The sequence below is a fragment of the Schistocerca cancellata genome, chromosome 1 (genome assembly GCF_023864275.1).
Source record: "Schistocerca cancellata isolate TAMUIC-IGC-003103 chromosome 1, iqSchCanc2.1, whole genome shotgun sequence".
Taxonomy (NCBI): Eukaryota; Metazoa; Arthropoda; class Insecta; order Orthoptera; family Acrididae; genus Schistocerca; species Schistocerca cancellata.
The window spans coordinates 388,866,375-389,337,740 of record NC_064626.1 but is presented as its reverse complement, the minus strand read 5'-3'; the positions used below and the strand labels follow the sequence as shown (position 1 = coordinate 389,337,740).

The following is a 471,366-nucleotide window of genomic DNA, read 5'->3' as shown; positions in this document are numbered from 1 at the left end:
GCATGGCTGCCCTCAGCTGTTTTCAGTCTATAACAAGAACGAGCAACAAAGATGTAGAATAACAACTGAAATCAGCCCCAAAAACCATAGGGGTAGCATTCTTTTTTTATTTTTATTTTTTTATTGGCTTCTAGCATACAAACATTTTAGCCATCACAAATATATGTACTGACACATATTAACAAGTTAACATTTTTTTCTCCTTCATCATACATACTGTTTAGGGCGTACATTCATATGTTGTTAGATCAAAATTATTGTAATCAGATTACAAAAGACAGTTGAGTGCTAAAAAGTTCTTTAGTTAAGTTCAATTCATTTTAGATTGTTATGTCTTCTTTTGCTAGAAACAGAGCTGTGGCATCATATGTACTTCTGGTTGTGTCTCCGAGAGTTGGGATTGTGCAAAGTGGCTGGCAGTGACCAAGTCTTAAGAGCTCCTTTAAAAAGTCGATTCTGCCTTTCTCATAGAGTCTACACTGAAATAAGATATGATTGACGTCACCAGTTGTTTCCTCTTCACATTGACAGTAGGGTGTCTCCGATATTCCGATTCTATGTAAGTGGGCAGGGAAAGATCCATGACTGAGACGCATTCTCACAATGGACGTTATAATTTTCCTTGAATGTTTGAAGTTTGGAAACCATGTCTGTTTACGTGCATAGCTTTTACCTCTTGTTTGTTGGCTTTCATTCCATTCTTAATGTCATGAGAGAATCGCTTGTTGTTTTACTTTTAGGCAGTATTCTGTGTATGGGAGTTTAATGTCCATAGGTCTTCCAATGTTAATCTATCTCTCGCTAGTTGATCTACTTTGTCATTGTATAGAATGCCGGAATGTGATTTGACCCATGCAAATAGGGGAAGCATTCATCCCATGCTAAATGAGGCGAACCTTACGTCATAGTGACATAACGCTACGTCATCGTAACGTAAATAACCTAAATCGACTACATCAGTACGTGTATCGATCTTTGCAGTTGTACCAGAGAGGTTCAACCGATAACGTGAAAGCTAAAGCCGGGTTCACACACGCAACGAAATTATCGCCACAAGTCAAGTCATTCTGGAGAGGCGCTGTGAGCTACCGTTCACACAGGACGCCACAAATTCTTCGTAATTGAACAGTTTGCAAAATGGCGTCACCTGTCTCAGCTGATTAAACGGCAGTACATATTACTAAATAAGATGTTTAGGAAACATAATAAATGTAAAATATTACAGCTTCAAACCAAGCAAGGCTGGATTTATAAATACCGTCTGTAGGCGCAGCATTCTTAAGTGATTTCAGTACTTTTTATGTTCATTCATGAAAGCATTTCGAATGCTTTGAATTTTTAATTTTGTTGTAGCTACATCAATTCCAGGTACATATTCACGCATACTGTTTACTATTTCAATTAATGCAGCATCTCTCAAATTTCTGTCTGTATGATTCGCTTTTGTGGTTCCAAAGGCATTCTCGTTCTTGATACATCTCCAAGAATCTCATAATTGTCGCTGATGGGTTCGATTGTGGAGATGGCAGAATGGCGCAACAAAGTAGAACCAAGTTCAACTTTTTGTGGCGTGACAAAAGTTGCGCTTCTTAAATGGCGCCACCGAAAACTAGGAGTTCACACATGCAACTACAAAGCAACTGCAGTTCGCCATTAGCAGTGGCGATACTTTTGTTGCCTGTGTGAACCCGGCTTAAATGTAAAAAAACGTCAAAAACGAAATAACAGCAGTTGTGTGATATGCTCATCCCATTCGAATTACTTATTAAGTTGTAATCTCAACAATTTTGTATGTTATTGTGTGTTTCTTGATGAAATGAATGTCTGAACGAAGGAACCATAACAATAACGAAATTCAAAAATAGCGTCTAGTCATTTTTTGGAAAAATCTGTGAAGATTGCAATTTTAATGATTCTCTGTGTGACCATCAAAGAGTAAAACAGGTGTTTTTTGTTCAGTTGTTCTGTTACGCCTTTCAGTTTAATAAATACAGTTTTTAACCTTATGTGTGTTATTTTTATCTTAAGAAACTAAATTACATCAGGTTATGGGCCCAGGTTGGTTTTAAATAAACGGAATCTGCGATAAATACCTGGCCCCAAGTGTTCTCTCACGTAAAGTGAAGCCGAGATGGAAACTGAATCGTAAAAATATCGTATTCCTTTATTCGACGGAACGAATTTCAACAACTGGAAAATCAGGATGGAAATTCTCTTTGAGGAACTGGAACTATTACTATTTGTGCAAGCAAATTATCTCACAAAGGTGGAATTTGTCGATGGAGAGGAGAACACACAGCGTGCCGCAAAGGAAACACGATTGGCTGAAATGGCTAAACAAGATCGTAAATGTAAGTCTCATCTTGTTCAACGCAATGCCGACAGTCACTTGGAGTACATGTAAGGTAAGGTAACTTCTTTTGATTTATGGACCTCTCTGTGCAAAATCTTCGAGAGAAAAGGAATTTCTGGTTAACTTCTGTTGAGAAAACAAATGTTAACCATGAAATTCAACGCAACAAATGATTTGCTAGTTAACCACTTTCTGAAGTTTGATAAACTGATTCGTGATTATAGTTCGACTGGAGCTACTGTCGAAGAAACAGACATAGTGTGCCATTTGCTTTTAACGATGCCTGTGGAATACAACGTAGTGGTCACTGCAATCGAAACACTCAGTCTCAATGAAAGACTTGACGCTGAGCTTCGTGAAAAATAGGCTACTGGATGAAGAATCGAAGCGGAAGGGAGTCGTTGAGAAAAACAAAATTGATGAAACACCGCCTCCTACAGCTTTTCAGACTCAATTGTATCTAAAAAAGGGTTCGTCAAACAACAGTAAAACAAGAAGTCAACAAGGAACTTCTTTCAACTTGTCACCGTTGCGGCAAGCCTGGACACAAAAGGGCTAATTGCAGAGTTAAGGTACCAAACAAGAACTCCGGAATCAGCAACACTGTGGTCGTAGCTAATGTCAAAGAGGAAGATGGGTTTTGTTTTTTGCAGCGTCAAATGAAGCTGTCTCGTGGGCCCCTACCACCATGGCACAGCGCATCCCGACGTTGCGGATAGGGGATACAGCCTTCAGATATGAAGGGTAGCTGCAAATACAAAAAATAAGCAGTCGTGGACGGCCGTTGGGGAGCAGGCGATGGCGTGATGAACCATCCCTGTTTCTTCTTCTCTTACTATCAAATCTATTCATCAAGAATCAGCAACATTAATGGGCATGGCTCCCTTTGAAGTAAAATATTTTGGAGGTAAACTAGGTTCCCATTTGGATCTCCAGGTGGAACCTACTTCAAAGAGATTCAGGCCGAAAGGAACTTTCAGGTTGGGAAAATGCAACGTTAAAAGTTTGAGCAGGCCAGGAACATTCCAGACATTATTAGACGAATTAGATAGATACGATGTAGACATTGCAGCTATTCAAGAAACTCAGTGGCAGGGGAGGGTAGCATAAAGAGGGGTAACTATACATTTTTCTATGGAGGTGCGGAAGCTCACAGTTTCGGAACAGGTTTAGCAGTACAGAGAAAAGTGCTTCATGCAATCAGAGATATAAGGTTCATTAGTGACCGACTATCAGTTATAGTGTTGTCCAACAGGTGGAATAGACTACACTGAAGAGGTTGGTAAAGACGGCTTTTATGAAGAACTAGGTCAACTGTGGGATGAGTTCTCCTCGTATGATACAAAATTAATCAGGTGATTTTAATGCGAAGATAGGAAAGGAGGAAGCATTTCGGCCTACAATTGGGAAAGAAAGTTTGCATAACATTTCGAATGATAATGGCACAAGGGTGGTTAATTTTGCTGTTTCAAAAGACATGATTGTTGAGTGCACATATTTCAAAAGGAAGGACATTCATAAAGCAACTTGGGTCTCTCTGGATGGACACACCCGAAACCAAATTGATCATGTTCTTGTAGATCGGAGATGACACACTAGTATATAAAATGTTAGGACTTTCAGGGGAGCAGACTGCGATTCTGATCATTTCCTTGTAGTTGCCAAAGTTCACCAATGGCTATCTACAGCAACGTCAAGGTGTCACAATGCAGAACTTGTTAGGTTCGACACTGACAAGCTAAATGATGAAAACTTTAGAAGAAGGTACATGATAGAAATTTCAAATAGGTTCGATGCTCTCAGGACACACAAAGATCAAGACGAGGATGTAAATAAACAGTGGATCACTGTGAGGAATAATATCAAAGAGGCAGTGAAAGTCACAATAGGTACAATTAAGAAGAACAGGAGGGAACCGTGGTTTGATGAGGAATGCAAGAAATTGGTAGAGGAAAGGAGAAAAGCGCGATTAGATTGGGACAGAATGGGAGATAGAAAACCAGAGGAGTTCTTCAACTTGAGAAGGGAAGTTGGTCGTAGGCTACGGGCAAAGAAGAGGGATTATTTGATCAATCAAATTACAAAAATGGAAACAAACAGGAAAACAAAAAACATTAGGGAACTTTACCTAGACATAAATGGGTATAGGAAGGGCTTCAAGGCTAGGACAAATGCACTTCGAGGGGATGCTGGGGGAATACTGATAGACCCCAGTGCTATATTAAGTAACTGGAAGTCGTATTTTGAGCATTTATTAAATGTACACCAGGAAGCAGGAAATGAGCAGGTGTACGAAATACATACAGAACCCCATATACCTGAGCCAATGTTAAAGGAAGTAAGAGATGCAATCAACAAATTGAAAAACCATAAAGTACCAGGATCAGATTGCATAACTGCAGAATTAGTTAAAAATGGGGGACAGAAATTGGATGAAGTAGTTCACAAAGTGATAACTAAAGTATGGAAATCAGAGATGATACCTGAAGAGTGGCAGGAGTCGATTCTGATCCCAATTTTTAAGAAAGGTGACAAATTGGATTGTAGTAATTATAGAGGGATATCGCTATTACCAGTATGTTCCAAAATTTTCTCTAAATTTTGCTAAGCAGGCTTACACGATATGCAGATGAAATTGTGGGGGATTAACAAGCCGGCTTTCGGAGGAACAGATCAACTATAGACCAAATATTTACCCTGTGTCAAATTTTGGAAATGAAATGGGAATACAATAAACCAGTTCATAATCTTTTCATAGATTTTACAAAAGTATATGATTCAGTATTGCAATCAAACTTCTACAGAATTCTTTTGGAACTTGGAATACCAAAGAAGAATGTTAGACTTATAGAAGCGAGTTTGAAAAACACAAAAGGTAGAGTACGCTTGGGTAAATTGGAGTCAGAAGAATTTGTAATAAAGAACAGACTTAAGTAGGGAGATGCCCTGTCTCCGCCACTTCTTAATTTAGTCCTAGAATATATTATATGAATGGCAGCAGATAGTTCAGAGGGTGTGGAGCTAAATGGAAATATTAAGATGTTAGGGTATGCAGATGATCTAAACATCATTAGCGATAGGAAAGAATCTGTAACAGCAAATGCAAATGCGTTAATCAAGGCTAGTGAAGATGTAGGTCTAAGGATAAGTGAAGACAAAACTAAATACCTGGTTACTACTAGAATGCCAATAGCAGTAGATCAGGAAATGTTAAGAGTTGGAGACATGCAGTTTGAAAAAGTGAACACATTTAAGTATCTAGGCGTGGACATCACTTCGAGAAATGAGATTGAATCCAAACTGAAGAAGAGATTATGGGCGGGAAATGTGTGCTACTTCTCACTGAATAGATTACTTTCATCACGGATATTGTCTAGAAATATAAAGATTAGAATACACAAAACTATTATTCTAGCAGTTATGCTGTATGGGTGTGAGACTTAGTCTCTCACTGTGCAAAATGAAAAGCCATTTCGAGTATTTGAAAACAAAATTTTGAGGAAAATTTTCGGAGCAAAAAGGCATGACATTAGCGGAGAGTGGCGAAAACTGCATATCGAAGAGGTTCACGAACTCTATTCAAGCCCTGACATAATCAGTATTATTAAATCACGAAGGCTGTTATGGGCGGGTCACGTAGCTCAAATGGATGAGGGCAGGGCAGTGCGCAGAGTACTGGTAGGGCACCTAGAAGGAAAAAGTCCTGTGGGGAGACTGAGGCGTAGTTGGGAGGAAAATGTGAAAGCTGATTTGAGGAGCCTAGGTATTGAAGGTGAATGGAAGGAAATAGCCCAAAACAGGGACAGATGGCGAAAATACGTTGCTGCGGTAATGGACTCTCGAGTCCGGTATGACCAGTGTGTAAGTAAGTAAGTAAGTAAGCATCAAATGAAGATCAGTCAACGAACAACATAAATTGGTTCTTGGACTCTGATTAATAGTAAGATACCACTCACAAATTTAAGGAAACTGGAACAGCCAATTAAATTCAGAGTAGCTACGTCAGGCATTTTTCTTGAGGCTAAAGTAAAAGGAGAAATTAATGTCACTAGTGTGGTAAAGGGAAAGGAAATTCAGATAACGATTAAAAATTTTTTATCTGTGCCTGATCTTAATTATAATTTGCTGTCAGTTAGAAAACTGGAAATGAATGGTTTTAGTATAACGTCTGAAAAGGCTCAAGTTTTAATTAAAAAAATGAAAAAAAGTGTTGCCATTGCAAATAGGAATGAATCTTAGTTAGATGTTCTAAATGTTTTGCAACGAAAAACCTTCTCAGCTGCTTTGACTGCAACTAATGCGAAACTGTGGCATAGTAGATTAGGCCATTTGAGTTCTGATAACACTAAATGCCTCCAGTAACAAGTCGATGTTACGGCACTGAATGCTTCAACAATCCCCATGGAACAATGTTCAAATTGTGTCGAAGTAAAACAATCACAGCTGCCATACAATCACAATAGGAAATGTGCCACCAGACCTCTTCAGTTTATCCACAGTGGGCCAATTGCACCGGAATAGTTCGATGGAAAGAAGTATGTGGTCACGTTCGTCGACGACTTAACACATATCACAGTGGCCTTTGCACTGGAATCGAAGTCAGAGGTAACTCGCTATCTGAAGTTGTTTCACGCCATGGCTACAGCTCCTTTCAACTTGAAGATTAGCAGATTGCGCTGTGACAGTGGTCATGAATACATGTCAAATGAATTGAAACAGTTTTTTGAAGAAAAGGGAATAGAGTTTGAGTTTACAATCACATATACTCCTCAGCAAAATAGTGTTTCAGAGCGAATGAACAGAACAATTATTGAGAAAGCACGGGGTATGGTGCTTTAGTGTAAATTAGATAAAATGTTCTGGTCAGAAGCTGTTCGTACTGCAATGTACCTGCTTAATAGAAGTCCTACTGTGGCTTTGGAAGGAAAGGTGCTGGCAGCTTTGTGGTATAATGAGAAGCCTATTTGAGTAAGCTGAGAGTGTTCGAATGTATATGTGCCAAAGGAATTGAGAACAGGGAAGTTTTAAGGCAAATCCTTAAAATGCTGTTTCACTGGTTATTGTTCTAATGGCTACGGGCTTTGCTGTCCAGAGGGAAGGAAAAATAGTCATAGGAAAGAACATTGTTTTGTACAAAGGAAGGTTTCACTTTGAAAGTAAAACAGTGAGGACTGGATTCCAGAATCTGTACAGGAATCATCCGAGAAGGATAATAATGAAGAAGATATCATCGAGGAAGATGCCAATCCAAGTGATGGGGGGCATGAAAGAATTCCCATATCAGAACTGACCAGTGACGAAGAGGAAGCTGAAAATTTATCAGGCAAGAAAACTGTTCAGTTTTTTACCAGGAAGAGGAAACCACCTAAATATCTGAAAGAATATGCTGTTCTTGCACTCAGTGCTGATTCATTTGTGGACGATGTACCGAAAAGTTACAAGGAAACTGCAAATCATGAAGATAAGGTATACTGGTATAAAGCTGTACAGGATGAAACTGAATCTATAAAGGAAAACAAGACTTGGATCTTTATTAAATTACCACCCGTAAGGAAGATTATTGGCAGTAAGTGGGTGTTCAAATTAAAAAAGGACAAGGATGGAAATATCATAAGACACAAGGCTATACTTGTGGCAAAAGGCTCTTCACAGAAAAGGGGATTTGACTACGATGAAACATATGCACCAATGGCTCGACTTACAACTGTTAGAATAATATTAGTTACTGCAATCCAACTAGGACTGGTGCTGGAACAATTTGATGTCACCAACTCTTTTCTTCGTGGATTACTCAAGGAGGAAATATACATGGCTATTCCTGAAGGAGTGGGTATTCCAGAAGAACTGAAGGACACAACTGGTTTGGTTTGCAGGTTACAGAATTGTTTATATGGCTTAAAGCAAGCACCACTAGCATGGAATCACTCTATTCATACCTTTCTTATGTCTATACGATTCACTCAGTCAGAAGCAGATAAATGACTTTCATATATGATTTTAAAAGAAGTTGTCATTTATATTGTGCTCTATGTTGATGACATTTTGATGGCAGGAAATAATAAAGAGGAAATGGACAGAGTGAAATTTAAGTTAAAGCAGAAGTTCAAAATAAAAGAACTGGGAGAACCACAACCATACTCGGGAATCGAGATTTCTATGAACAACGGAGAAATGTATCTAAGCCAAACATCATATTTGAAGAATTTGCTACAACGATTCAACATGCAAGATTGTAATCTGGTCAAGACGCCCATTGAAGTTAAACTGGAAATCAATGAAGGAAAAGTATCGATATGCCCTGCAGAGAGTTGATTGGATGTTTGATGTATACAATGGCAGCAACAAGACCTGATTTGTGTGCTGTGGTCAACTTCTTGAGCAGATACCAAAGCAATCCATCGGAACAACTCTGGAAAAGCTTAAAAAGAGTTTTGATATGTCTCAAAGGAACCGTCAATATGAGACTACATTATCGAAAGGGAAATCAAGAAGTTCTTCTGGTCTATGCTGATGCAAACTGGAATAGAAAAGAAGATGCTCTGTTGAGCAACAAAGAAACAGACTAATGTTGCTTTCTCTTCTACAGAGGCAGAACATGTAGCTCTGGCGACAGCTGCAGCTGAGTTACTCTGGGTTACTGTACGATATTCAAATTCCATTCCAGCTACCAACTCGTATATTTGAGGATAATCAGTCCTGTATACGGTTACTGAAAACATGGGAACATCGACAGTTGAGACACGTCAATGTTAAATGTAATTTTATGCGTCAACTTCACCAACGCAGGATCATCACAGCCGAGCATGTACGTTTGGAGAACCAGATTACAGATATTTTTACCAAAGGCTTATCAGCTCCTAGATCCATTGCTTTGAGGAGCTTGTTGGGTTTATTTTAAGTTTTGTTAGCGTTAAATGTAAAATCATTAAACTGAGGAGGAGTGTTAAAATTGCAATTTTGATGATTTTCTGTGTGACCTGCGTTAAGTGCTGTACCATCAAAGAGTAAAACAGGCGTTCTTTGTTCAGTTGTTGTGTTACACCTTTCAGTTTAATGAAAACCATCTAGTTTCTAACTTTATGTGTGTTATTTTTATTGTAAGCAACTAAATTACATCAAGATTCAATTAATTGTGCATAAATCATGTGGATAGAAACGTGAAATAGAGAGAAATTAAAGCGTTTCATATTTTTATAAAAGCCAATGGATTGTACATAATTCTTCTGGGCAGAAACGGTAAACTGAGAAATTAATGTGGTTCCAATTTTGCCTTCATGAGGTTTATCAGCACAGAAATTTTTGCTTTCCAGAAATATGTTATTGCTGATGATTATAATGTAGTGACCTATTATAACACATCATTATTTTTCTTTATACGTCGTAGACTGTGAAAAACCAACGACATGCAAGTCACATTTACCAGCATTTTAAGCAACTGAAAGCAGGGAGTTCTGTCGCCATTTTCAGCTACTTTTTGTATGACTCTTAGCCAATATGGAAATAGCTATAGTAATCAAGCCAAACACTCTCAAAATTTATACCATGTCTATTGAGAAAATAAATAAACACAGTATTCCACCATCGCATATGAAACATCGCTTAGTGTTCTGAAAAACCTTGGGCTGTACGGGTTATTTTGTCAAGTAGCTCACCCATTGTGACAGTAAGTGTTCAACATCATCTGGCAACTACCAGGAAACTTACTTTTTATAGTTAAATATTAAAATGTGAGTAACAATTATAGACGAAATATCATTGTTTTTTCACAGTATACAGCGTATAAAGAAAAGTAATGACATGTGTTATAAACAGGTTACATTATACATTATAATTTCAGCAATAATTTATTTCTGAAGATCAAATTTTCTGAGTTGATCTGCAAAATGAAAGCAAAATTAAAATTACAGCAACATACGGAATTATCTTCGGAACCACATTAATTTCTTGGTTTAACATTAATGCCCAGAAGAATTATGTACAATCCATTGGCTTTTCTAAAAATATGAAACACTTTAATTTCTCCCTATTTCACCTTTCTATCTAAATTATTTATGCACAATTAATCGGATATTTTTTTTAAAAAAAATGACTACTCCCTTTTTTGACTTTCGTTGTTCTTTCGTTCAGTATTCGTTATGTTCATGTAACACACAATAACATTCCACATTCTTGGGATTAGATACTTAATAATTAATTATTTCACGTTTCTGTCGACACAATCATGCACGATTCATGAGATATGTTTAAAAATGACTACAAGCTTTCTTTGACTTTCGTTATGTTCATGAAATACCAAATAACATCCCAATTTCTTTGGATTAAAGCTTAATAATTAATTATTTCATGTTTCTGCCCACAAGACTTATGGACGATTCACGGGATTAAAAAAAAAATACCTGGAAGCGTTTCTTTTACTTTCGTTATGGTTCCTTCGTTCAGACATTCATTATGTTCAAAAAACACAATAACGCCCAAAATTGTTAGGATTCCAGCTTAATAACCAATTCATCTTGGCTGAACATACTAGACAACTCCTGTAACTTCGTCTATACACATGTATTTACATTTAGCTTTCACGTTACCGTGCAACCTTCGTGGCACAGTCTAACATAACAGTCTAACATAACACTGCTGTAAAAGTTGTTGCCGTTTGACAGATGGAGCGACACCAGCGCTCCAAGCGGCAGGTAAGGTGAACGTCAGACGCGTTGTAATCATAATGTTTGTTTACATCCATTTCCTACGTAATTTCCGAATTATTCGAGTTATTTTCTTGCCTCCAAGAGTTTTTTTAGTATCGGAAGGCATATATGTTTCTATTAATGATTCTAAAATAAGCGCAAGTATGGACAAAAACCATGAATAGAGTGGCAAGCTACAACACATTCATGAAGAAACACTTGTGACATTGGACAAAATTGCAGCTTACCACGTTGATATCAAAAGAATATAAACACACAGATTCACATGTAAGAAGCACAGACATGTACCTCTACATGCAAAAGCGATCGACAGCTCGTTTATCGTTCTGTAGGCCTACTGTGTGTGTCATTGTTGCCTGTTGCCACAAGTACGACCTTAATCTTTATATTATTCAAAGTGAGTAAAGCAACTGCCAAATAGTGGCAGAAATATGCTGAAAACATTATAATGAGCTGATTACATTACATTTCACGAAAAACCAAATATTTGAATAATTTGCAATCTGTCTGTAGGCACTTTCCTTGTCCCGTAATAGTTTCGCTCGATCTGCACATTCTGACACTTCACATGATTTTGTAAGACATGAACAGCTGCACTTAATCTAACCACTTTTTCGTCATAGCACGTCTGTGGTGACGATTCGCACGAATCTGGCACTGATACATGAAGAGCTGAACTGGCTGCTTCTGTGTCATACGACTGTTTTACAGCTTTAGATTGACTGTCGAATCTTTGTGGCGGTTTCCTCTTCATCGTCAGTTGAGGTGGCTTATTTAGGATGTCAAACAGTGTGGGTACTGCATCCCACACGAGTTTGTTATTGTCTGCGTTCATGAACTGGTTTTCTTCGATATGTAGTGGACAAAACCTAATATTATTATACAGGTAAACTGGGTCTTTCTTCATAAGGTCTTCTCGTCTGCTATTAACAAGCCATTTTCTGCTCCTAAAACGATACATTCATCATTTATACACATATAGTTTGCAAGTGAATCCTGACGATACAGTTTAGTAACATGATGGTATATATCTCTCAGGATCCTTAGGAAACCTAAAAAGAGACAGCAGTGGTGTCTTCGTCCTGCTGTTGCTTCAATTTATTGCGCTACAAACGCTCCCGATGGTAAAAACCATTGTATAAATCAAAATAATCACTATTCGCTTTCACGATCGCGCCGAACTGACAGTTCAACATACCAGCCGCTTGGGGCGCTGCTGGCGCTGTAGGCAACAAAATCGAGGCGAAGTGTCGCGACTGTTATGTTAGACTGTGCTTCGTGGTACAACTGCAAAAATCGATATACGTACTCATGATTGAGGTTTATTTACGTCACGATGACGTAGCGTTACATCACTATGACGTAGGGTTTTCCTCACCTAGCATGAGATGAATGCTACACAAAACCATGACATAACAAAAATTTAACGAAACAAAGAATGTTTAGGGTCACTTGTTCAACAATGAACTATAACGCCGTCTATTTTATCCTTGTCCCTAAAAACCTCTAGGCTGCTGTGAGATGACGTGACATGAAGGCCTGTGTGAATGCCGCTATTTGAAATGCATTATGGAATGTCCTGACATGACATGATGTGATGGCCAGTGAGAATTGGGCTTTGTAGAGAAAACTCAGCTCTACCTAATTTTTAGTATTGTAATATTTACAACATAAGAATAGTACCTTCGGATTTTACATAGAAGTTCTTAAAGAAAGTTTGACTTTTGTGAGTTTTGTATTTTCATAATCTCATATCACTCGAAAGCAAATATCAGCTCACAGTGACTATGACAACACAGTCATGACATGATGTATTCACATGTCATGACATCACGCCATTTTGCTTAATCCAGGAACAGAACCATGAAACAGGTTATAATTTGGCATCCTTTATACAAAATGTCAGAGTGTAGTATTGGAATTGTGGAACCAACAACGATAAAGTTTGTCAATGGCCAAACTCCATGACACATGTTTCTGATAACTTTTGTGTAATTAAGTGCTAAGAAGTGAAGCAATATTTCCAAAAATCGGCATCTTCTAGCGAATGTATATACATATAAGAAGATCAAACAATATTTCTAAGCAAATAAACAGACCTCTTGTCTGAAACAACAATCAATGAAAAAAAAATTCAAGTGATCATGAAACATTTGCAATTTGCAACGAAAACAAAGAACAACAATAAAAAATATTAAGAAGACAGAAATATGAAATCCACTATTGTAACATGAGTGAGAGCAACTAAAGTAGGTTAACTTCCACAGTTACCAGACTTCCCAAAAACCTTGATATGAGGTGCATGTTATCTCGGATATAGAGCCATCGACAGATGTAGAAGTAACTTCACTTGTACCCCAGTAAAATGTGTTGGGACCGTTGCTGCACATGTTGTATATTAATGATCTTGCAGACAATATTAATAGTAACCTGAGGCTTTTTTAAGATGATGCAGTTTTCTGTAATGGAGTACTATCTGAAAGACGCTGCATAAATATTCGGTCAGATCTTGATAAGATTTCAAAGTGATACTAAGATTGGTAACATGCTTCACAAAATTTAAAAGAAAGACATAGTATCCTATGACTAGAATATCAGTGAGTCAATGTTGGAATCGGCCAACTCATACAAATAACTGGGTTTATTACTTTGTAGGGATGTGAAATAGAATGATCAGATAGACCAGTTGTGGGTAAAGCAGGTTTTATACTTTGGTTTATTGGTAGAATAGTGGGGAGGTGCAATCAGTCTACAAAGGAGATTGCTTACAGATCACTCGTGCACCGTATACTATAATCTTGCTCTAGTGGGTGGGACCCGTGCCAGATAGGACTAACAAGAGATAATGTACACAGAGAAGGGCAGCATGGATGGACACATGTTTGTTTGAGCCATGGGAGAGTGTCACAGAACTACTGAAAGAAGTGAAATGGAAGGCTTTTGCAGTTAGACATATACTATACCGAGAAAGTCTAATAACAAAGTTTCAAGGACCTCCTTTAAATGGTGACTCTAGGGATATACTACAATCCCTAAGCCTCGCTCATACAGGGATCGTTAGGGTAAGATTAGAATATTACTTCACACACAGAGGCATTCAAACAATCATTTTCCATGTACTTTATATGAGAATGGAATGGGAAGCAAACGCTAGTAACAGCCACAATGGGATGTACCCTCTACCATGCCCATCATTGTGGTTTGCAGAGTATAGATGTAGACACGACACTCCATTGACATCCTGTTAGAATGCTGCCATTTGGAATGGATTGTGGAATGTTTTAACATGTAATGACGTGACGGACAGAGTCAGTTTACCTTAAGGTTGGTATAAATGTTTGAAATGTTGAGAGACTGCAGGGCACTCTCACTTCTGATTCGGCGTAGGGAATACGATCTACTGCGATTTGACTTCATACATTATGATGAAACGGTAGGTAGCAGTTTTTGGTCTCGTTTGCGTGCTCTAGGGAAAGAAATATGGTAAGCTTTACCTGCGTTCAAAGGAACAGGGTACTTACTTAAATGACTGCAGTAAAAGCACGACGTTGGTGGGCTGACAAAGCGTGTTTTTTCTAGGGAACGATGAGACATTTCCAGACGGCTGCGTGCAGTGGTCGCATTGTGCAAAACACATTAGCTTGGCACCAGACAGCGGGCAGACGTCCAGGTATACGGCCTAGCGCCGAAAAGTCGCTGACAGCGCATTATAGGCTGGGAATGAAGCAGTGGATGGACCCTTGTTAGAGAGCAAGCCGCCAAAAGAAATGAAAATGTTCTGCAAATGTACGTGGGACAGGGAAACTGGCATCCAGACATTCAGACTCTGTTTCAAAAGATGTTTGTGGGAGCACTGCACTTTGAATGCAACACTGATGTGCCATGGGACCACACGGACTTCAGCATTATCCCATTGTCCTACTTGGTCTGAGAACTGCATTCAAATCGGACATTGAGCCTTCACGAGCAGAGCTTGTATATGGAGAGTCGCTACGTCTACCGGGTGGATATGTTGACACCACAAAGATATGTAACTTTAACGATCAACCATAATTCCTAAGTACTTTATGTGAGACTGTGTACCACATGAAACCAGTGAAAGCCCTAGGCATGGACAGCACACAATGTTCAAGCATAAGGATACAGACACATGCATGCATGTTATGTTTCGCATGGACTCTGTCAGACCACAACTGCAACTTCCCTACACTGGACTACACCATGTGCTGTGCACGAGTTTTCATACCATGGACATTCACATTAATGGCAAACAAGCTACAGTTTCAATTAATAGAGTTAAGCTGGCCTATCAATGAATAGAGTTAAGCCGGCCTACATGTTCAAAGAGGTGCCGACTACACTGCCGAAGATTTTGAGAGAGAAGAAGGGAGGGACTACAATCCTGCCTCCCATTCCACCACCACCTCAACCGCCTCAAGATGAAGCAAAATGCACAGCTCACTCAGGAAGACGTGTTCATTTTGCAGCCAGCTACAGAGAAGAGTTACCACACTTCACTTTCGCCAAGGGGGCTCGCGTAACTACTAATACACGTTGACACTGCAGTTGATGCGTGCAATAGTCATTCACATCAAAGTTCGCGTGTGAGTGTGAAATGAAGACAGAAGAATGCCGTCCTTATGTCAAGCATTTTTGCCACTAGTAGTGCAGAGATTCACCTGCAGTGACATGCCACATTTGCTTTTAGAACAGCAGAGCAACTATTGATTTTTACTCTTTGTTTTTTGTAGAATTTCTGTGACTCTTGTTGTTATAGTAACACATGCACACAACTGTGAATGTGGAGAGTTAATAAATCTGTTTGAAGTTCCATCTCAACTATGATTGTATGGAAGTTCAAGTACAGAAATTTCAATGTCTAGCCATATTACTTGAACTGCACAATCAAATTCGCAACACTCAAGTTATGTTTCAACATCAATATCACCGTCAGAACACAAAAGTTTACATTTAAATCATAAATTAATTTTAGAATCAAGGCTTGCACCAGGTGGGCGGTCTACCCGACGGGAGACCCTCGTCCCACGAAATTATTATTATTAACACAATTACCCCACTGTGAGACAAGATAGTCATTGCCTGCATGAAGAAATGTTTGCGGTTACCTGTGGAACCGTGATTGTACCTATGCATTCACCTCTTCACCCAAAGCCAATTGACAATCATGAATGTCTTTCTTAAGAACTCGAAAAATATGGAAATCACAGGGAAAGAGATGAGGAGTGTATTGAGGATATGCAATGGCATCCCCGCAAAATTTCTGCAGTAGTTGAAACAGCCTTAGTGATACATGGGCCTGCCCACATGTTGCCAAGGTTGTTTCGAGTTTGCTGCAGAAGTTCTGCTGAGAAGCCCTTACACATCCTCCACTCTGTCCTGATGCCTCCACATGTGATTTCCATACTGTGTCATGGTTCCATAGGCAACAACAAACATTTTTCTATGAAAGTCTTGACCACCTTGTCCAACAGTAGGATAAATGCATTAACAGTTATGGCAATTATATTTGAATAATAAAAACTTTACTTATTTTTTTTTTTCATCTGTCTTGTTTTCATTCGATTGCCCCTTACATAATTTTGTGGTTATACCGTGATTCTGCAATCTGAATTTTAATTTTTCTCAGTCTGGCATTTCTGTAATTGTGTATCTCCACAATATTTCTGCAATTCCATATGGGATACTACTCAGCTTGTCAGTTTTTCCTCATCATTTCCATACCACTGATTGGTAGTCCCTTCCAAGGAGATAAATACATTAGCAAAGCATACTGTGTAGTCCCAGTTGTTTAATTTGGCAATACATTTGTACTCCTTCAGCCACTTGTTTGAGTCTTTACCATTGCCTCCATAGAACATTACTGGATGTCTCACACATTGGCAAACTTTTGGCATTGTTTGAGTTATCTCCTCTTCTTCAGTTTCTGACAGAAATTTCTTGAACACTGGTTCTCAATACATCTAGAAGGTACTATAATTGAATATTCAAATTATAAATTACAGAGAAAGTGAGCTGAACTCATGACCCATTATGTGAGAGTTCAACACTCTGTCTGCTACACCATACTTACGACCGGTTCGAGAAAATTTTTCCACCTATAGACTTATCAGCTGCAGTCCCCCATTTTTCCTCCTGAACTTCCACCAGTGTCAGTTTCCGCTACTAATTGTGATACACAAAGTATATAAATTTTGTAATTAGATGACACTCAGGGCCATAAACTAGCCCTGACTATATTAATACTTGCTCTTGTCTTGATCTGAGACAATATTATTATTCCTTCCAGGGTTTTCCATTGTTTGATTTCATTATTCTTGTACCTTATAATGCCCCACTTACTCCACAGTGATAACTGATCTATTTCAGCAGGTGTATAGGGACTGGTAGCAGAGGTTGGCACCTGCCAGCTTCATTAACAGTACACCTGCCACTAGTAACTGACCACTGCACAGTCTTCCAAAATCCTACACTAAAGATCACCTCACACATTAGCTTATATAAACATAACATGTCTCATGGACCATAGCTTAATATTTTGTAGGAGGCAGAGATGTGCTCCTAAATACATCACAGATTAAATCCTGGAAAATGTCTGTTTACCCAGAATACATGCTTCTGCATTTAAGCTATTTTTATATAAATTCATCTGTAAACTATTCACATTCAAATAGGAATAGTGTAGTGCTTATAGCTTTATATTGACAATTTCTATTCTATAGCATTAAGGGTCACCCTACTATGAATCTATGGAATAAAATGGATACCTATTTGTTTATCTAATGAATATATATAACTATCTGAAATAAGCCGTAACGTCACTTGCTGAACAGTGTCAAAACGAAAATTCGCTTGAACAACAGATAAAATGCCAGAGACAGAATGGTTTGTCAATACTTACCTTGAAGTGGCCAAATTCCAGTACAGCTGACAGATAAATTTCAAAATGAAACAACTATTCGTAGCTACAAAAACTACTAATTCCATCCACAAGGAGGATAGAGAGATAGATTGGGCAAGAGGTCACTATGAGCTCTATGTATATTTTGTCAGAATATGATGGACTGTTGTATTATAATAATAATAAAAATGATGATATAATTAAAAATGGAAAAAACTGAAGGATAGTACATTTGCATTATTGGGTAAGAGGTCACTATGAGCTCTATGTATATTTTGTCAGACTATGATGGACAGTTGTGTTATAATAATAACAAAAAATAAAAATGATGATATAGTTAAAATGGAAAAAAAACTGAAGGATAGTACATTTGCATCATTAGTAAATATTCTGTGTGAACAAAATTGTGATATTCTTCATTCACTTTACCTTGTATCGCTTCTTTCTCTCTCTCTCTCTCTCTCTCTCTCTCTCTCTCTCTCTGTGTGTGTGTGTGTGTTTGTGTGTGTGTGTGTGTGTGTGAGAGAGAGAGAGAGAGAGAGAGAGAGAGAGTGAGGGAGAGAGAGAGAGAGAGAGAGAGAGAGAGAGAGAGAGAGATGAAGGAAATTCTCCCAACCTCCCAACTTGGCACCTCCTCACAGCAATATAAAAATACTTAATACTGTTATTAAGTGTTCTCTTATTCAGAATCACATGTAATACAAAACACTTGTAGCACGTCATACTTCGAGCAGTACATCTTAACCATCCTTCTACATACGAGAGAGTGAAACAAAATCTTGTACAAAGAAAAGTGAATGATGTTTTTTGTTCATTTGTCTGCACCTTGCTATGTATTCATAATTAATGTTTGTGCCCACACTTATGGTCAGTTTTTGCTTCTGGCATTATTGCTGTTTCATTTTTTTGTTTTTAATAAATTTTAACTTTACCGTATCCAGGGCGTCTTTCACCATGTACCTACACACAGTGTATTAATCAGGCACTGTGAGCTTAGTTTCATTTAGGAGTCCAGGCAACATATGTTTTCTGTCATAATGACATGATGCTGTCATCAACTAGCATGCAGCCAATGATGACATCAGCCACCCAGCAACTTTTCTGGCAACCTGCGAGGAGCAATACACTAGTAGTAGGGCTAGCCAGATGGCAGCAATACTAAATGGAACAGTTCGCCAGCCATGCCAAATCATCTGTGATGCAGTCTCTATATCACAGAGCAGGTGCATGCACACCTAGATACAGCACCGTACTTTTCCAGTGGCGTGCATGGCTTCAGGTAAGCTATGTGGACCTGTGGAGAGCTTGTATTTCCTCTCAGGCACAATACTGATAAATGACCACAACTCTGTGTGAGCAACACAACACTTGCTGACTGCAGTATACCACAAACAACATTGATGTCTATTTACTAATGAACACTGTTGCGGGAAATGATTCCTGAGACATCAGAGGTCCACTGGTGGACCATAGATTGATGTATTTCCTGCCAGATATTCATGCATGCAGCACTGGCGCATATCGTCTCAGGAATACCTTTGTAATATAGTGAGGCAAGCACACCACAGTTACTTGACATGACGTGTTTAAAGGTTCTGGTTAACTGTTATAACTGAATTAACAACTTCACAAATGATCTGTCACCTTGATGTTGTCCATGAGCTTTTACTTTGAGTGCTTTCTTGTGGTTACCTTCTCATAGTTCGTTGATGCTGTGTACCTGCTATGCAGTGCCACCAACACTCACCATGTGACTTTGTTTCCATTTGTAGGGGGTAGAGGGCTGTGAAGAGAGTTTTATAATCTTCAAGCTATGAAATGGCATAACTGACTTTTAAAGAACTCTTCTATATTTTTTTCCTCATATATTGTTGTTGTTGTGGTCTTCAGTCCTGAGACTGGTTTGATGCAGCTCTCCATGCTAATCTATCCTACCTCCTTCATCTCCCAGTACCTAATGCAACCTACATCCTTCTGAATCAGTTTAGTGTATTCATCTCTTGGTCTCCCTCTACGATTTTTACCCTCCACGCTGCCCCCCAATGCTAAATTTGTGATCCCTTAATGCCTCAGGACATGTCCTACCAACCAATCCCTTCTTCTAGTCAAGTTGTGCCACAAACTTCTCTTCTCCCCAATCCTATTCAACACCTCCTCATTAGTTACGTGATCTACCCACCTAATCTTCAACATTCTTCTGTAGCACCACATTTCGAAAGCTTCTATTCTCTTCTTGTCCAAACTATTTATTGTCCATGTTTCACTTCCATACATGGCTACACTCCATACAAATACTTTCAGAAAAGACTTCCTGACACTTAAATCTATACTCGATGTTAACAAATTTCTCTTCTTCAGAAACGCTTTCCTTGCCATTGCCAGTCTACATTTTATATCCTCTCTACTTCGACCATCATCAGTTATTTTGCTCCCCAAATAGGAAAACTCCTTTACTACTTTAAGTGTCTCATTTCCTAATCTAATTCCCTCAGCATCACCCCAACTTAATTCGACTACATTGCATTATCCTCGTTTTACTTTTGTTGATGTTCATCTTATATCCTCCTTTCAAGACACTGTTCATTCCGTTCAACTGCTCTTCCAAGTCCTTTGCTGTCTCTGACAGAATTACAATGTCATCGGCGAACTTCAAAGTTTTTATTTCTTCTCCCTGGATTTTAATACCTACTCCAAATTTTTCTTTTGTTTCCTTTACTGCTTGCTCAATATACAGATTGAATAACACCGGAGAGAGGCTACAACCCTGTCACACTCCCTTCCCAACCACTGCTTCCCTTTCATGTCCCTCGACTCTTATAACTGCCATCTGGTTTCTGTACAAATTGTAAATAGCCTTTTGCTCCCTGTATTTTACCCCTGCCACCTTTAGAATTTGAAAGAGAGTATTCCAGTCAACATTGTCAAAAGCTTCCTCATATGAAACATTTATATACATTGAGTGAATAGATCTCATATTAACTAGAACAACATTTTTGAAGGTTATCTCATAATGTCACAAAAGCAACAGGCATTTCCCCTTTTTTTTTCATTCAACTATTTCTGGACATTAACGTTGTAGTCGGCACTTCTTGCCAGTGGCAGATCAGGGGCCAAAATTTTGAGGATGCCAGGAAGTATACTAGAAAATCCCCTTTCCTTCCCTTCTAATGTACTCATACCCAGCACGCCTAGCGATAGCCACCACTATTACCATTACTGCTAAAACGACAATGATGACTAGTGCTAGTGTAACTACTGCTAATAATAATAATAATATTAATAATAATAATAATAATAATATTGAGACACACTTTTATTTACAGACGAACTGGAATTTGAGTGTTGTTACTTGTAAAAGAAGTTAACTCGATGATCCTTTTCCTTCCCAAATTTTTCAATGGCATCATCATACCATGTGTCTCGGCTTTCAAACATTTGAAGAACTGGTTGTCAGTTGAGGCACCAGCAAGAGCCAAGGGTGCTCATACCTGTGGGCAAGGGAGGGCTGCACCTCTGCGCTCCAGCACCACACCTCGCTCTCAAGGAAATGAAAAAAAATATAGTATAATCAGGTGTTTTTCTTTCAAGAAAATGATTAAAATTCAGTATTATGCAGATTTTTAACAAGGTCAGGACTGGGACTTTTTGATGTCTACTCATAAGTCATCATTCATCTTCCAAAATATTAAAAACACTTCAGTACTTCACGCTTCCAGTCTCCCCCCCCCCCCCCCCCCTCTTTACAAATTATCGTTTTGGCACCCTAGGCAAGAACTGATAAGTGATCCTGGCCCGTACTGTTTGTTGAAAATGTTTTTTACATGTTCAAGGCTGGAAAACTCCTTTCAGCTGAAATACGTGTTGCAGGTATGGTAGCAGTTAGGCAAAATAGCTTGAAAGCTTTTGAAAGAATTTGTCTGTTTGATTTTCATCCATGCTTTGGTTACATGTCCCAAACTGACAGAGTGAAATGTTTATTTATGCTGAGATGAAAATTCAGTCTGCAATTCTACAACCAACTGTGAGTGACAGAAAGATGCATCATAAGTTTATAATAATGAATCCACAGCATCTACAGGGAAATGCTGAGTATAACTGGTGAACTGAGTAGTATCACCTAATTTAACAAAGAGCACGAAGAGACAACATGAAAATCTTGTTAGCAGTTGTGTTACACTTTCATCCAATACATCAAAGAACACCTGTTTGTATTCTGACATCAGAGGATTGCCAATGTATTCATCCATCATTTCAGTCCTGTTCATGGAAATTTCAGGTTGTGAATTAGTTGAGCATGTCACAGAATTTAAAAAGTTGATCAATTTATCTCCATTTCTTAAGTTTCTCATGTGAGGTATGTATTTTGAGACATCATTGTTGCAAATCAGTGCATCATTCTTTTTTCTGAAGAACGTTGCAAAGCAGTTCAGTCTTTAGAAATATGCTCTGAGAAATAGACACAAGAAAAAAACCTGTCTGTATCATGATATACTGAAATTTTGAACATTCACACACCCTGTGATAAACTTGTAGTGTAATTGTCAATTCTAGACGTAAACTTAACTGTGCTCTTTTAAAATTTTTGGGAACAGTAGGCCTATTCTCATTCAAAACAATCATTCTCTAATTTCACTGCACAATTACATGAGGAGAAGGTTATTTCGAGAATTTTTGGATGCATGTAAAACTATATTTTCTTAAGTTACTGGTACGAGTGTTTTGAATATGTAATTTTGTCATAGCAAATCAGCATTTGTGGTTCACAGTTCAACTGAAGAATAGAGTACCCCTGAATTTCATTGTATATCAATGCAGATAAATGTGCGTTTGAGAAATTTTGGATGCGGCCTTTGTCCTATGCATAATCTAGGAGCAATTTGTAGTGAATCAGCATTTGTGATTTAGTTACTGTAGCTGATTTTCTAACTAACATATTACATATAGTTTTCCCTTAAAGAGGAGTAGCCCTACATATTACCCGCATTTATTGTAAATTGACCCTATTTTTGAGTTTGCTTACAACAATAATTAGCATCAAAATGTTTTAGGGAACTATTAATTTTTACCATAGGCTTTTGTGTTGCCTTAAAATAAATCTTATTTTGTGTATTTGCTTCAGTTCTTGTGGAATGAGTAACTTTTTAGCTCAACAGATTAAAAGACGATCAGTGGGTTAATTTAAATTTATTTCTTTACTGCCTTCTAATGTATTGCATCAGCAAAATGGAGCCTTACTGTGAATGCTGTTTTCGAACAGGGGACGAGTCGGTTGATGTTCGTAAGCTGTTGGAAATTGACCTGACTACTTTCAAATGATTGGCAGCTGCTGCAAATCAGTGTGTTGGAAGAGCTCCTGGGAATCATGTACCTGTGATACCTATAGCAGAGGTGCCTCAAGTACTATCCTCTCCTGCAGATTCTGTCTCCTCTGCAGAAAGTACAGGATCTGTCATTACTCATTCCCTTGACTGCATGTGGCATGCCAGTGGCAGATCTAGGTCTCCTGTATAGGGTAGATGGAGGCCATGAAGGACTCTGGGGATTGTACTGATCCCATTAACCAACAAGTTTGAGGTGCTACCTTTCACTGAAACTGAAACCAAAACTATGCCAATAGGACACACTGCTCTTGTTTTGGGGTAAACCATTTTGTCTGGTGTCAGGAGGAGGCAAACACAAAAGGGTGGGGTCTATTGATTATTTGCAGTTCAAACGCATGGCAAATGATAGTACCTACTAGGGAAATGGTAGCAAGGGACAGGAAAGAAAACCAGGTGCACTCTGGGTGTATGCCTGGGAGCCTCATTAAAACTGTTGAAAAGTCTATTCGAGCAGCCATTGGCGGAACAGGGTGCAACCAACTGCAGATTGTGGTGCATGTTGAAACAAGTGATGCCTGTCATCTAGGCTCTGAGATAATTCTTGGGACATTCCAGTGACTGGCAGAGAAGGCTGAGAAGACCAAACTTGTGCACTGAGTTTCAACAAACCTCACAATCTGCGGGATTGTTCCAGAACTGATCATGGACCTTTGGTTCTGAGTTGAGTGGAAGGACTGAACCAGAGACTTAGAAGAGTCTGTGACAAGCTAGGCTGTGACATCTGGACTTGAAGGTCTGTAACAATGTTGGCTGTGACATCCTGGACTTCTGGACTTGCACCATAGGGCAGAGAACTGTAGGATCTCCCTAAATAGGTCACGTGCTGCTATTCAGATACCTGACTGTGTTCAGGGTGCACACAGGGGTATTCTAGATTAGGCAACTCTCTATCCAAGCCAGATAACGATAGCTGTGGGAAACCCAAAGTATCAGTGTAAGCTCAAAATAAATACTTCCCTCATGTGGGAGTATTAAAATCCAAATGGTAAACTGCTGAAGCATTCGTAACAAAGTGCCATAGTTTGAAATGCTCATGAAAAGCAGTGAAGCCCAAACAATGTCAGGAACAGAAAGTTTGTTGACACCTGAAATTGATGGCTGTGAGGTTTTTGGGGAAAACTTAAGTGTATATCGAAAGGATAGCCAAAGGTGAAGAGGAGAAGGTATATTTGTTGTAGTAGACAAGAAACTCAAATCCAATGAGATAGAAATTGAAGCTACATGTGAGATTGTTTGGGTAAGACTCAGTATCAGATGTGGGGGGATATAAAATGACAACTGGATCTTTCTATCACCCACCAGACTTGTCTTCTGATGGAACCAACAATGTTATTAAAACTCTCAGTTCACTTGTATGTAAGTTCCACAATCATACTGTAATCAACGGTAGAGACTTTAAGTATCCAACAATTGGGAAAATCACAATTTTGTTAGTGGTCATTGTAATAGGACATACTGTGAAACATTACTAAATGCCTTCTCTGAGAACTACCTAGAATAGATAGTACAGAACTTCACTCGTGATGGAAATATGTTGGATACAATGGCAACAAATAGACATGACCTGTAACATGATGCAGTTGTGGCAACAATGATTATCACAATACAAAGAGTAATTAAAATAAGCAGAACAGATATACATGTTCAGTAAACTAGATAAAAAATCAGTAGTGTCATATCTCAATAAGGAACTTGAAACTTTCAGCAAAGGCCAGGATCATGTATGAGAACTATGGCTCAAGTTCTAAAGAATGGTTGACCATGCACTGTATAGATATGTACCCAGTAGACAGTTCATAATTGGAGGGAACCACCATGGTATGCAGTCACTGTAAAGAAAATTCTAAAGAAATAAAGATTACTGCATAATAGGTGTAAAACAAAGCGTAGTGCTATGGATAGAGAGATGCTGAATGAAACATGTTTGGCTGTCAAGAGAGCAATGTGTGATGCCTTCAATGACTGCTGTAGCAGAATATTGTCAAATGATCTTTCACAGAACCCAAAGAAATACTGGTCATATGTGAAGGCAGTTAGTGACACCAAAGTTAGTGTCCAGTCCCTAGCGAATGAGACAGGAACTGAAATTGAGGACAGCAAAGCAAAAGCTGAAATGCTTAACTCCATTTTCAAATGTTCCATTAAAAAGGAAAATCCAGGAGAATTGCCCTAATTTAATCCTTGTACCATTGAAAATGTGAATGAAATAAGTGTTAGTGTCAGCGGTGTTGAGAAACAGCTGAAACTGTTAAAGCTGAACAAAGATCCAGGGCCCAATGGAATCCGTGTCAAATTCTATACTAAATTTGTGACTGAGTTAGTGTCTCTTCAAACTATAATCTATTGTAGATCCCTTGAATGAAAAACCACGCCCTGGTCTTGGAAAAGGCAGAGCTCACAACTGTATACAAGAAGAGTAGCAGAACTGATCCACAAAAGTACCGTTCAACATCCTTGACATTGATTTGTTGTAGAATCTTAGAACATATTCTGAGCTCAAACATAATGAGGTATCTTGTACAGAATGACCTCCTCAGTGCCAATCAGCATGGATTCCAAAAACATTGATCTTGTGAAACCCGACACAGTTTTCTCACACGACATACTGAAAGCTTTGGATCAAGGCAATCAGGTAGGTGCAATATTTCTTGATTTCCAAAAAGCATTTGACTCAGTACAACACCTATGTTTATTGTCAAAAGTATGATCCCACGGGGTATCAAGTAAAATTTGTGACTGGACTGAAGACTTTTTGGTAGGGAGGACACAGCATGTTATCTTGGACGGAGAGTCATCATCGGGTGTATTAGTAACTTTAGGTAAGCCCCAAGGAAGTGTTTAGGGATCCTTGCTGTTCATGTTATATATTAATGACCTTGCAACCAATATTAATAGTGCATCAGGCTTTTTGCAGATGATGTAGTTATCTATAACAAAGTACTATCTGAAACAAGCTGTATAAATATATACTAAGATGGTATCTGTTCTTTTGGACATGTCCAAAAGAACAGATACCATAGGTGACCATACAGCTTGTTAGAATGAAATTAAAATGAAATGAACACCCTTAGCTGCTTACAGGCTGTATAAATATTCAATCGGAATTTGATATGATTTCGAAGTGGTGCAAAGAATGGCAGCCTGCTTTAAATGTTCAGATATGTAAAATTGTGCATTTCACAAAATGAAAAAATGCAGCATCCCATATCAGTGAGTCAATGTCAAAATTCGCCATCTCATACCAGTACCTGTATACACTTTGTAGGGATACAAAATGGAATGATCACATAGGTTCAGTCATGTGTAAAGCAGGTAGTGGACTTCAGTTTATTGGTAGGATACTGGGAGAGTGCAATTGGTCTACAAAGGAGATTGCTTACAAATCACTCGTGCAACTGGCTCCAGAATATTGCTCAAGTGTGTGGGATCCATACCAGATAGGAGTAACAAGTGATATTGAGCGTAAACAGAGAAATGCAGCATGAATGGTCACAGGTTTATTTAATCTGTGGGTGAGTGTCTCAGAGATACTGCAAGTACTGAACTAGAAGACTTATGAAGATAGGCATAAACTATGCTGAGAAAGTCTGTGTTTTAAGAACAAGCTTTAAGTGATTACTCTAGGGATATACTACAGCACCCTACATATCGCTCACACAGGGATCATGAGGATAAGATTAGAATAAATACTGCATGCACAGAGGCATTCAAATAATCATTCTTCTCACACTCCATATGTGAATGGAACAAGAAGAAACCCTAATAACTGGTACAATTTGACATACCTGTGCCACGCACCTCATGGTGGTTGCAGAGTGTAGATGTAGATATCAAAATCTAGGAGGCTATTTTTGAAACCACAGGCTTCTCTTGCAGTTGTACTACAATGTGGTCTGTCAATTATTTCATTTAAAATGTAATTAGCTCTGGACAGTTATCAAGAATGACAGATATTATTCTGGCATTACAGTTCCATCTCATTTCACCATTGGAAGGAATGCATTAACCAACAATACTGTCCAGAATACACTGAAGTGTGGAGAATAAAATTCTCACTGGTTTTACACAAGAACAGCTCTGCTGCAAAACTAAATAGAAACAATGTGCAAAAGAGTAAGTTTGGGAGGCAATTTCACACACCTTAGCTTGCAGGCCATTTAATTCTCCTGCCAGAACAGAAGCACCATCTTACATTTGGACAACCAGTTTGTTCTTCATATCATAATTCTGAAACATGTCATTAAGCAGCAGCAATTTTAGCTTGTCTAACACAATGAAAACCAAGAAAATGTTCTTGAATGTCACTGTTGCAGTGCAACAGCCTCAGAACAGAGCTTTGTGACTTGTCCAAAAATATCTATTGCTTCTTCCACAGGCATAAAATGAGGTTATATACAAACTTGAATGTGTATAATCACATACCGACTCATGCAATCACCCTGTTCTGCATAGTTTTTGGAAATCTTGAAAACAGCTCATTTTCTTCTAGTATGTTTTCATATCTTCATTTCTGTTTAGCACAAGCTTAAAAATGACTCTGCAATTTCTGGTATGCAGGGAATCATCTGTTTCATTTTTACTTCTAAAAGCTAGTTCCTGTTTACACAAAAGACTTGGCATGTCAGTTAAAATTTTTATGACTTGTCTGTTGGTTTCAGTTCATTGTTGTGTCTGATTTTCATTGGTTTGTGATGTTCATTAAGTAGCTCTGAAATGCTTAATACTTTCTGGGTCATTCTTCATTGAAATAAAACTACTTAGATGACCTTTAGAAAAAGCATGTCATGCTAAACCTCTGGACAGATTTTCCAGAGCATTTAATCCTTCATCAGACGATACAGTTTTCTTGTGCTTAAGAACAAACATGGTCAGAAGAATAATTTTCCTTTTGTAGGTATAGCACATAACCATTTGTGCTGTTTGTATCATGAAGTATTGAACTTATCTGTCTGAAGAAGTTGTAACTCCAAAATTTTGTGTCATTTAGCACTGCATCTTCTTGATAATGAAAGGTCCTGCAAGGAAGAAATTATTTCCTCACTCAAAAGTATTACATCAGTATATGTATCACTCAAAAGTATTACATCAGTATATGTACAAGGCTGGGCTTCATCCACATTCAATGCACATGGAACAACTAACGTAAGATAACCCAGAGAGGCAGCACCACAGCTACTGGCCTCCCTTGACACAGACGAGCAAGGCAGCATTGCTAAGGCAGCCTGCACCTCCCCTCTTGTTTCCAGCAGTGGCATAATGGCCACCATGGCAATCGAGCATTTACAGGTGGCATGGCTGCCTCCTTGCCACATGCTTTGCATCTCTGTCTGCTTTAGGTTAAGGCTAAGCTTTCACACTTTGACTTGCTCTCTAGTTGGTGGTTTTGAAGGAATAACACAAGCTAATGTCTCTCACACTTGCTGACAAAACTGCATAAAGATTTATTGTAAAAATAATTATTGCTGATGTTTACTACTACTCCTACTTCTACTACAGAAAAGTGAGGGGGACTGGCCTCTCTTGGCTCTTCTCATCAGCTGCCACTGCCTCTTTCTCTCAGCCCTTCAAAACACTGCCAAGCCACAATGCCAAAGCATAAGTGACCCCTTCATAGTGGATGAAGATGCTTGATCACTGTTGCACTTTGCCAATGTCTAGTGCCCATACTTCTTTCATCATCTCTGCACATATGTCAACATAAAGCATGCACAATGTTCTCTGCACAAACACTTTCCATCTGATTATGAGGAAGAGATGGAAAATCTTGCTACACAACTGACCCCTTCCCCCACCCCACCAAAGATGAAAGATGTAGCGTAAATTAATTTAATTAACTAATTACAACACTACTATAATGCTGTGCTTTTTAATAAATGATTAACATTACTAAAATAAAAGTCTTATGAGACTGAATTCAATTTCTCCACTCAACAGAAGTTGAATCATCATACATCTTAAGTTAGTCAATCTCAGTTTATAGCATCTTGCTTTACCAGTGGTACATATCACAGTCTGCATATACATTTTTGGATAAGTATTTATTATTCATTTTAATCGATAAAAGCATATCATGTCCTTTAAATATCTTCATTCTTTCTAAGTATAACCTCTTTAAATTAATAGCGAATATTGATTTAAAAACTAAGATCTATTCTTTATTTCAATCTTGTAAATGTTTTTCTCTTTATCTATTTTATTACATTGTTATTAACAGCCAATGACTTTGCTTGTTCATCATTGCATTGTCAAAACCCATAAGAAATTCTTGTTGTGATCTGTCAGACTTTATCATGATTTCATTATTCTTAACCAACTGTAGTCCCATGTTATTAGCATGTAAGAACCAAATCTTCTGAACTTTATTGACATGTACAATATTTAAACTATTATTTACCATAAGGAGTTACATGCTGTTACTTTCCTCTATACTACTTTCCACAATTCTAAATCTCAGATTTGTGATAGGTCAACATGCATGAAAACAAAGATTCAAACCATCATTGCTCAAGTAAGCCTGTTTGCTTTTGACTACATTGGAGAACACTTCAACAGTGTGACTGTCATTGTGCAGCTCCATATCTTTGTAAGAACTGTACACACACCTTATCCTTTGGGCCGTTACTGTCAACCTACATTGTTGTCTTCGTGATGTGGCTGTCACTCTCCTTACTCCTCCACATAAAGGAACGGTACAGGTTATTCCTTCTATGAGTCCACCCATCCCTCCTACAGATGTCTGTCCTTTACAATTACATCTACATTTACATCTACATACATACTCCACATGCTACCAAACAATGAATGGCGGAGGGTACCTTGTACCATTAGTAGTCATTTTCTTTCCGGTTCCACTCACAAACAGAGTGAGGGAAAAATAACTATCTGTATGCCTCTGTATGAGCCCTAATTTCTCCTATCTTATCTTTGTAGTCCTTATGTGAAATATGTGTTGGCTATATTAGAATTGTTCAGCAGTCAGCCTCAAATGCTGGCTCTCTAAATTTGCTCAATCAGATTCTTCGAAAATAACATTGCCTTCCCTCCAGGGGTTGCCATTTGAGTTTCCAAAGCATCTCTGTAATACTTGCATGTTGTTTGATCCTGTTAGTAACAAATCTAGCAGCCATGCTCTGGATTGCTTTGATGTCTTCCTTTAATCTAAGCAGGTGCAGATCACAAATACTTGAGCAATACTCAAGAATAAGTCACACCAGTGTCCTATATGTGGACTCCTCCACAGATGAAGAACACTTCCCCAAAATGCTCTCAATAAACTGAAGTTGACCATTTGCTTTCCCTATCAGAATGTCTGCTTGTGTCTGTGTATGTGTGGATGGATATGTGTGTGTGTGCAAGTGTATACCTGTCCTTTTTTCCCCCTAAGGTAAGTCTTTCCGCTCCCGGGATTGGAATGACTCCTTACCCTCTCCCTTAAAACCCATATCCTTTTGTCTTTCCTTCTCCTTCCCTCTTTCCTGATGAGGCAACCGTTGGTTGCGAAAGCTAGAATTTTGTGTGTATGTTTGTGTTTGTTTGTGTGTCTATCGACCTGCCAGCGCTTTTGTTTGGTAAGTCTCATCATCTTTCTTTTTAAATATATTTTTCCCACATGGAATGTTTCCCTCTATTATATATATATATATATATATAGATATATATATAGATATATATAGTTATAATAGAAGGAAACATTCCATGAAGGAAAAATATACCTAAAAACAAAGATGATGTGACTCACCAAATGAAAGCGCTGGCAGGTCGACAGACACACAAACAAACACAAACACACACACAAAATTCAAGCCCTCGCAACAAACTGTTGCCCCACCAGGAAAGAGGGAAGGAGAGGGAAAGACGAAAGGATGTGGGTCCCAAGGGAGAGGGCAAGGAGCCACTCCAGTCCCGGGAGCAGAAAGACCCACCTCACGGGGAAAAAAGGACGGGTACACACTCGCGCACACACACACACACACACACACACACACACACCCATCCACACATATACAGACACAAGCAGACATATTTAAAGACAAAGAGTTTGGGCAGAGATGTCAGTCGAGGCAGAAGTGCAGAGGCAAAGATGTTGTTGAATGACAGGTGAGGTATGAGTGGCGGCAACTTGAAATTAGCGGAGATTGAGGCCTGGTGGATAACGGGAAGAGAGGATATATTGAAGAGCAAGTTCCCATCTCCAGAGTTCGGATAGGTTGGTGTTAGTAGGAAGTATCCAGATAACCCGGACGGTGTAACACTGCGCCAAGATGTGCTGGTCGTGCACCAAGGCATGTTTAGCCACAGGGTGATCCTCATTACCAACAAACACTGTCTGCCTGTGTCCATTCATGCGAATGGACAGTTTGTTGCTGGTCATTCCCACATAGAATGCATCACAGTGTAGGCAGGTCAGTTGGTAGATCACGTGGGTGCTTTCACACGTGGCTCTGCCTTTGATTGTGTACACCTTCCGGGTTACAGGACTGGAGTAGGTGGTGGTGGGAGGGTGCATGGGACAGGTTTTACACCGGGGGTGGTTACAAGGGTAGGAGCCAGAGGGTAGGGAAGGTGGTTTGGGGATTTCATAGGGATGTACTAAGAGGTTACAAAGGTTAGGTGGACGGCGGAAAGACACTCTTGGTGGAGTGGGGAGGATTTCATGAAGGATGGATCTCATTTCAGGGCAGGATTTGAGGAAGTCGTATCCCTGCTGGAGAGCCACATTCAGAATCTGATCCAGTCCCGGAAAGTATCCTGTTACAAGTGGGGCACTTTTGTGGTTCTTCTGTGGGAGGTTCTGGGTTTGAGAGGATGAGGAAGTGGCTCTAGTTATTTGCTTCTGTACCAGGTCGGGAGGGTAGTTGCGGGATGCGAAAGCTGTTGTCAGGTTGTTGGTGTAATGCTTCAGGGATTCCGGACTGGAGCAGATTCGTTTGCCACGAAGGCCTAGGCTGTAGGGAAGGGACCGTTTGATGTGGAATGGGTGGCAGCTGTCGTAATGGAGGTACTGTTGCTTGTTGGTGGGTTTGATGTGGACGGACGTGTGAAGCTGGCCATTGGACAGGTGAAGGTCAACATCAAGGAAAGTGGCATGGGATTTGGAGTAGGACCAGGTGAATCTGATGGAACCAAAGGAGTTGAGGTTGGAGAGGAAATTCTGGAGTTCTTCTTCACTGTGAGTCCAGATCATGAAGATGTCATCAATAAATCTGTACCAAACTTTGGGTTGGCAGGCCTGGGTAACCAAGAAGGCTTCCTCTAAGCGACCCATGAATAGGTTGGCGTACGAGGGGGCCATCCTGGTACCCATGGCTGTTCCCTTTAATTGTTGGTATGTCTGGTTTTCAAAAGTGAAGAAGTTGTGGGTCAGGATGAAGCTGGCTAAGGTAATGAGGAAAGATGTTTTAGGTAGGGTGGCAGGTGATCGGCGTGAAAAGAAGTGCTCCATCGCAGCGAGGCCCTGGACGTGCGGGATATTTGTGTATAAGGAAGTGGCATCAATGGTTACAAGGATGGTTTCTGGGGGTAACGGATTGGGTAAGGATTAGGACTTGCCTTGGGGGGAAAGAAGGACGGGTACACACTCGCGCACACGCACGTGTCCATCCGCACATGTACAGACACAAGCAGACATATTTCAATGTCTGCTTGTGTCTGTATATGTGTGGATGGATATGTGTGTGTGTACGAGTGTGTACCCGTCCTTTTTTCCCCCTAAGGTAAGTCTTTCCGCTCCCGGGACTGGAATGACTCCTTACCCTCTCCCTTAAAACCCACATCCTTTCGTCTTTCCCTCTCCTTCCCTCTTTCCTGACGAAGCAACAGTTGGTTGCGAAAGCTAGAATTTTGTGTGTATGTTTGTGTTTGTTTGTGTGTCTATCGACGAGCCAGTGCTTTTGTTTGGTAAGTCACATCATCTTTGTTTTTAGATATATTTTTCCCACGTGGAATGTTTCCCTCTATTTTATATATATATATATATATATATATATATATATTCAAATTCCTTGGCAGGCAGTTCTATCTCTTAATATTTATTCATGAACCTTCTTTCTTACTAAACCACAATGTTTTTCGATATCAGTCTGTAACTCCTTAGGTAATTTGACCAAATCTATATTCGAAATTTTACTATTTGAAGAGTCTATTTTTGTACCCAATTCCTCCCCTCTTCTTTTTAAATTTGTAACACTGTTAGGAAGCTTGTCTAGCTGTTGTAACTTATTAGTTTTTTCTGATATTTTGTCTAAAGTGTTTTCCATGTTGCTTCTAGCAATCAGCATCTAGTAACAACAACAATCTCTACTCTTAAGGACATTGATGTTCTGTGATTTTGTCTTGAAACAAACACAGGGAGTCAATTGTACTGTTAACTACAACACTCCAAGAACAAATTACTAGAAAAAAATTGTTCCATTTGAGGCTGGGATAGCTCATCTAATGAGCTGCACTACTAACACTGCACCGAGCGACGTGTGTGTGTGTGTGTGTGTGTGTGTGTGTGTAGCCATTGATGCATAGTTAAACCATGCTGCTGTTGCATTAGTTGGCTGAAGAGTCACTCTCAGAAGTCAGCAGCTCTCATAGATTTGGAATCAGCATTAAGAGGCCTTCTGTTTCATCAATGTAACATTTATTGATTCACGTGTTGAAGGTTTTTTCAGCACGTAAACAATTCTTGGGGTTGACCAAGTTGCTATGGTCGTCCAATCTCCTTTACCTGGTCCGTTGTGACTGTTCACACTTACTTGGTTTTTACTACATTGAAAATTATTTCTTCTTTGATATTTTGATTACTTCAGGTCACACTACAGCATGTGTTTGTCTCTTTTCTTTACAGTTTACTTCTAGTTGCTGTAGGAAATGTCATATATTCTCCCGGTATTTACCAAAAAATCTGTTTTATTATCACAAAATCTTTCTCATTTCACTTCATTTTATCTGGGCACCAAAATGATGTGTTAAAATCAGTCCTGTCATGGGACTAAGCCGAAGTGAATTATTAAAGGGCTCTGGTTATATGTTGTACCTGAATCAACTACTTCACCAATGATCTGTCACCTTGACGTCGTCTGTGAGCTGTTACATTGACTATTTCCTTGCAGTTACCCTTTCATAGTTTTTGATCTTGTGGACCTGCTATGCAGTGCCAACAACACTTGCCCTTTGACTTAGTTTCCATTTGCAGATGGTCAGAATGTGTGGGATAACCAAGAAAGCGCTCCTACTGTCATACGAAAAGACCACTTCCTTGTGGTTACCTTATCATAGTTTTTGATGTTGTGGACCTGCTATGCAGTGCCACCAACTGTTGCCCTTTGACTTTGTTTCCATTTGCAGAGGGTCAGGATGTGTGGGATAACCAAGAGAGTGCTCCTACTGTCATATGAAATTGTGCCCATGGTCATAACTCCATGTGTAGGTCCAATGTGTCTAGGACACTCGCAGGCTGGTTGCATATGCTCACCTACACACGGCCATCACTGACACTTAGGCAGGACCAGCTTTCATCAGAAAACACATGAGCACTTGTGACAAAGCAAGCTGGGATCTCTTTCCTTCCTCTCTTGTTTTGCCATCTACCTCCTGAAATTCATTTTATTTTCATTTCTGGCCTAATTACCATTAACATGCATGAATACAATCTGCATTTCCATAAAAGAGAAAGGTTAGCCCTCAGTCTTAAGGAATATAGCAACAGGTCCAATTTTGTGCTTAGTTTAGTGTATGTAATTAATTTCCTAATTTGTTTTGACCATTCCTAGTCAATATCTTTTGCTACAGATCATTGTAGGGTGAAATCAGTAATTGTTTCATGACTTGGATTCTATTGTTGGCTTATAACAAATACATATTCTGTACTGATTATAAACATTTGAAGAAGAACCACTAGGATTCTTAAAGTATTTATTTGGCTCTATTCGAAAACATGTTAGCAAAGCCAGCTCTTAATTAATTCCAAAATAATTACCAGGTTTGTCAAAAGTATTGTTTGTATAACTGTATCTGTTTATTTAAACAAATAATTCGGGATAACCTTTGTGGTAGAAGGAATGGTTAAAAAGTAGGAATTTTTTCATGTATTCAGTTAATTGAATGAGTTACATTTCAGTTGTAATTTCTGTAACTTAAACATCAAACAATGTATAGATTCAGTGCTTATTACTGTGAGGATATATAAGGAACAATTTTTGGTCCCGAGACAGTCAGTCAGTCCACAGCCATTTTCAGATGTGATACATGTATTGGTTAGATTAACAACACTGCATCAGCTTAACAGTTCAATAAGTGTAACAAAAATAGGCCGTGTGTCAGAACAATTCATGACAATGTCTCTTTAATTTATTTGAAAAATAGTATTATGCTTAAAGAACTGGGGACTGTGTGGTTAAATTTTTAGTGCTCATAGATGTTTAACACTAAACTATTGTAACAGTATGCTGATGTTACCTGCAACCTATCAATGAGGCTCATCAACATTTACCAATAGTGAACTGGCTATATAATTGTGCAATATTGGGGGGTTGTGAACAGGGAAAGTAAAGAACTGTGAAACACAATTGCGCAACTGTTGGCTACATCATCTACAGTAGTCAGTGTTGAACTTCCACCCCGCACTTTTCAGCCAGTGCAGTACATCGACACCAAGGACTATCAGCAAAGAAATAACGCAGGCAATGTCACAACCTCCACTCTGCCCTCCAATCAGCTCTCCCTTGATAAACAAATGATTACAATTTCATAAAAATTGAATGTCTTATTCACGAGAAAGAGCTTCACATATTGAGCCCATCAATAATGCTTTGGACCACCTCTGGCCCTTATGAAGGCAGTTATTCAGCTTGGCATTGATTGACAGTCATTGGGTGCCCTCCTGAAGGACACCATGACGAATTCTGTCCAATTGGTGAGTTAAATAGTCAAAATCCCAAGGTGGTTAGATGGCACAGCCCATAATGCTCCAAACAGTCTCAATTGGAAAGAGATCTGGCGACCAGGCTGGCCAAGGTAGGATTTGGCAAGCAGCAGAAACTCTTCCTTTGTGTAGGTGGGCATCTTGCTGAAATTTAAGCCCGGGATGGCTTACCACAAAGGGCAACAAAACAGGATGCAGAATGTTATCAACATATTGCTGTGCTGTAAGGGTGCTGTAGATGACAACCAAAGGGTTCCTGCTATTAAAAGATATGGCACCTCAGACCATCACTGCTGGCTGTCAAGCTGTATGGCAAATGACAGTCAGGTTGATATCTCAGTGCTGCTCGGGGCATCTCCAGATACGTCACTGGGGCTCAGTTTGAAGTGGAACTCTTCACTGAAGACAGTTCTACATTTAGTGAGATTCCAGGCTGAATGTGCCACTGCAAATGAATTTGTTGGTGCCACTGACTGACTGCCATGTCGGTGCAAGGTGCGCTGTACGATTAGCTGCCTTTCTGTGAGCCGCCGATTAATGGTCCTTGGTCACATAAGCACCAGCTGCATGTCGGATTGATGACAATGATGAATTCAGTGCAATGAGTGTCTCTCTGATGACTGCTCAGTCCTCTCATTCTATTGTCTAGGTCAAGAGCGTCCTTTTTGATGCTTCGTTCAGCCACAGTTCACCTATTCCTGAAACATCGTCGAATAGTGGCATCACTCCTGTTCAAATGTTGAGCATTTTGCCAGTTGACCCCAACTACACATGCTCTCTCACATGTTGGCATCTGTGTATACTGTTGATGCTCCTGTCAGCGAGGCATAGTTACTATTCAGCTGAGTACATGAAATGAAATCCCCAAATACTTTATGCCTTGCATGTCCCCAGTTTACTATCCTCGCCAGTTGCACTGTGAAATTGTGCTGCACTGTCACAAATTCATCAATTGGCCACCAAAGTTTACAGTTTTTCGCTTTCTACTGATACCCTGCATTTTTTTTTGCTGTCTGTGAAAACATGGATACATGCTGACCATGTACATAACTGGATTTTTTTGTTTTAATCTGAATGTACAATAATCTAATCCCAACAATTTTATATAGCCAGAAATTTATGTATGTAATAGGAGTTGTAAAGTATAAAATATTTAATTTGTTTTTAAAACTTTCACTATCTGCCAAAGCCTTCACTTCATAAGGGAGGTGGTTAAATATTTTTATGGCTGTATATTTTGCTCCGTTCTATGCCAGAGTAAAACGTTTTGTGGACAGTGGAAGCTATTTTTGTCCCTTGTGTTATATTTATGAATGCTATTATTATTTCCAAACACTGCTCAATTCTTCATATGAAACTTTGTAAAGGAGTAAAAGTATTGTGATTCTGTTGTTAGATTGCCTAATTTTTTAAACAGTTGTGTACATGAAGTTTGAGGATAGACACCTGTTGCTATCCTTACAGCAAGTTTCTGTGCCATGACTGTTTTGTGTCTACATGTGGAATTGTCCCATAAAAATATTCTAAGACATCAATGAATGGAACTATACAAAGTAACCTAATTTTTTTATGATTTCATCACCCAAATATGCAATAACATATACAGCAAATGTTTCTGAACTATAGTGCTTGAGAAGATCTACAGTATGTGATACCCACTTCAAGCCCTGACCAATAAGCACATCTAAGAATTTGGAATAACCAGTTTTACATATTCCCTTTGCCCATTCCATATTGTTATTTTAGCAATTTTCTTTGCCTTTCACAGAATATTTTGAACTGTATTTTTCCAAAGTTAAGTGATAGACCCTTTAACAAGAAGCAATGAATAATATGAGCTGTGTGGAATAATTTGCAAATATGTTGATTATGATTTAATCTCTGGAAGTTCATGATTCAATGACTTCAAATATACCAAAATTCAGGCTACCATAAATTATTAAGAGTAGCCTGAGTTTCTGTGGAATGCATTACAACTTTTCATTGATGGATGCACACTTATAATGGCAGAACAGCAATTGTTGAATGTACTTAACATTTGACTATCAAGTTTTGCAACCGAGAGTGTTAATCGTGCCTAAAGCAGGTGTAGACTTTGGTTTATTGGTAGAATACTAGGGAAGTACAATCAGTCTACAAAGGGGGCTGCTTACAAATCACTTGTGCGACCCATCCTAGAGCATTGCTCACGTGTATGGGACCTGTGCCAAATGGGACAAACAGAGGATACTGAATGTATACATAGAAGGGCACCATGAATGATTTCAGGTTTGTTTAATCCATGCAAGAGTGTCATTGAGATACTGAAGGAATTGAAATGGAAGACTTGAAGATAGACGTAAACTATCCTGGGAAATTCTGTTAACAAAGTTTCAAGGACCAGCTTTGAATGATGACCCTAGGAATATACTAAAATCCTGTAAGTACCGCTTACATAGGGATCATGAGGATAAAATAAGAATAATTACTGCATACACAGAGGCATTCAAACAATCATTCTTGCTGCACTCCATATATGAATGGAACAGGAAGAAACCTGGTACAATGGAACATACCCTCTGCCACGCAGCTCATGCTGGATCGTCGAGTATAGACGTAGATGTTAGCTGGGCTAATAATCTGATTTCTCAACTAATGGACTTCTCAGTTGTCATTAACTCACTATTTGAAGAAATACATTCAAACAGTAATGAAATTCAAAGCACAAATTGTTCTCATTCAATTTTCTTTTATTAATATCTAGCTGTATTGTATTTTTTAACACATACAGTTATGTTAATGCTCTTATCCTGCACACACTGCTTAGAATATAACACTAAATCTGTTAACAGGTCAAGCATATATACCGGTATACTACTCACATAGCAGATGAATACTTTCAGATGCTCCGCGAACTGAACAAAGGAAAAAATTTAATCTTTTAATAAATGGGGATGTACAAGACAAGGAATGACATATTACAACTAGTAGATGAGTGTTGCTATTTGGGCAGTAAAATAACTGGCAATGGCCAAAGTAGAGAGGATATAAAATGTGCAATGGCAGTAACAAGAAACACGATTCTGAAAAAAAAACACTGAATAGAAATTTAAGTGTTAGGAAGTGTTTTCTGAGGGCATCTGTTTGATGTTTAGACATGTATGGAAGTGAAACATCGACAACAAACCTTTCAGACAAGAAGAGAATAGTAGCTTTTAAAATTTTATCTTACAGCATAACGCAGAAAATTAGATGGATAGATCATATAACTAAGAAGGTACCAAAAACACACCCTAGAGGAACCCAAACAAAATGACATAATCAACTGGAAAGCATAGTGCTGTGTGGTAACTGGTGTTCTACATTTGAGATGATCACAAAATGACATAACCGACTAAAAAGTGTAGTATTGTGTGGTAATTAGTGTTCTACATTTGAGACAAAAATTGCTACGATACACGTTAAGTTGGTGCTAGTGTATGACAACAATGCAGAATATGACACACTAGTTAGGTCGTGCTCCATCTCCAGTGTGATAAGTGGTGGTGGTGGTGGTGGTGGTGGTTAGTGTTTAACATCCCATCGACAACGAGGTCATTACAGACGGAGTGCAAGCTCGGGTGAGGGAAGGATGGGGAAGGAAATCGTCCGTGCCCTTTCAAGGAACCATCCCGGCATTTGCCTGAAACGATTTAGGGAAATCATGGAAAACCTAAATCAGGATGGCTGGAGACACGATTGAACCATCGTCCTCCCGAATGCGAGTCCACCAGTGTGATAAGATAAGCTTGAATGATAACAAATGAAATAGCAGACTATCTCTTCTGGGAGTTGCAAAAGAAGTAGTGGTCCTGGGATGCAAAGACTGCCATATCACAAGTTAGGCTGTAATGGACGAAGTGAAACACAGTCGCGGACCAGGTTTCAACATTTGCACATTTTCACACAATGTATGCCATTGGGTTCTGCTACTGCTCACACCAACTGGAAAAGCATGCTGAATTGAGGCAAGAGTAGAAATGTTACAGCTGTGTGAGGCCACTCCAAATGACTTCATTAGCTTTAGGTTTCCAAGGGTGTTTTTGGCCCATGACAACACCACAGCACATTCTGCACAGGACACCTGCTGCTTCTTTGGAATATCAAATTTTGCCTGACTCCAAGTATTCTCCTTATGTATGAGGGTGGTTTGAAAAGTTCTTGGAATGGAATGGAATAGAAAAAAATGTACTCACATCACGGAAACTTTTTTTTTTAATTTTACATTGTAGCCTCTTTGTAGATTAATGACCTTGGTCCAAAGATGTTACAGGGCCCTGATCCAATCTCGAAAATGAGTTTCCTCCAGACCGGCAAAATAGTTGTCAACTCTGGCTATAAATTCTTCGTTTGAAGTGAGGCTTCATCCACTAAAAAAAATTTTCAGTTTTGGGAATTCATCGGTTAAAATGTGATGTACCCTTTCAGATGACACCTGGCAAGCGTGAGAAATTTCACACAATTTCAATCGGCGATCCTCCTTGACCATTTTGTGCACTTTTGCAATGATTTCTGGGGTAGTGACACACCTTGGCCGACCACTGCACAGTTCATCATCTAAGTTCTCCCAGCCAAATTTAAATTCATTTGTCCACTTGGCGACAGTTGAATATGAAGGAGCAGAGTCCCCTGTGTATTCTAAAAATCGGCACGAATGTCCTTTACTTTCCTACCTTTCTAGTACTCAATCACTGCTCAAGTCTCAATTTTTTCCATCTGCGCAAATCACTACGCGGGAACAACAACAGAGCCATGTCACCGCCCACAGCTCTCCTCCAAGAGCGCTGACATGTCGTGTTTACAGGCAACAGTGCAATGAATATCACGTGAACAACTCATTGCACTAGCGCTGACCTCTCATGGTGATTCTCAGAACTTTTCAAACCACCCTCGTAGCACTCAGTGACTTCTTCCTCTATCCTTGGACAAAGAAATCATAGTGTGACAGTCATTCATTGCTGGGGAAAATGTGTTGCAATGGAGACTGAAGACACTTCAGTTTCCTAATTTAAATATGTTTAAAATTTGTATAACAACTTAGAATTTACATTGAAAGCCTAGTGCTGCAAATAAAAGCAATATGATGAAACCATTTCCAGACACTTCGGATAAAATTTAGGAAGTGCAGATGATGAAACTGGTAAAATAAATTAATAAATGCTGTGGAAGGAGTACTGACAATAAATTTTCTCTCAACTAACATAAGCTACATTATTCGCATGTACACTGAAAAGTCAGTCACTTATCTGCAAATGACAAACTATAAGGTAATGCCGTGTTCTGTAGATAATTTGCACAATTTCCACCAAATTGATTTGGAATAAGGCAGTCTGCAGGTTACAGATGAAAGATCTATTTACATTTATGGCTGTATGTAGGGTGAAGGTGAATTACAGCAACAAAATATCAAAGGTACAGCAATAGTTTTGAAGTATTTTAGTTTGAATGACCTGTGGTCTCCAGTGGATCCTTACAGATTAATACCATAATTATGATTTATTCAGTTTGTTACTCCAATTATTTTTTTGTTTCTGTGAAAGTACTTTCACAACACTGAAAAACCTGTAATATGCAATCTCCAAACCCTACAACACAAAACACACAGCAGTGTACAGATGCAGAAGTACTGTGATGCTGTTGACTTTGTCGCTGCAACAGCTTAGAATACTGCCATCATGCCATTCTCCCGTTACATTCACTAAACCATACACAAGGTGCAATTCAGCCAATTCTTCATCAGTAAACCTATGAATACAGCTGTTTAATGATGTACAAGTACACTGCCAGAAAAAAAAATCAACCTGAGACAGAACTGGCAGTACTGAATGCAAGCTTGAGGATAAAAAGTAAAGTGGGCATTACTGTTGTCAACAATAAGTGCTGCATGTGAATGGGACAAATTTATTTCCAAACAATACACATAGAACATACTGTCGGCTTTAGCACTGCCGTGCAGATATTTTCAGTGCAATTACAAACATAAAAGTAAAACAGTGGGGGAGGGGTTGGTAAGAATTAAAATAAAATGCAATTACTCTTTCACCAGAAACCGAGTTTGGACTCATATTGCACAATCCACCACAATGTAAGTAGAATACAACAATGTCCACAGCTACAACACACCCCAAAAAAGCTTTCACAGATTAAGATTAGAATGAACAACAAAAATGAAAAATGTTTCATTACGAAATTGAAGCAATAAAAGTATTTAGTAACTTCTAAACGCAAGGATGTAGTCATACACACTAATAAATCCAGTATACACGGCCTATAAACAAACTTATTCGACTTCTTGAAAACATGTAATTAAATAACTGTGTATGACACCTAGATCATACTCTCTCTCTCTCCTCATCCAGGTCATTCTTTAGAACTATAATTGTGAATCATACAATTTCCTGCTGCAAGCACCTAATATGTACCTAAATCTCACAGCACCTGTTTCAAATGACAACTGCCAGACTCAATGAATGGACTTCAACATTATCCACTGACAGAAATAAAATATGTATTCAAAATCATTTGTACCCTTTATTGATACACATAGTTTATGATAAGGTGGTGCACTTTAAATGAGGTCTGCAAAATGTCCATTTAATGAGCAGTTTGACAGGTGCTTACAGACGAATTTCTCCCCTACAATTCAACACCCTAAAATTCTACCGTGTTAGAAGTTCTTTGTCAAAAATCTTGGCCACTCTCTGTGGCTTAGGACACCCATTTCCTACCAAATGTGATAAATTCCTTCCAATTAGAAAGACACCCTTTGCAGATCTTTTCTTAGTTCATTGATTTGTCTTTCTGGGTACTACATCCTGCTTCACCATACATTAACTACACTTCCACTAATTACTGTGACTCTGTGGAAAAGGAGCCAGCTATAGGATCCTAAAGAATAACATGTTTCACTCTTATGCTGTTAGACCAACAAAAGATGTTCATAAGAGCTGAAAATGTAGTTTAGATAATTGGTAAGTTCCATTCTGCAGACTCTCATTTTATGTCTGTGCAGATATACTGCAAGTCAAATCAGCTCCAGACATCAGCAAGCAAATAAACCTCTCCATTTCCTGTGGTGAAGCACTTGTTCTTACTCTTTGTTCCTTGGTAAAATATCTGTGTATTATCTGGCCTATCAGTCTTCTCCAAGGTGGTGGTAGAATGAAGGTCAGACAAAGCAGTGGGAACTACAGCCTTAATTTTTTTCCAAAGGCATGCGGCTCTACTGTACGGTTTTAAGACGACAGCATCCTCTTGGGTAAAATATTATGGAGGTAAAACAGTCCCCCTTTCAGATCTCCGAGCGGGGACTACTCAGGACGACGTTGTTATCAGGAGAAACAAAACTGGCATTCTATGGATCGGAGCATGGAATGTCAGATTCCTTAATCAGGCAGATAGATTAGAAAATTTAAAAAGGGAAATGGCTAGGTTAAAGTTAGATATAGAGGGAATTAGTGAAGTTGGTGGCAGGAAGAACAGTACTTCTGGTCAGGTGAATACATGGTTATAAATACAAAATCAAATAGGGATAATGCAGGAGTAGGTTTAATAGTGAGTAAGAAAAATAGGGACACAGATAAGCTACTATGAATAGAATAGTGAATGCACTATTGTAGCCAACAGACACACGAAACCCACACCCACCACTGTAGTACAAGTTTATATGCCAACTAACTCTGTAGATGAGGTGGAAATTGAGGAAATGTATGAGGACATAAAAGAAATTTTTCAGATAGTTAAGGCAGCTGAAAATTTAATAGTCATGGGGGACTGCTAGTTAATAGTAGGAAAAGAAAATGAACAAAAAGTAGTAGGTGAATATGGACTGGAGGAAAGGAATGAAAGAAGAATGAAATTATAATGAAATCTAGACCTTTAGCTGCTTACAGGTGTTGATAAATATCAACAGAGACAATGAAAGATGTGTGTCCCAACTGGGACTCGAACCCGGGACCTCCTGCTTACATGGCAGACGTTCTATCTGACTGAGCCACTGAGGATACAGAGGATAGTGCGACTGCAGCAGCTTATCTTTGGCACATTCCCTGTAAGACCCGCACTTTCCAACTTTCTGTCCACACACTACATTTGTAGTGCCCCTGCCCACTATACTCATTACTCATGGTAGTCAACCTACCAATTCCCATAAGAGTTCAGGCAATGTGAGTGCGTCCACACATGTCCGAAAGAACAGATACTATCTTCATACTAACGTCGGACACACATTTTTCAACTGTCCCAATAGATATTTATCAATGCATGTAAGCAGCTAAAGGTCTAGATTTAATTATAATTTCGTTCTTCGAGAGCTGCAAGATTACCAATGATATCTCTACAGATACCAGCTCCATAATGAAAGAAGAAGTTGCCTGGTACAATTCTGCACAGAGTATAAATTAATCATAACTAACACTTGGTTTAAGAATCATGAGAGAAGATTGTATACGTGGAAGAAACCTGGAGATTCCGGGAAGTTTCAGGTTGATTATATAACAGTTAAACAGAGATTTATGAACCAGATTTTAAATTGTAACACATTTCCACAGGCAGATGTGGACCCTGATCACAATTTACTGGTTATGAAATGCAGATTAGAACTGAAGAACCTGCAAAATAGTAGGAATTTAAGAAGATGGGACCTGCATAAACTGAAAGAACCAGAGGTCATAGAGGATTTCACAGGGAGCATTAGGGAATAACTGACGAGAACAGGGGAAAGGAATACAGTAGAAGAAGAATGGGTACCTCTGAGAGATGAAATAGTGAAGGCAGCAGAGGATCAAGTACATAAAAAGATGAGGGTTAATAGAAATCCTTGAGTAACATAAGAGATATTGAAGTTAATCAATGAAAGGAGAAAATATAATAATGCAAAACATGAATCGGGCAAAAGGAAATACAAATGTCTAAAAAATGAAACTGACAGGAAGTACAAAATTGCTAAGCAGGAATGGCTAGTGGACAAATGTAAAGCTGTAGAAGCATGTATCACTAGGGTTAAGATAGATACTGCAAATAGGAAAATTAAAGACACCTTTGAAGAAAAGAGAATCACCTGTATGAATATCAAGAGAGATCAGTCCTAAATAAGAAGGGAAAGCAGAAAGGTGGAAGGAGTATATAGAGGGTCTATACAAGGGAAATGTACTTGAGGTCAATATTATGGAAATGGAAGAGGATGTAGAGGACAATGAGATGGGAGATAAGACACTAAAGAATTTGACAAAGCACTGAAAGACTTAAGTTGAAACAGGAGTAGACAACCTTCTGTTAGAGCTACTGATAGCCATGACAAAACCCTTTCCATCTCGTGAGCAAGGTGTATGAGACAGGTAAAATACCCTCAGACTTTCAAGAAGAATATAATAATTCCAATCCCAAAGAAAGCAGGTGCTGACAGATGTGAAAATTACCAAACTATGTTTAATAAGTCACAATTGTAAAATACTGACATGAATCCTTCACAGAAACTGGTAGAAGCTGACTTGGGGAAGATCAGTTTACATTCCGGAGAAATGTCGGAACATGTGAGGCAATACTGACTCTATGACTTCTCACAGAAAATAGTTTAAGGAAAGGCAAACCTACATTTATAGCATTTGTAGACTTGACAATGTTGACTGGGATACTCTCTTTCAAATTGTAAAGATGACATGGGTAAGATACAGGGAGTAAAAGGCTATTTACAATTTGTATAGAATCCAGATGGCAGTTATAAGAGTCAAGGGGCATGAAAGGGAAGCAGTGGCTGGCAAGAGAGTGAGACAGGTCTGTAGCCTGTCCCCGATGTTATTCAATCTGTATGTTGAGCAAGCAGTAAAGGAAGCAAAAGAAGAATTTGGAGTAGGAATTAAGGTTCAGGAAGCCTGCCCACTTAGCCAAGTGGTCTAACACACAGTGTTCCAGAGCAGGAAGGAGTGCCTGGTCCCTGGCACGAATCTGCCCGTAGGACTTGTGTCGAGGTCCGTTGAGCCGGCCAGTCTGTGGCTGGTTTTTAGGCAGTTTTCCATCTGCCTCAGCGAATGCGGGCTGGTTCCCCTTATTCTGCCTCAGCTACATTATGACGACGATTGCTGCACAAACAAGTTCTCCATGTACACGTACACCACCATTACTCTACCACGCAAACATAGAGGTTACACTCATCTGGTGTGAGACGTTCCCTGGTGGGGGTCCACCGGGGGCCGAACTGTACAATAACCTTGGGTTTGGTGTGGGGCAGCAGAGGGGTGAACTGGACTGCGGTAGTCGTCATGGGGTAGTGGACCACTGTGGCTGCGGCGGGGACGGAGCCTCTCTGTCATTTCTAGGTCCCCGGTTAACATACAACATACAACGTCCAGGGAGAAAAGTAAAAACTTTGAGGTTTGCCGATGACAGCAAATGATCTGGAAGAGCATCTGAATGGAATGGACAGTGTCTTGAAAGGAGGATATGAGATGAACACCAACAAAAGCAAAATGATGATAATGGAATGTACTCGCATTGAATCAGATGTTGCTGAGGGAATTAGATTAGGAAATGAGACACTTAAAGTAGTAAATGAGTTTTGCTATGTGGAAAGAAAACTAACAGATGATGGTCGAAGTAGGGAGGATATAAAAAGTTGAGTGGCAATGGCAAGAAAAGCATTTCTGTAGAAGAGAAATTTGTTATCATTGAGTATAGATTTAAGTGTAAGAAAGTCCTTTCAGGAAGTATTTGTAAGGAATGTAGCCAAGTGTGGAAGTGAAACACGGATGACACATAGTTTAGACAAGAAGAGAATAGAAGATTTTGAAATACGGTGCTACAGAAGAATGCTGAAGATTAGATGGGACAATCACGTAACTAATGAGGAGGTACTGAATAGAATTGGGGATATGAGAAATTTGTGGTACAACCTGACTAAAAGAAGGGATTGGTTGGTAGGACAGGTTATGCCGCAAAGTTCTTTTCTCATCAATTCTATGCAGTACCTCCTCTTTAGTTACGTGATCTATCCATCTAATCTTGAACATTCTTCTTTAGCAGCACATTTCAAAAGCTTCTTGTCTAAATTATGTACCACCCACATTTCATTTCCATACGTGGCCACACTCCAGACTAATACATTCCGAAAAGACTTCCTAGCACTTAAATCTGTATTCAGTGTTAACAAATTCATGTTCTTCAAAAAAGATTTTCTTGACATTGCCAGTCAACATTTTATGTCCTTTCTACTTTGTCCACCATGTTATTTTGCTGTACAAATAGCAAAACTCATCTACTACTTTAAATGTCTCATTCCCTAATCTAAATCTCTTAGCATCACCTGATTTGGCTACATTCCATTATCCTTGTTTTGCTTTTCCTGATGTTCATCTTATGTCCTCCTTTCAAGGCACTGTCCAGTCTGTTCAGCTGTTATTTCAAGTCATTTTCTGTCTCTGATGGAATTACAATATCATCGGCAAACCTCAAAGTTTTTATTTCTTCTCCCTGGATTTTAATTCCTATTCCAAATTTTTCTTTGTTTTCATTTACTACTTGCTCAATGTACAGATTGAATAACATCGGCCACAGGCTACAATCCTGTCTCATTCCTTTCTCAACACTGCTTGACTTTCATTCCTGTCGACACTTGTAACTGCCATCTGTTTCTCTAAGTCTACAAATGCTATAAATGTACATTTGCCTTTCCTTAACCTATCCTCTAAAGTAGGTCACAGGGTCAGTATCACTTTGTGTGCTCCTACATTTCTCCAAAATCCAAACTGATCTTCCCCGAGGTTGGCTTCTACCAGTTTTTGCATTCTTCTGTAAAGAATTAGCATTAGTATTTTGCAACAATGACTTCTTAATCTGATAGTTTGGTAATTTTTACAACCATCAGCACCTGCTTTCTTTGGAATTGCAATTATTACATTCTTCTTTGGTCTGAAGGTATTTCGTCTGTCTCATACATCTTGCACATTAGATGGAATAAATGTCTTTGTTGGCTTTCCCAAGGCTATCAGTAGTTCTGAGAGAATCTCTTCTACCGCCGTGGCCTTGGTTTGACTTAGGTCTTTCAGTGCTCTATCAAATTATTCTCACAGTATTATATCTCCCATTTCAGCCTCGTCTACATCTTCTTCCCTTTCTATAATGCTTCTTTCAAGTTCATCTCGCTTGTATAGACCCTTTCAGCTTTCCATTCTTTGGTTGGGAGTTGTTTTCCATCTGAGCTCTTGATATCCATACAGCTGCTTCTCTTTTCTACAAAGGTTCTTAAATTTTCCTGTAAGCAGTATCTATCTTTCCTCTGGTCAAATATGCTTCTCAATCCTTACATTTGTCCTCTAGCCACTCCTGCTTAGCCAGTTTGCACTTTCCGTCAATCTCATTTTTAGGCATTTGTATTCACATTCACTTGCTACATTTGTAAATTTTCTCCTTTCATCAGTTAAATTGAACATCTCCTGTGTTATCCAAGGATTCCTATTAGTCCTGGTCTTCCTACAGGGTCCGGCATAAAAAACTCCCCGATTACAAAGTAACGTGCAGCGGACAGTAGAAGGATCAGAGCTGTGGGGGGCGCGTCGTTAAGTAGCTGCCTACGTGCCGTTTTCAGTGTACGCCATGGCGTGGTCTGGTGAACATCGTGCCTTCGTAGTGGAAGATTTTATTCAAAATGGCGAATCGCCTATTAATACTCAACGTGCTTTTCGCGTTCGCTTTGCGCTCGGACGACGGGACCCTGTTCCCGATAAGAAAACAATTTATTCTTGGGTTGCTAACTTTCGTGAGACAGGTTCCGCATTAAAAAGGAAACCACCTGGACGACCACGGACTGCAACAGGCCCCGGAAATGTTGATGCAGTTAGAGCTTCAGTTCAACAATCTCCTCAACGATCCGCTAAAAAGCATGCGGCAGCATTACGGATATCTGATCGAAGTGTGAGAAGAATCTTGCATCGAGATCTTAAAATGCATCCTTACAAACTTGTAACTACGCAGGAACTGAGTGAACGAGACTGTGGTGTCTGTGTAAGTTTGTGCCAAGACCTTCTTCGGAACATTCGTCCCAATGATATTGTGATTTTTTCTGATGAAGCACACTTTCACCTTGCCGGAACAGTGAACAGCCAAAATTGCAGGTACTGGTGTGAACACAATCCCCAAGAACTTCATCAACGACCACTTCATAGCCCTAAAGTAACAGTATGGTGTGCTGTTTACAATTCCGGAGTGATTGGTCCTCACTTTTTCGAAGAAAATGACAGGAATTTAACCGTCAACAGTGAACGCTATTGTGCCATGCTCCGCGACTTTCTCCAACCGCAACTAAGGGAGCTTTTTGGTGAAATAGAGAACGTGTGGTTCCAGCAAGATGGTGCTACAGCCCACACAGCGCGGCAGTCACTGTCATTGGTGAAGGAAATGTTTCCTGGACATGTGATCTCGTTGCGTGGAGACATTGGCTGGCCCCCACGATCGCCGGACTTAACGCCCTGTGATTTCATTCTTTGGGGCTATTTAAAAGCAAAAGTTTATGAACAACGTCCACAATCTTTACGAGCCCTGAAAGAAGCAATTACACAAGAGGTTGAAGCTATTCCACCTGAAATGACTCAAAGAGTAATGAATAACTTCAGGGAAAGACTCAATCAGTGTGTCGACAGTGCAGGAAGCCATTTAAGGGATGTTTTATTTAAAAAGTAAGACCATAAGAGTATTTTCTAAAATGGCATAATATGTACTTTTATTTAGTATAAATAAAATTGTTCTACCTTATTTGGTTTTGTTTTTATTAGCTTTCCTTAAAGGGGAGGTTTTTCTGCCGGACCTTGTACATATTTGAACCTCTACTGCCTTCATTATGGCTACCATTCGTCTTCTACTGTGTCCCTTTCCCCTGTTCTCGTCATCCATTACCTAGCATTCCTTCTGAAACTTCAACAACGTTTGGTTCTTTCTACCTATCTAGGTCCCATTCTCTTAATTTCCTACCTTTTGGCATTTTCTTCAGCTTTAATCTACAGTTCATAACCCATATGCTGTGCCACTGGAGAAACCTGTGAGCTGTTCTGTATGTATTAACCATTGAAAGTTTATAGGCCTTCTTGAAACACGTATTCTCACACCCCATTCCTAAGTGATGCTGTTTACTGAAGCTCTCATAGAATCTTGAGTACTGGCACCAGTCAACTGATCAAAACCACAGGAAGTTACTGATGTTTCCCTCTTACGTTCTATGGTGTTGCAAATCTACTTGCTTGTCCATAAATTATTTATTGCAAATAGAAAGCCAAACCTACATTTGTGATTAACACTACTGCCATATCGGGCAAGAATCCTGAATTTTTTTGAGTATAACTGCAACACCAGGAGTTTGGTTATCCCTTCAAGATTTCCATCAGGGAATACTTTTTGAGAAAAGCATCTAAAAATTTTCAATTTTCCCCTTACTTCCAATTCCCACTTAATCCCAAGAACAATAAAGTCTAGAGCAAGCCTTCCCTCTCTTGCTGGGTGATGGTGTCTAAGCTCCCGAAAACATCCAATTTTATCACCACCTTTTGCTTCTGCCTGATCTGTTTTCCATTCACACAAATAAAAAAATAAAAATTTAAAAGCGTCCTAATCAAACTGGTATACATATGACAATCACCTATGTTCAGCGTCGATGTGCAACAAACACTCATAGAAGGCAGTTGGCAGCACTAGCAGTGGAGGAAATGTAAAGCGTATCGGGGGAAGCAGAAAACAGTGCAATCACTGTCTTAAGCGTGAACAATGCAATTTATCTGACGGCTGAAAGAGCACGATCACTGGCTTTTGGGCCAAGGAAGGAAGCACTTCTGAAATGACTAATTTTGTTAACTGTTTGCATGCCACCGTGGTTAAAGTACACCCTGTATGGTAAAATGATGCTATCCAAAACTGGCACTGGGACAACTGTGGTGCACCACGGGCGACGGCTGAATGACGGCTGAACGACAGCTGTGGAGATGCATTTGTGGGAACAGACACAAATGTTGAGTGACAGACTGCCCAGATACATCACGGGGCTATCAACAGTGTCTCGTCAATAACATTTCAAAACAAATGAGGGGGTTAGCAATTACCAATTATATTTACAAGAAGTGGCAATCACATTGTTTTGTTTGATTAAATATATATTCCAATCTCATGATATTTTGGCGTTTCATGTAAAATTCACAGCAAACTGTCTTCTTTCAAAAAGTGGCTTCTTATCATTTCTGTCTGCACTTATGATCTAAGAATAAGAATATACTATAAAATCCGTAAACATTTTTTATGGCCTCTTAAATGTTTTTAAACTAGTGGTACTCATTTACAGCAGTGTGACCTTTTATTAATATCATACAAATAGTGATGTCCTTTTCTTTTTTTTTTCAGGCACAAATAGTATATTCCACTTACAAAATCTGAAAATTAGTAACAATGGCTAGTACAAGGAATACAATACTGGAAACTACTACTCACACGAGTAACTTCACTGGAAGTGGTCAAAAAATGCTGCCTTATGAACTTCTCACTTTGTGTGATGTTCTCAATAAGGAGCTTCTGCTAAGACATCAGTATGAAGAGTGGAGAGAAGGCAGAAATTACTCAGCCACTCTTAAACAGCATATTTATCCAAAAGTGCTTGAAAAGTGGGGTTAGAAAACTGTTTTGTTGTGCCAATTTTAAATTCGGGATTCACAGGCTTAAACAAGTTAGGAAAAAAAAAAAAAGGCCAAAACATATCACATGGCAGAGGAAGATTGGCAATGAGGATTACATAGAAACATTAGCCAAGCTCTTTGACATCCTCAACTGCAAGGGTGACATTTAGCTACGTTCAGAATTTGAGATGACGACGACTGTAAACATGAAGTTCACATCTTCTGCTCCTGTTCTAAGGATATGAAATAGTGTTTATTGAAGGTCAAAGAGAGAAGGTCGGACCCATTGGACAGCGTCAAATTGGGTTACCAGACCTACCTAAGTACAGCAGGCAAATTAAAAAGCAGAAGAGGCAAGAATATGAATCAAGACTTTCTGAATACAAGCATAAAAGGATGGAAGAATTAATATTACACCCATAAAAAATTCTTTTCTCAGAAAGAGATGAAGTGAAATCTGATGTTAAAGATTAAATATTCTGAAGATCCTTTGCAGGTACCATGTGATGATTCTGACATATCTTCTACTTCACATAACACATTACAATTTCACAACATTTCATTGCAAGGTATTGGATATGGTGTCATTATATGAACTAAAGCTGCCATTACAATAGCCGCATATTTGGACGCTGGATTAATTAGTACTGACGGAGACAGGAAACTTGTGGGTTATCACAATAAAGTAAAAAGGCCCAAGAATAAGTCATGAAATCACTTCATGAAGAATCATGCTCAATGCATGATGAGCAACAATGAATGTACCTTATTTGATGGGTGCCAAAATTCCAATAAAGTTCTGTTACAAGAAGATAACTCAAGGCATCAGTTTCAGTATTTCAAAAGAATAGCATTACACTGTTTGCAGTGAGCCAGATGGAAAGTATCTTTGCCATTTTACTCCAGAGAAAGATTTAACAAAAAGGAAACTGACTGAAGTTATTGCTAACCATCTTGTGGATTTTTCAAAGAAAAACAGCACTCATAAAAGTGTGCAGGCTACTGGAGGTGATTCAATGAATTTTACGATGTTTGGGAAGGAGAGTCATGCCTTGAGTTGACACACATCTGGTTTTGTTTGCACTCTTCTTACTACTAAGCTACCTTTATACTACTTGATCAAGGAGTTGGATGGGAAAACTTTGTTTAACAAGTGGAGTGATAAGATTGGCAGTGTGCTTGATAGTGCAACAGAACCTGACATCAACCCCTCATTTGTCTGCATGTCCTTTCCAGAGCCTTTGGTTCCCCTGAGTGACACTGTTGTCAAAGACCTCTCTACAGGTTAGACTTATGCTTACAGGATAACTCAGGCTATAAGGAAAGGTTCAAGTCCAACTGGTATGGCGTCAACAGAAATTGGTCCTGTAAGCCATTCTCAGTTGTTAACAGCTGTAAATGAGATTTATCGTATATGGGTTTCAAAACAAGGCCTTAAAGGCAACGACTTAAATATGTTCCGACTGTTCGTGGAATACACTGTCGGGGTTTACTGTCCCTGCTGGTTTACAATGAAATCTTAATTCTCTTGGGTGGAAGGACAGCACCACATTCTTTATCAAATGAAGCTCCTAAAATCCCAAAAGGAGACAGCAGCAGATATTGTTTCGTCAATAACCCAACTAAGCTTTCTGCATTTTAAAAAATGTGTTTCCAATGTTTGATAAAAGAGACAGAATATAATGAAATTTCTTTGAGTTCATTAAATCACTTTTTGAGCAAATTTTGGTGGAGTTTATATTAATTCATGCACTTTTGTCAGAAATTTCAATATACAGTATTATAAATCATAAACTTACCTCGTTAAATGATTATCAATAAAGAAAAACCTCTTAAATTAGGATATTACGCATCAAAAAGCACAATTTTTGGCCTCTATTTCATAAAAAATAACGAAATTTTATTTTTGTCCTCTAAAATGACACACCCTGTTACTGCATATGGGTCATCACAACATGCTCCTGGTTCATGCACCCATGTTGACTGCTATTAATTGGCAACATAGGCTGAAATTTGAACACTAATACAACTAGATGTCCGCTGAGAAGCAGTAGGTGACCTTTTCAGATGACAGATGAAGTTTGAAAGCAGACACCCTGCAACAATTGAGGCTATCAGCACAATAGTGGCCTAACACACATTTTTTTTGGAAAAAATGAGATAGAACAGAACACCACTTTACGCCCTACCATTACATCCTACACTCGCCCGAAGTGTATTTGGACACCATGGACAATGTGGCAGCATCAGATATTATTTGTGCACTGTGCAGTGCCATATGAACAGGAAGCCACATAGGCCACTATTGCGCCATGTATGCATAGCGAGTAGGCCGGTGGGACAGTGTACCATATGTCATACAGCATGTGACGGCTGGTGGAGGACACAGCTGCAGTATAGACTCACAGTATTGTGGTCGACACACTGCTGAATGGTCATTAGTGTGTGTGTACTACAAAACGACATGTACAGCAGCCCCAGTGATGATGCGGAATCCGCATCGCGAGGTAAGGATGGTGTTATGTTCCCTTGTTGTACTCATATGATTTGATATGGACACCAGTGCAGTTCGGGAACATTTTCATTTCAGACCCATTTGGATCGGACACTATTACTGATGCCTCAGACAAGGATGTGCACCTGGCCGATTCAGCCAGCATGTAAATGGTACAGCTGATGAGTTACACTTCATGTTAGCAGAGCCCAATCTACCCAGTACATCGAAGGATACCACACAACCCACGTCAACCATCGACATATCAGAGAGGGATCGTAGTACCGGTACCGTTAAATGAACCGCAATGAGGAAGAAAACGGGTCCAGAGTGCACACCTGTGGTCATCAAACGTTCGAAAAGAAAACCAATCGAAAGGCGAAGAAGACATTAACATGAAGGGAAATGTAGTGTAAAAGAAATGTCCCATCTCGGAGCACACACTTGTCATAAGGAATGTGGTCGACATTTTTCACTTGAACACCAGCAACATCTATTTGACTTGTTCTACGCATTAGGTAGTTTTGACTTGGAGTCGGCATACATTTTTGCTATGCTGAAGGTAATTCCAATGGCAAACGTGTGTTGTTCTAGTACTACAGTGTCGCTACGAGTAACAACACGCCTATACCATTTCCAGAATGAAGAGGGAGTGGATGTGAAGATCTGTAGAACATTCTTTAAGAACATTTTGAGATATCAATTGGTAGGATTACAAGAGTTCTTTTGCACAAAGTGCAGCACCAGACCCCACCCATCAATAAGCGAGGCACATGTCCTGCTAAAAACAAAACACTAATAGCAAAGACGGTTACGGTAGAGAACTTCATAAAATGGTTTCCAGCATATCGGAGCCATTATGCACGAATGAATGAAACAGTGGATCAGAAGTATTTGCCACCAGACCTGAGCATGGGGAATTATACCATTTATATAAAGCCGAGCATGATGATCTGGTCTCGTACTACATGTCTGGCCAGATATTTAATCTGCCCTCTCATCTCCCTGTAAATGATTCCTGCCATAAATGTGACCTCTATAACATCAAACATGCTGCAGCTGACACCGTGGAGGAGAAGGGTAAATGGGAACGTGAAAGAGTGTTACATCAACGAAAGGCCGAAGCATGCAGACGGGAATACATCATGATGCAGTAAAAGGGAGTCATAAGGAGAACGATATGACTGCGATTGCCTTTGATTTGATGATGACTTTACCGACACCGGTACTTACGACAGGTACCTGTTACTACAAGCAGCAATTGTTGACATACTGCCTTGGAATATGCGACCAATGTACCAAGAAAGCTAACATGTATGTATGTATGGAGTGTGGGCGAAGCATCCTGAGGACCGCAAGAAATTGGATCGTGCCTCATGCATTACATTAAACACAATGTCCAAACAAAGCAACTGATTATGTCCACAGATCAATGTGGCAGGCAAAATCAGAATGTAAAAATGGCCTTACTGTGTCAATTTGTGGTTCTATATGCAGACTTCACACCAGAAGTAATCCACCATAAATTCCTAGTCAGTGGGCATTCATACCTACCATGTGACCAGGACTTCGGTATCATCGCGGCGAACAGGAAATTTCACCTGAACATATACACACCCTCTGATTGGATGTCATTATCACTGCATGAAAACAACCACCCTTCACAGCTATACCGATGACAAGGAATGATTTCATGTCAACAGTACGTTTAGAAAGAAACGTATGTAACTGTAAAGTGTCTACACAAAATACCAGGGTGCAATGGTTCCATATTCGGTGGCTTCAGTATAAAGCATCATCTCCCCATATCATGTTTTGTAAGTACTACAATGAGCCAGATGTCCCATTTGTCGACGTCAGTTTTGCTAAACGAGGGTCGAAAGTAATTGAGACTCTGGACGTACTATATCCCAATGGACTTGCTATTAGCACATTGAAAAAGACCGATTTAATGAACTTGCTGCAATTTGTACCCCGGGTGAACAATGGTTATTACCGTAACTTGAAGCCATCTGCACAGCCATGTGGTGACACCATCCCTGTAAATGATGATGAATATTAATGCCTCATGTGTATCTTGTCCAATGTTTGACTACAGTGTGTAAAGCAATAACGGCCTATTCCAAAGATTTTGTGTATTACGGCCAGGTGTGCCAAAACAATAGTGGCCTAACCCACAAAAAAAAAAAAAAAACAGTCAAAAATACTATGACAGTTAACTCCAAGTATAGCCAATTACCGGACACCATATCACATTATGTATACCACTATCATTGCTATGCGCTGAAGGCCTTAACTGTCGAAAGCATCCAAGCCTGAGGAAGGAGCGTTATGGTCTGGGGAATGTTTTCATGGCATTTCCTGGGTGATCTTGTCATTCTGGAATGCACAATGGATCAACAAAAGTATCCCATCTATCCTTGGGGACCATATCCACCCCTACACGCCATTTGTTTTTCCTCTACATGATGGCATCTACCAGCAGGACAAACAATATGTCACACAGCTTGCAGTGTATGTCTGTGGTTCGAAAATAACCGAAATGAGTATACCATTATCCCCCGGCCACCAGACTCCCCAGATTGAAACCTGATTGAGTGTCTGTGGAGCCACCTCGACCACACTGTTCTCACTGTAGATCCTCAACGGATAAACCCTGCACAGCTGGTAATGGCACTGGAGTCGGCTGGGTTCCACGATGTCTTTCTGTCTTCTTGAAGCTCACTGACACACTTCCTGCACGTCCGCACTATAGAAGGTGATTATTAAGGGTTTTGACAGGTGGTAGCATTAATATGACTTGACAGTGTATAATCATATCAGAGGCAGAGAAATATGCCTTGGACCACATTTATATTGGCTCACATGATAACGACTTTGCCTACAGTAGTCAAGTAGTCAGTTCTACCTGTGACTGGCTTTTTTTAAAAAAAGGGTGGTGAGTTCCTTTGTTTACTTTTTGCATGTGTGTAAAATTTGTTTCCCCCACACGAAAAACTTCTCTGGAATGTATAGCCTTATTAGCCAATAAAACCTGTTAAAATGGCAGCAGTTACACAGCACATTTATAATATGTTATTGACAGAAAAAGAAATTGAATATTCTAAAGTTAGCTACAGATCTGGACAAAATGGGAATTTGTGTTACTGCAGCTGTGAGGAATGATAAATGTTTTGGAAGAATATCTTTGGTTGAGATGATTACAAACACACTATACAGCACAAGTTGCAACTCTTTATTCATTTAAAATTTGGTTTCAATGCAATATACATACTAATAGTTTCCATGACACTTCAGATTCCTATAAAAGGCATTTTCCATCAGATCCGTTATTTCTCAAATCTGGAGGGAAGAAATGGGAAAGTATATGTTCTCACTGATGCACATTATTTACATATAAAATAACACTGCTGGATCTGGGGGTAGGGTTTCTAACATGCAACAATGGCGAGAAAGTGGATTAACAGCACTAGTTGTTGTTTTGCTTCTGTAACAAGTTCTGTTTATGTGGAAATGTCCTGAGAAAGACAACTTTCTTCAATTACACATTATTTAGGTACATCTCACTTCTCTACAAAAGGGATGTGGCATATAAACAGTCAAGAAATTACTGATGTACATCACCTCTGCAGCACTCAATTCCTTAAAAATGCATTCTTTTACCCATATATATTTATTTATCTCTCTCTCTCTCTCTCTCTCTCTCTCTCTCTCTCTTTCTCCTTCTGTCTCTTTTTTTTAGGCAACCATGTAGACATTTCAACATTAAGTTTGTACCAGCTGAGGTCTAAGCAAATACAGCATACAAAAATTTAAATCAAGTATGAATTATCCTATGTTATGCAAAGTAACTGATATATATGGTCATCTGTGATTTGGCACAGAATAGTTGGGTAAATGTGTCAACATTTATTAGCTTCAGTTGACACGAGTCTACAGAATGGCAGTATTTTAACGCCCATAGTAAACATGTGACAATATGCATTCAGGTTTCAATCAGCTGTATATACAGTTAGTAAACAGCACTGTGGAGGTATTAAAACTAAGAAATGACATTATGTGCAAGAATGACTCTTCCTCATTACAGAACACAATTATTACAGTCTCACAAAGCAAAAACGAGTTGAATTCTTACATCCTTGCATGCACACAATAAAAACATTCAACAAATTCAGAAGTAAAATACATACACATCATTATTACTCATGAATTAATAACTGTTGTTAAATCCTGGAGACAACTTTAAAACATGTGATTTCTGTAATTCACTTTAATACAACAGATACACAAAACAAAATTTGTGTGTACAAGCACACTTTAATTCTCTCTCTCTCTCTCTCTCTCACACACACACACACACACACACACACACACACACACACACACACACACAAATACGTATGTGCGGAAGTTTTGTGATCATCACAAAAATATGAATTACAGCAAATTACAACAAAAGACACCATATGTTTTATATGTTTTGTAATTTCTTTAATGCCTTGTAATGTGAAATGTCAAAAAAATCTATATAGTACTCATGATAAATCTCTGGTTTTGCTCTGTGACAAAATTGTCTCATTACCATTTATCACATTTCACAGTACAGGCTCACATACTTTATAAACTTCCACTGGCCTTCAGAGTGTATGGTTCACTGTGCATGGGAATAGTTTACAAATGCATAATCGCATCGTTTACAAAATCAAACTGTTACATTACCAAACAATACATTCTGTTTATGAACTGGGACTCTTGTCATATCAAAGCCAAAAGTTTCTCCTTTTTATCAAAATATAAAACCTGCAATCTCATCAGTCACTTTGAATTTTTAGATTTTTAGAACATCTTTTCTGTACAGGAATTTTGTAGGAACGTATTTTTAGAACTATACACATAGCAACTATAAAATGAGGCAATAAAACCAACGATGGGAATAACTGAGCATGCAAAAACACTCACTCTCTCTCTCTCTCTCTCTCTCTCTCTCTCTCTCTCTCAAACCAAATGCTCTAGTGCTCCACCCAAAAAAGACAAGGTATTTGCCAGCACATAAGAGTGCTGAAATGATTGTTGTTGACAGTGTCACATCATGGTCAAAATCAGACCTCACATATTACAGGTCCATTAATTTCCCTCTTATTGAACATGACTGACATTCTGGTTTCCTCAGTTTTTCTGTATCTGATAATTCAGTCATCATCAACATGGTATCTTACACATTCCTGTACGAAGGGGACAATAAATAAGAAACTGACGATGTGTAAATTGCAGTGAGAATCACAACATTTATAAAAAGAGAGAGAAAAAAGAAAAGAAAAAAGAGCAGTTCTAACTCAACCTGTCTAGTGGTGAAAATAATAAGAGAAACAGGAGCCAAATGGAAGATATTCTGTTGTTTCAAACAACAGAACATGCTTTGCGTCTTACATTGGGGTCATTTGAAGGGGAGGGGGGGGGAGGGAGGAGGTAGTGAATATTAAGGCGTAAACAGGGGAGGGGGGGGGGGGAAGGGAGGGGTTAGCAAATATTAAGGCGTAAACAGGGGGAGGGGGGGGAGGGCCTTGGGTAGGTGCCTATGCCGCCATGTTTCTAAATAATGCCACAGCAAAATTATGTATAAAATTATGTTTATGTATGATATTTAACTCTATCACGTATACAATGGAAATTAAGGTAGACTGATAGGTACAAATATTATGCATTATCAAACTGTTTACATATTGACACTGCTCACAAATAAGAATTGGTTTTTATTAACTGAAAATGTAAGTATCAAGTTAGCAGCTGTTTTAATTCATGGAAATCTTTCACATAACCAATTTTTTTTGTTTTGTTTTATCATCTTTGGCTACTCAACAAGTGCAAATCATTCCTGAAGAGTTAGAAGACACAATCTGGTTTAGTAATTGCAGAATTTACTTTTTTGACAACTGCTCTCAGTTCATAATTGAAAAGTGTTTGTCCTATACCATGGCATGTGAAAACTGAATGCATGATCAATCACATGATGTTTCCCATCAAATAGTGTTCAAGTATCAAAGATATGGTCAAGAAAAAGCACATGAAATTTGTATTTTTTCTAATTTGGAATAAAACCATGTTTGGACACTAGAAGCTGAACAAAAAGCAATGCACTTGAGAAGAATCATGATACTTATGTATTACAATAATCAAGTGAAATTGTTAAACCCACACCTACACATGTATAATGTATGGGGCTGCTGCCTAAACATGACTACTGCGTGCACCCTTTTACAGTGTGAGACTGATAGCTTTGCTTTTGCAAATGGCAGTATCAGTAGCATCTGTTATAATTTGTTATTTCTAAGACTAGTGATTAAATTCTGATAAATTTGCCCATTTTTAGTAACATTCGTGGGCTCTGGCACAATAAGAAGCCTGACTGACAGGAGCTCCACAACTTTCATTACTGCTTACTGTAATCCTTTCATCAGTCTTTGCATAATAAATACCGACACATATCTGTTTAGATTAACAAATGTTATCCCTCATGAAATCAAAGGCATATAAATGATCCCAAATTTTCTGAATCACTTTCAAGGTACCTGCACAAATACCATGTATTCATTGCTACAAAGAGCAGGGCGTGACGGGTTTGTGAATTCCATTATTCGATTGGAATGCTATTTTAAGCATAACTAACATCAAAGAGGTCCTGCCTCGAAATGTTTTATCCTGCTCAACAGAATAAACATTACCTGCTACTGGTATACTGAACAATGATAAAGTGAAATTTTTACAAAAGAAAAAGAAAACAAGAATAATAAATCATTATATTACAAGAAAACATAATCTAAAATTATCCTGTGAACTCTAAAAACAGCTCAAATTTCATTTTGCGACCACTATAAAACAATTACGAGAATCCACATAATGCTAGCATCTGTTCAAGCCTCATACACAATTCTGGAATTGATAATATTACAGAATGACAGAACAATTCCAGTAAAACATTAAGCATTTCTTTATTAAACTAATAAGTGTCCAACAACTAGGTGACTGATGAATACAGTTCTTTTGTGGAATATACATATATACTTTTTTAATATTTGAACAACAATGTGATTGCTAATACTATGACATTACAGTCACTCAGCAGCAGACTGGAAAAAATTGTCCAATATTACCTAACAAATTCAGCTCTTCAAAATAAATAAATAAATAAATAATGTGCAGTCATCCACTCTCTTTTCCAAAAACAATTAGCACTTACAAAATTCTGATCATTTACAAATGTTACAATTTCAAAGTGATGTTGGCAGGTAATGTTTCACACAAAGTTATTTTTTAGGGGGAGGGAATGGAAAAATGTGAAAGAATTCATTTCAGAAATAAAAAAAGGGGCACCCAAAGCCTGCTCCACACATCCGAAGGCTCAGTTGATATCTTTTATAAAAGACTGACAGGTCATATAGGCAAAAACTGTTTTCTTTAATGTTGTATTACCATAAATATCTACTCCAACATCACAAAAATAAACTGTGAAACTTTGACTATTTGGATTTTGGGGAAAAAAATCAGAAAACAGAACTTTAAACAGAAAGGAGAAGCACTGATGAATTTACAATCATCTGAAAAGTAAACAAATTGCCTACAAGCACACTTAAATAAAACTTTTGATTTACACATTAATTTTGTTGCAGATTTATTTTCTGAGGCATTTTTAAATGTATACATGCTATACAATATCTCATCAAATATATTTAATATTTATTAAGATTTCAGTCAGTGGAAATGCCAACAATTTGTGCAGAACAGTAGCACTTGGTGGATGCACATCAATATTCAGTTTATCCGCTAAGAATTATCTGGGTTTGGAGGTACACACAGAGGTGAACAATAATCCCGCCCGCCCAGTCTTGCTGCTTCTAGCTTCTGACATCATGTTCCCAACTCTCAAGACAAGTTAGAAGCTGAAGTAATCACATTCTTACAAATTTAGCTTAGCACCAATCTGGCTGCTGCTTTTCTCATTTGCTCTACCAGACTAACACTGACAATCACCGAGAGCTTTTAGTCTGGTCACCACACACGTTCATCACACAACAAATATAACAGCAAATAAAGTTCTATGATTCTTCTTTATAGTACATCACTTAATCATGTTAGGGTTATTTCTTTTTTACTTTATTATTCACCTCCAGTTCTGCAAGCCTTTTCCACAGCTCATCTCTTTCTTTTTCTCTCTTCTTTTCCCTGCAACAACAAAATTATGTACTGTGAATATAATAATTTGAAATGAAGTTGAAGGGGCATATCTTCAAACTTCAAAGGGAGCTGGGAAGAATCTAAGAAGGTACATTTCAGCTAAGTAAAATACTATGAAATTCAAGTGCAACCATACAAAATATCATTTAACTAGGGTGTTTATGTTATTTACAAAATTACTCAAAACCTTGATTTTAAGAGTTTCATTGAGACACTTTTCAAGAGTGGATATTTGACATGTGTAAACATTTATATTCCTCTGGAACATCACCAACAACAGAAAATTTAAGACTGACTAAGTTTGCCCCGCAGTCCTTCTCAACAGATTTGAGATTGTTGTTATTTACTGCTTTATATGGAGCTCTACAAAAATCTGGAGAAAGACTTCCATGTAAAGTAAAAAGTGTGGGTCCACAATGGACACACAAATTACTCCTACTACAATATTCAATGCCTTGACATATTTTCCAATGATTTTACGAAGCTGTTTATTATACTTTTGAAAAAGCTTATAATATTAGTTATTAACAGCCAATGGCTGAAATCCTGGAGTGTTCAATGTGACATGTTGTCATTTTTGTAACCTGCATGTGAATAGTGTTTGTTTATTCATTCGGATATTCGGTTGCTCCACAAGATTTAGTGGACTCCATTATAGAATATTCCACAATGAATGTGTGATGGCCAATGGGAACAACCTTGCAACTTTTACATCTGCACCCAGGCCGCGCGCGCGCGTGTGTGTGTGTGTGTGTGTGTGTGTGTGTGTGTGTGTGTGTGTGTGTTTTCTGATGAGGGCCTGTCTGGCCAAAAGTTTTGTTTGACAGTCTTCTTGCTGTGTCTACCTGCGACCCCAGCATTTCTGCTGTATGGTGAGTAGCAACTATCCTTTTCATAATACTGTTATTATTGCATCTGGGATTTTCTGTTGTTCAAAATACATATGCAATACTCTTCATTAAAATTTTCTTAATACCAAAATTACAATTTGAAATTTTGTGTCCGACATAGCTTACTCACTGAAGAGGCACGACTTTGAAAAAAGTATTCTGATATCAGAAATAGTGAAGCATATTACAAGCTTAAGAAGATTTACACAGCAGATTCTTAACCAGTACATATTCATTAAAACAATACAAAAATACATGTCCTATTACTATAAATCGTATGTACTACGCAAATGTCTTATCTGCAAGAAGGAGAAGGAAGAGGAGGAAGTCATAAACTAGTTATAAAGAAGAAATGAATTTCAACAGTTACTAACCAGTAACAAGGATGTGGCATAACATTTTAATGTTTCAGTCTTTCGACCTTGAAAACAGCAAACAACTATGAATGACTTCTACCAACAGTAATATATACACCAAATAGTATAAAAGGCAGAAAAATACTTGCTACAATTTCAATGATGAGGATTCACAAGGCCACATTACATATAACAAGATACCTAATGTAATCATTTCAATCTGCACGGAATGCTTTTCAGAGTGGATTTTTGTTTCATGCTGTAAACAGAGACTCCAAAATAAAATCTCAACTTAATTACACCTGGAAATATTGACTGATAATCTACAAAACCTTAAGACACCTAATCAGAAAAAAAGAGAATAATATTAATTCCAATGCTTTTATTCAAACCCCACTCACAAAAAAGGGCAAATTATTCAGCAAGTTATCAGTAACTATGTAAAAAAATAAATAAATAAAATAAAATAAAAAAAAAACATCTTGCTGAAAAATATAAAACACTGATTTACTTAGTTGTACAAATCTTACTGTCTCACTGGCATATTAAAAGGGATGCAAGATGGAGGACTGTTGAAAGGACTGCAGAGCTACCTTTGCACTATCACAGCCATTTTCATCCTCTCTCTGTAACATCGGTATTCTCACATTACAAACTACTTGGTTTCTATGAAATTTATTACATAATTTAAGGAACTAAATTACACCATTTCAAAATTTAAGTACTGCAATTACTTCCTGACATCACACTTGTGCTGTTTGAACACATCAATTTTGTCTACAACATTTATGCTGCCACTTCAATGGATTCACTCATGCCCAAAAGGGCCCTCATAACTGTTTGTAGGCTTATCAGAAAACGTAACTGATTACCAGTTTTTGGGTTTTCAGTCGAGTTATCAGCAACAGACTTCACAGTTTTAATTACATATATTGTCACCTCTGCAAATTCTAGATGAACAATACAATTTAGAGCATATTGCTATTCACCACATCGAGGAGGCATGAGACAGTAGACCAGCACATTTAAAAGGAGACTTCAAGACTGCTGTAAAATACAAACGCAGAGAGAGAGAGAGAGAGAGAGAGAGAGAGAGAGAGAGAGAGAGAGAGAGAGAGTGCTGATTAATGGCTTTGCCCAAAATCTGATGTTTTACCACAGTCTACTTTTACATGTGCCAGTCTGCTGCTCAACACTGCCTCTGGATGGTGAATGGAAGTTAGAAGACAAAAAATGCAATGAACATCAGTTGAACTGATGACAGTAAATCAAGGTGAGAAATAATCAAGTCAGCAGGCGAGTAGGCCCATGGGCACTGCACGCGATGGGGACAGTCCCTCCTCCTGCAGCTATCTCACCCCCCCAACTGTTACAAAGAAGGGAATAGCACTCACTGTTCATCAAAATACCATCCCTACCATCGATAATAGGATACATCAAAGAAAAGGGCTAACCACATCTAAAAGCAATTAAAACAATAAAAAAGAGATGACAGAGGCTGCTGCAAAAGAGGGAGGGTAGAGGGGTCCTTTAACACCCATCATGTGGGGGAAGATGCCCAACCTTAATGCCCCACCCCCCTGCTCCATACATGGTTTAAAATGTTGTATCTGACAATAAAAATCCCGTTTACCTGACACAAATCAAGAACCAGTTAAATTGTCTGGGAATCATCCGACAATACTAGAGTCAAAATCCAAAAAACCCTGCTCAGCCCAGAGAGCCAGAAGGAGGTGCCATTCTGCCAAGACGTAAGCTACGTTCTGTAAGGTTCTGGAATGACAATGTGGATGTAGCTTGTTGCATAAAATAAAACTACAGTTTAAATATGGCCGATTTAGAGATGACAATATGGTAGATTTGTTCTGAGATGACTAGGTTCCAGTAAATAAGGAAAAGTAGCAATACCCGCATCTTACAATGGGTAGGGCAAGGATGCAGAGAGTATTAAACTCATGCTTGCAACTAGTATTTAGATGAAGAATATGGGGCAGCCAAGTCCGATTTTTAGCAAAAAGGAGGCCCAAAAACTAGGACTCTGCAACAACATCCAAGCACTGGGTACCCAAGCAGATATTTGGGTCAGGAAGGGCCATGGTATGGTAACATCGAGTTTCTGCCTGGCTTCATGATAGGGATGGCGATACCATCTTGCTGTTGTGAAAGAAAACTTCTCTTAACCAGATATGGTTGAAGATTGAGTAGATGTACCCTGGAAACAAAATTAAAATGTTATATTGTAAGAACTGGGGTCTAGGGACTTATCATGAGACGAGGCAACAATTTGCATCAGTTCCCAGTCAGTGAAAGGATGATTACAGGTTTGTTACCGAGTAAAACATAAGATGTCTTCAACTTGGCATTTCTGCATGAGAAAGGTTGCCGGGTACAAAAACCTTGCTGAATGGCAAGACCTGAAACGGTCGGCCTTTGATGGCCCAGAAGACTATGGAGTTTGTCTCATACCTGGGAGTAGAAGACAATGTTCCCAAGGAGGGGCCATAGTGCTCCCAGCACTACCACATTTACTCAAGTATAATACAACCCTCAATCTAAGATGACCACACTCCTTTTAAGAGACTCCTCCAGAAAAAATTATTTTTGAACATGTTCCAACTATCAAAACTTTTATTGACATTAGTTATCTGCCTAAAATGTTAAAATCACACCTACTCTAAACTTACGCAATTTATTTATTGTCTATGACTTGATAATATGAGGAGGAATAAAATGAACAAAATGAAATTGTTTACATTAATTTTTATCTTCACTGTATTTTTTTGTTTAGCCTGTTGCCTCTGGCACCATTATTTTTAGTAAGCATCCTAACAGGATAGCTTTGAAACTTGTTTCTTTGTTGTTAATATTTAGTGGTTCTTCAAAATACATTGAGATTTCTTTTTTTTTTCTTAACACATTGCAGGTTTCATTTATATATTGATTTGAGAATGTTACAATGTCTTTTGCTACAAAAACATATGATCTGCCCACCGCTCTCTCATTGGCTGTGTAGAATTGCACCCGACACACACCCTGTTGTTCCCATCATCCCTCAAAGTAAATATCTACGACAATGCTGCGGGAAACCATAAGTATGCCACTGGCTCCAATCTAGACTTTTAGCATTCTCTTGAGAAATGTCTGCTATTGTTGAGTATTTGTCCAATTTTAAAGTCACTTCAATTCCAAGTACAAATGGATTCACGCTAACTGCAGTTTCAAAATGGTTACAAAAGACCAAAATACGCAGTATAGATTCCCACACAAAATTTGCTGCCCGCTCACAGTTCCCCTCCCCACCCTCATGGTAGTTCTCAGCCAAGCTGGTGTCACTGTTTCCCCTCCAGGCCTTCTGTAGTGCAGTGCTTGAGCAACAGTGAAACACAGTTGGAAATATCTTCTAGGGTGCAGGCCATGTGTAACAACAGTTAATAATACATAAATAAAAGATCGTAATCATGATTCAGCCCAATTCTCAAACTTTCACTCATTCTGTTATCTAGTGACGTCCATTGACACTGTCTCCACAACAGTTCTTTCTGCTGTATTTTATTCTTCCACTTTCTTTGTTGTTTCATCTGTATGCCACCATCTTGTTCTACAGTTGATTAAAAGCTGGTAACATTTAGCCTGGTATTCTAATACATGAACTGCAACCGAATTTTTCATTTGCAACCCACTTCTTAAGTCATTTGTTTCTCATAATCAAATGAAATATTGAATTAAGTTCAGAATGAAGTAATGGTTTTTGAAGGACAAGTTTTTTGCCTTGGTATGTTACCTTCACTTAACAAGCAGTATAAATGTACGTGTATGGTATCCATACATGTGAGAGTTTTTATTGCAAACCTGTCCAAAAACAACAAAAGTTTCTAATCTGATAGAATTTAATGCTATTTCCTCTTGTGTTTCACCAAAATTGTTAATTGTTTACACAGAGCATTGGATTGTTGTAGTGGCTAGTTCACAGTTTCTTGCATACCTGTTGCACCAGTGCCACGAGTAAAATATCAAGTGATTGTTCAAGCAAGATTGATACTGTCGAGTGCTTTGGCTTATCAGGAAATATTGAGTGTATCTGAACGAAAGTATTGTATCCTATAACCCATGACCTTTGGAATTCTTCAAAATAAATTTGTATGAAACATCAATAGCCAAAGCTTCAACTGTATATATGAGACAACCCCTACATCAATCTATTGAACACAGTAGAAACATTGAGCTTGGCAGCAACAGTTTTTTAATCCATGAATATAAGACAATCCCTTATTTTTTGAACGACGAATTTTGGAAAAAAACCTAGAACTGCCAGTCAACTTTTCAAAGCATCCAACGTGGATGGGAAAGGAAGGGAAATGTGGTGAAGGGAAAGAAGTGGCAGGATCACCAGAAAAGTGGTCACCATTAAAAAAAAAATCATCTGTAGTGACCATTGTAGCAAAAAGAGATCACTAGCTCAATAGCTGAGAAGATGCCATTGGCACTGAAGTGGATTGGAGTACCACCACTGTGCACACACAGATCATAACTGGTAAGATTCTGGTCAATCACAAGGCCTCTACCAGATGAAGTGATACTCCCCCACAGAGGGTGGTACACATTGAAATCACCAAGTAGGAGAAAAGGGAACAAACTTTTTGACTAAAGATGATCAAATCGGTGTAATAGTAGCCAAAATGGTGATAAATAAATATTGAAAATGGTGATCGTTGAGATCATTTGCACCTCCACCGCTACTGTTTCCAATGTGGTACAAAAGGGAATCCACTAACTGACATCTGCACAGACCAGTGTACAGACTGTCTCATCGTTACCATGGTTCTAACAGAATGCACTATAACCGCAGATCATTGGGGAATGGTCAACTGTGAAGTATCTCAGAGATGCTACACAAAATGCAAAAGATGAGGAAGTAACAAGTTTTACTTTCAGCAGGTGACAGTAATAGCTCTTACAGTTATAATGACTGATGACATTACAGTTGCCCAAGTTAAGCGTGAAGGGCCAGGAGGACCAGTCATACCCCCGGATCACTGCCTGTCATTAGTGGCGATGAAATCACATCAATGGACATTGGTTCAGAATCCGGTGGCATAGTGGGGCCTGCTGCCTGCAGAAACACCTGATGACCCTTTCCAGGTTATTATTTTTCTCCTCCCCTATCACCTTAAGTGGTTGAGATAATTGTGAGGGCTGACCTGCAAGGAGTGTGGGACAGATGAACAGGCCATCCTGGGACTCACGGGTTGCGGTTTCTTTGTCCTGGCTCGTTTTGAGCCTCTGGCCTGAGGGTTTCTGGGGAAAGAGGTCCTGAGAGGGAGTCCTGTCACTGGAGGAAGAAGTTCATTTTCTGGCTGGGTGTGGCAAGTGGTTCCAGAATATGGTGCCACCGGAACCACAAGAAAAGAGGGCGGTGGGAAACCTGCTTCGAAAAAACTGAGGGTTGGCGTGGGAAAGAATGGGAGGGTTGATGATGGCTATGACTTTTGCATAATTAGTTATCATGTCAACAGGACATAAGCATCACGATTATTTATTTATTTATTGCAGTTCAGCCTATGACAGGCTGTTAACAGGCTTATACTCTTGTACCTTTTTCTTAAGGACTTGGCAAACCATTGCATGAGGAGGATGGTGTTCTGTACAATTGCAGTTTTTCATAAGGACTACCTTTGCTGAGCAATAGTCTGCAGTTTCTGCACTTTGGGTCCACAGTACAGCAGGATGACGTATGACCAAAGTGTGAGCTCCAGAAACAACTTATGGGTGGCAGTGCATAAGGCTTCTTGTCACAGCTATATACCATGACTAACTTTCTCAGAGGGTACTTCCTCCAAAGGCTCAAACGAAACCGCCTGTTTCCTCGAGATATTTTTGTTTGTGCTGTACAAATTGTATGCCTCGCCATTTTGAGATTGTCCTCTAGCTCCTCATCTGTCTGGAATGTAAGATCTTCGTGGACGATGACTCCTCGGACAATATTCAAAGCTTTGTATGGAGCAATGGTTGCTGGTATGTCACTCATTTGTTCAAATGCCTTAAAATCTGTAGATTGTCCGGCAGGGAGGGTTTTAATCAGGAATCGTTCCTGATGACTCAGCGTCTCCAAATTTATCCTCGTCGTGTTCCACAAAAATAATAATTTCATAACAATAAAAATATCGCCATCTGTTCCAGTACATACCCAGAAATGAAAAAATTGTTTCGCTCCAAATCATCAGGCTTATCCCTCTTCACAGGGCAGCCAGGGTATGGAAAGCAGTAGAAATATAACTGTCCATATTGAAACTTCTATATCTGTCTAATGAGACAGCCAGATAAGAATGCCATTGTTATGGTTCAATCTGAAATATTTCATGTGCGAAATGTCTGCCATGATACCAGCACGTGATTGCCATTGTTATGAGTCTTGATGTGCCAGGAAGAAAGGCAACTACTCCTTGGCAAGTATAGGAAGCTAGCAGCTCAGACATGAGCAGTGTGGTCCCTGTGGTGTCATGTCAGATTGGCCACTATATTGCCTTTCAAGAGCATGTACAAGACTACGTATGTACTATGTGCAGGTGATTTTGGACACGGCATGCAGTAAGGCATTATTTAAGGCATTCTTCCTGTCAGTCCACACTATGGGGTAGGCGTGGTGAAAGCGGGGGTGGGGGTGGTGGTGGGGAAGGGGACTGAGAATGAAAGTGAAATCTAACGGGCACCAATAATTACTTCAGCCAAAAGGTGACAAAGTAACTTTAAGCAGAGGCCAATAAACTACCTACTGCTAAGCCAGACAGGTTCTATAAATTACCTACATTGGAAATACAGTCAAATGGACCCTTACTAGCTTTTTATTTACCTATTCGACAAAAGGTATCTCGTACACAATCAAACAAAGAGCAAGCTGCAAAATCAGTCATCTTATCTACTAATTCCACTGCAGTCATCATGCACCTTATGTATGCATGGCAACAAGCCACTTATCCACATGGAAGCATGTCAGTCTCCAAACTGTGGGGCATTACAATACACTACTCATGTTTCACCCCATTGCTTTGGTGATTGTCAACAGGATTACTCTACTTCTACACTTTGCTCCTCATTCCACTCCCAATACGCCCCTAACCCCCTTCTCAGCAGTTGCAGGCCCCCCCGCCCCTCTGTTCAGCACTTCTTGTCTACCGGTGTTGTTGCATATTTACATATTTTGACTGTTGTTTCAGTTCTGGAATTTCATTTATACAGCACTTGCAACACTCAAAAGTTCTGTTTCCATTGTACATGGTCCTATTTACTTTTCATTTAGTGCTTTTACTTTCATATGTTGATATATCAGTTGCTTCTACCCCCAAACTTCAGGTCTCTGATTATATATTTGTGCATGTAGCTTCTCATTCATATATTATTTACTCTTCCTTTGGCATTGTGTAACTTCTAAACCATATTTTTTACCACCATTAACCACTTGAGTACCTTCTCTACTGCCAGAACAATCATTTCTCTCAATGGCTTATATTCTAGTACTGCCTTTTTCATTTTCGACATCCTCTAATACTACATCTCCACCCCCCCCCCAAACAAGCCACACATTCATTCATTCATGTTGTTCTAAGCCTCTTCCGGTCTCATCAGGAGATTCCTTCATGCTGTGAGGATAATTTAATGCATCTTATCTCAGAGATCAACGTCCATACTCTCTAATGATTAGGACAACATTTTTTCCACCATCTGCAGGAGCTATCAAAGTTACTTTTATGCAGCTTCCATCTGGGCATACTACCACTCACCAAAAAATCCACTAATTCCACCCAACCTCTCTTAATCTCTTAAAGCTTGTTGACCACCTCTGCTTTCTATAACTCACAGAAACTTGTTTACCATTTGATGAAACATGCAACTCCTCAACACCCCCTCCATACTCTAAATAATGTCGTTAAACTATTTGAACATCAAAAGGGCAGTTTTTATTACATACTCTAATCTCTATGCAAGGATTTACTATATGCCCCAATAGAGAAACTTTTTGATAAAACAACAAGTATTTAAAAACAAACTACATTCTAATTTCTGAATGATGTACTGGAATCATTTAACAAAAATATAAGGCAAATTGTTATATTTTGGATCCTTATAAGACCTGACAAGAGCCTACTTCCATGGAAAGCATTTTCTTTACCACTTATTTGAATAATGACTGCCATATATTGTCTCCCCTTTCCAAGAGTTTCTCACCTACAACCAACCATCCATGACCTACCAACCAGTCAAGGCCTAAACATTCTTGTCACTTTCAAGAGCTCCGACACTTTGGCCATAATAACAGAGATAAAACAGGCTACATTACGAAGTGCTCTGTTATCTGTCCAATATATCCAATTATAAACATCATGATAATGTAGCAATCTCTGAAATGCAACTATAATATTAAATATTGAGTCCATCCTAAAACATGTCACCTCAATCACCCCCCCCCCTTTTTTCATGACAGTAACACCCATTACATCGATCTTTCACCTGCACATAAATCTCCCAAACCTAACTCTACTGGTCTCTCCAAACGCAGACAATTGAAGGGTTGACTTGAAAAAGGATGTAAGTGCCAAAATGTAAAATTTGTGGAGAAAGGAAAAATGTAACTACAATATTAAAAATGCTTTATTTGTTTAATTTTTGTGTACAATCACTGTCGTTTTGTGTTCTGAACTACTGTCATGAATAGTGTTATCAAAAATTTATATAAAGCATTGTTACCCACAACAGTACAAAATTAAGGAAGAACATACGCCCTTGTAGAACTCATGATATTTTGGATCCCGGTAATCAAGCATTGTCAATAAATCTTTTTCTTGATATCACTTACCGATACTACCTGCGTATCATTGTTGAAGGTGTGTATGTTCTTGAATTTTGCAGCTTTCCCTTCTTGAAAATAGTATGACTCTCCAACCCCTTCATTTCACTGAAGGTTTTCTTTGTTTAAATTAGTGATGATGTGTTTAGACACACGTCAGAGACATAGGTGACATCAAAGGAATCAGATTCTTCCAATGTCACCACTTGAAATGGATTTTGTAACTGTACAGTTCTCACTAAAGTGTGAATTTCTTTAGGCACCACTACCTTGCAAACATGTTTTCGTTTCTCAATAATGCTGAAGTTTCAATCACAAGGTGTATGAGAATGTCCGGAGACCAGAAACTTCAGATTAATGGAATCTTAGTATTCTCTAACTACTAGAAACATTAGTAGGAGCAGCACCATCCTCTTCTTATTCTATCCAGCTCAGTTGTCATACAATATTTCCAGCTGTCAGGTGTAACCTAAGTGGTCACAATTTTTAAAAACATGATGCAAGCCTGTTGCCTCCACGTCCTCCAACTGCTTTGCGCCACATACACATGAAAGTAGAATTTCCCAAATGAATGCAAAAGTTGTAGTTTAACTGTTGAAACATGTAGAACCGGCTACTGTGTCAAAGTGAGTGACTGATGCATATCAACAGCCATAGTTGCTACAGTGCTTTAAGAATATTAATAGATACCATATAATCAGAAAGAAGTCTTTGAGTTTTCTCAGCTTTCCTGAGGTGAAGTCCTTTTGTAGATATTACAGAGAATCTGGATGCTCCACAACTGGCAGTTATTTCACAGATCAATTTATCACAGATGGGGGAAGCACCTGCTCTCAGCCGTCTAAACTGGAAATTGGGAAATTCCCTCTTGAAACCTCTGCAGTAAAACCAGGGTGTATACATGGACAAGGAAAAAAAATTCCCGGATTTTCCAGTTAAAAATACACTTTCTCCCGGGTGAAAATACACTTTTTCTGTGTTAAGTGACAGTATACTCTTCCTCGGCACAGTAAAACTCATCAATCCTTTGAATGTTTATGGTCTTATATACCGGAGTAGAATTTCCCAGCACTTTATAAAACAAACTCAGGGAGAAAAACACATTTTGAAAGACCTTTGATTTGCAGCAACATGTAGGCTGCATATTTTCGTATTATGAAGGTATAAATTTGAATTCCACCAAACACCGCATATTACTTTCCGAAACTTTGAAATCGAGATTGCGATGCCCTTTTTTAAGACAGTCAGCTCATGTCACGTGATCTCGCCAACTGATGGCACCATAAGACATATGATGTAGTAAGCCAATAGCAAGATCACTCTTCAGTAGCGCGAACACACAATTAAGAAAAGTTAATGGTTTAAATTAATATACATAGCATTCACATATAATATTGGTCTCAAAGATTAATAAGCTGGAAGAGAAGCTAAGCTTCCACATTGATCTTTTTTGCGTGTGTTACACTTTAAGAACATCACACAAATGTGCCAGTAAAATTTTTAATAACGACGTAAATGTCTGATTTTCTGGGCTCGAAGGTCTTCTAAATGGTCGTCTTCAAAGAGTTGATTTTAAATGAGAGTCAAACGCTTTGTGATTTAAGAATTTCATCGTACATTCACGCACATAGTTCATCTTGCGTAAAAGGAAATCTGCTTTGAATCTAACGGTTTTCAAACCACCATACGCCATATTTTCCCCCGACCTGTTAGAAAAAGGTTCGTTTCAGCAGTTGAAAAACAGCGCCAGATAACAGGCGTCACTGCACTTGCGCAGCTACTTTGACGGAGGAAGCCCATATGTTCATACGTGTAAAACATCAAAAGATCTTACACATGTCATAAAAGAAACAAGACATCAGATGATACTTCAAGAGCGTCGGAATTTCGTGAACCGTACTAAAATGCAGAATTCGGCTTAAAATGCACATTCGTATGTAAATTTGCGTGGAGTACCAGTACTGTATTATCTCATGTTTGGTTCTTTATTGTGGCGTAATGCCATGCGTGCACTTGAAATGCAGCGAACAGTTGAAACTAGCGAATAGTGTGAAATTAAACACCTCATTTCAAATAAACTGACTGCCTTACCAGAAAAGATTAATTTTAGCCCAAATCTCTTCAGCAAACCGGCAAAAATAACTTCATTGTTCTATAAGACGATTAATTCTTGACTTTCAGAAAGGTGGAAATAAAATCTGGAACTAATAACATATTTTAGCCTTCCGTAATTATGCGAACGTATTTTAATTCATTTGATAGCTCCCAGCCACAAAAATCCGTTTGTTTATCATTTAACGTGAGAGCAATAAATGAAGAGGAAACAACAAAATCACAGGTCGCGTGGAGACTCCCCATCTCAACTCAGACTGCTCTGTGCATCAGCCCTGGTTTACTATGTTTCCAAACCGGGGCAATATTAAGTAGTGGCGCCCAGCCACACCTCTGTAACCAGAAGTGGAAGAAGGTATTACTCATATGCGACTCAACTGCGCATGTTCAAGAGCCCGCCCGCAACAGCTCAAACTAACCTAATTTAAACAGTTGTCTCGTTACGCTCATCGGAGGCAATTTGTTGTTATAAAGCATTGCGTAGTCTTCCTAAAGTCTTTGGCACACTTTGCTGTTGGCAGACGCTTGTATGAGCACTGTTTTGTTGTTGTATATGGCGCATTTCCTTTGCAACTTAAGTTTTATTTTAGTTTTTTTTTTTCTCTCGTTCATGTTTTGTTGCTGCAGTATTATTCAGCAGTAGCAGGATACAGTAATATCCTTTGTTAGAGTATTGGCTCTTACCAGTCAAAATCACAAAAATTTAACTGAAAACTAAAACACTGAAAAATTCCGGGCATTCTAGACAATTCCTGGGTTTTTCCCGGTTTTCTCCCGCATGAAAAAATTCCCGGGTTTGTCCTGGCTCGCATACACCCTGAAAACTGACCATTGCTGTGTGTCTCGGCAACATCCTGCTTTAATTCAAGATGCAGCCAATTAATATTAACCCTACGGTGGGCGTGCCTTTCGTACTTCCATGAGTGGGTGCATTGTGGCTTTTACACCGCAATGAGTATTACATATTTAACCTAAGTAAAAATAATCTTTATGTATTTGTTGCCTTCACAATTCTCTATTATTTTCACTGTAATTTATAACAAGCCGATATTCTTTATTGTCTTCATGGTTCTTTTAATTATATCACTTAAATGCACTGATTCACATAAAAAGAAAGTAACATGGGAACACATTATGAAATGGAGCATTCATAAACTTCCACTCCTGTTTATGATTGTCAATAAATTAGTCAACTTTGATCTGCAGCTCATTTTCACATTGCACACATTTTGTATCAATGACACTATGTTTCTTGCATACATTTTTCTTGCATTTGATACATACTGTTTTGGCTCTGTTGTTTTTATGTCTGCCACATATTTAACAAATTCCAGGTTTTGTTGGCTCCTTGGCCTCCTCTTCTTCATGTCTGTACTTGGTCAAGAAGGCGTGAATATCCTTGGGAAGTCTCAAGTAATGCTTGTTGATTCAAATGTTCTTCCATTATGTCCAGAGCAAATGTATCAAAAAATTAGTCTCCCTTCTTTATTATCAGGATTGTTGAATTTGAAAATAATGTTTGCATTTATCCCAGCAATATGTAGATGTCTGCAGAAATGTGCAAGTGGCCATTGTCACATTATTCTGGAAGTACTGTAGGATGAGCACATCTGATGTACAGTGTCTACTTCTCCTTTGGTAGCATTGTAGTCCAAATTCACTCTTGATCTATTTCATTTGTGCTGAGAATTGTTGATTAAAAAAAAAAATCACAGCTTTTTTCTTTTAATGAACAGTCGAGACCATACAAAAATCCTCTTGAAAACCAAAGAGACATGACTGGGCATCCTGGGTTTTATTTGCTTGCAATTCTTTAAGTACTTCCTTCTTCTTCTTCTTCTTCTTCTTCTTCTTCTTCTTATTATTATTATTATTTATTTTTTTCGTGGTTCGCAAGAAAGCAAAACCTTTGCCAAGGAAATTTTCAGCCAGAGGGTAGCTACTGTAGTAATAGTCCGTCATAAGGTTTCTGTTGTTTTCTCAATTGGTGTCACTAATTTTTGCACAATGACATCAGGTTTGTTAGACTTCAGGTAGGGTCCTGGCATCTGCTTGCCACAGTAAATTTCGAAGTTAAGTGTGTAAAATGTTTTGGCATCACACAAGGTATAAATCTTGAGCCCACATTATGCAGGCTTATCAGGGATATAGTGTACAAATCCACAGCATCCTCTGAAGGGATGCAACATCTCGTCAATAGTGACGAACTTGCTGACATTGTACTGAGCAAGGCAGTTGTTGATTAATTGATGGAAGTCACATCAGGTGCTAGTTTGCCACTTTGTTTTCTTTCATTCCGGGTACCTAGGTCGTCGAACCTAAGAGTTCAAAGCAGAAAGCAAAAGTGCTTATAACTGAAGAGAGCTTGTAAAATATTCATTCCTGTACCATCTGCATCCCACAGTTCACAGCAATTCGTGTGTCCTCCTGTCTTTATACCTATTAGATATAATGCACCTAAAAGAGTCTTCATCTCTGGTTTTGTGGTGTCTCTGCAGTCTCGTCCTCTTGAATATTGAACTTCAGCTTTTACTATTCTGGATGTATCTGTTTGTATTTTCCACAATGTTGTCAATCATCCCATCAGTAACAAATAGGTAAAATGCATCAATTTCTTTTTCCGTAATTTCAGCACCTGCTCTTGGACTTGGCAAAACTTTTAGAATGTTATTGGCCTTAGTTTTAGAAGAAGAAGGAAGCAGTTCACTTATACAAATACTTTGTTTATCTTTTCCTACATAAAATCAGTAATCACCTGTTCGTTGTTTCCCCTCTTCAATCAGGTAGTCATCTGTTTCCTCAGCTGATTGTTCGGAGCCACTTCTGGTTCCAACCCAATCAAAGGTAGGGCAATATGCGAAAAATACTTAATTACCTGCAAGCTGTCCTGCAATAACTGTGCAACATTTTATAGGTATGGTGACTTAATCGGTGAGTTTCTTCTCATGATGGCTAACATAAATTTTTGGCACACATGAAATACATTAAAACACCAGTAACTTCAACAATTGATACATCAGTTTGGGTCCTGTTTCATAGCAGCATTTGTTCTTTACTGCACAGGGGGGACTGTCCCTTCACCTTACTACTGTTCCCATGATTCTCCTACCCTAAAGCTCCCAAGTATCATCCTTGCCAATATTTTGTTTCCATTCCATTGGTTTCTCACTTCTCTCTCTCTCTCCTTTTTTATCAAAAACTTTCTCCTATTTCAGCCCTGTAAGATAGTTAAGTGGACCTATGTATCATTCAACATTTATCTGTATGTGATGGTAGCTTCCCATTTGTTCAACTCTGTACGTCAACAGATGATGACAGAGTATGTTACCAAAATATTGTGACAGTTGTGAACTATATAAAAAAAAGTGAAAATTTTAGTCAATATCCACCTCAGAAAGATTTGACAGTAAAGAGATATTGTAACACAAACTACAAATCCATGAACACACATGGTGTCTTAACCATTTTGAGACTATTTATCACCAACAGAAATCAGGAACAGAGTGAACACCAGTCCAATGTTCAGGTTGCATACTTCACAAATCCAAGTGCCGCTGATAAGTCAGTGCTAAGAGGTTTCCTTCATTTGTGTTGTAGTTCCGCAAGTACAACAAGTCTGAGAGCTGTGGTGCAGTGAAACATCCACACTTGTAACCTGGTTTTCTTTTACCGAAGCACGCAGAAACGTAAGGCTATTTGCGACTTACTGTTACTACAGAAGATGAGTACATAACCTTGCTACTGTACAGTAGCACTGACAAGGCAAAATGACCGATTGTTGGGTTGTGATGGCCTTTAACGAAGCTGTGATTTGCGAGTCTGTGAAGGGTGTAAGACAAAAATTAAGTGATACGAAGTATATAACTACAAATTTATTCCATTAAAAGAGGAGTTATGCCTGGAATAAATTTTGTGCTATTGTCCACACTTCCAACAAAAAACAAAAATTTCGTGCAATGCAAACAAAATGATTGTATTCTTGCTTATTCCACCTCTATCAAGTGAAAAGTACATGCTGCATTGAACAAAAACTGGGCACCTTGCAAATTCACTTTCATATCCCTGTGACATCTGGTCATGGTAATTTTGCATTTATGGGTTAACAGCGAGGTCCGTAGGTTATTCATTTCTCTAATTTATTTTAGTAATTGATCACTGTTTAGAGACTGCACTTCATCCTTGTTTCACATTTTCTGGTACTGCTGTTACAGATTTGGTAGCGCCTCAAAAGTGTGTGCATGTCAGCGTAATTGTTAAGACATTCTCTTACCAGATATTAAATATTAAAATAAATTTACAGTAGTCTTCAAAAAAGTTTTATCTCTATAAACATATGTACAAACAGAACAATATTTACTGCTAAATGATCAGTCATTACATTGTTATACAACTTGCTTCTGTCATTTACGCTTGTCTGACATTTTGTGACATATCAACTTGCACTTGAGAATGGCTAAAAAGTTGAAATCATGATTACACGAAATAAATTTCTTCCGAAACAGCTGCATATGTAGCAGGAATGCTACGAGTCGATTCTACTTGTACCAGTCAACAGACTTTTTAAGTGGGATGTGGTGGAGACTTATGAGTGGAGTTGATGGGCACATGGAGACAGTGAGTTTGGAGATGACATCACAAGACCTGATGGTGAGTTTAAAGCGAGTATACAGAACTCGTTTCTGATCTTTTGTCACCAAACTACTGTGTATACACAAAGTATATGAGGTGGACATTTCATGTTAGAGATTTTGGTTGGTTTGACTTGCCAATGTGCTGAACAACACATTAATTGCAATTTTTTGGGAATGAAAACAGGTTAGTTTTGCCAAGGCAAGGGAATGGATTTCATTTACTCACAGACAAATAGATTTACAACCAAAGATTTGTTTTACTTGCACTTGGAGGTTTCATCACTGCTGCTGGCAGTATCTTGGAAATGTGTGGATTGTAGTTCAGGGCAGTACTGGACTGGGTGCACAGGAGTGCTGCTGCTAGGTAATCCACACAATTTTAAGGCCTTTACTCTTGACCACGACACTGAATAAAGACATCCATCAATGGATTGTGATTAACCTCACAAGTAAAGATTTGGATGATACTACCAGTTTTAGAGAAAGTCCTAAATTTGGCTCCCACATCAAAGAGCATTTACATTACTGAGTTTATTTTCTCTGTGGAGAAAGCAATTAATAACTTTCCTGAGGGCTAACAGAAGAAATCAGGCAGGAGGTTTCACATGTGTTGCATTGCGCTCCATCCCTGAGGGTTAGTATTTCCTCTGTAGAAAGCATAGCTATCCGGTCCACTAGAGAAGATCCAGATTTATTAATCCTCCCAGTGGACAAAGATAATGAGATACTACTTTCACGGGATGATTAGATAACAGGGTCATGCATGGACAAGGGAAAAAATTCCCGGATTTCCCAGTTAAAAAATACACTTTTTCCGAGTTAAGTGACAGTATAGTTTCCCTCACAACTGTAAAACTTACCAATCCTTTAAATGGTTAACGTTTCATATATCAGCACAGAACTTCCAGGTGCTTTAGAAAACGAAACCCAGCTTAAAAAAAATTTAACACGGTTTTTTTGAAAGACCTTTGATGTGGAGCAACAAGTACGCTGCATATTTATTTAAAATAATGACATAGATATCTGATCTTCTGTGCTTCGAAATTCTTCTAAGTGGCTGGTCCTCAAAGTGACAAGTTCTAAACGAGAGTCAAACACACGGTGATTTAAGAAATTCCTTGCACATTCTCACACGTAACATAACTCATCTTGCGTAAAAGGAAATTTACTTTGAAAGTAAAGCTTTTCAAACCACCATTCACACTATTTTCCCAGACACCTGTTAGGAATAAGTTCGTTTCAGCAGTTGTCAGAGAGCGCCAGAAAACAGGCATTACTGTGCATGTGCAGGTATGACAACGTTCGAAGCCTATACATTTGAAGGTATAACATATTAAAAGATCTTACATTATGTCATAAAAGAAACAGGACATCAGAGGATACTCCAATAGCAATGGAATTTCGTAAACCATACAAAAATGCATAATTAGATTTGAAGTGCACATTCGTATGTCTAGATTTACGATGACAAAGGCCCCAACATGATACCAAGCTTTTCAGTGCAGTTTTTGGGATGTAAATTTTCTTGGAGTACCAGTACAGTATTATCTCTGTTTGGTTCTTTATTATGGCATGATGCCATATGTGCTAGAAGATGAAAACATGCATTTGAAATTCAGCGAACAGTTGGAACTAGCCAATAATGTGGAACGAAACTTTTCGTTTCAAATAAATTGACTGCCTTGGCGGAGAAGACTAATAAAAGCCAAATTTCTTTAGCAAACTGATAAAAATGATTTCATTGTTTAAGGCATTTAGCACTTGACTGCAAAAAATGTCGAAATAAAATAAAATCAGAAAACTGAAACTAATAATACATTTTAGCCTTCCGTAATTATGTGAATGTATTTTAATTCACTGGATAGCTTCTGGCCACAGAAATCCATTTTGTTTTCATTTGACATGGGAGCTGCAAACAAAGAGGAACAGCAAAATCACTAAATGTAAACATGGGTCATGTGGTGACCCCCCCCCCCCCCACCCCCACCCCCACAGCTAATCAACTGTTCTGCGCATGCACGATCTGGCACCTTGGGTGGGCCAGAAAATTTTTACCAGGTAGCATATGGCTGCTTGCTGCTACTGCTGATATGGCTAACAGCCACACTTCAAGTAGCCAGAAATGGGAGATACTGCTCACATGCAACTCAACTGTGCATGCACGCGAGTCTGCTGTTCAAACAAACCTAATGTAAACAGTTGTGACATCACGTTTATTGGAAGCAGTTCGTTGCTATGAAGTATTGCACAGTCTTTGTTCTAATGCCATTGGCACATTTTGCTTCTGGCAGATGCTTGTATGTGCACGGTGTTTTGTTTTTGTACACGGCGCATTTCCTTTGCAACTTAAGTTTTATTTTGTTTTCTTCTCTTGTTTGTGTTTTAATGTTGCTGTATTATTCTGCAGTAGTGTGACACAGTAATATTCCTTGTTAGAGTATCAGTTCTTACCACTGAAAGTTACAAAATTTTAACTGAAAACTAAAACAATGAAAAATTCCCAGAATTCTAAAAAATTCCCACTTTTTTCACAATTTCCTGTTTGTCTTTGAGTGCATACACCCTGTATAAGTAAAATGGATCTCTTGGCTTACTGAAGATTGCAGAGTGGCCCTATCGAACAAATAAAATGGAAAATGCTTTCATTTCTGAAATCGACTTTATAATCTGAAGATGTGCTTAATGAACTGTTCTAATGTTGCCATTACACTGAGATTATATGGCTTGCCAAAAATCCACAAAGGGGTGGGGGTAACATTATGGCCAATAGTGAGTCAATATGGGTATTTGGTTGTACTTAACATCTGTTCTTTACCCTCATGTACCAAAATGAGACCACCATATTTCCAATTCTAAGGTTTTTATACAGCACTTTTAGGTCTTTATGTCATGGTCCATTGGATTTTCTTGGAGATTTGATGTAGTGTCTCTGTTTATCTGGGATCCTTTTGAAGTATCCTTGACTTGATTTGGTCAAAATTGAGACATGGAAACGACAAAGCTTTGATTTCATGTGGTGACATGAACTCAATTTTTATTCAATAAGTATTCTGAAGGAAAAAAAAAAATCAGTTGGCTATGGTGAGTCCATTACCCCTCTTAGTCATATACGATAGACTGCCGAGGACGGATTTTTTAAAATGTCCCTCTTTTCGGAGGTATGTTGATTGCATATTCATGGTGGGGGGGGGGGGGACACCCTTACCCATTTCTTAGATCCCTTTAACTATTTTCACCCCAGCATCTGGGCTCTGAACCAATTTTTCATTTTAAAATACTGTTCTGAGACAGACTTTTGGACCAGTGTAGGATGGAGATGACTATTGAAGAAGGAAAAATGATGAATTGCAGGTTTTGTACACATTGATGGACACTTCAGCAGTGATTAAAGAGAGAGACTGAAATGATAATGGACATACAAGGCACCAACATTGCCCGATCACGAGGCAGATAGTGGAAGAAAACATTAGAAGTAACAGACCAATGGGGAGAACACAGCTGAGATGGAATGATAGTATACGTCAGGATACTAGCATAATAGGACCAGTGTGGGAAGAATACATGGACCAAAGAAGGTGGAGGTGGCTGATTGATGAGACCACAGTCCAACTGCAGTTTGTGTGGTCAACGTAGTATTAAGTACAATATTAAAAATGTGTTTCATTTGCCTGCCAAGATTAGAACTCTCCTTGGCATGGTTACAGATGAGCTAGAACTGAGGATGTCTGGTATTGTCAGAATCCCTTGCTGTTGTGTAAAAATATATTTTGGCCAGAGAATTTGTACTGTTGTTTATTGCAGCTGTGTTGAGCACCACTACCACACACAATTACACAACTTGAGAAATCTGCAGTGGCAGAGCGCTGTCTACCCGAGGGACACAGATAGAGACATGGGCTACACCTTAAGTAAAATGCGGAATTATGAGGGCAGCGTTGGTGTATTCACAGTATGAATCAGTTCTGATGAGATTTAGCAAACAGTGTCCTCACCTGACGATGTTAGCACATGGATGGCCAATGTACTGTGTCTAGATGACTGTATGATCTGGGTGCAGACCTGACAAGAATATAGTAAGTTTGTCATCACTGGTTTCTCTAATTAAAGGCAACATTTCTTTTTGTAACTGCACACAATTTCCTCCACATTCTACAAAAAGTTAACTGTGGAATGACACATCTGTCCCACCAAACATTTGCTGTAAACTACTGAAATGTATTAAAGAGGCATGACACAATATTACAATGATATCCAAGAACAGAAAGAATTCAATTTCACACTTTTAGCACAATTGATATGTTCATCTATTGGTGAAGAAACACAGGAATGAAATAATGAGTGAAGGAGATGATTTAATATCTCAAGGTCAGAAGCACCCACATTAGACACATACTGGAAACAGTATTTGACACTACTAGATGCCAGTCTTAATCTTTCCAGGTGAACTAATAGCAACACAAGATGCAAGGTCCATTTTTGTCATTAGCAATGATATACCACTAACGAGAAGCTTTGTCATCTTAGGATGCACTGCTACTCAAATATCATATCAATTTCAGATGGAGCATTATTTCTCCAAAGCAGTTTTGAAAGCATAAAAGAACATGTTTGCAGCTAGTACATCAGTTCGGTTTTGACAGTTGTGGAAGCGAGAAGTATGCAACTGTGGACTTGGTGTAAAACACAATCTAACAAGACTTACAGTAGTTTAGAAGAAATATTGGAAACATTAAACTATGTGAAATGCAAGTATTTCACCAGCCTGGAATGTAAAAAGTGAAGTAAATGTGTTTCGATGACAACGACATTAATAAAATTGACATTAGGTTGAGACGTATCATAAAAACGAGTTACAACCTTTGCCAATTGTCTAAAGTGGAATGCAAACTCTCCCATTTGGTCATACACACTAAAAATAAAGCCCAGTACTGGGAATAGTCATTTAAAAGAGTACAGAGTGTCTCAGTACAAGTGTGCCGTTACAATGGTCGTCATAGTAAGAACAGGTAATTCTAACTGAAGATTTATAATATCATTATATTTTTCCAAAACTTCTAAGAAGTCCTGCATCATCAGAATTGAGATTTATGATGGCTCAGCTGCAAAATATCTATACAACGGGGTTGCAAAGTTCTTAATCACTTAGTTAGAAACCACACCACCACCAAACCACAGCGTACCACAGGAGGAATGAAAAACGAAACAGTGCATTCCACTGATAAAGTAAAGTAATAGGTCATAATTTGGTTCTGGCAACAGCAGAAACAATGCAGCAATCGGGTCATGTTGAGATTCAAATTTTACTGCCACGTGTCCACAGATGATGTTATGTACACAGTTGTCCTAGCAGTGTGTGTTCTCTGACTGTGTGTGTTCCTTGTTCAGTGTGCGGTCCTTTTATGAATAAAGTTGTTCATTAAACACGTGTCACTGCCTTAATTTCAAGTACTAATCCTAACAGGTTATGTGCCCGGGTCACGCAATCGGTAAAAGCGATACTCTTCATTTATATGGAAACGGAAATTCGTAAGCTGAAGTGCAGGAATAAACTGAGTCTTTTAACACGACAAATATAGGGCACATGGCTGCTGCACACAGAGTTCGAGTGGAAACGTTATCATGCGATAACTACGACACATGAAGAATTCAAGTCGAAGCAGTACTCCTCAAGAACGATACGTGGCGGTATGTATCTGAAGACATACCGCAACCTGCAGTGACTGGTGAAGGTGCTCCACTCGCCGCTGCACAAGCCGTGTACAACGCATGGTTAGCTGCAGACAGGAAGGTGAAGGCAGACCTCACTCTATCCATCAGCCCCACAGAACTGAAGCAAGTGAAGAACTGCAGCACATCATGTCAGGCATGGCTCAAACGTTGATATTTACGCATCCAAAGGACCTGCTCACAAAGCAACGCTACTGAAACATCTTACTCTTCACGAGATGCAACCTAGTGACGATATAACACAGCATCTTAATGAATTCTTCGATGCAGTGGACAAATTACAAGCAATGGACATAGATATAAACAGTGATTTATTGTCGATAATGTTGCTCTACAGTTTGCCAGATAGTTACAATAATTTTAGGTGTGCAATCTAATCTCACGATAACGTACCCGATGTCAAGACACTGAAAGTGAAAATCTCAGAAGAAAACAATGCGAGAATTCAGATCGACAGTGAAAATGTGAGTGCTACGATGTTTGACAAACCAGTCGGGCCTAAACATTTCGTAAACAAATCAAAAGGTGCATTAAGTGACTGTGCCAAATTGGAACAAAAATCAAAACAGAAGCCAAGGCAGGAAAAATCATCATTCAGGTGCAGTTTTTGCAACAAGAAAGGCCACAAAGAAGAAGAGTGTTTCTTCAAAAGCAAGCTAACTGCGCAAGCTGCAAATAAAATTGATGAAGCTCACTGCTGTTTTTCCATTAACGAACATGCTCCGAAGTCTCAGGACCAAACGTTTGTGGTGTATAGATAGTGGTTGTACATCACACATGTGTAACAACCCTAAAGTGTTCACAAGCGTAACCAAAGCGCAAGAAGTTTTAACGCTCACAGACAACAGTGCTACGCAAGTGACAGCTAAAGGTGACGTATGCATCAAAATCTCGGCCAGTGATACCAACTCCATTACGCTGAAAAACACTTTGTATGAGCCAAAACTCGGAACCAATCTAATCTCAGTCGCAAAGGTTGTGGACAGCAATCACACTGTAACCTTTGAGAAAAATCATGCAGTTATAAGGGACACTAACGAGAAAGTTAAGGCGATTGCAAATAGAGTTGGTAACCTGTTTTACTTGCATGAAAACAGCCCAAAGGCCTGTACAGCTGCAGAGACAAAAATTACGAAAAGTGACACGCAAATCTGGCATGCTCGATTAGGACACTTTAACTCTGGAGATATGATTAGAATGCTCACGGATGAGTATGTGACAGGCTTGAAATTCAGTGATGCAGACTTCACCAAGTGCACTATATGTCTTGAAGGAAAGATCACATCCATCCCTTTCACCAGGCGGGATGAAAACAAAAGTGAGCTTCTGGAGTTAGTGCATTCAGATGTCTGTGGGCCAATGAGAGAAAAATCTCTAGGTGGTGCAAGATATTTTGTAACCTTCATAGATGATCACAGCAGATGGTGTCAAGTCTACTTTCTTCAACACAAGGGGGAAGTTGTGGACAGATTTGTTGAATTCAAGAACTTTGCTGAAAATCAGACTGGATGTAAAATCAAATCTTTCCAGTCAGATAACAGCAAGGAATACTGCAACGAAAGGATGGACTCCCATCTTCCAAGCGCCAGGAATACAGTGATGTCAAACAGTTCCTTATACACCACAACAGAATTGTGTTGCTGAACAAAAGAACCGATCCCTGGTTGAAGTGGCTAACTGCATGATGCTGGAGTCTCTAGAGTCTGGACAGCCACCATCACTTTGGGCCGAAGCTATTAACACAAACAACCACATCTGAAATCGCTGCCTAACCAAAGGACTTTCAGGTGGAATTCCATATGAAAAGTGGATGAAGAAGAAACCAGACCTGTCACACCTTCGTGTATTTGGTGAAAGTGTCATCATCATAGACAAATCGCCAAACAAGGGGAAGTCTGATCCGAGAGGCAAGCAAGGAATTTTCGTAGACTACTCAGACCATTCAAGTACCTATCGTGTGTGGGTGCCAAAAGACCACAAGACATACACATCACGAGATGTCAGGTTCCTTGATCATAACAGTTTTGAACCCAAGCAAACCTATGTAGACCTCTCTGCAGATGAACAACATCATTGCCAAAGAAAATGCATCTGCATGGACCTTTCACCAGGAGACTTGAGTGACAACAGAAGCTGTGTGTCAGAATCATTCTCTGATGAAGAACCACATTACGGTTTTGAAGAAGAAGAAGTCACTTCACTACCACACGATATCATTTCAGATGATAACCTGTCATGTGACGAGGACAGCAATTCATCAAGTGTCACACCTGCTCCACAGCTTGCACCAGATGTTTCAAGTCATGACATCAACTTTGCTGCTAATGCAACAGAAATCAGTGTTGAGGGTGCATTGACGGGCCAGATAGTCAAGAATGGTTTAGTGCTATATACGATGAAGACAAGTCGCTAGTCAAGAATGAAACCTGGGACATCGTGGACAGACCAGCAAACAGAAAAATATTTGACTGCAGAACTGTCTTAAGAAACAAATACGGCAGTGATGGATCCTTGCTACGAAGAAAGGCCAGAATAGTTGAACGAGGATTCAAACAAAGACCCGGAGTTGACTTTGTGGAAACATTCTCTCCAGTTGCAAGAATCGAATCATTCAGATTCCTCATTGCTCTGGCAGTGAAGTTTAACTTGCATGTCTCTGCATTCCTCAAAGGTGAAATTGATACTGAAATCTTCATGGAACAGCTGTACTCATTAGCCAAGTTCTTACAGAAGATGAGAGATGTTGAGGAGCACCATCACATAGCCAAAAAGACAGATGATATGCTCCAGAAGTTGAAATCTGGTGACAAAGTGTGCAAGCTTACAAAAGCCATCTACGGACTGCGCCAAGCTGGCAGACAGTGGCATGCCAAATTAAACACCACATTGATGTCAATCGGATTGCAGCCCACTAGTGAAGATCCTTGTGTATATGTGGGCAGTGTGGGAAATTCTCAATTCTTCCTGCTCACTTATGTTGACGACATCATAATTGCGTCATTAGACCCGGAAAGGACCAGGCAGATCCAAGGCAAGTTATCTGCCAGATTCGACGTCAAGGATCTTGGTCCTGTGAAACGTTACCTGGGCATTGACGTAAATCAGTCTGTTGACAAACTCACGCAGTGTGAAAGTGGCTACATCAGAGAAGTTTTACACCTATTACGAATGGATGACTGCAAGCCCGTAAGAACCCCGTTGGCGACCGGGATCAAACTGGATGTAACAGCTGCAGGTACAGCGGATGGGACTCAGTATCCGTTCAGGGAACTGCTCGGAGCTTTGATGTACATCGCCATTGGCACTCGCCCTGATATATGCCATGCAGTCAACAAGCTAAGCCAATACAACAACAGCCATAATCCTGTTCACTGGCAGGCAGCTAAACAAATCCTTAGATACCTCAAGGGAACAACTGACAAGAAACTAACCTACGTCAAGGATAACAAGTTTTGCAGATGCTGAGTTGGGAAATTCTGTTGCTGACAGGAAGTCGTATACTGGTTACAACTTCATCTTGTGCAAGTCAGCAATCTCATGGTGTTCACACAAGCAGAGGACCGTTGCTCTTTCATCAACTGAGGCTGAGTATATGAGTATCTCTGAAGCAGCAAAAGAAGTGATTCACCTATCAACCTCCATGAAGGAGCTGGGTTTAGCGGAGCTGTCAAACATTGTACTGTTCAATGACAACCAGTCAGCTGGAAAATTGGCAAATAATCCAGTTTTCCACTCAAAGACAAAACATACCCGCATAAAGTACCACTTCATTCGCCAGGCCCTGCAAGATTATCCACTGAAACTGGAATATCGGTCAACAGAAGACATGGTAGCAGATGTGCTGACGAAGGCCCTTCCTGCGGCGAATCACGAGATGTGTGTTGTTGGACTCTGACTGCAAACCTAGAACCACAAACTTAAGGACTCAAGTTCATCAATTTATACCTGTGTGTAAAAATTGAGGAGGCGTGTTGAGATTCAAATTTTACCGCCACATAATATCGTTGGTGTCCACAGATGATGTTATGTACACAGTTGTCCTAGCAGTGTGTGTTCTCTGTCTGTGTGTGTTCCTTGTTCAGTGTGCGGTCCTTTTATGAATAAAGTTGTTCATTACGTGTCGTTGCTGTAATTTCAAGTACTAATCCTAAAAGAGCAAACCGGACAGCTAAAGAAGTCAGCTGTCACTCCTGACTGATTTATTTTTAATTTCAAAATTATTACTCTCATAACTGTATTTTTTAGACCACTAGGGGGGGGGGGGGGGGGGGGGGGAGACAGTCTTGGAGGGGCTGTCTATTTGTTACAGTATTTTCACGAACAAGTTAAGGATTAATGTTGTAAATAAGCCAGGCCTCGAATACAGGGAGGCCTAGAAAGGTCACAGTGTTCCATTACTGAAGATGCTTTGTACTCTTCCTTTGAGTACAGATATATATCTGATGAAACGCAACTTTATCTGTAACTTCTCTCATTACTAACACAACTTCAGCAGATTAATCCTGAAGAACGCCACCAAATGTATCTCAGACTTTTCTTCTTTGTGAAGACATATTGAGTCTAATTATTAACTTCTGGAAAAAGAAGTACAAACAGCTAGTCACTAACACCTGTACCTCCTCTTCGTCTCTATTTCAAACTAGAAGAGTGAAGTACATAAATGTAAAATTAGAATTATGTACTTTCACATAATAGTAGTTAACTGCCAAGTCACATAGATGACGAAACAAACACAAGACAAATTACTTTAACAGAGGAGAGACTTTTTAAGACAGGTAAAGGTTTCTTTCTTCATCAATCACAGAAGTACACAAAGCCATCTAAGACCCATAAGGTTAGCACTATAGTTGAAGGAAAGGAAGGGAGAAATAGTTCTTAAACGTAATCTACACATTTATACAAACAAGAATACAGGAAAAGTTATTAGTTCTAACACGGAGATAAAAGAAGTTCTACGATGAAGAAACAGTTCATCAGATGATGCCACAACAAAGTACTCCCAAATTTCAGAGGGCGAGATGAATCACAATGTTACAAAAAAGCGAACAGCCCCATGAAATATGACAACAATAACGGGATACAAGAAATCCAACTGCTAAAAGAAATAGCAACATTTCTCTGTCAATACAAACAAATGGGAAAGCAAATTGATAGTATGATGAGCTCAGATAATTGAACATTAGAAATTTCTTCACAGAAGTTGAGTGGAAAGACCAAAGTAAATTAGGGCTGGTAGTACTGAAGAATGTAGAGTATATAATTATAATCTGACCAAAATTATTTCCCAACCTCCTTAAACAAAATCTGAAATAAGTGTCTACATCCTGTGTAGATGAACTAACTTAACAAAAATGATCAACACAGTTACCTTCGATACGCTGCAAACCTCAATCTCGTCATTAATCATTTGTTATTGGCCAAAGTTTGGTCTGGTGCACTGGAACAAAATAACAAATTTTTACATGTATTTTTTTCCAGCACACCGGTAATGGTTTATAGCTGAGCCACACAAAGCACCGAATAACAAAATGAGTATCGGCTCAGCTCTTGAGATGTCCCCATTTTATTTACATAAGAAACCATAGGTGTTATTCATTCTGATAAAGTGGCTTTTACATTGTTTCAAGGTGTGTAAAGTAATCATCTATACAACAGACTGAAAGGGAAGAGGGAAAATTTCTTTCTACTATTACAAAATAACTTATTACAACAAAATATGGGTACAGAGCAGTCCTTACAAACTGAACAACTGTGTGCATGTTCACTACAGAATTCATGTATTGATCATGACTTTTCCCCTTTTGCAACATAAGGGAAGAACTAACCAACCAACCAATTTCTCACAGTTCTTTTTACGGAAGCCTGTGTGAATCACAAGTGTCATTGGGTACTTCGGTGAACTATTAACAACTGAATATTTTTCTGAAAGGTCTGTGAAGATGTTTTGTTTTTCTAGGATGTGGGGGATGGGGGAAAAATGAGGGAAGGAGTTGGAAGTTTGCCTGAAACTAAGCTAACATCTAATATTCAATTCTCCTTTGTCACACGACAATTGATAGCAAAGTTCTACAATTTATGTGAGTCATGCTTACTTACTTCTGCCTGTCAGCTTTATATGAAGCTGTGAGCTCATCAAACAACTTGCTGTTCATCTCCATGAATGTTTTGAGCACATTGTACACAAGGGCCACAATAGTCTGATTCCAGTGTTCCTTACTTATTCGGTACAGAGCCGGAAACATTATTGGCATTATCACATTGTTGTGTTCTTCTATTAAACTCATGATATATTCATTGTTCCAGAAGTACAAAGCGCGCTCAGCAACCTGAAAGAAAAAACGAATTAGTCTATAAAAATAGTATAATCCAATAGAATATAAGATGATAATTAATGCTCAGCATTACAATATTACACTTGGCATCAAAAATGTCCATGCAATTACCTTAAAGGAAGCTTCCTTGTATTAAATTGGTTATATGTACAGCACTTTGCCATTCTTATTTTCATCTGATTTCAAAGCAATAATCAAAAAGCCTACAGCAGCTGTTTTACACTTAACAAAAGCTTAGAAATCTCCCAATCTTTGAAGCTGATGGATGTATCAAGTGTTTTGAGAAGTGCTTCGTACTGTTTAGAAAGTTAATGTCTGGCCAGTGACCTTCAAATTATAGAAGCAAGAAGAAAATCAAGGAGGGCCTGTCTGTAAGGTCCCCCTTGTTAGATAACTATTGTATATATGTCAAACTCACGCGTGATCAGAAACGTTTGTAATCCGAGGTAAAAAAGTTGGTGACTTGAATGAACAAAAAAGAATAGACTGACTCCAGGCTGTCCAACTGCCCTTTAACCACCTTAATGTGTTATCAGCTTGAATGTGAAAATGGTACATGGAACTGTTTTCCTAAATTCATTTAATTTCAGTTCAAAATATTATTTTTTAGCAACTAATTGGTGTTAATTACAAAAAATCTTCTATACTGCCATTGATTATTGTTATTTTGCAATACTTAAGTAAATATGGGCACTTTTAAAAATATGCACAGGCATATCAAAAATGAGTTCCAGCAAACTGGGACTTCTTGTTAATTTTAATTTAAACAAAGTTATAAATTATTAGTTGTGAATGATGAACAGCATATGCAAAGAATTACAAGTTGAGACTTCGAGAAGGATTTGAAATTGAACAGGAACGGGTGAACACAATGAATAAAAGGAACTACAACTGAATGATCAACGTTGGGGCTAGAATGGGGAACAGGAGAATACCTAACACAGAATGAGAATGATCAAACGAGCCCAATGTGGGAACAGCAGAAACGGAACTATGAAGAGACCAAAGCAGGAACGAGGAACAGTGTAACAGTAATGAGGAACAAGATTAAGGTGGGAATGACACTGATTTGAAGGAAGTGGTGAACAACTGTGCCTTACAAGTTGTTCCTAGGGCCTACCATTCAGTTTAGTAAACCATTCCTTTGGACTTAGTCCTTTGCGAATGTCCCATCTAGGGGGAAATCCTCTAAGGATAGCTCATACTAAGATTTCACTAAAGAAAATTCCCCACAAAGCATAACAATTTGATATGATTACACGTCATGTTACTATGGAATCTTTGTGCCCATACCGCATTCCACAGCTTATGGAACAACGTAAATTTTATGTTAATTGAAAATTGGCTTTCACACTTAGCATGGAACAGCAGTCACAGTCATTTCATGAGATGAAAGCTCTGTGCAGTACGTTGAGAATGTTATAAAACATTGATGTAGGTTAGGTGAACATCCATTTTCCAAAAAATGTAGGATGCAATAAATGCATGAGGACACCTATCAGCATAAAGGATGGACTCATTCATCAAAGTTGAGTGGGAGATGGAAGAAAATTTTGTGGTACAAGCTGGTAGTTTTGACAGAGAAAAGATATAAAGATAAGAATAAATTCCACAGTAACTAATGAATGATGCTTAAAGTCTACAAGAAGTGTTAGCAATGTCTAAATTCGTATCAGCCATGGTATGTCTATTGATCTAAGACATTACAAGGCTCAGCTACGGTAACAAATACGGGGTCACAATGGCTTGTGTTAGAGGACTGTAGCTTCGCTTGTGCACAGTGTAGGGATTCTGCTGGTGGATGGTGATCTGAGATCAGCATCTACAGGTTGTAGTACAGTGTCAGATAGCATGCCCACAACTGGAGTAAATTTCAAACACGTGCAGCCTGTTAAGACACAGACAGCCTTCCAAAGTCTATTTTCCATTGTTTAATAAAACTTTCAACAGTGAATAATGGCACTACAGATTGATTTGATTACGAAATGCTTTGCTTGTTCTCAAACCAAGTGAGTACAACTATACCTACAGATACATTAAACTGCAACATTACGTTAAGCAAGATTATCAGAGACTAGTGTGTCACAATAATAAATTGTCTTTGTACCATATCTTTTTCTATACTTCCTTAGCCTATTTTTATCACAGTTTCTCAACTTACTACATCTGTGTGAAGCCCAGAGCTGAACTGTCTGGAATGTTCCTGTATTAAGGTAAGGAGGTATGTTCATAAAGACGCAGACTTCAGACTGGCATAAGATGTGAGTCACAGCGTTATCTGAGTTATGTTCTCAGCCAGCCTGACTTCTGGCATCAACAGGAAGAATGAGTGAACAAAATTTTAGTGTGGATTCATGCAGTATCAGCTCGGATGCCTGATCGTGGGCAGCAGTGGATAAATTGCTGACACAGGAATAATCAGGTAGTTTGGCCGTAGCCTACACGATCCAATTGCTCTTGCCGAGTTCCAACAGTCAGGAGCGTTGAATGGTCTCACATAACCAAAGGTCCAGTATAACAGGGCTACCTTGGGGGCAGCCTATACTATCTGCATCTAGCGACGAGGTCTCATGTTCCATGGGGCAGTGTTGAAATAGCCAAAACCAGTAGATCTATTAATACTACAAATGAATTTAAATATATGAAATGTACTTCCACTGTACAAAAACCTCATTCCTATTTCATGTTAGTAGATGCTATAAACACACTACTCACAGCAGAGAAGCCCAACTTTGCCTTCACACTGCAAAAGTAATGTGGTGAGACAGGAAATTGTTTTAACCCAGTAGATGGAGTTTGCGAATTTTTCATTGAGATTGTTTCTCAGAAATGATCAAACATCATCAATGAATGTTACTGATGAGCATGTTCAAAGATCACCAAACTCTTGCATCTCTTCATCAGTTATTTTTAGAAAGTGTAACACCTATTTTTGGTAAAATAAACATTATTAAGAGCTCAACAAGCAGAATGATCTCTCTGTGCCAGAACACAGTAAACATAATTTTTTGTGTGACAACATTGTTTTAAACTCGTGTTTTTTGGGGGGATTGTGCGTGCCTCCGTTCCTTAGACTGCTGCTTTGATTCAGGAGCATGACATGACAAACCCAAGTTTCATCACCGGTCACAATTCTGTTTAACAGTTCATCTCCATTGCCACTTCATCAAGTAAGAAATGTCAAAGTACTGCCAAGATGTTTCATTTTATGAACAGCCATAAGTTTTTTCGGATCCCAACAGAAACACAATTTGTGAAAATTTAAGCAATTTGTGACAATCTCATGCAAAATAGTTTTTGAAATTTAAAGAAACTCATTCCCATTGTGAACTGTCTGTCTTCAGAAATTTTCTCATTCAATTTCTCAAGTTGACCTTCACTGACAACTGAAGGCCATCCACTCTGTGCTTTGCCATGGCCATTACTTCATTCATCATTAAATTGTTTTACCTGCTTTCTCACCATTACAGCAGTCATTACAGTTTCACCATAAATTTCTACAACTTTTTCACGAATTTCAGCTGGCTTAACATTCTTTGTGTTCAAAAACTGTATTACAGAATGCACTAAGTTGGAAGGCTCAGAGAGTCCTTAAACATTTTAAACGATCACTAACAAATGTAAACACAACACAATCTCGCTGTAATGAAGTCAGTGGAAAGACAATGAACCAGAGGGACAAGTGTAAATGTGGGGAACTGCGACACTAGTGCTACAGTGGCGGTAGAATGAAAGCAAACTTACTCTCCAGACATACCTAGTTTCAGTTTTAGTATGTAAATGGTAAGACATGTAAATTTTAAAGTTTGTCTTGCTAAATGATGGGGAAGGGCGGGCGGCGGTGGTGGGGCGGGGTATGTTGGAGATAAAATAATAATCAATGAGAATAAATAATTTTTATTCTCTATAATAAGAGTGTCTGACTGTTATTCTTCTTTTGTCTCTATTTAAGCTGTCAGCAAATTATTGTTTTTATTGACAAAAAGCATAATTTTCTCGCCAATGTACAGAATGATTTTAATTTAAGGTTTTTCTTGACATTACTTTTCTTTCCCACCAAACATGATAACAACAAAAATCTGCAGAGCACTGTTTTTGAACTTGTAGCTTATCACAGTGCCCTTTTGTGGGCTGTGCAATCCACCTTGACAATGCTACAGGTAGAACCAATGAGATACTTAAGATTGGAAGTTGGACTGGCAGGGGAGGGGGGGGGGGGGGCACAACTATGTATGTGCTTTACCCGAAGACTCTTCGCATGGTCGCTCTAGCGGGAACTCGATGTAGCAGTGGCCACTGAGCATAAACAAAAGAGAAATTCGAATGTCCGATAGGTAAGCAGCTGTGCATGGGGAATAAGCCCCATTTCTCTCTCGCAGCCAGCCTACAACCACGTGCTATCTTTCTGGAAGAGTAGAACCATCACATAGATCACAGATTCCTTCTGGTGTCATGAGACACACACTCAAAACACCATGATGGATCAGCACTAGTTCTTTGCTCATTTTAAATAAAGATATGAAAATAAAGCGCTATGCACAAAACAAAGCAAAGTGGAGTGCACAAACCACTTCGTGACAACTACTGTGCAATTGCCTGCTGAGGTTGGCAATGTCGTAAATGAGGTAGTTCAAGCCTGACCCCACCCAGTGTCTTACGTAACCATAGTTCAGAACAGGTGCCACCTAAAATAGTCACATTATAGTGTTCACAATTTTGCACAATACCAAATTTAGCTAGCAGACAAACATATGAATTTCTTTGTTCTATGATGTTAAATCCTGAGACAGAGTCCTATGGTACCACAAGAGACCATTCAACTGCACAATGACATGGAACCACAGAGTAACTTACAAGCGCACTGATATGTTGTTGCATTCATGGATAGGTTTGTTCTTCATTTTGCAAATATATTCCTACATTCATTATTTTTCGAAACTGGACTTTGAAAGATCTGCAATTTCAGAAACTAAAATTGGTTACTTTTTATATTTGGATTAAAAAATAAAGCTATTTCAATAATTAATACAATTTGATAAAGACAGAGGTGTTTCAAAATGGGAACTCTTTACACTACGGCTCCTGCGCACTTTAAGCATAGCGCTGTATTTAAGTCAAATATCAGTGTGAGCCTTAGTAAATGCACTGCTTTGCCTTCCCTTATGCAACTACACCAAACTGAATGTACTTTAATGAACAACTTCCTAAATAATTTAAAAGAAAAAGACTCATTTCAGTCACAAATAGTTCAATACCCATGACATTTTTCAGTTTCTTATAGTATTTTGTAAGTACTCCAAAAATTATAGGTTTCCCATGCAAATCACTGCCTGACTTAATACTGTCGAAATGTGAAGGGCCAGGACGCGAACCATACGAAATGAGTGCCATAAGGTGCAAGTATAAAGCACCTTTTATGCTAGTGAGTACTGTAACGCTCCTTGCATATTATTCCTGTATACAGGTTCGTTTCCCACAAATGGTTAGTTTAATTTACACATCGGTATAAAAAGGACTGCCCTTCTAACAAAAAGTCTAAATACATTTGCAGAATTAATGAACTAATCATGATAATTTCTTTTGTTAATCTGAGTTATATATCAATAGTAAGTTGCAAAATATTACAATACACAAGTAGACAATGTTGTCAAAATAATGAGGCGACCAAGGGTGGATCAAAGAGGAGGGGAGAGTTGAAACTAAATTAAAATCAAATGGTAATTTTTGTAATCTGCACCAAAGTTAAGCACAAAAATTTAGAGTCTTGGACAGTGGATTTCATCATTCAATTCTGTATTCCCCAAGCCACTTTACTTTGTGTGCCTGACATAATGTACTACCTGTACCAGTGACTTGTGTTCCTCCACCTGTTCTAACTGTGGCACACCAAATATTAGCAGGGCTTCCCCATTTACCACAGAAGCACATGCTTTCCATTAGGGCATTATCTGCTTTGCCCACAGCACAGCATGTATGCCACTATTGAGAACAGTTGCTGCAATCAGCTTTTGATGCTACCACAAGCTGCTGTTTTGGTGCCAGTACTGCTACTGCTACGCTGACGTCACATGCTGACTTTTCACTGGCAGTGCACCAAAGTTCGGCCAGTCAAATGCGCCACCAAGTGGTGTCATGTAAAAGCCGCTACTGAAAATGTTCTGACAGTGGTAGCTCAGTGTGAAGGGGACGTTCGTCTTCACAGAGTGGAGTTTTCAGTTTTGTGCAGCATGAAACATACTTGAAAAATAACATCAAGTACATAACTCCTTACGTATTATGTTGACCAGTGTTTCCTGTTACTATATAACTTAATTTTGGTATCAGCAATAGTAAAGTAACATTATCTGAGATTACTCACAAACTTTTACACATCCTCGTCCATAGTAGACTGTTTTTGATGCTGCGATTGTAAAGTTAAATTACAAAGTACAGAGAATTTCTATACATCAGTTGTTTTACTTGTTAAGTACTAAGCATTTTGATGTTCACCTATCATCTCCAGGTGGTAAATGGATCAAACTAATTGATGAAACTAAATTAGTTTTACTGTATTTACTCAGGCAGTGAAAAGTGAGCTTTTGTGCGCAGACTTACTCAATGTGATGAGTCCTCTTGAGCATATGATAGTGTATATTACATTCAAGACTATAGCATTATGTACCTGTAAGCAAGCTTTGATTTGTTTTAGGGTGCAAAAACGACTAAAGCCATACACTCCCATATCACAACTGTAGAAAATGAAGACTATTAAGGAGTTAAAAACGACTACACATTAAGTCCAATTGACAGAAGGAAAGACAGCTAAAAACAGGGTCTTGGAGGAAGGTCGATACAATTAGCCATAAACACAATGGAAATCCTGAACTGAAGATCAAATGTCCTTTGCCATATTCCTATGCCGGATAAAAGTAAAACACGCTACTGCCCATGTGTAGTTCGCTAAAACAGCCGATAACTCACGACAGCAAATATAAATGAGAACATAAGTGGTTAAAAAAAGGCATTTCCCATCAAATCAATGTGGACCAGGGACTCACATAAACGTCACAATGGCTTCATAAAGGGTGAGCAAGTAAAAGCTTTCCTGAACCCATTGCACCAAGGGATGGACGGCATACAGCTTACAGAGGCTGTGAAGGGCGCAGAGAGTTGGAGCAGATGACACAATTGAGAAGCCTGTGTCACCGGATGTACTGCATGGTCTGATAGAGGGTGAAGAGCTCCGCCATAAATACTGAGCAATGTTCCAGAAGCCGATACCGAAAATAATTGGGGACCATAACGAAGGCACACCCGACGGCACAGTCAGTCCGAGAGCAATCAGCGTACACAAAGGAACTCTCACGAAGTTTTGTGCGAAGGTGAAGGTCGAGAAACATATGGTGATAAGAGCGAGGTTGGAGTAGTGTCCTTCAGAAGCGAATGAAGTCCAAGGTGAACACGGCCCACCACACAAAGCCAAGGTGGTGAAGGGTTCAAATACATTGGGAAAGTGGCAGGTAGCGTGAAGTTAAGCTGTCAGAGCAATAATTGAAAGCAAACTCCAGGAGGTAAAAGAGAAGAGAGATGTGCCCCATACTGGCGGTCAAAGGAGTCATCGAAGGAGGCGGAATAGGATGGGTGATCAGGCATGGCAGACAAACAGCACAAGTTTATGCTGAGGAGAAAATCAAGGTGGTACGACTGCAATAGTGCAGCAGCTTCTGCAGACAGACTTTCAACCGGGCTAGTGTAAAAGGCACCAAAGGCCAAATGGACAACTATAGTCTAAATCCGTGCATACAAGGGTTGGTACAAATGGAGTAGTGTGGTCCAATCCACTCCCCATGAAGTACCGCTGCAGATACATAGGACATTGAGGGACTGCGTACAGTGGGTGGCCAGATAAGTCACATGGAAGGACCAAGAAAGTTTCCTATCAAGTATGAGCCCCAGGAATTTCGTAGTTTCAACTAACAGAAGAGCAACACGCCGAAGATGTAAACATGGTGGAAGAAACGAACTGCGCCACCAGTAATTCACACAAATGGATTTGTCAGTAGAAAAGCAAAAGCCATATGGTCCATGAGCATAGACAGCCGAGACAACACTGAAGACTCTGTGCAAGGAGACAAGTCCATGGTCCATAGAGAGCTGCAATAGATGGCAAAATTGTTAATGAAAAGAGAGCCAGAGATGCCTGGTAGGAGACGGGCCATAATAGCAAATTGCTATAGCGAAGAGGATGATGCTCAGGACGGAACCCTGAGGTATGCTGTTTTCCTGGATAAAGATGTCTAACAAGGTAGAACTCACATGTATATACCTTGAAAATTCAATCTTTTGAAAATACCTGGAGGAAATTCGGTCTTGGAAGCTCCACGTGTACAGAGTACGCAGGATACCAGTCCTCCAGCAGGTGTCGTATGTAGGCTTTCTCCAAATTGAAAAACACAGGTACAGTCTGGTATTTCCGCAGTAAACCATTCATGATGTGGGTGGACAAAGTAATGAGATGGTCAGCTGCAGAACGGTGTGAACGAAATCTACACTGTGCAGTGGTTAGTAAATTGCGATACTCAAGCCACTATACCAGCCGCACATGAATCATATATTCCATTACTTTTCAAACACAGCTGGTGAGAGAAATGGGGTAGTAAATATATGGAAGATGTTTGTCCTTACCAGTCTTAGGTATGGTTATGGGCAAGACAGAGGCTTCACACCAGCATCTGGGAAATGTGCCTTCTGTTGATTGTACGTATGAAGGAGAAAGTGCTTGCCTGCAAGAGAAAGGATCAGCAAGATCTGAATGTCAACACTGTCCGACCTTGGGGCGAGGGCCGGGAAAGAGAATAAGCCTGCCTGCAAAACAAAGGTTATGCAACATCTGGCCCAGGGGCGGAGGATCGGAATGGGGTGAGAGCATGATCTAGCTCCTTCGTAGTAAAGGCAGCATTGTAGTAGAACTCACGATTCTCAGCAGAGTAGGATATCGCCCGAGCCACCCTGACTCGTTTCCGATGGAGAAAGACAGGGTGATACTGGGTGGAGCTCGAAATCTCTGCAAAATAGTGGCCCAATGTGTTGGAAATAGCAACAGGGTCTACTAGGACGTCATCTGCAACTGTCAGGCCAAAAATTGGGTAATGGACCTTGGTCCCAGATAGCCTCTGGAGGTGGGCCCATACGACAGAAGAAGAAGCAGAACCATTAGAACTAATAAATGAAACCCAGCTAGCTTTTTTGCTATCCCAAAGAACACGATGACACTGTCTCGCAACTGTTTGCAAAGAATTCAGTTTGTCATTGTAGGATGATGGTTAAAAATGCGGAGAGCATTCCTGTGCACCCGAATTGCATCGCAGCACACCTCACTCCACCAAGTGACCAGGACATGGTGTGATAAATAGAAACTACGAGAAATGGAACATTCTGCAGTGGTGGTGATAAAATTTGTAAGGTATTCTACCTGGTCATCAAAACAAGAGAAATGCTGTCTGCTAAAGATTGCACGTACGTGCGATAAGAGTCAGAAAACTGATAGCACATGGGAAATTGTCGTTTGGGTACCTATCAGGGATAATGAACCAATCGAGACCACAGGAAAACTGAGCAGTACAAAAGGAGAGTTCCAAATGGGATTAGATGTACATGTAATCTGAAAGGAATGTGGGTGCTCCAGTGGAAGCATCTGTCTTGACAGGTTCTTGAAGAGCCCCAAAGGGGATTGTGCACATTAAAGTCACCAGTAACCGAAAGGGGTAAGGGAGTTGCCCAATAAGCTGACAGAAGTTGTCATGGTGACACCAAATGACAGAGGGATGTAAACAATACAAAAAGAAAAGGTGAAGTGAGGAAGGACTGCAACAGCTTGAAGCTGGGTAGACAAGGAGATGGTTTGACTAGGAAGTTATCCCGGATGAGCAGCATGACTCCCCCACGAGTTGGATTGCTGTCCTCGGGATGGGGAGGTCAAGGCAGACCTAAAAGAAATGCGAGAGCTCAAAGCAGTCATGAGGATGTAATTTTGCTTCCTGGAGGCAGACAACAACCGGACACTTCAATTCCAAGAGCAGCCATAATTCCTCTTCATTGGATCTAAGGCCATGAACGTTCCATTGGAGGAGACTCCTGAAGAGGAAAGGGGAGGAGGGCAAAGATGAAGTGGTTTCAGCTCAGCAGCTGCCAAGTGCCAGCATTTGAAGACTCACTGCTACAGGACGCAGATGCTGGAGGGTTCCGTTCCATGAGATCTATATAAGTGTCAGAATTCTCTCTCTGTCGGTCTGCAGAGTCCACAGCAGAAAAATGGTTGGCAGTGTGCAGCAGCAATACAGAGGTTGGGCAGGTGAAGGTATAACATGCTGACACCATTGAAGAAATCTCCGAGTTGGCAAATGAGAAGACCATTTGCCTTTGTTTGACTTCTTGGAGCCGTTCCGGTTTGCAGAGGAAGACCCAGATGTTTGTTGGCTGGAGGAATGTATAACGTCTGCACAATCTGTTCTTTCCAGCCTGTCAGTTGCGTAGCAGGTGACTTCGGCATGTGAGGCAAAAGTTTGTTGACTTGTTGCACAGCTGGAAGAGGAGATGGGGACGTTATCACTATGCTGGACTATTTTACAACCAAGGTGCTGAATACGAGGTCTTATGTCGGCATGGCCATGCCCTTCGTGGAGCGAGATGTAGCAAGAAAGTACTGTAGATGCCGGATGGTAGGACACAGGGTGTCCGACTAGCCAACAACTTGAGAGCAACAGAGTAAAGCACTTTTTCCTTTACCCAGATCTCTTGGGCAGCCCACTAATTGAGATACATGGGACATCTTGGGACGAGGCTCCATGGTCGCCATTGCAATTGATACAGCGGGAAGAAGGAAGCAGACTATTACCCTTGTGAGCATCCCTACCACCGATTACACATTTAGCTGGGGGGGTCGACAGGACATTCAAGTGTAGTAATGATGACACTGGTAGCAACCCATCGGGTTTGGAATGTACAGTCTGACTGTGATAACTTCGAAGTCTGCTTTGGTCTCTGAGGGAGGCACCACTCTCTCAAAAGTGAGAAAAAGGGTGCTTTTGGGCACTAAGGCTGCATCCACCTTTTTCATCACCCAATGGAGCATTGTTCAGAGAGGTATGTCTGGATTTCTGCCTCGGTCAGATCATCAGGCAGCCCAGGGTAAATAATACCATAAGAAGAATTCAACATTTGATGGGCCTCGACACAAACAGGACAGCCACAGAGGAACTAAGCTGCAAGCATTTGTGTTTTGAGGATTAGAAGTAGTCTCCAAAAGCAAAGTGCCATTGTGTAAACAAGTTTAGCGGACATTGAATGTGAAGAAGATAATTAGCTCATTGCCATCATCTTTGATGGCATGCTCCTTCCAACTGCGGGCCCCTCCACTCAGAGGGGGCTGCACCCACCTGAAGTGATTGTTCACACCTCACAAACATCTGACACACAAACATCTGACAGAGGGACCAATCAGCAATTTGGGAAGGCACTCACCCCTGCCAGGGTCTGGCTTGTACTGACGGGTACGGGCAAACCCTACCTGTCAAAACCCAGGGCTGGGAGTTAACGTCTTACCCAGTCACCTGTTACAGGTCAGATGTGTGGTCCACCGTTCAAGAGTGCACAGGGAGGGAGAAGAAAACAAGAACCTCAAACTCCAAAGTGGAGGAAGGATAGAAGGGGAACGAAGAAAGAAAAAAAAGGACAGTTCTGATGTCAGCTACTGAAAATGCAGAACACATTCCCAAAAACATCCCAAATACAGGGTGTTTCAAAAATGATCGGTATATTTGAAACGGCAATAAAAACTAAACGAGCAGCGATAGAAATACACCGTTTGTTGCAATATGCTTGGGACAACAGTACATTTTCAGGCGGACAAACTTACGAAATTACAGTAGTTACAATTTTCAACAACAGATGGCACTGCAAGTGATGTGAAAGATATAGAAGACAACGCAGTCTGTGGGTGCGCCATTCTGTACGTCGTCCTTCTGCTGTAAGCGTGTGCTGTTCACAACGTGCAAGTGTGCTGTAGACAACATGGTTTATTCCTTAGAACAGAGGATTTTTCTGGTGTTGGAATTCCACCGCCTAGAACACAGTGTTGTTGCAACAAGACGAAGTTTTCAACGGATGTTTAATGTAACCAAAGGACCGAAAAGCGATACAATAAAGGATCTGTTTGAAAAATTTCAACGGACTGGGAACGTGACGGATGAACATGCTGGAAAGGTAGGGTGACCGCGTACGGCAACCACAGAGGGCAATGCGCAGCTAGTGCAGCAGGTGATCCAACAGCGGCCTCGGGTTTCCGTTCGCCGTGTTGCAGCTGCGGTCCAAATGACGCCAACGTCCACATATCGTCTCATGCGCCAGAGTTTACACCTCTATCCATACAAAATTCAAACGTGGCAACCCCTCAGCGCCGCTACCATTGCTGCACGAGAGACATTCGCTAACGATATAGTGCACAGGATTGATGACAGCGATATGCATGTGGGCAGCATTTGGTTTACTGACGAAGCTTATTTTTACCTGGACGGCTTCGTCAATATACAGAACTGGGGCATATGGAGAACCGAAAAGCCCCATGTTGCAGTCCCATCGTCCCTGCATCCTCAAAAAGTACTGGTCTGGGCCGCCATTTCTTCCAAAGGAATCATTGGCCCATTTTTCAGATCCGAAACGATTACTGCATCACGCTATCTGGACATTCTTCGTGAATTTGTGGCGGTACAAACTGCCTTAGACGACACTGCGAACACCTCGTGGTTTACGCAAGATGGTGCCCGGCCACATCGCACGGCCGACGTCTTTAATTTCCTGAATGAATATTTTGATGATCATGCGATTGCTTTGGGCTATCCGAAACATACAGGAGGCGGCGTGGATTGGCCTCCCTATTCGCCAGACATGAACCCCTGTGACTTCTTTCTGTGGGGACACTTGAAAGACCAGGTGTACCGCCAGAATCCAGAAACAATTGAACAGCTGAAGCAGTACATCTCATCTGCATGTGAAGCCATTCCGCCAGACACGTTGTCAAAGGTTTCGGGTAATTTCATTCAGAGACTACACCATATTATTGCTACGCATGGTGGATATGTGGAAAATATCGTACTATAGAGTTTCCCAGACCGCAGCGCCATCTGTTGTTGAAAATTGTAACTACTGTAATTTCGAAAGTTTGTCTGCCTGAAAATGTACTGTTGTCCCAAGCATATTGCAACAAACCGTGTATTTCTATCGCTGCTCGTTTAGTTTTTATTGCCGTTTCAAATATACCGGTCATTTTTGAAACACCCTGTATGTTCCCCAAGGGAGGGGAAAAAGTTTAACAAGAGGATTGGGGGGGGGGGGAGGGGGGAGTAAGCTTTGAGCTACTGTAACAATGGAATATCATTCTCACCATTTACTTGGAGATATCAGTCTCAAACACACTGTTTTGATTACATAATTAATATGGATATAGCATTTTTATTCCAACTACGTTTGTATCATTGTGAATTGTATTGAAAATAAAAATCATAAATAAATATTTGAGTATCTATTCAGGACTTAACGATTATTATATAAACTAAACTGGCCAGAGCTACAGTTTTAAAAGTAAATTTCAGTTTACTTGCTTTTCACGTGCTTATCAACTCTACTTTAACAAAAGGCTTATGACGTTGTCGTGCGTTAAGAATTATGCAAATGAAGTTACTCAGAAGAAGGTTGTAAATGGCACACATTTCAAGAAATTTAAAACTTTTTGTTTCAATAAAACACATTTTTGCAGCTGTTTGATATTTCTAAATCTCAAAGCAGCTTAAAACAGTAGTTTTTGAAGGTTTTTTTCCTTAACCTTCATGGGCATGACCCCTGGGTCTTCTTACTCCTCTAGGCAATTGTGCCCACCCATAAAACTTCATTAATCTGCCTCTGGAGGGTTTGAGGAAAAAAAAGGAAATCAGTCAGTACAGGGAGACAGCTGAATTTCAGGAATGAAAGAAAGTGATGACAAGAATTTATAAGACTGTGTGTGTGTGTGTGTGTGTGTGTGTGTGTGTGTGTGTGTGTGAGAGAGAGAGAGAGAGAGAGAGAGAGAGAGAGAGAGAGAGAGAGAGAACCGGTGGGGGGTGCAGGCATTCTTTCCTACATTGTGCCTCCAAGCCTTTTATTGGTTAGTTGCTAGTCCTTGACAGAACAGGAAAATTATATAAATGGTAAAACTTTCGCCACCTAGCTGTTCTTTTATTTCCTTTTGGAAATTATTACCATTTTGGCTCTTTAACCATTTTCATGTGATATGACAAACAACAGACTCAGAATCACTTAAAAATGGCTGCAGAGCTGAAACTACAATAGTGCTCCAAAGGAAATAAAAGTAAAATCAAATTAAGAAAACATAAATCAGTTATATGACCGTGATTCCCAAAAATAAGAAAATCATCAACAATGTAATGATTCAGTATCTGTCATTTTCAGAGAGAGGCTGCTAGGGTAATATGGTTTAGACAGAGACGGTTTGCAGATTTTGGGTAAATGAGGACAGAACCACTATTATTAGTCCTGTGGAATTAAGGGGAAATGGCAATAGGGAAGTTTTAAGTAAACGAAACACAGAGGATGATGAATTTTGGAATTTTCGTACGAGGAGACACACTCAATTCTTGATCTTTCGAAATGGATGAGGCATACCAGGTTAGCAAGAACTTTGATTAGGTTTTGCTATAAGTAGTCATGTTCCTGTTAAATAATGTGGAGAAATAATACTGAAGAACAATGGGCAAAATGAATGTACGAGAGAAATCAAAATGAGAAGTATGTATGAGATCACTGGTTTACAGGCATCTATATCAATTTAGAGAGGAATATTTCTACAAAGTGACACTCAAAGAAGGCTAATAGTAAAGTCTCTCTCTTAAGTAAAGACCCGCAAATTGGGGTTCTTGCTCACTCATTGTTGAGCATCCCATTCTCGAGCATGATGAGCTCGAGTGTGAATGCTTGACGAGATCTCAATGTTGTTGAACAGGGAACTATGGGAAGTGTTGAGGTCACCTGCTCTGGCTGACTCATCATCCTGCCATTGCGACTGTAGTGACTCGCCATCTGTAGCCTGCTTTTGTTTCTAATTGATGGACCTTTTCTCACATCAACACAGTTATGCTGTACGCATATATTCCTGAATTGCAGCACCTACCGGAGACAACATTGTAATCCATACCTACATAACAGACAATGAAAATACGTCAAAGTTGCAAAACACTTTTGTAGGATAATGCTGTATTTTGGTGATGTTTACCCATCAAAATTGCGCACAGACTCTTACAAGCGCCTGTCATCAAGAGTGAAAATGTAAATGGGTAGAGACCTCTTGCACACATTTCTACACACTTTTCAGCTATAGCTTCTTTCACTGAAGCTGATGATGCTTCACAACCGACACTATGACATGTTCTGCAGGCTACCTTCAGATAGACTGCAGTGAAACTGAAAAACAGGAACACAGGGCATGTACCACAGTACACATAACTGACATTACTTCTATCATGTTCAAGCAGCAAAAATCTTCCCAAACACTGTTACAACCACAATCTTTCAAACTCAAGTCATATTCTTTGCAATCCAACTTTGCTCACAAATTTTCTCTAGGCTCCCATTGACACATGGCTCTGATGAGGGTGGCTGAGGGGCAACCGTTTAGTTGGACCACCTGACTTTTCAAGCATAGTGTGTTTAAGTGTCGTTTTCCAATACTCCCCATGTCCAAAGCAGTTGAACTGACATCTGCCACACTTTGAGGAACTACCAGTGTTGAGAAATTCAAATGAACACAAACACCACATGCACACACTTTTTCTGAACGAACAAGCCTCCCGAGCACCGGGAGGTTGAAAGGGATGTCTAAGAACAGGTACACACTAATGAGCAGGAGACTGATGTATGTGGAGTAATTGAAGAGATGAGCTCAGAAATGAGTCAGTTATATAGTGGGGCAAATATCTGCAGGGACATATTTGTAAGCAGCAGCTCAGGAAGAGCAAGTTTTAAAGAAGTGAGACTTTGAGAAAAGATTGATTTAAAAACATGATTATTTAGGTTAGGTCCTTTTTGAGTAAGCTCTGGAGTGAGATGTATAAGAATTCTTAAGACAGGAGACAGCAAACAAAGAAAAAAAGAAGCTCTTATTCCTGGAGTGTACTCAATTTCTAAAGTTATTCTCTAATAGTGTACTTGAAAGTAAAAATGTAAATTAATGCTGAGGTGTAGAAAAACTATCTCATAATATTCATATACAACATTACTGCTTGGCACAGTTACATCGATTAAATATTTAGATGTAACACTGCCAAGTGATGCGACATGTGACGAGTATGAAAGAGCAGTTGTAGTAAAGGCAAGTGGGTTGTCTTCAGTTAATTGGGAGAGTTTAAGTGGAGTTGGCTCATCCGCATAGAAGATCCCACATAGAAATTTGTGCAAACCATTTTTGAGTATTGCTGAAGTGTTTGGGATCCCCATCAGGTCAGATTAAAGAAAGACATTGAAGCAATTCGGAAGTGGGTTGCTAGATTCGTTACCAGTAGGTATTATGCACATGATGTTCTTTTTGTGGGAGAACTGGTATTTGAAACTGACTGCGAAATGATTCCTTTGCGGCCAATGCCATTTTGCTAAGGACTGCGAGAGTAAGACAAATTAGAGCTTGTATGAAGGCATGTAGACAACTGCTTTTCCCTCATTCTATTTGCAAGTAGAAAAGAAAAGGAAATGACTGGGTATGGTACAAGATACCCTCCACCACATACCATATGGCAGCATGTAGAGTTGCTTTTAATCAGAACAATAGTAAAAATGGAATACATAAATCAAAAAGCTGACAACTACAACAATGGGCATTTTAGAATGAATACACAAACGGAATAAAATCCTATTATAGAATACAGTGATGTATGCAATTGCCACAGAAACTGATTAGGAAATGAATATTGGATATACAGGCAAATTGGGTTAAAAGAGAAGGCATCTGTTATGATAAGCTCAAAGGGAACTTGCAGTTGTGATAATAGTACTCAGTAAGTAATGACGTTGCACACCAACAGCAATACGTGTTGTTTGTATTTACTGCTAGTGTCTGCATAGCACAACTGAAATACAAAATCAAACAATGGAAGAACTTTGTGACAGTCTTTTTGTGTGCCTTTCTGTGACTCAGAATCCCCGCTATATGCCGAGCGGCAACTATCCTTTTCATCATATTGCTGCAACTGAAATACAATCTACTGTGGAACTGAAACAGGTGTAGCATTTATTTACAAGGGTTATTCAATGTGGTCTGTAACTTACAGAATATATGTGAACTGTTCTGCCAGTACCAACAATGTTTTGAAACAAACAATACCTGAAGTTCATTTGCTCTCAACAGCCACACTTTTACTTTGTTAACAACCCCTAGCAACTCTCACTGCTCAGTGGTACTCACCTGACACATGGAATGAATAGCACTAAAAAAATTTAAGAAACATAACGATCATACAAAACGTAACATTGTTTTTTTATATCCAGAGGCCACTTATCATAACTATTATGATTACTTAACTTAACAAAAAGTAGCAGATATCATCAAATTCTGCTGCTGAAGAGATCACTAAATGAAACCAAAGTAAATTTCAGATAGTCGACAATCGCAAAATACATTGTAACTGCCATTATACATATACCAACCTGAAAATGAGGGCTGGAAACACATCTTGCAATTTGTCTAAAAAGTGGCTCCTGTATTTTCGCAAATTGTGTTGGTTCAATAACATCTAAAATTTCTTCAATTTCTCCAAGAAACATTACCTGTAAGGAACAAAAATTTAGTAAATACAATATCTTATCTTACTAATTTACATAAATTTCATGAGCAATTGATCAAATTTATTGAAAGTTTCAGATATTGTTTAACATGAAGGATATTTATGTATTAAATTAATTCAAATTTCTCAATAATTATGATTAATCTGATAAGAAGAGTCTCTGACAGAAGACTTCTTCATAACCCACAATAAATGAAAGATACTAAGAATAGTGGGAATTAGTGAAGTTCGGTGGCAGGAGGAACAAGACTTCTGGTCAGGTAACTACAGGGTTAGAAAAACAAAATCAAATAGGGTAATGCAGGAGTAGGTTTAATAATGAATAGGAAAATAGGAATGCGGGTAAGCTACTACAAACAGCATAGTGAACGCATTATTGTGGCCAAGATAGATACATAGCCCACACCTACTACAGTAGTACAAGTTTATATGCCAACTAGCTCTGCAGATGACGAAGAAATTGAAGAAATGTATGATGAAATAAAAGAAATTATTCAGATAGTGAAGGGATACGAAAATTTAATAGTCATGGGTGACTGGAATTCGAGTGTAGGAAAAGGGAGAGAAGGAAACGTAGTAGGTGAATATGGATTGGGGCTAAGAAATGAAAGAGGAAGCCGCCTGGTAGAATTTTGCACAGAGCACAACTTAATCATAGCTAACACTTGGTTTAATAATCATGATAGAAGGTTGTATACATGGAAGAACCCTGGAGATACTAAAAGGTACCAGATAGATTATATAATGGTAAGACAGAGATTTAGGAACCAGGTTTTAAATTGTAAGACACTTCCAGGGGCAGATGTGGACTCTGACCACAAACTATGGTTAGATTAAAACTCAAGAAACTGCAAAAAGGTGGGCATTTGAGGAGATAGGACATGGATAACCTGAAAGAACCATAGGTTGTAGAGAGCTTCAGGGAGAACATTAGGGAACGATTGACAAGAATGGGGGAAAGAAATACAGAAGAAGAAGAATGGGTAGCTTTGAGAGATGAAAGAGTGAAGGTAGCAGAGGATCAAGTAGGTAAAAAGACGAGGGCTAGTAGAAATCCTTGGGTAACAGAAGAGATATTGAATTTAATTGATGAAAGTAGAAAATATAAAAAATGCAGTAAATGAAGCAGGCGAAAAGGAATACAAACGTCTCCAAAATGAGATCGACAGGAAGTGCAAAATGGCTAAACAGGGATGGCTAGAGGACAAATGTAAGGACGTAGAGGCATATATCACTAAGGATAAGATAGATACTGTCTACAGGAAAATTAAAGAGACCTTTGGAGAAAAGAGAACCACTTGCGTGAATATCAAGAGCTCAGATGGAAACCCAGTTCTAAGCAAAGAAGGGAAAGCAGAAAGGTGGAAGGAGTATATAGAGGGTCTATACAAGGGTGATGTTCTTGAGGACATTATTATAGAAATGGAAGAGGATGTAGATGAAGACGAAATAGGTGATATGATACTGCGTGAAGAGTTTGACAGAGCACTGAAAGACCTAAGTCGAAACAAGGCCCCGGGAGTAGACAACATTCCATCAGAACTACTGACAGACTTGGGAGAGCCAGGCCTAACAAAGCTCTACCATCTAGTGAGCAAGATGTATGAGACAGACGAAATACCCTCAGACTTCAAGAAGAATATAATAATTCAAATCCCAAAGAAAGCAGGTGTAGACAAATGTGAAAATTACCAAACTATCAGTTTAATAAGCCATGGCTGCAAAATACTAACACGAATTCTTTACAAACGAATGGAAAAACTGGTAGAGGCCAACCTAAGGGAAGATCAGTTTGACTTCCGTAGAAACGTTGGAACACGTGAGGCAATACTGACCCTACGACTTATCTTAGAAAATAGATTAAGGAAAGGCAAACCTACGTTTCTAGCTTTTGACAATGCTGACTGGAATACTCTCTTTCAAATTCTGAAGGTGGCAGGGGTAAAATACGGGGAACGAAAGGCCATTTACAATTTGTACAGAAATCAGATGGCAGTTATGAGAGTCGAGGGTCATGAAAGGGAAGCAGTGGTTGGGAAGGGAGTGAGACAGGGTTGCAGCCTCTCCCCGATGTTATTCAATCTGTATATTAAGCAAGCAGTAAAGGAAACAAAAGAAATTCGGAATAGGAATTAAAATCGATGGAGAAGAAATAAAAACTTTGAGGTTCACTGATGACATTGTAATTCTGTCAGAGACAGTAAAGAACTTGGAAGAGCAGCTGAACGGAATGGACAGTGTCTTTAAGGGAGGATATAAGATGAACATCAACAAAAGCAAAACGAGGATAATGGAATGTAGTCAAATTAAATCGGGTGATGCTGAGGGAATTAGATTAGGAAATGAGACACTTGAAGTAGTAAAGGAGTTTTGCTATTTGGGGAGCAAAATAACTGATGATGGTCGAAGTAGAGAGGATACAAAATGTAGACTGGCAATGGCAAGGACAGCGTTTCTGAAGAAGGTTAACATCGAGTATAGATTTAAGTGTCAGGAAGTCGTTTCTGAAAGTATTTGTGTGGAGTGTAGCCATGTATTGAAGTGAAACGTGGACAATAAATAGTTTAGACAAGAAGAGAATAGAAGCTTTCAAAATGTGGTGCTACAGAAGAATGCTGAAGATTAGACGGGTAGATCACATAACTAATGAGGAGGTATTGAATAGAATTGGAGAGAAGAGAAATTTGTGGCACTAGGAGAAGGGATCGGTTGGTGGGGCACATTCTGAGGCATCAAGGGATCACTAATTTAGTATTGGAGGGCAGTGTGGAGGGTATAAACCATAGAGGGAGACCAAGAGATGAATACACTAAACAGATTCAGAAGGATATAGGTTGCAGTAGGTACTGGGAGATGAAGAAGTTTGCACAGGATAGAGTAGAATGGAGAGCTGCATCAAACCAGTCTCATGACTGAAGACCACAACAACAATAACTAAGAATTAAATAAAGCACAATGATAATAAAACTGTAACTAATAATTTGTATTCACTGGTATCTTCACAAAATTTATGGACACATTATAGTAAAACACAGATGAAAGCAAGAAACTAGTGAGTGGAGCAAAAGCAGCCCCTGTGGCAGATTTACATCTCTGCCAAATTTGGCTTATGACTTATAAAATGAGGCTGTAGATATTATTTATGAATGACTGAATGAAAATAGCCTGTGTTGTCCCGAGGATGGCAAAGGCCTCCTAAAAATAGGGGTAATTGCTTTTGAAGACTCACCCAGTGAACTAGTCCGCATTAAGAAGGTACCACACTTAATGTGCACTACATATTGAATTACACTTAATCACTTAGTTGTAGTTCTAGTTCTTTCCATTCCTTTCTGTTTCTGGCTACGCTGATTCTGTTTCTGGCTATGCTGATCCATCGTCGTCTTGCTTGTTTTCTGAATAAGTCTGACCATTTGCATTTAGGTCTTCCTGGGAGTCCCTATCACATGTGATAGCTCGTGCTGTCCATATGTCGTCTTTCAGCCTCGCCATGTGGCTGCCCCATTTCCATTTGGTCCTTGTAGCCTGCTGTGCTAAGTCTATTCTTGCTGACATCTTGTCTATCAAGGTGTTTGATGTTCTGTCTTTCAGAGAGATGCCAAGGATCTTCCTCTGCATTTTCCTTTGGCATACCTGTAGAGTGTGTGTATCTCTCTCTCTCTCTCTCTCTCTCTCTCTCTCTCTCTCTCTGGGTTTGGGAGCCCATGTCTGACATCCATTCTGAGCCTCCTATTCAGGGTTCTGTCTAGCAGTATGAACTTTAAGGCCCAGAAAGGTTTCCAAGCTAAGGAAACTCTTTGTTTTATTTCTTTTTCCATTTTGTTCTTAAAGGAAAATATTTGGCCTAGGTATATATATATTGTGATACATACTTTTGTTCCATTCCTTCAAAATATATTGGGGTTTCTAATGAATTTGTCATTACTTGTGTTTTAGATTTGTTCACTGTGAGTCCTGCCATCCTGCTTTGTGAGTTAAGCTACTGGAGCATTGACTGCAGTTCCCTTGCAGTTTTGGCGAAGAGGAATGTCTTTAGCGAACCTCAAACTTGTCAAGTCTCTTGCAATTGAGGCATATTCCAACTTTCTTACTCATTTTAGTTTCCTGAATATGTCCTCCAGTATGCACGTAAATAGTTCTGGGAACATGGGATCCCCTCTAGTCAAATTCCCCCTTTCCAAGCAGAAAGGTTTGCCTGTAATCCCCCCCCCCCCCCTTCCAGTTTTAACTGTAGTGAAGCTGTGGTGTGTGTGTGTGTGTGTGTGTGTGTGTGTGTGTGTGTGTGTGTGTGTGTTGCTAATAAATTTCAGTTTTCTTTAAAGATAGTTCTGTATACAGTTAATCTAAAACAATTATTAATGCATAATTTAGTGGTGTGCTTTAGCCTATAAGCAGAGACCCTTTTCCCAAACGGTAAGAAAGTTTACAAGACTTTTGCTGCATTCAATAGTAAAAGGAAGAGCAAATTAAGAAAACTTAATCATGTATATAAATGAAACTGAACTACCTCTGGCTCACCGAGTAACAGAACAGCATCAATATTACATGTAGATAGTTTGTTGTAAATTTATAATATTATTTATTAATATTTATTTTAAGAGGAATATGGGGAGAGAGACATTATAAAATGATGGTAAAACTGCACTGTGATTAGCAAATAAGAACATTTTATTTCTATGCTATATACAGGATTGAGAAAAACTGTCACGAAATTTTAACCCTGGATAGTTGATGCCAGTGGGACCAAAATTACTAATGTTGCGTAGGTTGACAACACACAATTTTTAAACTACAGAAACTTGGTGCCATGTGCTCCGATTGGCCGCGGAATTGTCCTGTTGCAGCATGCTCTGGACAATGCACGACCGCGAATGCTTTGCCTGCCGGAGATCGTGATGTATCCAAGGCAGCCCCCATGCTCTGTGGTAGCGCCCCAGCCTTCCACTCTGGGGGCGAATCCACTGGGGCTCCGACACATCCCTTGTAGTTTTATAAGACGTACTGGGAACAAACCCATCAACAGCTGTTATTTTGCATACAGAAAGTCTTATGCAAACTGTGTCGGTCCTGAAAAGGGCCCTTTTTGTAGCTAGGATATTGTTTACTTGAGGCAGGTGCTCGAACTGGCGACCCTCTGACATGACACAAGTTTGGTAACATCAAACGGTGTATTGCCGAACTCTTTCCAAGATTCCTGGCACTACCCTGATGCGACTGGCGGCATGTTGAATGCAATCCATTAATTCCTCTTCATTTCTAGGTGGTTAATGTCTGAGTTGGTTAATGAGAACCCTGGAGATTCCCCATAGGAAAAAGTCCGGTGGCATGAGGTCTGGTGATTGTGGCGGCCATGTCCTACGTGCACCTCTGCCAATTACCTGGTCGTCAAAAAGTTCATATAAATATCCAAGCACAGCAAGACTTATGTGCGGGTGCCCAACATGCTGCAACCACATGTGTAGCCGTATGTCCAGGGGAACATCTTCCAGCAGGCCGGGTAGAGTTTCTTGCAAGAAGTGAAGGTAATTTGTGCTGGTAAGTCGAGGAGGTAGATAGAACAACCCAATTAGATGATCACCAACAATGTCTGCCCAAATGTTAAGTGAAAATTGTTCCTGGCGTCCATGGACACGCGCAACATGAGGATTTCCCCTTGCCCAATAATGAACGTCTCGAGTGTTGTAAAGGCAATACTGATGGAAGATGCACTCGTCAATAAACAACACACTGGCGGGGAAGTTGGGATCTCATGCAACACGTCGCAAAAACCACACACATTACGTCAGCTAGTCTATAAACAAAACCCATATCTCATTGTTCTTCAAACGAATGCTGTACCGCCATGCTTACTGTATGACTAAATTGCAGGTGACGTGTGTGTGCTCCGAACAGAAGCTTACATGTGAATGCCTCTGATGTGAAGTGGAGACAAACAGCAAGAGCTATTTGACACATGTGTATCACATTCGGGCAGTGACGGAGCGAGGGATGTTCGTATGCGTGAACCGACAACCATAGCGCTGCCCATCAACCAACTAATGGCAACAGGACAATTCTATGGCCAATCAAAGCACATGGCGCCAAGTTTTCGTAGTTTAAAAATGCTGCGTTGTTGACCTACACAACATCACTAATTTTGGTTCCTACTGGCATCAGCTATCCAGGTTTAAAATTTCCTGACAATTTTTCTCTGCCCTTTATTTAAGAACTTAAAACAATCATATCTGTTAAGTCTGCAGTCTTTCTGAGGATGTTGTAATTTATTATTATGAAAAGTGCACTATTCAGCCAACAAATGAGGAAGTCCTTAGACTCTATGACCTATAAGGTTTTTCCTTGTTCTACTGTTTCTGTAATGGCTTTTCTATGAGAGCAAATGTGCACTAGGCTGACCCATTGGACAGTTTTGATAAAGGGTTGGCAGGTGGGTCTTGTTTCCATTTCTCGAACCCCTTTTTTGTGAAACAAGGTGTACTGCTGACAGACTGAAGTGGAGGAGGTGGTTGAATGATGTCACATAATGGTGTGCTCTTCAACATTTTAATATTTTGCATTAACAATGGTGCAATTTGTTGAGCAAGGTGATAATTAGATAAATGTAAAGTGTAGCAGTGCTTGCAAGATATTCCCAGGCAAAAATATCATACTGCAAGATTTACACCATCTTTCATAAAGGATCGTTCCAAATGATAGACATTATGGTGTGTTTGGTCCATCTACATAAATAATACGAGATGTAATGAACCTGTGTCATATTCTCAACTGCACTGCGGACAAGACAAGCTACTGACAATTGATTTGTTGTTATTCTTGTAAAGGAAAGCCAGATTTGTGATGGAAAGTGCATTTGCATTATTATATTGCCATTTAATTGTAACAAGTTTTTCATCCATTTCAAGTATCTATCACTTACTTTCTTAAATACTATCTTAAAATTATTATTTACTACGTGAAAAATAACTGCATTTAATGCAATGTGTATGTGGTTAATTCAAATAGAAAGATGGAGACACACAACTTTGATGGGTCACATTGAAACAGTATTTGTTTAAAGTTATTTGCTGTGGCTCAGTCTGATTACATGTGGCACTGCTGTGCAGTGGGAAGATTTGTCTCAAATGCAAAAACTGAAAACACCTCATCTGTGGTAGGAAGTACGCCTTCATTTCAACCCAATAAACCACAACCTGGATCTTCTCTGGGAGGGTATCCCCCCAAATGCAAGAATAAATGCATCTGTACTGAAGCAATTATCCTTATGGCCTTTCTGAACATGCCGAAAAAAATGAATGTCCCACCATTCCAGATTGGCTTGATGCTCCTCATCAGTTTGAAGGAGAAGGTCTCCATGAAAAATAACATCAAGAACCATTATTATTCTCTGGTGAGGAGTTATGGACACTGGGATTTGCCAAGGAACTCGACATCATCTTGCTCAGAAAGTTCACTTCATCAAACTGGTCTTCGATAGTTTCTATGAAAAATAATGGTTTGGTGTGTGTTCAAAGTGTCTCGATCAGTCCTCATTCAAAACAGATACTAGGGAAAGGGTTTCACCTCAAGTCTGTGAGCCTGGTCCTCCTCCCAGGGAAGGGAAGGCTGCAGTGTCATAAGAATCGGTGTTAAAGGACCAATTACCAACTAAAGAGAGAGCTTTTGAAGAACGGCCAATTTTTTGGAGCTTAATGAGTTTCATACACGAAGCATCCACCCTGAGGCCACCCACTCCTATCAGGAGCTCTATCCGGGGATGCCATCCAGCCACAGCATGGGCCTTCTGGCTCCAGAATAACAAGCCACCACTCCTTGGCATACATGGAGACGTAGCAGCTCAGTTATCACAATTGCGATTCCAAGGGGCTCAACTTAATGGGTATATGATGACCCCACCACACAGACTTGCTAGTGTGTGATCAATATAACATGAAAACGACAATGGCATCAACTAAAATATGCAAGAGATGGTAAGGCCATATGCTGAAAATAATAAGTAAGGTATTCCTCCCCTGTTGGCTCACACTAAGGAGATAACATTTAGAAGGGGAGGTTGTAATACAACTGATTATAGTGAGATAATTGTACTACCCAATCTTGGATCATATAAAGCGAACAATACTGTGATGAAGACATAAAAACAAAAAATTCATTATAAAATGTTTAAATGTCAACATTCATAAATACTTAAAGTAGTTACAATGATGAGTATGGACGTCTCAAAAAAGATAGACAATTAATTGTATTTTATTTATGAAATGCATGCCCCAAAGATTATTTTGCATAAATAGATTGGTATATGACATTAATTTCTTTGCTACATGTTGATAGAGAAACATTTTTGTTCTTTTGGGAGTTGGTGGTATGAGTCTGAAGTGCAAAGATGAAGAACGTGTTGTGTGTGTTATACAGATTTGTATTGTGAAGTGAAATGACTGAAGATACATGAGTAATTCTGCATAAAGTCCAGCAGATTTCACATTGTTATTAAAGTAGTAACCCCCTCATCCTCTAGAAAATTATAGAAAGATGAACCACACCACAGAAAGAAAAAGAACAACAAGCCATTAACATACAATGAATATTTTAATTATTAACAGAACTGGTTATTTAAATTTGACTGTCCCTGTCACTTGCTGCAGTTGTCACTATCTCAGTGTGCAAGTACTGTGAAAATGTGACCCACCACCCAAATTACTAGCTTACTAAGTTCCACAAAGGGCAACAACAGGTTAAGGACGGTCAGAAGGTCAAACCCCAAAGGGGGACAAATACTCATGAAGAAGGGAATGGGGGGAACAAAAGTGTAAGGCATAACACAACCAGGAGAAAAGCTGGGCCAACTTAAGAAAGGACAACAACTGAGGGGTAGGAGGGGGCAGAGGTGAAGGCAGGGCACAGGGAAGAGAACACAGCCCGGGAAGGAAGAAATGACCACAGTAGCTCACAGGTCCCTTGTGTGATACATACTAACTATGAAAGAACCATGAGCTCCTGGGGCGTCCTTTCAAAGTTATAACACAGATTTTCGATTACGGTATTTGCTACCTTATGACACACACAGTATTTAAAATGACCAGAAAATTCTGTGATGAACCTCGTCTTCCTACAACATGTTGAAGTCAGTTGCAGTTCTTCTTTCACTGTTTTTTTCTTGGAAACAGTTCCATTTCTGGTGCCTCAGCACATGTCCCCTATACTGTTCAAAGTAAAGCTCCATGTGTTTTTGCTAATGTACTGTAAACAAGAATTAATTTCTTCTATAATTCTGTCACAATAAATCCGACACATATATAATACAACTCCATACTGGAACAGCTGTACTGACTAAAAAACAAGAACAAAAGTATTTGGAAAGTAACTACTGCAACAATGACATTGTGGGAAAGTGTACATTTTCACTCCTAAGGTGTGCTAAAGGTCTTTCATTGGCAATTACAAAAATAGGGCACACACGGGAAATGACCATTGTTCCCCTACATGGCACCACTTTCACTGATCCCTAGTACAGTAGTGTCCACTATACTGCGAGTTTATCAGAATAGAAAGCCAACAACAGCTGTTCACTGGTTGTTTTATTGTAAAATAAAAATGGATATAAATCAGACTGGTTAACACAGAAATAAGGATGGAACATAATACAACTGTATGCAAGTTTAGATAATATTTGGGGGTAACTATTTTTATACACTTCTATTTGGAAATTGATGTGAATTTTAGACTTGAGAAACTATATTTTATTGGATGATTCTAGCCACTATTTAAAATTACTAAAACTGCTGTCCTGAAACACTACGGTTAAGATTATGTGTCATATCCCCCTTTGCCCCTGACCCTGTTATGTCTCCCCAGGTATCAAGTCACAGTTCTCTACTAGTCTGCAGATGACTACAGACTTCATCCACAAAACCTTTCTAGTATCAGATAGACCATCAAAACAGAGCACCTCGTATTCCTGCTGATAGTAAGGCGAGTACACCGTTCGGTTGTCATATATTTCTACAAGCTTTCAACAGGAGTGACTTATTTACAGATACTTGTGTAATTACTAGATTATTTTTGTAATTTCTTGTGTGTTCGAGTGCTTACTAGGCACAACCTTTTATTTTAATAACAGTGTAGCATACAAGTACCACCATTGGTATCGACCTCTATCAACCCTCGTATCGTATAGGCTTTTGTTCGTTTTGTTTAGTGTAGCTCAGTGTCGGATAGATTGTCAGTGAGAGAGCACTTCGAATTCCTGCTGCTAATAAGGCGAGTACACCGTTTGTTTGTTACATATTTTTATGAGCTTCAAACAGTAGCAACTGCAGTAATGGATAGGACCTGTGATTGCTGTCTACAGATGCAAGCCGAGTTGGCGACCCTTCACACACAGCTCCAGGCTGCACTGGCTTCCATCACACAGCTTGAGGCTGCTGCCAAGGGGCATCACTATAGGGGGTCAGAAGCGGGGATGTGAGGGGCGTCGAGCACATCCTACATATCCCCCTATCGGTCCACTGCTGTGATCACTGCAAGTACTGTTTGCACTGAGGTTGACTCCTCACCCATGGTTGAGTGGGAGACCATTCCAAAGTCTGGCAGGCAGTGAAAAACTTTCCGAGGGGCTGATCATAGAGCCTACCTGGTTTGTTTGATGAACAGGTTTCACGTGTTATCTGTGGCTGATGATGTCTCTAAGCCATATGCAGTTGTCCACCCTATTCCAGAGGAAGCTTCTCAGCTCGCAAGGTCTGGGCATTCACAGAGGGTGGGTTTGCTAGTAATTGGGAGCTCCAACATTAGGCACGTAATGGGGCCCCTTAGGAACATGGCTGCCAAGGAGGGGAAGGAAGCCTGACTGTGGTCCTCTGGTGCAGAGCCGGGTGGACGGTCTCAATCAAATGCTCAGGCAGTTCTGGAACTGTGTAGGATGCAGATTCCTTGACTTTCGCCATCGAGTGGTGGGTTTCCAGGTTCCACTTAATAGGTCAGGAGTCCAATACACACAGGAGGCAAATAATCGCTATGGTAATTGTAAATTGTTGTAGCTGTGTTGGGAAAGAAAAACAGCTTCCAGCCCTAATAGAAAGCACAGAAGCTCAAATAGTTATAGGTACAGAAAGCTGGCTAAATCCGGAGATAAGTTCAACCGAAATTTTTTTTCAAACGATCTAACAGTATTCAGAAAGTATAGATTAAATACAGTTAGTGGTGGAGTATTTATTGCTGTCAGAAGTAGTTTGCCTTGTGGAGAAATTGAAGTAAATAGTTCCTGCGAAAGAAGTAAATAGTTCCTGCGAAATAGTGTGGGTAGAGGTTATACCTGACAATCAAACTAAACCATTAATTGTATGGTTATAATAGAAGGAAACATTCCACGTAGGAAAAATATACCTAAAAACAAAGATGATGTGACTTACCAAATGAAAGTGCTGGCAGGTCGACAGACACACAAACGAACACAAACATACACACAAAATTCAAGCTTTTGCAACAAACTGTTTCCTCATCAGGAAAGAGGGAAGGAGAGGGAAAGACGAAAGGATGTGGGTTTTAAGGGAGAGGGTAAGGAGTCATCCCAGTCCCGGGAGCGGAAAGACTTACCTTAGGGGGAAAAAAGGACGGGTATACACACACACACACACACACACACACACACACACACACACACACACACACACACACACATCCATCCACACATATACAGACACAAGCAGACATATTTAAAGACAAAGAGTTTGGGCAGAGATGTCAGTCGAGGCAGAAGTGCAGAGGCAAAGAAGTTGTTGAATGACAGGTGAGGTATGAGTGGCGGCAACTTGAAATTAGCGGAGATTGAGGCCTGGTGGATAACGGGAAGAGAGGATATATTGAAGAGCAAGTTCCCATCTCCGGAGTTCGGATAGGTTGGTGTTAGTGGGAAGTATCCAGATAACGCGGACGGTGTGACACTGCACCAAGATGTGCTGGCCGTGCACCAAGGCGTGTTTAGCCACAGGGTGATCCTCATTACCAACAAACACTGTCTGCTTGTGTCCATTCATGCAAATGGACAGTTTGTTGTTGGTCATTCCCACATAGAATGCATCACAGTGTAGGCAGGTCAGTTGGTAATCACGTGGGTGATTTCACACGTGGCTCTGCCTTTGATCGTGTACACCTTCCAGGTTACAGGACTGGAGTAGGTGGTGGTGGGAGGGTGCATGGGACAGGTTTTACACCGGGGGCGGTTACAAGGGTAGGAGCCAGAGGGTAGGGAAGGTGGTTTGGGGATTTCATAGGGATGAACTAAGAGGTTACGAAGGTTAGGTGGATGGCAGAAAGACACTCTTGGTGGAGTGGGGAGGATTTCATGAAGGATGGATCTCATTTCAGGGCAGGATTTGAGGAAGTCTTATCCCTGCTGGAGAGCCACATTCGGAATCTGATCCAGTCCTGGAAAGGATCCTGTCACAAGTGGGGCACTTTTGTGGTTCTTCTGTGGGAGGTTCTGGGCTTGAGAGGATGAGGAAGTGGCTCTGGTTATTTGCTTCTGTACCAGGTCGGGAGGGTAGTTGCGGGATGCTTCAGGGATTCCGGACTGGAGCAGATTCGTTTGCCACGAAGACCTAGGCTGTAGGGAAGGGACCGTTTGATGTGGAATGGGTGGCAGCTGTCGTAATGAAGGTACTGTTGCTTGTTGGTGGGTTTGATGTGGACTGACGTGTGAAGCTGGCCATTGGACAGGTGAAGGTCAACATCAAGGAAAGTGGCATGGGATTTGGAGTAGGACCAGGTGAATCTGATGGAACCAAAGGAGTTGAGGTTGGAGAGGAAATTCTGGAGTTCTTCTTCACTGTGAGTCCAGATCATCAAACTCTTTGTCTTTAAATATGTCTGCTTGTGTCTGTATATGTGTGGATAGATATGTGTGTGTGTGTGTGTGTGTGTGTGTGTGTGTGTGTGTGTGTGTGTGTATACCCGTCCTTTTTTCCCCCTAAGGTAAGTCTTTCCGCTCCCGGGACTGGAATGACTCCTTACCCTCTCTCTTAAAACCCACATCCTTTCGTCTTTCCCTCTCCTTCCCTCTTTCCTGATGAGGCAACAGTTTGTTGCGAAAGCTTGAATTTTGTGTGTATGTTTGTGTTCGTTTGTGTGTCTGTCGACCTGCCAGCACTTTCATTTGGTATTGATAACATCTTCATGATCTGGACTCACAGTGAAGAAGAACTCCAGAATTTCCTCTCCAACCTCAACTCCTTTGGTTCCATCAGATTCACCTGGTCCTACTCCAAATCCTATGCCACTTTCCTTGATGTTGACCTTCACCTGTCCAATGGCCAGCTTCACACGTCCGTCCACATCAAACCCACCAACAAGCAACAGTACCTCCATTACGACAGCTGCCACCCATTCCACATCAAACAGTCCCTTCCCTACAGCCTAGGTCTTCGTGGCAAACGAATCTGCTCCAGTCCGGAATCCCTGAAGCATTACACCAACAACCTGACAACAGCTTTCGCATCCCGCAACTACCCTCCTGATCTGGTACAGAAGCAAATAACCAGAGCCACTTCCTCATCCTCTCAAGCCCAGAACCTCCCACACAAGAACCCCAAAAGTGCCCCACTTGTGACAGGATACTTTCCGGGACTGGATCAGATTCTGAAAGTGGCTCTCCAGCAGGGATAAGACTTCCTTAAATCCTGCCCTGAAATGAGATCCATCCTTCATGAAATCCTCCCCACTCCACCAAGAGTGTCTTTCCGCCGTCCACCTAACCTTCGTAACCTCTTAGTTCATCCCTATGAAATCCCCAAACCACCTTCCCTACCCTCTGGCTCCTACCCTTGTAACCGCCCCCGGTGTAAAACCTGTCCCATGCACCCTCCCACCACCACCTACTCCAGTCCTGTAACCCGGAAGGTGTACACGATCAAAGGCAGAGCCATGTGTGAAAGCACCCACGTGATTTACCAACTGACCTGCCTACACTGTGAAGCATTCTATGTGAGAATGACCAGCAAAAAACTGTCCATTCGCATGAATGGACACAGGCAGACAGTGTTTGTTGGTAATGAGGATCACCCTGTGGCTAAACATGCCTTGGTGCACGGCCAGCACATCTTGGCGCAGTGTTACACCGTCCGAGTTATCTGGATACTTCCCACTAACACCAACCTATCCGAACTCCGGAGATGGGAACTTGCTCTTCAATATATCCTCTCTTCCCGTTATCCACCAGGCCTCAATCTCCGCTAATTTCAAGTTGCCGCCACTCATACCTCACCTGTCATTCAACAACATCTTTGCCTCTGCACTTCTGCCTCGACTGACATCTCTGCCCAAACTCTTTGTCTTTAAATATGTCTGCTTGTGTCTGTATATGTGTGGATGGATGTGTGTGTGTGTGTGTGTGTGTGTGTGTGTGTGTGTGTGTGTGTGTGTGTGTGAGCGCGCGCGCGCGCTCTCGAGTGTATACCCGTCCTTTTTTCCCCCTAAGGTAAGTCTTTCCGCTCCCGGGACTGGAATGACTCCTTACCCTCTTTCCTGATGAGGAAACAGTTTGTTGCAAAAGCTTGAATTTTGTGTGTATGTTTGTGTTCATTTGTGTGTCTGTCGACCTGCCAGCACTTTCATTTGGTAAGTCACATCATCTTTGTTTTTAGGTATAAACCATTAATTGGATTGTTTTACCAACTCCATGACTCAAGAAATGTAGTTGCTGAACAGTTCAAAGAAAACTTGAGTCTCATTTCAAATAGGTACCCCACTTGGTGGCAACTTGAATCTACCCTCAATATGTTGGAAAAATTATACGTACATGGTACACAAAGCGGTTCAGACTGCTGTTGAAAAAAAAAAGGAGGGGGGGGGGGGGGCATGCTGAATTTAAAAGCACACAAAATCCCCACAACTGGCAAAGTTCTGCAGAAGTTTGAAATATAGCGCGCACTTCAATGCGAGATGATTTTAATAATTTTTCAGAGCGAAATATTGTCTCAAAATCTGGCAGAAAACGCGTAGAGATTTTGGTAATATGTAAAGCACACCAAAGGCAAGACACAATCAATACCATACTGTGCAATAACAATAGTGAAGTCACTGATGACAGCGCCACTAAAGAAAAGTTATTAAACATGGTTTTCCGGAACTCCTTCACTAAAGAAGAAGAAGTAGTAAATATTCCTGAATTTCAATCAAGAACAACTGCCAAGATGGGAAACTGAGAACTATATATACTCAAGTGTAGCAAAGCAGCTTAAATCACTTAATAAAGCCAAAGCCTCCAATGCAGACTGTATATCAGTCAGGTTTCTCTCAGAGTATGCTGATACCATAGCTCCATATTAAGCAGTTATATACAACCGCTCGCTCACAGAAAGGTCCGTACCTAAAGACTGGAAAATTGCTCAAGTCACGCCAATACCCAAAAAGGGAAGTAGGAGTAATCTGCTGAGTTACAGGCCCTTATCACTAATGTCTATTGGCAGAAGGGTTTTGGAACATATACTGTATTCCAACATTATGAAGTAGCTTGATGAACATCGTTTATTGACACATAGTGCGAATTCAGGAAATATCATTCTTGTGAAACACAACTAGCTCTTTATGCTCCTGAAGTAATGAGTGCTATCGACAAGAGATATCAAATTGATTCCATATTTTTAAATTTCCAGAAGGCTTTCGACGCTGTTCCTCATGTGTCTTCTAATCAAATTGCATGCCTATGGAATATCGCCTCAGTTGTGCAACTGGATTTGTGATTTCCTGTTACAAAGGTCACAGTATAGTAATAGATGTAAAGTCATCAAGTAAGACAGAGGTAATATCCAGTGATCCCCAAGGAAGTGTTATAGGCCCTCTCTTGTTCCTGATCTATATTAACTACATAGGTGGGAATTTGAGTAGCCCTCAGACTGGTTGCAGATGATGCTGTCATTTACTGTCTTGTGAAGTCATCAGATGACCAAAACGAATCGCAAAATGATTTAGATAAGAAATGTGTATGGTGCAAAAAGTGGCAAGTGACCCTGAATAAAGAAAAGTGTGAAGTTATTCACATGAGTACTAAAAGAAATCAGCTAAATTTCGACTACGCAATAAGTCACACAAGACTACGCAATAAGTCACACAAATCTGAACGCTGAAAATTCAACTAAATACTTAGGGACTACAGTAACAAATAACCTAAATTGGAACAATCACAAAGATAATGTTGTGGGTAGAGCAAACCACAGACTGATTCACTGGCAGAACGCTTAGAAGGTGCAACAGGTCTACTAAAGAGACTGCTTACACCACACTTATCCACCCTATTCTGAAGTACTGCTTTGCGGTGTGGGATCCGCATCAGGTGGGACTGACAGATGGCATCAAAAAAGTGCAAAGAAGGGCAGCTCATTCTGTGTTATTGTGAAATAAGGGAGATAGTGCCACAGACATGATACGTGAATTGGAGTGGCAATCATTAAAACAAAGGCATTTTTTGGTGCGATGGGATCTTCCCATGAAATTTCAATCACCAGTTTTCTCCTCTCATTGCGAAAACATTCTGATGGCAGCCACCTACAGAGGGAGAAATGATCATCATGATAAAATAAGAGGAATCAGGGCTCACACAGATAAAGTTAAGTGCTTGTTTTTCCCATGCGCCGTTCGAGAGTGGAACGGTAGAGAGACAGCTTGAAGGTGGTTCACTGAACCCTCTGCCAGGGACTTTACTGTGAGTTGCAGAGTAATCACATAGATGTAGAATTTACAGTTCAGCAACAACAACAGCCAGTGTGTAATATCACTGGTGGTAGTTTTCTTGCTGTATGGTGGACACACAATGGATATTAGAAAAGTGAGAGAGAGAGAGAGAGAGAGAGAGAGAAAGAGAGAGAGCAGAGCAAAATATCAGGAATACCTCAACTTTAAAAACTGGAAACTGAAGTGGTGTAGAAGGTAAAGTAGTGGCAATTAAATGAATGATTCTAATGAAGTAGTAGTATACAAGTACACTACAACGGAGGAGTGTTTCCAACGGTTAGGAAATTCAAAGTGAATTTTCATTATAAAATTGAAGCCTTAGATCATCCATTTTACACTTTATGAAAACCGTGGATTTAATGTTCAGAATGTGCAATGAACAAAAAGTCTAATATGGGAGAATAGGATATAGCTTTCTCAACTCCAAGATTTTAGTTACAATGTATATATTGTGCTACACAGAACATAAGCAAGTAATTTCGCAATATGAAACTGAGGTTTTGCAAAAATTACAGGGTGAAATACATCTGGGAGAACTCAAAGGGAAATGGTAGCCTGAAAGTTGATGTGTTCAGCTCATTGTGGCTAATAACTAAGAAACATTTTGTCTTGGTATTGGAACAGATTGCATAAATACCAAGCAACAAACACTTATTTTACAACTTTTGATTCAATTACCGTTCAGAAACGAACACTGCCATCTTTAAGAATTGGTTCATCTTCAGTTCACACATTGTAAGAGGGCTACATTACTACATTTGATAATATCAACTACCATTCCACAAGAGTTGTTGAGCAACCATTGTCCTACTAGCATACTGTGGGCATCACACACTTACTACTTAGGAGGCCATGTGTTTCGCGACTTCTGAAAAGCATTTGACTGATTGCCATAGTAATGCTTATTAACCAAAGTACGATCATATAGAGTGTGTCTAATGAAATTATTGACTTAACTAAGGATTTCCTGTTAGGGAGAATACTGCACATGATGATGGGGTAGTAGTCACTTCAAGTGTGCACTAGAAAAAGTGCTGGAGCCCCTGCTGTGTTCAGGTTGCATACTAATGACCCGACACACAAACAATATCAATGAGTCACAACTGGAATTAGCCAACTATTACTAATATCTAGGCAGAAAAATCTGTGGAGCTATGAAGTGGAAAAATCAAACAGGCTCAGCATTGCAGGTGGCAGACTTCAGTTCACTAGAAGGACACCAACAAAATGCAACAAGTCTAAAATGGACAATGCTTCCAAAACATTGGAATATTGATCAAGGGTATGAGATGCATACCAAATAAAACCAACACACACTATTTAAGTGCAGCACAAATGCTCAAAAATTTGTGTGACTCTCAGAAATGTTGTAATTGAGTTTTCTGATTCTCATGACTTTTGGAATCCAATGAGCATGGAACAAGTGGTATCGCAATTGTTCAGTCACAATAAAATGCAAACCACTCTTAGCAATCTGCAGCATGTTGTCCAACAGTTGAGATATTGTGAAATGCCCATTTTCATTAACTTTTTCTATTCAAGTTCATTGCTGACTGCAGATGGACAGTCAGCCATTTCTGCCATCATCTTGAACATTTGTCCTTCCACTCTTTAACAAATAACATCACTGATGCACAATACCTTCACTCATGACATTCAGTCCACACACAGCAGAAATTTTGTATTATTATTATTATTATTATTATTATTATTATTATTATTATTTTTTTTTTTTGGGGAGGGGGGGGGGGGGTCACTGTGTCCTGCAGAACGGATTTTACATTTAGTGTAATATTTAATTGCAATACTCACTTTGTCTTGAATGGCTTCTGAACAGAACTAATATTGCTTTCTTGCTATCAAAGCAGCTTACACAACAATTACACTAAACTACAGGCATTAACTGAATTTTGAGGTAACAATTACCAGTGTTTAACATACTTCAAAACCTGCTGATGAGTATTTTATTTAAGGTATAAACTAGCATATTCATAATGCCTATTCCAGTCTTAATTAGAAAGAAAGTAAAATACCACAAAAAACTTTAAATTTTTTGATAATTCAGAAAATGCACACTCGCACGCACCTATTAGTATTGACTACTGAGAAAGTTAAGGACTACAACAGAAATTTTAAGTCACTCAGAAATTACTGTTTCAAGAAATTTTTCATGGTCTTTGTTTGACAAACCACTTAACAACAATATTCAGAAATTAACAACTATGCAATCACTGACCTCTTTCTGACTGCAGGTTTTAGGCCAGAACTTCAGTAACCCCTTCACCACAGGTTCTGTAAGGGTAGCATCTTTTTCCAGGAATTGCACAACACAATAAGCCAACTGCGCGTGATAGAGAGAGAGACATTTTACTTTATGAAGTGGTAGTAGCACTTTAACAAGGAACTGCTTGTGCTCATTCTTCAGTGGCAGTGCAAATCCATTGATGATACTGCAAAAAATGTGAAATAACAAGAGATTATATGTTTTAATAGTCAATAGGATCACAAATTCGTACTACTATCATTTTCTCACACACAAAACATTTTTCACAACATAACCAGAAAAACCAATCCATTGAATTTATTGAAGCAAATGTACATCAAATTACAAACAACTGTTTTGTGCTACCTGAAAATATTATATGTGGATCAATAAATCCCCCAAGTTCTTTGTCTGTTTCTTAATTAACCAAGTTCTGAAAGTACTTATTGGTCAAACATTTGAGCAGAGCAAAAGGAAGACTTCTACAAATTACAAAATGGATTTTTGTCCAAATTTGCACAGCCAAACGAAGAGTGGGAAATGGATAAATGAGGTATAAAGCTATCATGTAGCTTAGTTTTGAAGAGGGATGTGTTGAGGGGCCACGATATTTAATTGTTTGAGAGTAATCAGGTTAATCAAAAAAAAAAAAAAAAAACTTTATTAGTGATGTGACAGGAAATTGAAAATATTCTCCTGACAGCTTCTGCAAGTTATGTAAATGATGTCTATTGATGTTGCACTTAAAAAAGTTACACTGGTGTAGAAACTGTGGAATTCCTTCTTCCATTTTGGAAAAGTAAAATAAGTATCAAATTATTGCACAAATTATAAGGCACCTGCTTTCTCTTGATCTATATTCTCTTAATAGTAGTAAGATACTGATATTGAGATATACAAAACATTTGATCATTTTTTCATTTTTTTTTAATAAAATCATGAAATTAATAAACTTATGTTAGCTGTTTAATAGCTTTACTAGGAATTGTAATTAATTTGCGTAACCAATTCCTTGATATGACCTACAAACTTCATGGCTGCTGCATCAGAGCTGCACGGAGCGGCCGCGCGGTTTAAGGCGCCACATCACGGACTGCGTGGTCCCTCCCACCGGAGGTTCGAGCCCTCCCTTGTGTGTGTGTGTGTGTGTGTGTGTGTGTGTGTGTGTGTGTGTGTGTGTGTGTGTGTGTGTTTGTTGTTCTTAGCGTATGTTAGTCTAAGTAGTGCATAAGTCTATGGACTGATGACCTCAGCAGTTTGGTCCCTTAGAATTCACACATATTTGAACATTTTTCTGCATCAGTGTTCTCCTACACATAAAATTATTTTGCCTTGGTTGTGTGTCTATTCCATGAAAACAACAACAAAACTTGAGTTAAAAATAATTTAACAACTTTCAGTAGTGTAACAATCGAAACAAATTTTCTAACAAATGTACTAACTTCTGCTATGAATAAGCCAATAAACTGCAGACCCAAGTCACTTCTTTAATCAGTCTCACAGAACCATTCCATAGTGTGCTAATTTTTCCTCTGATCTTTTTCTGTTTTCTCCTTTATTCCAGGGTACCAACAATATCAAGGAGCTAAGTAATAATTAAGGATGTAGGAGGATTACTTACAATTAGCTCTATTTTCATAATGTGTCTTATCAACGTAACATGTAGAAACAAATTCCAGTATCCTACTCAATCATTATGCAGCATATAGGTTACATCCAACTTTTATGTTACTTTTGCTGATAGAATTAACCTGATGTGCCTGCTTTTGGCATACACTTTACAACAATGTGCATCAATTGTTTTCATTTCTGCCAGCTCCAAATATATTTCAGCATTTGCTTGAAGAAAGCTATTTATAGCAGTGTCAGCATGGCTTTGAGAAATAAAAGTAATGTCTGTTTGTTTTTAGTACTGTTGAACTAGAATGTAGTCAGAATGTGCTGTAATGTGCTAATATACTTACACTAGCGAATAACTGTAACAGAACACGAGGTCACGAAAACAATCTCAAAACTCAAAATAAAAACATTTAATGAGTGGGATGACATATCGTCTACATTGTTTAAAGAATGCAAAAATGAATTAATAAAATCAATAACACATTTAACAAACACATAAAATGGCCAGGGGTTCTTTCCTGAAATTTTAAAAATCACTGAGATATGGCCAGTGTATAAAAAGGATGCAACCACTTACATAAATATTTACAGGCCGATCTCATTGACTTCAACACTTGGCAAGCTGCTTGAAAGAGTAATTCTAGACCAATTGGAGTCCTTCTTCTGTAAATAAAATCTCTAAAACAACTCGCTGCATGGGTTCCAAAAAGGACGATCCACAATAACAATAGTAGGAACTTTTTTCCGTGAACTGCTGAACAGACTGGATAAAGGAAACAAAGTTATTGGGACTTTTCTAGATTTGCCTGTGAATCAAGCACTACTATTACCCAAGTTAGAAACTTATTGTATAAGAGGAGAAGCACTAAATTTTTTTTAAGTTCTTACCTCCAAGATAGAAGACAGTACACTAAGCTAAGTTATAAGAATGAAAGTAGGATCCAAACAGTAAGCTTAGCATACAGAACTCTTAACTATGGAGGCCAGTGAAGTACACTTGGGCTATTCTTGTTTTTTGTATATATTAATGACATAACACTGCCACAAAAACTCACAACTAGTGAACTATACTGATGATACATCATTTATTAGCTGGGGCCATATAAAACAGCTTGCATTCCAAAGCTATAAAGAGAATTTTGAAATGATCACAGAATATCTCACAATGAATAAACTTATGCTGAATAAGAATAAGACAGTAGTAAAAAAGCTCTCTTTACATTATAATAATTCTCATATTGAATCACTGTCTAAATTTAAAGATCTGATAAATTTATATTTTCAGGCATTTTGATTTCTGAACATTTCACAAGGAAAGAGCATATCAGCTACACCTGTAAAAAGGTTACCAGTTATGTTTACTAACTAAAATGTCTTGCAAATGTAATATCCCCTCCCCCCTCCTTAAACAAGTGTACTATGGTTTGGTTGGTCGGTTGGTTGATTTGCGGGGGAAGGAAGTCTGCCATACCCCTTCAAAAGAACCATCCCGACACTTGCCTGAAGCGATTTAGGGAAATCACAGACGCTGGTTTGAAATGTCGTCTTACTGAATGTGAGTCCAGTGTTCTAACCAGTGCGCCATCTCACTCTGTGTACTACGGTTTAATCCACTCACGTTTGCACCAACAGTTTACATGGAAAGGGTTTGGTAATACAAGCAAACGTTAGTCCCATAGGGCCTACTTCAAAAATTAGAAATTCTGACTGTGTATTCACTGTATGTTTGTAAAAGAGAATGTTGAAACAAGTGTAATGAACAGGGACTCATAAGTACAATACATGAACCAGATGCAAGTTGAAACAATTATTAATTGAAAGATGTTTATTCTCACTTAAAGAATTCTGACCTGCAGTTCTACTTTTATATGCTGCTGTGTATTAGTGGTAGTAATGTTTATGATGGTGCTACTTATGTAATCATTATATGTATTGCACAATGTCATTGCTATAAATGCACAAAAAAGGCAATGTCCAAGACTGTAAAGTTAATATGGACAAATAAAGACTCTTATCATCATCATCATCATCATCATTACGAAGATGAAAAACTAGGTGGTCAGGAGGAGGAAGTACATTAGAAAAGCAAAGCCTGTGTCATCACCAACAGAAAAGAAGTTTTATGCCGTGTCTATATGAGATGAAAAATAAAACACAGAAAAGTAATTTCAGATGAAGTCTGACTGGCTGTAAGGGTTACACATTCATGTAGAGCACCAAATGCAAAATATATCTTTGTTTCACAGGAAAAAAGTACTGCTGTTTGCAATTCTATTAAAAAATTAGCAAAATTATGAAAACTTTATACATTTCGGTTGACTGTTTATAAATAAACCCATCAAAATAATCCATGAAAACATTTTATTACTATGATAAAAAACATTTTGTCTCGTTGTAGCCCTAATATTTTGGAGAGTCACACCAATTTTCTAAATTTATTATTTTATTCTTATCCAATACTGACCCTACGACTTATCTTAGAAAATAGGTTTAGAAAAGGCAAACCTACGTTACTAGCATTTGTAGACTTGGATAAAGCTTTTGACAATGTTGACTGGAATACTCTTTTTCAAATTCTGAAGGTGGCAGAGGTAAAATACAGGGAGCGTAAGGCTATTTACAATTTATACAGAAACCAGATGGCAATTATAAGAGTCGAGGGACATGAAAGGGAAGCAGTGGTTGGGAAGGGAGTGAGACAGGGTTGCAGCCTCTCCCCGATGTTATTCAATCTGTATATTGAGAAAGCAGTAAAGGAAACAAAAGAAATTCGGAATAGGAATTAAAATCGATGGAGAAGAAATAAAAACTTTGAGGTTCACTGATGACATTGTAATTCTGTCAGAGACAGCAAAGAACTTGGAAGAGTAGTTGAACGGAATGGACAGTGTCTTGAAGGAAGGATGTAAGATGAACATCAACAAAAGCAAAATGAGGATAATGGAATGTAGTCGAATTAAGTTGGGTGATGTTGAGGGAATTAGATTAGGAAATGAGACACTTAAAGTAGTAAAGGAGTTTTGCTATTTGGGGAGCACAATAACTGATGATGGTCGAAGTAGAGAGGATATCAAATGTAGACTGGCAATGGCAAGAAAGTGTTTCTGAATAAGAGAAATTTGTTAACATCGAGTATAAATTTAAGTGTCAGGAAGTCGTTTCTGAGAGTATTTGTATGGAGTGTAGCCATGTATAGAAGTGAAACATGGATGATAAATAGCTTGGACAAGAAGAGAATAGAATCTTTCGAAATGTGGTGCTACAGAAGAATGCTGAAGATTAGATGGGCAGATCACACAACTAATGAGGAGGTACTGAATAGGATTGGGGAGAAGAGGAGTTTGTGGCACAACTTGACTAGAAGAAGGGATCGGTTGGTAGGACATGTTCTGAGGCATCAAGGGATCACAAATTTAGTATTGGAGGGCAGCGTGGAGGGTAAAAATTATAGAGGGAGACCAAGAGATGAATACACTAAGCAGATTCAGAAGGATGTAGGCTGCAGTAGGTACTGGGAGATGAAGAAGCTTGCACAGGATAGAGTACCATGGAGAGCTGCATCAAAACAGTCTCAGAACTGAAGACCACAACAACATTCTTATCCTGTCCCAGAACAATGCAGTGACCAACAACATGAACTTTTCATTCATAAAATCTAAGCTCAAGACTGATGAGGGTCCGTTGCCACATTAAAAATGACTTGTTTTTTTCCATTACCCACTTATAGGCACGTGACTACGTTCACAGCTATAAATAGGGAGGGGGCAGAAAAAACTTTGCATAGCCAGCAAACCTGTTAGAATTTTATAAGCATATCACGTACAGTGTCATGGAATTCTTGGTAACCCACAAATTTATAGGGAAACACTGTGTCCCCAAAAGACTACATTTGATATCATTAAAATATTATATACAGATTTTTAAGATCTTTGACTGGTACATAGACATGCATTACCACAGTCTTATACCTCAGTTCACTTGTGTGAGTACCTTAATTGAACTCAAACGACATTTGTCTGTGCAAAGAAAAATCAGGCGTATGTTGAAAACCACTACTCTGTGATATTTGTTTTAAGAAACATTCTAATGCTAACACAGGGCTATTACAAATGATTGAAGCGATTTCATAAATTCACCATAGCTCCATTCATTGAAATATGGTCTTAACACACTACAGATACGTAGAAAAACTCAAAGTTTTGTTCGGCTGAAGCCGCACTTCAGGTTTCTGCCGTTAGAGCGCTCAAGAGTGCAGTGAGACAAAATAGCGACAGGAGCCGAGAAAGCGTATGTCGTGCTTGAAATGCACTCACATCAGTCAGTCATAACAGTGCAACGACACTTCAGGACGAAGTTCAACAAAGATCCACCAACTGCTAACTCCATTCGGCGATGGTATGCGCAGTTTAAAGCTTCTGGATGCCTCTGTAAGGGGAAATCAACGGGTCGGATTGCAGTGAGCGAGGAAACAGTTGAACGCGTGCGGGCAAGTTTCACGCGTGTATCTGGACATGCTGGAAAATTGGCTCATGCCACAACTGGAGACTGACAGCGCCGACTTCATCTTTCAACAGGATGGTGCTCCACCGCACTTTCATCATGATGTTCGGCATTTCTTAAACAGGAGATTGGAAAACCGATGGATCGGTCGTGGTGGAGATCATGATCAGCACTTCATGTCATGGTCTCCACGCTCTCCCGACTTAACTCCATGCGATTTCTTTCTGTGGGGTTATGTGAAAGATTCAGTGTTTAAACCTCCTCTGCCAAGAAACGTGCCAGAACTGCAAGCTCGCATCAACGATGCTTTCGAACTCATTGATGGGGACATGCTGCGCCGAGTGTGGGAGGAACTTGATGTCTGCCGAATCACTAAAGGGGCACATATCGAACTTTTGTGAATGCCTAAAAAAACTTTTTGAGTTTTTGTATGTGTGTGCAAAGCATTGTGAAAATATCTCAAATAATAAAGTTATTGTAGAGCTGTGAAATCGCTTCAATCATTTGTAATAACCCTGTACAATTACAGAAAATGTACTGTGCAGGGGGACTAAAAGTTCCTGGTTTTGGTTCCTTCCAAATGCAGTTGAAATATGAATCAGGAACAATATGAAAACCTGATACTGTGCTTCAAACAACCACCCCTATGAAACGTTATGTTGATGCTACTGAAGATGTGAAACATACTGCCAAGAGATCATTTGAGGATTTATCACAAGATATTTTTTCAAGTGGATTAAAATGTCATAATAACAATGTTTATAGGACTTTGTAGCATGCCATGAATTTTTAATAATATCAAAGCCTCAATAGTGAAGAATTTCACTATTTTATCACTAAAACAGCTGCTGAAACTAATTATTGAGGAGCAGTAATGTTACCAAAAGCTGGCATGTAGGGCACAACAAGAAAAGGAATTACTAATTTGTACAAGTTCTTTACTTAATACATTACAGCAAAGATTCAACAAATAATTCCAATTACTTTGTCTGATCAGGATCCCTAGTTCAATGCTGATCAACACGTTCAACAATAACAGAAAAAAAAACTCTATGCTGTCTGCAGGAATTTATTACATACCTTCCTAGAATTTCAAGTAGCTCACCGACTCCGTTGAAGTGTTCAGTTTCATAGACAAACCTAAAAGAAAAATATAGTGCATTTTTCAAAAAAAGAACAATATTAATACTTACAAGGACACTTTCATTTTAAAAAAATTACAAAGCAGTCTCTTGCTTAAATATGTGTTTGCCATTTCATAGGACTGCTATGAGCAAATTGTATAATAAGAAATTTAAATCTTTCTTTAAATATCTGTAAAGATCACTTCAGCAGTTGCGTTTTATTTATTCTGCACAATACTGGTTAAAAAAATTGTTCATTTTTACACTTTCATAGGAAAGTTGTAACATTATAGTGAACTTTTAAACTGTGATACACAATTCTTCGTTGTGATAAGATTACAATTAACCATAGGATATTACTTCACTCAGACTGCCTGTATTTTCTGTGCTTAAAATATACGTTATTTTGTTTACATCTGACAAATGTTATGATTAAGATACCTGAAAGGAGGTCTAATATTTGAGATGAGCAGTTTACGCATTTGTGTTACTGTACACACTAAAAATAATCAATATGAAACCTATCTTTTACTTGTTAAGAAAAAATTAGAAGGCACCATAAGAAGTGGTGGCACAGACACAAAAATTTCCTCCACTTTGTTTTTGGTTCCTAATTCCAAAATAAGCCCCCCCCCCCCCCTCTCCCCAGATTTGAGACCCCCCAACATTCCAATGCAGCACAGGCTAAGAACTATCACTTTAAAGTGGGTAGAAATTTAAGGAATAGTATTTAATAGCTTTTCCCGTTTTTTACACTCTAATTGCAGTTTCAATAGTTTGCTTTATTTGTTACAACAGTTCTGAAATTTAGGAAACAAAAATGAATGAAGGTAACCAATCAACTGCAGATGATCAACATATGGGCCTTATAAACACACAATGTCACAGAGACAAACTAGTTTTCGAACTTTTAGCTCAAAACCTAGTGCCGTCTGATGCTGTGGGCCAAACGTCTATCAGGTATGAGTGGGTGGCTGCAAGTCTTCACTTTTGTTTACTTAATTTAAACAGGATGTACAAATGAAGAATAAAATTTAGTTTTTTGGCTAACTGGAATTACATGTAGTCAAATAGCATGTACCGTACTGGTCCAAATATAAGCCACACCTTAATTATAAGTTTGTGTGTGTGTGTGTGTGTGTGTGTGTGTGTGTGCGCGCGCGCGCGCAGGCCGGGGGGCAGATCTGTCACACTGTCTATTAACAATAAGAGTTCACAATATGGTCAACCTACTTTACAATTTTTTGGTTTCAAGCCTTCTCAATCACAGTCACTGTTATTTTATTACTATAACTTCTTTCATCACTGCCAATATTTTCGTCTCTCTCCTCCCACATGATGTCAACCAGAGTATTGGACATGCAGCACTTCCCGAACCATACTTTTTGAAAGTTTTTCAATTAGGTACACTCTTCACATAACAAATAAATGCAAACCGAAAATTTGCATGAAAACTGCACTGAATTCAGAAATGTCGGGTCAATTTTCTTTCTATTTTACTAAATTTTACTTTTTTTAACAATGGCAAATTTGTGCTGGAATAACAACAAAATGAAAAGCCTAGACTGCTACTCATGACACAAAGGAAACATTGAGTAGCAAGCACTCGCAATAGGGGGGAAGGAGGGGGGGGGGGGGGGGAGAGAGAGAGAGAGAGAGAGAGAGAGAGAGACTTTTGGATATTATTAGCTATGGACAAGTCCTTAAACAAAACTTATCCTCCTACATAAAATACACTAACTATTTCCTCTACTTTTAGTTCCTGTTCCTTTACCACCTAGCGCCCTGCTTGTTACTGTCAATGTCCCCTTCTTCTGCATTAATGTCCCAAATGCCTATCGCACTGTCACTACTGAACACTAACTTTCCCAATACCTGACTGACTCCAACCTAAAACTTACTTCCTGGTCACCATGACCATCAATATCCTCAACCAGCACCACTTATCCTTTGGACGCATCACCTAAAATCAAATCCATGATAAAGCAATAAGCTCCTGCATGTCACCATCAAATGTCTACTTAATCCTGGCCTATCCACAGGAATCCTTTCAACTCACAAGAAATCTTAAACCCCTCACCTGGTTCATATTCACTGATGACATTGTGATCTGAGCCAAGGATAAGGACACCTTGTCCGCATAAATTCCTCCAGAACCTCAACACCATTTGTTTTAATACCTGGTACTCATCAGCCCAACAACCTACCTTCCTCGATGTCAACCTCATAATGGTTCATCAATTCACTAACAAAGAAAGGGGTGGGATAAACTTTTGAAACCATCTACATGGTTGAATGGGTTAGGATCCCAGGTATCGCACACTGCAGCCATTCACTCTGGTGGGCCCATGTATGCGAGTAACCGGCGAAATAAAATATTTCAGAATTTCGCATGATGGTCTCAGCACTTAAATATAGCGCAAACACACAGATTGACAGTGTAACATATTGCCTATGGTGCATGCTCCACATGCATCAGATTATTTAGTTTATTTATGCATTTATTTTACCTGGCAAGATTAGGGCCTTCAAGCCCTCTGTTACACCTAACCAGGCATACTCAGATTGAACGAATTTCAGTTTCTACAGAACATTAAGGACATATAACGTATTATACAGTATTAATCTTAAAGAAAAAAATAGAGATTATAACAGTAGTACAATGATAATTGTAACAACCAAAAAATAATTATAACAACCAAGAATAATAATAACAATAATAATGATAGTAATGACTATGTATATGAAAGTAAACATATTTTTCTTTTATGACTGTCAGTCCTATTGCTAGTTGGGAATTTTCTCTTTATATTCTTGCAGCTTGTGAGTTATTCTCATCGAGCAGAGACATAAGATGATAGAATGGGGTGAAAGAGATATAGAAGAGGTAGATAGGTTAGAGGAAGAGAAATAGAATGGTAAAATTCGAAGCTATGATGGAGAGGAGAAAGAAAGAGATGCGAGGGGCACAACAATGGTGGCTATACCATCCCTAATATGTAAGTTTTGAGTTCCCTCTTGAATGTTGAGTGGTTCTGGATAAGACGCAGATCACAGGGGAGCGCGTTCCATAGTCGTATGGCTGAGATGGAGAATGACACGGAGAAAGATTTTGTGTTATGTAAAGGTACAGCCAAGATGCTAGACGTATCCAATCCGGTATTGTGGTTGTGGAATGATGATATGTGTTTAATGTGAGAAGGTAAGTATTGAGGGCACCAGTGGCTAAGAAATCGATGAAGTAAGCACATCGTGTGGAGATCGTGTGCCTTATGTGGGCGTATCCAACCTAGCTGGGAGTATGAAGGACTGATATGATCATACGACCGTATATTGCACACGTATCTAACACAAGCATTCATCACTAGCTCGAGGCATCTCGAATTTTCACTATTTGTGTCGTGTTGAACTACATCACAGTAGTAAAGATTATGGGCTCAAATCTCCTCTGGTGCCGTGAAATTGTTTACTTTTTAATGCTCATGGAATTGACTGATTATTATTTTTATTCCGTTAATTGGTTTAAATGAATTATTTACTTATAATCCTCATTCACATCTTTTTAATAATTGTACTTTGTTCTCATTTTTCTTCCTTTCCAATTAGAATCTTTTTTTCAAGTGATTTTAATTATTATCATGTACTAACTTCAATGTAACTTCTTCGATTTTATCATGTACATTTTCCATCCATTTTACTGCATTCACAATTTCTGTTCTTCATTTTGCTTGAATTTCTTTTATTTAAAATCTCTTGTTTTGATTAAGTCTTCTTCTGCATTGTTTTGTCCACAGTGCAACAAGAATTCGAGTTTTAAATTTTTACATTCTTGAACCGCTGCACAGTCAATATAAATAGATTATTTCGTCTCGTTTTTAACTGACAGCTCAGCATTTCCAAATGTTTAAATATTATTATAGATAAATAAAAATAATTAAATTCAAATGCACATAGATTGCAAATGGAACAAGAATGAAAGGAATAAAAAATTGGAGCAAGTCAAAAAGTTAAAAATATGATTAAAATGATGTGACACAGGATTGGGGAAACAACAACAACCAGTTAAGTAAATAAAAAAATAATGAAAGTAATTTCAGCAAAGACTGAAAAAATAAAAAAATTTCAAAATACCTAATGAGATTCAAACCCACAACTTTCTGCATATGAGGAATGTACCCTAACCATGACACAATGCCACTTGTGTATATTTAAGTCATAATTTTAAAGCTTTAAAATATATATTGTAATCTTATATCATTTATTGATTGCCTACATTTTAATAATGAGGAGCAATAAAACAAATGCAAAGAAATGGTTCACATCGATTTTTATCTTCACTACCTTTTTTGCTTACTACGCCCGCCATCTGGGGTATCACTATTTTTTGTCACCACTGTCATCCTCCTAATAGCACAGCTGTGAAATTTACATCTTCACTGCCACAAATATTTGGCAGTTCCTTCGGGATATGCAGCGATTACTGAGGTTGTAGTTATGGAGCGACCTGAGAACACAACTGCTTTTTTGCAAAATATGTATCGGATTTCGCTTCCATAGTGAAGTGAAAATGTTAACAATATTTCTTGCTTGCAAACACACTCTCTGTCCACTGCTCTGTCATTAACTGTGTAAATTAGCAGCTGACACACCTTTTATTCCCATCATACCTCACGGTGAGTGTCTACAACACTGCTGCAGAAAACACATAAGCAGGCTACTGGCCCCTACCTTTACTTTTACCATTTTCTGCAGAATTGTATACTACTGCTTTAGTGTACTTGTCCAATTTTAAAGTCTGTTCAAATGGATTCAGGCAAACCACTGTTTAACCATGATAAATGTTCATAAAAATCTAAAATACGCAGTATAGATTTACTTGGTTGGCAGCACGAGGAAATTTCCTGTTTGCTCACTAGTCCCTTCCCCACAGGAATCCCAGTTCTCAGCCAAGCTGATGTCACTGTTCCCCTTCCAATCCTTTTGTAGTGCTGTGCTTGAACAACTGTGAAACACAGACTGCAATACCTTCTTGAGTGCCGGACATATGAAACAACACCAATTAATACATAAATAACAGATTGCAATCACAATTCAATCCAATTCTCAAACTTTCACTCATCCTGTAATCCATGACGCCTGTCGGTCCTATCTCCACGACAGGTCCTGCTGCTGCTAATTACAATCAGTTTAAAAAAGGCTTATTTCATTTTTGAGACATTTAATTCTGGATTAAAACTGTCACTAACTTGTTCTAAAGCTGATTAAAAAGTGACAATGTTTTTATCTGGTAATCTAATACATGATTAGCGACAATTTCTCATTTGTACCCACCTGTTAAACTATTATAGTCTTTAATAACCAAATAAAATATAGACTTGCATTCACAATCAAGTCATGTTTTTTGAAGGACAACATTTTAGTCCTTTAATATTATCTGTAGTTTAAGAGCACTATAAATGTTTGTATACAGTATCCATATATCTATGAGAACTTTTATTGCAAACCTATTCAAATACAACAAGAGTTTGTAGGATGATAGAATTTAATCCAATGTCCTCTTGTGCTTCGCGGAATTGTCAGATTTGTAGTGGTAGCTACTCCATAGTTTCTTGTGTATCCCTTGTACTACTGCCGTGCTAGTCTAATGTCACATAATTGTTGGAGATAGGTCGATCCTGTATCAAGAACTTTAGCATGTTGGGAAAATTTCAAGCATTTTTGAGTGGTACTATTGTTTGCCCAATCAACCCTTCTGAATTCTTCAAAATAAATCTGCTCTTGACCTAAAGCTAAAGCTTCATCTGGAAATGTAAAACAGATCCCTACACCAATCTACTAAAGAACATAAAAAGTATCTTTCAGCAGCAAGAGTTTCAGTCTGTAAATCTAAAGCAACACTATATTTTTCAACTGACGATTTTGGGAAAAACCTCATCTTATAATCAAGTAAATTTGGTGAATTATTCATTGAAAGTACTTTACACTTGTCACAAATTTGGAATTTGTTGTGCTAATATCACATGAAGTGTCGCAGCACTCACTAATTCCAGCTGAGAACTGTGCGTATCATTTTCACATCACCTCAAGGATGGCCACATCAGTACCTCTGCATACATCAAACCTACCAACCAGCAGAAATACTTCCACTTAAACAGTTGCTATCCATTCCACACCAGGGGTACCTTCCACAGAGCCTGGCCATTCATGGTCATCACTTACATTGTGATGAGTAGTCTCTCTCCATATACGTCGACTCTGACCGAGGCCTTTTGAGACCAAAATTACCCTTCCAATCTCTTACAGAAACAGATCTCCCATGCCCTGCCTTCCCTGTCACCTATCACCCTCCCACATACCCACTGCCTGGCCACAAAAAAGCAGGACTGTTACAGTTTAAACTACCTCTTGTCTTGACCCAAAATGAGAAATACCCTCTTTACTACCTTTGTGTGTGTGTGTGTGTGTGTGTGTGTGTGTGTGTGTGTGTGTGTGTGTGCAGGATGGACATGTATCGGGAAAATATGGCAATATTGACTGTCGACCAGCGCGGACAAGTGTTTGCAGCGCGCCTGAGAAGCTGTATGTCCAGTACTAGGAGCAAGCACGCTCTACTCCTTGATGGTGTAACGACTGTACTGTTGTGAACAAATGGATTATGTATTGAACTAAAGACTTTCACATTTGACTTTCAGGTGTTGGACTTACGAGAAGCAAGACTGGTTTTATAAAGGTTATTAAACCAAACATATTATAATTGCATTTGTTAGTTTCTAATGGTCCAAGATTGGATTGACCCGTGAGAGCTGAATGTTTGTGTGAAACTTATGAAGTTGTTTTACTGTGGAGATGAAAATATAACAGAGTTGAACAAAAGTATCCTGAGAGTACAGAATCATTTCAAGAGCAGAAACGAAGTCTATTTTGAAATTCCTTTAACCAGCTAGAGTCTTCGGGGAAGAAGAGTTTGTGAAGATTGATGCAGCCGTCTGACCCGAGAAGATCAGCTGCACACAAGACGTGAGTCAACTGCGAGAGACGTGCGAGTCTTTCACACCCCAGTACCACACTGTCTCGCGTCATCAGAAGACCGTTAAAACATGGCGACCATGACAGGACCTGAAGAAAACGGGAATGTGAAGACAGAAATGGAAAGAAGATGTTAGGTGCTGCCATAGCAACTAAGCCTAACAACATACGAGAACTGTTTCCAGTAATTGTGTTGAGTCCAAAGAACAAATGGAAGAAAGTTGTGAGTGCAATGCCGTAAAAGACATGAGAAAGTAATAGCGGAGAGAACTTTTCAACTAAGAAGGTTGGGTGTGGAGAGTAAGCAGTCTTCACATATGTACATCGTGCTGATACCAATGCCGTAACCAGCCACTGATGTCGACTGCACAAGCTGCTGCTTACCGGTGTTGACTCCGCGTCCGCTCGCCGCCGCCGAATCCAACGTCCGACACTGCCGACACCAGTGCTGTCCACCGATGCTGATTATACATTGCGCATCAACGCAGCTTGAACTCTACGCCAGGTGAGTGAAAAACAATAATTGTTTGGTAAAGTTGAAGGAACCTGTGAGGGGTTGCTGGTCCCCCATTGGGCGCTTCCCCAGGTCGCGGATAGGGAATGCTCACCAGATATGGTGGGTACCAGGGAAACAAAATACCCAGGGTGGACCAAAACCAGTGAAGAGGACGTCAACAGCTCGGATGCTGGAAGAGAGTGTTTTTTATAGCATTCCAACGGTAGAAGAGGCGGAAGGCGTCTCTACGGGGCAGGCAGAGCTCGGAGCCTGTGAAAGGCAATCTGCCTAGGAAATGGTAATCCAAAATATTACTCAGCAAGCTTGGAAGCTGTGAGGTGGCAGCCCCATCACCAAGCTTAACCTGCACAGCGCTCGTAACGCGGCCAGGGGATTCTTTACCTACTGGCTTAAATCATTGATTTGCTCACTTAATGGGTTCAAAGGAAACAGACATTGGCTATGGAACAGAAATTCGCGAGATAGAAACACTGCTTCACATTTGGGACATGGAACATTCGTAGTCTTAATAAACCAGTTGCAGTAGTGACTTCGATATCTGAACTAAAAACATACAGGACAGATATTGTAGTTCTACAGAAAGTTAGGTGGCTTGGAGAAGCGATACACATGGAGGATATTTGTGTCATTTTTTATGGGAGAGATGAAAAACATCATGAATTTGGTACTGGTTTTGCTGTTAAGAACAGGATTGTTAATCCGGTTAAGGAATTCCATCCCATTAACAAAAGAATGTCTTACATAACAACCAAACACCAGTGGTACGATATAACATTCATAAATATCCATGCACTGACTGAAGATTCAACTGAGGATGAGAAAGATAAGTACTATGAAGAATTAGAGAGAGTACTCAAAAGTATTCCAACAGGATATACGAGAATTATCTTAGGGGACTTCAATGGAAAAATAGGTAAAGAGGATATGTTCATCCCCACAATTGGAAAACATAGCAAGCACTCAATCACAAACAAAAATGGATTAAAAATGATCAACTTTGCACTGTCAAAGAATATGAGAATTTGCTCGACGATGTTTCCTCATAAAGATATAAACAAAGGTACATGGTGCTCTCCAGATGGCAAAACAGTAAATCAGATTGACCATGTTATGACAGATCAACGTTTCACTTCATTTATAAGAGATGTCAGAATGTACACACACACACACACACACACACACACACACACACACACACACTGGGCAAGATAAAGAAAACTAAGAAACAGAAATGGTTCAACGAAAAGTGTCAGAGAGCAGTAGAGAGGAGGAAAGACGCCAGGATGCTGTGGCTGCATAACAGGGAGAGTGAGGACAGGGGGGAGATGTTCAATGCGGTTAGAAGAGAAACAGCAAGAGTTCTACGAACAGAGAAACGGAAATATCTAACTGGAGTCCGAGAATCTATAGAAGTGGAAAGCAGGAATGGAAACTCAAAGAAGTTGTTTCAGTATACAAAGAAAAGTAAGAGAGGTTATCAAAGTGAAAACCTATTCATGAAAGATAAAAATCAAAATATGCTAACGCAGCTGGAAGGTATCCTAGAAAGATGGAAAGAGCATTTCTCAGAAATGTTAAATTGCACTGATCCACACATAACCTTCAATTACACAATGTCTGAGAGTGACAGCATTAATAATGACGAATGTAGAATCACAGAACAGGAAGTGATCCACTCCATTCAAAAGCTCAAAAACAACATGGCAGCAGCGAGGACCTGATATCAGCAGAGATGTTAAAGGAGGGCAGAAGCAAACTACACAAAGAAATTTATAACCTTATCACAATGATCTGGAAAACTGAAGATTGGGAAACTGCAATAATTTGTCCCATACACAAAAAAGGAAACAGAATGGAATGTGGAAATTACAGAGGAATCAGTTTGCTGAACATAACATACAAAATCCTGTCATTGACCATTCTGGAAAAACTTGAACCTTAAGCAGAAAACATTATTCAAGATTATCAGGCTGGATTTCAAACAAACTGTTCCACAACTGATAATTTGTTTCCTATAAAACAAATATTTGAGAAATACTGGAAATTTAACAAAAACGTCCAGTGCTGTCTCTTCAATGACTTCCAGCGAGCCTATGACAGTATCCACAGAACTAGCCTCTACAACACATTACGAGAATTTAGTATGCCCAGTAAAATCATTGGGATGATACAACTGTGCATGGATGGCTCCCAGGCAGCAGTGGAGTTCAGAGGATCCATATCCCCCACCTTTCCAATTAAAACAGGCTTATGACAGGGAGACGCTCTTTCATGTGTCCTGTTCAACCTTGCAATAGAGAAAGTGGTTCGGGAGAGTAATTTCCATCTATACAATGGTATCCGATTTGAACACAGTGAAGTAAGACTCCTGGCTTATGCAGATGATATAGTGTTGCTGAGTGAAACTGAAGAACTGAAAGACACGTACAGATCTCTCGGACACAGTGCCAGCAAAATCGGGCTTTTGATTAACCAAGAGAAAACCGAATATATGGAAATAGGTTGAGTCATAAACCCAAATCCTTACTTTGAAATTGACCAACATTCTAAATTCAGAAAAGTTCTCCAGTTTAAATACCTTGGATCATCTTTCAAGAGTAAAAATATCATAACAATAGATATAAATGAAAGAATAGCCTCAGGGCCAAGATGTCTGTACTCACTAAGCAACCCACCCAAAAGAAAAGCTTTGTCAATCACCACAAGGATGAAGATATATAACACTATTATCTACCCCATAGTACTATACAGTTCAGAAAGCTGGACGCTTACAAACAATGAAAGAGAAAAGTAATGAGAAAAATCTGGGGACCTGTGCTGGGGAATGGCACACGGAGAATTCGAAAGAACAATGAAATTTATCAGTTAATGAAGCAACCCACCACTATCATCCAGAAATTAAAAGGTAGGAGACTGCAATGGGCTGGACATGGGGCCAGAATGGAGAACTACAGAATCACCAAGAAAGCATTTGAAGGAACACACTGGCAACAAGACCATTGGGGCGACCTCGTACAAGATGAAAAGATGACATAGAGAAGGACATCGCAGCATTAAGAATTTCCACAGGGTGGAGAGAGGCTGCGAGGGATAGAAGGCGGTGGAAGCAGGTGGTCGATGCAGCGCGTGGGTTACAGGGCCTGTGACTGCTGAGAAGAGAGAGAAGTAAGTTTAAGGAACTGGGCATGATAAACTGTTAGTTTAGTTATTGTATTCAGTGGTGAATTTTCTTTAGATGATTACTAGGTCCAAGATCCATAAAATTATGGATCAAGAACAGCAACAAATTTCAGAACCAACCACGGCCATTAAGGTGAATAGGGAAATGGCAGACTGTCTGAATTAGTGAATTTAATTAAAGCTCAGCAGGCAGATTCAGCAGCTGTAAATGCTCAAATTTCTTCCTTGAGACAAGAACTAAATGCTAGATTAGATAACCAAAGTGCTAAATTAGATAACCAGAGAAAAATGCTCAAAATGCTGCCTTGAGAGGTGAACTGAGTGCAAATTTAAACAAAAAACCAGAAGTACAAAGTGTAACTCCAAGTGAAAAATTAAATGCTCAGAATGAAGCTCTAAGGAGAGAAAAAGGTTTAGTACATTCTAGTTTAAATGTTCAGAGTGAAACTTTGAACAGTCAAGCGACAAATATAGTTTTATTAAAGACTGAATTTGACTCACTTAAATGATAAGGTAGAAAATCTGAAGTTAGATATAAAGAGTGAACTCACTAGTTCTTTGAATACTCACGTTAATCAGCTATTTACTGAATTTAACCAGGAACACGATGAGCTACTTCAGGATTTAACAAAAAAAAATTAGAATTTGACATTGAAGATAAATGTAGCAATGTAGAAATGGAACTTGTCGAAAAATTAGGATCATTTCAAAGCGTACGCAATGTTACCTTCGATGTTGTAAATCAGAGGTTGTACAACCTGAAGGATAGTATTGACAAACAAGATAAGCTAATTCCTTTTCTCCAGTCACAAATTGCAGGTGTCAACAATCGAGTTGATACCGTGGAAAGGTATTTTAAAGAGAAACTAGCGATATCAGATACCTTAAATATAAGCAATCTGGAGGAAGAAGTAGAAGAGTTAATACACAGAAAAGTGGCCGAGAGGGTAACCCCTAACAACGTTTCTTCAGATTTAGCTTTGGAACTTAACGATATGAAGAATGGCATAGATAGTTCAAACTTATACAGGATAAGGTAGACAAAAAAGTGACTTCTTCTAATGTGGTGTTCACCACTGATGCAATAACTGGCCTACAATGGGGAGCAAATTTGGGATTATCCAGGCAGTTTCCAAAATAGCCAGACGGGGAAGCACACTCAACTCATTTTCTGAAACTACTTAACTGAGCCTTGCCGAAAAACTGGGAAGACTCAAAAAAGATAGAATTCATGGCAGGGTACCTTTTAGGAGAGGCTTCAGAATGGGGCATTGTGAATATCTGAGAATTTTTCATCTTGGGCCGACTTCCAGAAAAAGTTTAAGGAGAAGTACTGGTCAGCAAGTGCCCACAAAAAATTATTATCTGATCTGTGGGATCCAAAGTATTATAACAGTAAGTGGGGAACAATGAGAAGATATTTTGACTTACATTTGACAAGGGCAAAGTACTTATATCAAGCCATGGAGGAAGAAGGCTTAGTTAGGATCGTAATAAGGCAATTACCTATCTACGCTAGGAAAGATATATTATGTAGTGGATGGAAGACTGCAGAAGAATTGTTATCCTTTGTAGTTGCACTTGCTGGGAAAAAAATTAAAAAGGCAGGAATGAGAATGTACATCAAAGCGAAAGTCAGAATTTCTGAAAAATAACAATAGTAGTAATGATAAAGAGACATGGAGCTTATCTAGCTAGAGTACACCGATGTAGATGGAATAATGATAGCGAAAGTTATCAAGAGAAACAACCACCTTCAAAATATAGGCCCAGTAACGTGGCAGGAATTTGTACCTAGTAGCAATAGATTACAAAATAGAAATGTAATATCCCGATTTGGTAACCAGCAGGTAATTACAAACAATGAGGAAAACTTTATGCGACCTGGATCCAGGGTCGGGGCCCAGGTTGTAGAAATACATTAGGAGGCCTAGCTTATAATAAATACATTAGCTTTACACATAAAGTACCGACCAAAGAATGATTGTTGCTAGAAGAACCTAGCTTAACGACTGTTAATCAACAACCAATTATACGAGTAGTAGGAAGGGTGGAAGATTTTGAAGTTAACATATTTATTGATTCTGGTAGTGAGGTGTCACTTATTTCTAATGATTTCTTTAATACATTGTGAACTAAACATAACTTACTGCCACTACCGGTAACAGGAGTGTACATATTAGGTATAACTGGGACCAAAAGTAAAGTTGTGAAACATGAAGCCCAGGTGAACTGTATCATTGGGAATGTCCCATTTTGTCAGACACTTTTAGTAGTGGAAAATGTCAATAGGGATGTGTTGATTGACATAGACTGGCTATCAAAATTTAACGTCGTATTAAATTTTGAGGAAAATTTTCTTTATTTTAGTAAAAGTGATGATAAATATTGTGTAAAGTTTGAGACTGATCCCTACAGTAGTAAACAAATAACTTAGAATCAGCATTTACAATTAACAGTGACAGTGCAATCAGAGATAGAAAACTTAAGTCGTTCATCACACCAAGCTGCCATACAAAATAAAGTAAGTGAATCCTCAATATTAGCCAACAACCAAAAAATTGGATTTAGCTAAAATTTTATTGGAATATGAAATGGTATTTTCTGGTAGTCCATGTAGTATTAGTGACTACGTATGTAAATTTAAAATCAAAGTTAATACTCCATTTTTCTGTATACCTTATCCGATACAGGTGAGCTTGAAAGAAGCAATTAAAGAAGAAATAGATAAGATGATTGACAGCAAAATAATATAACATAGTACGAGTGTTATGAATAACCCTTTAGTCGTGGTAAAAAAAGCTACTGGGGATGTGAGATTAGTGCTTGACGCATGCACTTTGAATAAACACAGAGAGAAAGAATGAGACAGACCAATTAATATCGAGGAATTACTGTCCAAATTTGAAAAAGTACATTATTTTAGCACGATGGACCTGAGTGCTGGGTATTGGCAAATTTGGTTACACCCCGATTCAAAGTAGTATACAGCATTTCTATTTTATGGGAAATCATATCATTTTAATGTGTTACCATTTGGACTAAATATCTTGGTATCTGTTTTTAAATGTGGGCTGGACGAGGCGTTAGGAAGGGAATTGTTAAAGGACTTAATAATATAAGTGGACGATATCCTTATTATATCCACTACACGGGAAGAACATTAAACCTACGGAAAATGCTGAGGTTGTTTAAAGAAAAAGGTATTAGAGTAAAACTATTCTAGTGGCACTTTGCTAGCAAGAGCTTAAGTTTTTAGGGCATATCATCAGAGTGCAGGGAATTAGACCAGATCCAGAATGGATAAAGGCTATTAAGAACGTCAATCTCCTAGAAACATAAGACAACTGAAGGAATTTATTGGAATGGCCGGGTATTATAGACGATACATACGAAGTCGAGAACCAATACCGTGGATTTGGGACCAAGAGGACAATGATGCACTTGAAAATGTGAAAAAAGCATTAGTAGAATCACCTCTATTACACCATCCGGTTATGAGTGAACCGTTTAAGTTTGCAACAGACGCTTCCGGCTACGGTATAGCAACAGAACTTTTTCAAGGAGAGTGGGTTCTGGAAAGCACCAGTCACACATCTATAGCTTTCACTAGCCGGAGTCTCAACAAACATGGATTTAACTACACAGCAACAGAAAAAGAACTATTGGCCATAGTATGGAGTATACAAAAATTCCAAACACTAATTTGGGGCTCAGAAATCCATGTATATAAAGATCATCAAGTGCTATCCTTTTTAATGAACAGTCGATTATTGCATAGTAGATTAATGTGATGGATGCTATTCTTACAGGAGCATGACATTAGAATACAATAGGTAAAAGGGTCTGAAAATATTGTACCTGAAGCTTTGTCTAGATTACCTGTAGATATGAAAGACTTAAAACGGAGAAGGACCCAGCACAATTTTTGTGATTACTTTTATGGGAACAGAATATCCGCACAACAGGGTACAAGAAATGGCTCAAAGAATAACCGACAATATCCATCATGATTCCTGTTTCACAGAAATATATGCTATGTGTAATAGAAAATCTTTACCTCCTAATCAAGCAAGGAAATGGAAAATTATAGGGCAAATTCTATTTTGGAGACAGTATAACATCTCGACAGTGGCATTTATGCATCCTGCAGTTGACGGAGGACGAAATTGTGTGTGATGTCCATACAGGGTAGGGACACTTCGGAATAATAAAGTGTATAGCCCACATGAACAAGTTCTATTATTTTAAACAGTTGGGACATAAGGTAGCATCTTACAACTTGTGAAACCTGTCAGAAAGTAAGAGAGAGACAGTAACACTCATGTTAGATACAAAATGTATCCGATCATCCCTAAGGCATTACATGATATTACAGCAGCAAATTTCTTCGCGCCAATTCCTAAAGGAAACGGAGGACTGGCATACATTTTTGCTCTCATAGAGTGTTGGTCTAAGTATGTTAAGTTGTATCCTATTAAGAAAGCAAATATACCAATAGTGCTACACTGTCTGCACCAATACTTTCTCGAGGTGGGCAAACCAAAACGATTCCTCTCTGACAATGGACCACAAATTGATAGTAACGATTTTAAAAAATTCTTAGCGTGGGAAGATATTGGTCAGGTATTAATCTCCAACTATAATCCGTCTTCTAACACATGTGAAAAGGTTATGGAAGAAATTGGAAAATTACGCCGTACATACTGCCATGCAAAACATACATCATGGGCAACGAAAGTTAAAGACTTCGAGATTATTTTAAATGAATTACTACATTTATCAACTGGATCAACTCCTTTGGAAGTTATAGGTAAACCCTTTTGTGGAAGAACCCGTTATTAAATATTTTACTTGGCTGCATCAACCTACTGTTGATTATCAACTTAATTAAACAATAGTTTCTAAGAACTCTGTTGATCATAAAAAGGAAAATACAACATAAAAGACATAAAGTTGTATATCCCCCAGGGACGTTAACGTTCTACGTTAAAGGGCAGAGTGACAACCGTCGGATCCCTAGTTGTTTTCGGTGTTTCTTCAAACTTAGTTTTCCAGCACCGAATTCCCATCAATTCTTAAACTGTTCTGTAATCTATTCTTGAATTCTTACACTATCCTATAATTTTAGTACGTGGGAAACCAGATATGACTACAAGATTAGGACCAATTTATGAGAATCACAAATGAACAGTGATCTCCAGGCATGAAATATAGTAAGAGTATAAAGATAATATCATGGTACTATTCAAACTGTAAACTGGGTAAACCGAATGACTGAACAAGTAAGTTATCTTAGTGTATGATTTTCTATTTTTATAGAATAATTTTATACCTTTTGTGAGCTGTAATGTAAATGGGAGAGCTTGTTTCCCTTTTGGAAGGGGTGGGTAGAGTAAGTACAGGCAGGACTAAAACTAATCACACACCCCACTTTTTCAGACAACTCTCGCAGACAAGTGTAACTGATTCTTCACCACTTGCCATTCCATAGGTGTTGCTAAGATTTTCCTTCCGAGGCTTCAAAGATGAAAGGGAGAATGCCCATTCTGTAGGAGACATTTAACATCATACCTCCTCCGGCTTCTCACTCAAGTACCGTTGAAGTAGGGATCCTGGGGAAGGGGGGTGGGAAGGGTTTCCCTGTCTTTGGGGCTATCTTCTTTCTCTTCTTCAACCTTAGCAACCAGTTCTACTTTTTCCTTCCTTACTTCTCATGTGTGTACCTGTTTATGTTTCCCTCTTTCCATTTGCATATACTTCTATCGCTGAAGTCGTCCTCAATTTCCATGTTTCATTAAAATCTTCAACTTATTTAACATAAGTCGGCTGAAGAATCAGGATACACAAACACACACCTACATACAAACAAAGACATACTTAAGCACAAACAGAAGAATTACAAATTAGGAACCTGAAGTTATGCCAGAACCGCCAAGGATGGTAACGGAATAAAGATATATGTTCATCTGAGTCGATGCACATATTACATTGTTGATATGTGACGGTTCTGCATCGTTATTTTTTTGTCTCTCTCAAATATATATTTACATGTGCCATGTTAGCCCTTTGAGAAAAGGCATAGTATCTACTGGTAGGTAGTAAATACAGGTAGGCATAGCATCTACTATGTATAGCCGTGACATCTGTTTATATGGTAGAAGTGAGGAGTGAAAGAGGATTCTAGGGTATTAGATGAAGTATTAGAAAGTGGAATAGAAGAGTGAAGTAGACATGTAATTTTACCAGAGAATATTTAAAAATAGTATACATAAAGATGTATGCTAGGGCAATGAACCAGGAGGCCTACTCAAGAAGCATACGGAGGGCACACCCGACATTTATTGGATGAGAAAAAGGGTGGATAGGCAGACCTATGAAAGGCTGACCTAACTGCGAGGACAGGGGCACCAAGAAGGGGACTGACCTGTACTATAGGAGGATAGGAGTGAGAAAGGGGCATACCTACCAAAACAAAATGATAAAGGGTACTCCTAGGACCAATCCATGTAAGGTATAGGTACTGTTCCTAAAGGGAAAAGGGGCAGTATCGTGACAGAAGTCACACATTTAAAGGGATGAGTCTGGCAAGTTTGAATTCTATGCATAAATAGCCTCATTGGGCTTCAGGTTTACAGATGTCCAAGAAGGGAACACTTTTATTCTACACAGAGTTCCTCAGGATTACAATAAGTAATGATTGAGTAATGAAAAAGTAGTACGGGAATTAAGAACAAAGCAGCAAAATATTCACGAGGAATAGGGAACAGAGCCAACTGAAACATGGATTCAAAGGGTCAAGTATTATAATTGTGGTAAAAGATGCACGGTTATTAGTGGAAAGAGAGGCATTGTTAAAAGACAATTATTTATCCTGTGAAATTGTACATAATGAATGTGTATAATATTGTGTGTTCGAGCTAAGGGGAGGGATATGTAGTGCCTTGAGAATTTTGGTGTAAATTCTAGAGACACTCAGCTTTCCACCGTCTCGAACACCTGATATTTTAAGTACGAGGGTGAGAGAGTGGAGCTGTGTCTACCTCGCCGCCGGTTTCTGTGTGTGCAGGATGGATGTGTATCGGGAGAATACGGCAATAGTGACTGTTGACGCGGCCAAGTGTTTGCAGCGCGCGTTCTGAGAAGCTGTATGTCCAGTACAAGGAGCAAGCATGTTCTATTCCTTGACGGTGTAACAACTGTACTGTTGTGAACAAATCAATTATGTATTGAACTAAAGACTTTTACATATGACTTTCAGGTGTTGTACTTGTGAGAAGCAATAACTGGTTTTATAGTGGTTATTAAGCCAAACATATTATAATTGCACTTGTTAGTTTCTAATAGTCCAAGATGGGGTTGACTTGCGAGAGCTGAGTGTTAGTGTGAAACTTGTGAAGTTTTTTTATTGTAGAGATGAAAATATAACAGAGTTGAACAAAAGTATCCGGAGGGTACAAAATCATTTCAAGGGTAGAAAAGAAGTCTATTTTGAAATTCCTTTAACCAGCTAGTGTCTTCAGAGAAGATGAGTTTGTGAAGATCGATGCAGCCTTCTGACCCGAGAAGAACATCAGCTGCACACAATACGTGAGTTAACTACAAGAGATGTGCGAGTCTTGCACCCCAGTACCACACCGTCTTGTGTTGTCAGAAGACCGTTAGACCTACCCATTCCTCCCCCACATTTTTCTACCACCCACCCAATGTAATATCTCTCTCTGTCCCTGTTCCAAGTTGTTGCTCCAGTTCAAACTAAGGAACAAGCTATTAAGATCAAGTTTCTATTACGCAAAAAAAATTGTGGCTTATATACAGACCAATGTGGTGTGTGTGTGTGTGTGTGTGTGTGTGTGTGCGTGTGTGCGCGTGCGCATAGAGAGAATATATATATATTTAAAAAGAAAGATGTGAGACTTACCAAACAAAAGCGCTGGCAGGTCGATAGACACACAAACAAACACAAACATACACACAAAATTCTAGCTTTCGCAACCAACGGTTGCCTCGTCAGGAAAGAGGGAAGGAGAAGGAAAGACAAAAGGATATGGGTTTTAAGGGAGAGGGTAAGGAGTCATTCCAATCCCGGGAGCGGAAAGACTTACCTTAGGGGGAAAAAAGGACAGGTATACACTCGCGCACACACACACATATCCATCCGCATATACACAGACACAAGCACACATTTGTAAAGGCAAAGAGTTTGGGCAGAGATGTCAGTCGGGACGGAAGTACAGAGGCAAAGATGATGTTGAAAGACAGGTGAGGTATGAGCGGCGGCAGATTGAAATTAGAAATTAGCGGAGATTGAGGCCTGGCGGATAGCGAGAAGAGAGGATATGCTGAAGGGCAAGTTCCCATCTCCGGAGTTCTGACAGGTTGGTATTAGTGGGAAGTATCCAGATAACCCGGACGGTTTAACACTGTGCCAAGATGTGCTGGCCATGCACCAAGGCATGTTTAGCCACAGGATGATCCTCATTACCAACAAACACTGTCTGCCTGTGTCCATTCATGCGAATGGACAGTTTGTTGCTGGTCATTCCCACATAGAACGCTTCACAGTGTAGGCAGGTCAGTTGGTAGATCACGTGGGTGCTTTCACACGTGGCTCTGCCTTTGATCGTGTACACCTTCCGGGTTACAGGACTGGAATAGGTGGTGGTGGGAGGGTGCATGGGACAGGTTTTACACCGGGGGCGGTTACAGGGGTAGGAGCCAGAGGGTAGGGAAGGTGGTTTGGGGATTTCATAGGGATGAACTAAGAGGTTACGTAGGTTAGGTGGACGGCGGAAAGACACTCTTGGTGGAGTGGGGAGGATTTCATGAAGGATGGACCTCATTTCAGGGCAGGATTTGAGGAAGTCTTATCCCTGCTGGAGAGCCACATTCAGAATCTGATCCAGCTAGGGAAAGTATCCTGTCACAAGTGGGGCACTTTTGGGGTTCTTCTGTGGAAGGTTCCGGGTTTGAGGAGATGAGGAAGTGGCTCTGGTTATTTGCTTCTGCACCAGGTCGGGAAGGTAGTTACGGGATGCAAAAGCTGTTTTCAGGTTGTTGGTGTAATATATTTTCTCAGGCTTGTCTGACATTTGGCATCACCCCCAAAGGCCTCACACTTAAAGTTCCCATCTCTGGCTGCAACCCTTCTTTCCATCAGTCCCTATACCAGTTCCAAACCGAACAATCCATTGCCCTCACCCACCTAATCCTTCACCTACACATCCACTCAGCCAATCAACACACCCTTCAACTCCCATCCTTAATAAAAGTCCTCAATCTTTCCTCTCCCACATCCACACCGGTTGTTCAGAGCATCCTCCTACAGGCCAACCGCAAATTAGAACAGCATGCCACCCTCCACCTCAAAAAACTATCCAATCTCCTGGTTTCCCACCTCCGGAAAGGCTACTCACTCACCCTTCACAACCTTTCCAGCAAACCTCAACCTCCTCTCATTGCACACAAACCCAGTCTCTCCCATCTACTCAATCTCCCACTTTCAGCTCCACTCCCTCCAAAACCTCAAAATTCCAATCAACACAATCTGGAACCACAACACCCCAATTCAGTAGTTAACCTTTCCTCCAAACCTCTCTCCCAATCCGAAACCTCTGTCCTATCCAAAAGCCTCACCTTCAGCCCCACTCCCAGACTTAACCAAACAGCCCTCGTCAAAGATTTACTGTCTTACACCCGTACTCTCTGCTGGAAATATCACTTTGCCACGAAGAAAAATGATCCTAATCCTACTCCTAATGATCCAACTCCCCAAGACACTATCCAAATTGAACCATGCCTGGAACAGTTCCGTCCTCCGTCACAGCGGGACCCACCTCCTCTTCCCCAAAATCACCCTCTCATAACCTTCCAGGAATTTCTGACTTCCAGCCTTGCCTCTCAATCCTTCTTAAAAAACCTTAATCCTGCTCCCAACATCACCACTGCTGAAGCCCAGGCTATCCATGATCTTAAGGCTGACCAATCCATCGTCATTCTTCCGGCGGACAAGGGTTCCACGACTGTGGTACTTGATCGTCGGGAGTATGTGGCTGAGGGACTGCGTCAGCTTTCAGACAACACTACTTACAAAGTTTGCCAAGGTAATCCCATTCCTGATGTCCAGGCAGAGCTTCAAGGAATCCTCAGAACCTTAGGCCCCCTACAAAACCTTTCACCTGACTCCATCAACCTCCTGACCCCACCAACACCCCGCACCCCTACATTCTACCTTCTTCCCAAAATTCACAAACCCAATCATCCCGGCCGTCCCATTGTAGCTGGTTACCAAGCCCCCACAGAACGCATCTCCGCCTACGTAGAGCAACACCTTCAACCCATTACATGCAGTCTCCCATCCTTCATCAAAGACACCAACCACTTTCTCGAACGCCTGGAATCCCTACCCAGTCTGTTACCCCCGGAAACCATCCTTGTAACCATTGATGCCACTTGCTTATACACAAATATTCCGCATGTCCAGGGCCTCGCTGCGATGGAGCACTTCCTTTCACGCCGATCACCTGCCGCCCTACCTAAAACCTCTTTCCTCATTACCTTAGCCAGCTTCATCCTGACCCACAACTACTTCACTTTTGAAGGCCAGACATACCAACAATTAAAGGGAACAGCCATGGGTACCAGGATGGCCCCCTCATACGCCAACCTATTCATGGGTCGCTTAGAGGAAGCCTTCTTGGTTACCCAGGCCTGCCAACCCAAAGTTTGGTACAGATTTATTGATGACATTTTCATGATCTGGACTCACAGTGAAGAAGAACTCCAGAATTTCCTCTCCAACCTCAACTCCTTTGGTTCCATCAGATTCACCTGGTCCTACTCTAAATCCCATGCCACTTTCCTTGACGTTGACCTCCACCTGTCCAATGGCCAGCTTCACACGTCCGTCCACATCAAACCCACCAACAAGCAACAGTACCTCCATTATGACAGCTGCCACCCATTCCACATCAAACGGTCCCTTCCCTACAGCCTAGGTCTTCGTGGCAAACGAATCTGCTCCAGTCCGGAATCCTTGAACCATTACACCAACAACCTGAAAACAGCTTTTGCATCCCGTAACCACCCTCCCGACCTGGTACAGAAGCAAATAACCAGAGCCACTTCCTCATCTCCTCAAACCCGGAACCTTCCACAGAAGAACCCCAAAAGTGCCCCACTTGTGACAGGATACTTTCCCTGGCTGGATCAGATTCTGAATGTGGCTCTCCAGCAGGGATAAGACTTCCTCAAATCCTGCCCTGAAATGAGGTCCATCCTTCATGAAATCCTCCCCACTCCACCAAGAGTGTCTTTCCGCCGTCCACCTAACCTTCGTAACCTCTTAGTTCATCCCTATGAAATCCCCAAACCACCTTCCCTACCCTCTGGCTCCTACCCTTGTAACCACCCCCGGTGTAAAACCTGTCCCATGCACCCTCCCACCACCACCTACTCCAGTCCTGTAACCCGGAAGGTGTACACGATCAAAGGCAGAGCCACGTGTGAAAGCACCCACGTGATTTACCAACTGACCTGCCTACACTGTGAAGCGTTCTATGTGGGAATGACCAGCAACAAACTGTCCATTCGCATGAATGGACACAGGCAGACAGTGTTTGTTGGTAATGAGGATCATCCTGTGGCTAAACATGCCTTGGTGCATGGCCAGCACATCTTGGCACAGTGTTACACCGTCCGGGTTATCTGGATACTTCCCACTAATACCAACCTGTCAGAACTCCGGAGATGGGAACTTGCCCTTCAGCATATCCTCTCTTCTCGCTATCCGCCAGGCCTCAATCTCCGCTAATTTCTAATTTCAATCTGCCGCCGCTCATACCTCACCTGTCTTTCAACATCATCTTTGCCTCTGTACTTCCGTCCCGACTGACATCTCTGCCCAAACTCTTTGCCTTTACAAATGTGTGCTTGTGTCTGTGTATATGCGGATGGATATGTGTGTGTGTGCGCGAGTGTATACCTGTCCTTTTTTCCCCCTAAGGTAAGTCTTTCCGCTCCCGGGATTGGAATGACTCCTTACCCTCTCCCTTAAAACCCATATCCTTTTGTCTTTCCTTCTCCTTCCCTCTTTCCTGACGAGGCAACCGTTGGTTGCGAAAGCTAGAATTTTGTGTGTATGTTTGTGTGTCTATCGACCTGCCAGCGCTTTTGTTTGGTAAGTCTCATCATCTTTCTGTTTAAATATATTTTTCCCACTTGGAATGTTTCCCTCTATTATATATATATATATATATATATACACACACACACGACAACAAAGTCAATCAGGAAGAATAGATGTCAGTATGAATATGAAATGAAGAATTTTTTGTACATTTTTGTTCACAATGAGTGAATAGCAGGAGCACTTTGTTACTTCCACAAAGCTACAGTGCTTCATGCAGTCAAAATCTTCTGCCATTTATTTCAATGGATCGTGGGCAAGTAATAATGAATAAGGTAGCCAGCCATAAATGAGCTAAGGTAGCCAGCCATAAATGAGCTTCAATAAATTTCCTTCAAATACCTTTCTGTGTTTGCAAGCAAGCCCACTGCTATGAGAATACACTTCAAGGCACTCCAATGGCATTTCATTCCTGGGCTACAACTAGGCAGCTCACGCAACAGCAATAGTTCATAATGCCACAGACCGAGTTACCTTCAAATTAGCATATCAAATCCCTTATTTATAGTTATATACAGATAACAAATGTTGAGAACTTGGGACATCGCAATATCTAAGTACACACATTAACTTACTATGCTGTTACACATTTGTTTACGAATGGAACCCTTTATATTTTGTGGAAAGCTAAGATTACATGCTGGAGCTTGAACCCACAAGCTTTCCTTTTGTGGGCAATGTTATCTGTGCACGACTGGTGACACGGTTTCACAGCTTCACTACAGTCAGTATGTATTTTCCACTTTCCAGGAGTGTTAATCCAACTAGGTATGGAGGAGAGCTTCTATTAAGTACGTTAGAGCAATGCTCAAAGAAAGGATTGTGTTACGAGTTCCAGCACAGCACACATTAGACATACCAGAGTGAAATATTTGTTTTGAAATGAAACATCTTTTTACCCAAGTTTGACACTTAATTCTAAAATGTATTATTCCAGCTTAAATGGAAAACAATAAACCAATCAAGTAAGTTATGAACATATACCTAAAAACAAAGATGATGTGACTTACCAAATGAAAGTGCTGGCAGGTCGACAGACACACAAACGAACACAAACATACACACAAAATTCAAGCTTTCGCAACAAACTGTTGCCTCATCCCTCTTTCCTGATGAGGCAACAGTTTGTTGCGAAAGCTTGAATTTTGTGTTTATGTTTGTGTTCGTTTGTGTGTCTGTCGACCTGCCAGCACTTTCATTTGGTAAGTCACATCATCTTTGTTTTTAGGTATATTTTTCCTTCGTGGAATGTTTCCTTCTATTATAAGTTATGAACATACATGCTTATAATGAAACATGGTCCTGTAGTGTAATTTGTTATTTTGTGTAAGCAGTTTTGTTTTTATAGGAATTAACATTTTTATGCATCTCAGAATAACTAAGAATTTTCTATGACTAATGGTTTTACCTTAGGAAGATGTTATTTATTTGTTTACGAATAAATGCACGGAGCCCAAGAAATTTGCCATATATACGATGAAGCACAGTCTTAAGGAAATCTCGTTCTCGAGGATCTTCACTGTCGAACAAATCCAGCAGCTGAAAAAACAGTAAATAACCGTAAAGAGCATTATGGAGAGAATATAATGTTGCAGGCACATGCTTAGATAAAAGCTTCAAATTCATGACATTTATTTATATACTTACAAAATCAATCTGACTAAAAATGTTCTTCACTGGCATGTGAAAATGTTCATGAGAAAATAAAATACTGTGCACGACTGCTCAAATTTTGCTGGCATGATTGATATTACATCTAACTGGATCTCTATCTGTGTAGAAGAATAAGTCCATCTGCAGAAAATATGTTTCAGGTTTACTGTGATTACAGTTACTCCCTACTATTTTGTCACCCAAATACAATACATCTTAAATCAATGTTTCATAATGGAAAACAGCAATTATTTCAATGGGAATCTAAGTTAATAAAGCCACACATAGTGAGGCCATTGAAGCTGGTATGTTCATCCAGTATTTTTAACTGGCATCATACAAAACATTTATTTGAATAAATTCTCTGTTAACAGTATCATGAAAAGGATACATTGCTACTCACCGTAAAGATGGCACACCGCCATTCACACAAACAAGCACACCTAACGCACACATGGTTGCTATCTCAAACTACTCCTGCTGGAGACAGTGGTATTGTGTGTGAGGTGTGCTTACTTGTATGAATGAGTTTGTTTTCTTTTCTGAAGAAGGCTTTGATCAAAAGCTCAATGTGTAACAGTCTTCACTATGGCTGTCAGCAAACTCAACGTATCAGCTTTAAAGTGAGTAGCAATCTATCCTTTTCGTAATATTGCTGATATCCAAATCCGGACTTCCCATTATGTTTGTTAACAATTCCCTAGTTGAAGAAGGGGCTGCATAGTATGTTTTATTCTTATCTCTTATAAGAAGAGGCCCCCATTGGTGCACCTGACATTTTGCAACCACCAATATGGTGGTGTAGGTTAAGAACCCAGATATCACACCCTGAAGCCATTCACCCTGGTGGGCCCTCCGAGAAAAAGCCAAAAAACAATTTCACCTTGTTAGTACATTAAATTAACATTCGATTTTTTACTGCTGTCGTAGCGTAACGGATGGCATAAATGACTGGGAATCAGAATGTTCCAATCCTGTCATATTTGTTTAACTTTTTTTTTAAATGTTGTTATTTTTCTTCGGTTATTTGCTTCAAATTTAGCATTTTTAAATTTTCTAATCCTTTTGTCAAGAGATTTTAACCATTGTATCAACTTTCATATTTCCTCTCATTTCTCCCTTGGGCTCAAAATCATTGGTGGATTTGCAGTTACCAATCACAAATCTGTACTTTTTTATTCAATATTTTTGTGTTTTCCTCTTGCATTTGTTTTGAGTGTTTAGTATTTAAAATGTCTGACAATGCAAATTTATCAACCAGAAAATGTCATGACATAAGAATGGAGGAATCTGATGAAAAAAGGAGAACTTTCACAAATACCGTACGTTATGCATTGTCTATTTACGAGGAGAGATCTCTCCTTTCTGATAACGCTCCCAATTTTATAAATGCAAACAAAATAGCAATGGGTGAACAAATTGCAGGGGAAATGATTTCACTTGTGATGGAGAGAGTTACTGTTCAAGAAAAGATCTAATTTTAGACAGTGAGACTGACAAAGAGGATTTGTATGATGAGGTAATCTTTTCTATACTACTATCAGTTAATTTTATGATTTCCTCATCCGCTATTAACACAAAAAATTTGTTCTTCGCGGTATACTCTTGAATTGTCAGGAACTTCCATTGACATACATTACATTAAAATACAAAGCAAAAGCAGGTGCCGTCGCTGAAACCCATCAAATTACTCATTGAAAAGTATCCAACACAGTGGTTTCTCTCATTTACGCAGGAAAGGATACTCGAGGAAATGGAAACAAGATATCAAACAAGGAAAAACTAAATTCGATAAGCTGTGTCCAATTGATACCGAAACATTTGAAAAATTTAAGGATGCTCAGATGTGCCATGACCAAGTGACAACGCATACACCACAACAATGGACAATGGTTATCACCATTCGGTGTCAGAAAACTTTTCATTCTTTGCAAGTGAGAAATGGGCAAAGAATTTTAAAATAAAACCTGATGAATCCATGTATCATCAATCACTGGATTTTCAGGGGATCAAAAACAGTTTTGGCATGAAAGAGAAATTTGGTAAAAGGTACACATTCACATGCAGTGCAATATGCGTTGACATTCACCGGTGAATTGCTACCATGTGTATTCTTATGTATGCAGGAGGTTGGAAACTGAACATCTGGAGTCAGACTGCAGAAATGAGTTTGTCACCTGCTCAAAATTAAGACAATTAACAAAAGAGCAGTACAGAATATTTGCAATCTGTAATGAAATGATATGTTAAAAGAAACGCTTTTTTGTTACTTTCTGATTCATGGAATGGTCCGATAGGAAACAATTTGTGTAAATTCAAGACCATCACGTAGAAACTTGTTCAACAAAATTTGTATTCTAACCACTGCTTCTCAGTATATTTATTCCTTAATGAAATTTGTAGCAAGTAATACATATCTATTTCCAACCAATAGCTCAATACATAGTGTCAATACCAGGAATAAGAACAATGTACATAAAGACCTGAAATCACTTACCTTGGTCCAAAAAGGGGTCCAATATTCAGTAACACACACAATAAATTGTCAGCAACCAATAAAAATTTGGTTTCCGATAAAGCACAGTTTAAACAGAGTTTGAAAGACTTTTTGATAGGCAACTCCTTCTACTCTTTAGATGAATGTCTTAACAGAGACTGTTAAGCCAACTTAAGTAAAAATGTCTGTTAGATTTCGGTTTTGACAGCACTTGGTCACAACAGTCAAGATTAGGTATTTTGTGTATGATAAATTTATTTATAGTGCATAACAATGTTTCATTCTAACAGCGTGTTAATTCTGTGAATATCAGCTGTTGCAGGTTACCACATTGTATTCACCTATTTTGACAATCTCCTGACAAATGATCAGGGTAGTAAGTATTATATTCAAATGTTTTATGTTTTTATTTTATACTTTCTGACATGTTCTACACCCACAAGAATCATCTCCTTTTATGGGCCTTTGGAACAAGAACTGAATCTAATCTAATCTAAGATTATACAATGAAATATTTGCGAACAGTGCTGGAAAAGCTTCATGCATTGTGAAAACTGTTCCTCCAAATTGCACTCCCTGTGTCAGCCATGTGAAGTATAATTTTATCGTCAGGTGAAAAATATTATTAAAAAGCGCCACAGCTGAATTACTTCAAGATAAAAATGCAAAATTGCTACAAGTGAAGACATAATCGAAATACATTCAATTGTTCATTGGATTCTGTATGCACCAGCCTTTTAAAACATGGTGTTGTGTACATAGTTCCGCGTAGTCAGCGCATACACAACTTTCCCACTAGAGCGCGCCTCACTAAGCACAACAGCGCAGGCACAGCGCTCATCCGTCTCCGCACTATGAGATGGCGCTGCCTTAGAGATGGACCAAATTCTGCTTCCGCCGATCCGCGTATTAATATGTAACGCAGCCAATGAGATTGCTGCTAACGTAGAACCTTTTCTCCTCGTGGATCACACTCACGCAGTGATACATGAACATGCAAGGTATTATAACGAGTGTACAGACCTCCGATTAGTTGGTCTGCATTTGTCTGCACCAGTCTGCATTTGTCTGCACCAGTCTGTACCAGTCCGCACCAGTCTATAGTCAAGTTTCAGTCTGCGCATAATAAGATTAACATACCAAGACCAAAGGAACTTCAGACTGTTAATTGTAAATAGCATCCAGAATCAAGTTACGTAAGGTTTATGCTTGTCACTATTTTAATAAATGTGTGTGAAAATTAATCAAGTTCTGTTTAAAGTTGGTCACCGTCAATCTGCTACTCTAAGCGTGCAAGTGGCATTTCTATCGTCTGACCTAACGGCAGAAGATAAATACGCCACGATAAGACCACGAGGCATATTGCTGACACTCGCCTACTTCGTTAGAGTGACAAGTCAAATAATCTGATGGTGTGTGTACCGAAGGTCTTACAGTACGCACACCACACGTGGTAAGGTATGCCCAATACAGATCGAAGTGAAGTGATGAAAATACAATATTTTGTAATGTGAATAAAGTGTGCTTCCCATTGAATTTGATGAAGAAACTATGTAAATGTAGAAAGATAGCTTTTACACTTTGTACATTGTGTGAGAACAATTTGTGTTTCAAGTATGTGTTTGATGATTTATACCCCCCTATAAATAAAAAATAAGATGATGATAACAATAATTCATCACCTGGCAAATAAAAATAAATTTTGTGACTGTTAATATGAATACTAGTAACTCTTTCATTTTTTAAGTCACTTGATCGGTATTTTTAAATGATTAAATATTACGATATATAAATAAAAAGAATTAAAACCATATGGAAAAAGATTCCAAATGAAAAAAAGAAGGCAAGAAGACATAATGAGATCAAATAGAAAATTTAAAAATTTACATGTCAAGGAATAACTTGGAGGGGGGGAGAGGGGGGGGGAGATGGTTTAAACAAACATGACAGAATTCGAACCAGCCACATTTTGTTTACCAGTCTTTTACACTATGTATTATGCTACAACAGCAGTCGAGAAAATGAGGAGTTAGTTTAATATACTAGCGAGAGACTAACTTGCTTTTAGGCTTTTGCTGGTAAATGAGGGACCACCAGGGTGAATGACTTCTGAGTCTGAATCTGGGTTCTTAAATGTACTGTCATATTGGTGATTGCAAAAAGTCGACTGCACCCCTGGGACATCATCTTGTTACTAATGACTGCTCTGAGCCATAGCCACTGAAATGGATTAAAACAGGGCAGCAAGAGAAACACTCAAGTAAAATTGAGGTCTTGAAGTTGAACAATTAGGTCCTAGTTCAACAATTTCCAAAAAATAGAAGGCACTTTTTCCTCTTCGGAACTAACAATAGTAGAAAAGTGTTGCATGGCAACAGACTTGATACAGAAGATAGGACAGGAAGAAACATGCACAGGGAAAAATTCAGAAAAGGGAATTTGAATAAACCCAATAATTACAGAAAGAGAGAAAAACTTAATATGCCAACAAAAGCCAAAAATTAAGAGAACTATGTATTCCTGTTTATTGTCAACTTTAGTGCACAGTCATAATTACCCATGCCAAATTATTTTTTTTTTCAAAAGAACAGTAAATGATGACACTTAGTTCTTTTCCTTCTTTGGAAAATTATTTATTTGGTGTAATGAGTTGCAGCTCATTTTTGGTTGCAGCTCCCATAAAAATGTGGACAAATGCAGAGTAATGTTCATAAAAAAATTAAACCTATAGTATCCTTATCCAAGTTCCTTGATGAGGTTAATTTGCCCGATACTTCCAACTCACACTACTCTGTGTAAGTATGTACACATAGAGCTATTGACAATTATACAAGGTGATCAGCAACAGTCTGCAAAGTTTGTAAGTGTGCTGCAGGGTAGGTTGTGCTGAGAAATAATACTAAATACGTTGCACTGTTTCAGAGATAATTAGCATTGGAGTTAGCCAATCAGGCCGTAGAACATGCAAATTCAAGTGGCCTGCCAGACGGTATCGCCTAACATGTTCTCCATTTGGATTCCTAAAACTGAATAAGAGAGTGATACAAGAATTGGACATGGGATGCTAGTAAGGGTCAAACCGAACCAAATACTGAGCAGTCTCTTGCACTGTTGTTCACACTATAGAATCATGGACATAAACTGCATCTGGTGGGCTGCTTGAATTTGCTCACGCAACAGTCTCATTGTGCTAACCTCAATGCTAATCAACTCGGAAACAGCGCAATGTATCAAACTTTTCTCTGAACAATTATTTCTCATGATAAGCTACCCTGCAACACCCTCACAAATTTTTTCGGACTGTTTCTGACCACCCTGTAAGTTAAATGAACACACAAAATCATCAACATTAAATCCTTCAATATCAACCTAGGATTGCGTAAATACTGAGTTTTTCTTCTAACTTCCCATTTCAGCTTATTTACTCACTGTTATCGTTCTGATCTTTTCCTTGGTCTTGCAGGGTCTCTCTTACCCTTTGGTTTGTAATTTGTTACAGACATAGGACATAGCCACATACCAAATGGTAATGCTATTTCAGTAAATGTGATAGAATGACTTGAAACCTTTGAGGTAAACTGGAAGGAGTCTTTCCAGCAATGGATGTTACATTTAATAACCTGTATTTTGCTATTCAGCATGTGCAGAACTAAGGTTTCCCAATTGCAATGACCTTTTTTCACCAACATATGGAAACATAATTAGCTTGACTGTGCACTAAGAAGTTATGTTCTCCACATGTGCATATATGGCTGTTCTAGCAATTCATATTATCCCCAGAGTCCTATGTTTTGTCATTCCCAAATTGTTTTCTGTGGCAAGAAGAAAACTTCGTGTAGTTTAATTCTGGGATACTTGCTTTTCCTCACTTGAATCTAACTACATGCACTGTAACCTTTAACAAAGAGTGTGTGTGTGGGGAACACCGTGGATAAAAGGTTACAATCATAAAGTCACAGTAGTTATTTTACTTGATAATATTAATTACAGTTGTAGAGCCCTTTCCTAACAACTCTTATTATATCCTCCACATGAGCAGCACGCATTTCTTGCAACATTACACAAAGTGGTCAACTTATTGGTAATACCGACTCCACCTTTTGTGTCATCATAAAACTGTTGTAATGGATGACCTCTGTTTACTCCATCTATTGAATTAATCTCATGCCAGCTTCACGCCAAGATCGTAGACTTCCTTTTTTATGAATATATGAAACCTGAGTATGGCTTTGTCTGAAGTGAACTGTGGACATTCCTTTCTTTACTGGTGGAGAAATCTCATGCTTGTTTCTCTTTACTGTCCCAAGAAAAGAACGAGTTTTTCTTCCTAACTATTCCAGCAAGCCAATATTTGTAAACTAATTCTCTGCCTTTTCATTTCGACAAATTAGAAAGTCTGCTACTTAGTTTAACACTTCTGGTTCCAACCAAATGTGTATTTCTAAATTGCACAGGTATGATACCTTGGAATCCACAGGTACACTTATCTTCATGCCCTGTTTGGTTTGCTGGATACACACTGAGAACAGCTGAATGTTACATAGAATCGTTCCAATTTCTCGTCTATTGTATTACTTCTTCCAGAGTATACGACTTTTTGAAAGTTGTGTATAAACATAGAAAACTTTTCCCAAATCTCTGGTATCTTGTTTAATCACCATCTTTCATCTCGAATCGCATACCTGCCCAACCTAACGCACCACATGATGAATCTGAAATATGTGTGTGCATTAGAAGGCAAAATTTTTCAATATCATCCCCATCATTTACCCACAGATCCTCGAAGGTTTATCTGTTTGTTTTAATATTAGCTAAAAATAAGAGACTGATGAAGGCTAAGTGAAACAACATATCTTGGTTCTACTTGTGTCTCACACTGAAATCAAGATTTGACACTTTAATTACATCAGTTTGTATACAGAACTAATAATAAATAAAATGTCAAACTTATGAGCCAAGTCCAGAATTTTGAAAGTATTTTCACTGCACCCTGAAATTTAATCGCTGTGTAGGTAGAACTTCATCCCATTTTGCTCACTTTTTCTTCCAAAGATAGTCATTTTCCACAAGTACACATTTTTCATTTTATATATATATATATATATATATATATATAATATAATGTCTGCTTGTGTCTTGTATGTATGGATGGATATGTGTGTGTGTGCGAGTGTATACCTGTCCTTTTTTCCCCCTAGGGTAAGTCTTTCCGCTCCCGGGATTGGAATGACTCCTTACCCTCTCCCTTAAAACCCATATCCTTTTGTCTTTCCTTCTCCTTCCCTCTTTCCTGACGAGGCAACCGTTGGTTGCGAAAGCTAGAGTTTTGTGTGTATGTTTGTGTTTATTTGTGTGTCTATCGACCTGCCAGCGCTTTTGTTGGGTAAGTCTCATCATCTTTCTTTTTAAATATATTATATATATATATATATATACACTTAAAAACAAAGATGATGTGACTTACCAAATGAAAGTGCTGGCAGGTCGACAGACACACAAATGAACACAAACATACACACAAAATTCAAGCTTTCGCAACAAACTGTTGCCTCATCAGGAAAGAGGGAAGGAGAGGGAAAGACGAAAGGATGTGGGTTTTAAGGGAGAGGGTAAGGAGTCATTCCAGTCCCGGGAGCGGAAAGACTTACCTTATGGGGAAAAAAGGACGGGTATACGCTCGCACACACACACATATCCATCCACACATATACAGACACAAGCAGACATATTTAAAGACAAAGAGTTTGGGCAGAGATGTCAGTCGAGGCAGAAGTGCAGAGGCAAAGACGTTGTTGAATGACAGGTGAGGTATGAGTGGCGGCAACTTGAAATTAGCGGAGATTGAGGCCTGGTGGATAACGGGAAGAGAGGATATATTGAAGAGCAAGTTCCCATCTCCGGAGTTCGGATAGGTTGGTGTTAGTAGGAAGTATCCAGATAACCCGGACAGTGTAACACTGCGCCAAGATGTGCTGGTCGTGCACCAAGGCATGTTTAGCCACAGGGTGATCCTCATTACCAACAAACACTGTCTGCCTGTGTCCATTCATGCGAATGGACAGTTTGTTGCTGGTCATTCCCACATAGAATGCATCACAGTGTAGGCAGGTCAGTTGGTAGATCACGTGGGTGCTTTCACACGTGGCTCTGCCTTTGATTGTGTACACCTTCCGGGTTACAGGACTGGAGTAGGTGGTGGTGGGAGGGTGCATGGGACAGGTTTTACACCGGGGGCGGTTACAAGGGTAGGAGCCAGAGGGTAGGGAAGGTGGTTTGGGGATTTCATTGGGATGTACTAAGAGGTTACGAAGGTTAGGTGGACGGCGGAAAGACACTCTTGGTGGAGTGGGGAGGATTTCATGAAGGATGGATCTCATGACTTCCTCAAATCCTGCCCTGAAATGAGATCCATCCTTCATGAAATCCTCCCCACTCCACCAAGAGTGTCTTTCCGCCGTCCACCTAACCTTCGTAACCTCTTAGTACATCCCTATGAAATCCCCAAACCACCTTCCCTACCCTCTGGCTCCTACCCTTGTAACCGCCCCCGGTGTAAAACCTGTCCCATGCACCCTCCCACCACCACCTACTCCAGTCCTGTAACCCGGAAGGTGTACACAATCAAAGGCAGAGCCACGTGTGAAAGCACCCACGTGATCTACCAACTGACCTGCCTACACTGTGATGCATTCTATGTGGGAATGACCAGCAACAAACTGTCCATTCGCATGAATGGACACAGGCAGACAGTGTTTGTTGGTAATGAGGATCACCCTGTGGCTAAACATGCCTTGGTGCACGACCAGCACATCTTGGCGCAGTGTTACACTGTCCGGGTTATCTGGATACTTCCTACTAACACCAACCTATCCGAACTCCGGAGATGGGAACTTGCTCTTCAATATATCCTCTCTTCCCGTTATCCACCAGGCCTCAATCTCCGCTAATTTCAAGTTGCCGCCACTCATACCTCACCTGTCATTCAACAACGTCTTTGCCTCTGCACTTCTGCCTCGACTGACATCTCTGCCCAAACTCTTTGTCTTTAAATATGTCTGCTTGTGTCTGTATATGTGTGGATGGATATGTGTGTGTGTGCGAGCGTATACCCGTCCTTTTTTCCCCATAAGGTAAGTCTTTCCGCTCCCGGGACTGGAATGACTCCTTACCCTCTCCCTTAAAACCCACATCCTTTCGTCTTTCCCTCTCCTTCCCTCTTTCCTGATGAGGCAACAGTTTGTTGCGAAAGCTTGAATTTTGTGTGTATGTTTGTGTTCATTTGTGTGTCTGTCGACCTGCCAGCACTTTCATTTGGTAAGTCACATCATCTTTGTTTTTAAGTATATTTTTCCTTCATGGAATGTTTCCTTCTATTATAACTATATATATATATATATATATATTTATTTATTTCCAACTCTTTTGGATACTGCTGAAGATTATGCCTTCCAGGATCAACTATATAAACAACTAAAATAATAAAATTCTTATAAATTACATAAAAGAAAAAGGTGGGGGTGGCAGGAATGGTATCACACGCTATCTACGCATTTCCTGCTTTGTATTGTCAACTGCAACTACGAGCGATTAAATGACAAAAAATTGCATTATAAAGTGGCTTTGTATTACTTATGAATTTAGGTTAATAACCAAATAACTGTAACGATAAAATGAAAGGGGAGCAGGGAGTGTTTCAAGTTTAGCAATCACCACCTACCTACACTACACCTATACTCTGAACAACTGACATGCACAGCAGGTAGTACATCCCACCGCTTAATCTAATCTTATCATCACAATCCCTTTCGGGGTGATATGTAGGGAGTTGTCGTATATTTCTAGTGTCATTAGTTAAAGCCATTTCTTGAAACTTTGTCAGTAGATTTCCTCAGGATAGTTTCTATCCATCTTCAAGAATCTGTTAGTTAAGTTCAACATGCCAGCAATACTCTCCTGTGGGTCAAACAAGCCTGTGACCATTTGTGTTGCCCTTCTCCGTATCTGTATATCTCAACAACAAGGCAGTCATTCAGATACTAAAACACACAGCAATGGAAATGGAAAGTTCCTGAGCTATAAGGCGTTCAATTGCTGTTGACTATTGAAAAATAACTGACAGACAATTATCAACTTACAGGAAAAGTGTCGGAATAGATTTCTCATCCCTTCCCTAAGAATAAAACAAATGTAGTCTTCTGTACAGACAGTCACATCTGACTTGAAATATGGCACGATGGAGGAGTAGCACATAAAAATTACTCAAAAGTCATGTATAAGTAACATAAAATGTTGTGTCTGTTTGAAATTTTAAATAGGTCTTGTTGATGTCTGCTTTAGAGAACACTGTAATGTTGGCAGTGATAAAAAGACTTTGTTCCTTGTTTTTTTAAAAAATTGTCATACGGTAGCAAACAAAAACAGCAATTTGACAACTGTCATTGTCTTCCCACAAGAGGCCATTTGGAAACATCTGTAGAGCTTGAAATAAATGAATAAATAATGGTTAAAGAAAAACGCAACTGTTAAATGAACAAAGTGACTTCTGTAACAAAGCCTTTACCAAGTACTTTCTAATCTCTTATGCTGTCTATTGTTTCTACTTCTTGCCCTATTACTTGTGGGATTCTTTTTCTGCCTCCTCGAACCTGTCTTGCAGTTACTCTGTTCAACAGTTCTTTAATACGATTATTTCATGTAAACTTCCAGCTGTTGGTGACCAGTTTCATAGTTGTGGGCAACCTCTGCAGGTAGGCTTCATTTAACCAACTTGAGTATCTCTAGCATATTTATAGCAGTAGTAACACTATTTTTTACCAGTTTTCACTTCAAGAAAGGTATATCTCAAAAATTTTATTGAGATTTATTTTAATCTTCTTTTTAAAATAATTGCAACTTTACTGTATTAAGCAGTTAACTGTAGCCTAAATTCCAACAACTGAAGTAAAGATATATTTGCATTGGAGTGCCTCTCCTGGCCTGTTCAGCTACATTCTGACATGTTATGGAGTAATACATTGATGTGCATGTAGTTGTGTATAGAAGCTAGTTCAACCTTGTAATTTAGTTCCCTAGTATTTTCTAGCATACCATTTTTCCTTTATTTTTGAACAACACATCTGATGATGACTTGCTTAACCACCTGAACTGATAATGATATCTGCGAGACCTGAGGCTGAAATGTATTTAAAAAATCTTTTATCTTTGCAACTTTTAAAACTTATTGTGCATTAAACACAAATTTGTTGCATTGTTTGAAGTTCATAAATTTAATTTAGATAGGACCCATGTATGAATTATTTACATTATAGTTTTATTATTACATACCAGTAGTTCCCAACTTTTTTCGACATTACCTAGTACCATCCCCTTCCCCCCTAAACCACCCCTCCCCCACATTATCAACTCATCAACTAATTAAACTGTGGAATGAAAGACACTTCTTGGAACATTTTCATTTTTAAAGTGATTTAAGATGAATGATGTGTGTGTGTGTGTGTGTGTGTGTGTGTGTGTGTGTGTGTGTGTTAGAATGAATGACAAAGGAATTTGTGGTGCTTCACAAGTGCTACCCACAACTCCTCGGATAAGAATGCTAAGTATCCACAGTGAATGTAGACACTAGTTACAAAAACTTCTCCCCTGCATTACTCCTTTCCAATGCAGCACTTGCTTGACCTGCACACTGCAACCCCATTTAAAACCAATGAAGTTAAAATGTATGGTCTAGTGTACTATACTTATTGTTCATAAATAACTTACTGCTGCCCTCCTTACGTCTGAATTGACAGTCCAGAAAATGCTTCATTAATTGCTTCAAAAATGACACTAACAGTATTGATAACAACAAAAACAACAATAATAATAATACTGTGTACAGCACAACAGCAGCCCCTATGCAGTTACAGCTGTGTTGTGCTGTCAATTAATTCATTTATCTTTTTCTTACTAAACTGTGATAATAGGAATGATCTTTTGAATATAATTTAAGTTTCATGACAAACTTTTACTCTTCAGAAAATTTCATTTTACTCCTTTGTGTGTGTGTGTGTGTGTGTGTGTGTGTGTGTGTGTGTGAGAGAGAGAGAGAGAGAGAGAGAGAGAGAGAGAGAATCTCGTTAACAAAACCAGGATGGTAACAAAAAAAACTGCAATCCTACCTGCAGGTTTCCTGAAATGTAATGTAAAGGAAGAACAGTATTTTTGTTCGGGTTGACACCTATATGAGAAGAAAAAAATTTCAAGATACCCAAACACAGAATATCTATTTTATGTATGAAATATACCACCTACACCCAGGGTGGCCAAAATTTTGGTTCACAGACCATGCTTGGACCCAAGTCCCATAGCACTCAGCTTCGCTTCAAATCCCCCCCCCCCCCCCCCCCAACCATGCCGCACTGCGTGCGAGGAGGGGGAAGAGGGTACGAAAGTGAATGCACCATATTTAAATGGTAGTACAGTCGTATTGCATATGACATTGTTTTATATTTCACATTTCTCGATGACATATCACAAACAAAACAAGTTTTCAGTATTTATACTTTTTGGCAGGCTGAAAACATAATTTAATTTTTATCTGGTACAAACTGTTGGTATACAGACAGACAATTTCTTTGAACTCAATTTGCTATGTAATAGTGACTTATTTAGTTTCATAATTGAAAAAGGTCTTTCACACAAATATGTCACTAGGAATATTGTAGCACTTTTGCAACCTCATTATGGACGTATCTTGCAGGTCCACCAATTACATCTGAAAAACACACACACACACACACACACACACACACACACACGGGGGCGCTTTCAACTGAAAAGGCAAATGGGCTCAAAAACAGATGTAAGACTGACAATGACCTCAAAAACTCTATAAACCTATCATTGTAATTCTTGCAGAGCCACAAGCTTACCTTCAGACCCCGCCCTTTCTTTAACGTCAATCAGCTTATGGAACTGGACTGTCTTTGTCAGAATGTATCCCCTCTACAATGTGATTTTCTTTTTAAATGCACTCTTATCAAATCAGAAAGAAGTTACCTTGGAATATCTTACTGTGGGCAGTGTGCAATCAAGTCCATTTAAAATGCCAAGTCTGCAGTCCATTCAGACGTTCTAATTTTCATTCATGCACCGCTTTTTTCTTCATGCATTCAACAACAGCAAGATTTAATCAGAAAATCATTCCAGGCATGTCCCTCGACTTAACCAAAGCACTTTGCTATGAAGTCTCCATACTCTTCATTCATTTCCACAGAAAACTGTTGCAACTGAAAATGGAGTAATGAGAACAACCTCAGAAAGTTTACTCTTCGTACTACCAATTTCTTCAAGTGCTCCCTGCCTGTAAACTTAGCAAAGTGCTTCTCGATGTACAGAAAAATGAATCCCACCTGTTCATCACTGTAATTTTTTGCTCTTTCACTGTCATCCAAAAGTTTACATTCTTTCTGTATGGTGCTATAATGTTGTTTTGTAGCAAATAACCAGTACCTGTCGCAAATTGTGAATTCTCATCCCTCTCTTCTGTTATTCCCACACATTTTTTAGGAGTGCGATGATAGACTACTAGACTGCCTCTTTTTGAGCAAACAGCCACTGGATCTGTGAATGTCCTTCATACCGAGAACAAATACGAAAGGGTAAACGGCGCTGACATCACGGTTCTGCTGAACTCAAGAGTTGTGCCGATCGCAAACTGCTGCACTATAATGCTAAATGAAATGTCACACAGTACCAAGTACTTCTCAGGAATGAGCAAAGCCAAGTGACAGGCGGGGGCTTTGGCCTGCCTGCAGACCACACATACTGCACACGTGAAGTTTGCCCTGTCCTGACCTACACAGTTTTATAACCTACTTAACCTTCAATAATCCTCTAATCCTGTATAAATTGGAACAAAGGGATATTCTCATAATCAACTTATTTAAATACTGTCATATTTCACCAATCCAGTACTCAATAGATTATATTTCATGCATACCCTACTCATGTAAATGCCAAATTATTATCTCTGTTGAAAAGTTTTCTGTCTGTTTGTTCCAATAGAAACTACCAACACACAAAAATGCAGGGATGGAAATGTAGCTTGCAGCATCTATAATATTTCTTTACAATTCAAAAGGTTCAAGAATGAACAGTGAATTTAACTGAAATATATATGTGTGTGTATCTGAATTTTCTAATGATTAACTTAAAAGTATATGTCCACTGCATACCTGAAGTACAAATTTTTGGTCTATGACCTTTTTTCCAATAGTTGGCTGAAAATCGGACGACTCCAAAAACCTCAGGAAAAACTCGTATACCAGCTGAAAGAACAATCATATGTTAACGTTTCAATACAAGGAAAAATGTGAAATAATAAAACATGCATTACTTGGATTTGTGAAAAATCACTGTGATGCTTTAACAATGCGGGCTAGTGAGAAAAGTAAGGAACTCATGAAGAGTGACGAACATGAGAGACAGTGGGACGTGAGGAGAAAGTTACCGTTATAGACTGAAAGGTGGAAGACAGGTATGACAGAGAGAGGTGGGTGGACAGCCAGGTGGAAGGGTGACTGTAACATTTAAGATGCTGACCCTACCTGTAAATGTGGCCACGATGCTTCCAGCGTGGGATCATCTTCTTCTGGATCAAAATCAGGGTTTTCACTTGGCGGAAGTGTCCTGAAGAGATTGGCAGAGATCTAAAAGAAAGTAAGAGAAGTTATTACTTGGAATGTGACAGAATTCCCCCACCCCCCATCCCCAAAGGAGGATTTGTGATATGAGAAATATAAACTTGATATGGTAATTTTAATTTGAGCAACAGAAACAACTTTTAGATCTAAAAAGTTCTGCATAATTTTTTGCATTATTTTATCACAATAGTTTTATACACTGAAGTGCCAAAGAAACTGCTACACCTGCCTAAAATCATGTACGACCCCCACGATCATGCAGAAATGCCACAACATGATGTAGCATGGACTCGACTAATGTCTGAAGTAGGGGTGGAGGGAATCGACACCATGAATCCTGCAGGGCTGTCCATAAATCCGTAAGAGTACAAGGGGTGGAGATCTCTTCTGAATAGCACATTGCAAGGCATCTTAGATATGCTAAATAATGTTCATACCTGAGGAGTTTGGTGGCCAGCTGAAGTGTTTAAATTCAGAAGAGTTTCTCTAGAGCCACTCTCTCCAGCAATTCTAGATGTGTGGTGTGTCGCATTGTCATGCTGGAATTACTCAAGTCCGTCGGAATGCACAATGGACATGAATGGAAGCAGGTGATCAGACAGGATGCTTATGTAAGTGTCCTCTGTCAGATTCGTACCTAGACGTAGCAGGGGCCCATATCACTCGAGCTGTACACACCCCACACCATTACAGAGCCTCCACCAGCTTGAGCAGTCCACTGCTGACATTGACATGCAAGGCCCATGGATTCATGAGGTTGCCTCTAGACCTGTACACGTCCATTTGCCTGATACAACGTGAAGCAAGACTCTTCCAACCAGACAACATGTTTCCAATCATCATCAGTCCAATGTCATATCAAGGAGGTTTCGTTGAGTGGTTCATACGCTGACACTTGCTGATGGCCCAGTGTTGAAATCTGCCGCACTTTGCGGAAGGGTTAGACTCCTGTCACTTTGAACGATTCTCTTCAGTCGTTGTCGGTCCCATTCTTGCAGGATCTTTTTTTGGCAACAGCGATGTCAAGAGATTTGATGTTTTATCGGATTCCTGATATTTACGGTACACTAGTGAAACGGTCATATTGGTAAATCCCCATTTCATCGCTATCTTGGAGATGCTGCATCCCATCGCTTGTGCGCCAACTATAACACCATGTTCAAACTTAAATCTTGATAACCTGCCAATGTAACAGCAGTAACCTATCTATCAACTGCGCCAGACACTTGTCTTACACAGGCATTGCCAACCGTAGTGCCATATTCTGGGTGTTTACATATCTCTGTATTTGAATACAAGTGCCTATTCCAGTTTCTCTGGTGCTTTGGCGTACAAACATAGCAAAACTGGTGGATTGATTTTTCATCCACTTGATGTGACTTTCAAGTCTAGAAAAAACCTGGAATGGAGTACACAATGTTGCATCTTGGTTCACATTCAGTGTTCCTTGTTCCTTCTTATCTGGATTAGTTGATTCAGAGATCACAGGAAAGCACTAGCATACATCCCACGGGACTGTCTGGTCAGACAACACTACTGTGTTCAACCCATCATTGGCTCAATGACTACTATACTTCACTAAAATGGTAAAGTTCTGATACATCACTCCATACCGGCCATGCAGCAGCCACTGCCCAGAGAGGTAACACTGCATCAACATAGCTTGTGTTTTTCTCAAACACAGTGGGTGTACAAAAACGTGATACACCAAAAACAAAACACATTACCATGCCTAATAAAGTGAAGTAAAACTGTTGGCATTCAAAATATCATCCAGTCATCTCAGAATGGATAAATACGGGTCTTGTGTAGTTTTCAAGAGAATCTTATACCATTTCTAATGCAAAATATTGGCAAGTTCAGCTATCGCCGATGGAGGTGGATAGCGATCATTCGCCCTTCTCTCCAAAAATAGATCTCAGAGGCTCAATAATATTGAGACGTGGTGACTGATGGTCATGGGAGATGTGATAATTCATCAGTGATAGTTCACCAGTGTTGGATCATGCAACCTGTCTTAACAGGGGCCCTGATGTCTTGGGACAAAGCAACACCATTGGGGAACAAATACTGTACCATGGGATGAGCCTGATCAGCCAAGACGGCCATATAATACTTAACAATAATGAGGCCTTGCAGAGTAACCATGGGGTCCATGGAATATGAGGATCTTACTGCCCAAATCCTACTGAACATCCACTACATTTCACACTCGGCAGCAGGCAGACTGCATTGTAGGCTTGGGACAGCGTATGCCATACGTAAACTCTGACAGAACTTGGAAACAGTTTAAAACAATACTTTCAATATATGTGGTGCCTGCCTTTCTGACATGTCAATGGTCATCTTCACCTTAATGTCTGTTCTTTAACTTGTCCACAGGCGTGTGGTAGAACACACACAACAAATATGTATAATTAAGGCAACGAAGGCCAACGATATCTTTAGTGCAGATGCACAACAGGCTAGAACTCTTACGGGAAATGGGAAAAATGCCACAAGTAATTAGGATTTAAGGGGACATGCTCTTGAAAATGACCAAAAATTTAAAAAAATTTTCTTGGTCTATACAAAAGAGCATTTCATGCCACTTTCAAAAATGTATAGTTTATGGGCATTATCATTTTCTGTTGGTTCTAAAATTGAGGTTGAACATAATGTTGCACAGGGGCCACGCCCATCTGTCAGTTTGAAGTGCATCAGAACACATGATGCATTATTTTGTTCTTCCGTTTTTTCCGCCATTAGTTACGGATTGTTAACACAAGTATATTCTAGAAGGCACTGACTCCTGGAACCAAAGTACAGGCATGTCTAGAAGGCTTTGGTTTGAATGTAAACAAAGATCTGTAAATATATGATTTCGGAATTTCATCTTTGATTGTTTTTGTAGTTATTGTGTGTAGTTTTGTGTGTGTGTTTGTGTGTGTGTGTGTGTGTGTGTGTGTTTTTCCTGTTCTAGAAATGCCAAGAGTACAGAAATTTAGCCCCAAATGAAAGTTTCGTGGTAACCAGTTCCAAACACAACTGAATAATACACATCATCAGTTGCTTCAAAAGTCGCCCACAGAAACTGTGTCTACAGGCAGTGCTTCTAGACGTAAACTTTCACTTTCTGAATGTAATAAGAACAAGCCTAGGAGTACTGTGAGAAGCAATAGCGACGAAAATGCTACTGAGAACCTAAATATGCTGTCAAGACTTTTGAAGAGTGCTGTGAAATGTAAGTGCTGCAGTTGTGAAGATAGTATTGATGTTTCTGAGGACATTTCACAAGGAAGAATCTTTGCCTGTAACTCGTGTAAGATTCACAGTGACACTATGACATCATCAGCCACTGACAGTTGACATTACAGTGTGAATATTCGGCTTGCTTATGCAATGTGATGTATTGGAAGGGGAAGGACAGCAGCCCAGACCTTTTGTGCAGTGATGGATTTGCCTTCCCCTCCACTGAGGTTTGACAGAGACAATAAATTAACACACAATGCTTTACGTGGTGTAAGTGAACATTCAATGAAAAGAGCAGCAGAAGAAGCAGTAGCCTTGTCTGAGAATACAAACATTGTAGCAGCATTTGATGGGTCTTGGCAGAAGAGAGGTCATACTTCTCTGAATGTGGTTGTAACTGCCACATTTATTGAAATTGGTACGATACTGTATTATGAATGTCTAACAAAATATTGCCAGGGTTGTTCAAGTAAATTTATTGGTACCCATTTTTTGTGTAAAGAACTTTAATGGCCAAAGTGGAAACATGAAAACAATAGGAATTCTAAACATTTTTAGAAGATCAGAGGTCAGTCATGGTGTGAGGTATATAGGCTACCTTGGGGCTGGAGACTGTAAAGGACACACTACTGTTGTTAATGATAGACCATATGGGGACACACTGATAGAAAATCTTGAATGTGTTTGGCATGTACAAAACGAATGCGAGCTCAGCTGAGAAAATTATGTAAAGACTTCAGAGGGAAAAAACCGTTAGGTGGAAAACACACAGGTGGTCCAGGTTGTCTTACAGAAAGTGAAATTGATTCTTTGACTCAATATTATGGACAGCAATAAAACATAACACAAGATGAGCTGTTTAGGCAACATGGTTTCATAGAGTGTCAACAGATGACACTCCACATCATGGTTTGTGTCCAAAAGGGGAAGATTCATGGTGCAAGTACTGGTTGAGCGATGCTACAGGCATACAATATACCCACAAGCATTCCTTACCACTTGCTGTATTGCAGGCAATTAGGCCTATATATAGGGACCTGGCAAATAAAAATCTACTTAGGAATGCAAATGAAAGCTTCAACAGCTGTACATGGGAAAGAATACCCTAAACTGAATTTGTTGGGCTGACAGTGCTGAAGACTGGTGTAACAGATGCAATAACAACATTCAATGAGGGGGAGATTTCAAGGATCAATGTTATGAAGAAATTGAACCTAAAGACTGGAAGGAATATGGCTTCAGCTCTAACTGCTATTGATAAGCAGTGGGTAACCGCAGCAGAGACAGCTACAATAGCTGCTACCATGAAGTCAAGGATAAATAAAAGAATGAAGAGAAAGAGTATGGAGTATAAGGAAACAGGACAACTGGAGTGTGCAGCTGGAATGTTTTAAACAAGCATAGTGGTAAGTTAACAAATCTGTAAATCATCTTTTGCGATTTACCAAAAAACTGAATTTTCATCACATCATTCCGGTACACTTTCCTCCTAAATGACTGAAGTTAAACTCTCAAAAATTGCTACACACATTTAGAATGACCTCCTCTACCTCCCGTGCCTACTATTTCCTGAAAAATTTATAACATGATGATGATGATGTCTGTGATATTAGGGCTACATTTTTAAATATTTTTGTTGTAGTAAAGTAAATTACTTGTCTTTTTCAAAGATCAGCATCAGGGAAGGAAATTGGAGGCATAAAAATCTTAACGTGAATGTTGTCTGTACTCTTGACACTTTTTCCAAGCTGTGCAGTCAGTGGTTCACAGAAAATGGTATTGCAGTGAAATAGTGTTCCACTTTTTGTACTATTATAAATATTGTTGTCAGTGCCAAAATATAATAAATATCACAATGAGATTTTGGGAAATGCTTTGACTAATGAGCCTAATTGTGTACAAGAATTTTGAGCTCTCTGTTATTTATAGATCAGTTACACTATGAGGGTGAAGATAATGCTAAAATTGCAGCCCATTCAGAGGCGTGTCCCCTTAATAGTGTGTGAATAAGTTGAGAATTATGGTCCAAGGGGAGGCATGCGAGGGTAGTAAGTGCAGTTGTGATGACCACTGTGTCCGGATGATGCAGTGGTCAGTGCATTTGCCTAGTAAGCAGGACGCCCAGGTCCAAATCCCGGTCCAGCAAAAATTTTCAACTTTCCCCAGTGATTTAAATCAATATCCACTCACAGGTAATGTTTGTAATTCCTTTATGTCTCAAATCACTGACTTTATTGCTCCACAGGCCAGGCTTTATGGCTTTGACACCATAACATTTCCTATTACAGCCATTTGAATTACTGGTACATGGTTTCGGAATTCCAGCTCACCCTGCAATTCCCAGCCTATGGAAATCCCTTCATGTTGTTTTGGTGCTGACATGGTTCAAAACTGGGACATTCAGTTCTGCACTGACTTTAGCAGCTGTCGTTTCTCGCTTATCATCACAATCATCTTCAAGGACCATCTGTCACCATCACTCAACACACACTTTCGTTCACATTGTCACTTATACTCTGTATGGTGAAAGAAGAGCTCTGACAGTTGTAGTGACTTTGGTGCATGTGCTTCACGCACTCCATCACAGCCAATCAGATCACGAGTTTTCGTTTACATTACCATGGCAACAGCCCAGTGTTGCCATAGTGCTAGGTGAGCCGTCCTTTTAGTTAGTGGTGCCAAATGCTTCATTCCCGTTTGTGTGTGTGCATGTGCATTCCAGAAATTGAGTGTTTCTTGCCATGTGTTTGCAAAATGGCTTCATATAGTGGAGAGAAGAGGACTTTAGGAAAAGGAGCTACACTGAATTCTCAAGCACATGAAATTACATACAGATTGCGTGTTTACTTTGAAAGGGAAAGGGATAATGCTGGGCCATTGATACCAGTGGTATAGTGACTGACACGGCAGCAGAAGCACTGAACATCTCTACAGTGACAATGAAGAGAGTCACAAATGATAAAGAGGCTATCAATTCAGCTGGGAGCCCTGTTATTGTGAGGCCTCTAAAGTCAAGGAAGAGATCGTGTCACTTGCTTGAAACAGTGTCACTTGCTTGAAACAAACAACTTCGACAAACGTGCTATCAGGCAACTTATATACACATACTATAGCAGGAAGGACTATCTGACACTTAAAAAATTGATGGCATCACTGTTTGATGATGGTTTGTTCACAGGCAAAGCAACACGGCTCTCCATTACTTTTAAAAAAGAAAATTATTTTGGCTTCCACTGGAAAAAGTTCTCTGGAAGAAATGTAGTAATGGAACGTAGAGTCACTGTCGCATGGATATGTCAATTCCTGCACGAGTTGCTAATGATGAATCTGGAGCATGTAATATGGCTTGATGAGACATCGTTCAACGTGCATCTTGCGCATTCCATTGTGTGGACAGATAACATGTGTCACTGAACTTTGAGTGTGCCAACTAGTAAGGGAGGGTAACTAATTATAGTTTATGCTGACTCTACAAGTGGTTTTGTGCCCAGTGCTACAATGATTTCTCAGTAAAAAAAAAACGTCAATTACCACAAGGAAATGAATGCAGATAAATTTAAAGACGGGTCTGTTACTAGTTTGCTACCAAATGCCAATTCTGGTAACGTTTCATGTAATGGACAACACACCATACCATTCTGTACAATTAAATGAGGCACCATTAGTCAACTTTTCAAGTCAATAAACTTTACCAACAGCCACAGACTTTATTAAGACATTTTATTTTATTTTATTTTGAAAGCAACCGTTTTCAGCAATTCATTTTGCCTCTTCAGACCCCATACACTTTTTTCGAATCAACAAACTTATCATATAGTGCCACAAAACTGGGTATCGTGAATCCCAAACATTGTGCAGCTGATTCATACTAAAACGTGACAGCAACTGCATCAACTGTACAACAAAATGGCTCAAATGGCTCTGAGCACTACGTGACTTAACTTCCGAGGTCATCAGTCGCCTACAACTTAGAACTAATTAAACCTAACTAACCTAAGGACATCACACACATCCATGCCCGAGACAGGATTCGAACCTGCAACCGTAGCGGTCGCTCGGTTCCAGACTGTAGCGCCTAGAACCGCACGGCCACTCCGGCCGGCAACTGTACAACAGCTGGGATTCACGATATCCAGTTTTATGGTGCTATGCAATAAGTTCGCTGATTCGAAAAAAGTGTATGGTGCCTAAAGATGGCAAAATGAATTGCCGAAACTAACTGCTTTTGAAATAAAATAAAATATCTTAAAGTTCACAACTGAAAGGTATGTACCAGCCCATGTCCCCTGGCCACATTGGACCAACAGAGATTGAATTAGTCAACAACTTGAAAGATAATAAAATAAGCTTTGAACAGAATATGCAAAAAATGACTTCTGGAATTAGTGAAAGCCTCAGAAAATGCTGTATGTAATTCATACGTAATCACAGAACCATGGCCAAAAAATTACACATTTCATTGTACCACTGCCATTACAATGCCATAGAACAGCAAAGATAGCAAAGCCTGTAGGGTTGTGATGAGAGATGATAATGAATTTGAGATTTCTGTTCTCCCGCATGAAAAATAAAGGTAACATCTTCAGTTGATATTTGACACTTAACATTTGTTCGTTTTGCTGTACCTTGTTAATGTCGAAATTCTGTCTATTTGTGTGTGTGTGTGTGTGTGTGTGTGTGTGTGAGTGTGTGTGTGTGTGTGTGTGTAAGGAGGCGAACACATGAGGAAAAATATTCGAAGAAGGAACACATCACTCAGTACAATGCTTCAATGAATCTTACAGCTTTCTTAGGCTCTGTAGCTCTGGCTGTCATGGGGCCGATGTGTGGGAGCAGAAGGTCTTCAGTTCATTACCAGCCCTGCCAGCTGCTGGCCCCCTGCACTTCCATGTTGAATACTGACAACTACGCTGCCAACTGTCAGAGCTCTTCTCTCACTGTACAGAATGTAGTGGATGATGATTTTCTGCTTTTGCTGTAAGCAGTACAAACCTTTGGCACAGTGCCCCTTGAAACACCACACACACTGTCTACCTCGGTTACGAAGCACCCACCATATGAGCACCAACCATGTGTCCACATTTGCATTCACTTTGTTCTGACATAATCCACTCACAACTACACAGAGCACTGTTCTCACCATGACTGACACTTGCAATGCATTGAGACTATTGCACAGGCGCTGTTTGTGATCAAACACAACATCGCCACCTGTGATATTTGGCTAGCTTCTGCACTTATGTTCAAGCATGCATTTCTCACAGTGTTTCCATATTTTTGTCCAACCCCTTTACAATGCTCCTGCGTTTCAACTCTGTGACATGTTTGGCCAATTTCTTCCAATCTTTATAGAACCAGAGAAAGTATCAAGTTTCCTCATTTTTAAAGGGGGTGTTATCTCTTCACTTATCTGTAATGAATTGATAAAAGAGCCACAGGAGAAGATGCAATATACTTTTCATCAAAGAGTTGCTATAAAACAAATTGCTGTGTCTAAAGTTTTTTTTATTTCATCTGACAGACTTTACAGTCCTGTATTTCAGAATGTATCGTTCACTCTGCAGCAAATTGCATGACATTTTGAAACTTCCAGGCAGATTAAAACTTTATGTTGGACCAGGACCCAAACCCCACCTTCTGTGGGAAATGCTCATACTGCCTGAGCTACCTAAGCACAACTCATGCCCTGTCAATTCAGCTTTACTTCCACCAGTACCTCTCTCTGACCTTCCAACTGGCCTCTCTGCTCAAACTGGTAACTGCACCAGATGGGGATACCAGGAAGAGGATTTAGAAATTCAACATTCAGTATGAATAGGAATGGCATATGTTAGTAGCCCAGATATTCCAGTTGCCCAGTTTTCCCCATGAGATTTGATGTCAGGGATGACCAGCTGAAAGCAGCAGCAGCAGCAGAAGAAGAAGATGAAGAAGAAGATGAAGAAGAAGAAGAAGAAGGAGGAGGAGGATGACAAGAAGATGTAAAGTAAAGCAGTGTCTACTGAGGATTTGATGAAATATATGAAATATGGTCAAAATCCGAGTCTCTGAAGGCTGTACTGCTACTGAATAGGAGGTAAATTATGGAAGAATTATAACAGAATAGGGACAGAGGAGCAGAGGGGGACTAATGTATGTTATCTTTTGTGGTATGTTTCAACTGCTTGTAGTGAGGTCCCAATAAAGTTATAGTAGAGGCATTTGGATATCAAATACTTGATTGCAGCTACAGTCAATAAATTACCACCAGCATGATAAATTTCAGGGAGGTAAGAAAAGTGAGTATTGGTCAAAGTGATATACTAAGAAATAATAACACATTAGATAACGAGGAAATCTTCTGAGGCAGTGACAATTGCCATAACATTAAAGATAGTTATGTTGAAAAGCAAAATATTTTGTTGACACGTAACAACAATCTTTAGGAAATAAAAAACAGAATAACACCCACTTATTTCCATAACAGAATTTGCATCACACTAATACAGGAAGCACAAGAGGTTGAATGTGAAAGTAATTTGACAATCAGCTTGACTGTGGACCTGAAAATACACGTAAAATATGACAAGAAATTTGACGTGTTCCAAATGTAACAAAGACAACAAAAGACAATTCTGACTTTTCAATTAATAATGGAAAAATGTGTTATATATATTTAAAAAAAAAATATCTTCTTGGGACTTGCAGGAAGTCACTGATAATGTAGGGTGAAATCATCCTTGTAGGCCTGTCTCATTTACAACAAAAACACAACTTCACTGATGGCGCTCTCAAAAATTACTTGATGGCTATATGAGGCCAAAACTCCGCTCTACACAGGTAGTAAACCACAGCACTGCTACAGTGCTCACAGTGTTCTCAATCTCAGTACTATCACACATGTCATATTCCTCTAACAGAATAACATGCTGAAGCAGAAATACTATTGCATAGTCTGTCTGTAAACTCAAGAGCGAGCAGTGCTTTTGGTGGGGGAAAGTGGCCTTCCCCGGAAGAATGCTGCCACCGGCCTACAGGCGCACCCAAAATCTGTTGCCCGTTACCTGTCTAGCGATGTAGATCGGCGTGCAGTGATATACACTGTTTCTATTCGTGGGATCCTAGTTGCCAGTGTCAGTGAGTTAACTTTGGATACTTACTGATGTACTTCGATGTTTGGAAGTGATGGATAATCGTATAGCATTGCAAGAAAATGTGCAGAATATGAAGAAGTAGAGATGTTTGCGGAGTAACGAGCGTTCGACCGTCTCTAATGTTATTACAGCGTGTATTAAAGAGGTGGCCCAAAAAGAACTGTCGACTAATATCATCAGTCCCAATTAGAGGGCTGCAATCTATGCAAACTTCAGCCTCACCCAATAGGACACACAAGTAAGGAACAGAAAAATAAGTCGCATGGTTTACTGGAATCGCCACGAAGGAAAACTAATAATTTTGGGAGGAAACCCATCGTTATAGACGGTTTCAAAATCACGTAAAACCTTTGACGCTTATGGAACACTAACTCTGTATCTCGGTCACTATTCACCTGATTCTAAGACATATTGCTTAAAACATGTGCGCAATAGCTATTCTAAACACTGCTGAAATTTCCTTTGAAACATGTACACCGATTCTGGGCTTCTAAGCAAAAAGCTCGACATTCGAGGTGCGTTTACATATTCGTTTTTATTTTTTTTGGTAAGAACTTCATTTGTTAATCTACAGCAGTGTTATCCTCTTCAAAATATTCCCAAATACATACTATACCAGTGCTTTTTCCAATTCCCTAAACACTTTAGGAACTGTTTCTTCGGGACAGTTTATAGGTCTCTTAACTGTGCATTTTTAATCTCATTCATGCTTGTAAAACCGCTGTCCTTTAAGGCCTGCTTTGAAATGTTTATACCACTTGTCTACCCTTGGTTTACTCATAACAGGCTCACCAAAAGCAATATTTACTATTTCTAAAAATTTCATATACTTTATTCCATTCTTATAACAAAATTTAATACAGATTCTCTAATTTATTTTTATACAAAGCAAATAACCATTGATGCTACCAAAACACATGTAACCTTCCTGACATCTGAGAAAAGAGTAAATACCCAATATGCATAACATTGTACACATACTTTTGAGGCATGTTTACAAAGACAGTGACAAAAAAGTGGTGCAAATTGGACTAATACAACACACAAAAATATAAATTTCTGCTTACTTTTTAAACACTTTTTGCGTTGCAAGAATTGTTAAGTTTCAATGCAGTGCTTCAAGGAAAACTTCTACCTTTTAGTAGAAACACAAAACAAGAACAAGCCTTAAATTCTACAGACTGATTGCACTATATGGGCTTCGTTTTACGAATAGCAATAGAGGAACATTCATTCACATGAACAGGCATTTGGTTCTATTTTTGTAGTAGAATCCTGACTTCCATTCTTATGTTAATAATATTTACTCTATAGTGTTGTGTTCCAGAAGAAGCTGTCGCTTTTTGTATTTCTTATGATCTTAATGCATTTGTCTAAAAATAAACGCAGCTGAGACGTATCTGTACACGGCGTCACCACAGTTTTAAAGCGCACGCCGCAGCAGGGCCGGTACTACGTTGTGAAACAGCCTGTAGAAGTGCCTTGTGACGTAGAGTGGGGACTCGCTCGCTCTTCAGTTTGCTGACAGACTATACTGTCACCTAATTGTGGTTTTCTGCATACGCAGATGCTTACATGAACAGCTGACCAGCTGTGCAGTTTCTGAGGTGCTTGTTACCAGATGCAAGTGCATAACAATCTGACCTCTGTCAACAACACTTATGTCATTGGATTCCCCATTTGTTGCAGATATCACTGCTAAAATGAGTCCCCATTCATCTCTGCTCCATTTGTATACTTTCCTAACCATGCCAAAATACCTGAAACACTACAAGATTAACCTCGTGGTGTGCATTGGTTGTAATGTTTTGGCTCATCAGTGTACACTGCAATATATTTTGGTGATTTCACGATGCCACTCCTTAAATACATTGAAGCTGTGTTGTACTGTTTTTTGAAGTAATATTGGTTCACTGGAAAATTTAAAGAAAGTAGTTATAAGAATGAAGACCGAAGAAAATGATTGTCCCACTCACTCACATCAAGCTAAGAAATATATTTTATAGCAATTTTGCAAGCTATTAAAAAATCAAGTCCATATCATACTTCACTTTTTTACTTGTATTTTTCTGCAATGCATAAGCACTTGTTTCTATCTTTTCCAGAATGGAATTCCTATTTTCTTTAATTGTTTTTCATCTCAGATATCACCATTGTGTTTTTAAGTGCAGAGTTGCAAACAAAACCACCAGAACCTGGAAGACTGTCAGGTACTCATAAGTACAAAAACTCAAATAGTAATGCCTGAAATCCATGGACGCAAAAGACAGCCAGTCAAGGTATACAAAGAAATTCCACTTTTGCACTGTTTGCACATGTACTAATCACAATGGGTATTGGACTGCCTAAAATGCTAGAGTTAAGGAGTGTACCTCACTAACACTACAGCACAACTTCTGTGTCTCAGGCATGAATGATATCAGCACTATGCAGAACATTGGTCCACATTCTCCACTAGAATATCTCTCCCACCCCTTCTCATTTTGTTAACAGAGGATCTGGCAATTTAACCACAAGAAGCAAGGGCAATGCATGTTTATTCCAGAGTCCTGCACACCTCAGCAAGTGTAATATTACAAAGGTGCTGAAGATGCTATAGAAACTTTCCAATAAACGTTGTTTTGCTCCGACACCCAGAGGCAGACTAGTTATCAGTTTGTACTACCCCATAACTCGAGTAATTATGCTACAATCCCTGGTAAATTTTAGTCACAGCATTCTATTATATCAACTATTATTGTTTGCTAAAATAAATATAGAACTTATGGTTACAAAGGACTGGTGCTATTAACCAGATCAGCAATCTTACATTTGCCATGCCTGTAACCAACTATTACTGGCTGACTGTCTTGAATGTTAGTAACCTTTTTCCTTTACTATTTTCACAATGTCATTCTTTTCACACAGACATTCAGATAATGAAAATCAGTGAAGGACTGTTGTTTGTTCACACGACAGCTATCATAGGAATAAATGACTGGGGAACAAGGATAGTCACACCTGCTCTGTTGTTGTTGTCATACTGCTCTGCACATGGCAATTTAGGAGCATTTTTCCAAAAGCCAACAAATGCTCAGTTTTTTGAAATTCAGATTTTTGTAGTTAAAAATCAAGTTTGTCATCATCCATGAGCTGTTGAAAAGGTTTGGTCAAAATCCGATATTTGATGCTGTTATAATGTGTTGACAATGGAGTAGGCAGAGTAGGCTGTTAAAACTATAGAATTGTGGTTAATACAAGTGACTTAGGAAAGGTTATACATGTAACCCAGTGCTTAGGCGGCAGGAAGTCCAGGACCAGAGGGAAAACAACGAAGAATTCAAACAAGGACAAGAAAATTCTCCAGCTATTGCCAGTTCACATGGGCTAGCAGACATACCAGTGAACCAAAAAGCCATAGGAACAAAAGTATGCGAAGCAGTTGATTTCACTTATGATGATAACAAAACTTTAAATAGTTTAAAGAAAACTGACCAGATCAAATTATTACTAAATTACACGATAATCACATCATCAAAACACTGGAATATCAAGAAAGAAACAAAAAGGAAGAATACTGTTACAATACAGTAAAGCACAAGGCCAAAAGATAGCTAGACAGTATCTTTCATGTGCCGAAACATTTCAAGCATCATCAGGGATGTCCAAGGACTCAAATCTGGCCATTAAATACCATTTAACAGGGAAATTACTGGCTGAAAACTGAGGGGGAAACATGAGCACCACTATAAAAGAATGAAATGAACACACACAGATGTAGAAAGAGCCACTATTTATGGAAAAATTCCACAAGGGCATATTTAGCATCCAGACTGAATATGATCAAAATGTGGAAACATTTCTATAGAAAAAGGGAAGCATCAGGCCTTCCTACTTGCTCTTTATTAAATTACAAATATATTTTCTACCATTGCAGTAACTTTTAATTTAAAATTCCCAACACACATGCATGCTCAACATGCAAGGTTGGTCGACTGAAGTAAAAGGAAGGAACATGAGCTGAGAAAAAGAATCAACAATAAACCACAGCTTACATAAATTTCACACAAAAAGTTACATGCAACAACAAAGGATGAAAATCCAAATATTGTTCAAGTATGTTTTGATATACAACAACATCGGCCAATACCAAAGCCTTCCTTCGATGAAGTATTTTATTCAAGAAGGATTTGGCTACACAATTTGTGCATTATGATCCATTCCCGAGCATGCACAATGGTGAAGGATTGCTTTTTATATTTTGTTTAAAACAGAAGGCCCAAAAGGATGCTAACAAGCAGCCTAAGCTTTACTGGATTTTCTCAGAAACCTTGAGGCATCCTAGCCAAAAAAAAAGGCTCAAATGAAATTCATTATTTTCTGACTCCTGTATCAGTGAAAATAAAAATATAGTAATGATGTGCACACTAATGGCCTCCAAGGAAGAAATCAGCAAATTTAATAAGCTGAAGGAGTGTCTGGTACAGGAGAAAAGTCTAGTGCAACAGAAGCTCTACATTCTAAGATGCCATTCAAAATAAGTGCTCTGCCAGCAATGGCTAATGAAAGGCTGAACAAGTTATTGTTGTCAGCATTGGACACTTATAATGGAATTCCTGTAGAGCTTTATGTATAGAATTTCCAGAAAAATGCAGCCAGGAAGTGAGGAAACTAATCACTTTGGAAGAGAACAACATGGTTAATAAGGAAATGAAAACTGATGTCTTTAAACTTAATAGGAATTTTAATGTGCCAGAAGGAGCAGAAGAGCTTATGATGACATTGCTGATAAGGATGAAAAGATTTCCAGTTTAGTATTGCTGTAGCCAGTGCTTTTTGTGTTGTACTTCAGTAACATTTGTTGCTGCTTTGTATTTTTTCTTGTCAAACATTTATGGGAAGGCATGATACGAAAGAGTTATACTGTAGTACATGATAGTATTTCTATGCAAAATTAACAATGAAGTAGCTTTATCTGTAATTAATGTCAAAGATAATAATACACAAAAAATGAAATTATACATCAACAACTACAAATCAGAAGTACGCAAGTAATGAAAGATGCCACCCAAAATACACCTGAGACAAACTGAGGTGAAATCTTACAGCACTTTCAAGTTCCATCTGTGCATCTATCGACTTCTGATGGAAGCTTGGGAACTTTGTACCTCTAATCTGACAAACAATTAAAATTTAGGAAAAGTGAAGCACAAAATTGAAACTATGCCTAAAAAAAAGCAGTGTCTTGTTTAAGTAGTTAGTATTTCAATGTGACATTTAAAAAAAAAAAAAAAAGCATTTTGCATTTCTTCAAAAAATTACCTTTTTTCCATTTATCAACTTTTCAAAAAATGCTCAACTGTGGTCACTAATGAAACTGTTGTGATCTATTACCACACACACACCATTTCTCTGTCTATTACAAAAATATTTTATGCAAAAGAATGTCTGAAGCTAAGAGTAAAAGTGAGCATAGAAGTGATAAGGCTAGTACAATACCACAATGCAAACTAAGTAATGCACCTTAATGGTAAATAGGATGAACCAATTCAGAACTGAACTTAATAGCTACTGCTGTTGCAGACATATTAGGCGTATGGGTAATGATGGACAGATGTTGCCTCGTTACATACGTAACATCACAGTGTTATTTTAATCCAAATACAGATTTATTTATACAAAGTAAATGACCTAAGTGCACAATTTTGCAACTTCAATGCTGACATTTGTCAGCCAAACATATTTCCTGATTTGATTATTTCTTTGTACTGTCAGTACCTACATTTTCAAACCACATTGAACTATTATTGATTACATATATTTTTTTCTCTGCAACTAACTGAAAATATGTAGAATGAAGCAGAACGAAAGTTTTACCAGGAAATGGAAGAATTAGAAGTGTTAAAAGTTCAATAAATCTTTTTTTTCCCCTTAGCTTTTGTACTTTCCCCTGATAGCTGATGAAACAGTAGCTCTGAAATAAACAACATACTAATGCGGAAATATACATGTACAAAAGCAATGAGAGGTTCCACCCAATGTACACCTGAGACGTAAACAGATGTGAAATTTAACAATGATGACAAGTATGACGGCGATTTGTGTCAATATCAAGAAGTTCACAACTGAACGACATTTAAGATCTCTGAAATAAAAATGTAACAGGTAGCAGGGCTACATAAAAATCAAGAAGAACAAACAAATGTGAAAAACATATTTGTAGCTCTTTAACTGCATTCATAACTCGAAATTAAGTTGCAATTTTTTTTATTCTACACTATTCATACCATCTTTATAATCTCTGGGTATACTGGTTCTGTGAGGACACCCCGACCTGCAGTGATATAGTCAACAAGTTCATTGAGGGTTGCTCGCTTGATCTCTTTTCCTTTCAGGTCGGCCACAGGATCCATAAAGTCAAATGCCACACAACACTGGCGTAATTTGCGAATAAAGAGTTCCTCTTGTTCTGATGAAGGGACATCTGCAAAAGAAAGAATGGCATACATTAACAAGGTTCATTATTATTATTATTATTATTATTATTATTATTATTATTATTAGTCAATATGTTCGTAAGTACAATTAAAACTGCAACAATAAAGGGATGTAACAATAGGTAAACAAACCCAACTATTATTTTTTTCCTGATCTGCATTTAATTTTACATACGGGAAAAGGGGGGGGGCAATTTCATGTAATGTACTTGCAAACTGGCCATCATGAAAATAATGTATGGAAGCGAGTTTTATGACTGTAATGATATTCCCGTGTTGTATCTTGGGTAATGCTCAGATTTTTAAGGGCAGCACTATTCCTACAGTTAATGAGGTGAACTACAAGGGTGAATTCAAAAATCAAGGTACACTAGCTCACCGCGGGAGCACCCTGCTTATCGTGACCGTGGCCAATGTGCAGCACATGACAGTTCTGCTGACACGTCCAATACTACAGGTGGTGCGGTATCCCATCATGTTGTGTGTGCAGAGTGGGCTAGGCTCAATGGAGTGCCAACTGGATGTTCATCTCAAAACGGAGGGGTGTGGGGGGGGGGGGGGGGCAGCGCACGTGCGCGTAACAATTACATTTCTATAAGCTAAATGGCTAAATTGTATGGACATTAATTATAAACCACTGCAGTATATGGTGAGCGAGCGATACCTCTCCCACGCATTGCGAAATGATTTTAAGCAATTTGATGTCAGATGCACAGATCTCTCAGACAAAATATCGCAAAGACCAGTCCACAACCAGCAACAGTGCAAATGTTGACCTCGTATGTGTGATAATTAGAAAGGATCAGTGCATATCACTGCAGGAAATTTCCAGCATGCTGAACATTTTGTATGGCAGTGTGTTCTCCACTTTTCACCAGTGCCTTCGGTGTCTTAAAATGTGTACCAGGTGGGACAAATAGCTGCTCACCAAAATTCCAAAGGATATCACATCTAATTGCCACTGGCATTTTTGGAACAGCATTCTGTGCAGGACAACGAGTTTCAGTGGTAAAGCATCACAGGGGATGAAATGTGGGCCCACCCTAACACCACAATAAAAGACAAGGTCCAACCTTCAGCACGAAAAGCGATTGCGACCATGTTCTTTGACATGGAATTTATGCTGAAAGGCATGTCAATTAACTCTGCTTTGCATTGTCGAACAAGGCACTAGTTGCATGGGCAATTAAAGAAAAGCATTGGGGAAAACTTTGTGCCAGTGTAATTTTGTTGCACGATGAAGCAACACTGCACTCGGCCAACCGAAAGTCAGCACTACTGCAGTGATTCAAGTGGGATATATGGCAACATCATCCACACTGTCCAGATCTAGCATCATGCTACTATCATATTTTCAGCAATATGAAAGAGGATCTCAGCGGACAATGATTCCGAAACTATGAGGAGGTGAAAGCAGCTGTATCCAGATGATTACATAGTGCTGGAGGTGATTTCTACACATCCGGTATCGAAGTTGGTTACCCACTCCGAGAAATATTTAGTCTCTTGAGGACTACGTGGAAAAGTGAATTTACATTGTATGTTGCCACATCTGTGTTGTCTAGGCATAAGTGGTTTAATAAATGGAAGTTACTTTTTGATTCGGTGTGGCTTTGGGTAATGCACGAGAAGTAAATAAGCTCCTGGATAAATACATTGCTCTCCTGAAACTAGCCTTTTATTGGACTAACTTCAGCTCTTCATCCTAATCTGAACCACTATACACTGCAAAAACTCTTAAAACAAAATTGCAGTTTGCCTCTTTTGTTAGACTTGCATCCTCTGAATAACCAGTAATGAAAGCAGTCTGCCATTGGTCACTGCTTACTGATGAGTTTATGTGCTCAAAATTCAGTATGTCTCTCTCCAGTGAATAGTGTGACATCTTTTTGTCGTGTGACTTCTTTTTGTCCAGTGATGACACCAGTTCCATTTATGACAACAGCAACAAGGTAGCTTTAAACACTTAACCCTGTGAAACCAATTTTCCTCTACATGTTGTTAACGTCCATACCAACCGTGATTCTGAAATGCCAATGCAATAAGACACGTTTAATAAAAGTTGTAATGTTGCCTCGGAAGTCCCACCCATGTAGGACAGCTAAGATTAGGTGTCGTTACATGTGTAAGTCGAGAAAAACAGCTACAAAGTGTCTAATGACGAAGGCATCCCTAACAGTAGACTTCAGTCATAGAAGGTAATTGGTTGTGGATCTGGGACTCCAAAATCCGCAATGGAAAGGTAAAAGCAAATTTCTTTTTTCAGAAATCAACGAAGTGTGTGATTGACCGCCTGGTCTAGGAGTTTTCATAGCATAGCCATAAAAATGATCGATATGTAGTTGTGTTATTCAATATTGGTACAATGATACTGTCTGTCCATTGGGTGGGAAAAACTGTCTCTTGCCAAACATCATTAAGGTACATGGCCAGGCCAGACCGAATAATGTGACTACCAGCGTCCAATAACCACTACAATACGGCAGATGGCAGCACCAGTAGCGCAGGGTACATAAAGCGTGTCCGGCGGGGTGGGAGGGAAGACGCGGGAACCAGCGCAGTCGTTCTCGTAATGCGGAAACACTGTAATTTGTCTGACATCCAAACGGGTATGATCACTGGCTTCCGGGCCAAGGTGGAATCGTTTCCGAAATGGCGCAGCTTGAAAACTGTTCGCATGTCATCGTGGTTAAAGTATATCGTGCACTGCAAAGTAGCGCTATCCAAAACCGGCGCCGAGGCAACTGTGATGCACAACGAACCGTAGATGACAGGGGTGAACGACAGTTGCAGAGATATGTATGGGTAAACAGACGTGCAACTGTTGAGCGTCAGGTGAAGTTGCTGTGTATAGACCTATTCAGCGCGCGCATTGTTTACGCCCCGTGTTGATTACTGCTTATCGGCAAAGAAGCTTGGAAAATCTGCATGCAAATACCGCAATTAGATGTCCACTGAGTGGCGACAGGTGGCCTTTTCATATGGACCACACTTAATGCTACATCGGACAGATGGCCGTTGGCATGTAAGGCGTGTGACGCCTCAAAGCAAACACCACGCAACAATAGTCGACATGTCCACCCCTACATGCAGGCCAGTGCAAATTGTCACACAGCAGACAATGTACTTGCGTAGTTCTAAGAGCACTAGGATGAGTTTAGCGCACTCCCCAGCGAACAACCCCCCTGGATTAAAACCCAATCGAGAATATGTGGGACCACATCGATCGGGTTGCACGCGCCATGGATTCTTGACTGAGAAACACAGCGCAAAAGGCCACGGCACTGGAATCGGCATGGTTCCACATCCCTTTCGGTACATTCCAGAACCTCATTGACTTTCTTCCTGCACGTGTCACAGAGGTCTGCGATGCAAAAGGTGATTATTCAGACTATTGGACAGGTGGTCACATTAATGTGTCTAGACAAAGATTTTTTTTTCTGTAGTCACTAAGCTAGTGAAGCATTTGATTGTGTGTGGTATCTGGGCCTTTGCATTGTACTAGTAGACTGCTGAATTCAAAGTTTGTAAAAGGGGCTTTATAGGTCTCTCTACGTCAAAGTTAAAAGAAAGAATGTGAAACTCCTGTAATTCAAGCTAGGAAAGAATATCCGTTGAACGTCACAGATTTGCCCACGCCTCGGCATCTGTTGTAGACCCATTCAGTGAAGAACTCTACTTTTCCCGCCACTGCTGCTTCCACTGGTTACTTAAATAATGTGCTTTTGCTCGTAGTCATTTTGATAAAGTTAGATTATCAACGGAGGGATGTTTTCTTTGTTAATGAAAAGTTCATCATGTGTTTGTGACAGATTCAACTATTTCTTAAAACCACCGTGGTAGAGACTTGCATCGGGATGGTGCGGAAGAAAGTATAAATAATCAGATTCGTTGCTTCTTGCATAATCTCATCAATGTGTTTTTCTTGGTATATTGTGACTCAGGTTTCAAAGGAGTAAACTTCCCAACTAGGTAGGTCTCGACTGTGGTGTCGATAACATTATCGGCAACGGTTACTGCGCCACAATCACATGCTACTTTGTTATAGATGCAAGAATTCGACTGCAGAGCAGTAAGTCAATTGCAGAAAAGGTGCTTTAGATGGCGTTAAAGTGGGTTGGAGCCCTTATATTTATTACACAAAGGTTAAAACCCAAAAGGTGTAGCTCGACTAGTTGCTCTCTACTGCTTGCATTCTTTTTACGGAACTCACCCGGCAGGATAACTGGGAGGGTTAAATGATGTAATAGTTCTTCCGGTTCTTGATAAGATACGTCTCTACCTGCCGTGAGGTAAAGTTGCAAATTGTTAGCGAGATAGACAGTTGGATTCTAGTATTCATACCCTCAAGTAGTTTTTCAGCAGTCGTTTCTGCTAAGAACTGAAAGTCGTACTAATATGCAAACACCTCATGATGCCTTCTTCATATAGTTATTCCGATTGTTACTAAAGGCGTGAAAGTTTCAAGTGATCTTCCAATCATAGCATTTCCTGCTGTGCACCACATTACGGTAGGGACGAAGTGCATCAACTGTCTGACTTCAACTCGGTGGCTACCCGAGCCTCTGCCTACGCAGCAGGATGTGATGGTGTCACAACTTTGAACATGGTTGACGTTTGCAGCAACCGTATACACAAATTTGAAAAATGTGTAAAAATCTGCCAACCGGTTCCATAGGTTTTCTATATACCTTGACCAGGTTTCGTCACCTCTAAGGGTGACTTCATCAGACTTCTGATAGAAAACCTATGCAACCGGTTGGCAGATATATATATATATATAAAACCAACATGAGAGGGCTTCAGTCCAGATCTCAAGCAAGCTATCCGGATTTAGCTTTACCATAGTTTAAAATGCTGGGCTGGTTCCTTTCAAAAGAACACCAGTTCCTTATCCATTCCTCCCTCGTCTGAGCTTGTGCTCTCTCTCGTAAGATCTCATTATCGGAGGAACCGTACTCCTTGTCCGTCCTTCAAGTTTTCAAGTAACACAGACTCCAGTTCCACTTGGGGATGGCCGGATCAACAATACTCTTCATATATTGTGTGACGTCAGAGACTTGGACCCTTGTTTACTAGCAGTGAACTGAAGAAAAATATTTCGTCATTTTGTGGTGATGTCCCAGAATATTGTGATTTCGAAAGTTTTTCTTCATGCTTCTTAGTTTTGGGTATCCTGGTGCTGGAAATCAAACTATGGTACAAATAGCAGCTCGGCATCAATATCTTCAATTCCTGCAGAACTATAGGAAGTGAGCACACATTCGGCCACTTCCATTCCTGGAAGACTAAAATTTCTTCAGTTACTGACATACTGTACGGGAAAAATGAACTGTCATCCCAGCATGACGCACAATCTCATCAGTTGTACGATAAAAACTTCTGCCTCTCTAAACTGGTTGAGGCATCAGTTCACAGGACAAGTTGTCTTCGTTCACTCAATTTTATCATAATCTGTTCGGTGCCATCATGATTGTTGAAATCCCAGGCACATTATTTTTTATATATTGACCGATTTGAAACATAGAAGTTCGTTTTCGTTCCTCACTGTCAACTACAAAGCAAAATTACGAAATACGAGGTCTGCAACACTTTTGCATTTACACCATTGACTCTTTCCATCATTCTCCTTAGAGCCACATCTTTGCTTTGTTGGCTGTTCGTGTCGTTTGTAATCGGATTGTGGTCACACTAGTTAAATGTAATTGTGTCACTGCTTTTATCAACTTTTGGTTCAACTAACGATGTATGGTGCTATAGAATACTTGGGCATCGATGTCGCCCACACTCTGAGTTACGGAAAACTTCCGAGTACGGTACATAACACTAATAGATCAATTAAATACATTTGTAAATCTAAGTATGTATAAAACAATGGTATACTCGAGTTTTAACTATATTCGATAATATTAACACGTAATAGTAAACGGCTGTATTTTTTCAAGCGAACTGATAAGAATTAAATTACATAAATTATTGTTGTCAGCAGGTTTAATTCACTACATCGCAAATGGGTTGCCTAATCACCCGTTCAAGATTACTTTCGGATGAGGTGTTTATAGTACCCTATTAGAGGTTTGTTACTAAATGCAGTAAGAAAATATATGGCGGCATACAAAAACATTCGTTCCAAAAAGTAAATGAGATCTGACGAATAAGCCAAAGGTAGACACTTCACGTGGCGAACAGCGGTGGAGTTCCCCGAAAACTCGTCTATGAAACTGAGTAGGAAAATTTACCAGTGGACTCATAAGCATACTGTTTGCTGTGCTGTCAACATCTTACACAAGTCATCGAGTTATGGTATGGGAATGAATGAGTGGTATCAATGATACCTGGTTGCTACAAACGTAGTACTTCGTTTAGATTAGATTTACTTTCATTCCAACTGATCCGTAGTGAGGAGGTCCTCCAGGATGTGGAACATGTCAGAAAAACAACAATACATGACAAATATTTACAACTAAAACAAACAAGCTATGACGTGAATGACATTATAAACAGTCATTGACGATGGAAAATGCTTCGTATTTATGAAAAAGGTTTATTAATTGCGATAGCCGTACGAAAACCGTGACGAGATAAATAGGCTGAATCGATTAGTGAGGTGTTTGATTAAATACGGGTGTTAAAAAGATTTGCTAAAATCCAAATTGCAGACCAAAAATTGCCGGTTGTAAGCTTCAGTTTGTATCCAATAGTCACTCAACGACACGTTCCCGTATGCCACAGTGTCATTGGCGAACAGCTGTAGATTGCTGCTCACCTTGCCCTTCAGATAATTTATGTATATAGATACTAACACTTCTCTGGGGTACTCCTAACGATATCCTTGTCTCTGATGAACACACTATGTCCAATATAACTACTATTACTTCAAGTCAACGTATCTGAGAAACTGATCCGCATGCTCGGATCTTCGTTAATAGTTTGCAGTGGGGCACCGTGTAAACATGATAAAACAAATATAAAGTAAAAATAGTTATTGCTTCTGACGATACAAAGTAATGAGACATGGGGAAGGCAAAACTGAAGAAAGAAAAGATCTGAATAATTTGCACCCATTAACTGGAAACGGGACCAAAAATGAAAATTTCTCACAGTGCTCTGTTACTTAATCTGGGTCTGTACTCGCGAATGCATTCACTGGGATAGGCGACGTGTTGGTTTCTTTGAGTGAGCACTTAGGATATTGATTGCAGGCGCAGGCAGGGCGTGCGGGGTGGACCCAAAGACCTGGCCTGCTAGCCGTTTGTCCCCGCCCTCCCACAACGGCAGCACTACCTAGCGGCGCCGACCCCAAGCTCGCCAGACGCCGTCACGTGCAGCAAGGCCACGGCCGCACCCGTCATGCGCACACGCCTTCCAAACCGCGTCCTTTATAGTTCACTCTTGAGTAACCCAATTTTCAGTCACCACCCCGCGACCTGTTACGCTTTACAGCGATCATCACTCGTTCCCTTTTGACACATACGAATCAAACTGAACTGGTTTCAAGGAAAATAGAATGGCTAACGCTGAGTTAATTGAACTAAGGGGTGCAGTCGGTCCGATGGAATTCTCATTAGATCAATGTTTAAAGGATGTGATGCCGCTGAAAGTGAAAGCAATTTTAGGACGCTTTAATCATTAGCGCACATCATCATTCTCAAAATTTTGTGGCGCGTTATCTGAAACTGGTTAACGAACGATTAGACGACTATACTACGTAAAAACTTAATTGTCTGGGAAGGGGACTGGTTTCTTAAATTCCATACGCCGATGACCATCGAAAACAATCCAATGACCACGTCTTCATCATTCCTTGCCGCTATACTTCCAACCATATAACGAGAAAAACATAGCACATGCAATGCCCTCCAGTTAAGAAGAGCATAATACATTTAGAAAGGAATTGCAAAGTAGCTTATAAGTGAGATGAATTAGTTTCAACTTATATGGCATAGCCGTGATGAGTCAGGTCGTCTCGAACGCTTGCTGCTGTGATCTCTTCCAGGCGTTCACAGGTTACCCTATCCCAGGAATTGTCTAGAGCGCCACTTTCGCCTACGTTGAAAACCTATATTACGCGACGAGCTAACGACTGGACAACAGCACAAACCGCATCGGGGTGACCAATGCCCATTAGACAATTAGCATGCCGGGTATATTACCGTGATGCCGCAAAACTACAATTGAGCCGCTTCTTCAAGTATATTACAGGAACAACCTATGACATAAGATAGTAAAACTGACGAGTGTGGTGTACACGTAGGCCCAACCAACCACATTTGCAGAACACGTACTCTTAGCAGTGAGTTGAAGTCATAAAGAGCCTTCCAACGAAGTGGAAACGTCATGTGGCAGTATGCCTTATTGACCTCAAAAGGGTTTTGGAGTGGGGAGGGGGGGGGGGGGAGAGGTGGAGGTACCGAGCAGAATGCTAGGTATCCGAGTATGCGTTTATCATAGCGTGACCTTTCTGCTCAGAGAGCGCGTACAGTGATGCGTGGGAGGAATCTGTTAGGCTACTGCCTCCTACTAACTGTGTTGTCCACGGATGTTTGGTTCACATTCTTCCACAGATACAAACAATTTAGAAATTGCAATCTCTACATTTTCAATTTGCTTCTTCAGCCCATAACTGCAACCTCGAGAGATGGAATTTACTTTTTTCTATTGTTAACAAACAGAAACCATTTATGATTTCAGATTAAAGGTATAAAAGTGCATTTTCGTGTTAATACGGGGCAGTGATTATACAGTTCATAACTTTATAAATGGACATTAGCTTTGATGATCATGTTCCTACAGACCTCTACAATCCGTAAATTTCTGGTAGGAGTAATTCAAAATCGTTGGCTTTTTTTTTTCTATATTTCACTGCAAGTACATCATCTTCACCCCCCCCCCCCCCCCCCCCAATGAACCTTGGACCTTGCTGTTGGTGGGGAGGCTTGTGTGCCTCAGCGATACAGATAGCCGTACCGTAGGTACAACCATAACGAAGGGGTATCTGCTGAGAGGCCAGACAAACGTGTGGTTCCTGAAGAGGGGCAGCAGCCTTTTCAGTAGTTGCAAGGGCAACAGTCTGGATGATTGACTGATCTGGCCTTGTAACAATAACCAAAACGGCCTTGCTGTGCTGGTACTGCGAACGGCTGAAAGCAAGGGGAAACCACGGCCGTAACTTTTCCCGAGGGCATGCAGCTTTACTGTATGATTAAATGATGATGGCGTCCTCTTGGGTAAAATATTCCGGAGGTAAAATAGTCCCCCATTCGGATCTCCGGGCGGGGACTACTCAAGAGGATGTCGTTATCAGGAGAAAGAAAACTGGCGTTCTACGGATCGGAGCGTGGAATGTCAGATCCCTTAATTGGGCAGGTCGGTTAGAAAATTTAAAAAGGGAAATGGATAGGTTAAAGTTAGATATAGTGGGAATTAGTGAAGTTCGGTGGCAGGGGGAACAAGACTTCTGGTCAGGTGGCTACAGGGTTATAAACACAAAGTCAAATAGGGGTAATGCAGGAGTAGGTTTAATAATGAATAGGAAAATAGGAATGCGGGTAAGCTACTACAAACAGCATAGTGAACGCATTATTGTGGCCAAGATAGATACGAAGCCCACACCTACTACAGTAGTACAAGTTTATATGCCAACTAGCTCTGCAGATGACGAAGAAATTGAAGAAATGTATGATGAAATAAAAGAAATTATTCAGATAGTGAAGGGATACGAAAATTTAATAGTCATGGGTGACTGGAATTCGAGTGTAGGAAAAGGGAGAGAAGGAAACGTAGTAGGTGAATATGGATTGGGGCTAAGAAATGAAAGAGGAAGCCGCCTGGTAGAATTTTGCACAGAGCACAACTTAATCATAGCTAATACTTGGTTTAAGAATCATGATAGAAGGTTGTATACATGGAAGAACCCTGGAGATACTAAAAGGTACCAGATAGATTATATAATGGTAAGACAGATTTAGGAACCAGGTTTTAAATTGTAAGACATTTCCAGGGGCAGATGTGGACTCTGACCACAATCTATTGGTTATGACCTGTAGATTAAAACTGAAGAAACTGCAAAAAGGTGGGAATTTATGGAGATGGGACCTGGATAAACTGACTAAACCAGAGGTTGTACAGAGTTTCAGGGAGAGCATAAGGGAACAATTGACAGGAATGGAGGAAAGAAATACAGTAGAAGAAGAATGGGTAGCTTTGAGGGATGAAGTAGTGAAGGCAGCAGAGGATCAAGTAGGTAAAAAGACGAGGGCTAGCAGAAATCCTTGGGTAACAGAAGAAATATTGAATTTAATTGATGAAAGGAGAAAATATAAAAATGCAGTAAATGAAGCAGGCAAAAAGGAATACAAACGTCTCAAAAATGAGAAGTGCAAAATGGCTAAGCAGGGATGGCTAGAGGACACATGTAAGGATGTAGAGGCTTATCTCACTAGGGGTGAGATAGATACTGCCTACAGGAAAATTAAAGAGACCTTTGGAGATAAGAGAACCACTTGTACGAACATCAAGAGCTCAGATGGAAACCCAGTTCGAAGCAAAGAAGGGAAAGCAGAAAGGTGGAAGGAGTATATAGAGGGTCTATACAAGGGCGATGTACTTGAGGACAATATTATGGAAATGGAAGAGGATGTAGATGAAGATGAAATGGGAGATACGATACTGCGTGAAGAGTTTGCCAGAGCACTGAAAGACCTGAGTCGAAACAAGGCCCCCGGAATAGACAACATTCCATTAGAACTACTGACGGCCTTGGGAGAGCCAGTCCTGACAAAACTCTACCATCTGGTGAGCAAGATGTATGAAACAGGCGAAATACCCCCAGGCTTCAAGAAGAATATAGTAATTCCAATCCCAAAGAAAGCAGGTGTTGACAGATGTGAAAATTACCGAACAATCAGTTTAATAAGCCACAGCTGCAAAATACTAACACGAATTCTTTACAGACGAATGGAAAAACTAGTAGAAGCCGACCTCGGGGAAGATCAGTTTGGATTCCGTAGAAATACTGGAACACGTGAGGCAATACTGACCTTACGACTTATCTTAGAAGAAAGATTAAGGTAAGGCAAACCTACGTTTCTAGCATTTGTAGACTTAGAGAAAGCTTTTGACAATGTTGACTGGAATACTCTCTTTCAAATTCTAAAGGTGGCAGGGGTAAAATACAGGGAGAGAAAGGCTATTTACAATTTGTACAGAAACCAGATGGCAGTTATAAGAGTCGAGGGACATGAAAGGGAAGCAGTGGTTGGGAAGGGAGTAAGACAGGGTTGTAGCCTCTCCCCAATGTTATTCAAATCTGTATATTGAGCAAGCAGTAAAGGAAACAAAAGAAAAATTCGGAGTAGGTATTAAAATCCATGGAGAAGAAGTAAAAACTTTGAGGTTCGCAGATGACATTGTAATTCTGTCAGAGACAGCAAAGGACTTGGAAGAGCAGTTGAACGGAATGGATAGTGTTTTGAAGGGAGGATATAAGATGAACATCAAAAAAAGCAAAACGAGGATAATGGAATGTAGTCGAATTAAGTCGGGTGATGTTGAGGGTATTAGATTAGGAAATGAGACAAAGTAGTAAAGGAGTAAAGGAGTTTTGCTATTTGGGGAGCAAAATAACTGATGATGGTCGAAGTAGAGAGGATATAAAATGTAGACTGGCAATGGCAAGAAAAGCATTTCTGAAGAGGAGAAATTAGTTAACATCGAGTATAGATTTAAGCATCAGTAAGTCTTTTCTGAAAGTATTTGTATGGAGTGTAGCATGGATATGAAACATGGACGGTAAATAGTTTGGACAAGAAGAGAATAGAAGCTTTCGAAATGTTGTGCTACAGAAGAATGCTGAAGATTAGATGGGTAGATCACATAACTAATGAGGAAGCATTGAATAGGATTGGGGAGAAGAGAAGTTTGTGGCACAACTTGACCAGAAGGAGGGATCGGTTGGTAGGACATGTTCTGAGGCATCAAGGGATCACCAATTTAGTATTGGAGGGCAGCGTGGAGGGTAAAAATCGTAGGGGGAGACCAAGAGATGAATACACTAAGCAGATTCAGAAGGATGTAGGTTGCAGTAGATACTGGGAGATGAAGCTTGCACAGGATAGAGTAGCATGGAGAGCTGCATCAAACCTGTCTCAGGACTGAAGACCACAACAACACATCATCTTCCGCTTCAATCTAGTGTCGAATGTTTAAGATTTCACATTATTTAGTTTTAACGTCTCTTTGAAAGTGCTTTGCCAACAAAGATACGAGTCATCGACAAAGTCGGAAATGCACTAGCTGTTCATCCCATCTTCACTAGATGCCACTGCATACATCCAAAACCTTTCTGATGACGAGACGTAGTAACTTGCAGGAAGACATTAAACAACAACAGCCAGTCCTTAATCGTCTCCGCTCAAAGCAAGGTTATTATGTGACACATCAGCAATAATATATCCCGGTTTAATTATGATACCTCCTCCATTAGCGTGTATAATACCTAAGGCCTGCAGCAGTTGCTCAGCTATTAACTTCTTTATTAATAATCTACAGAAGTTGTTTACATAAAATGAGAATAGTTCTCCACGCCCTCCAAAATAAAAACAGTATGTTGATAAAATGATTTTCATCCTCTCGAACTTCGAACGTAAAATTTCACCCTGTCATCGCAGTTTCGTACATTTGAGAACCTGACCATCTCTTCTATTTAGTAAGGCTTCAGTCATTTTTCTAGTTTGGTATTCGGACTTAAACTCTTAAAATATGACAAATTCATTCAACCAAGTCACAAAAAAGATATTGTGGGTTTCTCTTGCGATGCAGATGTAAATTAATTGCACAACACTTCAGTTCCCAGTAAGAAGACGCTAAATCAGATTCAACGTGGATGGGAAAGAAAATCCGTTATTTCCATTTCAAGGGAATCTTCCCGGCACTATCTAAAACCATGAAAAATCTAAATCTTAATGGCATGATCTGACTTAATCTCTCTCTCTCTCTCTCTCTCTCTCTCTCTCTCTCTCTCTCTCTCTCTCTCTCTCTCTCTAAGGAGTCCAGTGCCTTAACCACAGCGCCACCCCGCTTAGCGAATAGGAGCCGCGTATCGAAGTTTTAGCAAATAGCTATGACTTGGCGAAAATAAATTTACTGATAAGAGGACACTAAGAGCAAATAGAATTCATCTTTAAGAATAATAGTTCAGACAGTATAAGCTGTAGGCAAGGTTGGAAGCTGACGATGTGCCAGTGCAAAAGATGCTTGAAAACTTTGAGAAGAGACCTGTTGTATTTTGGGATTTTCGAAGAAAAATAGGTTTTTTTTGCTTAATTTGATTCCGCCAGATGTCGAGTTTAAGATTTTATATATTTCTGTACAGAGCACACCGAGATCACTGACTCATCGGAAGACTTACTCCAAATGGATGCAATAGACTTTCAAAACTGTGGTGAGGCACTACTGTTTGAAACAATTTGTCACCAACTTTACCTGTCAAGTTCAGCTGACTAAAAATCAGCTGGCCAAGTGCATGGTAGCAATTAAAAATAATTATTTTTAACGCTGGTGCTGCTAATTCGTGTCGTCGTTGCATCACTACATTTTGCATTTTCCATACCCTGACGAAAGTATTTTGTTCTGATGTTCTCAGATGTCTCTCATGGCTTTCTGTCGAACTATCTAGAGTCAAATTGCACTCGCTCGCCGATCCCCACTAGCCAATCGATTCACAGCTGCTCTCTCGTGCGGAGCTTAAAGCTGACGTTGGTTCATCTTACAAAAAAAGCTAAATATCTTCATTCACTGATACCTATATCACTGAATGAGAAAACGGTTGATCAAAATACGAGTGTACCTTCGAAACCAGAGAGTCAGTTGTATACTGAAGATACAAATGATGTGTGTTTGCAGTGTACACACACCACGTTACATCATACTCTCTTCTTTGTACGATCTGCGTTTATAATTACTTTATTTGGTTTCTTACACTTAATAGTTAAATTCATGGAACTTTTACCAGTTCATATGGCTTGTAATAATAACGAACGGCAAGATAGTCCGCATGCCTGAGAATGTTTTAGCCCTTTCTACAAACAGATTTAATCACTTACAGAATTTTATAAAAGTTACAGGAATTAGTGAACATCATTGTTGTTGTTGTTGTGGTCTTCAGTCCTGAGACTGGTTTGATGCAGCTCTCCATGCTACTCTATCCTGTGCAAGTTTCTTCATCTCCCAGTACCTACTGCAACCTACATCCTTCTGAATCTGCTTAGTGTAGTGTGAACATCATAGCGACCATGATAACCAAAGGCGCAAAAGTTTGTATCACAAACAACTAGCATAGAATTTTCGTTTGGTACAACTGGCACGTAGCCACTAACATACTACCTAGAAGTTCTATCTAATGTTGCCCAATACAGAGAGACAGCCCTGACGAGGAGCGGAGCGAACGTGCCCAATCCATTTAATCATGACTGACCCCTGACTTTGAACTCATATTCTGGTCACATTGCATAGCGAACATCAATGTGACCTCGCCGGAATCGTGGAAATGTCTGCTTTTATTTGGTGTATGAATATTACATTTTAGTTGAAAAGGGGGCTGCATATGCAATAATATTTAAGAGAAAGCGTGGTTTTTCCAACCATTTTTTGGCGAGTGTCAAATTTGAGGACTCAAAGTAGTCAGACCACAATGAGGAGAAAAATTTCATTTGCGCAGTTTAAAAATACAACCATACTCAACTTCTAGAAGATAATGTCGTTACTTTACAGATAGTCGTTTTTTCCTAATAATGGTGGTCATAGACTGCTGCGATTACCTAATGGTGATACATATTAACAAGACGAAAAGTGAAAATGCAAGTTCGGTTATTGCATTTCACAGCTCTATATTTTTATGCACGTAAATCTACATAAAACGCTAATATAACACATTTAATTTGTTTGCGTTTCTATGTACCGCGTGCTCGCGTGTGCATTGTTGTTGGATCTCTGAACAGTATTTTCACTTCACAGTTCATTATTCGTTTTTGCAGAGTTCACATCGCGACTTCCCCATATAGGAAACAATCTAACACCCATTCGTCGTTGTGTATTCGTGAGAAACAGCGTTCGTAACATAATTAGCTGCCTTGTGCTTGAGTGAAACCATGCTTCATTTACGGAATTGTGAAGCGACACTAGTGGTCAGTTAGTGTACTTACTTTCAGGCCGAAAAACAGGGCGCCAGCAGTTCCGTATCACAGCTAGTAAAAAGAGAACTTCTGAATGTCTCGGTAGTGAAGGTACAGTGAAGCGAATTCTGAGAGACTATAACGAAACTTCATGTTTTTTTATCACCAAAACAGAGCTCTGGTGACAGAAGTTTGTATTACGGTATTGCAGTGCCTGTGTTATTCTGATTACAATACGAAGTTCCTTATGAGTTTAAACAGGGAGTCAAAAGAACAAAAGTCCACTACTTCTATGTGGAAAAGCAGTTTCCATTGTGGAGCCGTGTTGGAAAAGTTGAAGGCCGAAGCGGAAGATTTTTCTGATACAAATGAAACAAACCTTTAGCGTGCTATTCGAAAATTAAGACTTAAAAAACCTGTGCTGTTGGAAAATAACCAAGTTGGCGCCGTACAAATCATTCCGAAATTTTGTTGACAGGAACAAAAGATGCCCTATGCATTAGAAAAGGTATCAGATTATCTCAGAGTTAAGTGTTCAAGAGTGGAATAACTGGCAAGGAGAATTCAAACACCGTCCGGTTCTGGAAAAAGGATTATAATGTGCCACGCGGGTAACGAAGATGAGTTCTCGCAAAATGCTGGCTTTTTTTTTTCCTCCAGAAAGGAGGCGCAGATTATCATTCTGAATGAATGCCAGACACTACGAAGAGTGGTTTAGGAGGGTTCTCGAAAAATTACTGAACAGTATGCGATTGTTTTTGATCAGGCTCCGTATCAAACGATGATAAATCCATTATCACGAAATCCATCTACGAAACTGAGAAAGGATTCTATTATTTAATGGATGGAAAAGCAATAACACAGAGCTTCCATCTAACGCCATATCTGGAGGAGTTTACTAAAGTTGGCCTACTGGAATACGCACGGCCACATTTAAGGGCGCAAGAACATCTTTTGGAAAGTATATTTCGATCAGCGATCAAAGAAATTAAACGTCTGTGGTTGCCTGTAGCGCATTGCGAATTGGGCGTCATGGAACTTATTTGGATATCTGTCCAGAACAAGGTAGGAAAAGAAAATACGAATTTTAAAATAAATGATACTTTACAACTGTGTCGCTCCGCTCTGAAAAGTTTTCCCCGAAGTGTCTGGAGGAATTCTGCGAGTCATGTACATAAACTTGTAAATAGTTCTGCACAAAGAGCCCTCTATCTTGACATAGCAAGAGAACCGTTGCTAATCCATGCAGACGTCTGCAATAGCATATTTCCCTCTACTGTCAACAAAAATTGAACGCGGCAATGCTGTACTGGAATGCGACTTAGTCGTTCTTCGCTGATGGCGCAAAACAACAGCGGCTATGACAACAGTTGGTATGGCAACTACGCTCCACCATAGCCTCGCGATATTGCAGCTACTAACACACTTGCTTTACAAACTTATCAAACACGAGGAATATTCATTAGTACAGACATATGCTGCAACCAAAAAAAGATCAAGATTAACAACCAGTGCCTTCTCCGTCGCAATAGCTACAAAGACATGCTTCATCGTAACGTCGCCGGCCGCTGTGGCCGAGCGATTCTAGGCGCTTCAGTCCGGAACCGTGCTGTTGCTACGGTTCTAAGTCTAGGGGACTGATGACTACAGATGTTAAGTCCCACAGAGTTTAGAGCCATTTGAACCATTTGAATCGCAGCGTCTAGCGTTTGACATTATAGCGAAGAAACGAGTAATCAGAAAATAAAGCGCCAATAGAATAAGGTTTATCTTTAAACTGTGCAAAGGAAATTTTTCTCCTAATTACGGTGTAATTTTTATGCGTCCTTCAAGCTGCCACTCTCCGAAAAACCTAAAAAGCACAGATTTTCTTAAACATTACCATGTATGTCGCCCCCGTTTCAACTAAAATACAATATTCATAGACTAAATAAAAGCAAACATTTCCACGTTTCCGGCAAGGTATAATATACAGATAGTCGTAATGCAATGTGACCGGAATACTGGCTCAAAGACAGGGGTCAATCATTATGAAATGAATAATAATTGAGTAGCAGAGATTTCTGTTTTTCACGTACTACTGCGACGAAGTCAATTGTATCAATGTATTTTACACTGTACACTACTGTTTAACTTATTCTAAGCTTTTTGTGTACATATAGTGCTTTAGTTTCTCTTGAGGCGACTTTGGAGAGTAATTAAAAAAAAATATATTTGTAAGCAACGTAGCTGCAGAACTTAGATTGCACCAAGCGACTTTCTGACTTAATGTTACATTACTTGCGGTACGGACAAATACTGAATAAACATGGACTACTGCGTAGCTGTTGCGTACGGATGCAGGCGGAATTGATAACTGTAAACAGCTGTAGATAGGTTTCTGGCCGCTGCCTTGGGCTGCGGTGGCGTTTGGGGCACCTGAGGCGACTGCTTTGGAACCTCTGATAGCTTCTAGATAGAATGGAACCTCAGAGGCCGCAGCGCCCTTTGGTTCACTAGTGCTGGCCGGTCGACACTTCACTGACTGAATGGTGAGGAGTAGCGTGATCGCACATCTCTGGGCAGAAGGCGAAAGTGGATATCGGCTGCAAGGTTATCCCCTGACGCCTGCCTTCTGGGTTCAGAGGCTATGTTTCGACTCCTGCATGTAGCTGGTAGCTTTGGTGTATACAAGTAGCATCGCCAACAGAGTGGAAGCAGAGCTATCGTTTCGAAGCATAATCCCCAGAACCGATCGCGGTCCTCTGGATTGGAGCCGAGTGTAAGGCTTAAACCAGTGGCTCAGACGATTCTGCGACAATCTGTATGTGGATTTTAGGACCTCCCCTGTTGGACGGGAACTGTAGGGTCCTCTTCATGCGTAAGGCGTGCGCTACACGCAGGAAGCGTTTATTAGGGTAGTTGAGTGTACACGTGTCGAGCACATTTAGATTTTTTACGATACAGAAATCCCCCCCCCCCCCCCATAGGCTCTATTAAGATGCGTTCTGATTACAGACTCAATAGCATTCGTCGCAACACTTCGGAAAAAGAAAATGTTAATACATTATTAGTTAACTGCAGGAGCGTCTATGGAATGGTCCTGGAACACGTCTCGCTCATAAACGGCAACTACGCCCACCCTAGTGCTGGGGACAGAAAGCTGACTAAAAGCAGGTGTTAATAGCAAATGAAATTCTCAATTTCGAATGGAATGTATACCACAAAGATACTTTGAACGTATTTTAAAAACAACGATAATATCTCAGATTGGTAGACGCGTTAAATATGTACCAAGTAAGATCATCAGATACTTTTTCTAGATTCCTTGTGTCAACAGCGGTTGCGGGGAAAGATAACACTTAGCGTAAGTTTCCTGATCACACTTAAGTATTAGGTGCAAATTTCAACTTGACAGCCAGAGACTGAAGACCCGAGTGATGAGAGTGCCCAGGGACACGGAACCATGTGTAATTGTTCTAAATGCCTTATCAGAAAATTACCTTGAACAGTGATTAAGAGAATCGACTCGTGAAGGTAGCATCTAAGACCAGGTGGTAACGAACAGACCCTAACTTTCCGACACCGTTCGCTTGGAGTAGGGAATCAGTGACCAGTTGCACTGAATACGAAAGTAAATGGAAATACAATGAAAGGTAGTTCTTTCTGCCTAGGAAGACCGACAAGAGAAAGATTTCAGATTACCTGTGCGATCAGCATGAAAATTATACCTCCAGCACTAACAGTGTTGACTATCAATGGACAAAGTTCAAGAGCACTGTACAATACGTTTTCGACAGTTATTTGGCGAGCGACGTTGGGAGGGATAGAAAAGACTAGCTGCTACGAAAGTAGAAGAGAGCTCCATTGCAAATTTAAATGTAGCCCAAGCCTCGCAGACAAATAAACATACGAAGCCAAAGTTAACTGAGAATGACGCAGATAAGGCCGGAATACTAAAGGTTTTTCAAAATTGTTTCACAGACGACGATCGACTATAGTACCTACTCGAAGTCGTCGCACGAGTCAGAAAGAGAAGTCATTTCCAAGTTACAAAAACAATTGAAATCGCGTAACAGGAAGGTCACGGGACCTGGCGGTATGCCAATACGATTCTACATACATTACGTGGAAAACTGGCCCCTCTTCTAGCAGCACTATACCATAGGTGTCTTAAGGAATGTTCCTGATTATCGTCGAAAAAAAAAAAAAAAAAAAGAAAATAAGTCATTTCCGTTTTTCTGAAGAGTGGTCTAACAGACGCATGAAACTGCAGCCTCTATCTCCGACGTCGTTCTGTTGCTCTCCCCTGAGTGGGGTTGCCATATCTAGCTGGCACCTCGTCGGGCCAATGAGATGGGTGTGTATAAACGAAGTAAAATATAGAATTACTTTTTATTTAGAACACAACTACAAGGCAGAAGTAATTGGCACACATATTTTTCGAATGATTTGCACGCATCGTCGATCCAGCATACGCAACATGCAGCGCCATCTGAGACACAACCTTGTCAACAAACTTGTTGACATAAATAAATCTAATTGAGGCTGCATCTACATGTTGCGCTAAGAGATGGGGTTTACTTCAGTACCTGAGCCAAGTTCGTAACAGTATTTTGCATAACTGGGACAAAATTGAGCCTTGTCTGGATGTCTGGACAAAAAGGTCCATAAGGGTGACGGTCCCGATACACCGAGGCGGTTGGCAACACTATGTAGGAATCGACACGAGTTCCGAAAGCAACGACCGAGTGAAATCCAGTCTGCCTCTGTTCGTCAGAGACAGAAATCAATACGAAGGTGGTTTGATAAGATTGGTAAATTTATATGAAAGAAGGGAACATTTTTATGGCGCCTTCATGGTTGATAAGCTTGATAATTACTAGGACTGTAGAAAGAGTTTCAACTATGTACAGCGTATAGTTCATTGTTGACAGCCGTCTGAATTGTCGACTGCGACTGAAAATGGAGAAAAACGTGTTTCGTGCTGTTCTAAAGTTTGCATTTGATGGGTGGGACTGCCGCGCAAATCAAAACAGAACTGCATGAAGACCACGCGGACTCTCCACCATCACTGAATATAACTTATTTTTAGATTTATGATTTTTAATGTGGTCGCACAAGCACAAAAGACAAAGCGCCCTCCATCCGTCCAATTAAGGACGCTACAATGGAAACCATTAAAAAATCCATGATTCGGCAATACAAAGATCATTTTGTCAGCTGGTAAGGTGATGACCACTTTTTTGTGAGTGCCAAGGAATACTTCTCGTAGATTACATGAAAAAAAGACAGAATCACGATTGGACCCTATTACACTTCTTTTCTGGTTCGTTTGAAACTTGTGTTGGTTGAAAGAGAGACCAAGGTTGGCACGCAAAAAGCGAGCTTTCACCAGGATAATACACCATCCCACACATCAGCGGTAACAATGAAGTGGAAGAATTGGGGATGCCCCCACTTAAAGTAGTAAAGGAGTTTTGCTATTTGGGGGGCAAAATAACTGATGATGGTCGAAGTAGAGAGGATATAAAATGTAGACTGGCAATGGCAAGGAAAGCATTTCTGAAGAAGAGAAATTTGTTAACATCGAGTATAGATTTAAACGTCGGGAAGTTGTTTCTGAAAGTATTTGTATGGAGTGTAGCCATGTATGGAAGTGAAACATGGACGATAAATAGTTTGGACAAGAAGAGAAGCTTTCGAAATGTGGTGCTACAGAAGAATGCTGAAGATTAGATGGGTTGATCACATAACTAATGAGGAGGTATTGAACAGAATCGGGGAGAAGAGGAGTTTGTGGCACAACTTGACAAGAAGAAGGGACCGGTTGGTAGGACATGTTCTGAGGCATCAAGGGATCACAAATTTAGTATTGGAGGGCAGCGTGGAGGGTAAAAATTGTAGAGGGAGACCAAGAGATGAATACACTAAGCAGATTCAGAAGGAGGTAGGCTGCAGTAGGTATTGGTAGATGATGAAGCTTGCACAGGATAGAGTGGCATGGAGAGCTGCATGAAATCAGTCTCAGGACTGAAGACCACAACAACGACAACCCTCCCCCCCCCCCCCCCCACACACACACAATATTCACGAGACTTAGCCTGGCATCTTCCTCCTGCTGAGGAGAAATTTTCATTAAATGTCAGAGCGATACTTGCAGTCAGTGAGTATTTTGAAGTATTTTTCGATGGGATGAAAAACCTGGAAGATTGTTGGGCCAAGGAAATATCCCTCCTTCGAGACTACGTCTAGGCGTACGGCGTGATGTTTAAGGAACATTTTTTCCCCTTTGCACATTTACCTGACTTATCATACCACCTTCGGAGATACCAGCGCCCATCTACCTATGCCGTGTTTCTTGACTTCCGGATGGTGTTAGACACAGTTCCGCACTGTAACCAAATGAAAGAAGTAGGAGTGTACGGAATATTAGACCAACTGTGTGATTGGAGTGAAGAGTTTCTAGTAAGCACAACACAGCACGCCATTCTCAATGGAGAGAAGCCTTTAGACACAAAACTAACTTAGGGCGTACCCCAAGGATGTGTCATATGTCCATTACTTTGCACTATATATATGACACTTTAGACAAAGTGGGAAGTTCCATCAGGCTTTTCGCGGATGGTGCTGTTTCACAGACAGGAGTCGCAACGCTAGAAAACAGAAGTGAAATGCAACAAGACCTGCAGGGGATCGACGCTCAGTGCAGGGAGTGACAACTGACCCTCAACATAAATGTTAGGTATTGTGTAAACATAGACAGAAATACTTCTTATTGTATTTTTACACTGGAAGCAATTACTTCAACAAAATATATAGGAGCACGCGTACGGAGAGATAGGAAGTGGAACGACCACATAAGAGTAATCGCAGGAAAGACATACAGAGATCCATTGCAAAAAGCCTCAGGAAACGCAGCTCGTCAACAAAGGATGTAGCTTGCAAAACACTCGTTCGACCAATATTTGAATATTTCTCATGAGTATGGGATCAATACCAGATAGAATTGATGAGGAAATAGAGAGGATCGGTTTCCTCATCCCTAAGAAACAAAAATGGTTCAAATGGCTCTGAGCACTATGGGACTTAACATCTGTGGTCATCAGTCCCCTAGAACTTAGAACTACTTAAACCTAATTAACATAAGGACATCACACACATCCATGCCCGAGGCAGGATTCGAACCTGCGACCGTAGCAGTCCTGCGGTTCTGGACTGAGCGCCTAGAACCGCTAGACCACCGAGGCCGGCCTTAACAAACACCATTGAGGTTTACTCCAACCATATGAACCAATTTTTTAATTGGACTGTGCGATCATCGTAATGCTTCGATCCTACAGCGAGCGTGGAGAGAATACGGTATAAATACAATCGGAGTGCTCAGTGCGCGGAACGAAACGCAGTGACAAATAACAAGCTTGCAGGCGACGAAACTTAACTATGGCACTTTCACAAGCAAAGAGCAACACGATAAGTGCTCGAGTATTGGGTAAAGGTATGTCTGTTGCAGTACGGATAATTCAGCTATGACAAGCAAATAGTGTCCTTCACATCTAGAGCTGTGTGTGTGGCAAGGTAAGCGAACCGTTAACAGTTCGTTGCGGTTATCAGTAAAATAAGTGGCGCTAATTAATTAGCGGCAATAGGCTTCGAAGTTCTTGAGCATAATCTGTACGGCAGTGGCCTTTTCCTATCTGAATTCGCATTTTCTACAAGTGATTGTCCAGATTGATGGACGATGTTTCACCATACTGAGAAGTTTCTACCAGTAGTGGATGGTGAATGTGACCAACAGCCCAAATTTAAGGCAAATTGAAAATGGTTCAAATGGCTCGTCTAAGCAATATGGGACTCAACATCTGAGGTAATCAGTCCCCTAGACTTAGAACTACTTAAACCTAACTAATTTAATGACATCACGCACATCCATGCCGGAGGCAGGATTCGAACCTGCGACCGTAGCAGCAGCGCGGTTCCGGACTGAAGCGCCTATAACCGCTCGGCCACGGCGGCCGGCTAAGGCAAATTGATTTAATGGATGTTTCAAAAGGGGGGGGGGGGAATTAGATGTAAAATGGGACTCTATTGAAATTCTTTGCATACATGTAATAGTCGGCCGGCAGTACATTTTTTTCCCTTCTGTTGCCGAAGTCTCAATCATAACATGGTTAACACGGTGAGTGGTAAAATGACTTAACACCATTGACATGGGGGCCATTAGGGTCGGAATATAATTTAGAGAAACAAATATGTGGACCGGACTCATAGAAACAACGCTGCATCTGTCAAGTGATATAGGGAAGCCATGGAATACATAAATCATGATTGTTGAGTGATGTAGAGTCTTCACAATTATTAAACTGTCCTCTTGTTCAGAATCGGTCAATAAATCAGTTTCTTTTCCACAACAACTATCACCTTTATCTGAGGTAACTGAAAACCAATACTAAATAATGTCACTGAGCTACGATTGAGTTTTACAATAGAATATGCAAAATATGTAAATTATTACAACACGAATAATGCAGGACATTCTGTTACATAATCTGAAACACTTGACGTACATAGGCTATCACCTCACCTACTATAATTTTGCTTCCGTCAAGGTGGTAATGAGGATAACAATTTCATCTGGAGGCTCTATCATACTAGTAAAAATCCTAATGACAAAGAGAAAATATAATGTAGTTTTGCTATTCTTTCCACACTTATTTTTATAAAATTGGTTACTTCGATACAGCCTATGAATTTTTAAAAATTTTATGCTACTTTCACCTAAACACTAGGAGGAAAAGCTCCATTACCCAGACCCCACCTGTAATAAAGGGATACAGTAAAGAGTGCGGATAACTGGGCGCGTATGCACTTAAATTCAAAATTGTGCAGCAAAATTATGTGCTGCGCTAGATAACAGCCATGCCCCAAACCAAACTGTTTTCATATGGTACAATTATCTTGGAATACATAATTGGGCATCTAGGCAAGGTAGGAGGGAGGGGTTAAGCATTGATCTGATAGATATCCAGTGATCACAGGCCCTGCAGATCACGCGCTGCTTCCACAAACTGCCTCCATTCCTTTCTGTTTTGTGCCCGGTTCCTCCAGGTGTCTTCAGTCCGCAGGGGTGCTAGGGCCTTCGCCAAGTCGTCCATCCAGCGTTGCCTTGGTCGTCCAATGGGGCGTTTGGTTTCCCCTCTAATGCCAACTTCGTCTGTCTTCCATCTGGCATACGTGCCGCATGCCTCACCCATTGTATTCTTTTGCTCTTTATTTTCTGTAGGATTTCATTCCCACTGCTATTCTTTCCTTGATGTCCATTTTTATGTTGTTGACCGTGGTAAACCAAGATCCCTAGCATTTCAGCTGGTGTACTCTCTCGAACCTCTCGCCATCTATCTCAAGAAATTCTTCCTATTCTTTTCTTCCTAATTGCGTGACCATTTTCTGGTACATTCCTTTTAACTCATGCTTTGACTCACTCAGTAATACTATGTCATCTGCATATGCGAGACAATTGAAGTTACCATTCCATCTGTAATCCAGCCCACTCCTGTTACCTACACTCTTATTACTTTCTCTAAGATAACACTGAACAATAGACATGAGACAGCATCCCCTTGTATGAGGCCTGCCTCGATCTCGAATGTTTCTGATGTGGCTCCTCGGAAACGTAGCTGCCTTTGACCCTTTCATACAAGCACCATTCTCACAACATTCTCAGGAGTTCTGAAGTCACACATTTGATTGCATAGGCTATTCCTGTGGATGCTGTCATTGCACGTTGAAAATCGACGAGCAGGCTGTAGATATCTTTATCATATTCTCAGTGTTTTTCAAACAATTGTCTTAGTGTGAAAATGTGATGTATTGTCGACCGGTTTGGTCGAAAGCCAGCTTGGTACTCCTGTATGTTGTTCTCTATGAATGGCTACAATTATCTGAGGATAATGGTGGACAGTACCTTATACGTTACATTCAACAAGCCGATTGCTCTATGGTTACCACATTCCAATTCGCTTCCTTTCTGTATATTAAGCATATTATAGCCAATTACTATTCTTCTGGTAGTGTCTCCTCCCCCATATCAACTGGATCAGTTTGTGTCTCTCCTCCTCGATTACTTCTGATGTTATTCTGTCCTTCCCCCCCCCCCGGGGGGGGGGGGTGGTTGTTCCCGAGTCTTCACTAATATCCATTCTCCTTCATCTTTCCTTCCCTCAGTACTGTCTGCTGGTAACATCTCATCTGGATCTGGACGATTCAATAGTACTGAGAAGTATTCTTTCCATCTTTCTACAATTCTTTCCTTGTCATTTATCAATTTGCCGTTCTTATCCCTAATGAAAAAGGTTGGGCTCTGAAATCCACGTTTATGATTTTTTATGTATTGGAAGAATTGCCTTTACTTCTTGTTTTGGCTCTGCCTCAACTGTTGGTTGGACCGTCAGCGAGAGCGGACCGCTAGTTCCTGCTACTAATAAGGCGAGTACACCGTTCGCTTGTAACATATTTTTACGACAGTAAACACATATAACAGTGTAGTGTACAGTACCGTCGCTGCTATCGACCGCTGTACCGACCCTCGTATCGTACAGGCTTTTGTTTGTTTGGTTAGAACAGCTCAGTGTCAGACCGTCAATAAGAGAGCACTTCGATCTCCCACTGCTAATAAGGCGAGTACACCGTTCGTTTGTTGCGTATTTTTACGAGCTTAAAACAGGAGCGGCTGCAGAAATGGTTACGAACTGTGATTGTTGTGTACAGATGCGAGCTGAGTTGGCAAAACTTCGCTCGCAGCTCTAGGCTGTGTTGGCTTTTGTCACACAGCTTGAGGCTGCTGCCAAGGGGCGTCACTGTGGGGGATCGAATGTGGGGATGCGAGGGACGTCGAGCACGTCCCACGTGTCCCCCGATCGGTCCACTGCTGTGGCCGTATCGGGTACTGCCTGCACTAAGCTGACCCCTCACCCGTGGTCGAGTGGGAGATCATACCAATGACTGGCAGGCAGCGAAAAACTTTCCGAGGGGCCGATCGAAGGGCCTCCCCGGTTCGTTTGACGAACAAGTTTCGGGCGTTATCTGTGGCTGATGATGTCTCTGAGCCGGATGCAGTCGTCCACCCTGTTCCAGAGGAAGCTTGTCGGCCCGCAAGGTCTGGGCATTCACAGAGGGTGGGTTTACTGGTACTTGGGCGCCCCAACGTTAGGCGCGTAATGGGGCCCCTTAGGAACATGGCTGCCAAGGAGGGGAACGAAGCCAGTGTGCACGCGCAGCCAACAGCAGGTGGTGGCTCATGTCGGTACCAATGACGTGTGTCGCTTTGGATCGGAGCAGATTGTCTGGTTTCGGGCGGCCAGCGGAAATGGTAAAGACTGCCAGTCTTGCTTCCGAGATTAAGACGGAGCTCACCATCTGCATCATCGTCGATAGAACAGACTGGTCCTTTGGTGCAGAGCAGAGTGGAGGGTCTGAATCAGAGGCTCAGGCGATTCTGTGACCGTGTAAGCTGCAGATTCCTTGACTTGCGCCATCGGGTGGTGGGTTTCCGGGTTCCACTGAACAGGTCAGGAGTCAACCACACACAGGAGGCGGCTACATGGGTAGCGGGGGCTGTGTCGAAGGGACTGGGCGGTTTCTTAGGTTAGAGGATCTCAGGGAACCACAGAAGGGGCGTCCGTCTAAAGTGGGCAGGTAAAACACAGTAAGGTAGTTGTAGAAACGATCGGTATTATAGTTATAAATTGTCGTAGCTGTGTTGGGAAAGAACCAAAGATCCAAGCCCTAATAGAAAGCACTGAAGCTCAAATAGTTTTAGGTACAGAGAGTTGGCTAAAGCCGGAAATAAGTTCAGCCGAAATTTTTTCAAATGATGTAACAGTGTTCAGAAAGGATAGATTAAACACAGTTGGTGGTTGAGTATTTATTGCTGTCTGAAGTAACCTGTCTTGTAGCGAAATTGAAGTAGAAAGTTCCTGTGAAATAGTGTGGGTAGAGGTTATACTTGACAATCGGACTAAACTATTAATTGGATCGTTTTACCGACCACCCGACTCAGATGATAGAGTTGCTGAACAGTTCAAAGAAAACTTGAGTCTCATTTCAAATAGGTACCCCACTCAGTGGCGACTTCAATCTACCCTCGATATGCTGGAAAAATTGTACGTTTAAAGACAGCGGCAGGCATACAACGTCATCAGAAATGTTACTAAATGCTTTCTCAGAAGATTATTTTGAACAATTGCTTCATGAGCCCACTCGAAGCGTAAATGGTTGCGAAAGCATACTTGACCTTTTAGCAACAAATAATCCTGGGCAAATAGTGAGTATCATAACGAATACAGGGATTAATGACCACAAGGCAGTTGCTGCTAGGCTGAATACCTTAACACTTACAACCATAAAAAACAAAGGAAAGTATATCTATCTAAAAAAAGCTGATAAAATTGCTGTTAACGACTTTTTAAGAGACAGTCTTCACTCCTTCCGATCTGATAATGTAAGTGCAGAAAAGTCGTGGAATGTTTTCATAGAGATAATATCGACAACAATTGAGAGATATATACCAAATAAATTAGTAAGTGATGGTACTGATCTCTTATGGTACACAAAACGGGTCAGATCGTTGTTGCAGAAGTAACGAAATAGGTATGCCAAATTTAAAAGAACGCAAAATCCCCAAGATTGGCGAAGTTTTACAGAAGTTAGAAATATAGCGTGTACTTCAATGTGAGATGCTTTTAATAATTTCCACAACGAAATTCTGTCTCGAAATCTGCCAGAAAACCCAAAGAGATTCTGGTCATACATAAAGCACACCAGTGGCAAGACGCAATCAATACCTTCACTGCGCGAGAACAACGGTGAAGTCACTGATGACAGTGCCACTAAAGCAGAGTTTATTAAACAGGGTTTTCCGAAACTCCTCACCAAAGAAGACGAAGTAAATATTCCTGAATTCCAATCAAGAACAACTGCCAATGAGAAACATAGAAGCAGATATCCTCGGAGCAACAAAGCAGCTTAAATCTCTTAATAAAGGCAAGGCCTCTGGTCCAGATTGTATACCAGACAGATTCCTCTCAGAGTATTCTGATAAAATAGCTCCATATTTAGCAGTCATATACAACCACTCGCTCACAGAAAGATCCGTACCTAAAGACTGGAAAATTGGTCAAGTCACACCAATACCCAAAAAGGGAAGTAGGGGTAATCCGCTGAATTACAGGCCTACATCACTAACGTCGATTTGCAGTAGGTTTTGTAACATATACTGTATTCCAACATTATAAAGTACCTCGACGAAAACAATTTATTGACACATAATCAGCACGGATTCAGAAAATATCGTTTTTGTGAAACACAACTAGCTCTTTATATACATGAAGTAATAAGTGCTATCGGCAGGAAATGTCAAATTGATTCAATATTTTTAGATTTCCAGAAGGCTTTCGACACCGTTCCTCGCAAGCGTCTTGTAGCCAAACTGCGTGCCTACGGAGTATCGTCTCAGTTGTGCGACTGGATTCGTGATTTCCTGACAGAAAGGTCACAGTTCATAGTAATATATGGAAAGTCATCGAGTAAAACAGAAGTAATATCCGGCGTTCCCCAAGGAAGTGTTGTAGGCCCTCTATTGTTCCTGATCTATATTAACGACATAGGAGACAATCTGAGTAGCCGTCTTAGATTGTTTGCAGATGATGCTGTCATTTACCATCTTGTAAAGTCATCAGATGGTCAAAACGACTTGCAAAACGACTTGGTTAAGATACCTGTATGGTGCGAAAAGTGGATATTGACCCTGAATAGGGAAAAAGTGTGAAGTCATTCACACGAATGTCAAAAGAAATCAGCTAAATTTCTACTACGCGATAAGTCTCACAAATCTGAGGGCTGTAAATTCAACTAAATTCTTAGGGATTACAATTACAAATAACCTAAATTGGAACAATCACATAGATAATATTGTGGGTAGAGCAAACCAAAGACTGCGATTCATTGGCAGAACACTTAGAAGGTGCAACAGGTCTACCAAAGAGACTGCTTACACCACGTTTGTTCGCCCTATTCTGGAGTATTGCTGCGGGGTGTGGGATCCGCATCAGGTGGGACTGACGGATGACATTGAAAAAATACAAAGAAGGGCAGCTCGTTTTGTATTATCGCGAAATAGGGGAGATAGTGTCACAGACATGATACGTGAATTGGAGTGGCAATCATTAAAACAAAGGCATTTTTGTTGCGATGGGATCTTCCCATGAAATTTCTATCACCAGTTGTCTCCTCCGACTGAGGAAACATTCTGTTGGCACCCACCTACATAGGGAGAAATGATCATCACGATAAAATACGAGAAATCAGGGCTCGCACAGAAAAATGTAAGTGCTCTTTTTTCCCGCGTGCCGTTCGAGAGTGGAACGCTACAGAGACAGCTTGAAGGTGGTTCATTGAACCCTCTGCCAAGCACTTTATTGTGAATAGCAGAGTAATCACGTAGATGTAGATGATGTGCTTGTTCCAGCAAACTGGTTAGATATATTCTCTTCTCTGCTCTTAGGATTTGCTTTGTTGATAAAATGTTCCCTTTTCTGCTTATTCTCCATGTCAGCTAGACATTTCTCCCTCACCTTACTTCTCTTTCCTGTAGCCTTCTGGCATGTCTCGCTGAACCATTTCCTCCTCTTTACTGTCTTCTTTCTTCCCAATAAATCCTCCTGTACACTTAGTACCGTGGACTTTATTTCTTTCCACTTTTCCCCTTTGTTATCTCTTGCTTCCAGGGTCTCTAGGACATCAAACCGACTTTTTTTTATTTCTATAGAATACTGTTCTTTAGTAGAACTTTCTCGTAGTTTCTCAAAATTCACAGCAGGTTCTAGCGTCCCCTTCTTATGTATGTAGGTGAACATGAGTTTAAGCCTGCACACAATAAGGAAGTGGCCTGACGCACAGTCGGTTCCTCTATACGACCTGACGTCCATGACTATGGCCTTAGCGCTGGTCCACCAAGAGGTGATCTATATGGTTTATGGCTCTTCAATCCGGTGAGCACTATGTTCCCTTATGTATTCTCTTGCGTTCGATGTAAGTCGAACTTACTCTCAGGTTCTTTGAGATAGCTAAGTTGATCATCCTCTGACCACTCTCATTGGTCTGATTGATCTAAGTATTTTTGAATGTAGACGATCATCACAATATACTACTAAATTTAAAGTTAAAGGGATATCAGCCATTTAACTGTCACTGTCATTTTGGTAGCCCATAACATGACTTCATTTCCACATTTCATTTCAAAGTTGTATACGTTGTTATTCAATACTGTAAACGACTCAATGGCAATATTTAAAAAAATACTTAACTGACGTTTGAAATTACTAGGGACAGAATATACATGTCTTAACCTTATAAAACATAAAGAGAGGTAAATTGCACGTAAATATCCCAAAAGGGGTTAAACTTGTCTTTCAGAGAAAGAGTAGGGGCTAAAGAGGACTTCGGCAAAACAACACGGTTTATAAATAATTTTTTTGCTACATATAAGGAAAATCAATACTGTGAATTTGCACATTTTAAGAAAAGGCATAATAAATAAATTTATACACTGCACAAAAATCAAGCGCGATGTCCATTGCTCTTCATAGTTGGTGCTGCAACGGTGACACTTTTGAGTCTACTTATTTTATTGTTCGGAAGATTTAAGTAAAGAAATACAGCACGCACTGAGGTCAACATTGTGCAATGTGTACGACGCCTTGTCGCTGTACGACGCCTTGTCGCTGTGATAATATAACTAAATTTTCGCTACTCGAGCCAGTGTAAACGGAAAACTATTTACAGCATGGATACCCAACTTTATAAGAATGTTCAGAATATGCGCTGAAGAATTTGCTTTGTTAGCAGTGGAAGTGTTCGATTTGCGCTTAGGTGCAGGTACTAGTAGGACGACGTGTGAAACGCAATCATCAGTGTGCATTACTTGTCGACAGCCGTCAAATTAACTTGCGTCTGGACAAGGTGAGCAGGGCTTTACTCGTAAAGCTATTTTATAAAAAAAAAACAGCAATATTGCTGCTGCTCTTCCCAAGTATCGACGCTTTAAAGGGACACGGGCAGGGCTTTTTCCATACCGGGGTTCAATATCATGATTCGAAGTTTGAAAAACTGGCGATTTTGTAATTGCTCCTGGGAGAGGCCGACAGAATTCCGCCATATACTGCTGAGAATGCTGAATGCAATGTCCGATCTTCGAGCTGTGTCACGACAGCTGAATTCCGTTCCACAAGTGCTGTGAACAACTGTGAAATGGTATCATTACTGCGGTTCGTGGCTGTCGCGGATGCAGATGACCGTCACATTGAGCTACAATATTGTAACCTGGATCATAAACGTGGTAAGCAACTGTGGAATTGTTTTCTTTCAGTGGTTTATACTTTATTTTTCTTCCGCGTGTGCTCACAAATGTCTCCTTAAATTTTCATTGTCCTGCGATTACGCGATTTTCATGGAGAGTCCTCTCAAGTAGCGAAAGGTTAATTATAACCACCATTTATAGTAAAGGAACAAATCGCTGACTTAATATATTTTATTTTCGTAGTTATGAATTAAAGTTGTGTGGTGTGTCCATTCGCATTCAGTAATGTGCTTTAAAGGCAATTTTGTAATGCCTGAACAGACTATGTCAAACATGTGTCTTTCGCAAAACTGGACTGGGGAAAACTCGCAATTTCATATCTGATGTCCGAGTAATTTTTTTTCCTATTAGGTCTCTCAAAAAACAAGTCAGTAAACACCGGTTGTGTTTATCATTCGTTTTATCTAAGTCTTCTGTCCCCAGATTTTCAAATCGAAATTCAAAATTAGTTTAGTGGCATGTATATGCAATTCAATTGAAGCTATGATTTTACGTTACTACGTTCTTATTTTTTAGATACGGTATCTTCTTAGTGTTCGTTCGTTTTAACTTAGGTCAGCCTAGATGGAAAGTCATTTCCTTCAACATAACGATTCCGCGGCCCAGCTAACATTACGAGCGTCACTACGAAGAAAAACAAACGAATGCCGCTGAAATGCGAACACGGAAACATGCAGACAGCAGGGATTACCGGAGATTTGCGGACACCACCAGTGTCAACTAATTGCCATCTTCACCTGAACAGTATGGCGAGCTACTTGGAGGAAGGACACTGTTTCTGCCGCAACCTGATATAAACTAAGAGGGATATACGTACGTATATACCTAAACGTAAATTCCAAGAGGAGACATCACTGTGAATTAGCTATATGGCAGTAGGAGCAGCGAGCTAGTCAGTGAGGTCCAAGGCATCTTGACTCGAATGAAGCGTTTTGGAGAGTTTTCGAATTATTTGAATTTCATTTCCGTTTTTACACAAGAATACTGAAATTCAAGAAGGAAAAACCACGTAATGAGCATAAAATAACATGATTACTCATTTAAGACGATTTCCAGAAAACAGTGAAATATCATATTGGAGAAGACGAATCACAGTACTGTAGCCCACACTGTAAGGAATCTCCAACGCATCCTATTGCCAAGAGAAGATAGGGACGAAAAATTTTTGATGTTGCTGCTACCCACTTGTTAAAAGCAGGAGCAACAATGAAAGAATTCTACCCCAGTAACATCCAATGCACTTGCCTTCCCCATGGTTTACACCTTCTAGCAGAGGGAAGTAAGAAGTAATTTCCTGCTGCTAACAATATCATTTCCTCTGTCAAAAAAGTATTTCCCAACTGTCCTATTCGCATTCAGTGCTTTCAGGAAATAACTTCAAACATTCCTCTCCCATCTGAAATCATACGCTGGTGCACCTGGGTCTTGGCAGCTTTATATAATGCCGAACACTACCAAGAAGTCAAAGAGGTAGTAGATACACTCAAGTAGACTGAATTAGCTCTTATTGGCAAAGCCAAGATGGACCTTCAGAATAAGAAGAATGTTGCATCCTTGGCATTTTCAGCTCACTTCAAAATCTACTTGCTGCAATCCAATGCCTAGACTCCGCAATTCTACCGCGTACAGCACGCATCACTAAATTATAGAATATTCTTCTGAGGAACCTCGTAATGCATGAAGTGGCCATAATTATTAATTTTATAAAATCCTAAAAATCCGGACCCGATAATCCTGCCTCACATGAGCAAGCTAGTTTAGAACAATACGTTAAAGCCTTACAATGACAAATCAATAAAATATTCATATGTCAATCCTCCGCACTGTAATAACACACTATATTCCAAAAGCAACAGTTACGAGAACTTCTACAGTACGCGTTTCAAAAATATGTTTCAGAGCTACACTATTTTTGTTACTATTTGGGGGTCGAAGACGAATTTTCATGCGATCATTCAAATAAACAACCAAGCTGTCGAGGTAGAATCTGGCATCATCACTGGTCACAAAGGACTGAACCACCAGCAACGAACCCTCCCCCCCCCCCCCCCTTACAACTTGCACATCCCTCCGAAACAAATTCTATGTCAAGTGTAAAAACCCACCGTGACCACTGTCACTGCAGCTTCTACAAGAAACGAACTACATTTAATTAAGCCCCTATTACATGATGCACTGTTGCGATTTATTACTTTGTTTTCTTATGTAATTATCACGCAATTATTAATGATCTAAATTATGGGCTGAACTATTCCTTTTGTATTATGGCATCTGGTAGCGCAAGAACATAGTTATCTAAGTTCACGTTAGTACAGCATTTTGCACACAATGGGTGCAGTCGTTTTCGGGGCTACTGCCATGGCAGTTTCAATAGCCCTTAGAATATAGCGCACTATAACAACGACGAAAAGCTAGGCGTTATTGGTTTCAGTTCCGGCTGGGAAGAAATGACGAAGGCAGCGGTATATATTCCCCATTAATGAATGATAGCGGGAAGATCCGAAGGAATTTCGAAGTATGTGGCTTGTTCCGACAAGCTGCTGTCAGGAAGGAAGGAAGGAAGAAAGGAAGAAATTCGCTCACGCGACCAATATAGGAGGCAAGTTCACCAAGCCGGAAGTAAGAATTAAACCATCCGTTTACTCACATTGTGATCGGGCACTCTCGCTGACTACTGCCAGTTTCTCGTTTCCGGGAAGTTGAAATAAAGCAAAAGATGCATTCAAATCAAACGTGACCTTTCGTGAATTACGGCACTACATACACAAATCGAAAATTACACAAAGTTGTAAGCAAATTTATTCAGAAACAAACGCTTTCTGACGCACCTTATTATGATGCAGCGGGTCGTGATGATCATACAGGCATTAGGACGCTAAATATCTGTTTGTTATTCCATTTCTAAATAAGCAATCAGTAGAAAGAATATACTTCGCAAACAGCTTGTATAATAGAAAATGAGTTGGCAAAAATATTGCTTTTGTTTTAATACTGCTTTTATTAAAAAACTTAATCACGGAAAAAATCGCAATCTCGAAAACGAAAACCCGAAGTTAGCCACTGGCTACAGATGCTACTAACAGTTGACATAAACAATGAACAATAACAAGCAGAAGGCTCCCTGAATAACCCCTACTGCGCATGCACCAGTCATCGTCGTCTAGTGCACATGCGCATATTCACGGGAGCTTAAACCTGGTTTCTATTTCCGAGCGAGGGTAATGTGACTCCCGATTCTGTTAGTTCCACGCGCACTACCCCCAAAAGGCTGTCGCGCTGGAACTGTATCGTTAGTGGCGGATCGTTATCTATTATACGCTCAAACTAAGTTGATACTCGTCGTTGTCAACGAAAAATGCCTTTACCGCCACTTCCCCAGCCACTGCGCCAAATGTCAACTAAAGTTTGCGCGTATAGAAATGAGAAATGCCACCTGTACGCAGTGCTTAATTTCTACATTTTTTGGTGCCGGAACGAACCTCTCCCTCACCACAGCCAGTCACAAAAAAATCAGAAGATTAAATTTTTGAAAACTTGGGATAAAATTTAGAAAGAGAAATAATTTTTTACCAAATACTGTTCTAAAATGGAGGTTTGTGAAACAATTTGTTATAAGTACAACAATAAAGCCACAAGATTTAACATAACAAACAGGTACTACTGTCTGTCCCCCTTAGTAGTGTCACTTCACTCCCTAATTTCTAATTTTGCTCGAGACATATGGGTAGAACTCGGTGGTCTTCGTGATTAAGACGCCACGTTTTCAACTGCTGCCAGCCGCAGCATTCAAACACCTGCACTATAGCTGCTCGGTGAACATTGTGTCCAGTATCTTGGCGACCGCGGGCGTCACGGACACCACTGAACTCTACGTTTATCTTTGCTCGCCCGACGGGAAATAGTTACTTCAGCTATATATAGTAAGAATATTACAGACACAGAAGATTACAATCGTTCTTCCGGAGTGTAACAGTGAAGGATCAGTTCATGGTACTAGAAAAACCCTCCGTCACACACCGTCAGGTCGCTTGAGGAGTATGCTGACGGGAAATTATGACGATCATCAAAGGCGTGCGGTTGTTTGGTTTAAAAGAGGGGGGGGGGGGGGGGGGGCACCAAACTGCTAGGTCATCGGACCCTCGTTTCGATTAAAATAATTCCTCAAGAGTGAGAGTAAAATAATCGAGACACACAAAACGCAGCTGGAAGAAAGGAGAAACCCACAAGAATGGCAGATGGGCAACAAACACTAAATGGGAGAAAATCGGACAAGAAAACCACAGAGAGGCGCAAGAAACATGTAGAAGAGATCAAAACAAGAGCAGATTACCATGGCTGGCTGACTATGAGAATAAAAAGGACAAGCCAGTCACTCTGCAACACATTAAAACCTCCACCCTAAAAGTACTAGGGTGCCACAGGGGGACAAAGGACATGCGCTAAAACTTAGAACAAATGATAAAACCCACCCTCACGAATAAAACGTAAAACTAAAGCTGATGTTGATGCACTGTCGCCAACACCGAATGTAGGGTGCTGGGAAAGTTAAAAGACGGCCGCAGAGTGGCTAAAAGTGGGCAGTCCAGCAAGACGTGGACGACCGTCATATGTGAGCCACAGCGACACCGAGGTGGGTCCTCGAACAGAGGTAACCATGCGTAAGCCACGTATGGCCAATGCGGAGCAGGCAGAGGACAACTGATTCCCTGCGAGAGGACCATATGAAAGACTTCCACACGTTCGTAGTCTCCTAAATGACACGCACTTTATTGTGCATACTGTTATGCCATTCCGTCCCACAAAGCCGAAAAACCTTGAGGCGAAAGACAGAACGCGGGTTAGTTTTGGAGATGCCCATGTCCAGAAGCGGTTTCCGCGTAGCCTGTTTGGCCAACTTGTCGACCTGCGATTCCAACGTGTCCTGGGGTCCACACAAACACCACTGAACGACGTGACTGTTCCAGGGAATAGATGGACTCGTGACCGGACGCTACCAAAGGATGGCGAGGGTTAGCACTGGTCGATAGCTTGTAGCCTGCTCAAGTAGTAAATAAACAGGAGAAATAACTCGTAAGGGCATGAGTGGATGTGCTCAAGATCACGACATATGGCCGCCAGCTCTGCAGTGAAAACACTGCAGCCATCTCGCAAGGAGTGCTTTTCAATAGGTTCTCAATGAACATACGCAAAGCCTACGTGACCATGAATCAACGAGCCGTCGGTGTAAACCATTTCATGGCCCCGGTGCATGTCAAGAATCGAGAGGAAGCGATAGCGGAGAGTTGCAGGTTTAAACTGAGTCCTTAGGGCCATGCGAAAATTTCAGAAGAATCTGTGGCCTAGGTGTACACCATGGAGGTGTACGTGAATGGACCTAGAGGACAGGTGTAATCTCCACCGCATTAATGCTACTAATTGAGAAAAAGTAATTATTCATAAATTATATCTTCAGTTTCAGATAATAGTAATGGTTTCTTGGAAATAATTGTTTGGCTTATACCCATCAGAAAATTTCATTTAACCCCTCTGGGGTTGATTACACCAGTTTGGGAATTGCTCTACGCTGGTTCATTCTCCTGCGCATCCGAATTACCGCCTCCTTTTCCCAACCACGGCGGTTCATCTCCCGCAGCGGCGGCCCAGGTCTGGGCTTACAATTGCTGTTCGCGTCCGGTCCCTTCTGTCTGAAGTGGAGTCCTTCCCGTTAGGGAATGAACAAGGAGAATGAACCAGCGTACAGCGATTCCCAAACTGGTGTAATCAACCCCAGAGGGGTTAAATGAAGTTTTCTGATGGGTATAAGCTAAACAATTATTTCCAAAAAAACCATTACTATTATCTGAAACTGAAGATATAATTTATGAATAATTACTTTTTCTCAATTAGTAGCATTAATGCGGTGGAGATTACAGGTTCCTCACACGGGCCACCCACTACACACACGCACGATGTGCATTGTCCCGTACAGACAGATATATAACAAATGCTAAATATCTCCAGAAAATGTCTTCTCCAAGCTGTATCAACCACCTGCAGTAGTCCAGAAATTGCTTTATTACTTGCTTCAAAACATCAATGAATTGACAGTACTACACAGCAGTAACTACTGCTGTAGACAGTATTATTGCTATTAGTGGCTGTGGTCAGATATATTAACTGCCTGAAGTCTTCCAATTTCTGCCAGTTCAGAAGTAAGGAGTGCAGCAGACAAATGGCTCAAATGGCTCTGAGCACTATGGGACTTAACATCTGAGGTCATCTGTCACCTAGAATTTAGAACTACTTAAACCTAACTAACCTAGGGACATCACACACATCCATGCCCGAGGCAGGATTCAAACCTGCGACCGTAGCAGTCGCGCGGTTCCGGACTGAAGCACCTAGAACCGCTCGCCCACAACGGCCGGCAGTGCAGCAATAAAGTGATTTACGAACAGTAAGCATAGTGCAGACATTTTAACTTGGTTGATTTTAAATGGGGTTGAAGTGTGTAGGTCACGCAAGTGCCGCAATGGGGTGAAGTAATGCAGGGAAGTACGTTTTGTAACACGTGTCTATCCTCACTGTGGATACTCAGCGTTCTTTTCTGAGGAGTTGTGGGTAACACTTGGGCGATGTAACACGAATTCCTTCGACATTCATTCTAACACACACACACACACACACACACACACACACACACACACACACACACACAATCTCTCTAAATATAATTCATCTCTCATCATTCCATACAATCTTGCATTCTACGGTTTAATTTAGGTGCTACAGTTACTAACTTAACATATTGATAATGTGACGAAGAGGGGGGAGGGGCGCAACAGATGACAGGTTAGTGGGTACTAGCTAAAATCTGGTTGCAGTCAGGGGCAATGGCCTAAGAATGGTTGGAAACCACTGCGCTTAGAGGCTCAACACTAGTACTAATTTGTGCTTTGGCCGCAATGCGGTCAGTGGTGACTGCTCGTCCGTTTTAGCGAAACAGGTCTGGATGTAAGTCACTTGCCAGCCACAATCAGTGTATAAGCATCTGCACGTCCCTTAGACAACAATTAACAGCACAGAATGGACCTAAAGTCCGAACAGTTTGATAAAGCCAACAATACAATCATCCCTGAATCTCTGGTAATTGCGCGAATTCTCCCAGACGCCTTCATTGCATATCTAAGTTCACCAAACTAAATTTCTGGAGGGGAAAAAATTGGACCAGACTTTCGGACAATCAAATGTCATTGTTATGAGTTCAGTACGTTTTTCCTTGTACGTCCATAGCATGGCGCTTTAAATTTCAATTTTATCCCCTAGTACAATACTCGAATTGGTAAATATGGTCTTGATACAAGACTGATTGATTGAGAGGTTTTATGGGACCAAACGGCAAGGTCATCAATCCCGCGATTCCGAAGTTAGTCACAGAAGAAAGAGGGTTCGCTAAAAGTGGATGGATCCAGTCAGGGGAGTCAAGTTATAAAATAATGGAGTTAAATCACACAGAGTAAAAGGCATAAAAGGTGCAACTGAATATAAAAACTGGAAAAATGGAGCATTCTTTCCATGGGGAAGTGGTCATGGACCCAGACCGAGAACACATGCAGAGGCCCCAACCACAACAACCCTGCCCCTGCTCCAAGAGTAGAGTAAACCCTTATATCCGGAAATAAAAACCACTTTCACAGAGGGAACTGAGGACCAGTTTAACCATCCTGAATCATGTACTAATATTAAATTTAAGGAATCAGGAAGACTATACTTATCACGAAGGGCCAAAAGAAGGGGACATTCCACAAACGTGTGATAACGTCAGTCTGGCTCCACAACCACACTGTGTGGGTGGTTCATTACACAGGAGGAAACTATGAGTGAGCCTGGTATTAGCAATGCATAGACAGCTTAAAACGGTGGACTCCTTCCGAGATGAGCAGAAGGAAAAGCGCCAAACTGCAGTAGACTCCTTGATTAGAGGAGCTTATTACTATGAGCAGTAGTGCCCCAGATGTCATACCATTTTTGGACAAAGAGAGATTTGACGTAGATTTGCATATCTGCAGCTGGAATCGTGAAGGGAATAGGGAGTAAGTGTCTGGCTCTCTGGTCAAACGGTCAGAAAGTTCATTCCTGGGGATACCCACATGATACTGGTCCCAGAGAAAGACAACTGAGAAGGTGGCACAGCCAAAGGCAGAGAGAAGGTAATGGCTAGCAGAGACCAAAGTGTGACGAGAATAGCATCAGTCGATAGCCTCTCTGAGTCCGAACAAATTAAAACACTTTGAAGGAAGGCCTGAGAAGAAAAAAAGGAGGGCTCTGTGAATGGCAAGAAGCTCTGATGTGAACACACTACGTGATCCTGGCAATAAATGGTGTTCTATGCCCGTTGGAGACGTGAAAGCATACCCCACCTTATCGACTGACTTAAAACCATCAGTGTAGAAGATGGAACTCTGCAAGGATGTCACGTACAAGACGCCAGAAAACTCTAGAGGTGACAGAAATCTTAGAATCCTGGAATAGTTCAGTTTTAATCCGTGGTCTAGGCATCATCCAAGGGGGTGGGGGATTGGGAGGGAATAAACGGGGTGCATTCCAGTGAGTGGAGATGGAGATAGGGACAGAGGGAAGTAAGACGCATGCCAACTGGCAATTTCACCTGTGGGCAGGTGGCAGGAGGGAAACATTCCTGGTTTGCGAAGACAGGGTGCACAGGGTGGTCAGGGAAATGGTGAATGTCGACTGCGTAAGAAATCAGGAGTTGGCTCCATCATATTTGTAGAGGGGGGATCCCCACTTCTGCGAGGAGATTCAACGGTACTAGTGCGAAAGGCACCAATAGCCACACGCACCACAAAGTGATTAACAGGGTCAAGTGGTTTCAAAGTGGAAGGATTCACTGAGCCATAAACCTGATTGTCATAATCTAGTCTGCACAAGACCAGATAACGGTAAAGATGGAGAAGAGTAGTACAGTCTGTATCCCAATATGTGTGTGGGCCAAGAGGCAGATACCATTAAGATTCCACATGCATGTAGTCTTTAGGTGGCGAATATGGGGCAGTGATGTCAGCTTTTCAACGAAAATAAGGCTCAAGAAACGGGACTGTGCTACAACATCGAGGAGCTGGCCGCCTAAATAAAGTTCTGGATCAGGGTGTACTGTGGGTCGATGACAAACATGCATGACCCACGTTTTGGGGGGAGAAAAGTGGAAACCATGGAAGATGGCCCAAGCAGAGGCCCGTCGAATGGTAGCTTTGAGTCTGTGCTCAGCAGATGCTACTGAGTGGGAGCTGCAACAGACGCAAAAATAGTCGACGTACAATGCCGGGGTAACCAGAGGCCCAACAGAGGTTACAAGCCCATTGATGGCTATGAGGAAGTGTGTGACACTTAGCACAGAACCCTGTGGGACATCGTTCTCCTCAATCCGAGGGGCGCTGAGTGAAGTGCCCACTCGAACCCGGAAGAGCTGGTGAGATAAAACCTCACAGATAAAAATCAGAAGGGGACCACGGAACCCCAATCATGGAGGGTCACTAAAATGTGGTGCTTAGTTACGTTGTATGCCTTATGTAGGTCAACAAAGACTACGACCAGGTGCCGGCGGTTAGTAAAAGCCTGTCTGATGTCTGTTTCCAATCTGAGTAAATGGTCAGTTGGAGACCATCCTGCCCGGAAACCACACTATAAGGCCCTGATGAGATGTTGCCTCTGGGGAACGTCCAAGTGTTGGATCATATGGTTGTGGATGGAATCCACGCCTCGGGCCGTGTCTGGTGAAGAGTTAACAGCTGCAAGAATTCACTTTCAGTAAAGGGTTCATTATAGGGGTCAGAGTGGTCCAGGATGAAACAGAGCAAGGTCTATTCAACTCTGCATTTCTGACAGAGGTAGCAGGATAGGAAGAGGACACCAATGCTGTCACAAAGTGTGTTGTCAGGTGTTCTGCAAGGACAAATGGATCAGTGAACAGAGCACCTTGGAGGTTAAAACCCTGGTTAGTTGACTGTCTCTGGCGGCCCAGAAGGCTATAGAGCTTGGACCAAGCCTGTGATGATGAGGTATACATCCCCAGGGAGGGAACATAGTGCTTCCAGCATTCCTTTTTTACTCTGCTTAATAACATAACGAGCATTAACAAGGAGACGCTTAAAAGGGAAGTGGTTGGTCTTTGAAGGGTGTCATTTAAATTTCTGGAGTGCCCGTTGGCAGTCCTGGGCAGCGACTGCGACACCCTTGGTCCACTACGGTACCGGTCGGCGACGAGGGGCAGCTGTGGATAAGGGACATGTGTGCCAGCAGCATGAAGAATAGTAGCAGAGACGCCTTGCACGACTGCATCAGTGGAGTTCAAGAAGGAAGTGTCGAATTGCACAGCAGACACACAAAAAGGCCAACTGGCCTTGCAGAATGCCCAACGTGTGGGCCTGTCTGCCTGGTGGCAGTAGGGAACAACAGATCACCGAAAAGTGTTCACTGTCACTAAGGTCGTCATGGATGACCAATAGAGGGTAGCTACCTGAGCATGGGAGGAAATCGTGAGATCGATAGTAATACAGGTGCCATGAGCGGGACTGAAGTGGGTAGGGGAACCATCACTGAGGAGACACAAATCGATGTCTGTAATAAGTTGGTCAATTAGGAGAGCTCTACCAATTGAAGTGGCACTCTCCCATAGGGGGTGGTGGGCACTGAAGTCTCCAAGGTGGGGAAACAGTGGCGGGAGTGGCTGGATTAAATTAGACAGTTAAAACATAAGAAAGTGGAGTATCTGGAGAGGGAGAGGGAGAGGGGGAGAGAGAGAGAGAGAGAGAGAGAGAGAGAGAGAGAGAGAGAGAGAGAGAGAGAGAGAGATTGCAAATGATGATTGCAGGAGTTGTTCGCACTCTAAACACTATTGCTTCCCAGTTGGTACATAGTGGATCCCGTCACTAACGACATCAGAGCTAACCAAAGTGCAGACCCCACCAGATGCTACCCCTGAGCCAGCACAGTTGTGACAGAACGCCCGAGAATCACGAAATGTGGAGAGTAGTCATCACGACGGAACACAGGGGATTCCCTCATGGAGTGGGTGTTCGCAGTCACCACAAAGAGGGTCCACCGTACAGTGGTAAGACAGAATGCAGAATAGGAGGAGACAAGACGTAACTGACAAGTATGGGGTGACATCCATAAATAAGATATCAAGACTCAGGTTGCGATGGGGAAGATGGCACCTCTGAGGGCACTAGGGGGAGGGCTTCTCTTGGGACATATGTTTCTTCCTTTTCTCGTTCAGAGGTGGAGGAGGACAGGGCACAGAGGGAATACAGGCGTTTGCAAGATCTGGAACCGAAAAAGAATGGGCGACCTTGGGGCATACGGATAGTGCGCCTTGTGACGGAGTGGTGGTAGCAGTCTATCGGCCTGAGAGATGACAGAGAGAGGCCCTAAGAGCGAGCTCGATCACCAGCAAGTGCCAAAGAAGGAGGGGCACTTCTTTGGCTGGAGAGGGGAAGCGGCTCCTGGAAGGGAGGTTGTGGGAACTTCAAGGGGGGAGGAAGAGAGAGGGAGACAGGGCTGGGGTAATAAAAGAGGTAGGAAGCGGAAAGAATGTAACTGAGGCAAAAGAGGAAGATAGTGACAATGGATGGAGTCTCTCAGAGTTTTGGCGAGCCTCAGGATAAGACAGGCGATCAAAGATTTGTACTCTTGGATCCTCTTTTCTCTCTTGTAAGCAGGGCACTGAAAGCACCTCATGAGTGGTGGAATGTAGGGCTTCGCGTCACATCTGAAGCACAAAATCTTGACCTTCTCTTTGGGGGGGGGGGGGGGGGGGGGTTATCCCCCTAGAAAGCCAGAATGAAGGCGCAAGTATCAGTGCAGTTGTCTTTGCGACCCTACTGTACACGTCAAACAAAATGAATGCCGTCTCGCTCCAGATTAGTCTGGAGTTGCTCATCAGTTTGCAGGATGAGGTCCCTATGAAAATTCACTCCCTGGACCATAATCAGGGATTGGTGAGAAGTAATGAACACTGGGATATTGCCAAGATGATCACAAGCGTGAAGAGCTGCAGATTGTGCGGCAGAAGAGGCTTTGATCAACAGCGAGCCCGGACGCATCTTACGAAGATACTCCACTTCACCAAACTTGCCCTCAATATTCTCCACAAAAAAACAATGGTTTTGCGGCAATAATGTGTTCCCATCCGTCCTATTACAGACGAGGTAGCGGGGAAAGTGTTTCATCCCAAGAAAGAGATCCTGGCCCTCCTCCCATGGTGTAGCCAGGGAAGGGAAGGCTGCCAGTTTATACGAAGCAGGATTCAATGATCCTTTCGCATTAATGGTATGCTTGCCTCTCTTCACATACTTCAGTTAACGCTAATTTTGCACGAAAAGTACACAGATGTGTGAAAATTACAGATCTTCTGGAACTGACACATTCGATCTTAGTGAAATTATTTAATAGGTGACATTTTCACAATGTTTTAATTAATTCTTAGAATTACAGACTAGCAATATCTTTGTGATTACGATCTTGCTCCTACATGCAAAGCTGTCTTCAATCCGAAGATCAGTTTGAACACTGCAGTGCTTTATTATTAGTCATCATTCTTCTGCAGAAGGTATGCCATTATCTTCCTTCAATCTATGAACTGCCTCGCGCAGTCCGTTATTATGGGGATCTTCCGTGCAACGTGGTTACCGAAACACGGCGCAACTTGAGATGTTATCAAATAAACAAATCACTACCACAGATAACAGATTACAAAGCCACAGCTCCAGCATTAAGTCCTACAATTTTTGGCACTTGCCGCTTTTGCCACACCTCAAGTCACAAGCTCTTGTTCCTAGTTTAGCAATATTTTGCTTTCAATAACAATATACCGGATGACTCAAAACGAAAGAACAGATTTCATATGTTTATTACAGACAACAAACTATAAACTATAGAAGCACACTGTGCACGTCAAGGGATAGAAGAATGTTCAAGATTTTGACACACATGCGCTGTTGTTTTTAGCAACGTGGAGACTACACCACAACAGAAATAATTCTGCGTGTTGGAATTTGCGTGTAGTCAAACCATTGTTCAAGTGCAGTGTGCATGCTGCAAAATCAGTTGTTTCCTCAACTTCGCGAAGATTACAGCAATACTATTTTGCTGCATGACGGCGTTTGGGTTGCGGCGTTATCTTAGCAACACCATCTCACAACGTTGGATTAAAATAGGTGGATTGTTGATCTTGCTCATAACTTTTGGCCTCACAGGTCGCCAGACCTCATAGCTTGCGATTTCTTTCTGTGAGGGTACACAAAGGAGCCTCCGTGCAAATTATGGCAGCTACTCTTGAGTGGAATGAAATGGACTATCTTTTCAATGTTTCCCGAGCAACACATGGTGCTGATGTGAAGTGTATGATGTAGTGTCTGTGCGAACATAAAACTTTGAACCTTTCCCTAACCAGTGACATACGAAATTTGTTTCTATCTTTCATAGTTTATCAGTAACAAACAATTTAAATTTGTTCTTTCTTTTTGAATCACACTCTTTTTTCAAAATAGGGTTCGAAATCTTATTCCTTTCAATATGTTGCGGCAACAAAATTGTCACCCAAATTCTCGAGGAAGAAGAAAATTTTAACACTTACTTAGAATACACTATCCAATATCATACTGTGAAGACTACCATTTTAATTAACGGATGATACAGAATATCGGAACAATTAGGCTACTATTATGGCCAGCGACACCCTGAGACAAATTTAAATACTTATTCTATAATACAGCTCCTTGTATGAGTATGAAATACGATCGTAGCAGACACCGAAATTAATTTAATTTTATAGCAAGGGGCCCACAAAATAAGCAGAAGTGTAGTCATGATTCCATAAGGAGAACATATAACGTAAGGAGGAAAATGGTAATGTAAAAACATATGTTGTAATAATAATTAAAAGTGTGTTTTACCATCTTTCCTCCAAATGAACAGTCATCTTTTAGATACTGTGAAAAAAGTAGTCGGTTCAAAGTCAACTTTCCGTTTCTAATGTATAAGATCATTTGTCTTACAATTCCTATTTAGTTTGCTAAAATCACCGATACCATTTTTACTCTTGTATTGAACACTTTTCTGGTCCAGCCATGGGTCTGTAAGTGACTTAAAAATAAAATTTCAACAACAGGCTCTATGACTTGTTAAGTCTGTACAATTTTATTTGCGATGTACTGATCAGACATTGTTTTAATATTGTAATTGATTTTCAGATCTATTATAAACAATGCTATCGGGTAAACATAGAGGGACGATTTTGCAAGTTCCTATTGTATTACTTTCCTTCTAGCTTTCATCATGTCTACTGAAACACCATCTCCCAACGCCATTACCTTCTTCACACCTTGAACTTTCAGAAAGTAATTTTTATTATCGTCGTTTCCGACTGATCAACTATATCCCATCAAAATACGTACATGTTCAGTTCAATACACAATGTAACACTGAACTGGCAAGGGGGTATTAGAAATGCTTATGTAGGATACATCCCTTGCAACTAACATAGGTAACATTTACAAGGTTGAACCAATGAAAATCTTAGAAGAATTGTAATAATGGGCAAAATTGTCATTTTTTGTCAGTCTCCCTAACGTTGAATGCCCGTATTCCAACGCTTCGAAAGTGCATAGATACCACAACAAAAGAATTTTTTTGGTCGTTGTGTAGCCAGTCTGGTCCGCAGTTTTTACCTCTTCGACACTTCTAAAATGCCTACCTCCCCTCGCTTCTTTGAGTGGATCTCACACAATAAAGTCACTAGGCACGAGATCTGGTGAATACAAGAGGGTGTTCCATAATTTTCTGAAAGTTTAAACTGTCTTATTGGATGTAAGCGGTCGGGTGTAATCATGCTGTAGCAATATTCCTGAATTCAGAAATACTCGTCTCTTACTCCTGACTGCAGGACGAAGCTGATTTTTTGCCATGTCTCACTAAAAAATATTGGTTACCATCAGTCCCCTATCCATATAATTCTCCAAAATTACTCCAATTGCACCCCAGAAGAGAATGACCACAACTTTTCCAGCAGACGGCTGAGTGCAAAATTTATTTGATTTCGGTAAGAAGCTGTGGTGCCATTCCTTGCTTGACCTTTTCGTTTCTGGTTGGTGATTGCTTGTAACAAGTTTTCCAAGAATTGCGTCACCTTCGACATGGAAACGATGCAACGTTTTCCACAGGCACTGACCCAACTCTCTTCCATTTCGGTAGTCAACTGATTTAGGTTGTCAACTAGCTGACACCTTATTGAAGTGCAAGGCAGTAGAGGGGCAAAAGCCCTAGCAGCACATTTTGTTATTGTCTACATCAGGGGCAGATATGCACTCAGGGGCAAACCTATTGTTCTTTGATTGACAGGTCATTAAGCTATTGTTCTCCTTTTATTAACAGCTCCTTAACCTATTGTTGTGTTAAAAATATCCTTCCTTTTGATTGACAGCTCCTTAACCTATTATTTCCCCCCCCCCCTCAAGAAACATCCAACCCATCCCTCCCCCTTGCTGCTACAGGTACACTTTCAGGTCTGAGTTATTGGAGTAGACCTCCCTTATCAATTTGATTAACTACTTAAATAAATTTATCAATTAATTCACCTCTTCCCCTTTGATAAACCCCCCCTACCACTCTCCCTACAGAAATTGGCAGGAAAAAGACTCAGCTGATTGGTCATTTGGAGGGAATTCGGTTGCAGTGTATGGAATATTGTTTAAACAATTTAGACAATGTGTGGAATATTGTTTGTTTAAACAATTTATGGTATTTGAGGCAGTATATGCAATATAGTTTAGTTATTTGAAGAATTTTTTAGGAAATCGATCCCCCTCCATGCCACACCAACCCATCCCTCCCTCTCCCTCTCCCTCTCAACCCCCCCCTCCCTACCACACCAACCCATCCCTCCCTCTCCCTCTCAACCCCTCCCCCCGTGGAAATTGGTGGCTCTGCGATGATGGGACGATCACACTCATGGAAATTCAAGGGTATATCGTTTATTTATAAGAAAATCTGTTTGCAGCAGTTGGATTTCTCTAGCTCATCACTCTCTGCTGTTTGGAAAGATGCAGGTCTTTTGAGACATAATTAATCAAGTATCTTTTTATTCCAATTGCGCAAGTAATACTACTGCACACAAAGGCACCCGCAAACCGAGGACGCTGTTGAACCAGTGCAGGTGTCAGTTAGTCCTGCAAGCATGAAGTGGCGGCATCCCTTTCATACTTAACACCTGAGAAATGTCTGTCGAAATACGTCTACCTGGGCATCGTTGCTGGCACGATGATCCATAGCCTTTGTACCTGCGGTCCAGTGAGATGTTTGCATAGCGGATCACCCTCAGCGAGATGTTTGCATAGCGGATCACCTTCACAGGCACAGATAAAAAGGTTGTCAGTGTTATCCCGATGTCACATGTCTATGCAAATAATGGCTAAGATTCCCTCTGGACTTGCTATAGAAATCTTTTACTATGCTCTCCAGAATAAAACAGGATTCATTTCTATCTAGCGATCCCAATTCGATGCATTCTACCTAGTGATCATAAAGGGACAGCCTGACCATTAAATATCAGTCCCTTCCCGGAAATAGTAAAGTGCTGCACGAATAGTTAATGGTTGCTTTTGTTGTTATCGTAGGATCTTCTGTGATGTCCCAATTTATCTGCATGGAAACTGTCTTAACAGGACCTGTTAACGAAAATAGCGAAGAATAACACCGAATGCATTCTTCCTGGCGGTCCTACAGGGACACCCCATCCGTCATGTCTCTTACTGAATTTACCCATCCAACTACTGCTGCTGCTGAATGCTGCTGCCGGTGTGGAAGAACCGTTCCGCCACTGTTTTCTGCAGACGAGAATTTCAGCGGCAAAACTATCTTCTACAGATCGCCATGGTGCACTGACAGTTAAACCCCGCAAGAGTGGTCTACAGATCGTCAAATACATCCCACTTACTCACCGCGCAGCAGTACAGTGCCGACAGAGCAATCTGCCGCCGTAAATGCGGCTTGTGACTGCAGCCGCAGAAGTGCATATGAGCCAGAGGGGCCAGCAAGCTGTGGATGACCCCCACCCCAGGAGGACCTGAGGTAGGGGTTTGAATGCTATCAACACTCCCGGTGCAAACACTCGTCGTATTGAATCTTCTCAAATTTCCGCAGAGTATACACATGACACTTGCGGCCCAAAAGCAACGCAATGCAAAGTGGGTATTAGTTTATTATTCACTCGCCCAGGGGGGTGGGGGCACAAGCCAAATTGTTATAGGCCGGAAGCTTTCTCGGACACTCACTTGCATAGCAGTATCATTTACACAATATAATTCTGAAGATATAGACCGGAAATTATTTCTCTAGAAACATGAAACTTTAGTGAGGTGCAGCGTGCTGTAAACCACCGGGTTATCATCTGCGAAGACCTTCATGTGGAAAAAAAAAAAAAAAAATACAGGGAACTAATATTGCCACTCGCGAATACCGATGTCAGGAATATAACCGATTCCAAATAATCCCTATAATTTACAAAGTCAACTAAGGTGCTTCTTATGTCCAGAGAACCAGCAAATGTGTCTTCCACCTGTCTTTAACCAGCTGGCTGCACACACCTCAATCGATGTTCTCTCAAACAAATAAAGATGGGAAATGTGCAGAAGCAGTCAATCGGACAGTGAAATGGTCCAACACAAACACAAGTACATACTGAATGTTCTCAAATTTCCATGGAGAGCACTCGTGATCACGAAGGTAGCCCAACACATAATGAGTATTAGTTCACCATTCAGCCGTATACAGGACGACATAGTTAAGTCAGCTACATCCCTGTACCCCAATTGGTCTTTCCAATCGTAAGGCTCATCCCATTAGCGGGAAATGGGAATCATTACCGCCACAGGCCACCGCCGCCGCGCACCATGCATCCCTGAATAGAATCGTCCAAGGAAATCGGCTTCATATACAGGGTGGTCCATTGATCGTGACCGGGCCAAATATCTCACGAAATAAGCGTCAAACGAAAAAACTACAAAGAACGAAACTTGTCTAGCTTGAAGGGGGAAAGCAGATGGCGTTAAGGTTGGCCGCTAGATGGCGCTGCCATAGATCAAACGGATATCAACTGCGTTTTTCTAAATGTGAACCCCCATTCTTTTATTATATATTCCTGTAGTACGTAAAGAAATATGAATGTTTTAGTTGGACCACTTTTTTCGCTTTGTGATAGATGGTGCTGTAATAGTCACAAACATATGGCTCACAATTTTAGACGAACAGTAGGTAACAGGTAGGATTTTTTAAATTAAAATACAGAACGTAGGTATGTTAGAACATTTTATTTCGGTTGTTCCAATATGATACATGTACCTTTCTGAACTTGTCATTTCTGAGAACGCATGCTGTTACAGCGTGATTACCTGTAAATACACCATTAATGCAATAAATACTCAAAATTACGTCCGTCAACCTCAGTGCATTTGGCAATACGAGTAACGACATTCCTCTCAACAGCGAGAAGTTCGTCTCCCGTAATGTTCGCATATGCACTGAATGTGCTGACGCATGTTGTCAGGCGTTGTCGGTGGATCATGATAGCAAATATCCTTCAACTGGCCCCACAGAAAGAAATCCGAGGACATCAGATCCGGTGAACGTGCGGGCCATGGTATGGTGCTTCGACGACCAATCCACCTGTCATTAAATATGCTATTCAATACCGCTTCAACCGCACGTGAGCTATGTGCCGGACATCCAACATGTTGGAAGTACATCGCCGTTCTGTCATGCAGTGAAACATCTTGTACTTACATCGGTAGAATATTACGTAGGAAATCAGCTCAGCATACATTGCACCAATTAGATTGCCATCGATGAAATGGGGTCCAATTATCCTTCCTCCCATAATGCCGCACCATACATTAGCCCGCCATGGTCCTCATGTCCACTTGTCGCAGGCATCGTGGATTTTTCGTTGCCCAATAGTGCAAATTATGCCGGTTTACGGTACCGCTGTTGGTGAATGACGCTTCGTCGCTAAATAGAAGGCGTCCAAAAAATCTGTCATCGTCCCGTAATTTCTCTTGTGCCCAGTGGCAGAACTGTATACGACGTTCAAAAGTCGTCGCCATGCAATTCCTGGTGCATAGAAATATGGTACGGGTGCAATCGATGTTGATGTAGCATTCTCAAAACCGACGTTTTTGCGATTCCCGATTCTCGCGCAATTTGTCTGCTACTGATGTGCGGATTAGCCGCGACAGTAACTAACACACCTACTTGGGCATCATCATTTGTTGCAGGTCGTGGTTGACGTTTCACATGTGGCTGAACACTTCCAGTTTCCTTAAATAACGTAACTATCCGGCGAACGGTCCGGACACTTGGATGATGGTTCAAATGGCTCTGAGCACTATTGGACTTAACATCTATGGTCATCAGTCCCCTAGAACTTAGAACAACTTATACCTAACTAACCTAAGGACAGCACACAACACCCAGTCATCACGAGGCAGAGAAAATCCCTGACCCCGCCGGGAATCGAACCCGGGAACCCGGGCGTGGGAAGCGAGAACGCTACCGCACGACCACGAGCTGCGGACACAGTTGGATGATGTCGTCCAGGATGCCGAGCAGCATACATAGCACACGCACGTTGGGCATTTTGATCACAATAGCCATACATCAACACGATATCGACCTTTTCCGCAATTGGTAAACGGTCCATTTTAACATGAATAATGTATCACAAAGCAAATACCGTCCGCACTGGCGGAATGTTACATGATACGTTTGTGACTATTACAGCGCCATCTATCACAAAGTGAAAAAAGTGGTCCAACTAAAACATTCATATTTCTTTATGAACTAAACGAATATGTAATAAAAATGGGGGTTCCTATTTAAAAAAAAAAACGCAGTTGATATCCGTTTGACCTATGGTAGAGTCATCTAGAGGGCCAACCATAGCGCCATCTGGTTTCCCCCTTCAAACTAGACGAGTTCCGTTCTTCGTAGTTTTTTCGTTTGATGCTTATTTCTTGAGAGATTTGGCCCGGTCGCTATCAATGGACCACCCTGTATATATAGTCTTTGATTTGTACCGAAAGAGATGCCAGTGTTGTTCCTTCCAGGTGGTGTTTTTGGAATTTGGCATTCTTACAACATTCTGACATTTCTCTGTGTACTTAAAAGTGTGAATACACCTTGTTTTACACTGCTTCAAAGGAAAAGTCCTATTGTACAACACCTCAAAATCAGTTTTCTTTTTTTACCAGTTTGGCGTACCTTAACAAATCAATCGCACGCACACCTCTCCCTACCCCACACTAATTGCTTACAGCTAGATATTTATTTGTATACTATCCAACTTCAATGCAACCCAACCAAGTTATCTTCCTCTCCCCTCCAAATGTCAACAAAAAGTGCCACAGCCAGAGCTGAAACAAATACTGCACTCGCACGGATTATTGTTGTGGAGGTAGTGTGTTTACATTGTTCTGTTGCGAACACACACATAGCACAGTTGTGTTATTTTGCATATTGGCTTTCAAATGGTTCAAATGGCTCTGAACACTATGGGACTTTTGGTTTAAATGGCTCTGAGCACTATGGGACTTAACACTATGGTCATCAGTCCCCTAGAACTTAGAACTACTTAAACCTAACTAACCTAAGGACGTCACACAACACCCAGTCATCACGAGGCAGAGAAAATCCCTGACCCCGCCGGGAATCGAACAACTTGTGAGGTCATCAGTCCCCTAGAACTTAGAAATACTTAAACCTGACTATCCTAAGGACATCACACACATCCATGCCTGAGGCAGGATTCGAACCTGCGACCGTAGCGGTCACGTGGTTCCAGACTGTAGCGCCTAGAACCGCTCGACCACTCTGGCCCATATTGGCTTTCTGCATGGCAGTGGAGGCATCAGAGGCAGTGGCGGCATTGGACCTAATGTAGAGGATCCACCTTTCAGATGCTACCCCAGGTCAGACACTGTGAATCAATAGCAAACTTTATCCGAGAACTATTGCAGAGAGAGATCCATCACAACCTTCACCCCAGACATTGTGCAAGTCGACCACTCGAAACCATTTTTGGTAATGTACGTATGATAGACCCAGATCGAACAATATTGCCTGATGTATCGCTTGCTGGATCCAGTCCAGTCAGTACTCGCAGAAGCAGTGCTGGTTCATCCAACTTCCAGACGATACTTCAGGTCATACATGGGTGGATTCATGCTGAACATTATTCAGTTTTTTTCTCTTTCTTTTCGCAGGTGGATTCACCCAAGCTGTTATCATGACCTTTGCACAAATGGATCCACCACGAATAATATCTCTGGATGATACCTTCACTCCTAGGAATAATCCCAGAAGTAGCTCACTGTGGATCGACCATTAGCAATACCTTACAAATAACGAAACTTTTGTGCAGCCACCTTCTGGATGCAATTCTGAACGCATCCCATGGACGCTGCTGCCTCTGCTGCCGCCTCCAACAACGATGCCTTGGGTGTCACTGGAAGGAGGGACTGGGGAACCCTTGCACACAGCCAACACAGTAAATAGTATTAACTTAATTTAGCTTTGGTACTTAGTCTTGACATTTGAAGGAGTAAGTAGATACCCTGTATGGATTGGGACTATGAATCAAAGTTCGATGGTATAAAAACGTATTTAGCCACACCTGATTACATAAACGAGAGAATCCAAATATACAGTAGAAGCTCGCTTAACGATCACTTTTGGGACGAAGCGATAGCATGATCGCTAAAAATGTTGAATAATAAGAGGAAAATTAAACAAGTCATTTACAGGGATCAAAATTACATTTCTGATAAAAAGAAAAGCAAACAAAAGTTTTAACACACTGACAATTTCAAAAGTTTAAAACGTTTTCTTGTTTATATTTTCTAAACCTTGATGTTCGTATGTGTGTGAATTCCTAAGGGACCAAACTTCTGAGGTCATCGGTCCCTGGACTTATACACTACTTTTAACTTATGCTGAGAACAACACACACCCATGCCCGAGGGAGGACTCTAACCTCCGGCGGGACGGGCCCGCGATCCGTGAGATGGCGCCTCTAACCGCACGGCTCTAAACCTTGAATTTGAGGCTGCATCCACCACTTCTTTAACGACAACATGATGGTAGCTGTACCGGTTGGTGGTTCTTCCAAATCTTTTAGGGCAATCTCGAGCGCATTTTTGCTGCAGAGCGCCTGATCTTTTCGTCGTCTTAATTTTCTTCATTCTGTGACTCCTCTAGCTCAACACTATACTAGTGCAAAACGAGATCAATGACCCAATCATCTTCAAGTTCTTCGTTGGTAATACCAGCAGTGTCACCTTCCGGTAGCCATTCCTCTACATCAGCACACTCGATATCATTCTGAAGGGATTGCAAATGATTGGCTGAAGCTGCAGTATCTGACTCATTCGCTTCTGGAAGTTCTTGTTCTTGATTTAGGGTAGGACAATTTTTCTTCAATGATTTTTGTAGTGTGGTCTTCGTAAGTTCTTTCTAAGCTTGAGCAACAGTGTAAATTGCATTTTTCATGCTGAGGCTTTTCACTGCTTCAAAAAGATCACAAAACTCTTCTGTTTTCTCCAATCAAGCACTGGCGTATTTTCCCCTGTTATGTCGCTTTAACTACTCAGTAACACCTTAGTTGGATTATTGCATTAACCTGTGTGGCAGGGGCAAAAACACAGCTTTTATGTCACCTTGTTGAAGTTTAAACTCTAAGGGGTAGCTTGGGGCGTTGTCTAGCAAAACAAGTGCACAGGATGTTGTTTTTTTTTTATTTGAGATAATTTTCAACAACTGGAACAAATGTATCAAAAACCCATTTTTTAAACAAATTACCATTCATTCAAGCATTTTTTTTAGCTTTGCAATTAATAGGAAGAGCTGACGTTTATTTTTTTTAAGGTTCTTTCTTTCTTGCGTTTGCTGCTTACAGACAACGGCAATTTACGGTCACCAGTTCCGTTGCTGCATGTTGCAATCGAAAACTGTCCTTTGCTACTTTAGTGCCTGTGGTTGTTTCATTCTTTGAGGTAAGGAAGCAGTATTTTACAGTTTAGTCCAATCTCGTCAATTTCGTATAAAATGTTCAGCTATCGGTTTATTTTCTGAGACTATATTTTCAAGTTTTTCGGCAAACACTCTACCTGCATCGTCATCAGCAGAAAAGTTTTTTCACCTGAAACAGGAACTTGTCTACACCCTGACGATTACTCCACCAGTGAAGACTTTCAACTACTTGCAATTTGTCTTTTTACCTCAAAATTTTTGATGCAACTGAACAGTTATTTTTTTGTGAGAGGGCCTGGAAGTGGCATCCCTCTCAAGTCTCTCCTGAAGAAACCAAACCCACAATGTCACCCATGAGCTCAAGTTTTGGTTTTTTCAATGCTTTTCTAGTTTTTAAAACATTTTCACTGTCTACAATTAAAGAAAAAGATTCAAGATCTTTTCACTTTTTTCCAGTATTTAATGGCTGCCACTCCAACAGCCATTTCAGAGGCTAATTTAGTAACGTACTCGCCTCTGTAAAGTCTTTGCAGAACACAGTTTCTGTTTAATTGTGCACATAAGTTTCCTTTTTTGATTTGTTGCCATTTTTAGTCTTTCAGAATCCCTTACACTACGTAATTACAACTTAAAAAACTACACAGAGCAACTCTGAAGTTAAAAGGAATACAGTGCACAGATAAAGCTGCAGATTACAGTACAAAAAGACAAACAGACCAGCAGTACAGTAGTCCCTCAACTGAGCATGCGCGAGGAGCGTGACTCAGGCAGACACCTGTTGTAACAAGGGTAGAATTGATAATGCTGGCATACTGTTCAGAGTGGAATGCAGAAGATGGTTGGATACAAAGTAAAATACTCCGAGGAGTAAGGTAATCGTAGTAGAGGTTCTACTGTATAGTTGTACATTTACATATGAAAAAATATCGAAAAGTGCATGAAAACGTCAAAAATTCGGTAAAGTCCAGATACAACTTGGACACACATGATTTTGGAACTTATATAAATTGTGGCCAAAAATTTTTGTTACATTCGAACTAGATCGATGTGCCTGGAGAGCTCTTGCATACTTTTCTAGAAAGTTACAAGCTAGAAGAGATCTGTTAGTATCACAGTACTACCTGATTCGAAACTGACACAGATCCGCGCTAATGGTCGAGAGAGACAGACCACCATCTAGATTAGCACCTAATACTACCACTTGTAGTTTGATTTTTCAAACCGTTTATCGTACATTTAATCATTTTTTCAACTGATCTCTCCAGTATTATCAGTTGTGGAAAATGTACGCTTTGGACACACACACGCAGTGAGGCGTTTTGGAGGGGAATTACCGCATGTTGGTGATGAATGATCGAATTTGCAGTCACCGCAGATAATGATTCATTGCATTTTGCTACGGTGCTGTATAATAGGTTAGTCTCAGCTGTATCAGTGTCGCCCAGATAAATGGATCTGCCGCTTCCTAGCTTCTACAGCAAACTGCTGTAATTCATTTTACCGTCATATTTTATTACAATTTGAATATTCAATCAATTACTCTCTTGCTATATAGTGGCCAGTGTGTATTTTAAAGAAATTTCCTCCATTACTACGACCCATGCAAACAGGGATAAAAAAATTATTTCAACCCTGATCCGCTGGCCCTGAAGCATCCACGTCACAGCATGCACATAAAACAGTATGATTTAGCATGATTTGGAAGGTATGACTGGAAAGTGTTTTCACTTCCAGTCTTTACCGGGATGTTTTATATGATTCATCAACTAAAAACTGTGTTCGACCTGTGGAAGTCTAATGCAAAATAGTACTTACCTAAAATTTTTAATTATTTACCAAGAAAATAATTTATTTTTCTACTTAAAATGATATCAAACTCATTTTTATAGTCATATGCTTTCATATGGTTGTTGGACTTCGGAATTGCACTGTGCATTTCTTTGTATGCACATGGTCTGATATTTTAATAATTGTTTGTTTGCTTTTTAAGGACGCAAAAATAACCAGGGTCACACGGGGCCACGTCAGAACTGCAGAACACGCAGACAAAAAAGAGCTAAAAACGACTAAACGTCACTCCCTATAGACGGAAGAGAAGACAGTTAAAAACCGGGACGTGGAGAAAGGTCATGAACTAAAATTTAAATGGCCTTCGTCATACTGTTACGACGAGGAAAAAGTAAAACGTGATCGTTCGCTCAGACGGCCGATAACTCAGACGGAAAACACAAACAAAACGTTAAGTGGTTAAAAAAGGGCATTCCGTCAGGGAATGGCGGACGATCGAAGATTGGGCGCAATGAGTACCAAGTGGTGGGGGAGCACCACTTACATGGCGATGGCTAAAAAAAGACAGTACCCGATAGGCAATCTAGCTACAATCTTCTCACAGCGAGACGGTAGTGAGAAGGTCGCAAAAGCCACTGGGAGAAGCTTAATAACTCTGAGCTTGCTCCCGTGAAGAGAGGACCAGTGGTGATGGGAAAGTGATGCCACCTGCTGACAGACGGCAACACAGACATCATCAGACGGAATGTAAGAACTAGCAGGCTGAGGTACGAGAACTGCAGCCTTGACAGCAGTGTCAGCTGCCTAGTTTCCTGTCAGACCGACGTGAGCACGGACTACATAAAAAACACAGTGGCTCCATGAAGAACGGGCAAGTGACAGCTTTCCCAGATCCGTTGCACTAAGGGATTGGCGGTGTACAGCACACAGAGGCTTTGAAGGGCACTGGGAGTGTCTGAGCAAATGACGCAACTGAAAAGCCTATGTCGCAGGATGTACTGCGTGGCCTGATACAGGGCGAAGAGCTCTGCTATAAATGCTGAGCAGTGTTCCGGAAGCCGATACCGAAGAACGTCGGTGTCAATGACCGAGCTACATCCGACACCATGGTCAGTCCGAGAGCCATCAGTGTACACAAAGGTACGATATTGCGAAATTCCGAGCGAAGGTCGTAAAACTGAAGGCGACAGAGCGAGGCAGTAGTAGTGTCCTTAGGAAAAGAATGAAGGCCAAAGTGAATAATGGGACGCCGTACGAAGCCAAGGTTGTGAAGGATTTACACACGCCGGGAAAGTTGCAGGCAGCCTGAAGTTAAGCTACTGGAACAAGAGCCGAAAGCAAACTCCAGGAAGTAACAGAGAAGAGCGGCACGCTCCATACTGACGATCGAAGGAATCATCGAAGAAGGAGGCATAAGTTGAGTGGCCACGCATGACAAACGGCATCCGTATCTGTTGAGGAGAAATCCACGGCGGTAGGACAGCGATAATTCGACAGCTTCTGCATACAGACTCCCAAACGGGCTAGTGCAAAGGTTCCAGTGGCCAAACGGATGCCACGATGGTGGATAGTATTGAGACGGCATAAGAGAGACGGACGTGCAGATGCATAAACGAAACACACACAGTCTAGTTTTGAGCGGATAAACGGAGGAGGGTGGTTAGATCTGCTCCCCAGAATGTACCACTGGGACACGTAGAGCATTTGACGGACCGCTACCACGTAAGATACGTGGGAGGAGCAAGATAGTTTCCTATCAAACAGGAGCCCCAGGTATTTCGTAGTTTCAACGAACGGAAGAGCAACAGACGCAAGATGTACAGGCGGAGGAAGAAACCAACTACGCCGCCAGAAATTCATACAAATGATTTAGACAGTGGAAAAACGAAAGCCATTGTTTATACTCCATGAGTAAAGCTGATCGAGACATCGCCGAAGATGCCGCTCGAGACAGGTCCGTGGAGAACTGCAAAAGATGGCAAAATCGTCAATAAAAAGGGAACCGGAGATGCCCGGCGGGAGGCACACAAACATTATAGGGTTAATGGCTATAGCAAAGAAAACGGCGCTCAGTACGGAACTCCGAGGCACACCGTTTTCCTGGATAAACGTGTCCGACAAGGCAGAACCCACACGCACCTTGAAAACTCGCTTTTTAAAATTTCTTGAAGGAAATGGGTTCAAATGGCTCTGAGCACTATGGGACTCAACATCTGAGGTGAACAGTCCCCTAGAACTTAGAACTACTTAAACCTGACTAACCTAAGCACATCACACACATCCATGCCCTAGGCAGGATTCGAACTTGCGACCGTAGCAGTCACGCAGTTCCGGACTGAAGAGCCTAGAACCGCTCGGCCACCGCGGCCGGCTAATGAAATGGGGAAGTGGGCTAAAGAATCCCCACGTGTAGAGAGTATGGAGACCAGTCCTCTAGCGAGTGTCATAGGCTTTCTCTAAACCGAAAACCACGGCCACGGTCTGGGATTTCCACAGAAAACCATTTATGACATGGGTGGACAAAGTGACGAGATGGTCAACTGCAGAACGGCGCGCTCGAAATCCACGATGTGCAATGGTTAGTAAATTAAGAGATTCGAGCCACCATACCAGCCAGGCATGAATCATACGTTCCATCAACTTGTAAACACAGCTGGTGGGAGAAATGGAAGGAAGGTGTTTGTCCTTACCGGGCTTAGGTATGGGTATGACAGTGGCTTCACGCCGGCGTCTGGGAAACATGCCCTCTCCACAGATGCGACTGTAGGAATGAAGCAGATAGTGCTTGCTCGCTAGAGGAAGGTGCTGCAACATCTGAATGATAACATCGTCTGGCCCTCGGGTGGAAGATCGGGATGAAGTGACAGCATGATCTAGCTCCTTCATAGTAATTCTGAGAAGGGTATCGCCTGAGACGACTCCGCTCGTTTCCGATGGAAGAATGTTGGGTGTTAGTGGGAGGAGCTAGAAATCTCCGCAAAATGGCGGCCCAAGGTGTTGGAGATAGCAATAGGGTCCACGATGACATCGTCTGTTAGTGTGAGGCCGGTAGTTAGGGAATGGGCCTAGATGCGAGAGAGCCGTCGGAGGTTGGCCCACACGATGGAAGAGGGAGTGGAACTGTTAAAACAACTAGTGAATAAAATATAGCTAGTTTTTTTTGCTATCTCGAAGTACGCGACGACACTGTGCACGCAACTGTTTGTAATGAATGCAGTTTGCCACCGTATAATAACGAAAAAATATGCAGCGAGCACGTCTCCGGGCGCGAATAGCGTCGCGGCTCGCCTCAGTCCATCAACGGACCAGGACACGCCGTGATACGAGGAAGTGCGAGGGATGGAACGTTCTGCGGCGGTAAGGATAACGTTCCTACCTTGTCATCACAAGTACAACAGTTAGAGGATGGGTGGTCAGGGAGATGAGATGACTATGAATGTCATCCCGTAAGAGCAACATGACCACCCCATGAGGTGGAATGCCGACCTCAGGGGGTAGGTCAAAACGAATCGGTAAGTAATATGAAAGTACAAAGCGGTCGTGAGGGCGCAATTTCATTTCTTAAAGGCAGAGTACAGGGGGACGCTGCGATGATAAAAGTAGCCGTAAATCCTCTTTGTGGGACCGAAGGCCGCGAACATTCCATTGAATGAGAGTCATGATGAGGAAGATATGTAATGGTGTCACGTCGGCGGCTGCCGAGTGACAGCCGGTGTAGAGTCGCTACTACAGGGCACAGAAGCAGGAGGATCTTGCTCCATGGGATCCACAGAAGCACTGGCTTGCTTGTGCGGTCGGTCTGTGGAGTCCAACGCTGAATAACGGCAGGTGGCGTGCACCGGCAGCACTGAGACCGGCCAGGCTAAGGTATTACATGGTGACACCGTCGAAGATCTTCGAGTTGGCGAAGGAGATGACCGTTTCCCTTTGGTGGGTGTTGTTTGGCTGCAGGGACGGAGCAAGTCTTCACTGGAGTACTACTCCTGGTTTCCGGCCTACCGGTTGTGTAGCTGGCGTCTTCGCATCTTGAGGCGAGAGTTTGACAGCTTGTTGCACAGCTGGACGGGGGGATGGCGATGCTACCTTGACACTGGGCGATTTCACAACCTAAGAGCTGAATTGGATGTCGCATTCTGCGTGGCCATGTTCTTCATGGAGCGAGAGGTAACAAGAACAAAACTGCAGGATTTAATATATTTTGTATGGTATCTAAAATTTAAAAACCTCTCTCACACCGGCCTGATTTAGCTTCACTGATCAGGATAGTAAAAACATGCGTGTATTAAGGGAATTTTCATTGACAAAGCAGGCTTATCACATTCACACAGTTCAATATTGTTCTATCCTGATTAAATTGAGCTTAACTTAAATTCCATAAGGCAGTGAAGCAATTTCGAAGTCTCGGTGCGACAAAAATTGTCAGTCGATCTCCTGGAAACATTTGTAATAATTATTAACTTTCGGTGATCACTTGGGGAAGACCGGAGATCTGCTGGTAAGACCGTGTTAGCCTATTTATTTGAAGTAACTGGATATCTTGAGCATACAAAACGGCAGGTTCGTCCAGTGTAAATCAGACGATCCCCACTGATCCCGTGCAACACAGCGTAGTAAGCAGACACTGTCAATAATAATAATCAGTAAAATAATACGCGAACACACTTACTTTAGTTTAGTTCATGTATTAAATTCCTTCTCATACAGAATCTCATCACGATGGCGACTAGCTCAACAATACATACATATACATCCTTCTTTCACGACTAATCGGCAAGAAGTCCCCATTCTTTTTCCCAAGAGAAAACATAGATAGCAGAGAAGCTATTCTATGGAGTAAATGGACGCTCCATTGCGACTAGCCAGTAACTTGCGAGCGACTGCGTAAGGCATTCTTTCCTTTACGTGGATCTCTTAGACAGCCCGTTCACCAACACACATGGGACAAACCCGAGAGGAGGCGGCATGGCCGCCATTACAGTTAATACAGTGGGAAGGAGGAGGCAGACAATCGCCCTCGTGCACATCTCTACCACAGGTTACAAATTTGGCTGGGTGTCGACAAGACGTTCTAGTGTGGTTGAAACGATGACATTGGTAGCAGTGCAGCAGAATCAGAATGTACCGCCAGACTCTGATAATTTCATAGCCTGTTTTGATCTTAGATGGAAGCACCACGCTATCAAGGGTGAGAAAAAGTGCAGATGAGCACTAAGGAGGAATATACCTTTTTCATTACACGGTGGACAGCACAGACACCCTGATCAGAGAGGTAAGACTGGATTTTGGCCTCTGTTAGACCGTTGATCAGCCTGGTGTAAATTACGCCACAAGAAGAATTCAAAGTTCTATGGGCCTCAACATGAACAGGGTATCCATGGAGAAGCGAGGCAGCATGGAGTTGTTGTGTTTGAGAATCAGAAGTTGTCTACAAACGTAAAGTGCCATTCGGGTAACGAGAGCAGGATTTCACAGGGCCACCAACTGCATCAAAATCTTTCTGAATAATGAAAAGATTTACCGTGGCAAAGGACTGACTGTATTCAGTACGTGAGACCACGAGGAACCGTGGTGCAGCAGGATGGGTCTTTGATCATTAGCATAATTACGTTTATGTTGCGTAGATGTTGATTGTGAAGATGACTGAATCACTGCGAGAAAATCCCCCATTGATTGCCAGTGTCTCCGATGGCGCGCTCCTTCCAACTGTGGCCCCCTTCACAAGCGGGCGCACCCGTCTAGGTGATTGTTCACACCTCAGGCAATCGCCCCTCCCTGGGCCTGGCCTGTACCAGGGGGTACGTGCGAACTCAACCTGTACACCCGGGGTTGGGAATTACGCGTTACCCAGTCACATGTTACGCGTCAGACGCATGGGCCGGCCTTCAGGAGGACACAGGGAGGAAGAAGAAAAAGAGGAACCTTAAACGCCGAAGCGGACCGAGAGGAGACAGAAAAAGAAATGAAAAGAAGGTGAGACTGTTCTTACGTCAGCGACAGACAATGCAAACATTCCCATTAACACCCCCAGACATGTGCTCCAAGGGAGGGGAAAAAGAACAGCCAGAGGATAGATATGCAGCACGGAAGGGAAAAAATGCTGCAAAGCCTGGGAGCCCGTGGTAGCAAAGCACGAAACCGCCGAAGAGTGGCGGGCCCCCTGGGAGTACATTTACGTTGTGAGTCAATTTCTGGTCCCTGCACCAACTGTCACTTCTCTGTAGGTCTTCCTGCATTTCCCTATGGTTGTCTGGTGTTGCAGCCTTCCTTTACACAACACTGTCGTCCGCGAATACTCTCGTGGAGATTCCAACGTTATCCACTAGATCATTAATATAACAAATTATAATATTACAAAATAAGTTTTAGTATTTTGTAATTAGAATTAAAACAAAGTAACAGCCCATTAAAGTGACTGCCGGCCGTGGTGGCCGAGCGGTTCTAGGCGCTACGGTCTGGAACCACGCGACCGCTACGGTCGCAGGTTAGAATCCTGCCTCGGGCATGGATGTGTGTAATGTTCTTAGGTTTGTTTTAGAATCCTGCCTCGGGCATGGATGTGTGTAATGTTCTTAGGTTTGTTAGGTTTAAGTAGTTCTAAGTTCTAGGGGACTGATGACTTCAGAAGTTAAGCCCCATAGTGCTCAGAGCCATTTGAACCATTAAAGTACCTGTTACAGAAAAACTCGTCCCCTATAATAAAATCACAATTAAGAAGAAGCCACAAATGTCAGAACTGGGGATGGGTTATTTTGTCCCTGTGGCGGTTTTAAGTGGTTCGAAAATCCGGCGGTACTAATGTTACGAACGCGTTGTATTCTATCCACTAGGAAGCTCCGAAACCAATCACAAAACATCTGGTCCGATATTCGGTAGGCTCGCATTTTGTTCAGTGTACAGCAATGCGGAAATGATCGGATTCCCTTCTGAAGAAACACTGAGCCAACCTGAGGGCAGCTGTCTACGCTTGGATCTAGTGGATGAACAGAGCGATTTGACTTCCAAAAGATCTGTTTGCGAAACAACAGAACATGTTCCATAAGTACAGGGCTATTACAAATGATTGAAGCGATTTCATAAATTCACCGTAGCTCCATTCATTGACATATGGTCACGACACACTACAGATACGTAGAAAAACTCAAAGTTTTTGTTCGGCTGAAGCCGCACTTCAGGTTTCTGCCGCCAGAGCCCTCGAGAGCGCAGTGAGAGAAAATGGCGACAGGAGCCGAGAAAGCGTATGTCGTGCTTGAAATGCACTCACATCAGTCAAGCATAACGGTGCAACGACACTTCCGGACGAAGTTCAACAAAGATCCACCAACTGCTAACTCCATTCGGCGATGGTATGCGCAGTTTAAAGCTTCTGGATGCCTCTGTAAGGGGAAATCAACGGGTCGGCCTGCAGTGAGCGAAGAAACGGTTGAACGCGTGCGGGCAAGTTTCACGCATAGCCCGCGGAAGTCCATGAATAAAGCAAGCAGGGAGCTAAACGTACCACAGCCGATGGTTTAGAAAATCTTACGGAAAAGGCTAAAGCAGAAGCCTTACTGTTTACAATTGCTACAAACCGATGGATCGGTCGTGGTGGAGATCATGATCAGAAATTCATGTCATGGCCTCCACGCTCTCCCGACTTAACCCCATGCGATTTCTTTCTGTGGGGTTATGTGAAAGATTCAGTGTTTAAACCTCCTCTACCAAGAAAGGTGCCAGAACTGCGAGCTCGCATCAACGATGCTTTAGAACTCATTGATGGGGACATGCTGCGCCGAGTGTGGGAGGAACTTAATTATCGGCTTGATGTCTGCCGAATCACTAAAGGGGCACATATCGAACATTTGTGAATGCCTAAAAAACAGTTTTTGTATGTGTGTGCAAAGCATTGTGAAAATATCTCAAATAATAAAGTTATTGTAGAGCTGTTAAATCGCTTCAATCATTTGTAATAACCCTGTATACAACGGACAAACGTCAACCACAAAGGCCAATATTTATGTGGATCTGTCGGACGCCCCTTGTTAAAACGCTACGCTTTCTTCTGGTCTTCCTTGTTCTAGCGGCCTACGATACGCTGCTGCTAGAAGAGAAGTTTTTCCCGCACAATCTCTGCACAATCCCACAGGTATCTCGTATGCGGCTTTGTCTTTCCTCCAAAATAAGAACATTTTAATTTTATGCTATTACAGATTGTTTTGAAGATATTAACTATGCTCTGAATGGGTTTTACTGCCATTTAAAACAACTTTTTGTTTCTATTTGAACCGAATTATCACTACCATATTCGGAGGAAGTCTACCGCAATTAGAAACACTGTTCCCCTCCATCCACATAATGCCTGCGACTTTGATAAATTCACCAGCTCTCTCTCCCCCCCCCCCCCCCCTGCTGATGAAAGCTAAAGGTATCTGAGAAACAGTAAAACACGCAATACATACCTGTCACCTTCTACAGACGTTCGTGTAGTGATATGTGGTAGTGTATGTACACATACCTGGAAAAAACGAAGAAGGTTGAAAGTTATTGAGACAAACAATTCAATACATTAAAATATAGTTACTTCTGTCTTTCAAAACTTATAGACACGCAACTTATAATTAAGCTAAAAATTAGGAATAGAAGTTTCTTATCCTCCGTGTGTGTGTGTGTGTGTGTGTGTGTGTGTGTGTGTGTGTGTGTGTGTGTGTGTGTGTGTTTGTGTGTGTGTGTGTGTGTGTGTAAAGAGGAGGATGGAAGGGAGATTCTGCATTCCACATATGAGGCTACTACTAGGATTCTAAGTTTTGGCAAGACTGAAATGTCCTCAAGATACTTAGTTAGATAAAGAATGAGGCTGGAAATCAGCCGTGACCTTATCAAAAGGAGTATTCGTCTGAAGTTAAGCAATGGAAAATTTAAATCTAGAGGGTCAGATAGAGATATAGGACCTGCTCCAAAGTATACACCTCCACGCCGCTTGGCTCTATGGATGAGAGGGAAGTGGCTGGACATCATAAATAAGACGAATCTATTTAATTGCTTGGAAAAATAGGAAGGGGGTGTTTTGTCTGTTCTTTGTAAGTTTAGATTTTACGACCGTTCAATAAGTAGTACTTCAAAACATTTGTACGGCACATTTAATAAAAAAAAGCAATAGAAGCAACTGCCTAAAACGGCTTTCTCTATGCCAATAAAGCTCATTCGTGGCTTTCAGTAGTTACGTGCATGCTGCTCTAAAGTATCAGAATGTTGTTCGGCCACTGCAGTTTGCATACGAATCGTCAATACAATGGGTTGCTGAAAAAGTTATCTGTTACAGTTCCAGACAGCACACAACAATTTTACTTCATCCAATGCTTTTATCCTGCGCAACCATCCACAAAAACATTCCTTTCCATTGTCCTCCTAAAGCACTTACAAAGTGGTCTCGTGAACTTCACGCATGTTTCAGCTGAACAGGTCGTAACGAAGGAGCGGTGTGATGGGACACATTTTGACATGGGACAGCCACTATAAAAACTGTAACTTACCACGACTTTAAAAAACCTTTACGAAGGTTGCCTTTCAAGTTTTGGTGAGACGTGGCATTAAAACTATGGGAATTCGGAAATCGATAGAGTATTTTTTTACAATCAGCATTCAAAAAAGAATACTGTGGAAAATTCACAGGATGTATAGCGCTTTGGCAAAGGCCTAACTCAACAACAATGCATCGAATAACTTCGATCAAGTTTTGGAAGTCGATCACCTTCATTCAATTCAAGCCTTTCCAGTTGCTTTGCCTGCCTCCGTCAGGGAGGTGTTTCGTGATGGCCGACTATACTCGACTGTTCAAAAAACAATGATGCTGTGGCGAACCCGATGGAAAAGTGTCGACATGTGATTTACTGTTACACACAGGAATTCTTAGACATACCAAAGAAAATAGCACATTTGATTGTACATGTATTTTTAACTGTAACAAAGATCTTTTCTTGGCGGAAGTTGTTTAATTTAATCAAATCTCAAAATCAGGGAATGTCAATTGGTGTATGCGAATGATCAAAAAATTGAAATAAGGAAATGCAGGATTTGTGTAAAACTTCCTAACTGGAGACGTAAGTTGAAAATATTCACAAGAGCTGCAAACTACGTGGCAGTCAATTGTCTGAGTGTTTCAAACCGAACCGAGACCAACAAAAGTGGTTCGCCCATGAAACACTAGCAAAAAAATTATCGATTGTAACTTTGGTTACAAAGGACATTTCGTATCCATTGGTTAAGAGTATCGAATAGTTACTCCTGAATGGTAAAACAACAATTTGATTGACATAAGTTATCTATGAAATAACGCAATAGCCTTCGACATGCCAGTATCAACTGTCAGGCGGTACGTCGAACAACTGATTGGTGAATTTAATTCTCGCCTATGAACATTTAGTCACTTCATTACAAATGAAAATGCGTTTAAAGCGATTTTCAACAACTAAAGAAGGTGCTGAATGCTTCCAAAAGAATGTTTTTTGGGGTATCAACATCAGAGTGGAATAAATGTTATCACAATTGGTTTGAGTGGCCGTGCAGCCGTCAATGGGACCCTCGCTCCCCCCTCCTTTTCAACATGGCCAATGACACATGCTCAACACCTTGCCTTCCCACATAGCAGCCCAGATTTTAGATCGCAGAGTCAACGCTTCGGCTTTCGCTGATGTCCTGCTTTTCGCATCCACGAAGAGAGCAGCCCTCGCCCAACTGGGGCCGCATATCAAGGCGCGGAAGTATTTCATCCTTGCCTTAGTGGCCTCCGTCCGCGAGAAGAAGGTGAAGGTGGACGACTCCATCACCTTCACAGCCGGCAACGCCACCATGCCGGCCCTACACGTGGGTGCGACTTTTCATTACGTGGGGCTGCAGTTCTCTTCTGCTCAGTGCTTGTTCAATCCTCGCCCCCATCTGCAGAAGCAACTGAATATCATCATCCAGGCTGCCCTGAAGCCGTAACAGCGCCTCTACACACCCTCATGCACGTGCTGCTGCAGGACCTGTATCACGGGATGGTCCTCAGTCGCACCTGGATTGGTGTCGCGGACACCGCGGTGCGTGCAGCCGTCAGGAAATGGTTCCGCCTCCAGGCGGGCACCCCCCTTGGGCTACTAGCACTCTCCTGTGGCCCAAGGGTGACTCGGAATTCCATCAGCCCGCTGGATGCGCCCTACCCTACGGCGGGCCCGACTCCTGACACTGTAGAAGATGGGGCCAGCTGCGGAATACGAGGGTCTGCGCGAGGTGCAGCGCGAGGTCGCGACGCTCGAGCGGCACTTGACTTGGAAAGGTCATCCCCTCACGACATCGGAGCAGGTTGGGGACATGTAGGCGGCTCTGCTACACGTCCCCTTCGACAGTGCGGCCCTCTTCGAGTCTACCGCCATCCGGGGGCAGCACCAATGGGTCGCCCATACGAGTCGTCTCCTGTGTGGGCGCGACTTCATCAACGCCATCCGCGCCCGCATAAACGCTTTGACCTCCAAGGCGCGGCGTAGTCGCGAGAGGGTGGCTGATAACCAATGCCGCGCGGGCTGCAGAGCCGTCGAGACCGCCAACGACGTCGTGCAAGTTTGCGGACAAACACACGGGTCCCGCGTGAAACGTCACAACGCGGTCGTGAAGCATCTCACGAGTGAACGCTTGCAAAGGGACTTCGACTTCTCGATGGATCCTTATCTTCGAACACCGGGAGGACTCCGCAAGTCTGACATCGTCGCGGTCAAACACGGTCAAGCCCGCACAGTCGACGACCAGATAGTCTGCGACCACCTCCGGCTCGGCTGGTGCCACGAGCAGAAGGGCACAACACGCCGTCCATCAGGCGTGCCGTCCCTGCTTCCAGAGTGTCATCTACTCATCGAATGACGGCACAGCGACCGATGCCCAGAGCTGTCGTTAGGTAGAGTGCTGGCTTCTCTCTCCCTGACTCCTTGGGGCTGTCACAGGAGCAATAACAGTCTTGTTCTTCACTCCAATTCCTTCTCTAGTTTAATTGTTAATTTATTGTCTTTATATACATTTGACGTGTGTCGCTCTGTGTAAGCTCCCACTGAGGTGGGGCTACTGGCGAGGTACAATACACCTGTGTATTATTTCATCCTCATGTATGTGTTATTCCTATGGAATAAAGACGGCTGTTTCCTTTTCTCTGATACCGACGCATACAAAGATATATGCATGCGGAGTTGCACCGCCATCCAGCACAAAAGAACTGCGTGTTATGTACTCTGACAGCACCTCAACGCATAAGCAATGCTGAGAACCTCTAATATTAACTACTAGAGCTCCGGACAACATTCCGCGCAGCTACGGATATTAACAGAACTATACGAAGAGCTAAGAAGTACAGCGAAAAGAAAGTCGATAAAGAAACAGGAAAACAACTGCTGTTGCTCGAGTACCGTGCACAAATGGCCCCAGCAACTGTGTGGACAAGGTGATTCGCTGCTGAGAAAACAGTCCCTGATGGTAAAATCTTTTTATGTTCGTAGGCCCACACTTAAGATCACTTTAAAAGAAAAACTAACAGAAAAAGATTGTCATAAACCGTTATCCCATCGTATAGAGTGAGGTATATAAGATTTGTTTGTGGTATGGTCGCACGCTAGTCATTTGCAAAATGGTAAACAGCAGAATGAATAAAATTTAATTAAGATAGACATATCAGTCTTTGTTAGCAGTCATGTTTCAACTGAGACACATTTAATAACAAAGTAAACATTTTGTATGATATTGCACATGCTACAGGTGTTTAAATATTTGTCAAGGGAACAGGAGTTGTCCAGAAGATAAGATTTCACATTCAAATTTCTTTTGGTACCGCCTAGATTCTGTGAAAATGATTAAAACATTTTATAACTGCAAACTGAATTCTTTTCCGAGTCACTAATAATTTTAGTAGTGAGTACCGAAAGTTTATGAACAGCGAATGAGAAAAAAAGGTTAAATCCTTGAATTGTCTACGAGAAGACTATTCAGTTCAATTCTTGCTTTTCACTCATTTCGATATAAAATGCTGTGGTACTAAACTGACGCAAAAATAAAAGATAAAGGCACGGTAAGATAAAGAATAACAAGACGAACGAAGGACGATGGACTTAATATCCCATCCACAACTAAGTCACTTGAGATGGAGCCCATGCTCGGCCCAGACAAGACTCCACCAAAAAGAAAACTGCCAAACCCTTTTCGAACGTAAAGGCATTTGTCTGTACTGAAACAGCAAAGTAACATGAAACTGTGATTTCTGAAAACAATCAGCTGCTGAATATTATTAAAAAAACTGAGGGGGGTGGGTGGCGGGGAAGGGGTTCCGCGCGTCGCTGACGTTCCAAGATAGTCTCGCGTCTCGTAGCTACTTCATGAACAATTAAATAGGTGCAGATTAGGTATACTGTAAGAAGTATAACAGTAATTTGGAAAAAAAGGCGATCTTCAACCATAAAACATGAACTGCTCACACCAAGTACGAATAAACACGAGACCCCAAGATGACGTCTGGCGAGTACAAGTTATAGGGACAAAAGGTGTGGGAAATTGGCCACGTACGGCAATGGCAAAAATAAGCGACTGGGGTACAATACAAGTAGGCCGGCGCACACATCAATGACGGAGGTGCATCCACAGCGCATGCGTCTGACGTCACCGCGGGAGGTGACGTAAGCACCCCCGACACGACGTAGTAACTGCTGACTGAATAGTGCTGTCAGGGCAAAAAGAAACGGAAAAAAAATATTCGTCGATGATAAACGTTTCGAATGAATGTTAATTTCAGAAAGAAGACGCATAGTTGACCAATCTATACCTCCAGCAGGCGCGTAAAACGTATCAGTCTCCGTTTATTCCAAGCCTGTGCTCGTGTACTCTTGCCCATACAGAAACATACATAGAAGGCGTGCTGAGTTACTTGACCACATGTAAAGAGTGCACAAGCCGTTAGCCACTTTTAGCCGGTAAAGTTGCATAATATATAAGTCTGAAACGTAACTTTTACTGTACTCTAAGTGAAGGAAAGTGTAGTCAAAGGCTAAGAAAGATAAATGTAATGTACCAAATGCAGCTCCCAGACAACTTTAAGTATCAATCACATAATACCATCAACAGATATTCATCCAACGGCATAGAAGAATTGAGCTTCCACTGGTACAGCGGTAGAAACCTCGTAGTTGACACTGACACTAATTGACAGTTCATTAGTGTCACTTCTGCACCGTCGATACAGCGCTATGACCAGTGCTTAACTAATACTATTTGCGGCTGCCTGCTTTTAAGTATGATTCAAAATAAAACCGACCGTCAAAGATCATACATGTACAGCTTAAAATTCTTGTACTGGTGCAAAGCAAAAGGTCTAAAAGGTGTCTTCCCTCTCTCTAGCGTCAAGTGGTCACGTATTAGCAACATGTGGAAAACAGTAACCACTCTCATTCGAAACAGAGAACATGATGTCCTCATGTATACAACAAATTTAATGCAATGACATTACGCAAGAACTTGTGCCATGAACATTTGATTACATGACAAATTACACATAGGATAAATGACACTTTTGTTTGTAAACGCGGCAGGAAGCGTATTTTTTTTTTTTATTTGAAATATTTCTTAGAACGATATCTGGCTTCAGCAACAATTCGAGAGGTGCATTAAGTGACCTTAAAAGCCTGCCATAGGCGTATTATGAAACTGTTACACCGTGGTCTTCCATAAATACAGTTTTTACATCTTGTTTCGAAACAAAATATTTAACATGTATTAGAGGTGAGATGCTTGAATACCTTTTCAGGTACAGGAACTGATTAAGTACTCGGAAATATTATGGGATATTTCTATCGAATGATCGCGCCGTAATCATTCTGTTCGCGGTGTAATTAACAACTTCGCCCACATCTTACAACTTTTCGCGCTATAAATCGAAAAATATATTCTACCCGTCTCACAAAGTCTCATTAGTCAGCTAGTGACAAATTACGAACATGTTCAGCAGTTTATTACTTGATGACTAACGGGGCGTTACGAAATGTTCAGGGTTCAGTTCCTGTTTGAAAAACACAAAAAGTAGAGTACGCTTGAGTAAAGTGGAGTCAGAAGAATTTGTAATAAAGAACGGACTTAAGTAGGGAGATGCCCTGTCTCAGCTACTTTTTAATTTAGTCCTGGAATATATTATACGAATGGCAGCAGATATTTCAGAGGGTGTGGAGTTAAATGGAAATATTAAGATGTTAGGGTATGCAGATGATCTAAACATCATTAGCGATAGGAAAGAATCTGTAACAGCAAATGCGAATGCGTTAATCAAGGCTAGTGAAGATGTAGGCCTAAGGATAACTGAAGACAAAACCAAATACCTGGTTACCACTAGAATGCCAACAGCAGTAGATCAGGAAATGCTAAGAGTTGGAGACATGCAGTTTGAAAAAGTGAATACATTTAAATATCTAGGCGTGGACACCACTTCGAGATATGAGATTGAATCCGAACTGAAGAAGAGATTACGGGCTGGAAATGCGTGCTACTTCTCACTGAATAATTACTTTCATCACGGATATTGTCTAGCAATTTAAAGATTAGAATATACAAAACTATTATTCTACTAGTTATGCTGTATGGGTGTGAGACTTGGTCTCACTGTGCAAAATGAAAAGCCGTTTCGAGTATTTGAAAACAAAATTTTGAGGAAAATTTTCGGAGCAAAAAGGGATGACATTAGCGGAGAGTAGCGAAAACTGCATAACGAAGAGGTTCACGAACTCTATTCAAGCCCTGACATAATCAGTATTATTAAATCACGTAGGCTGCGATGGGCGGGTCATGTAGCTCGAATGAATGAGGGCAGGGCAGTGCGCAGAGTACTGGTATGGCACTTAAGAGGGAAAACGTCCTGGTCTCTTGTTGTTCACGAACAAGATTCCGAATACAGAGAGGCGCCGACGACAGCAGAAACTTTGTGTGCCTAACGAAGCGCACGCAATACCTTTCTGAAAAACTCATGAAGGTGGAAATTCAAACAGACTGGCAGATGTGATAAAATATTCGAAGTCGCTACATATTTCACGATGATCCTAGCAGTAGCGGCCAACTGTTGTGATTCTATTACTGAAAAATTCTTTCTCCTGATAAGAATCCAAAAAATTCTGGTTTCCAGTTCTCAATGGCAACACGATTCATGTCAGCAGACTATACTGTACAGCTATAATCCTGAACACCTGCTGATGGATTTGCCGTTTTGTTATCTTTCTCCTGATCCTTTTTACTCTGTCAGGCAAGACTGCTGTCCTATGTGAACTTCATACTCTTGGATATTCCACTTATTCTTCGTCGACTGCAAATTTATTTTCCTGCACATATAGTATCTACACGATCTCGCTGTCGTTCGCCCGGGAAAAGAAAGAACTACATTTTTATGGAAAAAGCAAGAGAAACAGGATTAAAATTTTGGCACAAATATTTTTTAATTTTATCTTTTTAAAAATAAATGGACCTACTGAAATTCGGAACATGCAACAATTCGAAAATTTTAGTCTACGGCCCAAGGCAAGTTATAAGAACATTGACTGGTAATATTTAATTTATGTTTAAAATTATTTATAAAATTTTGAAATCTTTTTTAAGGTGTAATCATGGCACTAAGAATTTAATTAAAGGACAGTCTATTTTTGTACCAAATACACAAAATGTGTTTTAACGTCCTCGCATAATTTCATAGCATTGTATCTTATACTCTGAGAAAAGTCTTCTTGTAATTGAAGAAAATGTAAAACTGAGTAAATGCATTTTAAAAATTTTGTTCAGGGTAACAAGAATTTTAAAATCCACGGTACTATTACCCCACATCATCCTAGTTTCTCTTATCTCTTTTCCTGCCTCGCTTTATTGATCCTGCTCTGATAGATGTAAAAACACTGCTGTAACGACACAGCTAAATGGTGGATTCATACTACTTATTTTCAACACTTGAAACGTGACTTTTCATCATGTATACAAATTATAATCTTAAGCCCCCGCCGCGTTGCTCTGCCTATATATGGAGGTTACTCTTAAGAACTACTGTAGGAATTTTGATACGATTTTCACTAACACAGACTGATTCATAGCGAAGGTTTGTGTATGTAATTTATTACTGCTACGCCAGCCAAGTTGTGCGGTCGTAGTTAGTTACAATTAGTGCTAGTTACGAAGCTTGGGCGGGCGATAGTTCAACCATAATCTTTATCATGGACAGTAATTTTTAGAATATTAAAACCACTAAGTGCCCTTTTCGGGCGTCTGAGGGGAAAAACAAAATTATTGAGGTTTTCATATGCATATTGTGTTTTGACATCTCTTCAGTGAAACAGGATTTGGAAGAAACCTTGATGTGAGTTCTAATACCGAATGTTTATGTGAAAGTGTTCCTTCGCTTGTCATATTCACAATGACTGATAATTGAAAAGTTGCGAATATTTTTAACAATCACTTTCTAAACGTAGCAGCAAATATAGGATTACATTGTTCAGTTGAAGAGGCAAGAATATAAATTAAAAATGTCATTCCACGAAACTTAAAACAACTAGAACTAGGGCCAAAATCGTTCACTGAAATTAATAAAATTAACCGATGGAATTTCTAGCATAATTCTGGAAGGTCATTCCATCAGTGACACATGCAATGCGTCAAAAGCACTGGGAATTTTTTCAGACGATTTTAAATATGCAATTGTTAAACCTCTTCACAAAAAAGGTGACATGCCAGCCTTTAACAATTATCGTCCAGTTTCCTTACAGATTTTTTTTTTTCAAAACATTCGAAAAAGTAATGTACTCAGGAGTAGTCTTTCACTTAAGTACAAACAATTTATTTATCAAATCGAAGTTTAAATTACAAAAGGGTTGCTAGACTGAGAATGCTGTTTATACATTCGCTCATTATCAGCAATTAGGATAAGACTTAATTTATAAAATCTCGCAAGTTGGAATTTCTTCTGTCTTTGATTGTGTTGATCATGTTACTCTCTTAATGTAACTCAAGTTTTACAGAATTGATAGCTTTATACACAAGCCGTAAGCGAAAGTTTGTGTTGAATAATTCAAACAATGTCGGAAGGATAGAAAATTTTAGTGACAGGGGAGAAATCACAAAGGGAGCCAAAGGGTTCAATTTTGGGTCCGCTTATATTCCTCACGCACCTAACATTTATTAAGCAGAACTGGTACTTTTTCTAGACGATGTTAGTGTTATAATAAATCTCATTTGAGAGAAAAAGCAACTGCAGAGATGGTGAATCCACGGTATTATTAAATGGTTCTCGGAAAATGCACTGCCCATAATTTTTTTTAAAAGATCTGTACAACAAATAGTCATACCAACAATTGATGTAGCACACGAGAAGGTGTTGGTAAAAAAGATAAAAGGCTCCAAATTTTTGTGAGTACATATTACTGAAAACTTGAACTGGTAGCAGCATATTACTGAGCTTCTCTAAGTTCAAAATGGTTCAAATGGCTCTGAGCACTATGGGACTTAACTGCTGCGGTCATCAGTCCCCTAGAACTTAGAACTACTTAAACCTAACTAACCTAAGGAAATCACACACATCCATGCCCGAGGCAGGATTCGAACCTGCTACCGCAGCAGTCGCGCAGGTTCCAGACTATAGCGCCTAGAACCGCTCGGCCTTCTCTACGTCATGTAGGTACCTCTTCAAGGAGCTAGGCATTTTATCTGTGCCATCACAACACACATGCTCGGCTGATGAAATTCATCATAACTAATTCGTCACAATTTGAGAAGAACAATCATGTCCATACCTACAACACATGAGAGAAAATTACATTTATCAGCCATATTAAAGCCGCCAGAGACTCGGAAAGCTGTTCATTCTGCTGCAAAAAAAAACTTTTGATCATTTGCACAATAAAGTGTCCGACAGACAGCAAAGCGAGTTGTGAAACTAACTTAAAATCATTTCTCCTGGGCAACTCTTTCTATTACATTGATAAATATCTTCTTAAAAGCTGGTGGCCACGGAAAAAGAGAAGCATTTATTTTTAAGTTGCACGAGTAGGACTATATAAAAAATAATTCATTAGTGTTAACATTAAGCATGTACCCATGTTCTGTAAACTGACCCATTCCATATCATTTGGATGAAAGGTTCATTAAAATGATCTATCCGAACATGTAACTAACCAACCAACCAACAATAATCTTCTTTCTTGTATGGATTTTGTACTGGTTTTTGGATGGTGAATAACTTATGAAACTAAATGGCACCACAGTACATTACACCCTTCTGACAAGACTCAATTCCTTTAAATGTAAGTTTGCCTTTATTTCCTAGCACTTCTCCAATGCCCAGCAATTCATCTTTCTTCTCCTTCAGCAAGTGATAAGGTCTTTTAGATGTGGCAAACACATTCCAACTTTTCTACTTCAGTTTTTGTATAATATTTTTTACTGAAGACACTCCATCCCCAAAAGGTACTTAGTACATCTATCGCCATACTGCTCCTCAGGTCTGGCGATAATTTTGATTCCTTTACTCGTGATGGAAACATATCAACGGTAGCAGATTACAAATATTACCTTCTTTGCTACTTGTCCAAGACAACTCTGAGCAAATGCCAACCTAAAATTACTTTCATAAGTAGACAGTTTTTTTGGCAGGACTCCAAATTTATAGTCACATGAACTAAAAATCAATAATAAAAACCAATGGTTATTCCCACTCCTCTTTCTTCACACAGACTCATGCATTTCATATTTTTAGAGCTAACACACGAGAACGTAAACTTTATAGCATGACAGATGCTCTTTAAGAGTAAGCCTGAACCCAGGATGTTACTCATGCTCCTGTGCGAAACTGCAACACCTATCCCAATTTCTGTAGCCGACGGTAAGAGGTGTGTGTGTGTGTGTGTGTGTGTGTGTGTGTGTGTGTGTGTGTGTGTGTGTGTGTGTGTGTGTGTGTGTGTGTGTGTGTGTGTGTGTGTTTTTTACACGCGCGCGGGTGGTGGTGGTGGTGGTGGTGGTGGTGGTGGTGGTGGTGGGGAAAGGTGGGGTAAAGTATGAATACAGCAGGTTCCACACACATCAAACGTTACTTCAGAGTACATTTATTTTGAGACAAACTTACACTGTTCCCTCGGTCCCAGTAACATATTTCCGAAGTTTTATACTGTATATAGGGAGGTTATAATTAAACTGACAGCGTTCTGACTGTGGCAAGATGACAGAGGCGGAGATTAGTGTTTAATGTCCGAACCATCCAGGCATTTGCCTGAAGCAATTTAGGGAAATCAAGAAAAACCTAAATCAGGACAGCCAGACACGGGATAGAACCGTCGTCGTCCCAAGTGCGAGTCCAGTGTGATAACCACTGCGCCAACTCGCTCGGTCTGAGCTATATACATTGCAGGATGCTGAGACTACATACATAAGTTCATCAATAGGTGCGCTCGCAGAGTATGCTTTGAGAAAGGGGGAGAGAGGGAGAGAGAAAGGGAGGGAGGGGGAGGGAGAAAGGGAGAGAGAGCAAGGGAGGGAGGGAGCGAGCAAGGGAGGGAAAGAGAAAGGGGGGGAGAGAGAGAGAGAGAGAGAGAGAGAGAGAGAGAGAGAGAGAGAGAGAGAGAGAGAGAGAGAGAGAGGAAGGGGGGAGAGAGAGAGGAGGGGGGAGAGAGGGGGGAGAGAGAGGGGGGAGAGAGGGGGGGAGAGAGGGGGGAGAGAGAGGTGGGGAGAGAGGAAGGGGGGAGAGAGAGGAGGGGGGAGAGAGAGGAGGGGGGGAGAGAGAGGAGGGGGGGAGAGAGAGGAGGGGGGGAGAGAGAGGAGGGGGGGAGAGAGAGGAGGGGGGGAGAGAGCAAGGGGGGGAGAGAGAGAGCAAGGGGGGGGAGAGAGAGAGAGCAAGGGGGGGAGAGAGAGAGCAAGGGGGGGGGGAGAGAGAGAGAGAGCAAGGGGGGGAGAGAGAGAGAGGAAGGGGGGAGGGAGAGAGAGAGAGGAAGGGGGGGAGGGAGAGAGAGAGAGGAAGGGGGGAGGGAGAGAGAGAGCAAGGGGGGAGAGAGAGAGAGAGAGAGAGAGAGCGCAAGGGGGGGAGGGAGAGAGAGAGAGAGGAAGGGGGGGAGAGAGAGAGAGAGAGGAAGGGGGGGGAGAGAGGAAGGGGGGAGAGAGAGAGGAAGGGGGGAGAGAGAGAGGAAGGGGGGGAGAGAGAGAGAGGAAGGGGGGAGAGAGAGAGAGAGGAAGGGGAGGGAGAGAGAGAGAGAGGAAGGGGAGGGAGAGAGAGAGAGAGGAAGGGGAGGGAGAGAGAGAGAGAGGAAGGGGAGGGAGAGAGAGAGAGGAAGGGGAGGGAGAGAGAGAGAGAGGAAGGGGGGGAGAGAGAGAGAGAGAGGAAGGGGGGAGAGAGAGAGAGGAAGGGGGGAGAGAGAGAGAGGAAGGGGGGAGAGAGAGAGAGGAAGGGGGGAGAGAGAGAGAGGAAGGGGGGAGAGAGAGAGAGGAAGGGGGGAGAGAGAGAGAGGAAGGGGGGAGAGAGAGAGAGGAAGGGGGGAGAGAGAGAGAGGAAGGGGGGAGAGAGAGAGAGGAAGGGGGGAGAGAGAGAGAGGAAGGGGGGAGAGAGAGAGAGAGGAAGGGGGGAGAGAGAGAGAGAGGAAGGGGGGGAGAGAGAGAGGAAGGGGGGGAGAGAGAGAGGAAGGGGGGGAGAGAGAGAGGAAGGGGGGGAGAGAGAGAGGAAGGGGGGGGAGAGAGAGGAAGGGGGGGGAGAGAGAGGAAGGGGGGGAGAGAGAGGAAGGGGGGAGAGAGAGAGGAAGGGGGGAGAGAGAGAGGAAGGGGGGAGAGAGAGAGGAAGGGGGGAGAGAGAGAGGAAGGGGGGGAGAGAGAGAGGAAGGGGGGAGAGAGAGAGGAAGGGGGGAGAGAGAGAGGAAGGGGGGAGAGAGAGAGGAAGGGGGGAGAGAGAGAGGAAGGGGGGAGAGAGAGAGGAAGGGGGGAGAGAGAGAGGAAGGGGGGAGAGAGAGAGGAAGGGGGGAGAGAGAGAGGAAGGGGGGAGAGAGAGAGGAAGGGGGGAGAGAGAGAGGAAGGGGGGAGAGAGAGAGGAAGGGGGGAGAGAGAGAGGAAGGGGGGAGAGAGAGGGGGAAGGGGGGAGAGAGAGAGGAAGGGGGGAGAGAGAGAGGAAGGGGGGAGAGAGAGAGGAAGGGGGGAGAGAGAGAGGAAGGGGGGGAGAGAGAGAGGAAGGGGAGAGAGAGAGAGGAAGGGGGGAGAAAGAGAGGAAGGGGAGAGAGAGAGAGGAAGGGGAGAGAGAGAGAGGAAGGGGGGAGAGAGAGAGGAAGGGGGGGAGAGAGAGGAAGGGGGGGAGAGAGAGGAAGGGGGGGAGAGAGAGGAAGGGGGGAGAGAGAGGAAGGGGGGAGAGAGAGGAAGGGGGGAGAGAGAGGAAGGGGGGGAGAGAGAGGAAGGGGGGGGGAGAGAGGAAGGGGGGGAGAGAGAGGAAGGGGGGAGAGAGAGGAAGGGGGGAGAGAGAGGAAGGGGGGAGAGAGAGGAAGGGGGGAGAGAGAGGAAGGGGGGAGAGAGAGGAAGGGGGGAGAGAGAGGAAGGGGGGAGAGAGAGGAAGGGGGGAGAGAGAGGAAGGGGGGAGAGAGAGGAAGGGGGGAGAGAGAGGAAGGGGGGAGAGAGAGAGGTGGGCGGGGAGGGAGGGAGACCGGTCCACTTTGTTCCACCAGTTGATGATATGGTGCTGCAAGCAGTCAGAATGTGGCCTAGGTGCCAAAGGGCACGGACGACCAATCACATAACTATGGTAGTTCCGGCGTGTTCATTAAGACTTCGTCACAAGTTACAATGTGTGTTAAATACGGTCTTCCAACTCAGTAACATGCTACACCCGTAATACGACATGGTTAACAGCTGCTCGCAGAACATCCAGTTTATTCATAGCTATATGTGGTCCTCTGCTCTCTTTCACAAAGGGAGGAGTCCAGATACATCCCTAATATACAAGATCTTTCCGATATATCCATAACCAACAGTCACTTGGCTTTAGGCTGAGGAATCTGAAAGACGACACATCTCAAATTACCATGAGATGATTCAGTCATTGCCGAAGGTTTCTATAAGCAAATCAATCAATTGGCAAGCCACACATGATGTTGCCCTACCTTGCATGAAAATAGTTATGTGGACACAGTTGCGTGCTTGCGCAGAGGAAATCACGCGTTGCATAAGGAAGTCCTTGTAACGTACTTGTCACTGTATACCTAAAGGGCCTGCGAAGTGTCATCTCCTCGAAGAAGAACGGATCGACAGTGAAAAAGCTTGTGACACCCAATCACACTGTCACATAAGCTGAGAGGAGTGGATGTTCCTGACATGTTGTAGAGTAGCACCCTAAATGCGTCAGTTCCGTGCATTCACGGCACCGTACAGAGTTAAATGTGCCTCGTCTACCAAAGAATACTCTCTGACCACATGTCATACAATTCTATGTATGCCAACAAACAAAGGGCAAAGTCACTACATTGGCGCTTCATTTGATACACATTCCGAATATTTTAAGGATAACAGTGTAAAATGCACTGCAAAATCTTTTAAACTGTTGACCAGGAGTGAGAGAAGTCCCATGATACAGCTCGATCACTGGCTACAAATTCTGAGGCATGTCCTGCAGGGTTAGCTATAGCTGCAGGAACTTCATCAACTGATATGGGAATGACCTGCCTTCTTCTGTCTGCCACAGCATCTAATTCACCAGTTTTTTTTTCAGATTAACTGATCATATTTTTTAGCCTATTTATTGCGATGGAGCCTCTTTGCAGCTGTTTCTGTCGGCGATATTGCCACAACGCAGCGTTGTTATTGCTGCCACTCTGATAAAACAACTTTACCAGGAGTGCATAATCTTTATTCAATAGCCTGCACAGTAGCACAAAGAACATGTCAGTTTAATTATAAATCCTTCATAGCCCCTGGTGTCACACAAGGCGTTTTAGTGTACTGCATGGTGTATTCAAGTCCGCAACTATTTGGTTCCCTAGCATAACAGAGAATGATCTTTTGCCCACGTTTTGCTAAGACACCTATCTTCTCTCATTATATGTTCTTAGATTTTGTATAATAAAGAGTACTGGTCCTAGAATCGCCTATTTGCTCTAACTCCACCATCCGTATTTGCTTTCCTACATCTTTTACGATGTCCATATGTTGGTGCCGGTTGAGTCTGACACACTCAACATAAAAGTAGTTACGTTCGTTTGTATCTCAACCTGAGATCAATCCCATCTATGCTGAATTCTTAAGAAGTGAAAATTTATAACCCTTCTCTAAGTGGTTACATTTGATTGGAAGGTTTTATTTTATATCTTCAGCCAACGTGGTTGTGGCATGTCAAGAGACGAGGGATTAGTACAAACTGCAAAAATCCATTACGACGTGGACTGTTGTCTTTGTGCTCAGTACTCATGGCTAACAGTTTTTGTCTGAAATTGCCGTGAGCAGTTATGTGAAGGGAGACTGCAACAATCTCTATCCTTACATGCAGCTGGAAAGTTGGGAACACAGAACAGGTTTTTTTTCATTTTTTTTTCATGCGAACGTGATTTCATCTCTTATTTGGAAACCATTTCAACGTTTTGTGATGATGACGATGATGATGATATCACGATATCGATTCATCGTCCGTCTGCAGCAATAATTTAAAACACCTATGCAACCTACTTCCCAGTTTTGCTTTCACAGGTATAATGCAGGCAAATTTTAAGTACTTACCAACTACCAATAAAATTTATTTGAATTCTACAGTCACTTGTGGATGCTGACTCATATCTAAGAGATCTGGATGGCCATGAATCATCCAATCCTTGAATTATACCAAGCCTGCAGGAAAATTCATGCATGCAGGTTTGTAGAGTCCTAGATGATGGCTATGATTTCGTTCCTGTAAGCTGTATTCCCTGCAGTGGCTCGTACCAACAGTCTAACAGTCTTAACTGTTCGTTGCGGTCATCATAATATATTTACTGTAGAGGCAGAATGTTCATGCTTTTATGCTGAATATCGACATTATTTCCGGTGCTTTGTAGCCCTTCTAACAAAAGTTTAGTAATATTGTGGCATTTTTTATTGACGTTTTTAAGGATTTTAGTTGTAATAAACCAGGTGTCCTTTAAAACTCCCGATGCCCAACATTAACTGCATACTTGATTAAACTTGTAGGGTGCGTGCCCAACATACATCGCCCATCCCTGCTGAGCCCGATTGTCTTTGCTATCTCACTGTCACTGTAATGGTCAATGAAACCTATAATGACATTCCTCCTCCTCCTTTGCGACCATCTTTATTTGCAGGAACCATTACAGACTTTCAGTTGTAGACTAAAATAATTCTAGGACAATGATTGTTAACCTGATGTTGCATACTAAATAGGTCTTGAGATTAGATGCGGTGATGGTACTTTGAACTCTTCTATCTCAGTCTGTTGCCGATGGACTCTTTCATTCATGCTGTCCAAGTGTTTGTACAACTCAACTTTCATAGATATTTCCAAAATAAACCAATCCACCTCTGTTAATCTTCCATTAAATCCTTCAATTTTCCCTCCATGTATTGTTCAAATCACTGTATTATTCAGTTCAACTTTTTGTGATGATGATGATGATGATGATGATGATGATGATGATGATGATATCACATACCCCGAGGAGCTTAGGGGACGATGCGGGGACCCACCCGTACTAGGCAAGGTCCTAGTGGAGGTGGTTTGCCATTGCCTTCCTCCGACCGTAATGGGGATGAATGATTATGATGCAGACACAACACCCAGTCATCTCGAGGCAGGAAAAATCCCTGACCCCCCCGGGAAGCGAGAACGCTACCGCAAGACCACGAGCAGCGGACCAACTTTTTGTATTTACATGTAAATGGATGTCTGGTCTGCGCATCATCCCTTTGGAATGAATGCATGACTTATCCATGGTATGCAGTGTGCTAATATGGTTACTAATAATAATAATGGCGTGTGACGAGGGCCCCCCGTCGGGTAGACCGCTCGCCTGGTGCTAGTCTTTCGATTTGACGCCACTTCGGCGACTTGCGCGTCGATGGGGATGAAATGATGATTAGGACGACACAACACCCAGTCCCTGAGCGGGGAAAATTCTACGACCCAGCCGGGAATCGAACCCGGGACCTTAGGATTGACAGTGTCGCGCCGACCACTCAGCTACCGGGGGCGGACAATATGGTTACTTATTGGCACAGTATCATTTAAAAAGAAATTCGTGGAACCTCGATCTGTATCTCCCATCATTCAATTTTCTTGTTTCATCAGCACTCTCATTCTCCAGTAGTACTGGGTGCACAGCGCAGAGCGGAGACAAGGCTGCCCCCTGGCAAATGTAATGTGGACAACGAAAAATAAACACAGTTTTTTTATGCATGGGTAAGTTGCCTTCAGTGAAGAAGTAGAAAGAGCATATCTGTTGCCATCTGCTAATTGTTTTGTTAACATTAAATTATTCGGATATCAGTCTAAACTATTTAAATAATGCATTGTGGTGGTAGTTGACGGCCTACAGACTCTTATTGACGTGTCTCCCCTTGATGTGCGTGGAATACTGGGAGAATATCGGCAAAATTCCAACAAAAGTGTAAATAGCATTTGAATTTGCTGCTTTATGATCTTGATCCGCTGACGTTCGGAGCTTGAATGTTAAGCCTGTCTCTCAACTTCTATACCTCAAAAACCGGTGGCGGTGGGGGTCGTGATTGGGAATCAAAACCCGCCAACAGGAGCGCACTGCAGGAGTGAGAAAAGGGAGGCGGGCACTTTCAAAAACATAAATTAAAGTTGCAAAAATCAGGGTGCATACTTTGAATAGGAAAAAAAATTCCGGGTTTTCCCCAGTTAAAAATACACTTTTTCCCCGAATGAAAATACACCATACCACTGGTAAAAGTGCATTTTTTCCATGTTAAGTGCTTGTATACTTTCCCTAGGAGCTATAAAACTGATAGGTCCTTTGAATAGCATAGGTTTTATACACCGGCACAGAACTTTCCGTTGTTTTAGGAAATACAACCCCGCAAAAACCCAATGTATGTTTCGAAAGATCTTTGATGCGTGCCAACATTTACACTGCGTAGTTCCATATTGCCGAAGTATAAACAATGTGCTATGTTCTGAATATCTACTAATAGCAACATCCCTGTTAAGTAGCACGAACACGCAAATGTTAACGGTTGAAATTAAAATACATACAGGATTGCTACTAGAAAAGCTAAGCTTTCAAATATAGTACTGGTGGTCAAAAGTTTCATGCCCCCCCCTCCCCCCCAGGAGATCCCAGGTTCGACTCCCAGTCGGGGCACACATTTTCACCTGTCCCCGTTGATATATATCAACGCCCGTCAGCAGCTGAAGGTATTAACATATAATTCTAATTTCGTTCTAGACGGTTGAAGGTCATCAATGGTGTCTGTATACTGGATAGGGTCCCGCAGATACAGTGCAGATGGCGATGCTGGACCATACACTAGGCTCCCATAGTCAATACGGGACTGTATGAGGACTTTATACAGCTGCAGCAGTGTAGGACGATCAGCATCCCCATCAATGTGGATCAGGCATTGAATAATATGAAGATGCCACCAGCACTTGTTCTTAAGCTGAGAAAGATGGGGAAGCCAAGCTAAGCAGGCGTCGAAGACCAGTCCCAAAAAGCGGTAGGACTGTACTACATCAAGTAGTTGGTCATGGAGGTAAAGTACTGGATGGGGGCGGACAGTACGACTACGACAGAAGTGCATGACAAGTCTTGGTGGCCGAAAACTGAATGCCGTAAGGGCACGTGACTGTGCCTTCCATATAGCTCCCTGTAGCCGGCGTTCATCCACAACAATAGTAGAGGAGCAGAAACAAATACAAAAAAGTCAGCATATAGAAGAGGAGAGACTGACGACCCTACTGCTAATGCAAGACCATTGATGGCAAATTAAAAAAGAGTGGGACACTCAGGGCCATGCAGGACCTCATTCCCTTGGATATGGGACACACTGTGGGAAACACTGATGCGAACTCAGAGTGCAGAGCACCAAGAAGTTCTGTATAAAAATCGGGAGAGGGCCCTGGAGACCCCACTTGTGCAGAGCAGCAAGGTTGTGGTGTCGCAGGCCTTCATCAGGTCGAAAAAGACGGCAATCAGGTGTTGTTGCAGGAAAAGGCCGATCAAATGGCAGACTCCAGGTGAACCAAGTTTTCGATGGTATAGCACCCTTGGCGAAAACCACGCTGGGACAGAGCCAGAAGGTCCCAAGACTCAAGGAGCCAACACAACTGCCAGCTAACCATACGTCTGAGCAACTTACACACCACGTTGGTGACGCTGATAGGGCGATGGCTACCAACATCTAGTGGGTTCTTACCAGGCTTTAACACTAGAACTATGGGACAGGAATTTGCTATCTCTCCAGATGCAATTGAAGACAGCAAACAGGTGGGGCTGGAATCCGCCGACAGATGTTTAAACATTTGGGAATGGATGCGGACTGGGCCAGTGGATGTGTCAGGACAGTCGAAAAGGGCACGGGAAATTCCCACTCACCCAAAGGAGCTCAGGGTGGCGTGGAGCATGAGAGGTGTTGCCGTTCTAACCACTGTTTGAGGAGACGAAAGGCGGGGCGGTAATTCTCATACGCAGAAGTGTGAGCTTAATGCTCAGCAACAAGCTCTGAGATCACGTCTTTATCACCAGATGCTGCTCAATGTGTAGACATGCCAGGTACACTCACAGAAGGCTGATAGCCATAAAGTCGTCGGAGCCCAAGCCTGGGAAGTAGAGGTTCGTGTTCCAATGGTGGAGACTAAGCGCTCCCGACACTCCTGCTTTCTTTGTCTGATGAGGAGGCGAACCTGGGCACGGAGCCATTTGAAGGCAATGAGGTTCTCCAGGGATGGGTGGCGCTTATGATGTTGGAGGACCTGCTTACGATATCTAAAAGCCCCAGCTATTTCCTGTGACCATCAAACCACTGACTTCTGCCGGGGGCAAACTGAGGAACAAGAGACTGCCAATTCAGCTGTGGCAACAATGGTAGTAGTGATGGTGTGGATCACCTCATCGATGTTGCAATGCGAAGGAGATTCAATGGTGGTGGCACAGGTGAAAGCGTCCCAGTCAGTCTTGGGAAGAGCCCATCTGGGCAAGCGTCGAGATGAGGAATGCTGGGAGAGAGACAAGAAGAGTGGAATATGGTCACTACCACCCTAGTTGTCTTGAGCTCTCCAGTGGAGACACAGGAGAAGGCCAGCACTTCAAACCGAGAGATCAATGGTCAAGTATGTGCTATGTGCAAAACTGAAATGTATGGAGGCATCTGTATTTAGGAGGCAAAGGTCAAGTTGAGTTAGTGGTCCTTGACATCTTTACCATGGCCAGTAACCTTGGTTCCACCCCACAAAGAGTTCTTCTTCTTCTTCTTCTTCTTCTTCTTCTTCTCCTCCTCCTCCTCCTCCTCCTCTCTTTTAGTGTTCAACCCTGAGGTTGGTTTGCAGCAGGGTTATGGGTGTTAAAATCACCGAGAAGAAGAAAAGGTGGGGGGAGTTGGGAAATTAGTGCAACCAAAACATGGGGCAGTACATCACAATCTGGAGGGATGTAGACGTTACAGATGGTGTTGTCCTCACCCTGACAGCCACAGCTTCTGAAGTTGTTTGAAGGGGCACACTTTCACGACAGATAGAGGTAAGGACAAATATACAAACTCCACTTGACAGTCTGTCAAAGGCAGCACGGATTTTTTAGTACCCCCGATTGCCATGAAGGGTATTTGCAAAAAAGCAGATGTAACACTTAAAAGTGGTCTAAATCGGGAAGGTGGGATAAAAATCCGCTGCAGTTCCACTGGATGACGACACTTTCTGGAATTGGGGGAGATATGTTGTGACCAAGAAAGTAGGTTATGCCTCAGCATCACCTGCTCCCACTGGTTGACTGTTTGTATCCATTGCCATTGCAGATGAGGCGTCAGTGAGATCCAAGTCCTCAGGGGACGCTAAAATCACCACCTCATCCTAAAATCACCACCTCATCCTAAGACGCAGAACCGGTAGGGAGTGGTGGTGGCGTTGGGGCTACCGGAGGGTCCTGTTTCTTAGCAGACTTCTTCCTCTTTGCTTGCTCTCTCGCTTTCCTGTAAGGGCTTGCTGGGAGGGCTTCTACAAATTAGATTCAGGCACGGAGGAAGACTGCAAAGCCCTTTGTCCAGCAGCTTGTGGTTCCTCCTGCCAATGGCGAATGTCCACTGCGGCATTAGTGGAGATATTGGAAGGCATAGTCTCAAGGGACCCCTTCCATGAGAGAGCCAGAGGAAGCTGTGGCCTCTCCAGTTTTGGGGAGTGGACTTATGTCCCTGGTGTTTGAGGGGTTGCTGCTCCTGAGGTAGGTGCTTTGGGAGTAACAGAAGAAGAGGTGCTCCAACCACCAACAGGGCAGATGTATTCTGGCGCACTGGAGAGACCATTGTACATGCCAGAGATTGCGGATCTATCGTCACAAGTGAGGGTGGGGTGATGTAGCTGCAGGATACGTAGATGACAAGTGAATAGGGTGCAATCGTTCAAATTTATGCCTAGCCTCTTGGCAAGTCCATGGTCTTTTACTCCATAATATTACTGTCCTTTTGGAGTACTGTGCAGTCTGGCGAACAGGAGGAGTGGTGTTCCGCACAGTTGACACGTGGGAGGAGGCACACATGGAGTATTTGGATGCAGTGGACATCCCGTCTCAACATGTGGCACTGGAAATGCAGCACGAAATTGCCCAAATTTCAAGCACTTAAAGCACACCATTGGTGGTGGGACGTATGGTTTTACATCATATCAGTAAGGGTCTCCTATACATATGGCAGATGAAGTGAACACCCTGCCGTTCTAAACCAGCGCCGAGTTTGTCATCAGACTGCAAGAAAAGATCGTGATAGAAAATAATCCCCTGGACCATGTAGAGGCTTTTATGGGGAGTGATGGAAATGGGAATACCACCCAGGTGGTCACAGGCGAGCAATGCCTTGCACTGGGCCGGGGATGCTGTCTGTATGAGGACTGCACCACTTCTCATTTTTGAGAGTGCAGCCACTTCCCCAACTTGTCCTCCAGGTGTTCAGACAAAAAATTGAGGCTTTGTAGACAGAAGGGAGTCCCCATCCATTCTGCTGCAGACTAAGTACCTTGGCGAATAAGGCTTTCTCTGTACATAGATTTACGTTCCTCCAATGGTGTGGCTAGGGAGAGGAATGATTTGGGGTCGTATTTCTCAGCATTAACATCAACATTTCCTTTTTAGAGACTGCTGGGGCCAATTGGTCCCCAGCAAAAGATGACTTGGTCCGCTTCACTGTGGGTCATCTGCCCTGACACCACCCAGTCCGATCGGGGGCTCTCCCCATGGAAATGGGGATCTACTCCTTGGCACACATGGGGAGCTCGGGCATCAGCAGTGCGGATCCTGTGTTGTCAGGGGGCTACCACCAAATGGACTGCTATCATGCTGGATGTTGGGTGCTGAGAAATCCAATATTGTTATTGGGGCAAAAGAGGGTAGCCCACATAACTTTATTGCAGATGAAGTTGCAGATCCAGGACGATATGAGTGGCAGAAGGTCAAATTGCATTCTGGTTTTAAGGTGCACCGTGTAAGGCACCCATCCCCAAATGGCACGTACTCTGAGTAATTTTAAAGGACGTGTAGGTCCAACCCTGAAAGGGGACCATACCAGTGTTGGCCAAAAATTAAGAGACTACTTTTAGTCGCCTCTTATGACAGGTAGGAATACCTCGGGCCTATTCTAATCTCCAAAACCGCAGGAGGGGGGGGGGGGGGGGGGGGAGAATGGAACACTACACTTAGCAAGATGAGTCAGAACAAGGGGGCCATCCCTCCTTTATATGACCAACTGTCAGTAAGGTTCCACAACCATAATACATGGATGGACCATTACATACAATAAAACTGGTGTGACCCATGCAGAGGTGACATCCAACATTGGATTATTTCTGGGAGGAACGGAAGGAGTGCAATGCAGCAATAGTCTCCTTGATAGTGCTGTTTATTAGAGGGGGCAGTAGACCAACCAGGTGAAACCTTAAAAAAAATTGTCAGTTTTCTAAACAGTGTGATTCAAAGAATAAAATTTCTAAGCCCATATAATGCTTACCATCTTTTAAGAGATCTTTTGGGAACATTTTTATGTAGGAACAACAGCCCTAGCTCCCACACTTTTTTTAATTGTATTTTTTTGTTGCAGATGAAACCATGCTAATTATTTATGTAAATCATAGGTGCATATTAATCAAAATACAAACAAAATAATAGGTTTATTTCTTTCCTGTAATTATTTACACTATTATCTTTAAAGCATACTATTAAAAGGATGGTGCCGTCATAAATTGTGGTACAAAAAAAGTTCTAAGTATGATTATCAAAATTTTTGGAAATGAATTCAGGGTTTTTCTTCAAAAAAGCATTTTGTCATCAAATTTAAGTCAAAAGAGTAGATTAATTTTTAATTATGCATGTTTTAAGACAGTACAAAAAATTTCAGCTCTCTATCTTTAATAGTTTTTAGCCAAATTTTAACAGAACATGAGATAATTTAACTTTTCGGAAATTCAAGTTAAAGTTAAAACAACCTTTTTCTATTAAACTTGCATGGCATTAATGCACCCCAGGTCCATATTCATCTTGTTTCCTGTGTTGTTCTCCCTTCCCTCTCTTTTTTGTACTACTAATTCTTATTCTTGCTTCTCTGGTTGCTCCCAACACCGACTTTCTGCTTCGAAGAAGCATATTTAGTCCATCATACATTCCTATCAGTTCGACAACATGAAGCCTTGACACTACACCGTCATTGAAACACAGAACAGTACCTAGCACACCTATTCAAGGTCATTTTTATTTAGTCTTATGGCTCGTCAATAATAATATTGCAACCTATTTCTTCGTCCGTAAACCGACCATATCCACTAATGCACTTACCATCATCTAATTTCTTTCCTTTCAAATTCCTCTTCAAGTTCCTCAATCTTGTATCTATCCTTTTCTGGACACGTCCAAGACATTCCATTTTTTTCAATTTTTGTGGCAGTATAAGGTTTATTGCACCCTTTTGAGTGTCCATCTTCAAGGTAAGATGTACATATCACACCATATTTCTCCACTGATGTGTGAAATATCTTCACACCACCTTCAGATGTCATCCCTCTCCACTATATCCACCAAAATTAATCGAACATTTATGACTTTCAATTCCACTAGTAGGGCCATGACAGTAATTGGTAATACATTCTACATCAATGACTTTACCATTGTCCAAGTAGATAGTTGTCACTACACCATTTAGGAAACTATGACCTCTTCATAGCCAGGATGCATCCAGGGCAGCGGACATGTATCTATTGCTGCCATCGATGTCTACACTTTCCTGAACAGCATTTTTCATGACACTATTTGCTACTAATTCTGAAGTCTGTAGAACAATTTTACTGTACCTGTCAAATCTTGTAGGGGGGAGTTAAGTCCATAAGAGCACAGAAAATTTGTGCATTTCTGTACTCTTTGCCTATACAACTTACAGCTTAAGCAAGTTTAATATTTGTGTTATACACACTGTTTAGGTACATTACAAGTATAACCAAATTCACTTAAATCACAAAAATTACAAACAATTGTTAATTTTGATACACAACCTCTTCTAGCATGTACACTATATATCAAAAGTATCCGGACACCTGGCTGAAAAAGACTCAAGTTCGTGGCGCCCTCCATCGGTAATGCAAGAATTCAATATGGTGTTGGCCCATCCCTAGCCTCGATGACAGGTTTCACTCTCACAGGCATATGTTCAATCAGGTGATGGAAGGTTTCTTGATGGATGGAAGCCTATTCTTCATGGAGTGCTGCACTGAGGAGAGGTATTGATGTTGGTCGGTGAGGCCTGGCAGGAAGTTGGAATTCCAAAACATCCAGAAGGTTTTCTATAGGATTAAGGTCAGGACTCTATGCAGGCCAATCCATTATAGGGATGTTCTTGTCGTGTAACAAATCCGCCACAGGTCGTGCATTATGAACAGGTGCTTGATCGTGTTGAAAGACGCAAACGTCATCCCTGAATCCCTCTTCAACAGTGGGAAGCAAGAAGGTGCTTAAAACACCAATGTACACATGTGATAGTGCCGCACAAAACAACAAGGGGTGCAAACCTCCTCCATGAAAAACATGACCACATCATACCACCACAGCCTCCAAATTATACTGTTGGCACTACACATGCTGGCAGATGATGTTCACCCGGAATCTGCCACACCTACACTCTGCCATTGGATCGCCACATTGTGTACCGTGATTCATCACTACACGCGTTTTTCCACCCATCAATCACCCAGTGTTTACGCTCCTTACACCAAGTGAGGCGTCGTTTGGTATTTAATAATGTGACGTGTGGCTTATGAACAGCTGCTCGACCAAGAAATCAAAGTTTTTTCACCTCCCGCCTAACTGTCTTAGTACTTGCAGTGGATCCTGATGCAGTTTGGAATTCTTGTGTGATGGTCTGGATAGATGTCTGCCAATTACACATTACGACCCTCTTCAACTGTTTGCAGTCTCTGTCAGTCAACACACGAAGTCGGCCTGTACACTTTTGTGCTGTCCGTGTCCCTTCAAGTTTCCACCGCAATATCACATCGGAAACAGTGGACCTAAGGATGGTTAGGAGTGTGAAAATCAGCTGACCACGTTAGAAGTCCGTGAGTTCTGTGGGGCACTCCATTCTGCTCTCTCTCATGACTAGTGAGGTCACTGATATGGAGTACCTGGCAGTAGGCGGCAGCAGAATGCACAGAATGTGAAAAACTTATGGTTTTTGGGGGTATCTGGATACTTTTTTGATCACATAGTGTATCTCCTCAACTACCTTCATGCTACTATTGCCACATTCCGTACATTGCAAAGCTTTATTTATTAGTTCAGACAGATCACAGAGTTCAACAATAACACAACCGAAATCAATAATTGGCATCTCTATATTATCAGCATTAATACATTGAAGTCCATTGTCCAAGTATTTCAGTTTTAGATTTGAAGTAGTTGAAGCTGATTTGATTGTTGTTGTATAATGTTGTTGGTTGGTTGGATTAAAGGGGGGGGGGGGGGGAAGGGACCTAACTATGAGGTCATCAGTCCCTTGTTCAGGAGGGGGGGGGGGGGGACGAAGCCACAAGTGTGAGAATAAAACAAACGAGACTGACAACTGAAAACAGAATGAAAGAAAAAAAAAATAATACAAGAACGATGAAGGGCAACTAACATGTAAATGGACAAAAGGGGACAAGATAACTACAGAAAGGCAAGAAACGGGATGAAGAGATTAAAACAACAAAGCAGATTACCATGGCTGGCTGTCCATGAGAATAAAAAGGGAGAAACCAGCCACTCTGCAACACATTATAAAACCTCCACCCAGATAGCACTAGGATGGACACAGAGACACAAAGGAAATGATAAAACCCACTCTCACAAAAAAACGTAAAACCAAATCAGCTGATGCGGCATTGTCAGATAAAATTAGCGGCAATGCGTCCAGTAACCAAAGATTTCGTCACTGGGCAGTCAAAGTGGGACAGTGCACCGGAATAGGGGCCACTGTCAACTGGGTGCCACACCGATAGTGAGGCGGGTCTTCACGGAGCATGAGGTAACCGTGGGTCGCCCAAGTGTGGCCAATGCGGAGCCGGCAGAGGACAACTGATTCCCTGCAAGAGGCCATTCCATCTCCCAAAGCCGAATAACCCTACGGTATAAGTCAGAAAGCAGGTCACGTTCAGAGATGGCCATCTTCAGAAGCAGTTTCCGTGTAACCTGTTCGGCCAACTGTAGATAAGTTTGTTGCCTGGAATGCCAAGTTTCCTGGAGGGCGATGCAGAAAGCAGGTGTAAAGCCTAACAGCTGCCGTATCTCATCCAGACGGTGGAAAAAACTGCCGCAATTCCACTGGAGGATGACATCATCGTGAGACTGGGAAGGCATGGAACATTCAATGAGGCAGTTTATGCCTCAGGGTCACCTGCTGCCACAGACTTTTTGCCTAAGCAGTGTATATCTATTGTGTCTGAGGGTCCGGCGCGATCCAGGCCCCTAGGTAATGCCAGAGTTTCCACCTCATCCTCAGACGCAGATCTCCTTGGTAGCAGTGGTGTGGAGTGCCACTGCCAGTTCCTTGTTCTTATGGGTCTTCCTTTTCCATTTTTTGCACTGCTTCTTGGGTTTCCCTGTGTGGGTGGACTTCAATGAATCAGTCTCAAGGACTGAGGATGAGCGTGAAGCCCTATGACCAGCTGCTTTTGGGCTCTTCAGCCACTGGCGGGTGTCATCTTTCCCATTAGCAGAAACCTGGGAAGGGAGTGACCCAAGGGACCCCTTCCTAGCGAGAGGAGCCGAAGAAGCCTTATGCTTCTCTGGCTCAGAAGTGGGGACTGAAATCCTCGACGGTTGGGGATGTTGCTCCTAAAGAAGGTGGTGCGGGAGCAACAGGGAGAGAAGTGCCATCAAGGGGGCAGGTGTAGTCTCCCTGTTCTAAGAGGCGACAGGAATGCTAGGAACTGATTGAGCGAGAACTGTTCTCATAGTAGCGGTGTATGAGGTGGTCATAGCCACAGTATGTATGTATTCAAATTTCCTCTTAGCCTCAGTGTAGGTCAGTCGGCCCATGGTCTTATATTCCATGATTTTCCTCTCTTTCTGTAAAATCCTGCAGTCTGGCGAGCAAGTGTGAATGATGCTATCCACAGCTGACACAGATGGGAATCGGGGTGCAGGATTATTGGGATGTGATAGACATCCACAATCTCAACAGGTGGGGCTGGAAGAACAGTGGGAAGACATATGACCGAACTTCCAGCATTTAAAGCACCGCATCGGGGGAGGGATATATGGCTTGACGTCACAGTGGTAGACCATCACCTAGACCTTCGCGGGCAATGTAACACCCTCGAAGGCCAAGATCAAGACAACGGTGGCAACCTGGTTATCCCTCGAACCCTGATAAATGCGCTGGACGAAATGAACACCTCGCGGCTCTAAATTGTTGCGCAGCTTGTCGTCAGACTGCAAAATAGGGTTCCCGTGGAAAATAATTCCCTGGACCGTACTTAAGTTCTTATGAGGCGTGATGGTAACAGAAACATCCTCCAACTTGCCACTAGCAAGTAATGCCTGTGACTGGGCAGAGGACGCTGTTTTTTATCAAAACTGACCAGAGCGCATTTTGGACAAGTCCTCCACCTCCCCAAACTTGTCCTCCAAACGCTCCACAAAAAACTGAGGCTTCATGGACATGAAAGATTCCCCGTCAACTCTCGTACATACGAGGTACCGGGGCAAGTAACCTTCACTTCCATCCTTAGCCCGATGTTCCTCCCATGGTGTGGCCAAGGAAGGGAACGACTTAGGGTTGTATTTCTTAGCATTAAAGTTAGACTTTGCCTGCGTAAAGCCTGCTGGCAGCGGACCACCAGCAAGTATCATGTTGTATTTCAGTAATAGCAAAGTTAATACATTTGATGAACCGATTTCCATAGAATTTACATCATTTTACACCGACCTTCTTAATTCTTCCCATTGCTTTAAAATGGAATAACGAACTCACGCACACAATTACTTCGCTTTAAACAAAATATTCGTGGCAAAACAGCAAACAATGACTAAACTCTCTGTATAAACAAAAGATAAGCAACTATAAAGCTTTCACAGATTAGCCAACTTAAGAGGAAAAAAAGTCATAAAAATGAAACAAACGAGCAAAAGTTATTTTTAATAGAGCTGACTGTGTGCCATGGGGACGTCATGGTGCATGCAGCCACTTTTAAATTCATCTAATTTTTATACTTTCTGTGGTCCATTTTCCTACAAGTTAAATTTTTCTCATTCAAATAATTACAGAGAACTTAAGACAAAATCTAAAAATTCGATTTTTGATAGTTATTCATGTACAAGTCCCCTTTAAAGTCACCAAAGGCCTTACTTGCACCTGCAAATCCACACCTGGGATCATTAACCCGAATAGTGGGCAAGTAATCACTTCTCTAGTCAAATGGTGGACCAGTTTATTCCCTGATATAGCGACATGACTTGGACTTACTGAAACTGCTTACTGAAACTGCTTATTGAAACTGCTGTCAAGGGAGGCCAGTTTACTAAAACCAAATAGGAAAAAGATCCCTACTTCAGCAAGGAGACTATATACGGGCCAATTGTGGAAGGCACCAGTGGCCAGTGGAACTCCACAATGATGAACTAGGTTTCACAATTTCACAGCCAAAGGTATCACCGAGCCAAAAACCTATAGTCTGAGCCAAAAACCTATAGTCCAAGTGTGAGTGGTCCGGAGCCCAGCACATACAAAGAAGAGTGGTGTAACCCACAACATAATAGGTAATGCCACGAAAGCACGAGTGTTATGCATTCACATGCAGTTAGTCATTAGTTGATGAATATGGGGCAGCTGAATCACTTTATTGTCAAAGAGGAGTTCTAAAAATTAGCACTGCGCAATAACGTCCACATACTGTGTATCCAAATGGAGTTCTGGGTCAGGATGGACTGTGATATGATGACAAAAATGCACAACCCAATTTTTTTTTTCTTCAGGAAACAACTGGAAACCATGAGAAAGGGTCCAAGTAGGGGCCTTGTATCTGGCATTCAGCCAACACTGCACAGTAGGAGCTGTATAAATGCAAAAGTAGTCGACATACGACATATGTTTGACTACTGGCCTCACACAGGTCGCTAGCCAATAGATCGCAATGAGGTGTGTGACACTCAGGACAGAGCTCTCTTGAATGCTGTCCGCTTGGACCCGTGGAGAGCTAAATGATGTAACAATTCTTAACATGGAACAACCACTGGCGGAAAGAGAGACAGAAACTGGTAAGGAGCCTCGAAAGCCAGTCATGGAGGGTAAGTAAACTGTGAAGGTGGTAGGTGGTGATGCATGCCTTACGTAAGTTAAAAAAAAAAGGACTGCAATCTACACAAAAGTCAAAACCCTTATCTCAGAAGAAGAGACGAAAAGAAGATCGGAATGAAGAAATACTGGGCCCTAAGAAAAGAACAATGCACAAAGAAATCATTGATCCAGTGTACCCCACAGGCGGTGAAACGGAAGAAGAAGAAGAAGAAGAAGAAGAAGAAGAAGAAGGTATTTAGATGAAGTCTGTTGAACTGCCATTTACAAGCAAACCAGCTAGTCGGTTCTGCATCGTACCTCCGACAATCCACACTGATAGAGGGGCAAAAGGCTCCATGATTCAAGTACCCAGCATAATCAGAAGGCAACTGTCCATTCCAGCAGTTTCCATATCACGTTGGTGTGACTAATCAGCCAACAATTGTTAATGAACGTTGGGTTTTTGCCCTGCTTACGAGTTGGGATAATGATACTATCTCACCCAAATACTGTTGAAGATCCTGAAAAGATGTAGTCTTAGGCTAACATTCAGAGGTTCGATCATCTGATTTTGACCTGAATGAGGGCCTGGGACTGTACTGTGAGTTGAGAGATGAGGCAAGAGCCCGAAGCAGTTTCGTGTCAGTAAATGGTTTGTTATATAATTCGACACGCTGAGGGGGCAACGGAGAGGGGAAAAATCCTCAGATTGTCGCTTACATGTCCAGAAGGCCGACGTTTCAAATTCTCCTTGATCGTACCTTATCATTTCATATGGGTCACCTCATTGAATCCAGCAGATGAAACTGCCTTTATCCATATAAAATACCTTGGGAATTGTGAAGTTTGGCTTCACAAACTCATAAGGAAAGTGGTACATACGAAGTCTGAAGAGATCCAGAACACAAATGCCGACATAAAGAAGCTTGGTGAACTGTACTGCAAGCTTGGACACCTCCACAACGAGTAGTCCTTCACTGAAGACAATGACCCATTTCAAATTTGGTCTGGCGATATAATCTCTTGCACCCTAACAGTCATCCCACCATTAAACAAAATGAATATCAAAACATCCTTTAACATTTTCAATGGGTTTTCTGGAAACTGAATTGTTCATTCACTCGTAAAAAAATATTTTTGAAAAATCACACGCCGCAAAAGACTTATGTTCAGTGTTAAGTTTGTAATGTTCAGTGTTAAGTTTGTAGCATGGCATACTCAGGTTGTTTACATCCCGGTAGAGGATGTAACTTAAATTGTCAGATGGTCTGTACTCCTCACACTCATTTGCGGGTTATCTGCCCTGCCATGCCTGTGATTGTACCTGCAAAGTTTCCTGCGAGTTCTAGGTTGGAAAAGAAGCAGCATGCCAAAATCAGTCAACAGTTCAATGCCGAACCTGTTATTCTTAATATAGCTTTCCACAAAACCCTGGTGTGGTAAAACAGAAGGCATGATCCCCAGATAGTATGTACCCAGGAACGCACTTCAGAATCTCTCTAAACATCTGCGAGCAGGTTTATATTGGTGATCATGTACAATGTAGCGTGTCCTCCTAAATCAGGAATGGAGAACTACTACCAAACATTCACAGCATGCTCATACTCCACACCCATTATGGCAGTTCCTGTTAGTTTACTGGAGAATGGGAGAATGAGGTTATGCTGGGCAATATGGTTTTGTGGACACACTCCAATGAATCCTTATATCTATATAAAACACCCCTTTCTTTGTCACAAGTTGAACCTTTGAATCTTTGGCATGTGCAGCTCTGTAAATATGTATGTCCTCCAGATGCATTGTCCCAGCAAGCTTCTGGAAAGATGCGTGCACAGAGCAATGCGAATCCAGGAATTAAGAGTCATATTTTTCGTGTAACTCTCTTGGAAAAAAATGTACTTTTTAACGGTGTCAGGGAAGAAACTGATCTCGTCACCCTCCCCCCGAAACCACCCAAGTACATAATGAAAAAGTGGGCACCATCTCATAACTACTCAAATTGTGAAAGATGGGAATGTGACATGGCACTTTGGTGCTATTTTGTGAACTGCGCTGTGTGATACTAAACTGCCTGCTCGTTAACGCAACATTCTTCTGCGAGTCTGTTATGGGAACATGGGAATAATTCCCATCTACTTAAGATTTTCAAACTCGGCAATTAACCATCTTGTAGGATTACCTGTGATGTAATATTCGAATTTGTTGCGACTGGAGTCAAACATGCATACTCCGTGATACTGTGTGTGCGTGGGAAGGGGTGGGGGGATGGGGGTGTCCACACACCAGAATAACGTCTACACACAATCTCAACAGCAAATCCATGCATGTGTATGCGTTTTAGCACTGGATTTGCCACTTAGTGTTATTTTGTTGACACCTTGAAGTATAGTTTGTGGATACCATCGCTGGGTTGGGAGTCTGTATCATAGTTGGATGGTAAGCAGTAATAGCATATGTACACCATTACACTTACAAATAGAATATGGAAAAATCGGAAAATATGGGAAATGTGATTAAAGAGTAAAAAAATATGGTAAAATTCAGATACATGATGGTCTTACAGAAAAATATTTATTTTTAATTAAAATGAAGCCGAAATTTTTTTGTTGCATAAACACTAGATCAAAGTGCTGAAGGTACCTTTGATAATTTCCTAGAAAACTACAACATCATTATCGTCATAAACAGCAACATGGGCTGATAACACCAGCTCATTTCCAAAGGTATCCGCACCCTGGACCGTTTCACAATTGCCACGGACCTTCACAGCATCGGACATCTCTTTAACATCACTCTGTCCTGTATGGGCAGAGTGAATCACCATATGAGAGAAATTAGGAATCACCGTATTAGTTCTACAGCTGCATTGGGCTGCTCTGTGGTTGCCAGCTCCTTCAGGGACAGGATCTCAAAAGTCCATAATTATAACTCGAATGCGGGCTACCAAAAACTTGCCACATTCTCGATGCCCACAAGGCGTTTTGGAAAGGATGCTCCCCGAGATTGTTAATGACTTGTGGTATCCTAAGTTTTCTTTTTGATCATCTATGTACACTTATATGAACTATTTTTTAATTCCTTCCATGCTTAATATGGAATATATATAACCATAATTAAAATCAGTAACTGCATACAGTGCACCTATTACAGGATCTTCGGAAAAGAATTTTTTTATGGTGTTTTCCAACAGAACTGCAGTTCAGGATTGATTGTCTTATGCCTTGATTTGAAAACCACTCACACTTTGCACCCAGTGAAGGATGCAAAGAATCTATGCCACGCCTACTCTGACGTCAAAATTCAACACCATAACCAAAAAACTATAAACAAAAAGTATTTGCTTGAAAGATCTTCCTCTGGTAAGAGTTAACCCCTATTTCATCCAAAATGGTAAAAATCGAAATTAGATTTTTTAAATCACAACACTAGGTTAACTCTCCCTTACTCTTAAATGAGAGAGGTTTCTATTCTACGCTGTATTTACCAGATATTTCATAACGAGTTACGCCGAAGTTCTTTTTCTACTTACAAATTTGCGTACCTATAAACATGAGAGTTGACGAGTCGAAATTATAAATAAGAATGTTTTTAGTATTAATGGTGATGAACCTCCATGCGGCATTAATTATAAAAACCATATGCTTTGCCAATGTTTAAAACTCGTGTTCGTCACAATGCTTCAGTAATGAAAGCTGCGAAAGCGATAAAAATGTGTTTCCAGAAAACAGGCTTTTGAATTTCGAAGTGTAAAAAACTTATTGGTGTCACTAGTCTTTAGCACGCCAATGTGGAAACATTTCGGGAACGCGTCAGGTACATAAAACCGGCAGTTATTCAAAAAATGCTTTATTACAACTAGTAACATATTGCTATAACAAATACCCAGTCAATTATTACGGCAGGGCATTTAAGTTTGGCTCAGAATGTGTCACATTCCAGAGAAATTTAACAGGAAGCAGTGTTCAACGAAGGTAACTTGGATTTACGAATTATCCAAAAACTGTACAACTATCCCAATACAATTCGTAATTGTGGACGTAGCTGGCTGAATAAACAAATCTTGCAAATATTTATGGATGCCCCGGGAAGCAAAATATGTTTTATTAGTCTAGTACTATACGCTAAGATGGACAGTCGGAAAGGCTGACCAGCACAATTAAGTGATTCTGCAAGTCATAACACGTGATATTGAAAGATTCAGTTTAATATACATATTTCAATTTCACTGAAGCTTTATATAGCTAGTTTCTTTGCTATAACGTGTAAATGTGTAAAAAGAATACAACTAGAACATTGGCATGGACGATCACATGCACTTCTCGGTTAGACATTTTAATATAAAGGTTTTCTGACATATCTGCCTCGTTTGAAGGGAGCTTTATACAATTCTCAAAACGTTACGCTGCATCACTTGCTGGTACAGCGACAAAAATAACTTGATGCGAAAATGCTTAATGGATGAAACAGAAGCGCGACGGCGGGCGGTGCTGCGTAACCTTGCATACCTGCCGTGGCTGCTATTCTAGTGCTCGCACGCACCATGAACTGGCCGGACACGCATTCCAGTTTGGATCTTAAAAACTTGTGACTGGCCATCCGCTGGCCCGTGAATAACCAGCTGCGCCTAAAATACTCGTAATTGAGAAATGTGTCACGTCGGCGGATGTCCAAATTTCGCTGACTTAAATGCAGAAACCCCTCTTTACATTGGCGATACTCCGTCGCGGCCACGTACAGCTAAGCATAATCCCGAGCCAATAAAATGGTCCATATGGTAGCACCCTTCACGATCCAATCCCTCGCTAAACAGGAGCGGCCATAGTCGTCACTACTGCAATTTTTCAATCGACTGTGACAAAATACAGGGGCTTCTATAAGAACTTTAATTTGACAAAGAAACAGTGAGGGGTAAATGCGGAATGTAAACGAAAAAAATTAGGCGATACAATAAATGGGACAAAGCAACGGGGTCGCTCAGCGAAAATATTTTCAAGATGGGATGTCTCATGCTCATAAAAGGTAACCACTTCATTAAAAAAAAATGATTATTTCATGAGTACAGGTGTGGCTTCGTGAATCGAGCGGATTGAAGTGAATTTCCTTGCAAATGTATCAATGCATAATATGTTATAACGGTTCTTCACACCGTTATCAAATGCTACAATGTCTTCTTTATAGTACACTGTTCCACTTTTTCTATGATTACCTTTTCTTTCATTTACAGAAAATCGTCGTATCAATGCAGCGACTCAGTACATGAACGAACTGGTAATCATAATTGGGAAATAATAATAATAATAATAATAATAATAATAATAATAATAATAAAGGAGTCATACCTCACAATATCCACCAGTACATCAATGCAATACAGCTACATCCAAATATATATACAACTACAAAAATCTGTAATTATTGATACATGATCAATGACCCGAAAGTTCCTAAATGCAATATGACATATACCGTACAGTTAAAAGGAAGTCACGCTTGATCAAGGTCCGCGTCACTGTCCATTTTTGACCAGACATAACGTCTGAGAATAGAAAGAAATAATAATAATAATAATAATAATAATAACAATAATAATAATAATAATACAGTTGACACTATTTCTACACAGAATGACAAGCATTCATTACGATATTGCTTTCCGTAAGTATGAAAATTGAGCTAGAAAAAGAATTGATTGTGACAACACAAAAGTTGTAAAATTGACCTTTTTCTGGTTCAAAAACTTTGTTAAAATTGCCGTCTCAATATTCGCAAGTGAGCATGGTGCGCCGGGTTGTGAATGTAAGCTGTCAAAAGTGATCAGTGTGTGAAGGAAGTAACGAGGCCGTAAGTCGGACGGATAAGCCTCACATTGGATACCACAGATTTGCAAGAGATTCATCATAGTCAAGATCAACAAAGCAGGAAAGCAGTGCAATATATCAAACTGCTATTTCGACATGGATAAACAACCAATTACCGTGGATGTATTCTTTTCTTCAATGACCATAAATGATCGAGGTCTGCCGTAAGCATATCGGAATTTATTTATGAAACTCAACTTCGTGGCGGTATGATACTATGGATATTTTCGTGCAGGCTACATCAGCGTGGCTTGACGAGATTTCGTCGTCATCTGAATCTCCCAGCAAGACTATATGGCAAAATATTTCGTAACTTCAACTGGAAAGTACAGAAGACCAGAAATAGTCAGAAAACAAAAAATCCAAAGACTTTTTCTAAAAGTTGATCGAATGAGGTACGTACGTTAAACGATTACTGCGGAACGGAATGCTCACTTTTAACAACGTGCCGTAACGATCAGAGTACATCTATACGAACTCACGCAGATTCACTCTTTATCTCCGTTCGACATGCTGCGTTATCTAACGGTCGCGGTCGGTGTCCTGCTCTAGCTAGTGGATTGCTCAACGAAGATAAACATAGCAAGCGGTGCAAAATACATGGACTATCGCAACGTACACAGCGGAGTCATGCAAATTATGTAAACACGTAAAGAAATGTTCAAAGAAAGTTAGAAATACTTTTGCTAGAAAGTTATAGTTATAGCAACATTCTCCAGTATCAGACAGTAGGTATCTCGTACTGAAGAAGACTGCTAAAAGATTACGATACATAACGGGGGGAAAAATGACATCAAAAGCGACGAAATACGTGCAGTGCAATATTTTTCCTCCCAGATGTTACCCAGCCACGTAATTCTCGGTCTTATTCTTCCTCTCGTTCTATCTATTGCCATACAGAATTTTATTTATAGGAAGTCTATTCTTCGTCATTCCTGCTGTATGGTCAGCCTAGTTCAACGCCTTCTTTGGCTTTTCGACGATGTTGCTGTTTTTGTACATCTCTCGCAATGCATTTTTTTTTCTTATCCTCCATTCCATGTTATTTTCGTTACAGGTAGGATTAAAAATTTTCCTTGTCCTTTTTCTTTCGAATGTTAACAGTTTTTCTTCACTTTTCTTTCTAAATATTACTGTCACCTTTCGTACTATGTTATTGGTGTAATGGATTGATACAGGCGAATTTTAAATCTATAATATTTTTAAGTGGTATTTCCATTAACATTTTGATAAAACTAAGAAGTTTGATGTCCCTGTTGCTAGACGGCCATCTATTTCTGCAGGGTGAATCACCGAGAACTTGCACGACAAATATTGCGGAAATGGGAAGTGCTATTGATATGCGGTTTTCACATAATGGATTGGCAGTCAGGTGCTCGTGCAGTTAGCCGATTAACTGATTGTAATGATACTTATAAAGTGTACATTTTTGTGCAAACATACTTTTTTTAAAATGGAACAATGCCTATTGACATTAACACATTAAAAGTAGGACAAATTAGATTGTCAGTGGTGTTTGTTGCAGGTTTACAATGAAAGTCGTTTACGAGATACGGTATTTTGCAAAGTTTCCATACCGACACTTGTTTGTATTATTCAACCTGCGTAGTTGCCGGATATGATGTTACGCAGAGTGCTTGTGTGCTCATGGAGTGCATTGCGATTTCTTAGTGTGTGACAGTCCAAGCAATAGGTTGAGAGAGGACGATGGGATTTACAAATGCAGAAAAAGCCCACATGCTCATAGTGTATGAAGAGCGTAGGAAGAATGCAATTCGTTCTTGTACGGTGTATATGGCAAGATATCACATTAGACGTCCACCATCTCGCAATTATTAATCAACCTTTTCAACCAGTTACGTGAAAGTGGTAGTGTTACCACCTGAGACTGTAACAGAAGGAAGCATTTGAAGACAGAAGAGGGGGGGGGTGGAATTAATGTACTTGCTGGTGTTGCAGATGATCCGTACTTTAATTCAAGCGCAATCGCGCGAGGAAGTGGCAGGGGTCAGGTAAGTGTCCTACGCATTCTCCATCGACACTAGGTTCCGTCATTACCACATCTCTCTCCATCAAGAGCTGCATGGAAACGATTATGAGAATCGTGTTAACTAATGCGTATGAGCATTAAGGCAGGATACTCCAGATGTATCATGTATCTTGTTTAGTGATGAAGCCACATTTATCGTCATGGCCAGGTAAACCGCCGATAAATGCACTATTGGTCAGTTGACAACCCCCAATGGCTTCGTCAGGTGGAACGTCAGCGTCCATGGAGTGTAAACGTCTGGCGACGGTTAGTGAACCATCATCTCACAGGCCCGTTTTCCATAGACTGAACATTAAACGTGAAAAAGTAACACAGACCATTTGCCACTGATGCTACTAGACGTTCCTCGGCAGACTAGGACGAACCTGTGGTACCAACGTGATTGTCTGCCATGCACGAAGTATTACAGCATGTCTTTACGAATTATTTCCAAATCGTTGGATTGGACGCGAAGGACCGGTACCTTGGCCGCCCATTCCCCGGATTTCACGCCTGTATACTTTTCTCTGTGGAGAAAGCTGACAGACGCTGTCTACAAGAGCATACCAACTACGCCCGATGATATGGAGCCCGCTCGGACATCTTTGCTGAAATGCTAGCACGTTTGCTGCTGTCGTTCCTTACCAGACAGGAAGCGTGTATTGTCGGTTGCCGGTGGTGACTTTGAACACAATCTGTGATGGTCAATCGTCTCGTTATTGGTCAGAAGCCATATAACTAGTGTAAGCACTTGTGTTAGTATTTAGTTTGTGCTACCACAAGCATTGTACAAGTGTTGGGAGTAGGAACTTTTCAAAATTCGATATATCGAGAACGACTCGCACTAGAATCCGGCAACAAACCACTGACATTCTAATTTACCCTACTTTTAGTTTGATAATGTCAATACGCTTTGGTCCATTTTAGAAAGTGTATGTTTGCTGAAAAAATACACTTCCTAAGTATTATTACAGTCTGTTGATTGGCTAGCAATACGTGACACTGACTACCAATCCATTCTGTGAAAACGGCACGTACATAGCGCTTTCCATTCTCGAAATATTTGTAGTGCAAGTTTTTCGTGATTCATCCTGTATATCCGTTCTATTATTTAACTAAAAAGACTTCCTAACTTATTGAAGCGGTCAACTGTCTTGCAAGCGAATCCATCTGCAGCCAAAGGTGTATACGCCGTTTCTTTCTCTTTTTTGCGGTAATGACCAGTAATTTGTAGTTTCTTCATTAACACGTAATCCTGTTTTCTCGACGATTTTGTAATAATTCTGGTTAATTCTGCCTTGGAACCACTTATTAATGCTGCATCATCTGCTTGGGCAAGTCTAGTAATTTTCATCCTCTACATTCGGATCCTTTGTAGGTTAGTTTTAGAAAATTCTCCATCTATCTTCTCTAACAAAGGTTAAATAAAATGGGTGAAACGGCGTCCCCTTGCCTCAGGCCAGTGTACATCTTAAAATTTTCAGTTTCTCCTACAGTGGTCTGTGCGTCAAATATTCTTCTATACTTATTTTAACTAATCTGATAAATTTTGAGGATTTTTCAAACTCCCTCTTTATACCTAACAGACTGTCGGTGTATGCTGAAATTGCATTGCTTGTTAACTTTTTTCCAATTTCTTCTAATACTCAATGCTTACTATGATAATAAAGGATACTGGAAAATTACTGCTGTCTTAGGACAGTTACGCGAAGGTAGCTTCGGAATTTGATAGCTGATTTTTTGCAAGTTAACTGAGAAGAGGGGTTGAGATCAAATTTTGTTCTGGGATAACTTTTTTCTTTTTTGACGCATAGTTACCACAGTCGCTCCATTGAACACCACAACGAGAAAAATTTTCGTGACCTTGACTAAAAGAATTTGTCTTCTAGTATCTGGGCAAGTTTACCATAGTTCCCTGCAGCACTATTGCCACGTAATCTTAGTTTCATTTTGCATATACTGTCAAAAAATCCAAAGAGGCGCGGCCCAGAATATAGGGAACATGTATACCACAAAGAACTGTGAGCGGTCTCTCTCTCTCTCTCTCTCTCTCTCTCTCTCTCTCTCTCTCACACACACACACACACACACAATTCGGACTTTATTTCTCTAAATTTCCACCTGCATGACAAAAAGAAACCTAGAATTGATTTGCGAACTTCTCATGTGGGAAATGAAGAAAACTCGGGTGAGTCATTTCCCTTTGTATTAGAGGATTCGCGTGTTGCTGAAGTATAAGCCAACTGTCTGCCTTCCTATATGTAGTTTCATGAATAATCTTGCAAAAATGAAACATTTTGGAAGTTTAAAGCTATATCCAGAACTGGCACTCGAACCAGGATCGTTACTTTTCTTTCGCGGGCAAAGGCACGACTCGCGACATGCCCTTAACTTCAGTTCTGCCAGTACTCACGGACAGATGACCACTTCTACGATAAACGTCCACTGTTTTGAAACTATCTTGCAGACTGAAATTGTCCGCTGGGCCGAAACTCGGGTCGGTATCTTATGTTAACTTTCGGAACACAGCATACTCTGCTGTACAATGAAATATTCAATCAGGACTCTAGCCTCATACTAGCAGTCATCAGCTGGCAAAACTATCAGGTTCACTACAGAATCAGCACGTTATATTGAGAATAGTAGTGATTTAATTACATTTTGTTATTTTGGAGTTTAATGAGCTCAGAACGAACATGTGTGACCGATAGCATTTCCAAACTTCTTAGTCTATTACCTGCATACCTGCCCCGAAAGCCACTGCACAGAGCATATCGTAGGGTACTTCATACACGTACGCGTACGCATTCTTGTAACTTTTTTACAAACTTTCCCAGCTACGAGGAGCTATTTGCTCTGCGAGATATCCTCTATAAGTAGCAGTGTCACTCAACAGTGTACTCGATGTGAAATTTAAGCAGTCAAAAAGGAATTTCGTCAGGATCCGGCGCCGTGTTCAGTATTTAAAGGAAAAAAAGTTTTGCGACTGCTGTCGTTTAAGTCTCAAGACCAGAGAATATCACGGACTGAATATTTGCATATTTTCGTCTACTTTATACGCGACCAGCCGTTCTTACGGATGCACGAGTGACATTACCTTTCTCTACATTCTCTTTTATAACTAACATTTAATGATATTGTTTTGACAAAGTTATCCGTATAGCATTAAACCACACGACTGGAAATAGGTCACTCGCTTTCAAGAAGGTTAGTTGGAGAATTGCACATAATTTTAGGTCTGTAACATAGGTAAACTATTCAACACGTTTTATGCTCCCGTATTATGACCCTTTCGACGAATGAAAATCCTCGCTACCCGAATCCATAAATAACGATCCTGTAAAACTGAGGTGGCTCTGTTTGTGCATGAGATTCACAGGGCCGTATTTGTTGTCGCAGCGTCTCCCGGTTGATTCCCACCTGTTGTGCAGCTCATCTTATCGATTTCCTGGGGCTGGTTTAAAACACAGCGCGAGTATTCTCGATGTTTTCAGTCGTTTTCACCCTTTTTGGGACACCATTATTGCCAATACTGTCATCACGAACACTACCCGTTGTCTCAAATTTGCGAATCAAATTCTTGGTTGTTAGCACACTTGGATCGATTGCTTTCAGTTTGAACTTAGTCGAAAACTTCCGTTGAGCCGCAGTTGGGCTGTTATTGCTCGCATAGTAGGCCTTCACAAGCTATATACACTATGCGATAAAAAGTACCCGGACACCTGGCTGAAAATGACTTACAAGTTCGTGGCGCCCTCCATCGGTGGTAATGCTGGAATTCAATAAGGTGTTGACCCACCTTTAGCCTTGGTGACAGCTTTCACTCTTGCAGGCATACGTTCAATCATGCGCTGCTAGGTTTCTTGGGGAATGGCAGCCTATTCTTCACAGAGTGCTCCACTGAGAAGAGGTATCGATGTCGGTCGGTGAGGCCTGGCACGAAGTCAGCGTTCCAAACCATTCCAAAGGTGTTCTATAGGATTCAGGTCAGGATTCTGCGGAGGCCAGTCCATTACAGGGATGTTATTGTCGTGTAACCACTCCGCCACAGGCCGTGCATTATGAACAGGTGCTCGATTGTGTTGAAATATGCAATCCCCATCCCCGAATTCCTCTTCAACAGGGTGAAGCAATAAGGTGCTTAAAACATCAATGTAGGCCTGTGCTGTGATAGTGCCACGCAAAACAACAAGGGGTGCAAGATCCCTCCATGAAAAACACGACCACACCATACCACCACAGCCTCCGAATTATACTATCGGCACTACACACGCTGGCATATGACGTTCACCGGGAATTCGCCATACCCACACCCTGCCATTGGTTCGCCACGTTGTATACCGTGATTCGTCACTCCACACAAAGTTTATACACTGTTCAATCGTCCAAATTTACGCTCCTTACACCAAGTGAGGCGTCGTTTGGCATTTACCGGCGTGATGTGTGGCTTATGAGCAGCCTCTCGACCATGAAATCAAAGCTTTTCTCACATCCCGCCAAACTGTCATAGTACTTGCAGTGGATCCTGATGCAGTTTGGAATGCCTGTGTGATGGTCTGGATAGATGTCTGCCTATTATACATTACGACCCTCTTCAACTGTTTGCAGTCTCTGTCAGTCAACAGACGAGGTCGGCGTGTACGCTTTTGTGCTATACGTGTCCCTTCACGTTTCCACTTCACTATCACATCGGAAACAGTGGACCTAGGTATGTTTGGGAGTGTCGTCCCAGTTTGCTCTCTCACGATGTCTAATGAGTAATGACTACTGAGGTCGCTGATATGGAGTGCCTGGCAATAGGTGGCAGCACAATGCACTTAATATGAAAAATGCATGTTTTGGGGGGGTTTCCAGATACTTTTGATCAAAATGTACGCTCAGGCACGCTGCACTGTGACATTTCACGGGAAATCTGTTTGCAATATATTCAGTGTCGACAATCTGTAATTTACTAAGAATGTAATGCTTAATTCCAGCGTCGTCATCGCAACTCAACGGTGAGTCAAGCCTTTCCACTTTTTAAGCAGGAAAATGATATGCTACAAAAGCATGCACAACGCTAGAATGCCTGCTTGAAACTAAAGCGAACAAAATTTGAAATGGACATCTACCAGGTATTTTCTCAGCTGCTAAGGAAAAACTGTTCTTAGACCTTCACGATTAAGTACGCAATAAAGATATTAACTTCGCATGCAAAGGAACACACAAACTGCAGTAACTCCTACCTCCCACCTCGTTGACGAAAAACAGGTTAACGTGCTGTTTATCAGTGTATCAGTGTCTGTAGTTGTCTTTGTAATTGCTGAAATTAGGAAGTATCAATTACCAAGTGTTCTCTCCTATCCCCCTGACCTCGACAATCTGACGAGACTTCAACGTGCTACTGCTATAACTAAGGGTAAAAAACATTTATGGAATGCTCAAAGTGATTGTGCACTCTGTAAAGAATGTACCATATTCTGTAACTAATTTTTCTGCCTCCGTAACCGCGGAGTTACCAGGTGACTTGCCATACGGGGGTGTGATTCTCACTATGGCCAGGAAATTTCGCTTGGTGGAAGAGTTGACTGGAATGAGATTCACACAGCCTCGTCACGGCCAGACTGCTTGAAGTAGCGGTTTCGAAAGCACATATTAGCGTCTTAGCGTTAACAATACGCCCCTCCATACTGCCGGTCCAATGGAGAATGGAGCAGCCGTAACGGTTGACAACAAATGGTACTCTGGCTCTGAACGCGAGGTTTACCTGATGGTGTCCGCCAGCTACTAAACAAGACTTAACGAGATATTTACATTTAGACCGCAGATACACAACCAGTCCATCACTCTCAGACTGTCTCCCTCAGTAAAAAGCTTTCCGAGGAGAGATATATGATACACTTATATCGAATATGTTCTTTCTTACTGTAACATCGAGAATGCTCCGTGTATTAGAACAATTACACAAATTTATTCTTGTAGTACATTACGCAGTGAAGTGGTAACACGGGTGTTTTCGTATAGGATATACACTGAGAAAAAAAATAAAAAAGAGAGGCAACCCACCACGAAGGAATTATCCGAACAGACTGGATCGAAATCGGTAGATGTGATGTAAGTATACAGACAGACCAATGATTACTATTTCAGAGAAATTTCGTTATTTATTCAAGAGAAAGAGCTTCACAAATTGAGCAAGTCAATAACGTGTCGGTCCACTTCTGGCTCTTATGCAAGCAGTTATTCAGCTTGGCACTGGTTGACAGGATTGTTGGATGTCCTCCTAAAGGATAGTTTTCTAAACTAGTCCAATTGGTGGGTTATATTGTCAAAATCCCGAGGTGGTTGGAGGGCCCGGCGCATCATGCTACAAACGTTCTCAACTGGAAAGCGACCTGGCGATTTGCTGGGCAAGACAGGGTTTGGCTAGCACTAAGACATTCTGTAGAAAAACTTGCCGTGTGCGGGAGGGCGTAATCTGACTGAAATGTAAACCCAGGATGGCTTGCCATGAAGGGTAACAAAACGGCGTAGAATATTGTCGACGTACGAGCCGTATGACGGGCGACATTTCGGTTGGTATCTCATCGCTGTTCCGGGCGTCTCCAGACATGTCTTCGCTGGTCAACGGGACTCGTCACTGAAGGCAATTTTTCCACCACTCAATGAGAGTCCAGGTCAAATGCCTGTCTGGAGGTGCCCCAGATGGTTGTAAGATACCAACCTTTCGTTGTTTAAGCGCTCGTATCATAACGTAAAATAAAAAAAAGTATTAAATGAAAGCCAGAGGTGAAAATGGCAAAAGCCCAATCGGGTGGGGAAGATCAAATTTGCTTCGCCATCTCGCTGTGGCGAATAAAAAGACGCGATCGACAGAACGCGTGTCATCCGCTAAAACATCTGACAAAGTAAACGACAAACAGACTGCCGCCTACCATACGACGCGACAACCAGAAGCGATTGTCTGGGATGCTATTTCTTTTCATAGCAGGACACCTTTGGCTCTCATCCGCCGCACCCTTAGAGCAAAGCAATGCGTCGATGATATTCTATGACCAGCTTTGTTGCCCTTTATGGAAAGCCACGCTGGGCTCACATTTCACACTCAATAGTGTCTCAACTCTGGCAAATCATTAAGTAATGGCAGGATGCAGACACAATAAGTCCCAAAGGAAAAAAATGGCATTGACTGAGATCAGGTGATCGTGGAGGCCAACACAAAAGACCTCTGTTGTATTGACCATAGGAACCACTCCAACAGTCTGGGAGTCAGATGTTCAACCCCTTTTGTACAGAGAGATGCCAATGGAAAGGAGCTCCATCCTGTTGCCAAATAAAGTTTTCAGTCACTTTCTAAATGGCCAAACAACCATTCATGCAAATATCCATATAAGTCACACATGTTACGGTAGCTTCAGCGCAAAAATAAATGAAATTGACGGGACAGAGCGCAGATAACGTTAATTTTGGGAGAACTTCTTTGATGTGGTACACGTTCATGACCATGCTCTGACCCCCGGATACGAACATTACGAATATTTACGTTCCCACTTTGATGAAAAGTTACTTCACTTAACATCAAATGATCAAGAAAATCGTCTTCCCACTCCCACTTGCGAAGTTATAACTACAGCCCGGATATTATGTAACATCAAATTAAGAAATGCGTACATAAATATGCTAGCAAAGGTGGTGCAGTATGTAAATGCATATGTAATGAAAGAAAACTATTTTTGCTGCAGTCCGATTCGCAAACGATAGCGGTTCACGTGGAACGAAACACAGACGGGAATTCCATGGCTGCTGGTTTCAAGCATGCTGCTTTACGCTTGAAGGTAGTGTGTATTCTATAAATTATGTCTCTTGCTTACTTGTGTAGAAGTTGTCACCTACTACCATCATCGGCGAAAGTAACTAGCAACAAATGGAATAAAAAAAAATCACTAAATGAATCCATCACGTTCTATGCTCGCATTGGCTATGACGTTCACAGCAGAGCGCTCAGAACACTGCTGAAAACTCATTGGCTGCCGTCGTTCGTGACCCCAACTGTTGTTGTTGTGGTCTTTAGTCCAGAGACTGGTTTGCTGCAGCTCTCCATGCTACTCTATTCTGCCCGAGCTGCTTCATCTCCAAACTAACTACTGCAGCCTACATCATTCTGAATCTGCTTAGTGTATTCATATCTGTCTCCTTCTACGGTTTTTACCCTCCAATAGTAAATTGGTGATTCTTTGATGCCTCATAACGTGTCCTACCAACCGATCCCTTCTTCTAGTCAAGTTGTACCACAAATTCCTCTTCGCCCCAATTGTATTCAGCATCTTCTCTTTAGTTGCGTAATCTATCCATCTAATCTTCTGCACTCTTCTGTGGCACCACAAGCTTCTATTCTCTTCTTGTCTTAAGTATGTGTCATCCATGTTTCACTTCCACACATGGCTACACTCCATACAAATACTTTCCGAAAGGACTTCCTGACACTTAAATCTATACTGGATGTTAACAAATTTCTCTTCTTCCGAAACGCTTTCCTTGCCACTGCCAGTCTACATTTGATATCCTCTCTCCTTTCGACTATCATCAGTTATTTTGCTCCCGAAATAGCAAAACTCCTTTACTACTTTAAGTGTACCATTTCCTAATCTAATTCCCTCAGCACCACCTGATTTGACTACATTCCATTACTTCCATTTTGCTTTTGTTGATGTTCATCTTATATCCTCCTTTCAAGACACTCTCCATTCCATTCAACTGCTCTACCAGGTCCTTTGTTGTCTCTGACAGAATTAGAATGTCATCGGCCGAACCTCTAAGTTTTTATTGCTTCTCCATGGATTTTAATTCCTACTCCAAATTTTTCTTTTGTTTCCTTTACTGCTTGCTCAATATATAGACTGAATAACATCGGGTATAAGCTACAACCCTGTCTCACTCCCTTCTCGGCCATTGCTTCCCTTTCGTGCCCTCGACACTTACAACTGCCATCTTGTTTTTGAACAAATTGTAAATAGCCTTTCGCTCCCTGTATTTGACTCCTTCCATCTTCAGAGTTGAAAGGACGTATTCCAGTCAACATTGTAAAAAGATATCTTTAAGTCCACAAAAGCTAGAAACGTAGGTTTGCCTTTCCTTAATTTATCTTCTAAGATTAAGGTCGGCTTCTACCAGTTTTTCTATTCGCCTGTGAACAATTCGTGTTAGTATTTTGCAACTGTGACTTATTTAACTGATCGTTCGATAATTTTCACGTCTGTCAACACCTGTTTTTTTTGGGATTGAAATTATTATATTGTTCTTGAAGTCTGAGGGTATTTCGCCTGTCTCATACATCTTGCTCACCAGATAAGAGTTTTGTCAGGGCTGGCTTTCCCGAGCCTATCGGTAGTTCTAATGGAATGTTGTCTACCTCCAGGGGCTTGTTTCGACTTAGGTCTTTCAGTACTCTGTCAAACTCTTCACGCAGTTATCATATCTCCCATTTCATCTTCATCTACGTCGTCTTCCATTTCCATAATACTGCCTTCAAGTACATCGCCCTTGTGTAGACCCTCTACATACTCCTACCTTTCTGCTTTCCTTTCTTTGCTTGGAACTGGTCTTCCAGCGGAGCTCTTGATATTCATAAAAGTGGTTCTCTTTTCTCCAAGGTCTCTAATTTTCCAGTAGGCAGTATCTATCTTACCCCCTAGTGATGTATAAAGGGAAAATTGAAATGTGATGATGGGAACATAGGTTTGACGTGGGTCCGCAACTTATGGAGTGAATGTCATTCATGGTCGCCATCTTGAAATCCGCCATTTTGGATTCAAGTCATTTTTTTTTTAATGGGAAGGGAGTGTATGACACATCAAATAACACTCGCTTGAACTCTGGAATTTAGTGGTGTAATTTGTTTTTGTCTATCTTGTACAGTTTAGAAGTTATTAATGTTCAAAGTTACCTTGATACCGACTCATATCTCTCTTTGTTCCAGGTGATCTAAAATGTGTCTGACACGTGAACGGAAGATCGAAATCATCCTTATATCACTGGAACGCAGCTACCGAACAATAGCAGCTGACTACAACAGACGGCACCCAGACAGAGAACCGGTATCGCACAGCACGGTGGCTCACGTGATCACCAAATTCCGGGAGACGGGATTTGTTCACGATAGGGCACATAGTGAGCTAGAAGGATTGCCACCAATGAGGAAACTGCAACTGCGATTGTTGCGTCGTTTGTGAAAAGTCCTAAGCGAAGTACCCGTCGTGTGGCATTAACATGTGGAATAAGCCAAACGTCCGTTGTCCGGATATTGCACACTAATAAGTGGCATCCTTACAAGCTGCAGATGCAACATCTACTTAACGAGGATGACCCTGATCGCCGGTTGGAGTTCCGCCTGTGGCAACAGAACAACACGAACTGGATCCTTCGTTTGCCAAGAGCCGTATTTCACTTTAACGGGGAGGTTAATCGACATAATTGTCGATACTGGAGTGACGCAAATCTGAACTGGGTTGCCCCAATTCGAGATCATAGTCCAGCGAAGGTGATGGTGTGGTGTGGCATATGGGACACCCACACCATTGGGCCATTTTTCATTTACAACACCTTAACTGCACCACAGTATCTGATGCTGCTGCAGGACCTTGCGTTCCTTCCACTCTGAACGCTGACGGCATTTTCACCATCTTCTTTTCAGCACGATGGAGCCCCTCCACACTATGGCATTGGTGTCCGTGAATGATTAGAGGAACAACTGCCAGGGAAGTGGATTGGTCGCCGTAGACCCGTGGAGTGGCCATCTAGATCCCCTGACCTAACGCCCCTTGGTTTTTATCTACGGGGACATATTAAGCAGATAGTGTATGCTGAGAGCATCCGTGATTTGAGACACCTGGAGGAACGGATACAACACGCCTGTGACCAAATTGCAGGAGACACACTCCTCCGTGTGCAGAGTGGTTGCAGCGACTACAGTTGTGCATTGCACAGGATGGACAACACGTAGAACATGTGCTGTAGCAGTCGGTATGAAGGTAATTTCCCAACTTTGAACATTAATAACTTCTAAACTTAACAAGACAGACAAAAACAAATTACACCACAAAATTCCAGAGCTCAAGCGAGTGTTGTTTGATGTGTCATACACCCCTCTTCCCATTTAAAAAAAAAAAAAATGACGAATTCAAAATGGGGGTTTTCAAAATGGCGGCCATGAATGACATTCACTCCGAAAGTTGCGGCCCCACAACAAACCTATGTTCCCATAATCACGTTTCAATTTTCCCTTTAATCTTCCAACTTATGAAGGTGTCCAAGGACTTCTAACTCACCCTGTACTTTTCCCGATGTTCTGTTGCTATGCAGTCTTCCGTCTGATACTGGTTTTGTAGACAGAAAACGATCGCTAAACTTCGCCAAGACGGTAACGATCCGTATTTATACAGAAGGATTGTACTAGTAATATTATTCTCAGTGGTTTCTAAAATTTCATCATTAAGTTAGCGAGACAACATAAAATTTGAATCTACAAGCTCTTATTCAGTACAGATTGAAGTTTGCTGCGGACCACACCACCCACTCCATCTGGTACACCACTAACCTTCCGAACTACATCTTCCATTATTCCTGCAGCCTCTTGGAGAAGCATACCTGAAGTCTCCAGTTTCTTGACAATGTCGCGAAGCCAACTGAAGGGACTTGCACTTTAGAACTGTTGAAATACAGATTCACTCACAGACACTGCCGCATAAGAAGAAATGTTATCCACACTGACTTCACCATTTCAAAATGCTTACGGCAGGTAATCATAGGTTCAATCTACGTTGCCCACTTTGTTGTCACTGGCTCTGGAGGCAGATATACATCAGGTAGCTGATGCTTGTTGCATCGTAAATGATAAGGGCATTTCAACAGAACCTTCTTCGTTACCGATATCAGTGTATTTACTTCTGAGAATCATGTCTGTCTCTGCCACTCGTTTTAATGCATCAACCGTACATGTGACATGTACAAAGTATAGATAAGATACATTAAGTGATTTTACCACTTTCAGCGTGTATGGAACTGCATCTGTGTACATCAATAAGACACTCTTTTACACCATATGGCCCTGCTACCGTAAGTCCTTCATTAATGAATCTAGCAAATTTTGAACTATTCGTTGGCCACAAAGATTTACAATACATCACATAGGGTTTCGATACAGCCTCAACGTCCAACTTGCCTACAATTAGATCAGCGATGAAATAGCCTACAGTATCCGTCGTCTCACCGGCAGAAATCCGTATAAATTATCTGCCAATGCCAGCCCTGTTTTGTTTCTTAGTATGTCAACTTAAGCAAGAATCCAAGTGAAACTTCCTGGCAGATTAAAACTGTATGCCGGACCAAGACTCGAAATCGGGACCTTTGCCTTTAGCGGGCAAGTGCTCTACCATCTGAGCTACCCAAGCACGACTCACGCCCCGTCCTCACAGCTTCAATTCTGGCAGTACCTCGTCTGCTACCTTCCAGGTAACCCAGGTAATTCTTCCTGAGAGTGGGCTCGTCGCGAGTGTCGCGGTTGCAGATTTCTGTAAGAAATGTTTCAATTCAGGAACCTGAAGTTTATTCCAGGTTACGTCCCCAGTAACCGATGCAAAACATAGTGCTTTGCAAAATTCGTTATTAGATGATGTAGGCTGTCCTTGCAACAGTGTACGCAAAACCCGTTTCTTTGAAGAAATCCGTGGTTTATTTCTAATATGTAGATTAGCATCGTCAATCATTAGTGGTTAGAACACAGATAATGTAAATATATGTTCTCTGCTTTGATGACAACCAAGATGCGACCGGTGGCACTAATAACTTACATGCGAGTGACTGCTACAAATAATGAAGCGTCTGACAAGAAGAAAGGAAAGCGTTTAAAACTAGTCGTCGTTGACCGCATGGGACTTGTGCAATTTAGTTTTGATTGTAAAGGGACTGACGGCAGTAAGAGATAAATAAAATTTTAATTTTTTTCGTTTCTTGGAAGGAAAATGTGTGGGGCTACAAAAATGTATAATTCCGCAATTATATTAAAATACGTAAAATTATGTAACTCTGAAATACGGGTCCTTTCAGAGTAATATACATCACATCCGAGCTCTATTATAACGCATACCTTACTCAGCTGGCTGTAGGGCATATACCAACTGTAACCGGTATGGGTGCATGCATAAACGTTTTCTTAAAACCTTCCGCACTGTTGTCTTTGGCAATTGAAGTTTAAGACTTGCTCTCCGAACAGACTTCTTAGCACAACGAAGGTAAGAAGCTCCGACACGGCCAACATCCTCCTCTGACAATTTTTGGTCGTCCTGCGTTTTAACCCACACATCCGTGTATGTTTTTTTCCTCGTGGGGATCACAAATTTTACACGAAAGGCACGCTGCACTGATATTACAGATTCACTCAACACAACGCTTTACGCACAGGAGTCGCCATTTTGCGTATATTGTGCTGGAAGGATACAATACAGCAGCACGAGCGCACGTGCTTATCTAAAACTGTCAGTTACTCTTTAATTGTGACCTTACACTCTCAGCGCTTAAGCTGATACTATTAAAATTTAAAGCTGGGACATTCTTCTGTGTACATCCTGTATTATAACCATAAACATACCTTTCGAAGCACTGCTTCTTCGTGTATCAGCCACTATGTTTGCTAATAAATATGAAGTACGCTGATGCCTTACAGTCTGTTAAGTCTAATACTAACAAGCGCTAGTAATTCACTGTCACTAGCTGCCTATGTATGTTTTCGTGGTTCACTTTTAGGCCAGACAGCAGGATCAAAATTTCTGCTCGCTTTATTGTATCAGCTCCAAAAGCACTTCTAGTTGTCTGTCGGGCGTTGTGGGGCCATAGGACTTTAAATATCCAACCTGCATCACGCATACTGAAGTTTGATAAATCTGACCAACAAAATCATTTTTATGAATTCGATATGTACAGCACATGTATCACAATGGAAGTGTCATTCAGGGTTAAAACAGTATGTATCAATTCCGAAAATGAACGAAAAGGGGTTCGGCTCGAAGGAAGCAACACAACGATAGAGCCGAAGTGTCATACAACAGGCAGGAACCAGCGAAATTTCTCGCTGGCACACTGCACCTGCCGATCAATACGGAAAACTTCGGCTCATGAGATCAGGGTTATCCAATACACTAACAACGACCGACCATAGATGCAATTCTCTCTCTCACCCTCAGTTATGGTTTCAATTTGTCTTGGCGTGTTTACCGTAACCCATAGTTTCTCTTCCTCAAATCAGCAAAACTATCACAATTTAAAGCATTTCCTTTGAAGCTGTCTAAAGCTTGGAAGTTCACCAGCTTAATACCACCAATATTATCAAGACTAAACTGCATTACCACTACATTTTATAGACGCTTTTCCTGAACAATAATACACAGCGGAATAAAGTTATGGGGAACGTTAAAAGCCTGCAGAGTAATATCTTGGGTATCAAGGAGACACTGGAACGTTGGCAATGGAGATCCACTATTAAAAAAAGAAAAAGATACTTCAATTGATGCCTGTTTACTGCTCAATGTTGTGTAGTGCGCACTATTTATTATATGTGTATTTTATTACTACAACTATGGAAAGTGATTGTTAAATAGAAGAGCAGCGAGTTGTGCAGAAACTCCTAGTGAACAGAGAAAAATGTACATTCAATTTCTTGAAATTATGAAACTTGTTCATGAAAAGTGTTTCGTGAGTAGTAGTTCAAGAGAACGGGGTGGATCAGAGATGCAAGGTGGTCAACGAGAGACGGTACTGTAGATGGAAGAAATTTAGATTGCAGCCCAACAGCCAAGATGTCACTGAAAACACTGAAACTCATCGAGAGTCGGAGATCCTCATTATCACACTAAAACTGAGGATATCAAAACTAGGAGCAGAGATCGTGAGAGAGATTGCTAGTGCTGTGAGCATCTCAAATGAACAAGTACATAATATTTTGCATAAACATTTGGACATGAGAAAGCTATCCGCAAGATGGGTTCCGCGATTGCTCACACTTGACCAAAAACGGAATCGTGTGAAGTGTTTCAAGGATGGTTTGCAGCTGTTGAGGAAGAATCCGCAGGACTTTTAAGCGTCGTTTCGTCACTGTGGATGAAACATGGATACATTACTACACTCCTGAGACCAAAAAAGAATCTAAACAATAGGTTACCAAGGGAGAATCTGCACCAAAAAGGCGAAGACCATTCCTTCAGCGGGAAAGGTTATGGTGACTGTCTTTTGTGATTCGCAAGGGATAATCCTCATCAACTACCTGGAAAAGGGTAACACTACTAAAGGTGAATATTATTCATTGTTACTGGACCGTTTTAAAACAGAGCTGCAAGAAAAACACCAGTGATTGTACAGCAAAAAAGTCCTTTTCTATCATGACAATGCAATACCACACACCTCAGCAATTGTGGTCGCAAAATTAATGGAAATAGGATTCCAACTCGTTTCGCATCCCCCCCTATTCTCCAGACTTGGCTCCCTCGGACTACTGAAAAAGTTTTCAAATATGTGTGAAATCTTATGGGACTTAACTGCTAAGGTCATCAGTCCCTAAGCTTACACACTACTTAACCTAAATTATCCTAAGGACAAAAACACACACCCCTGGCTGAGGGAGGACCCGAACCTCCGACTACTATTTGTTCCCCAATTTGACGAAATGGCTGGCGGGAAAAAGATTTTATTCGAACAAGGTGGTGATTGCAGCAACTAGTAGCTATTTTGCAGACTTGGACAATTCCTATTATTTGGAAAGCAGCAACAAATTAGAACAGCATTGGACGAAGTGTATAAGTCTAATAGGAGACTATGTCAAAAAATAAAAAAGGTTTACCCCAAACACATAAGTAGTTTTTATTTTTGCGCAGACTTTTCAAACGCCCCGTCACTTTATTAAACTGAATTCACATGAGTAACAAAGAAAATAGTAATTTACCCAGAACAATGTGTGCCTCAGTAAACCTAACATCCGCCTCCTAGCTGAGTGACCAGTGGGGGCTGACTCCCAATTAGAAGACCACGGTTAGATTCCCAGTACTGCCTGGGTTTTTTCCTTAGTGAGAGGAATGGAATAGGATGCACTCAGCCTCATGATGTGAACTGAGGAGCAACTTGACAGCAGTAGCAGCTCCAGATCACAAAGACTGACCACAGTCAGGAGTGCTGTACGCTGATCACATGCCCCATTGTACCGCATCCAATGGCGAAACTGGTGCAAGATGATACAGTGGTCGGTCAATACTGATAGGCCAGCCAGTCTGAGGATGGAGTTTATGTATACATAATCAAACATAAAATCTTGAGTTCGGTCAGAGGACTCCATGGAATAATTTCATAGCTGAGAATATTTTTCCTCAATATCTATTTACTTTCTCAGCATATTTCTGTTCCTGTTTCTGGCTTCCTACCATTCAGGAGAGAGAAAGGTGTGTGTGTGTGTGTGTGTGTGTGTGTGTGTGTGTGTGTGTGTGTGTGCGTGCGCGCGTGTGTGCTATTTTTGATGAAGGCCTTACTGGCTGAAAGCTTTATTAGTGACAGTCTTTTTGTTGTGCCATCTGTAACTCAGCATCTCTGCTATATGGTAGGTGGCCTTTCATAATATTGTTACAGCCCATCCTGGATTTTCCACTGTTTGTTTTAATCTACCACTTGGTCCTATTTAATACTCTCGTTTTCAATTATTGCTTCTTCTAGTGATTTAACAAATGTGAGAAGACTTTACTTCTTCAAGAGCATTCGGTGTTGCAGTTAGGAGATCAATCACACATACAGCATGGTACATGTCCCCCTTCACACACACACACACACACACACACACACACACACACCTAATTCTCAAGATTCGTTCTCTATCTTGTGACAGTGGTCAGAGATCACGGATCTTCCAGTTCTCATGCTGTCTGTTGTCTGGGAGGTTGTTACCCACTCATAACTAGCTATATTCTGATCCACTGTTCAATCATCATCATCATCATCATCATCATCATCATCATCATCATTTAAGACTGATTATGCCTTTCAGCATTCAGTCTGGAGCATAGCCCCCCTTATACAGTTCCTCCATGATCCCCTATTCAGTGCTAACATTGGTGCCTCTCCTGATGTTAAACCTATTACTTCAAAATCATTCTTAACCGAATCCAGGTACCTTCTCCTCGGTCTGCCCCGACTCCTCCTACCCTCTACTGCTGAATCCATGAGTCTCTTGGGTAACCTTGCTTCTCCCATGCGTGTAACATGACCCCACCATCTAAGCCTGTTCGCCCTGACTGCTACATCTATAGAGTTCATTCCCAGTTTTTCTTTGATTTCCTCATTGTGGACACCCTCCTGCCATTGTTCCCATCTACTAGTACCTGCAATCATCCTAGCTACTTTCATATCCGTAACCTCAACCTTGTTGATAAGGTAACCTGAATCCACCCAGATTTCGCTCCCATACAACAAAGTTGGTCGAAAGATTGAATGGTGCACAGATAACTTAGTCTTGGTACTGACTTCCTTCTTGCAGAAGAGAGTAGATCGTAGCTGAGCGCTCACTGCATTAGCTTTGCTACACCTCGCTTCCAGTTCTTTCACTATGTTGCCATCCTGTGAGAATATGCATCCAAGGTACTTGAAACCGTCCACCTGTTCTAACTTTGTTCCTCCTATTTGGCACTCAATCCGTTTATATTTCTTTCCCACTGACATTACTTTCGTTTTGGAGATGCTAATCTTCATACCATAGTCCTTACATTTCTGATCTAGCTCTGAAATATTACTTTGCAAACTTTCAATCAAATCTGCCATCACAACTAAGTCATCTGCATATGCAAGACTGCTTATTTTGTGTTCACATATCTTAATCTCACCCAGCCAGTCTATTTTTTTCACCATATGATCCATAAATAATATGAACAACAGTGGAGACAGGTTGCAGCCTTGTCTTACCCCTGAAACTACCCTGAACCATGAACTCAATTTACCGCCAACTATAACTGCTGCCTGACTATCCATGTAAAGACCTTTAATTGCTTGCAAAAGTTTGCCTCCTATTCCATAATCTTGTAAAACAGACAATAACTTCCTCCTAGGAACCCAGTCATATGCCTTTTCTAGATCTATAAAGCATAGATACAATTCCTTGTTCCACTCGTAACACTTCTCCATTATTTGCCGTAAGCTAAAGATCTGGTCCTGACAACCTCTAAGAGGCCTAAACCCACACTGATTTTCATCCAATTGGTCCTCAACTAATACTCGCACTTTCCTTTCAACAATACCTGAGAAGATTTTACCCACAACGCTGATTAAAGAGATATCTCTGTAGTTGCTACAATCTTTTATGTTTCCATGTTTAAAGATTGGTGTGATTACTGCTTTTGTCCAGTCTGATGGAACCTGTCCTGACTCCCAGGCCATTTCAGTTATCCTGTGTAGCCATTTAAGACCTGACATTCCACTGTATTTGATGAGTTCCGACTTAATTTCATCCACCCCAGCCGCTTTATTGCACTGCAATCTATTGACCATTTTTTCCACTTCCTCAAATGTGATCCTATTTCCATCATCATTCCTATCCCATTCTACCTCGAAATCTGAAACATTACTGATCGCATTTTCACCTATATTGAGAAACTCTTCAAAATACTCCCTCCATCTGCCCAAGGCATCCACAGGATTCACCAGCAGTTTTCCTGACCTGTCCAAAATACTTGTCATTTCCTTCTTACCTCCCTTTCGAAGACTGCTAATTACACTCCAGAATGGTTTTCCAGCAGCTTGACCCATAGTCTCCAACCTGTTTCCAAAGTCTTCCCACGATTTCTTCTTGGATGCTGCAATTATCTGTTTGGTTTTGTTTCTTTCTTCAACATAACTTTCTCTGTCTACCTGGGTTCTGGTATGTAGCCATTTTTGATACGCCTTCTTTTTCCTTTTACAGGCTGCCTTGACTGTATCATTCCACCAAGCTGTTTGCTTCATCCTACTTTTACACACTACTGTTCCAAGACATTCTTTAGCCACTTCAATAACTGTGTCCCTGTACCTTGTCCATTCCTTTTCCAATGACTGTAATTGACTACATTCAACTAACTGGTACCTTTCTGAGATCGCTGTTATGTACTTGTACCTGATTTCCTTATCCTGAAGTTTCTCCACTCTTATTCTCCTACATATGGACCTGACCTCCTGCACTTTTGGCCTCACAATTCCAATTTCACTGCAGATTAAATAATGATCAGTGTCATCAAAGAATCCCCTGAATACACGTGTGTCCCTCACAGCCTTCCTGAATTCCTGATCTGTTATTATATAGTCAATGACAGATCTGGTTCCCCTGCCTTCCCAAGTATACCGGTGAATGTTCTTATGTTTAAAAAAGGAGTTTGTGATTACTAAGCCCATACTGGCACAGAAAGCCAAGAGTTATTTCCCGTTCCTGTTGGCCTCCATATCCTCTCCAAATTTACCCATAACCTTTTCATACCCTTCTGTTCGATTTCCAATCCTGGCGTTAAAATCACCCATGAGCAGAACACTGTCCTTGTCCTTTACTCTAACAACTACATCACTGAGTGCCTCATAAAACCTATCCATCTTATCTTGATCTGTCCCTTCACAATGCGAATATACTGACACAATCCTAATTTTCTTGCTAGACTCTGTCAAAAAGGTCCGAGGCATTTTGCTCTGATTGTTGCCAACATCATATTTAAAGTACCAGGGAAGCAGGTTGCTAGCCTTACTTGCCCCGAGTCCCATTGGGTTTTACCCCTAACGGCTGAGGGACTAACCGGTGGATTTGGTAGTCTTTGCCGTATGAGCACAAAGGTGACCACGACTCAGAATATGTCCGAGGTGCCCAGCCTTATTCCGAAGTAACTGGTATCCCGACTGTCGGGACCACTTACTTGGCCACTCATACGTTGCCTGTGGTTCATGAACTAGGACATGACTACAGGAACCCACACCATGAACCACTGTTCAATTATTCATTAATTTTGGATCCAGTATCTATGGACCTTTTTTGAATGCGTGTAATACTCCCAGTCAATTCTTCCTTGGTTTGAGAGATTTGTTTGCAATATGATGCCCTCATGAATGAGGCATTGGAGATGTAAGTGAATTAGTTCTCCTCCTAATGGTGCTATAATAGCTAACCACCAGTTACTGTTGTATAAAGGATTACAAAGCACGTAACAATACAGGAAGACTCATTTAGAGACACAATCACTAGTTATGCTTCATAGGAAGTAATATACACAGGACATATATGCATTACACTGTCAAGTATCATGAAATGAGAGGTGACATTCATACTGTGGTTGGGATTTCTATATTACACAATCAGCATTCTCATAATATTGTTTCTAGCATCTACTTTTCATTTCAGCAATGCTTCTTCAATGTCACTGCACAGGCTCTAAAAGACAATGACATCCAGAATTTGAGAGAAATTTTGTTCAACGAATACAAAACTTTGATTGATTGATCAGTGATGCCATGACCATTCATAATGTCACAAGCTCTGGTGCATGCAGTGTGGTGGTAGCAATGCTGATTGGCATGGTACAGGTCACCGGTTCAACCCCATATGCCAGCAATTATTTGTTATTTCTTTCTTATTTGTGGAAGGTCCTTATGTTTGTAGTGTCTGTGTAACTGAAATAGTTGATGCTTGTATAAGTAACTGCACACTCCATCCAAGAGGTCAGTTCTGTTATGGCCGTATATTGGTGCAAGTAATAAACGTGCTTTCAGTCCTAAGTGTTTTATTTCACTGAAGACACTGCTTTTGAATTTGGACTTTACCCAGGTTACAAAGTGAAAATGTATGATGGAGTCGCGATGTACTTCAAAACATCTATACCGCTGTGGCTCCAACTAGGCAATTTAAAAGTCATCGCCTACATTGACAAGAACCAGAACATAATCAGCACATCAATGTATTTAAGGGACAGATTGATTCCAAAACAGCAGTAACTCAGCTGCACATCAGGCATGCATCTGTGTTTTACAGAGATACTGGATTTGGTCGAGTCACCAAATACAACAGGTGGGATGACACAATGGGTTTGGCAAATGTGTACTTTTAATTGGAGAGCACAGCTTAGCAGTATTCTGAAAACTATGAACAGAAGCTCAATAGCTGAAAAATATGTTTGGTGAGAATCAACAGCAAGTCCACTTTACTGAATAGCAAGTGAATAACAGGGCCCAATATGTCATGGTGAAATGACACATTTCTGTGTGTTCTTTTGGCTCTATATGACACTGTGCATCTCACCATGACAGAAGCCCCCAAATCTCACATCTGATGAGAAATGTCACTTGACATGTGTCAGTATATTCTAGTAAAGGTTGTCACAGTGACAAAAGAATTCACCAGGAGTTGCCAGCAAATTGCGAAAATGCCACAGAAAGAAAGTTGGATGACAAAGCTATGATTGATTGCTGAATTGAAGTTGTGGAAGACCACCATGAGCTTGCCTCTCTCACACGGCAGACAGAAAGGAGAGAGGGGAGAGGGAGAAGTATATGGCAGCCAGAAACATCAGACCAAGTAATCAAGAGTTAGGAAGCACAAATGTCGACCAGACACATCAGGAGGTAAGACAGTAAGTTGAAGTGGATCTGTATCTACTTTTGGCACCTCCACCAGTCAAACATGCCATAAAGACTGGACTCAGCAGACTCAGACTTACACAGCCACGGTCAACTGACAATGCAGAATCTGGCTAATTCAGGTACAACCAACTCCTTCAAAAAGGTCCATAAGAAGAACAGATAATTGAAGGACAGAGAACAACACATTGATCTGTTTTCACTACGGGTGGATTGGCCAATGTTGTGCGCTACTGCTGAGAAACATCATGAGTGTTCGGTAACTATTAAGCCCATCACAACAGTCCTATTCATGGCAGACAATTATTGTTGAACTGAGGGCCAAAGCTCATCATTGTATCCTAGATGAGGTCAATCCCAACATACTGTAGCTGTTCCCCATTGCCATACAGAGGTACCAGGCACTCGCCAAGATACTGAATTCAGCAAAACTAAGAAAGGCCACTATCTACTGAGGTAAGGCCACCACAGATGAACACCCTACATTGACAACAGTTACCAAGATGACAGCAAATCTCGTCAATGAGCCAACTGATCCAGTCAATATTCGACATGGGATTTCTTTTCCTGCAATGTCAAATGATTATAGTCAATGGCTACAGAAGATTATGTTACGTGATAGAAAGCTATTGTGTCGAAGGTTGCAGGTAGTAAGCACATTCAGTCAGCAAGACATTTACTGCAAGGATAACTACCAATGACAGAAAACAGCCCTTCAAATTTGTCACTTTAACACGATGTAGACATGATGTAATTCTCAGATGGCACATGTTGCAGGCATCACAATCAATAACACACTGGAAGATCAGTGCTCCCGAGATGTGAAGTTAAAACACGAAGCTTTGCTGATTCCATAAAGCTACTTACTTAGACTCACAAAGTAGCCAGGATCGATCATCAGCATGGTGGGTGGTCAAGGAGAACTTTTGATTACTATCATGAGCAGCCACAACTCATCCCTTGCGTAGGGACGGCCAAACCTGTTCATGAACGACAGTTCAGTGTCACTGACGAAGAATCATGCTCCATTACAACTACAGATGCAATGCGGAAGAGGAAGCTAGTACTGAGCTGTGAAGAAGATCTAGTCTGACTGAGGAATAACATCAGAAATTAATAGCCAGACTGTGTCAATTTTCGCGTGCTTTCAAATCCAGATTGGACAAAGAAAGACTATGCGACCCATGACAAAAACACCGTCTTAACACTGGGGATAATCCTCCAATTAGCCAGAGCTTCTGTAGTGAGTTGCTGGCTGAACAACAGATAATCCAGTAGGCCAGGAGTAAGTGGAGAAACTGTTACACGACGACATAATTGAAGCTTAAGTGTGTCTTCTGTGGTCCTTGTGAAAAAAGATGACAGGTTACCTGATTCAACTGCTGACTACTGTACAAATTCACAAAGATAGATGTTTATACACTGCTGTACACTGATGACACTCTGGGCTACTTTTGAGGAGCAATGTATTTCTGAACTATGGACATGCAGTGACACTACTGACAAATGGAGGTTGCCAAGTCTCAGCAGGGAAAGACTGGCTTCAGAACTCCTTATGAGTTCAAAGTTATGCTGTTTGAACTATTCAATACTCAAGTCACCTTCAAAAATATGATAGACAACTTGTCTTTGTTATCTGGATGAAAATATCTCTCTCCAGAGAAATCTGAAGAACATCTAAGATGCCTGAACATTGTGTTCAGACTGCAGATCTCCAGTTGAATCTTAAAAAGTGCCTCTTCATTGCCCAAGAAACTACAATCTTGGGGCATGTAGTTAAAGGTAATGGAAGTCTGTCCCAATCCAGAGAAAATGCAAGCTGTTGTGGTTGGCAGGAGAGCCAACACCATGTTACTAGAGGAGGCCGAAATGCGCGCGTTTTAGCTCACGCAGGCTGGCGTGAGGTCTGGAACAGGACAAGGAAATTAGAATTTCGAAAAACAGACGTAGCTGGTGGAATACTTAACTTTAATCCATTAATGATGAACGTCGCTCTTGACGGTACATGATTCACAATATCAATAGTAACTGAATATGGCGCCTTGCTAGGTTGTAGCAAATGACGTAGCTGAAGGCTATGCTAAACTATTGTCTCAGCAAATACGAGCGTATTTTGTCAGTGAACCATCGCTAGCAAAGTCGGTTGTACAGCTGGGCCGAGTGCTAGGAAGTCTCTCTAGACCTACCGTGTGGCGGCGCTCTGTCTGCAATCACTGATAGTGGCGACACGCGGGTCCGACTTATACTACCGGACTGCGGCCGATTTAAAAGCTACCACCTAGCAAGTGTGGTGTCTGGCGGTGACACCACACAAGCAATCACAGATTTTTGGACTCCTTGGCACATTTGTGATGTGAGATGATTTCTCGTAATGTGTTCCTATTAGCAGTGATTTGTGAAGGACTGCCGGCCGGTGTGGCCGAGCGGTTCTAGGCGCTTCAGGTTCGAATCCTGCCTAGGGCATGGATGTGTGTGCTGTCCTTAGGTTAGTTAGGTTTAAGTAGTTCTAAGTTCTAGGGGCTGATGACCTCAGATGTTAAGTCCCATAGTGCTCAGAACCATTTGCACCATTTTTGTAAAGGACTTTTGTACCAAAGCATGCCCCTTACAAAATCTATTGTAGAAAGATGCCAAAGTTTCATAGAATGGCTGCAAGAAAGATCTCTACTTGTCCTTAAGGCGGCAACATCATCATCTCCAATTGTAACATTGTACGACAATTCTGAGACAGAGCTTCTTATCAACACTACGAGTTTTTGGATACGGTTAATGCTACTAAAAATTCTGGAAGGTACTGAAAATGACAGTTTCATGCTTCTAGAGTACTCTCCAAAAATGAGATGAACAACTCTACAACAAAGAAAGACTACATTTGTTTGGGCCATCAACAAGTTCCAGCCCTAATTATTTGGCAAATCATTCACCATTATGACGGATCATCATTCTCTATGCTGGCTGACCAACCTGAAGGATATGTTGGGTAAGCTGGTAAGATGAGCACTGAGGCTTCAGCAGTATGTCATCACAATGGCATACAGAAACAGACATCAACACAAGGGCATTGAGTGACTTTCAAGAAATCTTTTCACTGAACACAACACTGTGGAAGACATCCCAGTGATCACTGAACTGAATGATGCTGCTGCTGAAAACTATAGAAGACTTGAATGAGGAGTAGACCATACGAGGATTCTAATTAACGAAATTAACATTGTATAAGAGGAACTAAGATCCGACGGGGCAGAAATTGTTGCTCACCATCCCATCTCATCTGCGGCAGGCAATCTTGAGGTATTTTGCATGACTCTCCAACTTCTGGTCATCTGGGATTCTTGGAGACTCTAAACAGACTCAGACTCCTGTATCACTGGTCAAGTCTCTACCGATCCATTTTAGATATTGTGTGAGACACTGTAAGAAATGCCAACAAAGGAAGCACATGACACAATTACACTTGGGACATTAGGTACCAATCCTCACTGCAGCAGCGTCAATACACTGATTTGGAAACGACATTTGACAACAACAAATGGGAATCTATGGATAATAGTCTGTACTTACTACATCATCCCCTATCGCTGTCACCAAAGCTAAGCCAACTACCAAAGCTCCAGAAATTACAAAGTTCCTTGTAGAAGATATTATTTTGAACCACGGAGCACCCCGTGTGATCTCCAACGGTGGGAAAGTGGTTTAGTTGAGACTAGTATAAGTGAGAATTACATGTCGTGACATCGAGAACAGGACAATAGCTGTCCACTATCCACAGACAAATGGCTTCACAGAATGCTTTAATAAGACATTGTCACATATGCTCTCTGTGTACACTGACGTAGAACACCGAGACTGGGATATAATACTGCCCATCACGACATTTGTCTATAACACAACAAACCAACACAATACAGGCTTCACACAGTTCTTTCTGCTCCATTGTCATGAGGACAAAACCACAATGGATACACTGTTCCTGTTACAACCGGATGATACTCAGGTCACCCATTTGAAACACTTCATCACTGGGGCCAAAGAAGCAAGACAGCTGGCTCGTAAATGGTCCATGAACCCAGGAGATACCAAGAGCACTATAACACCAAGCATCAGCCAGTGGGAGTCAGCTCGAGACAACTGGTATGGATTTTTTATGCCAGTGCTTGAAGTGGAAGTATTGGAAAAGTTACTAAAGCCCTCCTCCTCCGTGCTTTATATTATGCTCCATCGCTTGTCGGACATCAACTAGACAGTAGACGATTACGAGCCTACGTCAACATAAAAGCGCAGAGATGCTGTCCACATCCTCTGTCTGAAGTCCTTTACAGTCCAGAGGCACAGATTAACAATGAGATTCAAGGAAACCAAAGGTCTTCTCTATAATCACAAAGCTTTGACAGCAGGGTTATCTTTGGTGCTCATAATGAAAAGGATGCCTAAGTCAGAAAGCATCTAAATCAGAACCTTTGAACACTAAGACGAAAAAGAAGTTAAAAGTGACTACATATGAAGCCTAACTGACGGAAGGAAAGACAGCTAAAAACAAGGACTTTCTCTTCGAGAAAGGTCCACAAAATACAATGTAGAGACAATGGACGACCTGGACTAAAGATATGTCCTTCACCATATTGTTACAACAAGTAAAAAGAAAAACGTGCATTGTTTGCTAAAACAACCAATAACTCAGACGACAAAAAACAGAAGAATGTAAGTGGTCAAAAAACGGGCAATCAGTCAGAAAAAGGTTGATGACAATGACCACAAAATGGGGGGGGATCACCATGTGACAAATGGCGATGGCTAAAAAGACAGTACCCAATACGCAATGGAGCTTGTTCCCATGAAGGGAAGACCAGTGGTGATGCCAAACTGACACCACATACTGACAGACAGCAACACAGAGATCAGAAGGAATGGAAGAACTAGCGGGCCAAGATAGGACTGCTGCCTTGGGAGCAGACTCGTTTCCTGTCAGACCGATGTGACCAGGGACCCACATATACACCACAATGGCTCCCTCAAGGGTGAGCAAGTGGAAGCTTTCTTGAACCCATTGTGCTAAGGGATGGACTGTGTACAGTACACAGAGGCTCAGAAGGGCACTGACAGATCAGGGACACAATTGAAAAGACTGTGTCACTGGATATCAAAGCGGACCGGAAAGAAATGCGAGAGATTAAAGCAGTCACAAGGACATAAGTTCGTTTCTTGGAGGCAGAAAGCAAGCGGATACTGCAATTCCAATAACGCTGTGAATGTTCCATTGGAAGATGGTAATGACGAGGAAAGGGGAGGAATGCAAAAATGAAAGGCTGCCACGTCAGCAGCTACGAAGTGCCAGCCTTCAAAGACTCACTGCTCCAGGGCACAGAGGCTGGAGGATCCTACTCCATGAGATCTACAGAGGCATTGGCATTATCACTGGGTCGGTCAGCAGATTCCAGGGTCGAGGAACAGTTGGCAGTGTGAACTGGAGAAACAGAGGTCGGCCGGATGGAGGTGTCACACAACAACACTGTGGAAGATGACCTCCGAGTTGGCTAAGGAAAAGACTGTTTGCCGGGTTTCTTTGAGCCTTTTTGGTTGGCAGATGAAAACTCAGGGTTTGTTGACTGGAGGGATGTAGAAAGTATTTGCGGGTGTATTCCTTCTGTCCTTTCCTGCCTGCTGGTTGTGTAGCAGGAGATTTAGTTGCTAGAGATGAAAACTTGGTGGCTTGGCTTGTACAGTTGGAGAAGGAGATGGTGATTCTACCATGACACTGAGTGATTTTACAACCACAGTGCTAAAATTTGAGGTTCCAAGTCTGTGCGGACACGTCCTTCATAGAGCAAGGTATAGTGAGAACAGTACTGTAAGTGCCAGATGGAGAAAGACAGGGCTTCCGACTAGCCAATAACTTGTGAGTGACGTGGTAAGACACTTTATCATACATCTGGATCTCCTGCACAGCCCGCTCATCAAGATACACAGGACATTCTTGGGATGAGGCTGCATGGTCGCCACAGCAGTTGAAACAGTAGGGAGAACCAGATGGGCAATGCCCTAGTGACCATCACTACCACGAGTAACACACTTGGCTGGGTTTTGACAGGACATTAGTATGTGCGTGTAACGTTGACATTGGTAACAGCACATCTGTTTCGGAATGTACAGTCAGACTGTGATGACTTCAAAAGTGGCTTTGATCTTTGATGGAAGCAATCCTCCATTCAATATGAGGAAAAGAGTGCATGTAGGCACAAAGGATGCATCAACCTTTTTCATCACCCCATGGACTGCAGTGACGCCCTGATCAGAGGTAAATTTGGATTTCTCCCTCAGTACAACCATCAAGCACCATGTGTAAATAACAGCATTCTAAGAATTCAGCATTCGACACGAATACGATAGACTGTGAGGAGCCAAGCTATAAGCAGTTGATGGGCTTGAAAAATCACAACTGTTCTCCAGAAGCAAAGCCCCATTACATAAACGAGAGCAGGATTTCACAAGGTCTGCAATTGTATCAACACCTTTCCAAATAATGCATGGATTAACTGTAACAAAGGACTGACTGACCTCCTCCAGCATGCAATACCACAAGGAACTGAGGTGCAGCTGAGTGAGTCTTGGAATTTTTAGCCTTATTCGTTTGTGTTTAGTACATGTAGATTAAGCTGGTGATAGGCTCACTGCAAGAAAACCCCACAATTGCCAGTGTATCTGACGGTGCACTCCTTCCAACTGGGGGCCCCCGTCAGAGTGGAGCTCATCAGCCTTAGGTGATTGTTCACACCTCCCCGATCACACCTTCCAAACTCCTAACAGAGGGACCAATTGGCAATTTGGGAAGGAAACAGCTCAGGCAATCACCCCTCTCTGGTCCTGACCTGTACGAGAGGGTATGTGTGAACCCTACCTGGCTGGGAATTACAAGTTACCCAGTCACCTTGTGTGTGTCAGACACATGGGCCAGCATTTAGGAGTACACAGGGAAAAAGAAGAAACAAAGAGAAACCTCAAACTCCACAATAGTGGAAGCATAGGGGATAGAGAATAAAGACAGAAAGAAAAAGCATTGTTCTGATGTCAGTTATTGAAAATTAAGAACACATTCCCAAAAGTATCCCCAAAATGTTCCCCCAGGGAGGGGGAAGAGAACAGCAGGAGGCTAGACATGCAGCATGGAAGCAAAAAGGTTCTACAAAGGCTGGGGTCCCATGGTAGCCAAGCATGAACTCACCAAGGAGTGGTGAGCTCTCTTTGGGGAAGGAAGAAAGATGTAACAACATAACCAGAATGTGAGGATTGGCCAGTGGCAGAATACAGAGGACCATTGACAAGATCTACATCGAGGATGCTGTAGTCTGCTACAATGAGGACTTCTTAAACAGCGGTCACTGTTTCTACAGGAGGAACAGCAACACTACAAGCTCTGGTGCCTACAGTATGGTATACTGGTTAACACCACTGGTTGGAGTGCTACACATCGCTGATTAAAACCACACTGGCAATAATTTGTTATTCCATTATCATTTGTGAAAGGTTCTTGAAATAGCTTACGTTTGTGTATCTGGAATATTCTATGGTAGTATAAATAACTGCACTTTCCATCTACAAGGTCACTATGTGGGTGTCAGTAATAAACATACTTTCAGCTCTAACTGTTATATTTCACTGATAACTCTGTTTTCAAATTTGAACTTCATTCCAGTTACGACATGACAAAATATAAGCACAGATGGAGTAGTCTATTCTTTCAGGCACATACTTTTCATAAAAACACTAAACAGTAGATCAGCCCAGCTAACTTCCATAACTTGAGTCTACTTTTTCCTTTGAGCTCAACAAAGCACTTGCTCTGTGAACAAAAAGAGAGATGAGAGTGGTCATGTAAATGGACTTGGGATCAGTAGAGAGGTTTCATGTCCCAGTTTGGTTATCCACATTTAGATGATATAGTGTGAATATGCATCATGCAGCAGTGGTCCTTAAGAACATAAGAACACAGCTAATTTTCTTCAACCCATCCAGGGTTGCCACAAGTTTCCCAAGTGAAATTAAATGATTTTTCCCCAATTTTGAGACAAGTTTTAGCATTTTTCCCAAACAAATTTTGCGATATCAAGGGTAAGTAAAGACGTAAGTTGACAAAAAAAGTAAGGACCTCCATATTTCTAAATATGTGAGCAAAAATCTTAAGTACTAACATCAACATCTTTAGTAATGATCTGTTTTTAGATGGAGAAAACAAGCCAAATGATGTGTGTGTTTCAGAAAGACCGCTGATGTTTTTTACTTCAATAAAATAAAACACATTTGGCAACAAAAATATGTATTTCATTGGAGTTGCAAGAAAGAGTTAAATTACCTTCACCGATTTCAGAAACGACCGCAGAATAAAATAGGCCTCTTGAAAGAAGTGTATAAGGCAGGGAAGAGCTGTGTAAACCAATACTATAGGTGACCACCAATAAAATGTTGGTTCTACTACATTCGTTATTGTTGGTTATTACCCACTGTGTTGTGCTTATTACTTTACATATATTGTGTGGCTTTTCTTTCAAGAAATATGTGAGTACACAGCCTACAAACTGCCAGCAATTGCCACAAGTTTCTTCTTCCTATTGTCCACACATTCAAATATATAAACTACTTTCTAAGTGCCAAAATGTACTAGAACAAATAAAATATCTATAACACAGCACCCCGTACAATGTACTTGCGGTGAGACAGTCGCAATTCCTGAACTCCACAACCTGTGTCCTCCAGCCTGCCGAGGAACACCGCAGTACTGGGTCCATGGATAAACCACAAGAATATGGCACATTATGCCACACACAAACAAAGCTGGCTTGCAGGCAGATTTGTGAGACTAGATCTGAAAGGCAGGGCCTTCATGTTAGAGGAAAGTAATGGACTTCATATCAGAAGGCCCGATCCATTAGAAATACCCCACAGAAAGTCTGCAGTTTTGGACTGTCATGTAAGTCCACTTGTGTGGCCAGCTACTCACATGTCACAGACACCATGCTGATGAAATGAGACTGCAGTAATCAATCCATGCAACAGATAACTCTGCGCGAATACTCTGAAAATCAATACTAATGAGGATAGGTAGCAACTCACTGTAAAAATGATCACTGAGCCGCAGACTGGCACATAGAACAGACAATCACACTCTCAACACTAAATTTTTGGCCATAGCCATTGTATGAAAACGAGAGAGAGTGCGCGCGCGCACGCACGCACGCACACACACACACACACACAACTAATGCACACAAGACCACCGTCTCCAGCCGCTGCATCAATGGTCTCTGTGGATTAGATCCAAACGAACCCCTCCTCACGGCTCCCTGCCTCTCATCAGCAGCTGCTAGGCTAGTGGCAACAAGTAGTGGCAGCACTGACTGCAAGCTGAGGGGAGTGGTAGAAAGGGAAGAAGCAGTAAGAATGAGGGAGTAGGGAAGTTGCGCATTTACACAGCTGCAAGCTGGCAGTGATGGCGCTTGACATCTAAGTAAACAAACAATTTCATCTACTGAGACAATTCCATTTCCAGAACTTGTGGCAACCCTGAAATCAGAGCTTCTGTGCTCTCTCTCTCTCTCTCTCTCTCTCTCCCCCCCCCCTTTCCTTTACTTCCCCCCTCCCCCTCTCTCCATGATGATACTGTCATCATGACATTACATCTTAATCTTCCTTCCATATCAGGTTTCTGTGGAAACAGAGACTGGCTCCATAAATATACATCAGACTATAAACTTTCACCACAACCTTGAACTTACAGAAAAAAAATAAAAATAAAAAAGTGCAGGGCAATTGCTAAAAACTACTGTCTTCCCTTGAGGGATTAACTCCATCAGTTCTCAGAGGATAAACACAAAGTTATAATTCAGTAACAAGTTATGAAAGTCAAATTCTAATACTACTCCTTTTTCCTGACACATCCCTTGAATATATACGTGGGGCAGTCAAATGAAAACAACAGAGAGATGGAAAAAAGTAAGTAAACTGTTCATTATTTCAAAAGTAATTGGCATAACTGCTAATACATATACCGCACTGTGAGACAAGATGCCTTCATGGAAAAATGTTTGTGGTTGCCTAAGGAGTCATGATTGTAGCCAGGAGTACACCTCTTTGTTTGAAGCAACAAACTGATGCCCACGAATGTCTTTCTTCAAGACTCCAAAAACATGGAAATTGCATGGGAAGAGATCTGGATTGTATGGAGGATGTTTAAGGGCTCCCCAGCAAAACTTCTACAGTGTACTTTAAAACCTTGGCAACATGTGGGGAAGCCCAGTGGGCTCCTTGGCACAGCTGAGTCCACCATGTCCGCCTGCATCTTTGGTTCTTTCTTGTGCTCTTTCTTCTCCTCATCTTGGAGAGCTGCCAAGCTGGGGCCATCCACAGTCTCCATATATGGAAATACTGGTGCAGCATGGCAAGATGCCCAAATCACAAACATCTAAAACACAGAAAAGCAGTGCACATTCCTATGCTGAGTGAAAATTCATCCTGGAAACAATCCCCCAGGCTGTGGCTAAGAGATTTCTCCACAATATCCTTTCTACAGGAGTGCTAGTCCCACAAGCCATGCAGAAGACCTAAGAACTTTTATGATGTTGGGGCAGTGGGCAGGGTACTGGTGGAAGTAACACTGTAAGGGCAGGTGGTGAGGCATCCTTGGATAGAAAAAGGTAAAGGTAAAGGTCCCAATTTTGAGTGCTGATCTGGAACACAGTTTTAATATGCTGGGAAGTATCAAATCAGTGCACACTGCACAGCAGAGTGAAAATTCATTTTGGATGTAAAACATTGCACTGAGGGTGGCGGGTCAAAAGTACAGCTGGGCCATCACAGCAGTAAACCATTACTCTGACCCTTCCACATAATACAGTTCCTTCAAAATCCAAAATGCTTGCTCTAATATCCTTTTGCTCCTTTCAGACTCAGTGAACATCCTGAATCATTATGAGGCTCTTGTCCATTTTGCTTATGGATGATACTTCCCTGAATTCTTTTTCAATATGTTCAATAAAGAGGTTTCGAACTCTAAGAGTCACCATCAGTTTAGGTACAAACTATGTACTGGGGGTACAGTTTATCAGCAATAAAAATAGAATTTACTTTCCTTCCATAGTCCTACAGAAGGAGTCAGAAAGAAAATGGATTCAGAGTCTATGACTGCAGCATGGGAAAGAAAGGAGAACTGCAATGGCTTGGAACCCTAATGCTTGCCAAACACATACCCTCAGAAGAGATGAGAGGCCATGGGAGAGTATAGTAAGAGTGTCTGACCCACTTTACGGAAAAAAAAGATGTAGTACTGCAAGTGCCCACAGTCTGATGATTGTCAATCAAATGTTCACAAAAGACCTGTAAGCCCCTGGGAAGGGAGGGAGGGATGGAGGTAGAGTGAGGAGAGGGGGCCCCGAATTATGGAGTGCTAAAGCGGTGGAGGAGGAGGAGGAGGAGGAGGGGGGAGGGAGGACAAAATTTGCTTTAATTGCAGGGGGATTTGGGCAGAGGATAAGCTATGTGGCTGCTGCCCAGTTGTCTGTTTCTGGTCCTGCAGTAACATTTACAGAATGACCTCAATGGGCATTGATGGGAAGACCATGCCCACAGAAAAAAGAACCAATATTTCCAGCAGTGGTTCTAGGGGCAGTGTAGTGAACCAAGCAACCTTCTGACAAAGGTAGCCACTGCTAACTTTTCGGTTAGAGCTGAAACAGAGCACTCTTACAAAATAACACTCCATGCTTATCAGGACTGCGAGAAGCTGATGACTATCTTCACAACAATGGAAGTTTCCATAAAAGACATTCACCAGCTGTGTAAATAAATAATCCCTGAAATTTTCTTCTAAGAATTGCTTTCAATGTTAGGATCGAGACATTTCAAGAAACTTTGCAGGACATGAAGTTCAGTGCATGCAAGTTGGTCATCACTGGGGCAGATGTTATACTTCAAACCACATACTAGGTAAACATGACTTTCCACAGGTAGGCAGCACCAAACACTCATCACTGCAGTATGTCCTGGCACTAATCTACAGACTGTCACCATCAACACTGCAAAGACAAACCAGAACTCACATAAAGACAGTGCTGCTCTAGTGCATTCTACATCGTCCCACAACAGGGATATGACCATTATCATGCAGACACTATATGCCTTTTGGGAGTCTTCAACCAACTTGTGCCTAACATTAGATTGTCACTAAAGTCATTTCACCCATCCTCCCAGATACTGTATACATTTTGAAGCCCACAATGGGTGAACAACCCGAGGAATCTCATTTTCAGTGAGGAGTGCCTGCTGTATTCATATGCAACCCTCAATTTACATCAACGACATTCAGAATGTGACGGTGTATTCTGATATTCCTAGCAGCGCACTATGAGATTGACTGAGTCCTCAATCTAATCATTTCCAAATAATTGAAGGTACAAGCTCAGTAGCTACTGGTGCTACAGCAAATGCAATCTTGTGACAGCATCTGATTTATATCCTTTCAACAACAACAACAACAACAACAACAAAACCACCTTAACACCACAGAAGTATACAAAGACAGTGCCTATACTTAAGCCAGGTAAAAATCTCCATTTGCCAAAAAACTACAGGCCTATCTGCCTGCAGCATCAACACATTGCATACCACATGCACAATATGAAGGCCAAATGTCTGTGCTTAAGAAGAATTTTGGTCTCTCTCCATAATGTTTTAATGTCTATAGTACAAAGTCTTCGTTTGGGGTATCATAAAGCCACAAGTTTGTCTCTGGAAATCGCACTTGCGGAGTATAATCAGTTTTCTGTCAAGACAAGGAGATTCATTTTCCTGCCTTCTGTTTAAAAGCAGTTATAAGAGATGCAGGTGTCAACACAAGGAGTACTACCCTGTACAAATATGTTCAGGAGCTGGGATATGCAGATGATATATTGCATGCAAAAATGCCAAGAACACTGAAAGAAAGCCTTTACAAGTCTTTTTTAGATCAGAAGTAAAGCAAGGACAGTGTCAATCCGAAAACGAATATGGTTCACTAACAAGTGCTACCAAAGCCTCTCAGAAAACATTTGAAATCTCAGCTGCTATTCTAGAAACTACAGTTACCCTGTATGAAGTCTTAGTGAGGCCAGTGCTAACATATAGTGTTGAAACATGGACATTTGTTAGGTACATTAAGATTAAAAGGCTGGAATGGGCAGGACATGTAATGAAAGTTATTGATGTAATATTGAAAGATAACTACATAATGATTAAGAAGATATTCAGTGATTCAACACACTCCTTGAAGGAACCAGAAGAGTTCGCAGGTAGAAGATGGACAACATAAAATAATTAGAATTCAGAATTAGAGGACTTTGCAACTAAACAGAAAAGAAGAGAATTTTCTTCAGAATGCCACGGCTCACATTGGGCTGCCATGCCGATGGTGGTAATCAACATTAATATTAAATTTTTTTTATTTGTATTTTTATTTCACATGAACATCAGATACAATAATCCACAGGAAAGTGTAGTATGGACTGACCACAAGGTCTGAAGGGACAGCCTTCCCAGAACATCTTAATGACGGTGACACCATATTTCATAGATTGTCACTATGTGATCCACAACTGCGCTCTCGTTGCCTTAATGCAGGAATATATGTTTCAGGCACATTCCCAATTGCAAGACTTGCCAACTGCTGCAAAGTTGTCTAGATATGTGCAAGTTCCTGCCACCAAAACACAGCTCCCCGCACAGAAATTTCTGTATGGGCTCCACAATGGCTCTGTGTGTGTGTGTGTGTGTGTGTGTGTGTGTGTGTGTGTGTGTGTGTGTGTACAGTTTGCAGATATTCTCTTTCACCAACATGCCCACTGAGGAACAATCTTTGCACCAATTATAGGCCCCATTCCATGGCAAGTGACATCCAGTGTACTCTGACAGCACATATCCCCCCTACCACAAAAAGAAGAAGAAGAAGAAGAAGAAGAAGAAGAAGAAAGAAGGAAGGAACACAATGTTACACACTTTCCCAAATACAGCTTCCATTCAATGAGTAATTTATCACTACAAAAAACTGCAAAAGTTGCTTTGATGCATACATCACACCTCTGCCATGAAAAACTTTTGTGTTTGTAGGCCTAGAGTAGTTGTGTCTGGAAATCCATGTTATGCGCCATTACATTACAATGCTAGCTCAACTGTGTTGCAATCTACTGGCCAAATGACAAACTTTCCTGTCATGTGCTACTTATATTATACTTTACAATCCTTCTAACTCAGAATTTAATGAATTATTTGGTAGACTGTGTGCAGATTATTTATAAATCACACATAGTGCACAGTGAAAACTACTTATGTAAAAAGCTTTACCATATCAGTGTAGACAGACAGTGTGTGTCTGGGGGGTGGGGGGGGGGATGGGGGGGGCGCTACCTTATCAAAGAATTCTTCCAAAAGCTACAATGTTTTCATTTTATTCTGTGTGAGTCTGTCAACAACTAAACTCGAAGCTTCAGCTACTCAATGTGCGGTCTCCTTTACTCCGAAATTTTGTTGTGCTTCATTTATTTCTTGAATTTTGTAGTAATCTTTTAAGGAAGCAGCATACTACAAAAAGTACAAGAGACTATTCATTATACATTAAATTTAATATCATTTTAGCTTGATTGTGTTTGAAACACAAAACGTGACTTGCTAAACACTGACACACCACTTCAGGCTAAGGTGGCCTACTTTCTCCTAGAGGACATTATTTTCTTTCAGTTATACGTATAGAGGATTTGTCCACACATTTGTTCATAGGTGGTAGAGCACAAGAGAGTTCAAACACATGTAAGATACAGTGGATAATTTAATGTGTCTTGCTCATTACCAATTACGTAATGAGGATATGGAAGAGCTTTAACTGTCTGCAAATATGTCTTTGAAAGTAATTTTCATAAAGATTTGTAAGTTACTTAAAGATAAACAAGCAGAAACTCTTCACTATTTTCCAACATGACAGCAAGGTATCCCATGTTACCATTACGGAGATTCAATCCCCCACCAAGAAGATAACTGTTAAATAAGTCATGGCTACAGCAATCTCCCAATTTGGCTGCAAATCATAGACTATGTAAAAGAAAAAACCAGCTGGGCAATTCTTGTAGTAGTAATGGAAATAGTGACAAAAATAATACATAAAAATGGTGCATCATATTATTGGTATTCCAAGGTTAAGGCCACTGGCTGCAGATAATACAATGTAGTCTTAGTTCCAATGTATCAATTTCACGGAAGAGTACCAATGTGAAATTTATTGCAATTTTGGAATCTAGTGAGACACACTGTGTAATTACTTAGTTTTTGTTACAACAAATATTTGATATCAAGGTGAGGCAGGAGCAGATCGAACCTCATACATTACATAAAAATTTATTCTAATGATATGACACAATGTCACACTTTGCTGGTCTCGTACAGATATGATTTTGTGAATACAGACTGAAACAGCACGTGAAGATGAAATCATGTCATTTCATTTATGTAAGTACCTACACCTGGGTTTTGAGCTGGATCCTCCATTTAGGTTCGATGATGAGTTGCTATTCCAGAAAATAGAGAGCCACGGCAATTCTATTCGTGTGTAAGGGGGAATTTAAAGTAGACTGGGGTGGCACTGAGAATCAGAATCAAGAAGGAGGCGTGCCAGGGTAATACGTACAGTTGTGTGAAACACCGTGCCGAGGTTGCTTAGTGACTTAACACACCTGCCTAGTAAGGAGCTGGTATCAATTCCCTGCCTTGGTACAAATTTTCACTCACCACTTCAGTCTATATACATAAAAGAAAAGTTATTCAGTGCACAAAATGAGTGTGGTTTGTAAAAAGATACCCTATAATTATATAGGTGTGCATTCAGCTCTGTACTAAGCTTGGCGAGACAAAAATGAGGCATGTAAATATATCCATAGTCGAAGCTAGCCACAATACTAATGCAATTCACAAAGAGCAGCCTGTGAAGTGTTACAAAATAGAAGATAATAGTTTGACAAAACTGTCTCACAGGGTAAACTGGATGTAATAAGGAGAATGAAATGAGACAATGGGACAGCAATTTAAACATACATGACAACTATTCACTGTTAAATATGTGTGTGTGTGTGTGTGTGTGTGTGTGTGTGTGTGTGTGTGTGTGTGTGTGTGTGTGTGTGTGAGGGGGGGGGGGGGGGGGGGCATGCCTTTCCACAACTCAACGAACCATCTTTATGGTAAGTAGCTATCTATCCTATTACTAATATTGCTATTAATTTTGTATATAAAACTGTCTAGGCCACTTAACACAGTCATTTATTAAATAAAAAAATATATTGTGTGATCTATAAGGCTTTATTCACAAAATATTCACAATGATCACAGACTCGTTCAGGGAATTATTTCCTTTATTAACACAGTGCAGTGTAGTACTTTTTAAACTTGTATTTGTCTTTGACTGGGTCTTCAGCAAGGCACGAAAAACACAAGTGTTTCCAAAAACCTTTATCATTCTTCTAGTTTATAAACCTCATAGGGAATAAATGAATTCAAGGGCACCTGTCGTTACATTATCTTGATACTTAAATGCTCTGTGTTTCCCTCATGACCTTAAATACTGTGATGTTCCTCGTACTGAATCAGTACATGCACATTTGCAGTACCACTTTTCAGTTTCTTAACACTTTGAGAGACTTCCGGGTCAATGGAAGCATACGATTCCACCCATAGGCTTGACTCTTGACGTAAGGCTGTTGTGGTGTGTGACGTTGCAGAGTCTAGTTTGTGCGAGTGGCGTGTTTGTAGGTGTCGTTTTGATGTGACTGGGAGTGCTCTCCGGTGGTGTGTTTATGTGTTGTGTGTTACGTGATGTTTTTGGTTTAGTTTGCGTGTATGGCGTGTTTATAGGTGGCATATTATTGTGGTCGGTTGTTCTCTCTGGTGGTGTGTTTATGGATAGTGTGTTATGTTCTTCAGAATTATTCCACTAAAGTGAGTGGCAAATAAGTGGCACCTAAAAACTTGTCAGATTTTCTAATGAATCACAGGAGTGTTGCCTCACAACCTTCTGCATACTGTAGTAGCACTACTTCCAATTGCCATGCAAATGCAAACAGATTTTTCATTTTTAATGTTGAAGAAAGGTTGTGGTGATGAGCCAGCAAAATGCTACCAATATATAAAACATCAAAATTATATGAGATTGCACACAACCAAAAATGGACACGGTGTTAGTGAGAAGTGGAGACAGCTATACAATTTACAGAACACTCCAAAGATTTGCCTGTAGTGATTTTGGGAAAGCATAGAAAATCAAGTATCAAACAGCCAAAAACTGTTTTAACTATCAAATATTTCACAGAGGAAGTGCACAATAATGACGTAAATTACTCATCATCCAGTAGATTTACACAACACTGGCTTATAGCATCTGTACAGACCTAAATGCAAATTGAATGCATGTTCTTGCTATACACAAAAAGAATCAATGAAAGTGAAAAAACTGCATTTTAATGTAAAGCAAACAGTAGCTTTTTAACAAAAAGCAAAGATCTCCCCTGCATCAGTTTCAGAGGTAAGAGAATATGGACTGCATGCAACTTAGCATTCTACAGACTTCCATGGAATATTTCCCATTCTTTTTAGTGTTTTGTTAACATTTTCACTACAACAGTTCAGTAATATGAAAAGGACGATGCATTCGGAAATGCATAATAAATAGAACCTATGTGATGAGTGAGTTAATGTGGTACTGGATCATCTCCTGGACAAATAAATACCAGCAAACCTTATAGCAGGTAACCATCAGCAAACTACATAAGAAATTTCAATCAAAATTAATCATTTTTGCAATAATCTTAGGCATTGGTATAAATACATTAGGTTTAATTCTGCTTTATACTAAGTATCTATCCTCATACCGTCACGTATTTTAGGCATTCAAGTCCTCTACTAACTGGTAATAGAGGATAATACACAAGCAAAATAGAGGAGATTTATATTATGGTGGCTATTTCTGCAATATTTTGATCACGTATTTTCTTCAGAATGTTGTGAAATTTTTGGTGGAAACTGGCAGCTGTGGTGCAACAAAAAGACATGCAGTTTAAGTGAAATTTAACATACTACATTTCAATTTCAATCATTTATTAAAGTAACACCCACTGTTTTACATTTGCACATACATCACCAGATTAAGTACATGAGGTTAATTTTGCAATTTACGAAAAGTTTTCCACCTATACAATATGGGAAGGACTTTAGCACCTTGCCCTTCCATAAAGCCTTCCACTCACTATTCAGTTATAACAACTGACAAATCATCCAGTGAAGTAAAAAAAAGGAAAGTAATCTCAGAATTAATGCTGTACATAGCTCAGTCTGTAACTGCACAGCCTGTGAAAAGCAATGTACTGCCTTTTGAGTCCTAGCCCTTATCACCAGTTAATCTGTCAGGGGGATTTACAACAGAAAGGACGTATTATATTACTTCAGAAAAAAAACTAATTTTGTAATATAAATTTTCTATTTAAATACTTAGAAACCTACACAACAATAAGCTTGTAGGGATGAATTCCATTATACTATCTACAAAGGAGATAAAACATTTCTGATTGCAAATATATAACAGTGATCAAAGACACACTGCAGAGTATCAGGAATACTTCTACACTTTGTCCTAGGGTGAAGTGGGGTAGGTGTAACCATGGGGTTAGTGTAACCACAGCTTATGGTGCCTTAAAGAAGCTGTAATTTTACCTCTGACCTATCACACATATTAATTTACTCCTTTCTTTGTTATATTTCACCATAAGTTGTCAAATCTGACATAAATTGGTAATTAATTTTTGGACTTGAATTGACATCTACATTTTCACTCTGTGAGTGAGTGACATGCTCAGAATTTGGTGGTCTGTCATTTTTGCAGTTTTAAAGATAACTGCACAATTTTTTGGTTACAAACTAACTTTTGCATCACAATTTCAAATATGAGATTCATTTTACTCTACTGATAAAGCTCTTGATATGCCGGGCATGGTTACACTCACCCCAACTTTTTCCCATGTGGGGCAAGTGTAACCAACAGGCTGGGGCAAGTGTAATCAGGGGGGGGGGGTTACACTTGCCCCAAACAAACTTACCGGAACAGATTTATTTATTTAAGCCGTAACCTTGTTTTTGCTATCACACTAGATCAACTAAACTGGCCTTACTGTACATATGGATACCAGAATACCTGATGTGCTGGATTTGTAGGCCTACTGAGTTTGTGAGAGACATATTTTATTTTTTATTTAAGTCTACTATATTTTTAAACCACGTTTCCTTTTATAAAATACGACAGTCTGACAGTGTAGTCCCACTGGTAAAACAAAGAAGAAAAGGATTGCACCAGGAGCTGAAGTTATCACTTTTCAAGATGCCATCTATAAAGAAAAAGATTTTAAAGGAAACAAGAATAATAAGGAGAAAGCAAAATGAAAAGCATTATTGACATAAAAAAGGGCTTGGTAATGAAAAGTAAATCTTCCAAACAAAGTGCTGTTACTTTATTCGAAATGGCATCTCGGATTGTTGTGGAAAAAAATCCTCGATTTCTCATGTGGGTAACAAGAAAAAAAGACTGGAAGTTGAATCAACAAGTGAAGAAAGTGAAACTGAAGGAGGCCTATCTTTAATAAGTAGTGATGATGAAAATGGGACCATAACAACACTGGACAATCTCAGGAAAGAAATGATAAACTGTGAAGAAGAAACAGAGGCAAACGTTTTTGAAGCCAAAGATAAAATTAAAGTTGGAAACTATGTTCTGGTAGCTTTTGCAACAAAATGTAAGAAAGTTCATTTTATTGGCCAAGTTACCAAAATTAGTGATTTAGGAGATCCAGAAGTGATTTTCCTCAGATGCAAAAATAAGACAAAACATGGCACCACATTCTACTGGCCTGATAGAAGAGATGAGATGGAAGTTACATCCTCTGATGTCATTTCAATGCTGCCTGAGTCTAATTTGAGTCGCAGGGGAGACCTGACATTTGGTGTTATATTTGATTCATACAACATTCAGTGACTAAGTAATAGTTAGGGCCTAAGTGTGAATATAATAAGTCGAATTAGGGCAGTTTAGCGTTAAACACAAACTGCCAATAACTTTAGTTCAATTACCATGAAAAATAATAGAAAGTGAACTTATAAAGTGAATTTTTCTTTTCTCTTGATACTAGATATCTTATTATTTTTGTAAAATTGCCTACTAAAGAAAAAATATTACTTTTGTAGAATTTAAACTAATCAATTACTGGCATAAAACAAAAATAAATCTATGAAGCATTCTGTTTCAGTGTTTTATGATTTAGGCTAACACTTATTTTTTAGTTTAGCTAACATTATCTGTGTATTTCATAATATACAAAGAGGCGTTTGCAAAAAAGTTCATATCTTGAGTAAAATTTAAGACATTTTAATAATTTAAAAATCCTCAAATTCAGTAAAAATTGGGTAATCAGGTCACTTACCCCAAGCCTCTTTTACAATGCTCTGTATGGGTACAACAATGCGGGGTTACACTTGCCCCGAATCATGGGGCAAGTGTAACCTCACATCACAAAATTTTGAAAACAATTTACCATATAATTTCTTTTTTCAAAAACAAAATGTAGATTGTTTAAAAGTCAATAAGTCAAACTTGAAGCATGAGAAATTTCAAAATCATATCTTCAATAACAAGCTGGCAATTTGATGTCAAAGTTGAACTATGCCAAAATGTGGTTACACTTACCCCACTTCACCCTACCTACTTCAGTTCAACTATCTGAACATTTTTATAAGTTTGTAAAGCTTTTAAAACTAAGCTTAGGTGCTTTTAGGGAGGCTATCATTAATTTTGCGACACTTCTTCCCACTCTTGTGTAGGAATGAATACATATTTTATTGTATTTGCAACTTATTTTTATCGCGAGGCTTTAAACGTCTGGTACAATTCATCCATAATTAACTATGGGATGTACACTGAAACATAAAATAGGTACACAATCACATGGGAGATAGCAATCTCCTACTTAAAGCTTTTTCCATAATTGTCCACTAAGAAGAATTCAGCGCGATGACTGACTGGAGTAGCTTTTCTGCCAAGAGGTGTAGAACACTGGATTTCTTCCCAATTGCTACCAACGTTGGGATTCAATAATGTGTGCGAAGTCTATCTTCATTGACATAAATCATTTGTGTGACCTCTAATTGCATGTGTTATGACTGCTTCAGTTTATGACTATGCAGATTCACTGAACACACCATCTGCTAACTATACAGCTACAGGTTGGCTCTGTCAAAAAAACATTGTTGGCGCAACCTAGGCCATTCAACTTATTGAAACAGCTTCTCTCATTAACCATCAAGCCTAGTTCTTTTTACAGTGAATGAGTGAGACATGGTAGGTTGCTCCCAGACCCTACACTCCCTCCCGATGACTCATAATAGAATTTACACTCAGCAACAATCATGTTTAGATTATTTTGTATTTGAAAACTATAGGAATTTAATTTTGCAGGTAGGTGGAAACATAAACAAACATTAGCTGTTCACTTTTTAAAAATATATTGTTTCATTTATTCAAAATACAGTTCCTTATGACTTATTGGCCAAAAATATAAACCGTTGAAGTATTTTGCAAAGAAAAATAATTACTTGCCGGAAATATAATTCGACAACAAACATCAAAGTAAATACGTGTTTGTGTGTGTGTTCGTCCTCTCTCTTCACAAAACTAGAATCGCCTCTGCAAGAATTATTTTGTCACCCTTACAAATTTTCTAGATGCTTTGTTTAGAACAGTAAGTAATGTGATAGTCTACTTGCACTACCTCAAGAAAGTAGCATTCAAGGCAGCAAGGATAAAAATAAATAAAGTACAATGGCAAGTTCAACTTCAGTTTAATACAAGTGCAAAGCAGGTTCAAAGTAAGGTTCTTGACTAGCTAGTCACCAGTGTTTATTACATTTTAGTTTGTTATCCATTTTGATATCTAACACATGTGGAGTTTCACTAAAAGGTGTGACCAGAAATAAAGTACCAATTTCTAAAGCCTATAGGTAATTTGTTTTAAACTATTTTGAAAAATGTAATTAATGTTTTTGTGAGATATGCTATTTGCAAAACAAGAAGTGATGTGGGATGCCTATACATGGACCAATTTTACTAATATTCATACAGTACTACTTTAAATAACTGGTGCTTCTCATCTGTGTAGTTGGTATCTTTTCTACCAATTTTATTGTATATTCTATTCCGTATTTTCCTATGTATTTAAAATCTCTTATGTTTACCCAAAACTTCAGTCATATGTATTACGTAACATTTACAACTTATGTGCATTTTCTTCTTTTTAGTATGGCAGGAAACATATGTTTTGGAGAAAATATTTTTGTTATCTTCTCCCTTGTGTACCCCACACAATTCATTGAACTTGATGGTGCAGCTTATCCTGGAAGCTTTACTCAAGATGAAAGAGTTGTGAGTATTGGCTTAAGTTGCTGATCTTGTGTACAACAAGTCATAAGTTTTCACATGGAATTAATATATCTGCGATGGAAGATTAAAAAAATAGTTGCACTATAGGTTCACTGCTCCCAAAATATTTTTCTATCTTTGGGTGAATTAGAAGTTGCTTCTTGTCTTAATTTACCACTGTAGTAACTTACAGCTACTTGTAATTACAGCCAAATCTGGCACGAGCTTGTGAGTCAATTTTGCCATAGCTCTGATATATAGCACATGCTCCATTGCAACTGTTGCCATAAAACACTAGCCTGTGCCAAAAACAACAGATGTGTTCCTGCTCAGACGCCAATAGGCCTACAGAACTGTCATTAACGACGCAGTGTTGCTGTACTTTACTGAAAAGTCGAATATCATCTATTCGTACACATCAGGTATGTCAATTAGGGAGCTACAATATTCTTTCCTATTACAAATACTGTGGAATAGTAGTACACTTACCTTTTAGAAGAGGGAGGGGCTGTAGTTCTAAATCTGCCGAATTCCGATACCTCGATGAGCCCTGCGATTTTTTAGTCTTCTTCTTTAAGGAACGCTTCGCAAACGGATCTATTCTATCCACAAACGTACCCGAAGACATGTTGTCTTATCGTGCACTTCCTATAACCTTTCACAACTTGTCTTGGGGAGCAGATATTTACAGTACGCGACGAGTGAATTGTTCCATAATTTAAATTTGATCGTTTTTCAGTTCAGCTGTGACAAGTAACTAACTATGATGCAAACTGTTCTTTCCGATAAGATTCTTTACGCACAACACTTTACTTTTCTACGCATGCGTCGTTTTATTATTCCAGGTCAACCCTTATTTGCGCCTGGTGTAACATTCAATGAACAGTACATTAAGAAAAGCTTCATAAGTCGCATGCCAAATTCCATATAAAAGATGAAGTTTAGCTTTATCGTCCGCCGGTTTAATGACAATGCACACTACAAAATTCGACGACACAACTTGTAGCCAACTGCATACAAAGATTTTTCAGGTTTTACGAATTACGATATTGTTTAGAGTGCCTGAAAGAACACATGCACGATTCTGTTGCTATCCTTATGCTTAGACGATCCTCAGTCGCATGCACTGAAAGGTGCACAAACAGCTCTCCACCGCCATCATCTGCTGAATTTCAACTCCCTCCTTCATTTTCATGTTCAACAAAGATTTTGCTTCAACGTAGAGTAATGAGTATATTTCACACATTCCTCGTGACAACAGCACCAAACAGACCAATCCGATTACACTGAAAATATATAAAATATCACTTTTTCACCGAGAGATCATTGACGCTTGAAATAAAACCGAGATAGATACCTTGTTCTGAAAATAGTAATCTCGAAATCTCGTAATTCACGAGAAGGAAACAATCCATGCCCCGAAGTAGGGTTGGGCAGTCGTCTGTGGTTATCGACTGAAAATGCTCGCTATTGTTATTTACTTCATTCCCAAACTTATAAATCTATTCACCAATTTTTTCCTCATTATTTTCGTAGCTGTTTTCAAGAAGCATTTTTGCATTTTACAGTTAAAATAATAAATAAAAGTATTACTTAATCGTCAGCCGCGGGCCTAAATCGTAGGTGTACGGGCTGCAGATTTTTTTTTAATAGCAAGAAAACGAATTTCCGTAACTTAAAAGTTTAGTTTCAGCGTTTTCAATTTCTAAACGAAACTGACTGTCGTCCACATTGTGTACTTTGCTTTGTTTATGATCTTGCGTTGGTGTTTTACAGAGATGTGAAAGGTGCAGCGGTTAGTTGTGAAATATGTTGAAAAAACGTAAAATATGGCCTGATAATTGCTGAAATTGAGAAGGAGTTCATTGTAATATTATTCAGTTTGTACACAAGAATGAACATCTTGGGAGTTTCCATTGTTTTATACTTGTCAGTAGGATATATCGTTTGCTCTGATGAATTAGGTAAAAAAATATTTAGTTGGGATTTATTTGATTTTTTTTTGGAATAGTAAGAAAGGGGATTCTAGTAAAAAATATGAGTACAATGTCTAACTATATCCTTACTGAAATGAATTGCTTTTCTTTTAGATGCCAGCATTGCAACTGATCTTACGTATACTATGGCTCGTTAATCGTCCTATATATGACAGGCATCCGTCGTATGATCCATTTCGCACTTCATGTTGTATGACGCGTTATTATTTTGTTGTAAGTTGACAGTTGCAAGGCATTTTCCTGTGTTGTCACGTACACAGGAATAGTGTGCATCGTAACGAAGATACTAAGTGAAAGATAACTTAACAAAATTTGCGGGGCTGTAATATTCAACCAGATTACTGGAACTGATAATATGATTACTGACATAAGATTAATTATAATTTGACATACAGTTGCGCTCGCCATTTTCAAACGTGGGCTATCATTTCCAAGTGTAACATAGCTAAAAAGTGATTCTTGTAGAACCACTTCCATAGTTATTTGAAAGGAGGAGGAGTGCATCTACGGAAATGGAAATATATTTTTATATTATTGCCGACTTAATAATACAGAAATCGGCCTAGCTAAAGATAAATGTCCAATTTCATACTGCGAATTGTACTGTGCACTGTAAGTGCCTAACAGAATTATTTTACTTTCATATGCACTGGTATTATTCTCCTTTCAGTTTGCAGTGAAGCGACAGTAGTTGCTGAAAACATAAAATTATACAGAATCAACAATGTAATGGAAATATATATATATAGCAAACTTAAAAGTTGATTTCTTATCTGATGATGATAATGTCCATATTTAATTGACAGTATTCAGTTTTAATTAGTATTCCAAAATAATCACACCACATATTATAAGTATGTTATTAATAATGCATTGTAGAGGCAGTCTCTTTCAAAGAGATGGAGTAAGTTATTTATTTAATTTTTCTGGACGAATAACGACAACTAAGATACATTTCTGATGAAGTTCATCTGAAATATGGATAATAATGTAGTTAGAAAACACAGTAGCAATGGCAGGTGCCACATCTGCCTCTTGGGCCATACAAGATAGTTTCATTCTGCTTACATTTTATTTATTGGAATAGAGTAGAATCTTTATTGCTACACTGATTGAAACATTGGTGATTGTCATAAGTAATTCTATCCATACCTAAGTATACCTTAAAGCAAGATACATTAAAAGGAAGCAGACAGATACTCCCAGAAGCACATTACAACATAAAAAGATAATTACTTGTTAGATTTCTTCCTGTTTCTTAAAATTTCCCATAGTGGTTTAAAATCTTTCTTTTTGAGTATTTTTCATATTTGTTTCTCTAGTTAAGGACGTTCTTCAAAGAGCACATACTTCTATAAAAGGAGTATGTCTATATACATCTAGATCTTTAGATATGTAGTTTATAAGTAAGGACATGGAGACCTGGATAAACTGAAAGAACCACAGGTTGTACAGAGTTTCAGGGAGAGCATAAGGAAACAATTGACAGGAATGGGGGAAAGAAACACAGTAGAAGAAGAATGGGTAGCTTTGAGGGATGAAGTAGTGAAGGCAGCAGAGGATCAAGTAGGTAAAAAGACGAAGGCTAGTAGAAATCCTTGGGTAACAGAAGAAATATTGAATTTAATTGATGAAAGGAGGAAATATAAAAATGCAGTAAATGAAGCAGGCAAAAAGGAATACAAACGCCTCAAAAATGAGATCGACAGGAGGTGCAAAATGGCTAAGCAGGGATGGCTAGAGCACAAGTGTAAGGATGTAGAGGCTTATCTCACTAGGGGTAAGATAGATACTGCCTACAGGAAAATTAAAGAGACCTTTGGAGAAAAGAGAACCACTTGTACGAACACCAAGAGCTCAGATGGAAACCCAGTTCTAAGCAAAGAAGGGAAAGCAGAAAGGTGGAAGGAGTATATAGAGGGTCTATACAAGGGTGATGTACTTGAGGACAATATTATGGAAATGGAAGAGGATGTAGATGAAGATGAAATGGGAGATACGATACTGCGTGAAGAGTTTGCCAGAGCACTGAAAGACCTGAGTCGAAACAAGGCCCCCGGAATAAACAACGTTCCATTGGAACTACTGACTGCCTTGGGAGAGCTAGTCCTGACAAAACTCTACCATCTGGTGAGCAAGATGTATGAAACAGGCGAAATACCCTCAGACTTCAAGAAGAATATAATAAATCCAATCCCAAAGAAAGCAGATGTTGACAGATGTGAAAATTACCGAACAATCAGTTTAATAAGCCACAGCTGCAAAATACTAACACGAATTCTTTACAGACAAATGGAAAAACTAGTAGAAGCCGACCTCGGGGAAGATCACTTTGGATTCCGTAGAAATACTGGAACACGCGAAGCAATACTGACCTTATGACTTACCTTAGAAGAAAGATTAAGGAAAGGCAAATGTACGTTTCTAGCATTTGTAGGCTTAGAGAAAGCTTTTGACAATGTTGACTGGAATACTCTCTTTCAAATTCTGAAGGTGGAAGGGGTAAAATACAGGGAGCGAAAGGCTTTTTACAATTTGTACAGAAACCAGATGGCAGTTATAAGAGTCGAGGGACATGAAAGGGAAGCAGTGGTTGGGAAGGGAGTAAGACAGGGTTGTAGCCTCTCCCCGATGTTATTCAATCTGTATATTGAGCAAGCAGTAAAGGAAACAAAAGAAAAATTCGGAGTAGGTATTAAAATCCATGGAGAAGAAATAAAAACTTTGAGGTTTGCCGATGAGATTGTAATTCTGTCAGAGACAGCAAAGGACTTGGAAGAGCAGTTGAATGGAATGGACAGTGTCTTGAAAGGAGGATATAAGATGAACATCAACAAAAGCAAAACGAGGATAATGGAATGTAGTCGAATTAAGTCAGGTGATGCTGAGAGAATTAGATTAGGAAATGAGACACTTGAAGTAGTAAAGGAGTTTTGCTATTTGGGGAGCAAAATAACTGATGATGGTCGAAGTAGAGAGGATATAAAATGTAGACTGGCAATGGCAAGGAAAGCGTTTCTGAAAAAGAGAAATTTGTTAACATAGAGTATAGATTTAAGTGTCAGGAAGTCGTTTCTGAAAGTATTTGTATGGAGTGTAGCAATGTATGGAAGTGAAACATGGACTATAAATATTTTGGACAAGAAGAGAATAGAAGCTTTCGAAATGTTGTGCTACAGAAGAATGCTGAAGATTAGATGGGTAGATCACATAACTACTGAAGAAGTATTGAATAGGATTGGGGAGAAGAGGAGTTTGTGGCAAAACTTGACCAGAAGAAGGGATCGGTTGGTAGGACATGTTCTGAGGCATCAAGGGATCACCAATTTAGTATTGGAGGGCAGCGTGGATGGTAAAAATCGTAGAGGGAGACCAAGCGATGAATACACTAAGCAAATTCAGAAGGATGTAGGTTGCTGTAGGTACTGGGAGATGAAGCAGCTTGCACAGGATAGAGTAGCATGGAGAGCTGCATCAAACCAGTCTCAGGACTGAAGACCACAACAACAAGTAAGGACACATATAAAAGAACATGTACCTCCATTAAAAGAGAATGTAAGCATACACACAGAACATAATGTAGAAAAATCAGAAAAACAAAACAAATGTAATACCTCCTACTTTTCTTACTCTTTTATAAAATCATACCCGCTGTAGAAACATTTACTTTTTAAAAATTTTTCAATGTTTGCACCTGTGGGGTCAGAATGAGTAATGGCGAAGTATTAGGCTCAAAATAACTAGTTCCAAACTTATGAATAGTACTGCAGAATTATAAGCCTACTGTCACAAAAAAGTTACACAAATCAAAAACTCTTATCTGCATGTAACACTTTCAGGGATATGAAATGGAAGGATCACATAGGCTCCATTTTGTGTAAAGCAGGTACAGACTTCAGTTTGTTGGCAGAATACTGGGGAAGTGCAGTCACTCTACAAAAGAGATTGCTTACAAATCACTCGTACTACCAGTTTTTGGATATTGCTCAAGTGTGTCGGATCCATACCAGATAGAACTAACGGGTGATGTTGAACGTATACAGAGAAGGGCGGCATGGATGGTCACATAATTGTTTAATCCTCAGGACAGTGCCACAGAGATACTGAAGGTTCTGAACTGGAAGACTCTTGAAGATAGACAAACTATCCCAAGAAAGTCTATTAAGAAAGTTTCAAGAGCCAGCATTAAATGATTACTCTAGGAATATACTACAACCCCCGACATATCACTTGCATAGGGATTGTGAGGATAAGATTAGAATAATTACTGCATGCACAGAGGCATTCAAACAATCATTCTTCCTGTGCTCCCTACATGAATGAACATGAAGAAATCCTAATAACTGGTGTTATGGGACATACCCTCTGCCATGCATCTCACAGTGTTTGCAGAGTATAGATGTAGATACAAACGTAATGCATTAAACACCTGAAATACCTGTGAAAAAAAACAAATTCTGAGAATATTATAAAAAAGGATAGTTACTACTCAGCATATAGCAGATAGGCCTTTGCTGAGTCGGAGATAGGCACAACAAAAAGACTGTCAAACAAAGCTTTCAGCCAAGCAGACCTTGGCAGCCCAAGACTGTGGTCATGTGCATGTGAGTTGCATTTGCATGAATGTATGTTGTCTAATTCTGCTGAAGGCCTGTTTCGCCAAAAACCGAGCGAGGTGGCACAGTGGCTAGCACACTGGACTCGCACTCAGGAGGGCGACTGTTAAACCCCGCGTCCGGCCATCCTGATTTAGGTTTTCCATTATTTCCCTAAATCACTTTGGGCACATGCCAAGATGGTTCCTTTGAAAGGGCACGGCCGACTTCCATCCCCGTCCTTCCCTAATCCGGTGAGACCGATAACCTCGCTGTCTGCTCTCTTGCCCCAAAACAACCCAACCCTGTTTCACTAAAAGCTTTGTTTGACAGTCTGTTTGTTGTGCCTATCTGTGACTTGGCATCTCCACTATATGGCGAGCAGCAAGTACCCTTTTCATAATATTGTATTGTTCTGTCCTTGATTTTCCATTGTTAAAATACAAATTCTGTTATTTAGATAGTGAACAGTTGACACACAAACCTAAGTAATGACGAGTTGTAAATCCTTCCATAGTAAAATAGCACTATTTCATGCCATGCAGAAATGATACATTCTTCTGATGATATCAGATGTAAATCGTAAAATCATTGTCCACGAGTCAAGGAGATTTTTCTCACCTCAGAAGAAAAATTGTGAACTTGAAGTACATTTATCAACTTTAATGTAGTAATATTATACAGGCATTGGAGACAACATCTAGATTGTACAATTATTATTAGCTCTTCCCTGGGCTGCTACAGAGTATGGTTGTTATTGGACTTAACAATGAGGTGGAGTAGGTTCCAAAGCTGTTCCATCCATTCATCTTTAGATTTCTCATGATTTTCCTAAATTGATTAATCTTTTCAGCCCTCCTGGCTACCATTGTGTACATTAACTTTTACTGTGTCTTAGCTGCAACAGAAGTATTTTCTCCCAATGGAAACCTATGGTACACATTTGTGCAGTGTTCAACATTTTCATCAAGCAAAAGTGCTGCCAATTATTGAGTATCACTATGAAAATATCAGTAAGTCAATGTAGCAGTGCGCAGAAGCTCATGACCACCAGAATATGTGTATGTGGTTGTTTCCTCTGTATAGTTGAATATTGTTGTTATTTTGCATGGTCATTATTGAATGATCATTTTACCATTTATTACAATACAGAATATTTTGTAATTAGCTATTTTAGTTCCTAAAATGACACCAAGTCTACAAAATATATTTTGAAAATGGATACACATGTTTGTATAAATCTTACACCACCTGATAGCATTACTACATAAATAAAAATTTTCCTTTCTCCAGAAAAAAAATCAGGTGTGAAAGGGTTAAGTAGGATGACAGGAGTCTATAAACAAACACATTTTGCTCTTCAGTAAATTTTCTGTTCACTGTCTTACCAATTGCATGAGTCACAAGGCTATGATTTTCAGATCTGAATTAGCATAGAGCTTTCATTCCACTTTTTAGTCAAAGTTCTCTGATCCCTCATCATTTAACTCATAGTGCTGATCAGGATTTAAGTCATTTCATGCATATGAGAGTAGTGTGTTGATGTACAAGGTGGTCAGATCTGTCCTTGATTATCCTTAATAGTGTGTAGGGTTCTTTTAACTGCAGAGAACACTGTCCTGAGATTATTTTTAATTGTCTCTCTTTGTGGAGCATTCATTTTAGCCACAGGAATGCTACTCTACTACACTCCAGCACAAGAACTGAGATGTTTAAAGTATCTTCATCACATATCCGTAATGTACCTTATAGTTAAGCCAAGATAGAATTATGATTGATGAGTTTTTGTTTCAGTCACCAAGTGAGGTAGTGCAATGGTTAGCATGCTGGACTCGTTACATTCAACAGTTCGGTAGTTCAAATCTGCCCCCGGCCACCCAGATTTAGGTTCTCCATGATTTCCCTAAATTGCTCATGTCAAACACTGGGATGATTCCTTTGAAAGGACACAGCTGATCTCCTTCACCATTCTAGAAATATTCTGAGCTTTTGCTCTGTCTCCAGTGAGCTCAATTTTGACGAGACACTAAATCCTGATTTTCTTCCCTTCCTCTCTTCCTTTATGTTTAAGTCCTTGCCATTGGGATTTATACAGTAATGTATTACTCAAAACAAATTTGATCTGTCATAATGCCTTATGTACTAACCATTTATCTATGATTCCTTATTGTGATGACTCATTTTACTAACTTCTTTTGTGATGTAATTTATGAAAACTTCAGAGAAAGGAGGAAATGCCAAACTCATTTGATTGTAAGAAGAGTTATATAGTTGGTGTGTTCTTTCATCTTAAAGAATCTCTGACCATGTAAACTTTAAATATTAATTGAAACACCTGGCACTACATCCATACAATTTCCCTTCTTTTTAATTCTAAAACAATATTCCAGAAAGGAAGGGGAGGGGGATCTGTTGAACGGTAGCAATGAGATAAGATTCTTCACCATTTTTGGCATACAAATGGTGTGAAAATGTGAAAGGAGGGTTATAAAAATTTAAATATCTTTCTTCTGTGTGATATTTGTGTTTTAGGACTGCTTGTCAGTACCTCCAGATATAGCTGATCTTGTAACAGAACAAGCATTTAAATAAATCTGGTAATAATTTAACTTTTGAATCCAGTAAGATGTTTCGTGCCAGTGAGTTGGGATCTTTTGATGAAAACTTACTAGGACACTAGAAAAAATTGTATTGTAGTCAGAAATATGATAAATTGCAGTGGAGTCAGTTTAACACTAGACTGCTAAAGAAGGTAGACTTTATTAGAGATTTGCTGATTCTTATCAGGTGTTGTCCGGATTGGATGTGCAAAAGGAGAGACTCCATCCAGCCCCGGTTAAGGTAGGTACGAAAACTTCCAACTTGGTTTATTATGAGGACATATGAGGATGCCAAACATGATAGTGGCAGCAAAATGATCTTGGCAACAAATGTAAATTTGTGCATTAAGGATAGGGTTTTACAATTGCTGAGGTAAGAACTGAGTTTCTGTGGAAGACTGTCAAGTGACAACTAAGTGCTGCAGCTGTGCCGTTCTGGTTGCCAGACGGACTGACAGGAGTAGCTCAAAATGTAAAAGAGAACAGTGGAGCACAGCGTTATGTATTTTTTCAACATTGTTGTGAAGGTAGGATATTTAACCTATTAAGTGAGTCTGAAGTTCAACAAACTGCTTAGTATGCTGTGACTTCAAATATCAAGAAACAGAACCACTACTATTTACGTTCAACATAGATCTGTTGATGTATTTCTGGTTTATATCTCACATTAAAAATATGTACCTGTTAAATATTTAAAACTCACAGAGATATTCCACGCTATTCCAACACTTACGTTAATCTTATAAAATAATAAAAAGTCATTGATTGTAATTTTAGTAGACTGGGTTTGATGAAAAGCTTAGAATCTTAAATATGTCAGTGTAAATACCAGTAATTTTATCCAATGGAAAATGGACACACCTTCTGGCGACTGTTCCAGAAAAGTGCTTCTGTAAGTTGTTTCTCAGAACCCTAAAAAGTTTATATTCTACATTCAGGTTGTCAAAGACAAAAATATAATTGCCTGAAAATGAACTTTGTGACTGAAACTGAAGGTTACAACATAATAGTACTTAATTGTAAAATTGTTCTAAATATTTTTTTGCTATAAATAATCAGTTCAGTATCTAATCTGTATATGTGTGAGACCAATACTGTTTAGAGATGAAGTCACTACACCTTTCAGGTTACACTTCACATTCAGTACAAAATTTTCAGATGAATAAAACTCCACAGTTAATCATAACTTTCCTTAGAGTCCTTGATCAGGTTACTTTGTGTATTCACTTGGACAAAGTGCAGCAGAACCATCCTAGATCTATCTCCTCATACCACAGGCATTTATCAGTAGTGGAAGTCTTAGAATATAGTTTTAGAGGGTATATGCATAAATGAGGAGAAGAGGAGTTTGTGGCACAACTTGATGAGAAGAAGGGACCGGTTGGTAGGACATGTTCTGAGGCAGCAAGGGATCACAAATTTAGCATTGGAGGGCCGCGTGGAGGGTAAAAATCGTAGAGGGAGACCAAGAGATGAATACATTAAGCAGATTCAGAAGGATGTAGGTTGCAGTAGGTATTGGGAGATGAAGAAACTTGCACAGGATAGGGTAGCATGGAGAGCTGCATCAAACCAGTCTCAGGACTGAAGACCACAACAACAACATGCATAAATGACGTTTTCTGAGCCACCCTTGATTGACAGATGATGTTTTGTTTGCTTTGGATCCAGAAATGCTTCAGCATGGGACAGAGGAACTGAACAGAGGAAATATGACAACAGACTTGAAAATTAATCAGTTAGAGCAAGATAATATACAACTAGTATGCCAATAGGAAAATTTAAGATGAAGTTGTAGAAATAGTTAACAAATTTGTGTACTTAGGACAGATGACAACAAGTGGATGGACAAGTAAAGAAATACATATGTGCATAAAGTAGGTTTGAAATAATTTGTGAAAATGAAATCATTCATTACAAATAACGGCTTAAAAGAAAAAAGAAAGCAAAGCCCTTAGCCATGGTATACTATGAATAACAACTTGCAGAAGTAAAGCATGGATGTAAAATGTAGAATTATGCTCATCACAAAATGAAAGAAACATAGTATACAATGCCTATAATATCAGTCAGTCACAGTTGGGAGTCAGTCATCTCCTACAACTATCTGGGTGTACCACAGATATGAAATGGAACAATCACATATTCATCATCATATGTAAAACAAGTGACAGATTGTGGTTCATTGGCAGAATACACTGAGGCGAAAAAAGTCACGAGATTTTTTATTTTTATATATATATGGCAGCAGTATTGTGTACACAAGGTACAAAAGGGCAGTGCATTGGGGGAGCTGTCATTTGTGCTCATGTGATTCGTGTGAAAAGGTTTCCAATGTTACAGTGGCTGCACGACAGGAATTAACAAACCTTGAATACGGAATGGTAGTTGCAGCTAGACGCATGGAGAATTCCATTCTGAAGACAAGAGCAGGTCAAGAATACGAAATTTGAGCCATTATTTCTCACCACAGACAATGAAGTGGCTGAAGGCCTCCACTTAACAACTGAGAGCAGCAGCCTTTGTGTAGAGCTGTTGGTGCTACCAGACAAGCAACATTGCGTGAAATAATTGCAGAAATCAACGTGGAATGTACGACAAACATATCCATTAGGGCAGTGTAGAGAAAGTTGGCAATAATGGGCTAAGGCAGCAGACGACCGTTGCAAGTGCCTTTGCTAACAGCACAACATTGCCAGTAGTGCCTCTCCTGGGCTCATGACCATATTGGTCGGACCCTAGACTACTGAAAAAGTATGGCTTGGTCAGATAGTACTGATTTCCGTTCGTAAGAGCTGATGGCAGGATTCAAGTCTGGCACAGACCCCATAATGGTGTGGGCTGTTTTTACATGAAAAGGATTGGGTCCTCAGGTCCAACTGAATAGATCATTGATGGGAAATGATTATGTTTGGCTACCTGAAGACCACTTGCAGCCATTCATGGACTTCATGTTCCCAACAAATGAGGAGTTTTTTTGTGGATGACAGTTGGCCATGTTGCTGGCCCTTAATTGTTCGCAATTGGTTTGTAGAACGTTTTGGGCAGTTTGAGCAAATGATTTGGCCACCCAGATTACCTGACACGAATCCCATCAAACATTTATGGGACATGAATGAGAGGACAGTGTGTGCACAAAATCCTGCACTATCAACACTTTCGCAATTATGGACAGCTACAGAGGCAGGATGGCTCAGTATTTCTGCAGGGCTCCCAGCAACTTGTTGAGTCCATGTCACATCAAGTTGCTGCACTACACTGGGCAAAAGAAGGTCCTTCATGGGTATTAGTTGGTATCCCATGACTTTTGTCACCTCAGTGTACTGAAGACGAAACAGTTGTGAGACCCATCCTAGAATATTGCTCAAGTATGTGAGATCTGCATGAAGCAGGACTTACAAGATATTTGGAATGGATGCAAAGGAGGACAGCACAAATGGTGACATGCTTGTTTGACCCAAGGGGGTGTCTCGCAGAGATGACACTGGAAGTGAACTGGCAGACAGTTGAAGATAGAAACAAACTATCCCCCAAAAAACTGATTTGAAAGGTTTCTTGGATCAACTTTAAGTGATGACTTTAAGATTATATTACACCCTCCTATGTACTGCTCGCACAGGCATTGTGAAGACTGAATTAACTACGGTATGGATAGAGACATTCAAGCAACAATTCTTCCCATGCTCCATGTGTGAATAGGACAGGAAAAAGGCCCTAATAGCACATACAAAAGGACTTGCCTTCTGAGATGCATTTCATGGTGGTTTACAGAATGTATGTGTTAAAAGCTCAAAGACTGCAAAAATTAAGTGATAGTCTGTGAGCACACTTGGCAGAAAAACAAATGGGTAAATACAAGAAAAGAGCAATAGATAGAGAGGCACACTTGGCAGAAAAACAAATGGGTAGATACAAGAAAAGACAGTAATTAAGGACTTGACAGTAACTGCAACAAAACTACAGACCTGGAAATGGAGGTGGGTTGGGTATATAGACACACAAAATGATGGGAATGAGCTAAGGAATTAGAGTTGAGTTCTCTTGATAGGAAAGACCTAATGGAAGGTAGGATGATGATGGAGAAATAAGCAGGACGAACTTGGATATGGAATGGTTAAGGTGGTAGTGTATGGAGAAGTCTGGAAGGGACATTTGTCCAGCAATGGGTGATAAATGGCTGCTGCTGCTGTTCATGATTGATATATTCGTTTCTTGAGAACAAGGTAATTAACACATATGGAGGTATGTTTTGATTTGCCTTAAAGGAGACATGAAAAAAAATTACTGTTGTTCATGATATATATTAATGTGTGAACAGGTAAAAAATTGTAACGTTACACTTTTTTTGTGATGACATGATTATTTATGGTGTTTTTTGTTGAAAGGAAAATCTTGATAATATTTAAAAATTTCACAAATTTGTTTCATGGCTGTAATTTATAAAAATGTGCTCTTTTGCACTCTATTAAAAATAAGAAATTAGTAGTCTTTGATCACAGGTTTTTTGAACTACAGTTTGAAACAATCTTGGCACTCATAGGTGTAAGTGCACACATGGTTGTTTAGTTTAATTATTTAGATTTCCATGGCTCATAATTGCAATCTCCTGCTATGGCATGAAACTATTCACTTTTACAATTATAGCACACTTTCTCTGTGAAAATATAGCAATATATTGATATTTGTATATAGCAAGAGGAAAAGCAACCCAATATCGCCCCTAAAGAGCAAAAATGCATTTTCACTATTCTTAGTGTATTGTAGAAATCAACCAAAATTATAATGTAGACTCAAATATTGACAAAGGATGCAAAACACTTCCATATATTTGCAGGACTTTGGAAGAAAGAATTGCAGTCCATCTCCTTAAAATATTCTTGTGTGGCCTACAGTTTATTACTGCCGAAGTGTGTGCGACTGTTAAGAGACTGTTTATTTCATGAAAATTTGTTTTAAGCGTTGGAAGCACTGGAGAATAGTAATGTATTCTTAAGGATGACTAAAACACAAAATTTATGTACATAAAAAAAAATCAGCAGTCACGTATTCCACATACTACTTGTTTGTGAAATAGGAAGAATTCGCAATGACTAAAATTGCAACAAGATGAAACGATGTCACAGACCAGGACTCAAATCCAGACCCTCGCCATAGCATACTATCAACACCAGTGCTCGCAAAAGACAGGAATCTAGGATTGTGTATAAGTGTGGCTCACAGTTTTGACTGGTTATCCATTACATTTCAGCATAACTACTCAGTTGTACCACCAACCGTCTGCTTTATATCCTCCTGCAGTCCTCTCCTTCCACTATATTTTCAGCTGTTGTTGTTGTTGTTGTTGTTTTAAACAATGATTCATATGGCAAATTCCTTACCTGAGAGGTAAAAGGACATAAGTCCAATTTCCATAGTTTTGTCTTATGACAACATTTGTAGTACTCTCACACTGCATTCCTTGTAGGAGGATGGTGGCAGTTCTGTACAGCCTATTACTGGTTTAGGCAGAGCCAAAGAGACATATGCTCTTTTAAGCATACCTAAATTAGCCATAAGCTCGAGCAGGACTACGATTATTCTTGCACAAATGAAGAAGTTTGTTTGTGGGACAGTTATTGTCATATGTCAAAATTGGACTTACGTCCCTTTATGTCCCAGATACAGATATGTACTCACCAGTCTATTCCTTCAGTTAATTAGGTCTTTACTGGGTACTTTTTCTGGCTGTCTCATTGCAGCACCATAAAATGCAGGCTTTCATGGCCAGTATTTGAATCCTTAGTGATTTTAGTTATACTACTACTTCCTTCGTGGCAACTACGAAATTTCACCAATCTCTCACCTTAGTTGTTTACTGGTGGGTGACTTCCTTTATATAAAGACTTTTTGGTTATCTGATGGCTACCAGTGTCACATATCTGAGATGTCATTCGACAATTTGAAGAGGTTGGTATAGAGGAGGTGGCTATGTGGTACACTGCTGCCTGTGCTACTCTGGTGGCTGTCTGGAAGGCAACTCTAGTAGTTGATTGGTAGAAAGTAGTGTATCAGCTGGCTGTTGCCTGTGCCACTCTGGTAAGTGACTCGTAGGCAATCTATCATTGGTGACTGGAAGGCAGAAAGTTTTTTTAAGGCCTCTTATCACTCCCCCTTCATAGGTCTTCTGGTTTATGAGTAGTGGATGGTATTTCAGAGAAGAGGTCAGATGGTTTATGATCATCATATGATCGATAAATATAATCTTCACTTCCATAGCACTAGGCAAAAGACAATCTCAATAAAGACTTTCGATTCAACGCCAAAATTTGGATGGGAATTTTTCAATAATTTTTTGTCAGATATAGTGCAAAAAGAATATAGACAGAGATGGTGTGAAAATGTGGAATTAAATTCTCAATTTGGCCTGCTGTAGGAAACAAATTGCAAACTTCCACAAATAAAAATAATAGTGTTTCAGAGTTACTATAAAAGCTGTGGCTTATAGTGAATATTTTATGGCTATTACAAGAAATATCAAATCTGTGTTATTCTAAGATATGAAGACATGCTTTCTGATTGGACTAAAATTCATGCCAGGAAAAAGCCTTTCTGTACAAAGCAAGAATTTGTTAGAAATGTATAATTAGGAAACAACATAACGAGCAAATATATTTCACTCTAAATGAGGGTCAATATGGTACGTCAGACACATAGTCTAGACCTTTTTTTACTGTATCCTCACACTGTACCACCAATCTAAAGCAGTTGCATTATATAGATAGTATCCCAGTTTGCAAAGGACACAAGTAGACTTTTACAAAAAAAGTTTATGGAGTTACTGTCAAAATACTGTTAATAACATACTTATTAGCTTCTAGGTAATTGATTATAAAAGAGAAAATACTATGTTTGATTATGATACTGGAAAAGTCCTGGGTTGAACAGAAGTACAGGAAAAGTAAAGATAATCACTCTTCATATAGCTGAGCAGTTGGCAGGCACATAAACAAGACTGAAAATGTTGCTGAGCTTTCAGACAAAGTCCGTAAAAAGAGCTAACAAAAAACTCATGCACTACTATATTTTGCTGGAACTTCCTAAACCGTTCCAGTAACAGTACTGTGAGTATTGTATATTTTCCATGTTTTGCTGGAAACTCTCAAAGTTTTCCAGACCAGAAAGAGGAAGCGAGAAGAAAGGGATGAAAATTATGGAAAGTCTAAATTGAGTAGCCATGAGTATTATTTTCCTTTTTCTAAATCTCTCTAACTTACATTTAGGAAACATTATACACATGAATGAAAAATGCTATGAGCTTTTAGTATGCTCTTTGGTACAAAAATGTCTTGTACTGTAATATGTAGAAGGTAGTGCATAGGAATTATTAAAAAAAATTGTAAATGATCAGAATGTAGGTAATTTGAAAATTAATTTGGGATGTGAATATAAAATGACTCATTCCATATCAGTGATTTATTATGCATAGTAAATGATCCTTGGTATGTGAAACTGACTAACTAGCAAAACATTATAAAAATATTGTGTGCAACCTCTATAACAAGATTACTATTCCAGAAATTCTCTAGCACCATGGTATCAAATTGTGTGATGACTTACAAAGCAACAATTGTTAAGACATTAGAGTCTGGAGGAATATGGTTAAAACCTGATACTTCTATCCAGAATTAAGTTTTCCATTTTTTCTCAACTTTAACTAATGCAGTTCCCTTTACAATTCTTTTATTTATTTATTTATTTATTTTGGGTTACATTTTTTTATCTGGAACTGTTGAAATTATGTATTTTGCAAATGTCAAAAATAATAGGCATACAGTAATTACACGTACAAAATAAGTTACATTCAACAGTTGTTGCATCTTATACCTGTTGTTTATTTGTTCATTACTTTACAGCTCTTGCACTACTGTTCATACCACTGGCAGTATCTTAAAATACATTGAATGAATGTAAACAGATATTAATTTTGGTTTAAAATTGTTTAGCTTACATATCCTTAGAGAATTTTACAAATTGTTAAACCAAATAAAACAATTGATGTATGGGGTTTGATCTATTATTTTTAATTTTGTGCTTTGCCAGAGGTAGCTATATTTTGTCCTTCTGTTGTGATTATGCATATCACAGTGCTTTTTGGGAAGTATGTGGGTGATTGCTTTTCCCGCCATCATCCAGTCCTAGTCTGTAATAATTCTTTAATGACCCTGTTGTCAACAGGAAGGCAAGCTGTTTATTGTATCAAACTAAGGAAAGAGTTATGAATGATTGTTTAAAAACTTTTCTGAGTCAGGCAATTGTACTAAATGCTGAGACAATACAAAATAGCTCTGGTGAAGATGGAGATTTCCATTTAAAAGTTACTGAGGTTTTTCTGTGCCTATGGTCTTCTGAATTGCTTCTTTCCAGTTAATTTTCATGTTGACATGCAGTGTGGTGGATTGATTATTGTATACATTTGACCATCATCTTGTATATTGCAGTGATTTTATATTGATACAAATTGGTATATCAGTTAGTATTTGTGCATATATTAGATATCTGACTAAGGTGCAGTTATAGGTTGTAAGCTCTAATGAAGAATAGAGTGCACCATACTGTGACATAGAGCTATACATAGTGGAAGTGATCCATATGACATAAATTTAGGAGACTTTTCCTGTGTGTCGTTATTTACTGATTAGTTACTTCTATAGAACATACAGTAGTTGGTGCATGGGTATGTCTGTTTTTAGAAAAAAACAAAATTTACTTTGCATTTTCAAATATACATCTTTTTCTCCTTAGCTAACGATCTAAAACCATGTCCTGGAGTTTACTGTGGTCGTGAAGAGTTGCCAGATGGGACTTGGAGCAACTGCAGTGCATGCCCACGGGGCTACAGAAGAAACAATTCATCCCCTTTGTCTGCATGTTCCCAATGCAATGAGAGCCCAGTTTTCTATGACTGGTTGTATCTTGGCTTTATGGCTCTAATTGCACTGGTTCTGCACTGGTTTTGCATAGATACAGTGTCAATGAAGAGGAGGTACGGCATCATTTGTTTTTGCCATATTTCTGTTAACTAAATAAGTAAATAAATACCTTTTATTTGTATAAAAACAAGAACTTTGAATTTTTTTACAGAAATTCTTTTTTCTTCTCAATCAAATTTTGTAATAAACATGTGTTTTCCATTTGTAAACGTGAAATTAATCTTACAAGCAGTGGTGGAAGAACCCAGTACAATAATAAGTCTCCTTTGTATGTACTTACTAATCAGGGGCCTCAAGGCAGTATGTTGTAAGATTTTTGTATAATTAATGAGAAACATTGTAGCACATTTTTACCGTGATACATGTGGGTAATAAGGGATTTTCTTGTTTTCCTCAAGAATTCTAGGCTAATCCTGAAATGATTCCCACGGATACAGATCAATGTAATCGAATAGCTCTTGGTGGACCCCTTCCTCTTTCCATGTCAATTATTAATATTTATTGAATTCAGTAAAGTGTTGTTGTGTATGTTTATGATTAACATTATTCTTTTCCACATTTCTCGTTTTTCCAGTCTGGTAATATTATGGTATATTCTCTGACTAATCCATGATAAAATGTCTTTCATGCTTACTTTAACACTATTATTATAATTCTGTTGTGAAAAGGACAGATTTATACTATCATATACAATTATCTCATATTCATACTATCACATACAATTATCTCTGTATTACGAGTATTGTTGTATTCCACCTTGGACTTTCCATTGTTTTATTATTGTGATTCTGCCAGAGAGACAATAGGAATTTGAAGATTCAGTGGACAGAATGATTGTGTCTTGGGAAAGTCTTTTTGAAGATATTTGTCTGGAGTGTAGTATTGTGCAGAAGTGAATCGTGGATGATGAGCAGTGCTCACAAGAAGAGAACAGAAACATTTGAAATGAGGTGTTACAGAAGAATGCTGCAGGTTGGTTCAGAAGACAATTATCTCATATTCATACTATCACATACAATTATCTCTGTATTACGAGTATTGTTGTATTCCACCTTGGACTTTCCATTGTTTTATTATTGTGATTCTGCCAGAGAGACAAAAGGAATTTGAAGATTCAGTGGACAGAATGATTGTGTCTTGGGAAAGTCTTTCCTGAAGATATTTGTCTGGAGTGTAGTATTGTGCAGAAGTGAATCGTGGATGATGAGCAGTGCTCACAAGAAGAGAACAGAAACATTTGAAATGAGGTGTTACAGAAGAATGCTGCAGGTTGGTTCAGAAGACTGAGTAGCTGATGAAGTAGTACTGAAATGAACTGGGGAGAAAAGAAACTTACAATTCAACTGAAAGAAGGAATATGTTGATAGTATACATCATGTGGCATCAAGGATTGTTAATTTCACAGTGGTGAGAAGTGTGTGGAGTAAAAATTATAGAGGATTGAATAAAGTAAGCAGGTTCAGATGGCTGTAGCTTACAGTAGTTATGCAGAAATAAAAAGACTTGCACAAGATAACTTTGCATGTCAAACTTGCTTCAAATCAGGTTTGATTCCATAGGAAAACAGTTGTGCCCATTGACTGTATTCATTTCAAGTAGTAAATGGTACAGCAACCAGTCACAAATGTTTTTTTTCATATCTATATTTTGGTCACTGCATGGCCATCTTCAGTGCAGTAAATGTAAATTAAAATCTTAAAAACACTTGTATGTGCACATAGTCCCAACTGGACTATTCGTGACTCATTCTTTGACATGAATAGGCCAGTTGTGACAACGCACTTATACAAGTGTTGTTAATGTTTTAACTTACTTTTACTGCAACGAAGATGGCCACACAGTGACCAAAATCTACATATCAATAAACATCATTTGCAACTTATTGCCGCACTCTTTACTGTTTGCTTCAAATTGTTCTTCATAGCGATGACGACAAAAACAACAACATGTTTGTTTCCACACATTACTAATCTATATTTGTGCTCTTTGTATATTATTTCTTCTGTTTGCACTAAAGTTATATTTCAGATTTCCTTATTTTATGATATGATTTCCTAATAAAACTTGTTATTGATATTTCTGAGAATAACACTTTTTTAAGTTCCACATGTTTCATGCCCATCTTTGTCATTTATCTTCAGCTTCTGCAAGGAAGTCCTGGTTCTGCATGTGTCAGCATTCCTTGAAATTGTTGGTGCAGCAGTCTACACGTTACTAATGTCTCGTCCCGTAGGATCACTTCAAGTTAGTTCCTGCAGAGCAGAAAATTTGTCGGACTGGTATACATTGCTCCACAATCCCAATCCGGATTATGCTGAAACATTGCACTGCACTCAAGAGGCTGTGTATCCTTTGTAAGTTTACTATTTCTTTTTTAATATTTCATATTACTTTTTATTTTTAAATGTAGTGTCATTGTCTCATTACAGGTCAAGCTTTTATTTGGTATACCAATTATAATGCAATATTAATGTGGTATGGAAAGTCCTTGGTGGAATATAAATATTGGAAGAAGTAAAGGTAACAGCTGACGATACAGTTGGAGCTTCTCTTAGTAGCTTCTTCCTCTTCTTCTCCCCCGTGGATGTACTGAACCAACTGTCATCCCATCTCTTAGGTGATTGTCTAAGCAATCATTTCCCTTGCAGTCATCCATATTTAGAAATTTTAATGAGTCTTGTGGTGTCCATTCTTTCCACATTGTTCTTATAGTTTCTTTTCCTTGTCTTCATCCAGTTATGTATATCTTGTTTTCTGTTCTGTTTCCTTATCAATACATTTGGTGTCTTGTCCCACATTGTTACTCCTTAGATCTTGGTACCTTCATTTCCAATGCTGTTAACTTTTGTTATGTCTTTTTCATTTCCTTTCTAATTCCTGCCCACATGAAACAAGAGGATGCACCATTGTTTTATATATTTTTATTTTCCTCTTGTTGTTATATATTTGTTTCTCCATAGAGTATTTTACAGACATCTGGCTACTCTTATTGCCTTTGCTAACAGTTTTCTCACTTCCACAATTAAGTCTTTATAGCTGGTGATAAAAGTCCCTAGGTAATGAAAGCTCATTACTTTTTCAATTGACAGACCATCCACCTCTAATTTACATCTTAAGGTGCTTTTGTTCTTAACATACCCCTTGATTCTTTAGATAAGATTTCCATGTTATATTGTTCAGCTACTTTATTGAATTGGGTGAGTCACCTTTGTAAATTATCTTGATTATGTGCTGTCAGTACACTGCCAGCAGCATACGATATAATGTTTACCACTTTATATCCCATGTTATATCCTGATTTCTTTTTTACAGCATTTATGATGTGGTCCATTATTAAGTTCAGTAAGAGTTAGTTTATGGATTCTCCTTGTGTGTTATTCTTTCAAATTTTCTGCCGTGGTCACTCAACACATCAACCATACAGTGTGATGTTTCCCCTTACTTCTTCTGTTACTTGTATCATTTTTAGTGATCTCTTCATACCATATTAAACTGCACATTTGAGATAAATGAGTATGTGAAGTATTGAATTTCTAGGTTTGAGAAGGCAAACTCCACCTAATTGATATCAGTCTTGTAGACAAAAGTACATCACAAGCAACCTACAGTAGCCTATATGTGATTTTTGTACTGTTTTACTGATATTAGTAATAAATGTACATTTAATAAACACTGTAATGAAAATATAATTGTTAATTTATATGAATGATAAGCAATTTGAAATATTATGTATGATCCATTTATGAGTACTGGTAGAGTGTTTGGCACACCTACCAGACCAGATTAAAGGAGGATATCAAGGGAATTCAGAGATGTGCTGCTAGATTTTGATCAACATATGAGTATTATGGAAATAATCCAAGAACTCAAATTGGAACCCATGGAGGGTAGATGATGATCTTTTTGTGAAACGATATTGAGAAAATTTAGAAAACCAGCATTTGCAACAGACCGCAGGAAGCTCCTGCTGTCACTATCATATATCTTGCATAAGGTCAAGATAAGAGATATCAGGACTTGTATGGAAGCAGTCATTTTTTCCTCATACAACTTGTGAGTGGGATGGGAAAAGGAATGACTAGCAATGTGACACTCCACCATGCTCTGTGTGGTGGCTTGCAGAATATGTATGTAGATATACAGGGTGTTTCAAAAATGACCGGTATATTTGAAACGGCAATAAAAACTATACGAGCAGCGATAGAAATACACCGTTTGTTGCAATATGCTTGGGACAACAGTACATTTTCAGGCAGACAAACTTTCGAAATTACAGTAGTTACAATTTTCAACAAAAGATGGCGCTGCGGTCTGGGAAACTCTATAGTACGATATTTTCCACATATCCACCATGCGTAGCAATAATATGACGTAGTCTCTGAATGAAATTACCTGAAACCTTTGACAACGTGTCTGGCGGAATGGCTTCACATGCAGATGAGATGTACTGCTTCAGCTGTTCAATTGTTTCTGGATTCTGGCGGTACACCTGGTCTTTCAAGTGTCCCCACAGAAAGAAGTCACAGGGGTTCATGTCTGGCGAATAGGGAGGCCAATCCACGCCGCCTCCTGTAGGTTTCGGATAGCCCAAAGCAATCACACGATCATCGAAATATTCATTCAGGAAATTAAAGACGTTGGCCGTGCGATGTGGCCGGGCACCATCTTGCATAAACCACGAGGTGTTCGCAGTGTCGTCTAAGGCAGTTTGTACCGCCACAAATTCACGAAGAATGTCCAGATAGCGTGATGCAGTAATCGTTCCGGATCTGAAAAATGGGCCAATGATTCCTTTGGAAGAAATGGCGGCCCAGATCAGTACTTTTTGAGGATGCAGGGACGATGGGACTGCAACATGGGTCTTTTCGGTTCCCCATATGCGCCAGTTCTGTTTATTGACGAAGCCGTCCAGGTAAAAATAAGCTTCGTCAGTAAACCAAATGCTGCCCACATGCATATCGCCGTCATCAATCCTGTGCACTATATCGTTAGCGAATGTCTCTCGTGCAGCAATGGTAGCGGCGCTGAGGGGTTGCCGCGTTTGAATTTTGTATGGATAGAGGTGTAAACTCTGGCGCATGAGACGATACGTGGACGTTGGCGTCATTTGGACCGCAGCTGCAACACGGCGAACGGAAACCCGAGGCCGCTGTCGGATCACCTGCTGCACTAGCTGCGCGTTGCCCTCTGTGGTTACCGTACGCGGTCGCCCTACCTTTCCAGCACGTTCATCCATCACGTTCCCAGTCCGTTGAAATTTTTCAAGCAGATCCTTTATTGTATCGCTTTTCGGTCCTTTGGTTACATTAAACCTCCGTTGAAAACTTCGTCTTGTTGCAACAACACTGTGTTCTAGGCGGTGGAATTCCAACACCAGAAAAATCCTCTGTTCTAAGGAATAAACCATGTTGTCTACAGCACACTTGCATGTTGTGAACAGCACACGCTTACAGCAGAAAGACGATGTACAGAATGGCGCACCCACAGACTGCGTTGTCTTCTATATCTTTCACATCACTTGCAGCGCCATCTGTTGTTGAAAATTGTAACTACTGTAATTTCGAAAGTTTGTCCGCCTGAAAATGTACTGTTGTCCCAAGCATATTGCAACAAACGGTGTATTTCTATCGCTGCTCGTTTAGTTTTTATTGCCGTTTCAAATATACCGGTCATTTTTTAAACACCCTGTAAGTGTACAAGTAAACTGCTAAAAGAATTTTGTTAAAAGGGTGTTACAGAGGTTTGATATCATGAAAGGTGCTGAGAGGTAAGCTGGATAAAAATGACCACCTTTTTATTAAAACATGTGAGTGCCCAGTTCAGCTGGAATAAATTAAGGTAAGTGTCTTACATGTATATGGAGTATCATCTCAGTTGTACAAATGAATTAATTATTTCCTGTCAGAAAGGCCACAATTAATAGTGAGTGAAGGGAAGTCGTCTACTGAAACTGATGTTATATCTGGGTTGCACAAGGAAGCTTTATGGGCCCTCTGATGTTATGAATCCATATAAATGATTTAGGAGACAATATGAGCAGCACTCCTAGAGTGTTTGCAGATGATGCTGTTGTTTACGTGATAGTAACCATATGGTTTAGAAAATGGCAGGTGATCCTAAACAATAAACAGTGTGAGGTCCTGCACATGAGTACTAAAAAAATCTGTTAAATTTTGGTTACACCATAAATCACACAAATTGAAAAGCTGTCAATTCAACCAAATACCTAGAGAATACAGTTACCAATAATCTAAATTTGAATCAAGAAATATAAAATGTTTTGGGAAAGGCGAACGAAAGACTTTTATTGGCAGAACACTTACAAGGTGCAACAGATCCACTCAAGGGTTTGTTTACACTGTGCTTGTCCTTCCTTTCCTAAAGTATTGTTGCACAGTATGGGTTCCTAATCCAGTAGATCTGATGGAGAACATAAAAAAATTTCAAACTAGGGCAGCTTGTTTTGTATTATGACAAAATAGGGAAGAGAGTTTCACTAGTGTGATAAGCAAGTTTGGATGGAAATCATTAAAACAAAGATGTTTTTCATTGTGGCAAAGTATTTTCGCTGTGTTTCAATCACCAACATCCACCTCCAGTTAAAATATCTTGTTAACTCCTACTTGTATAGGGAGAAGTGACCATCATAATAAAATAAGAGGATTTGGTGCTCACAGAGGAAGATTTAGATTTTTATTTTTCCCATTTTCTACATTAGAGTGGAATGGTAAGGAAATAGTCCAAAAATGGTTCTAAGAATTCTCTTTCAGTTGCAGAGTAATCATCTAGATGTTGATGTAACAGAGCATTTCAACTCTGAAATCTAAAGTCCCATTAACACTAATGTTCAAATTGTACATGTTTTATGTTTTCCATTATATAGACAGCCAATAGTTTTCTCTGACATTAGTAAATATAATCCATGTTTAATATAATAGAGGGAAACATTCCACGTGGGAAAAATATATCTAAAAAGAAAGATGATGAGACTTACCAAACAAAAGCACTGGCAGGTCGATAGACACACAAACAAACACAAACATACACACAAAATTCTAGCTTTCGCAACCAACGGTTGCCTCGTCAGGAAAGAGGGAAGGAGAGGGAAAGACGAAAGGATTTGGGTTTTAAGGGAGAGGGTAAGGAGTATGGTTTGGAAGTGGGTTACGTATTGTTACGTATTATTGAGTATATATCGGCGGGATAAAATTGTATAGTGGATTACAGTAAAAAGGAGAAGGTGAATACAAAGTGAAACTACTGGCAAAAACAGGAGGAGGAAATAAGACGACAGAAAAGACTTCGAATACATGTTTAATACATATATTTGAGTAATGTAAAAGGAAAAGCCGTAACTTTTTCAAAGTATTTGATTATTGGCCGTGATGATTTGTTGTTAATGTATTTTACAGAAGTAGCCCATGCAGTGGCCAAGCTAGGCAGTAGGTATCAGGATAGGAGAAGGAGGATTTAAGATTAGATTAGATTTACTTTCATTCCAATTGATCTGTAGTGAGGAGGTCTTCCAGGATGTAGAACGTGTCAGAAAAACAACAATACATGACAAATATTTACAACTAAAACAAATAAGCTAATGTACCATTCCACCGGTTCCAAGTGGAATGATCGTCATTTTTAATGAACACTATATGAAAGAGTCGTTTCACAAATACTAATGCACTGAATTTAAAATAAAAAAGTTTTTTATTTATTTATAAGGTAATAAATGTGTAATACAACTACTATAATACTTATTTACAATGAACACATTACTGCACTGAAATGGTGCAGAAGTTAGATTGTACTTATATATATACACACAAATCAGTTGGTTCTACTGAGAAATTCATCAATGGAGTAGAAGGAGTTGGCCACCAACAAATCCTTTAGGCTTCTCTTAAACTGAATTTCATTAGTTTTTAAGCTGGAAAGTTACTGAAAATGTGTGTCCCTGAATAACGCACACCTTTTTGCACAAGACTAAGTGACTTTAAATCCTTGTGAAGATTATTCTTATTTCTAGTATTGATTCCATGAATTGAGCTGTTGGTTTGAAAAAGTGATATATTTTTAATGACAAATTTCATTAAGGAATAAATATATTGGGAAGCTGTAGTTAGTATCCCTAGTTCCCTAAACAGGCTTCTGCAGGATATTCTTGAGTTCACACTACATATAACTCTTACTGCACGTTTTTGTGCCCGGAACACTTTAGCTTGGCTTGATGAATTGCCCCAAAAAATAATCCCATATGACATTGTGAAGTGAAAGGAAGCATAGTATGCCAGCTTTTTCATTTTTATATGCCCTATGTATGACAATTCACATTGCAAATAGAGATTTGTTAAGAAGCTTCAGCAGTTCTGTGGTGTGCTCCTCCCAGTTGAATCAAGCTGTAATCCCAAGAATTTAACACTGTCCACTTCTTCTATCTGCTTGTCATCGTATGTCAGGCATATACTCGTGGGACACCGCTTACAAGTTCTGAACTGCATGTAGTCTGTTTTTTCAAAGTTTAGTGACAAAGAATTGGCTAGGACCCAGCGATTAATATCCACAAATATTTTATTAGCTGATCTTTCTAAGACTACACTTGATTTGATATTTATTGCAATGTTTGTATCATCGGCAAACTAAACAAACTTGGCATCTGGTAACGTTACTGATGAAAGGTCATTGATATACGCAAGAAAAAGTAAGGGGCCCAAAATGGAACCTTGTGGGACCCCACATGTAATGTTCCCAGTTGGATGATGCCTGATAGCTTGATACATGTCTCTTTCCTAATAACACCCTTTGTTTCCTGCCAGAGATATAAGATTTGAACCATTTTGCCGCTTTTCCTATTACACTATAATATTCTAATTTACTTAAAAGGATATTGTGATTTACACAGTCAATTGCCTTTGACAGATCACAAAATATACTAGTTGCCTGCAATTTTTTGTATAATGAATTAAGCACATTTTCACTGTAAGTGTAGATAGCCTTCTCAATATCAGAACCCTTTAGAAATCCAAACTGTGACTTTGACAGTATGTTATTTGAGATAAAATGGTTATAAAGCCGATTGTACATTACTTTTTCTAAAATTTCTGAGAATGCTGGCAACAGTGAAATTGGACGGAAATTTGATGCTATTTCTTTATCTCCCTTCTTAAACAGTGGCTTAACTTCAGCATATTTCAACCATTCAGGAAATAGTCCACTGATAAACGACTGGTTACACAGATAGCTTAATATGTTACTTAGCTCAGAATCACATTCTTTAATTAACTTTGTTGATATTTCATCATACCCACTAGATGTTTTTGAGTTTAAAGATTTTATGATGGACATTATTTCTGCTGGGGTAGTGAGGGTCAAATTCATATTATGGAAGTTACATGAAATGTGTGGTCTGAGGTATACCATAGCAGCATCTACTAAACCTGACAACCCCATCTTTCCAGTGGCAGTTATAAAATGTTTGTTAAAAAAGTTCTGCAACACTATACATATCTGTCACCAGTGTATCATTTACTCTTAATGCTATTTGTCCCTCTTCAAGTCAGGTTCTACTGGCCCCCTCCTTCACTAAATCCCATATTGTCTTTATTTTGTTATCTGACATAACTATCTTTTCCTTATAATATATTTGCTTTGATGTCCGTATTACAGTCTTTAATATTTTGCAGCATTTCTTGTAATGTGCTATAGCATCAATATCGGAACTGTTTTGGATTGACAGGTACAGTTTTCTTTTTGTTTTACAAGATACCCCTATTCCTTGAGTAATCCATGACTTCTTTGTAGACTTTGCTCTAACCTTGGTAAGTTTTGGGGGAAAACAGTGTTCAAATAAGGTAAGCACTTTATTAGCAAAAGTGTTATATTTTTCATTGATGCCATGAGCACTGTAAATGTCAGTCCAGTGAATGTCTCTGAGGAGTGTCCTAAAATAATCAATTTTTGGCGTATTGATTACCCTCTTGAGCTCAGATTTAACAGATTTTATATCCTGTTCAGTATTAACATTTAACAGAAGGAACTGCATGTCATGGTCTGAGAGGCCATTGACTATATGTTTTGTAATATAATTTTGTTCATTGGACTTTTCTATAAAGATATTATCAGTGGCTGTTTGTGAGCAATTGGATACCGTAGTGGGGAACTTTACAGTGGGAATTAAGTTGAATGATAGTGTTACTAACTCAAATAAGTTCTTATTGGGAGAGTCTTTAAGGAAATGTATGTAAGGTTAATAGGAATGCACACTTAACATATGAGTGATTTATTTAGAGAGGAATACATGAGCCCTAAAGAGGGGGAGGCATAGTGAAAGGCATCAGTGTCTTTGGAGGAGGTCACGATTTAGGATAAGTATGTCACAGATTATGGCCAGGAGCAGAGAGAGTGATCAGGCCTACAGCTACACTACAGGTGAACCTTGCATTACTAAATTGGAGGAAGCTGATTCATAGGTTGTGCAGTGTCGCATCAGCAGTGCTGACATTGCAACATCAGCATTGGTGGTACAGGACCCTCCTCTCCTGTCCTGTTCTGGGCAGAAGGTATCAGTTCACAAAGTAGAGGTGAGACTGTTACAATTTTGTTATTAAAATGTACACTCGTCCCATTTCACAAAAGTCCACATGACGTGATCTTGCATTGGTTGGAGGCTGTAACTAACAGAAGATAAAAGAAAACAGAAAAAGTTTGATTTTGCTACTTTCCAGTATAAAATAAATTTTGAGAAGAGCATTAAAAATAACAATAACATTTACGGAACTCGTAGTGCAATGAGTTATGGTACACGTGAGCTTTCAACTGTTTTATTGAAACAGAAAATTTATAAATTTTACAGGAGTCACTCTAATTTATACTTTTTTGCATTGAGAATGATAGGAGAACCTGTCAACATGTTAAGAACACCAATAACAAATGACAGTCATATAACCGCGGTAGCTTTTTTGGAATCGTGAAAAAATTATAACTAAATAAACTTTGTTCATCATAATGTGACGTATTAGGTTACCCTACTAGCTACATATTCCCATTGTCTTATTAAGCTCAAAAAAATTACTCCAAACTTGACAAAGAAAATAAGGAGAAACTTATGACGTTTGCCTGCTTTATTTCATCGTTGATTGTCCTCGGTGTCGACGTATTGCGATGTGATACTGGCTGAAAAATGGGGGGTTCAACACTGACTACTTTAAATGATCTAGCCGACAGGAGCACAGTTGCGTTTCACAGTTCTTTGCTTTCACTCTTCACAACTCTCCAATAATACACAGTTATATGGCCAGTGCACTATGGTTTAACTTTCAATAAGCCTCACTAATAGTTTGCAGGCAAACATCCACATACTGCTACAATAGTTTACTGTTGAACATCTAAGAGCAGTAACAACCTAACCAAACAGTTCACAGTCTTTCAAATAAATTTAACAGACTCTGTCATTGTTTTAACACACGGCTTATTTTTGTTACACATGTTTCGCGGTTAAGTTGATGTATTGTTATTGTTCTAACCAACACAGGTTTCTTATCTGAAACTAGGCTGTGGACTGACTGTCTCGAGCCCAAAAATTGGGCCTTTATATATCCTCACAATAATACGTACTGAAACTATACATTGTTCGATATTTAATTTACAGAAATTACAATTGAAACTGAGCTCCTTCAGTTAACTGCGTACATCGAAAAATTGTGTCTTTTTAACAGTTTCTTCATCTACAAGAGTCAGGCCAAATTATTTGTTTAAATGATGAAATTAACAGATATCGTTATGCAAGCAATTCTTTTGACAAAACTTAATTACTTCGGAATTAATTAAGTGCCGGCTTTGCTAACATGTTTACGCATAGAGCCAAATAGATCCTTTAAGAATACTATTAGTTGTTGCTCTAAATGTTTATAATTAGTACAGAATTTATATTTATTTATAAGTCAACAATAGAATTTAAGTTACGAAACAGTTACTGATTTCACCCTACAACAAAAGATACTAACTAGTAATAGTCAAAATAAATTAGAAAATCAATTACATACATAAAACTAAGCACAAAATTAGACCTGGTTTTATATTCTTTAAAACTGAAGGCCAACCTTCCTCTTTTATGAAAATGCAGATTACACTCATGTATGTTAATGGTAATTAGTTAAAAAAAAATGAATTTTAAGGAGGCAGGTTTCAAAATAAGAGGGAAAGTAAAAATATCGCAGCTTGCTTAGTCACGAACTATACTGACCTCTTGTACATATCTAAGAATAGGTCACACAAAGTAAAGGGTCAGTCTGTATGATGTAACCCACTGAAAGGAGAGAGTTTTCCTACTATAAGTATTGTAATAGCCGGAATATCGTTGGCCATTTATTTGTTACATTCATTCAGCATGCCAATGGGTAAATATAATATACAAGGAACAGTAAACTCCCTTGAGTAAGGGTGATTAGGAGAAATGCTAACTTAGATTTTTCAATACCATTGTAATAGTGCTGCGTGCATGGATAGTACTTAAGCAGGAATGGTCAATTCAGGATGCTGTGCTGGGCATTGGGGGCATGTTCTACCAGTTCCTTGACATTCATAAAATCGTAAATGCTCGTTCAGCAGTTAAGTCTTCATTCATTGACATTCTCACACAGTGGCTACTGGCGGTGATTCGAAGGTGAGACCAGGCATCAATTCTGCGACTCTTGGTGGCGGGGAACATTGTTGGGATTATGACAGTAGCAGCTCCAGTCAACAAACCATAGTGGTGCAGTGGCCTTGCATGGTAACCATTCCCCAGTGACACTGCATCAGATGCTAATGTGGCACTGCCAGCCACATACTGGATCCATGGGAAGGTGCTGAAAGGCATTGGTGGGTGATGACGCCACATATTGGGTGGCAGCATAGAGGTGAAGTGGCACCATGCCCTGAACTTGAGACCTTGGTGAAGGATGCAATGTCAGCAGTGAGCAGACGTGAGCCTGTGGTGGCAGAGATTGGTAAGCTGAACAGGCAGCAGCTCGGCAGCAAACTGGAGAACTCTGGAGATGCCCAGATTGGTGTCACCCTGGGGGTGGACCCAGCTGGATGGCACTGGCTCAAGTCCTGGCAGCAATAGGTCTAGGAGCAGCCCACAGGCTAACAAGTAATTGAAGCAACAGCTGGATGTAGTCAAAGCTGGGTGATCCTCATTGGTCATTCAGCAACCGTCAAATACATCTCGAACTGGTATCAGTCAAAGACAGTGATACTACTAGGTGTGGGGTGTGAGTATTTATTGTAGATGTCTCGGATTGGTATCAATCAAAGACAATAACACTACTAGGTGTGGGGTGTGAGTATTTATTGTAGATGTGCCCAGCTTTGTTATTACAGGGTCGTGCATCTGGTCGTGTAGGGACTGAGGCAGCACAGCATCAGTTCAAGGCATGAGATAATTCAGCTTACTACTTTGGTGGACTGGGGATTTATAATACTCCGGCTCTGACTGTGGAATTTCACAGCAACCTAGCTGAACTCTGTTCAGGGGTGTGTTGTTGCAATACTTCTAGACCCTTTAGAAGATTTGGTCCACCAAATCTCTCAAATCTCTGAATCACTTAAACATTACGTAGTATACTACCCTCCCCCCCCAGCCCCCCCCCTCACTCCCCCCATACTTAGTGAAATGGGAGTTCAGGAGGGCAGACCCTACAGTACTTCCGAGCAGTACTCCTTCAAGCAAGAACCAAGATTATGATGGCTGCTGAAGACAAGGTTCCTACTATGACTCAATGTTGGTATCTGTTGTGATACTGCTGATTATGTTCAAACACTTGTTCTGCACCATTTAGCCCCTTCTGTGAAGCTATCAGCTCATCCAGATAGCTGAGTAAGGCTGGGTCCAAGGTTTTTTCAGAAAGATGAGGTTCTCAAGGGATAGTTCTTTGGAAGGTTTTTTGGGCAAATATGATAGTAGATGTGTTAGGGTCAGAGCCATAGCCTCCGTTATTGTTGCTGGAAGCCGAGAAGCCCACAGCTCTAATTCTGTCCCCTTAGACTCTCTTGCTCATAGCAGTTCATGATAACTATAACTGAATAATATACAGAGTATATTCAGTGAGGTCCTACTTAGATCCTCCCCCTGATAACAATATTTTGTGACAATAATGTCCCGTGAATATCCCCCTCACCTGACCCTCCTAGAAATAACTTCATTTCACACGTTGCTGTGACAGTCTGGATCACCCTGGATGGGTGTACAGTAATTTGCTCTCTCTGACATTGTTACCTTTCACCTGATGAAAACTTAATAATCAAGCCCTGCTTTCTTTCTGCCTTTATCCTAAAATGAACAACTGCCAAAATCTCTGTGCCCAAAATCATTCAACTGTCACAATCTCTTCAATTCTAGATGCCACAATTGTTACAACGCTACCTCACAAGCATGACCTAATATACAATTTGTGTTTCAACAAGGAGACATGAATAACAAACATAAAAATCAAACAGATGTGTGCTTTGTTTGGAAAATGTAGACTAGTGGATAGAGGTACAATGGACAAATGCCTACATATCAAACAGGAGATGCGTCTAAATTTCGAAGGCAAGAAACTATTATGTGAGAAAATAAGCAAAATTATCACAGAGAAAGATGACTTAAATAAAATTATCTATCATAAATGTGATAGGGATGCTTTTTGTAGAATAAAAAGTAGCAATTCAATCCCTACATACCAGAATGTTCAGTATATAATGAATAAAACAGAGCATTTGGTAATATACCTAAATGAATCAAAATTACATTTCTTCATAGTGAGTGAATTAGGTTGCAAGGAAGAGGAAGCATATGCATACAGGCTAAGAAATTATGAACTCATAAACTCGTACTGTAGAAGGACACAAAATGGTGGAGGGGAAGGCATTTATAGCACAAAAGATATAGCATGTGAAAAAGTCAAATGGATAGATTATCTGAGTAAGAAAATGTTACTTGACATTGCAGCAATAAATTTAAATCTAGGGAACAACACCCTGGTTATAGCAGCTCTGCACAGGTCACCTGGAAGCAGTATTGAAGAATTTTTCAATTGTGTGGAGGACCTGCTGGAGAAGACATCAGTGTATAAAAAATATGTGCTGTTTGTTGGAGACATCAACACAGGCTCTTTAAATAATAGCAGTAATTATTTGTATTATGTTGGCTTACTTTAATGTTATAACTATTATCACATAAACTCAAAACCTACAAGAATTACTGTAGAGACACGGACATGCATTGACTGCATTCTCACAAATGCAACAAAAGAGAAAATAAACATAACCACTGTAGAAAATGACAAATCTGACCATAGAGCTCTTGCTATGAAAATTGATGCAGGGAATGTAGATATAACTAAAAGTGACATGTTTATGTATAAAAGAAAATTTAAGTATAATAAACTTACGAGGGCATTAGGCAATGAAAAATGAGAACCAGTTTACAATGCGGCAAATGTGAATGATAGATGGGAAAATTTCTATAAACTATTCAATAAAACTTTAAATGAAACATGTCATTTACTAAAAAAAGTAAACAAAGCTATTAAAATTACGAAGCTGAGAATTTTCCTCCAGTAATCATTGACGTGAGAGAGAACATGAAAGACCATTACATATTCTTTAGACATACTAAATTACAGTACTATTTAACAAAATACAAACTGCTCAGAAAAAAGTACAGACATTCCTTGACTAACCTTAAAGCTCAGAAATGTGTCTATCAGATAAGCAACTCAACCTGTGTTAGTAAAACAGTCTGGAAAGTAATGTATAAAGAATGTGGGAAATGGCGATCTCATGAACACACTAGCATAACATTAAAAGAAAATGATAATGTTACATATCACCCACAAGAAGTGTGTGAAAAATTCATACAGATGTTAAATACATTTGGCACAAGTGAAACACATGACTGGGCACTTAAATGTTACAAAAACTGGCCAATCTTTTCTCATTCATGGGATTACTGAGAGGGACCTCCTAGCAATCATTTCAAGACTTCAAGCTAAAATGTCTTTTGGCTGGGATGACATTTCACCTAAGCTGCTAAAGGAATGCAGAGGAGAATTAGTGAAGCTCCTGACACATCTAATAAATATCTCCCTGTGCCATGGAGAATTCCCAGATCTTTGAAAATCACTGAAACCCTACTTGGTGTGTAAGAAGGGAATAAAAACTGACATGGAAAACTATAGACTATCATTAACTTGTGAGCTTGGGAAATTATTGGAGCCAGCCGCTGTGTCCGAGTGCTTCCAGGCGCTTCACTTCAGAACCAGCGACACTGCTATGGTCGCAGGTTCGAATCCTGCCCCGGGCATGGATGTGTGTGACATCCTTAAGTTAGTTAGGTTTAATTAGTTCTAAGTCTAGAGGACTGATGACCTCGGATGTTAAGTCCCATAGTGCTTAGAGCCATTTGAACCATTTGCAATTATTGGAGAAAGTAATATTAAATCAGTTTGAGGCATTTTTATCAAACATAATCTATCTAGCAAACTGCAACATGATTTTAGAAAAGGAATCTCTACTGTAACAGCAGTAGCAATTTTTATACATGAAAAATTAAAGAAGCTAGATGAAAGAGACAAGGTAACAGGCACCTTCCTGGATGTGAGTAAAGGTTCTGATACTGTGAATTATACAATTCTATTGCACAAATTAGAAGCCTATAGGACGAGATGGGTACCTTTACAACTATTTACCTCCTGTCTGAAAGACAGGAAACAATATATCACACTAAAAGGAATGAACAAATGGTAACAACAAATCAATCCACAAGATACTTCAATGTGGTGTGCCCCAAGGAAGTATATTGAGGCCTCTTCTGTTTCTTGTGTATGTTAATGATTTAATTGAACTCCAAAATTGCAAGGTTGTATGCTATGCTGATGACACATCTTTGAAAGCTGGGGCTGTGATATGCATACCTTAAACTGTAGTGAAATCAGTTATAATTTTCTTGCAAGGTTGTATGCTATGCTGATGACACATCTTTGAAAGCTGGGGCTGTGATATGCATACCTTAAACTGTAGTGAAATCAGTTATAATTTTCTGCCAAGTTATCTTACTGCAAATAAGCTACTCATAAATAAAGATAAGACAGTGACAATTCAATTTATGATTAGCTATAGTCAGAACATGAATAGAACTCTATTTACACCTCCATTGGCCCTTAGCTATACAAATATGTATTTTTGGGTATAATTGTTGATATACACCTGTCATGGAAAGAACATATAGACCATATTTGTAAGAAAATCACTACAAATGTGTATTTACTGAAAAGGGACTCAGCCTTCCTGGAGCATGATAGCTTGGGACAAATATACTTCAGAGTGATGGATCCACACCTTCAGTATGGTATTGAGATATGGGGTGGGGCACCAGCTGTCTATAAAGACAGGCTCTTCAGACTACAAAAAAAGGCAGTAAGAGGGGTAGCTAAGGTACACAGGAGAGAGCCTTGTAGAGAAATCTTCAGAAAGTGTAAAATACTAACAATCTATGAGGGCAGACCCAAAAGTAATGGGAATTGGGCTGCAGTGGGGAAGAAGAATGGAGGAACCCTTGCTCAACCAGGTGTCCATTATGGTCACACCACCTGAGTTATTGTACGAAGCTGTGTTGTCATGAGTGTATCGGTTCGCCCGTGAGAGATTTTTTTTAGTAAAACAGCTTTTCCCATTTTGGTGAAAACGTGATGACAGATTGCCGAGAGCAATGTGTGGCTGTGAAATTTTATTTCCCATTGGATCGGATGCAGAAGCTATTGTAATGCTTAAGACTGCTTACGGGGATGATGCCCTAAATAAAACCAGAGTCTACAAGTGGTTTTCACATTTTAAAAATGGCGAAATGTCAACTGAAGACCCACCCCATTCAGGATGCCTGCTAGTGTCAAGAAGTGACGAAAACATTGACAAAATCAATGCCCATGTTAGTGGGAACCATTGCCGAACCATTGATCAACTCTGTAAGATGCCTGGAATGTCATGGAGTTCAATTCAGAAGATTTTATCTGAAGATTTGCACATGAGAAGGGTTGCAGCCAAATTTGCCCCTCACCTCCTTGCATACAAGCAAAGGGAGCCTGAACTTCAGGCATGTTTCGAGCTTCAAAATCTGCTCAATGAGGACCCTGAATTTTTTCGATGTGATTACTGGTGATGAATTGTGGTGCTATGGATACAACTCCAAAATAAAGCAGCAATCCAACCAGCTGAAGACAAGTGGCTCCCCTCGTCCCATAAAAGCTTGCCAAGTTAAGTCAAACATCAAGACAATGCTCATTTTTTTTTCTTTGATTTCTGAGTTTTTGTGCTCACAGAGTTCATTTCCCCAAGTCAAACTGTCAACCAGGAGTTCTACTTGGAGGTTTTGAAAAGATTGTGGGAAACTATCCAGAAGAAAAGGGCAGCTCTTTGGCACACAGGCAACTGGTTCTTCCATCATGACAACGCGCTGGCCCACATTGCCCTCTCCATAAAGCAATTTTTGACCAAAAACGCATGACACCAATTGTCCACTCCGCCCTGCTCCTCTGCTCACTGGATTTGGTCTCGTGATTTCTTTATGTTTCCCAGACTCAAAAGGAACTTGAAAGGAAAGCATTTTGCCACTGTGGAGGAGGTAAAACAAAAATTGCTTGAAGCCAAAAAAAACATCCCAATAAGTGAATTTAGAAACCATTTTGAATAATGGAAGAATCCTTTGAAGAAGTGTGTTGTGGCCAATGGAGAATAATTTGAAGGTGATCAAAATTTGGTGTAAATATTACAGTTACACTTACACTAACAAAGGAAGGAATGTGGGGGGGGGGGGGGGGGGGAGACGAAAAAGAAGATATGAAATGCTGGACAGTATCCAAGGAGACCAATATACAGAAACAAAAAGACTGACTATGGACAGAAAAGTGGAAGAGGCCTAACTCATGACAAGACCTGCCGTAAGGCAGAATATCTACGACTACTACTACTATTAGACTAACATCCCTAATGCCCATGGCATTACCGCTATTGAACACTACCCTCCTCAATGCGCAATGGATTCCAAACGTACAACCTCCTTCCTACTCAACATGACCAACTATATCCTCAAACACAATTACTTCTCCTTTGAAGGCATTACTTACAAACAAATCCGTGGCATGGCCATGGGCACCCACATGGCACCATCCTGTGCCAACCTATTTGTGGGCCACCAGAGGAATCCTTCCTAAATGCCCAGAATCCTAAACCCCTCACCTGGTTCAGATTCACCTCTCCCCTGCCCTCCATCTAACCTCCCAACTGCAGATTCCTCTGGATTGAGGGTAAGGAAACCTTATCCACATTCCTCCAGAACCTCAACAGCTTCTCCTCCATTTGCTTCATCTAGTCCTACTCAACCTAACAAGCCACATTCGTAGATTTTGACCTCCATTTCAAAGAGGCTTCATCATTACCTCTGATCCACATAAAACCTACTAACTACCAGCAATACCTCCACTTCGACAGCTGCCACCTGTTCCATACCAAGAAGTCCCTTCCATCCAGCATAGTCACCTGTGGTGGTCGCATCTGCTGTGATGAGTGGTCTCTCTCGAAATATACCGTGGGTCTTCCTGAAGCCTTCACCAACCATAACTATTTTCCCAACCATTTACAAAAATTAATCTCCTGCGCCTTATCTTTCCAGATTCCCACCACCTCCCAAAGTCTCACAATCCGGCCACAGAGGATGATTCCCATCGTAACTCAGTACACCGAGGACTGCAGCAACTGAATTACATTCTCTGCGAGGGTTTAGACTACTACTTGTCATACCCTGAAATGAGAAATGCCCCGCCCACTACCCTTCCCACGCCTCCCACAGTAGTATTCCATCATCCACCAAGCCTACACAGTATACTTGTCCACTCCTACACAACCTCTGCTCCCAACCCCTTACCTCATGCCTCATATCCCTGTAATAGACCTAAATGCAAGAACTTTCCCATACATCCTCCTACCACCAACTTCTCCAGTCCGGCCACAAACTTCACCTATCCTATCACAGGCAGGGCTACCTGTAAAACCAGTCATGCGATCTATAAGCTAAGCTGCAGTCACTGTGCTGCATTCGATGTGGACATAACAACCAACAAGCTGTCTGCTCACATGAATGGCCACCGACAAACTGTGGCCAAGAAACAAATGGAGCACCCTGTTGTTGAGCACGCTGCCCAGCATGACATCCTTCAATTCAATGCCTGCTTCACAGCCTGTGCTGTATGGAACAAACACCAGCTTTTCTGAATTGCACAGGTGAGAACTTTCCTACATTCCCATAAACCTTCTGGCCTAAACCTTTGTCAGTCATTTTCCTCACCCATCCAACCCCTTCCCTGTGCCCATTCCATCACTACACAGCACTCATTCTACCACCGCACCCAGTCTTTTTACTTCTCTCTTTTTCCGCTACCCGCCCCCCCTTCCCCACCTCTCCGCCTTGTCCTTGCCTGCTCCCCAGCAGCACTTCACTTTTCCTCGTCCCTACCCTACTTCCCCTCCCCCTCACCGTCCCAGCTTCCTCCTTGCCCCCACCCAGTCATCAACCCCATCTTGCACTGGTGCTGCTGCTCGCAGTGTGACTTCAGTTGCTAGAGACTGCAGTCATCTGTATTTGTGTGTGTGCGGGGAGGGGGGGCGGGAGAGGGGGGGGGGCATGACCATATGTGCTTGCATGCTTGCCTGCTATTTTTGCTGAAGGCCTTGCTGGCCAAAAGCTTATTTGTGACAGTCCTCTTGTTGCGTCTATCTGCAACTCAGCATCTCCGCTATATGGTGAGTGGCAACTTTCCTTTTCATAATATTGTTACATTCCATCCTGGATTTTCTATTAATCACTTACTTTGACAATAGCATGTGCTCCTCCATATCTGTTGTGAAAACAATTATATCATCTAACTACACAATACACTATCTTGGTTTTAGTCCTTACAAATCTCAATCCAACAAACATTTTAATGTGGCTGGTGAATTTTTCAACCCCAAAGGCATAGCATGATACTGGTAGTGTCGTGAAGGAACCATAACTGCTGTTTGTGGCTGGTTATCAGGTGCTACTTCTAGCTGATGATAGGTACTCTGCAGACCCACGGTGGAAAAATCGATGTACTGTTTCAAATTCTCTAAGATTCCTGTTATATTTGGGATTGGATACACATTTGTAATCATGCGACTATTAAGATATCTGTAGTCAAACAAAAAATGATAAGCTCTGGTACCACCAGTGCTTTTTCTTGGCACAGTTACCACCAGTGGTCACTAACGACTGATATTTTCTTCAATAATGCCATCCCATAATTGTCGGTTAATGAATTTGTCCATCACTGGCTGCAGGTGATACAGTACACAATATAGTTTATGGAACACTGGCGACTCATTCCCTGTTGGAATTCTGTGTATGGGCCACTAGCAAAAAAATCACAAGGACTAAAATGTCCCTTAAACTTATGGTAATGAACAACTGCTCCATCACTGGTTTTTCCATTCCTTTTACATGTTTCACTTTCTCTCATATTGGAGTTATACTGGTAGCTTGCTAATTCTTAGGGTCCAAAATCACACTATCCAGACCATCCTCTTCCAAAATCTCTAAATTCGAGACCAACAAACCCTTAGACAAGTCCATGTATTTGGTCTCAAAATTATCTATTCCTGCTCACTGTCTATTTTCCGTATGCATGCAACATTCTTGCATACAAAAAATTGTGCTTTATCTCATTACTCATTCTCTCTCAATGGCTCAACCATATTTAATACACTCATCGACAGATCTTTTCCTACACTCGAGTGATCAGTTTCCCAATACCTTGCAGTACTTTACCACACATATTAATCTTTAGCGACCTTCCATGTGGTTTAATTGTTTCATTGGCTTGAGAGACAGACCATGAGGCACTGTGACAATGACAACTGTTTTCCCCAGAGGAAACGATGCCCCATCAAGTTCTACTATGTGTTGCCAAAGATCAGTTGTAGTGCAATGCGTGCACAGGAAATCTAAACCCAAATTCATGCAGTCATCACGGCCTATATGATGGAAAACATCCATACATTCTTGGAAATGATTTGCATGCACCTGGAAAACTCAGTATCACTGATCCCAACAAATACGCGTAATTACCTCCCACTCCACATAACTTATACCAACTCTGTCTCATGAGTTTCAGGCTTTTTCACAGACACATGAACACCTGTTTCTAACAAAAGTATGTGTTATCTTCCAACTGCTAACCCAGTTAAGCAAACTTCCTCTGCATGTGTTTCAGTTGTTACAGGAAGCATCATGTGGGGCCCTGTGTCTCCCACTGCTGTTTAGCAATTGATTGTTTCCATTCCGTATCTTCTTATCCTGTCCCCCGTTCTGCCTACAGTCCGGTTCCCAGTGCCCTACTTTTCCACATTTCCTACACTGTGGCTGACTGCAATCATGGGCTGATCATCCATCACAGCAACATTTGATGTCATTGGAAAAAATACCATTTTTATCACAAACTTTGGTCCCTATATCTATCTCTTCCAAAGCCATTGTCATTCCTATGGCTACAGCCAAATCTTTAGGAAAAATCTGCCTGCACACATTGGTCTGGGCCGTAAGTCTTCATGGTAAATTAGCTCTTCCTTGCAGCTGCGGTCTCATATCAGTGATTTTGTTATAAAGAATGATGGTGAGTAAGTTATTTTACGTGCAATAACATCAGCCATCCACATGTGTTTGTCTGTCTGGATAAGTGTAGCTTATGATGTGCAACCCTGTCTCTGCAAGTGCTCCAATGCACTACACAGTGGCACATGCAGCAGCACTGCAGAGGGATGTGTACAAAAGGGTACATTTAAGCATCATGGTATTCCAGCTGCTACACATAATGCAACAAAGTTAACATGTTTTTTAACATGATTTATGTTCACTGGTGTAAAAAAAGGATGCTCCATTTCCTGTTACACCCTCTTAGGAGTTGATATTTTTGCTTTCTAAAGTAACGTATTTTGTTCCTCAAGGTTCTAGCGCTCTACATACCATATTCCATTCAAATCAGTTCAGCAGTTTAGTCATGGAAGTGTAACAGGCAGAGTTACGAGGATTGTTTTTTTAAGTAAGGGCCGTTTTTATTTTTAAAAAAAGATACAAATACTTTTGTAAAAAAACTTTTATTTTCTGATTCTACACACTTTTACCTATTTTTCTACATAGCTGCCTTGTTTATTTAAGCACTTGTCATACCGTACAACAAAGTTTTTAATTCCCTCTTCAAAGAATTCGGCTACCTGCTCCGACAGCCAAGAGTTCACGGCCGCTTTCATGTCATCGTCGTCATTGAAGCGCTGCCCACCAAGATGGTGTTTCAGGTACCGGAAAAGATGAAAATCGCTAGGAGCAAGTTCGGGGCTGTATGGTGCATGGTCCAAAACTTCCCAGCCAAAAGAATCAATCAAATCCCGAGTCATTTGAGAGGTGTGAGGCCTAGCGTTATCGTGCAGGAGCAGCATGCCGCGCCTTTTGTTTTGAATTGCTCTGCGGAGCTTCTTTAGAGTTGCACAATAGGCATCTGAGTTGATTGTCGTTCCTCGTGGCATAAAGTCCACTAGCAAAACACCGCGCCGGTTCCAGAACACAGTTGCCATAATCTTGCGCTTTGACAGCGTCTGTTTGGCTTTGACCTTGACGGGTGAGGTTGTGTGTCGCCATTCCATCGATTGTCGCTTGCTTTCGGGAGTGATATGGGATACCCATGTTTCATCTCCAATGACAATTTGACTCAGCGTGTCATCCCCTTCTTCCTCGTAATGAATCAAAAAGTCCAATGAAGTAGCAAATCTCTTCCCTTTGTGGTCCTCTGTGAGGAGTCTGGGTACCCACCGAGAACACAGTTTCTTAAAGTTTAGGTTTTCAGACACAATTTTGTACAAAACCGATCTTGAAACTTGTGGAAATTCTAAAGAAAGAGTGGAAATTGTGAATCTTCTGTCCTCACGAATCTTTGTTTCGACTGCAGCCACCAAATCATCAGTGATCACAGAGGGCCGGCCTGAGCGTTCTTCGTCATGGACGTTTTGATGGCCATTTTTAAACTCTCTAACCCATTGATGCACTTTACCTTCACTCATTGCATTCAAGCCATAAACTTCTGTTAACTGATGATGAATTTCTGCAGCTGATAGGCTTCTCGCGGTCAAAAACTGTATCACTGACCGTATCTCACACGCGGCGGGTGATTCAATAATCGTAAACATTATAAAGTAGCACAGCGATGTGTACACGTCAGCTACAGAGCTGCAACTTGCATCAGTGTGAACGGGATGGATGCTGGCAAGTGGCGCGGTGGCTTGTTGCGGCGTCTGCGCGAACTACGGGACTATACGCGCGAACGACCCTTACTTAAAAAACAACCCTCGTATTTTCACTTTTAATAATATTAGAATGGAAATAGGGATTAAACATGTTGAGGATTGTATAATTATTGTATTCATTACGTTGAATCACATTACATTGAACGTATCAAACAAGAATAGCATTTTCTCAAATATAACAAAGTTCGAGTGTCAAAGAGTAAATAGTTTTTCAAAGAGTAAATATTTTTGTGTAACTTGCGTAATATTCTTGAGATCAACAAAAATCATGCACTACACACTTTCCAAAGTAACCTTTGTTCTTGCTCAGTGACCAAGCTATCTCCATACTCAATTTCATTGATTTAGTCATTAAAGCATAACAGACAGTTACTTTTGCATTCAAAATATTAGTACAGATTTTCCCATCTTTGTTATGATCTCTGGTCACGTAGGGATCAAGGCAGTGCAGCAGCAGGCCAAGGCATGAGGTAACTCATCTCACTGTTTTGGCAGACTAAGGTTTTGTACCATGCCAGTCACCGAATTTCACAGGCTGCTAGGTGGCCTGCCTGGCCACGGATTGTGAAGTCCTCGGAGAGATGTTAGTGCAACACAATGTATTTTTAAATATACACATCTTTTAAATAGGTGAATCAGCATGGTTGCGCAAGATACATCAAATGTAATGCACCACAATTTTTTGCTTAACAAAGACAAACATGTGCTAGAGAGTAAAGCTCTGAAATCAGTATTCTGGAAAAATTATCTTTCAAGCATGACATTTGACATACTTGGTACAAGTTGAAATGTGGTTCTACACATTACAGACCCCTTACTTTATTTGTAATAATATACATAAAGCATAAATTATATTGGATTAATCATACATAGTTAAAAATTAGTGTCTGCGGAACCTTGGGGATTGTAACTTCCATCAGTATGCACATTGTGTAAGGCAGCATCAGGAGAGGAGATATGTTTCAGTCTACAGTGTTGTTGTCTTCAGTCCAGAGACTGGTTTGATGCAACAGTCCATGCTACTGTATCCTGGGCAAGCTTCTTCAGCTCCTAATAACTATTGCAACCTACATCATTCTGAATCTGCTTAGTGTATTCATCCTACCAACCGATCCCTTCTTCTAGTCAAGTTGTGCCGCAAATTCCTCTTCTCCCCAATTGTATTCAGAACCTCCTCATTAGCTGCTTGATCTACCCATCTAATCTTGATCATTCTTCTGTAGCACCACAAGCTTCTATTCTCTTCTTGTCTATACTAGTTACCATACATGTTTCACTTCCATACATGGCTACACTCCATACAAACACTTTCTGAAACAACTTTCTGACACTAAAATCTATACTTAATGTTAACAAATTTCTCTTCTTCAGAAATGCTTTTCTTGTCATTGCCAGTCTACATTTTATATCCTCTCTACTTTGACCATCATCAGTTATTTTGCTCCTGAAATAGCAAAACTCCTTTACTACTTTGAGTGTCTCATTTCCTAATCTAATTCCCTCAGCATCACCTGATTTTATTTGACTACATTCCATTACTTTCATTTTGCTTTTGTTGGTGTTCATCTCATATCCTCCTTTCAAGACACTGTCCATTCCGTTCAACTGCTCTTCCAGGTGCTTTGCCATCTCTGACAGAATTACAATGTCATCAGCAAACAACAAAGTTTTTATTTTTTCTCCATGGATTTTAATTCGTACTTCTTTTGTTTCCTTTACTGCTTGCTCAATATACAGATTGAATAACATTGGGTATAAGCTATAACCCTGTCTCACTCCCTTCTCAACCACTGCTTCCCTTTCTTGCCCTTGCCTCTTACAACTGCCATCTGGTTTCTGTACAAATTGTAAATAGCCTTTTCCTCTAGTATTTTACCCCTGCCACCTTCAGAATTTGAAAGAGAGTATTCCAGTCAACAGTGTCAAAAGCTTTTTCTAAATCTATAAATGCTAGAAACATAGGTTTGCCTTTTCTTAACCTATATTCTAAGATAAGTTGTAGGTTAGTATTGCTTTGCATGTTCCAACATTTCTGTGGAACCCAAACTGATCTTCCCTGAGGTTGACTTCTACCAGTTTTCACATTCATTTGTAAAGAATTTGTGTTGGTATTTCGCTACCGTGACTTATTAAGCTGATAGTTTGATAATTTTTCACATCTGTCAACACCTTCTTTCTTTAGGATTGGAATTATTATATTCTTCTTGAAGTCTGAACATATTTCGCCTGTCTCATATATCTTGTTCACCAGATGGAAGAGATTTGTCATGGCTGGCTCTCCAAATGCGGTCATTGGTTCTAATGGAATGTTGTCTACCCCCGAGGCCTTGTTTCGACTTAGGTCTTTCAGTGCTTTGTGAAATTCTTCATACAGTATCATATCTCCCGTTTCATCTTGACCTACATCCTCTTCTATATCCATAGTATTGCCCTCAAGTACATTGCTCTTGTATAGAGCCTCTATACACTCCTTCCACCTTTCTGCTTTCCCTTCTTTGGTTAGGACTGGTTTAACATCTGAGCTCTTGATATTCATACAGGTGGTTCTCTTTTCTCCAAAGGTCTCTTTAATTTCCCTGTAGGCAGTATATATCTTACCCGTAGTAAAATATGCTTCTACATCCTTACATTCATCCTCTAGTCATCCCTGCTTAGCCATGTTATACTTCCTGTCAATCTAATTTTTGAGACCTTTGTATTCCTTTTTGCCTGCTTCATTTACTGCATTTTTATACTCTTTCCTTTCACAATTAAATTCAATATCTCTTCTGTTACCCAAGGATTTCTACTAGCCCTCATCTTGTTACCTACTTGATCCTCTGCTGCCTTCACTACTACATCTCTCAAGCTACCCATTCTTCCTCTACTGTATTTCTTTGCCTGTTCCTTCCAACCATTCCCTAATGCTCTATCTGAAACTCTCTACAACCCCCTGGTTCTTTCAGTTTATCCCGGTTCCATCTCCTTTTGCAGTTTCTTCAGTTTTAATCTACAGTTCATTATCAACAAATTGTGATCAGAGTCCACATCTGCCCCTGGAAATGTCTTACAATTTAAAACCTGGTTGCTAAATCTCTGTCTTACCATTATATTATCTAGCTAAACCTTCCATTGTCTCCAGGTCTCTTCCTCATACACAACTTTCTTTCATGATTCTTAAACCAAGTGTTACAAAACATGTCAGATCGTTGTAGCAGAAGCAATGAAAAAAGCGTGCCAAATTTAAAAGAACGCAAAATCCCCAAGCTTGGCAAAGTTTTGCAGAAGTTCAAAATATAGCGCATACTTCAATGCGAGATGCTTTTAATAATTTCCACAATGAAATTCTGTCTCAAAATCTGGCAGAAAACCCAAAGAGATTCTGGTCATAATAAAGCACACCAGTGGCAAGACGCAATCAATACCTTCACTGCGCGATAACAACGGTGAAGTCACTGATGACAGTGCCACTAAAGCAGAGTTATTAAACACGGTTTTCTGAAACTCCTTCACCAAAGAAGACGAAGTAAATATTCCTGAATTCCAATCAAGAACAACTGCCAAGATGAGAAATATAGAAATAGATATCTTCGGTGTCGCAAAGCAGCTTAAATCACTTAATAAAAGTAAGGCTTCCGGTCCAGATTGTTTACCAGTCAGGTTCCTCTCATAGTATGCTGATACAATAGCTCCATATTTAGCAATTGTATACAACCACTCACTCACAGAAAGATCCGTACCTAAAGAGTGGAAAATTGCTCAAGTCACACCAATACCCCAAAAGGTAAGTAGGAGTAATCTGCTGAATTACAGGCCTATACCACTAACGTTGATTTTCAGTAGGGTTTTAGAACATATGCTGTATTCGAACATTGAGAAGTACCTCAAAGAAAATGATTTATTGACACATAATCAGCACAGATTCAGGAAATATCATTCTTGTGAAACACAACTAGCTCTTTATACTCATGAAGTAATAAGTGCTATCAATAGGGGATGTCAAATTGATTCCATATTTTTAGATTTCCAGAAGGCTTTTGACACTGTTCCTCACAAGCGTCTTCTAACCAAACTGCGTGCCTACGGAGTATCGCCTCAGTTGTGCGACTGTATTCATGATTTCCTGTCAGAAAGGTCACAGTCCATAGTAATAGACGGAAAGGTATCGAGTAAAACAGAAGTAATATCCGGCATTCCCTTAGGAAGTGTTATAGGGCCTCTATTGTTCCTGATCTATGTTAACGACATAGGAGACAATCTGAGTAGCCATCTTAGATTGCTTGCAGATGATGCTGTCATTTACCATCTTGTAAAGTCATCAGATGATCAAAATGACTTGCAAAATGATTTAGATAAGATATCTGTATGGTGCGAAAAGTGACAATTGACCCAGAATAAAGAAACGTGTGAAGTTATTCACATGAGTACTACATACATTCATACATTTCTTCAATCTCTTCATCATCTGCGGAGGTAGTTGGCATACAAACTTTTACTCCTGTGGTAGGCATGGGCTTCATGTCTATCTTGGCTACAATAATGCGTTCACTATGCTGTTCGCAGTAGCTTATCCACGTTCCTATTTTTTTATTCATTATTAAGCTTACTCCTGTATTACCCGTATTTGAGTGTGTATTTATAACCCTTGTAGTTACTCATGTGGGTGCCCCTGTTCCTCCTGCCACCGAACTTCACTAATTCCCACTGTATCTAACTTTAATCTATCCATTTCCCTTTTTAAATTTTCTAACCTACCTGCCCTATTAAGGGATCTGACATTTCACACTCCGATCTGTAGAACACCAATTTCCTTTCTCCTCATAATGGTGTCCTCCTGAGTAGTCTCTGCCTGGAGATTCGAATGGGGACTATTTTACCTCCAGAATATTTTACCCAAGAAGACACCATCATCATATAATCATACTGTAAACCTGCATGTTCTCGGGGAAAATTACGGATGTAGTTTCCCAGTGCTTTCAGGCGTTCGCAGTACCAGCACAGGAAGGCTGTTTTGGTTGATGTTACAAGGCCAGATCAGTCAATCATCCAGACTGTTGCCCCTGCAACCACTGAAAAGTCTGCTGCCCCTCTTCAGGAACCATATGTTTGTGTGGCCTCTCAGCAGATACCCCTCCATTGTGGTTGTGGTTGCACCTACGGCATGGCTATCTGTATCGCTGAAGCCTAAAAGCTTCCCCACCAACGTCAAGGTCTGTGGTTCATGGGGTCTACAATAACAATAACTCTGTATATAAAAACTATATGCAAATATTTGTTTGATTAATAAAATTGCAGTTGTAATCAAGGTACCATATAATGTTTAATTCAGTATTGTGTTGCAATAATGCAGATCCTCAGTACAGACAGTTGCTCTTGCTAACAATTTGCTCTTTTTCTTTGTGTAAGAACTACTCCACCAATGTAATGTGAAAAACAATATACACTGGTATACATTTAGAGCCAGAGAATTGAAATAAAAATTCTCAGAATCATGAGAAGTGATGAGAATCTTAATATTCTCAGTTTGCATAAAGGTTTGCATTAGTGGCCTTGCATCTTACAGTAAGAGATCATATTTTCGACTTTCAGATGTTAGTCAGGTAATTCCCTGGATCATCACAATGTGCAACTATGAAGGAAGAGAGCACCATCATTAATAGTGCCGCTGAGATGTTTCATGGATATTAGGATAACAGATAGAAACCAGGTATAAGTGATATAAGGTTGTGTGTGGCTGCTAATGTACCAACAGCTGGAGAGATGATCTGGAATGAGATGCAATAGCACAACACAGATGTGTGCACTTATGTGTGTCAGTGCAGCTTTTGCTGTCAGTTCATTTGTGGAACAGCACTGAGCTCATGGCATCGGGCAGCTGGGTTCTAAGAGTGAATACATACACGAGTTGAATTCAGCATTGAAAGTTGCAATATGTGACAGCTACCAGATAAGCTCAATGATTTCTACTATTTGATGCATCTCTGTTCTGTTCTTTAGTAAAAAACAAGGAAAAGGAAAAATACGGCAGTACAAATATTAATAGAGATGTAAAGTTGGTAAGAAAATTATGTGTGATAGTGGGTCAACTAGCTGTGCTGTGGATATGATGTTGATGTACAAATCAGATGTGGTCAACAGAATACAAGTGCTGAAACCAAAGATTTTGATTTCACAACAGAGATATCTTAAAAAGGGAGTCGATACACTATACTTCAATAGAAAATACTGCAATAGAAAATTTAAATATTGCTGGGATTCAGAATTTAGCCATTGCATGCATGAAATTGAAATTGAGGTGGACTGGCAGTTTGAATTATTTACCCTACATCCTCAGCGCAACATCACCCTGCGGCAGAAAGGGATAATTTGGTTATAATGGATAATGGTGAGTCAAGGTTCGACTCTAAGAAGTACATGGATCTAGATCATGTATTATACTGTAGGTTGTTGGTATCATCCTGAAACCCTGTTGCCGCTTATGTATTTTCCAAAACAAAGTGGGAACAGTGGATATACTGAAAACTACTGTAACACACTAGGCCTTGTCTTCTTGCTTAGAAAATTTGTAGAAATTGCAAGAATGCAATAAACTACTACATTATCCACCTCTTCTACGTAAATTTCTCCTTATAGCAGATAAAAACTCAAAGATTTCTTTTAGAAGAAAACCTTCAGTTGAAGGGAATCTTAGTCTGATCGACTCTCATATCTCTTGCCTGCCACTGTGTACAAGCATATTCGCTACTGTGTGTCTGTTGCAACAAAACTATACCATATGCTTCTGGAGACTATACTAATACATGTACTAAGGTAAAGGGCATTTGTTACATCATCAATTATATGCTGAAGCTAAGATTATTAGTCTCATCAATTACATGAACAGGACAGAAATTCTGGTCTGAACTGCCAGAGGTGGTCATCATATGTGTGAAGTGTGCTTTCTTGTGTGAATGAATGTGTATGTATTTTCTTTTCTGAAGAAAGCTTTGGCCAAAAGCTAAATCTGTAACAGTCATTTGTCTGCATCTCAACGTGGCATCTTTATGCTGAGTAGTAATCTATCCTTTAACTTTCATAGTTGATATTCAAACCCAGAGTTTCCGTTGTTTGGACAGAAAAGAAACATTTTCATCAAATGTACACCACAAAAACAGTTGTAACATTTCACTCAGTTCTCACAATAGTACTGGACACTATAATGGTATTTTGACTATTCTATAAGAGACAAAATGAATAAATTATGAATTTAATTGTGAACATTTTAATCATTAATTAAATATAATTGGAAATAGTAACCATTCTGGCAGCCAACAATAACTGTATTAATCCAGGTAACCTCTCAATGATAGCTGCTAGTCCTTGCAACATTGATGTCACAGAGGTGCTGTTCAAAGATTTTAAAGATGCATAACAAAAGACTGCTGACTAGTATGTAGCTTTGGAGTGTTTGACTGGCTTTAACGGCTCTTGGGTGTTGTTTCAGCTGAATTCTGTCAATTATTACCACGTCGTCTGTGGTAAGGTTGCAACCGGTCATGATACACTGCAATATTCGCTATGGCAGGCGTAACACTATATTGTACTGGTGAGGCAATCATAATATTGTGTAAGGACTTCCCAAACAGGAGTGAATATTTTAGTCTTCCTCAATTTTGAAGCCAGGTTGTTAAGCAGCACCCATTGTCCAGGCTTATACTCTTGAACAGTTGCATTTTGACTCCATTTAACTTGATTAGCAACAGCACTGGATTTGCTAGCCTGTATCTGTTTCCAGACAGTTCTTAAGCACGGGGACAGCTGTTTTATCATTGTAGCATCAATATCTGGAGGCAACATATCTAATTCTAATAGTGAACATATTTTACGTTCATATATAATTGTGTACAAAATACAGTCAATACATTCATGCTCTTTCACAATACATGAAGACACAGTGTAGGACAGCAGCCTATCACAGCCAGTATGGCTCTGATTCATATAACATGACATCATTTTGAGAATCATTTTATAGACAAGCTCCATGCAGTCCTTTCTGTTGTTATGCAGTGGGGTATCTCACCATTCCTTGATCTTTAATAATTTGTGAAACTGTGAAAAGAGATGTTAAGGAAACATTTCCTTGATCTGTTATAATGGCTCCAGGGCTTGCAAATGGCAAAATAATACATGTCAAAAAAGCTTTGGCAACTATTTCTGCAGTCATATCTGCAAAAAGGTCATAATCAAGAAACATGAAAAGTGTTCAGTAATTGATAAAACATATTTATTATTTTCAGCTGAAATAGGGAATGGTTTGAGGATAACCGAGTCAGAAGATTTAGTGTCTGAAGAGGAATTTTTGGTTTTACGTACTGTATGATGGAACTACATTTTTGGTTTAAATAATGATTTGTGTTCGAATACTGATGTTACCCATATTGGTGAGATTGACGCATAAACGAACATTCAGTAAAGTATTTTCTGTATAATTCAAACTACAGTATTACAAACATCATGTGAAGCTGTGGACTTGTAACTCTGAACAAAACTATATCAACAAAGATAACTATATTCATGAGGGATTTGGATATCTGACAACACAGGCTCAGTGAAATGTCAGAAAATAAACATAGGTAATCTCACAGTGATCTCCATATAGATACTGCCCTGCACGTGCGCCCAATGGCACACGAACAGTGGAGCTGAGGAGTTTGTACAAAACATGATGATGGTGATGATGTGGAAGAGTGGACTGGGAGGCAGAGTTGACTACTCAGTAGCATAACACCCTGCTGAGAACAATATGCTTGACTTCAATGACTGCTTCACAACCCATGTCATCTGGATACTTCCCTCCATACCAGCATCTCTGAACTACTCAGATGGGAGTTATCTTGCAACTTGTGCTGCACTCCCCAGTCCTCCTGGTCTCAGTCTCCACCAACCCACTGCACCCACACCCTCTACCCAACAGTCTCCCTCTCCCGTCTTGTCCCCACTAACAAACCATGCTTTAATGTCATTTTCATTGTGCACTGCATTAAAACAAACACACACACACACACACACACACACACACACACAGAGAGAGAGAGAGAGAGAGAGAGAGAGAGAGAGAGAGAGAGAGAAGAGGAGAGGAGAGGAGAGGAGAGGAGGGGGGGCGGGGGGGGGGGGGAGACAGAGAGATTTAACTTGTTAAATGATTTGTCTGAATGCTAGCAAGTTTTCATCCTTTTTTTTCCGACAACTCAACTCTTTTACATTTTGGGAAGTGTTGTCCTACTCCTAAATTATTTACATTCTGCCAGAACTTTCCTTGCCATAAGTACATTCTTTCCTTCCTTTAAGATGGTTTTCTTAATTTTGATGGCTTACAGTCTATATTTTTATTAATCATGCAACTACCATCACTTTTCCACATTGTCTTCTGGTTATGAAGAAGAAAACATTGCACAATATGAATATAATAATGTTATCAAGCTTGTACTGAGAAAACTCCTTGCAATTCCTCTCAGTCTGATACATGTAAATGCTGTGCTAAAATACTTAAAATTACCACTACATGGATGTTAGTGAAACTAAAACACCTGTTTTTCTTTTCAGGTATACAATGGTATTCATATTCTATGCAATGTCAGTGCTGTTGATGTTAGTTTTTCGGCCCTGGCTAGCTCGCAGATTCCTTCCCAAAGATGGAAAAATGTCTATATATGCAGCACTCTACTTTTTTCCGACACTGGCTCTCATACATGCCATATTTGGAGGTCTGATATGTAGGTATTCTTTAATGAGTATAGTAGTATTGTAATTAAATAAGAAATAATTTTAGTATTTTGGAACTGTGTTTGGATTCAGTCAAAAAGTATGCATTCATGATGGAAATATGTTTATTTTACTTTCTTGAAATAAGCTACATTCCTTTCATTATTCAAACGCTCTCTGCATGTTTCTTTGATGTTTCAATAGTGGGACATACTTATTATCTCACTATCGCAAGACTTCATAGGCTATAGAAACTGCCTTACCTTTCAGCTGATTTTTTACTTGCTGAAGCAATGTAAAGTCATATGAAAGAGGAACAGCACTCTGTAGAAGGGACAGAATAACTAACGAGTATATATGAATGTTTGATCAACATGCAGGAAAGCTGTCATTATGAAAAGAAAGGTGTGGTCTCTGTCGTGGATATATGTGCTTCTGCTTGATTTGCTCCCTGTCACATATCCCAGTTGTAGTTTTTAGTGAAGGCCTCCACATGTTTCTGTGTTCTCTGTATGGCGAGTAAACATTCACTCATAGTTTCTGTTTTAGACCGTGTTATTAATCAAGCTATTAAATATCATGTAGAACCTTTAGATTTGAAGAGTTGTCTGCTCATCATGCCAGAGGTGTGACACTGACAAAGATCAAAGGTTTTTCACTTTAATATGTGTGTGCAGAAGGGAATGAATTGTAAGTGCAAACAATCTCAATGAGACCTCTCTTGGTCTTAGCCCTGAACCATGCTTATTATTATTATTATCATTAGCATTATCATTATCATTATCATTTATCACCACCACCACTTCTGCCATCTTTATTTACTCACAATCGTTTTGCAGCCATGGGCACTGTAACATTATTATTTATTTTCACATCTACATTAATAAAATTGTACCAAGAATATAGTTAAATATAAAAAATGGCATGTTGTTATAGTTATAAGATGTTGAAGTAAATATTTATTATGACGTTATTTATCATCAGTTTATTCCAAAAATAAATATTTGCAAGTTACAGTGTAGTATGTTTTAGGAAGTGTTAAAAATGGTAAGATTTGTTATTAGTGTCTTTTCCTGATATATACTGTGCCACTGCAGGTGCAAGAGGAACACGGATCAGATACAAGATACCAGACAAGTTTATTGACAGTGAAGCAAATAAACTGAATCTCCTCCTTGTAGTAAGTTGCACGTGGACAGTAAATAGATAAGTTCAGTCAGCACTTGAGTTATCCAATAACGGGCTGTTAGTTGGACAGCCCCAAGGAAATGTCAAAGTTTATTTATGTGTTCACTTTAATTGAGAACTTAATAATACAAATCACTATGACAACCAATACCAAAGTCCAGACATGTCTCTGGTGCAAAGGCCACATCTTCACGATGCCAGGTGATGATGGTGGCCCCATACAATGAAGATTGCTTGCTGGAGTATGGCATCAAAGATCCTGATGATTCCCGTACTGATCAACTGCTATTGTAATTGGTTCCTGGCCCAGAGAATTTAAAGGGCTGAACTGACCTGACACAGCCTGGGTGCTGGCCTAAATACCGTGCAGGCACCAGGATACAGCCAGGTCTATTTGCAGTCACGTCACACTATGGAGGCAAGTATATCCTTGAGGCCAGTGGCCTCTGGTGACAATCACGCACCTGCACGCTTTTCTGGCAGATGTCAGGAAATTTCGGAATTTCGTCTGGTGGAGTGACCCCTGCAACTGTGGTATGTAGGTCATCCACCTAATACTGGTGTATGGTTGGTTGCTATGTAGTAGGTGAATAGCCCACACATAGCATCCCTCTCCCTCCCGTCCGATGGTTAAGAAGGTGTTGCAAAACTCGAAATCCCTGAAAGTGGTGGGGTCCCTGCTGGCGGTCCATGGAACTGGTGAACCTGGAAGGCTGCTGTCAGCTTCTCTGGTTGTGGGCACCTGGGTCATCAGAGTAGAGGTGGGTAGAGTTTATTGTTGATGGTCTTGAGTGTTGAGATGTCTGACCCTGGGACAAAAAACTGTGAGAGATTTTCATCAGAGGTTTTGTCGTACTGTGTGGGTGCACTTGTTTGATGTGCTTGCGGCACCTAAGCCATGTTGGCATTGTACTTTGACCATTGCCAGACCTAAGAGATGCATCACAGTCACCAGCACTAGTGTTGTTGGCCCTTGGACAAAATGAGGGTCCACATGTTATCCCAGAGGGAGTGTTGGTGGCGGTTCAATCATGGGAAGGGGTGCAAAAGACTAGTGGGTAGATTATTGAGAGTTGTGATCATAGCGGCCTACCGAGCAGTATTTTTGCAGGACTAGGCTCATCTTAGGATGTGGATCAGTAGCAGGTTATGAAAAATGTGGTGCTGGTGCCACTTGGCCATTTGTGTCTTGAATTTATGCACCAACCTCTCCACCAGACTGTGGCTGGAAATATGTCGTGTAAACACAGGCAATGCCATTATCTGAACAGAAAGTGCCAAATTCAGCACATGTGAATTGTGAGTCATTATTGGGCACAGTGGTTTTTGGGATCCCCTGGATGGAAAAGATGTGGACCAGTGCTTGGATTGTTTTCTTCCAGAGATGTAGAAGATTTGCAGGACACACATTGGAAACCATTGTCTGCATTAATGGCAAGCAACTAGGATTATTTGAAGAAAGAGCCAGTGAAGTTCAAGTGGGGGAGATACCGTTGTGATGATGTAGCCAGCCGGGGAAAATATCATCACACAGGAGTGGCCTGTTTTGTCTGACAGGTAGTATATGGAGCAGTTATTTTCATGATATTGTTGTCAATACTGCTCCAGTTTACATGTTGGCAAGCTGGTCTGTTGCTTAGGACTGTTTCCCAATTACCTTTGTAAAGGAACTGCAGGATGCTTTGTCTGAGGGTTCATGGAATTACCACTCAGGTATGACAGTTGTCCACCTGAAATAGTAGGATGCTTTTGAGAGCTGATAGTTTGCTTCGACAATACTAGTAGGCTTGGAATTCTGGGTGGTCAGATTGTTTACGATCTGTTGGTCATCCATGGTTCACTAATTGGATGACTTCGATGATGACTGGGTCTTCTAAAGGTCAATGGGCAACAAAAAGGGAAGTTGGCCACCACTACTTTGGCTTTGGAATCTGTGTGCAAACAGATCTCTAACTACAACTCAATCTCCAGGTCTTGGTCCTGGAGTAGTCTTGAGAGAATGTCAGCATTAGCATGTTGCACCATGGACCTGTAGTGTATATCGTAAGTGTACCTAACAGGAACAGTGCCCATCAGTGGAAATGATGTTCTGTTCTGGTGGAAATATTGGAGAAGACCTTGAAAAGTGGCAAAAGAGGTTTATAGTCTGTCAGTAAAGTAAAATGTGTGCCAGACAGGTAGTTGTGGAACTTCTTCAGGGTGAAGATAATAGACAGGGCTTGCTTCCCTGTTCAACTGCAATTATATTGTGCTTGTGTTAGCATCTTGGAGGCAAATGTAACAGGTCATTCTACCTCTTCGACTGCATGGGAAGGGCTGCTGTAGTGTGATGCGTCTGCTGCTACATGGGCGGATTATATACTGTGATACATGTTGGAAAAAGAAGAGCTTGTTTGAGATCCTAGAAAGCCTTGTCACATGTGGCAGTCCGGCACCACTTCATCTGCTTCTACAGTAGCTGGCAAACTGGTTCAGTGATAGCTGTCACATGAGGAATGAATTTTCTGTAGTAGTTGAATTGTCCCAGCGTGGATTTTAGTTGTTTACTGTTGCTGGGGACCACAAGTTTCTGCTGGCATGTATGTAATGGGGTGTGGGCTGGACACCTGATCCAGTGAAAATGCATACCCACTTGAAATAAGAAGCCTAAATGGGCGGCTAATTCCTGAGTATTTTTACCAGGAACAATAATGTAGTCTTAAGTAGTTGGCCGGTCCAGCAGCTCTCAGGTAACATACTCTAAGTAACCTTGAAAGATGGCCAGTGCGCTATCAATGCCAAAAAGGTGCCAGTTGTACCAGAAAATTCCAAATGGAGTATTGATGACAAAGATGTTTCTGTGTGACACATCAAGTGGGAGTTGCAGACATGCATTGCGCAAATCAATTTTTGTGATGTCTTCCACTTTAGGTATTGGGTAGGCATCCACAAGGGACTGGGCATTAATCATAGTTTTCAACTCTCAAATCCATAGCAAACCATTAGGTTTCTCGTCAGTGACTATGGGGGCGACCCACTTGCTGTTATATACTGGGGCAAGAGCCCTCATCTTGTAGACATTAGAGCTTATTCTGAAGCTTATCCCCCAGTGCAAAAGGAACATTGTGTGTTTTAAAGAAATGGGGTGTAGCTGTGGGGAGGAGTGTGATGTGTGCTTAAAATCACGTGACACCGATCAAGAAACATGAAAAAACTGGTTCATATTTGGAAAAAAGATTCCTCAAGTATGAGCTGGCCACAAAAGGTTGGCTACTTTTTAACGGAAGCATGGACTTCCAACCCCATGCTGTTGAAATAGATCTAACCCCAAAATTTACGTCGCCCCTGTGCGTCAACCATAAGAAAATGAGCTATTTTTAATGAGGCCGCCTGGTACTGAACTCATGTGCAAAACTCGACTTTTGGCCTGGTGGTGCTGTTGCTGTAGCTCTTAAGTTGTTTGGAGGTTGCCTGGAGCAAAGGTAAGCCCAGTCAGCGATATGTTTCCCAACCAACAATGGTTGTTGACAAGCCCGTATCGAGTTGCAAAACCAGTTGCAGTGGGATGACAGCTACTGTTAGCGTGAGAGTGCTATCTGAGATCAGAACATCATCTTGTACGTGTAGTACATCAGGAGAGAGAAAAGTGGATGCCTCATCTGATCCTGAATCCAGATGGTCTAGGGGAGCACAATCAATGATCATTTTGGGAAGTGAGTGGCAGACTTCTGCCCTGTGACCCATCTTTCCACAGGGCAAGCATTTAGCAAGGTGATAGAAGCACTGCTGATACTGATGCATCATGAAACAGTTGCTGTAGTAGGGTAGCTGTAGGGGACATCGCCTCCCCGCATTGCCTTTGCCTGTGGGAAGTGACTTGGGCCAGTGTGGAGGCCGAGCTTGAGATTGCATCTGTTGAGTTGGTTGCATGGCAAACATCTGACACCAGTCCTGCAATTCTCCCAAGATTCTAATTGATTGTTCAAAAGCCCTAGCGATAGAGAGAGACACATACAATGAGGGATCCTTAACTTGAGGTGATCTTCATCAGGTGAGTGGATGAGGAGTATGTCCTGAATTAAAGACACAGTGTATGATTGTTTGCACTGGGAGTTAGCACACTGAAAACGACAGTCTCTGGACAGACCCTGTAGCCTTGCTACACTCTCTCTGTATGATTGTCCACTTGTCAGCTGAAAACTTGTGACAGGCTACTGTGACATGCACTAGAGAGTCAAAATAGTGTAAAGCAAGACATAAAGCTTTGTCACTGGAGGGCATGTGGCTCAACCTCCATGTTGAGCTGCTGCAGTAAATGTTACACTTCACTGCCAGTATAGTGTAGTGTTTCGAGAATTTCTGCGTAAACTCTAGAACCACTCGGCCTTCTACAGTCTCGAACACACAATATGTGAGAGTGGGATGCTATAATCCTACCTACTGCGCATCGCATGTTTGTGTGTGCAGGTGTGACTGATGACGATAGATGTTAAGTCCCATAGTGCTCAGAGCCATTTGAACCATTTGTGTGCAGATGAGAAATCAGTTGCAAGCAGAAGTCAGACGTGCCAGACAAATGGCACCGACAAGTACTTGTCTGGCGATCCATGGAAGTTCTAGTGAAAATCTATGGAAGAACTGTTGAACTTCTAGGTTATTCTGTGCTAATTGTAGCAGTGACCATTGCTATAAATAACAAGAACAATTGAGATTCTGAAGTCTAAAAAAAAAAAACTCTTAATTTGGACTTGCTGGAGGCAAGACGTGTGTATGATTCCTGTATAATAGAGCCATGGTTAGCAAGCCAACTCTGTTGTAAATGTAACTTAATTGTTTCTAATGTGAAACGACATGGGTGACTTACAAGAAGTCAATTGTTTATGTGAGAAGTGTGAATTTTGTTCTTTGTGGAAGTTCAAATATACCGCTAGATGTTGAAAAGTATTCTTCGAGTACCCTCATTATTTCACAGAGAGAGAGAGAGTGTCTTAAAGGTTCCTGTGACTAACATCATTCTTCAGAGAAGAAATTTGTAGAGATTCCAGAAGACAACCATCCAGAGAAGAAGATCGGCTGTGCATTCCCAGCTAAGTCAACTTGCGTAAGAGAAGTGGGGAATTTGCATGTACACTTCATGCACCCTTAGTCACAAAAAATGCTAGAACGTGGCGACTGTGACAGGACTGAAGAAAACAGGAATTTCGAGACGAGAAAGAGAGGAAAAGCTACCAACTGTTGCTGTAGCAACTGAGCGTAACAAGACAAGAGAACCATTTCACGGAATTGGATTCTGCCCAAATATCTGATTGAGAGAATTTGTAAATGCAAATTAGGGAGAAGACGTGGGAAAGTCACTACGTGAAAAACTGGAGAGAAGATCTCGACGTATTAGGCTAAGAAGAGATACGCCTGGAACGATATGACTAAGAAGATCCGGTGTGGGGAATATAGAGCTCTCACATGCATCCTGGGTATGCAGATTTGGAAACCAACATCCAATGCCGCCAGCACCAGTTGCTGTTCACTGGTGCCGATTCCACATCCGCTCAACGACGCAGCCCAAATTCTATGTCGAATGAGCGTATTGTTTTAATATGACGTGTTATAAACTGTTGAATGAACTTTATTAGTGTAGTTATTATACTTAAAGTTAATTTTTAAATGCTTACTAGACCTAAAGCTCATAAGAATATGGATAATGAACAGCAAGTTGGGGAAACTTCAGAACCAGTCATGGTTATGAAAATTAGTAAAGAAGGGTCAGACTGGTTTGAGTTAGTAAATCTAATCAAAGCTCAGACTCTTAAGTTAGATTCAGTAACAGCTCAATTAAATGAAGCTTTAAATGCTCGGAGTCTGCAGTTAAATTCTAAACTAGATGCCCAGAGTGCAACTTTTAAATGCTCAAAGGGATGTCCTAAATAGTCAGGCGGCAAATCTAGGTTTGTTAAATGCCGAGGTGGACTTACAGAGCAGAGAATGTAGTAATCTGTGTGAAGGCATGGAGGCTTTAAAGACTGAATTTAACACCTTAAATAGTAAAGTAGAGGATTTGAAATTAGACTTAAAGAAGAAATTAACCAATTCCTCGGACATTCATGTAAATCAACTGTTCACAGACTTTAATCAGAAACAGAATGATCAATTTCAGGGTTTGACAAAGAAATTAGAATTTGATATTGAGGAAAAATATAATATAGTCGAATCTGAAATTAATGAAAAGTTAGGATACTTTGAAAATATATGCAATGTTAAGTTTGATGCTGTAAAGCAGGGGTTGCATACTTTAAAAGAGAGTGTTGAAAAGCAAGATAAGTTAATGCCAGTAATTCAGTCGTAAATTACAGGTGTAATTAGAGAAAGTAACATCCGGAAACTTATCTCCTATTTTATCTTCTGAACACAGTGATCCCTAAAAAGTTATAGATGACCTGTGGAAAGAGTTCAAACTTATCCAGAATAAAATAGGCAAAGGGGTAACTTCACATAATGTAGTATTAACTAGTGAGGTAATGACTGATCTACAATGGGGGGCTAATTCAGGATTATCCAGGCAATTTCCTACATTTAAGCCAGACGGGGATGTACATCCAACCCATTTTTTGAAAAGATTCAGTCAAGCTTTGCCAAAGAATTGGGAAAATTCTAAAAAGATCGAATTTGCTGTGGGGTACCTACTAGAAGAGGCCTCAGAATGAGAAAGCACAAATATGGAGAATTTTTCCTCTTGGGAAGACTTCCAAAAGAAATTTAAAAAGAACTACTGGTCTGCCATTGTGCAGGAAAAGTCAATATCTGATCCATGGGACCCGGGCAGAGTCATATATCCCCCAGGGACATTAACATTCTGCGTTAACGGGCAGAGTGACGACTGTTGGATCCCGAGTTGTTTTCGGTGTTTCTTCCAAAATAGTATTCCTGCACCGAATTCCGTGCAAATCTTAAACTATTCTGTCATCTATTTCGAAAATCTTAAACTATCCTGTCATCTATTTTGAAAATCTTAAACTATCCTGTAATCGTTACTTGGAAAACTGGATATGACAATAAAACAAATACCAATTTATACGAAATATACCGAATAAGAATATTAGGTTCCTGAAAAATATAATGTGACGAACTGAATGACTATTATACTGTAGTCTGTAGTTTTCTATTTTGTACAGGATCATTATACCTTTTATGAGACGGGATGTAAATGGGAGGGTTTGTATATATTTTTAAAGGGGTGGGTATTGTAAAGCATGATTTACACCAACAGATAACTCATGACTAACACAAAACACACACCACATCCTTCAGACAACCCTCGGAAACAAGTGTGACTGATTCTTCACCATTTGCCGTTTCCATAGGGTTGCTAAGATTTCCTTCAGGGACCTAAAGAGTGAAGGTGGGAATGTCCATTCTGTGGGAGACAATTTAACACCAAACCACCTCCAGTGTCTCACTCAGGCACCTGAGAGGTATGGATCCTGGGGAAGGGGGGTGGGAAGGGTTTCCTGTCTTTGGGGCTGTCTTCTTTCTCTTCTTCTGTCGTAGCAACCAAATCTCCCCCCCCCCCCCCCCCCCCCTTACTTCTCATTTGAGGGCCTATCTATTTTTTCCCTCTTTCCATATACACTAACTTCTGTCACTTAAGTCCTTCCTGGTTTCCATGGTTTCTAGTAACCTACATCTTATATTTAGATAAGAAGACCGAAGAATCAGACTACACAAACACACATCCGCATACACACAAGAATACCCTTATACACAAACATTAAAATTACAGACCAGAAACCTGTCATGATGTGAGAACTGCCAGGTATTGTAGGGGAAATAATATGTGTACATAGGGAAACACACACATATAGGCATATAAACACTATGACAGTTCTACTTCGCCTATATATATGAGGCATGAGCATGAGTAAAGAATGAGAACGCAAACAAGAATGAAATTGATTCTGATAGTCATTTAACCCTTTAACTGCTCTGAACGTGTTAATGCGCGCTCCTTTGTACCTGTCCCTGTGTGCTCTGAAAGTGTTTATGTGCACATTAACACATCCAGAGCAGTTAAAGGGTTAAGAAGAGTCAATACAATAAATACCCTGAAAATTGATGAATAGTAGGGTAATAGGACTTGAATTATAGGTATAGTATCTACTAAGAGTATAGAAGTTGAGAAGTAGAGGAGGACTCTAAGGATTAAATGATATGTTAAGAAGTGAATGTGAAGTGTAGAGTAGATTTGTAGCTTTACCAGAAAATAATTATAGTATACATAGAAACGTATACTAGGGTAATGAACTGTGAGGCGTACTCAGAAAGGGTAAGGGCAGGGGGGGGGGGGGGGCGTACCCAGTATTTATTAAATATAAAGGACAGGTGTACTTATGTGGAGATATGATGACCTGTGGCCTAAAAAATAGGAATGTTTTATAAAGGGGCGTACCTACCAGAAAGGAAACAGGAAGTGCTCTCATAAGGCAACCCACAAGCAAGGTATAGGTACTGATCCTAGGGGAAAGGGATTATTCTGGAAAGTTTGAATTCTATGCACAACGAGCATTAATATGTTTCATGTAAGTTTACGAGTGTGTGGAGAACACTTTCATGTTGCCTAGAGTTCCTCCAAACTATGAAGAATAGTAAAAATAGTACATACTAAGGAAATGTAGTACAATAGATGAGAACAGAAAGTAGATTACTCATGTGTCATGAACACATGGAGTTTACAATTGGAGAAAGGGAGTCCTCGTAATACCTAAATATTAGAGAAGTTGAGTAAAACCTCACACAAGTGCTCATGTCTAAACAAAGTAGAATTAGAAAACAGTAGAAACACTGTAAGCAGAACCCTGTTTAAGAGAGTACAAAGAATTATAGTTAAAAAAAATATGTATATGAACATATAGAAGAAAAGTGTATGGTTATGATATGATACATAATGTTGTTATGGGTGATGTTACTTACATAATGATTATGTACAAAATGTCGCGTGTTTGATCTGAGGGGGGGAATATGTAGTGTTTAGAGAATTTCTGCATGAATTCTAAAACTACTCAGCCTTCTACCATCTCCAACACACGATATTTTAGGTGTGAGAGTGGGATAGAATCCTACCTACTGCACGTTTGTGTGTGCAGGTGTGAAATCAGTCGCAAGCAGAGGGTAGACGCAGCGGACAAACGGCACCGACAAGTACTTGTCGGGTGATCCATGGAAGTTCTAGTGAAAGTATATGGAAGAACCGTTGAACTTCTACTTATTCTGTGTTAATCATATCAGTGACAATTGTTATAAATAACAAGAACAGTTTAGATTCTGATGTCTAAAAAAAAACTCGTGATTTGCACTTTCTAGAGGCAAGACATGTGTATGATTCCTGTATTATAGAGTTGTGGTTAGCAAGCCAACTCTGTTGTAAATGTAACTTAATTGTTTCTAATGTGAGACAACATGGGTGACTTACAAGAAGTCAATTGTTTATGTGAGAAGTGTGAATTTTATTCTTTGTGGAAGTTCAAATTTACCGATAGTTGTTGAAAAGTATTCTTCAAGTACCTCATTGTTTCACAAAGAGAGTCTTAAAGGTTCCTGTGACTAGCATCATTCTTCAGAGAAGAAATTTGTAGAGATTCCAGAAGCCGGCTATCCAGAGAAAAAGATCGGCTACACATTCCTACATAAGCCAACTCGTGTAAGAGAAGTGGGGCATTTGCTCTTACACTTCACACACTCTTAGTCATCAAAAATGTTAGAATAGGACAATAAGAATGCATGCTGCTGAACGTCACCTGTGGCACCAGGTGCCAGGAAATCTTATTTGAGCTGCACCATGCAGTTTGCTTGACTTTTTTGTTGAATGGATGGAAGTCCCTAAGAAAATGTCAAGATTAATTTGTGGATTCACCTTGAACAAAAAGACAGTAACACAAAGCACTATGATGACAAATACCAAAGTCCACATTTGTCCCTGGTGCATCTGGATGATGCTAATTAACAGTGCTGGCAGCTCCACATGGCATAGTTGCATTGCTGGAGTATGGCATCAAAGATCCTAATGATTCCTTAGTGAGAACTCTGACTGATGAACCATTGTTGTGGGCTGCTTCTGGCTCATAGAACTTGAAGGAGTGAACTGGTATGGCACAGGATGGGCGCTGGCCTAAATACTGTACAGGTAAAAGGATACAGCCACAAATGTTTGTGGCAATGTGATCCTGTGGAATCAAATATGTCTGTGGAGCCGGCAGCCTCTGTTATGAGCACGCTGCTACCTGATGGCCTAGCAGTCATGCAAAACTGCCAGGCTGTTGTCTGTTGGAGTGGTCCCTGGAGCTCTCTGGTGGGGTCACCCACTTAATGTTAGTGTGCGATTGGTTGCTGTGTGATAGAGCTTATGGACCTAACACAGCAGTTCCTTTTCTTCTGTAGCAGTTGTTAGGATTTCATGTATTGCAGGTACTTTTCTATTGCAGAGGGTTATGATCCTGTACAGATTTCTTATGTGTGTGTGTGGGGGGGGGGGGGGGGGGGTCCATGTTGTGTTTTATTTACATGAATAACCAAATGAAACTATATATAGAACTTGCTTGTTAAGAAGGAATTGGGGTGAGCAGAGGATGTGAATATATACTCATGTAAGCAGTCCATTTTCTTAACTTTTTTTAGTGGCATGTAATATCTGTAAGTCATCTTTAATGTTAGAAGCAGATTGTCTGTGTTGATTTGTTTAATTGGCCATGGAAATTTATTTTCCAAATGATTAATGTAAATATTGGCTAAATGGCCTGCAGGACTGCTTCTCATTGCTATGTCAGCTCACTGCATATAGATTTTGTTGTTGAATAGTTACATATGCTAAAATAAATTCTAACATCTCTGTGAGTTTGTATAAATCTGCTTTGCAAAGCTGTTTTTCTTATTATTAAATTGCACCTAATTGTTTCAATAGTGTTATGGACAAGTTTATTAGTGTGCAGGTTCACCATGTCCAGGGATGCAAATCTGGCACTGTCTAGTATGTGCACATCAGTGGTGTCATTAGTAAGTTCTTGGGAATTTCTGATGGAAAAGTTGTCTCCAGATGTGTAAAAGTTGCTAAGAATATCTTTGAGCTTCTTCGAGATGTAATATGCAGGACTGTTACTTGATTTAACAATAGGATATATTGGCCAATGATGCTTATGAATTTTTGGCTAAGGTGAGTTAGTTTAAGTGGTAAGGGGTGCATGACTAAGCTGTGTTGGATATCAAACAATCAAAACTCCAGGTGGGAATAGTAACAATGTAGGAAAAGATTGATTGCTACTTACTGTAAAGAAGACATGTCAAGTTGCAGATAGGCACAAACAAAAGACATTTACATAAAGCTTTCGGCCACAGCGTTCATCAGTAAAAGAGACACACACACCATTCATACACTCAAGCAGGCACACCTCATGCCCACATGACCGCCAGCGCCAGCATCTTGGGCTGGAATGAAACTATCATGTGGGATGCAAGCAGCAATCTTGAGGGGGCTGCGAAGGGAAAGGGATGATAGTGTACGGTTGGGGAAAGAGACGAATGCTGTCTGGTGGGCTGTACAGGAACTAGAATGCCAACAGACACAGTGTCAGTAGGTTGTGGGGCAGGAAGGTGGGGAAAAAAGGAACAAAAAAGGAGAAGAGTGGGGATAGATGGGTGATGTGTTGGCAGAACACGGCAAATAAACAGGATGGGAGATGAAAAAAGGGGAGGAGATGGTAGACAGAGGGGGTGGAAACTGTTGAGTGGAAGGACGGGGACCGTATGTTACAATGAGGAACATCCTAGCTGAGATACTTCCCACTGCACCCAACCTCCACAACATCCTAGTCCATCCATATTCCACTCCCAATCCCAACTCCATGCCCCAAGTATCATAGCCCTGTGGAAGACCCAGGTGCACCAACCCAGCACTTCGTATTCCAGTCCTGTCACAGGTTTATCCTACCCTGTCTCGGGGCCAAGCCACTTGTGAAAGCAGCCATGTCATTTACCAGCTCTGCCGTAATCATTGCACAGGTTTTTATATTGATATGACTACTATCAAGCTGTCCACCAGGATGATCAGCCACTGTCAAACTGTCCAAGGTGAAGGTAGACCATCCTGTGGTGCAACATGCAGCTGAACATAACACACTTGATTTCATTAACTGCTTCACTACCTGAGCCATCTGGATCCTTCCCTCCACCACCAGCTTTTGTGAACTGTGCAGATGGGAGTTATCCTTACAACGCATTCTCCACTTTTGTAATTATCCCAGCCTCAACCTACGGTAACATACTGTCTCCACATCCTCCACCCAGTGGTTTCCACCCCATATGTCCTATCATCTTCTCCCCATTGTCACCTCCTACTCTGTTTATTTGCTGCCCTTTACCAACTCATCCACCCATCTTTCCCCACTCCTCTCCTCTTTTGCTCCTTTTTTCCCCCTCACCTCCCTGCCCCACAACCTCCTGGCACTGTGCCTGTTGGCATTCTAATCCCAGCACATTCCACCAGACAGTGTTCGTCTCTGTCCACACCCATACACTAGTATCCCTTTCCCTTCCCCCTCCAGACTGCTGCTTGAATCCCATGTAATAGTCGCATTCTGGCCTGAGAGGTTGGAGTTTCAGGTCAAGTGTGCATGAGGTGCGCTAGGTCATGTGTATGAATGGTGTCTGTCTGTCTCTCTGTGTGTGCTGTGGCCGAAAACTTTCTGTAATTGTTTTTTAGTTGTGCCTGTCTGCAACCAAAAGTGCATTCTTTACTGCAAGTAGTAACAGTACTTTGTTGGATATCAGCATGTGATAAAAGGAAGCTGAAATTCTTAATCAATTTCCTAAACTTAGCTTGATATTTAGATGTGGGGCCAGTCTTATTTTATATTATTTTGAAGAAAGAATTGTAAAGTTTTGCTGATGTTATCTTCATGCATAAGTACTGCAGTCTTACATTTATTAATACCAGTCAGTATTTTTGAATAAGTTTCCTTGGAGTTATTTTTTGATTGTAGTGAACAAATACTATGAATTCAAAGGCTAAGCAAATTATTGCAAGTACTCTATAATCGAGACACAGCTCTGAAAAATCTGGTTCAAAAATACTCACCGGTATTAATAAAAAAAAAACTTATGAACAACAAAGCCCTTGTTGTTAAGCAGATAAAGGTAATACTGCAGTAGTTGATTATGAAGACGATTACATCAGCAAAACCTGACAAATCTTTCTTCGAAACAGCATAAAAGAAGACTGACCTCACTCCTAATTATCAAGCTCAGCTTATGAAATTGAGTAAGAATTCCAACTACATTTTATTAGCTGCTGGTGTCCAAAGTAGCTTAGTCATTAACCCCTTACCACTTAAACTAATATCTTAGCCAAAAATTCATAAACCTCATTATCCAACACATCCCATTGTTAATTCAGGGAGCAGTCCTGCATTTTGTATATCTAAGAAGTTTAAAAATATTTTAACAACTTTTTACCCATTTAAAGACAACTTTTCCATCAGAAATCCCCAAGAACTTTTTAATTACACCACTAATGTGTGTATAATAGACAGTGCCAGATTTGCATCCCTGGACATGTAAACCTGTACACAAATATGACTGTCCATGACACTACTAAAATAATTAAGTGCAGTTTAATAAAAAATTGAAACAACCTTGCAAGTCAGAGACATATGTACTCATAGAGATATTAGAATTCATTCTGGCACATAACTATTTCCCATTCAACAATAAAATCTATAGGCAACCAGATGGTCAAGCAAAGGGAAGCAGTCTCAGGCCTTTTAGAAAATATATTCATGGGCAATACCCACTTGAAAGATAAGCTGATTTGTTACAAAAGGTATGTTGATGATGCAGTAATTTTGTTCAGTGGTACAGTACATGAAATAGAATCATTTGCAAATGTCATGAGTAACATAAACCCCAATATCAAATTCACTGTCAATCTTAAGTTGAATCAAAAGCAAGTCTTTGAAATTTTTTGAAAATCCACCATATAAGTGTAAATAATTATTCATACCACCCTACACAGCACTGAATGGATGTTTCAGATCAATGTTAAACTTTTATATGAGGTATGTCCACAAAGTAAGTTCCATTTGGTTATATAAAACAAACGTGTACAGATACAGAAAAAATATTTATTGTACAAAAATCTACAACTGTTAAACCACTTTTCTATGTAGCTTCCAAAATTTTGTAGGCACTTGGCCATAGCGTGGCACAAGATTTTGTATGCCTTCTTCATAGAAGGCAGATTTTAGGCGTAAGAAGAGATGAAAGTCACTAGGTTATGGTTGTGCTTAATTTTCTCTTCAATTGTGTGAACCAGTTCATCTGTAACCACAGACAGGCATCCACTTCATTCTTCATCATGCACTTGATCACGTCCTTCATTGAACAGTCTGACCCATCTTCTAACCATTGAATCTCTCATAGGATTTTGTCCGTAAACCTCGCAGATTTGTCGATTAATTTCCTTTGATTTAACTTTCTTGCATTTAGAAAACGAATCACTGATCTGATTTCACACGTGGCGCCATTTCCAATTATGGCTGACATTATAAAGAAGCACTACAAAGGTCACGTCGGCAGCAGCAATCTGAAAATGGCATACATGTCTTCTTCTTGAGTCACAGTAAGTGCCGCATATGCTCGGAACTGACATCGTAACACCGCTGCGGGTAGTAATAAAAACGGAACTTACTTTGTGGACGACCCTCGCACATGAAGTTCCTCTCATTTTGTCTGCCAAAGAGAAAGAAATCAATATTACCAAAAATGTAGCAAAAAAATAATGGCTAAGAACCACAAATAATTTGTTATCTATATAATAAATTTAAAACTGGGAAATTACATGCAGTAAAATCACAACCACCAGCAGAAAAGGAACTATCTGAATGCATTCCCTTACTAGGCACAGCCTCATAACAAGTTGCAAATCTTTTCTGAACGACAGGAGTTCAGATAAGTTTCTGCACCAGTAACACTGTGCAGCTTAAACATAATCTACAGTACCAAAGGCACCAGCTTGGGCCCTGAAACAGCACGAGTTTATAAGATTGATTGTGACAACTGCCTCCAACTTTTATCTTGGCCAGACTGGCTGAAGTTTCAGTATGAGATACTGTGAACACATGGGTGCCTTTAGACTAAAAATAAATAAATAAATCAGCAATAGCCACTCATGCGAATCAACACAGACACTCAGTTTCTAACACTAAAGATAACTTAAAGATATTAGATACTACCCAAAAAAGTGCAAGAAAATGGACCTCCTAGATGATCTAGAAATATATATATTCACATCCTCAGTTCATTTCAATAAATTCTAAATGAGCAACTGGAACTAGGTAACAAACAAGTTCTACATAATTTCATTCATCTGTTTACATAAATTAAACACAACATGGACGCCTCAGTCATAAGTAATCTGTACAGTAACATAACTCACTGCAGTCTAAAAATACCTGCAATACACAACATCCTAATAACTGCTACAGAAGAAAAGGAACTGCTATGTTGGTGCCATGTGCCCTATCACACAGGAACCAACCACACACTGGCATTAAGTGGGGACCTACATAGCAGAGCTTCTGGGGTCACTCCAGTAGATGAAAGCTTGAAGGCTTTGCACACCTGTCAAGCCAACAGGTGGCAGTTTGGTCATGTGGCCACAAATAGACACAAAAAGTATCCTGGGACCTGCATGTAACTTAGGCCACAGTCAGGGCTGTGCCAGGCCAGTTCAGTCCTTTGAGGTCTCTGGGCCATGAGCCAATGGCAATAGCTGTTTATCTGTCAGAGTTCTTACTAAAAAATCATCAGGATCTCCAACACTGTACTCTAGCCAGCAACTTTCACTTTTTGGAGCTGCCACCACCATCATCATCCAGCACTGTCAAGATGTTGCAGGGGCCTTCTATCCAACAGTCAGTTATTGTGTAACTCAAATGCTGATTAATCTTATTTACATACTGTCCACGGACAACTTACACCAAGGAGGAGATTCAGTTTATTTGTTTCTTTATTAATGACCTCGTTCAGGATTGTTTGCATTGCACATCCAGTGGTGCGGTACATACCAGGAACAGATATCAAAATCAACACAAACAGAGTAGTGTACTAACAAATCTTTGCAATCCTAACAATTCCTTAAACACGCTGCAATTCAGCTTGCAAAAACTTACATTTTAAATGACTTGTTTATGATGTCAGTATAAAGTTGCGTAAGTCTACACTCCAATGTTGAGCAAATACATTGCTCTGATCTCACCCATCACCTGTGTAATTTTATATTTCTCTCAACTGACTTACAAACTTTAATGATCACAAAAAATCTATATATATGTGTACAGGTATGTCTAATTTATAAAATGCAATCTGATGGTTTTATAATATTTCATTAAAATTTCAGCCACCAGTTAAAAGAAGTTTACTCTTAAAGTACAAGCATTTTCTGTTATTAATCTGTCACATGTGCCACACATTTTTTTCTTTTTGCTTAGTTTACACCTTTGCTCAACAAGGAAACATTTATATCTTTGACTAATGGATACTTATTACATTGTAAACTAAGTAAATAAACAAATTTAAAAATAGTGTAAAGCACATGTATTATGCTCAAACTGACATGAAGAGTATTGGGAAGGGTGCCACAGTGATTTAGTTACAATATGTAAGCTGTTTTCAATGCAGCAGTGTATACATGGTTCTTTATAACTATAAGGACCACAAAAACTAATATCACTATCCATTGGAACTTATGTAAGTGAAAACAACTGTTGCACCTTATATTTAAATAAATGCAGGCACATTAGCATGTTTTTATGAATGAAACAACTTATAAAGTGGTTCTAAATACTCAAATATTCCTGTGCAGTGTATGAACAGACAATGTTCTACTGACCAAGACATCAGTGTAACCAGAAATATTAGCCCTCTGTATGGTAGCCCTAAACCAGTTAATATATTGAAATAAAGCATTTAAAAGTTTTTGTGGTTGGTTGCGTATGTCATCAACAAAACAATTAATACTGTAGGTAACATAATTCAAGAATCAGTGAATATAGATGTCTTCTAAGTAATGACTGTTTTAATTTGTCCATAGAAATATTTTCATGGAGTTGATGTATATCATTTGGCACCTTCACAAAGAAATGATCAGTGGCTGCTTTTTTACTCAATGTCAGATGATAATATCCTCTGGTTACCATACTGTAAAGATGAACATTTGTGATAATTTTCCAGTGGTTTAAATTCTCTTTTACAGAGCTATTTTTCAGAAGTGTGCACTAAAAATACTAAATGTCGAGGGACCTTGGGATTCTTACACTTATGTGCCACTATATTTACTTCATAACTGTATTTGTGCTTAAAAATAAAGTGTAGTTTTGGCTTACCTATGAAACTAACATCCACATCACTAAAAGTAATAATACTGTCAATATATTCATCTCTAATTTGGTTAAAAATTGAGTTTTACATTCTGGTGCAAAATTGAATTTGAAAAATCAAAAGCGAAGCAGCGGAGTACCTTATGGGGTATTCCTTCTCTAATTTATTTGATTATTACGACATGAAGATATAATTCCAGTCAACACGGATGTTCACGTTAAAGAGACTTTTAACCTTTCCAGTATATAGACAGCTGATTGCACTTTCTGAAGTTAGTGAAGTCTGACAAATGCTTATATGAAGATGAAGATAAAAACAGTAGCAGAGTAGTTTTTTTTAAGTTATTAATGCGAGTAAATTAGTATTGGTCATAATTTGTTGTTAGTATACATTACAGTAATAGCCTACAGGGATTGATTCAGTTTGTTAACATATAATGTGATTCAGTACATCCTTGAAAGCTTTTCATGATGAGAACATGATATGTGAATAAAAGAACACATACAAACTACACAGTTAGTAAACCATATTTCATATATAATACCGACACGATTTATGTGGCGCTGTACCAGCAATTACTCTAACTACTGTTTTCTGTGACCAGAATAAAATGTTTCAGTCCAGGCTTTCTTAGGGGAGTCAAATAGAGCTCTGTGTATGCTATGATAGGTGCTTCATCAGATAAAAAATGCCACTCACAAATTTTTCCCTTCATTTTTGGGAATGGGAAGAATTCACATCGGCCCAGGTCAAGTAAATAGGGTGTCTTTGGTAATGCAGTTTCTCCTTCTGCAAGTAGTCCATTGTTCTGGTAACCATGTGTGCTGAGGCACTGTCTTCTTCAACTTTGGGTGCTGTGACCTCCAATTACTTTCGCCAGATGTTATGTCACATACCACTCAGCACTGATTGTGTAAAGTTTGTTTAAAGTCATGGAGATGAGATGATGCATGCTGTTGAAGAAGGTAGCCACTACCTTCTTTCCAAAGCTCTTACTTCTCCCAACTTGCATGGGTGGTTCCTCACCAGGAAAGCACAATACTGATGACTGCCTTTTTGTTTTGGGGTCGTTGTGGTATGGCCATGTTTTGTCACCTGTAATGATATTGTAAGTGTCTTTGGACCACCTTTCGTTGAATTATTCAAGAATAAAAGACACCAACACGTTCTTGTTTGCTGTTAGGTTTCTGTCAGGAAATGTGGCACCCAACGTGCATGTCTCTTGGTTAGGCCTAAATGACACTGAAAGAAGGTCTGTGCTGCAGTTGGTCCAATATTTATAATCGCTTCAATGTCACAAGATGTGAGGTGAGTATCATCTTCAATCATTTTCCTCACAGCATCAATGTTTCCTTGGGTGACTGCCATTGCTGGGGCAACTGGGAGGCAGTTCATCTTCAGGATACTCCTGATCCCTTGAAAATTTGTGAAACCAATTTCCAATGATGGCCCAAGAAGGGCCAGACTCACCATAAACATGTACTAGAGAAGAGTGGCATTGTTCGTTTTTTAGTCATATCATTGCACAAAAAATAGTGGAGCAACAAATCCCTCTTTCACTGCATCTGACTCAGCACTTCCTGTGTCCTTTAATCACTGTTCGCAGAATGTTTGAGATCCAGTGGTGGAGGGAGCACTATGCCAGTGCTGTAAGGTCAAAAATCAACCGTCTTTCAAATAAAAATAATCCTATTGTTGACAGATTTCCAGTTTCGGAGCTGGTAAGGACTTCGGCTCAGCCCTCATGTTTATTAAATGACTACAAAAGATATATTACACTCTTTTGCAACAGAAACAAGTGAAAAGTGCATTTATTTTTATATATGCTATATTCCATGGGTATTCTTTAAATCTGTTTTTCTTTTTCTTTTGCAGATTACTCATTTCCCTATATTGTTATCATTTTATCCGTTATTTCGAATGCTGTGCACTTTGCTTTCAAATTGGATCAGGTAAGTTGTCTAATATACAAATTTTGGTTATTCACATTATACCAGTGGAAATTTGCTCTTGATTTCTACATTGCTGATTCATAAAGTAATAGTGTTCACTTGACGCTCTTGTTACCCTCCTTTTGTATTGTAATACAAGACCTTTTATCCCCACTATGGAGCCAAAAGTGGTGAAATCCATACAAAGTTACCTGAACGCAATAAGATTTTGAAGTCAGTCAGTTGCTCCTTTGAGTACCAGGGCTTTCTGCCTGAAACCATGTTTTTAATTTATTTAAATGCATTGTTGTTATTATAATAATAATAATTATTATTATTATTATTATCAGTGCTTTTTGCATGAAACCACTGATGCTATTGCGCAATAGAGATGTCTAGTGGGGCACTGAAGTACTTCTATGAATGTAGTTCATTGTGGCAGTCACAACATTCAGAGCAACATTTGGTGTGGAGATTGTGGTATGTGATTCATTGAAGTTTTGAGATGTGGAATTATGCCTAGGAAAAATGCAAAATAGCATCCAAATATGTATCATGAAATAGTGAGTGGTTGAAAACTGTATGTCCCAAGTGAATCAGCGCAACCTTGATTGTTTACTTTTTGCTTGTTCATTTTTGTATTAATTGGTTACTATGATGATAAAGGTCAATTTAGTGAAAAATTTTAAAATTTTTTATTTTTTTATTTTTGGGACTCAAAGGGTTGGTATTAGCATTTAAGAACATGACCTTCTTATGTGGTTAACTTAAGCACGTAAAGCTTGTCAGAATGTTGTAAGAATGCCAATAAAGTACTGAACTTTTTATCCAGTATTATGAAAAGGAAAGTTGCTATTCACCATATAGTGGAGATGCTGAGTCGGAGATAGGCACAACAAAAAGACTGTCACAAATAAAGCTTTCAACCAGTAAGGCATTTGTCAACAATAGATGACAGACACACAGAATGTGTGTGTGTGTGTGTGTGTGTGTGTGTGCGTGCGTGCGTGCGCGCGCGCGTGCGTGCGCGCGCGCGTGTGCGTGTGCGCGCCATCTATTATTGTGCATATCTGCAACCCAGCATTTCTGCTATATGCTGAGTAGCAACTTTTCTTTTCATAATATTGTTACATTCCATCCTAGATTTTGCGTTGTTTGAACTTTTCATCCTGTAGATTTGGCACAAGACAATTCTGGTGGAAACCCCACAATCAGGCCCTGAAGACCTATCATATCTATTTCTTCAGACACATGAGAAAAGAGCAACACATTTTGAACTTACATACCATGTTGAATGAGATTATAGCTTATAAATCCTACTAGCTTATTTGTTACCTTTAACAGTGTAGGTGTTGCTAGTTAAGAATAGCATGCAAGCCACCAAAGAAGTCTTAGATTAGAGTACTGTGGTGCTCACTGTCCTAATAAAGGTACCTAGCAAGTCATTTCTGAGTAGATCAGTGTGTGTGTGTGTGTGTGTGTGTGTGTGTGTGTGTGTGTGAGTGAGAGAGAGAGAGAGAGAGAGAGAGAGAGAGAGAGAGAGAGTGAGTGAGGAGGAGTTGGGAGGTGGGGGGGCGGCATTGGCTTCTCGGATAACACAATGCCTTTTGTTTTCCTAATTCCTTTGCTATCACTGATAGAATTTAAATCTGAATAGCAAATCGTAAAATTTTTATTGCTTCTCCCTGAACTATAGATCCTTTTCCAAATTTTTCCTTGTTTGCACAATCTAGAGATTGAACAACACGAAGGAAGCAGTACACTCCCGTGTCCTTCAACCTTACTTCAGTTTTGTACTCACAGTGTCCTGCAGTCTTGGTACAGCTGATGAATACAAGACTGCTTGTTTATTTTATTTTTGCTGGACTGATTTCAGGCTACATGACCATCATCAGTGGTCCTACAGGAGATGCACAATAATGCAATACATAATGTTATACACTATAGGATTGGAGAAGTGCTAGAAGTCTGAAAAAATTGAAGTAAAATCTCCGAAAACCTCTACAAAAATTCCATGTAAATAAGTACTGGGCATTCTAACATAAAATTGTGAATATGCCCCAAATCCCATACTTTATAGTATCATGTATTGTATTATCGTGTGTCTCAAGGGGCCACATGTATATATGTTGTTCACAAATTAGTTCGGTTTTTTTTATTACTTATAATTAACCTTCTGTTCCCTGATAACTTCAGAATTCCAGAGTGTACTCCAGTCAACTCTGTCAAAAGCTTTCTCATAAGCCAACAAATCCAAAATCAAATATCATTTGTATATGAAAGTATAGACACACATTTATAAAACTGTATAGAAGTTATGTATGTCTGTAAGGAATTTCATAAAGAACTGATTTCTTAGCTTCATTATTGTTAATTGTTTTAAACTGAACATATATCTGTAATGTTAATTTATACCTAAAAACAAAGATGATGTGACTTACCAAATGAAAGTGCTGGCAGGTCGACAGACACACAAACGAACACAAACATACACACAGAATTCAAGCTTTCGCAACAAACTGTTGCCTCATCAGGAAAGAGGGAAGGAGAGGGAAAGACGAAAGGATGTGGGTTTTAAGGGAGAGGGTAAGGAGTCATTCCAGTCCCGGGAGCGGAAAGACTTACCTTAGGGGGAAAAAAGGACGGGTATACACTCGCACACACACACATATCCATCCACACATATACAGACACAAGCAGACATATTTAAAGACAAAGAGTTTGGGCAGAGATGTCAGTCGAGGCAGAAGTGCAGAGGCAAAGATGTTGTTGAATGACAGGTGAGGTATGAGTGGCGGCAACTTGAAATTAGCGGAGATTGAGGCCTGGTGTTTGTGTTCGTTTGTGTGTCTGTCGACCTGCCAGCACTTTCATTTGGTAAGTCACATCATCTTTGTTTTTAGGTATATTTTTCCTTCGTGGAATGTTTCCTTCTATTATAACCATATCTGTAATGTTAATTTCTTATACAAATTACTGCATGAATTCCCAAGTTTGCTACCTAACCTCATTATTCTTTAGTTTAGTTCTAGACTTTCTTTTTCTGTCACTTAAGGAATAGATAAAAATAGTTCCCATGTTACTTGGTAATTTTCAAGAGGTTGACTGTAAGGAGTGGACAAGCTACAATTCAATAAAACATTAGAAAAATGTTGATCATAACACAGTATTTTCATCAGCTCTTTCATTAATTCTTGTCATCCTCTTTCATGATTATCACTTATTCATATGATTGAAATATGGAGAGTTTGTCAACAGTATTTTGCTCTTCTTCTTGATCATCTTCTCCTTAATGATCTAGAAACTGAACTTATTTCTTGAGCTCACTCTTCACACCAACATTCTGTGTCTTTGCCCTCTGTTAATACTACACACCTTGCATCTCAAGCTTTGCTCTAACAGTGTTGTCATTAACATTCTGTGTCATAATGCAGATATGGTCAGTGCATTAAGAGAGTACTAGAGTGATTGAGAGATAGTATCTAATTGTAGGCGTACATTATTCACAAATTGCCACTGGCATTTGTTAGTAACCCTTTTTTCATTTTTCATTATTTGTATACCTGTTGGTGGTATGAGCCATCAAATTTCTAGTGATACAACGAGCTGTCTCTCTCACTATGTTCATGGTTTCTGCATTGCTCCTTGGCTGGTGGAAATTGTAGCATTATAGTTACTTATTTTCTTATGGTCTCCTCCTTGCTTTTCTTTGTCTGCAATACATTCCTGTTTTCTCTTTTAAATGACCAGCTCCTACAATATGCCCAAATTACACTGCTGACCATTAAAATTCCAAATTTGAGAAGGATAACAAACAACAAAATTGTTCATTGCACATATGCAGTACAGTAGGAATAATACATGATTAAAATAGTAGGGGACTTGGTAACATACATGGTGTGAAGTTTAGTGCACAGAGACAACACCTCTGGCAGCAAAAATGACACTGACCCAGCTGTTCATCGAGTCTAAATGAGCTTGATCACAGAAACAAATGTGTCTTTCCATGCTGATTCAACTGTTTTCCAGAGTTTATCATAGTGATGTTGTCTTGGCAACCCATGACGAGATGTTTTCGGTGGGTGAAGTGTGGGCCAGAACAACAGCTGAACACCCTCTGGGTCAAAATAGGTTATGATGGCATGGATAACATGTGAGCTGCTACAAAATTGTTGAGGTTTTTATGACCACTTGTCGTCATATTGATATTGCATGTTGCCTTTAATCTCGTGATCTTTAGCTGTCCTTTACTGAATGATTTCTCTGACATTTCGCCAATGTGAGTGGCTGGAATTGCCATAGAAGTATCCTCCATTGCTGGTGGTGGACTGAAATCAAGCCTGCAGTCTAAGATTGCATGTACCTGTCACCCCAGCTGAGGGCGTCCTCCCTTTGTTACCTTCAACAGTCATTTGCTGCAGCAAGGGAAGCCAGAATCTGTTTAGTTAGAGACTTTCTCCCTGCTTTTAAAACTCTCATGTTTATGAATATCAGTTGCTACACTGAACAAACAGACATGATAAGATTTCACCACAGTGAGTACCCCTGCTTCTCAGCTCCTTTTTGTGTGTGTGTGTGTGTGGGGGGGGGGGGGGGGGGTTTCTATGGTTGGTGTGGTTGTCTCACAGAGCACGTTTTCAGCTGTTGCCGATTCTCCAACTGGGTCCCAACCTGCAATACAGTTTATGTTCAGTGACCCTGGTATTGATAGAGAGCATACACTTTTCCACAAGTTCATGGTATTCAGTACACTCCAAACATTGTGAGTGAATCTGTTTTGTCCTTTGCTGATATCTTCTTGATTGGTTTGTAATTACTCTTTATGCCATGTTTGTACAATTAACAACTGATTCTGTCTGTCACTCAGGAGACTGTGGCAGGAAGCTAACATTTCTTCTTGTGACGTGTTACTGGCTGGATGTTAGGTTTCATGACTCTTCTTGTGCCACTGGTAGAGTACCCATTATTCTGTAGAACACATTTAAGATGTTCCATTTCACATATGATGAGCTGCAGGCACATATTTGTCTTATGTCAGAATATTAATCATACCTTTCTTCTGGCGCGTATGATAATATGAAAGTTTGTGCAAGTATCAATCCATGTGTATTGGTTCCTGATACATGTTGTGCACCAGGTTCTTGCTGCTCTTCATAACCAGCACATCTAGATGGGTAGCTGTCAATCCTTTTGGTACCTCCATAGTAAATTTATTGTTGGAATGGTTACTGTTCAGGATTCTTAGGAAGCCACCAACCATTTCTTCTTCATGACTCCACCCAACATAGATGCTGACGATGTACTTGTACTACACCTTATATTTACAAGGCTCTAATGTAGTGCCTGTGTTTCAGAATGCTCATGAATAAATTGCCATCTCGCATAAAGTAGCTCATGGTAAAACGTGTATGAAATAGCTTGGTGATGTCCTGTGGGAATATGGTATTGATATGTCCCAGAGGAAGCCGCCTGGTAGAATTTTGCACAGAGCATAGCATAACTTAATCATAGCTAACACTTGGTTCAAGAATCATAAAAGAAGGTTGTATACATGAAAGAAGCCTGGAGATACTGGAAGGTCTCAGATTATATAATGGTAAGACAGAGATTTAGGAACCAGGTTTTAAATTGTAAGACATTTCCAGGGGCAGATGTGGACTCTGACCACAATCTATTGGTCATGAACTGCACATTAAAACTGAAGAAACTGCTAAAAGGTGGGAATTTAAGGAGATGGGACCTGGATAAACTGACTAAACCAGTGGTTGTACAGGGTTTCAGGGAGAGAATAAGGGAACAATTGACAGGAATGGGGGAAAAAGATACAGTAGAAGAAGAATGGGTAGCTTTGAGGGATGAAGTAGTGAAGGCAGCAGAGGATCAAGTAGGTAAAAAGACGAGGGCTAGTAGAAATCCTTGGGTAACAGAAGAAATATTGAATTTAATTGATGAAAGGAGAAAATATAAAAATGCAGTAAATGAAGCAGGCAAAAAGTAATACAAACGTCTCAAAACTGAGATCGTCAGGAAGTGCAAAATGGCTAAGCAGGGATGGCTAGAGGACAAACGTAACGATGTAGAGGCTTTTCTCACTAGGGGTAAGATAGATATTGCCTGCAGAAAAATTAAAGAGACCTTTGGAGAAAAGATAACCACTTGTATGAATATCAAGAGCTCAGATGGAAACCGAGTTCTAAGCAAAGAACGGAAAGTAGAAAGGTGGAAGGAGTATATAGAGGGCCTATACAAGGGCGATATACTTGAGGACAATATTATGGAAATGGAAGAGGATGTAGATGAAGATGAAATGGGAGATATGATACTGCGTGAAGAGTTTGACAGAGCAGTGAAAGATCTGAGTCGAAACAAGGCCCTGGGAGTAGACAACATTCCATTAGAACTACTGACAGCCTTGGGAGAGCCAACCCTGACAAAAATCTACTATCTGGTGAGCAAGATGTATGAGACAGACGAAATACCCCCAGACTTCAAGAAGAATATAATAATTCCAATCCCAAAGACAGCAGGTGTTGACAGATGTGAAAATTACCAAACTATCAGTTTAATAAGTCACAGCTGCAAAATACTAATGCGAATTCTTTACAGACAAATGGAAAAACTGGTAGAAGCTGACCTCGGGGAAGACCAGTTTGGATTCCGTAGAAATATTGCAACACGTGAGGCAATACTGATCCTACGACTTATCTTAGAATCTAGATTAAGGAAAGGCAAACCTACTTTTCTAGCATTTGTAGACTTAGAGAAAGCTTATGACAATGTCGACTGGAATACTCTCTTTCAAATTCTGAGGGTGGCAGGGGTAAAATACAAGGAGCGAAAGGCTATTTACAATTTTTACAGAAACCAGATGGCAGTTATAAGAGTCCAGGGGCATGTAAGGGAAGCAGTGGTTGGGAAGGGAGTGAGACAGGGTTGTAGCCTATCCCCGATGTTATTCAATCTGTATATTGAGCAAGCAGTGAAGGAAACAAAAGAAAAATTTGGAGTAGGTATTAAAATCTATGGAGAAGAAATAAAAACTACAGGGTTCGCCGATGACATTGTAATTCTTGGAAGAGCAGTTGAACGGAATGGACAGTTTCTTGAAAGGCGGATATAAGATGGACATCAACAAAAGCAAAACAAAGATAATGGAATGTAGTCGAATTAAGTCGGGTGATGCTGCGGGAATTAGATTAGGAAATGAGACACTTAAAGTAGTAAAGGAGTTTTCCTATTTGGGGAGCACAATAACTGATGATGGTCGAAGTAGAGAGGATATAAAATGTAGACTGGCAATGGCAAGGAAATCATTTCTGAAGAAGAGAAATTTGTTAACATCGAGTGTGGATTTAAGTGTCAGGAAGTCGTTTCTGAAAGTATTTGTTTGGAGTGTAGCCATGTATGGAAGTGAAACATGGACAATAAATAGTTTGGTCAAGAAGAGAATAGAAGCTTTCGAAATGTGGTGCTACAGAAGAATGCTGAAGATTAGATGGTTAGATCACATAACTAATGAGGAGGTATTGAATAAGATTGGGGAGAAGAGGAGTTTGTGGCACAACTTGACTAGAAGAAGGGATTGGTTGGTAGTACACATTTTGAGGCATCAAGGGATCACCAATTTAGTATTGGAGGGCAGTGTGGAGGGTAAAAATTGTATAGGGAGACCAAGAGATGACTACACTAAACAGATTCAGAAGGATGAAGGTTGCAGTAGGTACTGGGAGATGAAGAAGCTTGCACAGGATAGAGTAGCATGAAGAGCTGCATCAAACCAGTCTCTCCCAGAGAGTCATTGAGTGTCACTTTGGCGAACAAAGAAACAACACCATAGCTGACTAGGATGTTGTTGGGTCCAGATTTTAGTTTCTTCAACTTCTGTATGAAATGTCCCAAGTTCTTTATGCTTTTGATGGTCTTTCTGACATGTGTCTAAAGCAGAGACGCCAAGTGTTTTGCTGGTTTACATTCAGTGAGCAAGGTATGCTTGGAATCAGTCATAGTGGTACACCACATTTATGGATCTTGGTAATCCATTCAGCTGAGGCAGTAGGTCTTCTGTGGTGTGCAGGTTCCTCTGTAGGTCTGCAAAGACAGAAGATACTGTGTGTAACCAATTCAAATTTCGTGTGATCCAGTGTATTGAATCTGCGCTTAGCTTTCAGTACATCGTTGGAACTAACAGGTCATGTATCTTCAGTCTTCATTAAAAGGGTAGGATTTCTCTTTTGGGCAGGCATAACCATTATGCTCTTGTTGGTGTTGGGGCTCTTGAGAGCTTGTAACTCTTCTCTTTTCAGATTGCAAATTTGTGTCTTTACTTGACACAGTATGATGGTGATTTCATTGTGTATGTCCTTGGCTTTTTCTCAAGGAAGGATCCAGATGGTGTTAGCAATCACATACTCTGTAGATAGAGCTTTAGGGAAGAAACCAAAATTCCCTCCTTTTAAAGGACAAATGAGGTTCCCCTCATAAATGAATTCATGTAAAACGGAGAACTGTGAAATGACGACCAACTTTTGGGCATTTGCTATCAACTCAGTTGCCGCACACACTGAGATGATTTGAAAAGATTTGACAGCATCACTCTCAAGAGCATGCAGATGGAACTTGAATGCTGTGTTGAGTTGCAAAAGAAAAAGTTTGTAACATGTGAAACTTCTCCTTGAACACATAACTACACTGAAAGTCAATGAGCTCCAACTGAATTTCAGGAGGCACACTTATTCCTCCACTGCCGGAGGAGTTGCAAGAATACTAAAATCAAGTTCATGTCAGTTTACATCACTAAATATAGATTAGATTTACTTCCATTCCATTTGATTCATAGAGAAGAGGTCCTCCAGGATGTAGAACGTGTCAGAAAAACAATAATACATGACAAATATTTACAACTAAAACAAATAAGCTAATGTACCTTCCACGGGTCCCATGTGGAATGATTGTCTTTTTCTATTTATATTTTAATTAACACTATATGAAAGGATCATTTTACAACACTCATACACTAAGATCGCATTAATGCACTGAATTTAAACTTAATTTTTTTAATTTATAAGGTAATAAACATTTAATAGAACTACTACAATACTTATTTACAGTGAACACATTACTGCACTGAAATGACTGAAATGGTGGCAGAAGTAAGATTGTACTTGACACACACACACACACACACACACACACACACACACACACACACACACAATCACTTGGTTCTACTGAAACCTTAATCAAAGGCGTAGAAGGAGTTGTCCACCAATATATCCTTTATGCTTCTCTTAAACTGAATTTCATTGGCTGTTAAGCTTTTTATGGCTGCTGTCAACTTATTGAAAATGTGTGTTCCTGAATAATGCACATCTTTTGTACAAGAGTAAGTCACTTTAAATCCTTGTGTAAATTATTCTTATTTCTAGTATTGATTCCATGAACTGAGCTGTTGGTTTGAAAAAGTGATATATTTTTAATGACTAATTTCATTAAGGAATAAATATGTTAGGAAGCAGTAGTTAGTATCCCTAGTTCCCTAAACAGGCCTCTGCAGAATGTTCTTGAGTTTACACCGCATATAACTATTATTGCACATTTTTGTGCCTGGAAAACTTTAGCTTGGCGTGATGAACTACCCTAAAAAATAATCCCATATGACATTATGAAGTAAAGGTAAGCATAGTATGCCAGCTTTTTCATTTTTATATGCCCTATGTATGACAATTCACATTGCAAATAGAGAGTTGTTTAGACACTTCAGCTGTTCTGTGGTGTGCTCCTCCCAGTTGAATTTATTATCAATCAGTAATCCTGAGAATTTAACACTGTCCCCTTCTTCTATCGGCTTGTCATCATACATTAGGCATATACTTGTGGGACGCCCGTTACAAGTTCTGACCTGCATGTGGTGTGTTTTTTCAAAGTTTAGTGACAAAGAATTGGCTAGGAACCAGTGATTAATGTCCACAAATATTTTATTAGTGGATCTCTCTAAGACTACACTTGATTTGCTGTTTACTGCAATGTTTGTATCATCGGCAAACAAAACAAACTTGGCATCTGGTAATGTTACTAATGAAAGGTCATTGATATACACAAGAAAAAGTAAGGGCCCTAAGATGGAACCCTGTGGGACCCCACATGTAATTAGTTCCAGTTGGATGATGCCTGATAGCTTAATACACGTCTCTTTCCTAGTGACAAGCTTTGTTTCTTGCGAGAGATACAAGATTTGAACAGTTTTGTAGCATTTCCTGTTACTCCATAATATTGTAATTTACTTAAAAAATAGTATGATTTGCTCAGTCAGATGCCTTTGACAGATCACAAAATACACCAGTTGCCAGCATTTTTTTCCCCTAATGAATTAAGTACAAGGGTCACTCCAAAAGAAATGCACACTATTTTTGTAAAAATACAGTTTTCGTTCTGCATGTGTGAAAGTTTTACAGTGTGTAGATACATCCTTCCCGCTTGTTTTCAAACTTAGTTCAACCTGTTCCCGTGAGTGGCACCATCACAGCATGTCTTCAAGATGGCTGTGAAAACAACACAGTGGGAAACATCCACAAGAGGTTGAAAAAGGTGTAAGGAGATGCTGCTGTCGATCGCAGTACAGTTAGTCGGTGGGCAAGCAGGTTACATGATGAAAACGGGCATGGCAATATTGAGGATTGTCCTCGCAGTGGCAGACCTCGTACTGCACCCACTCCAGACAATGTGCAGAGAGTTAACGAATTGGTGACTGCTGACAGGCTTATCACAGTGAACGAATTGTCACACTACGGTGGAATAGGGGAAGGAAGTGTTTGCAGAATACTGGAAGTGTTGGCGTTAAAATAAAGGTTTGTGTCAGGTGGGTTCCCAGGATGTTGACAATGGCTCACTGTGGTGTGCATACTGTAAGACCTTCGGTACACACACCATCAGATTATTTGACTTGTCGCTCTAGCGAAGTAGGCGAGTGTCACCAATATGTCGCGTGGTCTTATCGTGGCGTGTTTATCTTCTGCCGTTAGGTCAGACAATAGAAATGCCACTTGCACGCTTAGAGTTGCAGATTGACGGTGACCAACTTTAAACAAAACTTGATTAATTTTCACACACATTTATTAAAATAATAAGAATCATAAACCTTACTTAACTTTATTCTGGATGCTATTTACAATTGACAATCTGAAGTTCCTTTGGTCTTGGTACGTTAATCTTATTCTCACATATCTCTGATACTTGACAAAGTGTCTATTCATTTATCTTCATGGCTATGTACAGGAATATGATAATCTTATTTGGCGCAGACTGAAACTTGACTACAGACAAATGCAGACTAATGCAGACTGACTATTTGGAGGTCTGTACACTCGTTATAATACCTCGAGCGTTCAGGTATCACTGTGCGAGTGTGAGCCGCGAGGAGAAAAGGTTCTACATTAGCAGCAATCTCATTGGCTGCATTACATATTAATACGCGGATCGGCGGAAGCAGAATTTGGTCCGTCTTTATGGCAGCGCCATCTCGTAGAGCGGAGATGGACGATCGCTGCGCCTGTGCTGTTGTGCTTAGCGGGGCGCGCTCTATTTGGAAAGTTGTATATGCGCTGACTACGTGGAACTATGTACACAACATCCCTCCCTTCCGGGGGAAGAAAAAAAGCTTTTGAAGTGTGCTTGAAAAGCCTTTTTTTCTGCTTCCTTACTTTCCGGCGTGCGTATGTCTGTGGGTGCACACATGTGGTGTCTGACTGATTCCGTTATTTGACAATATATGTCCTAAATACTGAATTTTCTTGACAAAAAATATACATTTGTCCTTGTTGCACCTGAGATTGGACTTTCTGAGAATCTTGAACAGTTCTTCCAGGTTATCTAGTAAATCTTGTGGAGATTTTCCCGAGACGATTATGTCATCGAGATTGTTAACTGCGTTAGGACAGTTTCTAATTAATTGTTCCAAGTAACGTTGAAAGATGCTTGGTGCACTTGCGATACCAAATGGTAAGAGCTTGTATCTGTACAATCCAAATGGAGTATTTATTACCATAATCTTATGTGTATCTTTGTCTAAAGGGATCTGCAGATATGCTTCCTTTAAATCCAGTTTGGCGAAATACACACCCTCTGCTAAGTTATACATCAGTTCTTCCAGTTTCAGAATCGGGTATGTATCTATAATGCACTGTGAATTGACAGTATTCTTGAAATCTCCACAGATACGTAATGATCCATTTGACTTTTCTATGACAACGATTGGTGTTGCCCAGGCGCTACATGTGACTGGTTCGATAATACCATTGCCTTCTAAACGGTCAAGTTCGTGCTTTACACATTCTTTCATTGTGTAAGGTCCAGTTCTAGCTTTGCAAAACTTCGGCACTGGATTCGGTGTCAGCGTAATGTGTGCCTGGTAATCAGTTACACTGCCTGTCGCGGAGGAAAAAATATCTTCGTACTTCTGCAACACTGTTTGTAATTTTCCTTTCAGAACTTCATGTGTGACCTGTTTTGCTTCATGGATAGTGAAGCCTAATTTGATAAAGAGATCCAGACCCAGCAAGTTTGATGCCTTATGGGTGTTAACTACTGCTAAAGTAGCTGTCTTGGTAAACTGTTTGTAAGTTAATCCGTCGTCAGTGCACCTTTGACTGGAATTTGTTCATTACTGTAGCTGTACAGTGAGCTGTCAAAATGCTGCAATTTAGGAGAACCTAGTAGTTTATGCACGTGCAGATTTATGATAGAGATTGACGATCCTGTGTCAATCTGGAATTTGATAGGTATTTTGTTCACCAGTAATGTGACATACAAAGATTTGTTCCTATTTTGTACAATAGCATTAACTTTTGAAACCTGAATGTAGTCTTGCCTATTCATATTGTCACACGCATTGGAGGTATACTTTTTAAAATTAAGCAAGTGGCATTTCTATCGTCTGACCTAATGGCAGAAGATAAACACGCCACGATAAGACCACGAGACATATTGCTGACACTCGCCTACTACAGACTGTAGCTCTACTTGGGAGGATTTAAATTGCCGTGTCCCAAACCATGCTGCCTCAGTTTATTAACTATTTTTACAACAACATCCATGAAACTACTTATTTTGGCACATTTTGCCATCAGATTAATGTGATATAGGATGCAGTGAATCACTGGCGTTTCTTGCTGGATACCAAATTCTTTTGTCTTTTTTCTTGAAAAAGCAATGACGCCATGTTTTTTACTAATGATTGCAGGAGCTCTACCTGTTGCAGTGAATGAAAGTATTTCCCAGTATAGGTAATATTTGTCAACAGTGTTTTCTAAGCAAGAAAATGTGTTATCAGCCTTAATGGTATCATGCATTGACACTAAATCAAGCAGTTCTGCCTGCATATTGAACTCGGCATCAACACCTCTCACAGATACAGCTAGCTGAGCAACATCTGTGCTTTTATCCAAAACCAAAGAGAAAAAAATCTTTAGTCTTATCTTTCAGTTGTGTTTCCATGTCATTTACCATGCCTTTGATGCATCTGCAAACTGATCTCCATGAAAGAGGAACTGTTTAAATAACAGAAGTTCTCTTTAAAAATTTTTCCTTCACTGCAGGGATTTGTTGTTTCAGCAATTTTAAGAGCTATGTGATTGCTCACTCTCATTACGTCATCATTGTGGATGACATGGTTCTGTTCGTGTAAATGCGTTACAAGGAAGAGGTAAACTCAAGGGCAAAACCACATAATGGTTTATAAATAATAGTAATATTTTCAAGAAATGACATGTATCTATATGAACTTACTTCTCTCTTCTTTCTGTAGCTCAAGAAGTTTTTCCTTCCTTTCCTCAGTATCCAGAGTGATCACAAATTTTTCATGAAGGAGTCGAAAATGTCACTCACATTGTACTTATCCCTGGCTGACAAAATAGCATTACAAAACAGACCCTGAGGGCCCATTTGTGTTTTAATAAAATAGTAATCTTCTTCCCACGGTGGGTTGTAGTGTATATGTTCCGTTGATTTATGTTATCAGCCATTTATCCTATCACTAATTTTGTCTTACCATGAATCCCAAAGAGACTTCAACACCACCGCTAATGACACAAAGTAAACAGGCCTGTCTTGCCATGCACATGTTGGTAACAAATGAGTGAAAGGTGGAGGGGGAACTGTTGGCTGACAGCACCCGTGAGCATATGCATCTGCGATAGTACATTTGCTCACCCTTGCTCCAAGGTATTGTGGCCTTAATCAGTTCTTCCATTAGTGCAAGATCAGTATTGCTTTTGTCAAACTGACATCCATACATTTCCTATTCGATCTAATATTTGGTAAGTACAAAATGTCAGACTGTCCCCACCTTTCCCAGCAGGGTGGTGAGAATATTTTTTTGTTTCAGTTATAATGAAGTAATCTTATGATTCTTACACTGAGCACAGGTTTTAGTAACTCTAGATGCCTCCTGTTGTTTTGTTTGAACTCAAACCATTCAGCACACTGTCAAACTCTGGCTGCATTACTAGCTCACCCGCGTATCTTATCTTCCTATCTATGGTACTGAGGGGGCAACTCCCTGCATTGTGTAGATTTTTTTGTGCACTCCGGCCAATAATATGTCCCTTGTTCCATATGTAATAGGTATCCCATTTTTTATTAATAGATTAGTAATTTTACTTCTTATTCCCTCAAACTGAGTTATTCTTTAACTGTACAATGTCAAATTTTCCTATGACCTTACCATATTTTATTTCTTCACATCCTTCTCTCGTCCAGATTGTTGGTCCCCAGCATTTCCTGTTTCACCTTTCAATTATAGCCTCTCAGTTTCCTTCTTTCATTAAGCTGGGTTATTTCAGGAACAATTCTATGATTTTTTTCCTTCCATCTTTTCTGTGCTGGTATCGGCTGCTAAAACTTTTAATTATTCCTTACTGGTATATATTATTCTCTTCTGCCAAAGTAATTACAATATTTTCTACAGTGATCACTGATTTAGAAACTACCAAGTCATCTGGTTATTTTTTTAATTTATCAGTATCCCACTTCCACATACAATATCTCCTCTTTATTTTCCTGATTTCCAGACTTTTAACCATCACTGCAAGGTTCTAATAATAATATCTATCTTACTTTGGTGGGCTATATAGTCCAGTATATCATTGCTAACTAGTTATCTAGGCATGATGTAATTTTGTTGATACCTTCACACATATCTCAGTCATTTCCAACATTTGAAGCCTGTATCAACTCATTTTTTCAGCATACAGCAGTAACTGTCTCATGTTTTCCCTACTTACAATACCAAATGTTGTTAGTTTTAACGCTCTCATTTACATCTTTTACCAGTTGCTTGTACATTCTCATTTTTTGTCGTCAACTTGTGCCATAGCCAGGTGCCTTTAATTCTCATTGTTTTTTGTCAATTTGTGGCATAGTCCTATAAACTTGTATGTTGTTGATGGGCATTCACTTACCATTTTTCAATGTTGAGAAGAAAAGTTTAGTATTGTGATTTCTCATAGTGACTCACTTACCAATCCACAGGTCATCAGTACCTGGTGCATCTTTGATGATACTATTTTTACTACCCAAAAGTCACCTGATCACGTCTTTATCTTATTTCCATTTCACTTCATTAAACTCTATTAAGTTTGACTTCGGACCGTCCATATCTGTGTTCATATCAACCAATTTATGCAAAACAGTCAAACTTAAAACATCCAAAATTCCAGTCTGTAGAATTACTTCTTTCTTTTTTAATTTAAGATTAAGCCTTTGCTTTGTACCATGCAGAGGGGTCATTACCCATGACTTGTACTTTTGTACATCACTATTGCCATGTGGCTGTGGATCACATTTTTAAGATTTTGTTGAGGCACTAGTCACAACAATATCATAAAAGTAGAAATGTATTTTTCTATTAGGCCTACAACTTTGCTTCCACTGTTTTGCTCAAAGTTTGAGGCTTTATTGTGAAAACCTTAGAAAAAAATTTACAATTCAAAGTATTGGCCGTTGCTGTCCACTGTTTTCTCCTGTCTTCCTGGCAGCACACACATCCTGTGGCAGAAGAACTGCGTGTCTTTCTGAGGAGACCCGTGAATCAATTCAATTTTGCACTCATTTTGTGACTGGAGGGGCTCGTCATCCAGGCTGTCTGGCATTGATAAAAAAAGATAGTTTTCGAAGTGAGAATATAGCAGGTAAGGTAGGATTTCCCATTTCAATATTTCCAACCATGTTTTGATTGGTTTTGTGTAATGGGGTGTAGCACTGTCATTCTGCAAAATCAGCTTTTCATGTCTGTCACTGCATTGTGGCTGTTTGTTTTTAAATGCTCAGCTGAGATACATCAATTGCTTGTGAACCTTCTGTCTTCAACGTCAAAATCACCATTCTTGAAGGGCTGAAACCTTTCTCAGGGTGTTCTTTCATTAATAGATGCCTCACCACAGGCCTTATGATACATTTTATGAGCATTGTAGATTTCTTCATGTTAAATCATAAAGTTAAAACTTCCCTCAAATGATGAGAATTGGTATTATAATTTGATATATTCAATCAAGAATAGCTTTATGATGCAATCACATATTGACTAATATTTTGATTGTGTTATGTTTAAAAACGCCCAGGCATATTGTGTGACACGTGTGACCTACCACCTGCACCACCACCACCACCACCACTTGCCACTGTTGCATCTGTTGCGAAACAATGGAAGCCAAGTTATAGAGCTAATTTACAGTATTACTGTAATACCCATATGTAACATACAGACAGTTCAGGGCAATAACAGAAAATGGATAGTGGTTGTTAAACAAAACAAAAATAGCTAATTTCTGTTTGGCTTGTCAAACCACTACAAAACAAGAACTAGATCAGTTGTTGGTGATTTAATTTGGTTGCTGTTCAGTGGCAAATGTACATCTTCCATACACAGCTCACCGGGATTTAGTAGAACAATGTGTATTCAGTCAGGAAAGTATTTACAGGAATCTCAGTTGGCAAAGTAGTAGGCCGCAGTAGTATGCTTTACTGAATCCGTATTTAGCAAGTTGTCATTGACTTCTTTCTACAAAATGTCTTTTATACTTTGTCAGCCCATTGCCCACAACCTAACTTCCTAAGTCACTGATCATTTCCAGCTGTCTTTCCAATCAGCCCTACCAAATTTCCACCTGGCTGCCTGCTTGTCGCTGAGAAACCGCCACTCTATGCAGTAACACCTCATGACCTCGCCACCATTTAACACTGCCTCTCCCAGTGTCCTGCTGTTATAACTTCAAACTGAACAAACATATTTCAAGGAAGACACAATACATGAAAGTCACAGATCAAGTAAACAGAGTAAGACGTGTGTATATTTTAACAGTCAAATCATAACTGAGTCTGAGTCTAGTGACCGCTAGCTGGCTGGCGGCTTAGGTGGCGCTGCTGCTGCATGGCTGGCAGACAGCGCCACATGTAGAGGATGCGCGTAACTGTGCAGCAGCACTTCGAAAGATTGGCGAGTCACAACACTTTCCTCCCCTTTGAAGTTTTTGCACAGGTCTTGATGGAGGTGGCCTGTAGATTGCTAACGTCCATAGGTGTTGTTTGACTGGCCGTAAAGTCTCGAGGAGGAGGCTTCCCGTACGGAGGGAAGTGTCCCCGATGATAACGGGTCGAGATGACAGGAGACGTGGGGGTCGAACCTGCTGGGGTCCCATGCACCAATCTGCCCGTTGCGGCAAGTCTGGTTGTTATAACAGGAGACATGGACAATGTGTCCACGTCCATAGGAGAAGGAGGCGAGTAGAGTTGCTCTGACAGATGATGGTCATCTGGTTCCTGCATGGGCACTTCTCCTGGTGGCGTCAGTTCTTGTGCTGGCACCGATATGATGGTGAGAGGACTGCGTTGTGAGTAATGAGAGATTCCAGTATCCCGAGTGTCAGGTAGCGGCATCCGGAACAGGCGTTGCCGGCACACGAGGCCGAAGCTGGTCCGAATGACACACTGCAACACCTGTGTCCGTCTGGATTTCATACAGGTGTTGGCCATGGTGTCGTAAGACGCGGGCAGGAATCCATTTTGACCGCCTGCCATATCCCTGTACCCACACAAGGTCGTCAGTGGTGAACCGGCCAAGCAAATGCACCCGTGGCCGTGAGGTGGAAGGCCACAGAAGATGAAGTAGCGTGCGGGGCTGTCGGCCATGTAAGAGCTCAGCTGGGATTTGGTCGCCCATGGGGGTGAAACGGTAAGAAGCCAGAAATTGGAGAAGCGCATCATCAGCAGCAGAAGAAGTCAGGAGTTTCCTCATCTGAACCTTAAATGTACAGACCAGTCGTTCAGCCTCACTGTTTGACTGTGGATGGAACAGAGGGGCCATGACATGCATGACGCCGTGACAGGCACAAAAATCCGCAAAATCGGAAGAGGCAAATTGTGGACCATTATCAGTAACAAGAGTAGAGGGAAGGCCTTCCAAAGAGAAAATGCGAGCTAGAGCATTGGTGGTTGCTGCGGTGGTAGGCGACGTGCAACGGACAATGGAAGGAAAGTTAGAGTAGGCATCAATAACGAGAAGCCAATAAGTACCTAAAAAAGTTCCCGCGAAGTCAGCATGAATACGCTCCCAGGGCTTCTCAGGCGAAAGCCACGGTGACAAAGATGACTTGGGGGTGGCGGCCTGTGACACACAAGGGCCGCAGGCAGTGACCATGTGTGCGATTTCAGAGTTGATGCCGGGCCAGTACACATGACGGCGCGACAGAGATTTTGTGCGAGAGACACCCCAGTGGCCTTGGTGAAGGAGGCGCAAGACCGAAGCATGCAAAGACGCAGGTACCACAACACGCGGCGAAGCATTTTCGGTGGAAAGGAGGATAACACCATCGCTAGCCGTGAGGCGGTAACGCAAATCGTAGTAGTCCCGCAACGGATCAGAAGTCTTAGCGGACGGACGATCTGGCCAACCCTTCTGAATACAGCGTAAAACCCAGGAGAGGGTAGAGTCAGATCCCGTAGCAGCCGCCAGCCAGTCCCTGGTGATGGGGAACCCGTCCACAACCTGCTGCTCGGCAACATCCAGGTGGAAACACAAAAGTTCGTCCCTATTGACTGCTAAATCAGGACCCATGGGAAGGCGAGACAGTGCATCTGCATTCGCATGTTGAGCCGTCGGCCGGAAATGAATCTCATAATTGAAACGAGACAAGTAAAGAGCCCAATGCCGGAAGCGGTGTGCAGCCTTGTTGGGAAGTGACGTTGATGGATGAAACAAGGAAACAAGTGGTTTGTGATCCGTAACAAGATAAAATTTGGATCCATAGAGAAAAACACCAAACTTATGAAGAGCATAAATAATGGCCAAAGCTTCTTTTTCAATTTGAGAATACTTTTGTTGGGCATCCGTGAGCGTTTTGGAGGCATAAGCAATGGGTTGTTCAGCACCGTCAGAAAAACGGTGTGTAAGGACTGCACCGACCCCATATTGAGAGGCATCCGTGGCAAGAACAAGATGTTGGCCAGGTTGATAAGTAGCCAGGCATGGGGCCTGTTTCAGCATAGTCTTCAATTTCTGGAAAGCCGCATCGCATGACGCAGACCAGTAAAAAGGCACGTTTTTATGCAACAGGTGATGCCACAGCTGAGCCACCGATGCAGCAGACAGTAAAAACTTGTGATAGTATGCTATTTTCCCCAAGAAGGCCTGCAGTTCCTTAACAGATGTAGGGCGAGGAAGGGCATCGATCACAGCGACAGTTTGCTGAAGCGGACGAGTACCATCCCGAGAGAGTTGAAACCCCAAGTAGGTGATAGATGCCTGAAAAAATTTGGATTTCTGAAGATTACATGAATTGTCCCAAGAGAGAAATCTTCTGTTTATTGTAAGTCCGTAATTGCCTGGTGATAGGTGACAGGATTGGAGAACCCAACTGAAGATACGTCTGAGAATTGATGATAGTGGCAGCAGAAACAGTATCCACCTGCATGCGAACATCTCGACCAAGTATTTGGACAGTGAGGAATAACTTCCCTGAAAGGGAGGAAGTACTATTGACAGACAACACAGAATCAGAATCAGCCTCATGGTCATGAACATTGTGTACGTGGTCGGATTTGCAAACGGATGACACATGACGCTTTTTTTTGCATTTGTGACACATGGCCCAATGTTATGGACAATCTTCTCGTAAATGTTTCATAAAACACCACAGACATGAAGGAAGTTGCCGTGGGTTTTCCTGCAGTTTCTTAGAGATTTGTTTACGGTTAGGCCGAGGCTGCGCTTCCACGTCGGCCGGTGGGGACACGCCACACGCTTCGTCAACATCACACAGAGTTTTGTATTTCCCCGACGTCGCCCCATGCCTCTATTTGCGCTCCAGTGGTGCGAGAAATTTCAAAAGACTGAACGATGGATAGGGCTTCATCCAGAGTCAGATTTGCCAACTGAAGGGCACGTTGCCTAACTTCTTTGTCGGGCGCCGATCAGATAATAGCATCCCGTACCATGGAATCGGCGTAGGATTCTTTGTGAACTTCAGTAATAAATTGACATTTGCTACTGAGGCCGTGAAGTCAGCAGCCCAAGCACGATAGGATTGATTCGGTTGTTTTTGACAACAATAAAAGGCAACACGAGAGGCTACCACATGTGTTTGCTTTTGAAAATTAAAGGAACCAATTGCAACAACAACCGATACATTTGAGGTGAAATCCATGAAAGGAACAGAGATTTACATGTTTGTTCGTCCGCAACATGAAATGCCAAGAAGCACTGTCGAAGACGTTTTTTGTAATCAGACCAGTCTTCCGCCATCTCGTCGTAAGGAGAAAAAGGAGGTAGAGACGACGACGAGAGACGCCCCGCATTTGATGCCGCGACGAAACCACGAATCGCCTATGTGAGAAGCGTTTGCTGTTCTATGAGACCTTGCAATAGTTGCTCTAAAGTAGTCATAGAAACATGTGGGTCAACGATGGAAAAGAAAAATCACTACCTCGTCGCCAATTGTTACAGCTTCAAGTTGAACAAATATATTTCAAGGAAGACGCAATACATGAAAGTCACAGATCAAGTAAACAGAGTAAGACATGTGCACACTTTAACAGTCAAATTATAACTGAGTCCAAGTCTAGCGGCCGCTGGCTGGCTGGCCGCTTAGGTGGTGCTGCTGCTGCTGCATGGCTGGCAGACAGCGCTGCATGTAGAGGATGCGCGTAACTGCGTGGCGACACTTTGAAAGATGGGCGAGTCACAACACCTGCAGATTCCAAACCCACCACACAACCCAACATTTTCTATGCTTGACCAAAGATCCTACTCCCCATAAGTACTTCTCCTCAAACCAATGGTTCACAGCAAAACTACCATAACTAGCATTTCTTTGAAAGTTCCAATATTTACCATAAATCATCCTGGAAATGTGCACTTGTGACTGCTGAGTAGAATGTCCTATTGTCATATTGTTATTAAGTAGTAGCAATGCCTCTATGAAATTTCCTATTTCCAAAGCTTTCTTGCACATGGATATGATAATATGTATGCACAATAAAACTAAAACAAAATAGTTTCCAAGGAAAAAATAAAGACTATATGTAAAATTAATATTGAACAGTTCATTCATCATCTTTTTCAATATTATGAGCTTCCTCATGCTTCAGATTGTGATAGAATTCATGGTAATCTGTTGAAATAATGTTCCTCTGGCAGAGGAGCAACAGATGAGAACATTTTTCCTCTGTAATTGGCAGTGTTGATGAGTATGCGTATGGTGAGTATTCTAGCACATTCTCTACATGTGGCCTGTGATCATGAAACTTGTGCATTAAATCATTTGTTTTGTAGTCTGAGTCACTTTCATATTTAAATGACATCTTCCATGGTTCTTCCTTCCTCACCATTATTACTCGTATATCAGGCCATCTTACCTTTTGTCCCATTTTTCAGCTTTAGTCCAGTTTTGGATCTTTGATGAAGCCCCTTTGAAATCAAAAAACTCCTTCTGTGACTCTTACACACATAATGCCTTTTTCCGTTTTGCTTGGCTGTGGCCATTAGAATGTACCACAGCTTGGGTACATAAATGTTCAAGCCATTTTTTTGTCCCCTTTATAACACTGTGCATGCTGTCTCTTTCATTCTTAAGGAAAATTAAATCAATTTGTAGATTATGCCCATTGTACAGATAAATGAGAAACACATTCATGTTATAAAAAAAAGAAACTCTTTAAACAATTAGAGATAAGACATTCATATTCACAGGACATGTACATTAGTCTGTTCTGCAGAAATGATTAGCATTGGAGTCACCTCGGTTCAGTATGTGTCCTGTTACCTAGTAGGCACAGGGTCTGCCATGGGCTCTGATAACTTGTTCCTTGCATGATGGCATTGACGCATATAAGGTGTGAATGGCACCCTGTCTTATAGCCACCCATGCTGCATTCACCTGGTTCCAGAGTTAATCTGTGGTGGTTGGCGCTGGGTCACAGCACTGCACCAATCATTTCACTATGTTCCACACATTTTCAGTTGGCGACAAGTCTTGTGATCTGGTGGGCCAGGGCAAAATGTTGATATCCTGTGACACCAAGAAGGTACGTGTTCATGATGCGACATATGGTCATGCATTATCTTGCTGAAAAATCACGTCTTGGGTGTTATGCGGAAATGATATGGCTATAGGTCACAAGATGTCATTCGCAGAATTTCATCCACATAGGTCACACTGGTCACAGTGCCCTGTGGATCAACTGTGATTTGTTGCTGTATCCAATAGCACCCCATACCATAAGGACTTGTGTTGGTGCCGTATATCTTATGCGAATGCAGTCACTGTGAAGCCTCTCCCCCTATCTGCGGCAAACCAAAATGTGGCAATCATTTTCACAGAAACAGAACCTGTATTCATCTGAAAATGCTATCTGATGCCAGTCTTGTCCCCAGTGATATCATTCCATACACTATTACCACCTAGCATGTTTCTGCACATTCATGAAGAGGAGTGGACGATGGACACATAACCCGTGCATTAATAAACAGCAACTGGTTGTCACCCCTGATAGTGCATGATGTGTTGCTGAGGAGAACACGGATCTGTCCTGCAATGCCTTTTGGATCAGATGTCAATCTTCCCAGGGCTTGGTATGGGTGGTGTAACCTGACCCATTTCATTGTGTTCTACTTTCTGTGAACCATTTGGTACACACTTGTTGTACTGCCAAAACACTTCATCCCACATGAGCAACAGTTTCCCAAATGGCTGCATCACATTCTCTCATGCCACTAATGCACCCTCTTTTAAACTCAATATGACGGTATAGTTCGAGCATATGTCTGGGAAGCATCCTGCGCGTCTGCTCAAGTCACACTGATCCATTACATTTGCTTTATAACAACAACAAGAGACACAGGCACATTTTACTGGTAGTTGGTGTTGCGCTACAGTATCGATGTTGACCTTGAGCCCACAGGCTGACACAGTTAAAATGCTAATCATTTGTACAGAACATACTGATGTACATGTCCTGTGAATATGAGCATCCTATCTCTAGTTGTTCATAGTATTCTGCTTTTTATGAACATGAGTGTATAAATCTTTTTTGGTTCTGACTATTCCAATTGTCAGGAAAGAAAGAAACATACATCTTCTAGCCTTTCTCACTTTGCTGCTTCAGGAATTTATAGGTATGTGTAAACTTCCTCTACATCCACTTATCTTGTGCCACATGAACCACATTCCCTTTTGTATTCCCATGTCGTAGGTAGTCAGTTCGCAGGTGCTCAGGTTTCTTTTGTAATAGAGCAAGGATACTTCACAGTGTGGAGTGTAGAGTACCTACTGTGAATCAAAATAGGCACATAGAAATGTACTGTCAGTTTGCACCTTCAACTTGTCAGCATCTTCTTCTGCTTGAGTCCTGTATTTGTTTTACTGATGCCTTTGCATTTCTTCCTCTAAAACAGTCTTATTTTCTGGTTCAGCATTCAACTATTTTAAGTTTGAAAAACTCAAGATTGTATTCTGTATTAAAAACCTTATCATACACCCAATCTGATGCATGTTCATTCTTCTCCTATTGGTACTTCTGAATGAACATTCCATGCATCTTTCAAGCACTGAGGGGGCTAACTTGGTATAGCCATTGTAGCGGTTCTGCCTGCTTTTATTTCTTCTTCGTTTGTTGTCCTCGGTGTCAACATACTGTATTGCTACACTGGCTGAAAAATGGGTTGTGGATTCCGGCACTGACTATTGTAAATAATGTAGCTGACAGGTACTCAGTTGCATTTCACAGTACTTTAATTTCACTGTTCACAACTCCCTAATAATACACAGTTATATGGCCAGTGTACTATTGTTCATCTTCCGATAAGCCTCATTAATAGGTTGCAGGCGAACGCCCACATACTGCTACAGTAGTTTACTACTGAACATCTACGAGCAGTGAAACCCTAACTACAAAGTTCACAGTTCTTGAAGAATAGAAAGGTATATATGGAGCAGACACTGCCATTGTTTTTACACACGGCCTAATTGTTTTACACTTATTCCACAGTTGAAGCATTGTCGTTGTTCTAACCAACACAGTTTTCTCGTCTGAAACTCGGCTATGGACTGACTGTTTCATGACCAAAAATCGGGCTCTTATATATCTTCAGAATAATAGGTACTGAAAATACACATTGTTCAGAGTTAATTTTTACAGAAATTACAATTAAACCTTAACTCATTCGATCAACTGAATACATCGAAAAAATGGTCCTTTTAACAGTTTCTTCTACTGCATGAGTTGAGCTGAGTTATATGTTTAAATTATGAAATTAACAAATATAAGCACACAAACAATACTTCTGACAAAACTGTTAGTTACTTTAGAATTAATTCAGTGCAGGTTTTGCTAACATGTTTTTGAATAGAGCCAAATAGATACTTTAAGATGAGTAGTATTTCGTCTTCCAAATGTTTATAATTAGTACAGAGTTTATATTTGTTTATATGTCAACAATAGAATTTAAGTTGCAAAGCAATTACTGATTTCACCCTATAATGAAAGATACTAACTTGGAATAGTCAAAACAAATTAGAAAATCAATTACATACATAAAACTAAGCACGAAATTTGATCTGGTGTTATATTTTTTAAAACTGAGGGCCAACCATTCTCTTTTATGGAAACGCAGATAATATTCACATACATTAATGGCAAATAGTTAAAAGTAACAAAATGAATTTAAGGAGGCAGATGGCAAAATAATAGGGGAATTAAAATTATCCCAGCTTGCTTCATCACACCGTGAACTGTCCTTTCTAATATGGTGTGATTCTGCTTTTTGAAGTGAATCTATGTGATTTTTTTTCCTTCCATAATTTGGTATGATGATCATTGATAATTAGTGGGTCTATCACATTTGCTCTCAGTCACAACACCTTCTGGATGGTTTTCCCTACAATTTTTTGTACCCACAGATCAGTAATACCAAAGGTATGCAAAAAACATAGTTCTGCATACCTTTTCTTCTTTATTTTTTAAGAATAAATGTATACTGTAGTGTGCAAGTACACCTGGACATGATACCATCTTCCAAACTGTTACAATTTCTTATTCGTGGAATTTTCGTGATCAACTTGCTCAGATAATCATGGTCCCTATCTGTACTTTCTAAACCATAAAATTTCTCAAACCATTTCTTTCTATGATCTAATGATAATTTATCTTTATTGCAGTTATTCCACCATCAAATCCATCAGCTTTTCATGCATTTCTTTTCCACTTGAATTAATGTATGCTTTTCCATTCTGATAAGCTTCTTTCTTAATGTTTCTCCTCCATTTCCACTCCTCACATTTTTGTTTGTGAAGAGAGTGAGAGAGAGAGAGAGAGAGAGAGAGAGAGAGAGAGAGAGAGAGAGAGAGAGAATCCGAAAGGTTACTTCGAATGTAACAGGCTTATTATACTTCTGTAATATCAGTTGCCTGTGCTTGTTTTGGTGTTTCATCAGGGTTGTCTATTGACTTCCCATGAACACCATTAGCTACCTATCTGAATTCGCAGTTATGAGATCCTGCACTTTTTGGCAAGCATGTAGAATTCCTACACTAAATATAATAATATTTTCACTCAATAGTGCTTAGCCGCAACTGTTTCATTACTTTCTTGATAGTTCAAGAAATGTATTCACAATTGCAAGTATGATGCGATTACAGCTACACGATGTATTAGTGACAAATGAAAATTGTGCCGGACTGTGACTCGAACCCAGATGTCCCACTTTATGTGAGTGGTCACTGTAATTGCATTGGCCATCCGAGCATGCCCCCAGAATTGATCCGAACTTACATAGGTCACTATGTGTCTACATCCTGTACTCTCACAATTGCTGTGTTTCCCGCACAGGGTGAGAATTATGATTATTGTCATGGCATAAAATACTATATTGCAGTGCCTGTGTTTTTATGATGTTCTCTGCAAATGTCCTTCAGACATGTATGCGTGCAACCCCTTTTCCTGAGCATTACAATGAGAGTTCAGTGATACCAGCAGACTGTGCTGCAATAACAAACTTTGTTTGTTTGTTTGGTAAAATAAAATTGTAAAAGCAGTTATAATAAAATGCCACACAAGCTGCCAAAGGTATTAGTGCAAAATGAATTTTCTTCCAAAATGTAGCTAAGATAATATTGCTCTGAACCTTCAAAATGAGAATATACGTAAACAAATCTGCAGCACATTTATGGGCACTGTCTAATGCCAACGTTTTTATGGACCATCTAGAAGGAATTTTTTCTAGCTATGAGGACCCTAAACTGCCTCATACTGAGTGATGATATTTCCAAAATGTGGAACCAGGACCAAGATGCTCCTCATTCCTGCATGATCTTAACACTTCTCACCTGATCCTCTTCATCTCAGTGGGCCATTGCCCTGGATGTTGACCTCCATCTCTCAGATAGCTCCATACTGCACAGCCAAGTACTTCTTTCCATACCTAATCCACAAACATATGTCCTGTATCATATCCACACATGCTCCTAATTCTTCAACAACACCCACTAACCAGTTGCAAAAGAGCATCCACATTGTTACCAAATATTGTAATGACTTTTTATTACCCATTATTACCTCAGACTGGAACAACTTAACCACATCTTCCACTGGTGTTCAGATACCTTACACCATGCATCGAAATGATGAAAGTAGTATTCCGCCATGCACACAACTATGTTGTATCTTTATCTTACTTTATGCCATGCCTAACCCCAACTTCTTACCACATGGGTTTTATCTTTATGAAAAACTCAAGTGCAAGACCTATTCCACATGCCAATCCAGCACATTCTATTCCAGTGCTGTCAGAAGCATGTCCTATTCCATCACAGGCAGGGTCACCCGTGAAAGCAGTCAAGTCATATATTAACTCTGCTGATATTTGTGTGCATCCTATTGTGAGCTTGACCATCAACTAGTTGCCCATGTGGATTAATGGCCAGACCGTATTGTTGCCAAGAGCAAAATTGACCACCCAGTGTCAGAGAGGGTTACTGAGCTCACAGTGCTAGACTAAAATTATTGCTTCACAACCTGTGCCATTTGGATACTACAGTCAGTACCAGCTTCTCTGAATTGTATACACTGGATTTATCCTTAAGACATCCTTTGATCCGACAACCCGCAGTTATTCTGTCCTCAGTCTTCACTAGCCCATAGGAAACAACTGCCATTACTCCTTACCTCCCCCCTCTCCCATTCTTCATCATTGTCCAATGATCTGTCCATTAATATTCAACCAAAATGTCCTCTTCGCTATCTCTCTCTTCCTATGTACTATCAAGCTACCTCTACTTTCCCACCCACTTGATCACATAACATCTAATCACCAACACACACACACACACACACACACACACACACACACACACACATACACACACACCCTGTTTCTTCAGTTACCACACACAACTTCCACTGTCTGTGCATTCACCGGGCAAGCTCACCCTGCCCATGCTGCATGCAGTGATTATCTTCACTCCTTCCAGTGGTTGCACTTTCTAGTCGAATAAAGGAATCTTAGATGGTCACTTTTTTTTCAGTTTTGAATAATCTAAATGAACTAACAAAAATGTCAGTAGATAAAAATAGATGCTAACAAATAAGTGGCAACATACTAAAGATTCAGGTCACATGAATATAGCAGCATGGTGCAGCAGCTTCTCATATCCCTTCACGATCTCTTCTTTTAAACATGTACCACTTTTGCAAATTTTTTAATTATTCTTCTGTATGTATTCTTTTCTTTTTCCAAGTTCTTAATGTAATTTCCATCCTTTTTGTCAGCAGTAGTTTAAAATTTTGCTGTCTTTTCTATGTCTGCTGATTGTGTCCTCTCTTCATTCTTTCCATAGTGCCATTTTACTTCTGCTTTTATCATACTGAACAAGTTGTTTCATGTTCCTGTGATGATCATGCTTATGTGTCGTATACTTTATTATTCCAAGCATTCTTATTTACTTCCTTCCACTCTGTCTCCAAACTGCATACGTTGTTTACTATGGTTTCTGTGTTTTACAAAGAAATGGTTAAGTTGCTGTGTTCATGATTAATGTTTTCTGGTTTAAAATATGTGATCGTCTTGTTATGAACATTTTATTTACTCCCTTTCAAATCTAGAGATCTGCTTTTAAGTTTTTAATGCAATTACTTTGGGTTTCTGAAGATATTTTTAGCTTCTATATAATTAGGAGTAAAGAAAACAACTCACCAAATAGGAAACACATTGAGTCATTGAGGGGTTGTTTTGAGTAGAGTGGGTGAGGGGTGAAAGGAGGCAGGTAGCAGGAGTTACTGTTAGGGGTTGATGGCTGACACTGAGAGGGAGGAAGCAGGTGCATGGGATATATATGCAACTCAGGCACAGGCATAACTGAGTTCGTGCAGTGCTTGATGACAGTGAGGTGGATGAGGAGGGAGGAAGCAGAACAAAGGAAGGAGAGACTGCAGGGAATAGGTTGTGGATGCAAGATGGGTGAAGTTAAGATTTTGAGCCAAAGTGTAAGTGGATTTGAGGCTTGAGGGTTAGTGGAGATTGAGATCAGGAAGGTTACAGGAACAAGAGATATGTTGCAAGGATAACTGAAATCTACAGTATAAAGAGAAGCTGGTGTGGGGTGGGGGATGTATTTTCAGTTTTGCTTTTTCTGATGTGTAAATAGAGTCAGCCTAATGAATGAATGCTCGTGGCCTGTTCTCTGCAATAATAAACATTCACATCATTTTATGCATAATTTGCAGATGCATTTATTTTTGTTTAATGTTGCAAATACAATAGAACCTTAATTAACTGTCTCTTTGGGGACTAGGGGTTGGTTAGAACACTAAAAAGGTCAGATGATCTGAGGATAATGAAACAAGTCATTGACAGAGCTCAACCAGATATAATACATCAAAATTTTTAAAAAGCCCTACATTTCTAATAAAGACAATGGAAAACAGAACATTTTGGACACTGAAAATCTGCTTAAAAATACTTATAATGTTTTTCTTTTAGTATCCTAAACCGTGACTTTACAGCTGCATCACTCCACTTCTTTTCCCATAATATTTTCATGCCCATAGCTGTTGACTGTTGTTCCAGTTATTTGAAGGCAGACTCAAACACATGCTTTGCTGCAGAGTGGCTGATGTTTTCATCTCTTCCTTTTCTACATCTGACTCCTCTCACTCAACACTGTGCTGTTGGAAAAGAAGATCAGTGATCAGATCACTGATCTCGAAGTTCTTCATTGGTTGTTAGCCATTCCTCTGAATCAGCAGGCCGAATATCATTCTGAAGGGTTTGAAAATCTGTGACTATATCTGCAGTATCTGATTCAAGTTTGTGGAAGTTGTTGCTCCTAGTTGAGGCTAAGACAGACCTCCTTCCATGACTTTCTTAGATTGGTTTCCTTATGCTCTTCCCAAGCTTAAGCAATTGGGTAAATTGCATCTTTTATGTTGAGGCTTTGCATTGCTACAAAAAGCTCACAATCCTCTTCTGTTGTTCTGTTGTCTCTAACAAAGCTTTGATGTATTTCCTTTGGTGATATCATTTTAACCATTCATTAACACCTCGCTTCATTGCTTGGATTATTGAGGACATGTTTGGAGAGGGGGGGGGGGGCAAAAACATAGCTTTTATGTCTCCTTGCTGGAGTTCATACTCAGAGGGGTGACTTGGGACATTTTCCAGCCACATAATTGCACAGGGTGGTAAGTTTTTTGATTTAAAGTATTTTTTAACATCCAGAACAAATGCATCAAAAAGACAATCTTAAACAAATTACCATTCATTCTAGCAGTACTTTGAGATTTGTAAACAGGAAGTGCTGATCCTGTAAATGTTTCATTCTTTGAGGCAAGAGGTTTCTGAGGGAGCATTTTATAGTTTAGCCCCATTTTGTCAATATTGTATAACTGATCAGCTACCAATTTATTTTCTGAGACTTTTTTTTTTCAAATTTTTCAACAAACTCCCTATGTGTATGATCATCAGCAGAAAGTTTTTTTGCCTAATGCCATGACAGCTTTTCCACTGGTGACAGCTTTTCCACTGGTCAAGCCAACCTTCACTAGCTTGGAATTCATTTTCTTCTCTCCCTCCCCAGATATTGGTGCCACTTAAAACTTTTTCTTTAAAGTAGGGTCCTGTTATGTCTGTCCTAACAAAATTGAACCGACAAAGTGTCATCAGAGAACTATAGTTTTGGCTTTTTCAACCATTTTCACCATCTACAGCTGTAATGAAAAAACTTGAAGATCTTTTCAGTTCTTTTTCCAGCCCTTAAAGGTTGTCAGTGCAACATTCATTTCAGAGACTGATTTAGTAACTGACTCATCTTCATCAAGTCTTTGCAGAACACTTAAGTTTCTGTTCAGTTGTACATATAGCATGTTTCCATTTCAGATTTGTAGCCATTTTTAGTTGAACGTGTGATTGGATAATTCGAGGAGTTGGTTAGTCATAAGTCTGGTAATCAAGGTTCTACTGTAATTATGTTTTGTACATAAACATGAATATTAGTGTGCCTGAAATTAAAAAAGAGATACTAACAATTGAATCAAAGTTACTACATCTCACTGGTACAATAAACACAGTCAATACCTTTCTTCAGTGATTAAAGTACCAGAATATACAGTGTAGTCCTTTCAGCTTTGCTTAAGAAAATGAAGAAGAAGAAGAAGAAGAAGAAGAAGAAGAAGAGAGTAGGAAAAGAAATTTGCATTCAGACATAATGCAATATATTTTTTAAGCATGTTGATGTATGTAAATACTTATCATACATTAAAAGCAGTAATATTACCTGCAAGATGTACTTCATTTTACTCAGTTAAATGTTGTAAACATGTTGCATTTTTCTTCTGCTGGCTGAAATATTTGTTTAATGTGTGTTACAGTCGATGCGGTACTTGGTTGTCAGCACTGTAACAGAAGTACGTAATGGTGTGATTCTGATAGGTCATTGGCTGCTTCATGCATATGGAATAATTGCAATAACTCAGCTCCAGGATCCAGTTCTACACTCCTCTCTTGTAGCATTGGTGCCTTTACCTGCAGTGTTCTACATCCTGACTGCCAGGTTTACTGATCCCAGCAAACTTCATGTAGATTGATGTATAGAGCAGCAGGTTACATAATGTGTTTTGCATTAATGTTCCTTGCAAATACATAAAGTGAATTTTTGCAAACTTTATTTATCCTGAACTTAGTATTTTTGTTACAAATAAACTAACACTTTATATTGTAAGGGATGCAGTAACACATCGTGAAAGGGGTGTAGCCCTTTATTAACATTTATTACCGTTTATTGCTCTTGTATACCAAATGTGCATATGATGTATGAATTTTGTGTTTTTTCTATGTGAAAATGGTATTGGTCTGTGTTAGCCTATACCTCAAAAAAAAAAAAAAATCTCGTAATACACACTGCTGCCTCGTATTAAGAGTGTAAGAATATGTCCCAAATTTCTTCCCTTGCCAGTTTGTATTATACATGAAATGTAACCTGTTGCCACATTTCCCAGTTACCACATTTGAAAAAGTGATGCCAGACAAATGAAAAATACTTCTGTAAGTAATATAATAAAATGTGTGGTTTTTATATGATGGATCATAATTTTTGTGTTGATGTTCAATTTATTCCTTTATCCACTATACTTCCTCCCTTTTCCGGACATTAAATAAGAGTAATATTTAATAATACATTAAGAGTTCATTAAATTTTCAACTGCTGGATGCACTGTGATTTTGAATATTAAATTTAGAGAACAGTATGAGACAGAGTTCTACAGGTGACTACTCTCAGCTGCACTGAAACTTTTTGAGCTTGGGTATGAATAGCATCTTATTGTGGAAGTTGCATACATTTTTGCAACCAGTGTCTGCTTCACAAACAACAGGTGGCCTTTTAATGAAGCTTGATTTTTAGAATGTTATCATCATGAAGTGCTCCAGTAGTTCATTCATGGTGATGTAGACAGCTGTCAGCTGAGAATTGTGCTTGACAATAGCATATCACAAAAACTAGTACTCATGTAACTGATGAGGATAGTACACTACTGGTCATTAAAATTGCTACACCATGAAGATGAAATGCTACAGATGCGAAATTTAACCGACAGGAAGAAGATGCTGTGATATGCAAATGATTAGCTTTTCAGAGAATTCACACAAGTCTGGTGCCAGTGGCGACACCTCCAACATGCTGACATGAGGAAAGTTTCCAACCAATTTCTCATACACAAACAGCAGTTGACCGGCAATGCCTGGTGAAACATTGTTGTGATGCCTCGTGTAAGGAGGAGAAATGCATACCATCACATTTCCGACTTTGATAAAGGTCGGATTGTAGATTATCGCGATTGCAGTTTATCGTATCGCGACATTGCTGCTCGCGTTGGTCGAGATCTAATGACTGTTATCAAAATATGGAATCGGTGGGTTCAGGAGGGTAATACGGAATGCTGTGCTGGATCCCAATGGCCTCGTATCACTAGCAGTCGAGATGACAGGCATCTTATCCACATGGCTGTAACTGATCGGGCAGCCACGTCTAGATCCCTGAGTCAACAGATGGGGACGTTTGCAAGACAACAACCATCTGTACCTGTACGAACAGTTTGACGACGTTTGCAGCAGCATGGACTATCAGCTCAGAGACCATGGCTGCATTTACCCTTGATGCTGTATCACAGACAGGAGCGCCTGCGATGGTGTACTCACCAACGAACCTGGGTGCACAAATGGCAAAACGTCATTTTTTCGGGTGAATCCAGGTTCTGTTTACAGCATCATGATGGTCACATCCATGTTTAGCGAAATCGTGGTGAACACACATTGGAAGCGTGTATTCGTCATCGCCATACTGGCGTATCACCCGGCATGATGGTATGGGGTGCCATTGGTTACACGTCTCGGTCACCTCTTGTTCGCATTGACGGCACTTTGAACAGTGGACATTGCATTTCAGATATGTTACGACTCGTGGCTCTACCCTTCATTCGATCCCTGTGAAACCCTACATTTCAGCAGGATAATGCATGACCGCATGTTGCAGGTCCTGTACGGGCCTTTCTGGATACAGAAAATGTTCGACTGCTGCCCTGGCCAGCACATTCTCCAGATCTCTCACCAATTGAAAACGTCTGGTCAATGGTGGCCGAGCAACTGGCTCGTCACAATACGTCAGTCACTACTCTTGATGAACTGCGGTATTGTGTTGAAGCTGCATGGGCAGCTGTACCCGTACACGCCATCAAGCTCTGTCTGACTCAAAGCCCAGGTGTATCAAGGCCATTATTACAGCCAGAGGTGGTTGTTCCGGGTACTGATTTCTCAGGACCTCTTCACCCAAATTGCATGAAAATGTAATCACATGTCAGTTCTAGTATAATATATTTGTCCAATGAATACCTGTTTATCCTCTGCATTTCTTCTTGGTGTTAATGGCCAGTAGTGTAATTTCTCTTATACAGCTTTAACAGGGCACTTGGCAATGCCTATGTCAGCAGCGCAGCAATGAAATACAGCTACATACCTCAAAATTTCTGCTGTGAACATGTCTCAATTTCTCCTACAAATAATTCTGCTTGTCATCCACTATTACCACTTACATTTCCACTTGCCATGTGGTCAGGAAAACTGAAGGTACAGGTACACTTGTTATTAATAGATTACATTTGTTATGTGATACTGGAAAATCCTGGGTGGAGTACTAACACTGGACCAAGTACAGAAAGTAACTCACCATGTGGCAGAGACAATGAGCTGGATACACACACACACACACACACACACACACACACACACACACACAGAGAGAGAGAGAGAGAGAGAGAGAGAGAGAGAGAGAGAGAATGGAATGCCTCAACTTATCCTATGAATTCACATTCTTCTTCAGAATACACATCTCTATTACCTCAGGCCTGCAGATCACAATATTGTGACTGTGTGTGAAACAAAAAACTAGTTTCTGAGCTGATATTTTATGTTCTTAATCTTGCAACTGATACCTAATACCGAATTTGCAGCTGGGTTAGCTCCTCTTCTAACTATAAGCTATTGTAGATCCCTCGAACAAAGAACTGTGCCCATTTCTTGGAGAAACATGCAGTTCACACTTATCTACACAAAGGGTAGTAGAAGTGACCCACAAAACTACTGTCCAATACTCTTGACATCGATTTGCTGTAGACTCTTAGAACATATTCAGAGGTCATACATAATGACAAATGTTGAACCGAATGACCTCCTCGATGCCAACTGGCATGGATTCCGAAAACTTCAGTCATGTGAAACCCATCTTGCACTTTTCTCACATGTCATGCTGAAAGCTTTGGATCAAGATCGATGTAGTATTTCTAGATTTCCAAAAAAATTGACTCAGTACAACACCTATGCTTATTGTAAAAAGTGTGGTTATATGGGGTACCAAGTGAAATTTGTGACTGGCTTGAGGACTTTATGGTAGGGAAGATGCAGCATGTTATCTTAGATGGAGATTCATTGTCAGATGTATAAGTAACTTCGGGTGTGCCACAAGGAAGTATGTTGGGGACCCTTGCTGTTCATGTTATATATTGATGACATTGCAGATGGTGCAGTTATCTACAGTGAAGTACTATCTGAAAGAAGCTGCATAAATATTCAGTCAGATCTTGGTAAGATTTCAGAGAGGTCGAAAGATTGGCAACTTGCTCTCAATGTTCAGAAATGTGAAATTATGCACATCACTAAATGAAAAAACATGGTATACTGTGACTATAATATCAGCACATCACAGCTGTAATTGGCCAACTCATACAAATACTTGTATTTGACCTTATGTAGGGATATGAAATGGAATGATCATATAGGGTCAGTTGTGGGTAAAACAGATAATAGACTTCTGTTTATTGGTAGAATACTGGGGAAATGCAACCAGCCTACAAAGGAGATTGCTTATAAAACGCCCGCATCTCGTGGTCGTGCAGTAGCGTTCTCGCTTCCCACGCCCGGGTTCGATTCCCGGCGGAGTCAGGGATTTTCTCTGCCTCGTGATGGCTGATGGCTGGGTGTTGTGTGCTATCCTTAGGTTAATTAGGTTTAAGTAGTTCTAAGTTCTAGGGGACTGATGACCATAGATGTTAAGTCCCATAGTGCTCAGAGCCATCTTTGAGCTTATAAAACACTTATGTGACCCATTCTATAATATTGCTCAAGTGAGTGGGACCTGTAGCAAATGGCATTAACAGGGGATACTGAACATTTACAGAGAAGGGCAGCACAAATGGTCACAGATTTGTTTAGTCTGTGGGAGAGTGTCACAGAGACACTGAAAGAACTGAACTGTCAGACTCTTGAAATCCCCCCAGGGGGTCCACAACTCTTTTGTGGATACATGCGTAGCGAGCACGGGACCCCGAGCTAATGTGGCCTTCCTTCCTTTCCGGGCTGCATACCTACCCTTTCCGCATCCTTCCCCATCCCCTATCTTCGCCCCTCCTCCCCTCACCTCTGGCTCTTTCCTTCCCTTTCTCCCCATCTGGGAGTATGGTTTGTGCCTACGTCCGGAGACGGACGCTCGTGAATGTAACGCATTCCTCGCCTACTTTGCTTGTATGTCTTCTTCCTTCCTTTGTCCTTCTCTTTTCCTTACCTCTTCTCCTTACCCTTTTCTCCGCTGCGGCGTTTGAGACCTCTCTTCTTTCCTTTCCCTTTCTCTTTCTTCCTCCCTGTGCGTGTCTGAAGGCCGACCCACGCCGGTGATGGGGTAACGCGTAATTCCCCGCCCCGGCTAGACAGGTAGGACACGTACGTACCCCCTGGTAACGGCCAGGCCCAGGGAGGGGTGATTACCCGAGCTGATACCTTCCGAAAGTGCCAATTGGTCCCTCCGTCCGTTTGTCGGGAGTTGTGACCTGAGGTGTGAACAATCACCTAAGGCAGGAGTGCCCTCAGAGAGGGCCCCCACAAGGGAGGAGCGCGCCATCGGAGACACCGGTAATCATGGAGGATTCTTCCACAATGGTTTCCTCACCTTCCACTATGTCTGCTCACAAGCGTAAGTTCACTGAGTCTCAGCCACAGACAGTTCTTCCATCGTTGCCACAGTTCCTTGTTGTTTCTCGGTCTGACGAAGGTCACGACTTCTCCACAGTCAACCCTTTCATTATTCAGAAAGGTGTCGACGCAATTGCAGGTCCTGTAAAGTCTTGTTCCAGATTACGGAATGGCACCTTGTTGTTAGAAACAGTCAGTGCCCTCCAGGCACAAAAATTGCTGCGTACTTCACTGCTCCACACCTTCGCTGTCCGAGTTGAAGCGCACCGCACTTTAAATTCCTCGCATGGAGTCGTATATACACGCTCCTTCGATGGATTGTCTGATGAAGAAATTCAGCACTACCTGTCTGACCAGGGCGTAACGGCTGTTCATAGAGTTATGAAACGGGTTGACACGAACATCATTCCAACCCGCACTGTCTTCTTGACATTTGACAAAGTTCAACTCCTATCGAAAATCAAAGCAGGCTATGAGATAATTTCCGTTCGCCCTTACGTCCCAAACCCTATGCGTTGTTATCGGTGTCAGCGGTTCAATCACACCAGCCAGTCCTGTTCCAATCTGGCCAAATGTGTTACGTGTGGCAAGGATGCCCCTGAGGGTGCTTGTCCACCTCCATCCCCTCGCTGCATCAACTGTATGGGTGACCACGCTGCTTCCTCTAGAGATTGTCCCGTTTTTAAGGACGAAAAGCTCATCCAGGAAATCAGAGTGAAGGAAAAGGTGTCGACTTTTGCTGCTCGAAAATTATTCGCCAGTCGACAACCCACCGTGCCTCAGACAGGAAAATACAGCACTGTCCTTGCTTCTCCTCGGCCAACAAAGGAGGCGGCCACGCAGACTTGCAACCTTTAGTGCCACGATCGTCAGATCAACCAGCGCAAAGATCGCCTGTTCAACCATCACTGGTGGCGGGAGCTGCTCCTGAACAACCTATGGATCAGGATCTTCTGCCTTCGGCTGAATGCCATTCCATGCTGTCGGTCGCAAGCTCTGAGCAGTTGTTGAGTTGACAGCACCCTTGGTCACATTCCTCCATTTTCTGTTCACCCTATGTCTATTGTCCACTGGAATATCCGCGGCATTCGAGCCAATCGGGATGAATTGTCTATCCTCTTACGATCCTTCTCGCCGGTCATCTTCTGTCTTCAGGAAACAAAGCTGCGTCCCCATGACCGCTTTGTTCTCCCTCATTTTCAGTCCGTCCGATATGATCTCCCCGCTGTTGAAGGCACTCCAGCCCATGGAGGACTCGTGATTCTTCTCCATGATACTCTCCATTATCACCCAATCCCCTTAAACAGTTCCTTCCAAGCTGTCGCCGTCCGTCTTTCCCTTTCTGGATACACGTTCTCTCTTTGTACTGTATACATTCCATCGTCCACACCAATGGCACGAGCTGATCTCCTTCATCTTCTTGGTCAGCTTCCACCCCCCTATTTGCTGGTTGGGGACTTCAATGCCCACCACCCGCTTTGGGGATCTCCACATCCTTGTCCACGTGGCTCACTATTGCTAGACGTCTTCCACCAAGCGGATCTATTTTGCCTCTACACTGGGGTCCCTACATTTTTGTCTGCCTCCACGACAAATTTATCTCATTTGGACCTTGTGGTCGGTACTGTTCCGCTAGCTTGGCGCTTCGAATGGTTCGCCCTTGATGATACACACTCGAGTGACCACTTTCCATGTGTCCTTAGACTGCAGCCTCAACTGCCATATATGCGCCCGCGACGCTGGAAGTTTGCCCAAGCCGATTGGACACTTTTTTCGTCTAGCGACATTCGATGACCGTCACTTTCCTAGCGTCAACGATGAGGTCACTCATATTACAGACGTTATTCTTACAGCTGCGGAACGTTCAATACCACGCACCTCCGAATTGCCCCGGCGCCCCCCAGTTCCTTGGTGGAACGAGGCATGCCGTGATGCAATACGTGAGCGGCGACGTGCTCTTCGCGTTTTCCACCACCATCCTACTTTGGCCAACTGCATCCGCTATAAGCAGTTCCGTGCGCGATGCCGTCGTGTCATCTGCGATAGCAAGAAGGCAAGCTGGAAATTCTTTATTAGCTCATTTAACACCTTCACTCCCTCCTCGGAAGTTTGGAGTCGGCTTCGACGGTTCTCAGGCGCGCCTAGTTTCTCCCCGGTCTCTGGGCTCACTGTCGCGCATGATACATTAGTGGACCCCATCGCAATTTCTAACTCATTGGGTCAGCACTTTGCTGAGATTTCGAGCTCTTCAAATTACCCGCCAGCGTTTCTCCCGAAGAAACGAGCAGTCGCAGTGCAACATCTTGCTTTCTCCTCTCAAAATCGCGAAAGCTACAATACCGTTTTCTCCATGCGGGAACTCCAACATGCATTCTCTTCTTCTCGCTCCTCCGCCCCAGGACCGGATGGTATCCACATCCAAATGTTGCTGCATTTATCAACCCATAGTCTGTGTTACCTCCTTCGCCTTTATAATCGAATTTGGACCAACAGTGCTTTTCCCAGACGATGGCGGGAAGCTATCGTCGTTCCTGTTCCGAAACCTGGAAAGCACGAACATCTCTCCTCTAGCTATCGCCCCATTTTTCTCACGAGTAGTGTCTGTAAGGTTTTGGAGCGTGTGGTGAATTACCGTTTAGCTTGGTGGCTGGAATCCCGCAGTCTTTTCACACCTGCCCAATGCGGATTCCGAAAGCATTATTCTGCAGTTGACCATCTTGTTGCTCTCTCCACTTATATCATGAACAATTTTCTCCAGAAACGCCAAACAGTAGCAATATTTTTTGATCTGGAGAGAGCATACGACACCTGTTGGAGGACAGGCATCCTCCGCACACTATTCTCTTGGGGCTTTCGAGGTCGGCTGCCCCTTTTTCTTCACGAATTTATGGCAGAGCACATATTTAGGGTGCGGGTGAACACTACTCTCTCCCGTACTTTCTCCCAAGAAAACGGGATACCCCAGGGCTCCGTGCTGAGTGTTGTACTGTTTGCCATTGCCATAAATCCAATTATGGATTGTCTCCTTCCTGATGTCTCGGGCTCCCTCTTTGTGGACGATTTTGCGATCTACTACAGCTCTCAACGGACCAGCCTTCTTGAACGACGTCTTCAGGGATGTCTCGATCGCCTCCACTCTTGGAGCGTCGAAAGCGGCTTCCGTTTTTCTCCCAGTAAGACCATTTGTGTAAATTTTTGGTGACGTAATGAGTTTCTTCCACCCTCCTTACATCGAGGAGCTGTCAACCTTCCTTTTTCGGACGTCGCTAAACTCTTGGGTCTTATGTTTGACAGAAAACTGTGCTGGTCATCCCATGTTTCCTATCTTTCGGCTAGCTGTCTGCGATCCCTCAACACCCTCCGTGTCCTGAATGGTACCTCCATGGGGGGCAGACTGAGTGGTCCTTCTCCGCCTCTATCGTGCCTTAGTGCGCTCAAAATTGGACTATGGAAGCATAGTCTACTCCTCTGCTCAGCCGTCTATTCTTCGGCGTCTCGGCTCTATCCACCACCGTGGATTACGTTTAGTGTCTGGAGCTTTTTACACCAGCCCTGTGGAAAGCCTTTATGTTGAGACTACTGAACCTCCGCTATCCAATCGGCGAGCAGTCCTTCTGAGTCATTATGCTAGCCATCTGTCTTCCATGCCTGCTACTCCAGCCCATGACATATTTTTCGACGCCTCCTTTGATGTAGGGTCACAGGCTGCCCCTCCTCCCTACTACCACCGGGAGTCCGCTTCCGTCAACTGCTCCGTTCTCTTTCCTTCCGCTTTCCTAAAACCTTCTTGACAACTTGGGGTACAGCACCGCCTTGGCTCCGTCCCCGGATCTGCCTGCTCCGTGACCTTTGTCGATTTCCCAAGGATGGTACCCCTTCACTTGTTTATCGTCGGGCATTTGCTGCTATATGTGCACAAATGAAGGAAGCCACATATATTTACACTGATGGCTCAAAAACATCATTAGGTGTAGGGAGTGCCTATATTGTTGGTGACATCCCAAATCACTTTCGGCTTCCCGACCAGTGTTCGGTTTATACTGCAGAGCTTTACGCTGTTCTCCAGGCTGTCCACTACATCCGCCGCCATCAGTGGATACAGTACGTTATCTGCTCAGATTCTATTAGCTCTCTCCTCAGTCTCCAAGCTCTTTACCCTGTGCACCCTCTGGTCCACCGGATTCAGGACTGTCTGCACTTGCTCCACCTGGGGGGCGTCTCCGTGGCGTTCCTCTGGCTCCCGGGACACGTTGGTATCTGTGGAAATGAGGCGGCCGATATAGCGGCCAAGGCTGCAGTCTCTCTTCTCCGGCCAGCTATTCACTCGATTCCCGTCGCCGATCTACGGAGCGTTTTATGTCGTCGTGTTGTTCTTTTATGACACGCACATTGGTCGACACTTCCCCATAATAAATTGCGGGACGTGAAAGCTCTTCCTTGTGCTTGGACCTCTTCCTCCCGAACGCGTCGTCGGGAGGAGATAATTTTAACTAGACTCCGGATAGGGCACTGTCTTTTTAGCCATCGACATCTTTTAAGCGGCGATCCTCCCCCACTCTGTCCCCACTGCTCTCAGCTGTAGACGATAAGACACCTTTTAATTGAGTGCCCCTATTTTAATCCGTTACGCTCCCGTCTACAGCTGTCGCCTGATATATCGTCGATTTTAGCAGATGACACGCGCTCAGCCGATCGCGATCTCGCATTTATTAGTGCCAGTGAAATGACGTCAGTCATTTGAAGTTTTTTTTGGGGACAACCAACCTCTTCTGTAGAGGATTTTTAAGCCTTCCTTCTGTTTTTAGTTTCTCCAATTTTATGACTTTCGTTCCCATTGCTGCTGGTTTCGATTTTCGGTTTTTTACTGTTTCTTAAGTCCCCGACCGGGCGCTAATGACCATAGCAGTTTTGCGCCCTAAAACCACAAAAAAAAAAAGGCACCTCTTGAAGACAGACAAAAACCATCTTGAGAAAGTCTACTGACAAAGTTTCAAGAACCGGCTTTAAATTATGACTATGACTCTAGGAGTATACTACAATCCCCTATTTATCACTCACATTGGAATCATGAGGATAAGATTAGAATAATTACTGCACACACAGGGGCATTCACCCCTGGGACATAACTCCTGCTTCGCACCTCATGGTGGCTGCAGAGTATAGATTTAGATGTAGATGTAGTAATATTTCCCTAACAAACTTACAATTTTAATTGCAAAATAGTGAAACAAGGTGTTGCAGACCCTGCACAAAAAACAGCATTTCACACACGTATGTTCAATGACTACACTATTATGAAAACATGAAATAGTCTCAAAATTTGCAAATGCTGGAAAAAGTCACTCACTGATGTGGCACTAGACAAAAGCATGGTAGGAATAACAATACTAATCAAACGCAACCTTGAGCCCAAGCATCACCAGCTCAATGTAGTTTGGCGTCCATAGTGATGCAGTGTGGTCCTCCGAATTAGGCAATCCACGTGGAGATGAAGGCAATAGCTACCATGGCAGCAGTGACATTGGGTATTGGCATTGTCTCTTACCACTGGGTGACCTGTTCTTAATGGTGAGGAGGTAGTGGCAACCTTCAGAGGAAGGTAGAGGGCCACCCGGGTGTGCCATGTTGTATGACCAATCAAATGCAGCCTTGAAGAAGGCAGTGGGAAAGAAGGGGTATGGCGAGCTGGTGGAAATGTCACACCAGATACTGCTGTTTGGGCGAGGAGCTGACATACATCAAAATCGGAGTCGGGAAGTGGCATCCAGGCACAGGCAGTCATGTTCTGTGTCATGATCCTGGGTGGTGCTAAGTGCCTCATAGTCCAAGGAAGAGACAACAGAGCAGGTGCAGCTGACGCAGTTGGTGATAATGACAATTCTAGTGACTTGACATACATCACTAGTAAATTCAGAGGATGAACGACAGCTGCCAGAGTTGATGTAAGGAACACTGGTCAAAGTATTTTGTGAGAGCCGGCGTTATAGGCTTGTGGTCAGTGATGTGAAGGGCCTCCACTGATGGCTGATAGTATTTGATTGCCATATAGATGGTGATGCTGTTGAGCAGCAAAAATATTGCCAGAGAAAGCGAGAGGCTACCAGGTGTAGCCGGTGTGCTCATGCAGGACAAGGACCGCAACAGCTAGTGGGGGTAGTGGCGTAGTGGGGTGGGTGAGAGGTGTAGCCACTGTCAAGTTACACTTGGTTCCTGTGTAGCAAGCAGCGCCATTCCTTAGTTGCTGGCAGATGAAGTTTATCATGCCAAGGAAGTAGCAAAGGTCCTTGGGCATGTCTTGGCACAACAGTAAAGGATAACCAGCACCTTGTTGGGCAGGGGACAAGCAAGTAACAGATATGACATAGCCCAGGAATGCCACCTTGCTTGCCCAAGAATGCTGTTTGCTGTGTTAATGATGATCCTGGCGTCCTGGTGGGATTAAAAATACTGCAGGGGTGCTTGTGGTGTTCCTTAGGTGTCACGAGAAAAACTAGTATGTCGCCCAAGTAGGCGAAACAGCAGGGCAAACCTCAGAAGATGGTGTCCAAGAAATGCTGCCATGATTGGACATGAAGATGCTCTCGTACAGGCCAAATGGTGTGATGATAGTGGTCTTCGGGATGTCCTTGGGTGCACCTGGAATTTGAGTGAAATCCTTTGCATAGTCAATTCTGCTGAAATGTTGTAGCTGCATATGAGTGGCACTGAGCACCGGTCAGTGTGGTGTGGTCATTTAGCATCTGGTATTTGATGCTCGGGTGTCAGGAGCCATCCTCCTCCTCGGCAAGGTGAAGGGCAGATACCCACAGGAACTTCGGAGAATGCAACTTGCTGGTGGCAAGCAGCTCATCAGACTCAGCCTTGCTGATCTTGAATTTGTATGGTGTTAGGGGCCATGGCCAGCAGAAGACAGTTGGTCAGATGTTGGTGTCAAGATAGTGGACAGTTGAATGGCGAACCTCTGGAGGTGCACTCAGTTGATATGTGAGAGCAGGAAACTGCGCCGGGAAACAGCATATGGGCTGAAGTGTGGCACCTGCTTCACGTTGAAGAAAACAGCAAAATGAATGGTGCACTACATTGATGTGGTATTGATGTTATTGATGCAGTAGCTGGTGATTTCAGGAAGCAGGCAGTAGTGCCCGATGAAGTCCGCTCCTATACTGAGGTAGTGATGTTGGCAGTGGTGAATGTCCAAGGTTCCATTGAAATGAGTCTAAGGACCCAATGATGTGTGCTGTAGGTAACAATGGTGGAGTTATTTGCTGCCATCAGGAGGATGACTGAGGTGGTGCCGATGTCTCGCACTAACCACTGCAGGGTGGTAGACAACTCAGAGCCGGTGCTGATCAGAAATGGTGTGATGGAGTGAGCATTACGGACGAACATATGCTGAGAGACATTCAAGCATGTCTAATCCCAGCAGCCTTTAGTGTTTGGGTGCCAAAAGCAAGGCTCCCTGCAGTTCACAGCATGTGGCCCGAAGTGTCCATGGTATCAGCAGAGGCTGGCCACATCATGAGAAGTGTCAACAGGACGGCTAGGGCTGCAGAGGTGCTAGCTGTTGCACCATCAGGTGGGGCTGTGCATGAGGTGGCAGTTGGAATTGAGGCGGGCCATGGGACCCTGCAGTGTTGTCATTTCAGTGCTGTGGTAGGTTAGCATGTCATATACTTCTGCCTGCTGGGTGCTGTGCTGCAGGCCAGTAGGAATGAGAGGAGCCAGTGGCATCATCAGCAGTGTTCCATGTGGCGAGGGGGAACTCCAGACAGGGTGGCTGGCAGAGTGACGGCCACCTGACTGTGCGAGGTGGGGTTGAGGCTGGCATGCAGTGGCGGCAATCGCAGGCAGGGAAGCCAGCATCTTCTACACCCTGTCAGCAAGGCTTAATGCCTTGATGAGAGTAGGGTCAGTGTGTGTGATGTCACAGCTGTCTGTATCGGAGTTGAGAGACAAGCCAGCCAGGTGTTGTGTAGGAAACTGTCGGAAACCATTTGTAGCTCCATCAGGCTTCGGAGATGGTGCAGGAATTGCAAGGGTTACCAATCCCCACACTGCACAAGGACCTGGATGCACTGCATTTCAGATGATGTGAGTTGTGTCAATGGCTGTTAGGTTGCACAAGAGCCAATGAACACATACAAGAGAAACTTGATGTGAAGCACACTGTTGTCCATAGTGCAAAAATGGAAGCTGCTAGTGGGGTGCACATGTGCACGGGAATCAAAATGAGTGTTAATGGGATGAGGCTGCCATCAACAGCAGAACTAGGAAATTAAGTTGCTGAGCTTATTGTGGGTCATCAGTGTAGAAACTTAGAAGTTTGATAACAGAATAGTGAAACAAGGTTTAGTGGGCGCCACACAAAGAAGTGTCCACACGTAGTTAAGAAATACATTTATTTATCACCTACACTAATACGAAAAACATGAGATCGTATCAGAATTTACAAATGCTGGAAAAGGTCACTTGCTGGTTTGCACTAGACAGAGGTGGGTTGGAATAATGACACTAAGCGAAGTTGCAAACTCATCCCTAAGTATCATCAGTATGACACTGATAATTTTCTATGTGAAACACTGAATTAATTGTATCTGGTGGAAGATGCAGCTTGAACACTGATTTATAGGCCTGGCTGTGTAACAGCTATAGAGATGGCACAGGTATGTCTCGAACTTCACGATAAAGCATTGCCATGTGGTGTGTACATCGCTGTGTGGAGGAGCAGACAATGTTGACGCAGCGAGGAGCAGATGAAAACTGAGAACTAGGGTAGATTGGCAGCAGTCTTATTAGACACCCAGCTCTCATTCTGTCCCAGTAGGGTGTGATCATAGTGTGCAGGTATCCAGTCATATGGCTGAATCAACAGCTTGGGACAGAAATAAACATGTGAATGAAGAAACTCACAACCTTTGCTGCCTAGTGAGCTACAGATGTATGGAAGTGATAGGACAGCTGTGCGTTGAAAGGCTACCACAACCATAAAAAAGAAAAATGTACCCACAAGGCTAATTCAGAAAGTTAACATTCCTTACAAAGTCTGCTGCAGAAAGGAAATAATAATTCTGATTGGTTTGAAACAATTAAAGGAGTTCAATGAGGCAGTGCCCTTTTCTCATTTACTTTTTATCACTTTCATGAATGAAGTTATGAAAGGAGTGAAGCACAACAATAATGACATCAATGCATTTACAAATAATGTAGTAATATAAGGTAATACATTGAAGGAAGTCGATGAGAGGCTGGCCATTTGAAATGACCACCTAAAAGCACAGTGATTAACAGCAAATAAACCAAAAGTGGTTGCAATGTTGATCAATGAATAGAACAAGAAAGGCTGGAAGATTCACAGCAGGAAATAGTAGACCATTCCAAATATCTCCAGTGCATCATTTCAACTGGTAACGGGGTACAGCATGATACCAATAGCTGAACTAGAAAATCAACTTAGTTTTACTATAAAGTTCAGAATCTAATATGGAATGAACAGATCAAAACAGACTCTTTTTTTCAGTCATACTTTATCCCCATTGTAACATATGGCATAGAAACCTACATGACAACCAAGCAGATTGACAAAATGCAAGCTGCACTATTGAAGTTCTTATGAACTACAGCCCAGAAAATTAGGAAGGGTAGTTATGGGAAAAATAGGAAAGAAGCTGGATTGTTCTAATCTCTGAAAGAAAAAGTGATTATTAGAGGTGGATTGATCATGTCAGAAGGATGACAAAAAGATAGTAAACACTATGGCTCCACATATGAGTGGCTGGACCACGTAGAGGAAGATATAGTACCGAGAGTAAACTGCTGGGACAGTTCTGAGAGAAGAATGGAGAACGGGGAGAGAGCTCATAACCACAACCGGGCAACTGGAGTAGAAGACTCGCGATAAATATTTCAACTAGTGAAAGAACATTGGTTGCAAGAGTGTAAAACAACTTCATAGCTGGAAAAAATTTTAAAATGCTATATCTCTGGAACAGTTGTAGATACTTTATTGGGGTTTTTTATATTTGAAAGATAACTGCTTTATGATTACAAAGAACTCCTCCACTTGGACTTATTTGTCAAAGTTCTTTTACTACAGCATTCTGAGTTTTTTTTTTATTTTATGGAATTTTCTTTTTCAATAATGCCAATCCATAAAATTGTTATTTTTTTTCTGTTTACCATGTAGTTCTACATGCCCTGAAAAGGAGAGCTCCCACTTTTCGGTTGAACAGGTTTTATAAGCAATTGAAATTTTTGCCATACGTAAAACCCTTTATTACGACATTATCACATAACAGGCTCATAAAAATCAAAACCTAGCCTTATTTAACATAATTTTGGTTTTGAAAGATGAGTAAGATACTCATTTTTTCAAGCATTTTAAATGGTTCCAAAATGTATGTGAAAGGTCCAAAGATTTAAAGGTTTCAATTTATACAACTTCTGTGCACTCTGTTTTGTACTGAAATTAGCCAGTCAATGAACTAAAAATGTGTTCCACTGCTTCAGTATCTTCGATATAGAGTGATACCTTCCTGTTGAACCAATAGGTACTGGAGCACTTAAAATCTTCAAAACATTGTGAACAGGAAGTGAACACTCATGGCATCGTTGCTGTCCTTCAGCTGGAAACCTATATCCAGCAGCTGATTCATGTGGTAGGATAAAGTTCACTACAATTTTGTTTAACTCATAACTGGTGTCTATAATCTCTGCATCTATAATCTCTGCAATCCACCAGTCACAGTCATACAAACACGCCACACCCCCTTTTCAGGTTATGAATCTGAATATTATGCTGCTGTTTCTGAGGTGTTGGCCAAACGAATGAAATTTCTTCTTTCTTGCTCTTTAAAGTGTGTGCAATATGAGTTCGCCCATCACTTTGAGTCCAAAAATGTGTCTTCTGGGTTCCTTTCACAGGAGTAGTTTGTTTCAACCATTCTTCCTTTTTTTTGCTGGAATTCTTTGATTTCCTCTTTTGACAAAAGAATGAGAGCTGTGGCTGTGTAAGATTTTATGACTCTCGTAAAATCCTCAGCATTCTGAATCACAGTTGTATATGGTCTGGAAATGTTATGTTTTGTAGCATTGTACTTCAGCAGGCCTCCTACACCATCATAAGGCCCCTTCGTGTGACCAGTAACACTGTATAACCAGTCAGTTGGCACAAGCGATTTACTAAATTCAAACAGCTGGTAGTGATTTTAAAATGACTGGGGGCACCATGAGAAATAATGATGATCTCTGTCCCTGGCTGCAGTTGAAGAATTTTGCACATTGCTAGCAAAGCATGTGCTGAGTTGTGCCCTGTGTCATCACTTATAACTGCAACACATGTGGTCTTGTTTTGAAAATATGTCACTCCTGTAAAAACTGAAACCTGGTCATTACTCCAATGGTGCCCTTGTACTTCTTGTGGGAGAATCGCACACCAGTTCTCAGCAAGATCACAGTGAATCACTAAACATAGTTCTTCAGCCTGTACACAACCTTTCACTTCTGCAATGTGTTGTTGCAATTTCTTCAGATGCTGGTGTGTTACTGCTTTCACTGACCATTTACCAAGTTCATCAATGAAACTGTCAAAGGCAACAGTTTTCTTAATTAGTTTATTTTCCTCCCATGTCGCATATGTGATTTCTGCAGAGTTATATGCTACACCTTCCAGGCCAAGTGTCTGTAAAGACAGTCCTCCCTTTCCAGGGCAGTCACCACTTTCTTCAAACAAATAAGTCTCTCACTTTACATCACAGACTACTAATGACTTCACACACCCATCCAAGGTGTCATATGTTACATGCTCCAGTAAATTCTTCAAAGTTACCACACCAAGTTCAAAATTTGCGCAGTCCACACATAAACAGACTTCTCTAGCTGTGTGTGGAACTATCCACTTAGGTCATAGTGCATAAAACATTGATCTTCCAATATGTGAAGTTATAAAGTTGCTCTTATAAATTGCAAAAGTTTCTTTAATACTGTGAGTCATGTACCTCTTCACTTTCACAACTTTTTGATCTTCAATTGTTACAGTGTCTTTTTTGTTGGCACTCTGGCAAGAATAGCCCCATTTATCTTCCAGATAAAATGACTGCACTATTTGGGCTTGAGCTGCTTCTACAGGATGACCATAATAGGATTTGATCTTCCAAAAACGCCTTCTACAGACCTCACATTTCTTGATTTGTCTACCACATACTTTGATGCTGATGGAACGTGGTTCAGAATTGTTTTCTTTGAAAATGTTTCTGGAATAATGGTTAAAACTTGCACCTTTTCACTGTAGGATGCACAATATTCAACAGCTGAATTGGTATTTGTGAAAAATTCCTGGCAAGAGATGCAAGAGTGCTTTGGTTCATTTTCTTCTGAAGATGGAATTTCTACTTTGCAGAGTATGATCAGTTTTGCTGTAGTGTTTTCATCCATAGCTTTAGTAATTTCTCTGCACTTTTTTATGCATAGAGCTTATGACTCAACTTCACTGACCAAGGTTTCTTAACAGGACTAATGCCTACCTCTGTAGTTGACTGATTCAGAGTATTAAATTCTTACTCTATTGATGTAAAATCTGCACCATGGGAAAATTCACCCTGTTCAGATACTATCATTGTTGTTATTCTGTCAAAACATTCAGAACACAAAAAGTTGTCACTGGAAACATCTTCACTTTGAAACAGAGTCTTCCAATGAGATCACTTATTCCCAATGTGAACAAAGTCTGTTTTTATGTTTGTCTTATATATCACTCTTTTATGGATACGCAAGTAGCCAGAACACTTCATTGTCGTGTGGCCCAAGTCAGAAGACATTTCAAAGAGTCCTTTTCACAAAACACACTGCAACTGTGCCAATTGGCAAATTCCTCATGAAAACAAAAAACTCAGTGGATGGTCACAGATTTCTTAGAAGCCTCTTCAGAAAACAAATTAGCACTGAAAAACTACAATAAAGAAACGTGCAGTGAACAACCACCACAAAGAAACTGATGAGAAACTACAACAAAGTGTAAGAAATCTCTGCAACAATGAAAGTGAAAAGAAATAACTGCAACAAAGAAAGTGGTAAGATATAACTTCAACAAAGACAATAGAAGTAAACATTGTAACAAAGAAATTAGTAAGAAACAACTCGGTGAAGACATACATTACTCTTGAAAGCTAAAAAAATGATTTTTTTAAAAATAAAGCCTCTCCAACTTAAAAGTGGAAGCTCTCCTTTACAGAGAATATATAGAACTACATGGTACTAAACAACAGAAAAAAATCTAACTTTTTTGGCTTGGCATTTTTGAAAATAAGATTATTTTCTGTAAATCATAAAAAAATTCAAAAGGTGACAGTAAATAACTTTGACAGATATGTCTGAATGGAGGATACTATTGTAATCATAAAGCAGTTATCTTTCAAATAAAAAAGCTCTAACAAAATATCTAGAACTGTACAGAGATAAAGCATTTCAAAATTTTTTCCAAAATTTGCATCTTCAAAATGGTGTTTGCAGTGTCATCTTTGGAGGCCTCTATCTCAGGGCATGAATTTTTTTTAGAGAAAAGAAAAAAAATTCATGTTTCTTACTTACTCCTGAATTTTAACGTATGTTAAATTCAATAACATCCAAGACTATGAAGGTAACCCCTCTGCCTAAAGTGATATGGATTATGCCCTTAAGATATTACTAAGCTCATGTTTTAATCAATGTTATTGATCATATATCATGACCATTAGAATCACTTTTGTATTGTAATGATTTTGCATTACTTTGTGGCTTCATGTACCCCATAACAGTACTTACTGAGTCTGACAGCACTACCTTATATATATGACTTTCTTTGCAGCAATCAGCAGCCTTCTATAAATCATTTTTGTACCTTTGATATAAACTCAATATCTCTGGCTGTGTAGGCTTCCTAATACCTGCCGTTTTCCTTTTCTATATATCCCACGTGGAATGTTTCCCTATATAAAACATTCCACGTGGGAAAAATATATCTAAAAACAAAGATGATGTGACTTACCAAACGAAAGCACTGGCAGGTTGATAGACACACAAACATACACACAAAATTCTAGCTTTCGCAACCAACGGTTGCTTCATCAGGAAAGAGGGAAGGTGAGGGAAAGACGAAAGGATGTGGGTTTTAAGGGAGAGGGTAAGGAGTCATTCCAATCCCGGGAGTGGAAAGACTTACCTTAGGGGGAAAAAGGGACGGGTATACACTCGCACACACACACATATCCATCCACACATATACAGACACAAGCAATGGTGATGTTGGGAGTAGGATTAAGGTTTTTTAAGAAGGACTGAGAGGCAAGGCTGGAAGTCAGAAATTCCTGGAAGGTTTGGAGAGGGTGATTTTGAGGAAGAGGAGGTGGGTCCCGCTGTGACGGAGGAAATGCTGTAACTCATTCAAGATTAGCTAAAATCCAGGCATCATATATACCGAGCGAGGTGGCGCAGTGGTTAGCACACTGGACTCGCATTCGGGAGGACGACGGTTCAATCCCGTCTCCGGCCATCCTGATTTAGGTTTTCCGTGATTTCCCTAAATCGCTTCAGGCAAATGCCGGGATGGTTCCTTTGAAAGGGCACGGCCGATTTCCTTCCCCCATCCTTCCCTCACCCGAGCTTGCGCTCCGTCTCTAATGACCTCGTTGTCGACGGGATGTTAAACACTAATCTCCTCCTCCAGGCATCATATGTGCCCACATAGTGCATCTCCAGGAGCAATATGTTCTACACAATCTCCCTACTTCCAACATAACCCTTTCACAGGGGTTTGATTGCAGATGGTATTTGGAAATGGGCACATGTTTAATGGCTTCCTAAGCCATGAATTCCTTGAAGTTATTGCTGGTGAACTGTGGTCCATTATTTGTTAATAATCCTTGAGGTTTGCCTATATCTGTAAAATACTCTGTCAAACAGTTTATAACTACAAGCTTCAACCAGGTTCAGTTAATATAAGAATATAGGCAACCACATCTCTACCATTTCGCAAGGGAATGTGTAAGTTTCCGGTGGTTAAGTCGTGTAAAGCCTTAGGTATAAATGGATATAATTTGTATGATACATGACTGTTATTTTCTTTTACCTTTTGACAAACTTCACACATTATTAGCCTGCTTATGACCTTCCTACTCAGATTTTTAAAGTAATAAAATTTATTCATATGCTTAATGCATTTGCAAATGTCAAAAGGGTCATATTCTTTATGCATAAACCATATCAACTCTACTTCGACAGTATGGGGGATAAACAATTTCCTATGTATTCAATTTTCATTCAGTTGTCAGAATAAGGTACCTCCATGTATATTCGCAAATGCTGTTAACTAGGGGCAAAAGAGCGTGTTCACACTACAAAAGCTTCTCCCCAAAATTGTTATCTGTACATAGTCCTGCTTTATTTTTAAAGCTACTTTCCTTACTTTGTTGTTCATTCAACTAACAGAGGGAAAATTTATAGCAAAAATAACTTCCAGTTCTTATGTTAATGTAATTTTGTTCTTTCCTAATGGGAGTTGTGATAAAGCATCTAGGACTTGATTTTGTGATTCGTTTATATGGTTTACCTCTATTTTAAATTCTTATCAGAATACAGTCCATTGCATTAATCTACTGTGTAACAACTGGCTTTCCATAAGAAATGCTAATGCTAGATGGTCAGTATAAATAATTAACTTTGATACCCAGGTAAAGCATGAAATTTTTGTATGCTCCACACGAGAGCCAATAATTGTTTTTCAGCGGCTGTATAGTTTACTTCATGTTTATTAAAACTTCAGCTTTCAAAAGCCATTGTATTGTGGTCCCCTAGTTCTCAGTCCCATTCACCTTGAAAAAATTTACATGCTATCCAACACTCAGATGCGTCGGTAGCATACTTGAATGGTTCCTGCAATATCAAGTGTTTCAGTATGGGTGCCTCCACTAAAGCTTGTTTAATATACTGGAACACCTCCAATGCCCCCTCATCCCATATCCACTTTGATCTTTCCTTAAAAGGAATAACAACTGAGGATCATTCACAAATTGACCTCTGATGAAACATCAACAGAATCCAGCTAGCCTGAGCAACGAACATAACTGTTGTACATTGCTTGGATCATAACAAACTTCGATTGCTCTTATACATTTAGGATCAAGCTTTAACCCTTCTGTTCCTACAACATGGTCTAAAAATTTAAGTTCATTCTGAACAAAGAGTGATTTTGATAATTTGATTGCGACGTCTTTCTCATAACATCTGTGTAAAATTTTGGTTAGTAAGGCACAGCGTTGCTTCTCTGTTTCTGACACTGTTAAGGTGTTTTTGACCTATATATTCAATGCATGCACTAGGTAATTACCCAGGGCTTTATCTAGTTTATATAAATACCACTTCTGAGAAGTCCAAACCAAGTGTAAGTATTCGAAAGTGGTACGATTTAGCCTCTAATAAAATTGCAGAATCTTTGAGCAGACATACCCACCAATATCTGATTATCAAATCTATCAAGCTACAATATTTAGCCTGCTCAAATATGTACAATAATCCTTCGATGCACACTGGTCTCTCTCCTTCAGTCTTTATATGCTTGTTGTTGTTGTGGTCTTCAGTCTGTAGACTGGTTTGATGCAGCTCTCCATGCTACTGTATCCTGTGCAAGCTTCTTCATCTCCCAGGTCCTACTGCAACCAACATTCTTCTGAATCTGCTTAGTGTATTCATTTCTTGGTCTCCCTCTACAAATTTTGCCTTCCACACTGCCCTCTAATACTAAATTGTTGATCCCTTGATGCCTCAGAACATGTCCTACCAACCGATCCCTTCTTCTAGTCAAGTTATGCCACAAATTTCTCTTCTCCCCAGTTCTATTCAATACCTTCTCATTAGTTAAGTGATCTGTAGCACCACATTTCAAAATCTTCTATTCTCTTCGTGACCAAACTATTTATCGTCCATGTTTCACTTCCATACATGACTACATTCCATACAAATACTTTCAGAAATGACTTCCTGACACTTAAATCTATATTCAGTGTTAACAAATTTCTCTTTTTCAGAAATGCTTTCCTTGCCATTGACAGTCTACATTTTATATCCTCTCTACTTCAACCATCATTAGTTATTTTTCTCCCAAAATAGCAAAACTCATCTACTACTTTAAGTGTCTCATTTCCTAATCTAATTACCTCAGAATCACCTGATTTAATTTGACTACATTCCATTATCCTCGTTTCGCTTTTGTTGATGTGCATCTTATATCCTCCTTTCAAGACATTGTCCATTCCATTCAACTGCTCTTCCAGGTCCTTTGTTGTCTCTGAAAGAATTACAATGTCATCGACGAACCTCAGAGTTTTTATTTCTTCTCCATGGATTTTAATTCCTACTCCAAATTTTTCTTTTGTTTCCTTTACTGCTTGCTCAATGTACAGATTGAATAACATCGGGGATAGGCTACAACCCTGTCTCACTCCCTTCCCAACCAATGCTTCCCTTTCATGCCCATTGACTCTTATAACTGCCATCTGGTTTCTGTACAAATTGTAAATAGCCCTTCACTCCCTCTATTTTACCCCTGCCACCTTCAGAATTTGAAAGAGAGTATTCCAGTCAACATGGTCAAAAGCTTTCTCTATGTCTACAATTGCTAGAAGTGTAGGTTTGCCTTTCCTTAATCTGTCTTCTAAGATAAGTCGTGGGGTCAGTACTGCCTCATGTGTTCCAACATTTCTACGGAATCAAAACTGATCTTCCCCAAGGTCAGCTTCTACCAGTTTTTTCATTTGTGTGTAAAGAATTCATGTTAGTATTTTGTAGCTGTGACTTATTAAACTGGTAGTTCGGTAATTTTCACATCTGTCAACACCTGCTTTCTTTGGGATTGGAATTATTATGTTTTTCTTGAAGTCTGAGGGTATTTCGCCTGTATCATACATCTTGCTCACCAGATGGTAGAGTTTTGTCAGGGCTGGCTCTCCCAAGGCTATTCATAGTTCTAATGGAATGTTGTCTACTCCCGGGGCCTTGTTTCGACTTAGGTCTTTCAATGCTCTGTCAGACTCTTCACACAGTATCATATCTCCCATTTCATCTTTGTCTACATTCTCTTCCATTTCCATAATGTTGTCCTCAAGTACATCGCCCTTGTATAGACCCTCTATATACTCCTTCCGCCTTTCTGCTTTCCCTTCTTTGCTTAGAACTGGATTTCCATCTGAGCTCTTGATATTCATACAAGCGGTTCTCTTTTCTCCAAAGGTCTCTTTAATTTTCCTGTAGGCAGTATCTATCTTATCCTTAGTGATATACGCCTCTACATCCTTACATTTGTCCTGTAGCCATCCCTGCTTAGCCATTTTGCACTTCCTGCAAATCTCATTTTTGAGACTTTTGTATTCCTTTTTGTCTGCTTCATTTACTGCATTTTTATATTTTCTCCTTTCATCAATTAAATTCAATACATCTTCTGTTACCCAAGGATTTCTACTAGCCCTCGTCTTTTTACCTACTTGATCCTCTGCTGCCTTCACTATTTCATCTCCCAAAGCTACCCATTCTTTTTCTACTGTATTTTTTCCACTCATTCTTGTCAGTCATTCCCTAATGCTTTCTCTGAAACTCTCTACAACCTCTGGTTCTGTCAGTTTATCTACAACCTCTGGTTCTGTCAGTTTATCCAGATCCCATCTCCTTTTTGCAGTTTATTCAGTTTTAATCTGCAGTTCATGATCAATAGAGTGTGGTCAGAGTCTACATCTGCCCCTGGAAATGTCTTACAATTTAAAACCTGGTTCCTAAATCTCTGTCTTACCATTGTATAATCTATCTGAAACCTTCTAGTATCTCCAGGCCTCTTCCATGTATACAACCTTCTTTTATGATTCTTGAACCAAGTGTTAGCTATGTTCTGTGCAAAATTCTACCAGGCGGCTTACTCCTTCTTTTCTTACTCCCATTCCATATTCACCTACTTCGTTTCCTTCTCTTCCTTTTCCCACTACTGAATTCCAGTCACCCACGACTATTAAATTTTCATCTCCCTTCACTATCTGAATACTTTCTATTATCTCATCATACATTTCATCAATTTCTTCATCATCTGCAGAGCTAGTTGGCATATAAAGTTGTACTACTTGGTTACAACAATGCGGTCACTATGCTGTTTATAGTAGCTTACCTGCATTCCTATTTTCCTATTCATTATTAAACCTACTCCTGCATTACCCTTATTTGATTTTGTATGTATAACCCTGTATTCACCTGACCAGAAGTCTTGTTCCTCCTGCCACCGAACTTCACTAATTCCCACTATATCTAACTTTAAGCTATCCATTTCCCTTTTTAAATTTTGTAACCTACCTGCCCGATTAAGGGATCTGACATTCCACACTCTGATCTGTACAACACCAGTTTTCTTTCTCCTGACAATGATGTCCTCCTGAGTAGTCCCTGTCTGGAGATCCAAATAGGCGACTATTTTACCTCCAGAATATTTTGTCCAAGAGAACACCATCATCGTTTAACCATACAGTAAAGCTGCATGCCCTCGGGAAAAATTACGGCTGTAGTTTCCCCTTGCTTCCAGCTGTTCACAGTACCAGCACAGCAAGGCCGTTTTGGTTAGTGTTACAAGGCCAGATCAATCAATCATCCAGACTGTTGCCTCTGCAACTACTGAAAAGGCTGCTGCCCCTCTTCAGGAACCACATGTTTGTCTGGCCTCTCAACAGATACCCCTCTGTTGTGGTTGCACGTACGGTATGGCTATCTGTATCGCTGAAGCACGCAAACCGCCCCACCAACGGCAAGGTCCACCATGGTTCATGGGGGGGAGGGTGTCTATATGCTTACTAAGGGTATAAGCATAGAGTACAATGTTCCAGAAAATTTTCTTAGAATTACCAAAGGATTGTTGCATATACTTATGATTCCATTCTTAACTATTTTCTTCCTGTACTACTGGCCTTAAGCTTAATGTTGCTGGATGATGTTAACAAAAGAAAGATCTATTATCTATTAATTTAAATTTATATTTGTACTCACCTATCACTCTGGATCTATCAGAAAATACCTTTCTGCATCATTGTAAAATATTAGAGAATTCATCTTCTTGTTTAGCTGTTAGAACTAACTGCAAAGCTTTGACGTGTATTTGTTTACTAAGTTCCTTGGAGTCCTCCGGCTTATCATCTATGTTCACTACCTTGGTAAATTTCACTTTGTTCTTAGTTATGTACTCTTTAGGGGCATTCTATAGATGGAGCCCCCACACACCATTACTGGTGCGTTATTTTTAATAATCATATGTGCAGATAAATTATTAACATTGTGTATTATGTGTATACCACATGTATTGCAATGGTGTGAATATTGTGACTGCAGCAGTGGTAGAAAACAGAAAACAATTATTTCAACTTATGTTCATTGAAGCATCAGTATCCAGCGGTAGTTAAATTTCATTAAGGTTTTCCTCAAATGAGGTCCAGATTTTTTATGAAATGACTTAAACACTAATTTTCTTTAACCATTGCTGGTTTATTTCTCTGGTTTTCTTGAATCCAAACATAATACTTGTGAAACTTTACATCACATAGTTTCTTCAAATCAGATTTATATATTTAACCTTCAGCTTTATTTCATATGACAGAGAAAACTAAACAGGGTGGTAGCATTCTCAAAATTTAACCTAGACTGTCTCAAAGACAAAAAACAGACAGCTGTACCCCGCAGCACCTGGAATCAACCTACAACCAAAGATTCTCAATATCAAAAATGACTTTAAAAGAAGTTGCATTGATCATTCTGAGACACAAACTTTGTACATCAGAAAAATAGAGTTTCCTGTATTATTGTAAAACATAACTGGTATTGACCTTCTAATGTAGCCATACAATAAAAATAGGAGAAATTTAATACACTTAAAATGCTAATGTTGCATTCTTCCAAAGGTTAATTGTTTGAAAGTGGAGTATATCACAGTGATCACAGCAGGAGAAGACCTTGGGAAGATACAGTGTAATAAGTTCAATTCTTAATTAATCTTCATACTGATGGTTAGTGAAATTCTTCATTACCTGATTTTGTAATTGTCACATTGAGAGTCATCACTGGAGAGTGGGAAAACTTGGTGACAGCCGACTGTGCTAATATTAAGTATAATGAGACAAAATATTTTGCATTCCTGTTTGGACTTTATGACATGAAATTTAGGCTGCAAGGTTTGATTTGATAAAGTGTGAATCTGCACATAATGGTGTGCAATGAAATGTCACCAAACCAATTGCTTTGCAACATGATTGAAACCTATAACATTAAAAGAAACTTTACATCTACTGAGCCATGTCAGCTTGTATCGATTTCTCTTTTGGGTGACTTCCTCTGCTTCGTTTCTCCTCTGCTTGTCCGGTGGCCTTGTCACCATGCTGTGGCCAGTCAGCTGATATTTTACAGCATGCAAGTCTCATTTGGACAGTGCTGGGAGGAAGATGGGGCTCCGAGCTGAAGCAGTTGGGACAATGGTTGTCCAATTATGTGAGGAGTGACTAAAGGCTCTGTTCTCTGAGAGGCTGTTGACTATTGATTTTCCATTGAAAGCGTGTTGCTGCCACCACCCACTGTGCTGCCCTCCATCAGAGTGACCTCTTGGTAACAAGCTGTCAGTTGGCAATTCACTTGCAACCTTTTCCTTTGCCTGTGATTTTATCAGGAACAAACATTGGTTGGTTGGTCATGCGTCTCAGCGGATGATGAGTATTGGGTCTACTGGCTGCTTCTGGGTTGTATATGCCCGGATCACTTGCAATTCATCTCTGCTGCTGCACAGTGACTGATTTTAGTACTGTTTGGGTTGCTTTTGGTACTGCTTTTTAGTGAATCTGTGAAGGGGTTCAACTAACAGGAGTCCTACTGGGGTAGACAGGGCAATTATTGCACCAAGTCTCTTTTTTTAACTGTGTTTAAGAATTACATTCACAGTTCAATGGGGCATCCATTAGCCCTAGCCACACAGGGAGATGGCTGTCATGTAGTGGACACTGTGGACTGTGTATGAATGCCCTATATTGGTAAGGTGCAGCATTTCTTTCTAGTGAAATGTTTGAATGAGCAGTCAATCTTAATGTGCTTTCTGAGTACTGAATTTGTGGAGGCAACTTTAATAACCTTGGATTAATCCTGTGTTTACCTACTACCCTCTTGTTTAAAACACCCACACACACACACACACACACACACACACACACACACACACAATATCAGGTTGTCAGTTTTGCAGGCTGGGCTAGTTATTAGTACTGTACACTGATCCTGCTCCTGGTTGTCCAACCAGCCAACAAATTGTTCCAGTGTGACCCACCAGCCGGCCAATTTGATGATGGGAGAAGATGCAGGCACAGCTCTGGGCAGAGGCTGTTGCTAGGGCCTCACTGAAACCACTTTTCCATGCCGAGC

At 40.4% G+C, this 471,366-nt stretch overlaps 2 protein-coding genes across 3 annotated transcripts; one reads left to right on the top strand and one right to left on the bottom strand.

The window, feature by feature from the left end:
* Positions 1-61,382: 61,382 nt before the first annotated feature.
* LOC126175442 (serine/threonine-protein phosphatase 2A 56 kDa regulatory subunit epsilon isoform) lies at positions 61,383-341,013 on the bottom strand. 2 transcript variants are annotated; one of them, XM_049922253.1, is made up of 11 exons: positions 340,094-341,013; positions 191,986-192,182; positions 175,260-175,361; positions 174,888-174,980; positions 159,931-160,061; positions 135,569-135,628; positions 128,342-128,555; positions 109,253-109,372; positions 91,296-91,525; positions 90,568-90,636; positions 61,383-62,632 (listed from the first exon to the last, which is right to left on the bottom strand). In XM_049922253.1, exons 1-10 carry the CDS (start codon positions 340,230-340,232, stop codon positions 90,603-90,605), a joined length of 1,320 nt encoding a protein of 439 aa, XP_049778210.1. In that variant the 5' UTR covers positions 340,233-341,013; the 3' UTR covers positions 61,383-62,632; positions 90,568-90,602. The 2 variants fall into 2 exon arrangements, with proteins under 2 accessions (XP_049778210.1, XP_049778204.1); XM_049922247.1 differs by lacking the exon at positions 90,568-90,636 and having other exon boundaries at positions 340,094-341,012.
* Positions 341,014-341,329: 316 nt separating this feature from the next.
* Positions 341,330-444,499, top strand: LOC126175433 (JNK1/MAPK8-associated membrane protein). The gene is made up of 6 exons (XM_049922235.1): positions 341,330-341,568; positions 357,578-357,818; positions 359,907-360,119; positions 391,705-391,874; positions 412,321-412,397; positions 443,781-444,499. The coding sequence occupies exons 1-6, from the start codon at positions 341,499-341,501 to the stop codon at positions 443,994-443,996; spliced, it is 987 nt and encodes a 328-aa protein (XP_049778192.1). The 5' UTR covers positions 341,330-341,498; the 3' UTR covers positions 443,997-444,499.
* Positions 444,500-471,366: the final 26,867 nt, after the last annotated feature.

Bases quoted from the DNA above. Each gene is read 5' to 3' on its own strand.
- LOC126175442 (XM_049922247.1), bottom strand. From the start codon at position 340,232: ATGTCTTCGGGTACGTTTGTGGATAGAATAGATCCGTTTGCGAAGCGT. The intron at 135,629-159,930 runs GTAAAACCATTA...TTTTTCTTTTAG, and splicing joins ATAAATAACATCTTCCTAAG to GTTTGTCTATGAAACTGAAC. The intron at 91,526-109,252 runs GTTGGTATATGT...TTTTTCTTTCAG, and splicing joins TTTCCAGCCCTCATTTTCAG to GTTGCTGAGCGCGCTTTGTA.
- LOC126175433 (XM_049922235.1), top strand. From the start codon at position 341,499: ATGAACATCTTGGGAGTTTCCATTGTTTTATACTTGTCAGTAGGATAT. The intron at 357,819-359,906 runs GTACGGCATCAT...ATTTATCTTCAG, and splicing joins ACAGTGTCAATGAAGAGGAG to CTTCTGCAAGGAAGTCCTGG. The intron at 412,398-443,780 runs GTAAGTTGTCTA...TGTGTGTTACAG, and splicing joins TTGCTTTCAAATTGGATCAG to TCGATGCGGTACTTGGTTGT.